Genomic DNA, 576,716 nt, shown 5'->3' with positions numbered 1-576,716 from the left:
TCGGAATTACATAGATGCCGAAGTGAAGACAGTAGCCAAGTCTTACGTTCTGCAGCCAAGTCTTACGTTCTGCAGCCAAGTCTTACTTTCTGCAGCCAAGTCTTACTTTCTGCAGCCAAGTCTTACTTTCTGCAGCCAAGTCTTACTTTCTGCAGCCAAGTCTTACTTTCTGCAGCCAAGTCTTACTTTCTGCAGCCAAGTCTTACTTTCTGCAGCCAAGTCTTACTTTCTGCAGCCAAGTCTTACTTTCTGCTGCCAAGTCTTACTTTCTGCTGCCAAGTCTTACTTTCTGCTGCCAAGTCTTACTTTCTGCAGCCAGGTCTTACTTTCTGCAGCCAGGTCTTACTTTCTGCAGCCAGGTCTTACTTTCTGCAGCCAGGGCTTACTTTCTGCAGCCAGGTCTTACTTTCGGTAGCCAAGTTTTACTTTCGGTAGCCAAGTTTTACTTTCGGTAGCCAAGTTTTACTTTCGGTAGCCAAGTTTTACTTTCGGTAGCCAAGTTTTACTTTCGGTAGCCAAGTTTTACTTTCGGTAGCCAAGTTTTACTTTCGGTAGCCAAGTTTTACTTTCGGTAGCCAAGTTTTACTTTCGGTAGCCAAGTTTTACTTTCGGTAGCCAAGTTTTACTTTCGGTAGCCAAGTTTTACTTTCGGTAGCCAAGTTTTACTTTCGGTAGCCAAGTTTTACTTTCGGTAGCCAAGTTTTACTTTCGGTAGCCAAGTTTTACTTTCGATAGCCAAGTTTTACTTTCGGTAGCCAAGTTTTACTTTCGGTAGCCAAGTTTTACTTTCAATAGCCAAGTTTTACTTTCGGTAGCCAATTTTTACTTTCGGTAGCCAATTTTTACTTTCGAAAGCCAAGTTTTACTTTCGAAAGCCAAGTTTTACTTTCGATAGGAGTACTTTCATCTCGTTGCTCGTTGAGAGATCTCCCTGCAAGGATTTAAGTGAGATTCCTTTTCAAGTCAGAGTAATAGCATTCACAGCTTCACGAGAAGCTATTTACAAGCTATTTTCCTTTCTACAAGCCAGTCTGTTGACGGTTTTTCTTTCAAAAATGTCTCTAAAGTAAAACGTGGAAAAACAGTACAACTGAAAACGATAATAATTTATAAATTAAATAATGTTCTTTTGTTTCGTCTTGGTTTTAAAGTAGATAAGATTGCAGTTTAGATCACAGACCAATGGCATTGGATTAAAATTTTGTAGAGTTCATACTGACCACATTTTGTAAAACCATTTTGTAAGACAGCGAAAGGATATCGCTCATCAGTAGTGTAGGTACAATTTGATTATTACAGATGCTTTTGCAAAATTTGTTATTAGCCGAAAACGATCAGTTTCGTAGAATATTATACATAATTTGCCTTATTTGGACATCCTAGTAAACTTATAAAGTGAGCATAAGAATGCTTTTACTAGTAGACATTTTAGAGTTTCCGAGTGTCGACTGATTAATAGTTAGGTATGTTTTGACCTCCATGATACTACCACGAGTCAAGTGCCTAGTCAAGCCAATCCAAGCACTAACCAGACCATGTTAAACGCGTTGTGCCACAGGTCCTAGCGAAACTGCGAATAAAATGATTGGACAAACTGTTAACTGATATTATTTGGACTACTGACAATACTCTCAATGAATGTGATATCCATAATTTGGTATTTACCTAGGTCACGATGCCATGTTACTATTAATGTAAAATTAGCGAACTCGGGATGGTTATGCGTAACAAGGCAAATGCTCGGTAAAGGATAGCAAGCGATAGGATAAAGCTAACTAGATAATGTAACTGACAAAATTAATATTTCATTTAATTATAACAAAGGAATTTAGTTATTTAGTGGCAAGTTCCCACAAGCATTGCGATAGAAGTAAACACTGATAGCATTTACTCAGGTTCATTTTCGTAACCAAGCTGGTAGGCATTAAGAGAACTCGAAGTGTTAAGGGGTTTCGAGGCTACGAAGCTTGTACATGCCTGAGCAGACTCTTTAAAGCCATATCACAGCGCCTACGGCTCTTATATCCAACAGTGCTAACTGGTTCCGATAAATAACTTGAAACCGAAGACCTTGTTGAGCTATTGTCTACCAGAAAGCTAACCAAGCATTTTCCCATTGCGGGAGCAATTCATTGTTTCAGGACGGCCGAATGTAACGCCACGCCGCCTCAGCCAATCGCAACGCGCCAACGCCAACCAGACTATCCGAGTCAAGCCGAGCTGGCCAATCACCGCCTGTTACAGCCGATAACCGCCAAGACGGCCAATCATAGCCTACTGCCGCCATGACAGCCAATCAACGCCAGCGCCATTGACAGCCGAACGCAACTCCGCCACCACTGCCGAATCCCTTCGGTGGGGATAACGCCATATAAAGCTATGCGAGCTCATTTTTGTGATTATTGTTCTATCGTACGCATTGTAAGCTGAAACTATGTCCATTTGTGTAAACAAGTGTAAATTATATAAATAGTAACAAAGTAACAATAGTAATAAAGCAATGAGTGATTTGTATTAGTGTGTTTAGTGAAGTGATATAATAAATTTGGGCGATTATACTGATTTGCTCTTTTTATTTAAACCCACTGTTTCAAGTGTGAAGTATGATTCAGTTTTATTCTTGTGCTTTAGTCTACAAAGTTTGGTTCACTTTTCATTAAGTCTGTACCTAAATAAATAAAAATCTGACTAACGCTAGAGGTAAACTAACGTTGCGTAGTAAGGTGCCGCGGGGTTAATGTCACGTCATAAGCGGGACATTGACCCCGAGTTTCGCAGGCTATGCAATACAAAATTCTAAATCTCTAAAACTACAACTTATATAATATAAGGCAAATGGTTATTGGTGTTGGACTGTGTTTAGGTAGTATAATAAGCGCTATAATAGGTATAGCCAGGTGAGGGTTTTAAACAATAAAAGGCTTTACTGAAGTGTAAAAAAATATACTTATCATTATTTAGAGATTACCTACATAATATTTGGTACAATATACATAAAACCATTTTTGGTCAGTTAAATACAGAACAATGGAAATAAGTAACGTAATTTATATCTACTTATCGGCGGCGATTTCTCCGTCACTCGCTCCATACAAACGTAGTTTTATTTTCAATGAAATTTTGCAGACACGTTATACTAATATCGGATCTATGATTTACCAGATTTCCGTAAAAATCTCTGGTTTTAAAAGTGACATGGTTTAAAAATTTGTATGTAAACCCTTGAGCAAAAAAACAGACACAGATATTAGCTGCCAGATCGTACACTTATACTAATAATAATAATAGCATAATTATAACTATACTTACTCCAAATGTAATTTTAACGTTTAACTATCGCGAGAGATTTCTCTTATAAATATAGATTATACGGCTATACGGTTGAGATCTCAACCACGACACGCAGCGAGCTGAGTCTCTTTGAAAAAAAATCGGCCAAGTGCGAGTCAGACTCGCTCACTGAGAGTTCCGTACTCGGGTATTTTTCCAACATTTTGCACGATAAATCAAAAACTATTATACATAAAAATAAGTAAAAATCTGTTTTAGAATGCTCACGTAAATCCCTTTCATATTATGATACGCCACTTGGTATAGTTATCTTACTTTGAAAATTGAATGACATTTTAATTTTTTTTTAATAATGTAACACCAAATTCTCGGTTTTCAGATTTATTCCTGTACTTGTGCTATAACTATACCTACCCGCCAAATTTCATGATTCTAGGTCAACGGGAAGTACCCTATAGGTTTCTTGACAGAAACGACGGACAGAAAGACAGATAGACAGACAACAAAGTGATGTACCTACTCACTGAAAGAGTGCTGCGTGACTTATGTACCATACCTACTTTTTAACCCCCGACCCAAAAAGAGGGGTGTTATAAGTTTGACGTGTGTATCTGTGTGTCTGTGTATCTGTGTATCTGTCTGTGGCATCGTAGCGCCTAAACGAATGAACCGATTTTAATTTAGTTTTTTTTGTTTGAAAGGTGGCTTGATCGAGAGTGTTCTTAGCTATAATCTAAAAAAATTGGTTCAGCCGTTTAAGAGTTATCAGCTCTTTTCTAGTTTTCTTGTAGAAAAGAAGGTTAGATAACCGTTAGGTTTATAATATTATGTCAATAGAAAAATGTCAAGCTGTCAAGATGGACGTTGCCTAAATACATAATTATTTATTTGAAAATGATGTTTTGGAAAACTCAAATACTTTGGATCGTCGGGGGTGTTATAAATTTTTAATTTACACTTGTTACTTGTATCTATTGTTATCAAAATTAAATTATAAGTTCTTGACTTGACCACGACTATGTGACCCCCTCCTGGCGCCAAAGCTGGATCCGCCCTTGGTCGAGATGGCTATCAGGGTATGAGGCGGGGAGACGCCCCACACACCCGCACGTCACCCGCGCTATCCCGCATTGGGTTCGCGGGGGCTTTGCGGTTGTGCGGGGTGTCCCCACCCCGGTTGCCATCTCGACCTGTCGCGTACTATACATTTGTTTGGAGCGCACTATAAATAAACCCCTTTTAAGTCACAATCATTTGACGTATCGTCTGAAGGTTTCTCATTTTGCACAAGGACAGTGTTGTTGGTACTGCTGTGTCTGGCTATAGCTTTGTATATTATAACCTGCGGGAGAGACGGCACGAGACTCGGCCTGGAACTCTCGATCGGGATAAATGTTGGCATATTTTGTTGTTCTCCATCCGTTATTGATCCCTAAAAATAATTCCAAAAATATTTCAGTGACTTCACTGATTCATGTGAACAAATGTGACACCCTATTTTCGCTTATGGTCGCCTCAGTTTTGAATAAAGCTATTAATATACTGTGCTTAACAAAGCTTCGAAAGGCAACATTCAATTTGATTGATTGATGAATATCAACGATGACACCTATATACAGGGTGTTTGGTAATAAGTATATAATGACGACACGTACCCATGCTACTTTGATCTGATAAATACAATGCTGAAGTATGATGACGAAATAAAATTATGAAAATTTCCATATTTTTTTTATGTCAAAGTTTTTATGACCCTAACGTGCCCTAACTCACTGAGATCGTTGGCCATCTTTAAATAGGTGGAGCCAATGATCTCAGTGAGTTAGGGCACGTTAGGGTCATGAAAACTTTGACATACTTAATAAAAATTTAAATTTTGTATGGAAATTTTTATAATTTTATTTCGTCATCATACTTCAGCATTGTATTTATCAGATCAAAGTAGCATGGGTATGTGTCGTCATTATATACTAATTACCAAACACCTTGTATAGTACGCGGCAGGTCGTGATGGTAAGCCCCCGACGCTAACCCGGTTCGGGATAGCGCGTCCCGCGGGTGACGTGCGGGTGTGCAGGGCGTCCCCCCTCTTCATGCACCGATTGCCATCTCGACCTGTCCCGTACAGGTACAAGACACTTCCGCCTTCTATTTGGGAGTTCGATCCCGTTCGATCGATTCGAGTTATGAGAGTTTTAAGAAATTAAATATCATTTGATAAGAAAACATCATGAGGAAAGCTGCATACCTGAAAATTCTCCATAATGTTCTCAAAGGTTTGTGAAGTCTACCAAGCCGCACTTGGCCAGCGTAGCGGCCTGTGGCCTAAACCCTTCTCATTCTGAGAGGAGATTCGTTCCCAGTAGAGGGCCAGTGACGGATTTATCATGACGAGGATGATAAACTTGGGAAACAAAAGATTGTCAAAACTACCATATCCAAATCGTTATATATAGAGCCATTCAATTGCGCTTAGGTACCTCATTACCTAATTATCTACCTAGATAAATAAAATTAGATGATGCTTCGTCCACCTGGATTTAGGTTTTTAAAAATCCCGTGGAAACTCTTCTATTTTCCCGCATTAAAAGTAGTCTATATCCTTGCCCGGGATGCAAGCTGTTTTTGTACCAAAATGTCAAAATCAGTGAAAAGCAGACAAACAGAACGACACACTTTCGCATTTATAGATAAATAATATTATATAAGTAATATTATATGGAAATAGATAAAGATATTATGGATCTGTGCAAAAATTGCTCGATTAAAGTAGGTATAGGATTATGGTTTATTAGTTACCTTTTCTTGCCAGCAGAGAGTAAATAGAATCGAAAGAGACATAAATATTATATTTAGACCAAATAACGAAAAGACTAACACAAAAAATATGTTTTGCAAATTTTGTAATATTATATCCAGCATTTCTAATGTTATAACTTATAACGTTTGATCATAGATATGTCGTTTGATATAATTGGCACGACAATGACGTTATTACAAATTGGCGTGATATCTGCAGATAATTTTAACAAAAGATATAAACAATCAGTGAAGTGCGAGTCGGACTCGCGCACGAAGGGTGCCGTACCCTGCCTAAATTCTATTCAGACTAGTTAAGATTTACCCCTTGCCAGATTTAAAAAATCATATCTCCCTAAACAGTGCGCCGATTTCGATGAAACAAAAACTAAATATAGCTCCAAAGAACGTGAAATACATTTTTTAAACATACGTACCATATTACATTATTAGAATCTGTTAAATATTATTTGTGTGATGTAGGAACAGACAATTTTTTACATATCTTTGAATTGGTCTGTGTACCTATGCAACTTTTCGACATTATTCGAATTTTTCCTTTGTTTACACACTAAGACTCATCATCATACCAAAATTTCAACTTTCCACGTACACAGGAAGTGCGTCATAATTTTGCTGAGTCAGTGAGTACAAGTCTTGCTTTATGCAATTTTGAGACCTCTGTTTCTAAGAAATGGTTTAACGTAATTTTGAAAATTAAAATTTATCATCACATCTAAGCTTAGCGTATATTTCAAATTTCGTAAGATTATCATCACGCGAACCAGAGTTATGAGGGGGGTAACAACAGCGCGAAATATTTCTCGTACACACTGCATGCTTAGGCCGGAACTGCCCTGACGCACTCCGTGCGTCTTTGTCTGGAGTGTCTGTCTGTAATTTCTAAATAACTACCTCATATTAAGCTCATGTGGTTACTGTCTGTCTGTCTCCTTGAACGGACTAATCTTCGGAACGGCTGGACCTATTTTGACGGGACTTTCACTGACAAGTAGAGAATTAGCCAAGGAGTAATAGGGTACTTTTATAACCGACTTTCAAAAATGGAGGAGTTGTGTTTTTCTACCTATGTACACCGATATCTCCGAGATTTCTGAACCGATTTACGTAATTTTTTTTAATCGGTAAAGGAACTTTGCGACATTGATTCATAAAAAATTTGGATTCCAACTCCTCAATCCTGATGCTACAGGGGACCTGACCACCAAAGCTGGTGGAATTTAGAAGCTGTCAGTTATAAATTGATATTGAAGGTTATACCAAGTAAACATTTCGTCGTTGACCTCGAAGAGCCAACTCCTCAACCCTGATCCTGTAAGGAATTGCATTCCTAAATCCTGGCGATCCCTCGGGATTTTTAAAGGATCATCCGTTTAAATGTTTTTACGTAGTACAGATACAGAAACAAGATGCATCCCGGGGGCGGGCTATTACGGATAGACTACTTTTGACCCGGGAAATCAACCTTTCCACGGGATTTTTAAAAACCTAAATCCACGCGGGCGAAGCTGCGGGCATCAGCTAGTGACATAATATTTTTAATGTTATTACAGTGTAGCGATGGTGTATCATATGAAATAAATAAATCAATCAATCACGTGGTTATCTTTTGGCAAAATCTATTAAGTATAATTATAATATGTATTATAATATATTGTAAATGTAATACTAAAACAACGTAACGAATGAAATATTTTTTAAATATTCGACTGTACGGTAAATCTTGATCAAATCAATTTATAACCTATCCTAGTTCAGAAACGACATAATATTTCTCGGGAATTCCTGATTCCCGGGTCTCGGGAATGAAACCCTACTTTACTTTGTATGCCTCGGAAAATTTGTTGCTCGTAGAAATAGGAAGTTTGTTGATTCTCAGGACGCAGAAATTAATTAAATTTACCCAATAGCCTCGCAATCCCAAGCAACTTTTTGCCTAATGAGAATTAATTTGCGAAATTTTTACTTTTTATGCTTTACACAATATTTTATTTGGAACTTTTGATTTTCCAGTACAAATGTATATCCATAATAGCTCGTCCCCGCGATCCAAGGTATTCCTGTACCTAATTTCGTAAAAGCATTTAAACTGATGATCCTTTAAAAATTACCAGGATTTAGGAATGCGATTTCTTACAGGATCAAAGTTGAGGAGTTGGGTCCTCGAAGTCAACGACAAAGTCTTTACTTGGTATAGGTAGATACCTTCAATATCAATAATTTATAACCGACATTTTCTATATCCCATCTGCTTTGGTGGTCAGGTCCCCTTTTTTTTTTTTTTGTTGACGCTGGGGAATGCATTTACGCATCCCCCCCGGAGGGAGGGTATGTGGGACTCGCCGGCCGAGAGGCGACCGGAATACCCACTAAACCCCAGCGGCGCTACTGCGCGTCGCCTGGCGACTGGGTCACGGGAACGGCCGAAGCAAACAACCGCGACCCAGCCAGCGACGTCTGCCAAGGCAGACCCTCCACCGGGGACCTGCTCGGTCCCCATCGACGCACCTCCGGGACGCACCAACGAAGTGCATCCCCCGACCTTGGGACGCGCACGTCGCCCGCGTCCCATCCTCCGCTTCATCCACTGTGCCCTCTGCTAGTCAGAGGGACACGCGGAGAAACCTCCCCCCCTGCCAGGTCATTAGCCATAGCCAACAATATCTCCGAAGAGAAATTATTATTAGCCATGTTACCGGGGCGCACCGGCCCGAACACTGCTCTTCCCCTCGGACGCATCCAAAAGGGACCAGCAGCATCCAGGCACACTGGGAGGTTACCTGGCTGGCGCCCCGTGGTCAGGTCCCCTGCAGCATCAGGATTGAGGCGTTGGAATCCAAATTTTTCATGGAACATTATAACGCAAAGATCCTTTATCGATTAAAATAAATACGTAAACCGGTTCAGAAATCTTGGAGATATCGGGGTACATAGGTAGAAAAACACAACTCCTCCATTTTTGAAAGTCGGAAAGTAGTCTATGTTACTTCTTGGCTAATCCTCTACTAAACTTGTCAGTGAAAGTCCCGTCAAAATAGGTCCTGCCGTTCCGAAGATTAGCACGTTCAAACAAACAGACAGACAGACAAAAATTTTAACTCGACTCGCACACTGAGGGTTCCCTACTCGGGTATTTTTTTAATTAAAAAAAATTACTTACTAGATCTCGTTCAAACCAATTTTCGGTGGAAGTTTGCATACGTCATATATTTTTTTAGTTTTATCATTCTCTTATTTTAGAAGTTACAGGGGGCCGGGCACACATTTTACCTCTTTGGAAGTGTCTCTCGCGCAAACTATTCAGTTTAGAAAAAAAAATGATACTGGATACCTCAATATCATTTTTGAAGACCTATCCATAGATACCCTACACGTATGGGTTTGATGAAAAAAAAAAATTTGAAAAGTATGGGGAACCCCCAAAATTTATTGTTTTTTTTTCTTCTATTTTTGTGTGAAAATCTTAATGCGGTTCACTTAATACATCTACTTACCAAGTTTCAACAGTATAGTTCTTATAGTTTCGGAAAAAGTGGCTGTGACATACGGACGGACAGACATACAGACAGACAGACATGACGAATCCATAAGGGTTCCGTTTTTTGCTATTTGGCTACGGAACCCTAAAAAAAAACGTGTGATTGCGATCTAGTTATGGTATCGTTCAAATAACCATATATGACCTTAACATGAGGTAGTTATTTCGAAATTACAGACAGACATTCCAAGTTTATTTATTAGTATAAATACATAATATAGATAGAAGATGATAAGGTAGCCATTCGCTGTGATCTCGCATGGTGTTCGATGGTTGAATGATGCAGTCTAAGATGGAAGCAAGCTACCTTGGTAGGTCTTCTAAACTGAATTTATGCATCAGAGGCGTAAGCTATTATTTTATTCTGATGTAAAGTATAATGCTGCATAGTGCATATATATACCTTTGGTGCGCCGTGCAGGAGCAAAGCCTTCTGCGGGGTGTTTCACTAACTCAGTGTTCAAAACTGAGTGATTGTCGCCGAGCTCATTTGACATTGGTTGGTTCTATATTGCTGCTTCACTGAGTAATATTAAAATATTTTTTCGTAGAAAACCCTCAATGGATTAAAAATGTCAAGTGCTGTAGTAAGGCTGTAATATATCTCAGAATAAGCAAAGGCTCTTTTCTAAAATCAATGTAGTATATAACGAATCTGGCTTCCTTTGAAACGCATGTACTTAAATTTGATAAATAAATCATTTCATTTTTTTCATTTGTTTGAACGTAGAGTATCTATTACTTTGTTTTGTAAAACAAAAAACGAGTCGAACGCTCGAGGCGTTCTAGGCATGCTCGCGCATGCTTAAAATGCAGCGTAGCTTAGCGGCTCGTAGTCAGTGACTACGCCGAAGACGGGGTTGGGAACCTGAACGCCGTGTTATGTTCGTACATTCTCGTCCGCGGACGTCGACCATTTCACTCTCAGACGACTGTGCACACCTATCAGTCGCGGCTTACGGGCGCGTCCTATAGTTTGTTTCGCGCTTTGTAATTGACCGTATTTCAAAATGACCGTAATTTTGTTAGGAATAGAAAATGGGATGAGGACGATTTTTAAAAATTCCATAGCAAAATAAGGAACTCTTATAGTTTCGTCTAGCCTCTTTGTCCATCTGTTTGTCTGTCAGTCATCATTCTATACCTATATCTCTGACTGACTGACTGATCTATCAACGCACGGCTCAAACTGAGGAACGATTCGGGCTGAAATTTGGCCTGCAAAGAGCTATAATAGTGATATTGTAGACGTCCGCGAAGACAGAATTTTTGAAAACTCAACCCCTTAATGGGTAAAATAGGGGTTTGAAATTTGTGTCGTCCAAGTGGACGAAGTCGGTTCTTAAGCTACTGTAAAAAAGTATAGAGAAGTAAAGATGAGCTCAGTTAAAGAAAGCTGTTACCGATATACAAAAGCATAATATGAAAGTTTTGATAAATAATAAGACTTTTCAGGGTAGGAGGCACCCTGAATATGAAAAGTGATAGTAGACATTTTTTTTTTTACTTTACTCTCGAGTTACGCCTCGTTACATAAATATTTTAAAATAATTTTCAGATAAGTATAATAGATAGTTAAAAAAATATTAGTACCTATATACAACCTATTTGAAAAAAAATGCTCACATCAGACAAGAGATTTAGAAATGTCCAAATTGTTTCAACTACAATTAAAAAAATTGTATTGTCGGCGCATCTTCGCTAATAGGATGTTAACTAGTTACGACTGAAGCCTTCCACCAGACGAGACCAGAGACAATAATAGAAATTATAAATGCCCAAATTGCAACTTATAAATTATAATAAAATTGTTCAAATGCGGCATTTCCTTCAAACCTTCCATTTATAAGGCTATAGTGCTTACTTCTGTGCCAGGAAGGTTGAACATTGTTCAAAAACTGAGCAAGTTACCAAAATCTAGGCATTTTAACCTTCAGAACATCAGTGGCAACCTTATTACATCAATCTATCATCCGTTATCTGTTACCATTGAAAGCTGAGTAGAAAAATATAGATAATAATTGAACATTCTTTGCTACGACAGATAGGATAACACCGCAAATTCAAAATTCTTGATTAGATAGGTAACTGATATCCTACTAATAATAAACCTAAATAAGAAAGTGTGTTTGTTTGTGGTTTATATGGGTGAAGATTTGGAAAATGACTTAAGTAGGTACTTTTAGCCAGGAAAGTTAGCCCTAATTCGCACGAGCGTTAAAAAAACCCGGCGTTGCGCTGACAATACAACAGTGCGCAATAAAAAATCGTTAACGTGTGAACAGATACTTGGGAATACATTTGTTCTATTTGAACACTTTTTTAACGGACTTTAAAAAAGTTCTCGTGCGAATTAGCCCTTAAAGAACTCCCACTTTCCAGCGGATTATTAAAAAACCTTACTACATTTTTGGTACATGAAAAATAAAAATAAATGAATAAATAGACCTAAAACCACGCGCGCACAGCAAATGAGTTGATAATTAAAAATAAATTAAAGATAATTACCCTTTAGTAGGTTCATCCAATTAATTCGACGACCTTTTGGCGCAATGTACCTACGTATTTATGTTCGCAGGTATGGTCAGATACAGTCGATATTAGATATAATTACCTACCTAGTTGATTTTCGGCAGAGCAGAGTCTTGAGAATATTTTAATTTCTATTTTGGTACTTCAGCCGTCTGTTCTGGTCTTAGCGTGATATTTGCGTGACTAGTTACCTTATAGTATCTACTACCTTTACCTATTCGAGTGTTCTTGGTATAACAATACACGGTTTACTAAAAACTGTCAGGGTATAAGGGAAGAGATTGCAGTCAAGAGCTAACCATGAGAAAACTTGATTTCGAATGATTAAAAAAAAAAAACAAAATGATGCCTTCTGTCCACGCCTTTCGGGATAAAAATCGTAGGGGACTTGAAATTATGAAATGCAGGAAAACATTTATTTTTTATTTAATTAAAAAAATAGACCTTCCTATCGTTAAGCGGTTGCGGTTGTCGGATGAATGACCCCCTGTACTCCCCTTCTCCAATCAAGTTAAACACAATATCCACCATTTCCTGAAAAAGAAAAAGTTCTTACTTATTTAAAACCAACTTATATGCCCGCGACTTCGTCCGCGTGGACGAAGTCGCGGGTTAAATAGTATTTCAAACCACTATTTAATCCTTTAGGACTTGAATTTTCAAAAATACTTTGTTAGCGTCTTAGAAACTTTTATAAGCGGGGTAAGTAAATGTATTATGTTATATAGAGAAATCTCAAGTTTTAGCCCCAACTATATTTAAACCGTACCTACGTTGTAAGTCGGTGTTTATGTTATTTTTGACTTTTTACACTACACTCATTTGTTAGCACATACCTAATATTGTGATCTGGGTATCTAAGTATAATAAGTAACGAATAGTTATACAAGATGAAGTCAAACAACACTAAAACCCAACTTCTACCCGCGAACTTCCGATAGATAGCGAAAGATATTATTTGTTCGTAGTTAAATAAGAATGCACCATCTCGAAAATAAAATAAAATATCGTTAAATTATCTTCACTTACTTCTTTGAAATACAATATAGATTAAATAAAGGTATTGAAAATTTGAAGAAGCTAGCTTTCTCCTTGTAGAAGTTATGAAACTTTTACTCTTGAACGCTCTCCTGGAAACTATTGATTTTGTAGATAATCGGTTATTCTTTGCTGCCGTCGATATATACGCACATAGACTGCTAAAATTATAACCCTTCCTTTTTCCAAAAAAAAAAATGAGAGAAAACTCGCCTGCAAGGTCCCCTGCTGACCGGGGACTTTTTCAGAATGCGTGAAAACCTCTGATCTAGGTCCACGGTTGAGGGTTGCGGTCATTCCCATGGATCACCTCTTCGCGATATTCCTCATTTAGATCTATCCTTCCTCCTTTTAGATCTGTCCTCATGGAGAACATTGAGTCAACGGCGACAAAAACGAAGAGGGATAAAATCTTACCCTAGTAACGGGCAACGCTCTAGCCCTGATTAGCCACAAGACATTTTCAGAGCACGGTGGCATTGTCAGAGAACCCTGGTAGGCAACGTATTCCTTCAGTGGTGGGCTGAAACACATCAATGGTATGGGTGGCAGACCAGCATCTATATTGCGTGAATGTCTTGCCACACGAATAAGCGCGTCCAGCCCCTGTTGCGTTTCGTTACTGTACTGTGGAAACAAATAAAGTTCAAAACTAAACCCCGTTTACTACTTACTTAAATACTCAAAATTTCACTACAGACGAACGGGTCACATTTTTCTGAATTTATTAAATTAACTACTTACATACATATAGCGATGTGACTGATTGACAGAAAATATATACCTACAGCCTAAACCCGTGGATCTAGTATTTTTTATTTTTTTACTTTGCAACTATAAATATTATCTCCTCTCTATAACGTAGAACGGCACAAAGCATATCTTGATAAATTCTAATGAAAAACTCTAAATCCATGCCCACGAAATTGCTGGAACCAGCTATTTATTAAATTATAAAGACCTTTGCATATGGGAGCTATTTCACGCGCGAAGTCAAAGCGCGTTTTACGAACGCACATATCGAAAGCGCTTCAAATTGCATTGCGAGTGTATGTAAAGTTTATGAGTTATGACAAAATACATTACCAAGATTTTATTGTTTAAGTGTTGTGTAAGCATGATATGAATTTAGATAAAGTAGTGTATGAAATTCTACATAATTGGATACTTAGGTATTGGCGTCGATTCAGATTTTTTTTGTATAGTATGCGAATACGCTAAAATTTAGTTGTAGTCAGAATCACCACCATTATGTACTTAACCGTTTCATAAACTACTATTATTATACACTACAAAAACACAAAACTGACAATATAATATACTTACTTAGATAATACAATATTAATGTACAGATACAGTAGAAAATCTGTATTACTCATAGACGTACAATTTTCGCTTCGCTATAAAATAGAAATCAAATATAGGTACTAATTTTCGGCTCGGCGATGTTTTTGTCATTGTGGCAGGTTATATTTTCAGTACGTCTGAAAATACCCTTAGACGGGATAATTAAATGAATTTTTCCAGTATAAAAGGACAAAAATAAGTCCGTATTCTAATGAATTTAATCTCAAAGTTTTATCTAAGTATTTAATTCTGATAGACACTTGTCAAAAGTTAGTTTGCGGAAAGGGATTTACATTATACCTGACCTTGCCAAAAAATTTCATATTCTGCGACAAGATTTTTATTTACTTATCTAAAACGAATTAAGTAGCTCTACTTACTTATCTTTCCGGGTGAAAAATTTTTCGTGGCTTAGAGTTAGGCTTCTACCTATAACTTCGTATAAGTAAAAAGTGTTTTGAAAAACAATTTTGAATTTGGACCCTTCTTACCAGAAGGACTTATAATAATTCCCAAGCAAAAACATTTCATGTGAATAATAAGGGCAATTTTCTATCAAAAAGTTTCGGCAAGTAAGAGTTAATTTATCAAAAAGTACCAGTTCACTTCATTTGCAAACTATAAATTGCATGTTTTACAGTGACGTTTGTAGCGCTACCAACGCCAACGTACTGTACGTGGTAAAACCATCGATGTATGTGGATTAGCCTTTCCCATACAATTCCGTCCGCAAAAATACGCTTGAATCTCACGTCATCGTCATTGACTAAATCAATAGACTTTTGCAAATTCTATTGACTTTTTGAGCGCGTTTTTTATCTTCGAAGGGCCTATCCATATACATCGATGGGTAAAACGCGCCTAGATTGCGCATGCAAAATAATCTTATATTGTGTAATACCTGAATGTTTGGATAGAATCAGGCGTTACTTTGCGGAAGTTCATGTTTAGCAAGAAACAGTTAAAAATTATTTTGCTACTTTACAACTTTACATTGTAAAGTCGAAATCTCCTGAGGATGCTCCGGTGTCGGGGCGAAACGTGCGTCGAGAGTAGTGGAAAAGTCTTGTGTGGTGGTGCATGTGAGTGGTGGTGGCAGTGCTTGCTTGGGAACTTGGCTTTATTGCTTGGTTGGGGAGGTAAGCGGTGCTTAGCTTGTGACTGCATGTTTGACTATACAGATTTTTTCTGTTGGCGGATTATAGCAAAATAATTTTTAACTGTTTCTTGCTAAACCTGAATGTTTGTTTTGGCTAATAAGAATACCTTATTATCATTATGAACCAAGGATATTTTCTAAGGGGCAATGTGACTCGATACTTAGAGCCCAGAGGGTCAACAGAGAGTTACCGAATCATTTTGTAGTTTAAGCAGGTGACAATTCGGTCAGGTTCAGTATGAGATTTAACCGTCTAATTATATTATTCACTTATTTATTGTAACTGAAACAATACCTATTTTACCTTGTAGAGATTTACGATGCCAAGTATCGCCTGAGCGTCCCGCAGCGTCGCATTGATTGCGTTGTCAAACGTTTTGTACTCTGCCGATATGTGGATAACTTGACTCTCCAGGGGGTATTGCAGACCCCCTATTCGATGCTCGGAGGGCCAACGGAGGGTTATCGAGTGGAACAAATAGCGGCGACTGTGTGAAGCGCCGCCGTATACGACCGGTTGAAGCTCGTATTCCCATTCGCCATAGAGGACAACTAAAATTAGACACCGCATTCTAACAGAACGCAATACCTATACGGAATATACAGAATATCCTCGTATTGCTGACTGGGATTGGGATGAATTGAATTCGTGAAGATCTGTGAAGATGTGGTGGGCGGTTGCAGTTAAACTGTTATAAATAGAATGTGTAACGCTCTTTAGAGTTAGACAAGACTGGTTTCATAGAATATGAATTAAGCGGAACTTACTGCGGAAAAGCCAAAAGGAAGGTTTATGATTTTAGAAATCTATGTATTATGTATGTTTGTATCCAGTTTCTGTGTGTTCTACCGTAGTGCATAAACTACTGGACCGATTTTGATGAATTAGGTATCAATTTTTTCGTTGTAAAGGTCCGGGTGACATAGGCTATAATATTTTATACGAAAAAAATTGACCTAATAACGGATGTTACATCAAAAATCCAAAAATTTTTTTGCTATTGAGTGGGGTGTTAAATGAAAGAGGAGAAAATTTTGAATTCATGAATGTAAAAGTACAGTAACATTAATATAAACAAAGCGATAGCAAAAAAAAATTACTTTAATATTTCAGCGTTAATAAAACGATCGCAGTCGGGTTTTAGTTTTCAACTTTATCTATCTGTTGTATTTGTCTTTTTCATTTGTATGGGATTACGTAATAGAGCCCTATATATATTATTTCTCCGTACATAGAGTAAAGTGAAAAAAGCATTGATTTTGAAAGTGCTACTGAAAAGGTAATTTCGAGTGTCGAAATTAGAATAGGAGTTAGAGTGAATAAAAGGTAAATGCATTTCAGGTCTTTACAGGCTTTATTCACAACGGAGCTGTGAATGAAATGTATTCTGCAACATAGTATTTAGTTTCGGTTTGCTCATAAACGGGGTTTTCTCAGAAGTCATAATAACTTTTCAAAGCTGTGTATGAAGCTATACACGATTCAAAAAGGAGCATAGATTTGTATAGCTCGTGCCCATAAGCTTCAACTGGAGTAGAAGATAGTCCCTGTGTGTGCATTCTAATATTTCTATTTGCAAGCCATTTACCTACCAATGGCGCAAGTACCTACCTACGTTGTTTATCCTGAGTCCGTATAGCCCTGAATCGACCGAAAGCGATCGGAGTTAAGCATACATTAAATCATGCATGCATCCGCACAGAACACTGAATACTTCTCACTATAAATAAGCTGAGCCGATGCATAATTCCATGACTACATTTATAGAGAGGTCTAGATTTAGGCTGAGATCTATAGAGGGTACTTTGACTTTGACTTAAGCTTCAGTTAAAGCGAGACGGTTTTATGTCAGCAGCATAGCGCTGTCTCGGTCTAATAAGCAAAGTCGAAGTGCGCTTTATAGATCTCAACCTTAGACCTATCAATTTCGATAAAAGAGTGTTTGTTGCTAATTCTATTGTACACAATCTCTAAATTAGGCTAAAATGGTCTAATATCATCATCGTTGACCGATAGACGCCCATCGTCCACTGATGTACATAGGTCTCTTGTAGGGACTTCTATTCCACACGCCACAGTCTTGCGCCGCCTGAATCCAGCGGCTCCCTGCGACTCGCCTAGTGGGGGGGGGGGGGTCTTCCAACGCTGCGCTTTCCGGTGAGAGGTTGCCATTCCAGCACCCTGACAACTATCGGTTTTTCGAACTATGTGCCCTGTCCATAGCCAAGTGGCTATGGACAGGGCACATAGCTGCACAAGCTGAAGTCAGCTTTGCCACTTGCTGAGCTTTGTCACTCTGGTTCTCCTACGGATCTCCTCGTTTCTATTGTCTATTTCTATTTGGTGTAATGCGTTTCTTTCAAATGCTCTTCTTTTAAAATAATAGTAATAGATTTAGACCTATCAATTTAGTTTGAATTTTTTTTTACATTCTATAGTTAGTCAGTACCTTACTATAGAAAATCTTACGTCTTTTCGCATTAGTTTTCAACGTGAGGCGTTTCGGTACAACGTCGTAGTTGAGGAATGTGAGTTGTCGACCTCCCTTGGTATGTATTAATCCCACAGCTGGGAGGTCCACTGGCGACTGGGAATGACCTCCGCACTCTGGATACTGTTTATGCCAGTTGGATTGGTCTGTAAATGTAAAATTATTTTTAGATAAAGCTCGTAAATTTATGAATTTATCAATTCCGTGGAAACTCTTTGGTTTCCTGAGATAAAAGGACTAAGTGCCACCCTCGAGGTCTTTGACTTCCTATATTTATACAAAACATCACGTCGCGTCGATCCGTTGTTCCGTCGCAGCGTGATTGAAGGACAAACCAATATTTAACTGCATTCGCGAAAAGATTCAGTTTATTTAGTCCATAAAAAAGACAGCCCGGGTACGAAAGCCCCATTCAAGAGTTTTATTGTTACGCGCAGTCTTTTCGCGAAAAATATTTTGAAAGCAATATTTTTCTGTCTCTCGTGAACCTCGTGTGAGTTTCAGATGTAAGTAATAAGTCGAGGGCACGTTTTTTGAGCCATAATATAATATGTTATGGGAATACGTTGATTTAGGTGGAATCTACTTTGTTAACAGTTCACATATACGAGCTGTAGCACACGCCGAATGAATTCGCAGATCAAAGAATGTGTCAAAGACTTTATTATTATAAAAGGTTGATATTATTCACCAACCTTTGTAGCTCCAATGTTTAACTTGTTTTAATAACTCATATTTATTAATAATACCTGAAAATTAACAGTTCAGTATCAAATAAAATATATTTACTAAAAATTGCGCTAGGTATGTACTTATTTAAAAAAGACGCATGCAAAAAACTAGTTAGGTACTTACCCAGCTTTTTCGGCGTCGTTGTCTGGATTTGCTGAAAAAAGTTGTGGAATGTTGGAAATTACTGAAATTGTCAAAGTTCTACTCATGTGGCTAAAACTGCCTAGAGTCTAGACTCAAGCCCCTTAGTGGCGCATAAACGCAAAAAACAGGTCTCTAAGTCTCTAACTATGTATAACCATGGAATAAATCACAATCCCTTGCTCCGTTGCGATGCGATCGAAGGACAAAACAACAAACAAACACACTTTCACACTACCTATATACTATATTAATAATGTATAGGTAGTGTGAAATATCATAATATTATTTGATTTTCCGGGATAAAAATTGCCTATGTCAATTGCAGGGACGCAAGCTACCTCGGTACTAAATTTCATACAAATCGCTTAAGCGGATGGGTTTTTGGGAATCCCGTGGGAACTCTTTAATTATCCGGGAAAAGGTAGCGTGTGTCCGTCCCCGGGATATAAGCTAACCGTGTACCCGTCAGAATCGGTTAAACTGTTGTGCCGTGAAAAGGTAGCAGACGGACAGACAGACACACTTTCGTATTTATAATATTAGTATGGATATGGCTAGTGGCCTTGATACTTGAGGCCTTAGAATAAAAACCCAGCTTGAGGCCGATTCTTTTGGCGTTTTTACGGTCAGCCTATAATGAAAAAAGAAATTAAAAACTAACGAAATTTCGTGTATGTCTTGACCACGGTTTTGAATTGCTATGGGGAAATTCCGTTGGGAAGTGCATTACCCAAACTGCCTTCGGCTGAAATAAAAAAAGAAATAAAACTATAGGCATAATTTTTACATAGCAAACATTTTCTATAGAGTCCTTAGACATCAGTAGGTGGTTATCTGGTGGTGGTGGTGGTTTTTAACCCCCGACCCAAAAAGAGGGGTGTTATTAGTTGTGACGTGTGTATCTGTGTATTTGTCTGTGGCATCGTAGCTCCTAAACTAATGAACCGATTTTAATTTAGTTTTTTTGTTTGAAAGGTGGCTTGATCGAGAGTGTTTTTAGCTATAATCCAAGAAAATCGGTTCAGCCGTTCGAAAGTTATCAGCTCTTTTCTAGTTACTGTAACCTTCACTTGTCGGGGGTGTTATAAATTTTTAATTTACACTTGTAAAAACCTGTCAAATAGGTACTCTATTGTTTCGAGTCTGTACGCAACACTTTGAATTGGCAATCGTGGAGGAAACACCCCGCACACCCCCCGCGCTAAACCGATGCGGGGGAGCACGGGTGACCCCGATTGCCATCTCAACCTGTCGCGGACTACTCGTACTTATCTAATTATAAGTGACTCGGCTCTGGAATAATCCAACTAACATTTATGGCTCTATGACTACAAATGTTACGTTTATTTGACTTAAGTTTATACAAAGCAAATGAAAACACAGGAGTAGGTACCTACCTAGTTACTACTAAGTTGATGAATTACTAGGGCTGATGTATTTATTCTATTGAATAATTGAATTGGAATTTCCATTCAGAAAGGGGGTTCTACATTCTAATTCGATAATTTATCTTTGTGGGTAGGCTTTATAAACAACTAGATTATGCCCGTGACTTTGCGTGATCATAGGTTTTTTAAAATTTTCTAAAACTTATTTATATTTTTGTAAGTAGGTATATTAATCAATTGGTTTTTTTCCACTATCTATAACTGGTTAATCCAACAGTAAAAGTTGTTTATAATATGACGATCTTATACTTGGGTTAGAACCCCATGGGTGTATGACATATTCCTCTTCCGAGCTAGAACATTGCAATAAACCATGAAAGAACAAGTGTAAATTAAAAATTTATAGCACCCCCGACAAGTGAAGGTTACAGTAACTAGAAAAGAGCTTATAACTTTCAACGGCTGAACCGATTTTCTTGGATTATAGCTAAGATCACTCTCGATCAAGCCACCTTTCAAACAAAAAATAAATAAATAAAATCGGTTCATTAGTTTAGGAGCTACGATGCCACAGACAGATACACAGGTCCACAGATACACACGTCAAACTTATAACACCTCTCTTTTTGGATCGGAGGTTAAAAACCCAAAAAAATGTTCGTTTGTTTTAGTCACAACTTACTATTTTATAAATCGTTGTTTTCAGTATTTGTTGTTTAAATACAGTATATGTTACATAATATAGGTACCTAAATTTCATACCTGACTAGTTTAGTTTTTAACCCCCGACCCAAAAAGAGGGGTGTTATAAGTTTGACGTGTGTATCTGTGTATCTGTGTAGGCGGCCTTATTGCTCAAAGCTATCTCCACCAGGCAAAGGTAACCGCAAGGTAAATCCATAACCTAGCAGATTCTTGGTAGGTATTCACATCTACTGTATTGTAATATTATTGCTTTTACGCGCGGTTGTATACTGAATATCTACTGAATAATAATTTTGTTTGTTTAGGACTGACGGTTGAACGATAGTCCTCTTTAGCTTCACTCGACCATGTTATTACCGATTATATCAAAAATAAACTAAAATACCACAGATATTCATATATATACTAATATTATAAATGCGAAAGTGTGTCTGTCTGTCTGTCTGTCTGTCTGCTACCTTTTCACGGCCCAACAGTGTAACCGATTCTGACGAAATTTGGTACAGGGTTAGCTTATATCCCGGGGACGGACATAGGCTACTTTTTATCCCGGAAAATCAAAGAGTGGGAACTCTTCCTAACGAACGACGGACGAGTGGGAACGGAATTCCTAAAAATCCATACCTACGCTTAACCGATTTGTATGAAAGGTATCGAGGTAGCTTGTGTCCCTGTAATTGACATAGGCATTTTATCCCGGAAAATCAAACAGTTCCCACGGGATGTTTAAAAACCTAAATTCATGCGGACAAAGTCACGGGCATCCTTTAGTTTTTAATAAATAATATCTTCTGTTAGCCTATAGAAGCGGTGATAGCCTAGTTGTTATTGTTAAGATGTCAGCCTCATATTCAGGTGGTCGGGGGCTCGATTCCGGGCATCTCTAACTTTTCGCGGTTATGTGTATTTTCAGTGAAGAAAAACATCGTCAGGAAACCTGCATTCCTAAGAGTTCTTCATAATATTCTCAAAGTTTGTGTGAAGTCTGTCAGCGTAGTGGACTATGGCATAAACCCTTCTCATTCTGGGAGGATACCCGTGACCTGTAGTGGGCCGGCGCGGCGGCGATGGGTTGTGTTGATGGTGGCAATGATGACCTTCTAATAATTTAGATACCTACTGCCTCATTAGGCTCTTGGCTAGCATATTCCGCTGCGGACAACTCGCAGGATTCATCAACATAAGCGGATTGGCAGATTTCACACACCTTTTATCTAACATTATGGACCACTCTGTGGCATGCAGGATTCATGGGGTACCTACTTACCGAGTTAGAAAATTAAAGTTTAGTTAAGTCCGATTAAAAGTTATAAAAATTTACAGTCAAGAAAGGCGGTGTAACACCCTTGGGGTCTCGTAAAGCCGTTGTTTCTCTCCCATTGCCTCTGGGCCAAAATGTTTTGTTCTCGGGCGGCGTATATTCGCTTAGCTTCGCTCTAAATTCAAAATGACGCCCCCGAAGAACAAAATATTACTTTGGCCCCATGTGACACAAATAGTTATTGTGCACTTTCTATGTTATTATCTTCTTGCTGTATAAAATCTCCTGTGCTTCTATAGTAATGAGATTGGCTGCTGTGGCCAAAATTTGGTTAGGAGAACATTATTATTATAGGTAGGTAAGTAGGTAGGTATATCAGCTTTTACTAAAATCGTACCTTTCCATTTCCAAACATCATATTTTTGTCATGAGCTTCATTGTCGAGCTGGCGCTGAATATCGTCTGCATCGTCGAAAAGCGTATTAGCTCGAGTGGAGGTTTGGTCTTTTGTATTTTCTGTTGAGAAAGTAAAATTGTATTATGATGTTAGTCTAATCTAGAAGCTGAAGTAGCAAGGGCAGGGCACATAGTTCGAATATCCGATTGGGGTCCCATTCCATCGTGCTGGAATGGCGACCTCACACCGGAAGGCGCTGTGTTGGCACGGGGCATCCAGCTGAAAAGCACTGTATATTCTTATGTGTAATGCGAGGTATATCTACAGCATTATGGTGAGCTGAAACCTTGTATTCAGGTTGTGAGATACAATGACAAACTTAATCCGGACGCTACTTTTATTTGAGAATAAATTTAAATGTTCAGGTAATGGTAGCGCAGGGGTAATTCATACTCGTGTACCATAAGGCATTAATGTAAGGCATATAATAATTATGAGAATAACTGTTTTTCTTGACAAGTGGCACAAGACCGTGGTTTGTGTCCATTGGTAGAGTCCAAGTTTTATTTTCCCGCAGAGAACATAGTGAAAGGTATAGCACAGACAGCTAAGAACTCAGATCCGTTAATCCAACCCAGAAACCAAAATATAAACACAAACGAAGCACGGACAAAAACTAAATTATAGACTATATAGGACCAGTACAATCCTGGCTCAGAGGTGAGCGTTGTGCCTTATAACCCGGGACGGGTTCAATTCCCGACAGGCACAGTTTGAGAAATTAATGAATACCTCTCTCTGGTCTGGAGTACAAACCGATTAGGATAAGGTGATCTCATTTTGGACAACCACTTAGCACCTTGATTCTTAGACAAGGGCTAACTTGTAATAGTAAAGAAAGCACGCAATTGTTACGAAACCGTAATAAACTGATAATAATTAATATAGTAAGCATTGACTTAGGTATACTATAGGTACCTATTAATCAATGATAATAAGTCTTTGATAATAGCGAAGAACTTTGGTCCATACATTGGCTTACTATATATTGCTAAATGGGTCCAGTATGGACCCATTTACTTAGTTATAATTATTAAAACTAATTTAACAAACTGACCCTTATAACCATGAATTATTATTATGAGTAGCAAAGCATAAAAAACGATTTCTTTGTGAAATACCATACGCTTAACACAAACACATTTAGGTTAAAATTTGGTAAACATTAAAAAACATTTTACAAAATTCCTTTAACGAATTTTGTAGCTATTGCGCCTCGCAGAACTGGGTAGGGCGGGCAGAATTCAAAAAGAATATAATATATCGACAACGGCAGAACCATAGAATTCCAAGAGAATACACTGTTACGTTTATTTATTTTACGCTACCCTTCGCTACCAGCGTCAGTGGTGTCAGATGAGTGTCAGCGAGGGTGTCAGTCAATCAAAGTGTATGACAGATTCAATCAACCCAACAATGATCCAAACCTATCTCTATTATCCAAACTTTTGAAGACCAAATTTTAAAATAGGTTTAAGTTTGCAGTTATTTGTAACAAGTTAGTTAAACTATACAAGTATGGACCCCGTCTGTGCCGGCGCTCGCCGACATACGCACGGCACCCCCTTAGAGCGCTTTCCAGTCAGTTTTAACAAAAAAAAAAAAACACTCCCAAAAAGGCAGAGCACGCCCACCAACACAGACGAAAGTGCCTGAAACTTGAAATGTCATTTCATGAAACTTCATGGTCGCTGATCCTTCCACCCTGTGCTGGGGACAATACGCAGAGAAACTTTCAGCTTTTATATAATAACGAAGGTCGGGCACGCGCCTCTCTCTCTCAAAATTAAAAACCAAACACAGAAAACATCAAAAGAAAGAACATAACTATTTCTATGTACCGAAATTGTGAAATATTATATAAACAAATAGCGTATCGTTAACATCATAAGAGTCGTAATGAGAATAATTTCGTAATTCTGAAGTCTGTAATTGAAAAACTTTTTAACAAAAGTTTTCTGTATGTGCCAAAATAATATAATGTTTGAAATAATATAAAGTTGTATATGAATTTTTAATGGCATAGGGCATAGGTAAAAACAAAACAATAAATAATGATAATTAAGTATATTATATTATATTTTAAAAATAACTAAGTTCTGCAAAAATCAAACTGGATCCATCGATTTAAATCCAAGCTGCTAAGAACTCCAGAGCATAATTCTATGGCAATGCCAAGATGCTCATACATGCGTAAGTAAAATATGTGACGAACAATAGAAGAATTAGAATAAAGCATTTTCTCTCGCTGAGAAATAGTGCTCTCTCTTGATTCTTGACTTGTGTCATAAAACATTTGTGGTATATGAGTATATTCTTTGTCAAATTTATCAGCTAATTGTCCAAGAATTTGGCGTACTGCTTCAAGCTTTTGCGCATAAAGATCGTTCTCTTCATACCACGGCTTTAAGAATTCTCTATATGAACTTCTCAAGAATTTGTAATATTTCATTCTCTCTTCGAATCCTTGATTGATCATCGCTGCTCGCCAACTGTCAATTGATAGATCCCAAAGTTGTCCCGGAACCATTTCTGTGTACGCATCTTTCATTTTCATAACTTCAGTCTGATGGTAGAAACAAACAGGATTTTTCATAACAAAGAAATCAGCTTCCAGAAACATTTTCTCGTAAGGATAAATTTGAGGCTGATCACTAGTAGCCTTTAGTATCATTTCTCCAATCAAATCTCTTGCAATATTTATAAGCCCATTAGCATAGATAAGGTTTTCCAATTTATGACTTTTCTTTTTGATTTTTGCTAGGTTCTCTACGGAATCAGCATACAAATTTACAATAATTTGATTTTTAAGCGAATCAAAAAAGCAGATATTCAAAAATATCAACTCCCAACTCTCTTCGTAAGTTCCAGGCTCATTAGACATAAATGTAAAAGAGACTTCCTGTGATTGTCCGGGACAAATAACGTTTTCATTTTTATTGAAAAAGAACACTTGATATTGTGAATCATCTGCGTTCACTCGTTTAACCTTTTTCCAGCAATATCTAAGTGAAACAGTACCAAGATTTTGTAAATAAAGTTTACTTCTCCCAACTCTTCTGACGGGACAGTTAAAATAGTAAGACCAAGACTCGCAATAATCGTGCCCATAATCACTTTGCATTTTTGTCAAATGACTTAGAGTCTGGTGAGGTATTTCTTTTAAAAATATCTTATCATTTATTCTGACCGCATATACTGAACTTAGCACTTCCTCAGGGGTTTTATCATCGGATGAGAATCTTATAATTGGCAGTGGTGGAAGTTTTATTGTAGGTGGTTTCGTTTTAGTACCTATGACAATCAATTCCTGTAATTCAGACCTGTAAGAAAAAGATGAAATTCGTGACCTGTGACTAGTACAAATACTTAATAAAACCCATTACAAAATGAACAAAAAGTTGCTGAAATCCGTTCTAAAAATTTGGTACGCCAAAATATCGCTAGATTAGCCTTAATTTGACTAAAATACCTATAAGGATCGATTATTTTTATAGTCTCTGCCAGGACTTTTTCTCTTTTTTTCTTGTAGCCTTCATATTCCGAATCTAATTTAGTAAATGGTCTTCTTTGTAAACCTGATATGCCTTTTTCCGTTTCCTGTATGTGTCTCGGGACACCAATATGCCGAATGATAGCTGGTCGACCCATTTCAACTCGTGTTCTTTGTACTTCATACACAGGGTCGTAATAACATTTTTGCTTTAGCCTATCAGGCTGGTCCCATAATGTTCCTCTTACTCCAACCCTTTTCTGAATTTGTGCATGTTCTAATACTGTTTTTTCTTCCTTCTTTTCACGGGTCTTTTCACATAAATTCATTACCAGTTCCCCTGTAGTTCTTGCTGTTTTAAGAGCTAGATGCTCTGTTTCTTCTTTTCTAATTTTTATCCATTTCTCCCAAACAAGAAGTTCAGGGTCTGGATCGACTGAATCTTGGCACAGAACAAACTTATATTCCTTTTTACTCATTTTGTATTTTTATTAATATATGATTTCTAAAATAAGGAAATCAATGATTTTTTATTAAAATCTTTCAGAAGTTGTTGAAATATATTTAAATTACAATATAAATAAATAATTGCAATTATTATGTAATATGACACCCGTATTTAAAATATTTATCACTAGCTGATACCCGCGACTTCATTCTCGTGGATGTAGATTTTTAAATATCCCATGTGAACTCGTTGATTTTCCGGGATAAAAAGTAGCCAAGTAGCCTATGTGTTAATCCAGGGTATAATCTATCTCTTTTTCAAATTTCAGCCAAATCCATTCACTAGCTTTTGCGTGAAAGAGTAACAAACATCCATACATACATACAAACTTTCACGTTTATAATTTTAGAGATAAGATCACCAATGACTGTCATTTTTGTCATCTTTGTCATGTTTTGTCACAGAGTACATTGGTATTATGATATCAGTGTAACATAAATTTTAAGTGAACACCACACAGCTTTTAAATTTCTGTGCAATTTTAGATCAAATTTGAATAAATATGTTAAAAGTAGCAGTATCTCAAACTGGTAAGTTAATGTACTATCACTTAAATCGGTACCTACCATTTGGGTACCCGAAAATTCAATTCGGTCCAATCGAATTGCCCATTAATTAATCTCAATTAAAATAGTACTTGCGTACATCTCAGTAAAGTACCTTCTCGTGGTCACTGCTGCGGGGCATAGGTCTCTTGTAGGAACTTCTACACATTACAGTCTCGCGCCGCCTGAATCCAACTCTTTGCACGTCTTGTTTGTTTCCGGTACGATATCGTCATCCTAGCACCTTGGGACCCCAAAACGACTATAGGTTCTTCGAAATAAGTGCCTCGGCATTGCCACGTCTCCTGCTTTGCTTTGTACCTACGAGTACTCGTCGCATGAATACCTTTAAGTATTCGTATCATAGTAAGAAGAATCAGAATAGTTATAACATTAAACTCTTTGCTTTCTTAGCGGATGAAGATTTTGTAGCACCTGTTGAAGAAAAGAAAGAAGTGCCATCTTTTGGAACCCTAGAATACATTTATTATTGGAGTGAATTAGAAGGAAATCTCCCATCTCCGATTGATGTGTCTATAACTGGTGCTGTAAAATATACCTGCCCTGATTTGGTTTGGTACAATTTCGACATCTACCCTCACAAAATTAAGTTAACGAACACTGGATATACAGGTTAGAAAATTATAGGTTCCTTAGGAATATAATTCTCCACAATAGGTACCTGGCGGATATAATCATTTATATATCGCCATAATTATCGCGATAATAATCAACGCGTTAAACTGAATGGCCGCACTTGAATAGTTAACGTCTAATATGCCAATTGAATTGGCGTTAAAATCATCTAACGCCAAACGGTATTGTGAATGCCGCTGTACGTTGATCGCGGCTACATCTACGTTTAACGGGAAACACCGTTGAAAATAGCGTTGTCCGTTAACATTAACGACCAACATCGCCGAAAAATATTTATTTAGAGTTATAGAGTAAAAGTTAGAGGTGCATGCCAAACTGCCAAATCGTTCTCTTAGAAGGCGGATGTATTAATTTCTTGGACTTGGAATATCTATCACCGCACTACACGCCGGTTATACCTATTACCTATCCAGTGCCTAATCTGCCTATTTATTAGTGGTTATCAATATTACCACTATTTTAAGTTACACCGATGTACTTGCGCAGAAATCTTATTTTTGAATGGCGGGAAAAATATATCTCAGCCAATCATAGTGCGCGTCCATCCGCTATTGGTTGTTGCTAACGCGCCATGTTTTGTATGCGAAAATTATGACGTGTCCGTTGTTATTGTGTTTAAAATCTTAACGTCAAGCAATAAGGTCTGCATTTCATTGGTGTACATTCTGTTTTAGTCGGCGTAAAGCCGAATTTACATTGCGACGTTAGTGGCACGAAATTAGTGTAACGACACTCTGTGGTCACGACACTAACTTCGTGCCACTAACGTCGTCATGTAAATTCCGCTTTACGTTGCGTTATTCTGCGCAAATAGCCGATTTGCACATTTGAAACATTGCATGCAAAATACTCTTTATAGTATTGTTTGGAGCAAAATGGAGAACCGAAAGACCCTATTTGGAAGGTGGGCCGTTTTTAGACAAGCACGTTTTCTCACAGGCTCACTTCCACTGGGGAGCTAACATGATGGAAGGAAGCGAACATACTGTAGATCAACGCCGGTATCCCGGTGAAATGCAAGTAAGACACGTGTTTGATATACTTTCTTACCTAGATTTATGATTTCCAAATTGGCTCAAGCTAGGTTTTAGACCGAAATACACCCTAGGCAGCATTCATTTCTCAGACCAGGGTACGTTTGGAATCCTTGTAGCTTTAGTTTTAAGTTTACTTAATTATTATCTTCACTCATAATAGCCAAATCCCTAAAAACTAGAACTTTCAACTAGAACTGCAAAACCGATTCTGGTCCAATGCCTAGCAGATTGCGATTTCGCGAATGATCTAGCAACATCAGGTTAGTGGAAACTATCCTGGACGGTTGGGTCCAAGTTTTTAAATCCAAATAGAACCAAAAAGTTCTCTGACCATACTCTCAAAGAAATAAGATTGCAGTTTTTGGCTGACGCGTCTGCCAACATGCAAATTAATAGGATTAATAAACACGCCACTTGTGAAATTTGATACCGAGCGTATTAAAGATACCATCGAGCGCAACAGGGGCTTAAAAGTATTCACGAGAGATCTGTCTATTGCACAGAGCCAGCTGACGCGACTGAAAGCTGGTGACGGTAGTCTCGTTTCATCTAAACCTGAGATCCTGAGTAAGGTGCAGCTGTTGTATGGACAGTTAGTTAAGTACTAGGTACTAGTAGTAACAGCTAGTTACCTACGAGTATACACCGTGTCGAAATCAATAGTCATTGGCCGCGCTTACACAAAAATCAAAAAAATTAAGATTTCAAGTGCTAAATTTACCACAATAGGAAAATCGTTCACATAATTGAATACATGTTTAAAATAAACCAATTTTTCGTAATGATATTTAATGTATCATATTTAAAAAGACTATTTTGTTTATTGCGTGGCTGCTTATGGCAATTTGGAGTGATGTTTATTATTATTTTTATGTTAGATCAAATAAATGGATTGTTACCAAAACTACATAAGTAGATTTGTTAAAGAATATAGTTTATTTTCACATAAATTTTTGAATGAAGTTATGCTTTATTCAATACAAAAAATCATGTTAAACTAGCCATATAATTTGCAAAAATTGGCAACAGTTCTTTTTTTTTACTCATTAATGTGATTAAAAATCCATATTTTATTTCATTGTGTCAATAGACTATATTTCTAATATTTAAATATTTTTTCCAGTAAATTAGATGATTTCTAAAGACAGATTTAGGGCTTCAAACTTGAGTCTGTTACTGTTTTCATTAAAACTAGGCGCGGGAGATTGATCGCTATAAAATAAATGAAATAGTTTTCGCAAAAATGTTACATTAACTGTCAATACGAAAGATTGATTTATTTTAAACATGTATTCAATTATGTAGAAGTCGTTTCTATGATGGTTAATTTTTAGCTCGAAAACTCGCATTTTTGGTTTAAATGTAAGCGCGCCCTTAGTACAGAAAAATAATGTTAAATCATCTGTTACCAATGACTTCTGTTGTCTGTTACAGGCAATTTTCTTCAGATCTGAATACTTGACACAAGAAGAGGCGCTGCATCACCCTGACGGTGTGGTGGTGATCTGTTATATTATCAGAGTAAGTAGGCATTACCAATAAGGAGTAAGTACATGCGCACGAGGCGGCCAGGTTGCGGCAACTAGTGAGATCTAGTTATGGTTCATAAATTTTAAAAACCGCACGTGTATAACGACAAGCGGCCCAGCGGCCAGGACTGAACTGAATTGAGAATTCTCCTCGGCCACTCCGAGAACCGCCTGGACGTTACGGCCTGCCCGCCTAGTGCGCATGTAGTCTTAGGCGCATGAGGTCCTAGCTTTAGTCTTTCAATCATCTTTAATCAAATCCCAATTCCCAAACCAGGCTGAAATAATACCTAATTGTAATGTTTGTGTAAGTAAGAGCCAAGATTAGATTTTTTTTCTAAAAAATATTAGCCATGTTAAATGACTAATATTCCACTTTCCTCTCCAACTAAGCGTCAGGCTTGTGCTAGGAGACTAGGAGTAGGTACGACAATAGTGCAACGGGCGGGGTTTGAACCGTCGACCTTCGGTTTTCTGTTCACTCCTTTACCGGTTGAGCTATTGAGGCTCTACAAAAATTTTGAACTCTTGCATTGCTTGGAATAGACGGTAGAATAGTTGCTTAAATCTGTGCTAGGTACGAGTACCTACCTACTAATAATATTATAGCACGATAAGCCGTCATCGTCGTTTGCTCATCGAAACACAGAGGAAACGAAAATGTAAATTCGGAATTCCAAAGTCGGTCATCCATTCAGATACCAGACTGGAAGCATTGTTTTTAAGCGTGCTTGAATTGTAATCATGCGTAGTCACAATAAGTCTGCAAGTCTTTCACTTCCTCTTTCAGTATGGTGCAAGCCCAGACACGCGTCTACAATGGGTGATAGAAGGCTTCCCTCGTATACGTGAAGCCCAAACTCACACACGCATCGGACCGTATCCTATGTCACGACTATTCCCCATGTTCTACGAAGACTATTTCTTGTATTGGGGAAGTTTAACTACCGTGAAAGGAGAGAGTTTCACAGTTCGATGGCTTGTTCCACGGACAACTTTGTATGCTTCCTTTGAACAGGTACCTAATAAACGCCTTGTATTGAAATATAGATCTCTTCAATGTTCCTTGAATAGATGTATACAGTATTACATCTATTCAAGGAACTGACTACTATAACTTTAAGAGCTGTGTTGGAACATTACGTTACGTGAAGGGTTTTATATCCACGACTTATGCAAAAACGTTATGTAAGCCTGACCAGAAAAAGTATAGAGTGTAGAGGTAAGGACCACGATCTCTATGTATGAAAAAACGGCCAAGTGCGAGTCGGACTCGCGCATCGAGGGTTCCTAAGTATGGAACCCTTGCGCGAGTCTGACAAGTGCACTTGGTCGGATTCTATTTAAAGGGTTCCAATATATTAGTATGGAGCCTGTAGCGAGCCTGGCTTACCTACTGCTGGCCAATTTAAATTTTTACCAAAATAGCAGCTCATATAAATAAAACCTGTATATTAATCAAAATCACAAAATAACAATAATTGAAAAACCAGCCTAGTGCGATTAGGCATTGGAAGGTCTACTCGTATATCTCCTGAGGACGCTTCGGTGTCGGGGCGGAACGTGCGTCGAGTGGTTTTGGGATTTGTGTGGTGCTGCGTGGTGGTGGTGCGCATGGCTTGCTTGGTGGCTGGCTTTTCCTGCATGTGTATCAGTGGGCGGGCGGGCGGTGCATGTCGCATGCTGCATGTTGCACTATACAGATTTGTTTGATTTGGCGGATTATAGCGAATTAAGCTTTTGGTTCCTTGTATATCATGGGTCTTGCGCAAAATAACGCCTACTTCTTTACTACGGCAAAATGCGAATTCGCCTTCCACCCCTTGGTGAGAGAAGGCGGTGGATGCTCGGGTAACTTCGCACTTTTTAGGGTTCCGTACCTCAAAAGGAAAAACGGGTTATAGAATCACTTTGTTGTCTTTTTGTGTCTGTCTGTCCGTCCGTCCGTCCATCGTGTCTGTTAAAAAAACCTATAGGGTACTTCCCGTTGACCTAGAATCATGAAATTTGGTAGCTAGGTAAGTCTAATAGCACAAGTACTTACAGGAATAAATCCGAAAACCGTGAATTTGTGGTTACATCATTAAAAAAAATAATTAAAAATGTGTTTAAATTTTCAAAGCAAGATAACTATACCAAGTGGGGTATCTATCATATTATGAATATGATAGGGCTTTACCTGTACATTCTTAAACAGATTTTTATTTATTTTTATGCATAATAGTTTTTGATTTATTATACCTACTCTACCTATACCTATCATGCTATTGGCATGGCATATTTTTTTTACCTAGGTATTTGTTGTTTTAGATGAAAGAATTCCGAAAACTCTGGGATCCCTGGGACGAACCGAACTTGCGTAATTTCAGACCACTGCAAGAGAAAGAAGACCGTCACGTATTTTTCATACGTCCTCATTGGAACCAATATAACTCCTTGTTGCCAATACCTTGGGAGCCGGAACCGTCAATTGCAATAATTTCTCCAGAATATCAAGCCAAACCTTGGATGTTGCCGCCTCAAAATGCCTATACACAATCGCAACCGGAATAAGTAACAAAATAATGTAAAACGATTTTGATGAATAAAATCTACGCTTCCCTACTTTGTACCAAGACACAAGATTTCTATTTTATTAAACGTGAGCACAGAATAATAATATAATAGACTGAATAGGTAGGTAGGTGGCTACAAGATATAGTTAAAAACTAAAATTCGACTGTGATCGTCTTAATAAACGCTGAAATATTAGAGTAAGTTAAATTGTTTTTCTTTCGCTTGGTAGGTATATTTTAATGTTGTTGTACATTTATATTCATGAGCTCATTTCCCTTGTTTCATTTGCCATCCCACTCGATGCAATAGCGAAAAGACCTTCACTTTTTTGATGTAACATCCGTTAGGTCGTTTTTTTGTATAAAATAATATAGCATAATATGTCTCCCGCACCTTTACAACGAATCAATTGACACCTCATTCATCAAAATCGGCCCAGTAGTTTAGGCACGAATGGTGGAACACACAAGAATCTGGATACAAACATACATACATAGACTGCTAAAATCATAACCCTTCCTTTTGGCTTTGCCGCTGTCGGGTAAAAATAAAATTTATAGCGAAATCGCGAAGTTAGGACTAGGTATTCTAAGTAGGTAAACTAAAATGGAGATTGGTGGAAGTTCTTTGCTTCTTTGAAACCGGAGCGGCCGTGCCCGTGCCGGAAGGTGTACAGGTACCGGTGTCGAGCCGGACAGAAGGCATGCCGGTACCGATGTTAACCCGTACAGTGTATTTCGATTATTTCTAGATTATGCGTCTGTGATGTCATTATCAATGTCAATGTCAGTTATATTGACTTTGACAACTTTGCATGAAAAAAGGCAAAAACAAAATTGCAAAAACGGACTAAACCAGCGAAAATTTTATGTTTTATCAATATGCTAAGAAATTTCTTACGTACCAGCCGTTGGCTGGCACGAAGGCAAATAATTATTGCGCCAACAATATGCAGATATTGGGACAGAAACCTAAAGTTTAGTAAAATAGAAAGCTTAACAAAACGCATGTATAGTTCCCAAAACATACAACTTTCCGACGTAGACCCTGTGATATTTGATAAAGTGTGCAACGAAACATTGGAATCTCTGTATGAATACTTTGAGGAACTAATAGACCAGTCGCCTAACTTGAAAGGAGCTGATGTTACATTCAGTGTAAGTAATCATACTTTTCCCATTTTATTGGTTGTATTCTTCATAGCTGAAGGTTGTGTGGGCAAGTTAAGAGTCCAACTAAAACCAACTTCCAGCTAAAGCCTTCCACTTTGCTCCTATTCTATAAGTACAGTAAGCAGTTATTCTTTCTATCTCTGTATTAATCCATTGGTGTCTCATTAGTCATTAAGACCTTAATCTAACTGCTAGCGATGCCCGCGACTTCGTTCGCGTGGATAGAGGTTTTTTTTTAAATCCCGTGGGAACTCATTGATTTTCAAAGATAAAAAGTAGCATACATGTTAATCCAGGGTATAATCTATCTCTATTCCAAATTTTAGCCAGAATCCGTCCAGTAGTTTTTACATGGAAGAGTAACAAACATACATAGAAACTTTCGCCTTTATAATATTAGTGTGATTAATTATATTTACCAAACTACTTACTAGTTTTTTTCAGGCAATCACTTTCTAGCTTTAAGCATTTAAGTTACAAAACTGAAATATTATAGCTTGCATCCTAGAAATATTATTTTTATCCTGGAAAAATAAAGTTCCCACTGGATTAAATAATATAATCCATGTAGATAGATTCAATAGCATTTGCTAATGCATAATATAAAGTTGAATCTTTCCTAGTGAAAATTCAGTAAAAATTCCTTAGAATCTCATCTTCTAAAATGAATAAACTATTATCTTAAAGATTCTTTTGAGCTTTAAGTAGCAAGCTGTATCTTCTTAATTCTTACATTTACTTACCTTATTGTTATAAAGTACATTTAGTACCACTGCAACTGGGGACAATGTTCTAAGCTTATTAGTCTCCATATTATACTTAGTTGTGCAATTAATTTCTCTTGAAATTTTTGCTCATAACTTATAAGAGCCATCTGGCCTAGTTGTGATAGTACATATCAGTTGACTATGATTGTTAAGCAATGTCAACCCAAGCCCCTAACTAGATGGGTGATTGAATTTATAGGTTTGAATTTGGCCTGTTTGTAGCCTATGTGGCTCATAGAGCATACTAGATATCACCACTAATTTCTGATAAGAATTATTCAAACTAAGAATGGAAATAAATTCTTAGTTGAGTCATAGGACCTGGCAACCCACCACATTATTATCACAAGAAAACCCTTACTATTATGTGATTGTTGGAAAGGAATCATGACCTTCAGTAATGAGGAATAAAATGCAAGAGACAGAGGGAGCAATGTACACAATATTATATTACTACCCTACTGCATCGAAGCCCTAGAGGGTTATGGTTAAGGGTGGGCTGACAAACTGTAGAAGAGTTTTTTTAAAAACAAATTGTTTTGTTTCATTACAGGATGGAGTTCTAACAATAGCCTTAGGACCTAACTATGGCACTTATGTAATTAATAGACAAACACCTAACAAGCAAATCTGGTTAAGTTCACCAACAACAGGTCCTAAACGCTACGACCTTGTACTAAAAGATGGTGGATATTGGATTTACAAACATGACGGAGTGACATTACATCAACTTTTGCAACAAGAAATTTCACAAATTGCTAAGAACATCGATTTTAAAACTTGTGCACATGCTTTAGTCTAATTTTTGGTTCTGTATGTTATATAATAATTTACTGTAATATAAGTAGGCATTCAATTTATTTTGTTGTTTTATTTATTTTTTTAAAATAAAATACAAAATGGAGGTTATAGAAGATGGGAATATTATGGACAGGATCCCTATTCTATTGCAGAGGGATTTGGAATATTATCAGGTCAGTATTCTTGCCACCATTCCACGCGGGCATGATTTGTACAGTAATTAGATAAAGCTAGCTTCAATTTTTATTATAATAATTTCAATTAAAAAAAATATAGGTACCTACTTAAGAATTAAATTAAAATATACCTACTGATTTAAATAAAAATATATTTGACAAATCATAAGAGTATGGAAAATAATTTCAGACAAACCAAACAGTACTATCAGAAAATATTTGCTGTGGAGTTGTCGGCGGCAGGTTGGATTTTCCGAGGAGTGCATCATTTGCAGCTGTCAAAATAGTGCTGTGGCTGGAAGAGGAATTCTCAATTGCTTTTCAGTAAGATCAAGTACTCCAACATTAATATCAATTCTGAAGTTCAGGGGGCTAGGACCTATGCATATGATGTGATAAGTGATTATCGCAATAATTCTTGCTTAGGTACCTACTTCTTTTTTTTCAACTGGCTTTACAGCTCTGGTTTCTAGCCCTTTTGAGACTTTGCTTACTCGCTTGGTAGGCAATGGTGGTTTGTAGCATCCACATATTCAGGTGCTTCGCTGACTGACTTCAGTAAATTGTAAATATTTAATAGTTAACATTTATTTAACATTAGAGGCACGGCTTATGATATTATTGAGCGCTAACTCGCCAACAAACTTGGATGAATAAATACTAACAAACTGCGGCGCAGTTTGGCGAGATCTAGTCTATAAGGATTTTGTTTTTGTGTCTTAGATAGATTTAAAAAAAAGTCTCAGTTTATTAAGCACATTTTATTCAATTTCCAGACAAGGTTCTGGAATGTTCGTGAACATTGGGGAAGACAAAGTAGACGGTGTAGCAAAAACCTCCGATCCTGATAAATTTGCACAGTTGGCAACGAAATCCAGTGACTCTTTGCTAGGTAAGTTTTTAGTTTTCTTATTAGTGATAGTAAATCACTAATAATAAAATCTTTCATTTCTACCATGGTGTGGCTCCCTCTTCAGTCTTCGACAAAATAGTTATCCCCAGCAACTGTCAAATGAAAAAAAAAACTAGATTAAAAACATTCACCCTTCACCCCATCTGGGAGATAAGACGCCATCAACGTCAATGCAATACATACTCAGTGCCACCTGTTATGTCAGCTTCCAATCGTTTAATTGGCCAAATCATGAAATTCCTATAGGCATATCATAAAACACCGCCATTTCATGATTTAGCCAGGTATTGTAAAACCTGCTACATTGTTCAGCACTCATCGTTTGAGATTTGATTAACGATGTTTGGGTATATCGATTATACCATAGGTTGTCCTGAGTTTTAGCAAATAAAAAATTGAGATAAGAATTCAAAATGGACTTCGTCTTTGTAGGCGTTTGCTGGCGGTCGTGCTCTGCCTTTTTGGAGTGTTTTTGTTTGTTGAAACTGATTGGAAAGTGCTCTGAGGGGGTGCCGTGCGTGTGTCAGCGAGCGTCGGCACAGACGGGGTCCATAAATACTTGTATAGTTTAACTAACTTGTTGCAAATAACTACAAACTTGACATTGGCTGATCTTTGTAAAGCCAGACGAGAGAGAAAAAAAAAAGAATTCAAAATTTTACTTGCCTAGCCTAGTCATAAACCAGAACGAAATCTGAGCACCCCACACCGGTGTCCATGTCCTTAGTCTTGTCTGTGCTACTCCCCAAATGTTTTTGTAAAGCATGAAGCAATACAGTACAGCCTCCCAATATTTTACCCACAGTATAATAATGTTATTGCTCTGTAATCAATTCTTTTCAACCCCCGACCCAAAAAGAGGGGTGTTATAAGTTTGACGTGTGTATCTGTGTATCTGTGTGTCTGTGTATCTGTGTATCTGTGTATCTGTCTGTGGCATCGTAGCGCCTAAACGAATGAACCGATTTTAATTTAGTTTTTTTTGTTTGAAAGGTGTCTTGATCGAGAGTGTTCTTAGCTATAATCTAAAAAAATTGGTTCAGCCGTTTAAGAGTTATCAGCTCTTTTCTAGTTTTCTTGTAGAAAAGAAGGTTAGATAACCGTTAGGTTCATAATATTATGTCAATAGACAAATGTCAAGCTGTCAAGATGGACGTTGCCTAAATACATAATTATTTATTTGAAAATGATGTTTTGGAAAACTCAGATACTTTGGATCGTCGGGGGTGTTATAAATTTTTAATTTACATTTTTAATTTACATTTGAAGATGTTCTGGAAATAAATTTTTATTTCCAGAACATCTTCACGTATTAGCGCAAGAGGCGCTCGACCACGCGGATTTGCCCGTGCTGACAGCAACTTTGGGGGCCGCTGCGTTATTGAAGAATAGCTTGTATTGCTATGTACAACACGTAGAGGATGCTGGCAATGCTGAACGACATGCTATAATACAGGTAGGTACCTACATCTTCTACTTCTTGTTCTTCTCTCTGGGCTGGTTTCCGCACTTAAACGTTTCCGTCTGTTGTGCGTGCGTTGCCCCTCCCCGCCGAAGTCTTCACTCCAGCCATCCAAGCTCGCTCCAGAAGCCAAGTAGACCGCCCAGGTTGCCGAGGGCTTCATGAAGTGAGGTTGGGGATCCCAGATGGCGTTCTCGATGTTCTGCCACGCTTGCACACTCCAGGAGCACGTGCGTCGGTGTTTCATCGACCTCCATGCAGGCCCTGCACAGAGGACTGTCGGTAACACCTATAACGAAAAGGTGTTTGTTTAGTGGGCTATGCCCTGTTATGAGTCCCACCACCTTCCTAAGTTTACCTTTGTCCAGGCGGAGTAGTTTGTTAGTTTGTCGTATATCTATGTTAGGGAAAGCCTCTTTGGCTTGCCTGCAGTCAGTTGCGTTTGCCCATAGTTGAGAATGCTCTTTAAGTGTTAATTCATGTCACCAAGTTTTATACTCACTGAAGGGTATGGGTACCAGTGGCGAAATGTCCATGTAACCCGATTCCAATCGGCTTCCCTTTAAGAATTCGCATAATATAACGTAAGCACTCACTACGTACTTAGTGACAAATGTAGGGCAAAAGTTCGATTATTATCATGCAGGCTACCAGAGTGAATGATGCTACCGTACCAAATTTGACGCCTAAAAATTTACAAGTGTCAGGGAAAATCTATCATCAATAGAAAATAGCTTCGATAACCCGTAACCATCCTGGCTTACTACTTAGCATTCCATCTCTTTCATTTCCCTATGAAGCGAACTAAGTCTGTCTCACTCTACGGGTCGCCAATATGGAATCACCAATTAAAGTGGCCCCGGAACGAATACGAATTCGTCTCTCTGACAGGTCAGATAAATATGGTTCATAAGCCGATGCTCACCGGCTTATCGTACCTCCAAATTAAAATTTTTATTTATACTACTATTTTAATATTTTGTTTTTAAGGGTGATTTAATACATTCGTTTACCTACGTGAAACATACATGCGTGCTTGAATTTAAAGTTTAGTGATTCTTTTATTTTGATATTATTATAATAAATTGGGGTTAGTGATTTTTAATAACTACTTAATAAGTGTAAGTTAACGGTGATTTAGTTTCAGTTTGTTTAGTGTAGGTATGTGTTAAACTAAAAACTAAAATGATTATAGTTTTCAATTCTGTGTGGGTTATGGGTCGTATTTAATAAAGCAAGCAAGCATGGATGTATCTCACAGCTACATTAAAAGATTTTTTTCAAAGCCACAGAGGTTTTCAAAATGTCAGTGCTTTTTATATTATTAATGGTAAAATTGGGTCTTTAAGCACCATAGAAACATCAGTGACGACGGTGCTGATATTCTGTTAGGTCAGAACTTTTTTTGCTCCGGCTTCCCTTTTTCAGATCTGCACCCTTCGCCACTGATGGGTACCATAGGCTCTGGCCCTGTCACCTTCAGCGTCCCTACATATTAAAATAAAAAAGTAATTTTTCTAACTACGGGAACGTCAGCCTTTTTTATTCGCGGTTCGATCCTAGACAGGCACAACGGCAACGTTTACTTAAAGTTGTTTGTTGGTTCAACGCTAGATGGCGCTGTCAAAAAATGTTAGATATCATCATATCACGTTCAATTCTTAGTTTTGTTTTTTAAACTCAGTATTGCACTAAATAAGACTTGTAAAGAAAATGGTGGACACTAAGCAAGCTAGGCTCCATACTTAAATATTCATACACCTTTACTTTAAAAATAGGTAATGATAGTTGAAACTTATTCCTTCTAAGGGATGCTATAAGCGCTACGCAACGATGTCCGAAGCAGTAGGAGAGAGAGTGCTAGATCTTCACAATCGAGTACTATCTCTATACATCCTGCAAGACTCCGGTGGGCGGCCCATTGACGACCAGTCCAACACTGCTCACGAGGCTGGCACGCCATCTGTGCAGGGATGGTGGCTTTACATGAACGGTAAGATATTTACATAGTCATTTTTAGCCAGAGAAAAAAATAAATCCTTATGTATACACTTCGTTGCCAATCTGTCGGTTGTGTCTGTCAAGACCCGTTAAGGGAATCAAAACAAATAGGGCGCCTTCTGTTGGCCTAGAATCATGAAAGGTCGGTAGCAATGTCTTAAAGCACAATTAAAGAGGATAATCTGGCTTTTCTACATGAAATAAATAATTTCATTTTTTTTTTATATAGACTAGCGCTTGGCTGCAATCAGACCTGCTAGCAAGTGATGATGCAGCCTAAGATGGAGCGTGTTTGCCTAGAAGGTGCCTATTCGCTCTTGATTTGAAGGTACCCATATTATAGGTGGAAGGAAAAACTGATGCCGGAAGGGATGTGCCATTTCATATTATTTCATCCATATTTCATTAATTTCCATCTGTTTGTTATGTTTTTCCGTGTTATGGCCCTTCCGTGTTTTTTATATGGCATATTACATAGCTTAAATCCTGGAGATGGACAGAGACTACTTTTTCTACCGGAAAATCAAAGAGTTCCCATTGAATTATTAAAAACATAAAATTCAGACTGATGAAGTCAATTTATGATCGATAATAATTAATCACCCTCAGAACAGGATCACAGTTCTTTTAACTTGAACCCACCTGCTCGTTTGCTCGCTATTTTTATTGAAAAAAAGCTTGACGCCAACATAAAAGTGTATTTAGGTTTCTATACTATTTTCAGGTAGCAAGAAAGATTTATGGGACACAGTGCCGCCACGAATGGCACAAAGAATCTTTGCTGGAATGTTGAATGAAACACTAACTATTCTGACCGTTAGATATTGCCAAGTAAGAAATTATTCCCATATATAGTTAAGTATAGGAAGTCAAATTTCTTTAAAAGTGTAATTTTTATATTGGCGCCTACGAAACTTTTCTAGGCAAAAAAAATGTTGACCACCAAAACCAAAGGAAGTACCTATTTAATAATAATTGCGATAATTACTACTATTTTTACTCTAAAGTATGATATTCTTTTCTTTTGCACCGGGCCTGGGTTTTTTGTTTGATATTATTGGTCCTTCTCCTTTTTTTGTACCTAATTATAATAATCATGCATTGCCTTTGGCTCTGTGGGAATTTTTGTTATTTGACCACCATTTTTATGTCTAAATTGATTACTAGTTTTATAATACTTACAGCCTGTAAGTTCCATTTAAGTGGAAATTACTTTATGGAACAATAAATGTCTTAAACCAGATGCATTCAATCAGATAATATGGTTATATAAGGGATAGGTTCTGAAAGGCAAAGGACGGACGGACGAAAGTTCACTCAAGTAGACTCGGAGACCTATGGTCAATAATAATAATCGATTTATTTTAGACAAACACTTCAGACTCAACAACACCTCTTCTCATAAACGATGTCCTCAACATCCTGCTATGCGTGGGCCAGCTCTTGCCGGCTATATGTAGCAGCGGCTCGGATCTAGCCGGGCTAGAGGAGGCCCAGCAATGCAGGGACGTGAGAGACGTACATGCCAAGTGCAACGAACTGTTCAAGTGTATGGTCTATAGAGGGGCGGCTTTACACTTCTTACATCAGGTATGTAGCTTAATTGATCCCTTGAAAGCACTCTAATTTTTTTACATATTACTATTCCGATCAATCAGCCTGCATGCGTCAACTGCTGGACATAGACCTTTTTGCGAACGCCCACCAACTAACACCGGTCTTCAACAGGTCTTCCCATACTGCGCTTTATACCGGCGGTGACCTCTCCAGAACACGTCTGTCCCTACAGCTTTCGATTCTGCGACAGACATGACCTATGCACATTCCACTGCTATTTCAGCTTTCTTGTACTTTGAGCTATCTTGGTCATTTTGTTCGTCTACTAATTTCATCGTTCAGGATTTTATCCTTGAGAGAGATACCCAATATACATTGATACTTTTACCTCAGTGCTTACTAAGTTTTCGTTTTTCTCCTTTTTGAAGGAAATTGCCCTATTATGAATCATAATATCGTATATTATTTTTGCAGGCTTTTACAGAGCAAGAAGAAACAAAATTCTTAAAGGATACACCATACCCGTGGTTCACGTTTATTAATCCGAACCTCTTCGATGGTTCTGGAGATAAAACTGCGAAGACAACTCAAGAGCTGTCAACGAAGACCGCTTTAGGTTTGGAATTGATGGTTTTGCTTGCTCAACCGCAGCCATCTTGGTCTTTGGTTGTCAAGGTAGGTTTTATCACATTTCTATCTGACCTGCCCCTGGTTCGCTAGTGTGGAATTTCTAAAAATATTTTCTTAGTTCGTTAGTTTTATTAAAATGTATTCATGAACAAATAAAATTAGTATTTTCAATTTTCAAAGTAAGATAACTATACCAAATGTGGTATCATATGAAAAGGCTTTACATGCACATTCTAAAACAGATTTTTATTTATTTTTATCGTCCAAAACGTCAGAAAAAATACCCGACTACGGAACCCTCGGTGAGCGAGTCTGACTCGCACTTGGTCGGTTTTATAAAGTAGAGTTTTTCAATTGTAGGTTCTAATGATGCGCAACTGCCACTTGTCGCGAATGCTTCTGATGAATGCCATTCGCAATATGTCTGCGGATAACTCGCGCTGGCCGGCCGACGGGCTGTGGTACAACGTGGAGGGGTTCCAGCAGAAATGCGATGGGTTTCTGTGCACGGCTGATGGGTTCTGCAGGTTCAAGGGGGATTCCAATGGTAAGTTAGGATAAAAAAAAGTAAACGTTGAACTTAATTAGCACATATAAAAGGGCTATTACAAACAAAAATCGTATTTTATGAAGCTGACAACAAGTTGTACGCAAAAACGAGTTGCAGCCCGAAAAAATTTTGTTCAGAATGTCCCGTCTTGTACTACATAGCTACTTGATGCAGATAATATAGTTTGCATTCTGGAGACGGATAATAGACTATTTTAAATCCGACTGCTGCAAGGCCAAAAGGAAGGGTTTTATGAAAGGGAAGGAATTTTAGCAGTCTATGTATGTATGTATGTTTGTATCCAGATTCTGTGTGTTCCACCGTAGCGCCTAAACTACTGGGCCGATTTTGATGAATGAGGTGTAAATTGATTCGTTGTTCGGGTGACATAGGTTATATTTTATACGAAAAAATTGAACTAACGGATGTTAGGTTAAAATATACCAAGCAACAGAAAAACAATTTTACTTTAATATTTCAGCGTTTATCAAGACGATCGCAGTCGTGTTTTAGTTTTGAACTTTTTTATTATCAACAGATTACTTTAATATATCGGAAAATCAAAGAGTTTCCACGGGATTTTAAATACCTTATTTCACGCGGATGATTCTTAAGAATCATTTGGTTTATAATAGGGTTGATTCAGAATTAATTTTCAGCGGGTGAAGAATACGCCCGCGCGGTTGGAGCCTTGACGTACATACTGGCGACAATAGGCAGCAAGGCGGACTTGAAGTCCACACTGTGTTACGCCCTAGAAGTATCGGGGAGAGACTGGGCCGCTTGCTTGGATAAACGACAGGTGTGTTTTGTAGGTAAAAATCAGATTATCAAGGGCAGCGGTGCCGCCATGGTGGCCATGAGTGAAAACTGGAACAGCGAGTTAAATACTACACGAATAATGGTTATTTGAACTTCAGCATAACTTAATCACGCGTTTTTAAAATTTTTGTCTGTCGTGTCTGTTTTAACGGGCTAATTCTTGGAATGGCTGAACTTATTTTGACGGGACTTTCACAGACAATTAGTAGAGGATTAACCAAGGAATAACATAGGCTACTTTTTAACCGACTTAAAAAATTGAGGAGTTGTGTTTTTCTACACTACACTACACTGATATCTCCGAGATTTCTCAACCGATTTGCGTAATTTTTTTTAATCGCTAGAGGACTTTTGCGACAATGTTCCATAAAAATTTGGATTCGAACTCCTCAATCCTGATGCTGCAGGGGATCTGAATAATCCACGCAGGCGAAGCTGCGGGCATCATGTTGTAATTTTTTTTCTAGATGTGTTTTGTGCAGTGTAAAGAACACAAGAAAGAACAAAGTGAAAATTTAGTGCTAGTGCAATATAATGAACACAAGAACAAAGTGTCATAAAATAATAACTAACGATAAACTAAGAAATATGTCAATGGACGGACTCTTAGATATAAGTACTTTTATAAGTTTAAGTTAACATAATATTACTTATTAGCTTTACTCGTAGGCTAGATTGTAATCCTAATAAAGTACTGCTGTCAGTACTTTATGGTTATATAAAAAAAAAAGTGTTTTAGTAGTAGGTATCTATGGTTGCAGGTATGGTGTGACCGCCGTCCGCCGTGGCTTGCCGGCCTGCTGGCAGTAGCGGGAACGTTCCTACAGTTTATACCGTCTGTCCTTGTTAACGCTGTACAGACTGGAGCTTCTATGTATCAGGTGAGATCAAATTATTTAACTAGAGTGGTGGAATTCGCGTATCTAATCAATCGATTCGATTGATTACAGACGCACACCGACAGAGTTGAGGTGCGGTATGTTCTTGATGACAACTGAAACTAGGCTTCATTTACTTTAGCTTAGAGGTGGCTGCGCGCGGAACGCCCAGGCGTGGTTTGCGGTCTCCAGATTTTGTTTTTAGCACGTCAATATTTTAGTAGGTATATTTATATAATATAATATTATTTATAATAGTTTTAAATTTACTCTAGCTCTTTATTTTCTCTAGACTATGTCCCTGTGCCTCACCTGCATATCCCGCACGCTGGACTGCATCCCCCGATGTTTCGTTAACGCGACGTCCACACTGGAGAGCGCTCTGCCGTCCAACGTCGCTCCGGTCGGCGGCTCTCTCCTGCTGCAGATGCTGATTACCATCGCGTACGAGCAGCTGCAAATATGGGCACAGAGGGAAGCGGCTAAGGAAAAAGCGGGTATTTTTTATTGTTAATGGCTTCAACAGACTAAAAATCACCTGTATATCCCGCGATGTTTCGTCAACGCGATGCCCACTTGGAGAGCGCTCTACCATCCAACGCCGCTCCGATCGGCGGCTTCCTCCTGCTGCAGATGTTGATTACCACGCGTACGAGCTGGCACAGAGGCAGGCGGCTAAGGAAAAAGCGGATATTCTTATCGTTAACCGTCACTATTTTACCCCCTTAGGGATTGAATTTTCAAAAATCCTATCTTACCGGATGTCTACGTTATAATAGCTATCTGCATGCCAAACCGCCCGATGTGTCCAGTAGTTATTAGAGCTCGTTCACACAGTCTGCGTAAACGTTGCTGTAGACGTAGCGCGTACCATTGCGTTGTAATGTATGGAACTGTATGAAACATGGCATACCGCTTGCGTGGCCTGAACGTTCACGTAGACGTAATGCGTGCAGTTACGTTTATGGGTTTACGCGCGTCACTACGCACGTGTGACGTGTACGTGCTGCATACGCAGTTGGTGTGAATCGGCCATTAGCTGTGCGTTAATAGATTAGTTATCACTCATCAGTCAGCCAGTCAATCAGCTTTTCCTTTTACATATTTAAATGACTAACGGACTAGGTATATTCCGCATCTCGCAAAATTTCATCAACCCGGCGTCCATATTGGAAAACATTCAGTCACAGAGACTAACACAGAGAGAACAAGACTGGTATGTTTAGGTAATCCTATTGACCTAGTTTCGACCATAGCAGCTAAGTGTGCGCGTAAATACTCTCTACTTGTATTCACTAATCACTCTCGTAGTCGGATACCCTCCGCTTGTCGGATCCTGCAATCGTATGTGCTTGTGTGAACGCGTGCACTGGAATACTGTTGCTAAGAATCGGATGTGCCAGTGTGAATGAGGCGAGTACGATCTCAATCCAACACAACCGAAGAGAGATCATGCGAAGAACCTATATATCTTATTGCTGATCTAGTCAGACTTAAAGAATAACAAGAATGTAATAATGGTTGTTTGTAATAAATCATTATTTTGCATTTGTTGATGTTGTTCATTTGTAACTAATGTATATATTTTTCCTAGTGGCAAATGGTGAAGCCCATGATATGAACGTCAAACACAAGCCAAGACCAAAGCACGTCAGGATTTCATCGCAAAATCGCACTAGTAAGTAAAACTGGATAGCAAATGAGTCAATAACTAAGTGTAAAAACCGGTCAAGTACGAGTCAAGCCTCGCTCTTTTAAGGTTCCGTACATAAATTATGAACATCATATTTGGGTGTATGAGAAAGTTTAGAAATCATTATATTCCAATTTTCCCCTGCCGGGTATCGAATCTGGGACTAATAAGACTACAACGCTCACCACTGCGACAGGATGGTCGTCAAATGTCAACGACAGCTTTTTGTCTGCTTCCACCCACTAATGTATCGCAGATCAAGCGAAAATTGTCAAAAAGGGAAATTGTCTTTCCTAATCTTAGTTCGGACACATTAGGGTGGCCTGTTGCAGCGCGAGTAAAGAGCGGGCAAGTAGGGAAGTAGTAATTAGAATTATAATAATAACAATATTTATTAAACCAAGAAAAATTTGCACAGTAAAAATATAGAGCAATTACGCACGGTCGATTATTGCCCGGCAACTCAGTCGACGGGCAACTGAAGAATCTGTAATTTTATATGGATGTCGCCGTGTCTATGCGCACGGAGTCGCCGCAACTCCGTGTGTATAGACTCTGCAATTTCCATACAAACCACAGATACTAACGGTCGCCGTCGGCCGATTTGCCCGGCAACTAGTCGACCGTGCGTACTGGGTCTAGATTTTCACTGAAAAGGTAAACACAATAAATGTTGAAACACGATGGAGCTTCTGTTACGGGCACCGTATTTAGCGGGTGTTTCCACTAGAAATGGCCAGAAAAATACAGCACATCCATGTTTGATTTTAATAATTTTATTGTCTTTTCTTGATGTGTTTAATCTTTTATTTCTACTTTTGGATCACAGTAACATCGTCATCGACTTCGTTCGACGGCAGCCTCAGTTCCCCATCCTCCATAGCTCTGGCGATAGCCGAAGCGTTATGTTCTATAGACGAAGACCACAAACACACGTCAGAAATAGAGGCGCTAGTCGCTCAGACAAAGAAGACTTATACAGTCTCTGATAACTTCGGCTTGGAGGACTTCCCAGAATTTGCCGAGTTTTTTGAGGAGGTTTGTACCTTCATCTACAAATACAATAGTAAATTTGTTACAGGAAGATTTCTGAGCTATGAGCGATTTAACAAGCAATTAAAAATAGCACTTGCTTTAACGGTGAAGGGAAACATCGTGAGGAAACCGGCATGCCTAAGATTCGTTATGATTTTGATGGTAATGACAATTAACCTGAAAATTTAGGGGTGTTTTGAATCTCAAGAAATTTCAATTCCAACGGTTTTCATTCTTTTGAACGCTGGGGAATGCATTTACGCATCCACCCTGGAAGCCAGCCAGCTGAGGGAGCGTATGTGAGACTCGCCGGCCAAGAGGCGACCGGTACACTGCTCTTAACCCTCGGACGCATCCAAAAGGGCCCGGCAGCATCCAGGCACACTGGGAGGTTACCTGGCTGGTGCCCTAGGCTTTAACTACTGGTGCAACCATAATATGTTCCACGTCGGATAAGAGGATTCAATCATCGTCATGTTATTTGAGAAATAAGGCTCTGAAACTTTCCAAAAATTTTTTTTAATTTATAGGGAAAAGTCCCAGCATCAGATGCGGAGCGGGCTAGTGATGCCGCGGCCTTAACCAGTCAGATCCTCATGACATCTGCGGGCAGAGACAGTCTGAGAGTAAGTAGCCATAATTTCCAAATAATTTTCAAATACATATCAAAAATTGCGAAACTGGCAGGAGTCGAATTCATTGAAATGTAGGTAAAAAATACTATCATAAAAATTATAAAAATACGAAACAGCAATATGTCATTTCTCGTTCAAAAAGCTGCATTGTAATATGAGCCTTTGGAAGTAGTTTCTATAGCAGCTAAGTGTCGCTACTAGATGGCATTAACAGTCGATTTAGTACTGAGTGAACTTACAAATCACTCGTGACTGGCAGTTATAAGCGTTGCCGTAGCTTAGTGGTTAAAGCGTCGGGCGCGAATTCAGAAGACGCAGGTTCGATTCCTGCCGGTTTCGCAATTTTGACAATATGTATTTGAAAATTATTTAGAAATTTCCTTGAAGTATAGGTAAAAACACTTTCATAAAAATTATAAAAATATCCATGACTTCCTTTTCAGATTTAACTACTACAAAGTTTTCTGAATCGACCATAAGTTGCCATCTCGTCTTATGGCGACAGTTCATTCCGTTGTTTATTTAAAATCTCGTTTAAATATACAGCGATTCTTGTTACGACGCAATAAAGTACAATTCAGCTCGCACAGCGCTACAGTCTAATATTTAACAAAGATCTCGTTTTTTATCGCCTAAACTCTTTATCTCTTATAAGATGAGACCTATACGCGAGAGTTGAAGGGTTGCGCCTCCTTAGATAATATATATTTATCTGGTCATATGACCGATAAATATATCTAAGTTGCCTTTTTATGGTATATGATTGCAGTCTAAGATGGAAGCACACCTGAAAACCCCACTACACAATTGCAGTATTTTAAGCCGACCACATATAATTGTCAGAAAATGTCTGTAAGAAAAAATCTCAGTGCGCCGAAAAGCACTCTTCTCATACATTTTATACTGGACCTCGCGAACTCAGAATTTGCTGAATCGGACGTAGTTATGGTTCTGATATTCGCTGCATGTAAGCCATACGGACATCAGAAATTTTCTGGATCGGAATGTCAGAAGGCGCGCTGTCTAGACCTGCAAAATTTGTCTCAGAGTCAGAAAGTTGAGGCTCAATCACGAATTCAGTTGCAAATATTAACTGTTGCAAATATTACAGTGCTAACCTAAATATACAAAAGGGAAAGGCTGACTAACTGACTGACTGGTCTATCAACGTACAGCTCAAACTACTGGATGGATCGGGCTGGGCATGCAGATAGTTATTATGACGTAGACATCCGCTAGGAAAGATTTTTGAAAATTCAACCCCTACAGGGGTAAAATAGTGGTTGAAATATGTGTTGTGTAGTCCACGCGGACAAAGTCGTGGGCAGCTAGTAATATTATACGAATCATATGGCCAGTGAAACAATTCCAATAGTCACAATATTGCATCAAAGAGTAGTGCCAATTAGCATGGTCATATGTTTACAGGTAATCTACGACCACATGCAGTTACACTGTGAAATAATCTATAAGGAACTGGGCATACAAGACCAACAGGACGCGGAGATCACGTTGAACAAAGCCCCCCTGCTATACCTCATGTTCCATATCGGGAAGCGGCCTTTTGACCAGGTAAAAAAGACCCATACACTGATGATGATGATTAATGTATATTTTCGGCCACAGTGGCCAATCGCAGTGGAGAATAGATAGACAGATAGGTGTTGGCAAACCTTTTACATTTCTAGCTTGCAAAAAGTAAGTAAAAACTATTTTCTAAATAAATTAATCGTCAAACTAATAAGATTCCCCAGTCAGCATGAAGCCGCAGCAAGCTGCAGCGTTGTTTTCAGGAGGACAGGAGGAGCCTTAAGGTAACCTTAACTTTCTCCATACAAACGTACTACACCTATTCTTCTATTAGTTGTTGTAAAATTAAGCCAGATTTCGATTTATCTCTCCATTATCTTTTTTTTTCATAATCATAATCATTTATTTGCTCAAATGTAGGTTAGCATAGATTTTACAATTTATTAACGCCTATTATTTTATTGTAATAGATGCCTTTCTAGATTCTAGATGATTTTCTATGCTACAAAATAGTAAATTTAGTCAAATTATATTTAATTTGAAAGTTATGACCCTTGAAAAACCTCTATTATAGGGCAAATTTTGAGGCAACTTCGTGCGTAAATACCTTAACTATATGAGAAGCTAGAAAATTTAAAAATTTATAACGGTCACACTTTATAATAATTTCAAATGTAATAAAATTATTTTTTAGGGAAAAATAGGCGTTATTCCAAACATCGATTTGAATTTTTCATTTGCGATTTTTGACAAAAAAATCTTGTATCTCAAACAAAATTCATTCACCTGCCTCTTTCGGTGAGGTGCGGTCAAAGGTAAAGGGTGCCACGCACAGATGACGTTATTTCCTTCATGAAAACAGCACTATTTTAAGTTGTACCCACCAACGAGTTATCGCTTCCATGAACGGGGCTCTTAAACGACGTGTCTTCGATAATATTATTAATCTGTATGTACTCAAAAGGAAAACGGTACCCTTATAGGATCACTTTGTTGTCTGTCTGTCTGTCTGTCTGTCCGTCCGTCCGTCCATTGTGTCTGTCAAAAAAACCTATAGGGTACTTCCCGTTGACCTAGAATGGTGTTTGGCAGGAAGGTAGGACCTATAGCACAAGTAACGGAAAAATCTGAAAACCGTGAATTTGTGGTTAATTCATTAAAAAAACACACACACATACAAACTTTCGCCTTTATAATATTAGTGTGATGTGATATGAATTTTTATTTTATCTACTAGATTATTATCATCATACTGCTTCTTAATATCCCTTTTTTTTCCCCGACACTATTTTTCGGAATACCCTGGATACCCCACGGAAATTTCAAATTGCTTTGTTTGATAAACATTAAGATTTGTGTGAGTTTTTGTCACTCAAAAGTGCAAAAAGGTCAAGTATGATAACATTAATTATTCCTGGGTTCCTCCAATATCAATAATAAGGTATTCCCTAAAAAGATAAAAATAGATATCAGCTATAATGTTATGAATACTTACATAATACATACTTATCTACTGTGTAATTTAAGTTTTTGTTTTGAACTACTAGTTACCTATACTTAATGCCTGGCATGCGTACAGGTTTTCTGGTTTTTTCTTTACTTGTGCTATAGGACATTGCTACCCAACTGTCAAATTCCATGATTCTAGGTCAACGGGAAGTACCCTATGGGTTTTAATTCCCTTGCCGGGTCTTGACCGACACGACAGTCTGACAACAAGTGATCCTAAGGGTCACTTTATCCCTTTTGAGGTATGGAAGCCTAAAAACACGATTGCATCGCCTCCTTGTGGTCTATAGCTGTAAAATATATCAGCTAAGAACCTACCCAAAAGTGATTCTCTTTATCTGTCTATCTTTGCTGTACCTATTCTACTTACTCCCTTTACAACCTCTTGCACTGCTAAGGGTCACTGGTAGAGATCTCTTATAGAGATAAGTGCTTCCCTGTCCATTTTTTCTTTATTTTTAACCCCCGACCCAAAAAGAGGGGTCTTATAAGTTTGACGTGTGTATCTGTGTATCTGTCTGTGGCATCGTAGCTCCTAAACTAATGAACCGGTTTTAATTTAGTCTTTTTTGTTTGAAAGGTGGCTTGATCGATAGTGTTTGTTTATAATCCAAGAAAATCGGTTCAGCCGTATGAAAGTTATCAGCTCTTTTCTAGTTACTGTAACCTTCACTTGTCGACACTTGTTATTTTTACTGTTACAACTTTCTGGTACAAATAAAAAATAAACTAATAAAATTCTCCCAGTCCAGATCGGGTCTACAGTTGAGCCGTAAAGCAGTAACTAAAAGAGAGATAAACAGAGTTGCTTTCGCATCCTCCTCCTCGACTTCATCCGTGTGAATTTAGTTTTAATTTTTTAATCCCGTGAATACTTTGATTTTCCGGCATAAAAAGTAGCTGTTGTCCGTTTCTGGGACGCAAGCTATCTCGGTATGCGTCAAAATCACGGCCAAAATGATGGGCTATAAAGAGATAATGGATAGCTGACAGGCAAAACACTGTAATAAGTATATTTTTATTTAAGTTTTTATTTTATTCCATTACAAGTTAGCCCCTGACTGCAATCTCACCTGATGTTAAGTGATGATGCAGTCTAAGATGGAAGCGAACTAACTTGGAAGGGGTATGGTAGTTTTATTAAACCCATATCCCTTATCGGTTTCTACACAACATCGTACCGAAACGCTAAATCGCTTGGCAAGACGGCTTTGCCGGTGAGACGGTGAATAGCAACGGCCGTAGCCTCCCACCAGACCAGACCCAATTTAGAAATTATAAATTCCCAAATTGTCGGGAATCGAACCAAGAACCTCCCACTTTTAAGACCACAGTAATCTCGAGATCGTCAAAACAATTGTATGATTCGTACCTACTGATTATCGTTATCATTTTAACAAAACGAACTAGGTAAGTACGGGTAAAAACCAAAACTTATTACCAAATTATCCCCTCCCTTATAGTCAATCTCACAATCCATATAAAATGACTTTGTGTTAAAGACTTGTACAGTATTGTCAATCGCATCCGTTGATACACATTTGCTTCCAAAATATCAAATAATAACAAAAAAATTAAAATGCAGAAATCCCTGTTGGTTATTCTTTGCATCGTCGTTATTTCAGCGTTAGTTGAAGCGAAACCATCACCAGCTGATTCGTAAGTACCACCATATTATCAGTTCGATAACCCTAACTGCCAACTCGCTGAGTTACAACTCGCTGCAAATAGCTATGAAAATACTTGTAAGATTTACCGGAAAACGTGGAGTGCACGTTTTTAGTAATATTCTTCTCATATTGCCTATCACGAGTAGCTACATACGCGGACAGTAGGTAATTAGGACAGGCTAGCCGTAAGTTTAACTTGAACATTTAATATAAATATTAATTTATATTAATTCTCTTAATTTTTAACTCTTAATTTTTTAACAGCCCGTGCGGAACCAGAACTGATGTTGGAAGAGGGGACTACAACACCAACGACGTACGCAACGCAGAGAAATTAATAAAATCTTCCTGCGGAGGCAACGCCGACTTTACCGTTGGCCATGGTAGCCATGGTAACAACACCGTACAATTTTAACCTACATATAAGTAATATATAAATTAATTTTATACACTTCACACAGGAAAAATATTTTTGTGTACCTAAATTATTAGATTTTCTTTAGTAATTATTTATTAATTTATTATTATTTGCAATGGGTGTATTTCAAGTATCAGAGGGTCATAATACTTTAAACTTAACCTACCTGTTACCTAGTAAAGTATACATACTAGAACCTACTAAAGTTTATTAGATATACAATAAGATTCAACAAATACATGTAAATATCACGAGAGTAATATTAGTTTTTTTATGTACAATGTTTTAATCGACCTATTATAATTTGTAAAATATGTAATTAATAAAGTATATTTATTATAGTAATTTTTTGTTTATTATTCAAGCCAAAATAACCCACTAACGCTAAAGAAAATAACGTAATCTGTGCGTGTCATCCTTTCCGTCTTTCGCATCTCACCCCTAGAGAGGCCGGGTGAATGAATTTTGCTTGAAATACAATTTTTTTAGTCAAAAACGGCAAAATAAAAATTACGCTTATTTTTCCTAAAAAAAAACATTTTTTTTTTACATAAACTAAAGACATTTGAAATTATTATAAAATAAAGTGTGACATGACGTTGTTAATTTTTCAACTTTCTAGTTTCTTATATTTTTAAGAGATTTGATTTTTAAAGGGTCATAACTTTCAAAATAAGTACAATTTTACAAATTTATTATTTTAGGGCATAGAAAATGGAGAGATTAATCGATATCTCGCTTAGTTTTAGATCTATTACTACGAACAATAGAATAATGGACGTAATGCGTTTGTATCGAGAAGTGCGTAAGAAGGCCACCTTCAGCGGTCCCACCGACGACGCGACAAGCGCTTGAATATAAATTTTAGTATTTATATTAAACTTAAAGGGCCAATACATATTATTTTTTATTTACTTTTTAGAGGTTTTTGTGTCCGGGATTTTTTAAATTAGTTACTACATCTGTAACTTTCCAATGTAACTTAATTTATTATAACTGTAACTACAATAAAATTTTGTTACATGAAAAATAAAAATAAATACATTTTAAAGGTGCCGTACCCGAGAGGTGCCAACGAGACCCTATTAATAAGCCTCCTGTTCGTCTGTCTGTCTTACTGTCTGTCTGTCAGCGGGCTATATCTCATAAACATAAATTTTCAGTGTGTTCTTCTATTGCCATAATACAATAAATAGTAACAACATTAGAAAAATTTCAAAATGGCCACCATGTAAATAAAAAAAAATAAAAGTTACTTAATAATCTTGTACCGACTTTGGTATACGGTAGGTACCCTTCGTGCGAAAGTCCGACTCGCACTTGACATTTTAATTTTTTATGACGTATTAAAAAAAACTACTTACTAGATCTCGTTCAAAGCAATTTTCGGTGGAAGTTTTCATGGTAATGTACATCATATATTTTTTTTTTAGTTTTATCATTCTCTTATTTTAGAAGTTACAGGACACACACACACACACACACACACACACACACACACACACACACACACACACACACAGACACACACACAGACACACACATACACACACACACACACACACAAAGACACACACACACACACACACACACACACACACACACACACACACACACACACACACACACATTTTACCACTTTGGAAGCGTCTCTCGCGCAAACTATTCAGTTTAAAAAAATGATATTAGAAACCTCAATATCATTTTTGAAGATCTATCCATAGATACTGCACACGTATGGGTTTGTTAAAAAAAAAAAATATTTTGAGTTTCAGTTCTAAGTATGGGGACTCCCAAAATTTATTGTTTTTTTTTCTATGTTAGTGTTAAAATCTTAATGCGGTTCACATAATATATCTACTTACCAAGTTTTAACAGTATAGTTCTTATAGTTTCGGAAAAAGTGGTTGTGACATACGGACGGACAGACAGACATGACGAATCTATAAGGGTTCCGTTTTTTGCCATTTGGCTACGGAACCCTAAAAAGGGAATCTCTGTACAAAATTTCAACTTTCTAGATCCAAGGGTGTTGATGAGTCAGTCAACGAGTATTTTTGTATACCTACTTAGATTTCTAGCTCTTCATCATCATCAGCCTGTGTCCGTCAACATAGGCTCTCCTTAAAGAGCGCCACCACACCCGGTCCTCAGCCTTCCTCATCCAGCCACTTCCCACCAGCCGCTTTATACCGTCGGTCGGTCCATCGTGCTGGAGGGCGTCTCACACTACACTTGCTTATAAATAAATAAATAAGATTTTATTTCAGATCATTCATATGTATGTTATACAGATAAGTCCATATAGAAAGTAACTGTGTTAGTAGCAATAGTTCCTTATATTTATGTCAGTAATGATAGAGCCGATAGCTGAACGGTTGAGGAGCGGACTGAATTCCTAAAGGTCGGCGGCGGTTCAAACCCCACCCGTTGCATTATTGTCGTACCCACTCCTGGCACAAGCTTTACGCTTAATTGGAGGGGAAAGGGGAGTATTAATCATGGTTAGCATGGCTAATATTCTTAAAAAAATGATAGTGCAAAGTAAATAAAGTAGCCTACCGTGGCTTATACGCGGTCTCCACTCAAGGACTTTCCGGCTCCAACGGCCATCGCCTCTATGGCATGCCCACTGCTAATTCAGCTTGATGATAGTTTGGGCTATGTCAGTGACCTTGGTTCGCCTGCGGATCTCCTCATTTTGGATACTATCCCTCAGGAAAATTCCTAACATGGGCTGTGTTAGGAGTTTTCCTGTGGGAACTCGTAACGTAGCCCTCTCCATAGCTCTCTGAGCGACTTTGAATTTGTGGACAAGGCCGTTTGTCAGTGTTTCAGCACCATAGGTGAGGACGGCTTCTAGCTATTGTTAGGTACCAATTTACTGTAGGTAGCGACTTATGATGTATTATTTTCTTCCTAGTATCTGCGAGGAGAGTGGACAATGCCGTGGAGCAGACTAGTATCGCTGGCCAAGGCGTGGTCGGGTCCCGAAGGTGCCAAGCTGCACGTGAACAGACGCACAGACATACGCGGCGCGAAGACGCATGGCAAGACCAACAGACAGCTGCAGGACTTGTATAATATATTCAAGTCGCCCACTGAAGGACTTTAGGAACAACTCGGAAGGCTCCTGTACACGGGTAGAGTTAACTAGATCTAACTACACTACACAAGGAACCAAAAGCTTAATTTGCTATAATCCGCCAAACCAAACAAATCTGTGTGGTGCAACATGCAGCATGCGACATGAGGCCGACCGTGCCTACATTCTAAAGCATATTTTTATTTATTTTTGTGCAAAATAGTTTTTGATTTATCGTGCAAAATGTCGGAAAAAATACCCGAGTACGGAACCCTCGGTGCGCAAATCTAACTCGCACTTGGCCGGTTTTTAGGGTTCCGTACATCAAAAGGAAAAACGGAATTATAGGATCACTTTGTTGTCTGTCATGTCTGTCTTCCGTCCGTCAGGTCTGTCAAGAAAACCTATCGAGTACTTACCGTTGACCTAGAATCATGAAATTTGGCTGGTAGGTAGCTCTTAAAGCACAAGTAAAGGAATAAATCCGAAAACCGTGTATTTTTGGTTACATAATTTTTTTTTTAAATGTGTTTAAATTTTCAAAGTACGATAACTATAGCAAGTGGGGTATCATATAAAAGGGCAGACTTTACCTGTACATTAAATCGCTTGGCGGCACTGCTTTGCCAGCAGGGTGGTGAACATCTGCGGCCGTAGCCTCCTACCAGATCACAGCAGAGACACTTTAGAAATCTATATTTCCAAATTGTCTCTGAACTAATTGAACCCGGGACTTTCCACTTATAAGATAACAGCGCTCTCCAGTGCTTCAGGGAGGTCGTCAAAAAATTTGTATGATTAATACCTACCTTTTGATTACTATCCATACTAATATTCATACAAATATTATAAATGCGAAAGTGTGTCTGTCTGTCTGTCTGTCTGTCTGTCTGCTACCTTTTCACGGCCCAACAGTTTAACTGATTCTGACGAAATTTTGTACAGGGTTAGCTTATATCCCTGGGACGGACATAGGCTACATTTTATCCCGGAAAATCAAAGAGTTCCCACGGAATTTCCAAAAACCCATCCGCTTAATCGATTTGTATGAAAGGTACCGAGGTAGCTTGCGTCCCTGTAATTGACATATAGGCAACTTTTTATCCCAGAAAATCAAACAGTTCCCACGGGATCTCAAAAAAACCTAAATCCACGCGGACGAAGTCGCGGGCATCCTCTAGTTATACCTAAAGTTATCATTTGTGCAAAACGAGCTACGTTAAGTATGGGTAAAAACCAAAACTTCTTATCAAATTGACGCCTCTCGGTTTCATTGCCTATAGTCATTCTCACAATTCATATAAAAAGACTTTTTGTAAAAGACTAGTACATTATTATCAGTCACATCCATCGATACACATTTGCTTCCAAAACATCTTTAAATAATAACAAAAAAATTAAAATGCAGAAGTCTCTGATGTTTGTTCTTTGCATCGTCGTTATTTCAGCGTTAGTTGAAGCGAAACCATCACCAGCTTTTGATCCGTAAGTACCTACCATAATTGTATAAACCCTTGACTGGCATCTCACTTGTTGCGATGCTACAGTAAAGGTTGCTGCATACGTAACGTACTTTTTTCCGTCCCGTCCGGGACGGGAGGATTTCTCGAACTACTACTGGACAACTGGAACGCCCCGCCCCGTCCGTTTTCTAGTTGTCCAATAGTACTTCGAGAAATCGTCCCGAGAAAAAACACGTTACGTATGCAGCGACCTTAAGATGGAAACTGTTTTTGCACATTCAATGAAGTTGTAGGGTGCACGTTTTTAGTATTTTTCACATATTACCTGCCTACAACGCAGTAATATAGGATAGCTGTAACTTTAACTAGGACATTTTGTATAATTTTAATAACAACCCTTAATTTTTGAACAGCGCGTGCAAGACTATGGGGGATTTCGGAAGAGGAGACTACAATAACAACCACTGGACCAACGTAGATAAACTACTGAAAGCCTGCGGAGGTAACATGAACGTTACCCTTTTGGCTGGTAGCCATAATAATAACACTGTAGTTTTTTAAGTTATGACTTTACATATAATAATAATATATACTTCACCGAGAGGATTTTTTTTTTTGACATAAAACTTTTTAGTCATTCGTTATTATTATTTGCAATGGGTGTATTTCAGTATCAAATGATCATATTTTAAACTTTATATACTGTTATTTAAGAACTAAAACCTACTTAACCTTTGTTATACAGTACGATCCAACAAATGCATGTAAATATTATGAGAGTAATATCAGTTTTGTAATCTATTATATGTTAATCTATTGTAATTTGTGAAAGATTAAGTATATTTATTAGGACAAACGTGTGTTTACATTCAATCATAATTATTGTTCGTAATTTACATTTAAGTCACTGGCTACCGGCTACAGCAGGTAGGTACGTCCCGGTCTAGTAACGGCGTATAAATTTTTGGAAAACATAACAACTTACATACTGTTTAAGCAAACTTAACATTTTAGCCCGGAATAGCTTGTGCGATAATCACGAACACAATACAATTTAGTGATTATTACATAAACTATTGCTTTATGGACTTACAAGTGTAAATTAAAAATTTTCAACACCCCCGACCAGTGAAGGTTACAGTAACTAGAAAAGAGCTGATAACTTTCAAACGGCTGAACTGATTTTCTTGGACTAACTAACTTGGACTAATTAACTTGAACTTGGATCCAAAGTATCTGAGTTTTTCAAAACATCATTTTCAAATAAATAATAATCATTTTCAAATAAATGACTGTATGTATGTCACGCTATGTCTGTAAATTAGGTTTATAATGATAACGTACAATTTGATGACAATTTTATTGTTTTTACTTTAGATCTCTCAGACCGACGCGATAATTAGGTTTAAGCTGAGATGCTAGGTATATGAAGTTATTTTCGCGCACAATTTTTACAGTAGCATAAATTCGTTAACAAACAAGCTATTCCTTAGGTATTGATAGAAGAAATGAAATGGTCTAAAAATGAGTCAAAGTTATAACTAGCAGAAGTAAACCTGTAAAAATTACAAGTGTAAATTAAAAATTTATAACACCCCCGACAAAGTATTTGAGTTTTCCAAAACATCATTTTCAAATAAATAATAATGTATATCTAGGCAACGTCCATCTTGACAGCTTGACATTTGTGAATTGACATAATATTAAGAACCTAACGGTTATCTAACCTTCTTTTCTACAAGAAAACTAGAAAAGAGCTGATAACTCTTAAACGGCTGAACCATTTTTTTTGGATTATAGCTAATAACACTCTCGATCAAGCCACCTTTCAAACAAAAAAACTAAATTAAAATCGGTTCATTCGTTTAGGCGCTACGATGCCACAGACAGATACACAGATACACAGACACACAGATACACACGTCAAACTTATAACACCCCTCTTTTTGGGTCGGGGGTTAAAAATAGGTATGTTAGGTAACAGTTTCACGAACATTTCGCTAACGCCAGTGAAAAGGCGTATGGTTGTGTGATTTATACGCATGTGACTAAAGGAAATGAAGACCCCGTTGTTTCCTTGGTTTGTTCAAAATCTCGAGTATCCTCGCCCTCTAAGTTAGTCACGTTGGCTAGATTAGAATTAAACGCTCTTGTTAACCCCCGACCCAAAAAGAGGGGTGTTATAAGTTTGACGTGTGTATCTGTGTATCTGTGTGTCTGTGTATCTGTGTGTCTGTGTATCTGTGTGTCTGTGTATCTGTGTATCTGTGTATCTGTCTGTGGCATCGTAGCGCCTAAACGAATGAACCGATTTAAATTTAGTTTTTTTTGTTTGAAAGGTGGCTTGATCGAGAGTGTTCTTAGCTATAATCTAAAAAAATTGGTTCAGCCGTTTAAGAGTCATCAGCTCTTTTCTAGTTTTCTTGTAGAAAAGAAGGTTAGATAACCGTTAGGTTCATAATATTATGTCAATAGACAAATGTCAAGCTGTCAAGATGGACGTTGCCTAAATACATAATTATTTATTTGAATATGATGTTTTGGAAAACTCAAATACTTTGGATCGTCGGGGGTGTTATAAATTTTTAATTTACACTTGTTTTACTTGCTAAATTGGTTCGTAATGTTTATGATACTTTGATATAACGCCATCCGATTGATAAAACATTCGTATTTTCGGATTCTACCGTCGCCTGGTGTTGGTTGAAATCGTCACCACACAGATTCCAAACTTACGTTGCGAATCGTATATCGCAATTTCAAACGCTTTTGTCAGCTGATTGTCTCTATCACATCCCAGGTGTTGAAAATCCTGCGGATTGTATCTCTCGCGGTCTTTTGCCTTCGCAATTATTAAATCATGATCTTTGGTTTCACGGACCTTCTTGGGTGTCTATGCCTATAAATCAGTGGCCCATCCAAGAATTGAATTGAAGAAAACAGTGATTCTGGTTACTCAAGCTGTGGAAGAGAACTCTCTTTTAACTTTGAGCACTAAGTTTTCTTCTTCGACTAAATATCTCAGAGCCGTCGTTTATGTTTTGAGATTTATTAAAAAATTACCAAAACGCGATATCATAATCGCGGAGAATTTGAACGTTGCGGAGACAAGAGTCATTGAAGTTGTACGAAACGCATATTTTTGTATATTTATACGCGCAGTATCTAGGGCAGTTCACTTAGAACCGGCACCTGATTTAAGTTCAATTTACTTTTTAACTTTATTTAAAAGAGTTAGCTCCGCTTTACAATTAGGCATTATAACGCGCTTTTCTCTCCTTTTAATTCCTGGTAGAGATGGTACTACCAGAGTTACTGAAATAGAAACGAAAAATGGCTCTCTTATTAGACCAATGGTAAAGCTTTGTCCTTTACCTATCGAATAGAACAACTTAAATATAGTTGATTAGCTTTTAAGTATATTTTTACGCTCTTAAATATAATTAACCGCTTAATTTTAATTAATATATAAGTAAACTATATTTTTAAGTACTCTACTTTTATAAATTATATCTCCTTACTCTATCATTGTAAAATTGCGAGCTTGATAGCTCACAGGCGGGGGAATGGTTAGAATTGAAGATCGCGAAGGCATTTTGTCTCTTTTACGCACTCTAATCCTCAAATCCTTTCATCTCTTTTCTCCCTAACCTGTTAACACCAAACTCCATAATAAATCAAAGGTTTACATATTATTTCACATAGTAATTTGGCAACTGTTTATTACATCCGGCAGTCTCATGTCAATCTTAGTATATTGACAGTATCAGGGGGCACGGCAGTGCCCCCGCCAAGACGAGCCAAACGCGGCGGCCGGGGCGCTACGTACCTTTTCTCGAAGTGTTTCGCCGTATTTTCGACCCGTCATAACTTCGGTCTGGATGACGCTAGAAAGCTGAACGCTATAAGGTGTCCTCAGCAAATTTACCAAATATACCAAGTATCAAATATCTAGCTTTTATGGTTACAGATTTATGATACCTAAAATACGCCGATTTTGTTCCTCACTGATGATCATCATAATTCCTAGCCTGTAATTCTAGGGTACTTCCCGAAGTCCTAAAAGACTGAAATTTGGTATGTAGACTAGAAATTGCATACAAACTACACGAAAATTAAGAAATTGGAATTTCCCCCCCTCTACGCCTCTTATGGGTGAAGCAAATCTGTAAATTCTGTCGCTAGAATGCTGATATTCTCAGGATAAGATGTCCTTGGCAGATTTATTAAACGCATTGAGTATCGATTGTCTAGCTTTTATAGTTTCAGATTTATTGACAGTCAAGACTTCTAGTCTGTAATTCTAGGGTACTTCCCGAAGTTCTAGAAGACTGAAATTTGGTATGTAGACTAGAAATTGTATACAAACTACAGGAAAATTAAGAAATTGGAAAATTCTCCCCTCTACGCCTCTTATGGGAAAAGCAAATCTGTAAATTCTGTCACTAAGATGCTGATATTTTCAGGATAAGATGTCCTTGGCAGATTTATTAAACGCACTGAGTATCGATTGTCTAGCTTTTATAGTTTCAGATTTATTGACAGTCAAAACTTCTTGTCTGTAATTCTAGAGTACTTCCCGAAGTTCTAGAAGACTGAAATTTGATATGTAGACTAGAAATTGTATACAAACTACAGGAAAATTAAGAAATAAGAAAATTCTCCCCTCTACGCCTCTTATGGGAAAAGCAAATCTGTAAATTCTGTCACTAAGATGCTGATATTTTCAGGATAAGATGTCCTTGGCAGATTTATTAAACGCACTGAGTATCAATTGTCTAGCTTTTATAGTTTCAGATTTATTGACAGTCAAAACTTCTTGTCTGTAATTCTAGAGTACTTCCCGAAGTCCTAGAAGACTGAAATTTGATATGTAGACTAGAGATTGCATACAAACTACAGAAAAATTAAGAAATTGGAAATTTCCCCCCTCTACGCCTCTGTATGGGGGAAGCAAATCTGTAAATTCTGTCGCTAGAATGCTGATATTTTCAGGATAAGATGTCCTTGGCAGATTCATTAAACGCTCGGAGTATCAATTGTCTAGCTTTTATAGTTTCAGATTTATCGACATTCAAAACCTCAAGTCAAAAATTCTAGGGTACTTTCTGAAGTCCTAGAAGACTGAAAGGCATTAAGTAGGAATTTCAAGAATAATAATCAACAGATAAATTAAGAAATCGGGTCCCCCTTCATCCCCTCGTATATGAGATGCATATCTGTAAAATCTGTTGCTCGAATACTAAAGTTTTCAGGATAAGATGTCCGTGGCAGATTTATCAAACGTACCAAGTATCTGTGTTTCTTGAAGTCCTAAAAGACTGAAATTTGGTATACCTGCTTCAAAATTGAGTTGCAAGATTCCACCCGAACAAACATATTTACATACGAATACATTGCAAGTTGAATAAAAGCTTTTAAAAAAAGAGGTAACGATAGAGATGGGCCATGAAAATGATGTACCTACAAGAAATAGACCCAAAAAAAAATCTAGGGCACCTGCCAAAAAGAAATGAAATCCCACCAAAAACATTTCATGTAAAAAAGTTGCCAAGACTCACAAGTTCATAATGTTTTCACTGTTAAAAAGTTATGAGATTTCTAGTAGAGCCAAGCCCCTAGCTGAGCTTAGATTTGCGCTGCCCATGGGACCTATCCCAAGTCCAAAGTAATATAGCTCTTAAATGCTCTTGACTATATCACATATTTTATAACAATAAATAACAAATCACTCTACTTACAATCTCTGATTCTATAAACCATCATACATCTTGGTAAAAAAAGTATCTCGTATCAACTATCTCGCTTCGACGTATGATGGCGTCCCTCTCACACGCGCGATTTAAATTTTCTATCTCGCTTTGATGAGTGAGCGTCTCTCTCTTTCACAAACCATAGATTAAAAAATATTGAAAATTTCCTTCAAAACTTATCTGCGAAACTTTGTGCGAAACGTTATATTATGGTGTTATTGAAATAAATTATTTATATAACTTGAAATTAAAATGTCGAGTGATGACGATGATGGCAGCAATAATCTAACTCCGGAAACTATTAAAAGTGTTCAAAAGTGCTCAAAGTGTAATAAACGATTTGCTCCCAGATATTTCTAAAGACAGATAGGTAGGTACCTATATAAGCATACGAAGATTTTGGTTTTATTGCGAGGTGTGAAAAGCAGAGTATGCAACTTGGGGATAATGCTGTCTTAGTCTCGGGCACCCCTAAACCCCGCTCGCTCGGGAGTTACTCTAAAATCCCTCGTTCGCTTGGAATTTATCCAGGTGCCCGTGACGTAAGACATTACATTATCCCCACGTTGCATAATCTACTGTTAAGTCCATAAATTCAAATTCAAATTCAAATGATTTTTATTCAAGTAAACTTTTACAAGTGCTTTCGAATCGTCAAAATAATCTACCACTGGTTCGGAATGCTGTTCCTACCGAGAAGAACCTAAAGGAATAATATAGTTTGTGTGACAATCACTAAATTGTATTTTGGGGCCATTTTGTTATTATCGCCTTGCTTATACAGTATGTAAGTTGTTATCGTTGTTATCTTTTTCCCAAAATTTATACGCCGTTGCTAGACAGGGATGTACACCTGTAGCCCTAGAAATTACGAACAATATTTTTTTTTGATTGAATGCAAACACAAGTTTGTCCTAAGAAATATACTTTATTAATTTAATCTTTTACAAATTACAATAGATTAAAATATAATAGATTACAAAACTAATATTACTCTCATAATCAATGACTTCTGTAGTGGATATATATACATAGATAGAAGTCATTGCTCATAATATTTACATGTATTTGTTGAATCGTACTGTATAACAAAGGTTAAGTAGGTTTTAGTTCTTAAATAACAGTATAAGTTTAAAATATGATTATTTGATACTGAAAATACACCTATTGCAAATAATACCTAATAATCAATGACTAAAAAAATCCTCTGTGAAGTATTTATTATTATTATAAGTAAAGTCATAAATTAAAACTCTATAGTGTTATTATTATTGCTACCAGCCAAAAGGGTAACGTTCATGTTACCTCCGCAGGCTTTCATAAGTTTATCTACGTTGGTCCAGTGGTTGTTATTGTTGTCTCCTCTTCCAAAATCCCCCACGGTCTTGCACGCACTGTTCAAAAATTAAGGGTTGTTAATAAAATTATATAAAATGTCCTAGTAAAAATCCTCATTACTGTGTTGTAGGCAGATAATATTATGTCAAAAATACCAAAAACGTGCACCCTACGACTTCATTAAATGCGCAAAAACAGTTTCCATCTTACTGTAGCATCGCAACAAGTAGACCAGTGCCGAAACCTTCAAAAATAGTAAAAAGTGGAAAAAAATAGTAGGATGAAATCCATTAAAAAAGGACCCCTCCTTTTCTAATGGGTTTCATCCTACTATTATCTATACTATACTAATATTATAAAGAGGAAAAACTACTGGACCGATTTCACCATTACTTAGAGGGATTCTTCCGAATCCGTATAGGCTATATTTTTATCCCGGAACACCGGTGCGAAGCCGGGGCGGGTCGCTAGTTTTTAATGTAATCAAACTTAAATTTTAATTTAATTGATTAATTACCTAACAAATACAGTTTTTACTGAAAAAAAAACTGTAGCAATCACATTTTTTGATGAAATTGTATATAGTGATTAAAAAAAATAAAAACTTTGATAATTAAATTCAATTATAATTTAAAAAAATATATATATTAAATAAAATCGAATTCGAGTTTTCAATTTTTTGCATTTTCTGAGAACATAAAATTACTATGGTAATGTCCATTACCATAGTAAATGTAATTTTTACACCATCAGAAAGTAGAGACTTCAACGAACAAAAAGCCACCCGACCAAGCCGACTTTTTGAAAAAGCTGATATTTTGACACGAAAATTTTCGATTTAAAATTAGGGTGCTTTTTTGATATTAAGTTAAAATAAGGCGAAAAAATAAATATTTTAAATCAAATAAATTACAGTGTATTCGGGACATAATAAGGTAAGTTTTCACCAAATTTCGTAGTTTTTTTTTTTTTTTTTGAAAGAGATATATATATATATATAGAGAAAAAACCAAATCCTTTTCTAATGGGTTTCATCCTACTATTATTTTTTTTGGTTTCAAAAATTATCGGCACTGGTCTAAAGTGAGATGCCAGTCAAGGGTAATACAATTATGGTAGGTACTTACGGATCAAAAGCTGGTGATGGTTTCGCTTCAACTAACGCTGAAATAACGACGATGCAAAGAACAAACATCAGAGACTTCTGCATTTTAATTTTTTTGTTATTATTTAAAGATGTTTTGGAAGCAAATGTGTATCGATGGATGTGACTGATAATAATGTACTAGTATTTTACATAAAGTCTTTTTATATGAATTGTGAGAATGACTATAGGTACTTAAGTGAAAACGGGAGGCGTCAATTTGATAAGAAGTTTTGGGTTTTACTCGACGTAATTCGATTTGCTGAAAAGTTAGGTATAATCAATAGGTAGGTATTAATCATACAAATTTTTTGTCGACCTCCCTGGCGCAGTGGAGAGCGCTGTGGTGTAATAAGTGGGAGGTCCCGGGTTCGATTCGTTTAGGGCAATTTGGAAATTTATGATGTCTAAAGTGTGTCTGGTCTAATCTGCTAGGAGGCTACGGCCGTACCTATTTACTACCCTACCGCTAAAGCCGTGCTGCCAAGTGATTTAGCATTCCGGTACGATGCCGCATAGAAACCGATAAGGGGTGTGAGGTGGGGTTAATAAAACTGCAATACCCCTTCCAAGTTTGCCCACTTCCATCTTAGTCATCATCATTTACCATCAGATGAGATTGCAGTGAAGGGTTATGGAATTAAATTAAAAATAAATATGTGAGTGTTTCTGTTTGTCTGACTGTTTATCTACGCAAAGGTTAAACCTTTAATTTATTTAAGCAGTTTTTAAATTGTAATTATAATACTTAAAAAATTCCGTACAGCAAAACAAAAATATATTTGAATGTTATTTACGAAGTGAAATGTCATTTTGAATTCCACTTTCCCCGACCGTTATCATTGTAGCAAAATGAACTACTATAGATAATAAGTACGGGTAAAAACCAAAACTTCTTATCAAATTGACCCCTCCCGTTTCCATGTATAGTCAATCTCACAATGCATATAAAAAGACTTTATATAAAATACTAGTACAGTTTTGTCAATCGCACCCGTTGGTATACATTTGCCTCTAAAATTACTTTAAATAATAACAAAAAAAAATGCAGAAGTCTCTATTGCTTAGTCTTTGCATCGTCGTTATTTCAGCGTTAGTTGAAGCGAAACCATCACCAGCTAATAATCCGTAAGCATTCTAATTTTATTTACCCTTGACTGGCATCTCACTTGTTAGAACTGCGTGCTACAGTATGGTGGAGACGGTCTTTGCACATTGTTTGATCATAACAATATAAAAAGCACTTACTTAATCTATTTTTTGTTCCCTCTGCAGATTTTTTAGTTTTGATTAATTATTATTGACCTGGAACATGCTTTTTAATAAAACACGCAATCCTAAATCTTTATCTTGTTAACAGCTTGTGCAGAACCATAACAAATGTTGGAATAGGGGACCACAATAACAATGAGTTATACAACTTAGAGACTTTATTAACAAGAACAAGAACTGCCTGCGGAGAAGCTGCCGAATTGAATATTTTACACGGTAACAATAGTAATAACACTATACACTTTTAACCTATGACTTTTCTTATATTATGCACTTCACAGAGGAATAAATAGTATTTTGATGTGCACATTAGAAAATACTATATGTTTGTATATTTAATTATTATTATTTACAATGGATGTATTTCAATCATCAGAGGATCACATATTTTTAATCTTAACATATACTTAGCTGTTATTTAAGTAGGTACTAAAATATAACCTTTGTTATACCTACAGTAGATAGGTAGGTACGTTTCGACAAATGCATGTATTCAACATTTTGGACCTGAAGGGTAAATATTAAGATAGAAATATTAGTTTCTAATGTATTATGTTTAAATCTATTGTAATTTGTAAACGATTTCATTAATAAAGTATATTTATAATAGTGATAAAGTTTTTTATTAAATGCAAAAAAGCCCAGTATATATTATGTACCTATACGTGCCGCAGAAACCTCTAAAAAGTAAAAAAATAATAAGTATTATGGCCCTTTAAGTTTAATATAAATAGTAAAGTTTTTAACATTTTACCCAAACAAAAACTTTTCATGTAAAAAATAAGGATCAGTTCCTATCAAAAAGTTTCGGCCATTAAAAGTACTGATATCAAAAATTATGGCTAGTTCACAGTATGTCATCATTATACCAAATTTTAATTTTCCACGTACACGGGAAGTGCGTTATAATTTTGGTCAGTCAGTGAGTAGGTCTTGTTTTATGCAATTTTCAGACCTCTGTATTTAAGAAATGGTTAAACGTAAAAATTTGAAACTTACAATTTATCATCAAATCCACGAGCTTAGCATATATTTCCGTTAGATTATCATCGCGCGAACCAGTGGTATGAGGAGGGTAAAAACAGCGCGAAATGTTTCGTGATATACGTACTGCATGCTTAGGCCGGAACTGCACTGACGCATTCCGTGCGTCTCGATCCAAGCACTCTTCGCGTCAGAGGACCCCTAAAGGTAAAACAGGAAGAGGACCTCTAAAGTTAAAACAGAAACTATGAAAGTCATCTGTTGTAGAAAGTATCAATTTAGTTTAATTAATATCCCAATTAACTTGAATTGTTTTGGTGGGATAACAAATTTTTCCGTTCAATGTCACAATATTGTAATAATATTTCAGGCTAGCTCACGCGTTTTAGAATGGATTATTAACGACAGGCAACTGAAGTCATATTTTCCAACTAGCTGATGCCCGCAGCTTCGCCCGCGTGGATTGGTCAGATCCCCTGCAGCATCAGGATTGAGGAGTTGGACTCCAAATTTTTTATGAAACAATGTCGCAAAGTTCCTCTATCGATTAAAAAAGAAATGACGCAAATCGGTTCCGAAATCTCGGAGATTTCGGTGTACATAGGTTGAAAAACACAACTCCCTTTTTGAAAGTCGGTTAAAAAAGTAGCCTATGTTACTCCCTGGTCAATTTTCTACTTGTCTGTGAAAATCCCGTCAAAATCCGTTCAGCCGTTCCAAAGATTAGCCTTTTCAAACAGACAGACAGACAGACAAAAATTATAAAAACGTGTGATTCAGTTATAGTATCGTTCAATAATAACCATATGACCTTAATATGCGGTAGTTATTTCGAAATTACAGACAGACACTCCAATTTTATTTATTAGTAGTATAGCTACAAAACTACAAGCAACGACAAAATCGATAAACGCGGGCGACACGGACTTTTTCAACACTACAACTATGATCTAAGAGCGAGTATGCGGGGTGTCCACCCGTGCATGACTCACTTCATACCCCGATCACCATCTCAACTTATTACGAACAATAATTATAGATAGTCTACCTTAGGACTTACCTAAGTGAAAAGTCATCAACTCCAATGCTGCACCCCTAATTCTGTAATAATGAAATTTCCTAACCAATGTTTCACGATCAACGCCAGGTCTTCAACTAAGTACCTATATCTATGTAAAAAACCGACCAAGTGCAAGTCAGACTCGCGCATTGAGGGTTCCGTACTCGGGTAATTTTCCGACATTTTGCACGATAAATCAAAAACTATCATGCATAAAAATAAATAAAAATCTGTTGTAGAAAATACAGGTACATCCCTTTCATATGATATGGTATAATAGTACCTTGGTTACTTAAAAAATTTAAACACATTTTTTTTAAATAATGTAACCACAAATTCACGGTTTTCGGATTTATTCCTTTACTTGTGCTATAAGCAGTGACGGATTAACCCTTAATCAAATTAAGCAATTGCCTAGGGCATCACGTCCCGACAATTCGAATGTCCCCGAAAGCCGCAAGGCGCATTTCAATAAATAAATAAATAATTATGCTTTGGTTTTTATTGTTGTCGCACCTACTCCACTTCTAAAGTACGTTACATCTCATCATCTTATTTTACAAAAAACTAATGTTTTTAGGCGGTAAAGGTTTAATTAAAGACCGATTCTAGTTGACATACGGATAGGGGGGCCCACAGGCATGGATTGCTTAGGGCATCAAGTAGTCTTAATCCGTCACTGGCTATAAGACCTACTAACCTGCTAAATTTCATGATTCTAGGTCAACGGGAAATACCCTATAGGTTTTCTTGACACACGACGGACGGACGGACGGATGGACGGACAGACAACAAAGTGATCCTATAAGGGTTCCGTTTTTTCTTTTGAGGTACGGTCCGTTGCCCCATTGAGGCGTTATTGAAGGACAAACCAACAAACAAACACACTTTCCAGTTTATTATGTGGATAGTGATTATCGTTATCATTCAACATGTTTATTCGAATAAAGTGGTAAGGTGTCTTCAAGCAGGTTTTATTTAAGTAGATTACTTATTCTAAGTATTGTTATCGCGAAGTTAAGTAACATTATTTGGTCGTATATTGTTAGATACCGTTGTTAATTAAGTAATTTTCCTAACAAATATTATGGACTTTTCAAAAGAAGGAGAGGATGAAAAGAAAAAACCCGTTCTTTGTATTTACTTCTTCAGACAGGTAAACTATTTTCAGTCAACTTCTCTAGTACGATTAAGTGAGTAAGTTTATTTATTACTAGCTGATGGCCACTACTTCGTCCGCGTAGATTTAGGTTTTTTAAAATTCCATGGGAACTTTTTAATTTTCTGGGATAAATAGAAGACTATGTCACCCTCCAGGTCTTTAACTATAACCATTACCCATGCAAAAAAATCACGCCGATCCGACGCTCCATTGCGACCTGGTTGAAAGACAAACCAACAAACTCACTTGCGCGCAGGAGGAAAGACAAGCTTAAAGACCTCTTTAATACCGTCATCAAAACTGACGCAACACCTGAAAAATGGAGAAGAAATTTTTCAAAAAAGCAGATAAGAGTCTGCTTAAGAACTACAGACCAATCTCACTTCTAAGTCATATGCATAAGCTGTGCTCGAGGGTTATTATGAATCGTCTCGCCCGATGACTTGACGAATTTCAGCCTCCGGAGCAGGCTGGGTTTCAGAAAGGCTACAGCAACGTAGACCACATCCACACGCTACGGCAAATTATGCAGAAGACTCATGAGTATAATCTGCCCCTCTGTCTAGCGTTTGTGGACTACGCGAAAGCCTTCGATTCCATCGAGACTTTTGCTGTTCTGGATTCATTGCAGCGATGCCAAGTCCAAAATCCAAACTTCATAAGTAGTCGCCGATCGTTCAACCTGTGTTGGGTACAATACGCAGAGAAGCTGTCAGCTTTTATTAAATTAATTAAAAAAGTTCTGGCCCTCGCGGGCTCTCCCTCTACATTAAGTAGGTACAATTAAAGGGTAAGTACAATAAATTAACAATGCTTTTTTACAGCTTTTTTCATGCAGTGCAGTTGTATTAAACTTTTTTATGTTTGGCGTATACACGGGCGCGCCGACAGTAATCATACCTCAAATGAATAAAAATTAAATTAAAAATTTAAAAAACCCCCGACACATAAACCTCTAAAAAGTAAAAAAATAATAGGTAAGTATGTATGGGCCCTTTAAGAATAGTATAAATAGTAAAGTTTTTATCCAAGCGCTCGCTGCGCCAGGGGACCGCTACCTATCATAAACTATGAAAGTCATCTGTTGTAGGAAGATTAGTTTTTGTTAACTTTAGCGGTCCCCCGACGCAACGAACGCTTGGATAAAAACTTTACTATTTATACTATTCTTAAAGGGCCCATACATACTTACCTATTATTTTTTTACTTTTTAGAGGTTTATGTGTCGGGGGTTTTTTAAATTTTTAATTTAATTTTTATTTCACGCTTTTTAAAGTTTTATTCATAAATTACCGTTTATTTGTGCCATTCTAAAACCCAATTTCTATAATAATATAAATCCAATAAGGCAGCTGATATCTCTTCAAAAGTAACATCAATGTTATGTTAATTATACGTTCCATGAAATATTTTTGACCGAACATCACTAAATCAAGAATTATCTGAATGACTCACATAGTTTAACACGACCAAAACGAAATATCTGTTTCTAACTTGTCGTTGCTTTAAAAATGTACCCATTTTACGTAGTCGTATAATAGTTCGCTTTTCAAGATATACCTACGATTAAATTGAAATCGACTTTCACCCGATGAAATAAGGAATAAAGTGGCTTGTATTTCATTTTGTTTGTTATTGCATGTCAAATTTTTATTTGACATAACTTTCAAAAACCGGTCAAGTGCGAGTCTGCCTCACACATGAAGAGTTCCGTACAAGTTTTTTTTTTATGTAATGACAATTCAGTTGTCGGATTTTTCTGTTTACTTGGGCCACAGGAGTAGAGTGCTTGGCCTATAAGATATTGCTACCTGCCTTTCATGATTCTACGTAAACGGGAAGTACCCAATTTATAAGTTTTGATTCTCTTGAAAGATGACACACAGACAGACAACGAAGTGGTGAAGGAAAACACCGTCAGGAAACCTGCATGCTTAAGAGTTGGCCATAATGCTCCCTCAAAGGTGCGTGAGGTGTGCCAATACGTGCTTGGCCAGTGTGGTAGCTTCTCATTCTGAGAGGAGATTTGTGCTCAGTAGTAAGCCGGCGATGGGTTGATCCTGATGATGATGAATTTTTAACGTATTTTGTCAAAATAAATAGAGTTCAAGCAGATAAAATATAAAGAAGGTGCGCCTAATGCATCATCCAAACCTGCGCGACAAAGCGACTACGATGCGGGAACCTCAGCCGCGCGGAGGGTCATCGCCTCCTACGATATTTAATGGTGCCATGCACACCTACGCGACTAAAACAGTCGAGGCTACATCTTTTTTTTTCTACAGATACCTACTGAACCCTAAAAATAGTTTGACTATGGTTTGGGTTTGGGTTGATTGTTCGTGGCCTTTGGTTGACTGTTGGATATTATAATTGAATTGATGTTTTCTCATTTAACTGTGATTATAATATTTTATAAATTAGAAACTCCGCGCCTACGATCCAAAATATCGGAGTTTTCCAAAACATTATTTTCAAATAAATAATTATGTATCTAAGCAACGTCCATCTTGACATCTTGACATTTGCCAATTGACATAATATTATGAACCTCTGTTACAATAGTGAAAGATCCCAGGGCCACCAGCCGTCACGTATTTTCTGACGAACGAAATGTGGACGATTGAGTAGTGTTAGTATGTACTAAGAACGCATGCCTACAGACCTGCTAGCTTGCTTAGACGGCCAATTTTCAGGTATCAGGTAATCAAGGTACATAAAAACATTACTTACCTCACGTGAATTCTCCAATTTTTTTAATTTTTAGCTGTTTTTTTTAAATATTAATAATTAATTGACATAAGTAAACTATAAGAGAATGAGAGAGAAGTCAATATATCCTAATACATGTCTTACTCAGTCTCATGCGCGTAGATAATGATGTCCTCGCGCTCAAACCCACAGAGGCATTAAAATTGAATTTAGGGGATGATTGGCCCTCTGGATCGGTCTGTCTTCTTGTAAAAGGTTTTAAAATAGTTGTCTGGTGGACATATATAAAAATGGAGCATCAGAATTTACGTGCAGTTAAGTAATTACTTATTTTGGGAGCTTTAAAGCGTCTGCAAAGCAATACGGCCGACGCGGGAAGTGTCTGGGAGTATTGGCGACATATTTTTAAGGATATTGCCTAAAATATACGTAAAAATCAGTTTGGAGAATTTACGTGAGGTAAGTAATGGTTTTATGTACCTTGATTATCAGATACCTGAAAATTGGCCGTCTAAGCAAGCTAGCACGTAGGCTAGGCATGCTTTCTTAGTACTTACTAACACTACTCAATCGTACATATTTCCTGTGTCAGAAAATACGTAACCTCTGGTGGTCCTGGGATAAAAGTAATAAGAAAACCAGAAAAGAGCTGATAACTTCCAAACGGCTGAACCAATTTTATTGGATTATAGCTAAGAACACTCTCGATCAAGCCACCTTTCAAACAAAAAAAACTAAATTAAAATCGGTCCATTCGTTTAGGCGCTACGAGGCCACAGACAGATACACAGATACACAGATACACAGATACACAGATACACAGATACACAGATACACAGATACACACGTCAAACTTATAACACCCCTCTTTTTGGGTCGGGGGTTAAAAAAGAGGCTAACTCAAGTGATATAGCCACACCGGAAATGGTATCTTGGTTGTGTTAGTTGAAATTATTATCAGGGACGGAGTCCATACTTGTATAAATTCAATAACTTGAAAATATCACAAACTTGACATTGGCTAACCAGAGTAAAGCCAGATTTAAAAAAAAAAAAAATATTATCAGTTATTATACCTACCCAAATTATGTTCTATAATATCCTGTTTATATTTATAAACACTTCCTGTTTGTTTAATAAACTTTTTAGGGTTTCGCACCTCAAAAGGAAAAACGGAACCCTTACAGGATCACCTTGTTGTCTGTCTGTCTGTCTGCTGGCTGTCCGTCCGTCCATCCGTCCGTCCGTCCGTCGTGTCTATCAAGAAAACCTATAGGGTCATGGATATGTATAGGGTACTTCCCGTTAACCTAGAATCATGAAATTTGGCAGGTAGAATAAATCTGAAAACCGCGAATTTGTGGTTACATCATTCAAAAAAAAAAAATTAAAACGTGTTTCAATTTTCAAAGTAAGATAATTATACCAAGTGGGGTATCATATGAAAGGGCTTTACCTGTACATTCTATAACAGATTTTTATTTACTTTTCTTTATAATAGTTTTTGATTTATCGTGAAAAATGTTGGAAAAATACCCGAGTACGGAATCCTCAGTGCACGAGTCTGACTCGCACTTGGCCGGTTTTTACTATTGGTTGTGGCAATAGAAATACACATTCTGTGAGAATTTCAACTATAAGTATACCTATTTCACGAGTTATAGCCCGCTCACAGACAGTCGGACGGACGAACGGACATCGGAGTCTTAGTAATAGGGTCCCGTTGGCACCCTTCAGGCACAGAACCCAAATAAAATGAATACTTAATAGTGAATTTCGACAAAATTGTGCTTACTTGACCGTAAGCATTGTACTCACGTCACTGCATCAGGGCCGATTTAGGAGACAACTAGAAGCTGATCTAGGATCCGACCTAGAATGACCCTGACACACGACATGTTAGGAGGCAATGTAGGATCATCCCCACTTTTTCACCATAAAATGGCCCTGCCAATGTCGTGGATAGAATCAGTAGAATGTTAGTTGTTTGTGACCGTCGATTTCCTTGTTAGAATTGCCCACATAAATTAATAAAATGCATTTTTATTTTCAGCCTCTGCTTCTGCCTACAGTGCAATTCCTTGGGCAGTTATTTGGCCTATGGTAGCATATCGTTATGGACGAAAAATTCCTTTGATTTTAGTAAGTGTTAATGTATTAATCGGGAATATAATATTTTACTGTAGTACAAGTATTACAGAACTTATTTTCAGTCAAGCTACGCTCGGAATGTTAGTAGGATCAACACTCCCAATCACCGTTATGGTTATGTCCGAGTACACATCGCCGCAATACAGAGGTATTTTCTTGACATTCAAAGGAGCTACATTTTATTGGGGCATATGGGTCTCTAATGTTATGGGAACATTCTTCCATTGGAGAAACATTAGTTTTCTTGTTTTTATTTGTGGTATTTATAATTTAATATCGTGTATATTCTACTACGAATCACCTTATTGGTTGGCAACAAATGGACATTTTGACGAAAGTGCAAAAGTTCACCGATGGCTGAAGGGTACAGATGAAAATTCAGAGGAAGAACTTAGAAAGCTTATTTTATCACAAAAGGAGCATTTAAATACTAAAACACGATTCAATGAGCAGGTAAAATATAGCAGAAGTATTAAGATCTTAAACATAATAAGATATGAGGGTTTTTATAAGCCTCTTGCATATGCATGCTTGCCAATGTTTCTGTCGAATTTGTCAGGCAAAGTAGCTTGCGCAGTGTACGCTATAGATATACTTAAAAAAATCACATCGAGTGAACGAATGGCGTACCAAGGAATGCTTATATTGGATGCAGTGACTGTGGCAGGCATGTACTTGGGATGTGCATTATCTAAAACCGTAACACGTCGGAAACAATTAGTGAGTTTTTCCTTAACAGGAGTAGTTTTCCTTTATATCTTGTCAGTTTATTTATACATGATTAAATATAATGTAATATGTGAGAATAACATTATTACTTTATTCCTTTTAATGGGGTATACAATTAGTATTAGCTGTGGACCGATGATACTTGCAACCTCTTGTTCTGCAGAGTTGTCACCTTTACGATACAGGAGTTATTTTGTTTGTTGTTTCGGAATTTTATGTACTATAGTATTTGCAACTACTCTTAAAATTTCACCGCTTGTATTTCGACTTTGTGGCACGCACGGAGCGTTTTTATTCTACGCTGTATCAACGAGCGTTTTCATTTGCCTCATATACAAATATTTGCCCGAAACAAAGGATAGAACTATTCAAGAAATACAAGAACTTATAACAGGTGTTCCACAATACACTTCAGTTAAAATAGAACTCGTTTCACTGAAGAAACATGAAAATCTATAAGAGTACACCAGATTAATTTATAATGTATGTTTACACTATACGTTATAATTTATACTTTGAATAATTAAAACGTTCATTAAAATTATAAATTGTTTAACTATGCTGTCTTGTTATTTATAATTAAATTGTAAATGTACCTATTATTATCTAATGACTAAGTAGTTCATCTGCCCCGCCTTCGGATGGTGAGCTTACCTATTTCTCAGACGAATAAGAATACTTTACAAACCTTCCTCTTTTAATTATTATTAATCTTCTTCTGATACTAATGAAACCCTATGAATGAAAATGATTTTTTTTCCTCGTCTTAGGGGATGTCGTTGTATAGGTAGGTCTTTCAAATATATGGTGGTAATACCACTTTCAGTTCAGGAATCTATTTGCGAAGCTTTAAGTGCAAATTTTTATTAGAGTCAAGTGTCCGATGAAAAAAGTAAAAGTAAAAAAGTTAAGAATTGACGGCGTTTTGAAGTAACATCTAGTGCTTTAATTTCACAAAGCACAACATAGCACCTAAAATGTAAGTATTTTTGTTCGTTGAAAATATTTATTTTCTACTTATATATAACTAGAAAAGTAAAACCGACTTCAAATACCACAAACACTAAAAAGTAAAAAATACTTATTACTTAATTTTTTTTTATTTTACAGTTTTTAGTGGCCCCACTGTACTATAATATGCTATGCCCAGTTAAAACCCTACTGTTTACTAAGCTATTACACTGATCGCGAGCGATTTGCTCTTATCCATTGAGGAGTTCTGTTCTCCATCTCCGGAGATAATTCATCACATCTTCACCAAATTTATATGGGACCACCTGCACAGTATACCCTTTCAAACAAAAAAAAAATTCAAATTGGTCCAGGGGTCTTTGAGTAATCGGGGAACATGACTCCGACGATTTGAGAACCTCCTCCTTTGTTGAAGTCGGTTAAAAATATTTATATGCAGACATTTTACTAGTGTGTAAATTGTGACTGTTTTTGACAATTTGATAAATTTTCACTTCATTTCATTTCATTATTTTTTTGTTGTAACTATTACTTTTCTTGAACGTGCTAGTTTAGAAAATTTCAGTTTATCGAAATGGATGGCTAACTGAATTTGGATGTTCCAATTTGGTGTTTCATTGGTGACTTGTGAGTATGTTATTCGGTCGGTCTTGGTTATCATCACTAATATTATAATCATTAAATAGAGTCAAAATCGTACTTTCGATCTATCCGGGAACCCATCGCATTACTTATTATCTATTTTTCTCTAGAAAAAAAACACAACATATCTCCACTATGTTATTATTAGAAGGGCTCATGAACCACAGAATTGAGGATAGAATAAAATATGATGTAAAGAGAGATCCTATCTAACGGTACATCCAATTACGAGATATATACCACTTGATGTTTTCTAATGACAATGAACTACTCGGTCGGTGACAATTTTGCACATTCTGTGGACTTCACCTAAAAACATTATAAGAGAGCAGTTGAAGTTTTATATTTTATGTGGCCTTAATTGAAAGAATTTCTTTTTCTCTGTTTTCGCATTTTCCGGTTGATTAGTCCAATGCGGGTAGCGCAGCAGAATTCCCCCGAGGTTTGAAAATTCGCAACGAAATGAATATTCTTAGAAAGCAAGTTTATAGTTTATTTACTAAATTACATCAAGTATTCTTTGTTTTGAGATAATATTTATGATCACCTATTTTCTTACTACGACACAAAGTACAGTCCGTACACAATGAGGACTCGCTCGCCATTTGAACTCTAGGTGTCAACTATCATATCAAAAGCACGGTTCACCTTAAAAATAAGGACTAAAATAGTTCTTTTGACATGAAATTTGGTACATAAAGTTAAAATAGCAAGTAAGTTCTCATTTTTAACCCCCGACCCAAAAAGAGGGGTGTTAATAAGTTTTAAGTTTGACGTGTGTATCTGCGTATTTGTGTATCTGTCTGTGACATCGTAGCCCGAAAGGTGGCTTGATCGAGAGTGTTCTTAGCTATAATTGTTGAAGAAAATCGGTTCAGCCGTTTGAAAGTTATCAGCTCTTTTCTAGTTTTCTTATAGAGGTTCTTGTGTCGAGGGTTTTGAGTGATGTAGACATTATTTATATCTAGTAAAAAAATAATAATTCAAAAGAAAAATAAAACCGACTTCAAAAACCACAAACACTAAAAAGTAAAAAATAATATTTTATGTTTAGCTACACGTCTAATGTCTAGGTATGAAGTCGAGCGAGCATATTAAAACAAAATTAGAAATCCAAGACATTTCCAACTCGGTCCAGGGGTCTTTGAGTAATCGGGGAACATACATAAAGAAAAAAAGATTCCGACGAATTGAGAACCTCCTCCTTTTTTGGAAGTCGGTTAAAAAATCATCAGCATAATTTAGTGTAGTAGATAGTACTTAAATGTTATTACAGTATCCATTCCGTAGGTATTGCTGAAATGAATCAAACATCTTTTATCATTTAACTATGTAATTTTCAATTTAGTATTTTACATATAGCATGCGAAGGCGAAACCCAAATGAAGGGCTATGTCTTTGGCTTGTATGTATGTCCGTTCCTATATCTGCTCGTAACTACTCAACGGCTTAATCGATTTTGATAAATGATACGTCATTAGATTCGTCTTGATGACGTGAGTAGCACTGGGTAGGTAAGTACATAAATTTATTAAAAAATAAAAATGGCGGCTTTTATGCACATTAAGTGTGGGCTGAAAGGCAGTCGGGGGTTTTCGAAAACTTTTTAAATTATGGTTGGTTTAACTTAACTTTAACGATAAACTTAGTTTAACCGCCTGCTATGCAACTGGCCATGAGTTGGATAAAACAGTTTATTTCAGCGTTTACTAAACTATCATGAGTGAATACCAGTTTAACATATTCAGTTTAACTGAACTGCACCTACCTACTGAACCCAAGAGTAGTATCGAACACCCTCGAACGTCACCTGTAATCAAAAGTCGGGAACAATGGCTGTCGCGTTTCAATGGGTAGATTGTACGAGATAAATGCGGTAACCACTCGCCACTCATTGTGTGAGTTAGCCAAGATAAGTGGCCATTTTGAAAGCGTTCCTACCAATAGCCTAGTATACTAGTATAAGATTTCACATCTCGTCAACGTTGGTAGAATTCGTGCATCTTTTGCGTCAAAATAAAAAATACAAGCTCCAAGCAAGCTAGCGCTCCAAGAGAAACATTGTGAAATTAACATCGGTGGAACCGAATTTAAATTATAACCGGCCAAGTGCGAGTTAGACTCGCGCACCGAGGGTTCCGCACTCGGGTATTTTTCCGACATTTTGCACGATAAATCAAAAACAACAATTATGCTTAAAAATAAGTAAAAATCTGTTTTAGAATGTACAAGTAAAGCCCTTTCATATGATACTTTACTTGGTATAGTTGTTATCTTAGTTTGAAAATTAATTTTTTTAATTTACACATTTTATTTTATTTTTCTGTGATGTAACTACAAACTCACGGTTTTCAGATTTATTCCTTTACTTGTCTATAAGATACGATGGACGGACGGACGGACAGACAGACAGGCAACAAAGTGATCCTATAAGGGTTCCGTTTTTCCTTTTGAGGTACGTAAGCCTAAAAATCAAAAATCTTCAGCGGGGTGATACGCTAACTCAGTGTTCATCGCCGAATGATAGCCACCGACCTCATTTGACATGCATAAAAAATTAATATCACTCGGTGAAGCTGCAATGTAGAATGTCAAAAGAGCTCCGTAGTTGGAAACACAATTATTGTAACAAACGTTATTGTATTTCGATGTTCGAATTCTATCACCGTAAGTGAAATGTAAAATCTCATACTAACCACACAGAGCACCGTCATCGCTGGTATTGGAAATTCAGACGCTGTCTAGGTGAGATTGTCAATAACGGATTTTTAGAATAATCCATTTTTCCTTAACTGACTTAAAAGGTAAACCAGCAGGTTCTCGCTGAAATGCATAAGAGGCGCACTATAATATACAGGCTCATAACAAAATGACCTTATTACTGCTTCAATATACCTACTTATTATTAAATATATTGAATATTACTCACGATAGTCTAAAAACGCTAAAATATTATGAAGTACTAGCTTTGTATGTATTTAGCTAAATGATGCCCGCGACTTCGTCCGCGTGGATTTAGGTATTTATACTTAGTTGCCTATGTCAATTTCCGGGGCGTAAGCTAAGTACCTCTTTATCAAGTGTCATATAAATTGATTAAACGGATGTGCCTTTATGAATCCCGTGGGAACTCTTTAATTTTCCAGGTTAAAAAGACAGACAGACACACATTCGCATTTATAATATTATTATGGAAGTATGGATTATTAAGAATACTAATACTGTGTGTTAATAAAATGAATGAATGATGATCTACCATAGACATAACAATAAAAAAGTGCCTTCAAAGTCATTAGCAGCGAGTGCCAAATTAACCTTTTACTTGTGCAACCTAATTACCCAAAGTAATGGCCCGTTGCAACTTGCAATGCGGAAAAATGCCTGTAGGCGACAGATTTTCTATTAGACATAAATCGTCCGTTGACCAAGCAGCTTAGCTCTCTAGAAAACTTAAATGGTGATCGCATATTATACTGATGCAAGAGGCGCTGGAACTGCCAATTCACTACTATTTTTAGAGTGTGGTATCATCATCATCATCGTCAACTGACAGACGTCCACTGCTGGACATAGGTTTCTTGTAAGGAACAGGAAAGAATCGAATAAAGACGGGATCATTGTGAAATAATAATTCTAAGCGAAAACTATGCTCATAAATACAGTGAAGTGAAATTGGAAAGTGTCAATTATTCAAGTCTATCCCTAAACGTCTGAGAGGCGTGCGGCTTTAAGAGGGCTCTCTTCGTCACTCGTTTCATACAATCGTAGTTCCGATTTCATTTGAATATTAAGCAACCAAAGTCCATGAAATTTTGCAGACATATTCTAGAAACTAATATCTATGTCTGTGGTTTTCCAGATTTCTGTTAAAATATTCGGTTTCAAAGTTACGCGGTCTTAAAAATTCACATACAAATCCTTGAGCCCCTGTAATTTTAAAACTACATATTTTTAGAAAAATCTAAAACACCACAGACACAGATATTAGTTTCTAGAATATGTCTGCAAAATTTCATGGACTTTGGTTGCTTAATATTCAAATGAAATTGGAACTACGATTGTATGAAACGAGTGACGGAGAGAGCCCTGTTAAAGTCTAACGCCTCTTTCGGATCGTCTCGTAATATGCGATCATTTTTAAGACACGCTTTTGTTTTTTTGGAATTCTTCCAAGTCGGCCATTGACGCGGTCCGCGAAGAATCTTTAATTCAACTCTGTCTCCAAATTGTAAAAGTTTCAGTGTTACTACTCTTTCAGGAGCAAAAAATGCCACGCGCGACGAAACTGCACGGTAAACACTGGCAAAGAATGCGCTCGTGTACAAATTATTGTTGATATGAGAGTAACTAAGCTGATCTTTTTTCGGACGGAAGCAACGCGAACGTTCCACGTATCCAAACCATCCACGTATTCAAACGACTTGCTGTTTTTAGGCCACCATCCTTTATTGACGGGTTTGAAGTATCAGTTATTGGGTTCCATAGATTAAAAGCTCTTTCTCATTTTCAATTACTAATAAAAACTACTAAATTCTATAGGTATCTATTAGTTCCACAACGTCAAAGAAGCTTTACTCCAACCGCGCATAAAGGTACTGACACTAATGTTTTTATATTACAATTTTTTTAGGGTTCCGTACCTCGAAAGCAGATTTTTCGATTTATTTGGTAGTAGGATGAATGGTAGGTAGGTAATTTGTCGTTCATAGAGTTACATTACATTGAAATGAGGGCCTTTAAAAGTAGTTTCGATAACTGCAACGTGTCGATACTAGACATCGATACTTATCTGACTCAAAATACCTAAGTACATAAATCTCAAATTAACGGTAATTAACGGTAACTATATAATAATTGATACTTAGCAGGTAAGTGGACCATAGCCTAGCGCTCATAGGCGCTCCTGGCGCGATACCCAGGGGAGACGATGGGGCAGACGTGTTCTGGAGTGAACACCGCATATCGGTAAGCAAAGTGTAAGATGACTCCAGCCTGCTGGACCGATCATGAAAAGAAGGTGGCCGGAAGCGGGTGGATCAGGAACGCGGAGGACCGCGTTTGGTGGCGCGATCATGTAAAGGCATATATTCTGCAGTGGATGGAAGGATAATGGATTGGATTCGACACCAACTTGACGGCAACTAAAGCATTATTTAAAAACATACGTTTTTAAATAATGCTTTAGTTGATAAGCTAAGCTGATTCCTAGTTCCATGGTTTACGCTAGGCTAGTCGGGCATTTTTGTGATAGCCTAGTGGTTAGGAATCCGCCTCCTAATCGGAGGTCGGGAGTTCGATCCCGGGCACGCATCTCTAACTATTAGGAGTTATAAATGCATTTTGAGTAAATAAATATCACTTGCTTTAACGGTGAAGGAATACATCGTAAGAAAAACTGCATGTCTGAGAGTTCTCCATAAGTAATGTTCTCAAAGGTGTGTGAAGTCTGCCAATCCGCACTGGGCCAGCGTGGTAGACTATGGCCAAAACCCTTCTCACTCTAAGGGGACCCGTACTATGTTGTGAGCCGGCGATGGGTTAATCACGATGATGATGATGGTGAGTCAGGCCTTGGCGGACAATGAGCTATGAAGCAGCTTAGCTTATTCTGTGCTAACGGAGATGATCTGTTCGATTTTTGTGTTGCAACGTTATGCGAACCAGCTCACCTGGTGGAGGCTATCCATAACACTTCTTTTTCGCGGGGGTCAATAAAAAACCCGGTTAAGTGCGAGTTAGACTCGCGCACCGAGGGTTCCATACTCAGGTATTTTGTCCGATATTTTGATCAATAACTATTATTCATAAAAATAATTAAAAATCTGTTTTAGAATGTACTGGTAAAGAAAGCCCTTTCATATGATTAGTATAGCCCTTTCACTTGGTATAGTTATCTTACGTTGAAAACTGAAACATATTTTTTTTTGTGATGTAACCACAAATTCACGGTTTCCGGATTTTAAGTACTTTAAGTACTTTTCCTGCCATATTTCATGATTCTAGGTCAACAGGAAGTACCCTATGGGTGTTCTTGACAGAAACGACGGACGGACACACAGACAGACAACAAAGTGATCCTATGACGGTTCCGTTATTCCTTTTGAGGTACCGAACCCTAAAAAATGTTGAACATTGTAATTTGGGTAAAACAGCTCTATAAATTCGCCATGTTTCAGGAAAGAACAAAAGACTGAATAAAAGTCCACAATCAATACGTATTTCAATTATATGGCTTATATGTATGGCTCAGGGAATGGATACTTAGTTAATTATTATGTCGACCGCGGCCCATGAATATTTGGGTATTCTCCGCAAATGAACGGTCCAATGCCTAGGAATGAATCTGATCATGCGCATATTTTGATCAAACTAATAGAACTCGGTGAATAATGAAAATTGAAACAATAGTTCACAGAACAAAATAATGATTCCCGATCCCGTGGTTTTTCGAAACACGTGTTTATTTAAAACTAGCTGATACCCGCAGCTTCGCCTGCGTGGATTTAAGTTTCTAAAAATCCCGTGGGAACTTTTGATTTCCCAGCACAAAAGTAGCTATTCGTAATAGCCCGTCTCCGGAATGCAACGTAGTTCTGTACCATGTAAAAACATTTAAACGGATGATCCTTTAAAAATTCCCGAGGGATCACCAGGATTTAGGAATGCAATTCCTTACAGCATCAGGGTTGAGGAGTTGGGTCTTCGAGGTCAACAGCAACTTACTTGACTCGGTATAGATACCTTCAAAATCAATCAATTTATAATCGACAGTTTCTAAATCCCATCAGTTTTGGTGGTCAGATCCCCTGCAGCATCAGGATTGAGGGGTCTGAATCCAAATTTTTTATGAAACAATGTCGCAAAGTTCCTTTATCGATTAAAAAAATTATGAAAAATTATAAAAGATTAGCCCGTTCAAACGGACAGACAGACAGACAAAAATTTCAAAAACGTAAAAACGTGTGATTCAGTTATGGTACCGTTCAAATAACCATATGAGCTTAATATGAGGTAGTTTTTTCGAAATTACAGACAGACACTTCAATTTTATTTATTAGTATAGATATAGATTTATTATTTGCGAAAAGTGGCGTTCTGTTACCTTTCACTGCTGTATCTTCTTGTCAAAGTACCTAATATCTTTTTATTGCCGTCACATTTTCTAATTGGGGAAAATTCGTTTTTCCTCCTCCAACATTGTCTCTGATTAAATTGAACGCGATGCCCGACTCAACGCGCTCTCTAGGGGCCGAAATAACCAGATTGTCTGTAAAATTGTAGCAAAACAAGCTTTTGGATTTTGTTGCGACTTTATGTTACTTTTTAGGGTTCTGTACCCAAAGTGTGCTAACGGAACCGTATCACTAAGACTCCGCTGTCCGTCCGTCCACCCATCTTTCCGCCTGTCTGTCAACAGGCTGCATCTCGTAAACCATAAATTGTAGAGAGCTGAACTTTTTACAGAATATGTCACTATTGCCGCTATAGCAAAAAATAATAAAAATTTCTAAATAGACACTATGAAAATTAAAAAAAGTGTTAAGTCTTGTGCGATGGTACAGAACCCTTCGAGTGCAAGCCCGACTCGAGCTTGACCAATATTTTATTTGGCGCAGTCTATTCCACATAGATTCCTCGTACACCAATGGTCTATCAGATGGATCACACTACAGCTATTAGTTTCTAGAATAGCATCTAGCAGACACAGATATTAGTTTCTAGAATATGTCTGCAAAATTTCATGGACTTTGGTTGCTGAATATCCAAATGAAATTGGAACTACGATTGTATGAAACGAGTGACGGAGAGAGCCCTGTTAACAAACAACAAGCACCAGTTATCAAACAGTTAGCCGCTCACTGTTCGCCTGTTCGGGGATACTGCCTAAGTTTAAAAATTCATTCTGTATAAATAGGTAGGTACAAGTCGAAGTAAAAGTCCACTTTTCCATTGTAAGAAGTTTTCTCTGTATTCCATTGTAAGAAGTTTCCTCTGTATATGACTAGTCGCCTGTAGGTAGGTACAGTCATTGCAGACATTGCTATATAGCACTTAAAATCTGTAACGGCTTGCAACGCCCAACTTCGCCGGTTGTGGTGAACTCGCAAACTACCGGGTTAAAACTTCTATAGAGTTGTATTGCTTCTTCTTAGTTCTTAGTGTTAGGACATTAAGCCGCATTATGGTGTTTACTTAGTTGATCCACCCGGCTTCGCAGCGGAGGTTTGTCCATTCCATAGATAATACGACAGCCTCCCTGGCGCTGTGGTCTTATTAGTGGGAAGTCCTGGATTTTCAGGTTTGCTCGCTTCCATCTTAGACTGCATCATCACTTATCACCAGGTGAGATTGCAGTCAAGGGCTAATTAATTATTGTACTTGATTAAAAAAATAAAAATGACAACTATGTTTCTGCCGCTCTGTGTAAGCTCTCAAAAAACGACTCGACATATTATTATAGTTCAGTCATTTCGTAGTTTTAGATGGAAAGTTTTCCGGGAGTTTTGCAAATTGGTGGTTTTATAGATTTCAACGTGCTCTTTCCGAATTTTGTCTGTCTGTCTATCTGTCCATCTGTTGTGTCTGTCAAAATCCCTATAAGGTACCTACTTCCCATGACCTAGAATTATGAAATTTGGCAAGTAGATAGGTCTTATAGTACAAGTAAAGGTGAAAATCTGGAAATCGTTAATTTGTAGTTATGTCACAAAAAAATTAAAATGTGTTCATGAACAAATAATTAGTATTTTCAATTTTAAAAGTTAGTAACTACACTAAGTGGGGTAGGTATATGAAAGGGCTTTACCTATACATTCTAAAACAGATTTTTATTTATTTTCACGCATAACACATTTTGATTTATCGTGCAAAGTGTAGGAAAAAATACCCAAGTACGGGACCCTCTGTGCGCGAGTCTGACTCGCACTTGGCAGGGTTTTTTCGGGTTCATTTTTCTTTAACAAACTTACGATCTATAAGGCCAAACAAAAATTTCAGGCCTAAAATATATAGTTTTTTCTTAAAACTATCCAAAGGCGCTTGCTCAACTATTTATGACACTCTTGGGTACAAAAAGCGAACAAATGCCGCGTGGCTTTGAAATTCTGGGGCAAGTATTCAGTAGTGAATTTGAAACCCTGGTGAATGTGCCATCCTATAAATGTTCAATTAATGGCACTGAGTACGAGTTAGACACTCTTGACAATAATATAGGTCAAAGTCAAAGTCAATTTGTAATATAAACATTGTAGACTTTTTGATTACTTATCAATATATTGTTGGATTTGTAAGATAATGATGTAATTAATTACGTAAAATTTAACTAAAGCTACGATGATTCCAAACGCACTCAGGTCTTTTTTTTTAAATAAAAATAAAATAGTAGTAGTCTTAGTAAAATAACTGGTAAAGACGTGTTACTTTATTTTTATTTTTAAAAATATTCGGAGAACCCTCCATCACTTTTTACGTTGAATAATAATAGTTCTTCCTCCAGTCCATTTTTTATGAAACACATTCAAACTTTCAGTTTTTCAAGTTGATAAAAACTCAAAACCATTGACCACGTAAAAATTGCTTAAATAGATTAATAGTAGGTATACTAAATGATCACTTATAACTTTTTGCTTTTATTGTCAGGGCGCTACGACAGGCTACGATATACGACGATACTACGACGATGCTACGAAATGTACTACTACCGGAGAGCTCGTAATTTAATATCAACGAACGTGGCAAAATAATCTTACTTTTAACTAATTTTAACACTGGATACGAGTTAGACTGTACGAGCTATTTCCATTATTTATTTTGTTTACTAAAGTTCCACGGTTACTCATGAGTTCTGTTTAGGTACTCGGGTGACAAAAGAGTAAAAGTTGAGGCAGTAAAGCAAATTTCAAAACTAGAATATCCGGTAAAACTTATAATCCGGTCTGCTACATCGTAATAGAATAATAAACTTTCCCGTTAAGGCTGCTTTATAAACTTTTCATTCGACCCCAGACTGAGGAGCTTTGGAATTTTGCTTGATTTTTATTTTTATTTATTATTTCGCATGTCACGAATGGGACTGATGGAAACAACAGATTCTGAAACATTATACATTAATGAGTTAATTAAAATCTATCCTGTCATTAACTCTGCCCAGTTAAACAACTGTGATTTGTGTGGCACTGAATGTAACAATACTCAGTCTCATGCGCGTAGATAATGCCCTCGCGCTCCTACCCACAAAGGCATTAAAATTGAATTTAGGCGATGATTGGCCCCTTGGATCGGTCTGTCTTCTTGTAAAAGGTTTTAAAATAGTTGTCTGGTGGACATATATAAAAATGGAGTATCAGAATTTACGTGAAGTTAAGTAATTATTATTTTGGGAGCTTTAAAGCGTCTGCAAAGCAATACGGCCGACGGAAAGTGTCTGGGAGTAAATTGGCGACTTATTTTTAAGGATATTGCCTATAATATACGTAAAAATCAGCTTGGGGAATTTACGTGAGTTAAGTAGGTAATGTTTTATGTACCTTGATTACCTGATACCTGAAAATTGGCCATCTTAGCAAGCTAGCAGGTAGGCATGCGTTCTTATTACATACTAACACTACTCAATCGTCCACATTTCCTTCGTCAGAAAATACGTGACGTTTGATGGCCCTGGGATCTTGGACTATAGGTAGTATTTGAATTTGGAATATTCGCCGATAGAATACAAAGCTAAGACAGAGCTTGTGAAAGTAGTTGCAATCTGCAAGTCATTTAGCACCCGACACAACAATAGCACGGAGTTCCGCCATTTGTGGTAGAAATGTAAGGGAATCGATGAGCGCAAACTTTCTCAACTGTCGGCCAGGGAGCGGATTTATTGCAGACGAAGTTTGGAGGAAGTAGATATTTGTGTTGATCTTGATAGGACGACCAGCTGTGCGATCGTAGAGATGTCCTACATATCCGCTCATTTGTTTCTTCTGTGTACGTGTGTTTATGTGCCCCACAGAATTCGCAATAGAGAGAATCCAAAAATTAAATGAAATTCATTTCATTTCATTTGCTTTACTAGACAGCCGAATACTTAGAAGTATTGGAATGTTCACCGATACAATACAAAGCTTATGAAAGTTGGTGCAATTTGCAAGTCATTTAGCACCCAGCACAACAATAGCACGGAGTTCCGCCATTTGTATTAGAAACGTAAGGGAATCGATGAGCGCAAACTTTCTCAACTGTCGGCCAGGGAGCGGATTTATTGCAGACGAAGTTTGGAGCAAGTAGATATTTGTGTTGATCTTGATAGGATGACCAGCTGTGCGATCGTAGAGATGTTCTACACATCCGCTCATTTGTTTCTTCTGTGTACGTGTGTTTATGTGCCCCACAGAATTCGCAATAGAGAGAATTCAAAAATTAAATTAAGTAGATTCATTTCATTTCATTTGCTTTACTAGACAGCCGAATACTTAGAAGTATTGGAATGTTCACCGATACAATACAAAGCTTATGAAAGTTGGTTCAATTTGCAAGTCATTTAGCACCCAGCACAACAATAGCACGGAGTTCCGCCATTTGTGATAGAGACGCAAGGGAGTCGATGAGCGCAAACTTTCCCAACTGTCGGCCGGGGAGTGGATTTATTGCTGGCAAAGTTTGGAGGAAATATTAATTTGTGTTGATCTTGATAGGATGACCAGCTGCGCGATAGTTGAGACGTCCAACAAATTCGCCCATTTGTTTCTTGTCAATTTATACCTAACTAAATTTGTTTGTGTGACCCACACAACTCGTAATAGGAATCGTCCAACTTCAAAATCCGTGGTGTAGAAACGTACGATGATTATGTAAGTTGTTAAGGTAGGTATGTATGCAATATGGAAACTTACAGCTTACAGGAAAAAGCAAATAGATATGAACAGAAGAAAATTAAAGCTGATAACAAGTTTACAGCTACATATTTATAGGAAAAACTGAAAAAACTCGACTGGGCGAAGAGAGATTAGAGGGAATAAGACTTATCTATACTAATAAATAAAATTGGAGTGTCTGTCTGTAATTTCGAAATAACTACCGCATATTAAGGTCATATGGTTATTTGAACGATACTATAACTGAATCACACGTTTTTAAAATTTTTGTCTGTCTGTCTGTCTGTCTGTCTGTCTGTCTGTTTGAAAAGGCTAATCTTGGGAACGGCTGAACCGATTTTGACGGGATTTTCACAGACAAGTAGAGAATTGACCAGGGAGTAACATAGGCTACTTTTTTAACCGACTTTCAAAAAGGGAGTTTTGTTTTTCTACCTATGTACACCGATATCTCCGAGATTTCTGAACCGATTTGCGTCATTTCTTTTTTAATCGATAGAGGAACTTTGCAACAGTGTTTCATAAAAAATTTGGAGTCCAACTCTTCAATCCTGATGCTGCAGGGGATTTGACCAATCCACGCGGGCGAAGCTGCGGGCATCAGCTAGTTAAATATAAATTTGTTTTTATCTCACTACTCAAACAGTTTTTATCTTATTATTGTTTTTATCTCACTACTTAGTAGTAAGATAAAAGATATTTGATAAGATTTGATAATAATTATTTTATTTCCTTCCTTTTCTTCCATGACGGAAGAAAAGGAAGAACATATGTTCGATTATACCTCCTCCAATACCGTAATAAATCAAAGCAGTATCTATATCTGAATTGTGGCAGAATGCATAACAATCCTATCAGTTCAAGCTCCACTGTGAATTTACAACCCCGACCGCGTTAGCTTATACCTACTTGTATCATTGCTAATGCTACTAACTATTGTTGGCACCATCTCAGATTGCGCCAAAAAATACCTACATTTTGTGATCTCAGGATTAAATTTTATTATTATTATTATGAATAGTAGTGAACTAAACATAACTTACTCTTAATTAATATTATATTCCTTATACTTTACCACTTTACAATTTGCCTCTTTGACGCTTGACATAATTCTACTTCACATCTTCTCGATTGGAGTCCAACAATTAACTGCCTGAGCGAGCCGGCTACAGTAGGTATACCTACTGTAGCCGGCCACTACACTACATACACACTACGTACACTACATGCTGAATCCAGCATTTGCAGGTGAAAATATCGGCTGCCAATCATAAGCCCCAGCAGCCCTTAATGAGTCTATTCGCATATAATTGTTCATTAATCGTTCCTCCCTGTGTCTGGCATGTGCAGGCTCTTAGTGCAAAAGCAAAACACTATCTACCATAGCCGCTGCGGAAGGATGTTTGTGTACGCAAAGATTGAGTAACTTGGTCTTTGCGTACACAGCTTAACTTTCCAAGTAGGTATTGAACACACATTTATGCCCGCTATAACTTTGATATCGCTTTCCTCTAAGATTGCTTGTTTGGAGCTATTGATGCGAGAAAAATAGCACATTTTGTCACTATCGCAAACTATAGTATGCGACAGGGCGAGGTGGCGATCGGGGTAGGCGGGGAGACGCCCCGCACACCGGCAAGTCACCCGCGCCAACACGTACCGGGGGAAGCGCGGGGCTGTGTGAATGTGCGGGGCGTCCTCACCCCGATAGCCATCTCGACCTGTCGCGCACTATAGCTGATCTATTAAGCTAGAATCCTAGTCCTAATAGCTGAAACAAGATAATCCATACTAATATTATAAATGCAAAAGTGTGTCTGTCTGTCTGTCTGTCTGTCTGCTACCTTTTCACGGCCCTACAGTTTAACCGATTCTGACGAAAGGTACAGAGTTAGCTTATATCCCGGGAATGGACATAGGCCTCTTTTTATCCTGTAAAATCAAAGAGTTCCCACGAGATCCCTAAATATCCATCCGCTTATTTCAATATAAATAAATAAATTAAATAAAAAAAATATATATTATTACATCTAACAGTGTGAACAGTGACATTTAAAAGTAGGGTGAGCGATATTTATATATTACGTATATTATATTCCGTAGTTTGAAATCAACTTTACAGTATGATTTATGATTTCATTTTCTTTCCAAAGCTACTCGTAATACTAGTTGAACCACAAGTGAAGCTAATATCGCTTGACATACATTCGCAATATTTGAATCAATACATGCAATCAGGGGAGCTTTGGCTCGATGCCAAGGCTTTAGGGAAATCATTGGCACGGGCGCAATTCTTAGGCACTCAGATGAAGTTTTTAAGGTAAAAGTACAATTTTCTCCGTGCTACCTATACGACAATTCTATGATAATATGTGAAAAACCCATAAAATAAAATATTTTGGCCAACCCACAATAAATAAACATTATAAAGGTTACATCCGGCCCGAAAGATCGTGAATTTTCGTAAAACAGACAAGTGCTTAAGTAATTTGGAACCTCTTGGAAATAAAATAATTTAAGCTGTCAGATTTTTGGTTTATATAACCATAATTTGGGGTACTTTTCTGTACTTATACATTATACTTATAACATTACAAAATATCGTAAATCATGATGAATGCCATTCCCGTATGCCATATTTATATTTTTTGGTGATGTTTGCTTTGTCTAAGCCACTGTACCAACGAACGGCTAGTTTTTAATACCTATTATAATAATAGACAAAATATGTAGATTATGTATTTTTTATTTTAATTTAGTTGAAAGTGTTACAATATAACTTAAAGCTTATAGCCTTATAATATAATTACTGTACAAATTTTCTGTCTTTCTTTCTTCTCTCTGGGCTGGTTTCCGTCTGTTGTGCGTGCGTTTGCCGTTCCCCGCCGAAGTCTTCACTCCAGCCATCCAAGCTCGCTCCAGAAGCCGAGTAGACCGCTCAGGTTTACTGTTACTGCTACAAATTATGCCCACGTGGAATGGTGCCAAGAATACTGGCTTCATTTTCACGCTCGACAGCTAGGCTGATCCTTTGCGCAAAAAATTAGCCAGACCTTCTGTCATCAGATGAGGCTATTAACCGCTGTATAATGTTGTGTAAAAAAAAAATTTACCACTAAGACTCTACGGCCCTAGTCTTTGAAATGTTTGACAAAACATTTCGACTCGTTAACTTCAATCTGAAGCCATAGATTCGTTACCAACCAAATAGTTAAGTAATAGCTAACCAGCCATTGGATCGTTAAGTAAGCCAATTTGCGGAGAGCGCCCAAACTCTCGTGTGTGTCAGGGCGGTGTGGTTGCAGCGCTAATTAATTATCCCCAATCTCCACTCATCCTGTTAACAGGGCTCCTCCGTCACTCGTTTCATACAATCGTAGTTCCAATTTCATTTGAATACTAAGAAACCAAAGTCCATGAAATTTTGCAGACATATTCTAGAAACTAATATCTGTGTCTGTGGTGTTTTAGATTTTTCTAAAAATATTTAGTTTTAAAATTACAGGGGCTCAAAGATTTGTATGAAATTTTTTAAGACCGCGTAACTTTGAAACCGAATATTTTAACAGAAATCTGAAAAACCACAGACATAGATATTAGTTTCTAGAATATGTCTGCAAAATGTCATGGACTTTGGTTGCTTAATATTCAAATGAAATTGGAACTACGATTGTATGAAACGGTGACGGAAAAAGCCCTCTTAATCAAGCATCAACATGACATTTCTACTTTCTACGTATTGATTGTGGACAAATTAACCACAATTTTGCTTTCTAAACATCTTACTACTATATACTATAAAACTAGATGATGCCCGTTGATGCAAATCATTTTTAGTGTGGGCTTTCGCTATAAAGATAACTTACAAGACTGAAATCTCAAGTTTCTAGACCGCGTGGTTTGATTGGTACTTTCTTACGTAGATATTGCTGTTAAAAAATATATATTCTATTAAACTTTTTCAAGTGCTTTTGAATATTATCTAATCTTTTAAAATTTTCAAAAAAAAAATAAAACCGACTTCAAAAACCACAAACACTAAAGTTGATTTCAAACTACGGAATATAAAATATTATATAAATATCGCTCATCCTACTTTTTATCCAAGTTTTTTTTGTATGTTCCCCGATTACTCAAAGACCCATCTCCGAAGATATTCATCAGATCTTCACCAAATTTGTATGGGACCACCTGTAAAGTTTCACCACCCTTTCAAACAAAAAAAAAATCCAAATCGGTCCAGGCATCTTTGAGTAATCGTAGAACATACATAAAAATAAAATAAAAAAAGGTTCCGACGAGTTGAGAACCTCCTCTTTTTTTGAAGTCGGTTAAAAATTTAACGGATGACTAGGTACGTCATAATAGCTACTCGTATCTGCATGCCCAATTTCCGTCCAGTAGTTTGAGCTGTGATAGATCAGAAATTCGCCTTTCTTTTTATATAGGTATATTTTAGATTGATTGATACCAGTTCTAAAAAGAAAATAAATTATGTTAAATGATACTCGACAGCCCTGCCTTTTCATGAAAGCCATTACGTCAAGTCTTTATGTTAATGATTGCTTCTGTCAATTACAGGGAACATTTTATTACACGCCTTGCCTTAATACACTTCATTGTTCTGCTCGAGTAATTTTGATTAAGAGGGCTCTCTCCGTCACTCGTTTCATAGAGTCGTAGTTCCAATTTCATTTGAATATAAAGCAACCAAAGTCCATGAAATTTTGCAGACATGCCGCACCACAGACAAACATCAGGAAACCACATCTGGAAAACCACAGACAAACTATGTCTGTGGTTTTCCAGATTTCTATTAAAATATTCAGTTTCAAAGTTACGCGGTCTTAAAAATTTTCATACAAATCTTTGAGCCCCTGTAATTTTAAAACTACATATTTTTACAAAAATCTAAAACACTACAGACACAGATATTAGTTTCTAGAATATGTCTGCAAAATTTCATGGACTTTGGTCGCTTAATATTCAAATGAAATTGGAACTACGATTGTATGAAACGAGTGACGGAGAGAGCCCTGTTAATGACTCTTTTCTCATGTGTTGGGGGTTTAACTTATAACCGACTAGACAATTCGCCCGAACTTCCCACGGATACCCTTATCAAAAAGATAGAAAGATACACCCGTATTTTCAAACGTTGCTTCCTTGAGTATAGCAGCAAAGCTATGCTCAATATCTTATGGCAAAACAGAAAATGTACACGGACAAAGTCACGGGCACCCGCAATATCTAGATCAATGTTTGTATTTTACTTACTCGAGAAACGGTTGTACCTACCTACGCGACAATTTTCTTATTTATCGGCGCCAATCCACTCCTTTATTTTATTTTATTAGATTGAAATGTTTTGCAGTTATACTTTATACGCTTAAATGGAGGAAAATATTTTTTTTTATAAGTATGCTGCAGTTTCTTGTGCCACGTTTACACCAGAGCTTAAGCATATTCTACGTCATGACTCATGAATTATGCATAATTATTGCTAGTTTTTGTTTTCATCAAAAAAAATTGTGACAATAGTTACCTACAAAACTTTAAAACTTCGACCACCATTTTAGCCTCTATTGCAATTGCAATAATACTTTAATTGTATACTGTAATTTGTGTGTGTATGTAAATTGTATGAATATGAGACCTGCGATTGACGGGCGTAAAGGGCGTTCGTCAACCGATACATAACCAGGTCAGGAGGGCGCGCTTCTGAGACGGAGCTAATAGCAGCCAGCCTAGCGGTGGGACCCGTCCGCTTGGCGGCGGGTCAAGACCTGGCGGGAGTGCGGTGAATACTACTCGCAGACGCCGTCCGTTGAGGAACAAACACAGGTTTTAGTGGGTGCAAACTCCACAAAACCTCTCCGTTTCCCCTGACGGAAGGGTATGCTTTAGGCATTTCCTGTGTATGAAAAAAAACCTATTGAGCTAAATAGACCAAGAAAGGGTTATGGGCATGCCCATCGTGCCCACAACGGTTGATCCGCGCTTGATAGAGCGGTATACATTACGGTGCTGCACAGAATATGATAACAAGACCTAGGTAATTACACCATACCTAATCTAATTAGTTTAGATCTGGATGCAGAGAGATAGCACTGAGTAAATACAACCCGTTAAACCAGCCTCATTGTTTTAACAGTGGTCTTAGTAACAATGGCAAGCCAACACACACTTGTAAAAACAAACATGATAAACTTATGACATCCATAATTATAGGTACAAACCACCTAAATCGGGGAAAGCCTAGAAAAGTTTAATAAATTAAGGGCGTCTACCAGGGGGTTGCCAGTTGCCACGATACTAAGTGTTTGGCAATGCATGACGTGATTTCTTATTCTATTCCGAAGATAATAAAAAAAAATTAACTTAAGAGGGCTCTCTCCGTCACTCGTTACATATAATCGTAGTTCCAATTTCATTTGAATACTAAGCACTCTCTTATTTCTCTCTCTCTGTGGTTGAATCTGAATTAAATGGACGTGTTGAAGGAGCTCTTCGTTTTATTGAAATATAATAAAATGCCTGCTGTCTTCTCCCGAGTGGATTTGGCAGCATAGGATACCTAATCAAATATGGAAATGGCCGGAGTAGTCCAGGCAGATCCCCAACACTTACCAACCTTTATTGAACAACAATTTTTCATTTTTTGTACCGAAAACAATGTAATAAACAAAACAACTCATCTCGCCAAGAAATGCTAATTAAATGCATAATTTTAGTAAAACAATGCACAGCGGGCGCAGTTCAAAGCTTCATTTACTACAGCTGAATAAGTTTTTGTCTCGCTGTTTGTTTTCAGGGAATAATGCCGGCACCTGACGCAGGATAATGCCGCATTCCTGGGACGTGTAAATGACAACTGTGGTAATTTCACTATTTAGTATTTACAGTAAACAGTAAAGTAAGGACGACCTTCTATGGCTCACTACAGTGGTAATTTTTGTTTTACTGCCTCCTTAGTCTGATTGGTAGTAGCTTATTCGTCTTTTTATTACATTACAAGTTAGACCTTGACCGCTATCTCACCAGCGGCGGCCGGCGGCGGTAAGAGTGCAGTCTAAGATAAAAGCGGGCTAACAGAAAAGCAGGTCAACGGTGAAACCAGAGATATGATATTTATAAACATGACTGTGAACTTCAGATTTAATTCCCTCCAAAATTAAGTTCTGTTGCACACAATCATGAACACGCATATATACAAACATATATACATACATACATAAGTATATACATAGACTGCTGAAATCCTAACCTTTCCTGTTGGCTTTACCTTAGTCGGGTAAAAACCCATTATCTATTCCTTATCGGGTAGAGGATTCGAACCGGAACACTAAATCGCTTTGCGGCAAAGCTTTGCCACTAAGGTGGTAACTAGTCATGACCATATCCCTCCCCAGACCTGCGCGCTGCGGGTGATTCACTCAGTGTTCAACATTGAATGATAGCCACCGAACTCATAACTCCGAAAGCCGCGAATAAATTCTAGAACACGCTGTATATATCACTAGTTAACAGCTAAACGTAATGTTGAATTTCCTTCAACACGATATGTTTGAGGAAAACTTCACTATAATTAAACTCAAGCTATTGCGCTTAATTGGAGCCTTGTTAAGTGTTAATCAAAGTACACACTACACAACATAGCTTTAAACTGAGTTTTGAACTTAGTGACTTCATTCCTCTCGCTTCATTTAATCGCTCCTTCCGTTTCGACTTTAGTGGGAACTTTACTGTATATTAGGTTTGAACGTCCGTGGCCTATTTTAAACTATTTTATATCGAAGGGTGGCAATGAAGCCCTATTACTAAGCCTCAGCTATCCGCCCGTCCATCAGTCTGTCTGACCTGGTATATGTATAGGTGGTATAGTGTATAGTTAACCGTAATAGTTAGAGAGTTAAAATTTTCACGGAATGTTTGTTTTTATTGCCTCTATAACAAAAAATAATAAAAATTTATAAATGACTGCCATGAAAGTTAAAAAGTGTTATTTCTTGTATGATGGTACGAAACACTTCGTATGCGAGTTCAACTCGCACTTGACAGCTTTTTAACAATATTCACAGTGACTTAAGACTTTATTCTCCGTCACTCGCTCCATACAAACGTAGTTCCAATTTCATTTGAATATTAAGCAACCAAAGTCCATGAAATTTTGCAGACATATTCTAAAAACTAATATCTATGCCTGTGGTTTTCCAGCTTTCTGTTAAAATATTCGGTTGATTGTGAGAAAAAAAGGGCGGGAAACTGCTTTCCCTAACTTGTAATTATAACTACAAACCTGACATTGGCTAATCTATGTATAGCCAGACGAGAAGAAAAAAAAAAAATTCGGTTTCAAAGTTACGCGCTCTTAAAAATTCACATGCAAATCTTAGCGAGCAAACTGTACCAAAGAAAAGATATATTCTATAAAAAAAATTATTGAAGAAATAGAGATTTAAACAGGTACAGTAAGTATGCTGGGTGCAGTGAACATTGAAATTATAATGAGTTTTCGATACATTCTGTAGATAACTAGAAGTTCGGTCCATTTTATTTTGTTCAATGTTTTATTGTCGAAATAAATAACCCACCAAACAGAGATGTTGGATTGGAGTCTATCTGTCACAGATATTTTATTTGATAGCTATTGGTTGTAAATCGCGATAATATATCCAGCATGGCCCGTGCTGGTTGAAGTGTGTCAAATGCTACAATCCGAAAAAGAACGGAACTACTTAACTCATATTGTTTGGAAAGTGTAGGTATAGGTCGAATGGAGATGGGCAGGGCATGTTGTAGGACCACGGATAACCGATGGACCCGTTTGCCACTAGAATGGAGATTATGTACCAAAAGGAGAAACGTTGGAAGATAACCATCCCTTTGGTCCAACGACATCGCCAATTATTGAAATTATTTAATGTATGTCTCAGCCACCTATCCGAGCGAAGGGTGCGAGTAGGTAATCGCCCAATGCACTCAAACACTCAGTCTTACTCCACAAGCCCAGCGACAAAACAATCTCGACTATACACGTGCTTCTTGATGCTCGGCAACTGTCGACAACTTAGGTCTTAGACTGTCAGTTTCACGTGTCGTCCCCCGCACCTCGCCACCCCGCTTGCACAAATCGAGACAGCACGAAATTTTCAAGATTTCTGGGTGTAATTTCTGGTTTTCGTAGTTCTAACATAATTATAACAAAATAAAATATATAACGATAATTTTTTTTACTATATAATATTCATTAAATTTTCTAGGTCTGTGGTTTTTTCAAATTGTATTAAATTGCTTCGTTGTCTAGAAAAACGAGCACAAAGTTGGGCCTTTTTTTAAAGAAAAATACAAATCTTTGAGCCCCTGTAATTTAAAAACAACATATTTATAGAAAAATCTAAAAAACCACCGACACGATATTAGTTTTTAGACTATGTCTGCAACATGGACTTTGGTTGCTTAAATGAAATTGGAACTACGATTGTATGGAGTAAATGACGGAGAGAGCCCTGTTAAATTACCAATTTACCAAAAAAATACGTCTTATGTCAAATATTATGACGTCACATCTTTGAATTCCGTACAAGCTCCCTTAATAAGCGGACGTTTTGGCGTCTGATAAAAAGTCGCTGATTTGACTAGTTGTCATCACCATCCCATATCATCCCTATTCCCATCTGTTGATCTCCCCTTTCTACCTTATGAGCTATAGGTACATAATTTTTTTATTTTTTTATTTTTTTTATTCAGTCCACAAAACCGACTACAATTGGTAAGAAAAAATACAAGAAGATAAATGGACAAAGAAACATGCGCGCAATTGCGTCTTCTCGATGTGGACTCGGCATGCACTATTAAAGTATGTAGGTACAAAACTACAGCGCAACACAAAATAAACTTAACAAACAAGGAACAAAAACTTAAACCAGAACAGCTACTAACAAAATAGGAAAAACCTTATACAAACTACTTTCTAACAATTACTTATCTGTGTACTTAACTTACTTTTTATTCTTGGTATATTGTCACAGAAGATATCTATAACATCTCTGTAATTATTTGCAAGAGACTGCATTCTATATAGCGGACTATGATGCCCAAGCTTGGTTTTGGTTTGAGGCAAACAGAACGTCTTGCGATTGTGTAAGCGGCTACAGTCACGGGGCACAACGAACTTCAAGCGTTCAAGTAACTCAGGCGCATCAATGAGACCCTTTATTAATTTTGCCAGAAAAATGACATCCGTAATCTTTCTACGGTCTCTAAGGGATTTCATTTTATAGTAAGAGAGACGAGATTCGTATGAAAACAATTTGTCACATTTGAAGTCATTGTAAGTTAGATGGTATAGAAACCTTTTTTGAATTCGTTCTATTCTATCAGAATGAACTTGATACCCTGGACTCCATACAGTGCTACAATATTCAAGGATGCTACGGACAACACTGTTGAAGACCAGTATAGATAAACTGGGGTCCTTGAATATTTTCATTTGTCTGAATACTAGTCCGGATATTTTTGAAGCTTTAGATGTTATTTGCTCGATATGTGGACGAAAACTTAAAGCCGAGTCTACAATAACACCAAGGTCTCTCATACTATAAACTTCCTTAAGACTAACCTTGTTTATTTTATAGACACAGTCTACCGGATTTTTTTTTCTGGTAAATTTAATGTGGAAACACTTTTCAATATTTAAGGACATACCATTTGTAGTGCACCAAGAGTGAACAGCATCAATATCGTTTTGTAGGGTTGTCACATCAGCTTGGCTGTTAATGGTTTTGTAAATTTTTATATCGTCTGCAAACATTTTAAATTTAGACTTTAACTTGAGTGCCAAATCATTTATAAAAATTAAAAAGAACGTGGGACCTAGATGAGATCCTTGAGGGACTCCCGATGATATTTTTATCTCATAAGACTTAAAACCATTAACAGCAACAAGTTGTGACCGATTTCTTAAGTAAGATTCACACCAACGTAACAATGAGCCATGAATTCCCAAAGACTCAATTTTCAATAACAAAATGTTATGATTCACCATATCAAATGCTTTTCGAAAATCGGTGTAAATTGCATGTACCTCACCAGTAGCATCTACAGTCTCAGCGATGTCTGATATATAACTAACTAAGTTAGAAGTGGTTGATTTGCGAGGACGAAACCCATGTTGGTTAGGATCAAGATATGGGGCTATGTGATAATAAATTATTTTCTGAACTAAGCTTTCTAGGACTTTTCCACAGATTGATAAAATAGATATAGGTCGGTAGTTTTTTATATCTTTTGAGTTGCCAGACTTATGCACTGGTGTGATATATGCAATTTTCCATTTGGTAGGAAATGTACCCGTTTGCAAAGAATAGTTATATATGAGGGTAAGTGGCTTAGCTAGTTTGTGAGCGCATTTTTTAAGAAATATTGGGGCAAGAAGATCTGGACCGGGACCTTTAAGTGAATCCAAGTTTAAAAGATGTTTTAAAACTTCTTCTTCAGTTAGTATACAAGAACCCAATGGAACATTGGGAATGATATTGCTTGGGAGTGACGAATTTCCTACTCGACAGTTACTGGTCTCTATGTAGACCGATGAAAAATGTTTAGCAAAGGCGTCACATATATTCTTTCCACCTTTACCTACAAAATTATCCAGAATCATTTCATTCGGAATACAATTGGTACCATTTTTACGCTGTTGTTTAAAATATTTCCAAAAGTAGGTAGGATCATCACGAATACATTCAACAACTCGTTTTTTAAAATTGTCATAACAACCTTTTATCAAGATGGCACAACGTTCGCGCAATAATTCGTATGCAAATTTGTCCATTGGGTTATTGTACTTTTTGCTTTTATGGTGGATTTTTGCCTTTTCCTTAAGTGCTCGTAATAATGGACCTGAGAACCATATAGGATAGTGACTATCTCGCGGTTTCCGCATGGGTGTATATCTATAAATAATGGGCATTAGTGTCTGGTAAAATATATCTAATTTTGCATCGACCGAATAAGAATTTTGAAATAGAGACAACCAATCTATTTGATCCAGTTCATTACAGACATTATCATAGTCACATAGGAAGAAATTGAGAAATGGTGTACGAGAAGGTTTCATGTAGCGGTTACAATTTAATGTTAAAATAATTTGTAGTGGTGGATGATGGTTGTCTATTGTGACCAAAGCATTATCTTCTTTTTTTACTTGTATCCAATCAGTATTATTTGTAAGAACTAAGTCTAAAATACGGGCGTTTATGTTTTCAATAAGATTGCATTGTTTCAAGTTATTGAAAGCAATGTGCTCCAAAAAGAGACTATCTATATTACTACCTATTTGACCAGACATTAAGCCGTTACTATTCGAATCGGTTGCCCAAGAAATGTTAGGTAAATTGAAGTCACCAATGATAAGAGTTGGTGAATCTTGACCTATTTTGTTGTTACAAATATCAGTCACACTTTTAAAAAAGCATTCCAAGTAATCTTCCTTGACAGGCGGAGGAACATAGACACCACAAACATATATAAAAATATTATGACTGACTTTAATCGCTATCCATAAATCTTCACATACAGATTCCCATTCGTACTTCCTGACGGACTCAAATTTTTTACTAACGGCAATTGCTACCCCACCACCTTCTTTTTTATGGCAAGATAGTGGACACGAAGAGCGATCTCGCCTGTGTAAGATATAACGACTATCTAGGATTTCATTATCAAAAATCGTGTTGTTCAACCAAGTCTCGGTCAAAATTATTAAATCGTAGTCCTGATATAGAGCCGCTGTATAGATATCTTCTGTTTTGGTCCTTAGACCTCGTACATTTTGGTAAAAAATATTTAGCGTGAATTTTATACAATAAAAATGTTAATGCATGCATACAGAATTGATTTACTAATGTAAGCCGTTTAGAGTTTCAGTATTTTTTATCCACAGTGCTGCAGCTCCATTGTTTTTACGAACAAATATACGACCATTTCTTATCCATACAAATTCGTATTTCTTCTCTCTCGCAGCTAGTCTAGTGGCAGCATGTAATTTTTTATTCTTCGGGGATAAATGTTCCATGATGTATATAGGTGTGGTCTGACCAGCGAAACCTAAATGAGACGTATTCAGCTTGTTCTGTGGATTTTTCTTATTAAAACGTTTAACGGCCGCAAGTAAATCGTCTCGTACTCTTGGGCTGGACAATTTCACTACAATGCTTCGCGGTCGTTGTGATTGTGTGTCCATCTTAGCAACTCTGTGAAAGTTCAGTATGCTGCCATCTGTTAGGTCGCAAGAGACAACTGATGCCATCTGCTGGACAATGGTGAGGATATTCTCATTTTTGGTTTCCGGGATGCACTGAAGCTCAACGTTACAATCTCTAGCTTGCTGCTCAAGGTGATCAATTTTGCTATTCAAGTCAATCATTTGCGATCGCAAATTTCGGTTTTCCGTATTTAAATTCGACAGGGACTTTTTGGATTCTTCATTTAACCCAATCTGGTCATCATAAGCATTAGACAAGAATTGCACAGACTTTGTGAGCTCATCCACTTCCTCCTTTAGTGTACAAAATTTGCCTCCAAGGTCCCTTACTTCTTTTTGGACTTCGGTAAGCTTGGCATCGAACTTATTAAGGCTTACTTGTTGGTTTTCGAAGTGTTCCTTCATTTCTCGACGCAAATTTCTTATCTCGTTTATAATAACATCTTGATTTGGACTACTTGTCGTGCCCAATAGTGGCGGCAAGACGGTTGCATTATCGGGCGATTGCTGCTTGCGATTTTTGCCTTGAATTGGTGTATTGCTGTTATCCTGTTTAGGCTTGCTAACGGTGCATAGTTTACGCATTCACTGTGGTACAGCAGAGCGCAACTCCCGACAGAGCACTTCAATCTTTTTGCGTAACTAGGACATTGTTATTACAAGCTGCACATAAGCCGGGCATTTTCGGTTAAAATAACAAAACTATAAAAGCCAAAAGTTCAAAATATTTTTCTTATTTAAAATATATCAGATAAATCATAAAAAGTGATTAAAAAAAGAAAAAAAAAATTTTTAGATGAGTGAAGTTTGAACCAGGAATGTACGGGCTTTATAGATATTCAGTCTGCTACATTGTACACTGCGCCATTGTAGTTACAATAGTCACTGGTAAAAATATGTTTCGAAATCGTGAACTTTGTTTACGTTAGAGAATATGTATATCTAAGAAGGTAGTTTGAGTGTTGACACTTCACTTAGATTATACACTGTGCACTGGTTAAGAATTGATTCACTGTTTATAGCACTTTACTGCATTCCACATTGCTAATATAATGATTGTCCAGTTTGCTTTCGTGTCCAATAACGTAATAAACACTAACTGGTAGCTGAATTGTGCTTAATTTATTTTAAAAACTTAAATTTGCAACGGAGATGTTACACTGAAGTTATGTACCCGCGGCGCGCGGCGGGGGAATGGAATAATAATGTTAAAGTAGAAATACGTTCTTATTGCAGAAGGTACGTACCTATATGTACTATTATAATATTTTGTAGTGCTGACCAAGTCATAAACTGACTAGAGTACTTAATACTTGCAACTCATAAGTTTCTTGCCAAGTTTCTATTTCTTGCTTAGGAAAGCATATCAGAATAGCGAGTGGTGAAAATTTTGGAGTGCAGCCAAATAAGCTAAGGTTAATTTGGCTTTGTTGGTTGCACCGGCAGAGAGATTCGAAAATAATATTTTAATATTTTCTGGCAGTTAATGTAGAGAAAAAAACCGGCCAAGTGCGAGTCAGACTCGCGCACTGAGGGTTCCGTACTCGGGTAATTTTTCCGACATTTTGCACGATAAGTCAAAAACTATTATGCGTAAAAATAAATGAAAATCTGTTTTAGAATATACAGGTAAAGCCCTTTCATATGATACCCCACTTGGTATAGTTATCTTACTGTGAAAATTGAAACATATTTTAATTTTTTTTTAAATGATGTAACCACAAATTCGCGGTGCTCAGATTTATTCCCGTATTTGTGCTATAAGACCTACCTACCTGCCAAATTTCATGGTTCTAGGACAAAGGGAAGTAGGTACTCTATAGGTTTCTTGACAGACAGACAAACAGACAACAAAGTGATCCTATAAGGGTTCCTTTTTTCCTTTTGAGGTACGGAACCCTAAAAACTGAGTTTTTAAAACTGATTTAATAAAATTTTAGCACGTCGCGTCGCACAATAGTGGGAGGGTTCAATTCGCAGCAAGGGTAATTTGGAGTTTTATAATATATTTAAAATGGGTCTGGTCTGGCCCAGTGGGAAGCTTCAGACATAGTTTTGTGCCAAGAGTGGCACAAAACTATGTCTGTATGTATCAAGCTGTCAAGATGGACGTTGCCTAGATACATAATTATTTATATTTTGAAACTTTTTTGAAAGTGATGTTTTGGAAAACTCCGATACTTTGGATCGTAGGCGCGGAATTTCTAATTTATAAAATATTATAATCGTAGTTAAACGAGAAAACATCAATTCTATTATAATATTAACAGTCAACCAGAGGCCACGAACAATCAACCCAAAACCCCAAACCATAGTCAAATATTTTTAGGGTTTAGTAGGTATCTTTAGAGGAAAAAAAGATGTTGTAGCCTCGATTGTTATAGTCGCGTAGGTGTGCATGGCACCATTATAATATATCGTGGGAGGCGACGATTCCCGGCGCGGCTGAGGTTCCCGCTTTGTAGTCGCTTTGTCGCGCAGGTTTGGATGATGCATGAGGCGCACCTTCTTTTATTTTTATCTGCTTGAACTCAGCTTATTTACTTTGACAAACTACGGTTGAAATTTATCATCATCAGGATCAACCCATCGCCGGCTCACTACTGAGCACAGTTCTCCTCTCAGAATGAGAAGCTACCACACTGGCCAAGCGCGTATTGGTAGACCTCACGCACCTTTGAGGGAGCATTATGGTCAACTCTCAAACATGCAGGTTTCTTAACGATGTTTAGTCTGTTTGTCCGTCTGCCGCGTCTTTCAAAAAATTAAAACCTATAAAGTAGGTACTTCCCGTTTACGTAGAATCATGAAATTTGGCAGGTAGCAATATCTTATAGCCCAAGCACTTTACTCCTGTGGCCCAAGTAGGTAGAGAAAAATCCGACAATTGTGAATTGTCGTTACATAAAAAAACTTGTACGGAACCCTTCATTTGCGAGTCAGACTCGCACTTGACCAGTTTTTTGAAAGTTATGTCAAATAAAAATTTGACATGCAATAACAAATAAAATGAAAAACAAGCCACTTTATTCCTTATTTCATCGGGTGAAAGCCGATTTCAATTTAATCGTATATTTTAAAAAGCGAAATATTGTACGGGTATGTAAAATGGGTACATTGATAGAAACAGATATTTCGTTTTGGTCGTGTTAAACTATGAGTAAATGCTTTGTGAGTCATTCAGATAATTCTTGATTTATTGATGTTTGGTCAAAAATATTTCATGGAACGTATATTAACATAACATTGGTGTTATTTTTGAAGAGACATTAGTAAATGCCTTGTTTAGAATTGTTTGAAGAAATTAGCCCTTAGGCACATAGGTTAAAAAAAAACTGTCATACTTTTCTTAGGTTTTGGACTTACTTTAAGGGGCGTTCGTCAGCCGATACATAACCAGGTCAGGAGGTAGCGCGCCGTGTTCCGGGTGCGCTTCTGAGACGGAGCTGGTAGCAGCCAGCCTAGCGATGGGACCCGTCCGCTTGGCGGCGGGTCAAGTCCTGGCGGGAGTGCGGTGAATACTACCTTAGTGATACCCGCGCAACCGCCAGTCCGTTGAGGAACAAACACAGGTTTTAGTGGGTGCAAGCCCCACATAACCCCTCCGTTTCCCCTGACGGAAGGGTATGCGTTAGGCATTTCCTGTGTATAAAAAAAAAAAAAAAAAGGTTTTGGACTTACTTATGCATTAATTCGTTAACCAAAACCATAACAAATACCATTAGGTATTTTTTAGTTTAGTTATGTTTAACACCAATCCGCCGTTGTTCTGAAAACAACATAATATTCAGTTCTATTGTTTTGATTTCAAGTACGGATATCCTCATCAACATAGCAACTCATTATTCAATTTTACCAGCTTTGTACTGAGCTGTAAAATAACTCTGTACGGACTGCAGTAATCACACATGCGAAAAATTACGTCTCCATTAGTTAAAAGCTAGGTTTTATCGTAATTAAATCATTCGTATTCGGCTTCTATTCCACTGCCACCAAACATTATTCTCACCAATGGATTTTATATGCATTTTGCATCGGGGCGAGTGTTTTTTATACAATTATGTCTCTGAACGCTGACATATGCGCAAACCATTGGTTTGAACGCCGACTATTAGCCAAAAACGAGCTGAGCTAAAAGCTAGAAATTTGTTGGCGAGCAACGAGAAGCGAGTGTGCAGTTAAGATAGTTTTGTTGCTGGGCTATGAGCGAGTCTGCGAGTGCGACAGGCGAATACTCGCGCTGGTCGCTCGATTGAAACTTATAATAAGTACCAATCGAGCGACCAGCGCGTATTATAAGCAACTTATTTAATCTATGTACAAACTGCGCGAGTGTTTTGACCCCCAAGAGAGCATCACTAACACATGAGTAGATGTCCCTAGCACTAAGCGAGTTTTTTCTTCGGTAGCTCTTGTCGCTACGACAAACTAGTAGAAGGAGATAGAGTTCTCTCAGTATGCACAGTCAGCGATCAATTATAAATTTATTGAGGTATCTCTTTTATTGACATGGAATCATACAGGTCCTTTTCTTGAGCAAGAAAATAATCGATAGCTATTCGATTTCTCGTCGGCGGTGGGACAGGTGCCTAAAAACCGTTAATCATCCTTCAACTTAAAAAAAAAAAATCTATACCGACTTTGTATGTGGTACAGGCACGAAATGTAGCGATTTTGGGTGTTTGAGTATTCCATGTTACTTATTTTCCTCGGTTTTCTAAACTTCATGCTGTCAAAGGAGTTGCGCAAATGATTTCTTTCGTAGTCATTCTCGTCTTAAACTGGAGAGTTCTGTCTTCACAATAATTGTCAATTCAAAGTTATTTAAGTATATTCAAAATTGGGTAATACTATACACATTATGAATGTCAATTGTTAAATTTAACAACTTAATAGTATCTACCCCGAGTTTCACCGGTTATTTAACAATTAAATCTGTTTTAAAAGTCGTATAACATTGGTATAACCGTAGTCAAATAAAATCGGTGATAAGTGATTCAAGTCTTTAGTCACAAAAATTTGTTGCGTATCAGAGTCCACTTTTTCACGTGTTTTAAGAGTTATTGTTGTTTGAATATAGCAATAAATGAATAAAATGCCATAAATGTTAACAAAGGCCTTTTTTGTTCAAACAACAATAACTCTTAAAGTATTAGACATACAGCTGTAAATTAAATGTTGTATTGTAGCTTAGCTCAAAATCTCTCGATATAGTAAAAAAATTAAAAGAGTTGTCGGGAGTGTTTTTGCAGTAATTTAAGTACAATAATTTGTGACTTTGGATAATTTTACGATATTTTTTTTGAGTTTTTTTTTTTATAGTTATGGAAATGTGAACACTTTGTTTTGTAATGTAGACGATAGGATAGTATTGTTGCCCTTCGAATAAGCCCATTTTTATCTCAGTAAGACCAAAACTTTGAGAGATATGATTTTTTCCGTATACGTTTCAACAAAAATACCAAAATGGCTGCCACACAGGTAGGAAGTGGATTGGGCCCAAGTTTAGAGTGTATTTGTACTTAAAAAAAATTCAAAAGAAAAATAAAACCGACTTCAAAAACCACAAACACTAAAAAGTACAAAATAATTTTTGTTTAGCTACACGTGTAATGTACCTAGGTATGAAGTCGAGCGAGCATATTAAAACAAAAGTCGGTTTTATTTTTCTTTTGTTTCATGGCCTATCCATATTTAACTGATTTTAATGAAATTTGTGGAGATAGCTTACATCCCGGAGATACATATATGGCGTCTTTTTATCCCGGAAAATTAAACAGTTCTCATGGCATTTTCAAAAAAAACCTAAATGCACAACGAAGTCGCGGGCACCATCTGGTTTTAAATTGACGTCTGAAAATTATTGATTGTTATTATCATATGAACCACCATATCTTATGAATTGTGGCAAAGGCTTAAATGATTTTATCCGTATCAATTATTGAATTGATATAAAAGGCGTTGACGGAGCTTTTTAGGCTTATGCCACCAAGGGAGTACGTAAGTACGTAATAGGGATTGCATGAAAGTTCCATTAAAACGTTCACTGCGTTACGCGGTGGATTAGATCTGATACGATACTGCCATTCAGTGCGGGAGCTAAAAACTCGTGTCGTCTCGTTTTTGCGAAGCAATTTTTTCGTACATTTTTACATTTTAGAATGAAACGACTAATTTAGGCCTATATAATGGCTTCTAACCTACTCAGATTTATAATAAAACCGTAAGAGATTTTTTCCACCTCAGACTGACAGAACAGCAAAATTTTACTTTTGGTGCGGTACGAGATGCATTAAATCTCTAAGCATCTCGAATGCGTTGAGTCGATGAATTATGACTCGTGTTGGGTTTGTTTTAACAAGTAACGAACGTAATTATTACCCTTGAATATGAATTTTAACTTGACCGTGCACAGGAAAAGATCAAGAAAAGAAGTTTCACCGCAAGAAAGACCAGGAAAGTCACCAAAATCACAGAATCTTTACAGAAAGGTATTTAAACGTATTTCTACTTCTGATAATAATATCTACACAAGTCCTCGTTCCGGTCACACATTTCAAGAACTTAATACTGTTCCTTCACCGTCATGCAAAAATAATTCGCAAGAAAGTCTTGAAGGAGAATATCGTAATCGCATTCTTGATTTGTCAAACAATTGTAATCAAAATGACTTGCCATGCAACATTACTTCATCGTGTTCTACAGATAATATTATTAGTGCTAGTTATCACTGTTGTAATGAAACAATAAAAGACTTGAAAGACGATTCTAATCGAAAGATAAAAATTTTAGAACAAATCATATTTGTTGCACCAATTCCTGATCCATCCACTTCAAAAAATATCGAAGAAGACGATTTTACTGTAAAACCATTTAATGAAATTAGTTGTGATTATGGATCTCTCAGTAATATCTCAACATCTAATATGATTCAACTTGATTCGTCACTTGATGAGCAAAAAATTTCTGAACTATTATCTACACCTCCAGCTAAAAAGAAACGCAACAGTTCTAAATTGATCAATATTAAGAAAACTTCTAGTGAGACTATAATTCCTATTGATAAACCTGATAAAAATAATATTATTGTTGCAAACACAAATGACCAAGGAACTGAACAACGTAACTCTGATTTTAATGATGAATATGACAGTAATGATGATGATGGTGAATACGTACCAAGCACTTCATCGAATAGTGATTTATCATCTATAAGTGACTCATATAAGGAGGAATCAGACGATGAGATATCAGACCAAAATAGTTTACCCGAAACTGATTTAATAAATTTAACACAGAGAGGATTACGTGACAAATGTGCAATAAAGCTTTGTGTCTAAATTGTTTCAATGAAAAACATTAAATTTTTTTTTTTTTTTTTATTAAAACATTTCTCGATACTTTTTATTATTTCATTTCACAGCCCTATTTTTTTATCGATATTTAAGAATTAAGTGCGATACGTGATCAAGATCGCCTCGTATTTTTTGTCATTATGTGCGGTACGAGATGAGAAACAACTCGTAAAAGTTTTTTACTTATTTTCTAGGTAAAATTTTAAAATATCTTTAGGCGGGGCGGATTACATACTAAGGAAACATTAATTTATCGATTGAATTGATTAAATTTTATTTGTCACTAAAATTCATAAAAATCTAGATGTTCAAAATAATCCTAGCATACGAGGTGCCTTACATCGCTTTCCGATCTAACGCAAAAACCAATACGCAGTGATTTCTGCCTCGTAACGCACCTGCTTATAGATAGCCAAAATTTAATTGTACCCGCAGTAAAAGTGTTAACAGGGCTCTCTCCGTCACTCGCTTCATATAATCGTAGTTCCAATTTCATTTGAATATTAAGCAACCAAAGTCCATGAAATTTTGCAGACATATTCTAGAAACTCTGTGTGGTGTGTGGTGTTTTAGATTTTTCTAAAAATATGTAAGTAGTTTTAAAATTACAGGGGCTCAAAGATTTGTATGTAAATTTTTAAGACCGCGTAACTTTGAAACCGAATATTTTAACAGAAATCTGGAAAACCAAAGGCACAGATATTAGTTTCTAGAATAAGTCTGCAAAATTTCATGGACCTTGGTTGCTGTTCTAATGTTCATTGATATTCTAATGAAATTGGAACTACGTTTGTATGAAGCGAGTGACGGAGAGCCCCTCTTAATCATTTATCAATGCATTTATCTGTTCATCATCATCAGTGTCCATACCATTGTAATCATTCAAATTAAAGTTTGTAATTGAAAAAAAGCTCAGTCTCCCCGCCTTCACTTACCTGGGTATAGGTACCATGTACAATGTACATGTTAAAAGTATTTAAGTATATGTAGTACTTATTGGATAAAGAAGGTAGGTAATGTAAGTAGTTTATTGATTAGTAAAGTACCATAATATAATTAGAGTAAGTATTGCCTTAAGATAAAGGTACAGTGTAATCTTTTATATGAGCGCTAACTCGCCACAAAAGTGTCTGTGTATATGTGTATGTTTGTTACTCTTTCACGCAAAAACTACTGGACGGATTTGGCTATTTAGAGTGGAGCGGACGAAGTCGCAGGTAAAAAAAAAAAAAGAAATCCTTTCTGCACAATTCACAATAAGAATAAAAATTTTATTTGAATTCCAATTAGTAGAAGACCCGTATCTTGGGAGTCAGTGTGTTCTCTATTGGCACACAAGAAATGGAAAAAAAAACGGACAAGAGCGAGTCGGACTAGCACACAAAAAATTGCATTTTTTTTTATTTTTTTTTGTGCATTTGACATTGCTACCTGCCTTTCATTATTTTTGGGCAACGGGAAGTACGCAGACAGACAACGAAGTGATTCATAAAGGTTCCATTTTTCCTTTTGAGCTACGGGACCCTAAAAATAAAACTGCTATGACGAATTCAGTATCTAGTTCTGAATCGGCAGCTTACGTATTTTGTCTCTTTTGTGTTTGTTTATCAATTGATAATAATTTATCATTAATCATCTAAGAGGTAATAGAAGATTTTTCATTTCACCGCTGCGTCATCATTGAAGTCAATACTCTGCCTTTAGTACAAAGCATCCCTAAACTTAATCCAAGAATCTACTGGGATGATACTTTCTTACGGTGCACTAAACCAGGTCCGAATACAAAAATCCTTCATATCGATATGTTAAGGATGACCGGAGGGGTTATTTGCGAAGCTACTTTGGACACAAGTACCTATATTTTATTGCCATTTTATTACAACTTTGCTATAAAGCTGGGCTTAGGATTTGAGAGTTATAAGCTTCGTTTTATATGCTACATAAACTGTACTTAGGTAACTTTATCCTTAAATTAAAAAGCGGTTGATAGTCTAGTCCTTCCGACGTCTGCCCGGCCGCGGAGTTCTCCATAATGTTCTCAAAGGTGTGTCAATCTGCACTTGGCCCGCGTGGTGGACCTAAGCCTTCTCATAGTCAGTCAGATGAAACCCGAAACCCGTGCTCTATTATAGTGAGCCGGTGATAGGTATAATAGCATAGCTACCCCTCTCTTTCTTACGTACGAGCGCGTGTAGCACAATCGTCTCTTTCGCAATACACAAACATACAGAATAGTGTTTTGTGTGGGTGAATCATGTCAGTAGAGAGAATCTCTGATTGGCGAAGAGAAATCGTCAGCCATTATAGATCGTATTGCCATCGTCATAATGTACCTACCATGAAGCGTTGAAATAGAAGCCGAAGCTTCCCACCAGAACAAACCTGATCATTTGACTGAACCAGTTCATTCATATCGGTATTCCCAACATTCGTACCAATTTTTAGCTCAATGCGAATTATTGTATCCTTGAATGTCTATTTTGACCGGACTGTAATATATATTATATTCCATAGTCTGAAATGAGCTTTAGGATTTAAAAAAAACCTGAGCTAATGATGTCAAAATAGAAACTTAAGCCAAAAATAGGTTTCTATCCGAAAGAGATTTAAATCTGATGTTTTCAAAACCAGTCTCAGAAGTGGAAACTTTGAACAGTAAGCTGGGATTTCGTATTCATGTCGACGCTTTATTAAAGCCTGTTCGAGTAGTTTTGAATTCCGTCTACCTCTCGTTGTTCTTACTACTATTTCATATACATTGACTTTGTATCGGAGAAAAATAAGCTTTATAAAGCCCGACCAGCGTGAACTACTAGAGTGAATGAGCTTTCGATAACAGTTTACGACAGTGAGAGAGCTTAAAAGGTCGAGGCTTCGACGTCACTGGTAGCCTATGAATAGCCTATTTTTCTTTGATTTCACGTCACCCATAGCCTAAAAGTCCACGGCCGTAGACTCCCACCAGACCAGACCAGAAACATTTTTACTAGTTTATTTTTTATTCAGATACAAGTTAGCCCTTGACTGCAATCTCACCTGGTGGTAAGTGATGATGCAGTCTAAGATGGAAGTGGGTTAACTTGGAAGGGGTAAGGCAGTTTTCATTCAACCCATACTCCTTTGATTTCTACACGGCATCGTACCGGAACGCTAAACACCTTGCGGCACAGCTTTGCCGGTGTGGTAACTAGCAACGGCCGAAGCCTCCCACCAGACCAGTTCATAAATTTAGAAATTATAAAAATCCAAACACTGCCGGGTATCGAACCCGGAGCCTCCCACTAATAAGACCACAGCGCTTACCAATGTGTGGGGCGCCAGCCAGATAACCTCCCAGTGTGCCTCGATGCTGCTGGTCCGTTTTGGATGCGTCCGAGGGAAAGAGCAGTGTTCGGGCCGGTGCGCCCCGGTAACATGGCTAATTATTTCTCTTCGGAGATACTGTTGGCTATGGCTAATGACCTGGCAGGGGAGGAGGTTTCTCCGCGTGTCCCTCTGACTAGCAGAGGGCACAGTGGTCGAAGCGTAGCATGGGACGCGGGTGACGTGCGAGCCCGTTGGGTCCCAGGGTCGGGGGACGCACTTCGGTGCGGTGGGGGGACCTCGTGAGTAGGTCCCCGGTGGAGGGTCTGCCTCGGCAGACGTCGCTGGCTGGGTCGCGATTGTTTACTTCGGCGTTCCCGTGACCCAGTCGCCAGGCGACGTGCAGTAGCGCCGCTGGGGTTTAGTGGGTATTTCGGTAGCCTCTCGACCGGCGAGTCACACATACCCTCCCTCAGCTAGCTGGCTGCCTTACGGCTGGCTGGCTAGCGTCTGGGGGGGGGGGGGAATGCGTACATGCATTCTCCAGCGTCAACAAAAAATAAGGGAGGCCATCTTGTTTTTATTTAGAAATTATAAATTCACAAATTGACCCTGCAGGGAATAGAACCCAGGACCTCCCATTTATATAGGCCACAACGGTCACCACTACGCCAGGGTGGTCCTTAGGGGAACTTGAGACTTCCAAGATATAGAAAAAAATCCGCCAGTACGCACCAACTTCCAAAAGATAGGCATTCATGATTTATACCTACTTAGCACTACTTTCACAGGACATGAAAAATCGGTCTCTCACACAAAGAGTTCCGTACGAGAAATAACATTTTTTAGGGTTTCTTACCCGAAGAGTGCCAACGGTCCGTCCGACCGACCATCTGCCCACCCGGTCCGTCCGTCAATCCGTTTGTCTGTCAGCGGGATGTATCTTATGTAGGTATCAGAGAGCTGTAATTTTCACAGAATGTGTACTTATTTCTATTGCCGCTACAAAACGGCCGTCATGTAAATTCAAAAATAAAACCCTTGTGTGCGAGTCTGGCTCGCACTTGACTGGTTTTTATGTTTTTTTATCATGTTTGAATTTTTTATTCTTTGTTGATAAAGAGTGGCATTAGAAAATACTCTCCACCTGCAATTGCGATTCACGAAATACAGCCCGCTGACTGACGAACAAACGGACCGATAGAAGGACGGATAGGCTTAGTAATAGGGTCCCGTTGGCATCCTTCGGGTGCGCAACCCTAAAAATGTCGCAGCGCTATGATCATTTCTCTTAGTCAGATGTGAGGGAACCCCGCAGTGGGATGGTTATTAATGTTGACAGTTCGCCCGGTTATTTTCGGAGTCAAGTGGGGCGGGGTTACGGATGAGCATGTCAACTTGCATAAGTTCTAGATGGTGCTGAAGAAATGTTGACACTTCGCTGAGTGGACGCGCGTGCTGTCACTTAGTTACGTTTTATGCTACACACAGATGTACGGAATGGTAATTAGAATTAGGTGTACTCTATCGGCGGAAAGAAGTTAGTATGTAGCAGCCATCTCCTCTTCGTACCGGCTTTTTCTTTAAAAAACTTCCGACGTTAAGTTTGGAGTCAATACCTTAGTTCAAACTAAGGTCTTCAATAATGAGTGTGTCCTACCTGTGATGGCGTATGGAGAGGAACCGTGGACAGTGGACACAAACTAAAAGTCGCTCAGCGCTCTATGGAGCGAGCTATGTTGGGTATTACTCTCAGGGATAAAATCCGGGATGAGGAAATTTGCAGCAGGACAAAAGCAACCGACATCTCAAAGGATTAGCAAGCTGTAGTGGCAATCAATGGCCAGGCCATGTCATTCGCAGAACCGACAGCCGTTGGGGCAGACGTGTTCTGGAGTGGAGACCGCGTACCGGTAAGCGCAGTGTGGGACGACCTTCAACCCGCTGAACCGATGACCTGAAGATCGGGAAACGGGTGGATTAGTAAGCCGGAAGACCGTCTTTGGTGGCGAGCTCTTGGAAAGGCCTATGCCCAGCAGTGGACGCATACAGGTGGATGGAATGGAATGGAACTTCAGTTTACTTTATTTTACTGGTCCGGCGCAAGCTAGACGTAAGAATGTATTGTAGAGTTTAGGTGTTACTAGGCATTTTATGTGCTTTGATGTGTGGACTGAAAATATTTTTTTGAAAACTTTTGAATTAAACTCATAATTTGGACCAGCGCAGCAGTGTGTCACAATAACTTACTCTCGTGACTAATGACTCAGAAAACTACATTCTGAGTTACGGCCCTCTCCTCTTTGTACCGGCTTTTTCTTTAAAAACTTCCGACGTGACGCGATGGTAAGTTTGGGGTCATCTTATTGTTCCGAGGCAAGCGAGGCGTGCGAATTTAGGTTGTTCTTTTTACTTCTATTCTCATAATTATATTCCGTTTTAAGTTTAAGTCATAACTTATAACATGTTACACAAATTATGATACATTATACACAATATTTACATAATAAGTATCTTTGTTTTATGTCTGCGACATCGTCCGCTTTTTAATTTAAAAGCTCTATTTAAAGCTCTATTATTTGAATAAATCCTTTCATAGCGTATCATAATAGCTATTTTACATGCCAAATTTCAGCCCAATCCATCTAGAGTTTGAGTTGTGCGTTGATACATTGATTTTCCTTTTATATATTTAGACTGGCTTATGCTCGCGACTTCGTCCGCGTGTCTACAACTACTATACTCACCATAAAGGTTGAAATTTCAAAAATATTTACAATTAAGATTTTATGTTCATGTATCTGTATTTGAATAATAACAGGTAGTAAAGAAAATGTGGCTATATATATTGTTTTGCTTCCTGTTATTTTAGATTTAAGTAGATAATTAATAAAACAATAATATTATTATGTAGTTCGTGATTTTGAAATACCGGATATTGGTCAAAAGGAGTCTATTTAATTTACCAGATAGTTACTACGATACCAAGTGTAAAGTTCTAAAGGCCCGTAATTGGTCAAATCCTCGTAAGCATTTTCTGACCTTATAACCTCCCTTAAACTTCTTATTACGCACGTTGAGTAAGTCACAATAGTTAATAATAGAATAAGGGGACTGCAAAATTATGAACTATGGTTCGTCTTTCAATTTATCAGTTTGCTCAATGTTTTATTAACAGGGCTCTCTCCGTCACTTACTCCATACAATCGTAGTTCCAACTTCATTTGAATATTAAGCAACCAAAGTCCATGAAATTTTGCAGACATATTCTAGAAACTAATATCTATGTCTGTGGTGTTTTAGATTTTTCTAAAAATATGTAGTTTTAAAATTACAGGGGCTCAAAGATTTGTATGTAAATTTTTAAGACCGCGTAACTTTGAAACCGAATATTTTAACAGAAATCTGGAAAACCACAGACATAGATAGTATAGATAGAGATAGATATGAAGCAAGTGACGGAGAGACCCCTCTTAAGAAAATTTTAGCGCGAATAGAGAAACTAAATAAATCACAAAATCCTTCTAACTTGTTGACAATCCATCCGAACTTATCCCCAACGCTTCTTATGTTATGTAACAATAGGTTTATAAGTAGTATGTAACCATGGATTTATTTTCAAAGGTAGATAATTGCCAAAGCATAAACTGTGTTCAACGCGCAAAATTAACAGTATATTTTAGCGTTGAAACGAGTATCTACGAGTAGTAGATACTCGTGTTTAAGACCTTTGTAGACTATCCGATACGATAATGGTCTCGATATCAATGAATTTCACACAAATTTCCTTTTTTTAGCGACCAGTGGGATGATTTCTAATGAAATCCACGGAGCTCATTTGACATTGGTTGGTTGTACATTGCTGAATCACTGACAGATATTAAAATAAATCATTTTTCGTGGAAAACCTTCATTGGATTAAAATTAATTAAATCTTAAACTGATTTCATCAAACTGATTAAATGCAAAAAATATTTTTGAGTTACTACCAAAACTTGTGGGAATAACGACATCGTATCGGATAACTAAATCAGCTATACTATATCATATACTATTGTATAGGAATCGATATCCAATAACAACATCGTATCGGATAACGTTAAATAATTTTTGAGACAAAACGATAAATATTAAAGCTTACCGTGGGCGCTTTATCTTCGGGGCGGGGAGCGTGAAAAACGGATAAATGTGGGATCTTTGTAAATCCCGCTCCTAGAAACTTTCGCTCGCGATACAGGGCGTATACTTATCGCGAGATCTCACTTGTAGTGTGTCACTCTAAATATAAGCTTAAAATCATAAGGCAGTGCTTATTTTGGAATAAAAACGAAAATCGATATGCTACAAGTGTAATTTAAAAATTTATAACACCCCCGACAAGTGAAGGTTACAGTAACTAGAAAAGAGCTGATAACTTTCAAACGCCTGAACCGATTTTCTTGGATTATAGCTAAGAACACTCTCGATCAAGCCACCTTTCAAACAAAAAAAAAACTAAATTAAAATCGGTTCATTAGTTTAGGAGCTACAATGCCACAGACAGATATACAGATACATACGTCAAACTTATAACACCCATCTTTTTGGGTCGGAGGTTAACAGGGCTCTCTCCGTCACTCACTTCATACAATCGTAGTTCCAATTTCTTTTGAATATTAAGCAACCAAAGTCCATGAAATTTTGCAGACATATTCTGGAAACTAATATCTGTGTCTGTGGGGTTTTAGATTTTTCTAAAAATATGTAGTTTTAAAATTACAGGGGCTCAAAGATTTGTATGTAAATTTTTAAGACCGCGATTAAGTAATCGATTTTAAAGTAACTTCCCGATAAGCAAGCGACTTGAAATTTTAAACGTTTAAGGTAGGAACTGGATCATATTTTTGGCTGTCTGCTTTTTAGTTTTTTTTATCGGTCTATTCGTCGAAAAAAGATTGTAATTGATTCTAAACTAACTTTCGGATGAGCTAGGATTCAAATTTTAAACATAAGATTGGAATTGAATGACGAGGTTCAACTTGCTTTTTGTCTCTTTGTATGTTTGTTCGGTAATAATTTTGCAATCGACCTTAAAATAACTTCAAGAGCAGTTACAGACTTCAATTGACTGTTTCACTGTTTATTATATAGGTTATAGCCTATGTGCTAATGCAGGATATTATCTATCTCCATTCCAAATTTCAGCCAAATCCGTCAGGTAGTTTTTGCGTGAAGGAGTAACAAACATACACACACACACACACACACACACATACACACAAACTTTCGCCTTTATAATATTAAGAGGAAAGATAATGCGAATGACATAGACGATTTCACCTTCAAACTAGCAATTTTGAGATGTCATGACCCTCTATTGACAATTAATCAAGCAGACATTTCAATCTGCGAAATTTACGCGGACTTTTAGTATTTTGACGTAGGAGGGTAAAAGATCCAGTAAATGAACGAATAAGGACTACCCTGACATTGACCTAAAATTAAGGTATATGAGAATCGTTCTATATATAATTTTTATATTTTGTGTGTCTGTACACAGTAGGTATACACTCTTAAATTATTTAAATATCAAAAAATCAAATAAAATGCGTGGTATTAATTATTATAACTTATTTTATTTAACAAAAGGATAAATTGCCAGTAAATGAACTGGGAATTTCAGTGAATGAACGAACTCTATCTAGTGCATAAACTCTCGATTCCTATTAATAAATAAATTCTTAAATATATTTTCGGCTTGGAATTCAAAAAAAATTGTCAGATTTTCACAGTTTTTGACTTATTGTATATTTTTTTCTACATTTTGCGCGATAAATCAAAAACTATTTTACATAATAATAATAAATAAAACCTGTTTTAGAATGTATAATAGAGCCCTTTCTGTATAATAGAGAAAAACTTAATGCCCATGTTGCACCCAAGTCGCTGGAAGTGCAACATCAGCTGCTGAATGTTTTGAGAGTAGTGAGAACAATATACCGTAACACATGTTATCAGATTTGTTCCTTTGAGCCGAGAAGCCACATGTTCTGATGCTTTTTAGACAATCTAAGATCTCTCATTAAGTGGTCCAAATCATTTTGATTGAATAGTCTAAGTTGAGATGTAAAAGTCACTACATCGTCACTACCTTCTGAAAGTTCTTGAAGTAGATTGGAGGTACTGGGTTGGGGCTGAGGTACAGATTTATCACCAGAAGTCAGAATCGTTCTAATTGTAGACTGCAAGTTACAATAGAGTCGCTTGGAACAATTTTTTTGCTGTTTCTTCTGGTTATATTCACAATGCAGAAATAATAATCATCATGGTGTTTAGATGGTTCGCGCCAAATTATAATACTTTTTTTAGTAAAAGTAGGGTCTATTCTTATTTGCTCATAAACGCAATGAGGAAATACAGCTTCCACATATAAAAATTTGGAGTCCAGGCCTTGCTGTTAGCTGCTAATGGGTTCTCAAAGTAGCCCGAGTATGCTTGTTTTACAAAGTTAGACACACTTGCATGACATTCTTTAATACGTACTCGCCACCAAATGGTACAAAAATGATTGGAATAACTTGCAGATGTTCTTCTTGATGTTAATACCTCGATAAATTTTGGAAATTACTTGTGTGATCTTAATAAAGTGTGAACATACAAAGTGTGAGTATAGTGCAAAATATGGGGGTACCTGTATCTCAAAAACTAGAGCTGCTGTGTAAAAAATTAAAGTAGATCTGAAATCAGCGACGTCAAATTAGTAAGAAACAGTTTCAAAACCTAATAAAACAAAAAAGTTGAATTTTGTATGCCAGTGAAATGATTCGGAATCGGAAGCCACTTTATATATCGCGAAATTTGGAAATGTGGTCAAATTTTCGAAATCCATATTTATCAATGAAAAGCGACATAATTTTGTAAGTAGTACTTACTTACTTCAGTTTACTATTTTTGAACAGTTTCGCAGAGGTACCTACAACAATCGGCCTCATTCAATCAGCCGCCATATTTATAGTAACAGGCAAATAAATACAATTAAGTATTGGAACTACAATACCTATGCTCCTAAATGTATCTTAAAAAACAAGTCTCATTCAGCGTTACAAGTGCAGAAGAGGAAGTAGACAGACGGATTAACATCAGTTCGAACAAGTACTGGGCACAAAAGGAAAGAATGAAAGGAGCTTACCCAGTACATCTTAAAAGATCCGTTACAGATACATGCATCCTGCCATGCCTCACCTATGCCAGCCAAACATGGGTCCAGACAAAGAATATAAAAAGAATAATAGTGACTTGCTAAAGGGCGATGGCAAGGAGCATAACTTAAGGAAAAAATATTCAAAGTGAGAATTGAAGACATAAGAAAAAAGACAAAGCCTACAGACACCTTGAGACATGCCCTAAAACTGAAATGCAAATGGTCATATTGTATCGATTTTTACAGATGAAAGAAGGACAGGAAAAATCTCCCCTTGGCCAGGTCCAGCAGGCAAAAGAAAAATAGGTAGACCGAAGACGCGTTGGTCTAATGCTATTGTGCAAATCGCGAGAGAAAATTAGCTTGATAGTACCAAAGACAGAGAGAAATGGGGATACCCAAGAGGGATCCTTATCCAAGAAAGAAGAATACCAGAATAAATATTTAAAAAAAAATTTAAAGAAAAATTAAACCGACTTCAAAAACCACAAACACTAAAAAGTAAAAATAATTTTAGTGATTGTGGTTTTTGAAGTCGGTTTTATTTTTCTTTTGAAATTTTTTTATTTCACAATTTTTAGTGGCCCCACTGTACTATAATATGCCATACCCAGTTAAAACCCTACTGTTTACTAAGATATTACACTGATCGCGAGCAATTTGCTCTTATCCATTGAGGAGTTCCGTTCTCCATCTCGGAAGATATTCATCAGATCTTCATCAAATTTATATGAGACCACCTGCGAAGTATACCCTATCAAACAAAAAAAAATCCAAATCGGTCCAGGCGTCTTTGAGTAATCGGGGAACATACGTTAAAAAAAAAAGATACCGAGGAATTCAGAACCTCTTCCTTTTTTTGAAGTCGGTTAAAAATATTTTTTAAATTTTGGTAACAGTTTCCTTTTTGTGATCCCAGGGAGCTTTAAATATCGATTTTGAACCAAATCGGTCAATCAACAAAGAATTTCAAAATGGCGTTGACTTTTTTAAATTTTGGTAACAGTTTCTTATTTTATGATGCCAGGGAGCTCTAAATATCGATTTTGAACGAAATCGGTCAATTAACAAAGAATTTCAAAATGGCGTCGACTTTTTTAAATTTTGGTAACAGTTTCCTTTTTGTGATGCCAGGGAGCTCTAAATATCGATTTTGAACGAAATCGGTCAATTAACAAAGAATTTCAAAATGGCGTCGACTTTTTTAAATTTTGGTAACAGTTTCTTATTTTGTGATCCCAGGGAGCTCTAAATATCGATTTTGAACGAAATCGGTCAATTAACAAAGAATTTCAAAATGGCGTCGACTTTTTTAAATTTTGGTAACAGTTTCTTATTTTGTGATCCCAGGGAGCTCTAAATATCGATTTTGAACGAAATCGGTCAATTAACAAAGAATTTCAAAATGGCGTCGACTTTTTTAAATTTTGGTAACAGTTTCTTATTTTGTGATCCCAGGGAGCTCTAAATATCGATTTTCAACGAAATCGGTCAATTAACAAAGAATTACAAAATGGCGTCGACTTTTTAAATTTTGGTAACAGTTTCTTATTTTGTGATCCCAGGGAGCTCTAAATATCAATTTTGAACGAAATCGGTCAATTAACAAAGAATTACAAAATGGTGCCAACTGTTTTAAGTTTTGGTAACAATTTCCTGTTTTGTGATCCTAGGGATCCTCAGATATTGATTTTGAACAAAATCTATGACAGTTCAAGAAAATAGATTGTAAACACTATTTAAATTATTATCATTAACAATAAATGAAAACACGACGCGCCACGTATACTGCAGCCCCTGAGCTTGAGCACAGGCCGAACCGGTATAAACCGATTTCTCTCCGTACGCGACGTAGCGCCTGTGCTCACGCACACACGCGCCTCAAGCTTGTAGTAGTGTACCTATCGTAGCGCGCTTGTATGAAGCTTTGACTCTGTTCGCTACTCATGTGGTTATACAACGCAATACCAAACTCACAAACACTCGTACAAACATACAGACAAGTATATACTCACACACACTCACACACACACACACACACATGGACGCACGCACACGCACTTTTGAACGGTTTGAACGGAACACGGTTTTGAAATTGAAATTGAAAAAAGTGTAAGAATTTGTAAGAAAATATTTAAAAAAGGTATATCAGCCGGTTTTTTATTCCAGCTCTTAATACATGTAAAAACGTCCAATCTGTTCATTTACTTGAGCCTTTACCCTAGTACCTAATTATATCGACCGCCCCATATCAAAACAAAGTAAATGTCATTTTTCCGAAAATCGTTTTATGTCATAAGCCTAACTTTCATAGTATGTCCCGTTGTATTGTAAGGACACCCACATTAAAGTAAAATTAAAAGCTAGTAAGTCGCTTTGACCATTTTAAAACATAGTAAGTCTATGAACTCGCTAGGTTTTTTATAGATTAATGCGCCTTACTAAGTTTTTCAAAGGAATTAGATTAAATAAAATAAATATCACCCATTATCTAAATACCATGTCAAAACAGTAAATACTTAATAATGCATTAAAACTTAAAAGTAAGATAGGAAAAGTCAAAAGGAGTTCTGACCTCTACATGTCAACTGTTAAATATGGTTTGCAAGGGAAATACTTTGCATACTTACATAATGTTTTTAGGGTTCCATATCTCAAAAGGAAACACGGGACCCTTATAGGATCACTTTGTTGTCTGTCTTTCTGTCCGTCTGTCCGTCTGTCGTGTCTGTCAAGGAAACCGATAGGGTATTTCCCGTTAACCTAGAATTATGGGCAGGTAGAGAGGTCTCAACTCTCATAGCCCAAGTAAAGGAATAAATCCGAGAACAAATTTCGTGATTCTAGATCAACGGGAAGTACTGTATAGGTTTTCTTGACGGACGGACGGACAAATGGACAGACAACAAAGTGATCCTTTAAGAGCTCCGTTTTTCATTTTGAGGTACGGAACCCTAAAAAAGAAAATGATGCACATGTAATGAATAAATGTGTAGGCCAGTCTTCACACTAAAATATTTAAACCCCTTTAATTTAAAAACTGTCATAGCCTAGTGGTTAGAACGTCCGCCTCCTAATCGAAGGTCGGGGGTTCGATCCTGGAATCACGTTCTACTAACTTTTCAGTTATGTGCGTTTTAAGCAATTTAATATCACTTGCTTTAACGGCGAAGGAAAACATCGTGAGGAAACCTGCATACCTGCAAGTTTTCCGTGTTCTCAAAGGTGTGTTCCTAAACTTCTCTTGAATTTAAACCACTTACTAGGTTTTGATCTGAGAAAGAAATTTGACATTAATTGACAAAATTGAGAGACCTAAGCTTGTATAAGAACACAGAAGTGTCATAATTCGTGTTCACTTTGCCTAACGTCTCTCGGAGAGCAGAGAGAGATTTAAACTGTTTCTTATAATCATTGGCCATATTTCAAATGCGAAAGTGTGTTTGTTGGTTTAATATTCAATCACGCTACAACGGAGCAACCAGTCGACGTGGTTTTTTGCATGGATACATTTAAAGACCTTGAGAGTGACATCTCTCTCCGCATCGTATTCTTTATTGCTGAGGGTTGTGACCTCTTTCCATTATTCCTACATCTAATGGTAGGTTTTCTTGGGATGCGGTGAGTTCAAAGAGCCTACGGAACTCGACTAGAAAAACGAGATTTTGACTTTTAGGTTTAACGGTTATGAATTAGTTATTATTATCAGTGATAAAATTGATTAGGGCTGCCAGGTAAAATGACATTTATCTCGGAAAATCAAAGAGTTTCCACGAGATTTTTTCCAAGTTTGCGCTACTAAGTACATATATTATGAAGAGGAAAGGTTTGTTTGTTTGTTATCGATAAACTCTAAAACTACTGAACTACTTGCACTAAAGACATAATCATCAACATCAACCGACAGACGTCCACAGTGAACATAGGTCTTTAATAGGGTCTTCCACATGCTACGGGTTTGCGCCGCCTGAATCTTTGCGCTTGCGCTTGACGACAATCATGCTTTAAAGAAAGCAATGATGAGGTCCAAGTTGGAGCACGCTTACCTAGAAGATGCCTATTCACTCTTGGCTTGCAGGTATCTAAGGTATATATGGCAGGAAACACGGCCGCCGAAATGGCGTTCCAACCTTTAGGCTCTCCCCATTGCCCGCAGCATGAATCTGAGCTTTCTTATGATGGTTATATTATTATGTACATATAATATCTCATAAGAAATCTCTAACACACAATCCAGCTAAGTAGGTCCAATTTCAAAAAAAGCTAGCTAGCCGACAAATCTAACTCAGTTAGGCAGCCTTCGGGAACCTTCGAGATGTCTCTCGTCCAAAATTCCTCAATGCTTGAAGACCAGTCTTTGAATAGTGCATGATGTCAGTGATGAAAAATGGATCCGAAATATAGGTCTTTTTTTTACACAGGAAATGCCTGACGCATACCCCTCCGTCATGTGGGGCTTTCACCAAACTTGCACTACTACGAAATCCATTTCGGAACACGGCACCCGGAACGAGGCGCGCTATCTCCTAAAAAACATAGGTATAATACCTATTTAGAACACTTACTATCTGTCATCATAATCTATGACAACCTCCGAGTATTTACCTGGTAAAACCGTGACTTTAGAATAAATTTTAGTATATAAGCAGGCTTCATTTAGAAATGAAAAAATCCCTATTTTATTTTTCAACGATTATAAACACAACTTTCATTCAAAAATAATAAGCTTAAATTCATTTTAAATAATATTTTGCGACGAAATGACGCGCACAGTCCTTCCACCATGACAGTCCAGTGGACACTGAATTCCATAGAGCGCCTGCAAGAAAATAAATAGCACAGGAAGTTTTTTGGTTAGTTTTAGATTATTTAAGAAATGAAAAACATTTAGTATAAAACTAACAGTTCGAATTGATTGTTAAACCTAAACATATCATTTTCTGGAGGTTGGCTTCAAAGTATCAAGATGTTAAAGAAAATTTTTACAGAACAAGTTGCGAACAGCAATGTTTTCAACTTGTTTTTTTTATTTATTGGGATAATGTATACTAAATTAAAAGAGGCCCTTATAATCTTCACAAACTGAAGTTTTTAATTGCATGTATTTAATAGCTGTTAATGCTTTAGAAAAATAAACAATTTACTTCAAAGTACAGCATTTTTGCGATTTGTCAAATAGCAATTACCTTAAGTGTGATTACGCCTTTCAAACTAATGTCCCAAATCAGAAGAGGGATTGGTCCACACCATTAATTATAACTTTGTCTATGCTGTTAGTCAGTTTGAAGAGCACTCGTATGACCCTCTGTTATGAGGATTAATGAGGGTCGTATTAGTTTGGCTTGACCCGCGCCGTGTGTATCATGCAACCTCAATCTAAAACAACATTAGATTTACTACCATGGGATTGCTTCAGCTTGATATTGGATATCAACGTTCAGTAGAGTGCGTGGACTGGACCTTTAAGCTTAGAAATCTAGTTTTCGACTGACTAAGTACGTCTAGTAGAGGAAGTTCTATGTATTTTACGTTAGGAACTCAATAGCTGCGTAAAATATGGACCATTTAACACTATCACAACTAGTTTGGTTTTATCACACTAACGTGCGTGCTTGCGTGCTTATAGTGGTTGGTCCTGCACCTGGTCTCTCTCCGGTCGTGTTGGATTGCCGAGCCGAGAGTACTACATCTGAATACTCCAGACTCGTGTGGCTATTATACGAATAGATTATACCTTGGATTTACCTATAATATTTTTTTTATTATTATTACTACAGAAAGATACTCCAATTAGATTTTCTATTATTAATATTTTTTTATTTTTTTAATAAATAAAATTGGAGTGTCTGTCTGTAATTTCGAAATAACTACCTCATATTAAGCTCATATGGTTATTTGAATAATACCATAACTGAATCACGTTTTTAAAATTTTTGTCAGTATGTCTTTCTGTTCGTCTGTCTGTTTGAACGGGCTAATCTTCGGAGCGGCTCAACCAATTTTGACGGGATTTTCACAGACAAGTAAAAGATTGACCAGGGAGGCTACTTTTTTAACCAACTTTAAAAAAGAAGTTGTGTTTTTCTACCTACGTACACCGAAATCTCCGAGATTTCTGAACCGATTTGCGTCATTTTATTTAATCGATAGGTAGCGAAACTTTGCTACAATATCCCATAAAAAATTTAGATTCCAATTCCTTAATCCTGATGCTGCAGGGGATCTGATCACCAAAGCTGATGGGATTTAGAAACTGTCGGTTATAAATAGATATTAAAAGTATCTTTTCCAAGTAAAGACTTTGTTGTTGACCTCGAGGACCCAACTCCTCAATCCTGATACTGTAAGGAATGGCATTCCTAAATCCTGGTAATCCCACGTAATTTTTAAAAGATCATCCGTTTAAATGTTTTTACGTGGTACAGAAACAAGCTGCATCCCGGGGACGGGCTATTACGGAGAGGCTACAGCTTTTGTCCTGGAAAATCAAAAGTTCCCACCAGTCTAGGCATCATCTAGTTCCATTCCACAATAAGACTAGATTAAAATTTAATTAAGGTTTATTTTAATAATATAGATTTTAGATTTTCACTCTTGTATATATTATGTTTGGTATATTATGTTTATATTATGGTTGTATATTATGTTTGGTAGTAAATTAAATTATTCTTTATACTGTGTTAAATAAATATATTTGGGATTAAGGTTTACATTTTAACATGTATAATACTAACCCTCTTTCCCACAGGACTTGTTTCTGGAGCTATTTGAATCGCGAATGATTCTAGTATCCACTACAGTTCCCATCTATAGCAGTTTTGAAAGCGGCTGCTGGGCTTGGATTATTCAAGTTTTGAATTGCGATGTCTTGTTCTCTCCCGAGAGCCGGATTAGGGGTTGACTTCAGTAGCGCTGTCGCTTGTTTAAGAATAATTTGATTTAAAGTTGATTGAAGTTTGAAGAACGGAATGGGAAATATTGGGATGAGTACCTACTTGATGCCAATAAGACTGAATTTCAGTCACAGCGGCCAAGCTCAATAGAAATTTGGCAACTGTGGAAATAACATAGTGCACAAAGTGTGTACGCAAAAACAGATGCTCTACTCCCTCAATCTCTTAGCCCGATGGGACGGAAATTTGACACGGCCGGAGCTATAAAAGCGCGGTGGTGGCGATCACAATGGACCGGAGACAGCCGAAGTGATACAGGGTATCCAAGAACCTGCATGACCCCAAAGAATAAGAAGGAGAAGAAGAAATTTTTATTTTTCGTTGTTATAACGGCAATAGAAATACACACTGTGTGAAAATTTCACCTCTCTACCTATTACGGTTCATGAGATACAGCCTGCTGACAGACAGACGGACGGACGGACGGACAAATGACAGCGAAGGCTTGGTAACAAGGTCCCGTTGGCATCTTTTGGGTTCGAAATTCAAAAAAAAGGCTCATAATATGCACATGAGATTAAGACTGCGATGCAGTAGTATTTACTCTTATCTCGAGCAGAATTCTGAAGAGAGTTAGTTCTCACTGGACGAAGTGATGGCTAAAATTGAAGGTGACTACCGTCTCCTGGAGATACCATAAATAAAAACGCCACTCACTCTACCTTATAGGTGGTGTGGAAATGAGTTATTTGGCCAAAACGAGTGTTGGAGTGTGCTTTGTGGCGTTCTTACGCTAAAACTATTGAGTCTACAAAAAAATGTGACTACCTACATAAATTGTAGGAAATTGTTTCTAGTTTAATAATCATTTTCATCGTAAAATAAGTCGGAAAAAAGATATCGTCAAATAACTGTTTTTAGAAGCCATTTTTCCAAGATGGCGGCGCAAGCGGCAAAGATACAAGGTGGCAAAATCAAAATTCGGAAAGAGTACGACAAAATCTATAAAACACCAATTCGCACAGCTCCCGGAAAACTATCCAGATAAGCCTCTTTTCGAGCACCAAATGACTAGACTACTACAAAAAGTACAAAACATAGTCTAGCTACCTACATAAATCCTCTTACATAGAAAACGTGACGTGACGGTCACGATACTGTAACGACCAAAGACGTACACCAAAGTGTTATAAAATTATATAAAAATGGTAATAAAAATGTCAGTGAATACTTGTAGAGATGTAGTTACACATACGATACACGTGCCACTTTAAAGGAATTGTTTAAAACGTAATCTTTAGAAAGATCCGCAGGAAAAATAGGGTAGGTTTCTTAGGACCCCGTTAGTTCAGTTACAATAAGACCTTGTGACACTGGAACGTCCACGTGTTTACGAACCACTGTAAAACGAGCTTTGTGTTTATTCTATTGCCATAGAGATGCGAAGGACACTGTTTAATAGAAGTAGCAATATGTTGGTGCGGCGCAAACATCCTGACTCCTGAGTTCCTGACCAAGTATGGCTGTAGTAATATTTTTATATTTTTATTCATTATAGGCAAGCGCTTGACCACAGTCACAGCAGATGGAAAGTGATGATTTGGTCTAAAATGGGACGTGTTTACCTAGAAGGTGCCTATTCAATCTTGTTTTAAAGATACCCGGATTGTAATTGGTAGGAAACACAGATCGCGGAAGAGTATTCCAAACCTTAACCATGCATATGAGGAATGATGACGCAAAACGCAAAATCTCCGATCATGTCGGATTGGTGTCTAATCGGACTATTAGAGTTAGAGACGTAATACTGTATGCTTAAGTGTACTGTGATTTAGTGTCGTTTCATTTTTGCATTTGTATTAAGAGAAGGGATATTCGGAGATCCCGGGTACAATTTCCGGCAGGGGCAGTTGGGAATTTATAATTTGTAAATGGTCTCTGGTCTGGTCTGGTGGTACTTAGGCTCTGGCCGTGTCTAGTAGATTTAGCGTTCCGGGGCGACGATGTCGTGTAGAAACCGACCAAGGGCGTGGACTTCGCCCAGGTTAGCCCGCTACCATCTTAGACTGCATCATCACTTACCACCAGGTGATACGCAGTCAAGGGCTAACATGTAAAATAAAGTAGATATTATATTTTTTGCCACGACTGATATCTGTCCGCTGTAGGCCCGAGCCTATTATAGTTGGCCCTATGGGATCCATCTCTGCTTTACATAGATGCCACCTCTGTTCAGTGACGATGTTTGGATGCTTTCCTTTCACGCTGTTTCGATTCCTATGCATTGAATATATGTTTATGTGTTTGTTTACGACCCTGAAGATATTGCCTGATCACTGAAACATAAAACTGTTTAGATAGACACACCTTTATGGTCAGAATCCATACTAATCCATACTTAATGTTATAAATGCGAAAGTGTGTCTGTCTGTCTGTCTGCTACCTTTTCAGGGCTCAACAGTTTAACTGATTCTGACGAAATTTGGTACAGGGTTTGTAACTGAACTAACGGGGTCCTAAGAAACTCTACCCTATTTTTCCTTCGGATCTTTCTAAAGATTATATTTTAAAACAATTTCTTTAAAGTGGCACGTGTATCGTATAGCGGTAGGACCCCTTGTAATGTTGTGTCCATAATAAACCAAGATCTTTTAGAGCGTCGGAAATAATGAGTTCATCAGACTTAAACGACTTTACGGAGTTCAAATATTGAAAATGTGTGTTTGCGTTGAACGTCTCCCAAGCGTTCGATCCGGTAAGACTATTGCCAGTGCTAACTGAGTTCGAGTATTGAAAATGTGTGTTTGCGTATGACGTCTTCCATGCGTTCGGTTGGGCAAGACTATTGCCAGTGCGATTTTAGTTCGAGTATTGAAAGTGTGTTGTTTGTGTTTGAATACTTATTTAGCATTTGGTCTGATAATATAAATGCTAGTTCGAAATTCAAAAGGTGTGTTCCCGCTTAGGACGGTATTAAAGTATGATAGGATCATGATACATTCTTACAAGACAACACATTATAAAGAGCCCTACTTATTAGACGTGTGTGTGTGTATGTGTGCTCCTTCCTTCGTAAAGGAAGAAGTTGTGTAGCGGCACCATTCACCCCAATTGGCGTAAAAAAGGTTTAGAGTGAATGATGGTACGTAGCTCCACCACGCCACGTACGGTGAGCTTCTGCCTTCCCTTGGTATCCCATCGTCATACTGGGACCCTCGATAAATCAAGAGATCAATATGGCACATAAAATACCAATGAACAGTAGCTCCCCCCCCACACACGTCATCATCCAAATAAACAGCGCAGCGTAGCAAGCATACTTTAGGAAGTGGTGCGTGCCACTTATGATCCCACGTTGCAGCCGAAGCTGAAATAGCATTTTTATAGTGGTGCTCTCCCACTACAGACCTGTAATAGGTTTCAAGGACGGGTCAGACTCACTGCGGGAATATCCACAGGCCTTAACCCAACCTTCAGTATATATGCATTTGCGTAATTTTGTATGGGTATGTTATTAATATTGGGTAACCACCACAAGGCGGTTAAGTATTCCAACAAATGTCAGAATACAAACAGAACAGCAGCATTACCTGCCCTCTGTGGTCAGTCTGTTATTAAAGCACATTAGAATCATCTCAGCAAAGGATTCACAAAGCGCCTAAGACACTAGGGCTCTCCTTAGTTAGGATTGACAAAGCATCAAAGGCACCAGGGTACTTCCTCGCATAAGTTTCTTCCAACGTGCTCTGTCATATGTCAGATAGTTAGTTAATATCACCGAAAGCCATCTCAAGCAAAGATCACCGAACATCCGGAGGACACGCGGTTCTCCCCGCCTGAGCAGCCACGTCGTCAACAGTTCAAACATAAAACGCTTTTAGATCTTACGAGGTATCGCCCCTATATAACAAATATATTTGTGTAATTAAAGTAGTCCCTTCTATTTGAGTGTTTGCTTAGAATGTTTCTCTCCAAACACCAACTTGGTCCGAGTCTCAACTCAGTATTCTTTAATATAAACTTTATGTATCGCCCCAGTACAGAATTTAAACAAATTAATTATCTCCGCGCATTACGACGTCCGCGCAGGCACCGCCCGCCGACGCAAATGCACGCGGTCCCGCTGTGCGAGTTACTTCGTTCACGTTCTGATTTGGACTCTGCTCCGAGCGTTACGACGCCCGCGCACACATCGCTCGCTAACGCAATTCGGCCGCGGTCGATCGCGTCTCTGCATCACCGACATGCGAAACGGTGTTTGCCTCTTTTCGAAAATTCAAAAATTAATTTTATGTTCGTATGTGTAAGTACATCTCTACAAGTATTCACTAACCTGATTTTGATAAAATTGAAGTAAAAATTTTAATACGTTTTTTTTTTTTTTTTTTTAATATTATTTTGTAACACTTTGGTGTAAAATGTAGGGTCGTTACAGGTTATCTTATATCCCGGTGACGGACATAGGCTACTTTTTATCCCGGATAATCAAAGAGTTCTCACGGGATTCCCAAAACCTGTCTGTGGCATCGTAGCTCCTTAAAGAATGAATCGATTTTAATTTAGTTTTTTTGTTTGAAAGGTGGCTTGATCGAGAGTGTGCTTAGCTATAATCAAAGAAAATCGGTTCAACCGTTTGAAAGTTATTTACTTTTCAGAGAGTTTTGTGTCGCGGGTTTTTAAATTGTGAATTTATACTTGTTAAGTAATTGACGTTATTAACCCCCGACCCAAAAAGAGGGGTGTTATTAACTATACCACTACGTATCATGGTATTGCAAATTCAGCAATTATCACAATCAGAAAGTGTAGACAACTATACCCGATTCGAATAAATGATTTAAAGACTTTTGACTTGTGCCTTTTGTTGTGTATAAGTGTTATTTTTTATCGTGTATATTATGAACCTATGAACTGTAGAAGATGTATAGTTTTCTTGAGGCCGTAATTTAAGTGCGAAAAAACCCAGAAAAGAAAGAAAAAGAAGTTAGCCACTAGATCAACGAGGTTGTTCTAGCATTAGTATAGGTATAGACATAAGTATAGGCAAATATTTTCCCGTAGATGTAGTCTGATAAAATTAGAGAAATGTAGGAAGTAAAACTCCTCAAAGGGATGACATTGCCGCCTCCTCGTAAACGTTTTACGAGGCCAACCCGCTATAACCTCTGGTTAAACTACGGGTAACCTAAACTACTGACGGTTAACTAGTGCCGTCGATGACTGCTGTTCAAGTTTATGTTGTTTGTTTTTGTTAACGGAACTTTTTACTTGTTGGCTACTAGGTTTAATATTGTGTGAATTCGGCGCACGACGTACCTATAAGTTAGAAAAAGGCCCGTGTTTCGCTGTTTGCTTACAAAAAGTTTCAAGAACAGTTTAAATTATTGACTCCTCGTGACGCCTACCTGCTTGACTAAAGGTATTATTGTGTTACTCGTAGAATAATATTATGGATTTCAAGTAGTGTAGTGTTACTTAAAACGCTCTTATGTTTTAGATTTATTAGTTTTCAGACCGGGGCGCACAGGACGGGACGTCAACCAGCGTACGAGTCAACGAGTCAGTGGGCCAAAGAGCCTAACGAAAAGGGTACAAATGCGTGTTCGGTCACTCACTGTAACATGGACGAGCCAACGAGCCAACAGGGATAGGGTGCAAAGCAGTTACCTGTCCACTCACTCGCGCCCCGTCAACTATAGTGGGACAAGTTCCCAGGCGTTGTTACGCACTATAATACAAGTGATGCGCCGCAACACTACCTAAAGAGTCCATGGACATTATTACTTGCACTTTATTACTTGACGTGGAATGACGTGGACTAAGAAAGAAAGAAAACTTTTTTTATTTGATCACTACATCACATTACAATACAATATATCTGAAAACTAATTGAATGAACCTCTACATAATAATATTATACTTATAAGTTAATATATACTAAAATTAAAATGTCACACGTGACCAAATATAGGTCTCCCACTCAGCATAATGCTGCAGCAAGCTGCAGCGCTGGTTTTCAGTGGGAGCCTTAAAGAGTGAGGTCACGGACTACGAGTTACCTAATTTAACCTAATTTAAATATAAAATAATTATAATATAATAAAAAACAAAACAAAAAAACTAACGATGTAAAAATTAAGGTACATTAAGACAAGCAAGAAAAATAATGAATACAATCTAAGATTATATTCTAATAAATTATAAAGTGTGGCTTAAGTGCTGTAACGATACTGTGCTGATTGATCCAAATAGTAAATAAGAAGTCCATGAGGTGTAATTTTGTAAAAGCTGAAAGTTTCTATGCGCATTGTCCCCAACACAAGGAAGCGTAAATTCTTGATGTTTTTCTTTCGCCACGATTTGTCACGATGTTTTTCTTCCGCCAGGTGGTCTGCTGGCTCTTGTCCTCTGAACTGTTATGAGGAGGTTGTATTTGCAGTTTCTCATAATACGACCAAAGTACTCCAATTTCTGCACTTTTACGGTTTTTCAGGATTTCAAGATATTTGTGGTGCAGTTGAGTTGAGTTATAAGAGATTGCTTTATTTTGTAAACTTACTTAACAGAGCATTTATTGCAGAGTGTATAATAATATACATTACCTACTAGTCTGTAGGTTTCGTGATTAAAAAATACTTACGGAACAATCATGTGGACCTATCGTTAAATTTAATTAAATTCTAATTTCAGGCTAAGTTAACAACTTACAGCGGGCAAAATTAAAAAGAGCGATATGTGCCGTGGAACACCTGACATAAATGAAGCTTCTCACGCCTTGTCAATACAATATTATAAAGACGTAAAGTAGCAAGGTTTTTTTTTGGAAATAATCCCTGGAACTACTGAACCAATATTGTTATTGTTCCCGAGTGACATAGGCTACATTTTATTTTCAAAAGAGATCCCTGCAAAAACTGTAATGAGCTACCCGTGCGAAGTTGGGGCGGGTTGCTAGAAAATTTTTAAACTTGTCTCGCTCACTCCTGTTTTATTCTTTCGTCACATATTTGTGTTATAACGGTCAAAATTAAAATCAACCTATCTGTAATCTGTCGATAAGTTACTTAGTAATGTTGTTATCCGTCAAAAGTCTTTTGACAAATAATAGCGTTGCTAAGTAACTTATCGACAAGTTAAAGATAGATTGAGCACTAATTTGGGCCGTAATTTTATCACGATATTAAATCAAAAACCCAATTTGGAATGTGCTGTCAAATATAGATCAAAATCTAATAATTTATCTACTAAGAGGTGGCAAATGGATGTGAATGCTAACAAACTCAGAAACACTCTCGCACTCATAGACTGCTGCGCTATACGCTAAGCTCTTAATACTTGCGGCATAGCATCAAAGCTTCATCAAAGGCTGTGTTGCTCACTTACTCGCGTGCCCTACAAACATCAATTGAACCGCGTTAAATCACACCCTCCGGTCCCACGGGGATTTAGTCCCTATAAAATTTATTTAATAAAATTAAATGAAAAGCAAACTCTTCGGCGGAAAACCTTATTTTGATAAGATTCTTACGATTCACCAACGCTATGCAGAAATACGAGTACTTAAATATGAATACGTCTATCTGAGAACCTCAATATTATTAGATAGGGTGAAATACCCAGCTCAGTCTAATTAGTTTACGATAGCTGGAGACATGTCTTTATATTTTCTATTGAGCGAGCTCTTAATATGATAGACTGCATGTTGCCCGCACGAAATATGATTCAATATTAATGATTACTAATCTCATTGACGTTCCCTTTAGAGTTGATATGTGTGCAGTCACCTTTAATCTGACTGACGTTAGGTCTAATTAGGAAGTGTGCAGTATTCATTCCACGTATAACTGTTATTAATCTTCGAAACTAAGTATATTACTAAAACCCCTACTAACAACATAGCTTTTGAGGAACGCTTTGATAAATAAGATGATATTTCTCAGTGTGGTGCATGCATGAGTGATGCAGTCCACAAACAATGAGCAAACCACATATTTTCATAAAAAATTCTCACAGGACTTTTTATTATGAATACCTACGCACAGCATAAAAATAGGGTAACCCACCCGCTAGATTAAGTATTAGGTACGTACCTACCTTACCAGTTCCAACTTACTAACTAACTACCAATCAAAACTTAAAAAACTTGGATATAAACGTACGTCTTAAAAGATGTCCCTACTAGAGGAAATTCCCTGCAACCGTACATTCGTTGTAGTGAATCCTACTTGTAATACGGCAAGCCTTGTTTAGCGTGGGACAAGTAAATACCTCTGTATAAGGCTTTTATTTGCTATGAATATAAATTATATTGTTAGATCGTTTTTAACACAATTAAATTTTTTACCCGACTAAAGGAAGGTATTTCAGTTGTGTGTGCTTGCGAGTGTATGTGCGAATCTTGTGATGTACTTATAGTCCATTTAAAAAACGTTCAGTCAATCGTAATTTTCTTGATAAATTAATAATTTTATTTGATAAAAAGCAGCCACTACCTTAGCTGTTTAATTTATTAGAATTAGTATTTATATTTCATCTCTATCCATCTTATGTACCTACTGTGTCTGCGCCTAGCTTATAGTCCCAAATAAAAGTATATTTATATATTTATTTATACTTATAAAGTAAGTAAACCATGGTATTGCCAAGCAAAGTTCATGGCCCTAAACTAGGATTCCCTGTGCTATCGCACAGTCTTTTGCCCGAATATACCTTACCATGGGTGTTCAAATCAATCAATCAACCAGCCTGTTTGCGTCCACTGCTGGACATGGGCCTTCCCGAGAGCGCGCCACCACACACGATGCTCCGCCTTCCGCATCCACCCACTTCCCGCTATCCTCCAACGGGTCAGAGGTCGTCCCACACTGCGCTTGCTGATACGCGGTCTCCACTTCAGAAAACGTCTGCCCCAGCGGTCATCAATTCTGCGGCAGACGTGGCCAGTTGAAGCGGCAGTGGGCAGGCCACACTGCCACTTTAACTGGCTAATACCACGGTTACCAATGGGTGTTACGGGTATACAAATAATATAATTCAATAATATTATTGAAGCCCCCAAACTGGAAATAGTTGCTTTCTAGCTTATGCTCGCGTCTTCGTCCGCGTGGACTACACAATTTTCGAGCCCCTATTGTACGCCCTTTAGCGGTTGAATTTTCAGAAATTCTTTCATAGCAGATGTCTACGTCATTTTTCGGCCCGATTCGTCCAGTAGTTTGAGCTGTGCGTTGATAGATCAGTTAGTCAGCTTTACCTTTTATATATTTAAGAAATACTTCTGACTAAAATGTTACTTAAAACTAGTTGAGTATGACAAATTTTTAACCGACTTCGAAAAAGGGAGGAGGTTCTCAATTCGTCCGAATCTTTTTTTTTACGTATGCTACCTGATTACTCTAAGACGCCTGGACCGATTTGGAATTTTTTTTTTGTTTCAAAAGGTATACTATGCAGGTGGTTCCATTAAAGGTGAAGATCTGATGAATATCTTCGGAGATGGAGAGCAGAACTCCTCAATGGATAACAGTAAATTGCTCGCGATCAGTGTAATAGCTTAGTAAACAGTAGGGTTTTAACTGGGCATAGCATATTATAGTACAGTGGGGCCACTAAAAATTGTGCGGCTAAGGCCGTATCCAAATTAAGCAAACAGGCAGCGGATGATTGTCTGCTTGCTGGCTCTGAGCGGCGCGGGCGTCTCGGTCGCTAAGTCGAATTAGCGGCGTGGCGCGGGTCAAAATGCGTACATTACGCGTTGTATGGACACTCCATTTACAAATTGTAGGGACGCAAACTGGAAGCAAACCTAATGGGGACACAGCCTTAGCGGTAGGTGTCTAAAGTCTACACGTCTCGGCCACCGGTTCAATATCCGGTCTTCGAGAGGCTCCGAGACATAGACATAATGTATGCTTGCATTGGACTTTCATTTGAAATGTAGCACTGTAAATGTCAGTTGTTCCTAGATTAATGTTCAGCAGCTAAGCAGTAGTCTCCACCGACGATTAGTGAGAAACGAATTGAACTATTTTTTTTTTAATTTATGCAATCAGACCTGCAATATTAGCGATGATGCAGCCTTAAAACTAAATACGAGAAGAGTGTAGTGTGCAGTTAGAATAGTATTGTCGCTGGGCTATGAGCGAGTGAGCGAGTAAAACTGTCAAGCCCCGTCGCTAGTCGCTTCCTCGTCGGTGACAAGACAAGTGCCTAGGAAAAACTTTTAATATGATATAATAGGTAATGCCCGCGACTTCATCCGCGTGGATACAGGTTTTAAAAATCCCGTGGAAGCCCTGTAATTTTCCGGGATAAAAAGTAGCCTATGTTACTTACTTCTCCGTCCTTTCAACTAACCCTATGCTAAATATCAAGTTAATTGGTTGCTAAAGGAACGACAAACCAACACACTTTCGCATTTATAATATCAATATGATAGTATGGTTATTGTTACTAAGATACTATACTGATCGCGATCGATTTGCTGTTACCAAATTGAGATTTAGTCTTTCTTGAGATTCAAGCAAATTATAGTAATTATTATTTTACTTTTGGCAAAAAAGCGGCGCGCGCCAATCGTTTTTTAGTCTCCTACGTGTTTTGTCGTAATTCAGTAAACCAATTTCAAATGTATACCAACGTACGTAAAGCTGAGTTTAAGTTGCTATCAAAAGATAGCTCAATGCTACCGGCGCGACGGCGCAGCGTGCGTTGCGCTTTATAGAACAAAACATTGTTTAAATGGAATTTCCTAGGGCTCAACGGACGGTAACCTGTTTTTAAACGGCTTACATTGGAGGTGTTTATTCAATTTTCCCGTCAGCGCAAACTAGACTGTACAAACTCTGCTATCTTGATGTGATGCAAACGAAAACTTATTATTACACCAATAAGCTATGTAACTTTTACATAGCACAGGATTATTTTTAGGGTTCCGTACACAAAGGGTAAAAACGGACCGCTCTTAATGTCACTCGGCTGTCGTCTGTCTGTCTGTCCGCGTGTCACAGGTCTCTAGCTCGTAGACTAAATGAGTTATAAACCTGAAATTTTAGTACCTATATTTTGGTGTAGAAAGTTTACCCGAATTACCCATTGAATTAGAAATTCAATTAGGTAAATAATTTTTCATGGAGCTCTCATACAAAAACGAGCCGGAAAAAAATATTTAGTTAGTTATACTTATTTATAATCCATTTAACTCACGAAAGTTTAAACGCTAAAGTTTCCACGGGATTTTTAATAACCTAAATCCAAGCGGATGAAGTCGCGGGCATCAGCTAATAGCCCATAAAGCGTTGTGGGCTGCTAAGAGCGGTTACGCACTCATCCGATCCAAGCCCGTGAAAATACGGATATAAAAAACTTGGACCGAACTCGGATATTGCTTACGCACTAATCTGATCTCTGATCCAAATCCAAGCCATTCGGTGGACATCATTGACATTGTGTACGTCATATTACGTCCAATTTGAATCCAAGGCACATCTGAGGTATTGTCAAAGAAGACGAAGAAATATTATTTTCACGGACTTTGATCGGATGAGTGCGTAATCGCTCTTAATAATAATCCTCTGAAATTCTGAAAAAAACAGAGCTCTACAATATTACCTACTCTTACATTTTCACTTCCCCTAAACCATTCAATGGAATGAGGCTTACATTTTGGTGTCTGTAGATTGTTCAGGCAAAGCGACTCCTTTGTCTTTCTTCAATGTATTGTAATTGAGTTGAATTGGATTTGCTCAATTAGTTCTTGTAGTGCTTCTGGTAATCACGACGTTTTCAGATTAATTTAATTTGAGAGCTTTCTTGACCAAACAAAGGTAGATGGTAAGTACTTCTTGCTAATAAGGACTTTGTTAAATAGGTATATACTTTCTAAAATTACAGAATTAAATTGAAAAAATAACCGGCCAAGTGCGAGTCAGACTCGCGCACTTAGGGTTCTCCGTACTCGGCTATTTTTCCCGAAATTTTGCACGATAAATCAAATACTATTATGCATAAAAATAAATAAAAATCTGTTTTAGAATGTACAGGTAAAACCCTTTCATAATATGATACCCAACTTGGTATCGTTATCATATTTACTTTGAAAATTCAAACACATTTTAATTTTTTTTTGTGATGTAACCACAAATTCACGGTTTTCGGATTTTTTCCTTTACTTGTGCTATAAGGCCTATCTGCCTGCCAAACATGATTCTAGATCAACGGAAAGTACCCTATAGGTTTTCTTGACAGACACGGCAGACGGACAGACGGACAGACGGACAGACGGACAGACAGACAGACAGGCATACGAGTACAACAAAGTTATCCTTTAAGGGTTCCGTTTTTCCTTTTGAGGAACTATTACAAGACATTTAACATATTTTAAGGCCATAAAGAATAGTTTGTGTGACAATTACTCATTTGTATTGTATTTCGGGATTATATCGAATCGCTTGCTATTCCAGAATTAAATGTTATATCAGATAAAAATTCCACGAATATTAAACGGCCAAGCCATACTTTTTTAACCAAGATGTAGGGTTTGTAGAGAGTAAGTTGTAAGTAGAGTTCAAAGGAACGAAAAAAACGGAACCCTTATATGATGACTTTGTTGTCTGTCTGTCCGTCGAAAAAAAATGCAATAAAGCAACTATACTTACTTGGTTTTTTTTACTGCATAGATGCAGTACGGAAGCCTTAGGCTTTGTTCAGATCGACGGGATAGCCGGATATTACAAGTGTGGTTGGTCGCGCCTGCATTTGTTTTTAACCCCCGACCCAAAAAGAGGGGTGTTATAAGTTTGACGTGACGGCATCGTATCGTATTTAGTTTTTTTTTGTTTGAAAGGTGGCTTGATCGAAAGAGTTCTTAGCTATAATCCAAGAAAATCGGTTCAGCCGCTTGAAATGTATCAGCTCTTTTCTAGTTACTGTAACCTTCACTTGTCGGGGGTGTTATTAATTAATTAACACATGACGTATCGAGATTGGCTGCGAGACAATTTAAAGTGCCCCTGTAGAATACTTAGAACAAAACTTGTTGGCGTTGAAAAGGTTAATTAATGTCAAAACCAGTTAACAGATTTCTAATCATTACAAAATGTTTCATTTCATAATTGGCACGGTACAAATTAAATTATTGAATGAACTATTCATCATTTTCTATTGATCATGCGGCCACAATAAACATGAATTGTGCGAGGGTGACGTGGTATTCTCATTAATTATAAACGCTAAAACATAAATGTTCTTAATACATATTTACTAATACTAACGAGTAAAGACAAATATTTAAATACTTAGGTACGGGTGGCCTCAGAATTCGAGTATCGTTTCCGCAAAAGTATTGCATCAAAAACCTGTCGTACTTGTGACCTTTTTCTATGAACACGCCACATACACCTAACCCCCCCGTCCACTCACTCCCCGTGTGGCATGGGAAGAAGCGAGGAACGGAGGCAAGCGACCTATTGCGCGAGTAGAGCAGTGTGTGGACGGGGGGAATCGCGTGTGCATAACCGTGCCACGCGATTAATATGATCATTAAGGGCCTAAACGACTTACGGCCTTTGACTGTACATGATAACGCCTGGAACTTCATGCCGCGTGGATGTGCGTTCTTTAAAACCTGCTCATTGATTTTCCGGGACGAAAATATTGTATGTAGGTACATCTCCAGATTGCAAGTGCAATCTCTGTGCCAAACTTCGTCATGATCCGTTCAATTTATTGAGCGTAAAAAGATAGCGGACAGATAGACAAATGTACATTTCGGATATATTATAATATTAGTATGGATATCATGTATCTACACAAAATATCAAATTTTACTATTGCCTATTGTTCTACCAGCTGGGCATTTGCATGCTAATTAAAGTTATCTAAAATTATAATCAACTACAAATTTAGACAATATTATTGCATAGCGACAATTTTATGGTGCACTAGCGACCCGCCCCGGCTTCGCACGGGTGGACATTTATTTTTTCTATTTTCCGGGATAAAATATAGCCTATACGGAAATTTTGAAATCGGTCCAGTAGTTTTTGAGCCTATTCAATACAAACATACAAAAATACAAAGGTTTCCTCTTTATAATATTAGTATAGATTGAATTTTACAATAATAGTGTTATAGTTAGTTCAAAATAGCTATCGTATTTGTGATTATATGGCAATTTCAATTATGCACTTGATTTAAACTATATAAATATGTAAGTAAGTTTTTTGCTTTATCATTCAATAACGCCGTATGTATGATAAATTTAAGTAACAAATAAGCCTGTTCAAGAAGCACTAATTGGTCAAATAATATATTGGCTTGGGCTGGCAGGGATTTCTGAAAAATTTACTTAGTAAGGGACTTAAAAATTATAGAGAAACTTGCAAAATCTCAAGTAGGTATCTAGACCCAGCCATTTGAGTTGTGCAGGTGCTATGTAGCGCTGATTTTATTATTATCTACATAGAGAGCTTGTAAAAAATAACGAAAACTGCCTTATTATTTTGGAGAACAACGCACTGGATGCTTGAGCAATGATATAAAATGTTATCATTTGATTTTCATAGCGTGTTTAGCCTAGCACAAGCTACCATATTCAATTTATGGTAGCTATTAAAGACATTGCTCGAGCATTGGCGCATTTGTATTGTGATCACGTACGATAGGAAACGTGGAATATTCACAAACCGTCACTAGTTTACTTGAAAAGCCGACTTTTAACAGACGCATAAAAATAAGATCAACTCGGTTTGTGTTTGAATATTTTGAATAATTATTCTTCTCTATCTATATCTATACTAATAAAAAATAAAAATTGAAGTGTCTGTCCGTAATTTCGAAACAACTACTTACCTCATATGGTTATTTGAACGGTACCATAACAGAATCACACGTTTTTAAAATTTTTGTCTGTATGTCTGTCTGTCTGTTTGAATGGGCTAATCTTAGGAACGGCCAAACCGATTTTGACGGGATTGACCACAGACAAGTGGAGGATTGCAACACTTGCTGGTAAACACTTGCTGGTAAACTCAGCTCTGCTGCTTACGCTGTTAGAAAGATTCGACAGATAACTGACGTGGAAACTGCAAAAATTGTATATTTTGCCTATTTTCACAGTGTTATGTCTTACGGAATCTTGCTATAGGGTAAAGCGGCAGATATTGGAAAAAATTTCGTTTTACAAAAAAGGGCAATACGCGCAATTTATAATTTAAAACCGCGCGATTCCCTACGAGAGAAATTTAAGGAAATAGGTGTTCTTACAGTAGCTTCTCAATACATTTACAATAATATAATTTTTGTACGACAAAACATCCTCAGCTACAAAAAAATCGGTGATTTCCATGACAGGCCAACTAGAAACCGTAATAAGCTCGCAACTCCTACGCTCCGCCTCAGAAAAGTGGGAAAGTCATTTGTGGGAATGAGTGTAATATTTTATAATAAAATTCCACAGTCAATATTAGACTTGCCTTTACAAAAGTTTAAAAAATCCATTAAAAGTATGCTCCTGGCAAAAGCATATTACACAATCGAAGATTATGTAAATGATAAAAAAGCATGGATTTGACTCGCTCCAGCAATGCGCGGGTCTGCAATTGCTTGTATAGTATAGAATATTATTGTAAATTGAACAAATGAAAAGAGCAACCGCCGAGTTTCTTGCTGGTTCTTCTCGGTAGGAACAGCATTCCGAACCAGTGGTAAATTATTTGACGATTCAAAAGCACTTGTAAAAGTATATTTGAATAAAAATCTATTCTATTCTATTCTATTCTATTCTATTCTATTCTATTCTATTCTATTCTATTCTATTCTATTGACCAGGGAGCAACGTAGGCTACTTTTTCAACCGACTTTCAAAAAGGGAGTTGTGTTTTTCTACCTATGTATACCGAAATCTCCGAGATTTCTGAACCGATTTGCGTTTTTTTTAATCGATAGACGAACTTTGCGACATTGTTTCGTGAAAAAATTGAATTCCAACTCCTCAATGTTGATGCTGCAGGAGACCTGACCACCAAAACTGATGGGATTTAGAAACTGTCGGTTATAAATTGATTGATATTGAAGGTATCTATACCATGTAAAGATTTTGTCGTTGACATCGAGGACCCAACTCCTCAACCCTGATGCTGTAAGGAATTGCATTCCTAAATCCTAGTGACCTTGCGGGATTTTTAAAGTATCATCCGTTTAAATGATTTTACGTGGTACAGAAACACGTTGCATCCCGGGGACGGGCTATTACGAATAGGCTACTTTTGTCCTGGGAAATCAAAAGTTCCCACGGGATTTCAGACCCTAAATCCACGCGGGCGAAGCTGCGGGCATCAGCTAGTTTTGAATAATTCTTCTCTATCTATATCTATACCTACTAATAAATAAAATTGAAGTCTGTCCGTAATTTCGAAACAACTACTCACCTCATATTAAGCTCATATGGTTATGAACAGTACCAAAACAGAATCACACGTTTTGAAAACTTTTGTCGGTCTGTCTGTTTGAATGGGCTAATCTTCGGAACGGCTGAACCGATTTTGACGGGATTTTCACAGACAAGTGGAAGTTTGACCAGGGAGTAACATAGGCTACTTTTTATCCAACTTTCTAAAAGGGAGTTGTGTTTTTCACACCGAAATCTCCGAGATTTCTGATCCGATTTGCGTTTTTTTTTTAATCGATAGAGGAACTTTGTGACATTGTTTCATATAATACAATTAGGGTTAAAAAATTAAGTAATGCTTGTATTTTGCTACCACTGCAATCGATTTATCGTCCCTGGAAATGTAATGGCGTGGGTGGTGGATTTTGCAATAGTAAAATTTACACGGCATGAATGAAATCGGTAGTGTCGAACGTTCTATAATACAGTTTGAATACTTTGAAAACTTTGATTGGTGACTCAAAAGTTGCAATTAGCGCCTACTGAGATTTTTGCCTCTGTCATATTTTGTTTGGGATTACATTACAGAGAGCACTATATTACTAATTCTTTTTGCGGATAGGGACATTACAACTGAAAGCTCTTTAAAAAAGCTATACGAAAGTAAACCCTCTAAATGGGACTTATTGGGCTCTAAAGTTGACCACTATAGAGCATTTTAATAAAAATCCAAGCTAGATAAAAGCTACTAAAGTGGCGTAATTAAAATAACCTCCCCGGAGAAATCGACGGCAACCAATCGAGACAAGGAGCCAGAAGTTACTTTTTCATTTTCAGTTGCGGTCTATACAGAATTGATTTCGCGGCGAAATGAAATAAAATAATTCAACTAGTATTTATTTTAAATTTGTTTTTAGGGTTCCGTATTCTTTGATTTTACGGGTAGGTACCTTTTTTTTAACAGTGGGAAATGTGTTTACGCATGCCTCGCGGAAACGGACTCGCCGGCCGAGAGGCGGCCGGAATATCCACTAAGATCCAGCGGCGCTACTAATACTGCTTTTTAGGGTCATCCAGACAAAAACTATGACTAGCAACCCCTGATAATATGAGGAGTAAATTCACAGTCACCTCCGTCGACGTGGACCAATGCGAGTTGTCCGAGACATTAAGCCCTCGTAGCGTGCGGACGCTAATGTTCACGACACTCCAGATTGCCGCAGTTAATAGCCCCTTAAGAGTTACACCGAGAATGTGCCACTGTTGTGCTTGTGGATGCGAAGGGCCCTTCACACTAGAATCGTTTTTTTGGATTTCGTACCTCAAAACGAAAAACGGAACTCTTATAGGATCACTTCGTTGTCCATGTGTCGTGTCTGTCAAGAAACCTATAGGATACTTCCCGTTGACCTGGAATCATGAAATTTGGCAGGTACGTAGGTAGGTCTTATAACACAAGTAAATTGAAGAAAAACACAAAAATTATTTTTACGAAAAAAATTATTTACTAAATCACATACATAATGGCGCAGACCGTTATGAACTTGTAGAACTAACTCTACATAAAGGTGTTAAGTATATCTTGTAGCGATGGTACGGAAGCCTTCGTGTGCTACTCCGACTGGTTTTTATTTAAGTTGTCTCTTAACTGTAATCGCACCTGGTGGTATATAAGTGATGATGCAGTCTAAGGTGGAAGCGGGCTAACCTGGGAGGAGTATGGAAGTCTCATTAAACCCCTATACCCCTTAGGTTTCTTCTACACGGCGTCGTACCGAAACGCTAAATCGCTTGGCGGCACTGCTTTACCGGTAGGGTAGTAACTAGCCGCGGCTGAAGCCTCCCACCAGACCAGACCAGAGAAAATCTAGAAATCATAAATTTTCCAAATTTTTCCTGCCGGGAATCAAACCCGGGACCTCCGTCTAAACCCGTGACACTCGGTCGGTAGACATAGTTTTTTTCATAACTGACCGCGATGATAAGACGGTGGACGGGCGAGAGGCGGACGCACATTCAATCCACACCAAATCCACACAGACCTAAACTCAAAATCTCCATGTAACGCGATTATAATTTGTGACATAGGTAGAGGTACGTCTCTCAGCATAATACAATTCGCACTGCAATGCGAAAAAACGTCTTACGTGTTTGAGAAGCAAGCAATAATAATAATAATAAAGTTTTTTTATTAAAGGCAAAAGAACCCAGTATACATACATTAAAAAATATACAGTTGTAAAAAATATAAGCAATGTCCAACATTACTGATGCGATGGCGACTGAACTGGTATCTTTGTGAAGATTCCTTTATGAGTCATTAGTTTCAGAGATGACCTGACCACTACGCTGCTTACACACTTGCTTACTGTCCTACAGTTGTACGACATTGAAGTGATATAGCTCTCAATCTGACATCAACGCAAACAAATTCTTACGAGATAAAGCTGAATTAAATCTTTGTTTATGTACGCCTCCAGCAAATTGCAGACGGAAATACTTATAATAAAATTAAACTGGAAAATTTCAGGTATACATATTCAGAAATTTTTTATGATCGATATGATGACCAAAAAATTTTATGTCTCTGCACGCTTCAAGTTATGAACGGATTTAAACTTGTCATACTGACCCTCGGAAAAAAGCATCTCTTGCATTAGCTTTCTATTTATATTTATAAAATAAAAATATACACACTCCGTATACCTACATGACTTAACTATAATTATGGTAACGTCTAAATATGTGTGAAAAAGAATATAATGTTTATTATTTATTTAATTCATTAGGTCAGTGATTGACTGATCACTTATAAAATGAATCCAACTTTTTTTAACATATATAATGATTCAGCATTTAACAGAGAAATTTCAAATCGCAAAGATTTCAACTTTCCGAAGCACCTAACATGTTTGTAGTGTTTCACAAAAGTACACAGTATTATAAACAATAAAACCTGTAAATAAAGACTAAATTCGCCTGCAAAGCTTCGATAGCCTGTAGTGACCCAGCATGAATATGCAATATGTTTAATATGCTAAGATCTTGTGCCACGATACATCGAGACGGTTGACTTCACAAGGATATTATACCTTAATCTCTACAATATCTATACAGTATCTATGGGAAAATCACGTAATGTTGTCGCTGTCACTATATATGTATAGATAAATAAATTAAGTCTACAATTTCTGCTTCTTACTTATCAGTTAAAGTAATAGGTCTAAATCTTGACAAGAGTATACAAACCACGTACAATCTTACGGCCAAAATCAATAAATAATAATAATAATCAATTTGTAGGTACCTAATTCCGTTAAATAATTTTAATTAATAATATTGAACAAAGTAATAATAATACATTAGATTAAGTACTTAATTTTTATGATTATGATTGCGATTTCTAGTGCGATGTGCAATAAACCTCGTATGTAAAACTAACGATCTTTTTTGTGACAAGGGCGTGGTAGGTAAGTATGCATTAAAAATTGCTGTTGATTCTATTTCACAGTACCTAAGCATCAATGGTTTTTGATCATCGATAGTTAACAGAGCTCTCTCCGTCACTTACTCCATACAATCGTAGTTCCCATTTCATTTGAATATTAAGCAACCAAAGTCCGTGAAATTTTGCAGACATAGTCTAGAAACTAATATCTGTGTCTGTGGTGTTTTAGATTTTTCTAAAAATATATAGTTTTAAAATTACAGGGGCTCAAAGATTTGTATTTTTCTTTAAAAAAAGGCCCAACTTTGTGCTCGTTTTTCTAGACAACGAAGCAATTTAATGAAATTTGGAAAAACCACAGACCTAGAAAATTTAATGAATATTATGTAGTAAAAAAATTATCGTTATATATTTTATATTGTTATAATTATGTGGGAACTACGAAAACCAGAAATTACACCCAGAAATCTTGAAAATTTCGTGCTGTCTCGATTTGTGCAAGCGGGGTGGTGAGGTGCGGGGGACGACCAACCCCCGACGGTGACGGGGGGCGGAAACTGACAATCTAAACTGGTCTAAACACACGGGCCACATTGAAACTGCACCAGACTCTAAACTTGTGGATAGGTCTACTATCTAGACCTAAATACACTGGTACATTTCAACTTGCGTTAGACGTATACGTTACCTACTCAGACGTATGCCTGTAGGTAATAATATGTCTCATGTTCACTGGCAATAGCGCATGCATCAAACCCTGCAACTCTCTTGCAACCTCTTCCTCACGCAACACGCACAGCTTAAATATTATAATTTTTGACAATGTATAGTATAATGCCATATCACAGGTCACTCTCTGATTTATTGCTAACAATTTACTTCCAAATGCAAAGAAATCTAAGTGTGTTGAATTCACACTGCCCAATACCAGGACCTTAAATGACATAAATTCATTGATAAATAATCATATGTTGAAAATAAAGGAGAACCCCGTGTTTCTCGGTATAACGTTAGATGCAAAGCTTCTATGGAACACCCATATATCAACACTGGATGGTAAACTCAGCTCTGCTGCTTACGCTGTTATTCGACGGATACTGACGTGGAAACTGCAAAAATTGTATATATTGCCTATTTTCACTGTACTATGTCTTACGGAATCTTGCTATGAGATAAAGCGGTAGATATTGAGAAAAAATTGTATTGCAAAAAAGGACAGGACGTGCAATTTATAATTTAAAACCGCGCGCTGCCATACAAGAAAACATAAGGAAATAGGTACCTATTCTTATAGTAGCTTCTAAATATATTTACAACTGGCTGATGCCCGCGGCTTCGCCCGCGTGGACTTAGGTTTTTAAAAATCCTGTGGGGTCCTTTCATTTCCCAGAACAAAAGTTGCCTCTCCATAATAACCCGTCCCCGGAACGCAACTTGTTTCTGTACCACGTAAAAACATTTAATCGAATGATCCTTTTCAAATCCCGAGGGATCACCAGGATTTAGGAATACAATTTCTTACAGCATCAGGGTTGAGGTCAACGACAAAGTATTTACTTGGTATAGATACCTTCAATATCAATTAATAATCGACATTAGCTTTAGTAGTCAGGTCTCCTGCAACATCAGGATTGAGGAGTTGGAACCAAAATTTTTTATTGAACAATGTCGCAAAAAACTACCCAAAATTACGCAGTTAGGTTACCTGCCAAATTTCATGGTTTTGAGTCAACGGGAAGTACCCTAGAGGTTTTCTTGACACACACGACAGACAGACAGATAGACAACAAAGTGATCCTATAAGAGTTTAGTTTTTCGTTTTAAGGTACGAAATCCTAGAAAACGTAGGAACGGCATTCCGAACCAGTGGTAAATTTTTCTGACCATTCAAAAACACTTTGAAGTTTACCTAAAAGTTTACAGGAATAAAAATTAATCATTGTATTCCATTCCATTTCATTCTATTCCATTCTGTTCAAAGATAAATAGAAAATAAAAATATTTGTCACCGAAACAATAATTTACGATACATCAACCAATATCAATTTTACTGATGACAATCTGACTATTACCAAAGTGAATGACTACTATAATATCTATTATATACGACTAATATAATATGTATTATAAATTGTGTGCCGTTTGCATTCTCACTAGGTTCTCATTAAGTTTGTTTTATTTGGTTAAACTTTCTGGCATTTATATTGTTATGACGTTTAATTGGCAAACAGTCTGTTTATTGGCTGAAACTCAAAAAATCAGCCAATCACAACAAAGAAAATATTGTAATAATGATTGATGCAGCTTTCTGTAATTGAAAACAAAATATTTGACATTAACTTGAATGTGACAGTGTTTTCCGAATAGGGTTGCCAGAGGCCCCGTATTTTACTGGTTACCCCGAATGTCAGGATAGAGAAACCGGTAATTATGAAAATAAAATACGGGGCAAATAAAACTAAATATTTTTAGGGTTCCGTAACTCAAAAGCAAAAAGAACTCTTATAGGATCACTTCGTTGTCTATCAGTCTGTCTGTCTTTCCGTCTGTCCGTCTGTCCATCTGTCCTTCTATCCGTCTGTCATGTGTTCATGAACAAATATTAGTATTTTCAATTTTCAAAGTAAGATAACATATATCAAGTGGGTTATCATATGAAAGGGCTTTACCTGTTCATTCTAAAACAGATTTTTATTTATTTTTATGCATAATTTTTTTAATGCATAACAGTTTTTGATTTCTCGTGTAAAATGTCGAAAAAATACCCGAATCGGAACCCTCGGTGCGTGAGTCTGACTCGCACTTGGCTGGCGAAACCGAACACTGACGTTATGTCCAGTAGAAAGAATATTTTCCTTTTGCGGCAATGCGTAGCCGAAACCCACTCGATATTGATCATGGTCGTAGCCAAGGCGGCGGGACTTGGTTTGAGGATGTTAGCCTTTTTTTATACAAGTTAGCCCGTGACTTTAATCTTTTCTAGTGGTAAGTGATGATGCAGTCTAATTTCTTGGCCGTTAGGGCCATACTAACCATATAACTAGCCATGACCGAAGCCTCCCACCAGACCAGAAATTTAGAAATGGCGACTGCGCCTGGGAAGCCGTCAAAAACCTAAGCCTAAAATAATACTTACACTATTTCTTGCATTTGCTTACCAATTTTTTTTTGGAAATATATCAAACATTTCGCGCTCACTTCACTCGCGCTTTGAATTTGTATTACTTGGTGTAAGCCCCGCAATTTCGTTTGCATGAATTTAGAGTTTTAAAAATTCCGTGGGGGATTTTCCGGGCTAAAAAGTTTATGTCTGGGATGCAAGTTACCTCTGAATAGTAAGTACCAAAATTTTGGTAAAGAAGATGGGCCGTGAAAGGGTAACAAATAGATAGGCAAATAGATATACTGTCGTATTTGTAATATTAGTATGGATAGGGAGCTTTAAAAATAAAATCTTGCTATGGCTAAACTCGTTTCCCTTTCACTTTAATTCTTTCTGTATTGAACCAAAAACACTTACGCTCACTGCGCTCGCGCTTTTTTATTGTTGTATTTTATCTCACTGTCAAATTGAAAGGCGAAATTCCACTAACCAGGTAATTAGCCCATAAAGTTGAGCGAATGTTTTTTTCCTCATGACAGGATTCAGTTCCGGCCCTGATAAAACCTCTCCCGAAATCGATTCCTGGCTACGGCCATAGTATTGATACTGTGAAGGTGGAATTACAAGTTAAATGTAAATTTAAGTTAAAATGCAAAGGTTGTATGCATGAAATGTATAACATTTTGCTTTACAAAACTAGAGTTTTTAAAAGCTATTTAAATAAATAAATCTTTTATTTAAAATCACATTGCAAACACAGTTCACCAATCAAGACACGGCAACATACAGAGAAAAAATACAAAACTTACAAATAAACTGAAATATCTAAATAGGCTTTCCATGCATTTCAGAGAGAACCACCGTCTATTTCTTCAAATACTTCAAATTTTTAAATTTCTTCAAATCTAAACCCCGTATTTTTGATGGTGGTAGCCTGTAAATCAAAAAGAGGCAGGTGGCAACCCTACTTGCCACATGACATTACAGAATGAAAAATTGTTTTCATTACTCGGTAAGCCTACTGCCATAGTTTGACAGAAAGTGTGACGGTAGTTGTGACCTCTGATTGGCCGACTCTCTTTCACTATTTGCTAAAATTGATGATTGCAACAACAATTTTTTCTTTTTTGTAATCAAAAACAGAACACGGACGTCATACAGGTTGACTAATTGCAATCATTTCTGACCGGCTAACATTGTTCCGCTAGTGGCTCAAACTCACTGTCGCAGCAAGAACATGGTAAATTCAGCCAATCACAGCAATTAGAATTGGTTATCACAAATGCACCGATCTAGGAACCGAGAATGCACGAACCAGGGCAGATAGAGATGAGAACAATAATATCATACGTAGGAAATCGACGGGGGATCGTTGACAATGATCCTCTTAAAGATTCCAGCTAAGCATAATATTAGTGAATGACATGTCAGTCAGTCACGTTTCCCTTTTATACTTATATTTAGACTAACTGATAGATGGTTTTTCGAAATCCCGCGGGAAGTTTTTGGTTTTCTGGGATTAAAATTAGCATGTATCACTTCCCAGGTTTTTAACAGGGCTCTCTCCGTCACTCGTTTCAAACAATCGTAGTTCCAATATCATTTGAATATTAAGCAAACAAAGTCCATGAAATTTTGCAGACATATTCTAGAAACTAATATCTATGTCTGTGGTTTTCCAGATTTCTGTTAAAATATTCGGTTTCAAAGTAACGTGGTCTTAAAAATTTACATACAAATCTTTGAACCCCTGTAATTTTAAAACTACATATTTTTAGAAAAATCTAAAACATCACAGACACAGATATTAGTTTCTAGAATATGTCTGCAAAATTTCATGGACTTTGGTTGCTTAATATACAAAAGAAATTGGAACTACGATTGTATGAAACGAGTGACGGAGAGAGCCCTCTTAACTAAGTACGTGTACTCATCCATGCGAAAAATCATATCGATCCGATGCTCTATTCACTCTTGTTTTACAAATACCCGGATTGTAATTAGTAGCTCTTAGTTGAGCTCTTTAGTTACTTATTATGAAACATCTTTTATGCTTACTATCATGCAATAACAATGAATAAATCAAATCAATAAAAGCACGTGTCACACAAATTAGAATTTGTTAACTTTGGATCAAAATTTTACTTTAGGTTGTAACTTTATTTACTTATAGAGTCATGCATAATAACATATGCAACCCATTTTACTTTTTGGGGTTCCGTACCCAAAGGGTGGCAAGTGCCAACGAGATCCTATTACTAAGCCATGCCCGTCCGTCCGTCCGTAGACTCCGGACGTGTGTCTGACCGTCTGTCTGTTTCTCTGTTGGCGGATTGTATTTTATGAACCTTTATAGGTAAAGAGTTGAAATATTCACAGAATGTGCAAGTATTTCTATTGCCGCTTTAACAATGAATACTTATACTAAATAAATTTTTAAAAAGGGACGCAAAGAAAATTTTAAAAAGTAAATAAATAGTGTTATAATGTTATCTCGTATGATGGTACGGAGTACGGAACCTTTCGTGTGCGAGTCCGACTCGCACTTGACCAGGTTTTATGTAAATACTGCCAGTTTGGCTTTTTTTGATTTAGCCTGTACATTGTACCTCTCTACTAATAAACAAATTCATTATGAAAGCAGTACTAAGATGGGATAAATTAAAAACGCCAATGCTGGAAATTGCGATGTCAATCAGCCGGTAGCTGAGTCACTGAGAGCATGTAATCAATCTTCATAAGGCAGCTTAGCCTTTAAGAAAAATAAATTGCCCCGCGCACGTAAAATAGATGATTGTTCAATATTTTCAGGGTTCCGTATCTTTAGAGATAAAAAGGAACCCTTGTATCATCGGATCACTTCGTTGTCTGTCTGTCTGTATGTCTGTGTGGGTATCATATGAAAGGGCTTTACTCGTACGTTCCAAAACAGATTTTTATCAAGGGGTGATCAAAAAGTAATGATAATGAAAATAAAACACGCTGATTACTGTTAAAAAAAATAAAAAAAAATCTATGAAGTCTCTAACAGGTCAATACATAATGGCCCATCTTTTTTCAACAAAGAATTCTCTTAGAAAAATTTTTTTTTCTTGACTCTTGCAAAACAACGGCCATCACTTCGCTATCGTCTTCTCTTGGTCTATCGTTCTTGCCTCGGTAGTGTTTCTTGAGACGAGGAAACAGGCAGAATAGTAGCGGTGATTGAGAGTTCGAGGCTCGATCGGAACTGCGGCTTTGTGAGCCGGAGCGTTATCTGTCGGTTAATATTCTCAGTAGGTACCTAGCGTGCAGAGACTTTTTTAACCGACTTCCAAAAAAGGAGGAGGTTCTCAATTCGTCGGGATCTTTTTTTTTTATGTATGTTCCCCGATTACTCAAAGACCACTGGACCGATTTGAAAATTTTTTTTGCTTGAAAGGGTATACTATACAGGTGGTCCCATATAAATTTGGTGAAGATCTGAATATCTTCGGAGATGGAGAACAGAACTCCTCAATGGATAAGAGCAAATTGCCCGCGATCAGTGTAATAGCTTAGTAAACAGTAGGGTTTTAACTGGGCATAGCATATTATAGTACAGTGGGGCCACTAAAAATTGTGAAATAAAAAAATTTCAAAGAAAAATAAAACTGACTTCAAAAACCAAAAACACTAAAAAGTAGAAAATAATTTTTGTTTAGCTACACGTGTAATGTACCTAGGTATGAAGTCGGACGAGCTTCACTCTTGGATTTCTAATTTTGTTTTAATAATGCTCGCTCGACTTCATACCTAGGTACATTACACGTGTAGCTAAATAAAAATTATTTTCTACTTTTTAGTGTTTTTGGTTTTTGAAGTCCGTTTTATTTTTCTTTTGAAAATTTTTAATGTGCAATTATTCATTCACAAGGATTTTTCAAACGGTGTCATATGAGATCCGTGTGACCTCAGCTACATGCCTGATAGTTACTCTTCGATCTGTCAAAACAACATCTTTGACATTTTTCCCGTTATCTGCAGTGAGGGACGTGGATGGGTGTCCTTCGCGATGTCCATCTTCAGTGGATGTTCTACCCAGCTTGAACTCCTTGGCCCACCCTGCAAATGTAGAATATGGAGGATCAGAGTCCCCCAATGTTTTCTCTAATTCTCTGTCTTTGGTGGAATTTCTTTTCAAACAGAGGTGTCTTGATGACTGCAGTCTAATTTGGTTTTTGATATTTTTATGTTATCTCTTCGACGGTTCGTACTCAAATGACTGTACCTCACGAGGATCATGGTATATTTTTATCTATTTTTTATGCTGACCTAGTGGGTATGTAAGCATACAAAAAAATTTTTTTTTTGAATTTTAACCAACCAAATTAACCAATTATTATTACTTTTTGATCAAACTTAGTATTTTTATGCATAATTTGTACACAAAATTTCGGAAAAAATACCCGAGTACGGAACCCTAGGTGCTGGTTTCACCTTTTCATTTTCATCTTTTCATTGAGTACAACCTTTACTCAGTTTTAAAGTAGCAGTGAGCCTTTTCAAGTATCTTTATAAACGTACAAGAGTATTCCAAGTACTGGCCATAAAAGATTTCATCATTAGGTAATCTCGATCGATTTCATCTTCAACCGAAAACAGTTTGGTGTTTGTGAATAAGTGCACCAAACATTTTTGCACTTACGCAAAATTTTGTGTCTGTGTCGCAGACATATCGTCACTAATGATATTATAATAATTAAACGGTAGATTGTCAATTGACTTCATTTCTTACAATTTATCGGTCTGGTTTTATTGACATTGTAATGTCATGGGATCAATAGAGTGACATTAAAAACAATAATATATTTATGAGTGAAGTTTTTTTTTCTCTCTCGTCTGGCTTTACAAAGATTAGCCAAATGTCAAGTTTGTAGTTATTTGTAACAAGTTAGGGAAACTATACAAGTATGGACCCCGTCTCTACCGGCGCTCGCTGACACACGCACGGCACCCCCTTAGAGCGCTTTCCAGTCAGTTTTAACAAAAAAAAAAAAACACTCCAAAAAGGCTGAACACCAACACAGACGAAGTCCGTGAGTGAAGTTGGCAGTGGGAGACGTCAAGCATTCTGATTGGTCAATTCTTTTCAAACCGCCTTTTGCAAAACAATACTACTTAGTAAACATTGGAGAGAGTTACGTATTCCACCAGTACTCCAAGGAAGGCCGTGTAGAAATTTGCTGAGATAGCACGGCCTAGCGCCCGGCATCATCAAGGTCTGTACGTGATCTCTGTTACCAACGGCTAACGTGGTGAAGAGGGACGCGGATATAAAAACTCAAGATTTAGTTAATAAGATCATCAATTAATCTTAGTCTACGATATTGTAACTTAGATAAGATAGTTAAGAATAAAGTAATATTTAAGTCAAAAGTCGCCGTTTCCTTCAGTCCACCCTGGACGCTGCCGTAATACGTAACTAGCGTGAGCGAAGTTTTCCGCCTAAAATTATTGTTTAATTGGTGTTTTGTTAATTTTTTTCATTAAATTTCTGTAAAATGTGTAACAGTGAACATCTGGAAGTGATTGAAACTTTACATTCATTAATATACCAAGTGAAAACCAGCGTGAGAATTTGGCACGAGACGATTTTTACATAGAACTATGAAAATATTACAGTGGGCAATCGGATAAAGACCTGGAGAGTGACACAGGCTACTTCTAAGGGTTCCGTACCTCAAAAGGAAAAACGGAACTCTTATAGGATCACTTTGTTGTCTGTCTGTCTGTCTGTCCGTCCATCCGTCGTGTCTTTCAAGAAAACCTATAGGGTACTTTCCGTTGACCTAGAATCATGAAATTTGGCAGATAGATAGGTCTTATAGCACAAGTAAAGAAATAAATCTGAAAACCGTGAATTTGTGGTTACATCACAGAAAAAAAAATTAAAATGTGTTTTAATTTTCAAAGTAAGATAACTATACTAAGTGGTGTATCATATGAAAGCTCTTTACTTGTACATTCTAAAACAGATTTTTATTTATTTTCAAGCATAATAGGTTTAGATTTATCGTGCAAAATGTCGGAAAAATACCCCAGTACGGAACCCTTGGTACGCGAGTCTAACTCGCACGTGGCCGGTTTTTATCCAGGAAAATCAAGGAGTTCCTACAGGATTTTTAAAAATCTAAATCCACGCGGACTCGGGCATCAGCTAGTTACATTCTATAATAGTATTCAATTCAATAAAGTTTGGGATTTTTGAAACGTGTCTATTTAGTTATAACTCTATGATTACAAAATTGACATCGGAAACCGACCAATCGGAGGCGGTATCATAATCTAACGATCAGTGAAATGAAAATACTCGTATCAGTGCCTTACAATATCGCTACAGTGTTCTCGTGACATTATAATGACACTAAAACCAGGCCGTTAAATTGTAAGAAATGAAGTCGATTGACAATCTACCGTTTAATTATAATTAAACGGTATACAATATCACTAGTGAGATTGTAATAACACGGCTTTGGCAATATACCTGCGACATATACACTCTCAGCGCAAAACTGACTATTTGAGCACTTAATCCATTTATCTATTTTATTGTAATATTTTATAGTTGTTACACACACCGATTTGAGCTCAATTTCATATTGTTTTACGGCCTAAATTACTAATTAATTATTTGTTTAGCAACGTTGTTATGTTTATCAAAATTTGTTTAGTCCGTCGCTATTGACGGATTACGGATAGATTGCTTATGAATATCGGCCGTTCGATACTAATACACTCGTAGTATATGACTAAAGAAAAATGTTTGAAACCCCTCGCATTTATTTATTCGCGTCCAAAGAATTTGGTCAAAGCTAATCTCAATCGATTAGCTGTTCAACAAAAGGCAGTTGTCGTCGCCAGTTGGCACGGGATTTGCTCGGTTCGCATTTTACATCGCATATTTTAAGCCGCACTTTGTGACAGATGGCACGGACATTATTCCCGGGGCCGTTGCTCGATATCGACGATGATTACGGTTTATTAGAATTGAATTTATCGCTATATTAGAGTGAACTAGAGTGAGTGAACTTTCGGTTTGATCCTGAATCGAAATCTATCAAATATTAAATACTAGATGATGCCCGCGACTTCGTCTAAAGACAAACTAACAAACCAACGAACAAAACACACTTTCACATTTTTACCAGATAAAGCATTGTTGTGATTTTTATTATAAAGTATTTAAATAAAAAATGGATGGTTTAGTTTATGATTTCCGTAAAAACTATCCCGAATAAAGATGACAAAAACAAAAAAAAATACCTATTTGAATCTATACTAATAAATAAAATTGAAGTGTCGTGTCTGTTTGGACCGGCTAATCTTCGGAATGGCTAAACCTATTTTGACGGGACTTTCACAGACAAGTAGAGGATTTACCAAGGAGTAACATAGGCTACTTTTTTAACCGACTTTGAAAAATGGAGTTGCGTAATTTTTAAGGTTCCGTACCTCAAAAGGAAAAACGGAACCTTCATAGAATCACTTTGTTGTATGTCTAACTGTCAAGAAACCTATAGGGTACTTCCCGTTGACCTAAAATCATGAAATTTGGCAGGTAGGTAGGTCTTATAGCACAAGTACAGGAATAAATCTGAAAACCCCGAATTTGTGGTAACATCATTTAATAAAAATAAAAAAAATGTGTTTTAATTTTCAAAGTAAGATAACTATACCAAATGGAGTATCATATGAAAGGGCTTTACCTGTACATTCTAAAACAGATTTTTATTTATTTTTATGTACAATAGTTTTTGATTTATCATACAAAATGTTGGAAAGAATACCCGAGTACGGAACCCTCAGTGCGCGAGTCTGACTCGCACTTGACCGGTTTTTTTAATCGTTAAGGGAACTTTACGACACTATCCCAAAAAAAAATTGGATTCCAACTCCTCAATCCTGATGCTGCAGGGGATCTGACTAATCCACTAGGGTGAAGCTGCTGGCATCATCTAGTCTAAAATAAAGGCATATTTCCAGTATTACAGGAAATAAAAGAACCCACCAACTAACCCTCACTTATTGGAGCTGCTACAATCTTAACGGCTGTAATTGCCACCATTATACAGAGGCGATGGGTGAGGCATACCAACTTTAATTATGCTTATTCGCAAATGATTTACAGGTGTGGATAACTCTAAGGTGAACTCTCGCACGCGTTTAATAACTGTACCTACCTACTGTATAACTGTTACTTGACACGCGATTTTCTCAAACAATTTGTTTTGCTCTTAACAGGACTCTCTCCGTCACTTACTCCATACAATTGTTGTTCCAATTTTATTTGAATATTAAGCAACCAAAGTCCATGAAATTTTGCAGACATATTCTAGAAACTAATATCTGTGTCTGTGGTGTTTTAGATTTTTCTAAAAATATGTAGCTTCAAAATTACAGGAGCTCTAAGATTTGTATGTGAATTTTTAAGACCGCGTGACTTTGAAACCGAATATTTTAACAGAAATCTGGAAAACCACAGGCATAGATATTATTAGTTTCTAGAATATGTCTGCAAAATTTCATGGACTTTGGTTGCTTAATATTGAAATGAAATTGGAACTACGTTTGTATGGAGCGAGTGACGGAGAGACCCCTCTTAAATCAAATTTTGCACAGTACCTTCTTTACAGATTCATACTTAGAGCCCGTTAACGTGTCACACTGTGTGAAGATAAAGAACAAGAAGGCAAACCTTGGAATTTGTGGTGTTTTGGAATAATTTTGATATGAAAAGTTCCTTGATATCGTTGTGGTTTAAAAATCTGTGAAACAAAAATCGACACTAAAAAGAGACAAACTCATGTCATAGGATTAAGCTTGCGAAAGAATTTTTTAAAAATTCAGTTACAAGTTAGCCCTTGACTGCAATCTCACCTGGCGATAAGGGATGATGTAGTCTGAGATGGAAGTGGGCTAACCAGGAAGGCGAATGGCAGTTTTCATTAAACCCATACTCCTGTGGTTTCTGCACGGCACTTAGCGGAACGCTTCATCGCTTGGCGGCACGGCTTTGCCAAGTAGGGTATTAACTAGCCACGGCCGAAGCCACCTACCAGAAAAATATTATAACAGGATAAACTGAACCCATTGCTGGAGGAGGAATCGTGACTGAGCCCACAGTATTTTATTACGCCGAGAAAATCCATTACTTTGGGCCAATCTTTATTTCGAGTGAAGTTTAAAGTCCATGCGTATTTGCACTGCGCAGCGTGACGTGCAGCACCTTGCTCCATATAAACTCATAAACTTTATTTGCCACGCCGCGCCGCGTCGCTCAAGTGCTCTTTGTTGCATAGAAAGTATCATATATAAACTACATATATTTGCTGCGTGGCTTAAATTTTTACACCAAAATAAAGGTTTTTGGAAAGTAATCTCAAAATACAGCCCGAATTTCACGCGGATGCCACGAAATATTTTTAAGCGAAAAATCGCCAGGTGAACATCGTGTGTTAAAGTTCAATTTGGAGCATCGTAAATAAATTTCAAAGTGCATAAACCATTAATTACAAACTAACCAAGCGAAGATGCAGTAAACATGTTTACGAGAGATTTCCCCTATAATAAAATGTGGATCTGTTAAAAATATTTTTACAAAAATATTTTATTTTTACACATTTTATACATTAAAAAAAAATTAAAGTGTAATTTTTTCAACGTAAGATAACTATACCAAGTTTGAAATCATAATATGAAAGGGCTTTATGTGTACATCCTAGAACATTTTTTTTTTGCATAATAGAATTTGATTTATCGTGCAAAATATTGAAAAAATATAAATAGTACGGAACCCTCCAACACGCACTTGGCCAGTTTTTTAATGTTATAAATCTATATATATTATTATAATACTATAATAATATATATAGATTATTAGAAGCATAGAATATAGATACCTATATTCTATGCTTCTATAGTAATAAATAAAATTGGAGTGTCTGTCTGTAATTTCGACATAACTACCTCATATATGGTTATTTGAACGATACCATAACTAAATCACACGTTTTTAAAATTTTTGTCTGTCTGTCTGTTTGAACGGGCTAATCTTCGAAACAGCTGAACTGATTTTGACGGAATTTTCACAGACATGTAGAAGATCGACCAGGGTGTAACATAGGCTACTTTTTAACCGACTTTCAACAAGGAAGTTGTATTTTTCTACCTATATACACCGAAATCTCCGAGATTTCTGAACCGATTTGCGTAAATTTTTTTTAATCGATAAAGGAACTTTGCAATATTGTTTCATAAAAAATTTGAATTCCAACTCCTCAATCCTGATGTTGCAGGGGACCTTACCACCAAAACTGATGAGATTTAGAAACTGTCGGTTGTAAATTGATTGATATTGAAGGTATCTATACCAAGTAAAGACTTTGTCGTTGACCTCGAGGAACCAACTCCTCAACCCTGATGCTGTAAGGAATTGCATTCCTAAATCCTGGTGATCCCTCGGGATTTTTAAAGGATCATTCGTTTAAATGTTTTTACGTGGTACAGAAACACGTTGCATCCCAGGGATAGGCTATCCCGGATACGCTAATTTTGTCCTGGGAAATCAAAAGTTCCCACGGGATTTTTAGAAACCTAAATCCACGCGGGCGAAGCTGCGGGCGTCAGCTAGTAATAAATAAAATTGAAATGTTCGTCTGTTTGAACGGGCTAATCTTCTGAATGGCTGTACCTATTTTGACGGTACTTTTACAGACAAGTAGAAGATTAACCAAGGAATAACATAGGCTACTTTTTTAACCGATTTAAAAAAATAGAGGAGTTGTGTTTTTCTACCTATGTATACACTATACATATATTATCAAAATCGGCCCAGTAGTTTAGGCTCTACTGTGGAAGTTGGAACACAGAGAATCTGGATACAAACATACATAGGTACATACACACATACATACATACATAAATACATACATAGAATGTTAAAATCATTACCCATCCTCTTGGCTTTGCCGCAGTCGGGTAAAAATGTAAGATAAACGCGCTTAAGCGCTCTGCAAATTTTAGTGAGGACGAAAAAATTAATTTTTAATCAATTCAAAATTCTAATTAATGTACTACTCATGATATTAAACGGTAATTAAAATTTATGATGTTTAAAAAACTGCTTTGCAGAAATGCAGTTGGTTTAGACGGTTGATGTAATAAAACAAAGAGAGACGGGTAAAACCGTCAGTTAGGAGTTGCCTAGAGAACTGCCGAATCCGTGTCGTAACTTATTTAGGTGGCACCTAACGTCGTTAGTCATCGCCCGGGTTGGTGAAACGTTTTTTTCTTTAGGCATCCGATTTTGGCGACTCCTAGGTTTAGTGAAAAAGGGCACTGAAGTCAAAACTCTATCTGACAATAAACTCTACTCATCCTTTCTAAAATAATAATAAAATTTTCAAATTGTTGTTTATCTGTTTTATTTTATATTTAAATATACATAAAGCCTGAGGCTATCGTGCCAAGGAAACATCTTCTGTCCGCTGCATGGGAGCGTCTTAGCGACCTCTCAGCCCATGTTGCCTTGGTCCTCCTGCAGACCTGCTTTGCTGTCCCCAAAATTACGTACTTACTGAGAACTTGCCCAACTTGACTGCATCCGGGTAGTGTCTCGTCCTTCGACGGTGTATTAAAGGCCACTTTGGAGTCGGTCCTGAATGTTTCCCTTAACGAGGACCAGTGGAGTTAGGCTTCCCTTTCAATCCGCCTGGGGGGTCTGAGAGTGAGACGCGCGCGGGATGTGGACCTGCCGGCCTTCCTTGCGTCGGCGCATGGGGCTGCGGGCCTGGTCGCTAGCATACTTCGAGCTTATGGTGACCCTGCCCGCATCTCCTTTGCGGCCGAGGCGGCGGAGGCCTGATCGGCCGTAAACCCGGGCGTGTCTATTCCACTGGCTCCACACTTTCAGCGCCATTGGGACAGCGTTTGGAACGTCTGGTAGGGTTAGAGCGGGTGCGGGGTACTCAGCCTCGCCAGATCGCGAGGCTAAGAGCAGTATCGAAGCCGGAGCCTGGGGCGTGTTTACAAGCTTTGCCAATTTTAATGAATGAGGTGTCAATCAATTCGTTATAATGTTTCGGGCGACATAGGATTCATTTTATACGAGAAAAATTAATTTTATCTTGTAGATATACTGTATGAAAACAGTTCTAGAATAGGAGCATTAAATTAATGTGTTTTGTTTCCAAATAAAAAGTTTATTTCTTTATTTACTAGCTGATGCCCGCAATTCGTCCGCGGAATAGATGCATGAACATGGAAAGTGACATAATATGCTACTTTTTATCCCGGAAAATTAAAAAGTTCCTACGGGATTTCCAAAAAACCTAATTCCAAGCGGTCGAAGTTGCGGGCATCAGCTAATGTTCGATACGTGTCATACGTTCAGGTAAGACAACATCCCGCTGTCACGGGGTATGGAAATGGGAGCAACACTTCGGCGTATCCCCAAACAGTTACATACGCAGTGGTTCTCAAAGTATGATAAAGCCAATCTTCATAAAAAAACGGCCAAGTCCGAGTCAGAATCGCGCACCGAAGGTTGCGTACTCGGGTATTTTTTTCTAGATACACGATATATCAAAATCTATTAGGATGCATGAACATACCTAAATAAAAATTTGTTTTAGAATAAAATAAAAATAAGAATATGCAGCCCTCTCATAAGAATGAACGTACAGGTCCTTTCATATGATACTCCACTTAGTATAGTTATCTTACTTTGAAAATTGAAAAAACTAATTATTTGTTAATATTTTTTTTTGTTTCACGGTTTTCGGATTTTTCCCTTTACTACCTACCTGCCAAATTTTAAGATTCTAGGTCAACGAAAAGTACGCTACAGGTTTTCTTATGTTCTTAAGTGTTTCAAAATTTATTTTATGTAACCATAAAACAGTTTTTGGTTTTTTCCCTTTAAACTTTGTAAACTATTGCTACCAGTCAAACATCCTGATTCTAGGTCAACCGGAAGTATTCTAAAGGTTTTTATTCCCTTGGCGGGCCTTGACATACAATCAGACAGACAGACAGACAACCAAGTGACGCTATACAGGCTCCTTTTTTCTGGAGATACAAAGCCGTAAAAAAGATATTCGCGCCGCTAGGATGTGTGTATGTAAGTAGGTGTCGATATGATGTGCCGCGTAAACAATGCAAAGTGTGAACCCTGACAATAAGAAATGTGGTCGCGCAGTCGCCTAGTTTAACCAGCCATTGTTATTTTACAATAAATATGTGTACCGAAAACTAGTGTTATAGTTATTGATGATCAGCCATCAAAGTCCCCAACAGATAGATAACCTAACGTTTTCTTGTTTTTTATGTTAATCGGTATCTTTACTCGAAGAATTTATTTCCGTAACTTTGGGAAGCGCTGTGTTTCGTGAATAGACAGTGAGCTGGCGACACGAGTACAGGACTCATGTGACACTAGCGTCTGCGACGTAAATTCAAGTTAGCTGTTAGCTGTTACGACTTACGAGCCATGCCTTCTATTTTATTTTAAGAACCCACCGGGACGAGGGCCAGCGTCATAAATATGGCGATATTGGAACCGACTGCAGTTTGCGCACAAATACATTAAAAATGTCTTTTAAACCAACTTATTATTGTGTTTCTGTATAACCTAATGTGATGTAACCATAAATTCACGGTTTTTGTATATTTGCCTTTATTTGTGCTATCAGACCTGCCTGCCTGCCAAATTTCATGATTGTAGGTTTACGGGAAGTACCCTATAGGTTTTCTTGACAGACACGACAGACTGACAACGGACAGACAGACAACAAAGTGATCTTACAAGGGTTCCTTTTTTCTTTTGAGGTGCGGAACGGCAAAGACGGCCAATGTGTAGGTATTTTAAATGAGAAATTGAGCCAATGCGTTCAGTCGATCTAAAAGGTTCTAAGAAAAGGAATAAAAGAAGCCGATTTTAAATAAAATGCGAGTGTTTGTTGTGCAACTATACGTTGTACAATATAATATGAACCTTTGATATAAATATTGTCTCCATAATATTTCATAATAGAAGGAGCACTTCTGTGTATTCCCAGAAGATGTTTTACTTGGACATAGGTTTTCAAAGTTTAATGTTAAGTTAAATTTTGTTGATAATACGAACTTTTCCTTCTTATTTTAAATTTTACTCACTTTTTAAAATTAAAGGATTTTACTATTCCCATATTCATATGGCATATTATAATTGTTCATTTTGAAGTTTTTTTTAATTTTTTGTTATATAGATTACTTACTTTGCGAATAAGCGTTTCATTTTTTCACACTAATATTATAAAGGCGAAAGTTTGTATGTGTGTGTGTGTGTGTGTATGTTTGTTACTCCTTCACGCAAAAACTACTCGACGGATTGGGCTGAAATTTAGAATGGAGATAGATTATACTCTGGATTAGCACATAAGCTACTTTTTATCCCGGAAAATCAAAGAGTTCCCACGAGATTTTTTAAAAACTACATCCACGCGAACGAAGTTGCGGGCATCAGCTAGTAGTTCTATATACTTGAGTGTTGTTGTTGTGTTTTGTCCGTTTGAATGTAATTGAAAAGTAAGTTGAAAGGAATGTCTTCTAAAGAGCGCTCAACCACAGATACAGATATTAATTTGGAAAATGTGTTTACATGGAGAACCCTTTGATGTTGTACGATATTATGGTATCATCAAGGAGTTCCAGAGCCCAACCCCAATGTCCGTCATCAAACAGGCTAAAATATGTCAGGTACCATAATCATCAATTGACACAGGTATCCGCAAAATTTTCAGGTCGATCGAAAGCTTGGAAGTGTTAAAAAATCAATCACTAATTACAACGGAAACACAACATATGAACAGAGGAAGTTTTAAATATTTAGTACGACTCGGAACCGACCGACCGTCGGACCGACGGATGCGACCGTGGCGACCGTCACAATCTTAACCACCCGTTTACACACTGCCCGTGTGGCATGGGAAGGAGCTAGGAACGGAGGCAGAGACGTAGTAACGCAGCCAGCGTTACTCGCATGGTCTTCGTTCATTCCCATCGCTCCCTATTTTGTCGGTAAGTATGCAAAAGCGCGCACCGCTTCCGCAGTTTCGACGTCCATCGCGTTGCAAAGGCAAGCGAGCTAGTGCGGCGGCGCGGCGTCGCGATTAATTGCGCGAGTAGAGCAGTGTGTGGACGCACAGTAAGAGCATGAGAAAAATGTTTTTTCACGCGGTTTAGAGTTTGAGAAGCACTGAATTTCAAGATCACATAGTTGTCAATAGCATAAATTCAACTTAGCAGGTGCGTCGTAATTATATGTCTTCATATACATTACCGTGGAGACTCCAGCACTGCATCACAATACTAGAAAAACCAGGCAAGTGCGAGTCGGACTCGCGCACCGAGGGTTCCGTACTCGGGTATTTTTTTCGACATTTTGCACGATAAATCAAAAACTATTGTGCATAAAAATAAATAAAAATCTGTTTTAGAATGTGCAGGTAAATCCCTTTCATATTCCCCACTTGGCGTAGTTATCTTACTTTGAAAATTGAAACACATTTTTTTTTTTTATTTTTTTTAAATAATGTAACTACAAATTCACGGTTTTCGGATTTATTCCTTTACTTGTGCTATGAGACCTACCTACCTGCCAAACATGATTCTAGGTCAACGGGAAGTACCCTATAGGTTTTACCCAGTATCAATTATCTAGCTTTTAGGGTTACAAATTTATTGATATCAAAATTACTTCGATTTCGTCCCTCACGATGATCATCAAAACCTCTAAGGTACTTCCCGAAGTTATAAAAGAAATTTGGTAATGGAATTTGAAATTTGGTATGTAGGCTATGAATTGCATACAAACAACACGAAAATTAAGAAATTGGAAAGTTAAAATGAAAATTGTCCTCTAATAGTTTCACGAATATTAAATGGCCAAGGCGTCCTTTTTTAACCAAGATGTAGTTTGTAGAATTAGAGGTTGTAAGTAGAGTTATTTGTTATTTATTGTTATAAATGTGATACAGTCAAGAGCACACTTTGGACTTGGGATAGGTCCCATGGGTAGAACAAATCTAAGCTCAGCTAGGGGCTTGGCTCTACTAGAGATCTCATAACTTTTTAACAGTGAAAGAAAGCATTATGAACTTGCGAGTCTTGGCAACCTTTACATGAAATGTTTTTGGTGGGATGTATTGTTTTCTGTAACATGTGTATGTGTGTGTGTGTGTGTATGTGTGCAATAAAATAATATTGAATGAAAATAGTTAATTGACCGACACAAATTGTAACATGATATATTATGTACCTACACGTACGGTACTGAGTACGCGTGGATGTGAATAAAGGATACCTGTTCGTGCTGATGGATGAGGAATCGGGTTTGTGCATTAGGATGGCGGCTGCCACAAATGGAGACGAATGGCCAATTAAATACGAGTACAAGTACAATAACATGGCTGCCAGTGGCAGTTATCATGCCACAGGTTTTTTACCCGACTACGGCAAAACTAAAAGGAAGGGTTATGATTTTAGCAGTCTATGTATGTTTCTATCCAGATTCTGTGTGTTCCATGGTTCCACCGTAGCACCTAAACTACTGGGCCGATTTTGATGAATGATGTATCAATTGGTTCGTTGTAAATTTCCGGGTGACATAGGCTTATATTTTATACGAAAAGATTGAACTAACGGAGGTTACATCAAAAAATTGGGGAGTCTCCAATTTTTTTTTGTAATCTGTTATCTGAGAGTAATATAAATGTACTACAACATTAAAATATAGGTACCAAGCGACAGAAAAACAATTCTTGTATAATATTTCAGCGTTTATTAAGACGATCGTAGTCGGGTTTTAGTTTTCAACTTTATCTTGTTCATGATATTTTTTGTAGCGTGCCTACCTACCCGCTTAGTACGAAAGTTGTGATAGTTAGGTATATATAAACATATACCCACTAATAAATAAAATTGAAGTGTCTGTCTATAATTTCGAAATAACTACCAGGATATTAAGCTCATAAATGGTTATTTGAACGATACCATCACTGAATCACACGTTTATAAATTTTTGTCTATCTGTCTGTCTGTTTGAACAGGCTAATCTTCGGAACGGCTTAACCAATTTTTATGGGACTTTCACAGACAAGTAGAGGATTTCAATCAGGGATTAACATAGGCTACTTTTTTAACCGACTTTCAAAAGAGGAGTTGTGGTTTCTACATATGTATACCGAAATCTCCGAGATTTCTGAACCGATTTGCGTAATTTTTTTTAATCAATAGAGGAACTTTGCGACCTTGTCCTATAAAAAATTTGGACTCCAACTCCTCAATCCTGATGCTGCAGGGGACCTGACCACCAAAGCGGATCGGATGTAGAAACTGTCGACGGTTATAAATTGATATATCTTTACCAAGTAAAGACTTTGTCGTTGACCTCGAGGACCCAACTCCTCAATCCTGATGCTGTAAGGAATTGCATTCCTAAATCCTGGTGATCCCAAGGGACTTTTAAAGGATCGTCCATTTAAATGTTTTACGACAGAAATATCTTGCACCCCGGGGAAGGGCTATTTATGGATAGGCTACTTTTGTCTTGAAAAATCAAAAGTTCCCACGGGATTTTTAAAAACTAATCTATACTTCTAGACTACTTTTAACCGACTCAAAAAAAGGAGGAGGTTCTCAATTCGTCGCAATCTTTTTTTTTATGTATCAATTACTCAAAGATCCCTGGACCGATTTGGAATTTACTGTGCAGGTGGTCCCATATAAATTTGGTTAAGATCTGATGAATATCTTCGGAGATGGAGAACAGAACTCCTCAATGGATAAGAGCAAATTAATCCCAATCAGTGTAATAGTAGGGTTTTAACTGGGCATAGCATATTATAGTACCTACAGTGGGGCCACTAAAAATTGTGAAATAAAAAAATTTCAAATGAACAATAAAACCGACTTCAAAAGCCACAAATACTAAAAAGTTAAAATAATTTTTGTTTAGCTACACGTGTAAGCACCTCGGGCGAGCTTCACACTTGGATTTGTAAGTTTGTTTTATTATGCTCGCTCGATTTCATACCTAGGTACATTACACGTGTAGCTAAACAAAAATTATTTTTTACTTTTTAGTGTTTGTGGTTTTTGAAGTCGGTTTTATTTTTCTTTTGAAATATTTTTAATGTTTATTTTAAGGAGTTTTTCCTTTCGGAGCATCCCTCCGTAAGGCATGTATACTCTAACTTTTATTACTATTACTATTTAAACTTACTAAATTACCTTCTTTCTTAAGGCTTTTTGTACAGCTGTAACAGAGCCCTAGCCTCATCCGAGAGAGCTTGGGATAGGGCGCTTGATGGTTTTATCACCCATCCAATCACATGGCTGCCCCGCTGGTTTCTCGCCTGTCCAGTTTGGTGACGGGTAAGAGAGATGTTGAGATTACACCACTCAATTCTCCTTAGGTCCTAATTGTCCTTAGATCTTCCACAATCGGGGCAATCAGGAGATAATTAGATTTTTTTTCACTAAGAAAGCAAATTATATTATTGGTCCTTCAAGTTTTAAAGTAAAATCCGTTCTTTTAATTGATTGCTGCCAAAAAAGAGTGTAATAAGAGTGCATAAAAGACTTCGTTATCTTAGGTCACGTGATTTGAGGTCACTTAGTTCTCGGCCCAAAATTCTTGGCTCCAAGCCAAAGACTCGTGATTAAGCGCCTTTGTTCTAGATAAAAGACGGCATGAATAATTTTCATTAAAACACTTTTCAACCATTTTAAAATAACTGTGGATTTCTGAATATCGTTGTAAAGTTTGTCTTCAATCTAATCAGATTATTTATATGAGTTTTTGCCATTGAAAGCGATTAGGCCCGGTATCCACCAAAATGGAGATGGAGGAAGTGTTGAGCTAACAGCTTACCGATCAACTTATTTAAAGATGACGTGATAATCATTGCAATGTTTAAAATTATCGTCTAGTGGCAAAACGCGAAGCGAGTAAGTAGATATTTTCAAAGTAATTATCTGTTTCACGCCTTTCGCTGCCTTCACCGTATCGTACGAGAGTTGCAAGTTCGGTAGGCATTTCCTGCATTTTATTCTTGAAATATTGTTTCGGGTGATAACGCTTTTACCACCTCAAACGATTACAAAATTAGACAGTTTTGATCTCATTAAGATTCTGTACACCTTAATACAGGCTTGTACGTTTCATTTTTTAATATTTTAGTTTAAAAACATAATATATTTAGGTATGAAGTCCAGCGAGCATATTAAAACAAAATTAGAAATCCAAGAGTGAAGCTCGCCCGACTTCATACCTAGGTACCTACATTACACGTGTAGCTAAACAAAAATTAATTTTTACTCTTTAGTGTTTGTGGTTTTTGAAGTCGGTTTTATTTTTCTTTTGAAAATTTTATTTTTTCACAATTTTAGTGGCCTCACTGTACTATAATATGCTATACCCAGTTAAACCCCTACTGTTTACTTAGCTATTACACTGATCGCGAGCAATTTGCTCTTATCCATTGAGGATTTCTGTTCTCCATCTCCGAAGACATTCATCAGATCTTCACCAAATTTATATGGGACCACCTGCACAGTATACCCTTTCAAACAAAAAAAATCCAAATTGGTCCAGGGGCCTTTGAGTAATCGGGGAACATACATAAAAAATAAAAAAGATTCCGACGAATTGAGTACCTCCTCCTTTTTTGGAACTCGGTTAAAAAAGAACGGTTTTGAAATTGGTTGAAAGTGCCCAAAACAGTTTTCATTCATAATCTCTACCACTCCAAGTATTCAAAATTTTACCGCGACTTGGAAGTCTTATCTGCTTTGTACTGGACTTACATCCGTGAAAATTAAATTTTTAGACTTTTAATCCCCCCGTATAATGGGGAGCGGTGTGAAATATTAAAATGTAATTTGTATGCCGCAGTGTACCTCTGTAGATGTTTTGGCGAATCTTTGTTAAATTAGACACAGCCCGTGTGTAAATTAATTCTTCTTGGTCCGCCGCAGTAGCTATGCGAATATATTGTACTTACTGTGTAATGTTTTATTTTTAATGTTTCTTTTTATGATGGTGTCAAATAAAGCATATTAAGGTTGTTATCAAGGGGCTTATATTTGGGCTTGTGAATGAATGAAGAAGCTGAGTTACTATAATTGTGGTGCGTTGGAAATGCGACTAACGGTCGAAAGTAGCGAGGCAGACGCGCGTTAACGAAACGCGTTACTTAATCGCTGCAAAGGTCGCTACCTTCCTCAAGCCAATCGTAGTTCTTCGAACTTTTGGCGCCACAAGCCCTAACAAGCACAGTGCCGCAGGTCAATATCGATATCAAGTTGTTTTCGCATCGACATTTCCACAAATATCAATTCATGAAATATTTCTGGAATTATTTCTCCCTCCCGCGAAACGTTACCTCTTTTCCTTTTCCGAGATTTAAAATGAAAATGCATTTCGGAAATAATACCTTCATTGTGATAGAATCCTTTAATAGACATACCCGTTTTTAGGGTTTCGTACCTTCAAAGGAAAAACGGAACTTTTATAGGATCACTTTGTTGTCTGTCTGTCTATCTGTCCGTCTATAGTGTCTGTCAAGGAAATATATAGGGTTCTTTTCTTAGAATCATGAAATACAGATACGTAGGTCTTATAGTACAAGTAGAAAAAAAATCAGAAAACCAGAAACCGATAATGTGGTTACACCACAAAAAATAATTAAAATTAGTTCTTCAATAAATAATAAATAGTATTTCAATTCTCAAAGCAAGACAACTATATCAAGTGGGATACCATATGAAAGGGCAAATAGGGAAATTATTCTTTATTTTTATCGTGCAAAATGTCGAAAAATTACCGAGTACGGAACCCTCAGTACGCAAATGTGACTCACACTTGGCTGGTTTTTTATCACTTCCTTTACCCATTTAGTGTCGGCTTATAAGCAAAGAATAAGTATTTGTTTTCCTAGTAATTTTTTAGGGTTCCGTATCTCAAAAGGAAAAACGGAACCCTTATAGGATCACTTTGTTATCTGTCTGTCTGTCCGTCTGTGCGTCTATCCTGTCTGTCGAGAAAACCTATAGGGTACATTCCGTTGACCTAGAATCATGAAAGGCACGTAAGTAGGGTCTTTAGCACAAGTAAAGGAATAAATCCGAAAACCGTAAATTTGTGGTTACATCATTAAAAAAAATTAAAATGCGTTTCAATTTTCAAAGTAAGATAACTATACCAAATGGAGTATCATATGAAAGGGCTTGGGGTACGTGTATATTCTAAAACAGATTTTAATTTATTTTTATGCATAATAGTTTTTGATTTATCGCGCAAAATGTCGAAAAATTACCCGAGTACGGAACCCTTGGTGCGCGAGTCTGACTAGCACTTAGCCGGGTTTTTTTATTATTTAAATGTCTTTTAGTCCTAGTTGACTAGGATTTCAACATTTATAAGTGAATGTAGTCTAGAGATAAAATGGGCTGACTTGGAAGATTTATACCATTTTCATTAAACTCATATTTGCTCGAAAGTTGATATTTATTTTATTTTATTTAGCAAGACTTAAAATATACATATTCTACATAATCACTACATACCTTTTTTTTTTTTTTTTTTTTTTCTTATACAGCAGGGGAAATCCTCATGGACACCCACTGGGTAGTGCCGGACTCTTACCGGCTAAAACCCCTGCTGTCTCCTTGTTGGCTGTGTGCCCGCCTCGCAGCCTAAAACACAGCACAACACTTTTGTCCCTTCATCTACTTCTTTCCCTCCTTTTCTCTTCTTCCTCCTTTTCCTTCATGATTACTTCGGCGTACTTTGCAACAGCAACCCAATTCTCTTCTTTTGCTAGCATCTTTTTAACTACATTTTCTGCTGTAATGTCTCCTATTTTATTCACCAGTTTTTCTCTTTCCGTCTTCCACTTCGCACAGACAAATATGGTGTGCATGGCGTTATCTACTTCGCTGCAGTAAAAACATGTACCGTGTTGACTCTTTCCGATACGTACGAGGAAGTCCATAAAAACCCCGTCCCCTGTTAAAAATTGCGTCAATCGGTAAGATAGTCGGCCATGTTGTCTGTTAGTCCATTCTTCCAGACTCGGAATGAGGCAATGTGTCCATCTCCCTTTAATCGAGTTATCCCATTCATTTTGCCATCTTGCGAGGGTTTCCTTTTTCGCGGCTCTAATTTGTTCGGGGTTTTTGGTGTTTCTTGTCTCTGTTCTCTCCAGAGCCAGTAGGTGGATGGGTGTTAAGTTCGCCAGTACCAGCGCTGCATCCGTGGATACCGTTTTATAGGCAGAGCACACTCGGAGCGCCAGCACACGTTGTGCTTTTAGTATTTGCCTTTTGTGCACTGCGAACTTCATTGCTGGTTCCCACACAGGCGCAGCATATAGTATTATCGACTGGGTAGCCATTGCCAGTGTTCTTCTTTTGTTGTCACTTGGGCCCTTCGTGTTAAGGAGTAACTTGCATAGGGCCCCTGCGGTCCTAGAAGCCTTCGCACAGACAGATTTTATGTGCGGGCCGAAGTTTAACCCCCAGTCCAGCTTGACTCCTAAATACGTAACACTGGATGATGGGACTACCACTGTTCCTCCACAGTCAAAATGTATGCTATGAGCATTTTTCCTCCTATTGAAGATGATGGCTTCTGTTTTTTCTGGTGCGATCTCCAGTTTATTCTGTCGCATCCACAGGTCGACAGCATGTAGTGTCTCATTTGCTTTTACCACCATCTCAAATGCATCATTCGCGGTCACCGAGATCGCCAGATCATCCGCGTAGCACACCAGCTTAACTCCTTCCGGGACATCTATATTCATTACGTCATCGTAAAGGATATTCCACAAGGTGGGGCCTAACACTGATCCTTGTGGCACTCCACCAGTGACCTCTACCCTGACTTTGCTGTCCAGTTGGATGTGGCGGTTTATAAAATAGTCCACAATTACATTGGTTATGTATTTATTTATTTTCCGAGCCCTTAGATTCTGAATTATAATCGACCATGTCGCCGTATTAAAAGCATTTCGAACGTCGATCAGAATTAGGGAATTCCATAAATTTTTATGCTTAGCTTCTTTTGCTGCATGGATTACCTCTTCAACAGCGTCAACAGTTGTTCTGCCGGGTCTGAAGCCGTACTGATTCTTGTGCAGTCCACCGCTTTTTTCTATCTCCTGAGTTAGCCGGATATTCACTAGTCTCTCATATGTCTTTGCAATTACATTTATTAAGCAGATGGGTCTATACTTCGTATGTTCGTTCTGAGATTTTTTAGGTTTATCAATCAGTACGAGCTTTGCAATTTTATAGCTGTCAGGAAAGCTTCCTTGTTCTAATAGTTTGTTAAAAAGGCAGGTGAAGTATTCTAAGTTATTACAGATAGCCGACTTCACTACTTCTGCAGGTATAGCATCTAGTCCTGGGGCCTTATTTATTTTAATTTTTTTGGCGCTATCACTTGTTTCATCCTGGGTAAAAGCAACGCTTTGAAAGTCTACATTTTGGATCACTTCTTTTGTCGGGCTAGTCGCATATACAGAGGTTATGAATAGGCTCTTGAAGATGTCCTTTTTTTGTTCTATAGATAGACAAACTTTTGGATTTGGGATCTGCATTTGGGTTTTCACAATTTTGTATGCGTCGCCATATATGTCAGATTCAAGCCCTCTGCACATATTGTCCCAAGCTGTCGCTTTTGCTACCGCTATGAACTTTTTTAACTCTTTTTTAGAGATTCTATATTCTTCTTTCAGTACTACCCTTTCATTTGGAATTCTACATTTTTGAAATTGCCTTCTTTTCTGCCTTGTCTCTTTAATTTTTTTCTGTGCACTCTCATTCCACCAGTATGGGAGCATGTAGTCATCGTCACATTTTATGCGAGGTGTACTAATTTTGTATGCATTGCTTAAAGCTTTTTCACATTGTACATAGTTCATTTCTCCCTTTTCTATCTCACTCCTGAAGTTGTTATTGAATTTTTCTAGATTTGTCTTTCCATATTTAAACTTAGGTTTGTTCCCTCTTCTTGTCCTGTGTATGTCAATTAAGATAAATTTGTGATCGCTCATAGATTCTTCCTCTAGAACAGACCACAGTATTTTTTCTTTTGTAGGCATTCCACTAGTAATTGTGACATCTATGAAAGAGTTTCCATTCTGTCTAACACAGGTGGGCTGCTTGCCATCATTTAGGACAACTAGGTCCAGTCTATATATCCATTCGAGCAGTTCCTCTCCTTTTTTATTTGTGTGCGTTCCGCCCCAGCAGGGATGCTTTGCATTAAGATCTCCTGTTATAATAATTCTCTTACTTTTCCCGTGTACTTCTAGTATGTCCTGTTAAATTTTGCCAAGGTGGTTTTTAAAATCCTCTAGTGAACATTTGTTCGGGCTCATATATACGCTGTATAGTGCGATGTCCGCAGTCTCTATACACACAAAGCAATCTGCAGAGCGGAAAGATCTGACCTGGTATGTCTTGCTAAAATTTAGAATCATTGTATCACCGTTGGTATCACTATAACTATGTTTTCCTTTAAGCTTGCACTTATTTACATTTGGTTCACTGATAGCGATGAAGTCGCATTTCCTCTCAGCTGCAACTACATTAGCCATATCGTGTGCGCTTATACTCCTGTTTGCATTTATCTGGAGGACTGTGAACGTGGAATATTTTTGTTTCTCCGGCCTATGTAGCTCTTTGCCAGTCTTAGGGCTTTTTGGAAAGCTCTACACGTACCACTTCCGGCTCTGTGACCTCGTTCCTCACAATTTGGACAAAATGATTCCTCGTTGCAGTCTTTTGCTTTGTGGCCATCTTTGGTGCATTTCAGGCATTTCTCACTCCTATCTTCTCCTCTGCATTGGGCTGCCTTGTGATCATACGCCCAGCAGCGGTAGCATCTTAGTACTTCGATTCTCTCTTGTAATTGGCATATATTTAATCCTACTCTTAGTTTCTCTAACTGTAAGAACCTTTTGCAATCTGCCTCTTCCATCCAAATTGTGGCTATTTGGTTTCCATTTTTCATTGGGCGTAGTGCTTTGACTTCTAATTGATCCTGATTGTTAATTAAGCTTGTATTCAGTATTGCTATCTTTATGTCTTCTTCTTCTGTGGTTGCATCAACCTCTTTTATATGTAGGAACTTTCGTTTCATCCTTTTATGCACCGTTACCTTGCAGTTCTCCGTTAGCTTATTAATAACGTCGTCCTTATCCGCAGATTCAGAGATCTTAACTAGAACCTTTCCCGAATTTGTCTTTTTAACTCCTTTTATATGTTCTAGAGTATCACTGTCCTTTAGGCCATCTTTGAGTTTTCTGACTGTGTCAGCGTAGGTGGTTTCTTCGTTTTCTATTACTATAATGTTATTGTCCTCTGCATTTCTCTTCCTCGCTTTGTGCTCATTCTTTTCCTTTCTTATTCTCAGCATTAGTCTAGACTCTGATCCTTGAAATGCGGCCTCCAGTATTTTTTTCATATTTCCTGCTTTTATTTTTTGGGGAGCCACAACTGTTATTCTCCGAGTCTCGTATTCTTCGCTCAGTTTTCTTAACTCCTGGCACAGTTGAAAAACATCGCGTTGGGTTTGGTCGTCTTGTTTTGATGGGTCGTAGAAGAAAGCAATAATATTCTTTTCTTTTGCGAAATTGCTTTCTTTAGTTTTATATATAGTGTGTTGCTTAATACTAGTATAGCTTCCACCATTGCATACTATCTTTTCTACCTCCATCAGTTCCGGATGTCTATTTAGAATTCTTTTCCCTGTTCTAGTCTGTCTTTCTTTATTTTCATCGCAGAAATATACAACGTTTTCAAATGTGTTATTAAACAAGTCCCCGTGATCGGTCTGAACAGTTTTAAAGCTATCCTCACTCCAGTCTTGTTCAATAACCTCGGCAAGTTCTTCATAGTTGTTTATTTTTGACTTGTTTAAATTAAATTTATCCTCCTGTAGAGAGCATTTATAGCAGTTATATTCTTTATCCCCTCTGTTATTTTCTATACCTTGGAATCTCATTTCATATGCTGTCCAGAGTTCTTGCAGTTCGTTTTCTAGTTTAACGTATCTGGACTCTTGTGTCTCTCTATACTCCTGTAGTTCTTTCTGTAATTCTTGGATTCTATACGTGTCATGTTTATGTCTTGTGATCGCCTGGTTAACCAGGCTCCCAATCTCCATAGCGAACTTCTTGATTTCTTTATGAACATTTTTGTTGTCTTTTGTAAAATGATTAAGTGCGTCGCTTCTTGCCTTCAGTTTAGTTAGTTCTATCGAAGGTTGAATTTCTCTCAGTTGTAGTGTGATGGGGCTTGACAATTTCTTCCTTTTCTTTGGTCGGTCTTCTGTCGTTGGGGTTTCTTTTCTTGAATCTATATCCTTTTGTTCTTCCGTGTCTTCGATTTGATCTTCCTCTGATGGCTGACTCATTAGTTTTTCGCTTCCTGGTGGCGTTCTCCTGATAGAGTCTCTTCTTGCGAACGGGTTTATGAGCTCTTCTAGTTTTTTCTGCTTTTCTTCCCACGTGTCTGTATTATTACCTCCTTGTGTAAAGCGATAGTTGCCCTCCCCAGAAACGGCAGGGCTGACTGAACTAGGTTCAGTGTGGGATTCTCCGCAGGGTGAACCAGCTGCGGTACCCACCTGGGGTATATTAACTTTACTATTCGCTTTCATCTTTTGCTGGACCACAGCTTGCTTTTTCTGTCGGGGTGAAGTCCCCTAGGCCGCGTCTTGCAAGACTAAAGGCACGCCCATGCCTTCTGGTTTTGGTTCGCGCCGGGTATTTGATTTCCCCGGTACCACCCATATCTGGGAAGCATTCCCCTATCCACCACCCAGGGGACGCGCCCGATGGAAGATCCAGCAACTCCGCACGGGAATCACTACATACCTACTTATGCACTATAACACACTACTGATATGTATGTCAATAATAAGTAAACCACAAATATAAAATATCCGGTCGATAAGTAACACACAACCCCACAATAAGCTAAGCTGATTCCATGCATGACCAGTGGCGTGCAGCTCACAGAGGTACAAAAGTACTGCCTACCCTAGTTGTACTAAATCAAAACTTATTTTCCATTGTGGCTTGCCAGAAAATAAGTTCATGCCTAAATGCTTACCCTGGCTTTAAGCTCTGTGCACGCCACTATGCTTGCCCCATATAAGGCGGTCCAATTAAGGTCAGGGAAGAACCTCGAGGAAGCAAGGGGTGCGAAATTACAGGATTCCGGATGTCTGCACGTTTTCCCGGGCGTTTTGACGTGGAATTCGGAAAGTTTAGATAATGCAACTTTTGCTCTCTAAACCTTTTTTTTTTTTTTTTAAATTATATAGACTAGCGCTTGGCTGCAATCAGACCTGCTAGCAAGTGATGATGCAGCCTAAGATGGAGCGCGCTTGCCTAGAAGTTGCCTATTCACTCTTGACTTGAAAGTACCCATATTATAGGTGGAAGGGAAAACTGACGCCGGAAGGGCGTTCCATATCCTAGCGGTTCGAATTAGGAAAGAGGAAGCAAATCGTTTCGTACGTACCTGGACTTATTTATACTGGAACTTTTAGTCAAGATCGAGGCTTCTTTACGGGACTATTCAAACGACATGCGTCATAATTCAACCTTTATGCTGCAATGCATTAAGGTTAGGTATATATAACACTGTCGTCTGAATGGTCTTGTAAAGAAGTCCCTATCTTGCCATTATACTATTATTTATCATTTAACTATGCCATGCATTCCAATCCGATAAATACCAGGAATCAGTAGGGAGGTGGCGCTACACCAATTTTATTTTATTTTTATTTATTTATTTGCTCAAATGTATGTTAGCACAGATTTTACAATTAATTGTAGTATCACTACACTTGCCATATTGTAATGCATTGGCATGCAAATATTTAAAATGTACAAAATTTACTAAATTGTTTACTTAATGTACCTACATTGAATATGCTCAAAATACCTACACATTACAGTCATACCTTTCCTCAAACTGTACTCCATTTGTAGTGATCCTTGCTGTGTATTTCCTCTATAATATAAAACGTAGAATCCATTATCCTTTTATATTCCTCCCAGTGTTCTTGATGACTCGTAAAAGAGCATTAATAATTCAGTCATAAAAAAGTAAGCGCGCATTCCGGCAAATAAAAACATACGTGATTAACTGTCCTTCTCGTGAAAACGGTGCTGAAATCTGATAACCCACTGTTATAAAAGAAGAGCGTAAAAATGATGAGCCTATAAAGGGGTGAATTATTTATGTAATAATTACTTACAAATTTTTATGCATATGCGGGCAACATAGATGTATTTCAGGAATAGTCTAAACTTTGGACTCTAGAGACATGGATCAAAGGCTCCCCTCCCACACATGAAAAAGGTGCCGAAAAAAAGATTTGTTTCTTACCCTAGCAATGGGATATTATTGTTTAGAACTCATTGAGTAGAGTACGAATATATTTTAATAAAAAAAAAATATCTTAAAAAATAAGGAAATAGGGGGTCGTCAAAGTTGTCAGTTTTGGACCATTTTTGTGACGGGAGCTATCTCAAAAACTAAACCAATTAGGAATATGAAATTATGATATATTATGTACCATATACTGTATTTAAACAACAAATACTGAAAACAAAGATTTATTAAATCGTTTGTAAGCTGTGAGTTGTAACCAAAACAAACGAACAATTTTTGGGTTTTTCTTTCACGGTTTACTGCGATGTTCTCATCGATGGATGTTCTAGCTCGGAAAACAAATATTTCATACATCTAAAAATATGTACGGAATCCTAAAAGAGCGAGGCCCGACTCAATTAATAATTACGTATAAATGTGGTCAGAAATTGAAGCTGATATTCGCCGTTGATACAAATAACGCCATTCTTACAATAGACCTACTTTTCAGGGGGAATATTTCTGTGTTTTATTTTAATAATAAGTACCTACTAATGAACAATCAATATGCAATCTTATAGATTATATAATAATCTTGGTAAAGGGTTGTTCTTCAATTGCAAGCATTAAAATTAGTAATTACGTAATTAATAGTAAATTATAGTAAATCCCTTAGGACTTTATTCCACGGAACCAAATCGTTTCTATCGGATCATAAGTGCGGTTGTGTCCTTTTTTGGAATAATAATAATAATGGTCTGCGCCATCTATATGTGATTTAGTGAATTAAATTTTTCGTGAACACGTTTTAATTTTTTTTTATGTGCTATAAGACTTACCTACCTGCCAAATTTCATGATTCTAGGTCAACGGGACCATATTGGTTTTCTTAACAGACACGACAGACGGACAGACAGACAGACAGACAAAGAGACAGACGATAACAAAGTGATCCTATAAGGGTTCCGTTTTTCCTTTTGAGGTACGGAACCCTAAAAACCGGTCAAGTGCGAGTCGAATTCAATATGATTCTAAGTCCACCTAGAAACCAAATTATACACGGGCAGAGATCCGCCCAAACCTTTACAAAGGTACACTGCGGCATACAAATTACATTTTAATACTCGTATTTCACTCCGCTACCAAACACAATACGGGAGGATTATACATACTCGTATAATTTAACAGTTTAATTTTTACGCGGGGCGTTTTAATTGAGTAGGTATGGAACTTTGACGGTTGTGTAATATCGATGATTGTGTAACTTTCTATCACTAAAAATTAGATTGACGGGGACAGGAATTTAAAGAAGCGATTTTATTTTTTACTAGCTGACCCGACAGGGTTGTCCTGTCTGAACTATGAATATTGAATGCGAATTGGTACTTATAAGAATTAATAAACAAGAAATGTCAAAAAAAGTGTTTATAATTCTAATAATTTATCATAATACAACATTGACATTTAAATTTTGGGCCACGAACATTGACTAACGCAAATAAAAATACTCGTCTTGGCTGGGATGGACTTTGTAAAGACGCCCTAGTGCATCGGTGGAAAATACTTGAGGGTAACTTGGAACTGGCTGTCCTTATTTCCGTCGTTGAAATTTCTTTGACGATTGATTCCAGGTATAATATCGTGGCATTACGGAATAAAGCAGTGTTCTATATGTAGCAAAGTTATCGTTCTGGCACATTTGAGGCTGGTCAATGCCGTGGATGGCGGCTTCTCAACTCAATATTAGGGATTACAATTAGGGATCTTGTTGAGTATTGAAATATTCAACAAGATCCCTAATAGCATCAAATTGTTGCCTTTGAATAGATTTAGGACTGAGCTATTTAAATGGCTTAACAGGGCTCTCTCCGTCACTCGTTTCATACCATTTCATACAATCGTAGTTCCAATTTCATTTGAATATTAAGCAACCAAAGTCCATGAAATTTTGCAGACATATTCTAGAAACTAATATCTGTGTCTGTGGTGTTTTAGATTTTTCTAAAAATATGTAGTTTTAAAATTACAGGGGCTCAAAGATTTGTATGAAAATTTTAAGACCGCGTAACTTTGAAACCGAATATTTTAACAGAAATCTGGAAAACCACAGACATAGATATTAGTTTCTAGAATATGTCTGCAAAATTTCATGGACTTTGGTTGCTTAATATTCAAATGAAATTGGAACTACGATTGTATGAAATGGTATGAAACGAGTGACGGAGAGAGCCCTCTTAACATGCACAATTTTTATGAACTTAAAGACACATTTTTTGACATAAAATAGATAGATATGGACTTGAGTAATTTTAACCATTAATGTTTCATGCACGAAATTTACACGCCATTCCATGGCAAATGTGGTGATACCAATATGAATTTGTAAAACCTATTTAACCCGCATTTAAGCAAATAAAATAATTTGATTTGATTTGATTTGAAAAAATGACGTAACGGAAAAAAATGCAGCCCTCCAAAAATATTTTTTGCTATTGTATCGAGTAGTGTCAAATGAAAGAGGACAAAATTCTGAATTCATGGGTATGTACAACAACATTAAAATACACCAAACGACCGAGAAACAATTTTACTGTCAAAGTATTAATACTAATAATAATAATAGGATTTTTTTGGCACGATAACCCAATAGAAATTATGAAACTGGTACAGTCTTGGATCTCTAACCGGGGAATCTAAAAAGATTATTTTTATTTTAGTATTCACAATTATTAATTGAGATATCTAGTACTTAGAAATTAAATAAAAAGTCGGCAATATGCCTTACTTTTTTTTTAAATTAATTTTAAAAGAAACAAATACGTATTTTTCTGAAAACGATCAATAACTCAAAAACGGGCGGTTTTTGCCCATAAGTGTTTAGAGGTCATTTGTAGCATTTAACCTCTTCTACAACTTCTCAAAGAGAAGGTAGCGTTTTTCTGGACTTCGTGTATAAAAATCGCACATATGGATAAAAAAATACTAAAAATTATTTCCCCGCTTCAAAACGTTTCTGATTTTAAATAATGTATAAAAAACAAGAATTCAAAAAAAAATTATCAAAATCGGAGCTGTTTCTGAGGACTTCCGACGAAAATGCTTCGTTTACTCCACTAAAACCATAATTATTGATGACTAGCTGATGCCCGCAGCTTCGCCCGCGTGGATTGGTCAGATCCCCTGCAGCATCAGGATTGAGGAGTTGGACTCCAAATTTTTTATGAAACAATGTCGCAAAGTTCCTCTATCGATTAAAAAAGAAATGACGCAAATCGGTTCAGAAATCTCGGAGATTTCGGTGTACATAGGTAGAAAAACACAACTCCCTTTTTAAAAGTCGGTTAAAAAAGTAGCCTATTTTACGCCCTGGTCAATCCTCTACTTGCCTGTGAAAGTCCCGTCAAAATCGGTTCAGCCGTTCCACTAATCTTTGGAACGGCTGAACCGATTTTGAACCTTTTCAAACAGACAGACAGACAGACAGACAGACAGACAGACAGACAGACAGACAGACAGACAAAAATTTTAAAAACGTGTGATTCAGTTATGGTATCGTTCAAATAACCATATGAGCTTAATATGAGGTAGTTATTTCGAAATTACAGACAGACACTCCAATTTTATTTATTAGTATAGATAGTTGAATATTGATAGCTTTCTGCCTGAGGGCTGAAATTCGTAGTAATATGGAAATCCGTGGGAAACAAGTACTTATTTACTACTTTAGTCATAGATTGACAAGCTAAAATCGCATGTCAGTCAGTGTATCAATTTTATATATGTCAATAGTGAATCTGAACATCGCGTAGCGCGGCATTGAGTTCGACAAACAAACAGCCAACGCAACATGAAAATTAGTATGTAATATTCTGGAAAAGTACCTTTTACTATTATTATTTTTTAGACTTGCGCTTGTGCTAGCAAGTGATGATGCAGCCTAAGATGGCGCGCGCTGGCCTAGAAGATGCCTATTCACTCTTGACTTGAAGGTACACATATCAAAAGATATCAAAAGTGGAGGAAAAGAGGAGGAGAAGTGGAGGTGTTCCATATCCTAGCGGTTTGGATTAGAAACGAGAAAGTAAATCGCTTCGTACGAGTCCGAGAAATTTTAACTAAGTACGCACGGATGCAGACCTTGACGATGCCTTGCGGTACGATGGTAGAAAGGTGAAGGAGGAACCAGGTCGAAAAAACTATCTTTGAATAAATCAGTTTCTTAACTATTGTCGGCAGAGAACCCTCCAACCACCCATGACCCCACCAACCTCTCGGTTATATGGGCCGAATCGCGGGAGAGCCCCCCGGTACTTGCTCTGGGCGTATTTCCCAGGGGCGGATTCTTGACTCCCTACAAGTTATTGTTTTCTTAACTCCCTACAAGTGTCGGCAGAGAAGTCAAAATACTTCAATAATAGTAGGTAATCAAAGGTAGGTAATTATACTCCCACGGGAAATAATACGGTAACTAATTTACTTTCAATCGCCGCAAATGCCGAGGGAAGCGAGTCTGAATTAATCTTAGAGCATTGAATGTTTTTTTACATTAGGTAGATACTAGGTAGGTACGTCTAGTATATTTAGCTAATTTAATAAAATAATTTGCTATAGAGAAAATGTATACTGCAGAATTATCACTTTTCCCTCAGCGAGTGGGGGCGACCTTATCTCGCGGCTCCGTTTGACGTCAAATGGAATAATAATGGTGATCTTCTCGAGTCACTCTAAATAGTTATTAGAAAGATAAATCTAATGCTACTGCTATTATTAGAACTTCGTTGCTCTAGTGGCTGACTTATTTGGCTACGTATCACGACGACGACGTCACAAGTTTGAGTCCCAGGCAGTTAAAAAATCCAGTCAAGTGCGAGTCAGACTCACGCACCGATGGTTCCGTACCACATTCGTATTTTTTCGACTTTGCACGATAACTCAAAAAATAATAAAATAAAGATGCATAAAAATAAATAAAAATCTGTTTTAGAATGTAAAAGTAAAGTACTTTCATATGATACCACACTTAGTATATTAATCTTACTCTGAAAGTTGAAAATACTAATTAGGTATGAATGAATGAATATACTTTTATTGTACACAACAAAATTATTACACATTTTAATTTTTTTTGTGATGGTAACACACGGTTTTCGGATTTTCCCCTTACGTGGGCTATAAAACCTACCTACCTGCCAAATTTCATGATTCTAGGTCAACGGCAAGTACCTATAGGTTTCTCGACAGATACGTCAGACAGACAGACAGACAGCGAAGCGATCCTATAGGTTTCTTTTTAACCCCCGACCCAAAAAGAGGGGTGTTATAAGTTTGGCGTGTGTATCTGTGTGTCTGTGTATCTGTGTATCTGTCTGTGGCATCGTAGCGCCTAAACGAATGAACCGATTTTAATTTAGTTTTTTTTGTTTGAAAGGTGGCTTGTTCGAGAGTGTTCTTAGCTATAATCTAAAAAAATTGGTTCAGCCGTTTAAGAGTTATCAGCTCTTTTCTAGTTTTCTTGTAGAAAAGAAGGTTAGATAACCGTTAGGTTCATAATATTATGTCAATAGACAAATGTCAAGCTGTCAAGATGGACGTTGCCTAAATACATAATTATTTATTTGAAAATGATGTTTTGGAAAACTCAAATACTTTGGATCGTCGGGGGTGTTATAAATTTTTAATTTACACTTGTTTCCTTTTGAGTTTCGGAACCCAAAAAAGTTTTTACCCTGTCTTTATTAAATAGCAGCTACATTATTCAAATGTTATCACATAATAGCTAAACACTACTCTATCTACTTCTAGTTGATACTTACTAGTACATTACTATTTATTAATTTATTGTCCAGGCTGGAAATAAAGTAGTTGACGACCGAGTAATTTTGGAAAGACTAGGCGAAGAGGAGTACTTACTTCTGACACACAGAAATCTATGTCTGTGGTTTTCCAGATTTCAGTTAAAATATTCGGTTTCAAAGTTACGCGGTCTTAAAAATTTACATACAAATGTTTGAGCCCCTGTAATTTTTAAACTACATATTTTTAGAAAAATCTAAAACACCACAGACACAGAATTAGTTTCTAGAATGTCTGCAAAATTTCATGGACTTTGGTTGCTTAATATTCAAATGAAATTGGAACTACGATTGTATGAAGCGAGTGACGGAGAGAGCCCTGTTAATTCTACCTTCAAGATATTATCTCGATTCCACCTTCAAGAAAGTAAAAGTGTATATTGGCCCCCACGCTTTGTTTACAAGGGCCGGTCTTTAGAAGCAACGGGACTGGGCCAAAGAGCTCATTACAACTCTTGTACAACTTCAACTGTGCGGCCCTAAGTAAAGGGTGGCGGGCCATACTAAAGTTAAGTATTCTCATATTGCTATATTAGTTTTAATCAATTAGTTATTGCTTGTACTTAACCATGTTACAATTAATTTCTAAAATAATTTCTAAAAAGATGTGTGCCGTGGAGTTTCTTGCCCTTTTTTCTACACGGCTATAACACCTTGTGAAACGGGCGGAAGAGTCATTTTAATAATATAGATCTATGCTGAACAATACAGCAAAACACAGGTAGGTCTATTATAAAGATAACAAATATACATAAATAATAATAGATGTTCGTTTTATTTACTCAAAGCAGTTGTGTAGTTCAATAATACTTTCCAAAGACAAACCCATACCTACAAATGAAATTTGTTTGAAACACAAGGGCAAACTTTGCAAATTGCATCCGACTGAAATTCAGAGTAAATATATTCAGGTATACACAAAACACGGATCGGCATTAACACTGTACGTTCGAGTACGCGTATGAGATCAATTATTGTAATACATGGAATTTTGTGACGCACGACCGCAGTAGCACGGCCTCCACCCAAGCTTCACATTGAACGCCATTATACAGTTGCTCGATTGTGGTGCAATGTCAGTGATCACAATCGCCTCTGATTGGTTACCGCTCTCTCACTATTGGCTACAAAGAATTGCTACAACAAGAACTTTCCGCTATAATGTGGTTTTTCCCAATAAGGCTATTTTAATTCAATAAGTATAATATCATTTTAATGCTATCTCTGTTAATATCTGTAGCCTGTCAAAATTGGTTAAACATATTATGGGCCGTGAAAAGATACCAGACAAACAGACAGATAGACAGATATTCACATAGACAGACGCATTTTCGCATTTATAATATTACTGTGGATGAATAAAGAATTTACTTACTTACTTGTATAACAAGTCTAAGAATCGCGTTAAAACTTTGCACTGCGCTGCAGTCGTGGAATTTGTTTGACTCAGGCTTTAAATTATGGGCCGTGAAAAGATAGCAAACAAACAGACAGGTAGACAGATATTCACACAGACAGAATTTCGAATTTATAAAATTATTGTGGATGGATAAAAAATTTACTTACTTTTTTTTTTTTTTTTTTAATGAAAATATTACAACAAAACTTAAAGCTAGCCTTATCTAATTACTATACAAATCATGCCCGCGTGGAATGGTGCCAAGAATACTGGCTGCATTTCCGCGTTGGACAGCCAGGCTGATCCGTTGCGCGAAAAATGAGCCAGCCCTTCTGTCATTTTTGATGTTATACTTACTTGTATAACATCAAAAAATCGCGTTAAAACGTTGCATTGCGTTGCCGTCGCGGAATTTGTTTGACTCAAGCTTTGAATCTAAGACCGAAAATTGCGGGAGCAGGTGCAAATTTGTTCAGACGTAGGCATTAAAACTCGACAACTTTATAGCGCATTGTTTATATTTAGCACTCTTCGAAAAGCTTTCCAAAGTTATATGCCTCGAATGTTTTTTCTGCACCTATTGAATTCATCACGATCATCCCATCGCCCGCGCCGGTCCACTACTGAGCACTAGTCTCCTCTCGGTATGAGAAAGGTTACGGCCATAGTCTGCCACACTAGCAGTGCGGTTTGGCCACATACCTTTGAGAACATTATGGTGATTCTCGAGCATGCGGTTTCTTCACGGTGTTTACCTACACTTTTAAAGCAAGTGATATTCTAATTGCTTGAAAACACACATAACTTCGAAAAGTTAGAGGTGCGTGCCCGGGTGCAGCTCTGACCTTCCAAAAAAATGGCGCACGTCTTATGAACTAGGCTATCATAGAAATAAGAAATATCGAGGTTTATTTTTATTATTAGTAAAGGATTGCTGTTGTTGGAAGGTGTGATAGCCTAGTGGTTAGAACGTCCGGCTCCTAATCGGAAGTCGGGGTTCGATCCCGGGCAACTTTTCAGTTAGGTAAGTGCGTTTTATTCAATTAAATATCACTTGCTTTAACGGTGAAGGAAAACATCGTGAGGAAACCTGCATGCCTGAGAGTTCTCCATGTTCTCAAAGGTGTGTGAAGTCTGCCGATCCGCATTGGGCCAGCGTGGCAGACTATGGCCTAAACCCTTCTCACTCTGTGAAGAGACCCATTCTCAATAGTGGGCTGGCAACGGGTTGTTCATGATGATGCTGATGAAAGGATTGCACTTAGCGCCTTTATTACTCAATAGAAAGTAATGATGAGGTCTAAGTAGGTTGTTGCAGCTTTTCCTGGAAAATACCTATTCAATTTTACTTTGAATGTGTATTGTGTATATTACACAACACTACACAATGTGTGCTTTCCGAGAGGAATCGGAGCCCGTAGAAGCTTCAAAAGGAAACAATTTCTTAACAAGGTTTATTTATCATCGTCATACAAAAATAATCCATGGTTACAGATCTTCATTATTCTTATAGTCTATGACATTCCTTATTTCTATTCTTATAAACTTCTATGCACTTTCCAAATTGCTTAAAGTGCCTACCAAAATGCCATGAAAGCTATCGCGCGTTCGACATAATTATTATACTACTTACTTATAATTATTGTATCACATTAAATAAATACAACCTGCCCTAGCATCGATGCTATGCCGTTAAAGTTATGGTTGCGGTTAATCACTGATTGTCAGTAAAAATGAAGTGAATATTTTGTATAGTTAGGAACTAGGGTTTGTTAACATTAGTCCAAAATATTGTACATAATATTATTAACCTTAATCATGGAGGTGTGAACTCTGATTTGTGCAACCGAATTTTGCTTCTTGTGACGAACCAAGTTTAACCGTAACCTTAACATAACTTAAACCCCTTATAAGTAAGTAAAATAATTGGAATTTAGTGTGTGTTAACATTATAAAGAAAACCTACATCCATAATTAACAATATAGTGGTTTGTTGTAATAAAAAAATTAAGTGCGAATCGGACTCGCACAACACCGATTTTTAAGATATGTACGCAATATTATCATATTCAGCGCGATCTAAGTTGCCGTTAGGTATACAATCTGGAGTTGGTTGTGTAGTCTTGACGGCTGGCTTCCAGAGCGTCGTTGGCGTAAACAGTTCTTTGCCTCTCTGAGAAAATAATAAAAAATTAAAGATGGAAGAGGAGGAGAGAATTAAAGAGGGTTGAAGCTGACAAATTAAATCTTGACTCATCTGGTTATGATGCAGTCTAAGATAAAACCTAACCTAGATAACCTGGTCAGGGACTAAATGTGGGACTGTTTTGTTAACCCCATACACTAATTGGTTTCTCGGTATCGTACCCAAATTCCAACGCTGCGCTTTCACTTCCAGAAAACGAAGCGATGGAAGACTCCCCACTAGGTTGACAGATAGCATCAAACAAGTCAAAGTGAGCCGCTGAATTATGGCGCAAGATCGTGGCATGCGGAAGTCCCTACAAGAAACCTGTGTCCAGTTGTGACGATGATGATGATGATCATAGCTTTGTCAATAGGGTGGTAATTAGCCATGGCTGAAGCCTGCCACTGGATCAGGCCAGAGCCAAGGTCACTCCTGCCAAGAATCGAACCAAGACTTCCCCCTTACGAGACCACAGCGCTCACTACTGCGCCAGTGAGATTCCCAAATAACGTAATGAAATTTCGTGAAGTCATGAGGGTTTGACTGGTGTAGACACAGTAATTAATAGACTAAGTTACATAATCATCATTAACATACCAACCAAGTGCGGATTGGCAGACTTCACACACAATGAAAACATTATGGAGAACCCTCAGGTATGTAGTTTCCTCGCGATGTTTTGTTAATTGTTAAAGATACAGGTACAGGTGCGTGCCCTGGATTGAACCCCCGATCTCCCGAATAAAAGGCGGACACTCCACTAGGTTATCAACTCCCATCGGCGGTGTTCCCACTAGATTACAACATGGAGTTATTCAATGGAGGAACTAACAAATTCCTGAAAGGTCTCCTCCGGTGCTGAAAATGTTCATGGGCGGCGGTAATCCCTTAACACCAGGTGACCCGCCTGCTCGTTTGCTCGCTATTTTTTATTTAAAAAAAATTCACAGCTTTTTATCGCCTGGAGAATAACTTACGTATCCACAGTATAGAGCCCAGCAAATACCAAGAGGGAAGAATACCAGCGTAGACAGTCCGATAGCCCATCCTAGCAGGTCCGCAAATAAGGGGAACATATAATCCTCGTAGGCCGGTGGCATCCAATTTGCAAAGACAAATACTAAAACACTCTGTGAATGAAAAGACCAAATTGTATTTATAAAAATCCGACCAAGTGCGAGCCAGACTCACGCACCGAGGGTTCCGTACTCGGGTATTTTTTCCGACATTTTGCACGATAAATCAAAAAATGTTACGCATCAAAATAAATAAAAATCTGTTTTAGAATGTAAAGGTCCCTTTCATTTGATATCCCACTTGGTATAGTCATCTTACTTTAAAAATTGAAAATTCTAATTTTTCAAGAACACATTTTTTTTTTGTGACGTAACCACAAATTCACGGTTTTCGGATTTTTTCCTTTAATTGTGCTATAAGATCTACCTACCTGCAAAATTTCATGATTCTAGGTCAACGGGAAGTACCCTATAGACCTTTTTGATAGACACGTCAGACGGACAGACAAACAGACAGAAAGACAGACACCAAAGTGATTCTATATTATGGGTTCCGTTTTTCCTTTCGATGTACGGAACCCTAAAAACAGATAGAGCATCATAGTTCCCGGGGGACCAAGGGGCTGACGAAAGTTGGTTGGTTTGGTTGGTTGGTTCTCCTTGGTTCCCCGAGACCCAGGTAACCACTTATTTTTAGCTGAAAGGGGTGCTGCCTCAGCTTGATCCGGCAGTCAGCAGCTGACTGCAGTGATTTCACGGGTAGATCGACCCGTAAAAGAATTATAATGAAACCCACAATCTATAGTCTATATACTGATAAATAAAATTGAAGTGTCTGTCTGTTTGAACGCGCTAATCTTCGGAATGGCTGAACCTATTTTGACGGAACATTCACACACAAGTAGATTAACCAAGGAGTCCCATAGGCTACTTTTTTAACCGACTTTAAAAGATGGAGGAGTTGTTTTTCTACCTATGTCCACTGATATCTCCGAGATTTCTGAACCGATTTGCGTATTTTTTGTTATTGATACAGGAACTTTGCGACATTTGATTGCAATCCATAATAAATTTGGATTCCAACTCCTCAATTCTGATGCTGCAGGGGATCTGATCAATCCACGCGGGCGAAGCTGCGGGCATCATCTAGTGATGTTGTGTTTGTCTGCTGGCATTTCATGGTCCATCCGCTTAACCAATTTTGTCAAAATTTTAATTTCTGTTAAACGACAAAAAAAAAATTACTTTAGAATTTGGCATTCATATTAGGTACGTTATAATAATACTCACAATACTAGCAACAGGCACTGTGAGCGTCCACGTAGCTTTCCAATAAGTTCGCATGACGATACCCAACTTCATATTCATGGAAGCCAAGTCTCGCATGGCACGATTAATGCCATAGCTCCAGGACACTGCGGTACACTAAAACAATAAACTTAATACCTTACATCTTTATTAACCTCCGACCCAAAATATACCCTAGCTTGTGAACCGGGTGTCAAATTTTTATTGTAAACGCTACCTAAACAAAAACATTTCATGTGAAAAATAAGGGTCAGTTCCTATCAAAAAGTTTTGGCTATTAAAAGTTCCACTACATTAAATTACATCGCAAACTTTAGATATTTTGTCGACCGATCGTCAAGGCTATAAAATTATATATACAATATTACATGTTACTCTGAACAGTTCCATTTAAAAGTAGGGTGAGCGATATTAATTTATATCTCATGATATAATATATATTATAATATACTCCGTAGTTTGAAATGAGTTTAATCCTTGTACAATAATTTAATTCTCCTTTAATTTTATTTTATAAGGTCTGCATATTTTTACTACCATTTAAATATGTTTATTAAAGTTATTTTTACCATTATCATAGTCTTTATTTAATTCAGTGTTGTCCATACTATCCATACTTATCAAAATATATCAAAAATACATGCTGATAAAGTCGCATGTATCATCTAGTAAGTATATTCCCATGATAACATGGTTATATTTTTAACCCCCGACCCAAAAAGAGGGGTGTTATAAGTTTGACGTGTGTATCTGTGTATCTGTGTTTCTGTGTATCTGTGTATCTGTGTATCTGTGTATCTGTGTTTCTGTGTATCTGTGTATCTGTGTATCTGTCTGTGGCATCGTAGCGCTTAAACGAATGAACCGATTTTAATTTAGTTTTTTTTGTTTGAAAGGTGGCTTGATCGAGAGTGTTTTTAGCTATAATCTAAAAAAATTGGTTCTGCCGTTTAAGAGTTATCAGCTCTTTTCTAGTTTTCTTGTAGAAAAGAAGGTTAGATAACCGTTAGGTTCATAATATTATGTCAATAGACAAATGTCAAGCTGTCAAGATGGACGTTGCCTAAATACATAATTATTTATTTGAAAATGATGTTTTGAAAACTCAGATACTTTGGATCGTCGGGGGTGTTATAATTTTTTAATTTACACTTGTGCATTATGATATTTGATCGAATAACAAAGCAGTGCGCTTTCCCGTAATTGTGGGTGAACGCTAGGTAATATAGTATCACTAACAAGTGTAAATTAAAAATTTATAACACCCCCGACAAGTGAAGGTTACAGTAACTAGAAAAAAGCTGATAACTTTCAAATGGCTGAACCGATTTTCTTGGATGATAGCTAAGAACACTCTCGATCAAGCCACCTTACAAACAAAAAAACTAAATTAAAATCGGTTCATTCGTTTAGGCGCTACGATGCCACAGACATACACAGATACACACGTCAAACTTATAACACCCCTCTTTTTGGGTCGGGGGTTAAAAATATCAATGTCTATGATCGTGTGGCAAGCGTAGATACATGCAGCTTACACACACTAAGAAAATAAAGTGGTTATACTTATTTTACGCTCGCGTTTTGTACTAGAGTTTACCCGGCTGATTACCTACTTTAAAATAAGGGTTAGTCTTATTTTTCAATCGTATTTTAACTGAAAAAAAAACCGATCAAGTGCGAGTCGGATTCGCACCGAAGGGTTCCTTAACATCGTACAAGATAATATAGGTACCTAGCACTTTTATGTTGGACACACTTTCTATATTATGTATGTTCAATCACAATATATATACAATATACATACATACCTATAGTATATAAATATGTACTTTATACTATACATAGTATACATTTAATATTAAGATATATAAAAGATATATACAGAGGTTAATGTGTCACACATTCCCTTCCTAAAAAAATCGGGTACAACGAACTTAGTCCTTTAGAGCAAGTTCAGCTTGGAAAGATTGACTTGGAATTACTTAAACGAGTCCATGTTATAATTTAATTTGCAAGCTCTCAGACTCGGGCGGGCGAAAGGCGATTTGTTTTTTAAGAAATAAGGAAGTATTTCTTGGAAAAAGTAAACGTCTTCAAAGTGTGTGTAAACATTCAATTTGTGTATGAAATGCGTAATTTTTAAGAATGGACTCGTGTTTATACGATACCTTGAATAAATATTTTTCTATTTCTGTTTCTGTTTCTATTTATATTCCTATTCCTACTCCTATTCCTATTCCTATTCCAGTATTCTGTAAAACATGCATAAAAATCAGCTCTTAGACTTAAGAAAAGTCAGTAAACTTTTTCGTAGGTACCTTCAGCAGCCGTCAGCACAAGTTAGCAGATATGCGTAGTTAAAGGTACACAATCACTACTTAATCCCATACATTTTGTTTCTCAGAAAATAACTAACTGTGGCCTCATTAATGCCTCGTGTTTCAAAGATAAAAAGACGAGGGAGAAACGAAGTTCAATAGTTCCTTAGCTTAGCATATTATCCGAAATGAATATATTCTAGTACAGGTACCTATATACCGATAGTGTACGGGTAACCTAGCGGCGATGTTCCAAACTTACCTCAGCCATACCGATCAACAATATAGCCCAGGAGGCGGTGTTCATATCGAGCAGAGTGAACAGGTACACGCCGCCGCTGAAGCACATCGGTAGTCCAAGGAGAAAACACGTGAAACATGTACTGGCCGTCACCTGCCAGAATTAAGGGGACTTCTGGTTAATTTTATTGGTAACTCTTCCTGTAAATCGGGTCAGCAATTATAGCAAAATGATCCATCCAAGGATAAGGATTCATGGATAAGAATCCATGATTTGGGTAGGACTTACACGATTCGACAAGCTTTCAATAATGACTCAGGCAAAAATTTCTAGTAGGTCCCACGGAAGATAATTATTGAGAAGATGGAAAATAATAAATTGGAACTTAAAAGTAACAACCACATCACTAACTCTGACTTAGAAATTGCAAACACATTTGAGGACTTTTTCCGAAACATCCCAGTCACCACTACTAGCTCCCTTGACTCGTCGCAATAGAAGCCTATATATTATATACTCTTCTTAGGAGCAATGTTTCTGAGTGCAGCGTACTAGTTCTATTATCGACTTGTTTGTAAGTTATAGTTGATACTAGAGCTAATTTCTTAAACTGGGACCCTTTCAAGTAAAGATTTTTATATAAACCTGTGAGGATGATACTGCCATTGCCGCAATTAAAGTGCCATAAGCCTACTTTGTCGTATTAGTTTAGAAATTGCGAAAAACCAAGTAAAATTTGAATTTCGCGGGCAGACCCGTCGCTTCCACCTTAACGAAATTTTTTAATACAGAGCTTGGCATCCCGTGAACGAATGCTACTTTTTGTTCCGCAAAATCGAAGAGTTCTCACTGAATTTTCATCTGTACCACGCCGCCGCGGACATCATCTAGTCTTGAATGACCCACAACCCATGTTCAACTCACCATCCAGTATCTCTTTCTCAACTGAGGCCACTGGTCCACAATAGCAGTGTTGATGGCCTCAATCCCAGCGAACTGGCAGCCAAGGCCTAGGATGAAAAGCATGAAGAAGAACATGATAGACCAGAACTGTGGGATGGGCATCTGCAGCAACGCTTCTGGGTATGCCACGAACGCCAACCCTGGACCTTGCTCAGCCACATCTGGTAAAAAGAAAGGATACTAAGATGATTACTATACATACATACATAAATTATATAGCTCTCTACCACGGCTTCGTCCGCGAATAATATTAATTTATATTTTGGTCCGCGTGGGTTTTTAGGGTTCCGTATCCAAAGGGCGCCTACGGACCCTATTAAGTACTAAGATTCCGCTGTCCGTCCGTCCATCCATCCGTCAGTGGGACAAACTGGTGGTTGTCATAAATTTAAAAATGGTCACCATGAAAATTAAAAAAAAATAGTGTTATGGTACAGAACCCTTCGCGTGCGAGTCCGACTCGCATTTGACCGATTTTTTTTTATGATCACGTTGGCATTTTTCAAAATTACTCCATTAGGAATAATCTAACAGATATACAGACTGATACACTTTTGCATTTTTATTATTAATTTGTATAGAAGATTTCCTGTACGATTGAAAGCTAATAAATAAACAGCTCTGTCTCAAATACAGTTGGTATGCATAAAACAATAAGTATTATATTGAAGTTAGATTATGTCAGTAAGTACATAAACTACTTAGTAATATTAACAGCTAATATTGGGTTTTATCTATGAACTACTAGTTTAGTGTTATCTACATACCGTCTAATCAACAAGATAAAGTTAAAACTAAAACCCTACTGCGATCGTCTTAATAAACGCTGAAATACTATAGTAAAATTGTTTTTCTGTCGCTTGGTAAATTAATGTTATAGTACATTATACATGACCTCAGAATTTTCTTCTCTTTCATTTGACATCCCACTCGATACAATAGCAAACAATTTTTTTTGGAGATTTCTACTTTTTTTGATGTAACATCCGTTAGGTCAATTAGGCCAGACATTTACAAGGAATTAATTTACACCTCATTCATCAAAATCGGCCTAGTAGTTTAGGCACTACTGTGGAACACACAGAATCTGAGGAAAAACATACATTCATACATACATACTTGCATACATACATACATAGACTGCTAAAATCATAACCCTTTCCTGGCTTTGCCGCAGTCGGGTAGGTAATAAAGTAAGCTGAACAAAGCAATTAATAGGTAAATGATAAGACGGAAGTATTGTTCTTTTTTAGGGTTCCGTACCTCAAAAGGAAAAACGCAACTCTTATAAGGCTCACTTTGTTGTCTGTCTGTCTGTCTGTATGTCTGTCCGTCTGTCCATCTGTCGTGTCTGTCACGAAAACCTAGGGTACTTCCCGTAGACCTAGACTCACGCAATTTGGCAGTTACGTAGATCTTATAGAACAAGTAATTTGTTTGGTAAATTTCACAAAAAAAAAAATGTGTTTCAATTCTCAAAATAAGATAACTTTACCAAGTTTACGTTACAGATTTTTAATTATTTTTATGCACAATTTGGCTGATTTTTATCTATCATATACCAAGCGTACTCACCATCTACGCTGACCCCCATCATTTGAGCTTGGAAGCCAAGCACGGAGAATATCGCGAACCCAGCGTAGATGGACGTCCCGAAATTCGTGAGACAGACAAAAATGGCGTCGAACTGGCAGTTGTTGTAAAAGTTGTTGTATGATGCCAGCGTTATCAATGACCCGCATGCGACGCCGAAGGAGTAGAAAATCTGTTGAAAATAAATTGTACGATATATCTTGCTTGTATAGTGGTATGGAATTCTTCGTATGTGAGTCCGGCTCGCATTTGACTGTTTTTTTAATTAGGGACCAATATTGAAGGATAGTCTTGGTCGTCATTTACATATCAATGGTATCGGACTACTGTGTCTTTCCTTGTACTGTGGTTTTACTCTATATAGACTGTGTTTACTGTAAATACAGTAAACATATGTTTTGCTACAAAATATCGTCGTAAAATATAACTGTTATATATATTAATACTGTAAGGTTATTTTTAAAAAGTTGATTTGAGTTGTCAAAAATAATATAAAATTATTAATTTAGCTGATGAAGGTAGTTTGGTAAAATCGATATTTTGCTCATTCGATGTCATACAATCTGTTGCTAGGAGGCCAACAAGATTGAACTTGCATAAATACGGGTGTTTCGAAGGTTGTAGTTCAGTCTCCTTCCGAGATTCGGAGCGATATCGCATATTTTCGGTATTTGGGTTGTGAACTGGATAATTAGATGTTGTGATAGCAATCACGCTCTAATTAATTTATTTATTTTGGCATTAGTTTGTTTAGATTAAAACTCTCGGATAACCTTGCACATTAAACTTGTGTTTATTTTGTGTTGGTTTCGGAGAGGACATTCCAATAATTCGATAAAAATATTTAAATAATACCTGCTTTTCTGAGTGACGCCAATAATTCAGAAGCGGGACGTGTCTCACGTTGTCTTAATTTCGCTTTGGTATCTTTTTGTAAACAACCCACATTTGATTAAAATTTTTATTGAGTTTGATTTGGTGATTAAAATTTTTAGTTTTTTTTTTAATAATTTAGTCTTTTGTGAATTGGAAAGTAATTTGCAATGAGTGGTTCAGATTTTGTATACATCGAATGAGAAGTTAGTCGTTTGGATTTATTGTTGACTTGATATTAAAACTGAGAGTTCGGCAGTTCAGGGGTAGGTTTTAATGATTTGACGGAGGGCAGGATAGCCCATGATTTGGATTTGACTTAGGGCAAGGAAGCCCGCGACTGACATGACAAGATTATTTATAAACACGAGGGCGTGTTAAATTCAGGACGGCCGAACTGTAAGGTTATTTTTAAAAAGTTGATTTGAGTTGTCAAAAATAATATAAAATTATTAATTTAGCTGATGAAGGTAGTTTGGTAAAATCGATATTTTGCTCATTCGATGTCATACAATCTGTTGCTAGGAGGCCAACAAGATTGAACTTGCATAAATACGGGTGTTTCGAAGGTTGTAGTTCAGTCTCCTTCCGAGATTCGGAGCGATATCGCATATTTTCGGTATTTGGGTTGTGAACTGGATAATTAGATGTTGTGATAGCAATCACGCTCTAATTAATTTATTTATTTTGGCATTAGTTTGTTTAGATTAAAACTCTCGGATAACCTTGCACATTAAACTTGTGTTTATTTTGTGTTGGTTTCGGAGAGGACATTCCAATAATTCGATAAAAATATTTAAATAATACCTGCTTTTCTGAGTGACGCCAATAATACAATATTGAAACTTGTATTTTGAACTTATGTAAGCAAAATTTTTAAGTAAAACAATAAGCAAAATATTGTTTCGAACAAATAACGAGTACAGAGAAGCTGAAATCGCTGCGAAAATTTTCTTTTTGCAAAAAAGTGTAAATTTGAAACTTTTATCTAGTTAGTCAGTTAGCCACACGATTTGTTCAAATTTTCAACTTAATTAAGGTTAACGGTGTTTATTTATTCATTACAATTTACAAGTGCGCAAAGATAATCGCACATTTTAACAACCGCACTAAACGCAACGTATAAAACAATTGTTTGATTTTTCTGTACCTGTGAAACAATGATTAGATACCCTCAAAAATCGTACAGTCAATCTGTTTGCAAGGAATGTGTTTGTACAACGTATCTGACATGAACCACAAAGGTGATGAATGCTTTTGCAGCGTCCGTTTTTCTTTCTACGTATAACTTGAGTACCCTGCCTTCACCAAGACAAGCGCTTTTTCAAGACAAGCGCTGCACCAAAATATAGAGATCACCATTATTTTCCAATAAGCATAATTGTCGTCAAGCACAAACCTATTTTATTTATAAATATTTATTTCACACATAAATGCAGAAAAATATGATACAAAAGAACGGCTGAGTTTGTTTGTGAGAACGGCTGTCTGAGAAGAGCCCACAGATCTTCTCAGACATGAGCACGTTTGGAACCCTCGTAGCTTTAGTTTTAAATTTACGTAATTAATTATTTATCACCACTATCATCTTACAAATCTAGCAATTCTGACTATCAAAAGATTTACAATAGTACTTACTTTGAATAAATGATTTTAAGTTCGAGAAACTATACAAAAAAGGTGCAAAGGTGAATAATAGTAATGTTTGATCTCCATTTTCGTGAACGTGCGTCCACTCTACACGAAAATACGTGATCAAAATATGTACAGTCAAAGGCCTGTAAGTCGTTTAGCACGATTATGTACATACGTTAGATGTGTGTGGTGTGTTTATAGAAAAAGGTTATAAGTAGAACAGGTTTTTTATACAATAGTTTCGAATTCTGAGGCCAACCGTACAAGAAATTGGAGGCCCATTTATCTAGAAGCACGCGGCTGACGACCTCGGGCGTGCATTGCATACATTGGTTTTAGCTCGGCTAGTATGCGATCTGCTTTAGAGAAAATTGTTATCAATAAATCCTTTAGAAGGTTTAATGTTTGTCAAAGCTTTCAAAGTTTAATGGACGAACGAATAGCTTTTCGGAGGAGCAGATTTAAACTGCACTTTATTTAATTAATGCGCAATTGTTTTACTTGGAGGATTACTTGACGTAAATTGTTTTTCATCAAGTTAGGTTGATTTTTGTGGAATCAAAGTGAAAATTTCAAGCAAATTAATTATATTTTTTTGAGTTTGAGTAAGGCTAAGTTAGGGGTTTATTCATGGGGCACCAGCCACTTGGCCGGTTTTTTATATGGAGTCGTGTTTTGTTAAAGTCGTGTCGTATACTAAACACTTGATTTGGGGGACGAAATTTTTAGCGAAATAAAAAACTACTGGTGTGAAAGTACTTGTACCTAATATAAGAAAATAATCACTTACTAACATTTATCGTTTCCTGTATACTTCACACGTCATTGAAGATAAATATCATAGATAGGAACGCGTTAATTAACGCGCGAATTATTAACATAATGTGTCCCAAATTCCGAGCATTAGGTATCAAAAGATAATACATAATATATACCTATTCACCCCAAACTCTTGCTGTCAGCAGTGTCTTTCAGTCAGGTAACAGGTAAAATGAAAACTAATGTACTGACACACTTAGTGATGAACAGAATGTTTACCTGTGAGGCTGCGTCACCACAAACTTTTGCTGTCAGTAGGGTCTTTAGTCAGGTAGCAGGTAAAAGATAGACAAATGGGACTTCCTTAGAGAAGAACAGAAAGCTAGCCCGTGAAGCTGAGCTGTCAGTCGGTCTTTCAGTTTGGTAACAGGTAAAATAAGACACACTAATGTGACTCCATTAGTGGTGAACATAATGCTTACCTGTGAGGCTGCGTCACCCCAAACTCTTGCTGTCAGCAGTGTTCCCCAGTCAGGTAACAGGTAAAATAAGATACCGTCGCTCGCACCGTCCAAAGTTACTCCTCTAATGAGTAACGCGGTCAACATGACGTATGGAAACAGGGCTGTGAAGTACACCACCTTCCCTGCTGATTGTACGCCCTAAAACAATAAAGATAGGTATCATCCCTAAGAACCAAAAAAAAAACCGGCTAATTGCAAGTCAGATTCGCACACTGAGAGTCCCGTACTCGGGTATTTTTTTCGACATTTTACACGTTAAATCAAAAACTATTATGCATAAAATAAATAAATATCTGATTTAGAATGTACACGTAAAGCCCTTTCATATGATACCCCACACTTGGTATAGTTTTCTTACTTTGAAAATTGAAACAATTTTTTTTTTTGTAATGTAACCACTAATTCACGGTTTTTGGATTTTTCCACTTCCGTGTTGCTATAAGACCCACCTACCTGCCTTTAATTATTCTAGGTCAACGGAAAGTACCTACCCTATACAGACAGACAACGAACGTATCCTATATGGGTATTTCTCCTTTTGAAATACGGAACGGAAGTACTATAGTCACCTTGATGACACATAAAAAAGCAACCACCCAGCAGAAAAACAGGCAGCCGACGAGATGCCATTGTATAGATCCCCAATTCTCCCACGTCGCGTTACCTCTTCCCAGAACACGTTCGCTGCAAAACATAAGTACTCTTAAGTTTTTCCATTGAGTTATACAAGGAAAACTAGGTACCAATTAGTAAGAAAAGTTCATCAAAAACGTTTGAACGCGGCCGTTGTGACTTACGAGACATACCTACTTACTCGTACAAATAATTTCACTATCTAGACGTTATTTTATTAAAGTAAGATGCAATTTCAATTCTAGACAAATACTATTAAATTGATGTTATGTTCGAGATAATTCCAATTCTTAGGCCGCGCTCACTTTGGATGCGAATTATATCGTACGTAAACGTATGAACACTGTTCGTACGAATTGAGTGCGCACACTGAATACGTTTTTCTCCGTCAAATACACAGAGTACCGGTGTGAACATTATGAACGCACGAACGCGTAAGGCCGAGCTCACTTTGGATACGTTTTCGTACGAATTCCATTCGTGCAGAAACGTACGAACACGCACGAACATTCCCGACCTTCTGAGTACTATGAAAGCGCTCACACTGCGCGCAAGTTAGTCGTACGTATACGTACGTGCAAGTCCGACGTCCGAAACCAATCCGAACTTGTTGGGATTTTATTACGTGTTCGTGCGTTCATAATGTTTACACCGGTACTCTGTGTATTTGACGGAGAAAAACGTATTCAGTGTGCGCACTCAATTCGTACGAACAGTGTTCATACGTTTACGTACGATATAATTCGCATCCAAAGTGAGCGCGGCCTAATAAAATCCCAACAAGTTCGGATTGGTTTCGGACGTCGGACTTGCACGTACGTATACGTACGACTAACTCGCGCGCAGTGTGAGCGCTTTCATAGTACTCAGAAGGTTGGGAATGTTCGTGCGTGTTCGTACGTTTCTGCACGAATGGAATTCGTACGAAAACGTATCCAAAGTGAGCTCGGCCTTACACTGTTATATTAACAGATCAATGACATCTATATACTGTACTAGAACTCGTTGATCTGTATTACCACAGCACAGGTCATTCCGAAAAACAAGTTTTGGGACCTGCCACTCGTTTCTGCATACACGTTGATGCCCAGTGTCATACTAATTGTGATAGTTTCATAGAACACGACTTTTGTTTGAAATATAAGCTAAACTTTGTGGAATTTAGCGGAAATTTTGTGGAACCCATAGCACGTAAAAAACTTTTTGCTACAATGCATTGGTATGTCAACCTACGAACGACCAATCGAAAGATCATGACTTCAGTCTGATGGGTGGGCATTTACCTTCCTATTCATAGGCCAAATATAGTTGTATGAATTTGGCTGAGTATAAATATTATCGGACAGAAATAGATAGAGAAATCTACTGGAGTAGCCCTTGATTGCCTAACTTCACACAACTCTCAGGCATGCAGGATGAAGCAGTGATATTAATTAATTGCTTGAAACGCGTACTCCAAAAAGTCAAAGTTCTCTCGGATTGAATCCGAGATGTTTCAGCTGGGAGGCCAACGTTCAACCACTAGGCAATCACCGCTTGATTTAAAAATGACTTTATTGCTGTTAATAATCCCTTTTTCCTTATCATTAAGGAAAAAGCGGTAAGTAATTTGTGATCTTTACGATAAAGTTCATTTATATTTTATCAAATAATTTCGTTGAATTACATGACTATACGATAAAATCTGGTTTGTCCCATAACATTGTCTATCTTGTCACATAATTTGAATGTCGTAATCGATCGTATGATTAAACGATACTAATTGATTTTGAAGGAGTAAGTATGTCTAGTTGATTGGAGTTATGTGCGAAGCAATTAAATATGACTTGCTTTATCGGTGAAGGAAATTATCGCGAAATAATGTGCATATTTAGTACTACTTATTTACTTACTTAGTACTAAGTACATTGTATTTCAATAAAAAATGCAAAGTGGCCGCTTCACTTTGGCTTCATTCAACTTTATAGGTATGCGTCATATTATAATTGAAAAAAAAAACCAGCCAAGAGCGAGTCAGACTCGCGCACTGAGGGTTCCGAACTTGGGTATTTTTTCCAACATTTTGCACGATAAATCATAAACTATTATGCATAAAAATTAATAAAAATCCGTTTTAGAATGTACAGGTTTCCTATGATATGATTCTCCTTTCATGTGATACCCCACTTGGTATAGTTATCTTACTTTGAAAATTGAAACATACTTTAATTTTTTTTTAACTATGTAACCACAAATTTGCGGTTTTCAGATTTATTCCTGTATTTGTACTATAAGCCCTACCTACCTACCAAATTTCATGATTCTAGGTCAACGGGAAATACCCTATAGGTTTCTTGACAGACACGACAGACGGACAGACAGACAGACAACAAGGCGATCCTATAAGAGTTCTGTTTTTCCTTTTGAGGTACGGAACCCTAAAAAGCAAATGCTTACTTATAATATTCTTCTGACGCTAGTACCCTGTTGACATTATTGAACCACGGGATGGTTTCCGTTCCGTTTCGACAGTTTTTCCCATCGTAAGGTTCCAGTTCCGTCATTTGGCATATCTCGCCGATACTCATACATCGGCGCATGTAATATGTGAGGTCGGCAGCTTCACCTGTGTTGTTGACCCGGCAAGCTTTGTCGTAAGCACCACTGTAACAATCTAATTACATTTTCTATTACTAAAGGTTACACGCATGTCAATCAGGCGTCAACCTCCTTGGTGCAGTGGTAAGCGCTGTGGTCTTATTAGTGGGAGGACCCGGGTTCGATTTTCGGCAGGGATTTGAAACATAGTAAATAAATTTCTAATAGTAATAATAAATTTCTGGTCTGTTCTGGTGGAATAATTCGGCCGCTTCCATCTTAGGCTGCATCATCACTTAACACCAGTGAGCTTGCAGTCAGGGGTTAGCTTTATTTGAATAAAAAGGTCTTCGGGTAATGGAACGCTGAAAGTGTGTCGTTTATCCGATCAATTTGAAACTTTGCACAGTTGGTGTTGTCTCTAATCTAATGTGACATAGTACCATCAACGTTGCTCTAGTAAAATATTATAGCATCAAGATACAATAGCTGGCTCGCGAAAGACAATCCATCGTATGCCGGGTAGCTGCTAGTAAGTAGATAAATAAATAATAGAAGGAATCAGAAAGGATACTTACAGTCTGTATTGAATTCATTCTCACAAGACCCCCACGCCATATCACCACCGATGGATATAAATGTATAGAACGCTGTCCAAGCCACGATGATCATGTAGTATATTGAGATTAGGCTAATTACTACCAAGGTGCAGTATCCCAAACCACTGAAGAACGGAGCAATTGAACTGAACGCTTTGATTGGACCAAGCGCTGTGAACTGTCCAAGGTACAGTTCCAAGTAGAAGATTGGTAGGCCGATTAAAACCAGCATTATGAAGAAGGGGATTAAAAATGCACCTGAAACAAGTAGGTATGCTCACACTTTATAAAAACTGGCTAAGTGCGGGTTAGACTCGCGCATCGGGGTTCCGTCCTCGTCTCGTCGTCGTCCTCGTCCAGAAATCATTTTCATCATCATGATCCACCCATCGCCAGCTCAGTACAGAGCATGGGTCTCCTTTCAGAGTGAGAAGGGTTTTGGCCATAGTCTACCACGCTGGCCCAGTGCGGATTGCAAGACTTCATACACATTTGAGAACATCATGGACTGGGAGCATCTCAGTCCATGATGCATTATGTTTTTCTTCTCCGTTAAAGTAAGTAAGTATTTAAACGCACGTTAAAGTTAAAGATGTGTGCCCATCGAACCCCCAACCTCCGAATACGAGGCGGACGTCCTAACCACTATCGCAGCTTCTATTGTCTAGTCACAAGTCTAGTGTTTACCTTTCAAATCATTTATTCAAAATTGGTAATATTTACACTTTTTGATATTCAGTTGTTGGATTTGTGTGATTATATAGTGGTGATAATTAGTTATATGAACTTAAAACTAAAGCTACGAGGGCCCCAAATGGGCCCAGATCTAAGAAGAGAGCCCACGACAAACTCATGAGATTCAGGAAAAAACGCGTATTAAGAATTTTTTATATTTATTGTCGGCTCAAGTTCCATGCTCAACGTGGAAAGTAAAGGATGTATAATAATTAATAAAAACATTCCCACAACCAAACATCATCCAAGCATTTATTTTGCAAAATGCTTCCGTATGGGTGCAAAACACGAGCATAACAAACTTTGTTTTCATTCGATGGAGATAAGCTTTATTTTTTTACTTTCTTTTGATAAAATCCGCAATTTCCGCAATGGCCTGAGAGCTTGAGGAAAATATTGAGGAGTTGTTTCGTAAAAGAATAAAATAATTTTTTTTTGCACTTAGAGTGAACCACAAATAACAGGTAGGTAATCAAACCATATTACAAAATGTGTGAAATTGTGTATGTTTGTTGGTTTGTCCTTCAATCACATCGTAACGTAGCATTTTATAATCCCAATTTAGGATGGTGTGAACTAATTAATAATAATTCGTCGTATTCTACAAATAAGGACACTGTTACAAAAAGCGTACTTTTCAGGAGGAGCATTTTGTGTTTGATTTTAATTCTAATGAACATGTATGCAATATTAAAGTGTACAATGCTGACAAAGAGTTTCACAGATAATATTATAAGAGACGTCGCGCCGCGCATTAACTATGCCTGATTGGCGGGTAAAAATCGTACACTGCGGCCATCGTGGCTATTTTCGTCGGAGCTTTTCTGCAGTTAAAATTTGACTTATTTTAAAACGTTAATTTCTAGGTAATGAAATAATTTTTCAAAACTTTTATGAGTTTTCGAACGATAAAAAAACTGACTCAAAATTTCTAGATTTTTCCATACAGGCGGTATGGAAACATCAATGAACAATTAAATAAAACTTTGTATAGAACTAAACACTTACCTCCACCATTTCTGTAGCACAAATAAGGGAATCGCCACACGTTTCCCAATCCCACGGCGTATCCAAGGCACGCTAATATGAATTCCAGTGGACGTCCCCATCCTGCTCTCTCAGGAGTCTGAGAAGGATTGTCGTTGGGAGGTGGACTGTCATTTACTTTTTCCTAAAACAAAGTAAGTCATGATAAACTTATTTCGTATTTGAACGACATATTATTGTATTTTGTATTTAGTATGTTGAAGATTGTTGATGGTATTTGCATGCCAGCTTGGCGTTTTAACTGGATCAATGCGCCTACTATTATGCTCACACACTTGTATATGAACCTGTATCAGCAAATAAATAAAATTGAATTACAAATAAGGTCAGATTAGGTACCTACTTGAAGCCCATTACAAAATTACTTTTACAATAAATGAATACTTATATACCTATACAATTACATGCAAGCTACGTGCTGCATTATTTTCCACTAGATTTTAATTAGGTGATTGTATAGGTAGGTAATTCTTTTAGATCAAAATTATTTTTATTTTATCTTTTACTAATATGATCGCTTATACATCGTAATTACACTCTTAAAATATAAATACAATAAACATCATAAATGATAATAATACTTGTATATCGCATCTCAACACTAAATTGGCGATTTCAATTCTCGATGCGCAAACAATATTATGCACAATTCACAAAGACAAGAAGAAGTAATGGTTACCCCAGGTACCAGCCAGGTAAACTCCTCGTGTGCCTGAGTGTTTCGAATCACTTTCGGGAAGAGCAGGGGTATGGATCCCTTAGGGGTATGGTTAACTCTCGGTACATTAATTTTACGTATTTCTTTTCAAAAGTTTAAAATTAAAATAAAACCATGCGTGGTCAAAGCATGGAAGTTTTTATAAATGTAATACAATTTTTAAGCTCTTTAATAAAAATGAGTACCTGCACTCAGTTCATCAAAAGAGGAATCACCACATTGTATTTAATTTATTTTAAGGTAATATTCAAACCAGCTACAATGGTAAAATGTATAAGGCTTAACAGACATTGTTTCAACATATTGTACCTACATTTTATTGAATAAATTATTAATTCATTCCTCCATTCATTTTACCTGGCAAGAGTTCCATTTTATTTATTAAATATCGTTTATAACTGTATCACCTGTAATGTAATTTTTTTCTTGAATTCATTTGTTTATTATTTCCTTGCAAATGAGAGAAAAGTAGTATACAAAATATCTCGGGCGAAATGGCATAACGGCCCTGTGTAGTTTAAAAGTATAGGTAAAAACAGACAAAAATGTACAGTGAAGTACCTTCATAGTGTGATTTCCACCAGCCATTGTAAGAAGCAAACCACAGAAGCGTTGTATGCTAGATCGCAGGTCTTACTGGGATACATAAATACGAACATATACTAACAATGGTTCTTTTTATCTAAAAGACTACCAGCTATTACATCGAAGCACGGCACTTGATGGCTAAATGAGGCGCCAAAATCGACGGTTATCTTCGAGTACGATTAGAAATGATACAGTATGAAGAAATCAATACGAGATTATATTTAGCGTCAAGTGTTATTGGACATTGCTGTTTAAAGGCTTGGGCATACAGCGCGCGTCATCACGTACGTAGAAATGTGTCCAACAACGCGACGGCACGGGCGCTACGAGTTGGTACTACAAAGATCTGGGACTCTAGTACCACCGCTTAGAGTAAAAATGTTTCAATATTGAAACATTACGCGATGGTAGTAAGGCCCCTGTAGAGACGTTCACAAATCATACTGCAAAGCGCACTGAAGCTGAACTTCTGAAGTGGTCGTCGCTTGCTGCAGCTTATGTGCTTCGGGTAGTTTCTGATATTATTATTCCAAAAGTATAGGTATATTTGTTTCAGGCTTAAGAGTTTTAACTACGAATATTTTTATTATAAGAGTGTAAAAAGCCTTTTATTTCAGTCACGTTACATTAAATTAATGATTACACTAGCGACCCGCCCCAGTTCCGCACGGGTGCAATTTTATTTTAATTTTAAAGTTAACTGATAATAACTTTTGACCGGGGTTTTTATTAGTATACAACAAATCGAGGAAGTTACTCACCACATTGCCACTTTGCAAGTATTAATACTATAAATATTATCATTAATTTATTTACAATAATAATTTATTTTGACAAGCTTTAAGAACTGCTATCTTATCGTTAAATACCAAGTTATAATCTAAATATATAAAAAGGAAAAATTAAATCTATATAATATAATATATATAAAGCGCCCTTCCTTGTTTCCCGTCGCTTGTATGGTATGCCACGTGTGTTGATACATTGGCGCTGTCTCACATACAGGTGACCTTCGTGGCGGCCGGAGCGCCAGACACTAAAATGGAAAGGGCTAAGAGGCGTAAATATGAAGAAAATAATTTCATATTAATTGTGTCTTTTGGAGTGGAAACCACGGGTTAGTGGGGCGCGAATGCCAGATCCTTTTTTAAGGACCTGTGATCCCGTCTTGTGGAGTCTACGGGTGACCGGAGGTCTGGCAGTTACCTTGGTCAGCATATTATTAGTAGAGATTGCAATCCGGAAAAACGGATCTTTAGGAGTCCCGCGGGAACTCTTTGATTTTCCGGGATAAAAAGTAGCCTATGTCCATCCCCGGGATATAATCTAACCCTGTACCAAATTTCGTCAGATTCGGTTACACTGTTGGGCCGTGAAAAGGTAGCAAACAGACAGACAGACATAAAGACCGACCGACAGACAGACAAACAGACAGACAGACACACTTTCGCATTTATAATATTAAGTATGGACTAGAGGATGCCCGCAACTTCGTCCGCGTGGATTTAGGTTCTTGAAGATCCCGTGGGAACTGTTTGGTTTTCCGGGTTAAAATAAATTTATCTATATCAATAACATGGACGCAAGGTACCTCGGTACCAAATTTCATACAAATCGGTTGAGCGGACGGGTCTTTAGGAATCCCGTGGGAACTCTTTAATTATCCGGGATAAAAAGTAGCCTTTGTCCGTCCCCGGGATAACTCTGTACCAAATTTTGTCAGAATCGGTTAAACTGTTGGGTCATGAAAAGGTAGAAGACAAACAGACAGACAGACAGATAGACAGACATGCTTTCGCATTTATAATATTAGTAAGTATGGAGTATGGATTTAAATGACATAATTTATTCCGGCGGCGCTTCTTCTGCTTGAGACATGTTGGCTTTAATGCTTAAGTGGAGGAGACGCCGCGATAACCAAGTCTTAGTTATAAAATCAGATCCTTATTGTTCGCCAGATTATAGAGAAGGCACGAGAGTTCAACAAGCCGACATAGGTACATCTGCTTTGTTGACTTCTTGAAGGCGTTTGACTCTGTGAGATGGCCTAAACTGTAGAATGATTTGCTAGACATGGGTACACCGTAGCACTTAGTTCATCTTCTCAGACGCATTTATGAAGATGGAACTGCATCTATGCGGACGGAGGACGTTTTGTCAAAAGACTTCCTTCCATCCCAGCGTAGGCGTTTGCCAAGGGTGCGTAATACCACCGCTCTTGTTTAATGCTTACACCGAACTCATAATACGTATACCTAACTCTTGAAGACTGGACGGACGGTGTTGCTATTGGAGGCTACAAGGTGTTAAATTTGCGACCTTATTTGTGACCAGTGCTCGTTATATGTAAGAACTACTTCTTAAAATGGAGCGCGTGAGAGTACATAGAGTTCGGATTAAAGATTAACCGCAGTAAAACAAAGAAAATGATTTTAGATCGAGCCAACAATAATTCGCCCGAAGTTACTCAGATCGTGAACTGCGAGGTCGTCCTATCCTATATCTTGGAGCTTTGATTTCGAACAAGGAGGTTGCGGCGAAGAAGTAAAGCGACATATGCTGATAGTGAGAACTTCTATGGATAAGCTGAAGAAAATATGGCTTGTTCAAACATTTATTTTTCCCATATTTTTATACGCTGCAGAGACGTGGACTTTGCGACTGTTCGAGAAGAAGAAGATTGATGCTCTGGAGATGTGGTGCTGAAGGCGGATGCTAGTAGTCTCACGGACCGAATTTAAGAAATAAATGTTTTTCTTTCTTATTTCTTTGTTATCACCAATACTCACCTCCACTCCGCTGTGTCTGTTTGCGCTGACCACAACCAAATGCTAACAAGTTTTTTTGTAAAAATATTAATTTTTAACTAGATCACGTCTATCTCATAACAAGTTAAGCTACTTTTCATTTATTTCACCAATGGCACTCCGGGTTAGCGCCCGAGGGGTTGTAAATTGATCAGTGCCAGTTTCATTCGTCCGGTGTCTTGCCACACGTTAGGTACTCTAAAAATATGATTAAAATGAAGGTAAGTATGATAAAACTAAGTAGTGTTAACGTAGAAACGAATAAGAAGTGTGGGTTAAGTAAAAATCCCCCTTGCAAGTTAGCCCATTTCCATCTTATAATGCATCATTACTCACCACCAGGTGAGATCGCAGTCAAGAGCTAACTTTTATAATATGAAAAAAAAAAATTATCGCCTAATGTCCGCAACTTCATCCGCGTGCGACTTCAAAAAGCTTGAAGGCTTTTGAAATGTCCTATAGGAATTCTTTAATTATCCAAGATAGAAAGTAAATAATAATATACTGGATCTGTCTCCAAGATGCAAGCTATATCTTTGCCAAAGATTAAAATATCTTGTGTAGCTTAGCTGTAAAAAGATAATTAACAAACAAAAACCTTTCGCAATTATAATAATAGTATGAAAATGCAGGATTATACACAGTCTACTTATATTACAATGAAATATGATCACTTTAAAGTGTCATAATATAGTGGAATCAATAATTGGATTGGAAAACAAAAAAATAGGTAAGAAAGAACTATAAGTTAAATGTCAGAGCTGAAGCAAGTTAAATTAGTTCAGAAGCCAGGTTTTATCTCAGGAACTCGTGCACTGTACTGAGATTCAAGAAAAACATTGAGAAACTTCTTTTTTTTATAATTAGATTTTTAATTGAAAACATTACAATGAAATCTAATAATATAGGGTTGCACCCTTTGAGAAATTATTACATACGTAATAATTCATTGGTTGCACCTCTTACATGAGCTATGTTGCATCTGGTTGCACGTAAACTTGAAATCAAAAGGTATTGTTACTATATTATTATTGACTATTAAAAAATCGGTTAAGTGCAAGTCACACATGAAAGGTGATTAAACCATCGATGGATTAAACACTTTTTTGTGATGTACCAAAAATTCACGATTTTCGGATTTTTCCCTTTACTTGTGCTATGTATTGCTACATTATATGGTACCTGCCAAATTTCATGATTCTAGGGCTACGGGAAGTATCCTATATAGATTTTGGTTTTCTTGATGGGTCTTGACAGACACGACAGGCACATAAAAAACGAAGTGATCCTAATAATGGTTCTTTTTTTCTTTTTCAGGTACGGATCAGTAAAAATTATGCTTATGTTATATATTTTGTTACCTATATAGTTGTATTCCTGAACAACTTCAATGCTGACATTTTCGATGGAGACGGATCTTGATATCGTGACCCATTAAACTTGTCTTTCGTTTAGAATAGTAGCAAAAGGTCAGAATTTTAATAAATGCCATCGTATTTTTTTAAATACCTTAGTTCACGTGGGCAAGGCAAATGGTTGAAAAAAATATAATCTTTAAGTTGAGTTTAAATGTAAGTTGAGGAGTTTTTATATCCTTTAAAAAATACCACATTTAATTTATTATCATTCCACGTTCTTCAACGATAGATTCCAGAGGGATTTGCTAGTAGTTACGTCACTAACTTTAATTAATGATGCAACCAGACAAAACGATTGCTGGTTTCAATTCTTTTACGGGTTCTTTGCAATCACTGATACGACATTTAAAACTAGACTAAACTTAATAATTTATAGCAGTTCCCAATACTCTGGAACAGATTTAAGCTGATAACTTTGTTTAAACTTCCCTAGCGCAATGGTGACCGCTATTATCTTACGAGTGGGAGACACAGAGTTTCAATCCTGGCATGGATAATTTGGATAATTTCTAAATTGTCTCTGGTCCGGTCTTGTGGGAAGTTTTGGTGGAAACTAGTTACCACCCTATCCATAAAGACTTGTGGCCAAGTGATACAGTTGAATAAAAATCTACCATAGATAAATACCTACTACTTCCATAATATGCCATCATAGAGTTCTACTGTCCACATCACACTGCATTATCAGAGACGCTTAGTTGTATTATTTATTATCAGATATCGTCATTCAAACCACACGACGTGCTTGTCAAATTTCAACTCGACTTTTCGATTTATTTTTAAAGAATTTGTTTGAATTGAAAGTATTGATCAAGATAATAAATTTATTTATTGAATGTAGTTTATTTATAAGCCATTATGATTGAGTGGTTGCAATAGCAATTGCACCTTTATCAAATTAATATTGCAGTTCGGTTATTTAAAAGATTAAAACTCTTGATAAGCAAGCCTCTACGTTTGTGACTTATGTCCTCACGCAAGCACAATATGAGAGAACATTCATTTAATAACTTGTAAAATTAGTTAAATTATACCTGCCCTTGTGGCTTACGCTTTTACGATGAACACGCAGAAGCTCTCCAGCATGAAGTTCGCTATCGGTAAGTAAGTTTCTCGCTATCATGTTCACAGTTCGCGACATACAATATTTGTCAGATATCGATTCAGGTTCAAAACTGAGGGTCTCCTCACTCTAGTTCACTCTGGCAGGGGTGAGTCAGTTAATTTATATTAGGTATTATGCTCAAATCCTTCAGCTACCTATAGATCTCCACAACAAACCCAACATAATTTATGTAGAACAGAACAAAGAAACTTATCTCATAAAGATCCAGCTCTATAATATCTTGCACCAATTACAGATTATAAAGCTTCCAGGAATATGAAGCGGTAGTAAAGGTCAGTTTACCAAAGCTAAATTATGTAGCATTAGTTATTTAAGTATGCTACATAATTTAGCACATTATAATATAAGTGCATATGCTGCTATATTATCTAATACATACCTATATAAATACATATACATAAATACATATAATCATACACCCATGTTGGTAAGTACGTGTGTGTATGTTGATTGATACGTGAGAAAACCCGCATGCCTGAAAGCTCCATAATGTTCTCAAGGGTGTGTGAAGGCTGCCAATCTGCACTTGGCCAGCATGGTGCACTATGGCCAAACCTTTCTCTTACTTAGAGGAGACCCGTCCTCAGTAGTGAGCCGGCGATGAGTTGATCATGATGATGATTATGATGATATTGGTTTGCTGCCACTCATAATGTAAATCTATCCTAACATGGCAATACTTGTTAATTAAAGAACAATTTTGATCACAAGAAAATACGAACTACAGGAAAACATAAAAGCAGCCCAGAGCCTTTAATCAATTTCTAAAAATATCTAAAAGCTTTTATAAGTTATAACTTGATAAGATAGCATCTTTGAAATTGTCATAACCAAACGTCTAACTCGAAATCCTTGGAGATATTAAGCATCAAAGTTTCCCCAAGATAGCTAATCCCTTTCAAATTGAACTAAATTTATGTTGGTTTTATCGTAAAATTCTTATGATAGCTTTTTTGCTGTGGTTTTTATGCAAATTTTATTATTCATCATGTTCTTTGATGTAGAGACACACTAAGCTGCTAACTGTCATAGTCACTACAATCTATAGACCCTGCATGCTGGACATAAGTATCTTGAAGTCCTTACTTTTCTCTTCACTTCTGTGCTATAAATTGATGTCCAGCGGTTCTTAGGGAATGTAGTTTGATTTCATCTGAAAACATAGAGGGTATTCCAACGCTGCGTTTTCTGGTGTGCGACTGCCATTCTGAATACGGTTAAAACCGAGTACGGAACCCTCAGTGCGCGAGTCTGACTCGCACTTGGCCGGTTTTATTACATTTTTAGAACATAAAATCTGTAAATGGCTCTATACTCAATCTAAACGCCACTGCCAATGACACTGTATAGACATGCTATGTTTACTATTATATTATACTAGTGTTTCGCTCGGTGCGCGAGCTGCTAAAGCAGCTCGCGTGACGTGGTTCGGTTGAATTTATTTATTAAGATGCACAATTCACCCCGAAAAACCCGTAAAACGACACCCATATCGATTTTTTCTTAAAAAATGCATGTCTGCCATCTTGGATTTCAAAATAAATGTCGTTATCAAAATCAGCACCCTGGAAAACTCTGAAAACGACATGTCGCGGAAACCGCGAATGTAAATATTGTATATAGCAACACCGATACTCTATGGTGAGTATGTCTTTGGTTTCCTTTAGTATAACAAAGAATGCAAGTTTCGACATGTCTGAGTTTGATGGCCGCCGAACGCGCCAAAATATCTTAACTTCATATATTAGTTAATTGTTAGTGTGAATGATACGTGTTGGACTGTGTCACCGTGCTGCAACGCTAGTAACATTCGTTGGTGTGAATATATGTGAATGATGTGTGCTGGGCTGTGTCACCGGGCGGCAGCGCCAGGTCATCCATGCAGATGCATATCAGCTAAGTGCCTCAAGTTTACCTATTAATGCCGCGAGCTTCTCTTAGTTGTAATAAGGAGACAGATGAACAGCACGGCTCTGTTGCAGTGCCATACGAGCTTGATCATGAATTTCCCGGCCGCACAGGCGCAGGGCTTGAGTTTCCCGGTCGTAAAGACGCAGGGCTTGTCCAATTCCCAGGCCGCACAGGCGCAGGGGTGGTCGAAAAGACGTTGGACACATTACCGGTAATGTAGGACTTTCTCAGGCTGTGAAGGTTGCCCCCCTGAACGGCGAGAGCGGCATGATCCCGTTGGGTAGATTGCCGTAGCTATTGACACACGCTAAGTCCTTAAATTCGTGATGGTGGTCGAACGTCCTGTCGTGCGTTCGAACACCAGGCATGGAAACAATGTAAACGATCGCTCCCCTGTTCTCATGGTGATTAACTTATATCTATGACAATAAAGTAGACAGTACAAACATTGGTGTTTTCTACTTGTACAAGCTTAAGGCATTTAGTGGATTCAGTGTGAATCATAGCTGAAATTAAATATTACAGATGGTGACACGGTTGCACACTAGCCTGTCAAGGACAGTGGTTTCCAGTGGCTGGTACATCGGTCACTTACAAGTGGCAGGATTGAAGGTGAGAGTAACAGATTGCAATAACAGATTGCAATAACAGATTGCAATAACAGATTGCAATAATAGATTCATAATAAATAACTAGAATCTGGGCGATTTGCTTCGCTATCTGAAGACGCAGTAGTTAGTCTTCCCCCCTACAGAGATATGCGACATGGTGGAGGTGCTGGGATTTGTTGCAAATCAAATATTTGCCAATTTTAAGAATTCAAAATATTCTTAATTCGTGTTTATTGAGAAATTGCAATTTGTTACTCTCAACGCCACGTATCATTCGCTAACGAAACTAAGATCGTCGAGTCTGTCTCATAGTAAAATGAGCTATTTGCTTATAAAATTGAGATTGGTTACGTAATAATATTATGATGGGAATATTTTACGCAGATAGTATGAATGCAGAATCATTTTAGTGTGATTTTTTAGATAAATGAAAGTTGATTGATTGAACGATTGATTGGTTGAACCGGACGTGGTAATTAGAAAATGGCGTCTAGGGTTAAAAGTTAAAACATAGGTGATGGGTATATTATACTCTTTGTCTATGATATTATGGTTATGAATGCGTGATGTACGCTAAGCTTTATTCATGAAACATAGACTACTAGTTAATCTATGGTCATAGAGTATATCAATATATAGTGAGCTGTGGAGTCTGTGGACGATAGACTTTTTAGTCATTACATTTATTAAATGTGGTAAAACGTATAAATAGACAAGTAATTTAGTTTAATAAAGAGGATTAATTATAAGATTAATTTTGAGATAAATTTCGGAATCCGTACGTAAAGATAAAAGAGTTGAGTATCATATTTCAAATTTGCCGCGTAAATACACAAGTTCAAGTTCGATCCTGTATCAGACATCGGCCATTTTTATTTTTCTTAGTTCTTACAAAGAGATGCGAGTTTGGAAAACCATAAAAAACGCTGAATCAGTATAAAGTTAATATGATTAAACGGGTAAGCACATTCGTTTTGTACATTATAAGACGACCATTATATTTCTATCGTTTGATAATTTGAGCACGCTATTCATGTCGAGTTTTGTGATGAAAAGTTTATTTGCACGGTCAAATCGAAGATCAAATTACTTATGAAAATTTTCATATAGGAACATTATTATATGAGTTGTGTTTATATTTAGTAAAGATTTTAATTACTTAATGAAGGAACATGCTGTTGAGTGTTAATAGATCTTAACTCACTTCAATAATGTGACTAGATTCGAACAAGTTAGCGAGATGGTCGGTTAGATATTTGAATTCAGACATATCGGAAGTTCGTTGTAAGACTCGCCACAAATTTTCAAGTCACAGTATTAGTGTAATTAAACGTGAATATGTACTTGTTTTAGGCAACTACACGAGGTCACGATCAGTATTTTACTTCTAAGTGCTTACAGAAATTAGTAAAAGGTAAGTTTTGGATATATTATAGTTATAGGAACAGTAGTACTTTCAAACGAAAGTTACAATTAATTACCCTTATGCTAGCTAACTAAACTGAAATTAAACCTAATTATCCATGTGTAAGACAATATCCAGAAGTACAACTTGACTCACAGTACTGGATGAATAATTGTTTGTATGTATGCATATACATACTTTATTTATCAAAGTTAGATAATTACAAAATTTTATTATCTTTATATGGTTGCAAGAACAATTTACCTGAGTTGAAAAAATAGTTTCAAGTTGACTTGTAGAATTTAGTGGAAGTTTTATGTTTAGAGATACAGTGTCCATGAATGATTTTAAATATTAAATAATGGCAGATATTGCTTATTATTATTGCTCTCAGATTCCATGCAATAAGTAAATCAATATTTCAAAAGTAATTTTTCTAAAAAGGAATTAAAATTAAAGTTAATGCTATAGGGTGTACAGTTAGCATGAACTATAACAACAAATTCTCAAAATATTTTTATATTTGTTTTTCATTGTCTTGATTATGAGTTTATGGTGATACATACCTACATGGACGGTACCTGTATATCTTAAGTGTTATAACTAAAATAATGTACTTGGTGTTTCAATTTTCAATAATATGGAAATAACTTAATTCTATATTAATAAATTAAGTTAATAGTAACAACTACTATAGTTAAAGGCTTAAACATTCTTATCTGACTAAGTACCTGTGCTAGTGACATAGAGTAGAATTTTGGGTAACTCATGTATGAGAAATATTTTTACTTTTCAAAGTACTTGTGCCGTTGGCCTAAAGATGAATGTCTTGTGTGTGTGTGACTTATTTAAAATGTGAGTAAGTGTGTATACCTGATGATAGGTTATTATATACTTACCTATGTTTATTGTAGGTTATTATACCTAGCCTAAATCATACTTCCAGAATAATTGACTGCAAAATGGAAGAAATACTCTTAAATCGTTTGTCCACTTTTGTCAAAGAAGTGAAATCTCTCTCGGATCAAGCTCTCAATTTATGTCAAACTCTTCATGAAAATGATGAAAACTTAGAATCAGCAAGGATTGTTAGGTCTAAATTGAAAGCAATTTTATCTCGGTTTACCACGGAATTATATAATTATTTCAAAATTTGTAACGACCCTAATCCAGACGAGATATCAGATTTGACTAATGATCAACTTCGAGGTGAAGAAAATTTAGCAGAGCTAGAGGCAAGATTAGCCATGAAGAGTGAGAAGTCAGTGATGTTACCTCAGCCAAGTGATTATTCATCATACAGCAAACTACCAGATTTGCATTTACCAGAGTTTAGTGGTAATTTGCTTGAATGGCACCAATTTTGGGATCAGTTCACATCAAACATGAACCGAAGAAAATTGAATGATGTCGACAAGTTGCTGTATCTCAAAAGTTCTCTCAAAGGAGATGCTGCTAGACTTATAGATGGACTTGAAACAACAAATCGAAATTATCAGATTGCTGTCAATACTTTAAAGGCTCGATATGGGAAAGAAAATGAAATTGTATATGCGCATCATAACGCTCTAAAGAAAATCAAGCGAGCGGAAAAGATGGAGGATTGTAAAGGAACGTTGGATGAGATAGAACGACATCTCCGAGTACTTCAATCTATGGGAGAAAATACCAATTCCAATCAAATGCGATTTCTTATTATGGAAAAGTTTCCAACTGAGATTATCTATGAAATGAAAATAAGATTGGACTCTGACCGGACAGAGTCAGTCGAAGACATATTGACACAACTTTCAAGAGTGATCTCAGTTAAAGAGGAAGCACGAATGATAACTCAGGAAAGTACCATGGAAGGAGCGCCACAATACACTGTGGAAACTTTACATGTAAAGGAAACTGTTCTTCAAAACAAAGGACATTCTTCTAAGATGAATAATACTAATGAATTCAAACATAATAAAGGCCGTTGGAACAATTTTAAACCTAAAGTGAACAATAGGTATCAGAGAGAGAAAACCTTCTCAACTAAAAGAAAATTTGAAACAGAAAGAAGTGGTTATAGCAAATTTACTAAAGAAAAGAAAAGAAGATGGTCATGTATTTTCTGTGGGGAACACCATAACAATAAAGATTGTACCAAAGCAAGAACCATTGAAGAAAGGAAAGCTAGATTGAGAGGTAGATGTTTTATTTGTTTTAAACCAGGACACATAATGCGTAAATGCACAGTAAAAAGGAAATGTGAATTTTGTGAGAAACAAGGGTCTCATCATCAATCGTTATGTCCTAGTAAATTTCAAGAAAAACCGGAACAGAAAGGATCAACCAGCACTAGTGTAATGCACACCAGTAGAAAGGGAACTACTTTATTGCAGACTGCGGTGGTTGAAGTTCGAGGATATGGTAATAATACAAAACTATGTCGAATTCTAATGGATTGTGGTAGTCAAAGGAGCTATATCACTGAAAGGATTGCCAAGGATTTGAATCTTCCAGTTGAAGAGCAAAATAATCTTTCAATATTTACGTTTGGAGCACAGAAGCCCAAGGAAATAGAAAGTCCATTAGTTAAAGTAAGGTTAGTTACACAGAGTAAAGCGATTAGGACTGTATGTGCCAACGTAGTACCTTCAATATCTCAGGGAGTTCCACATCCAGAAGAGGACTTACTTGACTGCAAGATCAAGGAAAATTACATCTTAGCAGATAATGGTACATTGTCAGACAGAGTAGACATTTTACTAGGAAATGATTATTATTACACGATTATGTCAACGAAGAAGGTTCGTATTGCAGAAGACTTATACCTCATTGAATCGGAATTCGGATGGATGCTTTCGGGCAAAATTTCAGAGAATAACAACACAGTTGAACAACTGTCAGTATTGACATATTGTCAATCTTCATGTGAAGTCAGACTGAATCAACCAGATCCACCATTAGACAATGGAGACTTAAAACGTTTGTGGGATTTGGAGTCGATTGGAATCACCGATTCACCAAAATTAAGTCGCGATGAAGAAGCTATCAAACACTTCAATGAAACAACTGAGTACAGAGATAACAGATATTATATTAGTTGGCCATGGAACGACTATCCAACAGACTTACCATCTAATTTTGGATTAGCGTTCGGACGTCTAGTAAGTTTAGTTAAAAGATCAGACTCTAAAACTCTAACAATATATGATCAAACATTAAGAGAACAACTGGAAAATGAAATCATTGAAGAAGTCCCAAACACAGAGGAAAAGGATCATCCAATACATTACATACCATTTCATGGAGTGTTGACACCGGGAAAACCTTTGAGAATCGTATACGACGCTTCAGCAAAGACCAAAGATAACAAGAGTTTAAATCAATATCTTTATTGTGGACCACTATTATTAGAAGATTTAACAGGATTACTAATTAAATTTAGATGTTATAAGGTTGGAATAACAGCTGATGTTGAAAAGGCATTTCTACAAATTGGACTTAAAGAACAGGACAGAGATGTCACAAGATTTCTATGGTTAAAAGATACCAAAAAACCAGTAACAAAAGATAATCTTCTTTACCTTAGATTCACTCGCGTTCCATTTGGAATAATATCCAGCCCATTTATTTTAAATGCTACAATCAAACATCATCTGATGAACGCCAAAAATAAAAGTGTTAGAAAATTAGCAAATGACATTTATGTAGACAACGTTGTGACTGGAGCCAACACTGCAAAGGAAGTCGAAGAGTTATATAGAAACTCAAAGGAGGCATTCCAAGAAATCTCAATGAACTTGAGACAATGGAGTTCTAATTCAACGGATTTCATACAACAAATACCTGATTGTTGTCCAGAAGAGATAGTAAAAGTATTGGGTCTAGACTGGCATATAAAGGATGATACATTACACTTGAGGACCAACAAAATTATAAACAATGCTAATACCAAAAGAGGTATTCTGAAAAGCGTTGCATCTTATTTCGATCCATGTGGATTTATAGTTCCCACTCTGTTAGCTGCTAAAATCTTACTGCAGGACCTGTGGAAGATGAAAATAAAATGGGACTCACCATTACCCAAGGATATCGTTGAAAAATGGAAGGATATTCAAGAAGACTTGGAAGGAGTCAAGGAAATAAGTTTAGCTAGATGCTATATGAAGAATCCTCAATGTAACGACTTTGAAATTCATTGTTTCACGGACTCTTCAACAAGAGCCTATGCAGCTGTAGTTTATATCGTTGGAAATGATCAGAAAAGTTTTGTTATTGGAAAATCGAGATTAGTACCGATAAAAGACCAAGAAAATCTAAAAATCCCTCGTTTAGAGCTGTTGGGCGTATTGATTGGAAGCCGATTAATACAATATGTTCTTAAATTCATTGATTTTAATATAACTAAACAAGTATTATGGACAGACAGTTAAATTGTTATTGATTGGATTAACTCAACTAAATTACTAACACCATTTGTTGCCAGAAGGATCAATGAGATCAAACAAAATAAAAATTTAATCGTCAAATACGTACCGTCAGAACTGAATCCTGCTGATGTTGCTACCAGATCAACAAGCGCAAAGGAGGATCAAGAGAAATGGTTAAATGGACCAAATTTTTTGCTTAAGAGACCTGACAGTTGGTCAGGGAAATTCAATATCGATACTTTTTTAGTTGGGGAGGGTCTGACGAAGACTAGTGACACGCAAAGTTGTTCACAAACGGAAGTAGAAGGTCAGATGAACACCAATGAGGTTCAAGAACAGGTTCCAGAGGTAATAGAATTGGAAGATTCTATAGATGACAACAGACAAGACAACGCATCTAAAGAACAAGAAGTAGAGACTGAATGTCTGGATAACAGCATAAATGAAATTAAGAAAATACAAGCTGAATACTTCAAAGAAGAAGTAAATGGTAAAGAAACAAGTCTCAGTCGTAATTTGGGAGTGTTCAAGGACGTTGACGGAATTTTACGATGTAAGGGTAGGCTTCAATATGCTGAATGGTCTTTCGACAAACGGTACCCCATACTTATACCTAAAGGTTGTGATTTCACTGATAAAATTATAAGAAAAACACATGAAAAGAACTATCATGTGGGTGTCAATCATACTCTGAGCCTGATTCGTCAGAAGTACTGGATACCACAAGGCAAACGTGAAGTTCGAAAGAAGTTGGAAAAATGTCCACGTTGCGTGAAACATGGAGGTGGACCATTCAAAGCACCACACATACCTGCATTACCACATGAAAGGGTAAATTATAGCAAACCATTTACATTTACTGGTATTGACTATCTGGGACCAGTGTTAGTTAAAACAGAAGGAGGAACGAGCAAAAGATGGATATGCTTATTAACATGTTTGGCAGTTAGAGCAGTACACTTAGAAGTGGTAGACGATTTGTCAGCTGAAGAAGGTTTACTCGCTCTGAGGCGAATGATTGCGACCAGAGGAGTACCAACTCTAATTACATCAGATAACGCATTACATTTCAAATTAATAGCTGATATAGTTTCCAATGCATACTGTGTTAAAAATAAAATAAAATGGCGATTCATACCTGAACTCGCACCTTGGTATGGAGGATTTTACGAACGGCTCGTAGGACTCGTAAAACATTGTATGCGAAGAACACTTCAAAAGCATCTTTTAAAGGATAATCAACTTGCAACAATAGTTAAGGAAATAGAAGCAATAATAAACACCAGACCATTGACAGCCGTAGATTCAGAGCTAGAACATGTCCTGACACCTGCGGATTTTCTACAAATGGATAGATGTATCAGTGTAGAAACAGCATCAGATAACATTCCATTGCAAGGGACATCGACAAAGACCAACTTAGTCCAGGGCTGGAGAAGAGCTCGTATACTGTTAGAAGAATTTAAAGAAATGTTTAGTAATCGCTACTTACCGAGCTTACGTGAGAGATACAGTCACTCGCTCAAACAACCACGTGTGACTTCAAAACTTATCCCAAAAGAAGGCCAGTTGGTTCAGTTGAAAGGAGATAAAAATCGTGAAGGCTGGAAAGTAGGTAAAATAGTTTCTTTAATTAAGAGTTCTGATGGTTTAACGAGAGTGGCTCAAGTGAAAGTAGGAGACACTATATTTACTCGTTCTATTGCTCACTTATATCCGCTTGAAGTAGAAGACGGTGTCCAATGGGAACCAATACTTCAAGATGCAAAACAATATTCTGAAGTCCAAAAATTATCTAATGAAGTTTCCAAAGAGTTGGTAACTGCACCAGATACTGTTATAATAGAATCGGTGAACGCACAAAAGGAAACGTTAAATGATAATGACATTGAAATGAGACAAATTGAAAACATAGATGAGACGGAAAATACAGCAGATGTTGCAAATAATGAAGTAGACATAGAGACTGAGAGCATGGAAAAGGATAGAGTTGTAAATGATCTGAGAGATGATTCTGATGTGAGGGACAAATATTTGATGACAACGAATGAGGATACGGAAGAACGATCCGAAGACATTGGTCACAAGCGAGTTGCAGCGGTCCGAGCCCTTGAAAAGATAAGGGAATGGACGCGCAATTTGCTTACCTTGTTGTAATCAACCGTTCTCGGCGGGAGTGTCGCGGAAACCGCGAATGTAAATATTGTATATAGCAACACCGATACTCTATGGTGAGTATGTCTTTGGTTTCCTTTAGTATAACAAAGAATGCAAGTTTCGACATGTCTGAGTTTGATGGCCGCCGAACGCGCCAAAATATCTTAACTTCATATATTAGTTAATTGTTAGTGTGAATGATACGTGTTGGACTGTGTCACCGTGCTGCAACGCTAGTAACATTCGTTGGTGTGAATATATGTGAATGATGTGTGCTGGGCTGTGTCACCGGGCGGCAGCGCCAGGTCATCCATGCAGATGCATATCAGCTAAGTGCCTCAAGTTTACCTATTAATGCCGCGAGCTTCTCTTAGTTGTAATAAGGAGACAGATGAACAGCACGGCTCTGTTGCAGTGCCATACGAGCTTGATCATGAATTTCCCGGCCGCACAGGCGCAGGGCTTGAGTTTCCCGGTCGTAAAGACGCAGGGCTTGTCCAATTCCCAGGCCGCACAGGCGCAGGGGTGGTCGAAAAGACGTTGGACACATTACCGGTAATGTAGGACTTTCTCAGGCTGTGAAGGTTGCCCCCCTGAACGGCGAGAGCGGCATGATCCCGTTGGGTAGATTGCCGTAGCTATTGACACACGCTAAGTCCTTAAATTCGTGATGGTGGTCGAACGTCCTGTCGTGCGTTCGAACACCAGGCATGGAAACAATGTAAACGATCGCTCCCCTGTTCTCATGGTGATTAACTTATATCTATGACAATAAAGTAGACAGTACAAACATTGGTGTTTTCTACTTGTACAAGCTTAAGGCATTTAGTGGATTCAGTGTGAATCATAGCTGAAATTAAATATTACAGATGGTGACACGGTTGCACACTAGCCTGTCAAGGACAGTGGTTTCCAGTGGCTGGTACATCGGTCACTTACAAGTGGCAGGATTGAAGGTGAGAGTAACAGATTGCAATAACAGATTGCAATAACAGATTGCAATAACAGATTGCAATAATAGATTCATAATAAATAACTAGAATCTGGGCGATTTGCTTCGCTATCTGAAGACGCAGTAGTTAGTCTTCCCCCCTACAGAGATATGCGACACGACATCCATATCATTTTTTGTAAAAACGGGGTAGTTGAGGTTAATAAAGTAGGGTGCGTGGGTGCGCGGACCACTAAAGTGGTCCGTGAGCATGCAGAGTTTGTTCCACCGAGTAGACCTTCGGACCCTGATCATCTTTTGCCAAGAAACCACTCTTCCATCTTTTATAGCCTCCGAGATAGACACCGACAAAATTTGTACGGCGGCCATCTTGTTTTTCCAAAATTTTCCACTTTTTCTATTAATCGTTTCCTACATTCTTTAAAGATTGCGAGTTTCAACGAAATCGGTTGGAAAACAAAAGAGTTGCAAAAATCATATAGGCCGCCATCTTGTTTTTCTGAAATGTCATAATTTTTCCCTACTTGCCTCCCCCACCCGAACACATCTCCCCTACATTATTGTATCGTTTTCTGTCTCTTTCTAGGAGAATGAGACATTCGATATTCGCCATACAAAATGTATGGGAAAAGAAATTCCGCCATTTTGAATTTTTTTTCTATTCATCGAGTAGACCTTTGGATCCTGATCCTCTTTTGCCAATAAACCGCACCTCCATCTTTTATACCCTCCGAGCTGGACGCCGGCGAAATTTGTATGGCGGCCATCTTTTCTTCGCCATTTTGAATTTTTTTTCAGCTTTTTGGCAATTGGATGATGTCATGAATGACATTTGGTCGAGCACCCCCCACCTATCTTCAATACCTTGAGCGGACCCTTCACCCGTCTCCGACATCCTCGATCATCAGCTATTTCCAAATTTTTCCTCGATTTTTTTTTTGTTTTCTATACGAAACCATCAGTGAAAAAAAAAAAATTCATACAAAATTTTACAGGAGGAGTTTTTGGGGAAAATCTCGAAAATCTCCCCAAATGTGGCAACACTGTTTACATATTTCGATACTGCTGGTTGAGTCACACAATCGATTGATACATGTCGACTTTCCAAAATGTTGCCAACTGCATCAAAAACGTGATCAAAATTTCGGAAAATTTGAAGAAAATACATAATGGCCGCCAACTCGTTTCACAGAAAGATTTTACACGGTTTCATAATTTTCCTATTAACTACAGGATATACCGCTCCCGATGACGTTTCAATCTTTCCTCTCGCTCGCACCCACGCGAAAGGGGATACCGTGAAAAAGACCATGCCAAAAATCACTTTTTCTTTGATAAATTCCAGTGTTGCCAGTCTTCGGTGATAAAAATACCCAAATATCATTTGTACGAGCAAAACACGTAATCGCTCATACTCGGATTTTGCTAAAAGTGCGTATTTCGATTTTTTACAATTTCCCGAAAATCTTGAAATTTCTCCAAAAAATGGGGTAATTTTTTCCCACCGATCTATACCTCGAGTCTATACGTACAACCGCATCATAGAAGCCGAATCGCTCCGATGTTGCCAACTTTGAGATATTTAACTTTTAAAATTGCGTTTTTTCGTACCTCGAACAAAACAGCCGCCATGACAGCCGCCATTTTGAATTTTTTAAAACCACTCCCATTCTGTCAAAATACAGGATAATCGTGGGCGAAACACGAAAAAATAGTTATCCTCGACTACCCCGTCTCGGATCTGTGGCGCCGCGGTTCGGGGTCGAAAAATCAAAAATTTTGAAACGCTACGACTCGGCCGCCATCTTGTTTTTCCAATTTTTTCGACATTTCCCATTAATCGTTTACTACATTCTTTAATAGTTGCGAATTTGAACGGAGTCCCTAAAAAAACAAAGGAGCTGCAAAAATCACGTCGGCCGCCATCTTGTTTTTCCGAAATGTCATAATTTTTCCCCAGAAGGTTCCCGAAACCGAACAGAACTCCCCTACATCATTATATCATTTTCCGTCTCTTTCTAGGAGAACAATTATGTCAATGAGTGAGTCAGTGGTAATTAATAGTTATATAGTATAGACTAGTGTTTTGCTCGGTGCGCGAGCTGCTAAAGCAGCTCGCGTGACGTGGTAAGGTTAATATTATTATATAAAACCAAATTGATTTATTAAGATACAAAATTCACCCCGAAAACACCATAAAACGACACCCACATCGATTAGTTTCTTAAAAAATGCATGTCCGCCATCTTGAATTTTAAAATTAATGTCGTTATCAAAATCAGCACCGTGGAAAACTCTGAAAACGACATCCATATCATTTTTTGTAAAAAACGGGGTAGTTGAGGTTATTAAAGTAGGGTGCGTGGGTGCGCGGACCACTAAAGTGGTCCGCGAGCATGCAGAGTTTGTTCCACCGAGTAGACCTTCGGACCCTGATCATCTTTTGCCAAGAAACCACTCTTCCATCGTTTATAGCCTCCGAGATAGACACCGACGAAATTTGTACGGCGGCCATCTTGTTTTTCCAAAATTTTCCACTTTTTCTATTAATCGTTTACTACATTCTTCAAAGATTGCGAGTTTCAACGAAATCGGTTGGAAAACAAAAGAGTTGCAAAAATCACGTCGGTCGCCATCTTGTTTTTCTGAAATGTCATAATTTTTCCCTACTCATATCGCGCACCAAAACATATCTCCCCTACATTATCGCATCGTTATCCGTCTCTTTCTAGGAGACTGAGACATTCAATATTCGCCATACAAAATGTATGTAAAAATAAAATCCGCCATTTTGAATTTTTTTTCTATTCATCGAGTAGACCTTTGGATTCTGATCCTCTTTTGCCAAGAAACGACACTTCCATCTTTTATACCCTCCGAGCTGGACGCCGGCAAAATTTGTATGGCGGCCATCTTTTTTTCGCCATTTTGAATTTTTTTTCAGCTTTTTGGCAATTGGATGACGTCATGAATAACATTTGGTCGAGCACCCCCCACCTATCTTCAATACCTTGAGCGGACCCTTCACCCGTCTCCGACATCCTCGATCATCAGCTATTTCCAAATTTTTCCTCGATTTTTTTTTTGTTTTCTATACGAAACCATTAGTGGAAAAAAAAAATTTCATACTAAATTTTACAGGAGGAGTTTTTGGGGAGAATCTCGAAAATCTCCCCAAATGTGGCAACACTGTTTACATATTTTGATACTGCTGGTTGAGTCACACAATCGATTGATACATGTCGACTTTCCAAAATGTTGCCAACTGCCTCAAAAACGTGGTCAAAATTTCGAAAAATAAAAAAAAATACAAAATGGCCGCCAACTCGTTTCACAGAAAGATTTTACACGGTTTCATAATTTTCCTATTAACTACAGGATATACCGCGCCCGATGACGTTTCAATCTTTCCTCTCGCTCGCACCCACGCGAAAGGGGATACCGTGAAAAAGACCGTGTCAAAAATCACTTTTACTTTGATAAATTCCAGTGTTGCCAGTCGCCGGTGACAAAAATACCCAAATGTCATTTGTACGAGCAAAACACGTAATCGCTCATACTCGGATTTTGCTAAAAGTGCGTATTTCAATTTTTTACAATTTCCCGAAAATCTTGAAATTTCCCTAAAAATGGGGTAATTTTTTTCCTCCAATCTATACCTCGAGCCTATACGTACAATCGCTTCATAAAAACCGAATCGCTCCGATGTTGCCAACTTTGAGATATTTAACTTTTAAAATTGCGTTTTTTCGTACCTCGAACAAAACGGCCACCACGACAGCCGCCATCTTGAATTTTTAAAAACCACTCCCGTTTTGTCAAAATACAGGATAATCGTGGGCGAAACCAAAAAAAATAATTATCCTCGATTACCCCGTCTCGGATCTGTGGCGCCGCGGTTCGGGGTCGAAAAATCAAAAATTTTAAAACGCTACGGCTCAGCCGCCATTTTGTTTTTCCAATTTTTTCCACATTTTCTGTTAACCGTTTACTACTTTCTTTAAAGATTGCAAAATTAAACAAAATCGGTTGGAAAACAACGGAGCTGCAAAAATCACCTCGGCCGCCATCTTGTTTTTCCGAAATGTCATAATTTTTCCCCAGTCGACTCCCCCACCCGAACACAACTCCCCTACATCACTATATCATTTTCCTTCTCTTTCTAGGAGAACAATTATGTCAATGAGTCAGTCAGTCAGTGGTAATCGAGCTATATATAGTATAATAATAACTAGTGTTTTGCTCGGTGACGTGGTAAGGTTAACTTTATTATATAAAACCAAATTGATTTATTAAGATACATAATTCACCCCGAAAAAACCCATAAAATGACAGGCATTTCTATTTTTTGTAGAAAATGTAAGTCCGCCATCTTGGATTTGAAAATTAATGTCATTATCAAAATCAGCACCCTGGAAAACCCTGAAAACGACATCCATATTATTTTTTGTAGATTAGGATAATAATTTAGTAGGGTGCGTGGGTGCGCGGACCACTAAAGTGGTCCGCGAGCATGCAGAGTTTGTTCCACTGAGTAGACCTTCGGACCCTACTCATCTTTTGCCAAGAAACCACTCTTCCATCTTTTATATTCTCCGAGATAGACACCGACGAAATTTGTACGGCGGCCATCTTGTTTTTCCAAAATTTTCCACTTTTACTATTAATCGTTTACTACATTCTTCAAAGATTGCGAGTTTGAACGAAATCGGTTGGAAAACAAAAGAGTTGCAAAAATCATATAGGCCGCCATCTTGTTTTTCTGAAATGTCATAATTTTTCCCTACTCGTCTCCCCCACCCGAACACATCTCGCCTACATTATCGTATCGTTTTTTGTCTCTTTCCAGGAGAATGAGACATTCAATATTCGCCATACAAAATGTATGGGAAAATAAATTCCGCCATTTTGAATTTTTTTTCTATTCATCGAGTAGACCTTTGGATCCTGATCCTCTTTTGCCAATAAACCGCACCTCCATCTTTTATACCCTCCGAGCTGGACGCCGGCGAAATTTGTATGGCGGCCATCTTTTCTTCGTCATTTTGAATTTTTTTTCAGCTTTTTGGCAATTGGATGATGTCATGAATGACATTTGGTCGAGCACCCCCCACCTATCTTCAATACCTTGAGCGGACCCTTCACCCGTCTCCGACATCCTCGATCATCAGCTATTTCCAAATTTTTCCTCGATTTTTTTTTTATTTTCTATACGAAACCATCAATGGAAAAAAAAATTTCATACAAAATTTTACAGGAGGAGTTTTTGGGGAAAATTTCGAAAAACTCCCCAAATGTGGCAACACCGTTTACATATTTCGATACTGCTGGTTGAGTCACACAATCGATTCATACATGTCGACTTTCCAAAATGTTGCCAACTGCTTCAAAAACGTGGTCAAAATTTCGAAAAATTAAAAAAAATACAAAATGGCCGCCAACTCGTTTCACAGAAAGATTTTACACTGTTTCATAATTTTCCTATTAACTACAGGATATACCGCTCCCGATGACGTTTCAATCTCTCATCTCGCTCGCACCCACGCGAAAGGGGATACCGTGAAAAAGACCGTGTCGAAAATCACTTTTTCTTTGATAAATTCCAGTGTTGCCAGTCTCCGGCAACAAAAATACCGAAATGTCATTTGTATGATCAAAACACATAATCGCTCATACTCGGATTTTGCGAAAAGTCCGTATTTCGATTTTTTTCTATTTCCCGAAAATCTTGAAATTTCCCCAAAAAATGGGGTAATTTTTTTCCTCCAATCTATACCTCGAGCCTATACGTACAATCGCTTCATAGAAGCCGAATCGCTCCGATGTTGTCAACCTTGGGATATTTAACTTTTAAAATTGCGTTTTTTCGTACCTCTAACATAATGGCCGCCACGACAGCCGCCATCTTGAATTTTTAAAAACTACTCCCATTCCGTCAAAATTAAGGATAATCGTGGGCAAAACCAGAAAAAAATTATAAGTTTCAATTTCCCGTTTCGGATCTGTGGCGCCGCGGTTAGGGATCGAAAAATCAAAAATTTTAAAACGCTACGGCTCGGCCGCCATCTTGTTTTTCCAATTTTTTCCACATTTTTTGTTAACCGTTTACTACATTCTTTAATAGTTGCGAGTTTGAACGGAATCCCTTAAAAAATAAAGGAGCTGCAAAAATAACGTCGGCCGCCATCTTGTTTTTCTGAAATGTCATAATTTTTCCCCAGAGGGTTCCCGAATCCGAAAACAACTCCCCCACATCATTATATCATTTTCCGTCTCTTTCTAGGAGAACAATTATGTCAATGAGTCAGTCAGTGAGTGGTAATCGAGCTATATATAGTATAACTAGTGTTTTGCTCGGTGCGCGAGCTGCTAAAGCAGCTCACGTGACGTGGTAAGGTTAACTTTATTATATGAAACCAAATTGATCTATTAAGATACATAATTCACCCCGAAAACCCCCATAAAATGACAGGCATTTCTATTTTTTGTAGAAAATGTAAGTCCGCCATCTTGGATTTCAAAATAAATGTCATTATCAAAATCAGCACCCTGAAAAACCCTGAAAACGATATCCATATCATTTTTTGTAAAAACGGGGTAGTTGAGGGTAATAAAGTAGGGTGCGTGGGTGCGCGGACCACTAAAGTGGTCCGCGAGCATGCAGAGTTTGTTCCACCGAGTAGACCTTCGGACCCTGATCATCTTTTGCCAAGAAACCACTCTTCCATCTTTTATAGCCTCCGAGATAGACACCGACGAAATTTGTACGGCGGCCATCTTGTTTTTCCAAAATTTTCCACTTTTTCTATTAATCGTTTACTACATTCTTCAAAGATTGCGAGTTTCAGCGAAATCGGTTGGAAAACAAAAGAGTTGCAAAAATCACGTCGGCCGCCATCTTGTTTTTCTGAAATATCATAATTTTTCCCTACTCATATCGTGCACCCGAACATATCTCCCGAACATCATCGTATCGTTTATTGTTTCTTTCTAGGAGAATAAAACATAAAATATTCGCCATACAAAATGTATGGAAAAATAAATTCCGCCATTTTGAATTTTTTTTCTATTCATCGAGTAGACCTTTGGATTCTGATCCTCTTTTGTCAAGAAACCACACTTCCATCTTTTATACCCTCCGAGCTGGACGCCGGCAAAATTTGTATGGCGGCCATCTTTTTTTCGCCATTTTGAATTTTTTTTCAGCTTTTTGGCAATTGGATGACGTCATGAATGACATTTGGTCGAGCACCCCCCACCTATCTTCAATACCTTGAGCGGACCCTTCACCCGTCTCCGACATCCTCGATCATCAGCTATTTCCAAATTTTTCCTCGATTTTTTTTTTGTTTTCTATACGAAACCATCAGTGGAAAAAAAAAATTTCATACAAAATTTTACAGGAGGAGTTTTTGGGGAGAATCTCGAAAATCTCCCCAAATGTGGAAACACTGTTTACATATTTTGATACTGCTGGTTGAGTCACACAGTCGATTGATATATGTCGACTTTCCAAAATGTTGCCAACTGCCTCAAAAACGTGGTCAAAATTTCGAAAAATAAAAAAAAATACAAAATGGCCGCCAACTCGTTTCACAGAAAGATTTTACAAGGTTTCATAATTTTCCTATTAACTACAGGATATACCGCTCCCGATGACGTTTCAATCTTTCCTCTCGCTCGCACCCACGCGAAAGGGGATACCGTGAAAAAGACCATGCCAAAAATCACTTTTTCTTTGATAAATTCCAGTGTTGCCAGTCTTCGGTGACAAAAATACCCAAATGTCATTTGTACGAGCAAAACACATAATCGCTCATACTCGGATTTTGCTAAAAGTGCGTATTTCGATTTTTTACAATTTCCCGAAAATCTTGAAATTTCCCCAAAAAATGGGGTAATTTTTTCCCACCGATCTATACCTCGAGTCTATACGTACAACCGCTTCATAGAAGCCGAATCGCTCCGATGCTGCCAACTTTGAGATATTTAACTTTTAAAATTGCGTTTTTTCGTACCTCGAACAAAACAGCCGCCATGACAGCCGCCATTTTGAATTTTTTAAAACCACTCCCGTTCTGTCAAAATACAGGATAATCGTGGGCGAAACACGAAAAAATAGTTATCCTCGACTACCCCGTCTCGGATCTGTGGCGCCGCGGTTCGGGGTCGAAAAATCAAAAATTTTGAAACGCTACGACTCGGCCGCCATCTTGTTTTTCCAATTTTTTCGACATTTCCCATTAATCGTTTACTACATTCTTTAATAGTTGCGAATTTGAACGGAGTCCCTTAAAAAACAAAGGAGCTGCAAAAATCACGTCGGCCGCCATCTTGTTTTTCCGAAATGTCATAATTTTTCCCCAGAGGGTTCCCGAAACCGAACACAACTCCCCTACATCATTATATCATTTTCCGTCTCTTTCTAGGAGAACAATTATGTCAATGAGTCAGTGAGTCAGTGAGTGGTAATTGAGCTATATATAGTATAACTAGTTTTTGCTCGGTGCGCGAGCTGCTAAAGCAGCTCACGTGACGTGGTAAGGTTAACTTTATTATATAAAACCAAATTGATTTATTAAGATAATTCACCCCGAAAAACCCCATAAAATGACAGGCATTTCTATTTTTTGTAGAAAATGTAAGTCCGCCATCTTGGATTTGAAAATAAATGTCATTATCAAAATCAGCACCCTGGAAACCCTGAAAACGATATCCATATTATTTTTTGTATATTAGGATAATAATTTAGTAGGGTGCGTGGGTGCGCGGACCACTAAAGTGGTCCGCGAGCATGCAGTGTTTGATTCACCGAGTAGACCTTCGGACCCTGATCATCTTTTGCCAAGAAACCACTCTTCCATCTTTTATATCCTCCGAGATATACACCGACGAAATTTGTACGGCGGCCATCTTGTTTTTCCAAAATTTTCCACTTTTTCTATTAATCGTTTACTACATTCTTCAAAGATTGCGAGTTTCAACGAAATCGGTTGGAAAACAAAAGAGTTGCAAAAATCATATAGGCCGCCATCTTGTTTTTCTGAAATGTCATAATTTTCCCCTACTCATATCACGCATTTAAACATATCTCCCATACATCAATGTATCGTTTTCTGTCTCTTTCTAGGAGAATGTGACATTCAATATTCGCCATACATTTTCTATGGGGAAAAAAAATCCGCCATTTTGAATTTTTTTTCTATTCATCGAGTAGACCTTCGGACCCTGATCATCTCTTGCCAAGAAACCACACTTCCATCTTTTATACCCTCCGAGCTGGACACCGGCGAAATTTGTATGGCGGCCATCTTTTCTTCGCCATTTTGAATTTTTTTTCAGCTTTTTGGCAATTGGATGACGTCATGAATGACATTTGGTCGAGCACCCCCCACCTATCTTCAATACCTTGAGCGGACCCTTCACCCGTCTCCGAAACCCTCAATCATCAGCTCTCTCCATAATTTTGGCTTACTAACTTTTTGTTCTCTATACGACACCATCAGTGAAAAAAAAAATTTTCATACAAAATTTTACAGGAGTTTCTTAGTTGAAAATCTCGAAAACCTCCCCAAAAGTGGCAACACCGGTTGCATATCTCCATACTGCCCGCCGAGATACACAATCGATTCATACATACTGACTTTCCAAAATGTTGCCAACTGCCTCAAAAACGTGGTCAAAATTTCGAAAAATAAAAAAAAATACAAAATGGCCGTCAACTCGTTTCACAGAAAGATTTTACACGGTTTCATAATTTTCCTATTAACTACAGGATGTACCGCTCCCGATGACGTTTCAATCTTTCCTCTCGCTTGCACCCACGCGAAAGGGGATACCGTGAAAAAGACCGGGTCGAAAATCACTTTTTCTTTGATAAATTCCAGTGTTGCCAGTCTCCGGCAACAAAAATACCCAAATGTCGTTTGTATGATCAAAACACGTAATCGCTCATACTCGAATTTTGCGAAAAGTCCGTATTTCGATTTTTTTCAATTTCCCGAAAATCTTGAAATTTCCCCAAAAAATGGGGTAATTTTTTTCCTCCAATCTATACCTCGTGCCTATACGTACAATCGCTTCATAGAAGCCGAATCGCTCCGATATTGCCAACTTTGAGATATTTAACTTTTAAAATTGCGTTTTTTCGTACCTCTAACTTAACGGCCGCCATGACAGCCGCCATCTTGAATTTTTAAAAATCACTCCCGTTTTGTCAAAATTCAGGATCATTGCAAGCAAAACAAGAAAAAATTTATTACTATCGACATCCCGTTTCGGATCTGTGGCGCCGCGGTTCGGGGTCGAAAAATCAAAATTTTGAAAACGCTACGGTTCGGCTGCCATTTTGTTTTTTCAATTTTTTTGACATTTCCCATTAATCGTTTAATATTTTCTTCAAAGATTGCAAAATTCAACGAAATCGGTTGTAAAACAACGGAGCTGCAAAAATCACGTCGGCCGCCATCTTGTTTTTCTCAAATGTCATAATTTTTCCCCAGAGGGTTCCCGAATCCAATCACAACTCCCCCACATCATTATATCATTTTCCGTCTCCTTCTAGGAGAACAATTATGTCAATGAGTGAGTGAGTCAGTGAGTGGTAATTGAGCTATATATAGTATAATAATAATACTAGCTGTGCCCGCGACTTCGTTCGCGTGGAATAGTGACTTTTCGGGAGGCATATCAGGCGCGAGGCGTGTAGTACGTAATCTGTACGTTAAAAATGTTCGCCGTGATTCTTTAAATTGACATAACTTTTTTATTTATGAACCGATTGACATGAAATAAACACGTAATAAAATGTTAAGTGAAGCTTACTATAATATATTAGTGAAAACCGTATCTAAATCGAATAAGCCGTTTCTGATATTAGCGTGCACAAACACACAGACAAACAGACAAACAGACAAACATACAAACAGACAAAAAAAAAATTAATTACAATTTCGGGTTCGGCATCGATATAATAACAACCCCTGCTACTTTTTTTTTATATATTTCCATTGTACAGACACCACTTTTCTACAATTTTATTATATGTATAGATCACATAACGCATACAATTCGAGCTCGCTGATGAATAAGGCATAATGCACGAGCGAAGGAAGAGATCTCTGAGAGAAAGAGAGAGTGCTCTAGTGTCGTTGTTTTAACTAGATACATAATTATTTATGTGTTTGCTCTATTTTAACCCCCGATCCAGGAAGAGGGGTGTTATAAGTTTAACGTGTGTACCTGTGCATCTGGGTATCTGTCTATGTGTGCGTGTATCTGTCTGCGGCATCGTAGCTCCTAAACTAATGAACCGATTATAATTAAGTTTTCTTATAGTTAATTAATTAAGTTAACGTTTATAGTTAATTAATTAAGTTTTGTTTGAAAGGTGACTTGATCGAGAGTGTTCTTAGCTATAATCCACGAAAATCGGTTCAGCCGTTTGAAAGTTATCAGCTCTTTTCTAGTTACTGTAACCTTCACTTGTGGGGGGTGTTATAAATTTTTAATTTACACTTGTTACTGAACAACATCATTGGCCAATACTTTATTAGGTAAAATTTATCCGGCAAAAAAACGTGCAGTGCAAATACCGTATGAATAGCGTCAGGTTTCCATGCTTCAACCAATACTTATGTTCTAGATTCTATAAACGGAGATATATTATTGCTTTCTTAAACATTTTTTACTAAGCCCCGAGCCACAGTGAATACAAGGTATAAATCTTGGTTGCTTCTACCTTCCGTTAACTTAAAGCTCTTCCTTCACGTTGAATAATTAATTATTTTCTGAATAATATTAAGATACAACAACGCAGCTGTTTTATGAAATATTAGCTGATGCCCGCAACTTCGCCCGCGTGGAATTAGGTTTTTAGAAATCTCGTGGGAACTTTTGATTTCCTAGGGCAAAAGCAGTCTATCCGTAATAGCCCGTCCGGTCCCCGGGATGCAACTTGCTTCTGTACTGCGTTAAAACATTTAAACGGACGATCCTTTAAAAATCCCGAGGGATCACCAGGATTTAGAGATGCGTAATTCCTAACAGCATTAGGGTTGAGGAGTTGGGTCCTCGAGATCAACGACAAAGTCTTTACTTGGTATAGATACCTTCAATATCAATTATTTATAAGCGACAGTTTCGAAATCCCAGGAGCTTTGGTGGTCAGGTCCCCTGCAGCATCAGGATTGAGGAGTTAGAATCCAAATTTTTTATGGAACAATGTCGGCGATTTTCTGCGATTTCATTTTCATTTAAATAATCTTACAGAGTTCTGCGGAAAAATCGAGAGGTGATATTTTACAGACGTTCCCCAAGATTTAACTTAAAAAAAAAGTACTTCAGAGTGAGGACATATCTTCAAACTTATCTCACGCTCTGACGCGCAATGAAGAGGTTGGTTGCTATTTGTGATCTTAAAAGAGACCCTTACCTTCTTCACAACAAAGACACTCATAATTTCTTTTGCAGAAGTACCTTGGTATGATATTATACTAGACTAGTTTATGCCCGCAACTTCTTCCGCGTGGACTATATCAAACCCCGATTTTAAAATAGGGGTTTGTAATTTGTATTTGCACTTTAAAATTTAAGCCTGTAGGGTTTTTAGACAATAATAAATGCATCTAGCTGTGTGTTCAACAAACTCTATTTCACTCGACATCCGGATAATACCTACCTTGTTCTGATTCCGATTCGCGTATTTCAGCTTGGCGGGATGTCACGGACATTATAATATTTAATTTACCTTGTATAATTCATAAACGTATTTTTAGGGTTCCGTCACTCAAAAGGAAAAACGGAACTCTTATAGGATCACTTTGTTATCTGTCTGTCTGTCCGTCCGTCATCCGTCGCGTCCGTCCGTCGTGTCTCTCAAGAAAACCTATAGGGCACTTCCCGTTGACCAAGAATCATCAAATTTGGCAGGTAGGTAGGTGTTATAGCACAAGTAACGGAATTAATCCGTAAACCGTGAATTTGTGGTCGTTAAAAAATAAATAAAAAGTGTTTCAATTTTCAAAGTAAGATAACTACCTATACAAAGTGGGATATGATACTATGAAAGGCCTTTACCTGTACATTCTAAAATAGATTTTTATTTATTTTTATTCATAATAGTTTTCGATTTATCGTGCAAAATGTCGAAAAAAATGGCCGAGTACGGAACTCTCGGTGCGCGAGTCTGACTCGCACTTGGCAGGTTTTTTTCAGGATAAACCCGTTAAAAACAAAAAGGTGGCGAGTTAAAGTAAACAAGATAGATACTGCAATATTAAATCCAAAATGTGTTTAAATAAGTTGTATCCATTTAAGTAAAGAATAAATGTCGGCCGCCGAGGTCGACGTGTGTCCCGCAGTTGGGGGTTAATGGCCATTTCGGGACCAACGAGCTCACTTTATTGAACCAACTCCATACCATTTGTTATCATTTCGCGTGACGTGGTATCCTAACTCTTGCACGTACAAAATAACGTATAGCAATGGATAAAAATATATTTGACAAGCGAAGAAATAAGTTTTTGAAGAGAACTTAACGAATGTTTGAGATGAAGACCTAAGAAGCAAAAAATAAACCAATCAACAAAAGAACGAGGCTAGAAAATATGAGTGAGACAAAGTACACTTTCACTTCTATTTAATGTCCCGTGGGTCACTAAATAGTGTCGCGTGCATCGTGTCGTGCGCATCACGATGCGCACGACACGATGCACACGACATGTCTTTTATTCGATGACAATGTCGTTATTTGACTCCTATTAATATAAGACCGAAGCAGTGCAAATAAAACCCAGTGTCGGATTAAAACACCTGGGAATTTGGCTAGACCGCAGCCTGAACTTCGACAAGCTCACAGTGAGAACAGGTCAAAAGTACATTTAGTCAGTTATAATGCCCAAAAAACCGGCCAAGTGCGAGTCAGACTTTCGCACTGAGGGTTCCGTACTCGGGTATTTTTTCCGACATTTTGCACGATAAATCAAAAACTGTTATGCATAAAAGTAAATAAAAATCTGTTTTAGAATGTACGGGTAAAGCCCTTTATTATGATACCCCACTTGGTATAGTTTTTTTTACTTTGAAAATTTAAACACTTTTAAGTTTCTAGAATATGTCTGCAAAATTTCATGGACTTTGGTTGCTTAATATTCAAATGAAATTGGAACTACGATTGTATGAAACGAGTGACGGAGAGAGCCCTGTTAAGGCCAGGAATATGATTAGCCATGAAATAGTGGAATGAGTTGGTAGGTAGGTACACTGAGTATATTGATTGAAAAAAGTCTTTCAAACTAACTTTCAACGCATTGTCATCCAGTAATTGTGTCGTGACATTTATAAACGAACGCCAATCCACCGAGATACTTATCTACTAATGAATCCCCGTGGCCGATCGGTCGCTCTACTATCTTTTATTGTGCCCATGAATTACATTTCGCGTTCTGAAAATGTTAGTGACGCAAATGAGACTGTCAATATTAACAAATATCGATAGAAAATGTAATAGAAAGGCTTTTCATTCAAATAGACAAAGTGCTTTTTAATCATCAATGTAATCTATTGAAAAGAGCAACCGCCGAGTTTCTCGCTGGTTCTTCTCGGCATGAACGGCAAACAAACTGCGGCGGAATTTGGCGAGAGATAGTTTATAATGTATTTTTTTTTGTCTTTAAATAAATAAATTAAAAGAAAAACCTACTAAATGATGCCCGCGACTTCATCCGCGTAGATTTAGGTTTTTTTTGAATCCTGTGAGAACTCTTATTTTTTGGAATGAAAAGTAGCCTATATCCGTATTCAGGATACAAGCTATCTCTGAATCAAATAGACGTTGCCCGCGTCGTTGTTCAGGTGAATTTAGATTTTTTATAAATCCTGCAGGAACTCTTTTATATTCCGGGACAAAAGTAGATGTCTTAAAAAGCTCTAAACAGCCATGAACGAAGTTTTTAGAATAAGAATGACTTATCGTGGGTACTCACTAATGGGAATATTTAAAGAAAGAAGTCCTCTATTACAGAATGTAATTAAAATTGTTATTAGATTCTTTAGAGCAATATTATCTTTAATAATAATAAGAAGAGGTTTGCTCTCCCACGATAAATCATTTTTATTCTAAAAACTTCGTTCATAGCAGTTTACAGTTTTGTTTGTCAATATCATATCTGTTTTACACTGTCAGGTTGGAAAGCGAAAACAGGAAAGAAGCCGAATGTAAACTTTATTTTCGTGTATATATCGATAGTAATAAATAAATACAGGGACATCACTAGTTACGGATTGAAGCTTGTCGAGAGGTTGTCTTTTCAGACAATGATAAAAGATATAAATGATATTTTACAATAATGAAACTCCGCTTTAGAGAGCTGCCTCCTATCCAATTTAATACTGACTTGAAGAATTCAATATATAAATAGAACGCTTCAGTTTAGTGAGTGCTTTATAATATTATTACCGAAATAAAAAATATAAAGTAAGTAGACCACTCTTTATCGTCACAAGTAGGTTTGGCTCAGAGATGTTTTCTTGGCGTGGTTGTTATTATAAAACTCCAAACTTTATTTTTAAAAAGTTTCGGTTTCTCAGTCTGTCTGTCAGTCCGTCTGTCGTGTCTGTCAAGGGTACTTCCCGTTGACCTAGAATCATGAATTTTGGCAGTTAAATGGCACATTTAGTAATAGTAACCTACTGTTGGCATCGGCCAAAAGCTCAAACAACTCCATCAATATTTACAACTCATTTATTACTTTATCATTCTATCTTACAATCTTACTTCTCTTATCATTTATTAATATTAAAATAAATTAACATTCCGTCAAACGTCTGCACTATAAAAAACATATTCTGTTCCATCTTGTCTTCTTACTCGAATACTATCTCTATGAATAGTAACCTTGAATTTATGGTAACATCACAAAAAAATATTAAAATGTGTTAATGAACACATAATTAATATTTTCAATTTTCAAAGTAAGATAACTATACCAAGTGGGGTATAAATATAAAACGGCTTTAGTTGTACATTCCAAAAACGATTTTTATTTATTTTTATGCATAATAGTTTTTGATTTATCGTGAAAAATGTCGAAAAAATACCCGAGTACGGAACCCTCGGTGCGTGAGTCTGACTCGCACTTGGCCGGTTTTTTTAAAAGTTAATAAAACTAACTAAGTTAATAAAACCGTTGCAAAATTGCCGAATTATAGAATGTACCTAATATTTGAATTTTCAATATTTTCTGATCGGAATGGAAGACTGCAGATTCCTGCCAATATTGAGTGACAAATCGTAAACGAAGTTGTAAGCGCGGCAACTGAGCTATCAAGTTACTATAAATCTCAATTCCACACAAAGACTGGCCCGGGAACAGTTATCAGGAATTCATTTTTAACTAGAGGATGCCCGCGATTTCGTCCGCGTGGATGTAGGTTTTTGAAGATCTCGTGGGAACTGTTTGGTTTTCCGGGATAAAAAATTGTCAATGTCAATAACATAAACGCAAGCTACCACGGCACCAAACATTCAAATCGGTTGAGCGGATGGGCCTTCAGGAATCCCGAGGGAACTCTTTGATTTTCCTTGATAATAAGTATCCTATGTCCGTCCCCGGGATATAAGCTAACTCTGTACCAAATTCGTCAGAATTGGTTAAACTGTTGGGCCGTGAAAAGGTAGCAGACAGACAAACAGACAGACGGACAGACAGACAGACTTTCGCATTTATAATATTAGTATGTACTAGCCGTCCCCTGCAACTATGTGACAGAGGGGAAGAGATAAGAGAATTTGTGTTTAACTGTGGGAGAAGCATATTATTTTTCCAGCATTTTTTGATGTTGGAAAACAAAAAAATACATGGGGTCAAATTTGGGCACAATATGAATGGGAAACTGACTGGGCACGTCAGTTTGGATACCTATTGTCCAATTTCTACACCATTACAGTAAAAGTACATTGTTTTATCGGTCATGTTACGAAATGCGGGAAGCATCCAATATTGAGGATACCTATACCTGCTATAAATTTAGTGACGAAAATCTTGAACGAAGTTGTAAGCGCGGCATTTCTCACAAATTTCTAGTCTCAGAAATTAGTCGATACTCTAGAGCTAATTTATTAAACTGGACCCTTTCAACTAAAGATTTTTATTTGATACCTGTGAGGATGATACTGCCATTGGCGCAATTAAAATGCCATAGGCCTACGTTGTCGTATTAGTTTACAAATTGCGAAAAACCAAATTAAACTTGAATTTCATGGGCAGACCCGTCGCATCCACCTTAATAAAAATGATGTCTCATCATTGATTTTGAAAGAGCCACCCCTTTCATAGACATACAATGGCAAGATGAGATGTCAATCTTTACATGAAACTGAGTCGATCGGCACTAAAACTTTTTTTAGTTAATTTCATTGATTTTTATGGACAACACACGCTTGACCAAAAAATGGACTCCACCAAAATTGTTTTGATAAAAAAAGAGCAATGGTTCCTAAGACGCTTTCCCTTTCTCTTCTATGGTTTCAGATTTCCCCATACTGCCCAAGTTAAAAAAACACTCTGTATATGTAGATATAGATATTGCCCTTAAACATTTCTTTTGCGCTTTGAATGCAGCCTATTTTTCTGTAGAATTACCCTAGAATATAAAGCAATATCTCAACAGTGAGGCACCATATCCATGATAAACCGTCAATAGTGCTTGCACATTAACTGTTTTACCCAGCATATTAAGTGCAAAGGAGAATTAGCTCAGCTTAGTGCAAATATGAGTTAGGTATATATGCTCTTTCCAATTTAGGTTACAAATAATATTCAGTCCTAAAAATTTACAATTACTTCATTGATAGGATTGCAATCATGTATCTAAAGCACACAACCTTTTCTCTCTAAGTGTTAAATTCATGAGGTTGGTTTTATCTAAGTTAATTTTAAGTTCGTTAAAATTCAGTCCATTTATAACTATATATATCTAAGGTATGGTTAACATTACTTTCCTTACCGGTCAAGTGTGAGTCGGACTCGCATACGAAAGATTCCGTACCATCGTACAAGAAGTGGTCAATTATTATCTGAGAAGGATGGATGGGTTAGGTACTATTGGACACCTGTATTGTCCAATTACTAGCCCATCACAGTAGATATCAGTTTTATGACCGTGTAACGAATAATAAAATAAATAAAAATCTGTTTTAGAATGTACAAGTAAAGCCCTTTCATTATGATACCTCACTTGGTATCTTACTTTGAAAATTGAAACAATTTTTTTTAATGATTTTACCACAAATTTGCGGTTTTCGGATTTATTCCTGTACTTGTACTATAACACCTAGAATCATGAAATTTTGCAAGTAGGTAGGTACTTGCCAAATTTCATGATTCTAGGTCAACGGGAAGTACACAGTTGACAGACACGACGGACGGACAGACGGACGGACAGACGGATGGACGGACGGACGGACAGACAGACAGACAACAAAGTGATCCTATAAGGGTTCCGTTTTTTCTTTTGAGATACGGAACCCTAAAAAGTAATTATTTTTTCTAAATAGTTATAAACAAAATGTCATTCAAAGACGTTTTTGTTACTTTTTAATCATTATTTAAATTATTACCTTTCGTTCTTCGTATCTCTTAAAGTTATAAATATGGATCATTCTCTCATTCATGAAATACGAGTACATCAATCCTCTGGCAGAACGACGACGGGTAGGTATTTTTAACCCCAGACCCAAAAAGAGGGGTGTTATAAGTTTGACGTGTGTATCTGTGTATCTATGAATCTGTCTGTGGCATCGTAGCTCCTAAACTAATGAACCGATTTCAATTTAGTTTTTTTTTTTGAAAGGTGGCTTGATCGAGAGTGTTCTTAGCTATAACCCAAGAAAATCGGTTCAACCGTTTGAAAGTTATCAGCTCTTTTCTAGTTACTGTAACCTTCACTTGTCGGGGGTGTTATAAATTTTTAATTTACACTTGTACAAGATTTTCTTGGATGATAGCTAAGAACACTCTCGATCAAGCCACCTTTCAAACAAAAAAACTAAATTAAAATCGATTCATTCGTTTAGGCGCTACGATGCCACAGACAGATACACTGATATACACGTCAAACTTATAACACCCCTGTTTTTGGGTCGGGGGTTAAAAATAGCACGTGGGAAATATCCGTCTACCTATGGTCTACCTTGTCGTTGACTGATTTGGTGAGGCCGTACGTGTCGAAATTCCCGATATTGTACGATAATATTAAAAATAAAAAAACTTGCCAATAATATAAGTCCGTCGACCCTGAAGATAAAATTATGGTATTTTCGCGTAGTATAGTGGAATCACAATACTACATGCTACACCCTATGAAAAAATGGTAACTATAATTAATAGTATAATAAATAATTATGCTATGAAATCCAACCCTGGCTGGAGTTCGCATCCTAAATCACCCATTGACGTATTTGCAAACCTCTGAGTGGGGAATTATTACACCGTTCACATGCCGTTCACATAAAACCAATTTTCCTCAGAATAACAACCCGGTGAGTTTCAAAAAAGCTAGTGCCTCTTGAAAGTCCATGAAGCCGTAAAACAGCCAATCTTAGGAAGTCCTCAGAAACAGCTCCGATTTTGATGATTTTATTTAAAAATTTTGTTTTTAGGTTTGTACAAAATTAAATTTTGTTTTTTGTACCTCAAAAAAAAAAACGGAACCCTTATAGGATCACTTTGCTGTCTGTCTGTCAGTCAGTCAGTCAGTCAGTCCGTCCGTCCGTCCGTCCGTCCGTCGTGTCTGTCAAGAAAACTTATAGGGTATTTCCCGCTGACCTAGAATCATGAAATTTGGCAGGTTGGTAGGTCTTGTAGCATAGGTAAAGGAATAAATCCGAAAACTGTGAATTTGTGGTTAACATCATTAAAAAAAAATTTGTTTCAATTTTCAAAGTAAGATGACTATACCAAGTGGGGTGTCATATGAAAGGGCTTTACCTGTAAATTCTAAAACAGATTTTCATTTATTTTTATGCATAATAATTTTTATCGTGCAAAATGTTGGAAAAAATACCCGAGTACGGAACCTTCAGTGCGCGAGTCTGACTCGCACTTGGCCGGTTTTTTTTTAAATTTACAGATATTTTTGGCCTGCAGATTATCTCTGAAGCTTCTAGATATTCTCAGCTATCTAATAACGTACAAAGCTTTATAATAAGTTGAAAATTAGCTAAAGAAAGGATAAAATAATAGCACAAGGGAGAATTTTCTTAACGCCTAAATTTAAAAAAAAAAATGTTTTTTCTTTGTTTTGAGGTAGTCTAAACTTAGAGGGACGTAACAGTTTACTATTAAAATGTAGTCTGGTAAGGTTTGATCATGAAGATGGCTACGGGATAGGTCGTTCGATCGATGGGAACAATTTTTTGAAAATTTCAAAAGTGTATGTTAGCTTTAAAATTCTAAATTTCTAATTATTTTTGTAAGAATGTTTGTTATATCGGTGTCAGTGTCGGCCATTATTCAGAAAGCAGACTATAAATTCCATCTCCTTACAATAGTTACATAGATTGCACCTGGGAACTGTCTCAGTACTGTCTTAGTCTAAACTTGGACAAGATAAATCCCGGAAGTTCACCGTCATGGGCTAGAAACGGGAAATTGAGTTATAGAGCTCCGTTGCGGACGCCCGGCATGGAAGCGTCATTTTTCTTGGAACTTCAGATAAACAACTATTCTTGAAATAAACATACATCAGGAATATATAAATTATATCTACCCGACTATGGAATTGTTTATAAAGGTTTTAGTGAGCATCAAAATACTCTTAAACTAATTGGCCACGGAAGCCAATTTTAAATTGGAATCTACATCACACTTCACACTATCACACTAATATTATAAAGGCGAAAGTTTGTGTATATGTGTGTGTGTGTATGTTTGTTACTCCGTCACGCAAAAACTACTAGACGGATTTAGTTGTTTGGAATGAAGATAGATAATATCCTGGATTAGCACATAGGCTACTTTTTATCTCGGAAAATCAAAGAGTTCCCACGGGATATCAAAAAACCTAAAACCACGCGGGCGAAGTCGCGGGCATCGGCTAGTTACGAAATAAGTGGCACGAAATTAGTCACTAATTTATTAATGTGAATTCCACTTAATAGTATAGGAGATAACTGCACAATTGTGTGCACTTATCTCTATATCGTGTTAGTTGCGGTCATAATATAGCTGATGTGGTGCTGATATAAATTCGAAAATGTGTCAATCTGTCTGTTACTTCTTTACGGCGTTTACGGGCCCATCCATTTATTTTGACGGGTGCAGAACAAAACTTGCTTTTCGAAGATTGACATAGGTTACTTTTATTCCGGAAAATCAAGGTATTCCCACGGGATTTTTAGAAACTTTAATCTACGCAGACAAAATCGCTAAAAATTTGACTTGAAAGACTTTGGGTAAATGCTATTTAATTAGGGTCGATTCTGATGTTTTTCTCTAAGCTATTTTTTACCCGACTACGGCAAAGTCAAAAGTAAGGGTTATAATTTTAGTAGTCTATGTTTGTATGTCCATATGTAGGTTTACGTTGTGTTCCACCGTAGCGCCTAAACTACCCGAGCCGATTTTGATGAATAAAATGTTTATCGATTCGTTATTATGGTCCAGGTGACATAGACTACAATTTATACGAACACCGAACGTCAGAAAAACAATTTTAGTATATTTATCGCTACCTAACCTATCCTCAGTTCGCGGGTAGTAGTCGGGTTAAGGTGCTATTTAACTTTTAGAGTAGGTAGGTATCTGCATCCCTTTTTTTAAGTATTGCTAAAAAAGGACGAAAAATGAATTTTAAACTTAAGACTAAATGCTAACTCGTGCTTTTCTACTTTAAACATTACGCTTGAGACTGAAAACGAAGTTTGAAAGTTTTAATTTTAAAAAAACTTTCAAACTGTGTCTGACCTCTTCATATTATTACATTAGTAAGAAAAAGATAGCATTATTCTAAAGTGGTGATCAGAATCAAACATCTGATTTTCTAAAATGACAATTGATTCGTACACCAAATAATAATTTATTTATCAGTCAAAAAGAATCGCTTTTTTCGATAAGGATCAAGTAAAAGTTTTGGGGAACCTAATTTCCCTTTGGGTAACTTCTGTGAAATCAGTGGCGTAAATCTCGTCAAGTGTTGTAGGAAAGTCGGAGCGTTCGGGTCCGGCGTGAACCTTTCTTATTAAATTATGGATACTAGGGCTATATAAGGGATAATACGCTTTTATGGCCACGTTTTATTCTTGAATAATTTACCTTAATATTGTAGTTTTTGAGCAAATAAAATACAATATTGTTTTAGGGTCCTGTGCCTCTAAAGGAAAAAGGAATCCTTATAGGATCACTACATTGTCTGTCAAGAAAAACCTATAGGGTTCTTCCCATTACGAGTCATGAAATTTGGCAGACCGTAGCCATTTCTTATAGCACAAGTAAAGGGAAAATGCGAAGACCGTTTTGTGGGTCTGAAAATTAATAAATCGTTAAAGTTTAAAGGTGTCTGATAAGTGGTTGCCAGTGGTGTCTGGTAATACATGGCTTGATTCCTAATCACACTAATATTATAAAGGCGAAAGTTTGTGTGTATATTATGTGTGTTTGTTACTCTTTCACGCAAAAACTACTAAACGGATTTGGCTAAAATTCGGAATAGAGATAGATTATACCCTGGATTAACACATAAGCTACTTTTAATCCTGGAAAATCAAAGAGTTCCCACGGGATTTTGAAAACACCTAGTTCCACGTGGACGAAGTCGCGGGCGTCAGCTAGTATGTACTATTATGAAGAAAATATAAAAAATAGACTTTATATTTTGATGAAAAATTTAATTAGTCTTTGTTACCTGTTACCATGATTCAAACTTCATAGTCGCTGATCGTTCTTCACTGTGTTGGGGATAATGCGCAGAGAAACTTTCAGCTTTTTTATAAGAACGAAGGAAGGACTGGCCTTCCCAGGCTATTTCTCTATTTGAAATGAATTTGTTTGAAGCTTCTGTCACCCAGGATATTACGTCAAGACTCTACCATCGCCTCGGAAAGCCGATTCTACTGATAAGAGCCGGCAACAAACTCAACAGTTGCTCTTCTTAAAAACAGAGCTATATCTATACTTGACATGACAATGTTAAACTTGCTAAATTATTGCTGCAAAATGTTGTGCTAAATCGGGCTATAATCGTAAGTTAAGATGCAACAGACTCCATTTTGGCAGCGGGCGCTAATCGCAACACTTGCAGCTCATTGCCAAATGTTTATTTAGCCTTATTAGCTCCGAAAACGCTCTTTACTGCACTTGTGGTCTAATTTTGTTTCGTTTATTCTATTTTATCTGAAAATAACTATAAGTTGTAGCTCAGACGGAATGTTAGCTGTTCTATCTACTAATCCTATCCTATCCTATTATAAAAAGGATAAAATTGTGATTTCATAAGTACATAGTGAGTAATCCCGGAACTAATGCTTCGATTCTGAAAATTCTTTCACTCCTAGATAACATTATCCCCGATTGCTATCCACACAGCTCACTCACTTTCTTACCACCTGGGTGTTCGGTGCTCTTCGACCGCTCTTTTTTAGGCACATGCAAACTGCAGAATAGATTACAACTTGGGGTTATTCAAGGGGTGGATCAACAAATTCCTGAAAAGCCGGCAATGCATCGGCGGTTCCTCTGTTGCTGCAAATGTTCATGGGCGGCGGTAATCACTTAACATCAGGTGACCCGCCTGATCGTTTGCTCGCTATTTTTATTAAAAAAAAAAACCTTTAGTTATCCATACGCTTTCTTTCACTGTTGATAAAATCGGAAACCAGAATCCACTATTGATAGAATTGGAATCAGAATTCGTCGGAGAACCAATGTCACCGACTTAAACTCAAGAAATTCAAGGTCTAAGCTAAAGTGGCAGTTGGCGAATCATCCTTTGACACAGAACCGACGACGCGACGGTCGCTGGGGCAGACGTGTTCTAAAAATGAAACCATAATATTATATCGGAAAGCTCAAAGACGACTTTTATCTTGTTTCTTCTTAATGTTAATTTATAAATCAAGATAATGTATTTAGATATTTTACTAATCAACTAATTATATTTTGTATGAGCATATTTTTTTTCCTTTTTGTTAAAATAAATAAAACATTAGAACATTTCAATGAAATGCAAAGGGATAGAAAAAATTGCTTCTCAAACTTGAATGAATTATGCATTGGAATGAAATTTGAAATTCATAAGGTGTCGCATATTCCAAGATATTATGGAGAGCTGTTATTTACTGAAATACCTATTTTGCTATATGTACAAGTCTTTTAGTGTTATAAAGAACAAAAATAAGTACCTCCAGAATACGGTGCCTGACAAAATACCTATTTGCTAAAAAGTCGTCTTTTCAATCAATATGAAATACAGGTAGACCGTATCGTTCAGATAATTTAAATCCTTATTTTTATTAGCCTTCAAGTAAGTAACACTAATATTTTCTGAAAATGTTTTATAATTATTTTTATTTTGAATAGTAGTTGAATTTTTAATTATATTTTCATAAAATACGTGAGGGCGCGTGGATGCGCGGACCACTGAAGTGGAGTAAAAATTTCTCCCGCGGTTCAGTACAGAAAGATGAATATCTAAATATTGTAAATTTTACATTTTAAGTATTATTTATTTTTTATTTGAAGTTTCATATTTTAAGCGTAAGTGTTTATATTACCTGTGTGTTTGTTCAACGAATAAATTTATTTATACTCTATTCTATTCTAAATATTCCCTCCTCTAATAATGGGTGCCTAAAACGCAGTGATAATCGTCTCAATTTTCTAAAACTTTCTATTATTCCTATCCTAATTATAACGTTCGCAGCTTAAACAAGCAACGCTGAGGAAATTCTGTCGGCAGTAATCACGTCTGGTGTAATATGCTGCAATTAAGGTAAAACGCGAGCGCTCTTAGCACGTGCTTTCTCTGCAAACTGTGCAGTGCAGTCTTGATCTTATTATTTACTATAATAATATTTTATGAACGAATAATGTTAACAGGGCTCTCTCCGTCACTTACTCCATACAATCGTAGTTCCAATTTCATTTGAATTTTGCAGACATATTTTAGAAACTAATATCTGTGCCTGTGGTGTTTTAGATTTTTCTAAAAACATGGAGTTTTAAAATTACAGGGACTTAAAGATTTGTATGTGAATTTTTAAGACCGCGTAACTTTGAAACCGAATATTTTAACAGAAATTTGGAAAACCACAGGCATAGATATTAGTTTCTAGAATACGTCTGCAAAATTTCATGGACTTTGGTTGCTTAATATTCAAATGAAATTGGAACTACGATTTTATGAAACGAGTGACGGAGAGAGCCCTGTTAAAAGAACAGTAGAGGACTTCAATTGGCTGAGAATAGTTAGTTTTGTAGTCATCCTTTAGGTAATTTAAATTATTTATAAGATGCGTAAAATATAAATGGGTTGCACAAGTCAGGGATCTTCTTCTCATTTGCATTAGCCCAAATAAAGAAAGGAAACCGTTACGTAACTTTAACCGCATGGTATGCGATTGGCCCTTAGAGACTAGCCTACAAACTAGGAGAAAACTGAAATAGACATTATCAATATTATGATTGAATTAAGATACTAAATGCTAAGCAAGGGTTATTATGTAAACTATATCCATGTTCTTATGTTAAATCTATGAATGATAAAGTTTAAACAAGCATACCAAAACTGTTTACTATACAAATTACTCAAGCAAACAAGAGAGGTTAATCTCATGAAAACTTAACCTTAAACAATTAGCATACTATTGCCACGGAGTAGTGTTGGTCCAATAAAGTGTTTTTCTAACAATTACAAAGTGCTAGCACAACCTATAAAGATACTTCATACACTAGACGGAGAAATCCTGCGGAGTCACAGGGTTGAGATGGGGACGGGTCTTCTTTCTTCTCTCTGGGCTGGTTTCTGCACTTAAACGTTTCCGTCTGTTGTGCGTGCGTTGCCCCTTCCCGCCGAAGTCAGCCATCCAAGCTCGCTTCAGAAACCTAGTAGACCGCCTAGGTTACCGAGGGCTTCATGAAGTGAGGTTGGGGATCCCAAATGGCGCTCTCGTTGTTTTGCCACACCCGTGCATTCTAGGAGCACGTACACACACATATACACGGTATTTCATCGATCTCTATGCAGACCCTACACAAAGGACTGTCGGTAACACCTATAACGGAAAGGTTTTTGTTTAGTGGGCTATGCCCTGTTTTGAGTCCCACCACCTTCCTAAGTTAACTCTGTCCAGGCGGAGTAAATTGGTAGTATTTTCATTTAATTATCGTTGGGATATGTTAGGAAAAGCCTCTTTGGCTTGCCTACAGTCAGTTGTGTTTGCCCATAAAATTGGGATGGGGGCGGGTTATACCTACTTAGCGGCAGAAGTCGCAAAACAAAATTTATTTCGTGGTAGTGGATCAGTCAGCCCGTAAAGCCGGTTCTTCTCTAATAATTAATATCAAGGATTTCATCTCACTATATGTATTTCCAGTGCTATTAGTAATGTAGTAAGGCACGTATCAGCGAGAGAAGGAAATGAGCAATGGTGCCAGACCACCACGATTTGACTATCAATGTACCAGGCCGTTTAATACGAATAAGGCCAGCAGTGGAATACTTAATGTAAATAATTTAATAGAGCTTGCGAGTTCTCCATAATGTTCTTAAAGATGTGTGGAGTCGGTCAAGCCGCACAAAAATTTGCATTTTTTTAAAGTTTCCATTTATAATATTACGGCATGCCGCTTGCCCGTAGTAGTAGAATAAAAAGCAAACCCGAGACCCTAATTCCAGAGAATTCAGACTTCGGGTGTTTATTGAGTTCATTTTTAGTGCTCCGTCTTTCTGACGGGCGTAATGGCTGCACGGTAGTTCAACCGCTCACGCGATGCTCGCCACGTCTCCATTTTGATAGCGATGCGAGTTAGACGGTTTTAAATGATTAACTGGGAATGGTTGCTCATTTTAGAGGTAACTTTTGAGCGATTATATGCTGATGGGTTTAATTTTTAACAACTGTATTGTTATACTGTATTCTTATAATAATGCAACTCACGTAATCTGTTACATACAGATATCGGTATATAATAGGTCTAGGTACTTATGACACTTCGGTAGGTAGCGCATTGTGTTAACTCTGCCATCCTATAGCTAGTGTAAACTAAGTTTCGAGATATGATGAAAAGCGGGAATTCATAAAGAAATTGTGCCATTTGGGATGCAACCTGTGCAGATACTTTAGCTGCATCCCACATTCAGGCGGCCTCCTCTGTGGCGGGTTCAGCGGTCACCCGTGCTGGACGGGTTAAGAGGCGCAAAATGAAAACCTGGATGGGAGCTTCATATTTGTGTCTTTTGGTGTGGAGACCCTTTTTGAGGAAATTTCGAAAAGAGTTAGTTAAGAGGGGACCCGAGAGCTGGCAGTTACCTAGGTAACTGCCAGCTCTCTCTCAAGCTTGAGCAAAGAATTAGTTTCACCATCCAAAGGGATAATGCTGCCGGTATCTTGGGTACAATGCCTCGCTGCGTCTCTATGAGGTTTTAGATTTATTTTTTCATTCAATTGAACATGATATTCTCATGCATATTAGCAATAATAACTCAATGTCTTCCAATTTCTAAGTAAGTTCGTTACAATAGTTAAATTATTCAGTTTATTAAAGTACCGTAGAGGCTTAGGGGTGATTGATATAGGTCTGAACTGTAAAGGTGACATATTATGGAGATGGAGACACATAAAATCCCATGTGACGGAATATTTAATTAGTTTTGGAGAGAATATATTAACTAAGAAGGTACATGTAATATACTGTACCTACGTATGTTCCTGGCTTTACGAAAGATCAGCGATGTGTCCTAATTGTGAAGACCATTTTGGGAATCAAATGTCAAGCAGGTACCTAATTTACAAATTATTCAGTATTTGTACCTTTTTAGGGTTCCATACCCGATAGAAGTACCCTATTAGGTACTAATGAAAATGAAAAATTTTTATTTATAACTCTTTACAATGGTAACAACTGTTACGGTTATAAAACTGTGTTGCAGTTGTTAACGTCCACCTCCAGATTTACAAAATTAGGAACTTAAGAAAGGAAAAAGTACAATATATAACAATGTTAAAAATCAGTGCATGCTATGTTAAATTAATATGTGTGTTTGTGTGTGTGTGTGTGTGTGTGTGTGTGTGTGTGCGTGTGTGTGTGTGATGTCCTGGTAGTGACTACAATGCGCCTGTATATCTGTTTAGATAAGTACATAATTTCAAAGTCACAATATTTTCTGTGTCACTATACGAAAGTGTTTTGTAAGACAAAAAGAGTAAGTCGTGGTACGAAAAGGCAGAAGCTTCGCACTGGCCATGTTTTTCAACATGACCAATGGATGATACTAGAATTAGATCGAGGAGTGAAGGAAAATAATTCGGAAAAACGTGAGTCGCCGAAAGAGGAAGTATATGTAAGTTGGAGCCACTTACGAGAGATTTCAGACGCGATGTTCTGGTATCATTTTTCAGCAGGCAGGTATTGAAATCTTCCATGATAATAGTGTGATTACACTATTATCATGGCTACACTTGGCCAGCGTGGTAGACCATGGCCAAAACCCTTCTCGTTCAGAGAGGAGACCCGTAGGGCGATGGGTTGATCATGGTGAAGCTTGTTTTCCTCGTGTCTCAATAAAGTTTTTAAAACTTGATTCTACATGCTTCATCAATTCAATGTAATCGCTACATAAAGCAGAGTGTAAATTAAATTGTACTGCGCGTCCCAAGCGTAGGCGGTAAATTGGTGCAATAAAGGAGACAAAGTTAGGTCATTTAGCAGCCAACCTCTGTGTCTGTAGAGTCGTTAGATGCCGTCCCTGCACATAGTTCCCACGAGTCCAGTCAGTAAGTTATAGCTTCCATGCCCAAACGAGAGATGGCTGCGCAATAGAAGAAGCCCAAAAATACAGTTTGGCACATATTATAAAAAAAAGTTCTCCTGACCAAATTCTGGCCATGGCTACTAATCTATGTTCAAAATTTAAAATGGCCGCTATGAAAATAAAAATAAAAAAAGTTTTATTTCGTGTACGATGATATGGAACCCTTCGTGTGTGAATCTGACTCGAATTTGATCGATTTTTTTGCTAGGCCTATCTGTTACATAGTTGTATGCAGAATGTGATAAGCCAGCAACGCCTCGTTTTGTGAGGGATGCCGTGAAACATTTATTTCATAAGCACTAGAGATAATTACGCATTCTACATGACGCGAAAAAATCTTTTCACTTCCATGTTCACTGTCTGCTCTTTTGTGCTAATTATTTATTCTAGTGTGTCGTTTTTGTACTAGATTGCACGTTTCTCTTCATTGTGACACATTAATTCGTATGCTACATTTTTAAGTTAGCTTTGTTGTAAAATTGCTCTAATTTTTACATACTTAGTACCTTATCATATTAGAATAATCTCTGCATAGTATAAAATAAAGTAGCTTCCCGTTGTCTGTACTTCCTGTACTGAACGCGTAGATCTTCTACGCAACGGATTTATCAATAGATAGAGTGGTTCAAGAGGAAGGTTTATATGTAGGTATAGTTTAATATGGTTTTGTGTTAATTTGTTGAAATATGAAGATAACTAATTGTTTAAGGTGTTAGGATAAATCAAGCCGACTGAGAGCTTTCATCGAAAATTTACTAATATTGTAAGAGAAAAAAAAATATCAAAATCGGTTCATATTTGGCGGAGTAATCGCGTAACAAACATACAAAAAAACCATACCGTCGAATTGAGAACCTCCTCCATTTTTGAAGTCGGTTAAAAAGTAGGACACACTCAATAAAAACCGGCCAAGTGCGAGTCAGACTCGCGTACTGAGGGTTCCGTACTCGGGTATTTTTTCCAACATTTTGCATGATAACTCAAAAACTATTTATTATACATAAAAATAAATGAAAATCTGTTTTAGAATGTACAGGTAAAGAAAGCCCTTTCATATGATACCCCACTTAGTATAGTTATCTTACTCTGAAAATTGAAACACATTTTAATTTTTTTTTAATGATGTAACCACAATGTCGCGGTTTTCATATTTATTCCCGTACATGTGTTATAAGACCTACCTACCTACCTGCCAAATTTCATGATTCTAGGTCAACGGGAAGTACCCTATAGGTTTCTTGACAGACACGAGGGACGGACGGACGGAAGGACGGACGGACAGACGGACGGGCGGACAGACGGACAACAAAGTGATCCTATAAGGGTTCCGTTTTTCCTTTTGAGGTACGGAACTGAGACGGCAGTCTGTGGATTTTTCGACTTAATTCCCAATTATTAACATAACAGTAGGTAACTAATTTTCGCAAAACGTTCATAAATTAGAGCTTGTAACCTTATCAGATAATTCCTCTTACTTTTAGTAGAATTCACATGAAAATCCGTACAGTGTAGTTTTGGAGATCAACCTGAAACAACATGAACTTTGCGCGAACGGTGGACTTAATATGTAGTGAATTTTGATACCTTGGCTAACATTATTGCAATTTTTATTAGGGATGATTAACTTTTAAGGTTCCGTGCCTCAAAAGGAAAAACCCCTAGGTTAGGATCAATTCGTTGCCTGTCTGTCTGTAGTGTCCTAGAACCATGAAATTTGGCAGGTGGCAAAGGGGAAAATCCAAAATCCGTGAATTTATGATAACATTACAAAAAAATTAAGTAAATGAACAAATATTATATTATGATTTAAAGAGAGTCAACTAGTTTAGCAACATAAGGACATAAAATAAACTGAACTATATTTTGCCATTTTAAACAGCGTCGCGCTCGCGTCGTCAGCATCGGGCCATCGTGGCAAGGTAATTAGAATTAAGAACGAGTTAATTAAGACATTAAGAAGCAATTAGATACACCATTTAGAGATGGCAATGAGTTTCGAGCGAACTGTCAAAATGTGTAGGTGTACCTATTTGCATCTAAGCAATTAAAGCCTTGTACACACTGGCCTGTAAGCTGCCACCAGATTGTAAACTATGATAGCCCTTAGTGGATAAGACATCCGCCTCCTTCCTAATCGGAGGTCGGGGTGTGCTGTGTTGGCCAGCGTGGTAGACTATGGCCTAACCACTTCTCATTCTGAGAGGAGACTCGTTCCTCGGAGTGAGCCGGCGCGGGCGCGGTGGGTTGGTCTCCGCACCGTGTGCAGCATATTGTGTTGGCCAGCATGACGAATTTTGTGACTGTTCCAAACCTAGTGACCACGACACAATGGAAACTCGCGGCCCAGTGTCTTGCAGTACGGTGGAAAAAGGTGAACGGCACTCAGACGAGTGTTTAGATTCTACTCGGTATGAAACAATAGACTAAGAGAAAATTTTGTCAGCGTTTTATTTAAGTAATTGCATTTTTATATCCGTCCACCATAAGTGTTTAAATATTCTTTTTAGTCATCTTTTTAGTAAAAATTAGGATATTTTGGTAGAGTTTTATTTAAGTAATTAATACGTCCACTGTATTATGCTGTGGAGCGGAAAAGAGCTGCAATGAAAAGTGACAAGTGTTTCCATTGAAGCGGAGCGGGGTGGAGTGGAGCTAAGCTGATTTGAACAGACTAGAGCCGCATTGAGTCGTGTTCTGATCAGTCAAATTTTAATGACAAGTCTACCCTACCCGTCGCGTCCCGCTACCCTCCGCTTCGTGCCTTCCGTTCGGCACCACAGCCTGCTCAATTCCGTTCTATCCGGCTCGGTGCCACGTGTTCATATAATATTTTAATTGAAAGTCCGCTCCTATCCACTCCGATCAGCTCCGCGTCAGTGGAAACGCACTGTTAGTCGGCAGCTTGACACTCGCGAATCTCGCCACACTGTGAGTGCGAGACGAAAAATGTGAGACACATATTTGTGAGAACAGATTTTTCCCAATTTTCGCACGTTCGCGTCTTGTCCTTGTATTATGTCTGGAAGATAAAATCAAACAACCGAAAAAAATTATTGCTTTGAACATTCAATTTGTTTGGAAATTAGGACAGTGAGTATAATGGCATGATTTAAATTCTAAATCACAATCTGTAATCGGTGAATCCCACCAGTGACAACAGTTTTATCAAACCAAACTAATAATAGCTCCTTCTAATAACCGCAAACATAGATTAATACTTTATCTTTTTATTATACTTTAATTGCTTTTCGAGCGCTTTTCTCATTACTGTAATTCCTAACTAGTAGATTGCGTAACTGCTTCGTAAATTAACTGGTTTGAATTGATTCTAAAATTAAATTACAAGGATGATGTTATTACTTATTATTTATTTATTGACACTCCGTGTGAAAGCTGTTATCTGCTCATACAAATACCCATAGAGATAGTATATACCAGATGATGCCCGCAATTTAATCCACGTAGGTTTAAGTCTTTTTAAATCATGAGATGGAACTCTTTGATTTTCTGGCATACGAGTGCACCATTTCTGGCATACAAGCTAACTCCGTACCAAACAGATGATTTCACTCACGTGTTCTTTAAATACCTATTATGTAAATAGTTGGTTGAGGGATCCATCCTATGCCCAAATGTGAGTGGCCAACACATTTTGACTGTAAACTGTTACGGGTTACCTCCCTCTAAGTTTTGACTACCTCTAAAAAATAAGAAAGGATTTTTTTAAATAACTTTTTATCGGGCATTTAGGATAGATATCAAACATATTGTTTTAACAATATTATTAATAACTAGCTGATGCCCGCAGCTTCGCCCGCGTGGATTTAGGTTTTTAGAAATCTCGTGGGAACTTTTGATTTTCTAGGACCGTAGTTAGTATAGATTAGTATAGTATAGATAGTATAGATTAGGTTTTCAAAAATCCCGTGACAAAAGGGAAAACAGGGCAAAAGTAGCCTATCCGTAATAGTCCGTCCCTGGGATGCAAGAAATGTATTTCCGTCGTTAAACATAAAAACGGATGATCCTTTGAAAATCCCGAAGGAGCACCAGTATTTAGGGATGCAATTCCTTACAGCATCAGGGTTGAGGAGTTGGGTCCTCAAGGTCAACGACAAAGTCTTTACCAATATAGATACCTTCAATATCAATTTATATATCATTAATGAAAGTTTGGGTGTTAAGATATTACTAAAATTTACTATTTAGCAGCAAAGAGACTTATGTATTGTGTACTCATCTCAGTTCCTAGGATCCTTTATGAGACAGGTCACCTATAAAATATTTATTTGAAGTGTCCACCGTACTTATAGGAGTTTACGATGCCATAAATTTCAGGGTATCGACGAGATGAGAGGCCCTTTAGCACCCCATTTGTCACCGTCTATTACATAAAATATAGTAAGGATGAAAATGCAGTGGCCGTAACCCGTAACCCGCCCATCCTATTACGATGGTGGTTATGACCTTAGTTATCTGTATATAATATGTCGCAGCGAAATGTTATATGCCGGGAGTTGGCCATATCTCTTAGGGACAACGACAACTATATCACTAGTTTTATTTAGTGAAATGGTCTAATTGAGTTTTCGTTTAAACATCTTTCTCCCTCGTCGTTTTAACATATCCCTAAGGGATATAGCCAACTCCCGGTTTATGCCATTTCGCTGCGAGATATTATATAAAATCCAAAGTCCTGACTGATTGACTGACTGACTTATATATCAACACTCAGCCTAAACCGTTGATCCTAGAAACTTGAAAGGAAGATGTGATTTTTTGTAACGAGTAGGTATCTACTAAAAAAGGATTATTATCATAAAGGCAACGCATTGGCGGTTCCTCAGATACTGTAAATATGGGCGGCAAATCACTTAACATCAGGTGGCCCGCCTGTTTGTTTGCTCGCTATTTTTATTTAAAAAAATGTTATTCCCACAGTGTCAATTTGTCACGAAGCCACATACAATAACTCACGGACAGCGGAGAGCAAATTCATCATAGAGAAGACATTCTGTAATGGAAGCTGTGCACTCTTTGGAACACCGCGCAGCTCTAGTCGATTATATTGTGTGCATTAGGTATATTAAAAAGAACACACTCCTTATAAAGTGTGACTTAATTGTAACAGCGTGCAGCGTCCCTATAGGTTAAGTAACATTAACCTACGTAGGTTACTAGATGGAGTGCCAGCCAGGTAACCTAACAGTGTACCTGGGTGCTGCTGCCCTTTTGGACTCATCCGAGGGCCAGGGGAAAAGCAGTATTCGGACCGTTGCGCTTGGCTAATACAATAATTTCTCTTCGGGGATATTGTTGGCTATGACTAATGACCTGGCAGAGGGAGAGATTTCTTCGCGTGTCCCTCTGACTAGCAGAGGGCACAGTGGACACGGTGGAAGATCCGCCTCGGTGGATGTCGCTGGCTGGATGACGAGCAGGAGCGCCGCTGAGGTTTAGTGGGTATTCTGATCGCCTTTCGGTTGCCGACTCCCACATACCCTCCCTCTACGGCTGGCTGCCTAACTTCCGGTAGGGATGCGTAAACACATTCCCGAACGATAAAAAAAAGTGGGTTAGTTACCTATTCTTTTTACGATTAGGCGACCGACTTTGAACAAATCATCAGTAGGTAGGTATCTGCAAAAGTGATATTCAGTTTCCAATAAATAATAACTTTGAAGTTTCCGATAAATAATTATTTATTATTTAATATTATCCAACGTCCGAGTGTATTGAAAAATGAAATGTAAGATTATGATGGTTTAAAATGTAAGCATAACAGGTAATTAAATCCTTAAATAATTATGTATTCATATCAACAGTATTAAAACAGAATGCGAATTAATTCATAGTAATTTCGACATCAATGTGGGATTATGGGGATTATATATTAATACCATTCATATGTTTGCAACGCCGTATTCTTCGTAATATTTTTATTTCTACAATATGAAATTAGTACAGGTAAAGGCGTTTATACTCACTAGAGACACGGTAATGGTAATAGATAATATTACCGTGCTAGAGAGCTGTAACCGTAATAAAAAGTCTTGAAAAAGAAAATCGGCCAAGTGCGAGTCGGACACACAAAGGGTTCCATACCATCATTAAGCACAAGACATACTTACTTAAAACTTTGTATTTTTTTTAAAATTTTCAAGGAGGCCATTTTGAAATCTTTATTATTTGTTGTTATAGCGGCAATAGAAATGCCTATTTCGTACAAAATTCAACTCTATACTTATCACGGTTCACGAGACGCTGACAGACGGACGGATGGATGGGGGGACGGTCGCACGGAAGGACAGCGGAGGCTTACCTAGTAGTAGCACAGTTTGACGATGTCGTAAAACTGTGGTAATAGGGTCCCGTTGGCACTCTTTGGGTACGGAGCCCTCAAAAAGGATCTAATGTTGAACCTGCACAGCGGATGATTTTACCAATTTGGTGGAACGAACTGAGAGCCCGGAAACGGTGGGCTTGTCTATGCTGACATTGATTTTGGAAACGCCACTAGATATTATTAATTATTCTGAGTATGTTGCCATGTGGTTGGTTGGTCAGTCATCCTTTTATTTCGCACGCCACGTGCCGTATAGGAAAGAACAGTAGGTCACATACATATCCACTCCACTGTAATTCTAAATGCAAGGTAGATACAGACTTAGTCATATTTTTACAAAAAATAAAATAAAAATATTGTATATGTATTACTTTACCATTATCAATAACCGGTTCTCATGGTCTATTTTTAAAACGAGTCTTTAATCTATATCTTCTTTTTAAAGAATTAATTAAGAAGTCAATTTTTATGTGTTGTTATCAAGTAACTAAATTAACAATATTAATGAAAAGTCATTCTTACCAGGAATATGAGTACCATCAACAACAAAAATAAAATTACATTTTTTATCGTTAGACTGCTAAGTCTTGACTGTGAGCTCCTCGCCTCTGATTGTAAGTGACGTTGAATTTTTACTGCGAAAGGATTATTTTTTAAGCAGTTTATGTTGTATACAAACTTATCGATGTAAGAGGAATCTGTGATGTATGTGATGTATGTATGATTAACTGTTCTATCGTATCTCCTAAAGTAGACCATACTGAAATTACATAGCTCGCTTCATCACATAAGGTCTAAGCTAAGTGTCCTCTAGCAATAGCAGTAGACGCTAGCTCTGACAAGTCAATTTATGCAATTTAGGTAGGAATGAAGCTTGCAGAAATTGACATTGAAAATTGTCAATGCCATTTAATTTCAGCAAGTTTTATTAATAGTGAGCACTTAGCATTTTAATTCTGTAATTTCTACACGCAAAGAAAGGATTTTTGTAAATTGAAGTGATTTTTTGCATCTAGGCGTAGTTGAAGACCTGGAGTGACACAGGCTAGTTTTTATCCCGGAAAATCAAAGGGTTCTCGCAGGATTCCTATAAAATATAATTCCACGAATGTTAGTATAGATTTATTCTACACTTTATTGATATTTCAATAACTTGACAACTCATTTTTATGGGACTTACAAGGCGGTAAATGATCGCGGTGCGCGAGACTGACTCGCGCACCGAGGGTTTCGTACTCGGGTATTATTTTCGAAATTTTGCACGATAAATCAAAACCTATTATGCATTAAAAAAAAAACAAAAATCTCTTTTAGAATAAACAAGCAAAGGCCTTTCATATGGTACCCCATTTGGTATAGTTATCTTACTTTGAAAATTGAAACACATTTTAATTTTTTTTAATGATTTAACCCCAATTTCACGGTTTTTAGATTTATTCCTTTACTTGTGCTATAAGACCTACCTACCTGCCAAATTTCATAATTCTAGGTCAACGGGAAGTACCCTATAGGTTTTCTTGACAGACACGACGGATGGACAGACAAACGGACGGACGGACGGACGGACGGACGGACGGACGGATGCACTGACGGACGGACGGACGTAGCGACAGACAGACAGACAACAAAGTAATCCTGTAAGGGTTCCGTTATTCCTTTTGAGGTACGGAACCCGAAAAATGCTCGCTATTAATATAGATGCTCTTATATATAAAAATAGATGCTCTTGACGATTCAAAAGTACTTTTAAAAGTCTAATTGAATAAAAATATTTTGAATTTGAATTTGAAAATAAATAAATATAGGTAGGTAGGTTATATAGGCACTCAATGTCTTTGTTATTTTCTTTCGCTTAGTTTCGAACTGATAAGCCTTTTTAAACTATTTCACTCAGCGTATGAAGGCGAACGATACAAAAAGCCTATTTTTCAAATCTCCAGAGAAAAACAGGAACCCTCATAGGATCGTTTTGATTTCTGTCTGTCTGTCGTGTCTGTCAAGACTCGTCAAGGGGATCAAAACCTATAGGCTCGTTAGCATTGTCTAATAGCTGTGATAGCCTAGTGGTTAGGACGTCTGCCTCCTAATCGGAGGTCAGAGGTTCGATTCCGGGCAGCAGATCTAAGGAAGGAAGGAAAACATCGTTAGGAAACCTGCATGCCTGAGAGTTCTCCATAATGTTCTCAAAGGTGTGTGAAATCTGCCAATCCGCACTTGGCTAGCGCAGGCTAGTGATCATGATGAATGTCTTATAGCACAAGTAAAGGGGAAAAATTCGGAAACCGTGAATTTGTGGTTACATCACAAAAAAGTGTTAATTCTTGTACAATAAATAGTACGGAAAGCTTCGTGTATGAGTCCAATGTGCACTTGATCGGTTTTTTTTTACATTTATTTCAAGAAAGTTCCGATTTCTTTGCAGACGCTTTCTCGAGCCCTCAGCCAAAATAATGTACCGCCTGGTTGCGACAATCCTTGTCCAAACCGGATTTGTTTATAAACTTCATTAAACCGCTTTATTAAGTGGATATTACTGGTTCACTGTGTTCTCACCTCTCACCCCCTTATCAGTCAGTCAGTCGGTAAACGAATGATTTGGAATACAGACATCTACTTACCGAAGTCAATGTGCTGTGGCTCGTTGCGTAAGTAGGTGACAGTTCTTTGTTCAAGGCTACATCGGATAAAAAATTGGTTCTTTTTGTAGGTAATCTTCCAGGTCAGGGAGATTTTTGTTGTTTATAATTTTTAGAAGTAGGTTTATTTATACAAACTTTGTTTTTATTTTTTACCGGCCTTGCGTCGTATTCACTTATTAAAATTAACACAAATAAGATACAAATATTCCACAAAATTGAGCACACAGTTCGTAAATATTCCATTAAAACCCATTAAAATTACGATTAGAAATTAGCTGAAAAAATATTTTTCAAGATTTCGTACTAAAATGGTAGAAAAGAGCCATTATGTGTTATAGTGCAACTATGTAGTATGTGACTCTTGCTTATTTCAGTAATAACTTGTAATACTATCAACTTGGAAATAGTCTTAAATTGGGAATAGTTGGTCCAAACAATAATTATTGTTTAGACCAACTGAAAACCATAATTTTTCATTTAGTTTTCCAATGCAATAAGTTTTGGCATTCATTCTTCTTTAATGCCTATGTAAGGCACTTGTACCACCGCCGACGAGGAAGCGACTAACTACCGAGATCTTTCTCGGTTAAGAAACGTACGATTGGCGTATAATGCCGTGTCAATGAAAGAGATAAATATAATATCAATAGTTGACCGCTGACTGTGCACACTGCTGGCAAGAACTCTCTCTCCACTAGTTTCGTCGCAGCGACAAGAGCTTTAAAAAAGAAAAATAAAACCGACTTCAAAAACCACAAGCACTAAAAAGTAAAAAATAACTTTTGTTTCTAATGTATGTATGAAGTCGAGCGAGCATAATAAAAGAAACTCGAAATCCAAGTGTGAAGCTCGCCCGACTTCATACATACATTACACGTGTAGAAACAAAAGTTATTTTTTACTTTTTAGTGCTTGTGGTTTTTGAAGTCGGTTTTATTTTTCTTTTGAATTTTTTTTATTTCACAATTTTTAGTGGCCCTACGCCCTACTGTACTATAATATGCAATGCCCAATCAAAACCCTACTGTTTACTAAGCTATTACACTGATCGCGAGCAATTTGCTCTTATCCATTGAGGAGTTCTGTTCTCCATCTCCGAAGATATTCATCAGATCTTCATAAAATTTATATGGGACCAACTACAAAGTATATACCCTTTCAAACAAAAAAAAAATCGAAATCGGTCCAGGCGTCTTTGAGTAATCGTGGAACATACAAAAAAAAACCGACGAATTGAGGACCTCCTCCTTTTTTGGAAGTCGGTTAAAAAGTACTCTCTCGGCGACGATGTTTTTCTTGCGGTCAAAACATTCGCGCAATTTGCGAAGGGATTAATTTATTGTATGTCGCGGGCACCTATTCGGGCAACCTGCGCGAGTAATCGCTCATCGCACTCACACACTCGCTCATAGTCCAGTGACAAAATTATCCCAACTACACAGTCGGTTCTCGTCGTCTCACAAACTCAATTCTAGATTAGTTTCTCAGTAATTGTCGGTACTCGGCTCGGACAATTGCCTAAAGTACAATTAGTTCTATAAATAGTCGGAAATGCATAATCGTTATCTTTCATTTACGTTTTTCTATTTATCGCCACGTTTTCACGAACACTGCAAGGTTTCATTTTATTTATATCTACACAAACTAAATACATCCAATTATTTTTTTTAGTTAGGTACCTTTTTTAGTTTGCCGACATTTTTTTTTTGTTTTTTTTTTTTTTTATAAAAAAGAATATTAGCCATGTTAAATGACTAATATTCCCCTTTCCTCTCCAACTAAGCGTCAGGCTTGTGCTAGGAGTAGGTACGACAATAGTGCAACGGGCGGGGTTTGAACCGTCGACCTTTCGGTTTTCAGTCCACTCCTTTACCGGTTGAGCTATTGAGGCTCTAATTATATTAAAATATTTAGAATAATTAAGTTCTAGAATTTCAGTATCATGATATAATGGTTATGGCCAAGGATTTGTTTCATTTGTTTTGTACTTTATAAAAAAACCGGGCTAATATTGAACGAGGTCAAGAGTTTTTTTGAGAAAAAGTGCGAATTTTGGATCTGCGTATGACATTTTTTAAAATATTTGAATGTAGTTTGTATTTTCTTCAACGACATCGTTCCTTAAGCCTTTCCGTACCTACAATGTAGTTCGTCTCCTTAACCACTTCTAAAATACTCTCTCATCATACCTAATTAAAACAAAACAGTTTTTTATTAAAGGTAATATTTACAAATAAAATTTAAACAAGAAATATACATATTTTTTTGCCAACCACACGACACCATATTATTAAAATTGGTGGATGGGTACCTATTTTGAAATAAAAATTTAATTGTATTTTAATAGCTTTTGGCCTTAGAGTGGCTAATGTCATTTTATAGAGCTTTGAAATTCTTTCAATTGGGTTAGTTTGGAATTATAACTAGATGGCATCAGTTTCAGCTTAGGTATGTATGAATTTAACTTTTCCAATATGGCCTGAAATCCAAGAGATTGCCCCAAAATTCTTTATAAGTTACTCCTTTTTCAGTGCATTGCTGTTATTTTCGCTTACTTTAAAATCCTTTTTTAAACTATCTAGAATCGTGCTTATGACCGAATACGTGCTTACCTACAAGGTTTTTACATATTCGTACGTAAGAAAAGTAAAAAATGAGGTTTTTATTATAACACTGTTTTACCTATTTTATTTATCATATTATTGATACAATTTACGCAGTTTTAAAATAGGTACTCACACGCATTAACACTTAACTAAAAAAAACCGGCCAAGTGCGAGTCAGACTCGCGCACCGAGGGTTCCGTACTTGGGTATTTTTCCGACATTTTGCATGATAAATCAAAAACTATATAAAAATAAACGAAAATCTGTTTTAGAATGTACATAAGAGTTTCATAAGATACCCCACTTGCTATAGTTATCTTACTTTGAAAATTGAAACACATTTTTTTTAATGATGTACAATGACTTTCTAAGCAAGGACATCGCACTGGCGCGCATAACAAGGGACCAAGTAAGTGTGCTTATACTCGGTGTAAGCACACTTTCTTCATTAGTCGCATGTTGACTGCTAAGCTGTCAAGACGCCTAAATGCGCGATCAAAAAGTGCCAAAATAATACGTTAACGACGCAGAAAAGAGATGGTGTGACTTACCACCGGTAAGTTAATTTTATTTACGTAAGATAACATGCGAAAAAGTGTAAAATATTTAGTAAAACCATTGAAAACACTAGAAATATCTAAAATTATTTACCATTTATTTACAATGTTCCCATTCCTTTCTCTCACGCACATCGGAAAGAGACAGATGGAAGGGCGCGTCACGAATGTCGGAAAAACAAAACTGTGGAGTAGCTTTTTTTTGTTCAATGTAAAATCTATTGGCCATTATTGTATCACATTTATTTTATTACTAGCTGTGCCCGCGACTTCGTTCGCGTGGAATAGCTCTCAGCGCGCTTTATATAGCCACGGACGCTCAGGCGCGAGGCGTGTATCTGTACGTTAAAAATGTTCGCCGTAATTCTTTAAATTGATATAACATTTTTATTTATGAACCGATTGACATGAAATAAACACTAAATGTTAAGTGAAGCTTACTACAATATATTAGTGACAACCGTATCTAAATCGAATAAGCCGTTTCTGATATTAGCGTGCACAAACACACAGACAAACAGACAAAAAAAAAATTAATTACAATTTCGGGTTCGGCATCGATAAAAAAAAAGTAGCAGGGGTTGTTATTATTAACAACCCCTGCTACTTTTTTATATATATTTCCATTGTACAGACACCACTATGCTCGCTCGACTTCATACATACATTAGAAACAAAAGTTATTTTTTACTTTTTAGTGCTTGTGGTTTTTGAAGTCGGTTTTATTTTTCTTTTGAATTTTTTTTATTTCACAATTTTTAGTGGCCCTACGCCCTACTGTACTATAATATGCAATGCCCAATCAAAACCCTACTGTTTACTAAGCTATTACACTGATCGCGAGCAATTTGCTCTTATCCATTGAGGAGTTCTGTTCTCCATCTCCGAAGATATTCATCAGATCTTCATAAAATTTATATGGGACCAACTACAAAGTATATACCCTTTCAAACAAAAAAAAAATCGAAATCGGTCCAGGCGTCTTTGAGTAATCGTGGAACATACAAAAAAAAAACCGACGAATTGAGGACCTCCTCCTTTTTTGGAAGTCGGTTAAAAAGTACTCTCTCGGCGACGATGTTTTTCTTGCGGTCAAAACATTCGCGCAATTTGCGAAGGGATTAATTTATTGTATGTCGCGGGCACCTATTCGGGCAACCTGCGCGAGTAATCGCTCATCGCACTCACACACTCGCTCATAGTCCAGTGACAAAATTATCCCAACTACACAGTCGGTTCTCGTCGTCTCACAAACTCAATTCTAGATTAGTTTCTCAGTAATTGTCGGTACTCGGCTCGGACAATTGCCTAAAGTACAATTAGTTCTATAAATAGTCGGAAATGCATAATCGTTATCTTTCATTTACGTTTTTCTATTTATCGCCACGTTTTCACGAACACTGCAAGGTTTCATTTTATTTATATCTACACAAACTAAATACATCCAATTATTTTTTTTAGTTAGGTACCTTTTTTAGTTTGCCGACATTTAGAATAATTAAGTTCTAGAATTTCAGTATCATGATATAATGGTTATGGCCAAGGATTTGTTTCATTTGTTTTGTACTTTATAAAAAAACCGGGCTAATATTGAACGAGGTCAAGAGTTTTTTTGAGAAAAAGTGCGAATTTTGGATCTGCGTATGACATTTTTTAAAATATTTGAATGTAGTTTGTATTTTCTTCAACGACATCGTTCCTTAAGCCTTTCCGTACCTACAATGTAGTTCGTCTCCTTAACCACTTCTAAAATACTCTCTCATCATACCTAATTAAAACAAAACAGTTTTTTATTAAAGGTAATATTTACAAATAAAATTTAAACAAGAAATATACATATTTTTTTGCCAACCACACGACACCATATTATTAAAATTGGTGGATGGGTACCTATTTTGAAATAAAAATTTAATTGTATTTTAATAGCTTTTGGCCTTAGAGTGGCTAATGTCATTTTATAGAGCTTTGAAATTCTTTCAATTGGGTTAGTTTGGAATTATAACTAGATGGCATCAGTTTCAGCTTAGGTATGTATGAATTTAACTTTTCCAATATGGCCTGAAATCCAAGAGATTGCCCCAAAATTCTTTATAAGTTACTCCTTTTTCAGTGCATTGCTGTTATTTTCGCTTACTTTAAAATCCTTTTTTAAACTATCTAGAATCGTGCTTATGACCGAATACGTGCTTACCTACAAGGTTTTTACATATTCGTACGTAAGAAAAGTAAAAAATGAGGTTTTTATTATAACACTGTTTTACCTATTTTATTTATCATATTATTGATACAATTTACGCAGTTTTAAAATAGGTACTCACACGCATTAACACTTAACTAAAAAAAACCGGCCAAGTGCGAGTCAGACTCGCGCACCGAGGGTTCCGTACTTGGGTATTTTTCCGACATTTTGCATGATAAATCAAAAACTATATAAAAATAAACGAAAATCTGTTTTAGAATGTACATAAGAGTTTCATAAGATACCCCACTTGCTATAGTTATCTTACTTTGAAAATTGAAACACATTTTTTTTAATGATGTACAATGACTTTCTAAGCAAGGACATCGCACTGGCGCGCATAACAAGGGACCAAGTAAGTGTGCTTATACTCGGTGTAAGCACACTTTCTTCATTAGTCGCATGTTGACTGCTAAGCTGTCAAGACGCCTAAATGCGCGATCAAAAAGTGCCAAAATAATACGTTAACGACGCAGAAAAGAGATGGTGTGACTTACCACCGGTAAGTTAATTTTATTTACGTAAGATAACATGCGAAAAAGTGTAAAATATTTAGTAAAACCATTGAAAACACTAGAAATATCTAAAATTATTTACCATTTATTTACAATGTTCCCATTCCTTTCTCTCACGCACATCGGAAAGAGACAGATGGAAGGGCGCGTCACGAATGTCGGAAAAACAAAACTGTGGAGTAGCTTTTTTTTGTTCAATGTAAAATCTATTGGCCATTATTGTATCACATTTATTTTATTACTAGCTGTGCCCGCGACTTCGTTCGCGTGGAATAGCTCTCAGCGCGCTTTATATAGCCACGGACGCTCAGGCGCGAGGCGTGTATCTGTACGTTAAAAATGTTCGCCGTAATTCTTTAAATTGATATAACATTTTTATTTATGAACCGATTGACATGAAATAAACACTAAATGTTAAGTGAAGCTTACTACAATATATTAGTGACAACCGTATCTAAATCGAATAAGCCGTTTCTGATATTAGCGTGCACAAACACACAGACAAACAGACAAAAAAAAAATTAATTACAATTTCGGGTTCGGCATCGATAAAAAAAAAGTAGCAGGGGTTGTTATTATTAACAACCCCTGCTACTTTTTTATATATATTTCCATTGTACAGACACCACTTTTCTACAATTTTATTATATGTGTAGATAGATCTTTTGACGACCTCCAGTGCGCAGTGGTAACGCGGTGGATTTGTATGACGAGGGTCCCGGGTTCGATTCCCGGCTGGGCCGATTGAGATTTTCTTAATTGGTTTAGGTCGGCTGGTGGGAGGCATTTGGCCATCTTGATTCAAGGCCCATCTTGAATCCGCCATTTTGGTTTTATTTTTCAGCTCCCTGTCAATTGGATGAAGTTCTGAGTGACATTTGTTCGAGCACCCCCCACCTATCTTCAATACCCTGGCCGTGCTCCTCACCGAAATCCTCAATCATCAGCTCTATCCATATTTTTCCTCCGAATCATTTTTTGTCCTCTATACGAAACCATCGGTAAAAAAAAAACATACAAAATTTTACAGAAGAGGTGATCAAATGAGTCAGTCAGTCAGTCAGTGAATCAGCACGAGCAGAATAGTATATAGTATAGATATAGTATAATAGTTTCATATTTACAAAATCGAAAAATCTCTCAAAGAAATAACAAAAACTAATAGTGCTATACTACTCCATTCCATTTTTTGTTCAAGTTTGCTTCTAAAATCACCTTATTCAGCTTCGAGTGCAATAATCGATTTACATTGCGGCTTAATCACTGAGGTTAGTTTACAGGACTTGAATGTTAGCGGGAATGTATAAATGGAGCAGTTGAAGCTACATAGGGTGAATTTAGAAACGTGTGCCATGTTTGGGCTCTTGTGTTGTATGCCACGATGTGTCCATGCTTAGAAAGTCATTGATGATGTATCTACAAATTCACGGTGTTTGCATTTATTCCTTTACTTGTGCTATAAGACAGGTAGGTCTTACCTGCCAAATTTCATGATTCTAGGTCAACGGGAAGTAGGTACCCTATAGGTTTCTTGACAGACACGACGGACAGACGGACAGACAGACAGATAGACAACAAAGTGATTCTATAAGGGTTCTGTTTTTCCTTTTGAGGTTCAGAACCCGAAAAATGAGGGCAAAATATAACTTCGTTAAATTGTCTTTTGAAGTTTAAGTTGGTACAAGTGAACATCTGACTCTAAAATAATAATAAAATTCTGACTTAGGTACTCCGACTCATCAACGCCCAGCCCAAATTGGACATTGAAAGCTGTTTGTTGAAGTTGCTGAGTATCCTTCATACTGCAGACATAACTTCAAGAGCGTCGCTGCAGGCTGCTGCTAGTATATCACAAACATAGACTGCTTTAAAAAACACAGTCGAAGTAATTACAAAAAAAAAAACTTACTTCACTGACTGTACTTTCCGAACTAATTTGATGTCAAAATTAGCACCGATAAATTACTAATGCACTTACCTACTAAGTATCATTAAATAGTACCTATAAATAAACGATGTCGTGCGATCAAGCGAGTAGTTGTTGTATACCACCGTAGCGTGGTTGAGTTTAATTGTTAAATATTACCTTTATTTCTTAAAAATGTTAGACAAAAGTGACGTACCAGGTTTCACGGAGCTTAGTGAATTTGCGAGTACAAGTGTTAGTATTAATTAATTAATTTTTGAGTATCTTTTTGAACAGCAATATATTAATGGTATCTTGGTAACCAGTGGACATTAATTTTTATAAAAATCGACGATCGATAGCATGAATCAGACGGTGATATGCTACAAAAATGAAAACCAAAGTCTGAATAGAAGAGACTTAAAGAATTCGTTTGGAATTGGAAAGTATTTTAGGATCGTTTAAACCTGAAACCTTTGTGGTTTCAAGTTTAAACGATCCTTTATCCGCAGAGTTAGATTGTTTGGGTCGTCGAAATATGTTGTTACCCAAAGCCGTTCCTTCTTCTATTTCCCTTCACTTATTGGAGCCGGCAAAGCACCAATTTCAACTGAAAAATAAAATTCGAAATTCGTGCGAATTTTTCATCTGGGCGAGAAGTTTGTGTTTTACATACTGGAGATAAAAGTCAATATATGCTCTGTTAAATTTTAGAAATTCGCTTTGATTCGCTGTTAGTATAAATAGACCCTACTACCTATAATTGCACACGGTCGACTAGTCGCCCGGCAACTCAGTGGACGGCGACCGTTACGATCTATAATTTATATTATGGAAGTCGCCGTGTCAATGCGCACGGAGTCGCCGCAACTCTGTGCGTATAGACTTGGCAACTTCCATACAAATCACAGATTCTAACGGTCGCTGTCGACCGAGTTGCCAGAACACTAAACGACTGTGCATAATGGGTCTGACGGCAGGACAGGTGCTCGGAAAGGCAGGAAACACGATATTAGTTTGTAAATAAAATGCACTGAAAATAGAATTCATCGAAAACTAATCGAACGAATGATCATATTACCTACAGATACTTTTGTTCTGTTAATAAATACAATATGATAAAAACTTCCAACGCAGTGACTACGCACCTATGGGGTTTCTCAGAAAAACCCACTCAACTCTAGATAGAGTGGTATTTCCAAGAATCCTGTAAAATGTTCATCTTCATAAAATCTTCATTTTTAATCGAAAGCCCAAACAACATTTTTTATCGATTTAACTTGATAAATGATAGACTGTCATAAAAACTTTCAACCCCTATATTTTAATCCCATTGGGGTTAGAATAACCAAGAATCGCGAAACACGTATTTATTTATTTTTAATCGATAGAACAAATAAGGGATTTCCATGGATATAATTTGAAACGAACGAAATTTGAACAAACCTTCACCCTCTATTTTACCCACTTGGGAGTGAAAATTTTCCAAAAATCCTTTCTTGGTGAGTGCCTACGTCATAATAGTTGTCTACTGCCAAATTTCATGTTTCTTAGCCCAATACTGTCTCTTAAAAGTCTGGGCGTCTTTTTCACAAATAATAAGTACTTCCTACTTCCATTGTCTTTTTAGTAGGTCACCTATTCAATGCAAATTTTTCACAAAGTATAATTTTATGGTTTATAAGGGTTTATATTACAAAATCTTGGCGTTAACCACTTTTTATGCAACTTACCTCCTACCATACCTAGGGCTACCATACTTTTTTAGGGTTCCGTACCTCAAAAGAAAAAACGGAACCCTTATAGGATCATTTTGTTGTTCAGTCTGTCTGTCTGTCGATCTGTCGTGTCTGTCAAGAAAACCTATATGGTGGTTCCCGTTGACCTAGAATCATGAAATTTGGCAGGTAGGTAGGTCTTTTAGCACAAGTAAAGAAAAAATCCGAAAATTGTGAATTTGTGATCGCATCACAAACAAAAGTTAAAATGTGTTCATGAACAAATATATAGTATTTTCAATTTTCAAATTAAGATGACTATACCAAGTGGGGTATCATAATATCAAAGTGTTTACCTGTATATTCTAAAACAGTAATATTTTTATTTTTATGACTAATAGTTTTTGATTTATCGTGCAAAATGTTGGAAAAAATACCCGAGTACGGAACCCTGGACGCGTTTTTTTTAACACTGGGAAATGCGTTTACGTATCCCTCCCGGACACAGGGAGGGTATATTGTGGAACTAGCCCGGAGTTCTAGCCTCCGCTCGCCCGCTCCGTCCTAGCCCGGAGACTAGCCAGGGCGGCCGATCCGCTATAACAGCCACAATATATAAGGCTGCTTTTACACCCTAACTTAATGTAAATATTGTGTCACGTTTTTGTATGAAGGTACTTACTTAATATCATTTTTCATTCCGGTAGATCTATTTGTGCGTAGTTAAGAATTTTACTTACTTCTCTAGCAGGATGTTCCACATATTATATGTACCTACTACATAGTAATATGACCCCAACTTGTTAAAGATTAAAGAAATGTTAAAGATTTAAGGTGTAATTTAATCATTGTCAAAGAAAAACCACTCTTTTCCTGGTTATAAAATGGGGCATTATCATCTGAAATTTATTAAGAGGGCTCTCTCCGTCGCTCGTTTCCACTCGTTTCATACAATCGTAGTTCCAGTTTCATTTGAATATTAAGCAACCAAAGTCCATGAAATTTTGCAGACATATTCTACAAACTAATATCTATGTCTGTGGTTTTCCAGATTTCTTTTAAAATATTCGGTTTCATAGTTACGCGGTCTTAAAAATTTTCATACAAATCTTTGAGCCCCTGTAATTTTAAAACTACATATTTTTAGAAAAATCTAAAACACCACAGACACAGATATTAGTTTCTAGAATATGTCTGCAAAATTTCATGAACTTTGGTTGCTTAATATTCAAATGAAATTGGAACTACGATTGTATGAAACGAGTGGAAACGAGTGACGGATAGAGCCCTGCTAAGATCCGACCCGATGTTACATTTTGTTTTGATAACAACCATAGAGTTCACTTGATATCAGTATATTGGCTATAAAAGCGGCATCCTAAACATCGGTGATCAGTTATTAATATTTATAAACACCGTGCGGTTGAGTTTGATAGGTTTAGTTGATTGTTACGGATTCGCTTCCGTTTGGAAACATGATTGAGAAAACTATCGTACCATCGTTTGCAGAGCTTAGCGAGTTTGCTAGTACAAGTGTTAGTATTTTGTGTTTTTTTTTTAAGATTACACCGTAATAGTTAGGTGTTCCTAGTAGTTAGGTGAGGCTATACAATTTTAAATAATAAAATCAAAGCGGTAATATCTTACACATTTAGGTATTATGATTGTAGTCTTTCTTACACTTGAAAGAAAAACCCGCCAAATGCGAGTCAGACTCGAGCACTGAGGGTTCTGTACTCGGATATTGTTCCGACATTTTGCACAATAAATCAAAAACGATTATGCATACAAATACATAAAAATCTGTTTTAAAATGTATAGGTAAAGCCCTTTTAAAGGATATCACACTTGACATAGTTATATTTTACTTTGAAAATTGAAACACATTTTAATATTTTTTTGTGATGTACCTACCTAACCACAAATTCACGGTTTTAGGATTTTTCCCTTTACTTTTGCTATAAAAGACTTACCTATCTGCCAAATTTGATGATTCTAGGTCAACGGGAAGTACCCTAAAGGTTTTCTTAACAGATACGACAGACGGACAGACAGACGGACAGACAGGCAACAAAATGATCCTGTAAGGGTTCCATTTATTCTTTTGAGGTACGGAACTCTTAAAATAAACGAATAAAAAAATTATATTAAAGCTTTCACGAACTCGTAAAATTCGATATTTCGTACAGATTTCCCTCACATTCAGTGCAAATTAAAATGTTTTGGATTTATGAAAATATTTCAACTATTTTTAATTTATGAGCGATAGAACACATAAATATATCGTTGAAAAAAGATCCCAACCATTTTTTATTTTATGCGTGAATCCATAGAACGTTGAATTTTGTTAGCTACTCGTAAGAAATATTAAAGAAAGTAAATCTTGGAACAGAACACATAAATATTAGATAACTTTTGATAGAACTAATTGCATGGTAAATATGTTACAAAACCCGACCAAGTGCGAGTCAGACTCGCTCACCGACGGTTCCGTACCTACTCAGGTATTTTTTCCGACATTTTGCACGATACATAAAAAACTAATAAGCATAAATATAAATTAAAATCCCTTTTAAAATGTACGGATAAAGCCCTTTCATATAATACCACAATTGATATAGTTATCTTACTTTGAAAATTGAAACACATTTTTTTAAAATGATATAATCACAAATTCACGGTTTCCGGATTTTGTCCTTTACTTGTGCTACCTACCTGCCAAATTTCTTGATTCTAGGTCAACGAGAAGTACTCTATAGGTTTTCTTGACAGACACGACAGATGGACAGACGGATAGACGGACAGACAGACAACAAAGTGATACTATAAGGGTTCCGTTTTTCATTTTGAAGTACGGAACCCTAAAAATCTGTGCGGAAAAGTGACTGAATTAAAATAAACTAGACTCGCCTCGGCTTCACTTGGGTTAAATTTTTGAATATTCTTTCCTTTGATTATTTTGAGACTAAATAATCAAAGATCGGATTTTTTTATTCAGATAGGTACAAGTTTTAATCTCAGCTGGCAATTGAATCAAAATTAAAATCTATTATATATTTTATCTTTTCTTTAAACAGGCTGGTGGCAAGGTGGTATTCGCTAGCGATGATTTTTTTGCTACGTGCGAGAACATGATAGCCGATTCAGAACCAGTCTACATTGCGGATAAGTACACGGAGTTCGGGAAGTGGATGGATGGGTGGGAAACGCGCCGGAAGAGGATACCGGGACATGATTGGTGTATACTGAAGTTAGCTACGAAATGCGTTGTCAGAGGTAAGTTAATCATCTAAATATATAAAAAGAAACTGACTGACTGATCTATCAACGCACAGCTCAAACTACAGAACGGATCGGGCTGTTTGGCATGTAGTAGCTATTATGACGTAGACGCCGCACGTCACCCGCGCTATCCCGGACCGGAGTAGCGCGGGGGGTGTGCGGGTGTGCGGGGCGGCCCCAACCCGATTGCCATGTTGACCTGTCGCGAACTATACATCATCATCATTATCAACTGATTTATCTCAATATGCATCTTGCTGCATTTTTAATATTAAGAACCAGGCAAGTGCGACTCGGAGTCTCACACGCAGGGTTCCTTACAAGAACTCAACAACATCGTAGAAGAAATAACACTTTTTATAATTTAACCACATTTCACGATTTTCGGATTTTCTCCTTTACTTGCTTTAGGACATTTTTACCTGTCTTTCATGATTCAAGGTCAACGGGAAGTACCCTGTAGGTTTTGATTTCCTTGTTGAGTTTTGACAGACAGACAATGAAGTGATCCTATAGGGGTTCTTTTTTTCTCAGACGATCATAACTAATAAAAAAAAGTCTTATATTCTCACATTCCTTAATTTAGTAACATAGTAGATTAGTTTTGTTATTATTACATTTCGCTGATTTTCATGTTTATGTAAGTGCCCACTTGTATGGGAAGTACCCTACTGCCCGGCTAGCATGGGCAGTAGATAAAAATTATATCCCCGATTATATCCACTGATTTCTATGACATCAGTGGATATAATCGGGGCATATAATTTTTATCTACTGCCCTTGCTAGCCGGGCAGGTTTTGATTCCCCTGTAGGAGTTTAACAGACACACAATGCAGTGATCCTATAGGGTGCCTTTTTTTCCCAGAAGATACGGAATCCTAAAAATGAATTACATAGCTTTGCTTGCTCTTTCAGTTTTACTTTATTTTTATTTTATTTATTATTTCAAGGTTCTCAGCATGCTACTACAGCATGTTCAAATGTTTTTTGAGTCTTTTGCGAATGGAGTCGTATATTTTGATCAATAGATCACCTTAAACAAAGGTTTTCTTGTTTCAGGTTTACTTGTAGATACTGCTTTCTTCACTGGAAACTATGCGCCTAAATACTCAATACAAGCTGCCTGTTTGACTTCTGAAGGTACGTAGTCAAAAATTTGAAGGTCTGTTTCGTAATAAGCACCTACTACTTTTGTCAATCGAATTATCGGTCTTTAGCGATCATATCGATGCATAGTCCGTACGAAATGACTTCACTATTTAACCAATTATAGCCTGGATAGCTCAACGGTTGAAGAGCGGACTGAATTCCGAAAGGTCGGCGGTTCAAACCCCACCCGTTGCACTATTGTCGCGTACCCACTCCTGGCACAAGCTTATGCTTATTGTAGGGGAAAGGGGAATATTAGTCATGATTACCATGGCTAATAGTCTTTCTTAAAAAAATCAAACTCAATGACATTTTGTATATGCGTTCTAGAAACTTATACTTATCTATGTCTAAGGTTTGTCTGATTTCTTTTAAAATATTTATTTTTAAAGTTACACGGGCATACAAATACTCTTCAAGCCTGCGTTATTTTAAACTAGACCTAGAATGTGGGTACAAGACCTACTTGTACCCACATTCCAGCGAATAAACCATTATTTATTATTTATTTTATTTATAGATACTTTTAAGGAAATCTGGCAAACCATAGACATACACATCGGTTTTTAGAACGTGTTTAAATCTTCCCTTCTCAGTGCGATTCAATACGGATTCGGATATCATTATATTATTCAGATCACTAGGAAGGTTGTAGGTATTGTAAACCCACCCGTGCGAAACCGTGGCCGGTCCACTAGTTGTATAACAATATAGATTTAAATATCAATATAATGAAAGCCCTTATTATTTACAGAGGAGGCGTTATTACCAGAAAGGGATTCAGTAATGGGCTCAGCGTGCAGTGAATGTGATTTGGAGCGGGTGAAATGTCTCGGCTCTGACAAATGGGAGGAAATTGTCCCCATAACGGCGCTCCGGTCCGGCTATGAGGAAACCAGGATGAACTACCAGAAGGTATGTTTGTGCAAGCCTCTTATTAATTCATTACTTTTTTTCGAGCAAGTAGGAACTTTTCTTACCATCCGTGTAATCTGATTGTACCTAAAACAGCTCAGTTTCGAGCGTAATTTAATAAGACGCAACTGACAGCCGCAACTGGTAGGTGTGCACAGTCGTCTTGTGAGATGTCTTTCGGACGTCCGCGGGCATCTATTACGTCCGATAGTCTGCACAGTCAGTCAAGCGAGTATTAAATTGCACCCTTGATATGAATAATGAACTTCGGAATTAGCTATTGTGAGTGTGATACGAATGTGAATGGTCCCCGGTCAGTAATTTACTATTTTAAATTGTTGTACAGTGCTCAAAATCGAATTCAAAATTTTTATATTATGTGCTTCTAATCAGTATGCAATTCAAATCATAATTAAGTTTATAAAACCGATTTAACCACTGGACTTTAGTCTAAATTGATTCCCTGAGTTATTTTTTGCACATTACAAAAAACCAGAGTGACACTCTTCTAAATAGATTGTCAAAAGTCTGTGCTAAATTATTATTACAGTATCAAGTATCATAACACTGAATTAAATGTGATATAACAGCAGTTAAATAGAGCGTTTAGAACAAAAAAAGCTGGCAGTATCGATTCAAATTAAAATGGGCATTGAACTTTCTAACCTTGACAAAAGCCTTTATTGCATCTCCCTTTCAGAAAAATCTATCCAGCAAAAAATTGTATGAACTGTTATACAATTCTTGCAATGTTAAATCATTGACCTTAAAAATGAACTAATAAACAGAGCTCCAATTCAATTATTATTAACTAAAACAGCATAGTCGTTCGTATATGTACCTATTCGGTAATTTGTTGAAGAAAAAAATTTTCACGGGTAAGTGTTTAGTTAAAAAAACTGATTAAGAAGAACAAAAGTCAAAAGGCCCATAAGCTAGGGATTGTTCTAAGGATAGATATTCCACCTAACCATGTTAGTTGCTAAAAACTTTGGCGGCCATTTTTTTAAAAGATTTTAGAAAACAATTGTCTCAGGAACTTTATAATGATTTAAAAATACCTATTCAACAGGCTATACCAAACTATATTATATAATTTGGCAGGTTAACCAAAATATATTTTCAGGAGATACCTACGCAAAATTTACAATCGCATCATCACTTACCACCAGGTGAGATGCAGTCAAGTACTAGCTTGTAATAGAATAGAAAAAATAAAAATAAAAAACAATTATTTACAGTTACTATTAATTTTCCAGTACAACATATAGCCATTACAATCCGGATATCTTTAAAACCAATCCGGATAGCCAATGTCACTGTTCAGGTATTTAATAATAATATGACCCATGAGAAAAATCAAGTTGGTCCATTGCTCGATTGCGACGTGATCGGAGGACAAACCAACAAGCCAATAAAGCAACAAACAATCACACTTTCGCATTAATAATATGTGCTAATCATGGGATCATGATAATTTAGGAACTATTAGATTGCTAAATCAAACTCAGATCCTCTGACACATTATAATAGCACAGCGCTCACAATTTCTCCAGGAAGGTCCAAGTCGTTAACTGAATTTAAAAGGAAGCTACTCGAATTAATTGAAATGTTTTATCAATCAGGTTGTATCTGATGAAGCCTATACACACATTAGGGTGAACATATACCCGGATGGAGGTATTGCCAGGCTACGAGTGTTCGGTGAGGCGAAACCAGAGGCACCCCCCAGTGATCAATTAGTGGATCTGGCGTCTTTACTAACTGGAGCTACTTGCTTAGGTAAGTCATCATTATTATCTCAACCAATCGCCGGCCCGACCAATACATACCTACTTAACAATATTTATAACACAAGTTTAAATTTTGTACATCGAAAATCAACATAAAGTGTTTTTTTTTATTAATAGGTACTCTTATCTTTTCACGAAAGACATGTTCACGAATGTTATCTAAAAACACGTTTGTAAAAATTCTACGTAACCACATTAAAATATTTTGATGATAAAATACCTACCTACCTACTTACCTTATTTCTCATATTATAAATTCAAACTTTGTAGCAAACAATAAAGATAAAATATGCCAAAACGCTACCAAAACCCTCTGCTTTGTAACAACGTTAAATCATTATCAAGTTTCACATATTATCAACAACAGAATTTACGTCCAGATTCTGAATCCCCCGGTCCCTGTGATACGCGAGGACTAATAGTGGCACATCCACAAATTCTATCTCAAGACGATCCAAACGAATTGCTGCAATTTCACAAACTGCAGCACGTTAAGACTGCTCTTTGTCACGATAGCATTTATGCATTTAAATTGTGAATTCGTCGCCCGCTCGAGCTTCGACTATACTTAACAAGATTCTACAGAAACAAGTCTTATAAAGATAACGATGTAATTTAATTTATAAGATAATAATGGTAGAGATTCCAGCATTTGAAGTTAAGTTATAATAATTCAAAATTTAAAACACCTCCGACACAAAAACCTCTATCAGAAAACTAGAAAAGAGCTGATAACTTTCAAACGGCAGAACCGATTTTCTTCGATTATAGCCAAGAACACTTTCGATCAAGCCACCTTTCAAACAAAAACTAAATTAAAATCGGTTTATTCGTTTAGGAGCTACGATGCCACAGACAGATACACACGTCAAACTTATAACACCCCTCTTTTTGGGTCGGGGGTTAAAAATGTAATTTAGTACACCTACTATTTGGTCGGGAACACAGATCCTTTTTTTTTTTTTTTTTGGGGATGTACAAATTCACGGTTTTTCCCTGCCAAATCATAATTCTAGGTCCAAAGGAAGTAGTTACCTACCCTATTGATTTGATTCCCCCGAATTGACAGACACAACTGACAGTCAGACAACGAAGTGATCCTATAAAGTTTCCTTTTTATCTTAACCCTAACTAGAATTAAAACTTTTTCATTCAGATACAAGTTAGCCCGCGACAGCAATCTCATCTGGTGGTAAGTGATGATGCAGTCTAAAATTGAAGCGGGCTAACCTGGAAGGGATAGGGCAGTTTTCGTTAAACCCGGTATGGGTTTAATAGAAACTGCCATTGGTTTCTAGACGGCATGATACCGGAACACTAAATCGCTTTGTGGCGGCGGTGGTAGGGCGGTAGTCGCTGGTGGGCCGAAGCCTCCCACCAGATCAGGCCAGAAATTTAGGAATTATAAAATTCCAAACCCCTGCCGGGAATCAAACCTCCCACTAATAAGACCACAGCTATTACCACTGCACCAGGGAAGCCCGTCGAGACAATAAAAATTTAACAATTATTATTTTAATTAACACTTTGTTTTTATTAGGTTATTCCAACGCACACTACGGACATCCGAAGAACGTGATCAAGCCAAAAAAAGGAGAGTCAATGGCGGATGGATGGGAGACAGCAAGACAACTGAACAGACCAGAAGTACTCGAGACCAGTGATGACGGTACTTTAAAAACAACAGGTACATTTAAAATTATTATTAAACTGTAAGGTTATTTTCAAAATTGATTTGATCTGTCAAACATAATATAAAATTATTAATTCAGCTGATGAAGGTCGTTTAGTAAAATCGATATTAATTAGCTCATTCGATGTCATACGATCTGTAGCTAGGAGGCCAACAAGAGTGAACTTGCTTACGGGTTGCTTGGATACGGGTGTTTGAAGGTTTAGCTTAGTCTCCCTCTAAGATTCGTAAAGATTATTGCATATTTTTAGTGTTTAGATCCGGAACTGGATAATTAGATGTGCATTTACAACCTTTACTAGGTTTACCATTACTAGGTTGAAATTGACACGGCATGTCTTCCAAATGGCCCCCTAAGGGCTAATTCGCACGAGAGCTTTTTTAACGTCCGTTAAAAAAGCGTACAAATTGCATTCCCAAGTATCTGTTCACACGTCAACGCTTTTATAACACGCACTTTGTATTGTCAGCGCAACGCCGGGTTTTAACGCAACGCTTTTTAAACGCTCGTGCGAATTAGGGCTAAGGAAGTCCCTTTCTTGACTATGAATTTCAGTGTTAGAAAAGTTCTAGCACGCTCTTCGTACTTTTATTCTGAATATTTCTAGAAACTGATATCTGTGTCTGTGGTTTGCCAGATTTTCATACAAATATCTAGAAAACACGGGTAAAAATGTTTATATATAAATCGTTGTGTCAAACTATAGACAAATAATATTAGTTTATAGAACGTATATCTACAAAATTTGATTGAGTTTGATTGGTATTCAAATGAGAGTCAAACTACGTTGGTTTGAAGCACGCTACGTTCCAATTAGATGTAAAATAAATAAAAATACACTACGCATAAACCACCTTCTGAATGTTCAACTATTTATTGTATTTTTTTGCAGGAGAGGAATGGGCAGTATTCAAATTGGGTTTCACTGGAAGAATCCAGAAGATCTGCGTCGATACAGAGCATTTTAAAGGCAACTATCCGGATTCTATAAAAGTTGAGGGAGCCTTTTTAGATAACGATGAATGGACGTATTCAAAACCTGTCGTCTGGTACAATATATTAAAACCAAGCAAGGTAATTTTTTGACGTTTGTTTTAGAAGACAAAAAAGTACGCTTTTAAAGTTGATTTGCTGTATTCATGAGATTTTGCCTTCTTATTATCTAAATTTTTAGTCGAAAGTTTTTGTAACTATTTTTAATTTTCTTACCGTTTCCTAACGGACCAGCTTTAGTAACGTTTTTAAAAATTAATATAAACTTCCATTATACTTCTATTGTACTTCTACTTCTTCTATTATTACGAAGTTTATCAGATTACCGGAAAAATTCTAGGCTAGCCACTCTTGAACAAATATTTTCAACTGCGAATTTTCTTCCACAGCTCTCTGCCCACAATGAACATTGGTTCAGCTGCAACTCTGACGTCATCTCTCACATCAAAGTCACCATAGCTCCTGATGGTGGTTTTAGCAGGATTCGGGCATACGGTTATGTTGAAAATACTAGCAGTTCAAAAAAATTACACGTAAAATGAAAATCAATTTTCTGTTTTGCTTATTGCAATTTGGTTTTGGATTATGTGCTTTTCAAAATCGGTTATGGCATCAGCAGTTTTGATTTTTATAACTATACGCATGGCATCTTTCTTTTTCCTATTTACAAAATAAATTCGGTTAATATTCAAGTGCTTTTTGGAAGTGGGTATTCAATTTCATTTACTAGGTTTAATATTGTACAATTCTATAGATAAAGTAAGTGAATATTTTAAAAGCTGCTTTAGATACTGTCTTTTGAGTAGGTATTCCTATTTAGATTTTATAAATTTTTCATCATACTAAAAAGACTATTGCCTTTGTTGTAATTTTTTATACAACTCCGTAATACAAGATGTACCTATATACAGGCTCGACGTTACGAATATAATATACTCGAAATTGATAATGGATATTATGTACCTACATGCGTAAAGTAAGTACATCATACATAGTGTAATTTAATATTCGAATGCCAATTTTAACTTTTTATTAGGATTGCGTAGAGTAGAACAACGAATGTCAAAATTGCATGTTTAACATTACCTAATTGGCTCAAAATTCTTATAATTTACCGTAAATACAAAAAGTTGTTAAATTAAGTGATAGAATTAATAAAATATTTTTGTAATTAATATTACAATATTAAGATTGTTGAAAGTATTACTTATTTTGATTATTATTATTATTTAAAGTCTCTTAAAAATTTATTGTGATGTTGTTTATGTTTTTTACACATTAAAACAAAGTATAATATACTTATTATGTAAAATTAGTTTAATAAAATAAATAAAATTATTGGACTCTTTTTTTACTTTATTCATCCTACTTTAAATAATTTCCTAAAATTCTTAACTACTAAAATGCAGTTTATACACATTGTTTAAGTAATTACCAAAAATAAATACTTAGAAACAAATGTCTGTTTGTTTGCCATTTTACACACATTAGTTAATTAACTGATTTTAACAGGATTTGACGCAACACGTAAGCACTATCTGGAAGACTTACCAAATAATTATTTAATTTATATCCCAAGAAAATAAACTTCAAAATCAAAGTTTTTGCCACAACCCGTCTTACACTTTCTTATGGTGTTCTTAAGACTGGAAGAAAACTCGCGCACTGAGGGTTCCGTACTCGGGTAGTTTTTACATTCTGCACGATAAATCAAAAATACATATAAATAAAAATCTGTTTTAGGATGTACAAGTATAGCCCTTACATACTATGATACCCCACTTGCTATAGTTATCTTACTTTGAAAATTGAAACACATTTTTTTTAAATGATGTAACCATAAATTCGCGGTTTTCAGATATTCCTGTACTTGTGCTATAAGACCTACCTACCAACCAAATTTCATGATTATAGGTCAACGGGAAGTACCCTGTAGGTTTCTTGACAGACACGACGGATAGACAGACAGACAGACAGACAACAAAGTGATCCTATAAGGGTTCCGTTTTTCCTTTTGAGGTACGGAACCCTAATAAGGTTCTCATGGCTTAAATTGTATGAATCCCCTTAAATTGTATGACGTATTGGTTGTGCAATAAAAAGAAAAACCGGTTTTAGTGGGATAAACATAACATTATTTAAGAGACTAAATTCACTGGCACAAAGCCGTGGGAATTGCTAGTGATAGTACACTATCAGTGACAAAACGGAGTAGATTAAATAATAAGAACTTACTTTTTACTAATTTTTACTAATTCAATAAAAATATAACTATAAGAAAAAATATAAATTCAATATAACTATATTTTTTAATTTTTTAACCTATTTTGAACTCTATAACAAAATTATCTTAATGCAAATGCGTGCCTATGCTCGATCATCATAAACTAATCATGCATAGTGCATAGTGCATCTACTAGCTGCATCATTTAGAATACACGTTTCAACGATACCTACATATTATACCATGTAATACCCAAACTTGGCCTAGTAGGTAGCTCAATTGATGTAGGTATCAAGATCACACTGGAGGGACCTTCCCCCGAAAATTAGCATCAAAAATCTGGATGGCTCCACTTCTTAAATCCTTCCTGAGTCTTAAGGATCCATCGTTTATACAGCCCTTCTATGCCTTTATTTGGATTTCTGTGGATCCATCCTACCAAACGAAATATCTTGTTCACGAAACGCCGTATAAAGTGTCTCACAGATGGGACAATCCCAGAGTCTCGACATAATATTTTCCTACCTACTTACATTGAGTGAATACCTATGTTTAAAATTTTAATTTTGATATCATAAACAATCATCAACTAAAATTGTCGACCGTGGATTATACGTATGTTCTTAGAACACTCCTTGATAAAATGCCCAGAGTTCATACTTCTTTAGATCACTTATGAAACAACACAGAGGCTGACCTAGATCCCGCAAACCAATATCGAATATATTGAACGATGATTTCACAACGAACTCTCCAGTATCTACATGAAACAAACCCATAGGTCACGGCCTTTGATTAATTTGTATCTCCACGAGCAGTGCGATCTCGGGAGACAAGTCTGTCTAGTCACAACTGACAGCGAGCCGGTGAAAATCGGTATAAGTTCACAAAGGTTATCCGCAGACCGCATCTGTGGCGACACGCGTCTGTCTGCAAGTCGGCTAAGCGTAAGCTGAGACGCAGGCGACGTAATTCAGAGCAGTGCAGGGCAGAGAAGGGCTAATTCATCAAAAAACTTTAACGGAATAATAATTTAGATACGGGTAAGAATTGCCAAAGAATTAAGTGTTACAAACTGTAAAGGAGCAAGAACTTCTTTCTAAACTTTAACAATTTATCAAACTTTAAGGGTGTCTGGCAGGGGATTGCCACGACTCCAGGTATCTGGCAATACATACAGTGATTTCTAATACTATTCCGAAGAAAATAATAAAAATTACACTTTATCCTTTGACGTAAGATTTTTTTTACACCTTTGTTACTTGCCCACCAACGCCACCTTTAAACTTTCAGCTTTGATAAAATAACGAAGATTTGGCCCTCGCGGGCTCTCTATATACATAGTTAATCTGTTCAGAACTATCTGAAATTAGTTTTCTTGATGCATCTTATTGTTACCTAGTACCTCATAAAATAATTTTTGAAAACTTCAACAAACTGAAAAAACATTTTTATAAATTATTCCATGAACTTTTTCTTTATAGGTCTTTATTCTAAAAGAAATGTATGCGAGTATTGAAACGGAATAGCAGCCCAATTACCGATACACAACAAAGGGAAAGGATTTCATTCATGCTGCCACTTCGGGCACACACAAATATCGTGAACCTCGTTAGATATACAATTTCAGATGGGTTCAGTAATAGCATTTGGTAACATAATATTAGCATCCGTGAAATCATTATTTATCTATATTTATTTATATTTATGCATACATTTAAAAAATCTATGCGTTACCTATGCGGCAGAGAGAGAGATTCATTTATTTATTATAATATTAAAAAAAATATTTATCTACCTTTTAGAGATCTATTATATGAAATTTCATTGATATCGATATCAAAAAGCGAACGAATCAGCGTGAAATATTTCATTGCGAGCACCGTCAACTTGACAAGGGTCTTTTGACGCGGGTTGCAATTATTATACAACTGGAAACGCCGCCTGGAAGTTAACAGGGCTCTTTCCGTCACTTGCCTCCATACAATCGTAGTTCCAATTTCATTTGAATGCTAAGCAACCAAAGTCCATGAAAATCTTGCCGAAATATTCTAGAAACTAATATCTGTGCCTGTGGTGTTTTAGATTTTTCCAAAAATATGTAGTTTTAAAATTACAGGGGCTCAAAGATTTGTATGTGAATTTTTAAGACCACGTAACTTTGAAATCGAATATTTTAACAGAATCTGGAAAACCACAGGCATAGATATTAGTTTCTAGAATATGTCTGCAAAATTTCATGGACTTTGGTTGCTTAATGTTCAAATGAAATTGGAACTACGTTTGTATGGAGCGAGTGACGGAGAGACCCCTCTTAAGGAAATTGGAAATTCAAATATCTTTGGGTGTTTGATCATTAAAAATAAAATGGCAAATAGTTTTAAAAGATCCTTTCAAAGAACAGCATAACCAATGAGTTCTGCTAGCCAGAGATTGAAAGGAGCGTTTTCTCTAAAGTTCGAAAGTGTAGTCGGAAAATACGATAGACGTTGAGGGTAAAAGATGCTAGAATGGCGATTTCACACCCGTTGGAAGACCCCTCACTAGGTGGGCAAGACATTGTGGAGACGACGTAGACAAAATCGGTGGAGTCGCAGGGAGCCGCTAGATTCAGGTAGCACAAGACTATGGCGTGATGAAGTCCCTATAAAAGACCAATATCCAGCAGTGTAGGTCTTGTAATATGAAGGTTGTTACGCATAGAATTAGAAAAAGGTGATGCAAAATTACGTAGATAAGATTAAGAAATAAGTATTATTAAGCCAATTATAGCTTGTAAGTTTACATTATAATTATAATTAGTGTTAATTAACATTATATGACATTAGTGTTAGTTACATTATAGTTATAATTAGTGTTATAAGGAGTCGATCATAAGACCTCATACAACAAACACGTCTACTGCAACGCCGATGTCCATCAATTTAATCCACCAAAAGAGAAATATATACTCGTATTTCTCAGTCTATCGATTGATAATTTTATTGATGACGAGAGTTTTCTCGCATATAAAACGAAACAAAAATTGACCATTGAAATGAACAAAAATCACTCGAGATGCTTGATATTTTGCGTATTTATTTATAACTAGTTACTATACTAAAAGTCTAATTGAATAAAAATATTTTGAATTTTAACATAGATATTATTTCATTCATGTATTATAGACAACAAAGAAAAATTTTCAAAGTAATATTCCACCCGAGTGAGCCCAGAGTGGGTCACTTAGTCTATGTTAAGCCATTTAACTACGAAATTCAGTATCATGTGCAGATACGACATTACGTGATAAGCGAACGAGAATATCAAGAAAACTTCCAGTCAAATTCCAGCCCCAGTTTACCTCTTGATGGTTACCTACGGAGGCAAGGCATGACCAGCCTAAAAGCCTTTTAACGACTAAGAGCATCGGAACCTAGACAGCATCGTAAAGGATTTTTTACAGGATTAAAAGTTACCCCTTGACTGTGTTTTTACCTTTCATTAATAACTAGCTGTCGCCAACGACTTTGACTCTGGGTACCAAATTACAAGAGCAATTAATTTTATTCCAAAACTTTTAAAGCGTTACCAAAAATTAAATGTCACTTTAAGAGAGCACTGTGAAAAAAAATGTACTACAGAAAAGTGACCCTGTATCAGAAAAACTTGTTGATTTAATGCCAATTCAAACGACGTATAATTCATTACTCTTTGTTTCGTAATTCTGGTATTATAATCGTTTTTTCATATCAAGGTGCAAATTTCAGTGGATTAGTTTAATTCAAAATAATTTTGAAGATTATCAGGCTACTAGCTAAACTGCTAGTTTTTTGTACGTTGGAATGCTAGAAACAGTGCTTGTCACACTTAAAATTTGTGAAAAGGACAGAAACTCTCCACTACCACCACGTGCCAGAACTACCCAGAACGCCCGTCTTGCGAGTAGTTCATCAAGTTCATCTTTTCTAGGAAACAAAAGGATACAGAAACCATGCCTCTCTTTCACACTATCATCCTTCCTTATTTCAACAATGCAAATAGGTAAAAACTATCATGCCTAATCTTAGATCATCATGATTATGATTAACCTATCACCTGTCTACTACTGAACACGGATCTGAGGGGTTGATCATGATGATGATTACACATGGTAGGTACATCCCAAACTTGCAATGTTGTTGTAACTTTATATTAGACGAGAAGACGGCTTGCTCCTTCGAGAGATCAAATACAAATTTTGCGTTTTGCATAAATTTGCATCACTTGCATGCTTTGTGCTTGCTATGCTCAACACGATATCACCCTGAAGATATTATGTACTCGTGTCACCTGATATCATACTTACCAACCTACCTGTTCTCCCTGAGGCTTCAAGCAGGGAATGCAGTCTCTCGAGGTTCCAGCCAAGGCGAGATCTCGCGAAATCGGAAACTTTGATCTCGCGAGATCTTGCCATTTAGGTACATAATAATCTTGCATTAATATGATGGTTGAAAATGGTATTTATTAAAAAAATCAGTTCAGTGGAGGTACTTCGTGTATATTATTATTGGTCTCGTGAATAAGAATAAGAAGTGTTTATTTGCTAGAATATGGTTTAATATACGAGTACATTGGTCTTAAATATTATGTGGAATCGCATATTCTGCCAAGCATGGCGTGCAAAATTTATTGAATTTATTTAATGTAACAAACATGTCAAATTATTATATAATATTGCATTCACTATTTAAAATTTGTCATTTGTCGTGAGTAGCTTATTTATCATGAGGTCTCGGGTTCGAGTCCCGGTCGGGCCTAAAATGTCACTATAGGGTTTTCCGTCAAGAATTATTGACATCTGCAATACATCGATTTAACTTTTAGAATCGTGATATATCAGGACTCTTAGAAAAAAGGTGTGAAAAATTTTTTGTAGATAATTTTATGATCTACAATAATTTTTGTCTAACCTTTTTATGATAAAAATTACCGTTTAGCTGGAAAATGCGAAAGACTAATTTTTGTGAATTTTGACTTTGAATAACTTACGACACATGAGCGAGGTTTTATGTGACTTTTGAGATTTTTAGAACGCCAAAATGGAGGTACGAGTATGTACTAAAATGCACATCATTCCCTCTCATTCCGAGGTTAATCGCTAATTTGACTGGACTAATAGTGTATTAGCATACTCATAAAATAAAAACAATCAATTTCACATTTATTTATTCAGTTAAAACATCCACTTATCATTTACCAACACTTAACATCAATTTTTTTTTATACTTAGCCTAACAGCAATACACTATTTAAATAGATGAATGCATGGACAGATATACTTAAAATATTTAGAATATAAATAATAATTTACAAACTAGATAACTTAAAAAACAATGTTTTTGTTATAGAAATTATACATTTAAAAAATCTACATTACAAAATTTGATTCAAATTCGACCAAAACAACCTAATTAGAACTAAACTGCTGCATATAAAGAAGTGTCTAATTATAAAAATAAACAATTAATTACACATCTATGTTATGGTTACACGTCAATAGAAATTCACTTATTTAACATTCATCACATACACATGCAACATCAATAAATAAAAGCACGGCAGAGAATATAATTGAAACATTTAAAATACCTATAAATAATAATAATTTGTAAACTAGATAACTTAAAGCTACCTAGACATTAAAAAACAATGTTTTGTAATGGAAATTATACGTGATAAACGTAATTTTATACGAAATTAAACGTAACGTGATGTCATAAATTCATCATGATTTAAAGAGAAAGGGGCTTTGTATATTTTGGCCTACCTATAGTAGTCCACCGCTTTTCTTAGTTTCCAAAGTAGCGCCACCCATAATAGTGAAGTAAACGAGGCTTTTCGTCGGAAGACCTTAGAAACAGCTCCGATTTTGGTGTTTTCTTTTTTTATAATTTTTGTTTTTTATATATTATTTAAAATCAGAAACGTTTTGAAGCGGGGAAATAATTTTAATTTTTTTTTAATCCATATGTATGACATCTATACATGAAGCCCAGTAAAACGTTACCTTCTGTTTGAGAGGTTGTAGAGGAGGTCAAATGCTATCAAATGACAAATAAATGACTTATTTGTTCACTATTCAAATGTAGATTTAATTTCTGATTTTAAATAATATATAAAAAACAAAAATAAAAAAAAAACATCAAAATCGGAGCTGTTTCTGAGGACTTCCTAAGATTGGTTATTTTACTGCTTTATTGACTCCACTATAAGACTAGCATTAATCAATAGCTGCCATTAATACAAGCAAGTATTGTATCAGACAAAATCTTCCATAAGCTAACAAAGTTGTACTGGCAGCTAGACTGTTGTACTGATGACGCCACCAGTAGGTACAGCCAGGATATATAGGCAGGCTAGGCTCCATACAAAAATATTTCAAACCCCTTTGAGATCTACGAGAAAACAAAAGAACCCTCATTTAAATTAAAACTAAACTGCTGCATATAACCCCACCTTAGTTAGAAAGATGATATCATTAATTTTAGTCTTTATTTATGAATTTATCTCTTTAACAGAACTATAATAATAATAATCTTGAATCACGATATATCTAATACTTTGTATTCCGCCCTAGGGTATACTTAGTTTGCAATAAATTAAAGTGAATTATTGTATCCTCAGCTATCCCAATGCCTACAAATTTAGGCAATTTCTCCCAAATTTATGTTAAAAATTGACATTTTTAGTCCTATCTTCATCTTCAACAGAATAGTGCTATAATCTTTGAAGACTATAAACATGATTCTTTTGTATTCCACAGCAGGTGTAATTATTAACAGGTGAGTGAATAAGTACTGTAAGGTTATTTTTAAAAATTGATTTGAGTTGTCAAAAATAATATAAAATTATTAATTTATCTAATGTAGGTAGTTTGATAAAGTCGATATTTGGCTCATTCGATGTCATACAATCTGTTGCTAGGAGGCCAACAAGATTGAACTTGCATAAATACGGGTGTTTCGAAGGTTTTAGTTCAGTCTCCTTCTGAGATTCGGAGCGATATCGCATATTTTCGGTATTTGGATTGTGAACTGAATAATTAGACGTTGTGATAGCAATCACGCTCTAATTAAATTATTTATTTTGGCATTAGTTTGTTTAGATTAAAACTCTCGGATAACCTTACACATTAAACTTGTGTTTTTTTGTGTTGGTTTTGGAGAGGACATTCCAATAATTCGATAAAAATATTTAAATAATACCTGCTTTTCTGAGTGACGCCAATAATTCAGAAGTGGGACGTGTCTCACGTTGTCTTAAATTCGCTTTGGTATCTTTTTGTAAACAACCCACATTTGATTAAAATTTTTATTGAGTTTGATTTGGTGATTAAAATTTTTAGTTTTTTTTTTAAGAATTTAGTCTTTTGTGAAGTGGAAAGTAATTTGCAATAAGTGGTTCAGATTTTGTATACATCGAATGAGAAGTTAGTCGTTTGGATTTATTGTTGACTTGATATTAAAACTGAGAGTTCGGCAGTTCAAGGGTAGGTTTTAATGATTTGACGGAGGGCAGGATAGCCCATGATTTGGATTTGACTTAGGGCAAGGAAGCCCGCGACTGACATGACAAGATTGATTAGAAACACGAGGACGTGTTAAATTCAGGACGGCCGAACTGTAAGGTTATTTTTAAAAATTGATTTGAGTTGTCAAAAATAATATAAAATTATTAATTTATCTAATGTAGGTAGTTTGATAAAGTCGATATTTGGCTCATTCGATGTCATACAATCTGTTGCTAGGAGGCCAACAAGATTGAACTTGCATAAATACGGGTGTTTCGAAGGTTTTAGTTCAGTCTCCTTCTGAGATTCGGAGCGATATCGCATATTTTCGGTATTTGGATTGTGAACTGAATAATTAGACGTTGTGATAGCAATCACGCTCTAATTAAATTATTTATTTTGGCATTAGTTTGTTTAGATTAAAACTCTCGGATAACCTTACACATTAAACTTGTGTTTTTTTGTGTTGGTTTTGGAGAGGACATTCCAATAATTCGATAAAAATATTTAAATAATACCTGCTTTTCTGAGTGACGCCAATAGTACCTAATATGTAAACACAGTTATCCCGTCCTTGCGAATTTAGGCCACCTTATCACGTCTCTGCGGATTTAGGCCATCCGCTGTAACTAAGGAAAGTTTTTTGATATTATCTTTCTAATCTGCCGCAGTTGAGTTTAAATAAATTGTAACATTTTTATTTGTGTCTCAATTAACATAGTGATTTAATATATAATATCTAAAGAAAATACTCCTGATATGTATTATGCAGTATAATTCACAGGAAAATTGAGCAAATATGTAAACACAGTCATTTCGGTCCCACGCTATACCTACCTAAGACCTACGTGGCTAGTAATAGACCGGTTAAGTGCGAGTCGGATTTGCCCACGAAGCGTTCCGTACCATTACAAGAAATAACACTTTTAAATAAATTAAAGTAGTAAATTCTTTTTGTCGTACTGCTACAAAACGATTTTCGGATATTTCCCTTTATTTGTGCCATAAGACATTGCTACCTGCTTTTCATTCAATTTAATTTAATTTTAAAATTATTTTGATAATATCATTCTAACTAGGTAGGTCACATGGCACAATTCTTATTCAGCTAAGTTCAGTATTCTAAAAAGCCAATACAAAAGATATTTTAATAAACTCGTGTACCTAAAGGTATAATAAAAGTATAGGAAACGGCGCGAATATAAATATTATAGCCATACCAGTCACTACGAGTAATTCACCACTACCCGTACCGGGTTACTCTAAGGGAATTATTTTGATACTATCGCTTGAACTAGGGCAGACCTCAGAAAACTTAGATAATATTAGAGCTGATACCGTTTAAATTACGTTAAACTAGTATCTTAGTAGATAACTAAAGTTCATAATTATATCGATTTAAAATCGAATAACTGACTGCGATGTTTCAGTGCAAATTTTGATGTACCTACCAACTACATAATTGACTCAGTTCGAGTTAGAAATAGGATGTCATAAAATTATTTTAACACCCATAGCAACTTGATGAGTGCCGTATTTTGTAATTTGTATGATTCTCTCAGAATCTCATTTTAAGTAATTCAATTCAACAGACGTTTTACTTCACCAATTTGCGTTACATTTTAAAGTTTCTGCCATAACATCATTTTAAATTATGTTTTAATTACACATAATTGTATTATGTTCTTCCCTACTTAAAATATTGGTCACTGATAAAATAATTTTTTAGAGATACCTAGATTCTTATAATGAAATAGTCTTATTTAGAGCCTAATTGTTCCTCGTTTTCAAAGTTTACGATTACGATTAAGTTTAAGATTACAATTACAGATATATTTTTTTATAAATCCAAATAATTGTTAAATTGAATTGCAATCACATTACGCCTAGAGCATTTGTAATACGTGCGTAATAAAGGCATTTATGAACTTTTAGCTCATAATATTGTCTTAAAACTTTAATTAGTACGTAGTGTTAAAAACTAACCGTACTTATATATCAAGACCGAAACCCTCGTGTAGGTTTTCAAATCGTGATAATTGTGATATTGAAGTTCAGATATTAGTGCTGATATTTACCCGCCGTTTAATTTAGGTACTTTAAACTTTTCTTCTTCCAAACTATACGCTATCCGCGGAAAGAAGTTAGTATTAATCCCATACATCATGGTCGAGACAAAAATCTCAGTGAGCGCTAACCATTTTGAGTCACCAACAAACGAAACTATGTTTTCTAATTGAATGTCGAATTTTAATGAAAACATTCTCGAATTATAAATTCGAATGTTTTTGAAAACATGTCTGCGATTGGTTGGTGTCTCATAATGGTTAACGCTCACTGACATTTTGCCTCTATCATTTATATGGGACTACCTGATGCCCGCAGCTTCGCCCGCGTGGATTTAGGTTTTTAAAAATCCCGTGAAAACTTTTGATTTTCCAGGACAAAAGTAGTCTCTCCGTAATAGCCCGTCCCCGGGATGCAACTTGTTTCTGTACCACGTATAAAAACATTTAAGCGGATGATCCTTTAAAAATCCCGAGGGATCGCCAGGATTTAGGAATACAATTCCTTACAGCATCAGGTTTGAGGAGTTGGGTCCTCGAGTTTAACGATTCAAAATTTCAAAATTCAAAATATTGTTATTCAATTAGACTTTTACAAGTTCTTTTGAATCGTCAAAAGCATCTACCACTGGTTCGGAATGGCTTTCCTACCGAGAAGAATCAGCAAGAAACTCGGCAGTTGCTCTTTTCAAAGATTTGACATACAATATTATGTCATGTATAAAAGCAATTGAAGTCCCGCGCATTGCTGGAGCGAATTGCAGGTCAAATCCACATGATAAAGTATTTACTTGATATAGATACCTTCAATATCAATTTATAACCGACAATTTCTAAGTCCCATCAGCTTTAGTGGTCAGGTCTCCTGCAGCATCAGGAATAAAGAGTTGGAATCCAAAATTTTTTATGGAATAATATTCAAGTTCCTTTATCGATTAAAAAATTTACGCAAATCGGTTGAGAAATCTCGGAGATATCAGTGTACAGAGATATAAAAAACAAAACTCCTCCATTTTTTAAAGTCGGTTAAAAAAGTAGCCTATGTTACTCCCTGGCCAATCCTTTACTTGTCTGTGAAAATCCCGTCAAAATCGGTTCCGAAGATTAGCCCGTTCAAACAGACAGACGGACAGACAGACAGACAAAAATTTTAAAAACGTGTTATTCAGTTATGATATCGTTCAAATAACCATATGAGCTTAATATGAGGTAGTTATTTCGAAATTACAGACAGACCCTCCAATTTTATTTATTAAATAAATATTAAATAATAAAGTATAGATTACGTAACAGAGCACTCTTTCTTCAGATAGAGTATAGTAATGGAGATGTCAATTATAAGCCGGCCTTGTAGATCGACAGATTTATCTCAACACCAATGTCACGTTTAAAACAATAACACTCAGGGCTTTAAGACCTGGTACAAGCACTATTTTTGCTGAGGGTCACATAGTAAATAATTAGTGTTAGGTACTTGTAGGACACCGCCGACGAGAAAGCGACTAGCTATCAAATATTTCTCGGTCAATAAACGTACAAACAGATAAATATATTAATAGTTAACCGCTGACTGTGCACATTCACACTGTATGTCGTCGGCACGAACTCTGTCGCCTGTCGCCGCCAAGGAATCATCAAAAATTCAAAATCTCTGATTTATTTATTAAAAAAAAAACTCGCTCAGCGAGCTCTCGAAGTGGTACGGCCAGGCAAATGTCGTAACAACTCCAAACAAAGACGGGGCCGAATAATCTAACTCGTGGCTCTCGTTATTGAAAACTTACACTCAGGGTTCTCTGGCCCGATGATACCTGACGCATGTTGTTTTTTAATAAAAATAGATGTAATAGGTATTATCGTGCGGTATATTTAATAAGTGCTTATTAAATATTAAATTTAAACTTAAATAGTTTCGTAAATATACTTAAATTTATTTGATTTCCAAGAATAATTTACTACATAAATTACTTGATGGTCTATAATACTAAACTAAAATAATCCTAAGAACGGTACAAATCATTATTTTTTTTAGTTTAAATGACTCGATTGATAAAAAAAAAGATATAAAAAATAAAAATAAAAGAAGAAAAAATCTCGCAATTTAATTTTGAATATATAATATTATAGGTTATAGGTTAGATTAGGAATTAGAAGGTTTTTTTTGCTTATTCCAAATGTATAAAATCTTTTGTATAAAAATTTATTGTTAAAATTCTAGGTCTTATTAAGTAACTATGCATAAAAACAATAGTAAATTAAAAATACAACTTGTTTACATCATAAATCATTAAAATATTAATTTCCAAATGAACTATAATAGAATCATTGTACTTACGCAAAAATAACAATTAAAAATAGAAACCTAACTACTAAATCATAAAAAGAAAACAACTAAAAATAAACCAACTTAAGTACGCTGAGCATAAAAGCTAATAATTTAGTCTTATCACAAACATTTACCCTGAGGTTCTATTTTGATAGTAATAATAATTACTACCTACTATCCTTAATTTATATTTGTAGCGTTCGTAACTCGATATCATCAAGTTCGCTAATTAATGTTTAAATTCACAGTTCCTCTAGGACAAAATATTTAAATCACAACAATACATACGATAAAGATGAGTATTATGTTCACAAGCGGAGCGGCAAGCACAATGGCCCGACCGGCTGCGGCGAGGGCGCTCCTGGCCGCCTCTACGCATTCCTCGTGTATGAGCTGCTCTAGACATGTGATGGCGCAGAAATGTTGATAAGCGCACGCACCGTCGCAGTTGCTTCCGTCGTTGTATTTTACGTTGTAGGCTCGTAAATACCTGGATAAGTAAAAGAACCTATTCAAATACCAATCAGGTCCATTATTTGCTAAAACATTCATATTAAGCTAATGTGTATTTATTTAGTTCGTAGCTTTTGCCCATGACTGCATTCGTATGGATTGTAATTTTTTAATCCATAGGATGCAGGAGATAGAATGAGCCCGTCTTAGCTAATTCTTGACATGTCAAACTGTAGCAGGTAGGTAGAGACTTGCTTCAAAATTCTTATTAATTGATTAATTATTGTTCGGTCAGTACTCAATTGATTGACACGTTAGTGTCCTGGCTACGGCCTTGGACGTAAAGCTAACATTTTGCTTGTTAAAACTTACTTTTTAAACGTAGTCTTCTCATGAGTAGTGCCGATTTTCAATTTCTCCGCGAGAAGGTGCAGCGATTCCGCCGAAATGTCTCGAAGTCCATAATACTGTGTAAAGTTGTATTCTGCCACCCACTCCGCTTTCGCTTTGTTAGCAAGCGCTAGGTCCAAATAGTACTGTGTATAGCCCAGCACCTGTCAATTAAAGTTGCTAGGTTTACTGTTACTAGTAGAAATTTCTTGAAGATTACCTAATAACTATGTCTTATATAGTTTTGGGATTAATTTATTTTATAGTGAGTTCAATGTCGGGACACATTACATGATCAGTGCTACCCGTGCGAAACCAGGGGAAACCAGGGCGGGTCGCTAATCCATATCTGTACTAATATTATAAATGCGAAAGTGTGTCTGTCTGTCTGTCTGTCTGTCTGTCTGCTACCTTTTCACGGCCCAACAGTTTAACCGATTCTGACGAAATTTGGTACAGGGTTAGCTTATATCCCGGGGACGGGCATAGGCAACTTTTTATCCCGGAAAATCAAATAGTTCCCACGGGATCTTTAAAGACCTAAATCCACGCGGACGAAGTCGCGGGCATCCTCTAGTTCTTTATATTTAAAAACATCTATAGATACCTTCCCAGTAACCGAATCAAATTTGTAAAGTCTGAGGCCTGGGTTGGAAGCACCTTTTGGATTGCGTGGACTCACTGACGGAGCCAGGAACGCCCAAGACACCGGTTGATCTAGGAAAAAGGAAACAATGTCGTTGCTGGTTGAATTCCGTCCAGTCCGAGCATAGTCAGTATGAAACACTTTTGCGGCTTTTGTGTTATCACACTGATTTTATTAACCCCCGACCCAAAAAGAGGGGTGTTATAAGTTTGACGTGTGTATCTGTGTATCTGTGTATCTGTGTATCTGTGTGTCTGTGTATCTGTGTATCTGTGTATCTGTGTATCTGTGTATCTGTGTATCTGTGTATCTGTGTATCTGTCTGTGGCATCGTAGCGCCTAAACGAATGAACCGATTTTAATTTACTTTTTTTTGTTTGAAAAGTGGCTTGATCGAGAGTGTTCTTAGCTATAATCCAAAAAAATTGGTGCAGCCGTTTAAGAGTTATCAGCTCTTTTCTAGTTTTCTTGTAGAAAAGAAGGTTACATAATCGTTAGGTTCATAATATTATGTCAATTGACAAAATATGTCAAGCTGTCAAGATGGACGTTGCCTTGATACATAATTATTTATTTGAAAATGATGTTTTGGAAAACTCAGATACTTTGTCGGGGGTGTTATAAATTTTTAATTTACACTTGTTTGGATACAGATCAATTAATAATGAAAAGAAAACTTTGTTACTGTTACGGGATTTCTGATAGTCTACGCACGTCCTTACGCTCTCTGACAGCTGTTGTCTAGGAGGCTATGATTGGGGCGGCTCTGAGTTTTCTTTTAATCATTCATCCAAGGATGACGCTTAAAAGGGGTCTCTCTGTAACTCGCTTCATACAAACGTAGTTCCAATTTCATTTGAATACTATTCAACCAATGTCCATGAAATTTTGCAGACTAGAAACTAATATCTATGCCTGTGGTTTTCCAGATTCGGTTTCAAAGTTACGCGGTCTTAAAAATTCACATACAAATCTTTGAGCCCCTGTAATTTTAAAACTACATATTTTTAGAAAAATCTAAAACACCACAGGCACAGATATTAGTTTCTAGAATATGTCCGCAAAATTTCATGGACTTTGGTTGCTTAATATTCAAATGAAATTGGAACTACGATTGTATGGAGTAAGTGACGGAGAGAGCCCGTTAATGATGTCGATATAATTGTAAAATATGTGAAAATTAAAAAACAGAATATATGTAGGTATATGTTAGGGGCAATTTGATAAGTCCGGGCACTATTAATAATGGCCGGTCTGTATTCATAATGCCCGACTCAATTGGACAATGTGATTAAAACAGCATGATTTACCAACCATACCAACCTAACGTAAGTCCAATTTATCACATTACCTGGCTACAAGTAGGGAATTATTCATACTGCCCGGTCATACATATAAACATACATTAAAAAAAAGATTCCGACGAATTGAGAACCTCCTCCTTTTTTTGAAGTCGGTTAACAATGAGCCGGCCTTTCTGTCACTCAATCACAAGATGAGAAATGACTCGTAAGAATTATTACCATATAAATATATATGTATGTATTTATAAACTCAAACGAATCAATTTTGCCTCTACCGCAGCCGGTACAACAAATATTTTAACTCTGCCACTTAACATCAAACCGTATCGATTAAAATGTTCCTGTGAAATTGTAGGCTGTGTAAACATGCAAGGCTTCGCTCCACGGCATCATTAAAGTGGTTTTCGAAAAAAAAAGAGTTCATTCGTGTTTAAATATACACGCAATTATTAACTTCGTTTATACATTTCACCCTCGCAAAGTATTGTGAGAAAAATGGTAAAATGGAAAAGCGATCTGTTATTTCTGTCACCGTAAAATTGTAAATACCGTTAGATTATAATCTAATGGAATCAATCTCGTGAAATTGTAACCTATCGAAAGATTGTGAGATCTATGTCGCAGCAAAATGATATAAGCCGGAAAATGTTAAACGACAACTCAATTAAACAATTTCACTAAATAAATCTAGTGATATCAAAGAATACTGAGCATAGTTAGTAGAGACTAGTGGAACACCTGATAATGTTATGATAATATTACCCAATACTCAGAGTCTTAGAACCTAAGGCACATGGATATTTATGTTCTAATCTGACCTAACCAAACTTCAGATTTTGTTGCCCTTCTTCTTTCGCGAAGAAGAAAGTCGGTCAGTTCAGTCTTTCGTTACATTTCATAAACTATGCAATATGCCCAGTTTATGCCATTTCGCTGCGACATTTAGATCTCACAATAGAGAGGTTCACAATCTTTCGACAGTTTACAATCTCACAAGATTGATTCTGTCAGATTACAATCTAACGGTATTTACAATTTGACATTTATTTACTGGGTTTCATAATATTAGGCACTGTGGTGAGCTAAGTTTTCTTCTCTCTCTATTTTCGATGATCGTGAAAGAATCGGTAGGTACTATTTTAACTAATGTGGTTTGGCAAAGTCCTATTTTCAAACTCATGCTATCCGAGTAACAGACAATATGTCATATTATACAGTGTGTTTAAGGGTTCCGTACCTCAAAAGGAAAAACGGAACCCTTATAGGATCACTTTGTTGTCTGTCTGTCTGCCTATCTGTCTGTCCGTCTGTCGTGTCTATCAAGAAAACCTATAGGGTACTTCTCGTTGACCTAGAATCATAAAAATTGGCAGGTAGGTAGGTCTTATAGTACAAATACAGGAATAAATCTGAAAAGCGCGAATTTATGGTTATATCATGTAAAAAAAAAATGTGTTTCGATTTTCAAAGTAAGATAACTATACCAAGTGGAGTATCTTTCATATGAAAGATGAAAGATTTTTATGCATAATACTTTTTGATTTATCGTGCAAAATGTTTGAAAAAAAAACCCGAGTGCGGAACCCTCAGTGCACGAATCTGACTCGCACTTGGCCGGTTTTTTTTTTAATTTAAGAATGTAATAACTATAAGGGTGTTTACATTCATAAATTTGCCGTAAGTTTATCATGTGAAACTACAGGTGTATCCGCGGCCTAGGGCCGCGATTAGGTACACCTGTACGTTTTACTCAAGTAAGTAGCATACGTAAACTAATGATCAAAACTGAAACTGTACTTTTATGAGTTTTTACATTAGTAAAGTCGTAAGTTAAACACGTAAGCTACTTACGAGTACGTGCGTACAACTTGCAGGTGTGATTGCGGTCTTACGATAGTCACTTTGGCAACAAGTGTAAATTAAAAATATGTAACACCCCCGACAAGTGAAGGTTACAGTAACTAGAAAAGAGCTGATAACTTTCAAACGGCTAAACCGATTTTCTTGGATTATAGCTAAGAACACCCTCGATCAAGGCACCTTTGAAAGAAAAAAACTAAATTAAAATCGGTTCATTAGTTTAGGAGCTACGATGCCACAGACAGATACACAGATACACAGATTCACACGTCAAACTTATAACACCCCTCTTATTGGGTCGGGGGTTAATAAATAAGTTGCTAAGACCTATTTATTACCTTTGTCGTAAATAACTCTGAAAGTATCGACGTGCAGATGTCCGAAGAACTGCCCCGCTATAATTGCTGCATGTTGGCGCACAATCCGAAGATACTTGCTAACAGTGTCTGATGAGCACGAATTGTCGGACCCCGGCATCGCGTGGCCGACTATGAACACCTGTTAGAACAAAAATTAAATTAGTTACATACTTCCAAAGCTTTAAAAAACCCGTCAAGTGCGAGTCGGAGTCGCACAGAAAGGATTCCGTACCATCGTACAAGGTATACTTAAGACTTTTAAAATATAGAACGATGTATAATAGTGACGCACTGCGCGGTGCGCCATCTAATGTGATTTAGTTAATTAATTTTTTCGTGAAAACAAGGTGAAAACATTATAATTTTTTTTCTCATGGAACCACAAATTCACGGCTCTCGGATTTTTTGCTTTACTTGAGCTACAAGACCTGCCTACCTGCCCATAGATTTTCTTGATAGGCACGACAGACAGATGGACAGACGGGCAGACAGCAGATGATGCAGATACTCTAAATTTAGTTTTAGACAACAGAAGCGGCGCCAATGTCACTTTTATTATTATGAGTAACGATAATCAATTAAATGGGATGCAAACTGAAACGTAATTCAGGTAAATGCAATAAGTATGCTGAACCATGGCTGAACGCAAGGGGTGGCTCTTCCAACATCAATGTGAACTGAGTTGTTGTTGTCGTTTAAGGGCGTCCGGCAGGGGTTGCCACGACACAACTGTCTGGCAATGCATCACGTGATTTGTAATACTATTCCCAAGAAACTATAAAAAATTAGACTTTATAATTTGACGTAAGCTGCGTTCTTCTCTCAACGAGGCCTGTATCCGTTAGTGAACACGTCGTACGGGCTGATGGATGCATGTCATTCATGGCTGGTATACCAATAAAAACATCAATTGTCCAATCCGAAAGGTTCATGGTTCAATCCCCACGCGTTGCACTATAAATAATGGTCGTACCTTTAACACTTTTGGGGAAAAAGGGAATATTAGTCCTGATTACGATAATCATGACTGATATTCCCGTTTCTCTTGAATTATATTCAAAAAAAAATCCGTCAGACTTTAATTCCACCCTTATAGTTAAGTAACTACACCTTCTCGTATATATGTATATAGGAACGAACACTAATCTTCTAATTTATTAGCGCCCGGCCGTCGGACTTCCCCGTCTAGTTCCGGCACACTGTAGTTATGATACGGTCACTGAATGTAGGACTATGTACTACGAAATTATTTGATTGTATTACTACGGAATTCGCTTTACATTTTTTATAGTAATTTATGAACAAAAACACGCAACAAGTAATTAAAACAGTTTAAAAAAACCTCGAATCCGAAAAAACGTCCACAGATTGGCATAGTTCATCTTGTAAAACTTCCACACGCCACCATCTGCCGCCCGCCTGAGTCTAGAGGCTCTTTGCGACTCGTTTTGTGCCATCTGCCCACTAAGGGAGGATGTGTTCCAGCGCCGCGGTTTCCATTGTAGAACCTGGGGACCCCATCGTCTATCGGTTTCTATTATTACTGTGCTCAAATTTCAACTTTACGGCTTTCTCAGTTTTTTATATGACTGTGGTACATACAGACGGACAATCAAACTGGACGAAAAACACACACACACGAACGCACGCACGCACGCACCCTCAAATACGGGCACACGCGCGCACACACACACACGACACACACATATACACACACACACACACGTTGTTGTAATCTTTTATTTGTTAGATATTCTAAGACTACTCTGTAGATGTGTAAGTAATATTTTTTTATAATTTTATTTTAAGTAATCTTTTGTAGCTTTATGTTCAACATAGATTAAGATTGTAAAGATAATTTTGTACGCTGTTGATTACGAACTAATAAATAAAATATGGGTTCCTTATTTTTCTTGAGAACCCTAAAGAGGTAGCAGCTAATAAAATACGGGTATTATCATTTCCACCTAGAAAAGCCTGTTTTAATTTCCACTCGCCCTGTAAGCTTACATAAGCCACGTTTGGGCTTGTTCCCGCATTACAATTATGTAGCATTAAAACAACAAATTCCGCAGTCTAAAAATACTTAAAAATTCGTTTTATTCTTAATAACGTTAACCTACGTAATGCTGTAGGGATTTCAAGAGATATAAATTTTGTTTACTTAGTGAACACTAAAACCCGACTACTACCCGAGAATTTCCGATAGATAGAGATAGATATAGTAAAATTGTTTTTCTGTCGCTCGATGTATTTTAAGATTGTATTAAATTTATATTTATGAACTCAGATTTTTTCCTCTTTCATTTCTTTTTCATTTGATTTCTTTTTGTCCTTCCATCCCGTCACGTCGCAGCGGAGCAATGAATCAATGTGATTTTCTACACGGATATAGATAAAGATTTAGAGAATGACAAGGGCTTTTCTTTTAATAAAAATAACGGCCACATATTATGGTACTTTTTGTACTTTTATGGTATAAAGTCACAAACTCTTACGGAAGTGCCAACGACAACTATACAAAGTTTCAATTCTATCTGATGAACGATACCCGAACGCATAGGTATCGAACAGACAGACAGAAAATCATACAGAGAGACAAGAATGATATTGTTGAGTTCCTTCCCGGCTCTTAGCAGATCTGCTTTTCGAACCAGTCGTAGAGCCACAGATGCAGCATAAATTGACGCTCACTTTGTATGAGCTTTTTCCCCTTTCCGTACGTGAGTACTTACGTACGAACACGTACGAAAAGATCCCGATCCTTGATTAGTACCTATTATAGAAGTGCTCACAATAGATGCAAGTAGTCGTTCGACAAAAACGGATTGCAAACTGAGCACGGTCGAAGAGACACTAGTTTTCCCGTATACTTACTTAAGGGAGCGCTGTACGCTGACTGAAATTGCCGGCGCATGTAGATACCTAGAATCTGTTTGCTATTTCACCTAACATTGTGTGAGAAAGAGATCACCGGTATAAAGATGCGCCAGCTGACCCTTCTCTCCACCACCCGCGCGAAGTCGAATGATTTGGGTGAGAAGCACGATGTTTTTCACCGAAATAGAATAATAAACATAAACTATGTCTAAAGTTTTACATTGATTTAGAATTTTTATATTTTTAATCTTATTTATTTACGCACAAAGTTGTAATTTTAGTGTTAAAATAGGAATCTTTCGAGGCTCATAACAAAATCAATATTTTTGTCAATGTTTTACATATCAATAAACCTAGATAATGACAAGACAAACCAATACAGTACTTAGTTTTGAGTGTACAATATCAAGTAATGTAGTAATCACCCTCCTACGTTTGTATAAAAAGAGCGCCGACTTGTGTTACCTTAAGTTAGGGTGGTTGCATAGTCACGCTTACCGCCAGCGCCAGCGCCAGCGGTAAGCATGCGGAACACGAGCCTTATAGTTTTTATATCGTTTCATAGCAAAATTGACCCACGCTGACGGCCCGCGCTGATAGAAACCCGTGCGCGATTCGTCCATCACGAACACAGAACACCTTGTTCTATGATCGCGAATGTCCAAGCCGGCAAACCGCGCGATACTAAATACGTTTCATAGTTTTGTGCGGGTCATCAGCGCGATTACGAGCTGGCGGTAAGCGTGACTACGCCACCCCAAATCTTGATTCTGGTTTTAGGGTTCCGTACCTCAAAAGGAAAAACTGAACCCTTATAGGATCACTTTATTGTCTGTCTGTCCGTCTGTCGTGTCTGTCAAGAAAACCTATAGGGTACTTTCCGTTGATCCCGAGAATCATGAATTTTGGCAGGTAGGTAGATCTTATAGCACAAGTAAAGAAATAAATCCGAAAACTGTGAATTTGTGATTACATCATTAAAAAAAAATATTAAAATATGTTTCAATGTTCAAAGTAAGAAAACTATACCAAGTGGGGTATCACATGAAAGGGCTTTACCTAAAAACAGATTTTATTTATTTTCATACATAATAGTTTTTGATTTATCGAGCAAAATTTCGAAAAAAATATGAACCCTGGCTGACTCCCTACTTGGCTAGTTTTTGATTTTAACTTTATGAAAAGCTTAAACGAAATCCCTCCCGCGGCCCATTAAACACGTAAAGCCACAATACAGCTATCACTTAATCCCGCAAACACGTTCTAGTGCTGAAAGATAGGAAACGTTTTATTTCATTTCGTTTTCATGGTGTATTATTTAGGTTGTAAAATTATTTAGGTTAGATTAAGAAATATCTGTAAGACAATAGCTTATAAGATTTTATTATAATTACTGTTAGTTGTCATAAAGGGTCGATCTTAAGCCTCCAACGAATAAAGACGTCTACCACAACGCCGTCTCCATCATTTAACACAACCAAAAGTTTAATATTTCATGGCGACCCTGCCAGTCGGTGCGCACCTGCACCGGCCGTACCTACCGTACCTTCCGTACCTCAAAAAGAAAAACGGAATCCTTATAGGATCACTTTGTTGTCTGTCTGTCTTGTCTATCAAGAAAACCTATATAGTGTACTTCTCGTTGTCCTAGAATCATGAAAGGCAGGTAGGTAGGTCTTATAGCACAAGTAAAGGAAAAAATCCGAAAACCGTGAATTTTTGATAACATCACAAAAAATAAAATAAAATGTGTTTATGAATAAATATAATTAATTAATTAGTATTTTCAATGTAAGATAACTATACCTAGTGGAGTATCATATGAAAGGGTTTTGCCTGTACATTCTAAAACAGTTTTTAAACATAACTAATAGTTTTTGATTTACCTTTCGTGCAAAATGTCAGAATAAATAACCGAGTTCTCAATCCTCGGTTCTGACGCGAATCTGACTCGTACTTGGCTGGTTTATATATTCAAAATTTAATTTTATAGTGAACTAGCCGATGCCCGCGACTTCGCCCGCGTGGATTTAAGTTTTTTGAAATTCCGTGGGAACTCTTTGGTTTTCCGGGATAAAAAGTAGCCTATGTGCTAATCCAGGATATTTTCTATCTCCATTCCAAATTTCAACCAAATCCGTCTAGTAGTTTTTGCGTGAAGGAGTAACAAACATACACACACACACACACACACACATACACACTTTCGCCTTTATAATATTAGTGTGATAGCAACGGTTTCATTGATAGACTCTATGTGCAATGTGCTTCTCGTGTGACCCAAATTTCTTCCAGAATAGCTTCATTAAAAGCAAAAAGTAATTGCCGTACGTAGGTCCCTACCTTCCTACTCGTCATTGCATTGAAATCAAACAATACACTCATAATAAGAGACCATGCGTCATAGAATCGTCACTATTGAGGTCAGTGCAAAAACCAAGCCTCTATTCTCCTGAAATCATCATCATCATGATCAACCCATCTCCGGCCAACTACTGAGTACGGGTCTCCTTTCAGAATGACAAGGGCTTAGGTGTAGTCACGTAGACTTCACACACCTTATTTTATAGAGAACTCCCAGGCATGCAGCTTTCTTCACGATATTTTCCTTCACCGTTCAAGCAAGTGATATTTAATATACATACATATTACATACATTTTTTTATATATGTGTATTTAATTTATTTATTAGTACACCCCTTCCACTTTCTTTAATTTTTATTATATCCTCACCCTAAGGTTGCCTGGAAGAGATCGCTGTTTTAGCGAAAAGGCCGCCTATTGTACAAACATCTATTTTATTTATACGTTTCTGTCTTGGTGTACAATAAAGAATATTTTACTTACTTACTTACTTATTTAAGTATTATTGTACGGGTATTGGCACGGGCTAGTCTATTACATTGACAGCTGTGGGTCAGACGAGCCTGAGCACCGCCTTTTCTTTTAGGAATATTACAAACCTATAATTCACTGGCTACCGGCCACGCAATGTCATTCCGCCCTGGAAACTAAATGTCCTCAGTCCTCGCGTACTTCGCTATTGCGGAAAAACATGGATAACGGAATGTAGCATTTTACTACAACAAATACCTATCTCGAAATTGGTTAGAAGGTTAAAAAATTACACACTTAGATTACATCCCCGAAACGAATATCAGCTACTTTCTGTTTCGGAAAATCAAAGAATGGGATTTTTTAAAAAACCTAAATCAACGTGGACAAAGTCGTGGGCATTTGGTATTTTTTATCCCGAAAAATGGATACGGAATTTTTAAAAACCTAAATCCACGTGGACCGTCGTCCAGCACGTGAATAAACGCGAGCAATAACACTGACTAGATTGAGAGTGGTGAGAATAGTTTGATTCACTTACCATCTCATTTTTATCAGTGGCCTTCTTAAGCACAGCATCCAGCCACTCCCACTGCTCCCTTGCGGCGTCGCCGTATTCTTTATCGACTTTGAACAAGTTAGTGTTCAGTGCAATAATCCGGAGCCTGCTTTTCGTCTGCTCTATTGTGTAGTAACCCCCTGGGACAGAAATAAGAAATAATATATTGGCATTAAAAGGGTTACACGTCTTGTCATATGCTTTTTCATATAAACGTATTACGCCTATTATTCTATTATTTGTTGTTATAGATCTGTAACTAAGCCACAAATCAATTAATCTCTCCATTATCTATACTCTCACAGAATAAACATAGTCGAATGATATTTAATTTGATATTTAACCTCCCCGTGGCCCCCGTATTGCGGGTAACAGCAGCGCTTGGGCCGGTGTACCCTGGTAATCAACAAACTCTGCATGGGGTATTATTGGCCACGGATAATTGACCTGGCAACGATGGGGTGTTGCCCGCGCGTCTCTCTAAGTGTCCCGAGCAGAGGGCGCAGTAGACGCACCCATGGGCCATAGCCCCAGGGACGGAAGGTGTGGCTCTGTTGGGTGGTTGGTGATGAGTGTTTCATCACCCATCCAATCACTGGCTGCCCCACCGGTTTCTCGCCTGTCCAGTTTGATATCTCTTTATTCTATTTTATCTATCTCTTTATTTTAACCTAAAGCCAAAATACCAATTTTTCATGGATGAAAATGAAGGACCTTCATACGCATCCCCTATTAAATTGTTTTAGTTTTAGCGGAATTTCCAAAAATAGTTTCTTAGTGAGTCAAAAAAGGAACATACTGTCAAAATTTTAAGTTTCTAACCCAAGCACTAATAGGCTCTACATCGATGGATATCTCAGTCAGTCAGTCAGGGCCAGTCTTTTAAAAATATGTAAAGATTATTATAAAATATTTTATTTAAAAGATGTTCTTACCACTGTTAAAAGTTTCGAAAACTTCCAAGGGAAGCCAGTGATTCCATACAATCCTTAAGGATTCGGAAGGTTCCGGGTCTGTATCACCAAGCACAGGGAAAACGAAGTCAGAGCTGAAGGTCATTCGCAGGAGCTCCGTCATACTTCTAATTGCCTGGTACTTATCCTCCTCTTTATTCGAGTATAGAGAAGAAGTAACGTCTCTAAAAAGAAATAAAACACATCAAACTAATTCTTGGAACTCGTACAACGAATCTATAGAACTCAATAATATTTAAATAGTTAAATTTTAGAAGCTCGCAAAGGTGGTCCTGAATTGCCTACGAAGCCGAATGGAGCAAAGAGGAGAGGTGGCGAGTGAAGCAAGCTGACCACCTCTTTAGCGACACAAAGCTCATAATATAAGTAAGTGAAGCTAAACGGGCGACGTAGCATTCAAAAACACTAGGGGTAGGACAGTTAAGACTGCATGGATTCAAGAAGCCCAAATTGAAAAAAAAAAATTTAACCAATATTTTTTATTCAAAAGCACTATTAAACCTTTTAACTACAACTACTTTTGAATCAAATGTAATATGACTGTATTATGGAGTTAAAAATAGATTTGTCAGGCAGAGTTTTAAATGTTGCATAGAAATTGCAACAATTGAGACTGTAACGTCTTTTGTGCTAAGGGTAGGTAGCAAGCTAAGCTGATCGCACTTCAACTGCGTGAAAATATCGTTATGTGCAAAGGCTCTTGGCTCTTAAAAAGTTGAATGTAAATAAACTCACCCAGTCCAAAGAACAAATTCTAAATTTTCCGTACGCTGGTTCCTCATAAACTTCAGCGCCGACTTGATCAGCTCCACCGGACTATCGCAGGAGTAATCGCCGAGGTGACCAAAAGCTCGGTGATGGCCTAAACCTCCACGCTCTTCAATCGTTATGCGACACTCTGTAGACAATCTACTAATTAATTCACTAGATGATGCCCGCGACTTCGTCCGCGTGGATTAAGATTTTCAAAAATCTCGTGGGAACTCTTTGATTTTCCGTGATAAAAAGTTACCTATGTCAATTACTGTGACGAGAGCTACCTCTGTATGTAGATGTAGTATGTACCCATATAAATTGATTAAACAGATGGTTCTTTAAGAATCCCGTAGGAACTCTTTGATTTTCCGGGATAAAAAGTAGCTTACGTCCTTCCCCGGGATGTAAACTAACTCTGTACCTTTCATCAAAGTCGGTTAAGCTGTTTGGCCGTGAAAAACTAGCAGACAGACAGACAGACAGACACACTAACGCATTTATAATATTAGTATGGAATTATGGATTAGTATAGATTGTCTCAATAGCTCAACGGTTTTCTCGTATACAAGAGAGAACATTGTGGAGACCTCTCAGGCTTGCTGGCTTCGTCCACGTAGTAAAAATCGTGAGCAATTTTCTACTTACGCCTTCTATTGAAGTCCAGCGTTGCATAGTGGGGGTCGTAGTGGAAATCCGTGATGTGCCAGAAGTGCGCTGCAACAAGAGAAAGAAGTCTTAAAAACTTTAGACAGAATGAGGTTGAATCGGCCTCACTCTGCGATGATAACCCGACAACTTAGCAGTACAAGCGCTCGACTGGAAACACCAAGGAAGGAACTTAGTGTTTTTTTGGGTTCCGTACCTCAAACAGTAAAAAGCAACCCTTATAGTATCTGGGTCTGTCTGTCCGTCTGTCTGCTTGTTCGTCTGTTTGTCTGTCCGTCTGTCGTGCCTATCAAGACAACCTGTAGGGTACTTTCCGTTGATCTAGAATCATGAAATTTGGTCCTATACCAGGATAGGAAAAAAACCAGCCAGATACATAAAAATAAATAAAAATCTGTTTTAGGATGTACAGGTAAAGCCCTGCCATAATATGATACCCCACTTGGTATACTTATCTTATTTTGAAAATTGAAACACTTTTTTTTAGATGATGTAACCACAAATTCGCAGTTTTTAGATTTATTCTTGTACTTGTGCTATAAGACCTACCTACCTACCAAATTTCATGATTCTAGGTCAACGGGAAATACCCTATAGGTTTCTTGACAGACACGACGGACAGACAGACAGACAGACAGACAACAAAGTGATCCTATATCGTAACAAATTTATTTTTAATGTGTAATTTAATTAGTGTAATTGGACTGAAATGTCCGTTCTAATTAAATGATTAAATAAATAAATAAAATAATAAATAAATAAGGGTTCCGTTTTTGCTTTTTAGGTACGGAATCCTAAAAAATCTGAAAACCGTGAATTCGTGGTTACATCAAAAACAGACAATATTATTTTCAATATTCAAAGTAAGATAACTATACCAAGTGAGGTATCATATTATGAAAGGGCTTTACCTGTACATTCTAAAACAGATTATATTTGTTTTTATGCATTACAGATTTTGATTTATCGTGCAAAATGTCTGAAAAAATGCCCGAGTACGGTACCCTTGGTGCACGAGTCTGACTCGCACTTGGCCCGTTATATTTGTGGTACAAAACCCTCGGTGCATGAGTCTGGCTCGCGCTTGGCCGGTTTTTTTATTGTTTCATAGGCTTGCGCTTGAAACAATCAAAATAAAAAGCAAAGATGAGGTCTAAGTCGGAGTGCACTCGCCAAAATGATGAATGACTAATTAAATCTCTTGCTTTGAAGGTAGGTATTTATTACTATTTAGGTTATAGGCAGGAAACACGGACGCCGGGCATTCCAAGCCTTAGTGGTTTGTATCAAAACTGTTTATATAGTGAAATAGTAGGTAATGTAGGCGCTAATTCTATGTCAAGATGTGAACGAGTGTGCCTGAACGCGGCCTACTGTTCTAAGTGGTTTACAAGCCCCATTTTTCCAACTGTATATCCCATTCGCATTGGGGTCGTGCGCTATTTTTATTTCGCCATTTAGAAATACTCTTAACCGCCAATGTTTTTACTTGGCAATGCGGATTTTAGACGAGAGTTTAAACCATCTCGACCTGTTTGTTTTATCGTTGCGGATTTCATCGACATTTTTTTGTTGAAATACTAGTTGGTGTTAATAATTTTAGGGTTCCGTGCGCGAAGGGTGCGCGTGGGTTTAGGTTTTTAAGTTCACGCGGGAATTGTTTTCCGGTATTTTGCGGGCCTATGTTGCTCTCCAGGTCCTTATCTATACCCATGCAAAAAATCACGTCGATCCGTTCCTCCGTTGCAACGTGATTGAAGGTCAAACCAACAAACGAATAAACCAACAAACAAACATATTTTCGCATTTATAATATGTATAATATCAAAGACGTTGCGCAACTGTTACCTTGTAAAACTGTGTTAGAACCACACGCCGGAAATCTGCTGGTACATAATATTATTATAATAAGGGGTTACGACTCGGAAAGAGAGTAAATTTTTCCCGTGTTTAATTGATCTGTCCTCTCCGACACTCATTAATCAGTGTGTTTTTGCACCCCGAGGGAGCAGATAAGCCAACGACATAGCTTTCTTATGGGAACGATGAATGAGACGCAATTCGTTTTTGTATTTCCCGTATTTTATTTGGCTTTATTTATTGCTAATGTTTTTGGTCTGTATGAATAATAGCGTGGATTTAGTGATGTAAATATAATGTTTCGTTTCGCCATAGGGATGGTGCCTACTAGTCAAATCAGTAGCTTTTAATCAAACGTCACAAGTGTAAATTAAAAATTTATAACACCCCCGACAAGTGAAGGTTACAGTAACTAGAAAAGAACTTTCAGACGGCTGAACCAATTTTCTTGGAGTATAGCTAAGAATACTCTCGATCAAGCCACGTTTCAAAGAAAAAGAACTAAATTAAAATCGGTTTATTAGTTTAGGAGCTACAATGCCACAGATTTTAACAGAAATCTGGAAAACCACAGACATAGATATTAGTTTCTAGAATATGTCTGCAAAATTTCATGGACTAAGGTTGCTTAATATTCAAATGAAATTGTAACTACGATTGTATGAAACGAGTGGAAACGAGTGACGGAGAGAGCCCTCTTAACTGTCAATACGAAAGATTCATTTATTTTAAACATGTATTCAATTATGGGGAAGTCTTTCCTATGATGGTTAATTTGGAGCTCGAAAACTCGCATTTTTTGGTTTAAATGTAGAGAAACTTCAAGGATAGCTCTCTCCATTACTCGCTGGGTGACTCTGAGCTTTCTTACGAGGCCTATTTAGTTAGCGACCATGTTCTGGATTCATCAGTCATTACACAAGCACTGTGGCTTATGGCTAAGTTTCCACAAGAGAGAAACTCAAAGCATTGCAGGTTTGCAAACATAGTACACATATCTATAGCTTCTTACAATAATGTGCTAGTTTCCTAGAATAGCGGTGCCTGAGGCACTTCGTGAGACAGCTATTTTATACACGGACCTTCCGGTATCAAATTAAATTCATGTCAAAGGGATTTGGATATTTTAGTAAGGCACTTGGCCTACCTATACTGTCCGCCATTATCTTTTGAGGGTTCCGTACCTCAAAAAGAAAAACGGAACCCTTATAGGATCACTTTGTTTTATGTCTGTCTATCTGTCTGTCCGTCGTGTCTGTCAAGAAACCTATAGGCTACTTTCCGTTGACCTAGAATTATGAAAATTGGCAGTTAGGTAGGTCTTATAGCACAAGTACAGGAATAAATCTGAAAACCGCGAATTTATGGTTACATCATTTAGGAAAAAACAAAAATAGAGGACTACTAGGTAGGTCAAAATCTTCAAAGATTTTTTTGCCAATTTCATAAGAAGCTTTACTGAAAAAACAATAAGAAACTCTAATGTACATAAGCACAATGTACAAATATTTAAAAAAGAAATTCCACAATCAAATCCGACTTGCTTCAGCTACTAGTCTTGAACTAATTAAGACTGCAGCGGTAATGATGTTTCGGGGCGCGCTGGTGTGGGAACGCGCGGCCGGAGACATGGCAATCTCTATCAACTTGACTGATAGCTTCATTAAGTGCTTATTTCCCCGAAGACTTCTCAGTTTTACAAAATGCTGAAGGCAACTCTTTATTTTTATTCTCTTGTTTTCATCCATCTAAACATTCTAAACGGATGGATTCTGATTTTAGCAGCTTATTTTTGTTTGTTTGTCATGTTCTTTTGTTACTTGAAAGCAAACTTTAAGCTGAGAATTTATAGACTGAAAACTCCAATAATTTATTTACTCGACCGGAACTTGAGCCCGGGACTTCACGATCTGCAGCTAGACCAACGGATCAGAGGCGAAGATATAAAAACTAGGAAACAAACGATAAATAAAAAGGTCTACTCACCTACTCCTTTGACAAGAAAATCTGCAATCACCTTGAAGGTTTGACCTCGACACGATTAACTGTGTTGGTAAAATTTAAAAACTTTCACCTTGCCAAGTATTCCCACACCAATTCCCGAATCGTCATTCTGCAGAGTTAATTATAAGAAGCTCGCTGCAAAGCCAACCTAATGAATACTGTCCAATTATAAAGCTAACCTCTACGCTCGATATCTTAGTTTGTACCTACTAAGCACATTAGCTAAGTTATACCTGGAAGGTACCATCAGGTATTTTAAGTTAAAATATCATGTATTCTTGGTTAAAAATTATCGAATTAACTCCAAACCATGGTCGCTAGACCTGAAGCGATATTGAGTTCGAAAAACCGATTAGTGATGGGGTCCCAAGGTATTGCTAACCCGCTCCGAGAAATACAGCGTTGGAAAACCCCCCACTAAGTATGTGGGCATACGATCTCAAACGAGTTGGTGGGAGCCACTGAATGCAAGCGACACAATTACTATGGCAGACTGGGTAGGTACAGTCTATAGAGTGCTACATTTTGTCGCTATATATCTAAAGTAAAGTCAACTTCTGACCCTGCAAAAACTCGAAGTTTTGGCTTACTAGAAATTGTATAATATATTACGATAATTGGTGAGATCCTAGTTAAATGAAAACTGCAAGATATGAAAACTACCTACCTATACCTTTTATTATAGCAAAAGGGAAATAACATAACATTTATCAGTATTTTACGGAAAAGAGGGATAGAATGCTCTTGGAAACCTTTTAGTCCATAAAACTTGAAGCTTTGCAGTGGGTATGGAGATACGGATTATATAGGTAACGGTACGCTTATATTTTCTCTTTTTCAAATATTGGAATTATTGCTTGACAAAGAAACGGATTATTATTATAAGGTTTATACAATTTCGGGTTATCTTTATTTAAAAACATTATTTATTTATGAACATCTAAATAAATATGTAAAATCTGATATTATGAGCTATTGTTATCTTTTATTTGTAAGATATTAGATAAGATATATGTAATATTCTATTTAAGTCTATTCTCTTGATATATAATTTTTTTTTTAATAATTTAATATTTAAGTAATCTTTTGTGACTAGTTAAACCTAGTTTAAGATTGTAAAAATAATTTGTACGCTGTTGATTCTTTCTTCTTTGTAGTTGTATTCCTTCATTACTGAGGGTCGTGAGTCCTTTCCAACAATCACATAATGGCAGGAGTTCTCTTGGGTTAATAATGCGGTGGTATCCCAGATCCCTCCGGATACATAACTCACTAAGAGAACGAAATTTCGATTCTTAGGTTTTTGCAGTTATTATCAGATTAATATTAAGATATTAACGTGATCTCCAAGCATCGAGGAAACGAAAAGGCCAAATACGGACCTCCAAAGACGGTCACCGTGAATTTTTACAAAATATTATGTACTTCGTCTAAAACTGTTTACGATTGACAGGAGTGCGGACACTGATGTTCGTTGGAACATGTTGTTACTATGAAGCGCCCCAGTGGAACATTTGTATCGCTGCTTACAGATTTATAACAAGCTTGTTCTGTTCCTTGTGTATAAAAAGATTGCACCAATAAGTCCGTGTAATAAACTAGGTAGGTAACAAAAATTTCAAACCCCTATTTTACCCCCTTTCGGGCTTGAATTTTTAAAATTCCTTTTTAGCGGATGTCTACGTTATAATAACTATCTGCATGCCATTTAGCCCGATCCGTCCAGTACTTCTTTTCCAGTCAACTGTTTCTTTTATAATATTTATTTAGACTAATGACGTAATAAAATCTACACATAAAATCTGTAGAAAGTTAGAGATGCTGGGGCATTTCACTCGATTAGTCCTTCTTTCAAAGTCCATGAATAATTCAAGCGTTCTGCATCGAGTTGCATTCAGAACTGTTCAGAGTCCCTTTGCATTTCTCAGTTGGCAACTAATATATTATGCACCAAGTACCCACCTTCTACTATTTATATAATATCTTAGTTACAACAGTCTGTATCAGTCAGTATGTCAGTATCTTAGTCGAACATGGATACGGAGTCATACAATATTAATGTTAGTTAATAATTCCAGTAAAACATTTGCTGGTTTTTTAGTAGGTATTATTTTTTCTAAATAGTTGTACTTATATGTGTTTTCTAATTCTTGAACATAATACCTTTAAATTATAATATTTGCGTGACCTTTGCTACATTATCAATTTACGCAAATTAGTCTAAGACCCATCACCTACAAGGTCTATTATACTACGTTCTTATTTTTATGCGACTACTTTTAAAATACAATGTTTGTGTTACCTTTGATAAATGACGTTCCACGTACAGGACCTACTTATCCTCATATGCGATTAATTTATACACAATATTTGCGTAACCTTTGCTACGTTACCTATTAACGAGAATTATAAAGGCTCTACACTACGTAATTATCCTCTGTGAAATCACGTTTAGTGAACGTTATTGTCATATTGTTGATTGCACAATGTTGTGTTTCACCCGCGCGCTAATTGTTTTGCTATCGAAATATATCTTCTAGCTCGTGATTAATTTTCGAAGTCAAAGGTTAACATTGCTTTATTTCAATAGTAGGTAGAATTCGAAACAAAGTATTATATCTGAATTGCCTATTCATTAAAGGCTCCATTAGATGGAATGCGTGCTTGCAGAAAATAGGTATTAGCAGACGAACTGCACGTATGAAGCTGATAAGTTCAACTGCACGGTGTAGTTGGGGTTGTAACTGACTGCTATCGAGCATGCAGTCCGTCAGTTGGAGCCATAATTAGTGTTCACAAAACATATAATTTAATCACAACTTTTGTGTATTAACATATAGTAAAGTTACAACTGTGCATAGGTAAGGCAAAAAGACGGAAAAACATCGTAATTTGACATTCAACTGAATGAGAGATGAACGCGCAGTTAACTTACCTAGAAAAGTCACCCATAGTCGGATAGTGTAACGATTAAGTCTCGGACCGAGAAAATCGTTGTTCTGATGATTAGGTATATTGTTTGCAAATGTCTGTCATTGTACATCCAGCAAAATCATTCAAATCCTGATTTTCGATAAAATATCTATATTAGGCATCTTAAATAATAAGATATGCCCAAAAGGACATAAATGAAGGCGAATATTAATGTGAAGAGCCCAGAGTGTTCCGTTACAAAGGTAAAAATAATTGAATTTAATGTCAATCGTGAAAAACAGGCTGAATTGGGTAGTACCTACTTGTGTTTTGAAGATGCCGTTTTGCTTTTTGCTAATAAAAAATTCCGCAATAATATTAGTATTTAAGTAAAACATGGCGTTACAGTGTAATAACTGTAATTTAAAGGAAAATAGCGAAATACTTGACAAAAAGTACCCCAAGAACGAAATTCCTAGCGGTTTTTTATTGAAATCAAGGCAAAATTGAAAATATTACATCAAATCAAATCACAAAATACTTTCATTTCAAAATATTAAATCAAAACAATTCTAATCAAATTATTATTTACTAGCGGTCTTGATGCTGTCTCCCTGATGACCAATGTGTCAACGCACGTTGCGTCCCACATTAGCGCCCGTCCCCTTTCCCACGGAACCAGCGTTAATCTATCAGGTCTCTTGCCATCACCTCGACTAATCCCTGCCGGCTCAATGAGCGGAGAAATGCCTATGGTGGCAAGAGCCCTTTTGATCGAATCGTTAAGAGAGCTATGCCTAAATAGACTACCAGCGCAGCTCCTTTGGCAAGAGAGCCGCGCTGCCTCTGCACGGCACTTTGCGGTAAATTCGAACGCACCCTAAACTATACTATTGGCAACGCTTATAGTTAGAAATGGAAAAAGAATTTTTATTATGTAATACACATTTTAACAAGTATAATAACGTTAATAGACAAGTCATTAAAAAATAACGTTGAACTTATCTTTTTAGAAGATAAGATTTTAATCACGGAACACATGGTTTCAACTAGAACAAAAGGTCTCAAGGAAAATCACTACAACCTATTGTTACAGAGAGAGAGGTATTGGTATAAAAAAGTAAAAGAATTAATCGTTTTACGTCTCTTGGTCAAATAATGGTATACGGCGGGATTCAATTTGAATGTGCAAAGGAAAATGAAAAGTTCGATTCTATGTTCTTCTTTTTTTTTGATCGAGTTTTTAAATCGAGGAAAAGCTGTTTCCACTCTAAAAGATTAATATTATTTTTATCGGTTCACACTGTGCTTGACGACAACAGAAGTGGTTATCATTCGGAACTTAGATTTTACCAAGATTTAGAAGAAATTAGAGCAAAATTATTAAAATATTTTTTGTGTTCGGTTTTACTATTAAATGCATTATTACTGAGAAATACTAAAATCTCAAATACATACAGTAGACAAACTTGGACAAATTTATTTCGTCCAAGCGAGCATACAACTCATTGACAGAGCCTATGTTACTTTGAAACCATACATTTTACGAAAATCTGACAAACTTTGTTTCCTAGTGTTTCCAGAACTTTTCTGAATTCAAATTTTTATTGAATTTCATTGGTTAATATTCTACTAAAAATCAAACTATGTTCATATGAAAGCGCTCCGAAGCGACTTAACTCCATCTGATTTCGCTAACTCAGTTAATTCCTGTAGACGTAACTCTATATCGCAAGACCCAGTTTAAAGATTAACCCCAAATAGAGGGGTATCATTAATCACGCCCACCCTTCAACAAAGAGACCGGCAGCCTGTGATTAGCGCCTAAATTATCATCCGACAAATAGGGTTACTAACTCTTAACCACATACTCTTATTACATTTTCGAATAAAACAAATTGAGCTCTAGGTTAATAGAACTTTGAAAATAATAATTCATGATTGTCGACAGGCTGATCGATCCCGGCTTCGATTGGGTGGATTTTTTTTAATTGCGTTTTAGAGCGTGGTAAGTAGTGGGTTTCAGCCAAAAAACACCTTAAGCCAAACTTTCAGTTTTGACCAAAATGGACCAAAGAATTGGCCGAAGCCAATTCAGTTTCTAGCAAGCGCCGACTCTGTTACGAATGCACGAGAGTGCAATGAAAGAGACGTCGCGTGGAGGGTGAAAGTCACAGTGTCATATTTTATGACAGGTTCAACAAGACAACAGTCAACATTTAAAACGTTGAAAACACTATTTTAATGACTTTTAGCCACTCTTGAACAGAATTTCTTAGGGTTATTAAACCTATCAGCTTCTGCCGAAGGTTATGGACGTCGAGTTTCAGTCTGACACTACGGCCTAAATTGCATGTGTAGATCGATCGGTTGACCAGCTGATTTCTCTACAGGTATAACGCATAACTGAGTAGGTTACTACGGTAGTGGAGCGGTGCGGTAGGGTGTGATGACGTGACATGAGAACTCAGTGATTCGTCAAATTATAACAACTGTCACCCCTCCCGCATCGTTCCACAACCGCAACGAACGTTACGAACGAGTATTAAACTTATTTCAATTAAGGCTTAAGCGGTTGCTAATAAAAAGGTGCTTCTACACAAGAGATGATTTAAAATTCAATAATAGTTTAAATGTGAATTATACTTTGTAAAATTTTGCATGTCTGATTATATAGGGTGAAATATTTCTGCTGGACAATATGTACTAATAACATCTCATTGTCAAAAATGTTTCAGCAAATAAAAAATCTTGAATCTTGAGCTATCGACCAATGAAAATGACTACTGGCTGATTGGGTATCACACCAAACTACCTAGGTTACAAAGCATTAATATTACTGAAAATAGTTCCGCCATTTTTTAATACCACCAGCAGAAATTACGCAAATACCTTTCATTTACAATTCCAATCCAGGCATATTTTAATATAATGGTGTCTAGCTACTTTTACACTTTTCCTCATCAAGTTAAGCGAGTTGACCTAACTTTCATGTAAAGAAAATAGAAGTTACGCAAGTGCTACGCCAAATCTACGCCCATGCTACGCCCATGCTACAACCAAAGAAATAAATTATTATTATTCACGTTAGTCCTACGCAGGTGCTACGCCTTGGTGCTACGGTATAAAATTCTAGTTATTTCTATAATTTATAATATGACAAAAATAGAATAAAAATCGTGCCTCATCCTTGTTCATTCCGAACCAGTGTTAGATGCTTTGACGATTCAAAAGAACTTTTAAAAGTCTAATTGAATAAAAATATTTTTAATTTGAATTTGAATTTGTGCCATGCAATGCAGTAAGAAATAGACGCTAAACGAGAAAATGGGGTTTCAAAGAATTTTTACCAACATTGCCTCCCTTGCACAGTGTAAGTGCTGTGGTTTTATTAGTGGGAGATCCCGGGTTCGATTCCCAGCAAGGGTAGGAATTTTACAATTTCTAAATTTCTGCTCTAGTCTGGTGGAAGGCTTTGGCCGTGGCTAGTTACCACCCTACCAGCAAAGCCGTACCGCCAAGCGATTTAGCGTTCCGGTACAATGCCGTACTATAGAAACCAAAGGAGTATGGGTTTAATGAAAAACTGGCATACCCCTTCCAGGTTAGCCCGCTGCCACCTTAGACTGCATCATCACTTACCACCAGGTGAGATTGCAATCAAGGGCTAACTTGTATCTGAATAAAAAATTATAGTTACTTCTCATTTTTAACTAAGTGTTAGGTTTGTATTTAAAAAATAAAATAACTTTATTAATTAATAATATCAATGAGACTTTCTATAATATTGACTTCAATTTAAAGATACGAACATGAACACAAAATGTATTAACTTTGGAGTCCGTTTTAAGGGATTATTAGAAAAAGCAGTTCAGGGTCAGTTGTAAGATGTCCACATTTATAGAACAAGAATAATAATAATGAATTAATTCAACCCTACAAGATACAACATACATAATGTATATTATTATACATATGCTGTTGTTGTGATCAAATATGTACATGGCAGCTTTCCAGCGTTGTAACTGATGACTGATATTCTATCAAGTACCATAGACACTACCGTTATACCAGAAGGGTTTAAAGAGAATGGGAAATCCTATTATCTTCCCTACATAATCCTATAATCATACTATTTTATCCTGTAATCGTAAATTATACTATTCGATCTAAACTAGATGTTGCTCATATCTTTGTCCACGTTTAAACGTATAGCAGTTTAGAAATTGGACAAATTATTTTTATTTATTATTCAAAATTACAAAAAACTACACATAACTGGTGACTCCAGCTGAAACCACGTAGGTGCATTTGCTGGAGTCCTATCCTAAACCATACATAATTCTAAATTTTAATCTTAATGACTTACTATTTTTCCATATATTATATGCGATTTTTTGTACAATTAAAATACGTATAGAGAAAATGTCCCATACGTGAGTAGGTATAGCCGGAATAATCTACATATGTTTTATAATCTTTGTTTAATTTCTATCCCTAAGCCCCAAGTCTTTCTTCGTAGAACAGCATCTTTAATTAATGAGATCATGCTAGCTTACAGCCGCAAAAATTTCCGCCAACCACCCACAACCCACCTTTATCTTTAAATCCCTTATGCATATTTGATAATACTATAATTAAGCAGTATGCATGCAGTGGAAAGCGTTTAGTAGGTACTTGTAAAGGATTATCACCCAGTATCCGGTTAGTTTTCAGAGTTCAGACTACATTCAAAACTTCGGTGCAAAAAGGATTTTAGGAGCACTATTATTATTGTGAAAGTTATTATTACTATTACAACAACAATATATTCCATAATAATACATAGTACATATTATACATAACAATATATTACATATTAATATATAGTATATAGTTTTTTTTTTTTGATAAAAATATAATATGATTTTATTAACTGCGCTAAATGTAAACGTTTATTACATTTGCATTTTCATATCGGAATTATCACACTAATATTATAAAGACGAAAGTTTGTATGTGTGTGTGTGTGTGTGTGTGTGTGTATGTGTGTATGTTTGTTACTCCTTCACGCAAAAACTACTGGACGGATTTGGCTGAAATTTGGAATGGAGATAGATAATATCCTGGATTAGAACATAGGCTAATTTTTATCCCGGAAGATCAAAGAGTTCCCACGGGATTTCAAAAAACCTAAATCCAAGCGGGCGAAGTCGCGGGCATCGGCTAGTTTCAAAGAAGTGCCAAATGTAGATTAGTTCTGGATCAGACCGCTACTCCTGGGCGAAATGAATCACACTAACTGCAATGCTAACCTAGTGTGGTTTGGCCATTATATCAATAATTGTCTATACTAATATTATAAAGAGGAAACCTTTGTATTTTTGTATGTTTGTATTGAATAGGCTCAAAAACTACTGGACCGATTTCAAAATTTCTTTTACCATTACTTAGAGGGATTCTTCCGAATCCGTATAGGCTATATTTTATCCCGGAACACCCGGGAACACGTAGCTAATAAAGGCATGCACCGCACATCTGTGACATCGATGCCATACATTGGGCATGACAGAGTCATGTCACAGAGGTGGGTGATGAATGAAACCCTCGAACGGGTTTGGGGGTTCAAATCCGTGGTTCTATTGACTTATTGATCAGTACCCTCAGTACAAGATTGTACTTCTCACCTACGTTGATAGTATATTTTGAGAGTCGAAACACTTTAGCGTTGAAGAAAAATGGCCCTTGACTGCCTTATTTTAATGTTCAAGTTTGTACATATATTTACAGCCAGCGCTCCAGGCGGAAACGTAGCAAAATTACAATCAATGGTACTGAATTTTTGACTTTAAACCAAGTTTTTAGGTCCATTTTACTTTGACGTTATTTTGCTTCGACACTCAAATTCTAGCAAAATTGGTGGGAAGTAAAATCTCGTACTGAGGATGAGGATACAGTACCGTAAGAGTCAAAAGCTAGATACATGCAGGTACATCCTAGACCTTAGCGCTGGTGATAGACCCTTATTTATTTAGCCAATGCTCCTCGGTACGGTATTGGTAAGAGCCCGTAAATACTGCCAATTGTTTTGACTAACTCAAGTTTAAATTCTACTAGAAATCCTTAAGTACAACTTTTCACTATATTCTTTCTTAGCTCGTTTATATTATATTTTAAAAGCGATCTGTCTGTCTGTAACCTCTTCAAACTCCATCCGTTAAATCGAATTTGATATTTGATACAGGCAGCATGCATCCCGGAAACGGACAATTGATAGGTACTTTTGTCCCGGAAAATCAAGGAGTTTTAATGGTATTTTTAAACAACCTAAATCGTAAGGACAACGTCCCGAGCATGATCTAGTCTAAATTATATTTCTTTATAACAATCCAATTTTTCTTACCAAACTTCGTCAATCAATAGGCATTAATTACCCTTGCATAAACTAAAAACATTACCCCATAGGCATAGGAAGGAACCCATCGCCGACTCACTACTGAGCCCGGGTCTCAAAATGAGAAGGGTTTGGCCATAATTCTACCATGCTGGCCAAGTGCGAATTGGCAGACTTCTCACACCTTTGAGAACATTATGGAGAAATCTTAGTCATGTATTAGGTTTCCCCACGATGTTTTCCTTCACCGTTAATGCAAGTGATACTTATAATACACATAACTCCAAAAAGTTTTTTTTTTTCAAATAAACTTTTACAAGTAGGTACTAGAGGTGTCAAATATGGTTAGATTCCTATATCATAATATTAATGTTTGTTACAGAAAAATATTGAATATTTTTTACGTTAAAATATATTAACTATCAAAAAAAAAAGCCGCAAGCAGAAACTTGCATGCAAACGATTTTCAACCTTATTGACATATTTCAGAAAACCACATATTAGCAATCTATGAATGATACTGAGCAAGAATATGACAAAATAACAACTTTCTCGTTACCGTCAATAAGGTCGAGAATCGCTTGCACCTGTTTTTCTGTTGCTTTCACCCCTAGCGAACCATTATACAGATTACCACCTTAAAAGCGACGTCTGGGAGGTGTCGGAGGAGGTTCTGTAGAAATATATTATATCACTTTAAAAAAACAAATAATTTTTATTTTGTATTTTTATACTTAAATTATTTCTTTTCATTATTTTTTTTTATAAGAATCATCAAAAAGAAGTGAGAACTTATCGCCGGCGCACTACTGAGCACGGGTCTCCATTTCAATAACACTCAAGTAATAAAAATAGTACCTAACACGATATACTAGTACCAACAAATTTCAAAGGCACTTGTAAACCTTTACTTCAATAAGTACCTACAAGCTTCACAAAAATAAATAATAGATTCTGTATTCCTTGTTAGCCCCCTTCAGGTTCAGATACGGAACCCTAAAAAGCATGACAATAAAGAAATCCCGAAAGACGTATAGTATATGGTAATAATTTTACTCTAAATACCTAGGCACCTATACCTACCTACGTATTTATGCAAAATTAAAAACAATTGGAATGATAAAGAAATGTCAAGAAGGTACAAAAAGTAGATAAGTTTACCCAGTTACCTATTTAAAAATCGTTTTAATAACGAGTTTTTATTTTAGCCTTCATCACGGCTAAAACTAATACAAAAATCGAACAACCCAAGCTCCAAGCACGCCGGAGCTATAACAGACACTCGGTTCCTATGGCTACCTCCCAGTTCCATCATGAGACCCTGGATATAATCCACTATGCCCACCCGGTTCCATCATGAGACCACACAAACACACACATTTCCAAAAAGACCAATACAATTTACGTACCTAAACTATAATAACAAATATGCGCGTCACAAATCTACAAAATCAAGTAACTAACCTAATCTGTGATAATATCAACTCCGAATATCGAAATATGATATTATTTACATTCAGTATTCACCCACAGCCAAGTTCACAAATAAATAAAACTACTGTCCTGATTGAATAGCAAAATCGAAAGAATCTATTTGATAAATGAAACTACCGAGGGGCGATATTCCAAACGAATTAAAAACCAACGCGTAGCGATAGAATATAATATTTTATCGCGTATGATATTCGCTACTGATATCGTGTGACGTAGATCGTAGGTCTATCTTTGGCAAACGCCTCGTCAAATTTAAAAGCAATTACTAATAGAAAATGTATTGCTTTAAAAATTTTATATTAAATATGGGGTTTAAGGAATATCTAATATCCTGAATATTTTTTTATATTGAATATGTATTATAGATAAATTATTTTTTGACACCACTAGTAGGTACCATTGAATCATCAAATCATCTACTACTGCTGGTTCATGCAATATAACAGCCAGTAGTTACTTCATGAAATAATAATAAACTTGTGAGGCCAGAACTAGGTTTTGATTTATTGCGGATTTCCACGAGGAATTCCGTGCAAACGAGCTCTCTCACCGTGTTTGCTCTGTATAGCCTGTGGCGTCTGTTTGGTGTACACTAAAGTATATTTATTTATTTATTTGCTATAGTACCGCCCACAGATATACACACTTAAATTATACATGTTCCTTATATTCTATGGCTTTTATGCAACTCCACTTACGGGCAGTCACAGCGTGCATTAACATAAACATAAGTCGTAAAGTAAAATATAAAATATAATATAATAGCTAACCTAGCTAAAGGTAAAGAAATGTATACAGATATAGAGCATGCTCGTTTTAAGCATGCTGATAAGCATGCTATTTTAATAGCATGCCTATCTGTACCTCCCCAACCTCCCGAATAGGACGCCGACGTCGGAGTAACTTTTCCGAGTTATGAGTACTTGCTTTAACACCTGCCCGCCTTATAGTTTTCCATGATGTCCTCAAAGATGTGTGAAGTCTGCCGACCCGCACATCCAAAAAGCAAAAATACCTCCCAAGGTCGCTGGTAATTTAACAGTAATCTATAGGTATAAATGGCCGTAAATTACGCGTATTTAACGGGCTTTTTCGGTAAAATTACGTAATTATGCATCGCTAGTCTGGACTGGTCTTGAAGTCTCAAAACTGTCTTCTGATCTGTTAAAAAGTAGTTGAATGCTTATCTTATTTCTTTTATATTTTAAAGCTTGTGAAAAGCTGTTGGCTGTAGGATCGACGCCTATATTAATTACACATACATAGCACGTAGTTCGCAATAATTCCGTTTTTACGGACAAAATTCTCGCAAGAAAAACGGTGTGTTACCCCGCAGCAGCGTGTAATCTGGTTTCGCAGGTCTCCAGGGAAATCTATACTGTACAGCAGTGTATGTGGCCACAAGTGAAAAAATAATAACGTACGTGCAAACGATTTTATTACCATTTACTAGCCCAAGATTTCAAACGCGTTGTTAAGAATATAAGCTAATGAAGGACGCATGACGGTGTGTTTTAATGTAGTCACTTACCAGAATCCAGGACTGCCACAAATGCAAATTTTCTTTCTATACCAATTTATTTTGTATCGCGGAGTCGTTATGTGTGTGAGGCTAGTTTTGCGTGCGTACCTCTCAAAGCGCCAAGTTCACTTGAGGTTTTGTTGGCGTTCCATTTTCGAAAGTGTAAAATATTTTGGCACATTGTAAAATCAGAGTGAACTAGAATGAGTGAGCTCTGGATTTGATCCTGATTCAACATCTGTCTAATATTAGTTGTTTGAGTATGAAAACACGCGGCGGGCACCGCGGCGGAACACGTGACATTATTCGCAAACGAGACTATATGTATATCGCCGTATGATTGTATAATATTTGCGCGTGTGACACCGCGGCCCCCAACGCGGTCCCCGTCGCTGGTGTCCCTACGTTTCTCGCAACGCCTCTCCATTTAATGGAGATCGCGTGACGCAACGCGCGCCGTGTCCAGAAATGTAGTGTCGTGAACTGTGGTCAAACTCTGATCTTTCTTCTGATAAGTAAGAAACTTGGTATTTTTATTTACAATCTTTATACATTACTAGAGGATGCCCGCGGCTTCGCCCGCGTGGAGTTCGGTTTTTTTTATATCCCATAGGAACTCTTCAATTTTCCGGGATAAAAAGTAGCCTATGTCCTTCCCCAGGATGTATCCCAAGTCTGTACCCAATTTCATTAAAATTGGTTCAGTCGTTGGGCCGTGAAAGCGTAGCAGACAGACACACAGACAGAAAGTCAGACAGACAGACACACTTTCGCATTTATAATATTAATAGTATGGATTTTTAACACATTTTATTTTTACTTTAATGATTTTTGGTTTACGGTGAGACGGTTTTCCGTATTTCGACTTTTATACGTGTTCTGAAACGCACTTTTCTGAAATGTGGGTGAATTTAGATATCGTCGAAAATAGATGGCTAGTGTTGCGCTGGTAAAAGCACAGGGTAAAAGCTAAAACTCACCAATTTTGGAGTGCACGAGATTCAGCAACATAAAGCTGCCGATCGTCGCAGTTAGCACTGCGATCTTCATTGTGGTATCGGCTTATATCACTGTCAGACAATATCTGCAACAAGGGATAGAAATTCTACTAAATCAAACTCGCACACGTCGGGGCCCAATCAATTCAATTCAATTATCTTTATTGCAAAGGGTTAGTTCACAGATCTTGATACTATTTTTAGGTTCTGCCAAATTCCACCTTACGAGTTACGGCATGCAATAATATAATAACACAGTCATGAATACAATCTTGTCATTAAAATAATACTACTATAATATTTTTACACACATTTGGGAAGTAATAATTCTAGTCTACGTAATCATTTGTTACATCAGTTGTACTGGGATTATGTTGTTTTTTGTAAGATGTACGATTTGCGTATTACAATGCATCCATACAAATGTTGGCATAGTGTGGATTAGGCTTTACACCTCCATTCCGAAGCGCTTCTGAGCTGGATTATCCCGACTACAGCCACATTCCAGAACAAGTACAACCTTCGAGCTAGTTTAAGCATACAGTACATAAATATGGTTTATTTGTGCGTTAGCCAGACTTTTAAATTTGATGGTGGTAAATTTGTCTTTAGTAATTGTTGCTTTTTTGAATTCCGTGCCCGAAGGGTGCCGACAGGACCATATCATTATTAAGCCTCTGCTGTCCGTCCGTCTGACTATCTGTTGGCTATATAGATAGAGAGTTGACCGATTTTTAAGGTTCCGTACCTCAAAAGGAAAAATGAAATCCATATAGGATCACTTAGTTGTCTGTCTGACTGTCTGTCCGTCCGTCCGTCCATCCGTCCGTCGTGTCTGTCAAGAAAATCTATAGGGTACTTGACCTAGAATCATGTTTGGCAGGTAAATAGGTCTTATAGCACAAGTATAGGAATAAATCTGAAAACCGTGAATTTGTGGTTACATCATTAAAAAAAAATTAAAATGTGTTTTAATTTTCAAAGTAAGATAACTATACCAAGTGGGGTATCATATGAAAGGGCTTTACTTGTACATTCTCAAACAGATTTTTATTTATTTTTAAGTATAATAGTATTTGATTTATCGTGCAAAACGTTGGAAAAATACCTGAGTACGGAACCCTCGATGCGCGAATCTGACTTGGCCGTTTATTTTTACGTATTTTTCCACTATCACCACCACCACCAGCCCACTACTAAGAACGGGTCTCCTCTCAGAATGAGAAGGGCTTAGGGTATAGTCTGCAACGCAGGTTTCCTCACGATATTTTCCTTCACCGTTAAAGAAAGTGATATTAAGTTGCTTAAAATGCACATTGCTCCGAAAAGTTAGAGATGCTTGCCCAAATTGAACTCCCTACTTCCTGAAAAGATGGCCAACTCGACGTCTCAACATCTAGACTATCACTGTTTGCATAGTACTATAATATAACATAATCATGTTTATAGAGAGAGCAATTGCAGGTAATATCTATCAAAATGATGCAATAAATTGGATACCCACCTGCGCTGTATATTCTACTCAGTTTTTCATTGGATTTTTTAATTCAGATTCTTTACTCTTTACCTTTCATAAAATAGTACTTAGTTAGTTGCTAAAATCTAATTCGAAACATTGTAACTTTCAAAGGAAACTCCAAAGTTTAATACAATGCCAAGAAAACAGGTAACAGAGCAAACTGTTGTTAAACAACATAGGGGGAACACGTACCTACTAGAAATCAAGTCAAGGTATTGTTCGGAGAAGCTAGGAACAAAGTAAAAGTTTACAAGTGCTTATTTTTTTTTCTTTATTTATTTAATGGCTTTTATACATTTTATATGTACATGTCAGCCCTATTATAATCTAATTGAATAAATAAAAAAACACAAAATTCTTAACCTAACAAAATAAACAAGAACTATTTACATTTTTAATTAATGTATCAATTTTTTTTTAATGTATGTTCCCCGATTACTCAAAGACGCCTCGACCGATTTGGATTTTTTTTTTGTTTGAAAGGGTATACTTCGCAGGTGGTCCCATATGGTGAAGATCTGATGAATATCTTCCGAGATGGAGAACATAACTCCTCAATGGATAAGAGCAAATTGCTCGCGATCAATGTAATAGCTTAGTAAACAGTAGGGTTTTAACTGGCATTGCATATTATAGTACAGTGGGCCACTAAAAATTGTGAAATAAAAAATTTTCAAAAGAAAAATAAAACCGACTTCAAAAACCACAAACACTACAAAGTTAAAAATAATTGTTTTTTCTACACGTGTAATGTATGTATGAAGACGGGCGAGCTTCACATTTGGATTTCTAGTTTCTTTTATTATGCTTTCTTTTAAGTTTGACATTTCTAGTTGTCATTTCGGTCTCTGGGATAAAAAAATCGACATAGTTATGTTTGAACCAATTCTCACCCATAACTAAACAAAACTCTCCCTACGTGGATTACTTAATTGAACTTTAAATAATGAAACCAACACAAATTGCACAGATCATTAGTTTCATTTCTGCTAGGAACGCTGCAGCCGTATTCATTTGCACAAAAGCTATAAAAGACGAGTACTAATGAAAAGATTGCGTGAGAATTATTTCCTCGTTTGCGAGTTAAACGTGCAAGGTTTTAGAAAATTTTCCCCGTTCATTCGAAGAATTAACACTAGCATTTCCATTCAGTGAAAATAATTAAGGAAACATCCATGGAAACAGAGCTTACGCCTCTTGCTTGGTGATAGAATAAAAAACCAGCCAAGTGCGAGTCAGAGTCGCGCACTGAGGGTTCCATACTCGGGTATTTTCCATATTATGCACGATAAATCAAAAACTATTATTACCCCACTTGGTATAGTTATTTTACTTTGATTTAAACACATTTTAATTTTTTTAAATGTGTTTATATAAATAGTAAAAGTCAAAAGTCGGCGCATGGTGACCCCTGGAAAAGCCATGATTCTGGACTGTTAATTTTATTATTCCAGTAACGATGTGTACACTCATATTAATTACTAGCTGATGCCCGCGACTTCGTTCGCGTGGATGTAGTTTTTGAAAAATCCCGTGGGAACTCTTTGATTTTCCGGGATAAAAAGTAGCCTATGCGCTAATCCAGGGTATAATCTATCTCCATTCTAAATTTCAGCCCAATCCGTCCAGTAGTTTTTGCGTGAAGGAGTAACAAACATACACACACACACACACACACACACACATACAAACTTTCGCCTTTATAATATTAGTGTGATAATTATGTTTTAGAATGTGCTGATAAAGCCCTTTCATAATATTATGATACCCCGTTTTGTATAGTTATCCTACTTTTTGAAAATTGAAACACTTTTTTTTTTGATGTATCACAAAAAAAAACCCAAATTCACGGTTTACGGTTTTTTTAGTTTAATTGACCTACCTGCCTAACCATGATTCTAGGTCAACGGGAAGTAGGTATCCTATAGGTTTTTTGACAGACACAACAGACGGACATAGACAGACAGACAAACAACAAAGTGATCCTGTAAGGGTTCCGTTTTTCCTTTTGAGGTACGGAATCCTAAAAACTGCTCAAGTGAAAGTCGGACTCGCGCACGAAGGATTCCGCATCGTCGTACAAGATCACTTTTTACTTTTATTATTTTTATATTTGCGGCCATTTCGGAATTTGCTACGAGTATCTTGATATTTTTATTTTGTTAACCAGCGTCAATCAATTAGAGGTGATTGCGATCGCTGTCATTTTACCGTAATCGAGCCCCAGTCATAGCTAATTTGCAAAACAAATTTTACTTGAATGAGCATTGAGTATTACATAATAATTATAGAGGCCTCATTAGCTCAACTGCTAGAGGAGCGGACTGAAATCCGAGTACAAGTACTCCTAGTACTATACACTTAGTTGGAGGGAAAAGGGGAATGTCAGTCATCATTGACATGACTAATATTCTTTTAAAAAAAATGGTTTGTTCGCATAATTATTCCTCTTTTGGTGTTAGGTACAAGGAAGCATATTATTATTATTATTTTTCTTTAAATCTGGCTTTACTCTGATTAGCCAATGTCAAGTGTGTAGATATTTTCAAGTTATTGAATTTATACAAGTATGGACTCCGTCTGCGCCAGCGCCCGCCGACACACGCGCGGCTCCTCCCTAGAGCGCTTCCCAGTCAGTTCCACCACCAAAAAACACCAACTACCACAAAAACCAGCCACTCTTAACAAAAAAAACACTCCAAACAAGCACAGCACGCGCGCCAGCAAACGCCATCACAGACGAAGTCCAGCATATTATTTCATTTCAGTGCTTTCATTCATTTATTGTGGTATGATATTGATGATAGAGACGAGACAGCTTTACTGAAAATTTTCAAAAGTTGTCTTCCGCTGGATTTGAATTTGATTGTGAAAATTCAACGATCTCCATGGCGCAGTGGTGAGGTCCCGGGTTTGGTTCACAGCAGAGGGGAATTTATAATTTCTAAATTTCTTCTGATCTGGACTGGTGGGAGGCTTTGGCCGTGGCTAGATACCACCACCCTACCGGCAAACCCGTGCCGCCAAGCGGATTAGCGTTCCGGTGCCGTGTAGAAACGAAAAGGGGAAACCCATACAAACCCAATGTATGCGTTTAATAAAAACTGCCATAACCCTTCCAGATTAACCCGCTTTCATCTAGACTGCATCACTTACCACCACGTAGAATGGCAGTTAAAAGCTAACTTGTATCTGCTTTAAAAACAAAGGGTTACAAAATGTAATATTTGTAAAAGTTTGAAAAACGAAACATCACGTCAAGTTCGTGCAATGAAAAAGGGGGAGTATTAAAAGTTTAAACGGCGAGTCGCTCAGCTGATCGCTTTATCGAATGACTGTCATTAGCTTGCCTTATTGCAGTCATAATGCCTTTAAAGATCGCTCGTGTTTTACTTTTGCCTTCATAAACCTCCCTCTTCCGTCACCTGAATACAAAACGGCACGCCATCAAACCTTTAATCACTGTATTTATGAACTTTCTCACTTTTTAGGAGCATTGAGGTGTTTTTCGCCCACCGTATGATGGTCCGGACTGTTGTGGTAAAAAATGTTGTCGTTGGACTTATAGTACCCGACAGGTCGAGATAGTAATCGGGGTATGAGGCGGAGGACGCCCCGCACACCCGCACGTCATCACTAACCCGCACCGGCTTACCCCGATCTTATCTTGACCTGTCGCGTACTATACTCACCATTTCGATACATGACATTTTGGCATATGAGGTGCATTTACACATGGAATGGAACGGAATAAAATGGAACGAAATGGAGTAGAATGGAATGGAAAAGAATAGAGCAAAGCAGAACAGAACCAGTCCACGGACTTCAGGCGAGTTCTTTGCCAGAAATCTATACCTACTTGCAATCGTATAAGGAATATGATTGGAATGATCGGTGCATAGATGGAACGATGGAAAATTACTATTTTTTGCGCAAGTTACATTTTTGAAGAACCCTTGAATATAATTACTTTTAATTTATTTAAAAAGAAGCAAAGATAGACACTGATAGCCATAGCAGTAAAGGAAGAAAGAGGAAGTTAAAGTAACTGAAGTGCTTCATTAATCTATGTCGAAGTTTTATGGGTATGTCCTTGGCTGCCACCTTTTAGTACCATTATCGACTCAACTCGTCTGGAGAATTCATCACGGGTTTTATTTTAGTAAAAATCTATACTAATATTATAAAGAGGAAACCTTTGTATTTTTGTATGTTTGTATTGAATAGGCTCAAAAACTACTGGACCGATTTCAAAATTTCTTTTACCATTACTTAGAGGGATTCTTCCGGCTATATTTTATCCCGGAAAATAGAAAAAATAAATGTCCACCCGTGCGAAGCCGGGGCGGGTCGCTAGTATAAGATAAAGGTTTACTGTAATCTTCCTGGTGGCATGAATGGCCTGTCTTGACCTGGTGGAAATGCGAAGTCACACAATATTATTTACAACTAGCTGATGCCAGCGAATTCGTTTGCGTGGATGTAGGTTTTTAAAAAACTCGGAGGAATTTATTGATTTTCCGGGTTAAAAAGTAGTCTAAGTGTTAATCCAAGGTATAATCTATATCCATTTCAAACAGCCAAATCCGTCCAGTAGTTTTTGTTTGAAAGAGTAACAAACATAATACACATACACAGGTACACACAAAGTTTAGCATTAATATAATATGAATGATATGTAAGATGTCAAATGTGATCAATTAAATTGGCCGTACTTTAAGTATCGTGGCTGAATCTATGGACGATCCGGTTACTTCGGCGACCTATGGCTATCACGTATAGATGATGACAATCACTATTATATTTACATATTTTGTAGGCTCGCCAAGTTCGCCTATTATAATATTAAAGCACAACAAAACTCCTAAGGTAAATATTCGGCGCATTTAGTAATTTTGAAATAGTTGAACAGTTGAAATGTGAAATATATGTCAATTTATTCACAAGGCTGAGCCCACTTGAATTCTAATATGTATAAGGTATTTAATCTGAATTCTGTAGCTCTCTTAATAAAACGTAAGGTTTATGTTTGAACTCCTACTCAAAAATACCTATCAGTGGCTCAGAGAATACATTGTATTAAAAAACCGCCCAAGTGTGAGTCAGACTCGCGTGAAATAGTTTTGATTTATGGCACATGTGTTCCCTTAGGATTTTAGAAATACCTCCTCAAAAGTTCTCACCTCTAAAATGTCGGCTTCCCCGCTTCCCTCTCGAATGTCTTCTCGGCCACGGTTTTGCGTAATTTCCGCAAAATCTATTAGAGCTATGAAAACACCGTCAACGACTTAAATTAATCTAATCAAATTATCTACAAAATCATGTTTAGTTAATTTTGATAGAAATAGTTTAGAAAATATACCTACCTATTTTGAATTTAAAAAATATTTGGCAAAAACGCTCTTTTTAATGTATTTAAATCAATTAAAACTATAAGAGATAGGAAAAAATTGTTACTCAAATAATTAAATTACGTACAAAGTTAATTTAATTTAAAAAAATGCCTATAAGTAAATAATAATCTTAACTCGATTTGCTAAAGCATTAACAAGGCTCTCTCCGTCACTTACTCCATACAATCGTAGTTCCAATTTCATTTGAATATTAAGCAACCAAAGTCCGTGAAATTTTGCAGCCATATTTTAGAAACTAATATCTGTGCCTGTGGTGTTTTAGATTTTTCTATAAATATGTAATAAATAATGTAGTTTCAAAATTACAGGAGCTCAAAGATTTGTATGTGAATTTTTAAGACCGCGTAACTTTGAAACCGAATATTTTAACAGAAATCTGGAAAACCACAGGCATAGATATTTGTTTCTAGAATATGTCTGCAAAATTTCATGGACATAGGTTGCTTAATATTCAAATGAAATTGGAACTACGTTTGTATGGAGCAAGTGACGGGGAGACCCCTCTTAAAAATAGAATTGGCATTTCAAATGAAATGAATTGCTTTGGACGCTAACTGCTTTGTACAATTCACTTGCGGCAGAAATTCCTTATTATCTTTTAATGCAGATTAATTATTGTAATCGCAAAAAAATATTGGTAATATAATCAGAAATCAAATAGGTATGTTCTGATTTTTTCTTTCCTTGAGCTTATATCTTAAAGTTTAGCAAAGGTTACGCGAATATACTAAAATATCCAAGTAAGTATTGAAAACCAATTCCAAGCCATAACGTTTCTATGACGACTTATCGCCCGCCGTCGAAGGAAAATCTTAAATTCGTTTCGGGAAAGTTAGACGACCACTTCAAAAAAGTAACTATCCATCGGCATATTATTTCCCATGCACGTAGGTAGATACTCCTACGTTACTTTTCTGAAACCAAATCCAAATCGTTGTGTTTCTCTGACGTATCGCCGCCGAGATTCCTAAAAAAGTTTTCCAAAATCAGATCACGAGGACGGACCACACAAACTAGTAATTGGTTAACTACCCTAACTTATCAAGTTTGATACAATGCGTGGGCAATATTTTCGGGTTCCGAGCAGTTGTTTATACTTTCAAACATTATTCGCTCTGAGGAAAACAAACTTTAGAGTTCTACAGTTTAGACCTATCAATTTAATTTAATTTAATATAATTTTATTTAGAGATTCACATAGGCCATATACCAGCCTGTGTGATCGTTTTATGTAACTTTCTAAAAGTTTTAAAATTATTATTTATGTTAAGTCAGAAAAATAACAAAGTAAAAAAAACTCTAAAAAGAACTGTTTACTTGAAATTTAATTGAAGTACACAAAGTTTTTGAACTTAACCAAGCAACGGACAATAATAACGTAACTTGAGAAAGTTTAAATTAAAAGAAATAAGATAAAAAACCATCTTCACAGGATAAAGTACCTGCTTTGTGACGAATTCAAACATCATAATAATCTTGATTCTTTTATCTCTGTATTCATTATTCATTGGGAATTTTTGCTGACTCCATACAGAATTTATTGCGACAGCATTTAGTGTGTTTTTGTACAACTTTTGTTTTATTTCGACGTACATTAATGTTCAGTTGGAGTCAATTTATAAGTACGACGTAATTTACAGACTCCAATTTGAATTTAACCCTTTTAACAAACCCCTTTTTTCGGAATGTTGATACGAATGCCCGAGGGTGGCATAGTTTTCAGAGGAGAAAATGAAAATCTACGTAGGTACATAAAAATGGCAATGTCTTCATTTTTTGCTATTGTAGGTTATTGCAATTAAAAATAAACTAAAAGTAAGTATAAAAGACAATGGGCAAAATGGTTGTCATTGCGGCGACTTCCGAAACAATTATTTATATTCTATACATCGGTAGAGCGGCAGGGACGCGACGAGGCCTCTTGTCGCCGCGGGCAGCAGCGAGCGACCACGCAACCTTTGCGAGCTTTTCAAGCAATACTGGTCTTTTACTTACGTATACTTATAAAGTTTAAAATTCTTTCACACTGAAAGGGCTCGCCGCGCCGCTGCCGGCCGCTATCATTCCGGTGTGAATCGGCCCGTAGGAGTTGAATGTTATAATTGTACGTTGTAATAGCTATCTAAATGCTAAATCCGATCCGTCCAGTAGTTTGAACTGTGCGTTAATAGATCACTAAATCAGTCAGTCACCTTTTTCTTTTATATACGATTAGCTTAAACTCGCGACTTTGGACTACACAAATTTCGAACCCCTGTTTTACCCCTTTAGGGATTGAATTTTAAAAAATAATTTCTAAACGGATGTCTACATGATAGCTATTTAATGAACAATAAAAGTACTGTACTGCTCGACCGAGGCGTCGAGCATCAAGGTTGCAATGTTTTCTTCGCAGCTGCCTGCACTAGAAGAGGCTGCACGCCTCTACATTAGGTACTTACTGTGGCTACGGACATGATCTCTAAACTAAACTAAAATGACAGATCAATGCCGATTCACACAATTGCGTATGCAGCCCGTACACGTGACACGTGCATAGTGACGTGCGTGAACCCATAAACGTAACTGCACGCATTACGTCTACGCAACGTTCACGCCACGCAAGCTATGCCACGTCTCATACAGTTCCGTACATTACAGCGCAATAGTACGCGCTACGTTTACGCTTACGCAGCCTATGTGAACGAGCTGCATAATGCTCTCTGCGGAAAAGGATAGAACAGATCTGCCAATTGAGATTTAGATCGTATTGAAAAGAATTAGCCAAAATCTGACTTTATGTAAATTTCCGAGTACCTTAACCTTTGCTATGAAAACGGCTATTAGAGAATTTCTAGCAACTTTCTTAAATCTAAAAGGGACGTTGTACTAAGCAGTTTTTCCATCGTTACATAGAAGTGGCCGTGACGCGACAAAAAATAAATTTGATAAAGGTCGAGTGCGAAATTGAATGAAACTGTTATAATATCATTTTTTAAATCCGTTCCCCAGACCCTGGTGCTGGAATAACGGAGAAAAATGGCGAAAAAAGGCTATTTTCCCTTTATTTTTTTAAGTACCGAACCCTGCCGTGGACTAATGTTATTTATGGCTAAGCTATTTGTATAAAAAAGTGGTGCCGTGTTTTAAGGTAAGTAGGGTTAAGAGGTTAGAGTTGCTCAAAATGGCACATCCATAAGTCACCCATAATGATATTTTGCCACCTGATATTAAATAATGATGATGAAATAACGAGCTACGTGTATATAGCAATTAATATGAAAAATCAAAGTTAGCCCAATGTTTTCATCTAAATATTATTTACGTTTTAATAGCTTGATCTAATTGCCCACTGACACAGATACAGTACATGAGCACACTGCACGTGGGAAGGTTATATTTCTCATCAGCCAAAACATTCTCAAATTGTTTTCGTGTTGACATTTTGTTTTTTAGGGTTCCGTATCTCCATGACCCCTTAAGGTGCCCCCACGCACTTTAACTGAACTGCAGCTGAACTGCGCGTCGCGGCAGCGCGCTGCACGATATTCTCTCCAGCCGCGACGTGCATACCGCGTAGCGCGGCACTGCCGCGCGTCGCGGCTGAAGAGAATATCGTGCAGCGCGCTGCCGTGACGCGCAGTTCAGCTGCAGTTCAGTTGCAATTCAGTTCGAGTGCGTGGGCACCTTTATAGGATCACTTCGTTGACTGTATGTCTATCAAGATCCGTTAAGGGGATCAAAACCCGGGGGTACCTACTTCCCGTAGACTTAAAATATCATCAAAAAAAAAAAGTGTGTAATTTCTTTAAAAAAATTTTTTTTTTTATTCTACAATTTTCAGTGGCCCCACTGTACTAAAATATGCTATTCCTGTTTAAAAACTTACTGTTTACTAAGCTATTACACTGAAGAGAAGATCAGGCGCAGGACCGACGCGATAACTTGTCAAAGAACCAGTTGACTGCGGTCTGCGAGCAATTTCATAACATACTCGTAACCCAAAATTCAAAACTGCGATGCGACGCATCGTCAAACTCTGCGAGCGTGCAGGACGTTTCGCATTAGCTTACGAATTCATTCGCATCGTGCATACTTAACCCCGAGTTATTTCCGCTTTTTGCAATCCATGATACTGAACAAATCTTCAATGACAAAAAATACGCCTTAGTACCAACTGATCACGATCCCTAAATTAATAGTTGGTTGAACCCTCGGTGCGCGAGTCTGACTTGCACTTGTCCGATTTATATTTAGATACTAATTGTTAAAACTACACAAACTACCGCGTGTCCCATTTATTACTTGGTCGGATAACAGAGATTAATGTTTATTGAACTGAAACAAAAGGTTGACCGAAAAATCCAAATATAAATTGTTGCAATAAATTTTGTCGTGAACCGTTCAGAGGGAAAATTCACCGGCGAAGCTTTGCCTGTTTCACGTGCGAGCAAGATAGACAGGTGGAAATAGTACCTACTAAGGTTATTGCATAACCAATAGTAGAATAATAATTATTCTTATTTAGCAGTTGCCTGCAATTTCGTCCCGGAACGATTACTATTTTTAATGAAATTAAGAAAAAGGCTAACTGCTAATAAAAACCACAACTTTGTACCTGCACGTGGATATCACAATTTACAATTATTAGGAGAGGAATTTGCCTTCTTTGCTATATTTACAAAAACTACTTACTGTGATGTTAAACACAATCTTTGTCTATTTCTAGCGTGTTTATTAGGCTCCCAAAGTATAAAGTGTTGGTATATCACATCATTTATCATATCCCACGTCACCCCGTAAATAATCGTTGAGAACTTTGCACTTAAAATAATTATTGTAGGCGATATATTAATACCTGGAACTTACAATTCAGCTAAGTAGTTCCAATTATTACAGATAGAGGTTAGCCGCCGAATCCTACTCTTTACTATCTACTCCTACACTATCTTCAAGGCACGTCATTTGTCAGCAATTTGATTGTTCTTGAAATTGCGAGGGCTCTCTCCGTCACTCGTTTCATACAATCGTAGTTCCAATTTCATTTGAATATTAAGCAACCAAAGTCCATGAAATTTTGCAGACATATTCTAGAAACTAATATCTATGTCTGTGGTTTTCCAGATTTCTGTTAAAATATTCGGTTTCAAAGTTACGCGGTCTTAAAAATTTTCATACAAATCTTTGAGCCCCTGTAATTTTAAAACTACATATTTTTAGAAAAATCTAAAACACCACAGACACAGATATTAGTTTCTAGAATATGCCTGCAAAATTTCATGGACTTTGGTTGCTTAATATTCAAATGAAATTGGAACTACGATTGTATGAAACGAGTGACGGAGAGAGCCCTGTTAAACTGCGAATTGTTCGCAATTACGAAAAACTCTTTCAACATTCGCCATATAAAAACTAAAGTGCCGTGTCAGTGTTTTTCGAGAGGGGTTAAATAATTTTATAATGTAATAAACGTTGCATTTCGTGCTTTCTAAAAAGCAAAGATGTTTCTGAGATTTTTTTCAATATAGATAGGTATAATTATAGGGGTTTAAGTTTTCGTACGGAACATAATATTTTCTCTTAATTGATGGTTTCACCTTTTTTTTATATTATTACACTAGATGATGCCCGCAATTTCTTCCATGTATAATGTTTATATGTTTGTCTAATAATTGAGCTAATAATACATAATAGAAGTGTCTGTCTATTATTTTCGAAATAACTACCTCATACTATGGTTATTTAAACGGTACCTAACTACGATAACTGGATCACACGTTTTTTAAATTTTTAGCATCCGTCTGTCTATCTGTTTGAACGGGCGGAACGGGCTAATCTTCAGAACGGCTGAAGCTATTTTGATGGGACTTTAACAGACAAGTATAGGATTAACCAAGCAGTAACATACGCTACTTTTTAACCTACTTTTAAAAAAAGAGGAGTTGTATTGTTCTATAGGTATATACACCAAAATCTCCGAGATTTCTGAACCGATTTGCGTATTCTTTTAACCGATAGAAAAATTTTACAAAATTGTCCCATAAAAATTTTTGATTCCAACTCCTCAATTCTGATGCTGTAGCGGACCTGATCACCAAAACTGATGGAATTTAGAAGCTGTCGGTTGTATAGATAATGGAGGTAGGTACCTACCAACTAAAGACTTTATCGTTGAAAACTCGAAGACCAATTCCTCAACCCTGAAGCTGTAAGGAACTACATTCCTAAATCGTGGTGATCCCACCACGATTTAGGAATGTAATTCCTAATTAAATTTTTTAAAGAATGATCCGTTCAAGTAAATGTTTTTGCGTGTCCTTTGTACCTCTGCACCCTCAAGGTACAGAAATACTTTCCTATGAGCGTACAGTAGGTAGTAGCGTAAAGTTGACACAATTTAGAAAAAGAAAATATAATTACCTAAATCGCAGAATATGTTATAACAGTACTCCCTAATTGATCCAAGCAAGAATAAAATCCAAAACATCTTGTTTGCGAGCAACAATGATCCAGAGAAGCCGCTGTTCCATTTTATACAGCACTATACCTCAAAGATTATATAACAGTTTTGAAAGCAATCCTTGGCACGGATGCCTCGCGTGTAGACTAGGATTAAACGATAAGCAACAGTAAATATTTCTGCTATTTTAGGCATAACAAACACAAATGTATTTATTTCAAAAGGGCATACTTTCATGACAAAGTTGCATGTAAGCAATCTGCTGTGCATTCAGCTGCCCACAAGATAGATTTGTTACATTGATATACAGTTCCTTTCCGTGTTAAGGTACCATAATAAAGGCACCTATTAAGGCAAAATCTCAGGGAAACGGCCTGAGAGTAGCTCCGAAATGCCGAAACCCAGTACCAGTGGCGGTCTAGATCTTAAAATTGTTCTATTTAACCAACTTCTTTTTGTTCCTAATACGAGTAATTTAGTAAATAATAGTTAATTGGAGGTCCATATAAAAATTTAAATAGTTAACAAGTGTAAATTAAAAATTTATAACACCCCCGACAAGTGTAGGTTTACAGTAACTAGAAAAGAGCTGATAACTTTCAAACGGCTGAACCGATCTCCTTAGATTATAGCTAAGAACACTCTCGATCAAGCCACCTTTCAAGCAAAAAAAAACGAAATTAAAATCGGTTAATTAGTTTAGAAAGCTACGATGCCACAGACACATACACAGATAGGTACACATTAAACTTATAACACCCCTCTTTTTGGATCGGGGGTTAAAAAATATGCATACCATTTATTATACATATTTTTTAACCCCCGACCCAAAAAGAGGGGTGTTATAAGTTTGACGTGTATCTGTGTATCTGTCTGTGGCATCGTAGCTCCTAAACTACTGAACCGATTTTAATTTAGTTTTTTTTTTGTTTGAAAGGTGGCTTGATCGAGAGTGTTCTTAGCTATAATTCAAGAAAATCGGTTCAGCCGTTTGAAAGTTATCAGCTCTTTTCTAGTCACTGTAAACATCACTTGTCGGGGTTGTTATAAATATTTAATTTACACTTGTGCTAATTGAAATCCATGTAGCGTCAGCCCGTCACGTCCTTTGTTAATAAATTTATTTAATAAGCGCCTCGATGTCTCTCCACATCGTCGCTGTACTTTGCCTATGCTACATAAGGATGCTTCTAAACCCACTCGTTTGGGTTGTGCATTGTTTATTTATTTATTTCATTTATTGCATGTTACCTGGCAATCAGTCAACCAGGCGTTTTCTTTGCTACATAGAGAAAAGTAGAGATGGGCAGAGCAAGTTAACGAAAAACTCTAATGCCTGATTCTTACAGTGCATGATTGTACGGATTATCAACCACGGCCGACGACTATAATGGGCAGCTGCGCAAAAGGCTTGCAAGAGGGTACGAAGGCGACGATGTATACGATACTCTTCCCACGGTGCGTCGCGTCGGTGCGGGATGGTTCGCGTCCGTCTGCAATATCACGCACCGTGGGAAGTCGGTATAGCATTTGAGAAAAATTTGGATAGTTCCTGAAATATCGCCGAAGGAAAATCTTATCGGGTACCACAGCTTATAGTCTTCTTCCGGCCCTTATCCCATGTTACGTGGGGTAAACATAATAAACAAAAAGCTTTTCCTGATAGACGCGACCATGTGTTTCCTGTATAAAGGAAACTTAATAACTAATATAATACTTATATACTCGTAGGTACCAAGAAAATAAATTGAAGCAACAATCATATTGTTGGATAAAATTAAATTGTGTTTATTTAGGTACTTTTGTGTTCTATGTCAAAGAAAAGCGATATATAAAACAAAACAAGATCTTTGTCTTGTTTTTGCACCGTTTTTTTTAATAAACAACGCAGAAAATTTAAATTCACCGCATCGCATTGTGTTTCTGAAAAGCTGTACCATTATGAGACTTATCGAAACAGATCACAACACTCAGCAATGGTAAAAAAACAATGCAGACAAAAAAAGAGTCTTGGAGACGTGGCGCGGACATAATTGCCGTAAAGTTTTGACAAGTGTACTTATGTGTATTTCCATATTTAATACTTTTAAAGAGCAAAAATAGGTATTGTGTCGGCCCCACTTCTCCGCATAGTTCGAATAACTAGGTATTAACCGTGATTATAGTCATATTCGTGCTATGGAGAAGACATGTGCCAACGCCACGTCTCCATGACTACCCACTTCGAGCTTCAGCATAAACCGTATTAGTGAGCCTTGAATCTTGAACCGTAATATTATTACATATCCTCGAGGTGACTGTAATAAGTAGATGTGAATAGATGCCATACATCTTATAGCGCGCAATAACGCCAAGGACATGGAACCTATTTGGAGACACTATACGCTTGCCACCTACAAATACGCAATTTCCGAGATTTACTACTTCAATATCCGGGACTTATGTGAATTTTGGGCAAACCAAAGTGACTATTATTTTAGTAGTAAGATGATACGTTTGGATTATCTTAATTTTGGTTGGGTGATGCTTGTAAGAAGATCCCTTTATCCTGTCGCGTTCATAACGATGTCAAAACAGACGTAAAGTAAGGGACAACATTGCACACTGTCTTATGAACTTTGTGAAAATTCAAAATATCACCAGAGTGATAAAGCATAGAAAACATACAAAGAGTTTTAAGGACAAAGAAATGCTTTAATTATCTAAGTAAAAATAGAACATAGTACTATAATTTTCCAGGATATTTGACGTCTAAAATTGATAAAAAATATAATAAAAATTAATAAAAATTAATAAAAATTTCTAATAATAAAAATTAAACAAGTGTAAATTAAAAATTTATAACACCCCCGACGATCCAAAGTATCTGAGTTTTCCAAAACATCATTTTCAAATAAATAATTATGATAATTATGTATTTAGGCAACGTCCATCTTGACAGCTTGACATTTGTCTATTGACATAATATTATGAACCTAACGGTTATCTAACCTTCTTTTCTACAAGAAAACTAGAAAAGAGCTGATAACTCTTAAACGGCTGAACCAATTTTTTTAGATTATAGCTAAGAACACTCTCGATCAAGCCACCTTTCAAACAAAAAAAACTAAATTAAAATCGGTTCATTCGTTTAGGCGCTACGATGCCACAGACAGATACACAGATACACAGATACACAGACACATCGATACACAGATACACACGTCAAACTTATAACACCCCTCTTTTTGGGTCGGGGGTTAATAAATAATAAAAATTAATAATTAATTAATAAAAATTTCTAAGTTTGTATGCCGGGAGAATAATAATAACAATGAAGACCTGTAATAATTTCATTGATCACACTAATATTATAAAGGCGAAAGTTTGTATGTGTGTGTGTGTGTATGTTTGTTACTCCTTCACGCAAAAACTACTGAACGGATTTGGCTGAAATTTAGAATGGAGATAGATAATATCCTGGATTAGCACATAGGCTACTTTTTATCCCGGAAAACCAAAGAGTTCCCACGGGATTTCGAAAAACCTAAATCCACGCGGACGAAGTCGCGGGCGTCAGCTAGTATGCTATAAACAGAATATCATAAAACCTTTTACGATATACCTTCCCACCTTTAGGTACAGATTTCAAAAGCTTCAGTAAAAATATTAAATTGTGAAAGCTGCCGTAATTTTTTCTAAAACCAAAATATTCTTTGTGTTGTATCTTAATCTTTATTTTTTAGAGAATAACCCACATAGAGGTGAAAACCAGGTTTTGACTCCCAGGTACGTTGGATTATAATTACCCATTTATTTAAGTTACGAAGTTACAAAGAGTAAAAAAATACAGGAGACACCCGTAATGTTATGGATCTAATAACATGTAGGAAACTAAAAAATACCTAAATATATCCACAAATTCAGTCGAAAAACAAATCACACAATTAAGTTTTCACCGCGAGTTTAAACACGATAAACCAAACGCTCATTTCACTAACACTGCCACGCGAAAAGTGGAAAATCAATCACCACTTTCTACCTCGACAGTCGGAACGTAACTGAGCTTTCGAGCGAGCATTCCCCGAGCTTGGGTTTGGTTCTCCCAGATCTTTCCTCTTTCCATTTGCCATTTTCCAAGCTTGTACGCCGGTTGCAGTCGGGAAAACTTGGGGGGGAGGGGGGTTTGTAAGGCAAGGCAGTATTGTTCTATTCGCCTATTGGAGATCATCGCAAACGTAGAAAATTCTTAGTAAAGTGCCAAGATATCAGACTATTAAATTCTTGATACCAGTTTTGCAAATATGCATCTTTTGCAAATAATATAGGTTTTCTTTATTATTATTATAATGGTAGGTATTTAACTAAAGTTCGACTTATTGATATTTTGCAAAAATGTATGCATTAATGTGTGCATCTGTCTGCTTTATCACTTTCAAAAAGTTTTTTTCCTATCTAACTCTCCGAATGGCTGTCACTTTAAATATTATTTAAAAGTAACGACCGCCCGCGGCTTCACCTAGCAAAAGTCTGAAGAGAAATAAAAACCGGCCAAGTGCGAGTCAGACTCACGCACTGAGGGTTCCGTACTCGGGTATTTTTTCAACATTTTGCACGATAAATTAAAAACTATTATGCACAAAAATAAATAAAAATCTGTTTTAGAATGTACAGGTAAAGCCCTTTCATATGATACCCCACTTGGTATGTTATATTACTTTGAAAATTGAAACATATTTTAATTTTTTTTTAATGGTGTAATCACAAATTCGCGGTTTTCAGATTTATTCCTGTACTTATACTATAAGACCTACCTACTTGCCAAATTTCATGATTCTAGGTCAACGGGAAGTACCCTATAGGTTTCTTTCCACAACATTGTTTGAAAGTAGGTTAAAAAGTAGCTTTTATTAATCCTTGGTTAATCTTCTACTTGTCAATAAATAAATAAATAGGTTCAACTGTTTCGAAGCCCATTCAAACAGACAGACAGACAAAAATTTTAAAAACGTGCGATTCAGTTATGGTATAGTCAAATAACCATATGAGCTTAATATGAGGTAGTTATATCGAAATTACAGACAGACACTTCAATTTTATTAATTAATTAATAAGTAAGTATAGATATAAGAAAATAAAAACACTTACCTGAATATATCCAAAAACACTCGGTTACAACTGCAGCTCACATATACTAAGTGTTCCCCACGAGTTTGAGCACGATTTTCCACACGTTTCACAAACACCGTGAAAGTGGAAAACCCGACACAACTTTCCGCCTAGCCGGTCGGGACGTTACTGAAGCGGGCAACTTGTTGTCCCAGGCATTCCATTTTCCAAGTATGAATATCGGATGCACCCGGGAAAACTCGGGATGTTGTGAGACTGCATTATTGCTCTATTCTCCTATTATAATGGAGGTAGAAAACTCTTAGTAAACTTCCAAGATGTGACGTACACGAGCACTTAAAATGCTTCACTATTGTATTCTTGGCTTTTTTTACATTGCAAATAAATGAATCTTTTTTTTACAATGCAAAGGATGCAAGCTATGTATTTATTATGTAAACATTAAGTTATTTCTAAACACACAATAAGAATAATTAGATTAAATTAAAAACTAAAATCTAAATTACTAAAACAAAGAACCTAAAACTAATAACCTTAAAAAATATAATATAATAACTAAAATAAATTATTAAAAGAAGTCCCTTTAGGCAAGGTTCCGAAGATACTGGTAGCGTAATACAGCGTAAACTGGTAATTAACGTTGAACTTTTTGATAATTTTGTAAGAAAATCTTTCGGTGACTTTATCGCTTACGATAAGATATTTACCAAATATCTACCCTTCTCAGTGGCTTGTACTGTTTATCTATTACTAGGATGCCCGCGACTTCGTCCGCGTGAATATAGGATTTTGAAATCCCGTGGGAACTCTTTGTTTTTCTAGGATAAAATGTAGCCTATGTGTTAATAATCTATTCTGCACTGCTTCCGGGAGGGATGCGTAAAAGCATTGCCCAGCGTTAAAAAAAGGGTATAATCTATCTCCATCCCAAATTTCAGTCAAATCCGTCCAAGTTTTTGCGTGAAAGAGTAACAAACATCCATACATCCATACATACATATACAAACTTTCACGTTAATAATATTAGTAGGATTGGAAGATTATAAACTCGCAACACAACCACTACTTTCGGACATTAATCACAAATACAAGTTTTTTAGCTGCTTGCTCTTCGAGCTGTTTTACTTTATATTTTATAAAAATATTTGACGACAAAAGTTACTTATAGTTACTGCTATTTTACAAAATACCTAACTATGTACATAGAATCAAGTCCTTGGACACATAAAAAATGCGACTACTTATAAGTTAACAGAAGAAGTTGCTGAGATATTAAGAAATATTTTTACTTTCAACATACTTTTTCTGTGCAAATGTTGCATTTTCCTTGTTACTTCTGCGCTACAGCTATATCTTGACAAGTGAATTATCTTCGAATCTTTTAAGTGAAACACCAACAGAAACTTTGAAAATAAAAGTTATGAACTGCGATGGAACTGCCACCACTTGGCAACATCTTTGCAAAATTCCAACAATAAGTTTTTCGTTGCTTTAATCTTTAAGACGATACTAAAATGATGCTCTCAATTTTATAAATGCTTCAAGAATATCACAGTTGGAGGTGTTTTCTTTTTCTACAAAGATGTCTTCATTCCAATGTCACAAATTATAAATGCAGTGAAACCATCTGTCTAACCATAGTACGCGACAGATCGAGATGGCACACAGCACCCGCACTATCCCGAACTGGGTTAGCGCGGGGGCTGTGTGGATGTGCACTACACTACAGATAACTTTTTAAACGACTTCAAATCTTTCCTCCGATTAGGTACTCAAAGACGCCTGGACCGATTTGAATTTTTTTTTTGTTTAAAACGTATACTTTGCAACTGGTCCATGTAAATTTGATGAAGATCTAATGAATATCTACGGAGATGGAGAACATAACTCCTCAATGGATAGGAGCAAATTGCTCGCGATCAGTGTAATAGCTTAGTAAACAGTAGGGTTTTAACTGGGAATAGCATATTTAGTACAGTGGACCACTAAAAATTGTGAAGTAAAAAATTTTCAAAAGAAAAATAAAACCGACCTAATAAAACACAGAAGGTTTACCTACTTAAAAATGAAAACTGAAAATGAAATCTTAATTAATAATTAAATAATATAGGTACAATTTAGGTAGAATCCATAATCGACTTCATTAAAATTTAAAAAAAAAGATAATTTGGAGATTGACCAAGGTATTTTCTGGGTAACAAAATTGAAAAAAAATCTGGGTAACGTCCTATGAACAGTAAAATTACACTTAAAACTTAAAGCCGTTGGTCCTGCGCTTGATCTCTCTCCGATCATGTCAGACCGCCATCCCATCAGGCTATGTGCGCCTATTGAGAGTTGCGGACACACTTTTCCTGCGTTCTGTGTAGTTGGCTAGGTTCAGTTAAGTGCTAGTCGGACTCGCACACGAAGGTTCCGTACCACCGTACAAGATATAAAACTACGTACTTTTATATTGTTTTAATTTGCATGGCAGCCATTTTAAAATTAGCCATATTGAGTTTTATTATTTGTTTTTATAATAACACATACAAATACCAAAAATAAAATTAAACTTTCTTCCTACTAAGGTTCATGAGATATAGCCCGCTGACAGAGAGATGGGCGAACTGACGGACGGACAGCGGAGGCTTAATAATAGGGTGCTGTTGGTACCCACCTAGTACGGAACTCTGAAAATGAAGAAAACGCATTAGTTAACTCAGCAAGTCTTGCCAAGTGAACTTTCTTTGATAACTCTTTTCAGTGCATTCAATGAATCATTCGAAGCAAATAACTTGGCGACCACTTTGCCAAGTTGCAACTCGCAACAATGAGATTAGTGTCCACTGATTAAGTACAACGATCCCAGGACGTAGCTGAGTATGTTTTACGTGAGCTGAATTTTGCAGTAGGTAGTTACACTTATTTTGATAGTAAATCTTTTTATTTTTAACATTTTTTAGTAAGTCTGACAATAGTCCATCTCACTGGCTAAGTGCGGGTTGGCAAACTAAGTACATACACCTTTGAAGGCATTATGGAGAACAGTGAGTCACGCGCCGCAAGTTTCCTCACGATGTTTTCAATTTTATTTATTTGTGTAGACTCTACACAAATAAACAAAATTGAGGTATTTGACTGTGATTTCCAATTAACTAGGAGACTCACCTGCTTACAGTATTTTTTATCTTTGGGGCAACGTAATTTCAGGCGTCCGTTATCTCACCCCATAGCTCAATAATCCGTTTTACAGCATCCCATACAATAGCCCAATTATGTATGGTCCAAGCCTTGAAATTGGCTTGACTAGAGATCATGGCTAAGGTATCAATACAACAGACGGATAATAATCCGTCTGTTGTATCTATAGTACGGGACAGGTCAAGATGATAATCGGGGTATGAACGCCCGGCCCTCGTCTCATACCGCGATTGTATGTATGAAGTCGGGCGAGCTTCATTATTTGGTTTCTAATTTCTTTAATTATACTCGCCCGACTTCATACATACATACACGTGTAGAAACAAAAATTATTTTTTACTTTTTTTAATCTTTTATACCATTTGTTATAAAACCCTAAACTATACGTGATTATACTTATTAATAGATTACAGATAGATTAATTTATTAATTTCGATTCTCGCATGAAGCTCTCTACGTGTTGCGTTTATATTATTTTATTTTACTAGATGATGCCCGCAGCTTCGGCCGCGAGGATTGGTCAGATCCCCTGCAGCATCAGGATTGAGGAGTTGGAATCCAAATTTTTTATGGAACAATGTTGCAAAGTTCCTCTATCGATTAAAAAAAATTAGGTCCGCTAATCGGTTCAGAAATTTCGGAGATATCAGAGCATAGGTAGAAAAACACAACTCCTCCATTTTTAAAGTCGGTTAAAAAAGTTGCCTATGTTATTCCTCGGTTAATCCTCTACTTATTTGTGAAAGTCCCGTCAAAATAGGTTCAGCCATTCCGAAGATTAGACCGTTCAAACAGACAGTCACTTCAATTTTATTTATTAGTAAGTAAGTATAGATGTTCTCAAGCAAGTTTTTTTGTTTCTTCCTTTTGTGTTGATTATTTCATGTTTTGTGTGTAATAAAGTTTTTATACATCTATCTATCTATCTATCTATCTATCTATCTATCTATCTATCAAGTGTATGGCCGGTGCTCTATGGTTAACACTCTTTTGAAATTAAATATATCTATTTCTATTGAACACAATTTAATATATCTAACTTAGAGTTTGTTAGTGTGATTAAGACGCCCGCCTTAGGATCAATGGAACAACTGCGGGAAACCTCGGAGCTATCTTTGAGATCACTTGGATTCGATCTGACTCATTTGTCCAGCTTTGCTAACACACTTTATACGGTCAGACACGATAAGCAATAGAAAACCTAGTGGTTAGGACGTCCGCCATCTATTAAGGAGGTTGGGGCTCGATTTTTCGTAGTTACGCGCATTTTGAACGATTAAATATATCATTTACTTTAACGGCGAAGGAAGACAACCTGAGGAGACCTAAACGCCTGAGAATTCTCCATAAGTAATGTTTTCAAAGGTGTGTGAAGTCTTGATAGACTTCACACACCTTTGAAAACATTGATTGATATCTACACTGGGTCAGCGTGGCAGACTATAGACTTATCCTTTTCATTCTGAGAGGAGACCTATGCTCAGTAGTGGGCCAGCGATTGATTGATTTTGATGAACGTTAACTTATGACGAAAGTCGTCAATGATTTTTTCCTACCCTGTACGTATGGTGCGGAAATGTGAACACTGACAGTTGGCCTCGTCCACAAATTAAAAGTTGGACTTCGTCTGTGGTGGCCTTTGCTGGCGCGCATGTTGTGACTTTTTGGAGTGTTTTTTTTTTGTTAAAACTAACTGGAAAGCGCTCTAAGGGGGTGCCGTGCGTATGTAGGCGAGCGCCGGTACAGACGGGGTCCATACTTGTATAGTTTAGCTAACTTGTTACAAATAACTACAAACTTTGACATTGGCTTATCATTTTAAAAGCCAGACGAGAGAGAAAAAAAAAAATTAAAAGTTGCTATATTAAACGCTCAGGGATAAAATTCGGAACGAGGCAATTCACAGAAAAACAAAAGCAAGAAAAGACCTAATGTTTCAAGTAATGGACGCATACAAGCTGATGGATTGGCTTGAACGTTAACTTAACGAGTTATCCGTGAGTCACAGATCTCTAGATCGTGGACGGAATGAGACAGAAACCTGAGGTGTTTGGTGTAGAACCAAAACCAAATATTGAATCAGCAATTCAACTAAATTATTTTTCAGGGGGGCTTCCATACATGAAAAAGAGGCGATGAAATGGCGATGGGTTGAGATGATGATTGTTGGTAAGTTTGATTTGAAAAACTCGTGTCGTTGTCGTAAACTGTAAAAGCCTTTCTACCAGAATGGATTGCACGTTAATACCGCAACATTTGTTACGAAGTGCAGCACTAGTGACTAGTGTCCTCTGGAAAAGGATAATATTTATTACCTAGTCTGATATTAGTGTTTTATATTATTGTTCTCAGGTTTTTGCTTTACTACAATTTTTCCGGATGACTAACTGACCTAGCTGACTTCACTTGACTGGTATTTAAACAGTGCATTATTGCAAAGACCATAACCCTTGCTTTTGGCTTTGCCGCAGTCGGGTAATAAGTAAACCTAAGCATTACACCGCTAGTTTCACTGTGATTGTGAAATACCGCCTCGTGAGCAATTTCACTGAATAGTTCAGGTGGAGCACGCGAATAATTTCCTTTGCTGCTTTCAATACAAAATTGTCTCTCAATTTTACAGCGCTTGTTTCCCTGTATCTTTAAATGATTGGCCACTTTACTTGAACACGTGGTCGATAAAAAGATTTCGCTGCAGGCTACAGATAGGTAGGTACGATCTACTACACGACCACTTCCAGAATGCGTTATACGACTAGGTATTACGAAATGACGTCACAGACCTTGAAAATCTATTCACGGAGAGAAGTTAATATACTTAGGTAGGTCTCTCTCTGTTACGTTACATTACAAATGTTAAAGATAAAAAGATATAGGTGAGTACTATCTAAGTAATGTTCCCTATGGCCGCGATTACATCTGTAAGTTTTACACACGTTATTTGCTAATGTAAACGTATTAATAAGAGTGCTTACATTAGACCGCAATTACACACGTAAGTTGTAAGTGAACACTCTTAAAAGTGTCATTTAGCTTGGTAAAATTGCTCTTAATGAATTACGTAAGTTTTTACATAAATTAAACTTACAGTTGCAATCGCGGCCTTAGTAAATTTGTCGTAAGTTAATCATGTAAGCTACTTACGTAAGTAAATTACATATCTATGGTAAATTCTTGTGTGAGTTTTACTGAGTACAAGTACATTTACTTTAGTTTTGTTGTCAATAAATTACGTAAGCTACTTACGTGAGTAAAACTTATAGGCGTAGCCGCGGCCTTAGACTAGGAAAAGTAATTAATAAAATTATTGTCCTTAATTTTTTTTGTAAATGAAACTATGGATGAAAGATTAATGAAATATTAATGAAATGTTAGAAAAAACTACTTAGAAGGACTATGGCAAAAATGTCAAAATTCAACCACTATGAACGACAATTAATTAACTGTAGATATTTTTGACTTTGATCATAGACTTTGATAAACTGAAAAAAGTCAATCTTAAGTCCGAGGCAATTTAAAAAATAACACAAGCAAGAGTTTATTTCTGAACAAGATTAAGAGCTTTGTAAAAGCAAGCGCCCCAAATTAGAACATCGTAGAAATAGATCGAATAACACTTTTTATTTGATACTTCATTAAAAAGACCTCTTCGCTTGGAAATAATCGAATTTGAATCCAAGAAAATGAACGAAAACCAAACGATTTCGGAGAAGGAACTATTGGACGCCCTAAAAAACCTTTTGAAAAAAACCGGTCATCTGAATAAATTTCAGGCAGAGGTACTTATACTTAACCTTTAATTGTGGGTGTGGGGTTTCAAAGACCCCTATTACCGAACTAGCTTATGCGCGCGACTTAGTCGTCCGCGTGAGCTACACAAATTTCAAACCCCTATTTTACCCCCTGAAGCGTTGAATTTACAAAAATTCTTTCTTAGCGAATGTCTACGTCGCAATGAGGAAAATCTGGAAGCCGTCCCTCATGCGATGAGAGACGACCTGCGGCCTACTGCCTACTGGGCCCACAACCCACAACCTTGAAAAGGTGGCGGGAAGTGGGTGGATTAGTAAGGCAGAGGACCGTTTGGCACGATATCCAAAAGACTCTGACTATGTGCAACAGTGGATGCATGCAGACTGACGTATGAGTAAATGGAGTGCGTATTTAATTTCATTCCAATCAGACTGTATACGTCAACTGTTGGACGTAGGTCTTTCCAAGAGTGCGCCACCAAATAACGGCTTTCCTCGTCCATCTGCTCCCCGCCACCTTCTTCAAGCCATCAGTCCAGCGGGCAGGAGTTCATCCTACACCGCGTTTGATGGTACGCGGTCTCCACTCCAGAACTCGTCTGTCCCATCGGCCGTCGGTTCTACGACAGAAATAACCTGCTTTTGAGTACCTTTAAAAACTAACCGAAAATAAATTGTTGCGATCACCAATAAAGATCCTAGTACACTTTGGCAAAAAACTGCACTGGGCAAATGTTCAGGGCCACTTAATGGTATAAATATTAGATACATTTACCGTTTGTGGCCAGGGTATTACCTATTTTGGTTTTCAAGGAAGAATCTAATGTATGGAACATTAGATTGCTAATAATTATTAAAGACCTAGTTCATTCCCGCGTAATGTAATTGTGTGCCGCGTGGACTACACAATTTTCATTTACCCCTATTTTACCCCTCAGGGGTTGAATTTTCAAAAATCCTTTCCTAGCGGATGTCTAGGTAATATATTAATCGCTATCTGTATGCCAAATTTCAGTCCGTCTAGTAGTTTAAGCTGTGCGTTGATAGATCAGTTAGTCAGTCAGTCAGTCAGTCAGCTTTTTCTTTAATATATTTAGATTATTCTCCCTGATTTAGAAGTGAGAGAGAGTGGGGTTCTCTCAAAGTCCAGTCAAGTTATTTGAATTTGAATGAACCTGTTTTTAGCAAAAATGACAAAATTTATTCACGACTGTAGTACTTAAACAAAGAAATAGAGGGCAGTAAAAAATCAAGTGGGCTGCAACGGGAGCAAAATAATAAAACGATGTCGTTTTAAAAATAAACTTGTAAACAAAAACCCATGAAATTGGTTTCATGGTTCCATGAAATTCCTACATCTTCGAAAAACCTAATTAGGTATATTATATTTAATAAATCGAAACCTACCTGATTATCATGGCCTGATTATATGGCCTCGGCCTATCTAAAGATGGCCAACGATCTCAGTGAGTTAGGACACGTTAGGGTCATGAAAACTTTGACATATTTTTTTTTTAATTTTGTATGGAAATTTTTGTAATTTTATTTCGTCATTAAACTTAAGCATTGTGTTTATCAGATCAAAGTAGCATGGGTACGTGTCGTCTTTATATACTAATTACCAAACACCCTGTATACTCGTAGGTACCAAGAAAATAAATTAAAGCAACAATCATACTGTTGGATAAAATTAAATTGTGTTTATTTAGGTACTAGGGACCCTAAAAATGACTTGCAAAAACAAAGCAGTAACTCTTCTCAATGAGTAATATTTTAAGGTGATAAGAACAAACTTGTGAGACGTTGCATTCCAAAATTGAGACAAAATACACGCTTAAAGATATATTTTGGCGCCACAGCAATGTATCTCAGAAAATCTTTGCAATAGTGTTAGAGATTTTCAAGAGTTGAGGGAAATTTTAAATTCGAATACCTTCTAAGCCGCCTAATTGAATTAAAAGTTTAATTTTTTAATCCTCATTTAGGATAGATGAAAGTGTAAAGCGCACCTTTGTATTTTTTACTCTGCAAGCTTAAATTAGAAAGCATGATTAAATTACAGGATTATTTTGTTGTGTTGAATAACTTTCCTTTTTTTCTTCATGAGTATCTTAGACGATGTTTTCATTTTCTTCATCTTTTCATACTTTTATGCAGGGTAGGTATATTCATAGAAAACAAAATCGATAAGTACAACTACTCTGTCTTGGTTTGTTCCGAATCCTTTAGCATTAGGCTACCTTTTGTCACGTTTATCGTAAACTAGCTGATGCCCAAGACATTTTAGGAAGGATTTGGTTGTGTTGTTTACAAACCCGTGAGGAATTTTTCATTTTCCAGGATAAAAAGTAGTCTATGTTTCTCTTCTGGTCTTAAACTATAATAAATTATAATCATGCAAAAAATCGCGTCAATCCATTCGCACGTTGCGAAGTGCAAACCAACAAACCAATAAAAAAGCAAAATTTAAAGATTCTCCCAATGCGTTCATTGGTAAATATAAGTAGGTATACTTATGAAGATAATACATATTTATTATACATTTAGTGTATCATAATAATTGTCCTAAAGTTTATGAGTATAATCTCTTGCCCCTCACCTACCGATCCTTTGAATTGAAGTCTGTTAATATGCGACAAGATAAAAATGTATTATTCTTTTCAGATACGTGCAAAGGTGACGGAAATTCTACAAGAAAGACAGGTAAGTATTTACCTTTAATTTAAGTTCAATGAGAGATAGTTTCTATGAGAATTGAATTCTATTCACTTAGGTACTCTAAAATTTACAGTACAAATTACTATTCAAATTCAAAATATTTTTATTCAATTAGACATTTACAAGTTTACAGCAAAAAATTACTCCTCACTAAAAATGGCCTAACTGTTGTGCTCTTTTAAACTGTATAATTTTCTGGTCTTGGGTAATTGTGTAGATTTGGTTTGTAAGAAATTTGTGTCGGCATGGTTTATTTACGCTCGTATTACAAACCTGTGATGCATTTATTCGCCCATTTTTTTATACAAATATCGAGCAAACAAGCCCATGTTAAAAATCAAATCAAAATCAAAATTTAGTTATTTCAAGTAGGACAACTAGTGTCTCGACCTCTGCTACGTCTGTGACTCTACGGGGTAGGAATAAACGTCTTCTACTGAGAAGAGCTAGCAAAAAACTCAGCAGTTACTCTTTTAAATCATAAAGTTACAATATGTGATAATACATCTAGGTACACCATGTTGTGGCAACTGAAAGCTCAGCTGGTTGCTTTCGCATCCTTGTCACTAAGGAAATCGTCAATTGTATACAGTAATAGCCTCGAATATTAAATAGTATATTAATTATAATATATTTCAAACATTCAATTCAATATTTGAATTTGTGTAATGACAAATATAAGAATTCTATTTTATAAAAGCAAAACCTCAGCTTTACAAACGATTTCTGTACTTTACGCAGTACCTAAGTACTGCTCAGTGTAATGTCCTGCCGTTGCTGAGGTCAAAAAATGACTTTTTCCAGGTATCTCAAAACCCCGACTTCCAAAGTCCTGGCGCACCAAAACCGACCAACGAAGTGCTACTGATCAACGAACTGATCAAGGAATATTTAGAATGGAACGGCTACCTGTACACCGCGACGGTGCTGACGTCAGAGGCCGCCATGCCCGCCGCGCAAAAGCCGCGCGCGGAGCTGTGCGCGGAGGTGGGCGTGAAGGACGACGACAAGTCTTCGGCACTGCCGCTGCTGGCCAACATCGTCGCCGCCTACACGGAGCGCATCAAACGCAAGATCAGCAAGAGCAAGAAGGACAGCGTCTAACTGATGTCCGCACCGAGTGCCTCCCGCACGTCCGCATCACATCCGTTTCACGTTGGTGCCTCCGCTTTATGACATTTTGGCCACATTCCTCGTGTCTAATTCGAACTAGGATCATCAATAAAATTGTACCTATCCTGTCGGCATCAGTTTCAAGTAAAGATTGAATAGGCATCTTCTAGGCAAGTGCGCTTTATCTCGGGCTGCATCATCACTAGCCAGCAGGTCGTCTATCTCTGTCTGTCAAGACCCGTCAAGGGAATCAAATCTTATAGAGTACTTCCCGTTGATCTAGATTCTAGAATCATGGCAGGTAGCAATGTCTTACCCATAGCACAAAAGAAAATCCAAAAATCGGGAATTTGTGGTAACATCACAAGAAAAATTTTTGTACAATGGTATGGTACGGAACCCTTTTTGTACGAGTCCGTTAAATTTTCCAATAAAACCCTTACCTTATTAATGATCCTTCTTTATTATCTGGGGGTTTTCCACGCATGAGATAATACCCAGTATTTAGTATGGCGTATTTTGTAAGTAGTAATCTAACAGTATAGAAATAATTAAAACTTAGGTATAATAAAACTGTAAGGCCTCATTTACACGAGAGCTTTTTTAACGTTCGTTAAAGAAGCGTCTAAATAGAACAAAATAATATATATTCTCAAGTATCTGTTTACAAGTGAAAAAACGTTGACGTGTGAACATTACTTGAGAATACGTATTTTGTTCTATATTAACTGGACGATATTTCTGTACATTAATACTTTGAAAACAATATTTTAAAAATTTTAATCGGAGGAAACATTATCGATGTAGACACAAAAACATTTTTTTTAGGGTTCCCTACCTCAAAAGGAAAAACGGAACCCTTATAGGATCACTTTGTTGTCCGTCTGTCTCTATGTCTGTCTGTCTGTCTGTCTGTTTGTCTGTCTATTCGTCCGTCAGACCGTCCGTCCGCCCGTCGTGTCCGTCAAGAAACCTATGTAGGGTACTTCCCGTTGATCTAGAATCATGAAACCCTATTGATACGGTCGAGCACACAGAAACAGCTCCCGTACAAACGAAAACACGAATAATAATGTCCAATAATAAACTCTTGAAAGTAAATCTTCCCAAATTAGAACTTTCGAGTTCACAGCACAAATAAGATATTTTTCTTGTCAAAAATCATCAAAAAGGTCCTCAACGTAAGAAAACACGTATGTCGTATACGGAATAAAATCTTCGCTGACTTTCACAAAAATACGGAATCATAACAATATGTCAGATTACGTAAAATTATATTAAATATAATTATATTATAATACGTTTACTATAGATTAATCTATAGGTGCAAAGATAAACCTACTTACTTATGGCCCACGGATGCAAAGCTGGGCAAATCAGATAGTATGGAACACTGCTTTAATGAAAAAGCAGCGGCGTCGCGTCGTTATGAAATATTCCTGTAGATTTATGTAGCTACTACCCGAGATCATTATACTATCTAGATTCTAGATCATAATATGAACCAGCCCGCGCTGAACAGCCTCTGTAACCCTTTTGATAAATTATTAATTTCATGTATTATGTGCATTATTCTGTTGTAATTATTATTATTGACTAGCCGATGCCCGCGACTTCGTTCACGTGGATGTAGTTTTTTAAAAATCCCGTGGGAACTCTTTGATTTTCCGGGATAAAAAGTAGCCTATGTGCTAATCCAGAGTATAATCTATCTACATTCTAAATTTCAGCCCAATCCGTCTAGTAGTTTTAGCGTGAAGGAGTAACAAACATACACACACACACACACACACACACACACACACACACATACAGTGTGATATTTTACCTTGATAAAATATCAAAAATACTAACCAGGTTTTAACACTAACCCTGAGTTTTGATAAATCGCAGCAGCACCTACATATCTTACTTTTATTTTATCGGTATTTTATTTTATTTTTACCGCATTTCATTCCCTGCATTCATTGGTTACACGTTTATGTATTACTTAATATGTACCTACTTTGTATTTGTATGTATTTATAGTGACTATTATGGCCAGCGGACCTCTCTCTCCTGTTGACCCCATAAGTAGGTACCTAAAGCGGTAAAGCTTCTAGGTTAAGCAAAACGCTGTCCGTAGATTCGAAACAGAAAAGTAGAAATTCCTCACTCAACGAAACACCTCGTTTGTGAAACAGATCTTAACCCGGAATCTATGAATGGCGTTCTCTGCCGCTTTCTATGCATATTTTATACACGAGTCTTTTGTTTGATTGAATACCTACCCTACCACAAAGTTCGGCTGAAAATATTCACTTTCGTTCGTCAGACATACTCGTACCTACTGTGAGCTATATAAAGTTAAGACATTTTTTACCATACACTAGGTGTTATATAGCTAGGAGGTTTAAATAGATACGTAGAGATCGTTGCCCCAAAATCAATGTTATTTTTTGCAATAAATCGCGTAGCAAAACGGAAGTACGGATAGAGCAGCGATACAGGTGTTGTCGAAATTCGTTTTTGTGATTGCGTTTGAAATAAATCCTTTTGTAGCTTTGTTTGTTTACCGGCGATAGTGCTGGTATTTGGCTGGTGTGGATATTATGCATTCTATGACATATTCTATATTCGCCTAACTAGCAGATGCTCGCGAATTGATCTGGAAATTAGTTTTCAGGGTTTCGTCTTCCAAAGAAAAAGAACCTTTTTTCTGCCTGTCAAGACCGGTCAAGGAAATTAAATATGGCACTTCTGACCTAGAATCATGAAAATTGGTAGGTGGTTGGTAGACCATTTTTGTGACGGGGGCTATCTCAAAAACTAAACTAGTTAGGAATATAGTGGAGTCAATAAAGCAATAAAATAACCATTCTTAGGAAGTCCTCGGAATCAGCTCCGATTTTGATGATTATTTTTTTTACTTTAGTTTTACTTTAGATTAAGTATTTAAAATCAGAAACGTTTTGAAGCGGGGATTTTTTTTTTATATTTTTTAATCCTTTATATGTATGACATTTATAATATATGAACTCCAGTAAAATGTTACCTTTTCTTTGAGAGGTTGCAGAGGAGGTCAAATGCTATCAAATGACCTCTAAGCACCTATGGGCAAAAAGGGCCCGTTTTTGATTTATTGATCTTTGAAGAAATTGTTTCTTTAAAAATTTATTTAACAAAAGTAACATATAGTGCCAACTTTTTATTAAGTTTCTAAGTGGCAGACATCTTAATTAATAATTGTGAGTACTAAAATAAGAATAATCCACTTCTCCACTTAGGGCTCTGAAACTGGACCAGGGTCATAATTTCTATTAGGTTCATCATCATCATCATCATCATCGTCAGCCTGTGGACGTCCACTGTTGGACATGGGCCTTCCCTAAAGAGCGCCACCACACTTTTACTATTCTAATTTATAATTTATATATATAGTCTAAATACTTTTTCTATTAGGTTACTTTGAAAAAATTCTGTGTTCCAAAAAATCACTGAAATTAATTTTGGCCTGCAGATTATCTCTTATTCTACATATTCTCAGCTATCTAATAACATACGAAACTCTATAATAAATTGTACAACGGTTTTTTTTTAAATTCTTATTTTCAAAGCTGGTCTCATAGGATCCGCAATACCTACCTATTATACTACTTGATCCAATTTTCACGTAGGCGACGCCAACAAAAGCTATTAATTTCTAGAAAATATAAAAACAATGTTATCAGTATGAAATCGTCTTTAAAACAGCACCGTTGTTCATAACAAAGGATTGTTTTTCCTATTCCCGTCGGCGGGCCCGCGCGGCTGGTTACGGTTATTGCGCTGCAATGAACATCATTCCGCCTGCATTACACCGCCGCGCCGATAGCTGCTAAAAGCGTGCCGTCACGGAAGCTCTGCTGAAATGCATTGCAGATATATGACAACAGACAACAATACGGAGTTATTCGCATTAGAATAGAATTAGAAACTTCTGCCTCCGACAGCCTCTCTGATGCAGTGGTGAGCGCTGTTGTCTTACAAGAAATTCGGAATTCGATGCCCGGCAGGGGCAATTTGCGAATTTACTTATAATCTCTAAATCGCTCTGGTGGAGAACCAGAGTGATTTAGATGGATGTAAAACTAAACGAATAATACCTAACAGTTTTAATTTACAAATTATGAAAATTTAATTTTGATACTAAGTACAAAAAAAAATTAATATAATAATATTATGTAAAGCGAATCGGAACGTCCACCGCTTTTTGACATGTTGTCTGTCTACTATGGTCTGCGGAACGTTTTTTTTGTGAGTGTTATTGTTACAATTATTTTCCTCGTTTTAATGATAGTAAACCATTCTATAGATAATCATTTGTGTATAAGTTACCAATCAACTTACATAACATATAAAATAAACCACTTTTGATTTAGTTTAGTTTTAAGTTTTCTTTTCTCTTCTGTCCGTCCGTCCGTCCATCGTGTCTGTCAAGAAAACCGATAGGGTAGGTACTTACAGTTGACCTAGAAACATGAAATTTGGCAGGTAGGTAGTTTTTATAGCACAAGTAAAGGAATAAATGCGAAAACCGCGAATTTGTGGTTACATCACAGAAAATTTAAAATGTGTTTTAATTTTCAAATTAAGATAACGATACCAAGTGGGGTATCGTATGAAAGAGCTTTACCTGTATATTCTAAAACGGATTTTTATTTATTTTTATGCATGCCTAATAGTTTTTGATTTATCGTGCAAAATGTAGGAAAAAAATACACGATTACGGAACCCTCATTGCGTGAGTCTGACTCCCATTTGGGCGGGTTTTTTTACTAGACTACCTACCACTTATCGCCGTTTAGAGGTCTAGATACTTCCAAAATCTTAAGCAACTTACCAGACGATCCAACTTAGTCCCGCTGCTGGTCTAAATTCGCCGGACCATAATATTCGATCGTCTTTTAGGTGCCTACTGCCTACGCGACGGTTAATTATATTAGAGGGCAAAGAAGATTAACTACCTACTGTAAGTTATTACCTCAAAACAATCGCGTATAAAAGACGTCCCGTCCCGAATTCGCGTTAGTATAAGTAGGTAAGTACATTTAATTAACATCCACTAAGAGTTGCCATTAAATTAATTCCCTTCCAAACGTGTTAACAATTTGCAAATTTATTCAAACTGAGTGCTTCCCTGTGTTCAAAATTGTACCTACTTAATTCGTATAACCTATTTTCGTTGGCGAGATGCTCTAAAAATTTACATTGCACGTTATTATAATGTTCTTTATAGGTACTCTTTCAATTTCTTATGGCTTGAATAAAATTGTCATAATTTTATCATCATTAACATTAGAGGACTAGTTTGCGTACCAGTCCGTTTCTATTGTCTTTCCTTTCTCCATGGGTTGCCGGGTAGAAATCGCTATAAACGATAAGACCGCCTTTGTGCGCTGTGAAATTCAGTTTTTAGTTAGGGTTCCGTACCCAAAGGGTAAAAACGGACCCTTATTTATATCACTCTTCTGTCTGTCCGTCTGTCCGTCCGCGTGTCACAGGTCTCTAGCTCGTAAGCAAAACTAGTTACAAACCTGAAATTTTGGTATTTGGTATAGAACGTTGACCCAAAACCAAATATTGATTTAGAGATTCAATTCTTTTTCAGGGGTCCTCCCATATATGAAAAAGGAGGTGGAAAATGGTAGAGTGTATCTTAAGCAAAATAATATTTTTACGGCGAGGGCGCTTTTTTGAATCCAGAGCGAAGTGAGGGATGGCAGAGTAGAATCCCGAGCGTAGCGAGGGATTCAGACTCAGAGGCATCCTTAATCAAAATGGTATGACTGGGTATGACCAACTGAAGCACTCCAATTTGTGCCAGTTCTAAGATACTACACTATTGGCTAAAATGGCCGCCGATAAGAAAATGGAAACAGCTAATTCATTCGAGACTGGGATCTTGCCAGGATGACGATCTTCAGTGATCAAAGAACGAGCAGAGAGAGAGATATCAATCAGCATAATCTATTAAATTAAAGTTATTTAACCATAATATTTTGCGTAAGTATCTACCTCTTACTTACCTATTAGTTCGCGACCATCGATGTACGCGACAGGTTGATATGGTAATCGGCCAACGGGGTGGGGATGCCTCCGCCCAACGGTGGCGTAGACCTGCCGCGATCTATTACTAATACACATTAATTAATTAAAGTTGTATAAGGACCATCTTTCATCATAATAATAGGTAAGTAGGTACCTACATACATATAAAAGTAAAGTCGATTAAACTTTTGGAATGGAGTGTAAACGAAATCGCTCCAGCTGAAATGAATGAATCTTTTCTTGCTTTGAGTCTGTGCTTTGAGTATTCGCGGTGTCTGTGACAACTGACAACCATTGATGTCGAAACCACCCAACTCAATCCATTCGTCGGGGATATCACCTATCTTTGAATTTCCACCGTTTAATATCCTAGATGCATTTGCAGATTACATAGGTGTAGGTACTTATACGTATTATAGGCACTACCTTACTTACTTACTATTCAGGGTTGCGTATCTACAGAGAAAAAAACGAACCCTTATGGGATTACTTTTTGTCTTCTTGTCTGCCTGTACGTATGACCCGTCAAAAACCTTTAGGGTAAGCAGTGCATTTATGCCTCTATGACCAGTACTCCACTAGCTGGAAATAGCCACACGCCACACATCTTGCGCCGCCGCGCGCCGGACTGTGTAAGAATCGTGTCGAAAAGTGGGTCTTCCAACGCTGTGCTTTATGGTTCGAGGTTGCAATTCTAGCACAGAATAGGTAGGCACGCTACTAATTAATATTATGCTACTCCTCTCTCTAGTATTACTTATTACTAAATCGGGCAGCAAAAATATTGGAAACTATAAATATAAAGAATATTATTTGGTCGGGCAATAAATCAAAGGAATGGGATAAATCCAAGATAAATCGCAAAGTCTGATCCAATGGAAAATCAATCCATCAAACACGATAAAAAATGTCGGGGAAACTTAATATTGGTTTATGGCTCGGAAGGATTTGTCATAATAATATTTTGTCGTATAGAATTTTATCTGAGTATGGTTGAATACAATCGTTTTTAGGGACCGTAGTTAAAGAAAGAACCCTTAGAGCCTGTTCACACGATGCGTTGCGGGTCGCACCGCAATCATTTCGCCGCATCGGCAATCACTCGACGCGTTGCGGTGCCTTAAGGTGGAAGCGACGGGCCTTGACGGGGAAAGGTCCAGTTTAAGAAATAAATTAAAGTATCGACTATTCTCACAAATTAGTCGATACTTTAATTTATTTCTTAAACTAGACCTTTTCAAGTAAAGATTTTTATATAAACCTGAGAGGATGATATTGCCACTGTCGCAAATAAAATAACAATAAGCCTACGTTGTCGTATTAGTTTACAAATTGCGAAAAACCAAATTAAATTTGAATTTCGCGGGCAGGCCGGTCTCATGACCCCTAATCAAATAGCTGGCTTCAATACAAACGAGTACTGTCTGAGATAAAATATTTCTAAAGTTTCCGAGATATGTAGATAGTTTTAAGCTATCAAAGTTGTACTGGTGGCTAGACTGCCGTATTGATGACACTACCAGTGGAACTTTGTAAGCTTAAAACCCCTTATAGCTATCAGCAACACCTAATTACACAAAATATACCGAATTTACTCAATAATTGAGTAAATTCGGCTTAATTTTTGTAATCGCATCCGGGGTACTTAGGATGCATCCTAAAAACCCCCGCCATTATTCAATGTTACCCGTTCGTACAGTACATACCTACATGTGCGCTACATTTTATTTTTCAAAAAACTATATTTTGTTGTTGTTATTTTCGCTAGTGCCACCATAGTGCCACCACCACCACGGCACAATTGCCTTCACCAAGATGTCGCGTAGCTTGAAAAAAAACACGAAGAAGGTGGCCCAGTTTTCCCATTTTAGAACGATTGTTTTGGTTGTCAACGTCACTGTCGAAAACCAACTGTTGACATTGACAGTGTCAATGTCAAGAGCTGTCAACTGTCTTCCTTGGTTTTCATAATTTGTCAGTGTCAATCTGACACTGTCGGTGTCAAGTCATAATTTGTCAGTGTCAATTTGACACTAATTGACACTGACAAATTATGAACAAAATTAAAAAAACTTGTAGAATAAAAATTATTGTATCTAATAAGTAATAATATTTACTACGTCTTTTACAAACGTAATTTGTTTATTTAATAATAATTTATGCAGCTTTTAATCCACTTAGGTGATTAATTTGCATTGGTTTAAGGTTATTTTTAATTATTTTACCGCTCTTCACCGCTCTTATAATTTGTTGATTTGTATTGTTTAGGTAGCGTTTCAAGACAAATGAGTGCCGCAACGGGAATAATAGCATGTTCTATTCGTAATAAACTACAGAATGCGTTACAAGCGAAGCATATGGAAGTGATAAACGAGTCTTACATGCACAATGTACCGAAAGGCGCCGAAACACATTTCAAAGTAGTTGTGGTGTCCGATCAGTTCGATGGATTACCCCTAATTAAGGTAGGTACTATTCGTATTATTATTTCTATTCCACTATGATCACTATGAGCTTGTGTCACCTCAGAATGAAAAGGTCTTTGACGTAGTCTACCATGCTGGGCAAGTGCAGATTGGTAGACTTCACATTTTTGAACATTTTCACACAAGCTGACTTGCAGACTAGGGCACATTTGGGACCCTCATAGTTTTAAGTTTACATAATGATGTGAACTGAGGTGATAATAATAAGTTATCATGATTTACCTTACAAATTCATGATGTTTTCCTTCACTTTTAAAGCAAGTGATGTTTAATTGCTTACAATGAACATAAATCTGAAAAGCTACAGGTGCATGTCCATTGTCCGTGATCATACCTCGGACCACATCAATAGGCGGCTGACTTGTTTACTAGGCTGTCACCACCCTTTTTGTCCATTATAATATCCTGCTCAGACCCCTATCTCCTCTTACCTTCCTTGGATCCTCATCCAGCTGATTGAGGAATGATGCCACTTTCAATTCAAATTCCAGAGACATCGGATGGTGAATGACATCTTAAAGGACGAATTACAAAATGGAGTCCATGCTTTATCCATAGTGGCAAAGACTCCGCAACAGTGGGAGACTAGTGATAAAATTGTGGAGAGCAGTCCCAACTGTAGAGGAGGCTTTGGGAAATAAAGTTTAGTTTTAAAGATGTCAGTGCCTTTGCATGTGGCGACACTTTTACGCACGTTCGGCAAACTGCGTTGTAAGTGTCATCATCATCAACCCATCACCAGCCCATAGCTGAGCATTACTGAGCACAGTTCTCCTCTCAGAAAGAAAACAGTGAGAAAACCTACATGCTTGAAAGTACTCTGTAATATTCTCAAAAGTGTGTAAAGCACTTTTGAGAATACTGCTACTGAGAATACTTTCGCACTGCCAAGGGTCACTGGTAGATATCTCTTATAGAGTTAAGTGCTTCCCTGTCCACTTTTTCTTTCCTTTTATTTATATTGTTACAACTTTCTGGTACAAATAAAAATAAAATAAAAATAAAAATAAAGTCTGCCAATAAGGCAGAATATGGCCAAAACCTTTCTCACTCTGAAAAGAGATCCGTGTTCAGTAGTGAGCTGGCGATGGGTTGATTATGATCATGATAAAATATATAATATGGCGAGTTCTATTTCGTTTTTGTAGAAAGCTTGATAGCCTATCAACAATCTTGTTAAAAATAAAACCTTTGTTCTGTTCTCATGTGTTTTATTGTACTTATATAAACACCAATTTTATCACCTAAGTTCAATCAATAAATTACATTGACATTGAAGAAATACATTTGATTCTTAGATTTTGTTATACCCACATAATACATGCAGAATGCCTAAAACATGTGCTTTGTTCTTATGATGCCGTAAAGCTCTCCAAACAGGGAGACCTAGAGATTTTCCAGTTTCCAAATCTCTTCGATTTTGTTCTTGTTTAGTAAATTTTTTGAACTTTTGCATGTCTCTCAGGTAAAATCTACCTTTCAGGTCCAAAATGTTGAATTTTGAATATGCAAAATGATGAATTTCAATTTCCAAAATGTTGAATTCCAAAATAAAACAGAATCCTCGCTATGCTCAGGATTGAACATCTTTTTAACCTTAGCATCCTTTGCTGGCTTGGAATTCAATACAAACTCTTGGGACAAAATAACAACTTTGCAGCCTTGCATAACAAATATCTAGGTATTTTTTGTTACACCCCCTTTTAGATATTAGTTTAGTCGCCTCAAACCGATTCTTGTATTTTTAGGATTCAACATTTTTCAAATTGAACATTATAAGAATTCAACATTTTGGGCTTGAAGGAAACCTTCAAAGGGAATGCTGGTAGAAGTCCGAAATTAACGGTAATATTATTACAGAACAGTTACGAATTTTAATCACTAAGGGCGAGGCCACAACACTGCGGTGCGACATCGCATCGCAAAAACGATACCGCAGCGCAATGCGATGTGTTGACGCAACGCAAAAATTTCATCGCTTACGGCATCGTACGACAAAACTTTGACCATCAATTTCTAGTGAGCCATGGACCGCACTACACGTATCCTAGTTCTACTGGCGTTAAGACGCATCAAGAACAGAAAAGAAAGTACTTGGAGCAAAATCTGAAAAGACAGTGACTGAACGGGAATAAGTCGTCGCATCGCAAGTTTGTACGGTGTACCACCGCAACGGAAAGCACAGTGCATTGCGTCGTAGATTTTAGGACCCGACGTCGCATTGCAGTATTGTGGGCTCAGCCGAAGGCCTGCACAGACGAGGAACTATTGTCCACTGAGGACAGAGTCCCTCATCTTTCGCTGTTGCTGTCGTACCGTGTTTAGCCGTATTATTGTCATTTTGTCCTCTGCGGACTAAATTCCCTCGTCTGCGCAGGCAGTAAGACTCGCTTAAACTTAGGATCTTAGATAGTACTGGAAAATCCTAGGATTCACGTAGTTCGGACTTTTACAGTAGCACTTATATTTAAAATATAATGGGTAAAATTCATAGATGCCAAATCTTTATGTAGGTAACAATATGTCGTTTGTACATCATGAAACTACAAGGACTATTTTCGCTTACAAGACCTACATACATTATAATATTGTAAAATTCTTATATTATCCCAAATCTTTTTAATATAACACCTATCATAAAATTGCTATACCACATTTAAGTTAAATATCGTTTGCACATCATGAAACTACAAAGTATATTTCCGTTTAAAATACCTACATACATATTTATAACTTAGTCTTAGTAAAAATTTGATTTACTTCTGAATTTTGATTTTGAATCTACTTAGATTCAAAAATGGTAAAGCAACTTTATACATAACATGTTTTTTATAATATAATGAGACTAGATACAAAGTATCTAATTAATTACAATACTAACAATATATATTATACTGATTGGTTTATTAAAAACTAGCTTATGCCCACGACTTCGTCCGCGTGGACTACACAAATTTCAAACCCCTATTTTACCCCATTAGAGCAGCACCAACGATACTACACACTAGACTTGTCACTCCAATAAAAAACAGGTTTGAATATTTTTGTACAGAGCCGGCCCGGCTCTGTACAAAAATATGCCTACATAGTTACAAGTTGCGCCATTTTCTTTTCTTTTTGTTCAGAACAACCATTCCATATGTTCCATAATCGAATGCACAGCACAAATCACTGTCCACTCCAGTCCACAGTTCAAGTGTTTAGACACCGCCGGCCGGTGTTAGTTGTATCAGAGGTTGAACGTGTCCAGCCGCAGCTTGCCCTCGTTCTCGGTGAGGCACAGAGTTCCATATATCTAATCGAATGCACAGCACGAATCACTGTCCACTCCAGTCCGCCCATGTTTAGACACCGCCGGCCGGTGTTAGTTGTATCAGAGGTTGAACGTGTCCAGCCGCAGCTTGCCCTCGTTCTCGGTGAGGCACAGAGTTCCATATATCTAATCGAATGCACAGCACGAATCACTGTCCACTCCAGTCCGCCCATGTTTAGACACCGCCGGCCGGTGTTAGTTGTATCAGAGGTTGAACGTGTCCAGCCGCAGCTTGCCCTCGTTTTCGGTGAGGCACAGAGTTCCATATATCTAATCGAATGCACAGCACGAATCACTGTCCACTCCAGTCCGCCCATGTTTAGACACCGCCGGCCGGTGTTAGTTGTATCAGAGGTTGAACGTGTCCAGCCGCAGCTTGCCCTCGTTCTCGGTGAGGCACAGAGTTCCATATATCTAATCGAATGCACAGCACGAATCACTGTCCACTCCAGTCCGCCCATGTTTAGACACCGCCGGCCGGTGTTAGTTGTATCAGAGGTTGAACGTGTCCAGCCGCAGCTTGCCCTCGTTCTCGGTGAGGCACAGAGTTCCATATATCTAATCGAATGCACAGCACGAATCACTGTCCACTCCAGTCCGCCCATGTTTAGACACCGCCGGCCGGTGTTAGTTGTATCAGAGGTTGAACGTGTCCAGCCGCAGCTTGCCCTCGTTCTCGGTGAGGCACAGAGTTCCATATATCTAATCGAATGCACAGCACGAATCACTGTCCACTCCAGTCCGCCCATGTTTAGACACCGCCGGCCGGTGTTAGTTGTATCAGAGGTTGAACGTGTCCAGCCGCAGCTTGCCCTCGTTCTCGGTGAGGCACAGAGTTCCATATATCTAATCGAATGCACAGCACGAATCACTGTCCACTCCAGTCCGCCCATGTTTAGACACCGCCGGCCGGTGTTAGTTGTATCAGAGGTTGAACGTGTCCAGCCGCAGCTTGCCCTCGTTTTCGGTGAGGCACAGAGTTCCATATATCTAATCGATTGCACAGCACGAATCACTGTCCACTCCAGTCCGCCCATGTTTAGACACCGCCGGCCGGTGTTAGTTGTATCAGAGGTTGAACGTGTCCAGCCGCAGCTTGCCCTCGTTCTCGGTGAGGTACAGGAGATCCGCCATGGTCTGCTCGCAGATTGCTTCCTCAGCCTTTTCTGACATCTGGAAGACAAAAAGCTTAATTCAAAACCAGCGCTTTAGCCTCGATAGGTTAAGCCATTTAGCCGTAAATAAACACACAGTTATACTTATATTCCTTTTAATAATGGTAACAAGCGTAAGAATATTTTGTCCCACTTGCTCGGAAATGGATTCATAGTTAGAATTAGCTATCTTTAATGTGACGCGAAATCAATTTTCACATTTTCTCAATTCAGGTACTTCAAATGTCTAAAAATGAGTTTATGAGGGTAGATTTGGTGAGAAAGGAGGTTAAATCAAAGGATAGGATGAGATATCGCTACATGCTTTGCTAAGAGTGCGTTGCCGAGGAGACATGAAAGAGGAATTTTAAAGGCAAGGTGGGAGAATTATACCGCGATATCCTCTCATTAGTAGATACCGGGAGTTTAGAAGGTGACAGGCGGTGTGGTGGCGTTTCAAGGCTCTTCACAGGTGTGGGAATAGGTAAGTACCAGGAGTCCAAAAGGTAGCGGGTGGTGCGGTGGAGTTTAAGGGATTTTACCGGGCGGTAGTTGTAGTCCGTGTTGGGCGGCAACTTGAAGTTGGGTCCGAAGTTGACGCTGACCGTACTGTTGCGGTGCAGCGACACGGCGGGGAAGTAGCAGCCCTGGAACACTTCCGTGAACGCTTCGCCCTGGCAAATGCCGTTCTTGAAGTAAAGGATCTTGCTGCCCGGTAGAGGTTTGAGGTTGTTGAGCGACTCCTGTATGTTGTCCTTGTCTTCGTAGTAGAGGTGGCTCTTGAACTTGACTAGAGGCTGGACAAGACGAATTTCAATTTCATAAGCAGAGTGTGAAATGCAGTGAAACATTCATCTTTGCAGACGAGCTGGTTTACCGTCGTAGCACCTACATAACCAAACAACTGATCCTCTACTAAGGAAAACTCCACTCAATGAACCACTAACAAGAATCATTGGTAGAGATCTCATATAATGTAAGTAAGTGCTTCCTACCCCCATTCTATCTTTTCCTTTTTACGTTTACAAATTTTTGGTACGAATAAAAAATTATTACTGAAGTTTGTTCTACCAACTACTGCCTCTCGGTATAATCACTCTCGTCTCGCCCCTGACCCCGCAAGAAGATTAAAGTTCACGTCTTGCTAAGTCGCTGATTTAAAAATCTATACGATATGAGTTCGAGGTACTTTCTAGGGGCAGGTACTGATAACGATATTTATGTGGATGTTATTTTCGAGGTTGAAGACATCCATTTCTAATTCCAATTTTTTTAAAAGTTAAAGAGGTTTCGCTTCAACCGGGTTTGTGCATACACCAGAACCCAACAATTTTAACTTTATAATGATTAACGAACTTAACGATACTGTGATAGAACGGTGAACTATGAAGTATGGTGAGACATGTGAAGTCTGAAGTATCCCAGGAGAAATGGTGAACTGTGTAAACTTACTCGATCCTTGTAAGTGCTGGGTGTATATTTGGTGTGGACACTGTCCGGCAGCACGATCAGGAAGCCGAGAGTGTCGCCCTCGCCGTAGCCTGCGCTGTAGTGCTTGCCGCGAGACTCGTGGAACCTGCTCCAAACAACCAAACTATAAGCACTTAATTAATCTATCAGGCCTCGTTCAGGGAAACGCGCGGCGTTGTACGGCCAAATGAAACTTATGCTGAAATATGAGAGCCCTCGGGCATCTCCACAGTCGCCTCCCAGTGGACAGGACATGCTCACCGAGTGCCTTTCCGACTGCGCCAGGAGTAACCGAACTTGTCGTAGCCCAGCGGCGCCTGCAGGTTGGCGTAGCGGCGGCCCCAGCCCAGCCGCGTGGCCGCGCCCTCGGGCATCTCCTCCACCGTGGCCTCCCAGTACCACGTACCGCGGGACACACCTGCCAACAGGGTAGAGTGCTTTAAAATGACCCACCCCTGCTTCACACGGGCATACGATACAAAGCATCATAGATTTTATTTTTGACTAGCTAACGCCCGCGACTTCGTCCGCGTGGATTTAAGTTTTTCGAAATCCCGTGGGAACTCTTTGGTTTTCCGGGATAAAAAGTAGCCTATGTGCTAATCCAGGATATTATCTATCTCCATTCCGAATTTCAGCCAAAACACACACACACACACACACACACACACACATACAAACTTTCGCCTTTATAATATTAGTGTGATGTGATACCGCGAGCCTGTCTTCTGAGATCTTCAACTGAGGCGCGCAGTCGTGCAACGCGAGCAGCATTATACCGGGGCAAAGCGACCAGTATAGCCATCTCTTTCACACCTTATCCAAAACTTACCATGTGTAGCGCGCACCATGCAATACCCCTTGTCTCCGGTGACCGCGAGCCTATCTTCAGAGATCTTCAACTGAGGCGCGCGGTCGTGCAACGCGAGCAACACTATCCCGGGGCAAAGCGAACGGTACAACCAGCCCGGGATCGGCTTGCCGCTCCATTCATTGCTTTCGTCAAACTCCTGGGGACAAATTGAAACGCGCAATTGTAGAACGCACTTGGAACCAGGAGCGGCTTTTTCTATTGACGATGTTTTTATAAAAAAAATCTTATTTGGGTAAGTATGTAGACTGTACAGTTGGTCAATACAATACAATTTTGTTTGTGGATCTGACATTCAGGTTTACAGTTGTTACGACCGTAATGCCGGCTCGTCTGCAATCATCAAGGGTGCTGTCTTACTGTATGTATCTACGCTGTGCCCCTACTTATAAAGGATTGTCCGGAAAGCACCCGAGCGAGGTCAAATCGGATCAGCTTGTTATTTTTTATTCAGATACAAATTAACCCTTGACTGCAATCTCACCTGGTGGTAAGTAATGATGTAGTCTAGGATGGAAGCGGGCTAACCTGGAAGGGGATAAATCAAAAACTATTATGCATAAAAAATAAAAATCTGTTTTAGAATGTACAGGTAAAGCCCTTTGTGTGATTCTATAGGGTCTCTTTTTGAGGTACGGAACCCTAAAAACGTACAATAAAAGCAAAATTACCTGTCTAAACGGTGCATGGGGGTCGGGCTCAGCCAGTATGTACCGATAACCGTCCTTATTGAACGGGTGTTCGGTAGGATAGCCGTGAGAAGGTAGTTTCAACGCGCCCAAATCTGCCGAGCGGCCCTTCTTGCCTACGGGCGCGCTAGTTTCCACGCCCACCGCTGGGCGCCGTTTGCCTTGACGTCCTTTTACGTTGCCTCCTAGTTGGACTGCAACAAAGTAGTATCACGTACAATGCACCTCACGAAAGTTGACAAGCCGAACCCTGCTTACTTTCTCTAGAGGCCGAGAGCTCCGGAGAATGTAGGGGGATATTTCTATCGCGCTTTTTCCCGTATAGTAACTCTATGCGCTTCTTTTATTTTGTATTTCATTACAAACTAGTCCTTGACTCCAATCTCACCTACTCGTAGTAATAAGTGATGATGCAGTCTAAGTTGGAAGTCGAAGATGGAAGCCAACTTGGCAGGGGTAAGTCAATTTCATTAAACCCCTACTCCTGATCGGTTTCTACACGGCATCGTACCGGAACGCTAAATCGCTTGGCACGGCTTTACCGGTAGGATGGTGACTATAGCCACGGCCGAAGCGACTCAACAGATACCATTACTACGACGTAATCGAACAATGCGACATCGGTAGAGCGGGTAGAGCGTAGAGGCCTCCAAGAGAAGTGGTCGATGGCGGTACAGGTTGATGTCAGTAAAAAAATAACTCTAATCTTGAACCTGTGCAGTGGGTGATTTATCGATCTATTTGGTGTGCCAAGTTATGCGCGACGGCGGAGGTGGCTGTACAGTCGCGTTATTGGTTCGTTGGTTAAACTTTCGCTTAACATGTTGCAGGATGGAACAATATGTGTCTGTCGTGCTTTTTAGGGTCCTGTACCTCAAAAGGCAAAACGGAACCCAGAAGGAATGGAAGTCAGACTCGCGCACCGAAGGTTCCGTACTACTCCGGTATTTTTTCCAACATTTTGCACCATAACTCAAAAACTATGTAAAATGCATAAAAATAAATGAAAATTTGTTTTAGAATGTACCTACATGTAAAGCCCTTTCATAATATTATGATAAAATGATGATGATTTCATAAGATGACCACTTGGTGTATTTACTAGTTATCTTACTTTGAATATTGAAAATACTAATTATTTATTTGTTCATTAGCACACATAATTTGTTACCACAAATTCACGGTTTTCGAATTTTTTGCTTTACTTGTACCTTTGGTTCTAGGTCAACAGGAAGTACCCTATCGGTTTCTTGATAGACACGACAGACGGACAACAAAGTAATCCTATAAGGGTCCGTTTTTCCTTTTGAGGTACGGAACCCAAAAAATGTTAATGGAACAAGTTAGACAGGACTGCAGGAGGTTTAGTATGGATACAAAAAAAAATCTCAACGCAGTATCTTCCAGCCTCCAGGCAATGGCCTTTCTCTGGGAAGGGTTTAATTTAAATGCATGATAAGTACATATAGGTACCTAAGCTGATTATACAACTGCTTTTGTCGCCACGAATCCTAGATTTGCGCCTAAAGTGTAGATTTCACACGTAGATCATGGTAAGCACCATAACAATGACTAGAGATAAAATGGACTTTACATACCGTTGGGGCATTTGAGCCTCGATGAATGGAAAGGGTTGATCATGATAAGAGATTACGTAGGTACCTACTACAAGGGTATTAAAACGTAGCGATTATAAGATCTTTGCTATTATTGTAGGAGGTACTCGCGGTACTTTTCTGTAAGCAAAGACGTGAAGAAAGATTTATCGCTGTCTGTAAACCACTATGAAGCCATCGATGTATAAGGATATGCCATTCCCATATAAATCCGTTTACAAAAATGAGCCTATAAAAAAATAAATATTACGTCATTGAACTCGTCAGTGAATTTGACGCGAGCGTCAACTCTCTATTATTGAAAAGATCAAGGATGGAATGGAGCTGTTTTGTGCAATATTTCGTCAATTTTTTTTTTGCGTTAAAAATATTATTAGTGCAGATATGAGCATGTAATGAATGTAACAAAGAATTTTCACAAATAATATGTTATAATATAAACCATAACCAAAAAAACTTCTGTAGTACGGAACCCTCTATCAATGCGGCAGCTTCGCCGTTGCGGATGCGGAAGCCCGCAAAATCGCTAAAATATAACTACGTCATACGTACGACGTATACATACAAAATACACACATCGTTAAATAGTTAAACACATACATAAACATACATAGTTAAATACATAAAAAATACATATAAGCATGTATACACTCAAACATACATGTATAGTTTTCGCGACTTGCAACATCCGCATCCGCGTGACTATCCGCATTGATTATTATTATTGTAGATGCAGATGTGGATGCCCAAATCAATGCGTAACCTTCACAATTGCGGGTGAGGATGCGAATATCGGAAACATCGCTAGTCTACTAGTACAGATATACATACATAGTAAAACAGTTAATTATATACAAACATACATAGTTAAATACTTACAAACATACAATCATAGTTAAATATATTCATGATCATAAGTAGTCTGTCATACGCGAATAAAAAGTTTTACTTCAAAAAAAATAACACGACTCCATTCTTTCTGTATTCCAATTGTACGATATTTTTGCGGCAAATATTTAATCATAGCAAAATTAAAAATATACCCAGCTTATACGTTAAATTAAATGAGAAAACGATATACTTACGAGTGAAATGTTATTCCATCTTTTTTTTGATGGATTTCCGTACGGTTTTTGCAAGATTTGACCGCACATGACGGCATTTTCGACAGTCAAAAACACGTGCGATACGATAAAGCGTGTGCGGCCGACTGATGCGTGATAAAGAGACTTTTGCCAATTCTCTTTAACTTGTGAGCGCATTTTTCTTCTAAGGGCCTATCCATATACATCGATGTATGAAGCAAAGACATTGAAGCTTTGAAGCATAAAAAAGTGAATGTTGAATTGAAAAATTTTTAAAATAACATTTTGACAATTCGAAAAAAAAACCTATTATTTTTTAAATTAAAAGTTTAAGCATGAAAAGGTCACGTATTTGCGTAAAATAGTTTTTTCATCAAAATAAATAGATCTCTTGTGTCCATTCGTATTCGTTATCGTATAAATACGATTCAAAGTGGCCGCCATACAAAATGTACTAGGTAACTACGCTTGTGCACTCATTCGCATTTTTACCATTAGTACCTATTTGACGGATTTTTCAGATTTGACGGAAAACGAATACGAATTGAATACGAACGAGTGCACATTATCGTCATAGTTAACTATAGTTACGTAATAAAAATTACAGTCTACTCCATGGCTCTATACTAGTCTATACGCTTCAAAATTCAATCCTATATGTACTTATTAAGTAGGTAGATACCAGCTTACTTTGATATTGAAAGCACTGTTTCTTCAATAGATATACGTAGGTACAGTACTAGTGCAAAGTACACACTTTAGTAAGAAAATCCCAGGCCACCACGTCACTATTTCAAAGGTGTTGGAATTTAATTAAAGCTAACGAAAAAACTGTCCTATTTTGCTTTAGACGAAACATGACTATTGGTATATATTGCACAGGCTACCTACTTAGGCATATCTATAGGTCTGAATTCTATAGATTCTAGAATATGAAGTAAATAGGTTGGTTAATGTATTTGCATTATTTCGATTCATTGTGCTAGATTTTTCGCCATCGCGCAGTTTACATAAGCATTAATTTGTGAGCCAATCTCAATGCAAAATAAAAGCGCTCAATCATAAAACGTGCTAAAGTTATTAATCCATCAGTGAATTCCACTTAACTATAGCTTCCATTGATAATTAACTCCTGTTAAACATAAAACCGTAACTCTGTTCGCTACGCTGCTGTTTGCAATTTGCATACATTATAAATTCATAGGACAATAAAATTGTAAATAGCTCACGCGATCCATACAAAAAACTTCATAAGTATATTAAATGATAATAAAAATAAAACTTACAATCCATGTTGGCTACTTAAACACAGCGCCAAACGTAAATTCTTAGTGTAGGTAATGATAAGATAACGTATTGGTCCGCGTCCCAAATACAATATAATGCGCTGGGAACTAATCTATCGGAAGCGTTTACCCATAGTTTTCCTGTGCGGCCGTGATAAAGAACATAGGTAATATATCGAGTACACATATAACGGCACACGTGGATGGTGTATATGAATGTGTAAGTGGGTTTGTAGCGGGTAACGAAAATAAAGTTTTCCAAAACTCACCAGCCATGAAGTTCAAGGTTGTAAATAATATGGAATCGATAGAGAAATCGCGGAGCAACGCGACGCTGCCCATGTGAGAGTTAAAGTCAGAATAGAGAATAACTTACACACAGACGCCCCGCCGTCGAGACGTGTGTGTACGTGTTTACAAACACCACCGCGTACAGAACAATGTCATTATTGAATACGATCTAGAATTTGTGTCGCAGTAACTGCGGAGCGTTACGACTTACGCCGTTTTTAACAAAACGAGATGTTATCAACTAACTAGTTGGACTTCTTCCCGTCCGGCGGAGTGTATGTGACGAGCTAGGTACCTACGTCGTTCGATTCATGCGCATTATGACGTTACAATAAGTGAATATAATTAAACGTGCCTGACTATAAATAAATATTATAAGTATAGCACGTATCTTGATTCTTTAGTATATTATCTTCTTTTAATTGAAGTGATTTCAGTATTTGCCAACATTATGTTCTAACTTTTACTAGTAGGTACTAGACGGGGTTCAAATAGGTACCTTTTGACCTAAATCTTCCAAATCGTATTTTGTTCACTTTACATGGGTAATATAAATCGCCGATTCTGAACTGGCTATGATCTGTTTCCCATTGTATGTAAGTAAACTATAAGCACAATCTATACATATAAGACTGCTATAAGTTTCGATCGCCTTACATTGTTGGCAACCTCATTATAATCCGACTAGTAACGCCCAAGTCATGGGCGGAGAGCGTTTTTCGGGTTCCGTACCTCAGAATTAAATTATAAGATTCCTTTGTGGTCTGGCTGTGTGTGTGTCTGTGTGTGTGTGTGTGTGTGGCTGTTTATTGATTTATTGATCTGTTGATTTTAATTTATTTTTATGTAGGTAGTTTTTTATTTATCGGGTAAAATGTCGGAAAAAATACCTGTGTACGGAACACTCAACACTCGGCGCGCGAGGCTGACTCGCATTTGGCCGTTTTTCTCTATTAAATGCTACTGATAGGTATTACAATCAGATTTGATATCACAGAAAGGTGAAATTTTGACGGTGGAAGTGCAAGGTTTTACCTGACACGGTACTATTACCAGAGTACCGAGTCTACAAAAATACGCTACGTATAAACGAATCACTTCTTCAAGCATTGTCTAATTTGAAACCAATGACCGGCTCGGTATATCAATGCAATACTAGTTAACTCTAAACCGCAATTTAAAATCAAATAGTGCCATCTATCGAGACCTTACGAAACCTGTACTATAAATGCATATTAGGATGTTTCCGAACAGCAAAACATCAACGAAATCGACTATTTTACGTGATAGTATTATTTGATCATCCAAACTACTAATTAGTCTATTATAAAAGAGCACTTTTTAAAAATAAATGACTTTTTTTATGACGTGACCGGCCATTAATCCGGCCGAAATCTTATGTTAGGTTAGAACAAAATATGCATGTGCCTAAATATAGAAAAAATGATAGTTGTACATATTAGAAGAACTTTTCCTGGCTTACTAGTTAATTAATTATATTAACGCACAACCAAAACAGCTTCAGTTAGCAACCTAATAAGCAGGGGTGATAAATTTGTAATTTTGACAGTACGTTCCTTTTATACCCTAGGCAGGCGCTCACTAAAAAAAGGATTTTTGGGATTTCCACCCATACCCTAAGGAGCTTAAACATTGGACTAAAGTTCAATTTTCATATAATAATATATGAAAGTTTATGTAAACTAGATGATGCCCGCGACTTCGTTCGCGTTGATTTAGGTTTTTGTAAAATCCTGTGGGAACTGGGATAAAAGTTGCCTATGTCAATTTCCGGGACGCAAGCCACCTCTGTACCAATATTTCATATAAGTCGGTTTAACGGATGGGCTTTTAAAAATCCTGTGGGAATTCTAAAAGGAACTCTTATAGGATCACTCATGATCCGTCGTAATTGTTTTCAAATGACGTCAGGACAGCTCATTAACCTAAATAAAATGGCGGCTAGCGATTTTGCAGAGGAAATAAAAAAAATGAATTTTTATTGCACTCGTCGATCGTTTTTTTTTTCTGGTAGTTCCGCCTTAGGATCAAATTAAGACATTTCAAAAAAGTATGAAATACTCTATTTCATACTTTTTTGAAATGTCTTATTTATAAACCACTAGCTGACGCCCGCGACTTCGTCCGCGTGTATATAGGTTTTTCGAAATCCCGTGGGAACTCTGATTTTCCGGGATAAAAAGTAGCCTATGTGCTAATCCAGGATACTATCTATCTCCATTCCGAATTTCAGCCAAATCCGTCCAGTGGTTTTTGCGTGAAGGAGTAACAAACATACACACACACACACATACAAACTTTCGCTTTTATAATATTAGTGTGAAGTGTGATAATATAATAATTTGATAACCTAGGTAGCATTACACTTACCAGTGGCAATTCCCATGTCGGTGACCTTCAGTTGTCCCTGCTTGATCATGGCTTCATAGTTAGGCTTGATGCATGTCAACTCAGTGTTGAATAGTCCAAACATCGGCCCCTGACTCGTGTCCTCTTCATAAGTGAAGAGTATCTGGATGTCTTTAATGAGGGCTCGCTGGACTGTCGCGTACCAGGATTGGGTGACCCTGCAATATTCCTTAGCTGAGTAATCGCCTGTTTGCCACTACAATATTGTGTTATTTCGGAAAATTGACATTTCTAACTAACAATGTTCAAACCTATTTATCCTATATTAAATGATAAAAATTTGTATTATTTCTTAAGGTGAACTCACACTTATCCGAGCTAAACGCGTCGAAGAAGTCGAACGAAACGAATATTAGAATTCTGTATATGAATCGAATCGATGTCGAATCGTTCTAATCGAAAGTGTGCGAGATTTCATGAGATTTCATATACAGAATTCTAAAATGTGTTTCGTACGACACGGATAAGTGTGCGTTCACCTTTAATACTAATATATGGACGGTTCATTCCACAGAACACACCATCCTTATAAACTCGATAGAAACTAAATTACAGCCATTGCAAATGTTTTTTTTTCGCAAAAATCAAGTTTTCGAAATAACACTGTAGTTGCAATCTATCCATACTAGTATCATGTGATATGTAAAGCTGTGTCCACTATTACTGGATAATGCCCAAAACTACGCTCCTGCAGATTCCGGTTCTCTCCAGTTCTTTCAGAACTCTCACAGAAACACTTCAATTTTCTGGGATAAAAAGTAGCCTATTTTCGTCTCCAGGATGCAAGCTAACTTTGCATCCGAAGCCGACAGACAGATAGACACACTTTTCCACTTATACTATATTAGTATTGATATGTAGTATTATCTAGTACTTATTGTATATTGTGGTATTGATTAGTATGGACGTAGAATGTCGATCCTCACAAACTCTCATCAATGAATAGGTACAATGCAGAGAGTGGAAGGGAGAAAATTGGCATGAGATCTTTTGGTAGAAAAACCAAAACGTAGTAGATGTACCAAGACATACTTACCTTCTAGGCATAGTAGTCATAGCCTCCCAGTACTGGTCAATATATGGAATAATGTCCCTATCCTTGCTGAACATGTTCCTGTTGCTGCCCTCCTTAGAGCTCTCCTGTTTCAAGTTTGCTATCGCTGTTAGACACATTTGCGGAAACGCTACAACAAGATGAAGTTAAATAGCACTAAAACCCAAATACTAACCCCAAACTTCCAATAGATAGAGATAATAGTTTTTCTGTTGCTCAGTGTATTTTAATATTGTACTATGTTATAATAACAAATAATTGACAGCTCATTCATCAAAATTAGCTCAGTAGTTTAGGTGCTTTGATGGTACACACATAAATACAAACATACATACATATATAGACTGCTAAAATCATGGCCCTTCCTTTTAGCTTTGCTGTAGTCAGTTAAAAATAATTTAAATAAAATAAAACTCAGCCAAGTGCAAGTCAGACTAGAGCATCCAAGGTTCAGTACTCAGGTATTTTTTTGTCATAAATCAAAAATAAATAATAATGCATAAAAATAAATATAACTCTATTTTAGAATGTACAGTTAAAGCTCTTTCATATGATACCAACTTGATACAGTTATCTTACAGTTACTTGTGCTAAAAGACCCACCTGCCTACCAAATTTCGTGATTCTAGATCGCCTGGATAGACGGAAAAATAGGGGGGGGGGGGGGGGCAGACATCCAACAAAGTGATCCTATGAGAGTTCCGTTTTTCTTTTTGAGTTATGGAATCCTAAAAAGAATACTTAAGCCAAGTAAGTCTATCTTTTTTTCCTTTCTGCTATCTTTTCACAGCTCATTTGTTTGACCATTCTTGTTGGCAACTGTTGCAGATAAGCTGGGTTTATGGTCAAAGAGCCAACATACATGAACAACTGATCTTTTACTAGACAAAATAAATAAAGTTAAAGTTCTGCTAACTTCTGCTGGCGGATTTAATGAATCATCCCTTTCCCAACTTGCCTCTGTGACCCTGCAAGGATGGTCTACTAGAACATAGACCAACTGTATGAAGCAGAAAGTCTACTCCGAAAGACCTGCATCAATCATTATTACAATTCTTGTTACAACAATGCATAATAGCCAATAGTGAGCGACCCTCAACCAATCAGAGATGATTGCGATCTTGACATTGTAGCTATCATTCTACCACAATCGAGCAGCAGGTATCTCAAGGCTATGATATTAATTACTATACAGCTAAACTTACGAGCTTGATTCTTCTTAAATGTTTCCAAACCAGTTGGTGAACAGTTCTTGCATATGAAGAGATAGTTGGTCATAAAAGGAACCAGTTTGCCCAATTGGTATCCTATACACGACTCATGGTACCATCTATTACACGAAGCGCATAACAACTCCACTATGTTGAGATTACGATCTTTGCCACTGATGAACAAAAACATTTTTTTTAATTTTATAATAATTCTATAAAATGTTGAAAACATTGCTTTATAATTATAGATTAAAATACATACCAGTAGCAATGGCCCTGTGACTCCCCAGGCTGTTTGTTTTTATTTTTATCCGCATTTTCCCCCGCTTTTTGGGATTCTTGACTATTGGAGGCAATATCCATATCGACACTTCTCTTTGCCGACTCCATATGCGTAGACGACATTTAGGGTTATTCAGCTAAGTTGTAACAAATAAACATTATGTTCACTTATTGTTTAGCACATCGTCACGCTAATTTAAAACAATTCACGAAAATATTTACGATTTACGATCGACAATGCAATTTGGCAATTTATTTGTATCATAGAGTAAGAAACACAGACCAATAACATATAAATCACCACAGATAACTATTATACTCACAGCTAATTACTAATGACCACAAACACAAACGTACAGAGTTAGTATATACTCTTTGACAATCTAAAAAAAACCTAGAACCCAGAGCTGTAATACCAGTTTAAAAAACACTCTTTGACAACCACATGCTACATATCCTCTATAGTCTATGATCTATGTCCTATTTCATGGTCTGTGATCGTAATCTATCTATAATCTGTATTCTGTGTGACTTCAACCGCTTTTTTTTAAACATTCTTAAATTAAATAATCTGCGAATGCGAATACTAGGCGAAAACAATTTTATTTTACTTTGTTGCTTTGCTACTCTGTTTTGAATTTTAGTTTGCTTTATTTATATTCCAAGTAACGATTTCTAGATTAAGTTTTGCTAGAAAACTTGTTTAAGTACAAAATTGCAAAATGGATGTGAAAAAGAGTACAAAATGTGTATATCCAGAAAACAAGACAGTTCAAGAAAATAATATCCTCCTTAATATTATAAAGGAGGTTTGTAATGAACCAAACACCAAGCTGTCCCAGAAGTTGGTAGGCAAAGTTAACAGGATAATCGCTGATTGCGACCTAACTCATCATGCAAGTTTTCATAAAGTGTTCACTTCTGATGAGAGCACTGCCACTGTTCTAGGTAAGTGTATTTTACGTTTTTAAGTCATAAACCTATTCGAACTATTACTACCCCTTGAGCTTGGGTCGAGTGGAAGTTCACGCCAATACAGTAGAGTCGCACAAGCAATAAAATCAACGCTTGGTTAAATTTTTGTGCTGAAAGTTACATTAATTAGTAAATTATATTATGTTCCTTGGTAGAGCGGTTTACAGAGTTCCGAGGTCGTAAATGTATATGCCGTGGGTGGCATTTGTCATCCCTCTGTCTTGAACAAGCATTTTGGTTCAGCTTTAGTAATTCGCCCGCGGGAAAGAGGGTTTGGAAGGAGTGGCTGGTTTTGCACATTGTACCATACAAATTTGTCGGTTTTGGTGGATTAAAGCAAATTATGCTTGGCGTTATGGTTATATTATATACAACAAACTGAATTTTTCAGGGGTTATGCACCAAACAACCACAGAATTGACCTTTGATGAACAAGCAGAACTCAATCAGGCAGTAGTCAACAAAATCAATGAAAAAATACCCATATTCACTGCTGAACTAGAGCATTTGAAACAAAACACAGGTAAAAAGTTTTTACTTTGACAGAAATAGCTACATTTTTTACCCCACTGCAGCAAAGCCAAAAGAAAGGTTATGATTTTAGCAGTCTATGTATTACGTTTGTTGTAAAGGTCCGGGTAGTATAGTAGGCTATATATTATAGGAAAAAAATTACCTGACCAGATTACATCAAAAAAAGTGGGGGTCTCCAAAAATTTTTATTGCTATTGTATCGAATGGCATGTCCAATGAAAGAGAAACAAAATACTGAGTTCATGAAAACAAATGTACTATAACATTTAAATATACCAAGCTACAGAAAAGCAATTTAACTATAATATTTCAGCATTTATTAGGACAATCACAGTTGGGTTTTAGTTTTCAACTTTATCTTGTTACTTCATAACTCTCAGATTTGGTTCAGGTGGACAGAAAGAAACTATAGTTGCCAATCTACCATCAATAATCATATTATTATACTACAGGAAACTAATGATATCATACCATAGACATAGAATACTAACTTGATAGACATGTTATATGCATTTTATATGGCTTATTATGTAGGGTTCATTCATGCTTGGTGACGACATAAGATACGAAAGCACCAGAGTAGAAGAAATAACTCTACAAATTTTACCCAACTGTTGTAGTTTTAAGTCTTTACTTAAGATTTTTTATTCCATTACAAGTTAGCCCTTGACTGTAATCTCACTGGTGGTAAGAGATGATGCAGTCTAAGATGGAGGCGGGCTAACTTAGAAGGGGCATGGTAGTGTTTATTAAACCTTCAGACTTCACCACACAGTATTCCTTATTTGCATTATTGTGACATGTGTTTGATTGGCCTTATTATTAGCAACAGCTCGTATATAAAAAAATACCTGTAACCGACAAGTTCGCTTGAGTTTATTCCAAAATCCAGTACATTCACCACTAATTTTTAACTACCATAAAAATTTTAACAGTAAACACAGGATTGTTTTAAATGTCATCCTATAACAGTCCACTACTGGACTAAAAGCTCTTCTAATGGGAGGGTATAAATAGGGTAGTAGTAGCACGGACGACACTGCTGCCCATCTAATGTTATATTCCCTTAGTCGTCTCATACAACACCCACGGGAAGAGGAGAGGTGGTGACAACTGTTTCATGATCTGACGTTATCACCACATAGGACATTTTAAATGTGTGTACTTGCTGCAACAAACAACAAAACATCATGTCAACGCCGCAAGAAGAATGTGCAGCGCCCAGACAAGTCGACAAGACTTAAGGGCGCCAAGAATATAAAATTTAAATAGTTATAATATTAAATAGATAAAATAAAATAAACAAGTGTAAATTAAAAATTTATAACACCCCCGACGATCCAAAGTATTTGAGTTTTCCAAAACATAATTTTCAAATAAATAATTATGTATTTAGGCAACGTCCATCTTGACAGCTTGACATTTGTCTATTGACATAATATTATGAACCTAACGGTTATCTAACCTTCTTTTCTACAAGAAAACTAGAAAAGAGCTGATAACTCTTAAATGGCTGAACCAATTTTTTTAGATTATAGCTAAGAACACTCTCGATCAAGCCACCTTTCAAACAAAAAAAACTAAATTAAAATCGGTTCATTTGTTTAGGCGCTACGATGCCACAGACAGATTCACAGATACACAGATACACAGATACACACGTCAAACTTATAACACCCCTCTTTTTGGGTCGGGGGGTAAAAAAGGAGATTAGCACTTAAATTATATTTATCTATTCAGGCAATGGAACGATATCTCATACTGAACAAGTGAGAGAACTTCAGGAAAGTATAGATGAGAAGCTGAACAGCCTTCAAGAAAAGGAGAAGGAGAAGGTGGGGCTGATGATGGAGTGGCTCAACCACCAGCTGCAGCATGTCTCCACATTTAATTGCCAGGCCAATGAGCTGCTCACTTACAAGACAAAGATTTTGGAGCTGAAGTCCAAGTGAGACCTTTGTGCCCTGCTCATTGCCACTTTAGCTTCGCAACCTGTTGAGTGCCGGCTGTCGGAATGTCGGTTACTCTGTTACAAATATCCTCATTTCTGATCACGTAGATAAACTCCAAGCTTCCAGCTCTCTCCATCGCCCACTGAGTAACTCTGAGCGTTCTTATGAGGTCTTATTATCTTCACTACGATACAAGGCGAAAAGAATGCTAGCAAAATCTTAGCGCGATGATTATACTAAGTTACGAAACCGGCCGCTTCCAGAGTGGACTAAAAAAAACGGAGGCTTTTTACTAAGACTATACGTAAGACGCTTGACGCTAACTGCCACCCCCACCTACGCGCGACTTCTCACGGAACCCACAGACGACGCCGCTCGAAAACCCTTTTGTTCCGTACCTCAAAAGGAAAAACAGAACCCTTATAGGATCACTTTGTTGTCTGTCTGTCCGTCTGTCGTGTTTGTCAAGAAAACCTATAGGGTAGTTCCTGTTGCCTTGAATCATGAAATTTGGCAGGTAGTTAGGTCTTATAGAACAAGTAAAGGAAGAAATCCGAAAACCGTGAATTTTGTGGTTACAAAAAAATTAAAACGTGAACAAATAATAATAATTATTATTATTTTCAATTTTCAAAGTAAGATAACTATGCCAAGTGGGGTATTGTATGAAAGGGATTTACCCATACATTCTAAAACAGATTTTTATATATTTTTATGCGTAATAGTTTTTGATTTATCGTGCAAACTGTCGGAAAAAATACCCGAGTACGGAACCTTCGGGATATAGTTTGTACGCTGACACAGTTAACATACAATTCATTATACTATCATGTACAATTTTTCTTCAAAAATTCGCTTCCATTGCATTCCCTTTCAATGTAAATTGAGCCTTAATTTTTGCTAGCGTTCTAACGTTCTAATTACACCCTGTATGAACATGTAATTGTTCCAGGATCCTGTACTTGCGCATCGTGTGCGGCATATTCACGGAGACCAACCAATCGATCAAGGCCTACAGCGAGATACACAAGGACATCAAGGACCACCTGCGTGAAACTGAGCATCAGATCGAAAGCTATAAACGTATCATTGCTAGCGATTGTAATATTAACAACTAGATGTTGCCAGCGAATGAAGTCACAGGATTTAGGTTTTATAAGAGGCCCGTGAGAACTCTTTGATTTTCCGCAAGATAAACAAGTAGTTTTAAAGTTTTCAATAAAACTGTGACTGTGGTTTGTAATGCATCTTTTTCTGGTCGCACATTAAGGTGCATGAGACGGGTCTGCCCGCGAAATTCAAATTTAATTTGGTTTTTCGCAATTTGTAAATTAATACGACAAAGTAGGCTTATGGCATTCTAATTCCGACAATGGCAGTATCATCTTCACAGGATTACATAGTCTTTATTTGAAAGTGTTCAGTTTAAGAAATATTCAATTCGTGTTCAATTTATATTTTTTCCTGTGCCCCTATGTGTATCTAAAAAATATAGGTATGGAGAAAATGTTTGTTTTTCTTACTACATATTTAATAAAAATCCAGTCTGTTAACTAAAAAACATAGGAATGTTCAAAAACTAATTAATATTCCGAAAAAGTAATGCTACCTACGTCTCACCAAGGTTTTTAATTAGTTTGGGCATACAGCCCAGTCATTTCGTGCTCAAAGAGGGGCTTATCAGGAAAGTTTTCCGGGAGTTTTGCCAATTGGTGGTTTTATAGATTTCGATGTGCTCTTTCCGAATTTTCATTTTGCCACCTCGTATCTTTGCCGCTCGCGCCGCCATCTGCGAAAAATGGCGTCCAAAAACAGTTTTTGACGATAACTTTTTTCCGACTCATTTTACGATGAAAATGGCTATGTAACAATTAAACTAGAGACAATTTCCTACATTATGTAGTCACCTTTTTTGTAGACTCAATAGTTTTAGCGTACGAACGCCACAAAGCCCACTCCAACACTTGTTTTGGTCAAATAACTCATTTCCACACCACGATGTGATAGAGTGAGTGGTGCGGTTTTTTTAATGGTATCACCAGGAGACGGTAATCACCTTCAATTTTAGCCCTCACTTCGTCCAGAGAAAACTAACTCACGTCAGAATTCTGCTCGAGATGAAAGTAAATATACTGCATCGCAGTTTCGATGTCATGCGCATATGAGCCTTTTTTTTTTGGGTTTCGAACCCAAAGGATGCCAATGGGACCTTATTACTAAGCCTCCGCTGACATCTGATCAACATCGAATTCTGACGTGTGTTAGTTTTCTCTGGACGAAGTGAGGGCTAAAATTGAAGGTGACTACAGTCTCCTGGAGATACCATGAAAAAAAAACGCGCCACTCACTGTACTACATGGTGGTGTGGAAATAAGTTATTTAGCCCAAATTAGTGTTGAAGTGGGCTTTGTGGCGCTCGTACGCTAAAACTATTGTGTCTACAAAAAAATGTGACTACATAAATTGTAGGAAATTGTCTCTAGTTTAATTGTTACATAGCAATTTTTATCGTAAAATGAGTGGGGAAGAAGTTCTAGTCAAAAAACTGTTTTTGGACGCCATTTTTCCAAGATGGCAGCGCGAGCGGCAAAGATACGAGGTGGCAAAATAAAAATTCGGAATGAGCACATCGAAATCTATAAAACCACCAATGTGCAAAACTCCCGGAAGACTTTCCATCTCTAATTACCAAATGACTGAGCTAATATTATGTAGCAAACTTTTTTAAAACATCATTTATTTCACAAATCCCATATTTTAGGGTTCCGTACTTAAAAAGGAAAAACGAAACCCTTATAGGAGCACTTTGTTGTCTGTCTGTCTGTTCGTCCGTCCTGTCTGTCAAGAAAACCTATAGGGTAGGTACTTCCCGTTGACCTAGAATCATGAAATTTGGCAGGTAGGTTGGTCATTATAGCACAAGTAAAGGAATAAATCCGAAAACTGTGAATTTGTGGTTACATCATTTAAAAAAAAAATTAAAATGTGTTTCAATTTCCAAAGTAACATAACTTTACCAAGTGGGGTATCATATGAAAGGGCTGTACCTGTATATTCTAAAGCAGATTTTTATTTATTTTTATGCATACTTAATAGTTTTTGATTTATCTTGCAAAACGTCGGAAAAATTACCCGAGTACGGAACCTTCGGTGCGCGAGTCTGACTCGCACTTGGCTGGGTTTTTTGTCTTTTAGTCCATCCATCCGTCTTTAAATCTGTCCGAGTCGATAAATTATATTATTGACATCTTGTAAACAACTAAGTATCTTGAGACTTGATCTAAGTAAGTGCAAAATATAATACTATACTTCTAAGTCTGTCAATCTAGGATTTCTAGGTCATGGCATTTATTCCTAATCGCCTTAAGAAAAGATAATTGACTGAGAACATAGTACCTACGTTAGATGTAGTAAATACCCACGTTTTATAAACAGCTGCAAGAAATAGTGACAGTGACAAATCAATTAAACTGACTACACATTATGAATGAGCCGCACACTCAGGCGCTGTGCCAGAGTCGCATTGCTCATACTGCAAATATCTCGAGAGTCCTGACAAGTGTACAGTACACTTTTGTTAGTTACGCCGATGTACCTGCACAGAATTTTTTTATTTTTAAAAATTAAATTGATGAATGGTAGAAATAGTGTAGAGCTTTGAATAGTGCGAAAATGTCTCAGCCAATTATAGCGCGCGCGTCTGCCCGCTATTTGTTGTTGCCTAAGCGCGAATTATGAGCGAGATAGCTTAGCTAGCTGTTGTACTTGTGATTAAAATCGTAACGTCAAGCAATAAGGTCTGTATTTAATTAGTGTACATTCGGGTTTTATTCGACGTTAAGTTGTGCTTGACTCATGGTTTTCAAAGAAGCGTAAGTGTTGCCGCTTCGAGGAAAAATATGATAAAAGCCGAAGTTAGTGCCTAATTAAATAAAACTGAGATTTGTTCATCAATTGGGTGCCGGTCATCTTTTAGTCCGGTCATCCTAGATTGCGTACGACGCGTGCAGTGCATCCACAATGTGCGAACAGCATAAGACAATGCGTTAATTCTAAACTTTGTAGTGAAACAGTGGGTTTAAATAAAAAGAGCAAATCAGTATAATCGCACTAATTTATTTTATCACTTCACTCAACACACTAATAATTACTCTCATATATTTGTTACTACTACACTTATTTACTTATTACACATTTATTACACACTTATTACACTTATTTACAGAGACCGGCAGTATTTCAGCTTATAATGCGTACGATACAATAATAATCCTAAAAATGAGCTCGCATGGCTTTATATGGCGTTATCCCCACCGAAGGCAGTTCGGCAGTTGTTGCTGAGTGGCGTTCGGCTGTCAATGGCGCTGGCGTTGGCGTTCAATGGCCGCTAGGCTATGATTGGCCGGCGTTTGGCTCGGCTTGACTCGGATAGTCTGGTTGGCGTTGGCGCGTTGCGATTGGCTGAGGCGGTGTGGCGTTACATTCGGCCGTCCTGAAACAATGAATTGCTCCCGCAATGGGAAAATGCTTGGTTAGCTTTCTGGTAGGCAATAGCTCAATAAGGTCTTCGGTTTCAAGTTATTTATCGGAACAGTTAGCACTGTTGGATATAAGAACCGTAGGCGCTGTGATATGGCTTTAAAGAGTCTGCTCAGGCATGTACAAGCTTTGTAGCCTCGAAATCCCTTAACACTGCGGGTTCTCTTAATGCCTACCAGCTTGGTTACGAAAATGAACCTGAGTAAATGCTATCAGTGTTTACTTTTGTCGCAATGCTTGTGGGAAATTGCCACTAAATAACTAAATTCCTTTGTTATAATTAAATGAAATATTAATTTTGTCAGTTACATTATCTAGTTAGCTTTATCCTATCGCTTGTTACGCATAACCTCCCTGAGTTTACTAATTTAAATTAATAGCAACATGGCATCGTGACCTAGGTAAATACCAAATTATGGATAGCACATTCTTTGAGAGTATTGTCAGTAGTCCAAATAATATCAAGTAAGCAGTTTGTCCAATCATTTTATTCGCAGTCTCGCTAGGGCCTGTGGCACAACGCGTTTAACAGGGTCTGGTTAGTGCTTGGCTTGGCTTGACTAGGCACTTGGCTCGTGGTAGTATCATGGAGGTCAAAACATACCTAACTATTAATCAGTCGACACTCGAAAACTCTAAAATGTCTACTAGTAAAAGCATTCTTATAGTCACTTTATAAGTTTGCTAGGATGTTCAAATAAGCCAAATTATGTATAATATTCTACGAAACTGATCGTTTTCGGCTAGTAACAAATTTTGCAAAAGCATCTGTAATAATCAAATTGTACCTATACTACTGATGAGCGATATCCTTTCGCTGTCTTACAAAATGGTTTTACAAAATGTGGTCAGTATGAATTCTACAAAATTCTAATCCAATGCTATTGGTCTGTGATCTAAACTGCAATCTTATCTACTTTAAAACCAAGACGAAACAAAAGAACATTATTTAATTTATAAATTATTATCGTTTTTCAGTTGTACTATTTTTCCACGTTTTACTTTAGAGACATTTTTGAAAGAAAAACCGTCAACAGACTGGCTTGTAGAAAGGAAGTAGCTTCTCGTGAAGCTGTGAATGCTATTACTCTGACTTGAAAAGGAATCTCACTTAAATCCTTGCAGGGAGATCTCTCAACGAGCAACGAGATGAAAGTACTCCTATCGAAAGTAAAACTTGGCTTTCGAAAGTAAAAATTGGCTACCGAAAGTAAAACTTGGCTATCGAAAGTAAAACTTGGCTACCGAAAGTAAAACTTGGCTACCGAAAGTAAAACTTGGCTACCGAAAGTAAAACTTGGCTACCGAAAGTAAAACTTGGCTACCGAAAGTAAAACTTGGCTACCGAAAGTAAAACTTGGCTACCGAAAGTAAAACTTGGCTACCGAAAGTAAAACTTGGCTACCGAAAGTAAAACTTGGCTACCGAAAGTAAAACTTGGCTACCGAAAGTAAAACTTGGCTACCGAAAGTAAAACTTGGCTACCGAAAGTAAAACTTGGCTACCGAAAGTAAGACCTGGCTGTAGAAAATAAGACCTCGCTGCATGAAGTAAGACTTGGCTGCAGAAAGTAAGACTTGGCGGCAGAAAGTAAGACTTGGCGGCAGAAAGTAAGACTTGGCGGCAGAAAGTAAGACTTGGCGGCAGAAAGTAAGACTTGGCGGCAGAAAGTAAGACTTGGCTACTTACTGTCTTCACTTCGGCATCTATGTAATTCCGAAAACAGTTCACGATTGAATTTAGGTAATACAGGATCATCAGTCAAATAACAGTTTTCTATTCCATTCCTATTCCCTACTATGTAAGCTACATGACCAGGCAGGCATACTAACACCAACTGAACTCATGATATTATGTAAAACGTCAGTCTATCGGCTTAGTGCAAATTCTTACGGTACGTCCGGTCCACCTGACTAACAATGAACGGCACAAAGCTAAATCATGGTTATAGTTAAAAGTGCCACTTGAACTTTCTACTTACATTATGATTGGACCGACAATCTTAAGGTAGAATGATGAAATTGACTCGATTGAAAGCTTGTTGGTAAAAGTACGTAACATACCTACATGCTGCCTACAAGCATTACTTTTTTACTAAAATAACAAAAGCATTATCAAAATCATAAGGATATCTAACTGGTAATAGTTATTATTACGTTTCCTCCAAGTGCCCGATTCTGCCTACATTACACTACCTATTTGTATTTACTCTTTTATACGCTGTGCCACTGGCTTGTATATTATACGAGACAGTTCCAAAGCCGTGAGTAAGATCTACTTACTATGCTCTCAATCATTCAAAGAATGTGATTTAAACTACAAGTTACAACACGTACAGACTTCATAAACACTAACTTTTAGTAAAAATAAAAGAACAGTCATACCATACAGCATAAACGCTTAACAGCGCTTATATCACCCCAAATAGGCAACAATGCGGCGGCTTATAGATACCCATTGGCTGCAACCCTGCATCGTTAGCGCGCCACGATGTGGTGCCTCGCAGTGACGCGCTCGGCATCAGGCACACAGCACACAGCAAAGCATCAGTGGTGACCATCGTAGGCGATGACGTTTGCACTTCACGAACTCACCAAAAATTCCGAGAAAAGAAAGATAAGCACAATATTATTGTTTGACTACAAGTAGCTCCCAGTCGATTCATAAAGTACGTCTGCCCCTATTATGAAGATCTATATTCATATTATATAAAAATCATATAACCACATGAAAATCAATTTCACAAGAAACTCAAAAGTCAACGTCATAAAATAATTCAATTTTATATTCGAATTGCGATCGCCATGCTATATGCAAAACAGCGTTTGAGCACACTGAAACTGTTCAGCAACCGATTCTGACGTAAATGATATTATTGTACCATTAAAAATAATTCATAGGTACCCCATGTTGTCTGTATGACTGCAGCGGGAATATCACCGACGACGCGATAAAAATAACCTACATAGAACCTTACACTCTACTTAGACTGACTCTTGTACAAATAAAACACTAATAGCGTCAAAGCTTGTTTTCTTAAAAAAAACTACTGGCTGAGATTTGCGGGTAGTCTGAGAACTATTCTTACCATCCGATATACTAGATTTTTTTTTTTTAAATTAATTGCTGCAAAAGTAGGGATTAGGCGTTTAATCAGTATGTATTTGTGTCAGTTCATAACCTCTCAACAACTTTAACCGATTTTGATAAATGATACGTCATTCGTCTTGATGGCGTGTGTGTCAATGGATACGTAAAATTCTTTAAACAATCAATGTGGTGGATTTCATAAAATTTAATGTAAGAGCCGAAAAAATATGCAGCGCAAACAGCAGTCGGGAGTTTTTATTTTTTACTATTTAACTTATTGAATTACTTGTTAACTTTTTCGTACCGGTAGCACTCTAGAATTAAACTGCGAATTCAAATTGCGGGTATCTCGGCGAGATGCAACGTGAAAAGTGGATGGTTGAGCGGGTTTTTACCTAATTCGATAAAAAGTTGACTAAATAAATTGGTTGAAATTTTAGCATTAGTATTTACCGCCTTTATTTCATCAGTTATATATATACAGCACGTGTATTTTTGTTAGGAAAACTGTAAATAAAAGAATACACACGAATATTACATTCACAAAAATTAAAACTAAAACTCGTCGAGCTAGCTACCTTGCCTTACCCAAAACTAGAACAATTTATGGCAGAAAAACCCTTACCTATGAAGGAGCTAAACTGTACAACAAAATACCTGCACACATAAAAAAATGTACACTCATTCAATCCATTTAAAACTGAATAATTAGCTGCTCACATTATGAGTAATGCGAATCACTTCAGCAAATGCGCTGAATGAGTACTTCATTAAATGGCGAATATTGTAAACTTTATTTTCTCATGTAAATGACCTTTTTTTATGAGAATACGTCTTTAAACCTAAACCTTTATTTGACGGTCAGATATGCCACAAATTATAGTTATATTTTTAGCTTCAGCTATCACTCAAACCATTCACTCTATCCGCGAGCGTATAATGACCACCTATCATAACCCGCGTGCCCTAATACTAATTTCATAACCTCAAACAGGGTGTTAGCAATATTAACCTTTCACGGTCATCTCATCAGTAGAGGTTACAAACACGATCAACCTCATTACACTATGCATCAATATCATTAAAAACGGGATTAAAATTTGAAATGGAATAATGGATGGATCATACCTTAGTTATTACGCGTAGAAGTTGAGGGTAGGTTGCCATCGGGCGTAGAAACCATGCACGCTGCAGATGAATGTACCTCCGGTTCAAAACTCTTCTAAGGACCTTCCGGGCCCCAGAAGTGGACGATCTCCATTGTCGCTTGTTTTTTACACGGTGATTCGTTTCCCTCTTGCGGAGGAACAAAGTAGCCGACATGTATTTGCCGAATCGTTAATTGGCGCGATTATGCATCATAACTTTCTTTATTAATCCCACTTCTGAGATGAAACAGTGGGTTTAAATAAAAAGAGCAAATCAGTATAATCGCACTAATTTATTTTATCACTTCACTCAACACACTAATAATTACTCTCATATATTTGTTACTACTACACTTATTTACTTATTACACATTTATTACACACTTATTACACTTATTTACAGAGACCGGCAGTATTTCAGCTTATAATGCGTACGATACAATAATAATCCTAAAAATGAGCTCGCATGGCTTTATATGGCGTTATCCCCACCGAAGGCAGTTCGGCAGTTGTTGCTGAGTGGCGTTCGGCTGTCAATGGCGCTGGCGTTGGCGTTCAATGGCCGCTAGGCTATGATTGGCCGGCGTTTGGCTCGGCTTGACTCGGATAGTCTGGTTGGCGTTGGCGCGTTGCGATTGGCTGAGGCGGTGTGGCGTTACAGTAGTTTGTACGACAGATAAGGATACTTCATACATACCTACTACTACAGAAATCATCATAAGATTATATTTAGTTCAATTTAGTTGCTTTTAACCCTCTGTGTTGTGTGGTTGTGCGTGTGATTCACTTTTATCGGCGTCCCACGCTTGTGGCACAATGGATACGATTTTAGGAACATTTCAGTAAGTTAATTACATTAAAACTTAAGTAGATAAGTGTAGGTACCTGCCTAATTGTTTATGTACCTACAAAAGAGATGACGCCCGTGACTTCGTCCGCGTGGAATTTAAGTTTTTAAAAGCCCCATGGGAACTCTTTGATTTACCATTATATCTTTTTTCATTTTTATCTATAGTCGGTAGGTGCCAATGCAAAATCACGTCGCTCGATCCGTTGTGTCGTGACTGTAGGACAAACCAATATAAAAACACTGTCGCATTTATAACATGGGTAGTGATGGGGAGGTAGCTATCTACCTAGAGTATTACTTATTATTTATTTCATAATAGGTATCGGTGGGCCATGTGTATCTATAGGTAAGCCAGCAGATCGAATTGAATACCCATAAGTAGAAAATAAGTTGATTTTTATCTAAGTAGGTATAGGTTTCGGTTTTCATTAGGACAGGAATATTCATTCGTAACTTAGTTTGTGGTAAGTAGCTGTGATTTCGGTAATATTCGTACCTACGCGTAAGGAGGTAGGTACGGGTCTACCTACTACGTAAAAACTATCTGGAAAATTTAAATACGACAGTTATTATCTACTTATATGCTACCTACTTGGGAATTTACGATTCGTTATTGACTACACGAAACCCCTATATATTTTATCCCCTTAGGGGTTGAATTTTCAAAAGTCTGCATCATAGCTATCTGCATGCCAAACAGCCCGATCCGTCCAGTAGCCAGTAGTTTACTGTGTGTTTAGGTATAAATCAGTCAATCAGACCCTTTTTCTTTTTGCTTATACATATACCTACCTATTTAGATAATAAGTAGGTAAGTACCTACCTAATTACCTAGTAACTTTATTATGACTAGGTCTTGTACCTAAGAGTGATGGTAAGTGATGGTGTAAAGATCAAATGACGATTGTCTAACCATCCTAATGAAGGCCCATCAGAATGCTTAGTCCAAAGTCAAAACTTCGTCTTCGCCTAAAGTTTTCAGGCCAAACTAGATATGCCTAAATTCCTAATAAAAGTCCTACTCTCTCTTACTAGGCAATCCTGAATTATGTAGGTAGGTAGGTATTTGAGGTGATCAGATTTCGAAATAAATTCGTCTTGATTGAGGTCCTAAACTTACCCACCTATACACGTTATTAAAACCCATGTTTTAGGGTTTCGCACCCGAAGGGTGCAAACGGGACCCTATCTATTACTTACCACATCTATTTCTAATCCTCCGCTGTCAGCCCGTCTGTCGGTCAACGGGCTGTATCTCCTGAATCGTAATAGAGTTGAAATTTTCACAGAATGTGTACAGACCTACCTATTTCTGTTGCCGTCATAACAACAATATTAAATATTTCAAAATGGCCGCCATGAAAATTAAAAACTGGTATTTCTTGTTTAATGGTACCTACCTACGGAATTCGGAACCAATGGATGCGAATCCGACTCGCACTTAACCGATTTTTCCCATTTTTTTCGTCTCACGCTTACCATGTTCAGAAGTTCCTTGTTTTTATACGGAACCGTAAAGGTAGCCTAGATCTTTTTGATTGGTTTCTTATCTGACAAAAACATTTTATCAGATTTATTTATACGACAAAGTAGTAAAACGAAACACGAATAAGAAATTGTAATATTGATAAATCGCTGGTGAAAATACTCTTGATAAGGTTATCAGAGGAAACTGGGAACACCTTAAACTTACTTATTTATGTTACTGACTGATAAGGCAACGGATATAAATAGACATATCTAAGGACATAGCCATAGGGTAAGCAATAAGCAACGCTATCATCACCATCATTTCAACTCATCGCCAGCGTACCATTGAGCAGGAGTCTCCTCTCAGAATAAGAAGGGCTTAGGCCATAGTCCACTACGTTATCCTCGAATGGTATGGAATTTCGGTACGTGAGTCTGACTCACTAGCCCGGTTTTTTAGGGTTCCGTTCCGTACCTCAAAAGGGAAAAAGGAACCCTTATTCACTTCATTGTCTGTCTGTCAAGACTAGGGGAATCAAAACGTATAGCGTTCTTCCCATTGGCCTGGAAATAGGCAGGTAGCAATGTCTTATTGCACAAGTAAAGGAAAAAATCCGAAAACCGTAAATTTGTGGTTACATCACAAAAAAATTAAAACGTGTTCATGAACAAATAATAATAATAATTAGTATTAGTATTAGTACAATTTTCAAAGTAAGATAACTAGTGTTAGGTGCTAGTGATAAATAGTGTTACAACAAAATACTATGTTTACTAAATCACATTATTATAGATGACGCTGTCCGTCATTAACAGCTATTTTATGACCCGCTGTCCCTGAGGTCACGAGAACACGGTGGGCTAGGTCTGGGAACAAAAAGTGTTAATTCTTGCATGATGGGACTTACTGAATCCTTGGTGTGCGAATCCAACTTGCACCTGACCGTTTTGTAGGGTTCCGTACCTCAAAAAGAATAACGGAATCCTTATAGGATCACTTTGTTGTCTGTCTGTTTGTCCGTCGTCCGTCCGTCCGTCGTGTCTGTCAAGAAAACCTATAGGGTAGGTACTTCCCGTTGACCTAGAATCATGAAATTTGGTAGGTAGGTAAGTTTTATAGCACAAGTAAAGGAATAAATCCGAAAACCGATCACCGAAAAAAAAATGTGTTTCAATTTTCAAAGTAAGGTAACTATGCCAAGTGGGGTATCATATAAAAGAGCTTTACCTGTATATTATAAAACAGATTTTTATTTATGTTTATGCATAATAGTTTTTGATTTATCGTGCAAAATGTCGAAAAAAATACCCGAGTACGGAATCCTCAGTAGGTACACGAGTCTTACTCGCACTTGGCCGGTATTTTTTATTTTCAGTTACATCTCAGAAGCATTAGGAATAGAATGGGCGCCCCTCCACCTGCCCATGTCTCGTCGTCTCCAGACCCTGGCTGCGACGGCCTGGATTATTCTAGTGCTGTTCGGGGAAGCGGCAGCCATTTTGATTTTCATACAACTCATATACTCCGGGTTCTGGTGGCTAACGCTTTTGTATGGCATTTGGATGCTAAACGATCTCGATGTTTGCCATAGAGGTGGTCGAAAGTAAGTTGGATTCAAGAAAACTACCTATTCTGTATACATACCTAATTCCTCATTATAAATATTAAGAAGTTTCTCTTAAACCTACTTAGCAGTTTTAAACTTTCATCAATGTTGGTCGTCAAAAATTTACCATGATGAAGAGGCTTGATTTTGCATTAATTTAATAACAACTTAACATTCTGCTAGAGCGAGGGCTTTTGCGGGAACACATTAGTTATATTATGTAGGTAGGTACCTCCCTCCTTATACTGTCTTCTGTTGGTTCTAAAACACATACATTACAGGTTAAACACCTATTTCTTGTTACAGAATAGAATGGGTTCGAAACTGGTCTTGGTGGAACTACTACCGCGACTATTTCCCAATCAAACTCGTCAAAAAGCAAGATTTGGATCCTTCTAGAAACTACCTCTTCGCCTGCTTCCCTCACGGCGTGGTATGCTCTGGAGCTTTCGGGGCCTTTGCCACAAATGCTTTGGGCTTCTACAAAGTATTCCCAGGAATGACTTGCCATATGATTACGTTGGCTGGACATTTTAGAGTGCCTTTTTTCCGAGATTTGGTTCTTGCTCTGGGAAGCTGTGCGTCTTCTCAAGAGAGTTTGCTTTATCTGTTGGATAAGAAGAAGCATCAAGGGAAATGTGTAGCCTTGATCGTTGGCGGTGCTGCAGAGGCGTTGGACTCGCATCCTGGAGAGTATAAAGTCATATTGAGCAGGAGGAAAGGATTTGTTCGAGTTGCTATGAAATCTGGGTAAGTTTTAAGTCAATATTTCCCTATTCAAAGGCTAATTAGCTCTGTTTGACACAGGCTAATTTCATGCACAACTATACAATGTAGTTAAGTTAACCTCATTATCAGTGATTGACGTTAACAGAAACAGGTTTAGTACCTAAGTACATATTTTGTGCCTGCTTCATATTTATTTCCTAATTAACTGACTGAGATTTAAGAATAGGTAGGACCAGAAATAGCAGTTACTCAGAAATAGCCGTCATCATTTGGATATGCCGATCTACGTACTATTATCACTCCATCATTATTCATACCTTCATATCCGTTATTTCATAAGCTAACGGATATGAAGGCTCTAGACAATCACGGCTCATGAGCCGTGATAGCCTAGTGGTTAAGACGTTCGCCTCCTATTCGGGAGGTCGAGGGTTCGATACCAGGTGGGCACCTCTAACTAACTTTTCGGAGTTATGTGCGTTTGAAGCATTAAATTATCACTTTTTAAATATCGTGAGGAAACCTGCATGCCTGAGAATTCTCCATTTCTCAAAGGTGTGTGAAGTCTGCCAATCCACACTTGGCCAGCGGCGTGGTGGACTATGGCCTAAACACTTGTGCTTAGTAGTGGGCCGGCGATTGGTTGATCATGATGACGACCTTCTTATCAGTGTTCATGCGGTCACTCAGATTCAGCAACGAAACGTACATTAACCAGACAACATCTGTATCCACAAAACTTCTTTAACATTGTTTTAAACGACTTCAAAAAGGAGGAGGTTCTCAATTCGTCGGAATCTTTCTTAAATATTTTTATGTATGTTCCCGAATACTCGAAGACGCCTGGACCGATTTGGAAATTCCATTCCATTCCATCAGCCTGTATGCGTCCACTGCTGGACATAGGCCTTTCCAAGAGCGCGCCACCAAACACGGTCCTCCGCCTTCCTCATCCACCCGCTCCCCGCCACCTTCTTCAGGTCATCGGTCCAGCGGGCAGGAGGTCGTCCCACACTGCGCTTACCGGTACGCGGTCTCCACTCCAGAACACGTCTGCCCCAACGGCCGTCGGTTCTGCGACAGACATGACCTGCCCATTGCCACTTCAGCTTGCTAATCCTTTGAGCTATGTCGGTCGCTTTTGTTCTTCTGCGAATTTCCTCGTTCCGGATTTTATCCCTGAGAGTGATACCCAACATAGCTCGCTCCATAGCGCGCTGAGCGACCTTTAGTTTGTGGATGAGGCCAACTGTCAGTGTCCACGTTTCTGCTCCATACGTCATCACAGGTAGGACGCACTGATTGAAGACCTTAGTCTTAAGGCTTTGCGGTATCGACGATTCGAAGACCTGACGTAGCTTTGAAAATGCTGCCCAGCCCAGCTGAATTCTTCTGTCAGCCTCCTTGTCGAAGTTGTTCCTGCCGAGTTGTATAATCTGGCCGAGGTAGTTATATTCTTGAACAACTTCGATGCTAACATTCCCGACGGTGACGGGTCTTGAGATAGCGTGCTCGTTAAACATTACTTTCGTTTTGTCTATGTTCATCTCAAGACCTACTCGTCTGGAAGAACAGCTAAGCTCGATCAGCATTTCCTCAAGGTCCTGCAGCGATTCAGCCAATAGAACTATGTCGTCCGCAAATCGCAAGTGTGAGATATTTTCGCCATTCACGTTTATGCCTCGACCTTTCCAGTCCAATTCCTTAAATACGTCTTCTAAGGCACTGGTGAAAAGTTTTGGGGATATTACATCTCCCTGCCTCACACCTCTTCGTATAGGGATTGGATTGGTTTGTTGGTCTTGGACTTGGACGGACATGGTGGCGGAGTCATACAAACATCTCAACACTTGGATATAATGCCAGTCGACTTGGCATCGCTGCAATGAATCCAGAACAGCCCAAGTCTCGATGGAATCGAAGGCTTTCTCGTAGTCCACAAACGCTAGACAGAGGGGTAGATTATACTCTTGAGTCTTCTGTATAATCTGCCGTAGCGTGTGGATGTGGTCTACGGTACTGTAGCCTTGTCGAAACCCCGCCTGCTCCGGAGGCTGAAATTCGTCATGTCTTCGGGCGAGACGATTCGTAATCACCCTCGAGAACAGCTTATAAATATGGCTTAGAAGTGAGATTGGTCTGTAGTTCTTGAGCAGACTTTTATCTCCTTTTTTGAAAAAGAGCACAGTAACACTTCTACTCCATTTTTCAGGTGTTATGCCAGTTTTGATGACGGTATTAAAGAGGTCTTTAAGCTTGTTGCGAATTGGCTTTCCTCCTGCGCGCAGGAGCTCCGCTGTAATACCGTCATCACCTGGGGCTTTGTTATTCTTCAGCTGCCCGAGAGCTATACTAATCTCGCCTACGTCGATATCCGGGAGGTCATCGGTATAGTGGCGCACAAGTCTCGCACGTTTGTCGTTCGCGGTTTGGGTGGGTGCAGGTTTTGGAGCATGGGCAGAGTAGAGCTGCCCGTAGAACTGCTCGATCTCAGCTAGCACCTCTGGTTTTGAAGCAACAGTTCGGCCATCCGATGCTCTCAACTTCGTCAGATGGCTCCTCCCAAGACTCTTAGCGAATACTTTAGCCCCCTTATTGCGTTCGATTTGGAATTTTTTTTTTTTTTTGTTTGAAAGTGTATACTTCGCAGGTGGTCCCATAATAATTTGGTGAAGATCTGATGAATATCTTTTAGAAACAAAAATTATTTTTTACTTTTTAGTGTTTGTGGTTATTGATTGAAGTCTGTTTTATTTATTTTTAGAATTTTTTTTCTACGTACACTTTCAGAGCTCCCCTGGTCCCAGTATTCTCATTCGGTGAACCGGACGTGTTCCGACCGCCGAACAACCCTCAAGACAGTCTACTCCGCAAGTTCCAGGAGAAAGTGCGCCAGCTCACCGGCATTTCACCCATGTTCCCCATCGGTCGAGGCGTCTTCCAGTACTCTTTTGGGGTGGTGCCTCTGAGATCGCCGATCACGACTGTCGGTGAGTGAAGTCAAACATGTTCGTTTACTGTTGCTTTACGATTAAATTATATACCTACTTCGTGAGGTCGTGTTAACACGAGGGGTAAGTTTACCAGCTCTCCGACTATTTCGACAAAAATCCCCGTTACAACAGCACGGAGCATATTCCATCTGGAGTGTCGCTCGAAAATGCTCAGAGCGGCTAAATCAGTTAGGATATTTTGTAATTAGCTTAGTCCTGGTCTGATGGGAGACTACGATCGTGGTCTCCTCTCAGGATGACAAATGTGTACCTACTAAGTCATTTTATAGTCCATTACACTAGCCAACTGCAAATTGGCAGACTCCACACGCCTTTGATGTTTTCCTTCACCGTTAAGTGGGCTCTACACTCGCGGCGCGAACGGCCGCGAAAGCCTGCGACAACTGCGAATCACGAGTGTAGATGTTGTTCACGCCTTCGCGTTCGCGCTTCGCGCTTTTCCCCGATCAGACAAAGGGTTTGCGGCGCGAACGTGAACGCATCGTCAACGTCACGAACAAGACTTGCAAGTGTGGAGGGACACAGTTCACGCGTGGACCGTGGCATACATTCACGGCGTGAAATAACGGTGCAACTTCACGTGCGAGTGTAGAGCCGGCTTTAAAGAAAATGACAATTGTTTGAAGCGACATAACAGTAATAGGTATGTTGCTATAAAAAACATGTTATTTCAGTTGGTGAGCCAATGGAGATAGAAAGGAATTTGGAGCCAACTGACGCCGAGGTGGACGCAGTACACGCGCAATTCACTCAGAGACTCATCTCGCTGTTCGAGGCCGAGAAGAGTAAATATCTGAAGGACCACGAAAAAGTAAAACTTGTCATTACATAAGTCACATAGGTTATATCTGTAGTAGCACCAAAGTTTGTAGTAGAACAAGGTCATTCAGTAAGGGAGTCCTACACCTTGTTCAGGGAGTCAAGCTAACAGTAGTAATAACGGACGTAAGGCACGTTTACTTTGCGACCAAAATATCAGTCTCCTCCACAAAACATTACCCTAAAGGTCTCATCTTTCACTCGTGCGGTACAGACGTCGCGGTCTGTTTTTGATTTTACGTTCAATTATAATATAATTAAAATATTATTAATTTTATCTTGATGTCGCACGGGTGGAAGGCATGGACATAAGCTACCATAAACGCATTCAATTTTCGGGTTCCGTACCTCGAAAGGAAAAGAAGAACCCTTATAGGATTACTTTAATTGTCTGTCTGTCCATCTGTCCGTCTGTCAAGAAAACCTGTAGGGTACTTCTCGTAAACCTGGTATCATGTGGCAGGTAGGTCTTATAGCACAAGTAAAGGAAAAAATCCGAAACCCGTAGATTTGTAGGTAGGTAAAACATTACAAAAATTAAAATGTGTTCACGAAAAAATTAATTTACTAAATCACATATAAATGGCGCAGTCCCTTATCAACTTGTAGTGTCCTAGATGAAAGCCTTAGGTATATCTTGTACAATGGTATGGAACCCTTCGTATGCGAGTCCGACTCGCACTTGACCGGTTTTTTAAGGAATCGTCACTCCTAACCAGTGACAATCATGGTGCATCCTTTTCATTACTATACAATGTGCAAGAGAGAGCGCCCTAAATTAACTCGAATCCCTGAATAAGGTACCTATACTATGGGACTTTTCCACACAATAAAATCAATATAACAACACAACATCTTAGACTGTTCCGACTAAAAGATTTTTTCACAATTTAGTTAGTCCTTGGTCCCATAAAAGTTGTTTTAACGATGAGTGGGTAGTTTCCGATTGACCTTGTATACCTACTATGTTAATGCATCACGTAGAATTGAATGGTAATACAAAGATTGTTATCCTTTCCGTATATAAGAATAAGAAAAGGGCTATTTTATATAATAGGTGTGTATTTGAATCGTCTAATATTTTTGCAATACCCACAGTAGGCGACAAGGCCCAAAAGTTAAAAAAGTAGATGTAAAGCGCAGACGACGCAACAACTATGCCTAGATGCTTTGCGTTTTCTTATATTATATTAACTATTTCATGAATCAAATCTCAGATGGTGGGGACCATAGATATAGCTATACGGGCGCCCCATTGAATGACGTTAGAGGTTAACGAACGTTGCGTAGATAGATGCCCCGAGTCTTACAGGCTATACATTGCAGGTATGAAAAATATTAAATCATTAAAACAAGTATAAAGCAAATAGTTATTGGTATCGGATTGTGTTTAAGTAATATAACAATACCGCTAAGTTTTCGTTAGCATTCTAATCACACCCTATATACTTAAAAATAATAAATTACTAGTAAAATTTTCATTGGGACGGGAACGGTAAGTACTTGATTTACAAAGACTGCATGTTTTACTTAGGCTTAATAATATTTTTTTATATATTAAAATAGGTAGGTATATACCTATTATTGGCGTCACTCAGAAAAGCAGGTATTATTTAAATATTTTTATCGAATTATTGGAATGTTCTCTCAAAACCAACACAAAAACACCAGGTTCAATGTGTAGAGGTAAAAATAACCTTACAGTTCGGCCGTCCTGAATTTAACACGTCCTCGTGTTTCTAATCAATCTTGTCATGTCAGTCGCGGGCTTCCTTGCCCTAAGTCAAATCCAAATCATGGGCTATCCTGCCCTCCGTTAAATCATTAAAACCTACCCTTGAACTGCCGAACTCTCAGTTTTAATATCAAATCAACAATAAATCTAAACGACTAACTTCTCATTCGATGTATACAAAATCTGAACCATTTATTGCAAATTACTTTCCACTTCACAAAAGACTAAATTATTAAAAAAAAAACTAATAATTTTAATCACCAAATCAAACTCAATAAAAATTTTAATCAAATGTGGGTTGTTTACAAAAAGATACCAAAGCGAAATTAAGACAACGTGAGACACGTCCCGCTTCTGAATTATTGGCGTCACTCAGAAAAGCAGGTATTATTTAAATATTTTTATCGAATTATTGGAATGTTCTCTCAAAACCAACACAAAAACACCAGGTTCAATGTGTAGAGGTTATCCGAGAGTTTTAATCTAAAAAAACTAGTGCCAAAATAAATTATTTAATTAGAGCGTGATTGCTATCACAACATCTAATTATTCAGTTCACAATCCAAATACCGAAAATATGCGATATCGCTCCGAATCTCAGAAGGAGACTAAACTAAAACCTTCGAAACACCCGTATTTATGCAAGTTCAATCTTGTTGGCCTCCTAGCAACAGATTGTATGACATCGAATGAGCCAAATATCGATTTTATCAAACTACCTGCATTAGATACATTAATAATTTTATATTATTATTGACAACTCAAATCAATTTTTAAAAATAACCTTACACTACACAATTATAGTTTAGAATTATTATTTCCTAAAATGCGGTACAAAGCTTGAATCTTGCGTTTAAAATTTTAATTTTTAATTAATACTTGGGTATGTTTTTTAACTAATAAAAGAACGCTGTTTTAAGCGAGAACTATATTTACTTAATTTTACCATATTAAATACAATTAAGTTAATTATCTTCCTGTGTTTTATACATAGTTACCGCTTCAAGATTACGTTGTTGTAATGAAAGAGGATTCCTATTTGCGGATACTATGTTTACCATAACTTACCTATAAGGTATAAGATAATAGGCATTATAATTTAATAACGGGTATGTACATACCACGATTAATATGATGATTTTGAATTATCTGTAGTTACGACAGGACGCACTGCTACGAGAGATGAAGTTCGAGCAAGATCGAATTTTGAATTGTCAATAGTTGAAAATTAATCATATTAATTCATTATTTACTTAACGTATAATATGAATATTATGACAGTTTACTTTATTCTAAAAAGGATAAATTATAAGAACGCAAATTTAAAAAAAAAACTGAAAACAATTTCATCCTCACTACCTGGGTGTACTGCGACCACTCGTTGTGCCAGATCTTTTTTCCACGCATGACGCACATGCTAATTATGAAACCAACTCGCTGTGGTAACCACTTAACATCAGGTGACCCGCCTGCTCGTTAATTGCTATTTTTATAAAATAAAAATTAATAAAATAAAAAAAGGAAAATATTCAAAGAAAACTAAACAAAATATGATATTTTTACTATTTTTATTTATTTTAAATATTTACAATTTATGTACAATTTTAACAACTTAACGTACGCAAGCTCAAACGCGCGCTTTACTCTTTGAGCACAACAGAATAATATTATTATTTACTTATATATTTTGTTACAATCGGAAATAGCAGCATGGTGCTGCTTTTATTACAAGAAGGTAGTACTTATATACTTACTTATAATAATATTATACGAAATATAAAATAAGGTCATTGATTATTATTATTATTTATCATAAGAACATTGTATGTATTATATTTTATTTATAAGTTTTCTTGCCTTGTTATAATATTTACAAAACCTGTCATTAATATTTCATTTAAGCTGATCAAAATATATATTACACATAAGTACAGTGCCCGGCAGGAAATATTGAAGGTACATCAAACTTGAGAAATATATAACGGTTTAGTAGAGCGTTGTCTCTGTCGTTGATACCGACGAAACGTCAGATAAGTAGGTATGAGTGACAGAGACAACGCATTACAAAGCCGAAATCTCTTCCTAAAGTTTAACGTACAATATAAAACGTGAGTATTAATGGGTAGGTATATAATACAAATAGTAAGTTTGAGCGGGAATGACAAAAAGTAATTGGCGATTAATATAATTAATGAATTAAAAGTTATTATTTAAATTATCAAGGTAAAAATAAAACTACTGTTTCGAAAACATTAAATTTTAAAAATAAACAGGAGGTACCTACCTGACAAAAATTAAGAAAATAAAGTCATTAGACGGGAATCATAAGCCTAATCTAAGGCTCCGAGTCAAACTTACATGAGAAATTAAAAGGCAGATCTAAATTTAAAACTTCAAAAATTACAAAGTTAACATACCTACTAGGGCAACATAAAATATTTTAATAATGTCTTTCAAAGTTTAAAAAAGTAATTAAAGATCATTAAATTGCAAAACCACATGCATTGAATGAATAATAATGATTAAATAAGAATAGCATCGCACACGAATAAAAACATTGGCGAGTAGATAATTGATTTATAAAAAGTAGGTACACAGTCTTGAGACGCCTCAAAATGCGTTAACTTCCAGCAATTATCAGAGGATAAAAAAATTAATATTTGAAAGAAAATTAATAAACAACAATTTAAACAGAGATTTATATCCATATTCATAATCGGTAGACGTACCCTAAATAAAGAACTGTCTTCTGTTCTAAAACCTAATAAAATATATTAGGTTAAGTTTGATCCCATTTATTTGTAAATTAACTACTTTTTGGCAATAATCGAAACCTTGTGTCATCATCGATATTAATAAACTTTAAAAATGAGTAGGCAAGCTTATTGAACAGCTGATGTACTAACGGTGTCACTCATTGTTCTTAAAGCTGATATTTCCTCCTCAGCTTCCCTGTATAGTACACTATTGGGTACATACATCTTAAGTTGGAACGTTTAAAAAAACCTTTGAACACTGAAAGGTAATAAATTCGTGTAAATATAGCCAAATGCTATCGTCGCAATTGACCATCGAAGGTATTATAACCCGACAAAATATTTTTCACGCCTGCTTCGGATGCTGTGGTGGCGCAGTGTTCGTTGGTTTAAAGCACTGTAGTAAAAAGGCAGTGTACATAACGAAAGCTATCGACAGGGCTATCAATCCGTACATGAATATATTTAATTCTGGCTGCCTAAATCTGTTCTTCCGTAGCCATTCCAGCACTTCACCCTCTTCCATAACATCACCTAAAATACAATGGATCCTTATAAAGTAAATACCTCATTTATTATCCAGCTCAAGTATTTTACGTGCATTTCTTCCTTTTACTTACCCCTATAAATACTTGGAAACCGTTTCCTAAAATAGACTATAGCCGGTAGTTTAGTGACACCCCACTTGCGAGCGTAACGAGTATCATGCATTTTAACAAATGTTATGTCCAAATTGTCTGTTTCGCTGTCTATGTTCTCTAATTTATCCATCACAATACGACTCTCAGCTGAATTTTCGTCTACAAAAATAGGTAGTAAAATTTAGTGTCTCTTCTTATTATTTTCAACTTATCAAGCTATTCAACAATCAACTTACAGAAATAAACAGCAAGAAATTCATTCTCGTCCAATAATTTGTCCAACATTTTTCTATTCACTTCCTCAATCTCATTTTTTATTTCAAAAACTTCTTGAGAAGTTAACCATTGCAGGACTCTATCCACTTGATGTAAGTCACCGTCATATAACATCGCGTTTCTTTTCCTGAAGTAAACTAAAGAAGGTATGTTTACAATATTGTGCGCTGCCGCAGCTTCTGGACTTGATATTTTGACAAAATCAATTCCGAATTGATCGACTTCTCCATCTATTTGTTCTAAGGACTCGAGGATATCTTGGCATTCAGGACAGTCTTCTTCATCATCTATTAAATTAAATTACTAGTTACTTAATAAGGCAACTGCCAAATTTTTAGTTATATTAATAATTTCAACAAAAATCTTACAGAAAAATACTGCCAGTAAATGTGACTCGTATAATAGTCGCTCAAGCATCCGTTCATTTACTGACTCAATCTCGTCTGCTAATTCACGATTATCATCGTCAATAAGCCATTCAAGAATCGATTCTTCGTTCTGCAAATCTCCTTCAAATAAAAGTGGATTTCCATTCCTAGAATATTTAAAATTTATTAACATAGGTAATTATTTAATAAAGTATTTTTTTATTTTTAATAACTATTAGAAACTAATACCGAATACGGGTGATTTACTTACCTAAAGTATACCATAGCTGGAAAAGTTTTAATTGAATATCTTTTTGCGAGTTGAGGATCTTGGATTTTAACCATATGAATACCATAGACGTCACATTCATCGTCAATCTTTTCTAACTCTTCCAGTATATGATCGCAAATATGACAATTTAACTTATCTGAAACATAAGAATAAATTAATAAAAAAAATTAATTAAAAATCGTAAAATTACTAACACGACTTACAAAAGTATACTGCCAGATATTGAGTTTCTTCAACCATTTTCTCAAGCATAACTCTCGTGATCAGTTCAATACGATCTTCGGTTTTCTGAGTAATTAACCATTGAAGTACTTCTTCTTCTTCGGCTAAGGACCCTTCATAAACATTAGGTATATTGTTTTCGAAATACACTAGAACTGGAAAATCCGTGACACCATACGACTCTGATATCGAATAGTCTAGAGTTTTAACGAATTTTATGCCATGTCTATCACAATCATCGTCAATATTTTCCAATTCTTCTAAAATTCCTGCACATTGTTCACAATCGAGTGAGTCTGAAAAATAATAATTTTATTAAAAATAACTTTTATTTGTTTGCAAAAGGAGACGTGGGAGCATTGCATTCACAGTTCACGCAAAATCATCAATATTTCTTTATCAATAGTGATACTGAGGATTTTATAAATCAACGTCTATGTTCTACATGAAATAAGGAGATTTTCGATAAATCAGGGATACTGCAACAAATGTTCTCATATCAATAGTGAACTACAAGTCTAATGTACAAGTCAGAGTGAACGCGTGCTGTAAAATCTACTAAAATCAAATAGTAATAATGATCAGACATGCTACATGCGACAAAGGGACACGATATCAAGTCGGATCGCATCATTCAGACAAAAGCAATATGGTGCTGTCTAAGGGATAGGACTACCATCTATCTCTTGCCCTTCTTCTTCTTCGTGCTCTTTTAAGCTCTTTTTCGTCTTTTTTTGCATTGTTTTTGCATTGCACAGTTCGCATAGTGTTTTATTCCCTAATAAAAGTAAGAGTTATTATATTATTTTGTTATTTCTTATGATTTAGAACACATCATATTTTATTCACTCTTTTGCCTTTCTTGTATTATCTGCTATTTAAGTATAAAGTTAATATGTTTAATCTATTATATATATATATATATATATATATATATATATATATATATATTTAAACTTAGATATTAGTTTCAAGATCCTATTTAGGTATATAATATTTAGTACATCATAATTGTACAAAAAATCTTCAGACTTACAGAAATATACCGCTAGAGACGTAGACTCTTCAATTAAATCTAATAATTCTTGACCTTCAAGTGCTTCTATGACATCTCCTGCTGGGTTCTTTTGAGTGAGCAGCCAACTGAGCAACTGTTGACCATCGTAAAGGTCACCTGTTAATAACAATTCAAGATATTATTATGGTTAACTACAATCATATTATAAAAAGGTCAAGTTTGTGAGTTTGGATTTAGAAGGTAAAAATTAGCCCGTGAGAAATCAGGTGCAGGACGGACACCACCAAACCACCACCAACTTCCTGACTCGAGGCTCTATATTTTTTACGGAAAAATCCAACATCTAACAATTTTTTACTCGGGAACTAGACCTCATTTTTTACGGTCTAACATGCTACCCATTAGAATTTAGACCAACAAGGCAGTCGTACGAATTTTTAACGCATACTATTAGGTTATTTTTAAAAATTGATTTGAATTGTCAGAAATGATATGGTTATTGCGAAATACAGGCACCAAAGAACACAATTAAGTACCTACAGATTTATATTAAACTAGCGATCCGCCCCGGTTTCGCACGTGTGCTTGATAAAATATAGCCTATGTCACTCAGGAAAAATGTAGCTTTCTATTGATGAAAGTATTTCCGAAATCGGTTCAGATTTTTCAGAGATTACATCCTAAAAATTTTACCTCTTTATCATATTCTATAGTGCAATAGTAAACAAGAGGAGAGATAGAGATCATAACCTGCATATATGACAGGATCTTTGGAGCCTAGTTTGAAGAACAGCACTGCTGGTAACGCAAATACTCCGAAATCCTTAGCCATCTGTCGATCGTCAATCTTCACGAAGTTTATACCAGCTGCATCCGCATCATCGTCTATGTGTTCAATTTCGAGCAGTACTTTTGGGCACTGTTTGCAGTCATTACTGTCTAAAACAGGGGACATATGAAATACAGATGGAAATTTGCGACAATAATATCGATCAAGGCAAACACAACTAACAAAGCAACGTCATCTTAATTTTAATGACTACGAGTAATATTGACTTATTGTGCAAATAATGCAACTGAAAACTTACAAAAGAATACAGCTACATAATCCGATGTCTGTCTTATCTTTTGAAACATTTTTCTGTTGACCTTTTCAATGTGATCAGTAAGTTCCATGTTTTCTGGATTTGTAAGCCAATCTAATATTTCCTCTTCATCATCGATATCGCCATCGTAATTAATATATTTTGTTTTCCTGAAGTATGTTATACCAGGTGGATTACGAAACCCATATTTTTTCGCCATTAAACGATCGCTACATTTTACTATTTTGATTCCATATTCTGCAGCTTCATCGTCAATTAATTCCACGTGTCTGAGAATTCTCGGACTTAAAGGATCCTCTTCTTTATCTGTAATGAAATAAAACAATATTAATGATACGATACGAGGTATTTACGTGATCTCCGAATTCAACAGTTATAAAATTATAGTACTTACAAAATACAACAGCTAAGAATTCCTTTGTCTCAATATATTTGAATAATTCATCTCTATCTATTTCCTCTATACTTTCGTCTTCTTTCTGTCTTACCATCCAATCCAAGACTTCTGTTTCATCCAACAAGTTTCCTAAAATATTTTAATTGAAGTGTTTATTTATATACTGAAATGCCCTATAAATAATATCATTAAAGAAACCACATCCATTTTTGTGTATTTCAATAACTCACCAGTTGACATCCAATTTCTGGCATGCGTGGACTACTACTGCATAACCATGCTGACATCATTCAAGTGACAATTCAATAATGATACATATATTATGATAAAAAATGTTTTATTAACAAAAATTATATTATTAAGTTCGACTCGACAAATTCAACATTAACAAATAATAAAACATTCATGCGAATTTTCGGCCAAACAATTACAACCTATCAACATAGATTTGCAACGCCAGAAATCAGACTGATTGCGGACATAAATTATTATCTTTATTACTTCAACTAAAAATATTAAACTAAAGCGTCCTTTGGATCCATGTTAAATCCGGCATTGCGTTTGCATTATTTTTTAGTCCAGTAACAGCAAAATATATTCCTCAAATAAACTCGTACAAAATAATGAGATTCCATGAAGACTAGAAAACTACATGAACATGAAATCCTTACAACGATAAGTCTTTCAGATGACGTGACAAAATAGGTAGTATGTAAAATGCCCCGTGTTGTTGTTTTAATTTTCGTTAATTCTAAATATTGGAATTAGGTTACAATCAATATAACGATTTATACATCTGCTTACAACATCACTGACATCCCAATAAATAGTCTCCACAAGTTCTCACGATATCTAAAGCGTAACTGCTCGATATACATATAAATAATTATGATAAAATAGTGGTGCGGACTGCATTCGCATTCCTGAAGTATTTTAAAGATTTTTTTATTATAAAGCTACCAATGATTTAATATTAATACAGTCCATTTGCATATATAAATACAACCCTGGTAAGTGCTGGCATGGATCAAGGGACACGAGATTACTGAAAGCTAGCGATGTTAATGAAACTACAGATCGATGCAGCGTTAACCAGAGTACAATTGAGTTGGAGGAGAAACCGCTTGATGAGATTCCGATACAATATTCATGTCCACTTGATGCCACGCGCGCACGCGCCTTTAACAACCAAATTGTATGACATTGTTGTCACTAATCTAACATTTATTCTTTACCACCACCAAATATTTTCAGAGCCGAATAAACCTTTTTTCCCTTTGCCTGGTTTGTCTGGTTTGGCGAGTGCCTTGTTTTTGCCCTTAGTTGGTTTTTCGGGGGCGACTGGTTTCTCCCTGTCGAGTTTCTTGGCCGGTACCTTGGTGGGCGTCGCCTTTGCTACTTTTGTCGGACTTTGAACTTTAGTGGGACAGCACTGGTATGGTTCGTATGTCATTTTTGGGACGGCCGGTTTCGCCCCCAATCCAATGTAGAAACAGCGATCGCCTGCAGTCAGTAAAAATTTGTTGTTTAAACCCGTAAAATCATTGTACAAATAAAGTTAACTTCGTTAATATTGTGCATGTTTATAATTTTGTTTATCACGTTTTGTAACGCGCTATTAATTAATTCTAAATGTTATGTTAGTATTAAAAAGAACGTTTAAAATTGGTAAGCGCTCGCGAATGACTGCAGGCAATAGCTGGTGTGGACCCATGCGGGCGTTCATTTGACCATGCAGATGTGTGGTTGGGGTACATCCGTGCCTCCGTGCAGTGTCACACTTCGGGGTTCAACGTTACTAATTTACCTGTAAACATGTCTTTTATTCTACTAAATATACTATCTTCATCATCATCATCGTCGTCGTCATCATCGTTGTCAGCATCATGACGGCCTTTGCTTACTTTATAGTTAAGTATTTTATGGTACGCCTTCACATGTTTTTTGTCATCAGCTTCATCGTCATTGTCATCATCTTCATCATCGTCATCATCTTCATCATCATCTTCGTCATCATCGTCATCATCATCTTCGTCATCGTCGTCATCGTCGTCATCGTCGTCATCGTCGTCATCATCGTCATCGTCGTCATCATCGTCATCGTCGTCATCTTCATCATCACGGTCGTCGTTATCCTCATCACGCTTTACAGTTCTAGGAAAACTTATTTTAAGCTTACTGCCCCTACTTTCTTTTTCTGTAGGATTTCTAAAGAGCGATAACTTTTTTTTGATAAAACTTGTGACTATGTCATCATCATCGTCATCAATGTCGTCATCATCGTCGTCATCAATGTCTTCATCGTCATCGTCTTCATCATTGTCATCGTCGTCATCATCAATATCACTATCGTCATCATCGTCGTCATCGTCGTCTTCATCGTCGTCTTGCACACCACTTCGTTTAGTTTTGCCTTCTTGGCGTTTTTTATCTACTAACAATCCTGGAAACTTCAAATTTCCGACTCTCTTCTTTTCAGCAGTTTGCAAATTTTTCTTTACCAGTTCTATATTAAGATTACGTCGCAGGAACCCCGATTTTTTATCAACATCTGCATTGGCCTTTGATTTAGTATTAGCTTTATTTTTATGTCGGTGGCTATCTTCACCTGCAGGCATTAGTAACTGTCATGCAAAATGACATAGCTCAAACATCCAGCGTTTAAGGCGTAGGTACATTAAAACATTTTTATTGAAAAAGATGTCAAGAATGATGTCATGCACGAAATATTTTGTAATTCATTATTCTTATGTCAACAAATCCTTAGACCTTAAACAGATATTACATAACAAATTTAGAAATGGATGTGGATTCTTACTTTTTTGGTCTACAAGCCACTGCAGAACCTTTTTTTCATTCTTTAAGTCACCTATAAATAGGACAAATGCTTTAACACTATTTTGAAAATAAATTGTTTTCGATGCTTGATGTTTAACAAAACTATTTTTAAAGTAATGCACATACACAAGATGATGTGTGTAGTCTTTCTTATATAATAATAATTATATGTATAGATAACTTAGGTTTTAAATGTCAATCAGGAGTGACTCACCATCATACATTATTGGAACGCCAGTTTCATAATACACTAGGGCTGGGAAACTAAAAATGCCAATATCCGATGCAAGTTTAGCGTCCTTAGATTTGACAAATTGAATACCGTGTTTATCTGTATCATCGTCAATTGTCTCTAATTCCTCTAGAATTTCTTCACAGGTATCACAGTTTTCACTATCTGCAATGAATTTTAGTCTGTTGTTAAGATTATTTTCAAATTTACTTAATTTATGTGTTAGGGCTGGCGCACATATGGCGGAGCGCAGCGCAGAGCATTTTTACAGTCAAAATATTATCGACATTGTCTTCGTTGAAATAATATCTAAAATCCATCCATGCTCGCACATTCTCTGGTAGAAATTCGTGTAATGTGTTACGCGATTAGAAAACTTCGCTGGCATGCTCTGCGCTACGCTCTGCCATATGTGCGCCGGCCCTTAGTTGTTTTTCTACATTTAATTAGTAAACTTACAGAAAAATACAGCCAAATGCTCGACATCATCAATAAGGTCTTTCAACGTTTTTCTATCAACGTTTTCAATTACATCAGGTTGAGAATCGTGTAGATCTAAAACCCATTTGAGGATAGCCTCTTCATGCATCAAATCACCATCGTAGATCGTCCTAAATTTGTGTCGATAGAACGCTAAAGCAGGCAGATCGGGAAGGTCATACTCTTTATCGACTCCTTCGTCAGATGTTTTTACAAAGTCGATGTCTTTTTCTTCACATTCATCGTCGATATTTTCCAGCTCACTTAATATTTTTTGTGATTTTTTATCATTTTCTTTATCTATAATAAAAGATTAAATGAGAAATTGGTATAATATTATAGTACGTACTATAGTAATACAAGAGTGTTACTTACAGAAGAATACCACAACATGATCATTTTCCTCCAAGATTTTTTCTAGCATTTTGGAATTTACTTCTTCAATTTTACCAGGAATTTCGAGAGTATCTTCATCTGTTAGCCATGCTAAAACCTCATCTTCATCTTCGATGTCACCTACAATTATAATTCTTATTTAATTTCACATTCTTAGCTAATTAATCTAAATATATAGTATGACTATATGAATCAAGTAATGATGGTTCACCTTTATAAATTAGAGGTTCCTTATTCCTAAAGAATACTAGAGTCGGGAAAGTTTTTATTCCATATTTCTTGGCTACTGTTAGGTCTTCAGTTGTTACAAAGATAATTCCCGTCTCATCTAGCTCATCATCAATATTTTCTAATTCCTCTAAGATGTTGTCACATTCTTCGCCCTCTTCACATTTGCCACCTGTATCATTTAAGACAGTTAATAATAAAACTTCGTAATTTCCCTCTTAAGCAGATTGAACCAAAATTGAAGAGACTTGACTTGGTTGATTATGCTCATGAAACAACCACTGTTTACGTCATGTTTATATGAACATTGAAAAATATTTTTACAACTTTATTTTTTATTAAAAAGGAAGAATCTCGAATAATAAAAATGATTTTTTTATGTAAGCGCTTAATATTTTCATTGCATTCTACGCACTGTTTTATATCAAGAATATTTAACAGGTTAACAGCTCACTCCAGTAGACCATGTAAAATATTAATAAAAATACAGTTTATACATACTGAAATATACTACTACATATTCATGCTCTTCGATGAGATCAACCAAAATTTCATCAGTAACTTCTTCAATGGTTGCGCTGTTTTTTTGTTCGATGAGCCACTCCAGGACTTCGTCTTCATTCATCAGATCACCTTCGTAGATGGCTGGTATATTTTCTTCGAAATAAATCAATGTGGGTAGGTGGTCAATACCATATTCTTTAGCTTCGGCTTCATTATCTATTCTTACAATTACAATGCCCTCCTTTTCCAGTTCATCGTCGATATTTTCTAGCTCATTCAAAATTCTTATATCCTGTTTATCTTCCTTATCATCTGTAAAACATTCAGCAATTTAAAGGATTAGACATGAACGCAATATAATAATTTGAAAAATATCCTCATCATCATCATCGTCACTGATAGACGTCACCAGCTGCACATAGGTCTCTTGTAGGGACTTTAACGTCACGGCCTGAATCCAGCGGCTCCCTGCTTGTTGAAGTCCAACTGCTTCCAACGCAGTGCTTTTCAGTGCGGGTCGCCATTCCAGCACCTTGGGACCCCAACCGTATGCCCTGCCCACTACCACCCTATTGCAATGATCAATGACTTTAGCAGAGTCATTCTAAAAATGAACATGAGTAAGATGAAAATCATATCTAATGCTCATGTTCTGCCCCACCCAGTGATCGTTGAGAGCTCAACACTCGAATTTGTAAACGAGTATCTATACCTGGGACACGCAATCCAACTAGGTAAGTCCAATTTCGAAGAAGAGGTTAGCCGTTGAATCCAACTCAGCTGGAGAGCGTTGAGGAGAACCGTAGCAGAACCAGAGTTGAAAAATATATTCAGTAACAAAAACGTAAACTTACAAAATATTACAGCTAAATATTGAGCAGTGTCGATCAGTTTGTCCATCATCTCATCCGTCACTTCGGGTATTTCACTGTGTCGTTTCTGGTGAATTAACCAGCCCAGGAGTTCATCTTCTTTCATCAGATCACCTTCATAAATATGAGGAATTCCTTTCTCAAAGAACACCATCGTTGGAATCGTGTCAATGCCATATTCTTTAGCTTCTTTATCGTCATCGATCTTAACAAAAGCAATATCATTTTGATCACATTCGTCATCGATATTTTCTAACTCAGCTAAAATCTTTTGGCTTTTCTTGTGATCCTTATCATCTGGAATTAATGCAAAGAACTATATTTCACTTTTGTGTCAGTTCTTTAAATAACAAAGTAAGCTAAATATATAAGTGGGAATTATGTCTGTAAACGATATGTAAAATATAAAAAGCTGGCATCGTGTCAAATAGTTTGTCTAATGTTAACATAATGTTAAGGCTACACGTTATAAATGCGGAAAAACACTTACAGAACAGGACGGCGACGTACGGCATTTTCTCAATGATCAAGTCCAGCATTTCGTCCGTAATGTCTTCAATTTCATCACTCTCGGTCTGATGCTTAAGCCAACTCAGAACTTTTTCCTCTTCTTCTAAGTTGCCTTCATAATATGTTGGTATACCCTTTTCAAAGTATAATAAAGTTGGGATTTTTTCAATACCGTACTCTTTGGCTTCTTCTTCATTGTCAATTTTAACAAACGCTATACCAAGCTGGTCACACTCATCGTCAATATTTTCAAGCTCATTTAACACTTTTTGAGATTTGCGATCGTTATTATCATCTGAAAGTGTAATTTACAAGAGGCTTAGCAAAAATTCAAGTCCTATTACAAATTGAACTGCTAGGTATTTACAAAAAAATAATATTACTTACAAAACAATACCGCTACAGTCTTCCCGTCCTTGATAAGACGGTCGAGCATCTCATCGGTGACATCTTCGATTTCATCCTTCTCCAGTTGACCAACAAGCCATTCTAAAATCTCATCTTCGTTCTCGAGGTCACCTTTTAATAGAAAAAACTTTTGAATATAATAATAATATAATAGTTTTTAGTTAAATTATATGTAAAAGGAGAAAGTGACTAACCGACATTAATATTATTGGCATATAGTTTAAACGGTTGAGTCTAGAAATTTAAGATTTATATGAAAGTTTTCGTGAGATTTTCTCAATGGCGTAGGCCCGTAGGCCCTCACTAAGAGAATTTAAGAAAATTCAACGGAATTTTAAAAATAACCTTTAATCTATGCAGAAAAATGCTATAAAAAAAGCATACCGTCGTAAACATTGGGGATTTGCTTCTCGAAGTAAACTATTGAAGGAACATCATCAATACCAAATTCTTTAGCAGCTTTCTTATCGTCAATTTTGACAAACTGTATTCCGTGTCGGTCACAGTCATCATCTATTTTCTCTAGCTCTCCGAGAACTGTCATCGATTCTTCATCGCCATGATCATCTGTAAAAATTGACAAAAATCAAGCAACGTTTTGAGTTTTTTAAGTTTATTTCCCTAAATCCGTCAAATTTTTTGGTGTACATCAATCAATTAGACTGTTTGCGTTCACTACTGGATATAGGCCTTCTTGAGAGCGCGCCACATACACGGTCTTCCACCTGTAGCTCCACCACCTTCCTCGTCCACTCAATTCCTGCCACCTTCTTAAGGTGATCACTTCAGCGGACTGCAGGTTATCGCACACTGCGCTTTCCGGTACGCAGTCTTCACTTCAGAACACGTATGCTCCAGCAGCCATCAGTTCTGCAACAAATATGGCCTGCCCATTGCCACTTCAGCGTGCTACCAAATGATCTGTCTTGCTATATTGGTCAGATATCCAACATAGTCTTTTCTATAAAACGCTGAATTTTGAACTTGAGACGAGGTCAACTGCCTTAAGTCTGTTTTGAACTATCTGAGTTTCAAGTGAAACTGTCCACGTTTTGGCTCCATCACAGGTAAGTCACATTCATTAAACTTCGATGCTGACGTTTCCGATGGAGACAAATCTTGGGATAAGGTATTCATTAAACACGTTACGCTTTCGTTTTGTCCATGTTTATCCTCCGGCCTATTCTTACGAAAGAACAGCTAATATTTCTTCGAGGTCCTCCAAAAATTTTAATACAACTATGTCGTCTGCAAATCGTAAATGTGAGATAGGTTTACTGTTGATATTTATTACCCCCACCTTTCCAGTCTTATAACATAAACACGTCGTCAAGGGTGATCTCTCTGTCTTACTCTACGAATTATAGGAATCGGATATTTTTGGTCTTGGACTTGAACGGTCGTCGTGGTGGCATCTGACATAGAGCTCAACTTTAATACTTTGGATATTGTGCCAATCTATTTTTGTGAAGAGTTCCGATTTCCAAGATCCCGATGGAGTCGAAGGCTTTCTCATAGTCAACACACGCTACACGCAGAGAAAAATTATTATACTTCTGAGTCTTCTGCATAATCTGCCGTAACGTGTCTATTGATCTTCCAGTGCTGTAACTTTTACGAAACCCAGCTGGTTTTGAAGAATTTGGAATTTGTCAAGCCTTTGAGAGAGATGATTCGTAATAATAAAATTGACACAATGTGCGTACACATTGGTGATAGAATTCTCTTAGATTTATCGGCATCGGTAGTTATAGTTAACTATGAAAAACGAACCCGAACAGATTTTGAAGAAATATTATATTAACGTGAGTTAATAAAAAAGTATGTTTTTCGTATATTATGGCAATAAATAGTTTATTTACCTAATTACATAGAGACTTTTAAGATACTCGTATATCCAGTCTTTTATTTAAGTTTATGTGTTTATTATATATGTATATCTACAATTACTTAAAAATTAAAACTCTCTAGAATTCTTTCTCCTTTCATTTTCTTTTTGCCCACGCAACCTTTATTTGTCGTGTAATATTTATTAACTCACGTTATAATATATCTGCCACTATGCAGAAACGATGTCTAATTTGTTTAAAATTGTATTTTATTTATAAATATATAATGCTTGAGTAATCTGCTAATGCCATTCGTCATTCAAAATTATTGAACGTGTTGTGCAAAAATAATAATCTGTGAAATAACATAAATAAAAACCATGTGGGCTTCTTCATTTTTACTCAACAAAGACAAAGCCAAAAGGAAGGGTTATGACTTTAGCTAGCAGTCTATATGTATGTATGTTTGTATTAGATTCTGTGTGTTTCATCGTAGTGCCTAAATTACTGGGCCGATTTTGATGAATGAGGTGTCAATCAATTCGTTATTATGGTCCAAGTGGCTCATGGCTGCTACATTTTATACGAAAAAAAATTGACCTGACGGAGGTTGCATTCAAAAAATTTGAAGTCTCTGAAAGTTTTTTGTTGCTATTGCATCTAGTGGGATATCAAATGAAAGAGAAAAAAATTTGAATTCATAAATATAAATATAGTACAATATTAAAGTACACCGAGCGACAGAAAAACAATTTTACTATATCTTTTAACAATTCGCGGGTAATGTTCGGGGTTTAGTGCTATTTAACTTTTTCCTTGTTACTAATACATTAAATTCGTTTGGTGCCACCAAATCTTGTGATGAAAATTGAAACTGAAGGATACTTACAAAATAACACAACAAGGTTGTCGACATTGCCTATGAGAGTGTTGAGAGTTTTGGCAGTTACGTCCTCGATCACGTCTTCTTCATCCCCAGTCGACTTGTTCGCAATGAGCCATTCCAGAACGTCTTCCTCCCTACTAAGTTCACCTAAAATTTATATTTTATTACGTTGTTACTAACTACCATCTACAAAAAAATAATCAAGCCTTGTCTTGAAGAAGTATGATTTCTCTCAACCCTAATATTATCTTTAAAACAATATTAATAATATTTAATTTAATGCTAATCCCTTTTGCAAGTAGAATAAATATTCAAAATTTTAGAAGAGTTTCGCGTAATAGCTCCCATAAAGCAAGGTTGAATTTCGTAATATAAACGTCAGCAAAAATGACTCACCTTCATAGATAATAGGTATTTGATGCCTGTAGTACACCAATCTTGGCAGATCTCCAAGACTGTACTCTTCGGCTAATTCCTCATCATGGATCTTGACAAAACCTATCCCGAGTTGGTCTGCTTCGTCGTCGATGTTTTCCAGCTCTTGTAAAGCTTTCGCGCATTTCTTGCACTCGGGTTTGTCTGAAACATTTCAGTCCCTAATTTCAAACGGATGTCTCGTGAAAATTTGTTCCTAATGAAGTTCATGCCTCGTACAGGATTCGAAGCAGTGCAGTTAAGCGCTTGCTCGGGTAGTTGTGTGTTAAAAGAAATTAATTGTAGTAAGTAGTATGTATTATTAAGTGTGCAAGTTTCGCAAGCGTTTTGTGTCGTGCATTGGTGATGCCGGACCCTGGTGGTGCTGGTGTAGGACTATCGCAGTTCGTCACAATATACCCTTTATATTGTGTAGATCTCTAAGGGGAACTCGGTGTACCTTGGTGTACTATAATTAATGCAATTCTAAGTATTTCTAATCAGGGACATCCCTAAAAAACAATAAAACTTAGTTCATCTAGGGTTCACTAAAATCAGACGTCACTATAAGTCCTATTCAGTGAGATTTCTAGGTTAGTTCAAGCTTCGTGTTGGTTGTTTTGAGACAGTCACTGTGTATTTTTAATCTCATACTTTTCAGTATGACCATTATTTAGGTCAAGGTCATTGTACTGAACTTTAAATATTTTAGGTACTTAGCCAAATCTTACTAAGGTCGATTTTTAATAGTTTGTGGACGTTAGGCAGTAGAATAATATAACCGATGTCTTGTTCGTGACACGTCGGTCCGTCAATCCGAGCTTGCTGGCAAGACTAAAATAGTATTGCCAAAATAGCTCGACGCACGATCCGATAATGCAAACGTAATTTTGATTCTAGCCTTCCGTCACACTAGATTGATCTGTTTTATTATATTCTACTGTAGGTACAACTCCACTGAATACCTACCGACTAAGTAGATGTAAGGTGAAATAATCATACAGAATTTTAAACAAAATATTAACTAGGTTAGAATTTATATCGTTGCATGATACGTTCGTTTGATACGAATATACTTAGTCGTAGGACTGAATTGATGTGATCAAATTGTAACAATTATAATAGTATTGTTTATCGAGTGATTCATGGTATTGTGATATGTTGTATCCGAGCCAAATATCTAATTGGCCGAAACATGAACGAATGCCCATTTAAACCAGACGAGACGCCAATTCTTAATCTAATTTCCAATAACTCTCCGAAATCGCCCACCGCAGCCGCATCGAAAGCGGAAAGCACGTCGGAATTTGATATTACGCTATTCTAAGAAGCTAGAAATAACAGCCACAACGACATAAACATAAAACATACCACCTGCTGAAAATCTTACTTACTGTTCATCGGGCCGCAATTTTTGTGATCGGGACCTACGTGAAAAACACTGTCAAACACACATCACAATGTACTCCTTTACAAACAGTTCATTACTAATAGTCAGAGTAAGCGACAGAGAAATACATATAATGTCTACTCGATAGATCTACTACGTTGGTAGAATTTAATACTTTTGTTAGTCAAGAGAAATGGCTCAAGTTTTACCACGTTAGCTTATTAAGTCTTTTAACAAACCACGATGGAAAAAGGCTCGGATACGTACAGAAGAGAACGGCCACATATTCCGTATCCTCTATGATCTTGCCGAGGATTTTCTGGTTTACTTCTTCTATCCGGTCAGGAAGGTCCATTGCTTCTAAGCTCGTCAGGAAATCCAGTACGCTCTCCTCGTCCATGAGATCTCCTATAACAATCAAGTAAACTATTTTTGAATAGTGCTTTTTCTGTGACATTTTAATGATATCATCACCCTTTTTTATTATCTGATAAATTCAATTCAACTTACGCAACAACCTGGCCTTTCAAGCACTACAACCACAAATGAAATTATCTAATAGTTCTGTTGTTTATCTGTGATGCTGGCCAAATGTTCTACTTAATCAAACTATCTATATACCTAATACTAATATTACAATGCGAAAGTATATCTATATCTATCTGTCTGTTAACTTTTGACGATATTTGGTACAGAAACAGCTTGCATCTGGAGACGGATAAAGGGCTACCTACCTACATTACTTTTTATCCCGCAAAATCGCGGGTAACTTTAACAACTTATTAAACTTTAAGAGTGGCTGCTAGGGAGTTGCCACGATACTAAGTGTCTGGCAATGCACGACGTGATTTCTATTGCTATTCCAAAGAAAATATTTAAAAAAACTAGACTATACTTTGACGAAAGGTTTTATACGTCTATCTATTACATGTCTGCTAAAGCCACCAGACCCAAACTTCAGTGTCGCTGATCGTTCCTTCCTGTGTTAGGTCCAATGCGCAAAGAAACGTTCGGCTTTTATAAGTTCATCCCGGCCGCTTAGTCCAATATTAAGTGATTACCGCCGCCCATAAACATTTGCACTACCTGAGGAACGACCAATGCTTTGCCGGCCTTTCAGAAATTTGTTGATTCGCCGCGGTTGAAATGTAGTGCGAACACCGCCGCCAAAGGGAGTTGGTTCCACAGTTTGCATGTGCGTGGAAAAAAGATCTGGCACAATGGGACGGTTGTAGAAAAAAATGGGTGCAGTGAGGTCAAACAACTCCTCAGAACACTCCCCATTAAAAAGGCGGCAGAGCACGCGAAGGGACCTTACGTCTCTGCGGTGTTCCAGACTTTTCAACGAGCTGGTTAGTTTTGGATAAGTACTTAATACTTTTAGGCTCTCTAAGAAGTAAATTAAATTAACATGTGATATTTAACAATACGCATTAGATTGAACATCTCATCAGCTTCTGGTATTTAAAATGTAAGTTAGTTAATTAATTCTGATCAGCTGCCAAAAAGATCAACCTCGCAGACATTTCTATTTGTTTCTCAGCTGCATCGTCAATGTCAGTCGTTATGGTTTGTTTACATATATATTTATGTTCGCGTTACCTAGCTAACCGCACTTTATTTATAATGCACAATGTAGATGAAGACAATCTATCTTTTGTCAATTTATTTTCAATCGCTAGGCTAATGCCTCTTTTATTTATTGTAGAGAAAAGGGCAGAAAAGGCTAACCTTATTATTTCCAGAAATTTTCCACATTTTTTACTGCTTTCTGTGATCTGACATGACCGAAAAGAGATAAGGAGCAGAGTGAACTTCTTTACGTTTCCTCAAGGCTTGGGGGTGTAAGACTGAGGGCACACGATGCATTTCCGGTGCGTCGCAGCGCCCGCAACGCTGTGATTTTTAAGTATTGGGTGCCACACGGGCACTGAGTTGCCGCTCCGTCAAAAAGTACGTATACTACATATGGCGTTGCAATGCAACGCACCACTCTTCCCGCCTCGTCTCTCTGGTCCCAAGTCCGTTGTGCGCGCGTTGCGGCGCCGCACAATGTCGTAACACATCGTATGGCATGCTACAGCGATTTCTACGTAGGATGACGCAGTGGCACCGCTCAGGCGCCGCACCGCAACGCATCGTGTGGCTTCACACTCAGGAACTGCCATTGAGAATTTCTTGACTTGAAAACTCTATTACCTACTCTTTTGTGGCCCAATCCTGAACTTGAGATGTACCGCCGCGCAGCCCCCATAAAATAGACACTACATCAACAAAACCGTAATATTATAAAATAACTATAAATACCTTCGTAAATGATCGGTTCGTTCTCACGGAAATACGTGAGTGCAGGGAACTTCGTGATGCCATACTGCTTGGCGAGCCTTTTGTCGTTGATCTTCACGAAGTCGACACCAAACGTGTCCGTGTCGTCATCTATCTTCTCTAGCTCTTCTAGTACTCTGTCACACGTCACACAACTCCTTGCATCTGAGAACGACAACAGACACCATATTATGGTAACTAAATGCTAACAGGTACGGCTGACACCAACTCCCGCTAGTTTACACAAATTGTAATTATAATGTTGGTAACATAACAAAGTCGTGCGTGAGTGTAAAGCAGGACGCGCAAAAGCGCGTTTACAGAAGATTGCTAATAATAATTAATATTCAACGCTTGAGATCTACCTAGAATCAACTATTTCTACGTTAATAATGCGTAGAATTGGTTTTATAAAATTTCTATAAAAATCCCGTAAACATCCATTAAAAGATTAAGCACTTGGGTATTTATAATATTAATAATAAATTGCTGATGTATCTACTAGATATTAAGTACTTAAGTATTTAAAGAATGATGGATATCCATCGCTCGTAGGTTTACCAACATCCAATATTTCTGGAATAGCAATGACCTTTCAAGTCTGTGATGGTATTTTTAACTTTGAATTGCGTAATAAACTAAAACAAACTCAGTGAAAAATAATATGAAAATGAAAAAAATTATGACACCACAACTATTAAAATAGGTAGGTAAGTAGGCACTTGCTTAAGTAAAAATGAAACTCAAGTTTGAGGATGGAGTGGTTTAGATGTGATTAATAGTTAATGACTCTTTCATAGCGCCACAACTCTTAGAAAATATAAAGTAATCTCAAGCGCATAGCGTAAGATGGAAGACCGTGGGGAGTGGAAACCAATGCAAAGAGACCTCGCAAGTCGCAGTCCTAGCTAACAGATTCCAGCAGTTGACATAATATGGTTAATGGTTGCTAGTTTGTTGCGAGCTCTTAAACCTGGGCGCGTTTGGAACCCTCGTAGCTTGAGTCTGTGCTCTAGTTTTAAGTTCGCGCACTTAATTAATTTATTATTTATCACCTCATTATTATATTACAAATTCCACAATTGACAATCAAAAAGTGTACAATGGTACTCAATTTGCACAAACGTATCCTGTATAATTCTCTTCTACATTTATGATTCTACTAAAAGTACGATGTCATAGCGGCCGGAAACAACGGACCCCAAATTCTCATCCAAACTTCCAAAATACCGACTTAGATCAGTGTTACTATAACAATCCTCATTAAGGAGGAATTTTCAAAAATTCTACTCTGGCACAGCCGTGGCAGGCCAGCTAGTATTAAAAATATTGGTAAGTAGGTGTTATCAACTGTATGTTAACACCAAATTAATCGTGGTAAGTACCTTTGTACTCGTTATCTACGATATGAAATATCGTTAAACCACGCAATAAGCATTAGAAATCAAAATAGTTTAAAACTAACAATACGGTGTTCTGTATTGGTATTACAGCAATAGCAATAACCGAAAATTATTAAAGGATTGTGTAAAGATTGGCCCAGTTAACTCCGATTCAAATATTTTCAGACAGATTCGTAACAGAGAAGTTGAAACTACGTCACAAGTCTCACAACACGTAGGAACGTGAACAATATTATTAAATTAAAATAGCTAGCATGTAATATATTTTCACTGTGCTTGTGTGTCCAGCCATCTTAATATCGTCAGTGAAGTTCTAACAGTGCGTAAGTCGTTTTGGCGAGTTTTAACTTTTGCCACTCGATGAAGATATTCATTTCATATGCTTTCATTCGACCAATCATCATTATCCTATTAACGTCTTTTATTTCGTCAATAACTTCATTTTAAATCCCTTTTTTTTCAAAGTATTATACATCAATTTTGTATAAGTACAGTATTATACAAAATTGAATCACACTTCACACTAATCACACTAATATTATAAAGGCGAAAGTTTGTATGTGTGTGTGTGTGTGTGTGTGTGTGTGTGTGTGTGTGTGTGTGTGTGTATGTTTGTTACTCCTTCACGCAAAAACTACTGGACGGATTTGGCTGAAATTCGGAATGGAGATAGATAATATCCTGGATTAGCACATAGGCACTTTTTATCCCGGAAAACCAAAGAGTTCCCACGGGATTTCAAAAAACCTAAATCCACGCGGACGAAGTCGCGGGCGTCAGCTAGTATTTTTAACCCCCGACCCAAAAAGAGGGGTGTTATAAGTTTGACGTGTGTATCTGTGTATCTGTGTATCTGTGTGTCTGTGTATCTGTGTATCTGTGTATCTGTCTGTGGCATCGTAGCGCCTAAACGAATGAACCGATTTTAATTTAGTTTTTTTTGTTTGAAAGGTGGCTTGATCGGGAGTGTTCTTAGCTATAATCTAAAAAAATTGGTTCAGCCGTTTAAGAGTTATCAGCTCTTTTCTAGTTTTCTTGTAGAAAAGGAGGTTGGATAACCGTTAGGTTCATAATATTATGTCAATAGACAAATGTCAAGCTGTCAAGATGGACGTTGCCTAAATACATAATTATTTATTTCAAAATGATGTTTTGGAAAACTCAAATACTTTGGATCGTTGGGGGTGTTATAAATTTTTAATTTACACTTGTATACAATTTTATTACGCTTCTGAGTAAGTCAAAAAAGTAGACTTTGACTTACGCACTGTTAGAACTTCACTGACGATAATGTCAAATGTCAAACGTGGAATACATGATTCATTTTCAATGATTTAAAAAACCATTCTTTTCTCAACTCTTTAGAGTCAACCAAGAAATTGAGTTGGGCACCACGAACATGGCACGAACATAGACATTTTATGGCACGAAGCATGAATAAGAATTACTTACGGCATAAGAATTAGGAAATTGTTATTTTTTCACAATTTCTGATACAGATTTTGTTAAAAAGTTATGGTTTGTAAATAAATGAATGATTCGCAAACGTCGAACGTCGTGCTATTTTGGCTATTAGACACTTAGGGAACTTGTAACAAAACGTCGAGGCTTCGACGTCACTGGTAGGCGTCAAATGTTGGTACAAAGCCCTAAAGTAGTACTAATTTTCTTTGATTTTGCGTCACCATAGGTCAATATTTGACAAATTATATCGTCGATCCAAGATCAAACCGAGAGTTCCCTCATTCTAGTTCACTGCGATATTAGTGAAAGAAACCACTGGGTAGGTACTTACTCTTTATCGTCGCCGTTCTCATCTTTGTCAACCGAGACGTCCACTCCTGGGATTATTTCACTAATCTCCACTGACTATCACGGCTCTTAATATGAATGTAATGAATATGAATGAAATCCGATCATTCATCAAAGTGTAATATTTAAAGATTGCTTAATCAATCAATCATTTCTTTACATAATAATAATATATGTGTGTGCACTATGACGTTGATTGATAGAGAAATTAATTCGAGTCTAGAATACCCATTGTTATATTATGTAGGTACAAGTGTTAGGTTTCTACCCTAAGTACAAAGGGTAGGATGAAGACATAAGTTAATGGGCATGAAGACAAATATTTGTAAGCCCTCCAAATGGAGATGTGACGTCCAAAAGAAAAATTAAATATCTTATATCAAGGGGTATCCATTATTCCGTACCTCAAAAGGAAAACGGAACCTTTTGGCTGATTTTAGTCTCACGCTCACCTTCAGCGCTCATAGGTCAGCGCGTAGTTCGTCAGCGCTGAGGCTCAGCGTGGCTTGTTTCAGTATCGTACTGAACACCGTACTGTACAGACGACGACAAAAATGCAGAGTGTATTAATTATTGCTGCTTTGTACTACCTATCCCAAAGGAATAGAAACCGGCGATTCGCCATGACTGTACACGCTGACTACATCCGCTCCGCTCGACACTAGAACGCTCATAGAAGGCAGAGGCGCTCGTGCAATGGTCAGCGCCGACAGCTACGCGGCGCAGACGCGCGACGCGTGCGGCCGCGTAGCTATCAGCGCTGACCACCGTGCGCGCTGATAGCTACGCGCCGGGACGGGGTCCATACTTGTATGGTTTAACTAACTTGTTGCAAATAGCTACAAACTTGACATTGGCTAGTCTTTGTAAAGCCAGACGAGAGAGAAAAAAAAAAGACAATTTAATTTTAATACTTGGTTTAAATTCGTAAAAGATATTAATATTACTTAATTATGTTTTCTAAAACCATGTCTCTTATTAGCACATAGCTTTTATTATATTACGATTGTAAGCGATACGATATTATATCATTGTTTATGATTTGTGATTTTAACATAAAAAATTATTTCTTTGACAATAAAACTGGAAGATGTATCAGGGACGTCAAAGTGTCTGGGAATCGAACCTCCAACCCCTTGATGAGTTTTTAAAAACGGAGAGGTTTGTAAAACCGGATATGTGTGAAAACATTTCTACGCTGTAAATTAACTTTAAAAAAATTAAATAATTGCAAGTATCAAATTAAGTTATTCAAATTTTTTCACTATAAATTTGGGGATGCCCTCCGATTTTTTTTTGAATTTGCCGGGCGATTTCAGTCTCATCTTTCATTAGCCAGACTCTAACAAATTATACTTATTTATCGCCGAGTTCATTAAAAAATTAATCAGTCTGTTCACTGTTGGTAAAATTGAAATCAGTAAATCTTTTGAAATTACAAAATCACTCATTTAAGTAAATAAAATAGGACCGTCTAGGTCATATTCTTTTATATTGAAAAGATCCAGTCGATCAATGGTAAGAAATAAAGAATATACCCAGTTAGGTGTAGAAGCAAAGAAAGAATGGAATTACAATATTGTAATCCCACCACCACCAAAGCGAAGTAACTTCGACACTAAAAGACAAAATGAAGCACAAGTGTTGACCGAAAGTATATTTTGATTCATTACAGCTGAAGCCAATTGAAGACTTGTTTTATAATTCATAAAATAGAAATAAAAGAAATGAGTCTAGATCGTAACTATTAACTTTGGTTGTAAGCCGTAAAATATTGACTCAAGGTCTAACAACATGCCATGCGGAAGTAAACTAATCCAATGTTTTTTTTAATTATTCAAGTACTAGGGGATGCGCGCGACTTCGTCCGCGTGGATTTAGGTTTTTAAAAATCCCGTGGGAACTGTTTGATTTTCCTGGGATAAAAAGTTGCCCATGTCAATTACAAGAACGCAAGCTACCTCGGTAGGTACTGAATTTCATACAAATCGGTGAAGCGGATGGGTCTTTAGGAATCCCGTGGGAACTCTTTGATTTTACCGGATAAAAAGTAGCCCACGTCCGTCCCCGGGACATAAGCTAACTCTGTACCAAATTTCGTCAGAAAATGTTGGGCCCTGAAAAGGTAGCAGACAGACAGACTTGACACACTTTCGAATTTAGTATGATATGGATCGGGTATAATATTATTATCTTCCACTTAAATCTCTTGGAACAATTTTTACTAGAAAATAGATATGTCCAAGATTATGGAAAGCACCCATTTAGGTTAAGTTTTCACTTCTTTTGGCGGAACCTACTGTTTGTATTGTTAGATTTTTAAGTTAGTAGGTAAAAATGGAAAATTTTGTAATGTGTTAGTATTTCCAGTCAAAGATAAGCGGACCTTGTTCTTTTTATTCATCGTTGAAACTTCTGTTAATCCGGGAAATAGATTGATAACGTGCGATGATTTTGGAAGAACTCCAACCGAAACGTTTGAACGAACATTTCTGTACCTAATTATGTATTTTCTCAATATTCTCAAGCACATTATCTTCTAGGCAACAGACACTATTTTTGAAGACAAAACGTTGAGGGAAGCAATTTATTATCTTGATGATTGTCGATAAATTCTAATCCCTTAAATAATAATAACTAGATGATGCCCGCGACTCCGTCCGCGTGGATTTAGATTTTTTTAATCCCGTGGGAACTCCTTGCTTTTCCGGGATAAAAAGTGTCGAAGATACTTCCGGGACGTAAGCTTCCTCTGTACCTTTCATATAAATCGGTTCAATGGATATATTCTTAAGAGTCCCGTAGGAACTCTGTGATTTTTCGGGATAAAAAGTAGCCTATGTCCATTCCTGGGATGTAAGCTAACTCTGTACCAAATTTCATCAAAATCGGTTCAGCGGTTGAGCCGTGAAAACGTAGCAGACAGACAGACAGACAGACACACTTTTGCATTTATAATATTAGTAAGGATTGTCATTGTTAACTTACAGGCAGCCTAAGTAAGTATTACATAGGAACCTAGCTACTTACTTTACGTTATTATACGTAGTTAGCGCGTTTAGATTGGAATGATTTAAAAAATATCGATTTCAGCTAAACAATTAATTTATTATCAGCATGATAATTAGCCAAATCAAAAACACCTATTACAATTTTAAGAGATAGTAAGTAGGTATTGAAAAGTCGTTTTGTGACTCATAAAATAAATCTCTAGTGAGTGCCATTAAAACATCAAATGCTTTATCTCACAAAACGATCGTTAAATTGAACAAGAGAAGCTTTAAAATGTTAACAGCAATAATAATTATAGTTGGAGTAAAATAATTAGATAGGTAGGTACTATCGTCTCCAACCAAAAAATATATTCTTTAATCAAAATAAGCTTTAACAAAATCTCGTGCGTTGCGTCATTGGGATCTATTTTAAAAATATTTAATAATATAATATTTTATAGATATTTGTTTATAAGTTTATAATTTTGAATAGGAAGCTATTTGAATTAGCAGCTCTATGAAACGATAAAGGCAGTTATGATGGATGTTTGTTTATGTTTGTGTTGATGTCGGTAACCTCGACGGTCGACCATTATGCTCAAGTGCAACACAGAATGTGTCTTCTAACGTAGACTTTATTAGTAGACTGACCGTTTGCCTCCCTCGCCGAAACCTCGGCCAAGTGACAACCTAGCGTTCCGGCCGAGTTTCGACATTGATGTATAGCACATTTGGCGTCTAGACCGATCGCAACATCCTTAGAATGATCGAATGATGCATAATGATTCAACTACTTTCGAAACATTTAAATAATAATATAATTAGATAGGCATGTATAGCCGATATCGCGAGCTGACATTCGTCGCCTGCCAACACTCACCGACCGCAATCTTATGGTGTTCTAGAAATCAAGAGTGCAGGGGTCACAGATACCACCGAATCGGTGAACGAAAATAATCGGGAATGCCAATATCACGCAACGGGGTTCTATTTCAGCTAAACGTGCGCCACACACTGGTATGGTTTTAGACTTCAGCCGAGCGGGAGCGTAGGCGCCCGGCGACCTTGGGGAGACGGGACCGCGAGGAGCGAGTGTCGGCGCCATTTTAGGCGGCGCTACGGCCACCGCGGTCGGCTCGGGTTTTATTGTCTCCGCGGTTGCATAACCTGGGGCGAGCCGCTAAAATATCGCAAGTGTGTCCACCCCGGCGGGTCCGCGGCGCTGGCGCTGGCGCGCGGCCAGGCGCGCACGCGCACTTACACCAGAACACGGCCACGTAGTCCTTCTCGTCCAGCACCCGCTCCAGCTGCTTGGCGGTGACCTCCTCGATCTGCGGCTCGGCGCGCGGGGGCGGCGCCTTGCGCGCGGCGGCGACGACGACGAGCAGGGCCGCGAGGGCCGGCACCCAGCGAGCCATGGCGAGGGCGCGCGCGAACTGACGCCGGCCGCCGCTCCCGCCGCCCGCCGCCGCCCGCCGCCGCCCGCCCTGCGCACGCGCATGCGCGCCGACGCCGCCCGGACCCAAGCGAGCTTTTGTTTACAACCACATGAGCTATCATATCAGCATTTTATCGACTTTGGGGTAGGTTAGGAGTTAGGGTTTCCATTCACCTACGAAGTTTTCGCTTTTCGGCCTGTCAAAAACAAAAAGAAACTTAGTAGGTAGAGGTACCTACTTATGTATTATTCTTATTCTTAGGGGGGATAAATAAGGGTAAAGTAGATAAATAGGGGCAAAGTAGGATAAGTAGATAAATAGGGGTAAATAGGGGCAAATTGCTCACGATCAGTGTAATACGAGTAGCTTGGTAAACAGTAGGTTTTTAACTAGGCATAACATATTATTACAGTGGAGTCACAAAAAATTGTGGAAAAAAAAACTAAGTGTGAATGAGGTTCGCCCGACTTCTTCATGTGTAGAAACAAAAATTATTTTTTACATTTTAGTGTTGGTGGTTTTTGAAGTCGGTTTTATTTTTTTGAACTGTACCATTACTGAATCACACGTTTTTAAAATTTTTGTGTCCGTCTGTTTGAGCGGGCTAATTTTCGGAACGGCTGAACTTATTTTGACGGGATTTTCACGGACAAGTAGAGGAACATAGGCTACTTTTTAACCGACTTTCAAAAATGGGGGTTGTGTTTTTCTACCTATATAGGCTCTACGAAATTTCCGAGATTTCTGAACCGATTTGCGTATTTTTTATGATCAACCCATTGCTGGCCCACTTCTGAGCACGGATTTCTTCTCAGAGTGAGAAGGGTTTAGGCCATAGTCTGCCACGCTGGCCCAATGCGGATTGGCAGACTTCACACACCTGAGTACATGTAAAACTCTCAGGCATGCAGGTTTCTTCACGATGTTTTCCTTCACCGTTAAAGCGAGCTTAAAACGCATATAAGTGAGGTGCGTGCGCGGGATCGAACCTCCGACTTCCTGTAAGGAACCGGATATTCTAACAACTAGGCTACCACAGCTTTTTAATCGATTGAAAACCTTTGTGACATTGTTCCATAAAAAATTTGGATTCCAACTCGTTAATCCTGATGCTGCAGGGGACCTGACCACTAAAGCTGATGGGACTTAGAAACTGCGTCGATTTTATTAATTGATATTGGAGGTAGGTACCTATACCAAATAAAATGTGGTTGACCTCGAGGACCCAACTCCTCAACCCCTGATGCTGTAAGGAATTGCATTCCTAAATCCTGGTGACCCCACGGGATTTTTAAAGGATCATTTTTACGAAATTCGGTAAAGAGAAGAGTCGTTGCATCCCAAGGTCGGGTTGTTATGAATATGCTAAGTACTTCTGTCCTGGAAAATCTAAAGTTCCCACGGTGATTTTTAAAAACCTAAATACACGCGGGCGAAGCCGCGAACATCATCCTGCAAGCGGCTGTATACCTAGTTAATCTTTGAAGTTTAATCTCGAGACATGCTTTTGCTTCAATTCAAAGTACGACAATACCAAATGAGTAGGTATTTATTGCACATTAGATAATATGTTTGTAATTTTTAGGTTCCGTACCCAAAGGGTAAAAACGGAGCCCTATTAATGTCTAGATCTGTCTGTCCGCCGGTCACAGGTGTCTTGATCGCAGACGAATAGTGTTACAGACCTGAAATTTAATAGGTATTTGGTGTAGAACGTTGACTCAAAACCAAATATTGAATTAGAAATTCAATTAAACTATTTTTCAGGGCGGCTCCCTCACACGAAAAAAGAGATTGAAATTTTTTTTTACGGTTCCGTACCAAATTGGTAAAAACTGAGACTCTTATGGTGCTACTTTCTCCGTCCGTTTGTCCGTCTGTTTCTGAGAATGCTTTTATTTATATGTTTTAAAGTTTATTTTTCCAGGTGATTGATTTTATACAACTTTTATCCATTTTCAATGTTACCCGTTACGACTGTAATGTTGTCTATAGATTTTGTGAAAATTCATTTTAGAACGAAACCCAAAAAAAGGTGAGATGTCACGTGTCAAGGATATGTCAGTGTCAACGTCAAACAACTTTAATTGCTAGTGCTGCCCCATATACACTTGTAAAATGAATCGATGAATAAATAAATAACATATTTTTAAATGTTATTAAATTATAAAAATATGTTATTTATTTATTCATGAATTTCATTTTATAATTTCATGTTAGTGTTTTACCTACACTTTAAGGAAATTTCTAAATAAATTTTGATATTGTATTAATAAATAACTATGGCGTTGGGCGTCAAATTTCAGCAGTCTAACATGCATGTGCGCGCCGTGCTTGACGATGTTATATTAGTGTTTTATCATAGACTGTTCAACGCCTTTGAAAAGTCGCCAGACGTCGCCAAGCGTAGAAAAAGTTAAAAGTCGCTAGAAGTCGCTGAGATAAGAATAGAAAACAAATAAGTTCAAAATAAATGAAGATTTTTTTTAATTGATAAAATTATTTTTTTTTAATAAAATGAAACTTTATTTTCTTTTTTATTGTCAAATATAATATAAATAATATAAGAAAAGGAACTGACTTGTACGTTCTCGAAGGTAACTAACTACAAGTTACCCGTAATTCCGTGATCTAAATTTCATGGGTGAAATATTTTTCAACAAAGACACTTTGCAAAAGTCACTAAATGTTTTTGTCGTTAAAAGGTAATAAAAGTCACTCGCGTCTTTGAAATTTCGTCAAATCTAGTGACGAAGTCTCTAAATTGGCAACACTGATCATAGACAAAATAGCCGATGGCCGCAGACAGTAGGTAGCATTTGCGTCTATAGCGTTTACGTCTCGTAAACGGCCAAGGGTGACGCGTGGATTTCCTGACATGGCTCGGAAGTCCAGAATCCAGAGCCGTGACCCAAGGTCAATAATACTTTAGAAAGTGAGAAAATTATACGTATTTTCCCATAAAAGTGCTTTAGTGTTTTTTTTTTATCGACATTTTAACAGCACATCACTAAAAGTAGTAAGAAATGAAATGTCACAATCTGTGGTATTATGTAAAGCCAGACGAGAAAAAAAAACTGTGGTAGGTAATGTGGTAAGTGGCAGCCCGGAGGGGCAGAGGAATTGGTATTATTGTGAATCTTGTGATGCATTGTGTAGACCGTAGATTGTAGAGGCTTGCGGAATTCGGAAGATTTCTGAACGTTTGTTTGAGAGTGTTTCGAGCTTGTTTCGAATTTTGATTTTTGATTGTCTGTCAATAAATATTTCGCCGCGGCGGTCTACGTTGGCAAGTACAAAACTGAAAACTTTTAGCTCGTGAAAGTGAGGTGTTGTGAATCAGTAAAATGGATATTTTTAATTAGTTGCACCTTTAATTGTGTATAGTGATTATATCGCGTTGAAGAAATACATAGTAAAAGAGGTGAGTTTATGAGTTATTAGAATACTTTAGTTTTTAGGTACCTACACAGCTTTATTCTTACAAACAAAATCATTTCTTATCATTTTATCTATTACATATCTGCTAATGTCTAATTAGACGTTAAAAGAGAATGTAAAAGAGATTTATATTTTTAACATAGGTTTCGTGAAATATGCGAACTATCGTGTTTTAAATTAAGTACTTAAATGCAATAGTTTTGAGCTAATCTAATAAAAGTTAAAGCGAAAAAAAAATTGTAATTTAAGATTTTGTAACTTCGTTTTGGTCATGAACGGATGTTGGCATTGAAGAAAAAAAGAAAGAAGGTTATTTGCATAAGTTTTAAGAACTTATTGCTGTTTAAGTGAATATGTACGTTCATAAAAAATAGAATAGGCAGCTCATTCCATATAAAAATTTCTGATTAGATTTTACTTTAAAGTCCCTTGTGTGTACTAATACATGGCACAGTTCATAATGAAAGCTGTTATAGCCTATTGCCTAGAGTTTTGCCTGCTATTTAGAGGGTCCAGGGTTGATATGGGACACAACTCTTAACTTTTTGGACCTACATACATTGTAAGCAATTAAATAGCATTTGTTTTAAAAAATATTGTTAGGAAACCTGCATGCCTAAGAGTTCTCCATAATATTCTCAAAGGTGTCTAAAGTCTGCCAGTCTGCGCTTGACCAGTGTGGTGGATTGTGCCCTAAAACCCTTTCTGAAAGGCAGCTTGTGCTCCGTAAGGTTAAGAAGATAAGGATGATTTATAAGTCCTGTCACTTAAGGCTTCTGAAATTTTCTTAATGTCATTATTTTCTTATGATTATGATTTGATTTGTTGATCACAATTCTTTTATCATAATATCAGAAAATATATTTCAATTAAGTATTACAATAAAGACACACTACAATTACTTTTCAGTATCTAAAATAAATAGTTTTCTTACTTCATTTCACTACATATATTAAGTATAAATGCGAAAGTGTTTGTTTGTTGGTTTGTCCTTCAATCACGGGCGTGATTTTTGCATGGTTACAGTTGAAAACCTGGAAAGTGACATAGGCTATTTTTTAAAATTACACACACAGAAAATCAAAGAATTTCTACAGATAGGATATTTAAAAAACGAAACCCACACGAACAAAGTTGCTGGCAACATCAAGTTAAATATAATTGTAAGTAAAAGGCAGTTATCACAATTGCCGATTGTTTAGACTAAGTGATTCCATCTGTACTAATTTTATCAGTTCAGGTTAATAGCAATGCAAATGCTTTGTTTTAAACAATCCTCCACTCCGCCATTGTTTCATTTTGTGATAAAACACAATATAATATCGCAACAGTGCCTCTTGGCAAGGTTAAATTGGGCAAACTCAATTGTTTTAAAGTGTTAACCTATTTTTTTATAATACTAAGTAATAGATGTGATGAACAGAAGTATGATATTTATGTCAGACAAAATAACAACAACAAAATATTGGTCAAGTGCGAGTCAGACGGGTTCAGTGCCATCATATGAGAAATACCACTTTTTTTTTGTCATGGCAGCCATGTTAAAATGTTTATTATTTGTTATTGTAGTGGCAACAACAATTAATAAACTTTTGTACTACTTAGTTGTCAGCCACAAAGTTCTATAAAAAGTTCAAGGAATTATTTCCCTTTCTGATTAATTTACAGAATCAATATCAAACTCAATGATTAGTTATTAATTGTTATTATAATTAATATGATTAAATCGAGACTTATAATGCAGATAAGATTGTCCAGCTTTAAGTGTTCTAGAACCTTCTATTATATTGTTACTATAACATGAGCACTAGGTATAATCTCCATAAGCAGTAAATTGTAATTGTTCTTTGTTTATTGCAATTAGATTGCAATCGATTGCAAGATTTGATTATTATCCATTTGAAGATAATTTTATAGTATATTAGTAATAAATATTCTTAAACCCTGGTGACAAATTATAGCTGATAACTTTGCCTAAGCTCCAATTTGAAAAGATTAGAAACTTAGGTACAATATAGTTACTCACCTTTAAGGGTTAAAATAGGGGAATCTTACGTCATCTCTAAAAAGAAGTACGGACGTTAACTTAAATATTACTAGAAAAATTTCGTTACTCATCACATTCTTTGTAACCGCCGCATAGCAATCAATAGTATATAAAAATATAATCAATTTTTCGATAATAATGAACGCGATAAACATGTAAGCGTTCACATTTATGTTGATAATCGCTATCAATCGCATCATATGTGTCATGTTGCTGATATTGAGAGTCTCCTTATCAGGAGCTCAGTGGCTACGTGTCCGCAACGCTGTTAACACAAAGTGACAAACATGGCCGACTATAGAGCTGGAAAAGCCGGCATTAACGCCGAAGCACAGGCAAGGATCAACAGCAAATACAACAATGAAATCGCCCAAGAAACTCTCGAATGGATCCAAAAGATCACCGGATCACCAGCAAATACGTCCGGTGACGCTGAAAATCTCTATGAAGTCCTCAAGGATGGCACTCTCCTCTGCAACTTAGTCAACAAGTTCCAAGAGGGTTCCGTAAAGAAGATCAACCAATCGACGATGGCTTTCAAATGCATGGAGAATATAAACGCGTTCCTAGAAGCAGTCAAGAAACTAGGTGTGCCACCGCAAGAGACCTTCCAAACTATAGACTTGTGGGAGAAACAAAATCTTTACTCTGTGGTTGTATGCTTGCAATCCTTGGGCAGAAAAGCGGGAAACTTTGGCCTACCATCTATAGGTCCCAAAGAATCTGACAGAAATGTTAGAGAATTCAGCGAGGAACAGATGAAAGCCGGCCAGAACGTCATATCGTTGCAGTACGGTACGAACAAGGGACAACAGAGCGGCATCTCCTTCGGTAACAGACGCCAAATGTGAATACCTGTATAGTATTATGTAATGTTTTTTTACTGAAAAATAAATGTTTTTGTAATTTATTAGATAATTGTATTTTATTTGTTCAAGGTGTGGTGAATTGTTTCCTGCAGTACCTATCTGCAATTCTGAATAAGAAATGCGTAGCTGCATCCGATTAGATAACGCTTAGGGCCAAAATAATAAAATAAAGCTAAAGTAGATATCTGTAATCTGTCGATAATTTACAGCAGCATTGTTAATTGTCATAATAGATCGTGTAATTTTTACCGGACTACGGCAAAGCCAAAAGGAAGAGTTATGATTTTAGCAGTCTATATATGTACGTATGTATGTATGTTTGTATCCAGATTCTGTGTGTTCCACCATAGTGCCTAAACTACTGGACCGATTTTGATGAATGAGGTGTAAATTGATTCTTTGTAAAGTTCCGGGTGACATGGCTGTATTTTATGCGAATAAAACCGGCCAAATGCGGGTCAGACTCGCGGACTGAGGGTTCCGTGCTCAGATATTTTTTCCAACACTCACACTCATCACTCATCATTTGTTACTCACATTTCGCAAAATAAAGAATCAAAAAAAAAAAAAACATTTTGCACGATAAATCAAAACCTATTACATATAAAAATAAATAAAAAATCTGTTTTAGAATGTACAGGTAAAGCCCTTTCATATGATACCCACTTGGTATAGTTATCTTTGAAAATTGAAACACAGTTTAATTTTTTTTTAATGATGTAACCACAAATTCGCGGTTTTCTTATTCCTCTACTTGTGCTATAAGACCTACCTACCTGCCAAATTTGGTGATTCTAGGTCAACGGGAAGTACTCTATAGGTTTTCTTGACAGACGGAGAGACAGACAGACACGATGGACGGACGGACGGACCGACAGACAAACAGACAGACACACAACAAAGTAATCCTATAAGGGTTCCGTTTTTCCTTTTGTGGTATGGAACCCTAAAAATTGACTTATTGAAATTTTTTTTTCTATTTTATTATTTTACTACAGTAGAGCCTCGATAATCCGAACTACCAAAAAATAACCCCTGTTCGGACTCACGGAGCGTTCGGATTACAGTATGTTAAAAAAAATGCAAATATATTTTGACAAAAAATATTTATTCAGGTACTATAAAACACATATTTAAATCACAAAATACGTTACTTATTCATAAAGTCATCAATTTTAGTTTGGCGGGTTCTATTTATTGACTAAAAAAAGGCTTTGTCCCTCAAATTACGCAGCATCATCTTTTCGGATAAAGACAAGTCATTTTCATCAGCCCAATCTAAACAAGTATTCAGTGCTGATATAGCTTGTGAATGAGGAATTTTCTTGACGTTTAAAGCTGAAACACGGTAATGGTATAATATTACCGTGGCTGAAGTATTGTCAACAATTTACTCGTCATTCCCAGACTCGTCAGTCTCTTGCGTAACAAAATATAAGATCAGCGGTCACGGTAAGGGAGAGAGAGGGGCAGTCGGCAGTTCGGATTACAGCGGCGTTCGGATTATTCAGAGTACGGATTATCGAGGCTCTACTGTACTTTGGACTGTAAATGTATTTGTACTGCAACTGAATTAAATGACTGATTTATCATTCTGGCTGCAGATTATCCTATAGTGCGCGACACGCACCTGTGAGTTTCTGAGTTAAGTAGGTATGTGCGTTGTAAGCAATTAAAATATCACTTGCGTTTAGCGAAGAGGAAAACCTGCATGACTGAGAGCTCTCCGTAATGTTCTCAAAGGTGTGTGAAGTCTGCCAGTACGGACTTGGCCAGCTTGGTAGACTACCAAACCTCTCATTCAGAAAGTAGACCGTGGACCCGTTCTCAGCAGTGAGATGAGTGTGATGGGATGATGATGGAGATTATACCTGGTAACTTCTGAGTAGTTAACAACCTACAATCATTTCATTTGTAACCACACCATAATATAGGGTATAGATAGCTAGCTCTTCATTACATTTGGAAAGAATAGCGTGATAAAATATCTTTCGTAATGGCAGCATTGCGTCATCACGCGCATATTGATCTAACCTCGCCGCGAATCCGTTACCTGGTGACTAAATGTTGGCTAAGGTATATATTCGTTTTTGCATAGTCGAATGAAACTTCGCAAAAGGACTATGAACTAGGTACTTAGTAATTGCAATCGTAATCAACGATTGTATTAACTAAGTAGGTACCTACTAGCTGATGCACGCGACTTCGTCCGCGTAGATTTAGGTTTTGAACTAATAATAATTAGTAATATAAATAATAATTTAAGATAACTATACCAAGTTGGGTATGAAAGGGCTTTACCTGCACATTCTAAAACAGGTGTTTATTTATTTTTAATGTATTAATAGTTTTTAATTTATCGTGCATAATTTACGAAACCCCTGGGTGCGCGAGTCTTACTCGCACTTGGCCGGTTTTTTAAGATTCGGATTGAGTATGCTCCGTAAGCCATACTGTGTTACCGGATAGGGTGGCGAGCGCGAAGCTTCGCCTGGGGTTAGTCCTAGGGCTTGAAAAAATAATAATTGCAGAGGTAAGGGAGCAACGCCCTCCAAAGGGCGCCTCTTGTGAGACTCAGACGACGGCTTTGGGATGACGTCGGAATGGATGGGTTGATTGGTACGTCCATACATACGATACGTACGGTCCCCGAGGCCGTGGCTTGAGTCCACGTCCCGCTGACGTTGGAAATTGGGGACCTCTTCTTCACCGGCGAAGACGCTGTAAGAGGTTGAATTTGTTGTTGCACTACGAAATAGGGTGCATTGTCGGTCACAATTTGATTATCGGGGTCGTTATGAACGAGCTTAGGGACTAGGGCGTCTTTACCGGGAAGGAATTCTAGCTGCAACAATGCATTTTATAGCGATTAGTGAAGTGTCAGCTAATCACAAGTGATTGCGATCGCCACACAATAGCTTTCAAACTACGACGGTAGGTTGCGGATCTGAACTAGTCTTTACTTCTTTGCCCACTTGACACAATATAATATACAATGTGTCCACTTGGTGTACTTATAATCCGTGACATAATTTAAATGATATCATCGATGGATAAAGCTATAATAAGTTTTGCTTGTTGCTAAAGGATAAACACAGTTACATGGCTTCTTTTGCTATTTTCATGGTTAGAGATGCATATAAAATTGTAGGTAGATAGTAATGGAGGCACTTGAAACTAGGTTATTTTAACGTGTAATATGAAGTCAGCCTGAGCAAACAAGATAACTTAAGTTCAAAAACTAAAACCCGTCTAGACTAGATAAGTAACTATGCGTAAAACTAGGTAGGTACCTACTGATGTTTTTTTTTATAAATTATACTTAATTAGTTTGTTACTTACCTACCTACCAAAAAATTCTGAAGGGGCCAAGTGCGATTCAGACTCGCGCACCGAGGATTCCATACTCAGGTATTTTTCCCGACATTTTGCATAAAAATAAATAAAAATCTGTTTTAGAATGTACAAGTATAGCCTTTTTTATATGATACCCCACTTGGTATAGTTATCTTACTTTGAAAGTTGAAACACATTTTAATTTTAGTAGTTTTTTTCACTGTGAATCCACAGTTTGGGAAATTTAAACGAACCGTTTAGAAAAAAACAAATTTCCTGCTAGGCACATATTTAGAGCCAATACAGACACCCTAAAGCCGGAAGGAGTGGTCACGCGCCGCCAAACAGCGGAAGCACGGATGTCCGACCCCTAGCTATGAGTAAGCACATTTTGAATTAGGAACTTTTATAGAAATTACACCTCTCTTTCTAACACATTTGTTTAGGGGTTTGGGAGGGGCCAGAACCTGTGCCAGAACCATTGATTTTAGAAGCGCCCCCTACAGAACCAAGCCAAAATGTATATAGAGCTTTATATCTTTATTTACCAAAAAAGCGTTTTAAATAAATAAATAAAATCATTTTTTGGCAATAGTAATCATCCACATACTTGATTTCAAAAAACCTCAGAAAAATTAACTATCGTTTTCGATTAAAATGCAAGAATCAAGGTATTCTACACCAGTGTGGACGAAAACACCAACATTGAGCTCCACAAGCGTCCCAACAAGGTGACCCCTGTGGAAAGCTTGTTTACAACAGTCTGGCACAGGCTTTAACATCCCCGACAAGTGAAGGTTACAGTAACTAGAAAAGAGTTGATAACTTTCAAATGGCTGAACCGCTTTTCTTGGACTATAGCTAAAACACTCCCGATCAAGCCACTTTTCAAACAAAAAAAAAACTAAATTAAAATAGCTTCATTAGTTTAGGAGCTACGACGCCACAGACAGATACACAGATATACAGATACACACGCCAAACTTATAACACCGACACCGGGATATATTGTCCTTGTAACTCCAACTCGCACTTGACCGTTTTTATCTAATTGCATGCGTAAGTAGTTATTACTGACCTTCATATTTTATTCGTCCAAGCCTTTGTACAATGAGGTGAAAAGATAGTCAAGGCATCGTTTATCCATATACCCTACCCTTAGATTAAGGATTGGACCAATTCTTAATCTAAGCATATGCCCCTAATCCACATTCTTGAGTGCATTTTAACCCCCGACCCAAAAAGAGGGGTGTTATAAGTTTGACGTGTGTATCTGTGTATCTGTCTGTGGCATCGTAGCTCCTAAACTAATGAACCGATTTTAATAGTTTTTTTGTTTGAAAGGTGGCTTGATCGAGAGTGTTATTAGCTATAATCCAAGAAAATCGGTTCAGCCGTTTGAAAGTTATCAGCTCTTTTCTAGTTCTTACTGTAACCTTCACTGGTCGGGGGTGTTATAAATTTTTAATTTACACTTGTTAGTTATAGAAGTGTGAAAGTTAAATCCACTGCAGTGCAAGTCAAGCATGAGTTGAGAAAAATGATTCGTCACCTTTGCTCTTAAAATATAGTAAATGCAAAATGAAAGTTTATACTTACTAACTACTGATTTCCGCCTATCATGCTGGTAAAGTTTCACATCTACTACTTAATAATTCCACCCACTATTTATATTCAACTAGAGGAAGCCCGCGACTTCGTCCGCGTGGAGTTAGGTTCTTAAAGATCCCGTGGGAACTGTTTGATTTTTCGCGATAAAAAGTTGCCTATGTCAATTACAGAGACATAAGTTACCTTGATACCTTTCATACAAATCGGTTAAGCGGATGGGTTTTTGGGAATCCCGTGAGAACTCTTTGATTTCCGGGTTGAAAAGTAGCCTATGTCCGTCCCCGGGATATAAGCTAACCCTGTGCCAAATTTCGTCAGAACCGGTTAAACTGTTGAGCCGTGAAATGGTAGCAGACAGACAGACAGACATACTTTCGCATTTATAATATTAGTATGGGTTATTAAGCTTACGCCTGCTTTCCTTTTGAAGGACCCATTAAAAATCTACTATTTTTTAGTGCCTTCTTCTTACAAACATTTATTAAACTCCTCTTTTACAATTTTTTGTTGAATATCTTAGCGAATTGTAAATAATGTTACTTTAATTAAGCCACAAATAACTTCGTCTCATCGCTAAATATGGTAAAAAACCGACCAAGTGCGAGTCGGGTCTTGCTCTTTCAGGGTTCCGTATATAATGATGAAAATCATATTTTGGATGTATGAAATATTTCTTTTCCGAGCTAGAATATCGAAATAAGCCGTGAAATAAAAAGCCAAAAAATGTTTGTTTGTTTTGGTCACAGCTCAGAAACTATTTGAAAAAATCGTCGTTCTCAGTATCTGTTGTTGAAATACAGCATATGGTACATAATATTACACCGAAATTTTATATTCCTGACTAGTTACGTTTTGAGCAATCCCCTGTCACAAAAATGGTCTAAAACTGATAATTTTAAGATAATAATAAATAAATAATATATTCCTACTCTATTCAATGAAGTCTAAATACAATGACACCTCACATGCTAGGGTAAGAAAAAAAAATTTTTTTGGCTCCTTTTTCATGTATGGGAGCTCCGCTGGAAAATAATTTAATTAAATTTCTAATTTAATATTTGGTTTTGGGTCAACGTTCTACACCGAACACCAAAATTTCAGGTTTGTAACTCAATTAGGCTAGAGCTAGAGACCTATGGCACGCGGACAGACAGATAGATATTAATAGGGCTCCGTTTTTATCCTTTGAGTACGGAACCCTAAAAAGATACTTCTGTGTAAACTGTCAAGGTATGAAGGTACATTAACAATTAATTAACTTATATATAGAATATTGATTAACTTATATATTATATAAAATATATTAATGAGATCGTATCACATCCCAGCAGGTTTTGAAACTGGATACGAGATGTTACAGGCATAATTTACTATCATATAAACCTATTTATTTGTATTGTATCCAACTAAGCTAGGATTTAATTATTATACTTACGGTATAAGTAAGAATCTATTATAAAGGGAAGGTAATTATACAACCCATACATTCCATTGTCCTAGATATATTATATGAAAACGTAGGTAAACTCTATTTATTATAGTTTTTCTGTTGTACCAAGTTCAAATGATTTTATTAACTCGCTGGTATTTATATATTTAGAGAATGAGAGGCATGCCTTTAACTGAAACGCTGTATATTTTTAGATAAGTCAAGACTTTTACTTATCTGTAAAAGTAAAAGTAGGTAATAATAGCGATCCCTTCCAGGCAACCTTAGGGTGAGGAGTAAAAATTAAAGAAAGTGGAAGGGCTGTACTAATAAAATAAAGTAAATACACATAATAAATAATAATACTAAAGTAAATAATGGTACTTCTTTTTCTTCTTCTGTCCTGGGTTTCTTTCCCGCGCTTGCCGAAAACATTGCCTTTCCCTTGTAGGAGTATGTGAATCCGTTGGTACAACTCACCGTCGAACCACTCCGTAGCTGTTATAGAATAAATAAATATAAATAATAAAAAAATATTCTCCACAATAAATAAACTTATTCTATCATTAGTTTATTAGTTTTTTTTTGTGAACGCAAATCTAAAGATATAGTCAGATTTTACATTGTATAACATTTTAAATTAAAATAAAGATTTATATCTTTTTTCTAAATCAGACTTGTACCTATATAATAGAAATAGCTTCGGTCGAATCGATTCGACATCGGAAAGTCTATGTTCAATAATGGATTAACAACAAGCAAGGAAGCCTTTAGAAAAAATAACACAAATTAATAACATCACACATAAATATTGATATCAAAACGATTACGCAGCTAGTATCAAAGTGTAAAGTACGTGTAAAGGATAAAAGAAATACGTCTACCGAATTAAAAATAATTGTAGGCGTTATCGACCGCACTTGTCAGGCTTCTCTTGCTGTTACGCGGTCTAACCACTTCTTCGTCACCTTATCTTTTCAACGCCAACCATTAAACTGCAGTTGCTATTACTTCAAATGAAATCAAAACAATTTGAGGCTGATAATGGCCGAAATGGACTAAAAATATAAAAAATTACTAATTGGTAACTAAGAAAAGCAGGAGCCTTTGTATCTGGGAAAGCAATAAGTATGACATTCTAAATTCAGTAAACAATGTTCCTTAAAAAGTGTGACCCTCCAATACGAGAATGAAATTATGTTCTATACTTGGGGGACAAGTTCAACAATCGATAAAGAATGGATTAAAGTTAAATCTTCAATATTGGTCTCAAGGATAATGTACCTACTTTGCTTAAATTGGGTTCTTCAATAATATAACAAATTACAAATGATGACACAAGACCAAACAAGACAAACATATTCAGCCATTATTACATTATAAAATCATATAGGTACATAACTATGTCCTTCAATCACGTCGCAATGGAGCAACAGATCGACGTGATTTTTTGCATGCTTATACTCAAAGGCCTGGAGAGTCACATAGGCTACTTTTTATCCCGGAAAATCAAAGAGTCCCCACGGAATTTTAAAAAACCTAAATCCACGCGAACGAAGTCGCGTGCATGAGCTAGTATGCTATGCATGAGCTAGTATGCTATGCCTGGTTTAAAATTGATATTGGAGGTACCTATACCAAGTAGAGACTTTGTCGTTGACCTCGAGGACCCAATTCTTCAAATCTGATGCTGTAAAAAATTGCATTCCTAAATCCTGGTGATCCCTTTACGAAAGGTACAGATATACCTTGCATTCCGGGGACGTGCTACTACGGAAAGGCTACTTTTGTCCCGGAAAATCATAAGTTCCCACGGAATTTTTAAAAACCTAAATCCACGCGGGCGAAGCTGCGGACACCATCTAGTAACTAATATATTGTATTGTTATCAAAGAGAAACTAGGTACATACATTGTACACTGAAGGCATTACAGCTATAATGAGGACAAGTGGTCTCGGATCTTTATTACATAGAGAATGTCACTGTGTCTGATGAAGTGATGACTGACGAAACGGTCTAGCCGAGAAGTAAGTTAATACCATGTTATTACTTACTGTCGTATATATAAGTACTAACTGGCATCAAGTTAGGCTTTGCACTGTGTTTATTCATTCTCAGAAAGCACTTCTGTTGCGTAGACTCTCACGTCTTCTAAATAAAACGTTTTGCCTTTGAATTAAAGCCTGCTCTTACATTGCTTGTTTTTTATTTTTACTTCTATATGACGTGTTTTTTTCATTGGACGCTTTAATCATAGAATTAACTATGTAGTTATAGAACTAGGTATATTATTATTCTTCTTATCGAACTAAGCACCCGTACACTTGTCGGTGAGACTTTATGACCCTCTCCTTCACCTTGAAGTTCTTGCACCTTCTTTCTCACCACTCTCATGAGTTTCCTGTAAGTCTATTTAACCCCAATACGGCTTTTTACCCGACGGCGAAGCCCAAAGGAGGGTTATGTTTTATATATTCGTGAGTCATGGTTATTGTAGCGTTCCGCACCCGAAGGGTGACCACGGCGCCCTATTACTAAGCCTCCGATGTCCGTCCGTCCGTCTGTCTGTCAGTGAGATGTATCTCGTGACGAAATACCTAAACATTATTATATTACAACTCTCTACCTATTACGGTAGCTAGGAAGAGAGTTGTAATTTTCTCGTAATGTGTATTTTTGTTTTTTGTTGCCGCTATGAGCAGGCTGCTATGAAAATATAAACCAATTAAAGAGTGTTTTCTCTTGTAGAATGGTTAGGAACCCTTCGTATTTAAATCCCAAACCCAAGATTAGTTATTTCATACTAGACAGTAAATTAATTGAAGCCTCTTCTGGACCTGTATTGCGTCAAGTATGCAAGCCTCGCGTGCACCGTTAGCCAATCGTCCGGAGATTATCTCTCGGTAACGGAATGACATCCGCTCGCTGCGAAACACGCCGGACCGTGGACACCGGAGCGCCATTCCCATAATCATATTGCAAAACCAACGTCGCTTTGCAAATTGATAATGAAATTAATGTCGTGAAACTAATTTCGTGTCACTTACTTCGTAATGTAAATTGCGCCTAGCAAAACAATGTAACCTAGGATTGCGCTTTTTTGTCTAAACGTTTTATAGGATTTTAAGGTTACACTTTTTTGCATTTTCCTATTATAAATAGGGTAAACTATTTTTCGACCAAACCACCATCCCGTCTCACCTTTTTTTTATATTAGGATAATACTTAATCTTTAACGATATGTCAAGTGAAGGTGCTCAAGCGAAGGTAGGTATAAATAGACACATAGTTACCTATATCTAGATATGAGCAATATTATGTCTGCAGAAAGCAAGTGATATGATTGCCCAAGCGTGACTTTCGCCACGTTTTACGTAAAATCGTATACGTAATAACGCGTATTCCAAAACATTTTGACGTATCTCCGTATATAGAACACTTTTCTCGTGATCTTTTTGTCCAAGAAATTACTTTTGAAAAATTTGATGCGGGAAATAGTCGGCAGTATTTTATTGTCTCTCCCGCAGAACCAGAAAGTAAAAAGTACTTTTGGACGTAGGATAATCCGTCCATAATAAGGTGATGCGATTGTAATTTCAAAGCTCATCTATGTTTTGTTGACCTTCACAAGCAATAATTAACCAACTGGAACACACTTTTGTACCTACTTAAATTAACCTTTATGCTGCCGGGGCAGACGTGTTCTGGAGTGGAGACCGCGTATAAGCAAGCGCAGTGTGGGACGACCTCCGACTCGCTGCACTGACGACCTCAAGAGGATAGCGAGAATGGGTGGATGAGGAAGGCGGAGGATCGTGTGTGGTGGCGCGCTCTCGGGAAGGCCTATGTCCAGCAGTGAACGCGAACAGGCTGATTTATTGAGGCTCATTAATTTACTACTGAAGATTTGACTTGCCATAACTAATTTAAGTTAATTCAAGTCTTATCGCAGTTCGACTTTAAACTGTAGGTACATATAAATCAAATATGAACTGCCATATAAATCGTATTTTGGGTGTTTCAATATTTCGTGTATGAATGTTTTCGATAAAACATTTGCGCTTTCATCCCAGACTTCATTGATCATAATATGCGAACAATTTAATTCGACATTCACAAGATACCCTTAGATCTTGATGCCTAGTTTACAAACAGCATGAACGGATCTGTTCCTGCGTCTAAATGCATTGGTGACATTGATACCTGCAACTGCGTAATTCCTATAGCTCATCACGTCACATATCCGTGTATATAGGGGACTGAATCCAATTGATATGGCCCTGTGCGCCCCTGTGATGATTTATTCGTTAACCTGCAATACACCGATATAGATTGGACTAATTGATAGCTTCAAGTGGACATGATCGTCAATTGCAGTCATATCATAAGTCAAGTTTAATATTTTATTGATACAGTATCGAAAAAAAAATATTCATCTCTTCTGTGGAATCACAAATTTTCAAATTATCTGTCCCATTTGTAATTTTTCGGACACATGAGGTATCGATATCCTTTTTAAACTTCTTCATCCTACTTAAGTCCACTTTTCTAAAATGTCAGATTCATATCGATCTGCTTATTCAATCAAATCTAAATTAGCCTCTACTGTCCCACGTCTGGGCAAAGGCCTCCCTCCGATTTTACCACCATTCTCTATTCTGCCCAGCTAGCATGGGCAGTAGATAAAAATTATATCCCCGATTATATCCACTGATTTCTATGACATCAGTGGATATAATCGGTATAATATGTGAGAGTCGGTAAAGTGCACAATGTCCATGTTAATGAAATGTTACCCTTCAAAATAAATAGTTCAATTATATTGACCCAGAATTCCAAGATTGTTTGAAGTTCTTTGTTTAAGATTTAATTGGGCATGTATTGTATAATAATTGCATAATAATTATTTAATTTTATATTTGCATGTTTGGCACGTAGGAACATACTAAACTTAATTTTCATTGCATAAACAATAAACATCGATGTTAAATGTGTATTTAATATTTATGTATATTGGAAATGTTACCATAAACAAGTCTCTTTAATGATATTTGTTTTCATCTGTAAAAGCATGTTATTCTGTTTCTTCTTCATTTTCATTTCAATATTTAAGTATTAAAAAATCTTCGGGTCGTTTTAGAAGTTTTTCAAAATACTTACAATTACGTATTATCTGTATTCTGTAATCATTATATCGAGTGTCGTTATTTGCCAAAAAAGATTAAATCTTTTTTGAAAAATAAAGTTACTAATGCAAACTTATCCATATATTACAGATAGATTAATTTAGGCCATAAGTAAACAGTATATAAGTATAGAAATATTAATCTTCATTTGTCAGTTGATAGCGTTTTATCCGATTCACTATTTACCACGAAAATCTAATTAGTTTCACGATTTTACATCGAACAGCAAAAAATCTCTTTATCACGTTTGACAATTAGAATTGTACCGGAGATTTCCACGGTTCACTAACAGTCTTATTTTGATGCTTATCTATGGCCGGTTTTTTTGAAAAAGATGACTTTATGTTTATCACAGTAAAAGAAAAAAGATTTCGTTTTCTAAGTTCTAACAGTAAATCTACGGAGCATGTACACCATAAAATGAATATATTACCTAATGCTAAAATTAAAAAAAAATCTATTTGAAGGGAAAGCGAGTGAAGAAAATTCCCATCCATTTTGTCTACAAAATACTTTTGAGTTGTCACGTGAATCTACCACTGTTCATCGATCATTAGCACGGAATGGCTTGTCAAGAGAAGCTTATGCGATACTTCATTCAATAGCTTGTCAGTAGGTAATAGATACTTAGGTATACAAGTGTAAATTAAAAATTTTCAACACCCCCGACAAATCATTTTCAAATAAATAATTATGTATATCTAGGCAACGTCCATATAGACAGCTTGACATTTGTCAATTGACACTTGAATATTAAGAACCTAAGGGTTATCTAACCTTCTTTTCTACATGAAAACTAGAAAATAGCTGATAACTTTTAAACGGCTGAACCAATTTTTTTGGATTATAGCTAAGAACACTCTCGATCAAGCCACCTTTCAAACAAAAAAAAGTAAATTAAAATCGGTTCATTCGTTTAGGCGCTACGATGCCACAGACAGATACACAGATACACAGATACACAGATACACAGATACACAGACACACAGATACACACGTCAAACTTATAACACCCCTCTTTTTGGGTCGGGGGTTAATAAACAAGCGTAAACACAGTTTCATACGATAGGTGTAAATTGATTGAAAATCCTTTATGCGCATCAAATCGCGAAAGGCCCGATTTCTCTTTTATCTAGTGCAACGGAGTCCAAATAAAACCTACCCCAGTTTACGGTTGTTACATTAAACTGAACTAATTTAACGGAGGCCTGAATACCTACTGTTCCAAAGCCCTCCACGATTTTGAAAGTTATGAAGATAACGGTGAGCTCTATTAATTAGTAGATTTACAGAGTTTTCGTAACATAATCTTTTCTTTGATTGTTTCATAAACTAAGGCTGAGTTCAGAGATGGAAAGCCCTGCTATATAAAAATAATTTACTTACATAAAAGCTTCCTACCACACCAATATCTGGAAAAACTGTATCCAGACAATCCCATAATATTAATAAATACATAATTAATAAATAATTGTAGAGTAACAATTCTCAATTATTAACACTTGTCTTCCCATATTTGTTTCATGAAATTCATGTTCTTCCATCATCCATATATAAACATTAAAGCGACTGACGAAGCGAGTAATTAATTGACACACATTAACGATCATTCAATAACACCGTTTTTTTGAGTGTAAATTGTAATTAAAACTCGATAAGGCAAACTGTAATGCATTGATCACGGATGAGTGCATTTGAACATTATGAGACGTTAAATCATTATTCACTTTAATATTATTTGGTGACAGTACTATTGCAACATTGGTAGGAAGATTGGTGACAGCTGATATAATCTTACAGTCTTATTCATAAAAATTTGTAGAAGCTTTATTAGCTTGTTATAAGCAAAGTTCTCAAAAACATGATTCATAAACGTTCAATAGTGCTAAAAGTGTTCAATAACGGCTCCATAACTTATAACAGGCTGAACCCTACTATAAACCTTTATTAAAGAACAAGATGGCCGCCGTCTTGTCTTAACAGCTGATAATTTGTTTGATATGCAAGATTGAAGTGAGGTTATTTTGTTTTGGTTGATTCTAGTGTCATTGCATTGTAATTATTATTTGTACGTTATTTATTCTGGATTCGAGAGGCTGTGGTAATTAACCAGAGTTGCAAGTTTTAACTGTCATAAAATGTTAGGGACGTCGTGTAGTAGGTACCTAAAAGTTTCTACCTAATTTCGAAGTTTCTTTTCATGTAATCATTCTTTTACATAGGTATGTGATTTCTTCTAACGTAAGAAATATGGCGGTGATGCAGCTCAGTACCTAACTACATAAACCGAGAAGGATTTGGGTAAAAAAAAAGGGCTGGCTCATTTTTTGGGCAACGGATCAGCCTGGCTGTCAAGCGTGGAAATGCAGCCAGTATTCTTGGCACCATTCCACACGGGCATGATTTGTATAGTAATTAGATAAGGCTAGCTTTAAGTTTTATTGTAATATTTTCAATTTAAAAAAAAAAGGATTTTATTCCATGAATGTCCAGGTACTGTATCTAAATTCTAATACATACACTTTTACCTAATACATCTTTTTTTTTTAAATAGTATAATAAAATCTAACGCTAATTTCTAAATTCCTTCCTGTTTCCATTTTTATAATTAAATAAATCGGAACAAAACTCCGAACGATAATACCTAACTATCCTCCAGAACTCAGACAATCGACCGAAATTCGAAAACAAATGTCACACCTGCGTCACTTTTCTGTGTAGAGCCCAGTTTTTTTGCAATTTTGTCTATGAATTCATCAGAACGACAACATAACAAAGCGAAACTAGCCTATAGCGAGAATTTAGTTGTGAGAGGTTTATTGAACCTTTATGAATAAAGAAAGTTATGAAACGTTTAATAGGCCTAATGAGCATTTTAGTTAATGAACGTTTTAAACCTATATTAAGGGATTTTTATGAATAAGACTGTTAGTCTAAATATATAAAAGGAAAAGGTGTCTGACTGACTGACTGATCTATCAATACACAGCTCAAACTTCTGGACAAATCGGGGTGAAAAGCATGCTGATATCTATTATGAAGTAGACATCCGCTAAGAAAGGGTTTTTGAAAATTCAACCCCTAAGGGGTAAAATAGGGGTTTGAAAGTATAGTCCACGCGGACGAAGGCGCAGACATAAGCTAGTTTCATAATTATCTAAAAATGCAAAGATTAGAGCTAAAGTATTTGCTAAGCACTGCAACCTATTCTTGTATTGAACTGATTTTTTTTGAGAAAAAATCCTGCTTTTTATTCTGCATATCTCCGGTTTGGATAAGGGTTTTCAAATGAGTGATGACGTGACTTTCTGAAATAATTGGTAGGAGTATAATGATGTCATTAGACTAGCATTGAAAGCAATTGATTTTGGTGAGGTAGATAGTAGATACTTAAATACGAGTAAAAAAGACTAGACAGCCTTTAAAACCTAGGTCAAGTTTGCTAAGTTATTCAAATCAATTTTGTATTTACTTAACAATTGCCTGCTAGGATTTTTATATTTTTTAACCCTCGACTCAAAAAGAGGGGTGTTATAAGTTTGACGTGTGTATATATGTATCTGTGTATCTGTCTGTGGCATCGTAGCTCCTAAACGAAAGAACCGATTTCAATTTAGTTTTTTTGTTTGAAAAGTGGCTTAATCGAGAGTATTCTTAGCTATAATCGAAGAAAATCGGTTCAGCCGTTTGAAAGTTATCAGCACTTTTCTAGTTTTCTTATAGAGGTATTTGTGTCGGGGGTTTTTTAAATTTTGAGTTATTAAAATTGTCAAGAAAGCATCCCACTGCATCCTTGTCAAGGGTTTTATAATAGGATTTTTTTTAAAGTACGTCTTGATTTACGTACGTTTCAAATTTGAGCTTGATATTTGATATACTTACGAGTACGTGTGATAATGCTTAGTTCTCTAACTTGATACATCAGTTGTTTTGAGTCCAGTAATATCATCATATGTCTTGCTCTTGATCTTATTAACATCTACTGTACAAAATAAACGTGTTTGTAAAACCTGACCCTGAGAACCGTAAGACTTACTCATCATCAATGCCAAGGCTGGTCCACATTCGGTTCATTTCAAGTAAACCGGTTTCTGAATTAAGTCGGTCACCAATCGGTTTGGCGACGCGGCGAGTGGAATTGCTAATGGAGTGGTACCTATAAGGTGTTATTCTCTTATACGCGATTTTATACATTACCAATAGGCTTAGCACGATGTTTACATTGCTATTATCGTAATTGTTGTTCTTCTTCTTCCTGACATTATCCCACGTTACGTGGGGTCGTCACAACATGTCTTCTTCCATTAATTCACATTATTTAATACTAAGGTGCTAAGGCTCTAGTACCGATACTGATCCTAATGATTACCGATGATTACCGATGGAAACAAAATATTGAATGCAAGTCTTTACTAGCATTGTTTTGTGTATCATGTTAATACCTTTCGAAAATGGTTTTTCTTACACTGCACAAGGCTATGTACCGCCTGTGAACCTTTATATAATATAATATTTTTATGATATAACTTTATCAAGAGCATGTGTCACAACTTCCAGATCGTACAACAGCAACTTTATCTAACGAATTTTGACTTTATGACAGATTTTGTATTGAGAATTACTTTATTCTTTAGATAAGGTTTGTCTGGCGGTTTTATTTGGGTGTGTATTTGCCGAGGTTTTAAGTGGTTGTTTGAGTTTCCAACTTTCCATTGTTTTACCAACTCCCTTACCCGCACGTTTTTCTATGCAAGAAATAATTTTATCTCTAATGAGAGACGCAACTTCTTCGCTGATTTATTTTTGAAAATAAAACAAATCAACGAAGGTTTTAACCGCATTGGATGAATGCCTAGGTTCATTTAACTGAGTCCAAGGTAGCAGGTGTTCTCTCTACGCCTACATTTATGCCTTTAACTAGTTGTGCGTAATTGTTGCGTTCATCGACACGGCCGCTGGCTTTATCTTAATCAGTATAAACATGATTTTGCCGTTTCGTTTTTCTGCCGCATTCTCGTTGTGTTTCACTGCGATATTATTATGATTACTACTCTTGATTTCGTTTTTGTTATCTTCTTCCAAGTAATCATACAGGTACGTTGTAAATTCAAACTAGACATGTTCTTCTTCCTACATGTTCATACATTGTTTGGACTTTGACTATGATTTGTGTCTAGAAGATGCTATTATGGACGATCAGTTTGTCATTAATGTAAATTCAGTTAAGATTGTGGGTAAAGATCTCTACTCAGTCCTACTATTAGTGTAATACTACAAATGTAAGTTATAGATTTTTGCATTATAAGTACCTACTACTATAGGTATTAAATTCAAGTCTGTGATCCCAAATCAATAGTTTTCTGTTTGTCCATGATTTAGGCTTCAATATTCATTCACAATATCTAAACTGTTCTTTGATATTTACCTGCTCTTTGGTTAGAAATGATTCAGAAACAAAAACTCAGTTTTCCTGACCTTGAACATTTTGTTCAAGGTCACCGCAATTAAGTTAACCTCAACGTTACATACCGCGTCACTGCAATCTATTTTTCCTGCACGATGAAACAAAAAGTGAGCAGTACATGGAAATTCTCCTCTAAGAATTTTCATTGTGTGAGCTAGCGATAAGATAGGTATGAATAGACGTCATTTGTTTTATGTTACAAATGTTGGATATTTATAACTTTTCGACATAATACGTACTAAGTATTAACAGGTATCAGCTAATAGTACATATTATATACTAATGGCTCTTTACAATTTCGTTACGGTTATTTGGAGGCGGTTTGTATAATTTAACATGAATCATCTTCTCGTATGTTTATTAATTGCACTATTCATTCTACTGGTGTAAGGTTAACTCGAGGTCTACCAGACTTCTTAAAGTATCTCTGTGCCCAACATTCTACTGCAAAAATTACCATTTACTCCGTTTAAGCTTTCAATCATATTATTGAGTTACGATTATTAAGTACTAGCTGATGCCCGCAGCTTCGCCCGCGTGGATTGGTCAGATCCCCTGCAGCATCAGGATTGAGGAGTTGGACTCCAAATTTTTTATGAAACAATGTCGCAAAGTTCCTCTATCGATTAAAAAAGAAATGACGCAAATCGGTTCAGAAATCTCGGAGATTTCGGTGTACATAGGTAGAAAAACACAACTCCCTTTTTGAAAGTCGGTTAAAAAAGTAGCCTATTTTACGCCCTGGTCAATCCTCTACTTGCCTGTGAAAGTCCCGTCAAAATCGGTTCAGCCGTTCCAAAGATTAGCCTTTTCAAACAGACAGACAGACAGACAGACAGACAGACAAAAATTTTAAAAACGTGTGATTCAGTTATAGTATCGTTCAAATAACCATATGAGCTTAATATGAGGTAGTTATTTCGAAATTACAGACAGACACTCCAATTTTATTTATTAGTATAGATTGTGTTACTAAAAACATGTTCTTAATATTATGTTCTTAAAAATTTTATTTGTAAGAAAGTGTACTTAATATTGAACAGTTGCATTAGATTTCATATCATAATTTCTTTTGAGAATCCTTATTCATTTAAAGGAAGTAGTGCTGCAATGGCGCGGGCGTTAGTATATTTTTATGTTCTATACCGAATAATTATTATTTCAGAGAAATAAACCGGATTCTCGTTTAATTAGCTGAAAACTGAAATAGTACTTTATAAATAGGTAACTAGTGACTATAGCACTGGCTTCGCACGGGTGCAATGTGTACCAATGTGGTGTCAGTGGTTATTTCGTTATATTTCAAAAGAAGACAGCATTTTCGATGAAAGCTCTCAGTAGTCGGCATGATTTCTTCCGACATCTTGAACAATTATCGTCATATTTTAATAAATTAACACAAAATAATACTAAACTATACGGTAAATAAACCTTCCTCATAGAATACTCTAACATCGATAAATGCTGCATTATACATTATAACATACAACATTACTAGAGGATGCCCGCGGCTTTGCCCGCGTGGATTTCGGTTTTTTTTTAATCCCGTAGGAACTCTTTGATTTTCCGGGATAAAAAGTAGCCTATGTCCTTCCCCGGGATGTATTCCAAGTCTGTACCAAATTTCATTAAAATCGGTTCAGCGGTTGGGCCGTGAAAACGTAGCAGACAGACAGACAGACTGACAGACAGACAGACAGACAGACAGACAGACACACTTTCGCATTTATAATATTAGTATGGATAATATCCTTTGCGTAAGATCTAAGCGTACAGAGGGACAGACGGCGGGAAGCGACTTTGTTTTATACTACACTAGATTATGCCCGCGTCTTCGTCCGCGGAACTCTTTGATTTTCCGGGATAAAAAGTAGCCCAGGTACAAATCCAGTATATTATATCTATGCCCATTTGAAATCTCAGCCAAATCCGTCTAGTATCTAGTTTTTGCTTGAAGGAGTACCTACCTAACAAACAAAAACACATACACACAAACTTTTGTCTTTATAATATTAGTGTGGTAATTATGTAAAGATACTTCGATGTCGTTTAAACTCAATTAGCGCTGCGCAAATCTCGTGCCGACCCCGGGGCCGGCTAGTGAGAATAATCCTGAATCTCTCGTGAGTCACGAAAAGCGCCGTCCACATCTATATATTAGTTTTTCTAACTCGCCTCAAAAGACAAATAATTAAGGCTGAGAATGAGATTATATAATATAATCTCCATATATTCTCTTATGTATAAGAGAATAGAGCTGTAATACAATTAATCAATCAACCTAATAAATAATACAATAAATTATTTAGCAACTTATAAAACAAAAAAACTGAAAACGTCTACAAACCGCAAGTGTTTCCCTATTAAGTAACATGAACTATAGGGAGGGATTTTCAAACACCAAAAAGACCCATGGCGTTTAGGTTCACAAAATATTGAATGAGCCGAATTAATCTTTTATATTTGAATAAACGTTTGAATATGTGGTATTTATTATATCTCTCGATACCATAATATTTGTGATTACCCACTCGTTGTTTGCTCTTGAACATCTGTCTCTACGTTATAAATGGTGTCACACAGTTCAAGTTCTTAACATGATTCATACACCACTTACGTTCTTAGGCTGGGCCTGTTATAATTTTATGTACTCAGTTATTGTAATAAACTTCGAAGATTTTTTAAATTTGAATTATTTAATTATGGATCTCAAAGATGTGGCTTAACTTTCCAAACAATTAAAGATGTAGGTGAATTAAGGTTCTAGAGAAATTCAATACATTTCTCAAATGACTTCAACTTTTTATTAGAAGACATTCAATGTATACTTAATAAAAATAAATTGCGGGCGCGGTCATTTGATGAAAAGGGCATAGTTTGAGGTCATCAGGTCAGGTCTACTGGTACACCGTGACCGATATTTTTAGCGCTATCATAAAATGAACTTTCCCGGCTTCCCCCAAAGTTTATAATTCCTTGTCGGAGGTTTAAAATTATGTCTTATAAGACTGCTACGAAAATCCATTGTTGTCTAACACGCTCTAGAAATATCAGAGGTCACAACATGATTGATGCCAGTGTTAGTTTGCTTAAAAGACAATGCTAAACTAGGTTCTTTGACCTTAAGTTCGTAGACTTCTGTAATCTATAGGATTATCTTTATAATATTTTATCAAATATTGATTATCAACGTTTTTAGCTAATTTGTAACAGTGAAATAACCAAAACAATAATATTAAAGATTAACATCATCAAAGATTTTTTTGATGATGTTAATCTGCACAGTCTGCACAAGTTCGATAAATGTTTCTTCAGAAACATCTTCTTCATAATATCCTTTATATGAGGAAGGTAGCATCGTATGAGTAGATATGATATAAAGTGTTTATTGGTCGTTCATTATAATCCTTTGACATAAGTAGGATTTTCCATCTCAGCATATTGCCGGTATTGAATTAGGTATACTTACAATAAATAGTAAGCAACAGTATTCTAATTTCTAAATTTATCCAACAGTCTACAAGTTTTCAAGAGAAGACACAGCCATTACTTTGCTCTGCTCTAGTATTTATAAACTTAAACTGTATTTCAACACAAAAAATCATTCGTTTAGTTTTTCACAGAAAACTATTTAATTTGATTTAATATTTGCTTATTGATGCATTATGATTCTAAATATAACTAGATGATAGATTAATAATGGAAGTTGAAAGTCTTCCCAATCAATATGCAATCATATTATATGCATTTCTCATGAGGCTGGCACAAATGAAAGTTATTCCACAGTGGCCTGTTATGACTTTCTTCAATGGGATATTACCCAATGTTACTTTGTAGATCACCATTGGTGTTTAGGCTCTGTGCGCTTTCGCAACTGCTTGCTGTTTTCCATCTGTTGCATGCAATTCGTGTCCATTTATTTCCGCTAGTGCCACTTTGTTTATTCATACGTTTTTCTTTTCTTTTCTCATAATGATAATCTTGACAACCTTTGTTTTTGTGCTTTTTGTTCTGTGACTCACAGTAGAGTAATCAATAGCAGGGTAAGTAGACATTGTGTTTCGTTTTTATATTTTAATCTAATAAATATTAATTAAATAATGAAACTAATCTTTGGTGAAGTAAAACAAATATCGTTGATCCTACCAGTTTCTGGTTTCTGTATGATTTACTTAATTTTCTCTTAGACCTACGTTCATATTATTTCTATTTATATTATTTGTATTATGATACACTACTTTATTTCGCAAACATTATTTTGTAATTATTACTTGTTTCGGGTTGAATTTTCAAAAATCTATTCTTAGCGGATGTCTATTGTCTACGTCATAATAGCATGTCTTCAGCCCTATCGGTAAGGGTCCAGTAGTTTGAGCTGTGCGTTGATATGTGCGCGATGAGTCAGTCAATCAGTCAGCTTTTCCTTTTATATATTTAGAAGACGATTTCCCATAAATATAATATAAGCTTCATCGGTCCAGCGGGCACCGGGTCCGCTGGACCGATGACCTGAAGAAGGTGGCGGAGAGCGGGTAGATAAGGGAGGTAAGGACCGTGATTGGTGGTGCGCTCTTGGAAAGACCAGCAGTGGACGTGTACAGGCTGATGGATTGGGTTGGATTGGATATAAGCTTGCAATATATGTTTCTTTACGTTTTTTTTTCTACTAATTAATCATCATCATAAAGAAATATCTTCGCAATTTTTCATAGCATGTCCGTCAGCAATTTGTTTGTATATATTGACCTGAATCTCCGCCATTCCACATCAAATATCACGTGTTAGATTATACCCTATTATGTAACGGTGTTGTAAGATTTCATTTTCATTTGATCCGCACAATTAAGAACAAGCTTGTTTTGAACTGTTATTACCTTAGTTATTACAATGTTGTTCCATAAAAGCGTTACGCTTGCGGTAGACGATAATAATTTAGCGCGCAATTTGTCTCTTTCCGCTTTTTGATAGTGGTTTATTCACTTTCACTTTTGAAAAGTAAGCTTCTTGGCAAATGGAAATATTCAGATATTATTTTTAAAAGTATCTCCGTAAGTTATTCCCGATGAATCTCATCATCAACAGCTGGTTCATCTTGAGCTAGTACCATCTTCTATCGGAGATTGGCATCCATAAAGACTATCTGGACTTCTTTGTTGAATTTAATTAGTTCATTGTAGAACGTTAGTAGAGGGCAGTATGCCTCTCGGCAAAGGCCTTCTAATGTCTTCTGCTAACTTCTGACCCTAGCCTACACTCAGCATTTGAAAAAATCCGAAAACCGTTAAGTGACATCATAAAAAAAATATGAAAAGTTATTTGTTCATGAGAACAAATAATTAGTATTTTCAATTTTCAAAGTAAGATAACTATACCAAGTGAGGTAAAGTAAAATATTCTTTATTGTACACCAAGCCATAGAAATGTAAGTATAAATAACAAGATAGATTTTTGTACTATAGGCGGCCTTAAAATAGCGATCTCTTCCAGGTAATCTTAGGGTGAGGAGGTAATAAAAATTAAAGAAAGAGGTATCATATGAAAAGGCTTTCTTTTCTTGTACATTCTAAAACAGATTTATATTTATTTGTATGCATAATAGGTTTTGATTTATCGTGCAAAATGTCGGAAAATCTGACTCGCACTTGGCCGATTTTTTTATCTGTCAAGTCAGCTAAAATTTTGCTTTATGAATCTCAATCCATATCGGCATTTGCTGGTCTATTTTGAAAAGCACGTCAGAGACTTGCTACTGATAATGCGTTCGACGTCCTCTATCTTGTTTCTTTAATTAGCGTGTACTTAAATACATTAATAATATAATTAGAGCAGGGACCACGTAAAAAAATATAGCAAAAGGAACAAATTTTAGTTAAATCTGCACCAATTGTGAAATGAATATTTCGGCTTTATCAATTTTTTGTGTACCTTCTCTACTAACATTTCCCTTTATTACATTTTTTTTCTTTTCTTGTTTTTATGGTTGTTCATAAGAAGCTCAGTATGTATGAAAGCTTCTCCAGTCAAGCAATCTTTCGGAGAAAGATTGATTGATCCATGTGTTCAAAAAGCAATCAATATCTGTTTTATGTTAGTTTACCTATAGGTAGAACATGCAAACTGGTAAATGAAAGTGTACAGTACTTACCTATAATAAAATATCGGAGGGACCATAACATTCAACACAGCTGCCGTTCCGGTGGGTGCATCCGGAAACAAAAATGCTAAATAAGCCCACAGCCGGTATACATCCAAACACTCATTTGTTGATATACATATAAACAGATAAAATGCTGCGTTCTGTTTAGTTTCCAAAGTATAGGTATATTTACACATTATCACCTGCACTGTTTTATAAATAAACTAAATATGTTACAATCTGACTCCATTCTTACTGTGATTTTTCAAAGTAAGATGCCTACAATAGCCTCAAAACAAAGTAACAAAAACCGCCCAAGGGCGAGTCAGGCTCGCGCATCGAGGGTTCTTACTCATATTTTTTTCCGACATTTTGCACGATAAATCAAAAACGGTTATGCATAAAAATATAAATGAAACCGCTGGTAGAAGCGTTGGTTTGAAACTTGTTTGAAACCGTCTAGCCGCTTGTTTAATTAAAACCTCGTGTACGACAGTCACGTTGCAGCGGCGAGCGCAGCCAGACGTACGCGACGACGACGTTCTCAAAATGAAATGAGAAGAAGAAGAACGAGAAGTAGTTACAGAACTTCTTGAGCTATATAGAGACTTGCGCTGCCTTTGGGACTTAACATGCGAGTAGTACAAAGACTCGACACAGAAAACTTCTAAGAAGACTTATTTTTCTTTTTTTTTTTTCTTCAATTGCATACAAAAGAGCAAGATACACCCCAACTCTTTGTTCTTTAGATAGGTAAGGCGCCATGACGTCGTTGTAGTGAATATACGGTGCGAGCGTAGAGACGTCCTATTCACGCAACGTTCTATAAAAACTGATGGTTTCAAACATGTTTTAAACCGTGTAGCCGGTAAAGCGCAAATCTGTTTTTTCTGTTTCAAACCGCCGTTTGAAACCGTGTAGCACATGCTTTAATAAACTGTTTTTGAATGTACAGGTACCCTTTCATATGATAACCCACTTGGTATAGTTATCTTACTTTGAAAATACTAGTTATTATTTATTTGTTCATGAATACATTTGAATTTTTTTTTTGTGATGTAACGACAAATTCACGGTTTTCGGATTTTTTCCTGTACTTGTACTGTAAGAATTAAGACCTACCTACCTACCATATTTCATGATTCTAGGTCAACGGGATGTACGATTTTCTTGACAGAGACGATAGACAGACGGACGAAGTAATCCTATAAGGGTTCCTTTTGAGGTACGGAACCCTAAAAAATGAATTAGTTTTTTGTTTCACACTTACAAAGTATATCTATATTATCTATAGTAGTATAAAATAAAAATAAAAAAGGAATATTTAATTTGAATATTAAAAAAAAAAAACAGTAGACCGTATTAGATAAATAAATAAATAAAATTTAGTAACACGTACATTTTCGTCAATTCTCAAACTTGGATATTATGTGCTAAGATAAAAAGTAAACCTGAGTGTGTAACGTACATCGATGTATATGGATTAGCCTTTCCCATACAATTCCGTCCGCAAAAATACGCTAGAACTTACGTCATCGTCATTGACAAAGTCAAGAGACTTTTGCAAATTCTCTTGACTTTTTGAGCGCGTTTTTTATCTTCGAAGGGCCCATCCATATACATCGATGGTAACGTGATGATAAATTACATAAAGCCTTTTGAATTGAATAAGAAGGAATTAACTGTAATACTTTTTCACTAAAATAGCCCATTATAACTTAAAACAAACAAAACACAGTTTAATTACGCAATACGGACGAGACGTATACCTGCCTAATACTTGTTCATAACGAAAGTGAACATTATGACTCTCTCGTGAATATTACGGGGTCTGGACAGTTTGTTCTCTGACAGATCTCATAAGTGTTATTTTTATTAGATATTTACTCATATAATATCTACACAATATGGTCAGAGAAAATATAAATTCAAAATTTAATAGCTAAGAACACTCTCGATCAAGCCACCTTTGAAACAAAAAAATTTAATTAAAATCGGTTCTTTCGCTTAGGAGCTACGATGCCACAGACAGATACACAGATTGCTCTCTTTATCATTTTCAAAAATTATTGCTGCATCATCTGCATCTGCATGCCTTTCAGCCCGATCCGTCCAGTAGTTTGAGCTGTGCGTCGATATTAGTCAGTCAGATACCTTTTCATTTGAAATATTCGGATATGTGTCAACTAAAACTCTAACTACAAGGGTTGTCGAAACCCAGCCGTGTCCGACCCAAAAAGAGGGGTGTTATAAGTTTGACGTGTGTATCTTTGTATCTGTCTGTGGCATCGTAGCTCCTAAGCTAGTGAACCGATTTTAATTTAGTTTTTTTTGTTTGAAAGGTGGCTTGATCGAGAGTGTTCTTAGCTATAATCCAAGAAAATCGGTTCAGCCGTTTGAATGTTATCAGCTCTTTTCTAGTTCTTACTGTAACCTTCACTTGTCGTGGGTGTTATAAATTTTTAATTTACACTTGTTTGATACTTGTTGTATCATATCTAAAAACATGGACACATAATATATTCTGCCAGTTGCCATTCTTTATGCAGGTCTGCACTTCATGCCTATTTAGTTTGTACTTTTAACTTTTTATATGGTTGTGTATCAGCGTGCGTCTGTGTATCGATTCTTGATGAGGTTATTCCTTACCACGTGTTTTGTCTTGTTTGATTAGTATTCAGGAGATATGTTTCATAGTGATTCAGATGTTACATACTTTGTTTCAAGAATTGTTTGTAAAGTATCGTTAAACATCTATTTTACGGTTTACTATTTCTGAGGATGCCATTAAAACAAAGTAAAGCAGATCGATCGTAACAGCACGGGTCAAACGCAGTACCTATAGTAGGTAACTATTACTTACTGAAAACTTGAATGTAATACTTACTGTATGCGGCGTCGACAGTTTGTGTGTGAAGTTTAGCAATACCTTTTTAGATTGGCAAGTAACTTTTTTATGAGGTTGATGGTAGTTGCAACAAAATCCTAAAAGCCGGATACGTGTTGGCGGTTCCTCAGATGCTGCAGATGTTCATGGGCAGCATTAATCACTTCACATCAGGTGACCCGCCCATTTTTTTGATCGCTAGTTAGTCATTATATTAGAAATACATGCGTATGGCATCAACCATTAGATACATCAATCATTCGATTTCTGAAGGCAAAAGGGCATCAGGTCGCCAATGATGCAAATGGTTGGATGATATAAGGGGATAAACAGAGCTTATTACCCAAAGTTAAAAAGAGACGACTGTAGATAAAAAAGCTTTTCGGATTTTGATCGCAAAACTTCGTTTCGAAGAAGGCACGCGATAATGATGATAATCTCTCATCCATGGTGGGTCTCATCCACCCATTTCCTGCATACTTCCAGGTAAATGTAAGTCCAGCAGAAACAATCTCCAAGAGGTTCTTTCACGCTACGCGGTATTTACTCCAGGACACGCCTATATTACAACCCAAAGCATATTAAATTCTTTTTCCATTGTTCCAGTGAAAAATGACGATGGACAAACAGCTGGTGTGGGTGCGCGACCCCAACGAGGGGTTCGTGCTCGCCCGCCTCCAGGAGCTGATGGGTGAGGAAGCAGACGTGTTCCCGGTGGACAATAGGCATCCACGGCGCGTCTGCAACTTCGACGATATCTTCCCAGCTGGGGACCCTGCTAAAGATGTTGATGATAACTGTAAGTCATAGATTTAATTTGTGGAGCTTGAAAGTACCTTTGATAGATGCTTTACCTAGATCGTATGAGTTTCATCCGGACAACAAGTATCTACAGACTACATCGCGTGAACAACTTCGATGATATCTTTCCAGCGGGGAGCCCTGCCAAAAATGATGATAAATTATTGTAAGTCATAGATTGTCTCTTAAATAGTTAACTGTTATAGTTTGCATCTCGCTGTGTTAACTGGTCGTCTAGGTACATATTAATTTATGTTATTAGCTTTTAGTGAATTTTAGGACTGTTTAATTTAATTAAGCTGTTGGTTTTCGAAATAAGATATTGTGGAGTCTTAAAATTGATGATAACTTCCCAGCCGGGGGCCCTGCGAATAATAAGTCATAGAATTTTATCTTGCGGAGGTTGTAAGTCCCCCTAGTGATAGTAATAATAATAATAATAATTGGCTGACGCTCCTGTCATATTTTCTAAAATTATCAATATTAGCGAGAGTACCAAAAATTCAGCTTATTCACTGGCAATGATTACAAAGATCACAAAAGCAGCATAATATTTAGCGTAAATAAAACTCTTCAAAAAGAGACAATAATAAAATTCTTTTGGATTGTAATAAAAATCTGCGTGTTTTATAGTTTTGCTTTTGGTTATTATAAGGAAATGTTGAATTCATACCTACAATTTGAAGATTTTCCGACATTTATACCTAAATCTAACCTAAATGCGTTGATCGTAGTTCCCAGCTTGATGGTCGTGGTTTGTCCACTTAGTGAACAAACAAAGAAAACTAACCCGTTTTCCATGGGCATCTAGCGTCCATGACCAAAGCCTCATATTACAGTTACTCATTGCTTTAGATAATATCATACTGGAGGTAATAACAATTACGTAAATGCTAAAATAATTACATCAATGAACTTTCCTTTAAAGTTAAACTGTATTACGAAACAACTTAAATTATATGAGTAAATTATAAAATACTAGATGATGCCCGCGACTGCGTCCGCGTGGATTTAGGTTTTTCAAAATCCCGTGGGAACTCTTTGATTTTCCGGGATAAAAAGTAGCCTATGTGCTAATCTAGGGTATTATCTATCTCCATTCCAAATTTCAGCCAAATCCGTCAAGTAGTTTTTGCGTGAAGGAGTAACAAACATACATACACACACACACACACACACACACACACACACACACACACACACACACACACACACACACACACACACAAACTTTCGCCTTTATAATATTAGTTATAAAATACTATAAAGTTACTTCCTACAAAAATTATTGTAAGTATTTATAAACAGTGCATTAATTTATAACAAAAATATGAAACAAAGAAATCGTTAAAAATAATAATGTTTATTGTTTTGATGATGAAACAACATTACCCAATTCTTACTAGGTACCTATATTATTTATTTAATTCTATTTGTTATTATACTGTATGATATTGACGATGTTAATTTTTATGGTGAAATATTATAATATCCAAATAACTACTTTTTCTACAACCGCACCGCACGTCACAGCAAGCAATTTCACCCTCACTACCTGGGTTCCTGGTGCACTTCAACCCGCCCGTTGGTGGTTCCTCTGGTACCTACTGTAAATGTTCATGGGCGGCGGTAATCACTTAACATCAGGCGACCCGCCTGCTCGTTTGCTTGCCACTTTTATAACTAAACATAACTTTGTATTTTTGCAGGTGAACTAATGTTCCTCAACGAAGCGACACTTCTTAACAACATTCTAACACGATACAAGAAGAGCAAGATTTACGTAAGTATACCTACTATTTATTTAATACTTTGTTTAGTTACCTAGTACTGATATCGTGTGACTCATTACGTTGGCATCGCCTTTATCGTCAGAAATTACAAGTATGTGTTTCAGTGTAAGTAAGTACTTTTACACCCGTATTCACAAACGTTACTATGAGGTCTCATAGTATACACTATCCTATAAGGGTTCCGTTTTTCCTTTTGAGGTACGGAACCCTAAAAACAGCAAATATCTATGAAAACTTGGTCTTGTTACAAGCATTATAACTCACCTTGACCGAACCGCACGCAAACGATCGATTATGACGAACGTTATTACGGGCAAAGAAGGTAATAATATAAATAACATTGCGGGACTATTCGATGACTCGCTGTGCTATTTCTATGACTGGTCGAATGAATAATATGCTGAGAAATGTTTTTTAATTCCTTGATAGTATAAGATGGAAGTGGGCTAACTTGGAACGGATATGTGACATTTGTTTTGCATTAACTTCTTGAGTTGATGAGGTTACCGGATTCAGCGGTTTCTCCGTCACTCGCTCCATACAAACGTAGTTTGGTTCTCATCACACTTATTCACACTAATATTATACAGGCGAAAGTTTGTGTGTATGTATGTGTATGCCTGTATGTTTGTTACTCTTTCACGCAAAAATACTGGACATATTTGACTGAAATTCAGAATGGAGTTAGATTATACCCTGAATTAACACAAATGCTACTTTTTATCCCTGAAGTTCCCGCGGGATTTTTAAAAACCTACATAGGTATGTATATCCACACGAACGAAGTCGCGGGCTTCATCTAGTTTGAATATAGACTAATCAAACTCAATGAAATTTTATAGGCACGTTTCAGAAACTAATATCTATGTCTGTTGTTTGCTAGATTTCCGTAGAAATAACTAGTTCCAAAGTTACGCGGATTCAAAGATTTGTATGTAAATTCTTGATTAATGTGATTTTCCAAATTTCCGTTAAGGAAATTAATCACATTACCTACTACCTAGAATGTGTGTGTGCAGGTAAGCTGTTAAACCGATCTGACATATTATATTCTCATTACAGACATACGTCGCAAATATTTTGCTAGCGGTGAACCCGTATGAAGACATTCCAGACATGTACTCGTCGAACACAATCAAGAAATACCAAGGCAGGTCCTTGGGTGAACTGCCACCGCATGTGTTCGCTATTGGTATGTGTTTCAAATTTTTTAAAGCAGCAGGCGTTACTTTGCGGAAGTCCATGATATACAAGGAAACAAAAGCTTAATTTACTTTAATCTACTGAAACAGACAAATCTCTATGCAATATGCAGCATACGATATTCTTGCGTGGTGGCTGGCTTTTCGCGCATATTTAGCCGTGGGAGTGCGGGTGGTGCATATCGCATATGCTGCATGTTGCACCGTAGAGATTGGTCTGTTTGAGCGGATTATAGCAAATTAAGCTTTTGGTTCCTTGCTATGTTTTTCAATATTTATATCGTTTCTAGAGTAGTTAATTAAAGAAGTAGAAATAAAATTACTTATACACGCTGAAATTTTAATGGTGGTCTTCCCGCGACAGAATGATTTTCCCTCAGTAGTATCTACTTTCGAAACATAGAGTTAAACTTCAGAAATAGAAATGTTTTTCTATTTTTTTGTTTTATAAAATGATCATCAACTCGAACGCGTGAGAAACAATAATAATTCACTAGACAATGCCAGTTTTGTTTTTCTCAATTGTGAATTTGCAATTTTTATTCTTATAATAATTTTCATACTTAATAAATGGATTGTAATACCATGACAAAATCATTTCGCTTCTGGAAAACAACCATTAAAATTTCAGCGTTTATAGAATTAACGAACAGAAACAACCCCAACTCTGAGTATCCACAAGATTAAATATTTTAACAGCTGCAAAGTAAATATGGTTAAATATTTCAGCTGATAAATCATTTCGGGACATGAAAGCGTTAAAGCAATCACAATCTATCATCGTATCTGGTGAATCTGGAGCGGGCAAAACAGAGTCTACCAAGTACATCCTCAAATACCTCTGCGATCTGTGGGCGAAAGGAGCTGGACCCGTTGAGCAGAAGATTTTGGATGGTAAGTAATAAAAAATAACTGAAAGGCTCAGGCTGAATAAATCAAAAGACAACTCTATCGGAAATCGTCACGAAATAAGCCAAAATTATATAATAATTAGAGGATGCCCGCGACTTCGTCCGCGTGGATTTAGGTTTTTAAAGATCTCGTGGGAACTGTTTGATTTTCCGGAATAAAAAGTTGCCTATGTCAATTACAGGGACGCAAGCTACCTCGGTACCAAATTTCATACCAATCGGTTAAGCGGGTTTTTGAGAATGCCGTGGGAACTCTATGTCCGTCGTATTAAACTGTTGGACCGTGGAAGGGTAGCAGACAGACAGACATACCTACACACTTTCGCATTTATAATATTAGTATGGATGGATAGTATGGATTTTATTTTTGGTGTACGAGCTAAAGGGAAACTAATTTTCCAAAATGGTAACTAAAAAGTTGAGAGTCAAAATAAAGAGAATTAGAGGCCAAAATAATGTAAAATTGTATAATGAAATCATTGTATGATGCCATGGTAAACTAACATTGAAAATTAGGTACTAGAAGTAAGACCCTAAGATACTAAAAGCCACAGATAAAAATGTTAGAAAAGGCATGAGTTTAAATTTACTGGGAATACTCTTAAAAAATAAATATGATAAAATGTTATATAAATTGCTTAAAAAGTTCTAGCCGGAAATTTTTAATTTTAAAGAACTTGGTCCTCTCCTTTTCAGCGAATCCAATCCTCGAAGCTTTCGGAAATGCAAAGACAACTCGTAACAACAACAGTTCACGTTTCGGCAAATTTATGGAGGTTCACTTTTCCAATAAATATCAGGTCGTTGGAGGGCATATCTCCCACTACCTGTTGGAAAAGTCGAGAATATGCACGCAGAGTGCCGAAGAGAGGAACTATCATGTATTCTATCTGCTGTGCGCGGGGGCCCCACAAGAACTGCGATCAGCTTTGAAGATAACCAAGCCTGATGATTATTTGGTAAGCTATCAAATTTTTATTGTTTACATTACATTTTTTATTTGTATATATTTGGAACACTAAGGGTCTCATTATGCTCCCTTGTAGAAATAGTTAACATCACATAAAACTTTGTTACAGTATCTGAAAAACGGTTGCACACAATACTTCACATCAGCACAATCCGAGAAGAAAATTAATGCGAACCAGAAGAGTAAGCAACAACAAGCTAAAGGAGGTCTGAGAGATCCCATATTGGATGATGTGGAGGATTTCCAGAGATTGCATCAGGTAATCATGTTTATCTTTGACCTCTTCCTCATAGCAGTAATTTCAATTGTTCTTGCTACCCCAGGCAAACAATCTTATACTCTGAGCAAAGGCATGTGAAAACACGTTTGACTGTGGTAATAATTTTCTTCAATACAATTTCTAATATCTATGGTGGATACCTTCTTAATTATATTTTCAGTTTTTTTTTTACAATTAAGTACATGATACTGATACGTTTCTTCTGCCTCTTGGTTCTTCTCTCTGGTCACGTAGTCCTCATTGCTGAGGGTAGTGACCCCTTTCCGTTAATCAAATCATGGTAGGAGTTTCTTGAGATGATAATGGTTCCCAGAAATTTCAGCATACTCTTGACTCTTACTCTAGATTTAATCATGACATTGGCTTCTCTTCCAGGCCTTATCCCGAGTGGGTCTATCGGAAGCGGAGAAGAAGTCCGTCTACTCTGTGGTGGCGGCGGTCCTCCACCTGGGTAACGTGGAGTTTGAGGAGGAAGGCGGTGCGAGGGGAGGGTGCCGCGTGAGTCCAGACACTGAGGCCGCGCTCGCGACCGCGGCCTCCCTGCTGGGCGTGGACCCGGGCGAGCTACGGATGGCGTTAGTGTCGCGACTCATGCAGAGCTCTCGAGGAGGCATTAAGGGGACTGCTATTATGTGTGTTTGTTGGTTATTTTACTCCCTAAATTGTGTTAAAAAGTAGTCCGAATTAGGTGAACTGTCTTTTTGTAAAATGAGCGGTTGAGTGCTAACTGTATAATTCTATATAATTCTGAAATCAAACCAGTGATACTTTTCTAACCTACATCATGCATATAATATCTGCTGACGGGAGATATTTATTAGAATTATAAGAATAAAATCGGTACGTAAACAGACCCTAAATCGTTAATTTTCTATAAAGAAACAATGGAAAAAATAATGATTTTCATAAAAATGTTTACCTACCTTTGGAGGTAAAGGGGTCAATCAATCTATGTTTTGCAATCTGTAGTTCCATTTTATTTAGTAGGCATATTTTAGCCACAAAAGATACCGAATAACTCTCATATTTGCAACAATATGCAACATATTTGCAAAGCATTGCAAACTCGTCCTTAATTACGTGGAGATTCTTTCCAACTTGGCACAATTTACCATCCATCGGGAATTGTTTGATTCCAATAAGGTACATGCGTTAAAGCGTGTAAGCGTTGAGGCACATGCGCCCATGGCGTGACAGGATTGTGCGAGTAGTGTTCTCGGGTTCAGCAATGAACAGTGCGATGTGGCAGGGTGCCGCTGAAGACGTACGAGGCGGCGAGCGCGCGCGACGCGCTGGCCAAGGCGGTGTACAGCCGGCTGTTCGACTACATCGTGCGCCGCATCAACGACAGTATCCCCTCCAGCACCTCGGTCTACTACATCGGCGTGCTGGACATTGCCGGCTTCGGTGAGTTCATTCATCTACTATTGGCTGTGGGCCCTTAGGCTGAGATCTATCGCACTTTGACTTTACTCAGACTTAAGCCACTGTTAAAACGAGACAGCGCTATACCGCTGGCATAAATCTGTCTCGTTTTAACTGAAACTTAAGTCTAAGCGAAGTCAAAGTGTGCTCTATAGATTTCAGTACCTTAGTCTTGATACCTACTTCAGTTAAAATCAAATCAAAACCCGGCGTTGATAATTACAAAGTGCGCCTTAAAAAAGTGTTGACATGTGATACTTGGGAATGCATTTGCTCTATTTGAATGCTTTTTTAACGGACGTTAAAAAAGCTCTCGTGCGAATGAAGCCTTATAAATTCCGTGGGATGCCGTTGTTTTTTTTGCCAAAACCAAAATATAAAAACCAATGCGTCTTTTTCTGGCAACTGTTCCGATAGCAGTGGTTTGTAGGAATTCGTATTTCTCATGCCTGAGCATGTGCCAGATATTTTTTTAATTGCAGGATAGGCTTGCGCTTGATGACGATCATGGTGAGGTATAAGTTGGAGCGCGTTTGCCGTTGTAAGATTCACGTTTTTGGTTACTTCTTCATTTGTTTTTGTGAGTCCAATGCCTGTTTGCCCACATCTCCAACGCTTACATTTGTCTCCTATAAACGGAGAAAGGACGAGAATTGCAAGTGCCGTTTGTCTGTTTTGCCTTGCGAATAATAGGCAAGAGTATACGAAGCTGACTACCAATCTTCGCTGGTCAGAGAGGCACTCAGAGAAGAACTTACCAATTTTTTTTGGGTTCCGTATCTCCAGAGAAAAAAGGAACCCTTATAGGATTACTTTTGTTTTCTGTCTGCCTGTCAACACCCGTCAAAGTAATCAAAACTTAGACAGAACCTACTTCCGTTGACCTCGAATCATGAAATTTGTCTGTCTTTGCACAAGTAAAAGAAAAAATCCGAAAACAGTGAATTTGTGGTTACATCACAAAAAAGTTAGTGTCGCACGACCAAATAAAAGGTTTACTAAATCACATCGTAGATGGCGCTATGTGTCATTAACTTGCAGTGCTGCAGCGAAGATATATTGATTACAGCTTATGTTACTACACGATACGATACGTACAGAACCCTTCGTTTGCAAGTCCAACACCCACTTGACTAGTTTTTTACTTCACAGAATACTTCCAAATGAACAGCTTCGAGCAGTTCTGCATCAACTATTGCAACGAGAAGCTGCAGCAATTCTTCAACGAGCGCATCCTCAAGAACGAGCAGGAACTATACAGAAGAGAGGGGCTCAATGTGCCCGAGATCAGATTCGTGGACAACCAGGACTGCATTGGTAAGATCACAATGCTACTGATTCTGAGCGCAACTAAATTTTAGAGTATTCACATCTTTTTCTTACCAATTGTAATAAGAAAAGGACTGTCTGTCCTTTTCTTACTTAATCTAACTTAGTTTAATTTAGACATATCAAACCTCGTGCCAAACTTTAAGTGCCAGTTGTGAGTCTATTATTTGAGTGCACTAAAATTTAGATTCTTTATATTTAAAATTCATTTCCCGCCCCTTTTTAGCAATTTTAAAAAGAAAAAGATGCAGATACTCTAAATATAGTTTAGAAAAGACATCAGAATCGAGGCCAATATCTATTTGATATTCAACAAAAATACTAAATCATCTTCAACTCTGCATCGCCGACTTACTACTGAGCCCGGAGCTGAGCTCACTTATCCTCTCTGAATGAAAAAGGTTTAGGCCATAGTCTACCACATTGGCCAAGGGTGGATTGGCGGAAATACTAAATCTGTGTCACAAGCACGAGCAAATTTTTCGGGGACTAATAATAATTATGACAATGACGACCATTTTTAAATCCAAAATGGTGGATTTAAATTATTCAAAAAAAAATATAGTCGCTCCTTTCTCGCGTAGACCGTGTACACGCTTTTATAAATAACTAGCTGATGCCCGCGGCTTCCTCCGCGTGGATTTAGGTTTTGAAATTCCCACGGGATTTTTCGATTTTCGTTATATTTGATATTCCGGGATAAAAAAAGCCCGTGTCACTTTCCAGGTCCTTAACTATATCCATGCAAAGAATGGAAAAATCCGTTGCTCCGTTGCAGCGTGCTTGAATGATAAATCAACACTTTCGCATTTTTAATATTACTATGATTAACCTTCCACTATCCTAATGTATTTATGAAATAGATTTTTGTTTGATGTTACAGATTTAATCGAGAGCAAAAATCACGGTATATTCCACATCTTGGATGAGGAGTCCAAGTTGCCCAAACCGGACTATGGCCACTTCACTAACGCGGTACACAAGGGGCTCAGTGGAAATGTTGCAAGGTACGATATTATGTATTTTTGAAGACCTCCATGGCACAGTGGCACAGTCTTATAAGTGGAAGTCCTGGGTTCCATTCTGGGGGACAATTTGGAAATTGCGATTTAGCTTTTCGTTACGTACGCTTTTAGGTACGTTGCCGTGTAGAAACCAATAAGTATGGGATTAATAAAAACTTCCATAGCCCTTCCAAGTTAGCCTGCTTCCATCTTAGATCACTTTCCATCAGGTGAGATGGCAGTCAAGGGCTAACTTGTAAACGATAAAACAAAATAAAAAAAAAATACTGACTGTGGTGAACCGCTAGGATATGGAACGCCCTTCCGGCATCAGTTTTCCCCTCCACTTTTAGAATGAATAGGCATCTCCTAGGCAAGCGCGCTCCATCTTAGGCTACGTCATCACTTGAGAACACATCTGATTGCAGCCAGCCAGGTTGAAAAAGAAGAAGTGCAAACTTAACTGCAGTCCTGTTTTTTTTGAGACTTTTTTAAATTACTTGTTTATTATTGTATGTTTTCTTATTTTCAGTGCACGTCTCCAAGTGCCTCGTGCGTCCCGCCTTAAGGCGCACCGCACACTGCGCGACCACGAAGGATTCTTATTGCGACATTTTGCCGGCGCTGTGTGCTATAACACTGTAAGTATTTCACTATACCCAGTTCGAGATGTATATGTAGTTCGTGTTAAAGTCTTTTTAGCGATTTAGGCACAAGAAATGAGTCTGAAAGCAATCCTAATATTATATCCTACTAATATTATAAATGCGAAAGTGTGGACGTTTGGATGTTTGTTACTCAATCACGCAGAAACGGCTGGACGGATTTGGATGAAATTTGGAATGGAGATAGATTATACCCTGGATTAACACATAGGCTACTTTTTATCCCGGAAAACCTCGCGAGATTTATAAAAATGTAAATCCACGCGGACGAAGGCGCGAGTATCAGCTAGTGTGTGGAATAAATTTGATATATTGAGAAAACCTGCACGCCTGAGAGTTCTCGTAATGTTCTCAAAGGTGTGTGCCTTCCAATCTGCACTTGGCTAGCGTGGCTGACTATGGCCTAAACCCTTCTCATTCTGAGAGGAGACCAGTGCTCATTAGTGGTCCGGTCGTGGATTGATCAAATTCCTAAATCTTTTTCATTTTGTATGTTGTAATATTTTTTTTAAAGGTATAGTGGGTTGAACACTGATAAACTCGCTCACCGTCTTGTATTCATCATCATCATTATCAACCGAGAGACGCCCACTGCTGGACATAGGTCACTTGTAGAAGTGAGGCACAATTTAAGAAATAATTGTTTTTCTTCCTTTCTATATATTTGTCTGGTGGAAGGCTTCGGCCGTGGCTAGTTCCCACCCTACTGGCAAAGCAGTGCCGCCAAGCGATTTAGGGTTCCGGTACAATGCCGTGTAGAAACCGCAAAGGAGTATGGGTTTAATGAAAACTGCCATACCCCTTCCAGGTTAGCCAGCTCCCATCTTAGACTGCATCATCACTCACCACTAGGTGAGATAACAGCCAAGGGCTAACTTGTATCTGAATAAAAAAAAGTAACTATAATTTTATTTCAGAATCAATTCATAGAAAAGAACAACGATGCACTTCATGCGTCGCTCGAGTTCCTGGTACAAGAGTCCAACAGCGGCTTAGTGCAACAGCTTTTCGAGACGATGGACAACAACAACGCGAAGGGGAAACTCAACTTCATCTCCGTGGGCGCCAAGTTCCAGACCCAGCTGTCCCAGCTCATGGACAAGTTGAAGGAGAATGTGAGTAACTCTTACACTATTGGTCATAAAATAACCCAAGGAACCAACAGCTTAAATCACCCCCTATACAACATAATATAATATATACTATAGCCTGCTTCTATATAACACAAAATATTCTTTAATCTGAAAGCATGTTGCAGGTTTTGGACTAATACTAAACGGTAAACGTTGGATCGATTACCTGGACCTTCTTTAAGTAATGAGTTTCACAACTCAGTCTTCAGCCTTACTTATCCATTTTCTCACAATACCACGACGTAACTATCTACAGCGACATCTATGATTCGGGTGGTACAACTTTGTTTGTAGGGCACAAACTTCGTGCGTTGCATCAAGCCCAACTCGCGCATGGTGGGTCGCGAGATCGAAGGCTCCTTGGTGCTGACGCAGCTGCAGTGCAGCGGCACTATTGCTGTACTGGCGCTTATGGAGCACGGCTTCCCGTCGCGCGCGCCCTTTGCGGAGCTGCACAACATGTATAAGGCCTACTTGCCTGCCAAGCTGCAGACTCTTTCGCCTAAGGTGTTTTGTCAGGTGAGCTGCTAATATTTAATCTAAATCTTTTAAAAGTCATCAAGAGCTTCGATAGCTCAACGGTTGAGGAGCGGACTGAATTCCGAAAGGTCAGCGGTTCAAACCCTACTCCTGGCACAGGCTTCACGCTTAATTTGAGAGGAAAGGGGAGTACTAGTCATGATTAGCATGGCTAATATATATTTTTTTCAATTGGTTTTTAGCAGCGATATAAATGTTCCACTAGATGGAGCGCTCACAACGTGTTCCAACAACAACATGTATAGTGCGTTTCATTTTGAACATTATAATATGCAGATATTACTTATTAGTATATATTTGATTTGCCTTTACACAAGTTCAAGAAATCTATTAAAAGTATGTCGCACAATCGAAGATTATGTATTATAGCCTAAATCCTTCTCTTTCTGAGAAGAGACCCGTGCTCAGTAGTGAGCTGGCAATGAGTTGATGATGCCGATGTTTCAGGCAATCGTCCACAGCTTCGGCTTATCGGACAAGGACTACAAGTTCGGCGTTACTCGCGTTTTCTTCCGGCCGGGCAAGTACTCGGAATTCGACACCATCATGCGCTCCGACCCGGAGAACCTGAAGGCCATAGTGGACTCCGTGCTGGCCTGGCTCGTCAAGTCGCGCTGGAGGCGGGCAATCTTCTCTGCGCTGTCTATTATTAAGCGTCAGTATTGTATTAAATCCTCCTTCAAAAATAAAATAACTGTAACATAGAAATGGGCTGAACGAAAATAATAACGGTTCCTTATTTTACTATGGAATCCTGAATAGCCGTGAGGTGTAGTGGAAATGCCGATAGAATCAAAACTTACATGTTAAATATAAAACCTTGTACAGTTGTTCTATTCCATGAAGACCGCTCGCTCAGCTTTGGTTGTAGGAGTGAGTGTACCGATAAGCGTTAAAGCATTTGTGTTCGTATCGTAAACCGCATCGCAATCGAAACTGAGTGCCACGCACACTTAACACACCGTTTGGATGTTTGTGTGCACTCACACAGACATCCAAACGGTCTTCGTATAATAGAACATCATTCTATGACTCCTATGTGCAACAACACGCGCTGCCCAGCCAATAAAGTGTGTTTAATCGAGTCCTGTTTGGTAATTAGAGGTCGTAGCTCATATAGACTATACCGTTCCCACACAACGCACGAACGGCACCGCCTCAAATCGAAGTGGCCGCTAGTTGTCCACGCGCCGACAGCTAGCTGAAACCTCGGTGTCCACGCGATGACAGCTAGCATTACGGCGTCTCCCTACTGCGCGCGTTACGTTGCTTGAGTGGCCCGCATGCTGTGGACGCGTGGGCCGCTCGCTTGAAGGGCGTAGTTAGCGAGACGTCAACCATCGAGTGGCTAGACTGCGACAAGCTCGCTGCACGTTGTTTGCAATTGTATGTTGTTAGTAAATAATAATAAATAAGTATAATAAATAAATCTTTATTGACAAGAAGTTTAAGACGGCGCGTTTGGAAGTTGGAACCCTCGTAGTTTTAATTTATATAAATTATTATTACCATCATTCTATTACTAAGAACACCATCAAATTAAGATAAATCATCTTGATTTATGTTACTAAGATGAATCATCATTATCTTAGTAAGATAATGATGTGCTTTGAATAAATATTTTGATATTGACTTTACAGTAAAGAACAAAATCCTCTACCGGCGGGAGTGCCTAGTAACAGTACAAAAGGCAATACGAGGCTACCTCGTGAGGCGCCAACACCAGCCTAGATACCGCGGCATAGCCAAGATCAAATCGCTGGAGAACAATCTGAAAGAGATGGAAGCTGTCACTCCGCAGCTCAAGAAAGAGAGAGACAATGCCCAGAAAAACATCGACAACTTGAGGAACTCTATTCGAAGTGCTTGCACTGCGATCAAGGTAACCGCTTCTGATCAATATTTTCAAATTGTGAAGTGCCAACGTCCATACCATGTTGAATACACCGGTTCTCGTCCGATCACCGAAGTTAAGCAACATCGGGCGCGGTCAGTACTTGGATGGGTGACCGCCTGGGAACACCGCGTGATGTTGTTGGCTTTTTGCACTTTTTAACTATTTTTGCAATACCTATATTTTTTGTTGTAATGTATTTCTTTTTTTGTTAGGTGATGCCAGCCCCACTAACTAAATTTAAATCAAACTATAAAAATATTGAGAAAACTAACACTTTCATTGCCGAAATATTGCTAAAAATACAGATGAATGTTCAGAGGCTGTCCTTAAAATTCACATAGTTAATACATAGTTGTTAGTTCTAGATGGCGCTCTCACTATGTACTTACATAGCTTCTGTACACACCAGTAGGTGTCGCTGTTGATTTCCTAGAAAAATGTATATCGCGCTGCGGAGACTCTTTTCCGTGGCATCACTACCTGTGCTTCGTTTTTTTAATTATCGCTTCTCGGCCTTTTGGCTAAGATCAAAGTGTAGTATCTGTTCTTTTCAGCTTAATATCTGAAAGTTCCCACACTGTGGGACCAGTATATTAAACTGATTTTTGTAAATCGACGGGATGTTCGGGGCTCGCTCCACTCCCGTCACGGGTCGGCCCGGCATTGCAGTCCCGCTGGGATCGGCCCACATAATACCCTTATAAGGAAACTTTCATGAAAGTATTTTAGTTACTTGATTTGTTCTTCAATAACAGCGCAACGGGCTAACGTGATGCATGGACGTATAGGCGGAGAACGACATAGGCTACTGTTTATCCAGGAAATTCAAAGAGTTCTCATGGCATTTTTAAAAACTTGAATCCACGCGGACGAAGTCGCGGGCATCGGCTAGCAAACTTTTCACATTACTACATTTCACATTTATATGCACATTGTTTCAGACTAACCCGAAAATAAGCCGCACAGAGATAGACCAGTTTTACACTAAACTCACGAAAGAGGTAGAGATGCAGATGGCCGCTCTACAGAAAGCTATGATGGATCAAAAGAACAGGTTCCTCTTTCCTAATTCGAACCGCTAGGATATGGAACGCCCTTCCGGCGTCAGTTTTCCCTTCTACCTATAATATGGGTACCTTCAAGTCAAGAGTGAATAGGCAACTTCTAGGCAAGCGCGCTCCATCTTAGGCTGCATCATCACTTGCTAGCAGGTCTGATTGCAGCCAAGCGCTAGTCCATATAATTTAAAAAAAAACATTTTTTTAAATTCTGATACAAGTTAGTTGTCTCACCTAATGATAAGTGATGAACGATGATGCAGTCTAAGATGGGGTAAGTTATTAAACCTATACCCCTGACCGGTTTCTACAGGGCATCGTACCGGGACGCTAAATTGTTGGCGGCACGGCTTTGCCCGTAGGCTTGTAACAGCCACGGCCGAAGCGTCCCACCAGACCAGACCAGTGACAATTGAGATCATATAAATTCTTGAATGGCCTCTGCCAGGAATTGAACCCGGGACCTCCCACTTACAAGGCCACAGCTCCATAGAGGTCGACGTTATATTTTTTTACGCTACTATATTATATTCTGCTTCTCCCTACGAAGCTAAAACGGCAATGGAAAGGGCACATAGTTCGAAAAACCGACAGAAGTTGGGGTCTCAAGGTGCTGGAATGGCGACTGTAAAGAACAGCAAAAAGGGGTTTTCTTAAAAACGTGGAGAAATAATTAAATAATTATTTTTGCATATGAAAAAAAAACAAATTAAGACAATTTTATAAAAATTAGTATGGAATATGGATTAATTGTTGTTGTGGTTTCCAGGGAAGAGCAAGAGAGGCTGCGGCGGATGGAGGCGGAGCTGCGCGCTGCGGAGGAGGCCAAGCGGCGCGAGCAGGAGACCATAAGACAGGAGGAGGAGCATCGCAGACTGTAAGGACCACTTTCACACAGCTGCCCTGGAGCGGGCCGGGCTCACTTGGTCACCTAAGCTATATCGCTACAAGGCATTTTTGAACTCCGAAAGGAGACCCGTGCTATAGTGCAGTGTATCCATATCACCATTACATCATTATTCATTATATCACAAACCCAACATTTGACTATCAAAAAATACAAATGATTTTACTTTGTTCTCGCCGCCAGCAAAGCGGAAATGGAAGCGCGTCGCAAGGTGGAAGAAGCGGAAAGGTTGAAATTAGAGGAGCAAGACCGAATCGCTGCCATCAAGCTGCAGAAGCAAATGGAGGAGGCCGCCAGGGCCGACCTGGACAACAGGGAGAGGTACAACATCAACACTATACCCTATCCGCGGAATGAAGGTAGTATAGCGCTGTCTCTGTCACGTTATCCCATACGAATGATAAAGACAAAAATTAGTGGGCGCTATTTTGAGACACCAACTAATCACAAACAAAACTATGTTTTCTAATTGAATTTCAAATGTTTTTTTGAAAACATATTCGTTTGTCCAACAAACTTCCTTTAGTGGTGTTCCCAAATAAATATGCGAACTTTGCAATTCGGAACCCTTCCGAGGCCTCAAGATTCTGGCGGTCTGCGCGCAGCAGGAAAAGTCCATGTGAACAAAGCCCCTGATGGGTTCTTCGACAGCCACGTGAGTCTAGCTGACATTAGCTATATTTATAGTAAATACGTGTTTAATGTTGATTTTATCCTATTCTTACACTTAGGTTAGAACAAGAGAGGAGAGACCACGAGATGGCGGTGCGACTTGCCAAAGAAACCAACGGACACGTAGAAGGCTCGCCTCCGCAACTGAGGAGGTATGGATGAATGATAAAATACTATTAACTTTTGAATTCATATTACTAGAGTAATTTTACTATTTGTGCATATCATGTACGTTATAAGAACAGCATCAGTTTAAACTATCGTGAGTGATAATCGTTATAAATAATAGCTGATACCGGTTGTACTCGCGTGATTAGTCAGAGGAAGCCCGACTATTTTTGAACCCATCCAGGGTCCTTTTTCGTAGGAACTCAACTCGCGGCGCGACACGGTTAAGTCCTGTGAGGGCACCGGATGGCTTCGAAACAAGTCCGGCTTACTTAGACTGACCACGTGAGTACAGCCGGTATCAGCTATATTTATAAAAGCATCAGTCTTTGAAGGGTTTGTTGATATGTATCTCTCCCTTTAACCACGCAAAGAGCCTATTAAAGAAAAGCACAGTGTTGCCCAACTTCCTGTAAAAAGCTTTTATGAATTATTTGCAATGAAATTGCGTGTACACAAAAAATAAAAGTAATGATTTTTAATATAATTTTTAAAGACAGTCTTTTTAATTTTTTTTACTTATGCGTGTGTGCGTGACACGTACCTATTTGACTTTTTTTTTTTAATTGATGGAACTTACAATTAGAATAAGATAGTAGGGACCTACCAGAGCCACATGGTCACACTAGTGACCCAGCTCTTGAATGAGAAAACTTACAATGAAATAGATATTCAGTAATGTTGTGGTGTTTGCACAGTTTCCCCTCTATGGAGTCGATGAACGGAGAGAATAAGTTGAACAGGTACCCTGGAATCACAGAGTTTGTTGGACTCATTTATCTTTCTCTTTTACGTACACTGCATTATCTATGTCCTCTGCCAATTTTTTGTATACAAAACTAATTTGCTTATAGACTATGGAATAGAAGCGAAAAATAAAAATATTTGAAGAAACATTAATCATAATAAAATAAAATTGCGAAAATAAATTGGCACTAACATTGTGCTCGCAATTTAATTTTTAATGTTTTGAAGTCATTTTTCTAACTTACCTAAATAAATTATTGGTACTATTCTAGCGTACCATAATATATGTAACTATCTATCAGATTTAGGACTTGGACGATTGAAATAAACTAAAAATTATAAGGTATTTTATTGATTTATATTTAAGTAAAGTTTCTTTCAAGTTTACCAAATGTTGTAATGAAATGCAATTATTATGCTTTCAATGTTATATAAATTACCCGTTTTGTTTTTGAATTAATGTAAAACATAGAAATCTATGGATTCTGAATATTGACAGAGGACTCTAACAACACTAACTCCTAACACTTCGGCTAAAGCTTTCTTTTCTTTTTGCACGAGATAAATATTATATAAAGCAATTTCATGCTAATGTTTAACCCCTGTTTATTAAAAAATAAACTGCAAATTCAGTCATACAAAATCTCTAAACTTAAATTGACAGGTCAGAAGCACACTATGCGTGTGCGCATATAAAGCTTTTATGTATTACTAGAGGATGCCCGCGACTTCATCCGCGTGGATTTAGATCCCGTGGGAACTATTTGATTTTCCGGGATAAAAAGTTGCCTATATCCGTCCCCGGGATATAAGCTAACCGTAAAAATACGGAATGAAAGTGGAAGGGGTTGGCCCCTTTTACTCGGAATGTAGAACGCCTCTACATTCCGAGAGCTGTTAATTTAGTTAAGAGATTTTTACGATTGGATTAGCATTGAATACTGTATACAAGTAATGATGAAGTAGCTAAAATAAACACGTAATGCAGTTGCTTTGTATATCATATACTTAATAACTAATGTTGTAATTAATTTTAGCATGTTATGTAACTTTTGACTTTTAGCTGTAGATTATTTGTTCTTCTTCTTTTCTTGTTTGATGGCTTTTTGTAGTGCCAGACCATCAAGATTTTTTGTTGTCTTTGTCGATGTGGCGAAGAAAGGGGTTATTTTGAGAGAAAATTCACGTACCTATGCCGTAAGTAAAATCTAAGCGAAGTTGTAAGATCTAAGTTTTACGATCTAAGATCTTAACCATGCATTTGTATTGATCAAGACCAAGGCACTTAGTGCCTTGTTGACCCGACTACGGCAAAGCCAAAAAGGATTTTAGCAGTCTTATGTATTGACCTGACAGATGTTACATCCGAAAATGTGAGGGTCTCCAAAAATATTTTTTGCTATTGTATCGAGTGGGATATCAAATGAAAGAGGAAAACGTTCTGAGTTCATAAATATAAATATATTATATAGTACAATGTTAAAATACACAGAGAGACAGAAAAACAAGTTTTAGTGCTTTTTAACTTTATTACGATCATTTTCATGCGTTTGCCAACATTGCCCGACGTTTGCGCGGAGAGTGTAAACCTATCATAACAACATACTATCGATTACTACAGTAAAATCATTCACGAATTTTAAGAAAAACTTTGATCCCTACATATGAATTTTCTTAAAAATCGAAACTACATAAACTAAGGAGTGGATCATAGATAACAGTTTTAATTTTCGCCTTAGTGAACGCTCTCAGAATAACACCCTGTATAATTTTCATTGTCTACTAAAAATGTCAAGTATTTTTCTTAATTTTCTAAAATAAAAACTTTTTGTTCCTTTCTTCAAAACATCGGTAGTTTTGTCACATGAAGTGAAATCCTCCCTGTAGATTTTGTAATACTACATTTCACCAAAGGTTGCCTGCAAGAGATTGCTTTAGCAATAAGGCCGTCTTCGCACCTCTTTTGTATAGTTTCTTTTGTATTTTTTTCTGTACCTATGTTTGGGCAGTAAAGATTTCTATTATTTTTTTTAAATTCCCCAGGTCCGAGCGTGTGCGCATGCAGCAAGCGATGCAGGGCAAACAGAAATACGACCTCTCCAAGTGGAAGTATTCCGAACTTCGAGATACAATCAACACATCATGTGACATCGAACTCTTAGAGGTATGTATTTTATCGTATGGCAAAGTTGCATGGAAGAAATCGACTTTGCAGCAACCTGCATATTGTTACATTGTAAGATTTTGCGTTTGAAAAGCGTAATTTTTGACTTTTTAACGACTCTTCTCAGAAGAAAATGTAAAACAGAAGGGTATTTAATGTGAGTGTTATCATGGTAGATGACAGGTCACTAACAAAATGTTCTCAAGTGTCCAAGTCTGTCAAGAAAACCTATAGGGTACTAGGCCCGTTGACCTAGAATCATGAAATTTGGCAGGTAGGTAGGTCATATAGCACAAGTAAAGGAATAAATCTGAAAACCGTGAATTAGTGGTTACATCATTAAAAAAAATTAAAATGTTTTTCAATTTTCAAAGTAAGATAACTATACCAAGTGGGGTATCATATGAAAGGGCTTTACCTGTACATTCTAAAACCGATTTTTATTAATTTTCATGCATAATAGTTTTTGATTTATCGAGCAAAATGTCAGAAAAAGTACCCGAGTACGGAACCCTCGGTGCGCGAGCCTGACTCGCACTTCGCCGGTTTTTAATGTGAACAAAAAATATTTATTCTAAAATAAAACTTAACACCTAAGCAATAAGTCTATTTGAGTTATTTGAAATGAGGACCATTGGCTCCTTTTTTTTGGGCAGCATTTGAAGCATTTATTTCAATTCTTGAACATTGTATCTCTATGGTGTCCATTATCCAGGGCTAAAATGTCAAAGTGGAAGGGTGTATAACGTGTGTGCATGTACCTACTTTATAGCACCACAAAGTACAAATGACAGGTTTCAAAAAAGAATACTAAAAACTAAACGTGTGTCACTTGCGCAGGCGTGCCGGCACGAGTTCCACCGGCGGCTGAAGGTGTACCACGCGTGGAAGGCAAAGAACGCGCGCAAGTCCACCATGGCCGAGCAGGAGCGCGCGCCGCAGTCCATCATGGATGCCGGTGAGTTCATCTCTTCTTGGTCGTTAACTTTTGACAGAGCGGTCATGGTCGTCACTGGCGTACTGTGGCACGCTTAACAATGCGTCTCCATTCCTCTCTGATGGCTGCCTTCGTGCACTTATGTAAGGGGACATCTTCACTCTCACTTGGTCTGTCCATCATGGGCGATCTATGGAGACAGCGTCGCGTCTAGATACGTGACTGAAGGAAGTGAGAATGCGAGCCCGAACGGGACACGCTGGTTAATGCCGAGTTCCTGGAGAATGGACCTGTTGGTCCCAAATTCGGTCCGAGCTATTTTCAACATTCTTCTCCAGCACAGCATCTCGATAACGAAAATCTAGTGAGTTCGTATAAACACGATTTCACCAATGGGCAAAAAGGTCCTCCTTGCGGCCATTTTCTAAACTGGTTTACATCGATAGATAACAATAAGTATGAACAAAAAAAGCTGTAGAGTGTAGACGTCGAAAGACACTAGTTGAAGCGCATTGTTTTTCCAGTATTTTTTAAACCCTGCTCTTATTGTTTGCAAAGGTCAGTTTGAAGAAAGATGGAAAGATCATTTCATCTGTTTGACGTAATCAACATATATTGTATTCCAGCAAAAACACCCCGTCTCCCTCAAAAGAGCGATATCCTCGGCGCAAGGCACCGCTACTTCCGTATCCCCTTCGTACGACCGGGAGGCGGCGCGCCCGGCGAGAGCGAGCGGCGCGGCTGGTGGTACGCGCACTTCGACGGCCAGTACGTGGCCCGCCAGATGGAGCTACACCCGGACAAGACGCCCGTACTGCTGCAGGCTGGTACGTACTGCTCACTTCGTACGACCGGGAGGCGGCGCGCCCGGCGAGAGCGAGCGGCGCGGCTGGTGGTACGCGCACTTCGACGGCCAGTACGTGGGCCGCCAGATGGAGCTACACCCGGACAAGACGCCCGTACTGCTGCAGGCCGGTACGTACTGCTCACTTCGTACGAGCGGGAGGCGGCGGCGGTCTCTTTCTGCTCTCTCTGTCCTGAATCTATACTAAAAGGGTGTGTTTGAAAGTTCTCCGTGTTTAATTTATATAAGCTTGGGGAAAACCAGAATTAAGAAGAAGCTTGGTGCTAAACGGTCAGTGCCTCTAACACACAGACAAAAACGACATAAAATTCCCGCACACTGCACACTTGAACACGGCACACAGTGGAATAGCCTATCTGCACTTCTGATGAATGGTCCGTTCTGTCTGTGGACTGAGCCAGTCTCCATCGGAGGGTATAAAAAACGCACGAGGCGAAGTGGTGCCGCGCGGCTCTAATGAGCTATGAGCTCGAGAAGGACGTAACATTGGAGTGGTGGTTGCAGGCGTGGACGACATGCAGATGTGCGAGCTGAGCCTGGAGGAGACGGGGCTGACGCGCAAGCGCGGCGCGGAGATCCTGGAGCACGAGTTCGAGCGCGAGTGGACGCGCCACCACGGGCCCGGCTACACGCCGCCGCACGCACGCAAGCGCTAGCCAGGCGAGTTAATGTTTTTTTTTGTTTATTCCTTTACAAGATAGCCCTTGACTGCGTGATGCAGATGATGATGCAGATGGAAGCGAGCCAACTTGGAAGGTGTAGGCAGTTTCATCAAACTTATACCCTTGATCGGTTTCTACACGGCATCGTACCGGAGCGATAAATCGTTTATCGGCACGACTTTGCTGGTAGGGTGGTAACTAGCCAATTTTAAAATCGCATCGGCAAAATTCGACTGCGCATAAAACCGCAATCTAATGCTGACTAAACCCGAATGTACACAACAATACAGACCTTATTTGTGCGAAGATAATATTTTCACGCCTTTCAAAAAAAAGTTTTCTACGCAGGTATATCGGCGTAGTTTAAAAAGTGTTCGTACCGTAACTCGTGAATGCCCATAGCTTTTCAATAGCTTTGTGAGCGAAATAATTTATCGACGTACTGTTAAGAAAACTAAACTCGGTTTAGTCATTTTAATTATAAATTATTCATTTTATTTTCAGATAGCAAAACACCAGCGGGATACCAACAAAAAACAAACAGTAGAATTTGCGATTTATAAACCATATTAGTAATTTATAGTAAGATACAATTAGTGCTTTCCAATGTGCCTTCAAAGGTTATTTAGCCCTGTATGTATTCGTATGGTGCCTATCCTGTATCATAGTGGCTATGTAACTTAGTGAAAATATCTGACAAATAACAGACATACCTATCTAATTTCTTATTAACTTTCCTGTATACTCGACATCCCCATGGCCGTGTGCCCGGGGACAAGGGTAATTCAGAATTATTCAATTCTTTCCATGCACCTTGAACACTGTCCATTGACAGTATTATTACTTAGTCAAAATTATGCCCGTTGTTCCTATTGGAGAGGAGGTTGGGGGGCAAGAGGGTGTATTTTGAAATTTTTGTCCCTTCATTCTGCTTCACCAACGTGTTTGGTTACACGTTATAACACCTTAAAGATTTGCCCGTGCCTTCGCCCGATGGGTATCGAGATAAAATTAATAATGCGATATTTATTTGTATGATATTCTAAGTAAAAAAAAAATCAGAAGTTAAGAAACAATCCATTGAGTAAGCCAAGTTAAAAATATAACAAAAATCGAACTGAGAAACACGTCAAGTTACCAAATAAACAGAATACAGTCCAATGACTTAACCAGGTCAACGTAAAATCTATAACTGAGAACATAAGTAAGTAGCACCAAGAGACTCAAAGTCCGCACTACACGAGACAGTTAAGAGTAAGACTGATATTTTGGTCGCAACGTAAACGTGCGTGCACTATGTCCGTTATCTGCGGCCAGTGTCATGCAGTTTCTTATTCCCCTTTCTTTTATCCTGGGTTTTTTTTCGCACCTAGCACTCCGCTGTACGTGATTGTTACATTAGCTTGTCTCCATGAACAGAGTATCACATAACCACTGAGATACCGAATAGTGCAGGGTTTTTTTGTGTGTATTATAGTGCAATATATTGTATTCAGAGGGTGTTCCACCGTAGACTTGATATTTGTGATCGTTTTAAGAGTACACAATTTAGATTGTAATTAATAAGTAGCATAGATGAATGATATAAGTAGCTTCTGGTTAGGGAAGTGGTTAAAATATACATATAAAAGAGATCGCGCATTTGTCGACGTCATGTGTGCGTCGTAAGTCGAAAGCAATATAGTGGATGAAATTAAATTTTATCGCGAAAATATTATGTGTCATTTTACAGTCATCCAGTTGACTCTTTTTCTTTTTAACAAATCTTGCGGATAAAATTCGGCTGTACACGATCTTTATATTAAATTGAGAGATCCAAGAATAAATTGTGTCACCTTTTTTCACAATATTCTCTGTAGAGAATAATTCAATTTAGCTAAGAAGTTATGTACAATCGAATTAGCAGTAATAAGATGAAAACTTCGCTAAACGCTGACTAATGTGCGGTCACCTTAATGAATTATTTTTATTGTTAGGGTGAGTTCAGACTATGTAACAGATCATATGTATGTATTGTAATAAATAAAGCAAATAGGGCCAATTCGGAATAATATAATCGCAGCAAGATATCGAAATTGTAGAATATATACATACTTTTCCACATAATTACTTATATTAATTATTTAAACACCACAAAACACAAATGACAGGTTACAAAAGAATTTTGTGAGTATGTGGAGGGTAATAATCTCTGGAACCACTGCACCTACTTGAAAAATTCATTCTCCATTCGAAAGGTACATTATTCAAGATATAATAGATAATTAGTTATAGACTATTAGTAAAGGCGAAACACTAGTATGATGTAAATGTGATATTAAGTTACTAGCCGATCCTCCCGGCTCAGCTTGGGTGAAAAGTAGCTTTCTAATGGTGAAAGAATTATCAAAATCGGTTCAGTAGTTTCAGAGCTTACAAACAATCTTACAAATCTTTCCTCTTTGCAATATTAGTAGGTATAGATTAACATGAAATGTTACATAGTTTACACTCGCCTTCATATATTTTAAAAGTATTTTGTATTTATTAGAAAGAATTTATTTTCACAACAAAGTGTTCAAAAGACAAAAAGACAATCTTTTATAATTCTTATTGCGCACTATCCAGCTTTTAAATACCGAGTGCCGATTTAGGACATCTATGTTTTATTCATGCTTCTAATTGGCTGAACATAAAGGCTCATTTTCATGATCAAACAGACAACAAGTATCCCATAAGAACCAACCGTGATCGGCCAATTAAAATGCGATCGCTAAAGCATTCTTATTAGTTTTCCCATCAATGAAAATGTGCCTTCAATCTTTCGGATAAGCTTAAAAAAATATATTTGTGTATGTAGTGTGTAAATGTTGCCATATATGGCTACTTTCCACATAGACTTAATCTATATCTATGACTTTCCATTCCTAAACTCTTATGAAAAAAAGTTAGTTAAATCTTAAATTATTATTACTATGAAATTATCAGCCGCACCGAAAGAGTGCATGCTTAAATTAATATTTAAAAAAATATATAACAATAAGTTTAAAACAAGTCGAATAATATGCCGACCACATACTTATTATAATAATATTGTACAATGAATTAATCACTTACAAAAAGAAATTTTACTAACTGTGATTTCGAGGTCTTTAATGGTTTATATTAAAATGTATTTATTGAAGCATTCCTATTACTACTATGAAAGACTGGTTTGTAGCAGTTCTTGGTATTATTTGAAATTCAGTATTTTTTCATACCGCAAGTATAAATCCAACAGTATTTTAAAACATTCCTAGCTAAATATTATATGTGAAGGTTGTTTTACGCCGAAGCAACATCGTGCGACATTGCGGCATGCCACAGACCCGCATGTTATAATGATTTAAAAAGTAAAGAGTGAATTCGTAGGCATGTGGTGTAAAAATCGTCGGCAAACGGTCGCACCGTAGTCCGTAATACTTTTCCATTTGCGGCATTCCGCATTGTGTTGTTGCTCTGACGTAACACATTCTCTAACGATTGTTTTTATACAGAGTTATAAGGTTATGAATAGGAGTACATATTAGAGTACAATATATTAAGTACAGAGTTATCGTGAGTGCCTTTTTCATGCCGTAAGTACATGACTTTTTGTGTTATGCTTTACCAAATAAAACAAAAATTATTCAATGAAACCATTTGTTTTTTTTTTTAATGTCCTAAACAAAGAGAATATAATCACTACGTTTTTAGTCCTAAAAGTCTATCAATCCACACTGCCCAACATGGTAGACTATGGCTAAAACCATTCTGAGAGAAGATCCGTGCTCTGTAGTGAGCCGGCGATGGTTTGATCATGATGAAAGGAATCTATGTAATATTATTAAGTAATTGTTTTCTCCTTGTAGGGCCGTTTTCCGTTAGTGGTTTTCTACAAGTTTACTAGTGGTTTTGAATCATTTAGATGTTGAGAGTTCCAATGAGAGTTCATTTAAGGTGGATGCGACGGGTCTGCCCGCGAAATTCAAATTTAGTTTTTCGCAATTTGTAAACTAATACGACAAAGAAGGCTTATGGCACTTTAATTGTGCCAATGGCAGTATCATCCTCACTGGTTTATATAAAAATCTTTACGAAATTAGCTCTAGTATCGACTAATGTTTGAGTTAGAAAAACCAAATTAAATTTGAATTTCGCGTGCAGACCCCTCATGCCTGTTGGCAGCACTGATTTCCCCATTGATTTTGGAACAAAGGATAGTGCTCTGTGGGATAGTGCGACAAGGATCTTTTGACGTGTGGCCAAAATTGGAGCTAATGCCGCCATCTTGTGAAATGACACGCTGTTCTCTTGTCTATGGTGTTACTAAGTAAAAATCTGAATTTCACTATTTTTTTTTTTAAATATATTAGAGCCATTACATATACATAACTTCACGATATATCCTGATAATAAATACAGCATAAGTGTGTCTGCATCTTAATGCTAATTTTAGCACTAAGTAATTAGTGCTAAAATGATAGGTTGCAAGTCCATAGCCTATCAATGGTTTTTATTATTTTTCCCCTATACGGGAACAGGGACGGCTATCTCAATTTCTCATTTACCTAGATAAAATAAAATAAAACTTACGCTTTTTTCAACATTAACATTTTCAATATTTTTCTTAAAATTGAAGAAGTTCTACCTAATGGCTGGGAGCCTTTGTTTTTGTTTATTTGATTCATTCAAGTGCCAAAAGCATAGAGATAGGCCAAAAGAGCCTTGTCGTACTGTAGGTACCTATTCTGAGGCCTTCTCCAAATCGGGCTAGAACCCAGAGCCGTAAAACCAGGTAATTAAAAAAGTTAGCAAATTAAACGTCAATGTCAATTTGACAAATTGAAAAAATAATAAACAGTTTGCGCGAATGCTATTTTTATAATATTTAGCGTTCAGTTCCTGGTTACATTAAAGTGATTTAAAGAGATATTCTTATTTAGTAAATACAATTTCATACATGCGAAATATAACTGAACAATTTTGAGTCTACTTTAGTCAGGGTTCAAATCAATTTGTTGTTAGGGAAACATGAAAAAATGGAACCGAGAGTGTACTTAGTATTTTTGATATTATTTGTTATTGCTCACGTAAACTCGCTACCTTACGATGGTAAGTTTATCACAGAAATTAAGCTAATATTTCTAATAACAGCAAGATTAGTACAAAACCAATTGTTATAGCACAGCATCTTAATAAAACACGTTTTTTTCAGTACACTGGCTCAGCGGTGCCACCACAATAGAACGCGACATTCAACCTTCAAAACAAACTGTAGATATTTATTGTTATACCGGAACGCCGAAAAACTTATTCGCCTTGTGGCAAACAGTTAAAGTAAGTTATTTTGTATGCCATGGTTAAAAAGTCACAGCAAAGCTTTGTTAATGTGAAGTACAGGCATAGATCATAACTGAGTACGTTCCTGAAATAGAGCGGGAGGAATGTGATGACGTCACGTGAGAACTCACTAGCTCGATTCTGTAAAACCTGCATCAATCATTATTACAATCGCAATTGTTGTTATTGGCTAAATTAATGCTATTCTTATTGTAGCCAATAGTGAGCGAGCATCAACCAATCAGAGGTGATTGCAATCGTGACATTGTAGCTGTCATTCTATCGCCATCGAGCAGCATTTATTCATCAACTTTAGACAACTGTCATCCCTCCCACAACGCTCCACTAATGCAGGAACATGCTAAACATTTCAATTTCAGCTTGATTTGATGCACACCTAAAGCCTGGACTTGATGGACAGTGTAAGCTTTAGGGATAAGTATTGATGATAAAGTGGTTGTTTAAATCCTCTAAACTGAATTGACAGTTTTAAAAGTATTGCTATCATTTTCTTGGTAGCACTGGTTTTGGAATAAAATGGAAAATTTAATTTAGAGACTAAGTACAACTAAATTATAACAATTTTGATCATGTTTTTTTTCCTTGCCAGTTTAATATAAAGATAAAAAATGATGAATTCAGCCAGTACTTGGGTGATGACCCTGAACAAGTGTACAAAGACTACAAAGAAGACAGCTACGGCTGGGCAGTCATCAACCCCTTCCAGAAGAAGTCCTATAGGACTGTGTCACTTGATCTATTTACTGCCACATGTATGGCAGTTAACACAAGAGAGAAACATAAGATTGAGTTGAATGTACAAAGTAAGTTAAAACTTAAAATCTATATCTATACATATAATAAAATTGTAGAAAAGTGGTGTCTGTACAATGGAAATATATAAAAAAAAGTAGCAGGGGTTGTTATTATATCGATGTCGAACCCGAAATTGTAATTAATTTTTTTTTGTCTGTTTGTCTGTGTGTTTGTGCACGCTAATATCAGAAACGGCTTATTTGATTTAGATACGGTTTTCACTAATATATTGTAGTAAGCTTCACTTAACATTTAGTGTTTATTTCATGTCAACTGGTTCATAAATAAAAAAGTTATGTCAATTTAAACAATCACGGCGAATATTTTTAACGTACAGAGTACGTACTACACGCCTCGCACCTGAGCGTCCGTGGCTATATAAACCAAACGACGGTATATGTAATTCAAAATATGCTGCCCGCAAAGTCACTATTCCACGCGAACGAAGTCGCGGGCACAGATAGTGCATAATTTGGTGCTAATCTGGCTGTTTACAATCTCTACAGTAAACTAAATTGACAATCTCTTTCACAATGTTCCATATACCAAGTATATAGGTATCATATGAAATGGCTTTACCTGTACATTCTAAAGCAGATTTTTATTTATTTTTATGCATAATAGTATTTGATTTATCGAGCAGTGTTGGTTTTTTATTATTGTTACATACATTACATTTTATTTTGGATGAACATATTTCAATATTTATCATTTTTTCTTTTCTCCAAGGAAAAAGGGAAAAATATAAATGTTTTGCAATTGTAATAAAACTTTATGTTCCACTGTTAAGATTTATAATACACTAAAGTTGTTGATATTGTAAAATTTTTCCAACATTTCGTAGTAAGAAACTTAAAGGTTTATGTGTGCAAATGTGGGCACTTGACTTGACTCATATATTTTTGTTCCTGAACCTGCATACTAATAATATTACAAATGTGAAAGTGTATCTGTTTATCTGGTAGCTTTTCACAGTCTATCCGTCTAACCGATTTCGACGAAATATGGTACAGAGAGAGAGCTTGCATCCTAGGAAAGAACATATGCTACTTTTGATCAAGCACAATCAAAAAGTTTTCATGGAATAAAAAAAAATCTAAATCCTAGAATCCTAGAAGTCGCGGGCATCATCTAGTCTTGTAATAAACTATCGATAGTAACAGTCGTGGGAACTACAACTGCTTAAAGTATACTTTTGATATGAATATGCAATTTGCCTGTATTTTAGGGGTGGACTTATGGCGTGTTCTCACGATGGTGCTAGGGCTGTCCCTCATATTCTCGTCCCGCGCGCTGTGTGGCAACCCTGTGTTCTTCTATCTGTGCGGCATTGTCGTGGGGGTCTCTGCCTCGTTCATGGTTCTGGTGTATTATGTTAGCAAGTTATTGCCAAAGGTAAGGTATAAAAATGTATTACATAGGCACATATTGTAATTCTTAGGTTTCTGTACCACAAAAGAAAAACGGTACCCTTATAGGATCACTTCGTTGTCTGTCTCTCTATCCGTCTGTCGTGTCTCTCAATTCACAGGCCAACTTCCCGTTGACCTAGAAGAAATTTGGCAGGTAGCAGAAAAAACTCCGTTTGTGGTTACAAAAAATAGTGTACAACCAAATAATATGTTTACTAAATCACATAATAGATGGCTCTGTCCATCATTCAAAAATTTGGTTTTTTGCAATTTGTAAACTAATACGACACTATAGGCTTATGGTATTTTAATTGCGACAATTGCAATATCATCCTCACAGGTTTATATAAAAATCTTTACTTGAAAGGGTTCAGTTTAAGAAATTAATTCTAGTATCGACTAATTTGTGAGAATAGTCTACTATTCTAGATTCGATAGACAAATTGCGAAAAACCAAATTAAATTTGAATATCGCGGGCAGGCCCGTCTCATGCCCCTTAAGTACACAGATGTGGGAGTGATAAATTTTTATTATACTGGTTTGAGATTTCTTGTACAATGATACAGAACCATTTGTGTGCAAGACTTATATTTAACTTTCTTCTGTGTAACATTTTTTTCAAAAAAATATACGATAACAAGTTTTTTGAGAAAAATCCCTATTTTCTTAAGTTTTTTTTTTTTTTGCCAGCTGCACATATTATACTTAGTCATATTTTTTCCCAGAAAACATTAACCTACGGTATCCTCATAGGCGGTTGGACAGTGGGAGTGTACCTTTTCCAACAAGTGTGGGAGAATGTTAGCAGTATTGTATCCACATACCAGACGTACTTGGTATGGTATACCCTCCTCATGGGTTTCATCAGTTTTGTGGTGTGCTACCGGATTGGGCCTCCGCAGAACCAGAGAAGCAAGAACCTTGTTATGTGGACTTTGCAGGTTAGATTCTTGAAATATTTTGAGCCTTGTATCAGCATACCAACCTAATTATACCCTGTTCGATCGATCCAGTCTACTGATTCGCTAACTCAGTGACTAACACTGAATGATGCCACCAAGCTCATAAGATTTTTAATCCATTGAAGGTTTTCTGCTAATGTTTTTTTTTTTTAATTATCACTCAGTGAAGCAGTAATGTAAACCGATTGGTCTCAATTAAGTAATCATTCTGAAGAAAGAAAGAAAGAAGACTAATTTATTCATCTTGTTCATAAAGTATAAGTAAGTGTTTTTGCACCCACATGCCACAAGACGAAACGGCCCTAGCTCAGCATTAATGCTGCAGAATTTGAAAAATAAAACCTGAGAGCTATACAGTGTTAACACGGATTAGCGAATCATCCTGCTGGCACTCGTAGTCATAAAAATTGGGAACAGAGATAACATCAAATACCAAGTATATCAACTTACTTTCTTAGCATTATTTATTCCTTACTTAGCCCTGTTTTTGTTTCAGATAGTGGGAACGTTGGTGACTTTCTTCAGTAGTCAATACCAAGAAGCGTCAGCAGCGATCATCATCGCGGCTCTGACGGCCAAATACTTCCCGCAGTCGCTGCTGCTGGCCCTAAAGGGATACTGGTGAGACTGCTCAGTGCCAAAAAAGATGAATTTCAGAACTAAAACCTCACTACTACTCAACCAAACATCACCCTAACATCAACAACCTACCGTCATAGATTGACGGACGGTTCATATTTACTCGTATGTATGCACAAATTATGCATTTTCTTTTGAAATCTAATAATTATTCAAAAATTCTCTGTTTTCGTGCTCTGACTATATCATAATTGTAAGGCCGGACTGCATTTCATGTTCACTATAACTTTCGCCTTACCTTATGTTGGTGCCAAATTACAATAATAAACCCCAATTCCTAAGGAATATAGCAAAAGAGGTATGTTGTCATGACGGCAAGAGGCAAGTTATAGTAAACGGTTTTCACTTTTCACTATACGAAATGATTGGAATAATATCTGTGCTGTCTGCGCCGCTGTAATGCGGTCCGGCTTTTAAACTACAAAGCGAAACAGTCTCATAAACTTACGATTTGAAATAGGCATCGCAGATTCCCGCCCAAACCTCGGCTGCTCACCAGCGAAGAGTACTTCGAGCAAGGCGCGCGCGAAACCAAGCACGCGCTCGACAGCTTGCGCAAGTACTGCTCCAGCCCGGACTGCGCGCAGTGGAACATCATGCTCAAACTGAGCGACGCCAAGCGGTAAGCTCATCAGGACAGGTGCCAACGAGATCTATTATCAAGCCCTCGCTGTAAATCCATCCGTCTGTCTGTCAGCAGGTTGTATCTCATGAACCGTAATAGGTGGTCAGTTGAAATTTTGTATTGTGCCTTACTATTGCCACTATAACAACAAATGGAATATTTGAATTTGAATAAAAATATATTCTTTTCTATTCTATAATATATATTTTTCACACTAATATTATAAAGGAGAAAGTTTGTATGTGTGTGTGTGTGTATGTTACTCCTTCACGCAAAAACTACTGGACGGATTGGGCTGAAATTTAGAATGGCAATAGATTATACCCTGGAATTTTAATAAACATACATCCACGCGAACGAAGTCGCGGGTATCAGCTAGTATTAAAATAAACTTTTACAAGTATGTATAAAAAAATAAAAATTGTATCTTGTATGACGGTACAGAATGCTTCGTGTACGAGTCCGACTCACACTTGACCGTTTTTTTATAACTGTATACTATAATACAATCTGTAATCTATTGATAAATTGATTGGCAACGTCGTTATTTGTTAAAAATTGTAATGTCTTATTTGACAAATAACAAATTGCTAAGGTAACTTATCGACGGATTACAGATTATTATTATTTATTAATATCGGCCGTAAAAAGTTAAAGTCTACATTTGTTCCAGATTCGCAAGCTTTATAGAAGGCAACTCGCATCTAAGCGACGACGAAGTAATGGACTACGAGTCGTACGCCTTCTCCATGGAGCGCTCCAAGCCTATCGCCAACTCCACCAGGAACCACCTCGAGATCTCTGATGACGACTCCTCGGAATGCGATGATTGAGGATAGCATCGGTGATGATGATGAATGGACAGCTAATGATTTGATGAAACGTCATGGCGGAAACGAATTATTATCGAATGCGGCTGACAGCAGCGACTTATAGGTATCTGGATAATACACCGTATAGTAATTTAAAGTTACACATGTAATAAGAGTTGGTAATAATTTTAATGCCTATGTAGTTACGTGATATAACTATAAATAATAATAATTATTATTATTTGTTAGATATAATATGTATTGTCTACTTTAAGTTTTTTTGTGTATTGATCTCAGAATATGGTGTTCGATTCATTATAGTTGATTGCTAATTAGTAATTTTTTTAATGTTTTTGTTACAAAAGTTTCAACCATGGGGGAGTAATTTTCAGTAATTATTGGACACAGTAAGTTGGAAAAATCAGCTGCTAGTTTTATCGAAAGTAAAATATAAATATCCATTGCTCAAATATTTTAGTCTTCTACCATAAAAAATATAATTTATAAAATGTGGGATACGGTAAACTAAAAAATCGGTCAAGTGCCGCTGCGGACGCAAGCAGCCGCACGCGTCCGCGCGACCTTCTCGCGCTGCTTAAGCGATACTGTTCTTTTGGAATGGAATAGAAATTATTTATTAATTATTGTATAGATAAAGTATAAAATTATTTTACAGTGAAAATGCAATCCCGATGTTAATTGAGCCTAACAAATAGATGTAAAACAATCAATCTAGATCGTCTAATAGATATAGATGATCGTCTGGATAGAATCTGTCGCTAGCCAGCAAGATTATTTTCCAAAAATTTTGTGATCTTTTTAGGGGTCCTTAGTGAAACAAAGACAAGTTCATGTTCCATTGCCTGTTTTGAATTCTGTGAGTATTTACTGACAGCCAAAAATTAATAAATCAATCTTTAATTTCTTAGTAAGTAGCTTAGCAATATTGTCAAAAAACCTTATAATTTTTACAAATACTGTTGCTAAGTGACTTATCGACAGATTACACAAATATAGATTGATTATTAATTTCGAACTAAAATTAAAATAAAAAACAGGTTAAATAAAATAAGGTTTTAGTTAAGTTAAAAATAAAATACATTATTGTTAGTTATACTTATTTAATTATTATCCTTATTTAATTGTAATACATTAGTTAAAATATGGCAAACTTATGCGGAAATAGCACCATAGTTTTGTAAATTTCGTATTGTATTTTGTAACAGAAATATTGTTACATATAATTTTATGATGTTTGTGTTCACTTATTTTTTTAAGATACTACCTGCCTAGATAATTAAAGTTTTTTTTAAACATTTATATATAATTTTGTTTTATTTGTTTTTAGTATCACATCTTGCACACACGTTACAACATTTAAACACATATTTTCACAATTAATAAATTAAAATTGTCATTAATTATAGTAATAAAGAAAGAGCCCGCGAGGTCCAGACATTCGATATTTTATATCTGCTTATTGTTCCCAACACAGGGAAGAATGATCAGCGACTATGAAGTTTGGATCATGGTGGCTTTGGGAGATAACAGGCAGCAAAGATGTAAAAAATCTTACGTAAAAGTAAAATGATATGAAGACAATATCAATTATCATCGTCAAATCCATTGAAACACTTTCTGACCAACAGAGTTGTTCACAAATGGAATAAATTGCCCAAGGATGTGATTATGTTAAGCTCTGTTAACCAGTTCGAGAATAGATTAGACACATTTGGAAAACTCGAAGCATTTCTGATATAGACGCATCAGCGGAAGCTGCTTAGTCTATTATAAATAATAATATAAAGTGTATTTTTTTTTATATTTTAACAATTTAATTTTAACAACTAAGGTTGTCTGGCAGGGGGTTGCCACGATACTAAGTATCTGGCAATGCATAATGTGATTTCCAATACTTTCTGAAGAAAATAGAAAAAAATTACATATATATTTACATTATACATTATAATTTAGTCGCTGATCGTTCCTCCGTGTTGGGGACAACACGCAGAGAAACTTTCAGCTTTAGTAAAATAACGAAGGTCTGGCCCTCGCAGGCTCTTCGTCCATATTTTTGTTAACACGATTAAAAAATTCAATTGTTGTCCATATTGTTGTAAGCACGATTAAAAAATTCAATTGTTACATACAATCTATTGAGTAAAACATAAATAGACCCAGAAAGTAACATCCTAGTCGCACTTATTACGGCCGAAATTAACCAATACTGCTGCTATCTGTATCAATAATAATAATAAATACACTTTATTTGCACAACCACAAGAAGGATTACATTAAAGAATAAAAAACACAGACAGAGGGAAGATACAAAAGGCGGCCTTATTTCTACCAGGCAACCTTAAAGATTGGAAAGTATAAGGAAAATTATTAATTATCAATATGTTGCTAAGGAAGTTATCGACAGATTACAGATGGATTGATCATTAATTTCGGCCGTTAGTCCACTGTGCCTTGTAGTTGGTACTGTATGAGTCAGCTAGGATCGAGCGCGGCTGGCCTTTTTGCTCTTGTCGAGCGTCTGCGGCGGCGGCGGCGGCTTGGCCGACATGTGGCGGCTGTACAGCCTGCGGAACAAACCAAACAAATAGTACTTACGGCTACTACTGATCGAGAATTCTCGGATTCAGATCGGGTGCAGCGCGCAAAGAACCAAACGTTAGAATATTACTAACGCAGTGATCGAGCGGTAATTACGTAGTTTCACGGTAAAATTCAAATATTTTAAGTAATTTTCAGTAAAATATCTTTTAGGGTTCCGTACCTCAAAAAGGAAAAACGTAACCCTTAAAGGATCACTTTGTTGTGTCCGTCAAGAAAAGGTACTTCCCGTTGACCTAGAATCATGAAATTTGGCAGGTAAGTTATAGGTCTTATAGCACAAGTAAAGGAATAAATCCGAAAAGCGTGAATTTCTATTACTAAAGCGTCATCTATGATATTATTACTAAATCACATATGATGGTGCTGTTGTCATTATTTTGCAGTATTGCATATACATATAAAAATGTTAAAATAGTATATAAAATATTGTACGATGGTACGGAACCCTTTGTATGCGAGTTCGACTCCCACTTGACCGCAGTTATTTCATTTATAATTTTTTGTTTAAATTGACGTAATATTGCATCGCTACTCACACTCTGTAAGTCTCGGAGCGCAAGTAGTCCAGCACATGTGAAGGGCCCAGTTTGAGCTGGTCCTCGATGTGCGGAACCCAGAAGTTGCCCTCCAGCCGCAGGACTGACTTGTTGCTGGCCAGGTCCAGTGCACCTGTCAAGTTAAGGATGTATAAGTTAAATGTAAAAAAACCGGCCAAGTGCGAGTCAGACTGAAACAAAATAGACTGGAAAGTGCGGCCACTTCAAAAAATACCAGCATAGCAGCCACAAACTTAGTATAACAAACCTAAAATAACCTATTTGATAGAACAGATATAAAATTAAGAAATCCAAAAATATCAAATTGAAACAATAACGGAAGTCTCTACATACTTCTGATGGGCAGACTATAAATCTCATAAATCTACATCCTCAACCAAAAACCGGAAAGAAGGAAGACAGACAGACGGACGGACGGACGGACGGACGGACGGACAGACAGACAGACGGACAGACAGACAACAAAGTGATCCTATAAGGGTTCCGTTTTTCCTTTTGAGGTACGGAACCCTAAAAAATGGCAGATGACAGATCCTCACTATTTACATCAACTAAAATTAAAGCTATGAGTTTATTTCTAGGACATAGAGTAAGAAATGTTTACCAATCTCGGGCGGCAACACAACCAGCCTGTTGCCCTGCAGATGCAATTCTCTCAGTCGGAGCAGCTGCCCCAGCTCACGTGGCACTTCGATCAGATCGTTCTCTCGTAGAGATAACTGTAATATGTGCAATATAGTTAAAAAACATCTTACTATCGAAGATCTTGGCTTTGCTTAAGTGGAATTTCGAGAAAAACTTTCTCAGTGGGGTTACACATTGTGGAGCTAACATATTATATAATTTTTAGACCTCACTATTTGAACTGTAGGTAACCTACAAATTTGAACTATGGCTATGGCGTGACTTGGTCTGCATGCATGAATTTGGTTTTTAAAGATCCCATGGGAACTGTTTGATTTTGCAGGATAAAAAGTAGCTTTTGTCTAGGTCTTTCACTATACCCATGCAAAAAATCATGTAGATCTGTTGCTCCATTGTGGACAAACCAACAGACAAACAGACTGTCATATTTATATTATGTATGATAAGTAGTAGGTACTTACAATTTGTAAATTCTTCAGGTTGCCAATCTCTGGTGGTAGATATTCAAAGTCATTGTCTCCAAGATATAAGGCCCTGAGACTTTCTGAAAAATTAATGCATCTAAATTATTATTCTGAAACTGGTTTTGCAGAAAAGAATGGCACAATATTTAGTCCTATATCAATATCCTAATAAATAATTAATCTTAATTACTTAATTTAGAATTTTGAAGTTCCAACTTAAAATTAGTTAAAGAATACTTCAATGATAAGTTGATGACTAATTAAATTAGATTTAAACTATAAAAAAATATATAAACAAAGAATATACAATATCAAGAGTAAATTGCTAAAACCCATTTAGTCCCATCCAACTTAATAAAGAGTTGGGCTTTAGCAGTATATCCTCAATATGATATTGAAACTGTCCATTATTTTTATGAACAAAACTGTTACAGGTAACTCACCCATCATAAAGAAATTCCCAGGCAAGGTCTGTTCCTTCAAATTATTATATGTAAGGTCCAAAATTTCCAACACCGGAAATGCTCCAAAGCCCCTCGGCAGTGTGTACAGTCTATTGAGAGACACATTTAGGATACGAAGCTTCGGCAAAGAAGAAAGACTGACCGGGAGTTCTTCAATATGGTTGTTAGCAAGATTGAGAATTTCAAGATTTATGAGATTTGCAAGACCTGCGGGGGCTACTGACAACTTGTTGTGACTTAGCGTCAAACGGGTTATGTTTTCCAGACTAACTGAAATGCAAAAAGGTTTTAGTTTAGATTAGATGGGATTAGATTGCTAACCGTACACACAAAACCAATCTAGGCCCAGAAATCTGGGCAGAAAATTGTATATAAATATGCAGTTCTATTGCACAGTGCGGTTTTGCTAGCTTCACTACATCTTCATCAAAGTGAGTAGAAGGTGTCAAACTGTGCATGTTAGCACTTGAATAGAGCTAATTTATAAGTGGTTGCATGGGTGGTAGTTGTGCTTATTTGTTAAAACTCTAACATAATGAATCATCTTTTAACTAAATAATTTAAATATAAGTTAATTATGAGGAAATCATCGAATCTAACACAATGTATTAGGTCATTTCTAAATAGGGAAATGTATAAAAGTGTAAGAAAGTTTTGGTTATATTAATTCGGATTTGTATTTGAGTAAAATTTATAATATGTTTACTTATCACTTTATAACTAGTTTGACTAAAATAAAAATAAACAAATAATTCGCTATAGAACTTGTAAAACTTGTTCTTGGCTAAAAAAGGAATAACAAGGTTTTAGAAAGCCAACTCACACAGTCCTGGTATTTCATCGAGGCTGGAGATTCCTTTGTCGACCAAATCGATTTCAGGATTGTTTATTTCCTTCGCTTCTTCAATAACTTTTTTAGCTTTCGACATTTTAGCTGTGTTCGGAATACAGGAAACTGACGGAGGGTGACTCATATTGCGCGGGCGTGTTTACGAAACATAAAAATATGTCGGATATTTTAGCCAATCATGTGTGTTTTGTTAACTTTTTTGTTGAATTTTCATTGGACAAAATGAGCGCAAAAATGTCACAGATTAAAAATATTTTAGCTTTTTTTAAACGCGCAACAGCGCGCCGTTTTCGGATACCTACATTCCGACAAGGCTCTTTTGGCACTTGAGTGAGGGTGTAGTTGTCGCTTTATGCGGACAATGACACAGATCAACAAGTGCACTTCCCTAGATGGCGGCTTTAGTTTCGATTTTGGTCACGCGTTAAAAGAGATAAGGGCAGAGCCTTGTTGGATTATAAACATATGCTAAAGCCAGAAGAAAAACATAATAACTATAGTCTAACCAACTAACTAACAGTCACAGTCAGAAGAGTGATTATATTCTCTTTGGTCAGAAGAGTATTGTGAGCATAGACCTGAGGCATAGACTAAATTATTGTGAGTATTGTTCTTTATTCATAAATTTTATTCAGCTATGTACTGTGTCTATGTTATCAAGTTATAGTGATAACTGATTACAATTACATACTCTTTGTTATTATTCTTAATTTTAATATTTTTTGTCCACAGACCACTGCCACAGACCAGCTGTTGTTTTCGTCGATGATGTTTGGTTATCCTCCAAAATTAATCTTATTACGTTGAGAGTAATTAATGTTATCTTTTTGCAGTCTTTTAGTAAATTAACGTGATTACATTACTGATTAATGATAAAGTTTTACTGATCGGTTGGTGATCGGCACGGCATTTGATTGTTTTTTTAAATACTTAGCTAATTTGAATATTAACTTTGCAGACACAGGTTCACAGGTACTTACTTACATACACATATTTTTTTAATATGACTGATTTCCTTTTTTTTTATGTTTTCGTTGAATTAGATTTAATTTGCTGCACCTTCTTTAAGATATTTAAATGTCAAAACTCCTTTGTCTGTTAAAGCCAGTAAAACAAAGAATGTTAAATGTATAAAATAATCTTCTCTTCTTCCACTTGCTGCTATCAATACATTATCCATTCCTTTTACATGCATATCCTCTTTCACACAATCCATCCGCCTTTTCTTTGGTCTTCCTCTCCTCCTTTTTCCTTCCACATGCATATTTTTACTATCAACAGTTAGGTACATTTATAAATAACTGTAACATATGTTTTTAATTCTTTTTAAGCCATGAGTGAGCGGCCGCAGCCCCTGAAGGCTGTAAACAGGATTTTTGAAGGGAAAGAGCCATGGCAGATTGTGACAATGACTGCATCATCAGTGCTGGCTATAGTTTGGGCACACAGCTTGTATAATGGAAGAGAGAGTAAGTTATATTAAGTTTTCAAAGTTCCGTACCTGAAGGCAGGCTGTTTCTCGGAGCCTTAACAGTCAAAGAGTTGAAATTTTCACAGAACATTTATTTTTATTGGTGCTATAACAAAAAAAATATAAAAATTTCAAAATGGCCATCACAAAAATTAAAAAGTGTCATGTGAAGTCTTGTACAATGGTAATTGGTATGGAACCGTTTATGTGTGAGTCCAACTTGCATTTGATCCACTTTTATTAAATCATAACAGACCTTGAACCAATAGTATTTATCAACATAATCTGATATTTAGAAACTAGCAACTGCCTGCAGATTTGCTATGCAAAAATTTCAGCCTAGCAAAGTAAAGATCAGCTATTGTAAAAATGCTAAGTAACATTTTGTAAATATGTATCGTGTTTTGTATGATGAATCACAATTCAAATTTTCTATTTAATCATGAAAAAAGTACTCTTGATTTTTAAATGCAAAACAGTATTATTTTCAGATCATCATGAATTGCATATTCTATCCATACTAATATTATAATTTGAAAGGGTGTTTGTTACAATTCATGGCCGGTCCATTTACCAATTTTGGTGAGAGAGAAATAACTTGCATCCATGAGATGGACGTAGGCTACTTTTTATCCAAGAAAATCAAAGACTTGGACCCATGGAATTTTTAAAACCTAAATTCATGTGGATGAAGTTGTAAGCATCATCTAGTACTAAGATAAAATATCCATGCAAAGTTAGTTAATCCAAAATCCTAATAGGTAGTAATTTATTTTTCTGCAAATATTTACACATACTAACTTACTAAGCAATTACTTTATAAAATCTACATTACAAATAATTGGTTTTGACAGTAAAAAAGAAGAAAAACAGACAAATATACTTATACAATTTTGCTTAATAATTGCTCATAACTACCTAATATTAAAAATCATCTTAATAATATTATTTGCAAATTTTTCCTCATAAATTCGCACTGTATTCCGACAATGAATGTACCTACCTAACATCATCTGTTGAAACAGTTTAGTAGTATGATAATGAGCAATGACTTGCGTTTCAGCACCCATTAGTATTTGTTATACTTGTAATTTGATACTGCTTCCCTCCAGCCATGACTGGGCATTGTTGTACTCAAATAGAGATTGTATAGAGGTGTACGAGTATATATAGAGAGTATTATATGTTTGCTAGGATGTCATTGTTATTATATGTAAAGGAAAAGTCCTTTAGTGAAATTCTAGATATTTTCATTTAGAGCTAGATGGAAGTGGGCTTTTGAGACATCTGTAAAAAGTTAAATATCATAGGTACATTGAATTAAAGAAAATTTCGAGTTCGCTTCGCTCGCGCTTTTAATGTTGTAAAATTATGCCATAAAAGGCACAATTAAAACAAGGCTTTTTTTACCTATGCGAATTTGTCTCCCGAAAGTATTAAAATTCGGATAGGTAAAAAGCCAACAGAATTGAGAAAGGGGGGCCTCATATTGTGATGATTAAATTTAATCCATCATTAACTATCAGATAAGGTTTTAGCCAAACAATAATAATAATAGATAGCCCTTACAACACTTGCAAAATATTTATCTCAAGTTGTACCGTACCTACTAGGTAATTTTATCTTATGGTAGCAAAAATCTGCTAATGCACTATGGCTCTTATGACAGACAATAAACCTCTACCTCTAGAATTCTTCACACTAATATTATAAAGAAAAAAGTTTGTGTGTGTGTGTGTGTGTGTGTATGTTTGTTACTCCTTCACGCAAAAACTACTGGACGGATTGGGCTGAAATTTAGAATGGAGATTATACCCTGGATTAGCACATAGGCTACTTTTTATCCCGGAAAATCAAAGAGTTCCCACGGGAATTTTAAAAACCTACATCCACGCGAACGAAGTCGCGGGTATCAGCTAGTTATTAATAAAACAAGTTATAACATTATTGAGTTAAGTTACTCAAGAAAGTTTAAAATTTAAATATTTTGTTTTGATTTCCCTGTAAATAAAAATTCCATCATTCTTGGGAATAACAATGTCTTTTCATTTATAGATTGGGGTTTTACCAAAACAACAATTGACTTGTTATTTAAATGGGTATGAGTCAACGTTGTTTTTATAATTTTCACGAAGTAGCGCAGCCTAAAGATGCAAAAACCGGCCAAGTGCGAGTCGGACTCGCGCACCGAGGGTTCCGAACTTGGGTATTTTTTCGACATTTTGCACGATAAATCAAAAACTATTATGAATAATAAAAAAAAAATGAAAAAACTTTAACCCGACTACGGAAAAAATGAGACAACTTGAACCCGACTTGGTACAAGTAAAATAAACTAAAAAGAAAGAAACAAGATAGGTGCTTAGTGCTATCATCGTCTTCATCGTCTTGAGTAAGATTCAATATAAATGCCGTGGTCATGCGTTGTCGACAGCGTATTTCTTATCCTTGATTGACGGCATTCCCAATGATTTAATTTATCTACCAAATTAGAATATTTTCTTTTTGCTGTCGATAACGCACGACCACGGCATTTATATTGAATCTTACTCAAGAAGATGAAGACGATGATAGCACTAAGCACCTATCTTGTTTCTTTCTTTTTAGTTTATTTTACTTGTACCAAGTCGGGTTCAAGTTGTCTCATTTTTTCCGTAGTCGGGTTAAAGTTTTTTCAACTTTTTTTTATTTGAAACTTTTCCGTTTTAATAAGTCTATGATGCGACGACTAACCGAGGTCTCGTGAATGGCCAATAGGTGGCGCTGTATGAGAAATAATAATTCTAATAAAAAGTGGTTTCTGTCGCTTGGTATATTTTAATAATAACTATATTTATATTTATGAACTCAGAATTTTCTCCTCTTTCGTTGGACATCTCACTCGACACAAGAGCAATTAAAATTTTTTTAAGACCCTCACTTTTTTTGATGTAACATCCGTCTGGCCAATTTTTTTCGTATAAAATATAGCCTACGTCACCCGGGCCTTTACAACGAATCGATTAACACCTCATTTATCAAAATCGGCCCAGTAGTTTAGGCGCTACGGTGGAACACACAGAATCTGGATACAAACATACATACATATTACATACATACATACATAGACTGCTAAAATCATAACCCTTCCTTTCGGCTTTGCCGTAGTCGGGTAAAAATAAATAAAAATCTGTTTTAGAACGTACAAGTAAAGCCCTTTCATACGATACCCCGCTTGGTATGGTTATCATATTTTGAAAATTTAAACACATTTAAATTTTTTTTTAATGGTTTGACCACAAATTCACGGTTTTCGGATTTATTCCTTTACTTGTGCTATAAGACCTACCTGCCAGCCAAATTTCATGATTCTAGGTCAACGGGAAGTACCATATAGGTTTTCAGGTTTTCTTAAGACAGACAGACAACAAAGTGATCCTATAAGGGTTCCGTTTTTCCTTTTGAGGTACGGAACCCTAATATACAGTCAGCGGAGACGTCTAGACAGAGCTATCACAATCATGTTGGGTCACATCACAGGGGCGAGGGATATGAGATTTATTTTATACCGACGGGCAGTAGTCTTTAATTTATAGGGTTCCGTACCCGAAGGCTGCAATTGGGACTTTTACTAAGACTGCTGTCCGTACGTCCGTCCGCCTTTCCGATTGCTTGTCAGCAGACATGTATTTCGTGAACCGTAACAGGTAAAGAGTTGAAATTTTCATAGAATGTGTTTTTTTATTGCGGCTATCAACAAATTTAAAAAAAATTATTAATTGTTATTTCTTGTACGATGGTACGGAACCCTTCGTGTGCGACCCCAACGCGCACTTGACCAATTTTTGCTGCTCATATTGCATGCGGTTTCGTATGAAAAGGCACGAACGATCCCGATCCTTCAAGTATTATGGAGGCGCTCATCATTTTCATCAGCCCATTGCCGGCCCACTACTGAGCATGGGTTGTCTCGCAATTTTTTTTCAAAATTTTATTTTGCCACTTTGTCCTTTTGATTAATACCCATGCCAAATTATGGCTTTTAGTACTATTCGTCTCTAACTACTAAGTGACGGATGGACAGACAGATAGGCATATATGTACCTAATTATATTTGGTTCATATTGAGCCTAATACTACTTTGGAATGCTGAAACCAACTATTAATTTAATTCAAAAGTAATAATTTACGTTTTAGTAACGCTTTTTCTATTGTATATTCACAGGTGTCCCAGTGAGGTTACGGAAGGAATTCTTCAGATGGCTCCGACAAGTCCCCTTTGTGAGGAGGAAGATAGAAGACAAGATGTCAGAAATAAAGAAAGGCTTCAAGAAAGACGTCGCGAAGCGTCTAGCTGGCGTGACAGTCTACAGGCAACTGCCCGAAGATGGGTTCACAGCCGAGCAAGTGGCTGAGGAGATCAGGCAACACCTTGTTTTGGGTGAGAATAACATGCTTTACCTTTATTATTTCACGGTTCTTTTATCTATAGCTTTTGTCTGGTGGGAGGCTTCGGCCGCGGTTAGTTACACCCGTGCCGTAAAGCCGTGTCGCCAAGCGATTTAGCGTTCCGGTACGATGCAGTGTAGTTGTGTGTGACCATTTTGTCTTCAATGAAATTCAAGTAAAACCTTATACACTGTGCCCCGGAGCTCTAACTGGTGTCTAACTATATAGACAACGTCCCCGGCCACAACTTCGGCGGGCCCTTCATTAGAAAAAAACCTTAAGCTCCAGGGCACAGATATCTGCGGACTGTGCCAGGAGTCTATCGAGATTATCACCGATCATTATCTTATAAATTCAACAATTATTGACAGTCAAAAAGTGTATAATAGTATCTATTTTTAACTCCCGACCCAAAAAGGGGGGTGTTATAAGTTTGACGTGTGTATCTGTGTATCTGTCTGTGGCATCGTAGCTCCTAAACTAATGAACCGATTTTAATTTAGTTTTTTTTGTACGAAAGGTGGCTTGATGAAGAAAGAGTGTTCTTAGCTATAATCCAAGAAAATCGGTTCAGCCGTTTGAAAGATATCAGCTCTTTTGTTACTGTAACTTTCACTTGTTGGGGGTGTTATAAATTTTTAATTTACACTTGTGAATAAACTATTTGACTTTGACTTTGCTGTACTTGGCGGGCGCCAAAAGTATTAGCACGGAACTGTAACATTGGTGGCCATCACAATGGATCGGAGTCGGTCGAAGGGATACAGGGAATCCAAGGACCTATATAGCACCAAAGAAAAAGATGAACGTTGCCAACTGTTTTTGCCACAGGTGCTTACGACTGGAAAGGCGGCAACGTCTCCGGCGCAGTGTACCACGTCAACGAAGACATCAGCAACGTGGCGTGCCAGGCCTACGCTGTCACCGCCTACACGAACCCGCTCCACGCGGACGTCTTCCCCGGCATCAACAAGATGGAGGCCGAGATCGTCCGCATCACTGTTAATTTGTTCAACGGTGATGAAGAGTGCTGTGGCACAGTAAGAATCATTCAATCAATCATTCAATCAATTTATTGCAAATTTGGGTTATATACATTGATCTAAGCTTATAATAAGTACAACCAAATTCATTTTGATTGATATGCGCTTCTGGTACTCAAACTAGATTGTTATCTTCTTTAGTCGAGTGTCTTTCGTTGCAATAGCAGATTTCTTGACCTTAATTGGTAGGCTTTTAGATCTCTCTGAAAATTCGTTGGTCAAATCACGAATGGGTGTATCCAATAAATATTCGATTTTTAATTCCACAAACGTAACAAAAGTAAACTAAACAAATAGTTTAATATCGAAAGAGAACTAGTTGTCAATTTAAACGATGATCCTCTAACCTGCGTTTTCACAGACAAAGTTATGACAGTGCATCACTGTACACTTTGTTAATAATAACCGTTCTACTGTAAAATTTATGAAATTCATACACGCCTCCTTCGTGATTCGACCAACGAATTATGAATTCGTGGTGCCCGAAATAGAATGTAATTGCTTAAAGACGCCCTAGACCCTTGCCAACCCAAGATTTAATCTTTTGTACTTTAAGGGGTGCATCAATTTTATTTTACTTCATTCACATAATATTATAACTAAACATTATTTTTGTAGTTGTTTTGTAAAAAGACCTCAATAAAACTTTTTTATCCAGGTAACCACGGGAGGTACAGAGTCCATTATGATGGCATGCAAAGCATTCCGAGACCTGGCCTACAGTAAAGGCATAACCAATCCTCAGATGGTCTTGCCTTCGACCGCACATACGGCTTTCGACAAGGCAGCCCAGTATCTAGGCATTGGCATAGTAACTGTGCCTGTATCATCTGACACTTATACAGTTGACTTGGACGCTGTTCAGAGAGCTATTGGAAGAAGGACATGTATGGTGAGTGTTTCGTCTCTATCTCTCTCTTACAAATGTATTTTTTGTTTCTTCTTTTTAAATACAACTTTCGGCCGTTTAGAATGTAGGATGCCTGTATCATTGGAGATTTACATCAATGTTACGTGCAGAATTTTACATGGGGTTGTGGACAGATACCGTTTTGGTTATCCCCTTAAAAGCATTTCCCATAGGGCTTTTTCAGTTTTCCCAAGTTCAAGTTTATGTATTACTACCTTCTTATTACACAAATTGTTAGTTTGAAAGTGACATACCTTCAAACTAGCAATGACTCATTTGTCTATATTTTCTCCTTATATCCTTCTAGAGTGTAACTAATACAGCTCCTTCCAGATAGTAGGGTCGGCACCTAACTTTCCGTACGGCACGATGGACGACATAAAGGCGCTGTCAGACATCGCAGTGGAGTACGACGTGCCCTTGCACGTGGACGCGTGTCTGGGGGGCTTCATAGCCGCGTTCATGCCGCGCGCCGGACACGACGTGCCTCTGTTCGACTTCAGGCTGCCCGGCGTCGCGAGCATATCCGCCGATACACACAAGGTAACCAATTAAATATAACTTGCTTTAACGATGAAAGAAAACATCGTGAGAAAACCTCCATGCCTGAGAGTGTTCCATAATGCTCTCAAAGGTGTGTGAAGCCTGCAAATCTTGGCCAGAATGGTAGACTATGACCAAACCTTTCTCATTTTGGACACCCGGGCCCAGTAACGGGCCGGCGATGAGTTGATCATGATGGTTGATCGTTTGTCTCTTTCATTCCCATGTAGTAATCAAGGAAGAAAATTATTGTTTTAATTAAAATTATTCGATTACTGGATTCCTAATTTTTTTAACTACTTTGCTTAGTACTGTGTTCAGAGAAAACATTGCAAAACGTGCGCTTACAACTTAGCGAATTTTAGGCTATGTTTGTCATACGAAACCGCAGCTGGTGTTCACAATGCTAAGGCGCGTTTTCAGTAGCGCGTGTTCGACGCGGCTCCGACTTCAAACTTGACAATGCGCTTCAACACGCGCTGAGATCATAGTTGAGCGCGGGCTTTTGTTGTGTTGAGGCAATGTCGAGTTTTTGCAGTTATGGTCATTTTGAAAACAATTTTGGCCTATCGTCCGACGCGCCATGTGTATACTAAACAAAACCTTGCGTGCTGCGTCTGTCACCTGATCGTGTCCTAAAGCTAACATTGTATTGTATTAACTTTCAGTATGGTTACGCGCCGAAAGGCACCTCAGTCATAGTGTACCGCAAGCCGGAGTACCGCCACTGTCAGTACACTGTCAGCACCGAGTGGCCGGGCGGCGTGTACGGCTCGCCCACTGTCAACGGTATAGTATACCTGCATATTCGCAATATGATACGCGCCGAAAGCCATCTCAGCCATACTGCGGAATGCGTTAGCATTCCGCAGTAGCATGATTATGATGATCACGTTTTTTACTGTGAAGCAGATAAAATAAATAAAACTTGTAACATGCAGGCAGTCGCGCGGGCGGGCTGATCGCGGCGTGCTGGGCCACGCTGATGTTCGTGGGCCACTCACGCTACGTGGCGATGGCGGACGAGGTCATCAGCACCGCCAGATACATCGAAGCCGGGTGAGTCTCGGACACACGTGCTGTAACATGCAAGCAGCGATTGTTTATGTCACTTAATGAAGCAGCTATGTACAACCAGTTAATGAGCTAATGATTTTTAGCTTCTTTCGTAGTATAACGGCATATTATATTGCAGAAAACGGGTGCATAATACTATTAATTTGTTGACTTTATTTTTCGAAATTTCGACCCAGTTGCATGGCGAGAGATGAAGTTAAAGCTGTCATGGACAGTAGCGAACAAATGCGAGATGGGCAACCCTCCACCTCCCATGGCCCAACCAACCTCTTGGTTATGTGAGCCGAATCGCGGGAGAGTTCCCCCGTCAAATGAGCTAGGTGGCTATTACTCAGTGTTACCTATATACTGAGTTAGCGAATCACCTCGCTGGTCTGATCTGGTGAGAGGCTTAAGCCGTGCCGATAATTTCCTCCTTGCCCCTCTTAGACTGAGGCCACACGATGCGTTTCTGGTTTGTACGGCGCCGCACCGCTGTGGATTGGGTGCCACACGGACACTACGTTGCCGCTCCGCCAAAAAGTATGACGTTGCAACGCACCACCCCTCCCCGCTCCGTCTCTCCGGACACCGTTCCGCCAACGCAACGCATAGTGTGGCTTCACTCTTACCGAACGATTGTAAATTTCAACTTAATATTTTTTTATACCTGTGATATAATTTTGCATAGGCTCCGCAAGATCGAAGGCCTGTTCATCTTCGGCAAGCCCGCGACTACGGTGGTGGCGTTTGGCTCCAAGCGCTTCGACATCTTCAAGCTGGCGGACGAGCTGCACAAGAGGGGCTGGAGCCTCAACACGCTGCAGTTTCCATCGGGGTAAGCGAAACCCTCGTCTGCGTCTCGGCTCACTGAGATCTGTATTACACACTAGATAGGTTGCAAAACAAAGACTTTTTTGAGCTAGCAAAGGTATTTTTATTACAAAACATGAGGTTTCGCAATATCCCTGTCCCCATACAAGATACTTGTCAGTTGCTGTACGTCTATACGTTTTTAGGGTTTCGTATCCAAAGGTGCCAATGGGGCCTCCATTGTCCGCCTGTCTGTCAGCGGGCTGTATCTTGAAATTTAGTTAAATGTGTATTTCTGTTGCCACTATACCGACTAATAACAAAAATTTCAAAATGCCCTCCATCAATATTAAAAAAATGTGTTATATCTTGTACCTGGCACGGAACCTTTCATGTGCTAGTACGGCCCACAATAATTGACTGTTTTTCTTTAATTTGTACCAGAAAGTTGTAACAATAAAGAGAAAAAGTAGACAGGGAAGCACTTACCTCGTATCTCTGTAAAAGATCTCTACCAGTGACCATTGGCAGTGTGATAAATTGTAAGGGAAGTAGAATAGGTACAACAAAGATAGAAAGTATTCATAAAGAAAGCTTAATAGATGTTTTGTTTGTTTTTGTGAGATTTTTGACGTAGGAGTAACTGTCTCAGTTTAATGATCACTTATTGATATTATAAAGTATACTTTATTTTGTTCGTTATAGGATTCACATCGCAGTAACGCACGCACACACACAGTCCGGGGTCGCGGACCGCTTTCTCGCAGACGTGCAGACTGCGACGAAGATTTGTCTCAAGGAAGGCTCCGAGCCTGTACAGGGGAAGGTAAGCTTTTTTTAAATAAATTAGTTTTTCGGGTTCCGTACCCGAAGGGTACAAACGGGACCCTATTACTAAGCCTCCGCTGTCCGTCCGCCGGTCCGTCGGTCCGTCCGTCCATCCGTTTGTCTATCAGCGGGGAAAAAATCGAAATGGCCGCCATGAAATTTTAAAAAATCCTTTGGTATTCCGATGGTACGGAATCTTCGTGTGCGAATCACGCGTTTGGCCGATTTTTACAGTTTAAGAAAAACAATGGTTTTTTTTTTCATGTAGATGGCGATCTACGGCGTCGCACAGAGCATACCCGATCGGAGCCTGGTGTCCGACATCACGAAACACTTTATAGATTCCATGTATTATCTGCCCAAACCAGAAGACAACGAAGAGAAAAACTAGGTTTTAAAATATGATTATAGTCTGATTTCATTAATTCGGTGGAATTCTGACAGTTGTCATTTTATACCTACATCGAATGGGTTATTTGGTTGGATGAATGTTTTTATACTTTCTCTATGGTTATTTTGTGAAGAACCGGGCTACCAGCTGGAGTTAGATTTTAACCACAAATTACCCTAAATCCCTGCCAACGCAGAAAATACCTTAAGCTGTACCTAATTTAGTCGTTTCGCTGTAAAATAAAGCCAAACCCTAGTTATTAGTTTGCATCTAGTCTGTTGAGTTTTCATCCACATTAATTGAAATTAAAATAATTTTTAATTAATAATTTAAAATAAACGTCTTACGCTTTTATAAAAATCCTTAGAATCTTATAAGAGTTCCGCGGGATTCCCAAAGACCCATCCACTTAACCGATTTGTATGAAATTTGGTACCGAAGTAGCCTGCGTCCCTGTAATCAAAATAGGCAACTTTTTATCCCGGAAAATCAAACAGTTCCACAAGATCTATAAAAATCTAAGTCCACGCGGACGAAGTCGCGGGCATCCTCTAGTATTTTATAAGTACGAAACAAATTGACCTAACAGATTATGTTAACATCGAAATTCCACAGAATTAAAATCAGACTATAGTTTAGTAAATAATAGGTACGACGTATCATATGGGTTGTGTCGAAATAGTGATGAGTTTTCCGTAGGCGAAAAAAATATAGATCACCTAAGAATTGTTTGTCGTTTCCATATTATGCGGAAAAAATATATAACGAGCTGGTGCCCACGACTTCATTAGTCAAAAGTAGCCTATGTCGACATCTGGGGTGCAAGCTATTTAAAAAATAGCTCTTTTAAATATTTGGTTGCTTTATAAAGTAAATAGATTAAAAGTCTCGATATTTTAACATTATTTAGTAAGTAAACATAAGTTTATTTAAAGGAATGTATTCATCTATAAGACTTAATGCTGTTTTTATTAAGCTTTAATTTTTACAATATTTATTAAGTATTACATATTATTACGTATACTTTGACCAGTCTCGACGCGTTTGAACACATTTTTACAATTGCCTTTATTAACACTTCGTACGAACGTAACATGTAAACTGCATTCCAAAGTAAACCTCCAATTAAAGTCTTCCATGCAAGTTCACTCGATCCAGAAGACTTGAATCGTGTCAAACGGCCGGTAATTGTAGTGATTTTTATTTTTATTTTTTCCCTGCCAATTTTATTGTATTTACTACTACAGATAGATATATATCCTACCATTAACTATCAATTATTGGAAGAATAGATAATGCTCTCAAACTGTAATATTCTAACAAGCAAGCTAAAGTACCCTTCCAATTGCCTGTGTAAATCCACTCGTTCAAATTAACTCAAGTCGTGTCAACCGGCCTTGAATAAAATGATTTGTCATCATTTTTGCATATAAGTATAGTTCGCGACAAATCGACATGGCAATCGGCGTATGAGGCGAGGGGGACGCCCCGCACGCCCGCACGTCACCCGCGCTATCCCGCACCGGGTTAGCGCGGGGGCTGTGCGGGGCGTCCTCACTCCGATTGCCATGTCTGTCGCGAACTATATTATGTACTTATATTTTTTTTTATTTCATGCCAATAAAAAAATTCTTTTTTATTTGACGAACCTTAAAAATAGTTAACTTAAACCTCAAAAATTATTATTTCGTCAAAAAAAATTCAACCGTTTAACGGGTTTTTTCGTATTATGTTTTTATTTTTGTATCACAGATTAAATCACAATATTGTTACCTAGATAATATATTGTATGAATCGCCAAGCGTTTTTATATATAGGTTTGTAATTGTATTTAATAAATGTGTTTAAGTTTTACAGTTATTTTCTTTATTTATATGTGTAACTACCTATAATTCCTCCGCGTAGATTAAGGTTCTCAAAAATCACGTTAGAATTCTTATATAATAATTATATTATAATAAATAGTTGTAATTATTTACAATAGTTCACTAGCCTGGAAGGCGTTCTTAACAGGGCTCTCTCCGTCACTCGTTTCCACTCGTTTCATACAATCGTAGTTCCAATTTCATTTGAATATTAAGCAACCAAAGTCTGAAATTTTGCAGACATATTCTAGAAACTAACATCTGTGTCTGTGGTGTTTTAGATTTTTCTAAAAATATGTAGTTTTAAAATTACAGCGGCTCCAAGATTTGTATGAAAATTTTTAAGACCGCGTAACTTTGAAACCGAATATTTTAACAGAAATCTGGAAAACCACAGACATAGATATTAGTTTCTAGAATATGTCTGCAAAATTTCATGGACTGAGGTTGCTTGATATTCAAATGAAATTGGAACTACGATTGTATGAAACGAGTGGAAACGAGTGACGGAGAGAGCCCTCTTAAATCCGAAAGGTCGTGGGCCTTACGTAGCCTACCACCACGTGGATTGGAATTATCAAAATAAAACAAAATGTATTAAGGGCTTATAATATGTCCATCTCCAGGATGCAAGGTAACCTTTAATTAATCTTTTTATAGCCATATTCGTCGAGATCTATTTGAAGGGTTGAACCGAGAAAAAGTACTAACGAGGGATATACTACTCTCTAACGAGAGGTTACTAAGAAACAAACAGACCGACACATTTTCGCATTCAAAATTCAAATTCAAAATTGTTTATTTTAGGTAACTTTGTTAACAATCATCTGTAGGAGGTTTGGAGCCTTCTTTTAGAGGTAGGAGAACTACCTCTGTGTCAGAAGACACCGTTCTTCCATAGCAATACAGTATTATCTTATCTAGTGTGTGTGTGTGCATCCATTTTAATAGTGTGGTTGTATGGATATGGGTTATTTATAAAAATAAAACGACAAAAGAAACTGACTGACTGACATAATAATATTATGCAGCTCCAAGTTCCGCTATGTCTAAAAACTTTGATTTTTACCATTACATGTAGGTTTTGTTTGTAGTGTAGAACCCAATAAGAAAGGATTTTCAGAAATTATATCCGATCGAAGCCGGGTCGGGTCATCTGAGTATGTAGTTACGGGATAAATATGGCCTAGTTAATTTTTCTATACCGGAAGAGGTCAAAGACTTTCCACTTTTCGATTCACTTTCATTAGATCCGTATCATTTGCCATTGTCATTACTAATTCATTTTAAAGTCGCTTCAGTGTCTAGTTAGGGGCCTTGCAATCGGCCAGTGGAAGTGAGAACTTGTTCACGTTAGATCAGACCGATAGTTTTATCGTAGTCGTATTTTCATGTTTTCACATACAAATTGGTATGCTATATCCAGCCCACAGAAGAAAGTGTTTCATGATCCAACACACCAGGAATCGTGTCAGTGTTTTGTCGTGCGGCAAATAGGTATGTGAATATGTTAGAATAGATAAAAATAACCCAAATAAAAATCTTTAATTATTCTTTAAGTCAAAAAAGTTTGAATTGTTGTAGATATGGTAATAAAAAAAAAGAAAAAAAAGTTAAATAATAACGCTTATTAAATTCGAACCCGATATTATATAATACAAGAGATAAATTTTAAAAAAATATAAAGTAAATAATTGCATGGTTGTTAATTAAATAAGGACCCCTCGTCCAATTTGTCCCATTGATTCTTGTGTCTGCTGATCCAGCTTTTTAGGGTTCCATACCCGAAAGGATTTTTACTGCCGCTATACTATCGGATAATAAAAATAGCCGTCATGAAAACTAAAAATAATAATTAAAAAGTGTTATTTCTTGGATGATGGTACGGGACCCTTCGTGTGCGAGCCCGACACGCACTTGACTGATTTTTCTACAAATAGCAATGCCCACTACTTCATCTGGACATCGTTCCTGTAGACTGCCTTGCTTTGTTCACTCTTTTGATGCATCCGACACCTATCGATACGATAAAATAATGTCTGCCCGATCGAATGTGAACCAGTACCACTGGGTTGGAAGTTTGGAACGGCGCGGCGCGTCACCGGTCATCGTCCGGCCACTCCAGTCTGTCCGGTGGTCGCATTCCGCGTAGCCGCGCGGACGTCGCGTAGCTCCGTAGACCGCTACGATAAAATAGATCGTGTTTGGTTTAATATGTAATGATTTTGGAAAAACTGTGATACACGTGTTACACATTATCTCCAGTTAAAGATTAGACCTTAACTAAAGATAATGTGTAGCAATTTTCGAGTCGATTGACCCACAGAATAAAAAGTTTCACAGAAAATTCAACCCCCATTTCACTCTCCAGGGTGGAATTTCGAAAAAAGCCCTTTCCTAGTGGATCCCTACTCTTCAGAAAGAATCCACCCTCCACAAGTCTCTCAAGGCTTAGCCTGTGCCTTTATAGTTATAGTTATCAGTCAGTCAGTTAGTCAGGACTTCGAATTTTAGGTATACCTACCTACCTACAGATTGGTTATATTGAAAATGAAATGAAAATGAAAATTTAGTTTATATTGTTTTTTAGTTTCAATCGCTTCCTGTGGATTTTTTAAATAGGTATAAAGTATTATGTCAACTTTTCATATTAACTACGGAAGCTTCTGTGCACATTTTATGATTAACGAAATTATAAAATAAAATTTATTCTAATGTATTAAGTAAGGGGTGGTGTTTTTGAGGTAAAGTTACAGGAATCCGAAGTTTTATTCGTCAAAATAATTAACTTACCATTTTTATAGTAAGTATTAAAAAACCGGCCAAATGCGAGTCAGACTCGCGCACCGAGGCCTCCGTACTCGGGTATTTTTCCGACATTTTGCACGATAAATTAAAAACTATTAAGTATAAAAATAAATAAAAATCTGTTCTAGAAAAGTAAAAAAGTAAAGTCCTTTCATATGATACCCCACTTTATGTAGTTACTTTGAATACTATACTTTGAATTTTAAAATATTACTTATTGGATCAACATTAAGAATTTTCATATGTAAGTACATATTGTAGTACACAGTATTACGACAACATTCACTCGGTACCTAGCCTATAAAATACGCAAGTGCACTCGTGCGAAGCTAGAGCGATGCGAGTCCACTAGTTTTTAAATAACAAAGCTAGTATGGAGATTGGAGAGATTGTAAACAAATTGTAAAGAAAAAGAACTACATATAAGCCATATCTATGCAAGAATACTAACTTGTAGTCCCTTGTAGTCATGTCAAACGAAATGAAGTCTGCCTCGATGGAGCTGGGGGGCTCTCGCTCGTGGTGCAGAAGAGATAATGATGTGAAGATTGAGTTCGGTTTCGGAGTGCCTCTGGGAGCAATGTCGGCGCATCCTGTATTCCACTCTGCGTGGGACATTGGGTGGTAAGTTTTCAATCAATCAATCAATCAATCAATCAATCAATCAATCAATCAATTTATTGCAAATTTGGGTACCTATATACATTGCTCTTAATCTAAGCTTATAATAAGTACAGCCAAATTTAGCCTTACGGCATGCAATATTTTACACATTTAAAGTCAAATGGAATACAATTACAATCAAATATAATGAAAATAAAATAATATAATGTCTAATAAGAAAAATGAAGAGAATCGTAACAATTATTATGCTTTATACGAACCTATTGGCGTATTCTTGAATGGTGTAGTACGCCTTGTCCACTAAGTATTCTTGTAAGGTCCGTTTAAATTTCTGGTAATTATTAATATTTAAAATACACACAATACAATTTTAAGAGCGAAGCCAATTTTAAGAGCGAAGCCAATGTATATCATCTTTGACGACCTCCCTATCTTGTTTGGCGCACTTATTATTGGTCCTAGATATATACTTACTGTAAGGCATTAGAGGGTTGTGTCTTATCCATCTTAGACTATATCGCCACTAATAAATGTATACCATCAACTAAGATCATGTCAAAGGCAAGGGCTAACTTATCATCGAATATAGATAGTATCCTGTTAAAAGGGATAGCCCGGGCATTTGGGTTGAGGATCTAATAAGCAAATTTTTAAAATCAAATCGATTTTTTTATTTATTTAATCGTTATAAAATGTATAAATATTACTTACATTATTTGATACTAATGACGAGAGCAATAAGAGAACCTGGAAATAGTTAATACCATTCATTGGAAGGCTGACTTTACACGTGGCGTTACGGTTGACGATCTTAAAATGAAAGGCTGGACTAATAATAATAACTGCCTCAGATATTAAGTTACTCTCTACTATGTCGACCATTGAACTAAGCATTCAGCATATTGGACTGTTACAAATAGTTACTGTACTTAATAGTTCATTGGTCAGTTTTTCTTAATTCGGTCTAGAACTCCCAATAAGACTCACAGTTTTATCATAGACCGATTTTCGTCGTCGTAAAATATGTTAATTTCATTTTAATATTATAAATGCGAAAGTGTGTCTGTCTGTCTGTCTGCTACCTTTTCACAGCCCAACCGTTTAACCGATTCTGACGAAATTTGGTACAGAGTTAGCTTATATCCCGGGGACGGACATAGGCTACTTTTTATCCCGGAAAATCAAAATGTTCCCACGGGATTCCTAAAGACTCATCCGCTCAACCGATTTGTATGAAAGGTACCGAGGTAGCTTGCGTCCATGTTATTGACAAAGACAACTTTTTATCCCGGAAAACTAAACAGTTCCCACGGGATTTTCAAAAACCTACATCCACGCGGACGAAGTCGCGGGCATTCTCTAGTTAAGTAATATTAGGAGAGTAAGGACTATGTAGTCTAGTACAAAAAACTCTAGTAGGTATAACTTTGCTAACGTGATATTAGCATCGATGTATACCTATATGAGCTTTGAAGTATAAATACCTAAGTATATCATATTTTATGCCCAGTTGCATGACAGGAGTAAGGCGCCATCCCACGGGCGAGAGAATTGTCTTGCCGTACAATCCGTACATTGACGAAATTCGACACAAACTATTGCCGCGATAGTATCGCCTTGTGGAGATTGGCCCATAGAGTTTGCATCGAATTTTGTTGCACGGCGAGACTATACTTAAATATCGCCGCTATACTCTCGTCCGTGCAGATGGCGCCTTAGGAAAGTTATATGAAGGATTCCCGTGCAGCCAGTAGTAAGTATTTATTCTTATATCTATTGTAGTAAAGGAAGTTGATTTATGTCATAGGCAGTTAATTGGAGGGTAAATATATAATAGGTAACTATAAAATAATATGGTGTAAATAAAAAAAAACTTCTATTATGTTACTGTTTTCCTTATGGCTGTAATTATTTTACTTCGATCGCAATCTTTGTAGTAACACATAGGTACGCAGTGGCCCATTTTAGTCCTCACGCGACCAGTCTAATGCTATCGCTAATTACAGGTTTTTTAGTCTTTGAAAGGCTTAAAAAAAGTTAAAACTACATTTAAAGTTTTTCATTTCTTTTAGGAGAAGAATTTATTTTAGAAGAAGACTTAAAGATGTAAGTTTTGAAAAACTTTGGAGATAGACCTACAAATTTCATCATCACCTATTAGGTATTTCTTTGTTATCTCTCGACCTAAATGTCAAATTCAATTAACAGACAGATACCGGCCGTACAGACAGATAGAAACACTTTCGCATTTCTAATAACAAGTAGGTAGTAGGTATGGATTCCCTACCAAGAAAGCGCGTCCCTAGTCCCTACCGAGCGGCAAGAATTAGTGGAAACAAACTATACTTACCAGAATATTTACCTTTAATTTTATTTTCTATGACTGCTCTCATTGTATGCATTCATTTAGCAATACCTCGTCTAGACGGTCGCTGTCACAATTTCAATTAGTGCCACATGCTACTATCCAATGGTGCCCAGTGGTCATGACGAATAAATAATTATATTGTCAAGGACGGGATGTCTATGTTTATAACTTTATAACTTTGCCATAGAGTAGGGATGGCTGTCAGAGTTTCAACGAAAGCCGTCTAGCTAGACTGCCAGACCAATCGTGAGGTAACCGCTAACGAGCGACCCAGGATCTCCGCAGTTCAATAAATAATTAAATTTATAAATTTATAATTAAATTAATAAATTAATAAGGAACGAATAGTTCGTAAGGGCTCGTGCATACTTAAAAATAATTATAAAAATACCTAAAATACCTAAATAGTAATGACGGGGCATATAACTACGACGAGATCAAAGGCGTCGGACTACTGTGTCTCCTTATACCTACTAAGTATATGCCTTTGCACTTGTAATTGAACGTTACAATCAGGTGAGATGGTTTTAAACTATGAACCAGCTCTATTACAATGCAGCTGACGCCCACGACTTCATCCGCAACTATTTCGATTTTTTGAAAATCCCGGTGGAATTTCCAATACTAGTATTGCTACATTATTGTTTTTTACTTTTTAAAGGTCTTTTGTATCGGAGGGGTTCTAATTTTTAAATTTAAGTTTTATTTCACCAATAGAAGGATCATAATTTAAAAAATGGCTAAAAGAACACCTGTGTGAATCTAGGAGAGATATAAATGCGCTCCAACCTAGATCTCCTCATTGCTTTTATGAGCACGATTGTCGTCAAGCGCAAGCCTATCAAGTTATTAAAAAAATAAATACCTGTATATTGTAAATTGTAATGATACAATGGTGACCTTTCGATATTTTCTATTTATTACATTTCGGCGACCTTTTACAATGGGTTGTGGCGCTACGGAGGTACCTACCCACTAGACAAAAGAAAATCGTGTTATTTAGTTAATGGCAATGTTTAATGGTATCTATTTATATCCCTAACGCTACCTATGTATTACATACCTAGTACCTGCCAGAACAGAGCTAGTACCCAACATAAAAAATATAGAATATTTAATTAATAGATGATGCCCGCAACTTCATCCGCATAGATTTTGAGTTAAAAAATCCAGTGGGAACTTTTTCTGGAATAAAAAGTGACCATGCCAAAAAGTTCTCTATAACATCTTTAAATATGCACGTGCGAAAAGTCACGTGGATCCCTAGATTTAATCGTGATTAAAGGACAAACCAAATAACCAACAAACACACTTTCGCATTTTTAATAAGTATCAGTAGAGATAGAAAGATATTAAGATTGCAGCGGCTACTTTTTTTAGGGTTCCGTACCTCAAAAGGAAAAACGGAATCTTTATAGAATCACTTTGTTGTCTGTCTGTCTGTCTAATTGGACATACCTATGACATAAAATCAAAGATGTCGACTGCATAGCTTGGGATTTGCTCCACTGAATATTAGAGATCGGATTAGTGTGTAAGCATCAATATAGCACACACATATTATGACAAAATTACCTATACAGAGCTCTCAAGCATGCAGGTTGTTTTCCTTCGCTGTTAAGGCAAGTGAAATTTAATTGCTTAAAACGCACATAACTCCGAAAAATTAGAGGTGCGTCCCCGGGATTGAACTCCAAACCTTTCGCAAGAAGGCCGACGTGACGTCCTAACCACTAGGCTATCACCACTTCATAATAATAAAATTTGCGATAGCCATTATATTAATAGTCGCCAATCATCCCAGAATAACGTGCTAGAGCAAATTGAAACGGTCACTTTAATTTAACAAGTTTAAAACTGGCGACAAATTGAGTGTAATATACTCGTAGGTAGGTACCTCTCAACACTAAAAATAATTTCGTAAGGCCTTTATGATGGACACAATTTATGATTTCTATTCGGTACAAGGATCTCCTTACGTAGGATTGTCACAGGTAAACTTTCTAAAATAAAGACATGGTTAAACGACCTAGTATGTACTTACACTCTTAAGCCGTGGGGATTTAGGTACTATTGCTGGTTTTTTATTTTTAATTTAGTTTTATTCAGTTACAAGTTAGAGCATTGAGTTCTTCACTGAACTTCAGATCTTAACTCCCCAATCCAGATGCTGCATATTATTTAATTAGGTAAGCTATGGGGACAGAAAATGCTGATTGTGAATTTATTTATATACTTATTTTCAAATAAACCGATATTTGAGCAACTACAGAGTAAAAAAAATCCTGCTTCTACACCTAGTAGCTCGTGTGTCCGAGATCCAATTTTGACAAGTGTAAATTAAAAAATAACATTCCTGACAAGTGAAGGTTACAGTAACTAGAAAAGAGCTGATAACTTACCTACCTACTTGTTGTTAGGTTTCCGTAGCCGAAGGGTGCCATCGGGACCTTATTACTAAGACAAACAAACAAACACCACTGTCCGTCGGTCTGCGCGTCTGTCTGTCAGCAGGTCGTATCTCGAGAACCGAAAAAAATAGAGAGTTGAAATTTTCACAGAATGTATATCTCTATTGCCGCTATAACAACAAACAATAAGAATTTCATAATGACCGCCGTGAAAATTAAAAAGAATTGAAAAGTTTTATTTTTTGTACGATGGTACTGAATCCTTCGTGTGCGAGATCGACTCGCACTTGTTTTTATATTACTTGTTTCAATTACAAAGGCTGTCATAGAAAACAACGTACTTAACATTATTAGTATAACCACTTATGTCGGAAATCCTGTGTCATGTCAACCCTGGCTTGAAGTGATATGATTATTTCAATGAAAATTGCCGCGTGGGTTCGTTGGATGGAATGCCACTTGAGTCTGGACGTGCCTCGTTTAGTTCCAATAATTTTAGCACTTATTTGTCCTTAGCCTTTATCATTGGATTACCGTTGGTACATCCCTTGATTATTGCTTGAGTAAAAGATGAATGATAATGTATTTAATATTAATAGTTACTGTACCATAGGATTGTACTTTATAATCCTACGTGATACATCACACTAGAATGCTACCAGAATAGTGTCTGAAGACCAGTCTTTGTACAGAAACTTTGCAGTATTGTTCCATAAAAAAATTGGATTCCAACTCCTCAATCCTGATGCTGCAGGGGACCTGACCACCAAAGCTGATGGGATTTAGAATAACTGTCGGCTATAAATAAAATTAATATTGAAGGCATCTATACCAAGTAAAGACTTTGTCGTTCACCTCGAGGACCCAACTCCTCAACCCTGATACTGTAAGGAATTGCATTCCTAAATCCTGGTGATCATCCGTTTAAATGTTTTTGAGTGGTACAGAAACACGTTGCATCCCGGGGACGGGCAATTACGGATCCTGGGAAATCAAAAGTTCCCACGGGATTTTTAAAACCTAAATCCACGCGGGCGAACCTGCGGGTATCAGCTAGTCTTGGAATAAAAAGGAACCTAGACTCAGGCGCGAGGCGGCGCAAGTCACTACAAGAGAACTACAGTGGTCATCTATCCGTTGATAACGACTACTAAAACTTTCGGTTTATCTACTTGCATTGAGTTGTGTGGCATACATACCTACCTACGCGGATAAATAAACTCACGATATAAATACTGCGAGCCTGTAACCCTGCGCTCCACTTGCAAGGCCCTGCATTCGATGCCCGGTTGGTCAATCTATGAATAAAAACATTTTTTAGATCTAATGATAATTATTATTATTCCGATAAAGCCTCATGGATTATGACGCAGGTAAAAAAAAATCGAACCAGGGAAAATTCGATTTCACGTTTTGCGATTTGAGAATTTCGCGCTTTTGTTTAGAAACAATATCTCAACTGGGAACCAAACTTAGTTCAAATTGTACCTCTTTGCTAGACATGTGATATTACTCATTAATGATACCCGATTACCGAAGTAGTGAAGATTAATCTTTATAAAGTAGTTAAGATTAACCTTTCTAAAGGTCTAATTACTTCAATAGATACACAAAAAATGCCATTGCCCCCATCGATTGCTGCAGTTCATTGACCCGCAGTCTACGGCCGTCGACACACATCCTGCAAGCCTGTAAACTTAGCCTACTTCCGTCAACGGACTGGCATTAGTTGAACAACCTCGTGGGTACTTTATAATTCCGTAGATACTCTTTAGCAGTTGTTGAAGGCTAAATTATAGCCACGTAAAAAGTGAGCATTTTTAAATTATTCTAAGTTATTTTTTTCTGTTATTCTAAGTTGCCATGCCGTGTAATCATGACTAATATTCCTCTTTCCCCTCTAACTAAGCGTCAAGCTTGGAGTAAGTAGGTAGGTACGGCAACGGGTGAAGTTTCAACCGTCGACTTTTCCGTTGAGCTTTGAAGCTATTTTGTAGTATCTAAATATTGTTATTATAAATGCTAATGTGTGTTTGTTTGTTGGCGTGTCCTTCAATCAATCACGCCTCAGCAAAACAACAGATCAACATAATTTTTTGCATTTTGATTATAAAGTTGAGGAAACATGTTGAACGCTATAAAGGTTAAATCTAATGTTTTGATCTGAGAATAATTTTTCATAATGATGCAAACGTTACAAAGATTAATTGAAACAAAAATCTGGGTCACTAAAGTAATGGAACAACAATACACATCCGTTTCACATAAAAAGGTCAACCATTATGACCTTCCACTTCAAAAATGCTTCACGAAATACCAGAATTTCACGTCATAAAGTATATTTTCCCTTGACACAAATTTAATAAGAGGAAAGCGTAGTGGATTGTACGCATAGGGTGCCAAAATGGTTTTACTATTCCAGGACAAAAATATCAGCTGAACTTCGTTTAAATACACATTTTAACGTATTATGCGTAGGTTATGGAGTAAGAAACACTTGAAGTCCGGCTGAGATCTCCCTTTGTACAATGAGCAGTCCGATACGCCTCGGCCCTCGTGTTCAGACTTCAGATTGGACTACTTGTTTTGCGCGCACTGCAATATTATGCCATATTCTCTTCGGCTATTCGACTGGGCTGGGTCAACTATAAATTAGGGATGTTTCCTATGTCAAAAATAAATTATTTCTCAGTGGTTCTTAAATAGAGGGTCTTCCAAAATACGTAAAATCCACGTCTTTTGTTAGTTTTACGTGTAATAATCGATTAAATTACCGATTAAACTAAAAAAACACGTCACGCATTTTTTAAATCTGATTTTTAAGGGACTTTTATAGGTGACTCGTCACGCATAGTTGATGTCACAATCGAGTATTTCATAGATCTTCGCATTACGCATACTAAGCGCGTGATTTGACGTTTGATAAAAAGTAACTGATTTGACTAGTTGGACACTACCATATTTATTTTATAAGTGTGTTACGTAACTGGGATGGCTCATGGAGTAGGGTGCGGATTGCGGGACATTGACTTAAATTCCTTGATATTTACGTCAACTGTCATTCTTTGGTAATCCTCACGAACAAGCCGTCTCTGTACAACAGACGGAAACGTTTAAGTGCGGAAACCAGCCCAGAGAGAAGAAGAAGAAGAAGCCGTCTCTGTGAAACGTTATAGGTTATCATATAGTCCGATTTTTCATCCTCTTTTAAATAACTTCTGACATGGAAACCCTCATAACGCACAGAGCCACAAACTGTAACGATGACCGCCTCTTGGTTTCCGCAAGTCAGTTACCACGGCAACGAAGTCATAACAGAAGTGTCAAAACACTTTTCCCTTCCTGATCGACAGATGACATACTTTCCATATATTTTATCCCAAAAATTATGATAATGTGTTTGTGACATTTTGTATTATTTACTTTATCCCTCATTTAAATGTACTTTTCTACTGCATTGAGACTGGTAAGACGAACCATGGATTTTGGTTTTGGTGATGCGTTGATCCCCAATGTTACCGGGTTGCGACAGTTTTTTGAACATGATCCTTTCTTTGGGTATGTACTCTGCATGACGTAGTTACTTACATTTCAACCAAATATTAGGTTCCTCGGGTGCCTCTTCATAAGAGTAATTCAATCGAGATTGCAATATGCCTACCTACCGAATTGAATTTTTGCATTTTTTTTGTGATGGTAACGATCAGTCAAAATCTACTTAGGTACCTTGTTTTATTTCGTCTATTGTAAATGATTTTTAACCGACTTCCAAAAAAGGAAGAGGTTCTCATATTGGTTCGTTTTGTCCTACGATATCAGAGAACGAGAGTTTGTGAAAATAATTTAGAACATTTTTTTTATAGCTCGACGATTAAATATTTGATTCTGCACTAAATATTCCATCAACCAAATCTGAAATTACAACAGAAGCATTTGATACAGTCACAGATATGCTCCGTGAAACTTTAAACTTCAGTTAATCTTATCAAATTAATCCATTCATTAAGCAATTGCCAAGTCACCCGAAACTTACAACACCGTTACAAGCAACAAGATTTCACCTTACTTAATATTCATTGACTTAATACAATTAGTGTACCTACCTACCTACCTACCTACTCTGCACTGGTCGTGATTTTGGTCCGCTCAGAAGTTTTGTCCTCCATTCCCGAAGAACTTTAAAAAAAATGGAACCAACGAGACCCATTCCCATCGTTGGTCCCATTTTTGTCTCAAATAAAAAATAATAATTGAAAACGGTTAATTTACGGAGATATCCTTATGAGATAACATCGCCAAAAAATAGAATAGCGAAAAATATTTACTCGTCAATATGTTAAAAAGCAAATTAATAAATAAATAGGTATCTACTATCTACCCGTCAAATTGAAAACCCATCTTTTTAGAAATCACTTAGGCTGGGTATTGCAAACTATGTACCTAGTGTCCATATGAATGACAGCGTACCTACATGAGATTTCTTCTTGCTACAATTTATTATTATAAATGGATACAATATAATATTATAATATGAATGTTTGTTTCCTTCACGCTACAATGACTGAACCGATTTAACTATTTGAAATAGAGATAGCTTGTAGACGTCCACTGAATAGCTTGTATAATTTGGATCGAGCTCGGATTAGTGCGTTGCGTAAGCAATAGGTAGGTATCCGAGTTCGGTTCGAATTTTTATACCTAAGTATCTGTATTTTCACGGACCGGATCGGATGAGTGAATATTTTTATAAACACGACTACGCGGAACCCCGTTATGATTTTTTGACACACATTACATCAGTTTTTTCAAAACTGCGGTTACAATTCAAGATTTTCTCGTTTTCAGCCCAAGTTCTGGCTTCCACCAAATGGCCAGAATGATGGATCGCATGATGTCGGAGAGCTTACAGCCATTCGGCTTTGCGCGGCTCTCCACGCGGCGGGGCAGTGACAAGGCCGACGACGGCCCGCCCAGGGACGGATTGAGGACTGAGAAAAGCGACAACAGAAGGGAAAGGGCCAGAAATCCCAATACACATGCCGGTAATGGCACGAATCATCCACCTACGCAAGGTGAGTTAGTACCATGGATTAGTACTTTTCTACTTTATTTAAAACTAGCTTATGCCCGCAACTTCATCCGCGTGGATTACACTTACCTCAGTAGGGATAGAATTACATTAAAACAAAGACTAATGTTGTGTTAGTAATTTTAAGTACATATAAATATAGTGTAAGGTATGTGAGTTGTCATGACTATTTTTTTGGACTTGGACCAACTTTTAATAGTTGGATGAAAGATATTAATCATTATAATAATGTCACAGACGAAATTGTACTTTTTCTATAATTTCAGTCGTTAAACCAACTCCGGTCAACACATTTCAAGAAACCCCGTCAGACCAGGCCAAACAGATCAATCCCACTACAGAAAAATGGGCAGGAACATTAAGAAAACGAGATCCCGACATCCAGCCAACCCTACCATCAATCGTTACCAGGAAAACGTCATCAACCTCTGTGAGCAGTGGAAGAAAAACACGATCGGTTGAAAGAATGCCTCGAAGCAGAAGACAGCTCGTACCAATTAAACCTATCGTGAGAAAGACAGATGTACATGCAGAAGGAGATGCCACTATGCTAGAAAGAGACGAAAAGATTTTTAACACGTCGGGTTATGAAATACATTTGGTGGAGACTTTGGAGAGAGATATTTTGCAGAAGAATCCGGATGTTCGCTGGAGAGATGTGATTGGATTGGACGACGCGAAATCCGTGTTGCAGGAAGCCATGGTACTGCCGCTCGTAATGCCTGATTATTTCAAGGTAATTTGATTATGTCACTTGGTTTTATAAATAGTGTTGTTACACAGTTACTATATCTCTACGTAGTATAAAACGAAGTCGCTTCCCGCTGTACGTTTAAATATTTAAACTAACGGATTTTGATGCAGTTTTCATCAATGTAATATAGAATATTAGTATGGATGATTCAAGAGAAAGGTTCATTACTACAGTTTAATATTATTTTGTGTTAATTTGTTGAAATATGACTAATTTTTCTAAGGAGTCGGAAGAAATCTAGCCGACTGGGAATTTCTGTGAAAATAATGACTTCTTCTTTGAAATAAGTAATTATTACGTAATAATGTATGACAAAATGTATGTAAAAAAGCTGTGATAGCCTAGTGGTTGGAACGTCCGCCTTCTAATCGGGTTCGATCCCGGGCACGCACCACTAACTTTTCAGTTATGTGCGTTTTAAGCAATTAAATATCACTTGCTTTAACGGTGAAGGAAAACATCGTGAGGAAACCTGTATGCCTGAGAGTTCTCCATGTTTTCAAAGGTGTGTGAAGTCTGCCAATCCGCACTGGGCCAGCGTGGCAGACTATGGCCTAAAGCCTTCTCATTCTGAGAGGAGACCCGTACTCAGTAGTGGGGCGGAAATGGGTTGATCATTCAATAATGTATGATGGAATTGTGACACCACATTAGTATCTACTTACGGCTGCGGCGGGTCGCTAATTAGACATAAATATAGAAATAGATACTAGTAGAGTTTAACGTTTGAATTGATCGTCCATCGAAAATAAAGATTATTTTGTGAGAACCGCAAAACTTCATAGACTCAAAGAAAATTCATTTTACTTTGCCTTTAGACGATTTGCTTTGACGTTTACCTTGTACAAATTATTATTAAGCGTGTTGTGGCGTGAACTCTCAGGCTGTGGTAATCGCTCACGCGAATCGCTGGACCAGGCTAGAGTAACGAATTCGGCCGAAAAATTATTGTTATTTTCACTTTCTCCCCGTCTTTTATCTGGCACTTCATGAATTTTAAGGTTAACTGTGGGTGTTTTTGACCTACTTAGTTACATAAAGAGTGGTCTTTGAAGTAAATAAAAGAGGTGTTTGGGAGATTTAATGAAATATTGTTAATTTATTATCATAAGCCAAATTCGAACCCCCAAATTCGGTCATCCATTCAGTTACCGACTTGGGGAAACTTTACTTAACTATCACTTATATGCGTAATGAAAACGTATACCTTATCAGAGATAGTCACCATTTCCTTGAGGTAGATAATCAAATAAATAATTTCAGGGCATCCGTCGTCCTTGGAAAGGCGTTCTGCTGACCGGCCCTCCGGGAACAGGGAAAACGCTACTCGCTAGGGCAGTGGCAACGGAATGTCGGACCACGTTTTTCAATGTGTCATCGGCAACACTCACGTCTAAATACCGCGGTGACTCTGAGAAGCTGGTCAGACTCCTGTTTGATATGGTATGAATGTTGATTTTATTTGTATTATATGTAGGCCTACTTTTTTATTTATATTTTACACAAAAATCGAAGAACAGACAAAACGCGGCTTCATTGGCTTAATATCGATCTATGTTAAGTAGTCAACTTTGAATTCTTTAAAAACCGAAACTCCGTCATCCTAGGTGTGGTTATATCTAAAGGCCAGTCCTTTTTTATAAGCCTGACCTTTGCCAAACGAATCTACGGTCAATAGAGTGCTTGTAAATGTGTGTACACTGTACGCTATACAAGTGGAAGTGGAAGTAGTCAAATCGGTATTTTTAAGTTTTAAGTAGTAGATAGTAATATACTATTTTCTTAGATAATGTTTAAAGAAGGTTATCCAAATTCTCATACAAGCAGAATTCTAATCTAGAACTATCCAGAAATAATATTTTTCTGCCTGGAAGGTCTCCTTTGGCAGAAATATTTTTCACTTTTTTCAGGCATCCTTCTACGCGCCCAGTACGATATTCTTGGACGAAGTGGACTCGCTGTGCGCAGTCAGAGGGGCAGACTCTGAACACGAAGCTTCTCGGAGATTCAAAGCTGAACTCCTTATACAAATGGACGGATTGGCGGCTGTATTGTAATTGACACTTTCACTTTAGAACCGACGCGCATTCATTCCGCAAACGCCTTAATGCTTGGTCACAGTGAATTTGACACTTCGGCTGCATGGCTTCAACTCAGAGTCAAAGGAAGTGGTTTAGTTAGAAACAGTTAGATTTTCGAAAGAGACGTATTTTCATTGTGGAGACAAGAGACTGTGTTTCTTGGTTTTGGTTTTGAACTTTAGTTGATGGTGGGCCATATTGTGTAATTCTGTAGTAGGTATACCTATACGTAATATATACGAGATAATCTATACATACTTATAATAATGCAGTCTATTTAGTGAAAGCTCACCTCCTAGAAAGCATCTCACAAAGCAATATTTTAATAAAGAGTTATTCTGATCAGTTTCTATGAGACTGCTTATCTAAATGTTTTACAAAAACTATGGTTACCCTACTAAGTACTTTTATAGTGTGTGTGGCATAGATATAAAGTGAGTTCTTTTTACAGAATATTCTATGTTTTCCAGTACAATTATGTTCTTTTATGTTTCAGCAACCAAGACAAGGTAATAATGGTGCTAGCGGCCACCAACCATCCGTGGGACATCGACGAGGCCTTCAGGCGGCGATTCGAAAAGAGGATTTACGTTGGCTTGCCTGATGGTTTGTCATTTTGCATTTTCCGTACCCTAAGGGCGCCAATGGGATCCTATTAACAGCTCAACAGCTGTCCGTTCGTCGCCTATCTTTCTGTGTATCTGTCATTGGGCTGTATCCCATGAACCATAATAGGTACAAAGGTTGAAAAAATAGAGTGTGCATTTCTATTGCCGCTATAACAACTAATACAAAAAATTTCAAAATGGCCGCTCTGTAAATAAAAAAAAAAACTAAAAATATAATCTTGTCTATGGTAGATACGCGTCTATTTTGCTTTGTGTCCTTTGCAGAGGTGACCAGAGTGAAACTGCTAAGGACTTGTCTTCGTGAAGTAGCACTGGCAGATGATGTGGACTTGTCAGAATTAGCGGCGAAGCTTGACGGGTACAGCGGCTCTGACATTAACAATCTTTGCAGGTGACAGATTTTAATAGTACAATTATTATTATTAAGGTGCTACCAGACTATACTAGAGTGAGGAAACTCTCGGGTTTGATCCTGAATCGAAACCGAAAACAGGGACCTTTGACTTGCAGGTGATAAAAATTCACTGCACCAGAAAGATCGTATAGCAATTACAAGGGGTACCTACTTAGTGGCACACGAGGTATTTATGCCGGAACTTTTCTCTACAGGCACAGTTCACGACAGTTATGAAACTTGTAACAAAAACATCGTCGAAGCTTCACCTCCTACACGTACACTGGCAGGCGTCAAAATATGTTGATAGGCTAGCAGATTTTGAAACGACTATTCTTTCATTTCACTTTTACGTCATCCCTAGCCTAATATTTGATACATATCGATTCAGGATCAAACCGAGAGTTTCCTTACCTACTCTAGTTCACTCTGCTACAGAGAAGAACCTAACTTTTACAGATAAGTTAATGCTTTATCGTTATTTTAATTAATAGAGACGCAGCTATGATGACAATGCGCCGCAAGATAGCCGGCAAAAGCCCCGACCAGATTCGTCGCCTTAAACGCTCCGAACTTGAAGCACCAGTATCAAAAGAAGACCTCAACGCGGCTATAGAGAAAACTCGACGCACCGTCACTCAAGCGGATGTAGCGCGTTACAATACTTGGATACAGAAGCATGGCTGCTCCTAGCATAGAGCCAAAGCGCTGAGAGCGCTCTTGAGGTGTATCCGCCACTCATAGAAGTATAGCTACTTGTGAGACTACCAATTGCGAAACAAAATGTGGGTGTGATAAGACTAAAATTTTATCGAAGTTATATTAAGAGGGTAACGTCATATCTATCTACGGATAACATACGGCTAATTTGTAGTGTTTTATATAAATTAATAATAAAGTCTTAGAAATATTTAATGAAACTTTTGCGTGCGGAATAGCTGAAAAAACCTCTAGAAGCAATCTAAGTACACCATAAAGAATATAGGAGCAAACATCATTTTACTATAACAATAAAATTCCGATATGGTTGGTTAGCAGACATGGTAGATTTTGATAGTAGGAAGGTATGTGATTTTTTTTTACAATTGAACTGAAAGGGTTTCTAGAAATAAAAGTAACTGTTTTGAATAAAATAGCTTTATTGAGGAATGGCATAAATGTGATTTTTTACTATGTTGCCTGTAGTTGTATGCGCTACGTTATATAGATAAATTGATACTACCTACTACGTGCTTTTGTACAAATGTGAAATTTAATAAAAACTATGTTTACAGATTTTTATTGTTTTACTAAAAGCAAGATACAGTGTACTTATACATTAATAATTCAATAATTTAAAGGCATACTTTTAAATAACCGGCCAAGTGCGAGTCAGACTCGCGCACCGAGGTTTCCGTACTCGTGTATTTTTTTATGATGTAACCAGTAAATTCACGGTTTTCGGATTTCTTCCTTTACGTGTGCTATAAGACGTACCTACCTGCCAAATTTCATGATTCTAGATCAACGGGAAGTACCGACAGATAGACAGACAACAAAGTAATCCTATAAGGGTTCCGTTTTTCCTTTTGAGGTACGGAACCCTAATAACGACATGGCTTAGAGAAACACGTTGCGTGACTAGTCTATAGTCTATATTGTCTATGAAAATATTGCATCATATTGAATTTGAAAGAATGTTTCCGCTTTGATCATCTTTTAGTCTGCATCCTGAGTGACGGCGCACCGCGCAGGTAGAACGAACGGCGCATTAAATAATTTTATTAATGTTCGACACGTTTGCTGTTGTCCGGAATGCGAGCGGGCGCGCACTGAAGGAAGACAAGTAGGTACGACGACGTGTGAATCCGCTCCGCAATCCAACCATACGCGGTGCGCCGTCACTCAGGACGCATAATAAAGGGTTTACAGAACAAAATAGGGGAATCGCCAGGAGCCATAATGCCGTGGGCCATCCAGCTCAGCTCTCAATTATTGATCACACCAAAATGAAAGACCGGTGGCTTTTTAGCGATGATTTTGCTATGTTGCGTATGTAATAAAAAACGAACCTACCTGTTGGACTGTTAGATTTTTGCAAAAGTTTTGCTTTAAAATGAAGTCGTGTAAAAAATATACATATATTCTTTTTTAAATATGTAGCTAATTTCACATTTTCAATTTGTACATCGATGATTTTAAGGCCATCACTATTTGGTCCATATTTCCATATTTCATCCATTACTTTTACTTAAAAGCTAAAGCTTACCACTAAATTATTTAGACACAGTAAAACGATATGAATAAGAATATTGGTGTATCTTTTGAAATAGATCAAAAGGGCCAAATTTAATAGAGTAGGTAAGTATAATAAATAATTATTATAATATGACAATCGTTACTTAGGTGTTTTAGTGAAAAAAAAAGGAACTGAGAAAAGCCCCCAATTTTATTGTTTTTTTTATTTAAAAGTTCTTTCAGTTTTTGAATAACTACTTTGCTTTTGCTTTTCTTCTTCCAATTTATCGATAAAAAATTCTAATAATTTATTCTCACTATGTGATTCTAATTATATTATTCATAAATAAATACTTCAAAAGTTTATAATCTACACTTCAAAGGCACATAATTATTAGTATGTAAAAAACATTCGTAAATAAAAAGTTAAGTAAATATAAAAAATCTTTGGCAATTAAACAATTTGTAGGTAAAAATAAATAATAGTATAACAATTTTATAAACTACAAAAACAACCTCCTTAACAAGAATAATATACAATTATAATTCATGAATACAAAATAATAGCATTTTCTCAGATATCAAGAATAGATTGCTGAGCTACAAATTAAATCAGGGTGCACGGTAGTGTAACAGCCAGCTGAGTATTTTTTATAACAACTTAAACTATTATATACTTTGAAAAACATGAGAAATTGGTACTATAATAATGACCGTACCTAAACCGTAACCGTAACCGTAGAGGACCTACTTACGAGCGCCCTGTTGAACATGCCTAGCGCGTCACCGCTAATAAGGCAAAGTAAATAAAATTTAGTTTGAGTCCTTATCAAGAAAGACGATTCGTCTTGGCCTAATAATTATGCTACATCATATTATTACAAAGATAGGACCAATTGATACGGTCTTCATAGAACGTAGTTTTGCTAAAAATGTATGTTGAATTTTATTATAAGGTTATTAAAATTTCAAGTCGTACCTAAGCAGATAAGTATGTATATAGAGTATGGGTTGAAAATTCTTCGTTTTATGAAGAGATAAAACACAAGTTTTTTAAAAATTATATGAGTAATGCTTAGTAAAATTCTAACCGTATTTGCCATGTATTTTTGCTTTATTAAATGGTACCTACATTTATTTAAAATTATCTTTAGTGTTGTAATGTCTGTATAAAAAATAATAACAAGCAATATTTGCATGCACGCTATTCATTATCAAATCCGAAAAAAAAAATATGGAGACCCTATCTCCATAATTTTTTTTACAACAATAGGTAAGTATTTATAATATTTATAGTTATAATTTTTAAGGCAGTATTTGTTACTTCTAAGACATATTATTACAATATAATATTATTTCTCATGATATGGGCCCCGCATGCCAAACTCTTCTCGTTTCCAAACCATTTTCGTAGTCATAGAGTTGAAATTTGCCTGTGAAATAACGTCACTCGGGTGGTCCACCGTTGGGGTTGGGCTTGTCCTTGACGTCCTCCTCGTCATTCTCGAGGATCGCTGAGAAGGAGAACGGGAAGAACGCGTAACCATGGCCTTCGTAGAATTTACTCATGAATTCCACCCTGAAAGTGTAGAAAATTGTTCATGATCATTGCAACTATATTTTTGATTCAGAAATAAAAATGTTATGTTAGTAAAAGTTTAACAATTAAGTATCAAGTAAGTGATCTACAGTTGGGACTTAGGAGCAATCTCCACGGGCGAGGGGATTGCAACGAGTTCGACATACTATCGTCAGCGACAGTATCGCCCTGTGGTGATCAGTCTACACTCTACAGTCTACACCTATAAGTACCAGAGTTGTATCAAAGGTGGTACGGCAAATAATCATCACCGCGATTCTCTCTTCCTTGGAGATGGCGCCTTAGACTGTACGACATTATACAGATGACTAACATCATCATCATCGTGATCAACGCATCACCAGCCCACTGCTGAGCGTGGGTTTCCTCTCAGAATGAAAAAGGTTTAGGCCATAGTCTGTCACCGTGTCACGCTGGCCCAATGCGGATTGGCAGACTCGACACACCTCTGAGAACATGCAAAAATCTCAGGCATGCATGCAGGTTTCCTTACGATGTTTTCCTTCACCGTTAAAGCAAGTGACATTTAATTGCTTAAAACGCAAATAACTTTGAAAAGTTAGAGGTGCCCGGGATCGAATCCCCGACCTCCCGAAAAAGGAACCGGACATCTTAACTACTAGGCTGTTTTACATAGTTTAATAGAACGTACCAATGCAGCCTTAAGGTGTGCAGGAAGGCCGACAGCCCCTCCATCAGTACGAGGATGGCGAGCGTGAAGAACGCCCACGCCGCGAATATGACGTACAGCACGATCGCGTTCACGGGGCTGCCGGCGCCGAGGCCCATCTTCAGCAGCCGCTGCCATAATACTGCTGACAGTTCTGTTGAGATATAACGGTATGGGTAGTATGAAATGTTGCATCTCCTAACGTTGATAGAATTCAAGCGGCGTGATGCCGGCTTCCCACGGTGAGTGATTCTGCGGATTATCACGCAAGGCCGGACGACCACGGATATCCACGCACAAGGCTCTTCCGACGGTGTGTGTCGGTCTGTGTGGGTCTTGAGATTCCAAGTCATTTTGAAGTTACCTAAGTACTCCTGCCTGGGACGCACCACGACGGACGTGTCTACGCTACCACGCGCGTGAGCGGTGAGTCGGTGCGTGCTGGCCCGCGTTCCACCGTATATATCACGCATCGTGGTAAGCAGTCACCTCTCTGAGGGTGGGTACTTACGAGCATGAGCCAGCGACAAGGCCCAGAGGCGCAGATACGAGGCGGTGTGCGAGACGCAGCCCAGCACGTACTCGATGGTGTGTATCCCCTGCACTATCATCAGCTCTCCGAACCCGTCGCCGTGCCCTTCCTCCACCACCTCACCGCTCTCCACACCTTGCTGGTATCGCTGGGAAGGAAAACAATAGCTTTACTTATATAGCTTGAAATTTTATAAAAAAAACGGCCAAATGCGAGTCAGACTCGCGCACCGAGGGTTCCGTACTCGGGTATTTTTACGGACATTTTGCACGAAAATCAAAAACTAATACCTATGCATAAAAATAAATAAAAATCTGTTTTAGCATGTACTGGTAAAGCCCTTTCATATGATACCCCACTAGATATAGTTATCTTACTTGGAAATTGAAGCACTTTTTTTTTCTGTGATGTAACCACAAATTCACGATTATCGGATTTATTCCTTTACTTTGCTATAAGACCTACCTACCTGCCAAATTTCATGTTTTTAGGTCAACGGGAAGTACCCTATAGGTTTTCTTGACAAACCCGACGGACGGACGGACGGACGGACAGACAGACAACAAAGTGATCCTATGAGGGTTCCGTCTTTCCTTTTGAGGTACGGAACCCTAAAAATCGTCTATTTCTTGTATATCCAGCAAAATCATTGTCTAAGCTGCTCATTGAATCAGCTTGTTCACCATTATAATTTTTGTCAGATGGAAAGAAATAAACTGAAACAAAGTATAAAAATAATCTAACCTTGTTTTTCCTTACAACCATAATTTCATAGACTGGTTTGCCAAACAGCATAACGGGTATGCACAGGAAAGCTACAGCCAGGAAGACCTTCTGTATGGTATCCTGCCCATCAAACATGAAGGGTTTGCAAGGCTCTTTGATGTTGGACTCCTTGAGCAGCATCATGTTGATGAAAATGATCAGCACTGAAGGAGCGCATGACGTTCCGAGCGCTGGATCTGGTGGTGATTAATTCAATATTAGCTACGAAATGTGTTAACTTGAAGACAATCTTCTAGGAAAATGTGATACACAAAATATTATGTGAAATTTATTATCAGAAGTATTTGACAAATTCCTTGAAATTGGCAACATTGGCAGAGTAAACGTAGAACCGTAGATCGTTGTCCAGAAACGTATTGGTAGTTTTCCTGTAGTATTGCTGGTTATATTAGGGAAGGAGCTAGCTTATTGGGCTGCGGATCATTAAGTCTCGAGTTTGAGTCTCGAGTAGGGTAAAAAAAAATAGGGGTTTGTTTTCTTTTTGGATTCTTAGTAGCATCCCAAAGTTGAGATGTTGCCTCGAACTAAAACTACAACTAAAACTGTTAGTCCTGCGACTGATCTCTCTTCAGTTGTGTGGGATTGATGCCCTATCGAACTATGAGAGTGAAGGAATAGGAAATGCATCTGTGTTTGCGAACACACTTGTGCTGCAATCCTCAGTAAAAGCCCAAGACGCCACGACACAAAATAATTTTACATTTTTGATCTACACAATAGTAAAGTTTTGGCAATGAATTATTTAAAAGCTTTGATAGGCAGACACATGAACAAACGCAAATTTACCCCACTTGACTCAGAGATGTCACTCTCTGTCTCTCTCTCTCCCACTCAAAGCCACCCTTTACGTTTAGGTACGCCAAATCATATCACCACAACACAGTGATTGTGTTGACGTCTTACCTATCGCATCAGCGGAGTATATAAACCACTTCATGAACATGAGTATGCACAGGTACCAGAACAGAAGAAGTAAGAACACGATTTGTGGGATGTACTGTAGCAGGATCATCTCCGGTTTCTTGAAGAAACTGAAAAATATATGACACTTAGTAAATTAGACAAGGTTATTAAAGTTCACTCCAAAACTACTGTATAACCCGCGTTAGTAGAGATAATTATCAAATATGATAGACGCCAAGTGAAGATTTGTGTAATAATAAAGTTCTTGTAATATAAGGATTATCTACCTACAGCTAATTTATTGGCAGTTCCGATGATTTTTCTTTTGATTGAAAGGATGTATCGACTCATTAGCTCTAGATACTCCAAATACTGGTGGTGTTAGTTAACTATATGGTCGAATTGCTCTTTCCTACAGCAAAAATAACGAAAAGTTGACTGACGAACAGCTCTCAGGGGAAAATACACCATAATAAATCACCCCTTGCGCAACTTCTAGGTTAGAGTTCTTTTTATTTAACGCCATAATAATAGGCTTACCGCGGTTTTATGGATGAAAATAAACATTATCACGTCCCACATTTGTAATAATTATCTCAACAAGCGCGGCTTATAACTGAACTTCTCAAACATAGCATTTACTTGAAGTTTACCACACTCATTGTTACCCCGAACGCCATGTGCAGCACGCCGAAGATGATGGACAGTTTCATCTTGAATGAGTTTAAGAATATTATGTTGTTGCCCGCGAACTAAAATAAAAAAATATTCATAATAATATACGTAGGTACAAAAAGTATAGGATAAGACCGATAAGATTTTTTCTGATTTCTAGGAATTTTATTAGTAACTGGCGGATCCGCCCCGTTATTATTGTTTATTATGAAAATTACAATTTTGTTTCACAATTTAATCATCGCAGTCGTGACGTGTTTATAAATGTCCACAATGCAATTTACCTGCCAGGCAGGATCCAGTCCTGCAGGATAAGGCGTACCAGTGTAAGCATCTTTCGGATCTAAGTCGAAACTGGATGAAGAATTCAGCGTATGCTCATCATATACGTTCTTCCAACTGCTCCCAAATATATTCAGAGACTTGGAAAACATATCGTTGTATATAAAACCGGTGTATATGGAGAAAATGCCCATTAGTAGTATGATGTAGCGTCCTCCGAAGAATATGTTCCATATTTCGTTGTCGGTTTTGTTCTTGGCGAACTTTTTCTCGAAGATGACCAGTATGGCCGCGAACGCCGTCATGATGATGCCGTGGCCCATGTCGCCAAACATCACCGCGAACAGGAATGGGAATGTTATTATTGTGTACAATGCTGAAACAATAAATAACAACTAATTAAAGATCAGTGTTGGTACAAGTAACATAATATTTAAACCTATTTGTTAGTAAGTCTGAACCTACTTAAACTAGCACGGTGATTCATGTAACTACTGGCAGTCGAACCTGTCAGCGAACGCCTTCAGGACGCTATTGAAGCTGGACCGTGAAAATAAATCTTCACAGGTATTTTACAACCTCGTTAAAGTTGATAGAATTGGAAACGGAGTAACGTCTAAGTAAATTGTGTCCCGACTTTTAGATCGCAAGGTTTCCGCTTGATGGCTAGAAATGTATAAATAAACTTGAGCTTTAAAATAAGACGATTAAGGTCCAGTTTACTTTGACGTAAAGTGTTTGGGCTCTTAAATTCTATCAATGCGCGAGTTGTAAATACTCATACTGTGTACTAAATCTAATGAAACGTTTTTCGCAATTGAAAGTAATCGTTATAAATTATAATGTACCCAAATAGAATATTGTCCACAAAAAGAGTCTATGAAATAATTCGGTAAGTAGGTAAGTACCTACTTTATGAAATCAAAATCTTTATGAAAATGCATAGTATACTATATATATATATAGTAGGTAATAATTACTGTTTACTCGTATGTTAATAAATTGTCGTAAAAGCATGTCATTGGTAGCCAGGAAAAGATAGCTGGATGCTAAATAGCAATAATGCTGTCACATTTTATACTTTTTGGGTTCTGTTCTCCTTCTCTGTAGTTATATACCTACTGTTGCAAAAATTTTGAGATCTCACTCAACATTTTAGCTTGTCAACTGTCTGTCAAAAGTACTTCTTATTTTGTTTAATAGCTTTAAGCCGTAATTCGCACGAGCGTTAAAAAAACGTTGCGTTAAAACCCGGCGTTGCGCTGAAAATACAAAGTGCGCGTTAAAAAAGCGTTGACGTGTGAACAGATGGGAATGCATTTTTTCTATTTGAATCTCTCGTATGAATGAGGCCTTTAAGGACTAAAATCGTACTTTTGATATGACAGTTGACACAGAGCTAAAATGGCGAGTGAGATCTCGAAATGTATATGCACCTTTGAACTATTACCATACTAATATTATAAAACCGAAAGTGAGTCTGTCTGTCTGCTACCTTTTGCACGGCCCAACAGTTTAACTGATTCTGACGAGACTTGGTACAGGGTTAGCTTATATCCCGGGGAAGGACATAGGCTACTTTTTATCCCGGAAAATCAAAGAGTTCCCACGGGATTCCTAAAAACCCATCCGCTTAACCAATTTGTATGAAATTTGGTACCGAGGCAGCTTGCGTCCCTGTAATTGACATAGGCGTTTTATCCCGGAAAATCAAACAGTTCCCACGGGATATTTAAACACTTAAATTCACGCGGACGAAGTCACCGGCATCCTCTAGTGTTAAATAATTTACTGATTGTCAGTTTGATTGGTCTGAAGTTGGTCTGGCACGGAGCAACCACAGCCAGTTCGCGAATATGTACCAACTGCAAAGAAGGACAGTAAAGAAGTATAAAAATACCTGGATTAACTTCTCTATAGCTAGCGATTCCATAGGAATCAATGAGGGTCTGGAAGCCGCGCGTAAACTTGTTGGTGCGGTTGAAGGTGGGCGGCGTCTCGCGCGTCGGCACGTGGTGCAGGAACGACGGGATGGGGCTGCCACTAGCCTTCTGCAACCAGAACATACGCAGCCGTGCCGTCAAACAAACCTGAACACACCTATAATACCTACAGTGAGAGATTCATTTATCAACTCAAATCAAAAGCAAAAAAAACCCCATATAGGATCATTTCGTTGTCTGTCTGTCGTATCTGTCAAGAAATCCTATAGGTTACTTTCCGTTACCCTGGAGTCCTAGAATTTGACAGGTAGGTAGGTCTTATAGCAGAAGTAAAGGAATACATCTGAAAACCGTATATTCGTGGTTACATCACAAAAAAAATTAAAATGTGTTCCTAAAAAATAATTTAGTAAATCATACATAGATGGCGTAGTCCGTTATTAAAATTAACTTGCAGTGTTATACATAAAAGTGTTAGGTATAATTATTATCTTGTAGATACGATGGTACGGAACCCTTCGTGAGCGAGTCTGACTCCGACCGGTTCTTTGTCTGCCAATTTGCACTTGGCCAGCAGCGCGTAAGTAGTGAACTATGGTCAAAGTCAAAATCATCTATTCAAAGTAGGTACTTACTGTTGTACACCTTTTCTTTGTCAGATTTGCTAGATTTGAAAGATTTATTTAGTGTTGATAATTAGTTACGTAAACTTAAAACTAAAGCTACGAGGGTTCCAAATGCGCCCAAGTCTGAGAAGAGCCCACAACAAACTCAGTCAGATATTCTGTTTTTTTACTAAACTTTTCTAAACCCTGGTTTAAACGCTTCTCATTCTGAGAGGATACGTTCTCAGTAGTGCTGGCGATGGGTTGAAATGATGAAACGTAGAAGACAAACAACTCACCACCCCGTTGTCCAGCGCGCGCTGCAGGATGTGCAGGTCCTGGCGCGGCACCCAGCACTCGGCGATGAGGCACTTCTTGACGATGTCCATGCTGAACATGTTGAGCGTGTGGTAGATCGCCTTCTCCTTGCGCACCGCCACCATCCACGTGCTGATGTCGCGCGCGATGTTCGTGAGCACCAGTCGCCGGTGGTTCTCTGTTTGCTCTAACACCTGGAACAGTGATATTGATCCTAAATTTCGTTACCGTCACCCGTAAATTCTAAAACAGATTTTATATATTTTTAGGCATTTTAGTTTTTGATTTATCGTGCAAAATGTCATAAAAATATTCGAGTACGGAACCCTCGGTGCGTGAGTCTGACTCACACTTGGCCGGTTTGTTTCCTTTCTTGCTTTCGGTTGTAAATAAAATCTTAACTAAATTAGCAAGCAAGTCTAACACCAAGCGCCAACACAACGCAGTGGAAACCGCGTACTCGTAAGTAAAATGAACTCTTTCTGGATCGATTACAATAAAGAGGTGGCGGAAAGTGGATGGATGAGGAAGGCCGAGGAGGGAGGACCGTGTAAGATAGCATGCTTTCCACAAGGTCTATGTATAACAGTAGTGAAAGACAAGTTGATGGAAGTAAGGCTGGAAAGCCTTCAAGACTTCTATGAAAATGTTAAAACAATTCAAAATATTACTGTTTTAAGGGTGGTAGTAGGGCCCCAGCACACCGAAGTTTTCTCATTGAAAGTTTGTATGAAAGTCTGTTATTTTTTAAGATTATGTCAATGAAATTTGGTATTTGGGCTTTCGGTTGAATATATTTCACGATTTTAGAAATTATACTCTCAAAGAGTCAAATAAGTAGCTAAGTTTGTTGAAATACCCTCATTTTTCAAGTTAAGTCGTGAAAATTGACAGGTTTTTTCACAACGTTCGATTTTCAAAAACACCACAGCAAAGTTGAGACCGTCAGCTAGATATCAATTAAAAAAAGAACCTCTTACCATCTCCAAATCCTTGATCCTGGTTTCTATCCCGGCCATCATTTCCTGCTGCTCCTTATAAGTAGCCGGGCAGGGGTAGGGGGTGGCCTGGAACCCGTGGCACACCTTCTTTACCCTCAGCTTGATTTGCTCTCCGTGGAAGAACACCACGAATACGGTCTTCTGTAGCTCGTGACCCTGAGAATATGTTATGTGATTGTACATGATGCCCAAGACTTCGTCCGAGTGGATTTAGGTTTAAAAACCGGTCGAGTGCAAGTTGGACTCGCACACGTGAACCATCGTACAAAAAATAACACTTCTTAATTTTTTTAATTTTCATGCCGGCCATTTTGAAATTTTTATTATTTTTACCCGACTGCGGCAAAGCCAAAAGGAAGGGTTATAATTTAAACAGTCTATGTATGTATGTAGGTATGTATGTATATATTATGTATGTATGTTTGTATCCAGATTCTGTGTGATCCACCGTAGTGCCTAAACTTCTGGGCCGATTTTGATAAATGGGGTGTCATTTGATTCGTTGTACAGGTCCGGGTGACATAGGCTATATTTCATACGAAAAAATTTGACGTAATCTCTATATTATATACCTACTCTAATATTTAAGCGTTTGTTAAGGCGTTCGCAGTCGGGTTTTAGTTTATTGTTGTTATAGAGGCAATGGAACGGACGGACGGATAGACGAACAGCGGAGGCTTAGTAGTTAGTACCTAATAGGGTCTCGTTGTCACCTCTCGGGCACGGAACCCTAGAAACAAAAAAACTTAAACAGTGTGCGAGCAACGCGCCGAGCCCCGCTGCCCTTTATGCCAAAACAACTCACTTTTTGATAACCTGTGATGTTATCAAAAAAGACGTTGCGGCTCCGTACCACTCCATACTGCAGGTGGGTGTTGCTCCTAACTTTCAAATAATCAATACATAGATACCTATAGAAATAGAAATGCCTACCGTAGATAATGACTTATCTACTTCCAATTATATTACAGTAACCCACTTCAAAATTAACTGAACATTGATGTAAGCAAAGTAATCAATGCAATGTTAGGTCCACTTAGTTAGGTTATAAAGTAGGTAAGTATACCTATTAACTGAAATGCCACAGGGCCGTTCACCCGGGTTTTATTGATCGAAGCCTACCGCAATGACCTATGACTGATTTTTATTTACTGACACGGGGATATAATACTTAATAATAATAATGTGTTGTGATAGTTAAATAATTAAAATATAAATTTAAGTGAGTAAGTGTCACAAACTCAACAAAAAGATTTACCGTTCTCAGAATAATCAAGCGGTGCGGTGATGACAAAGTTCGATCGCAACTGTAAACGGACTTGTTCAAAAGTGTATATAGAGATTCAATGATGTGAGGTCAATTTACACTTATAATAAAACTGTAACGAGACGACTAATATCATCTATCAATCTGTCGATAAGTAAGTAGGTAGCTACCTACCTGTGTAACTTAGCAGCGTTGTAAATTGTATTCTGGCCAAAATTGTATGGTCTTTTTACGGATCCGTACGACAAAAGCAAAAATAAGGTTTCCAGGATCACTTTGTTGTCTGTCTTTCTGTCTGTCTGTCTATCTGTCTGTCTGCGTGTCTGTCAAGAAAACGTTTTGTATGTTTTTTATTTATCGTGCAGAATGTCGGAAAAAATACCCGGAACCCTCGGTGCGCGATTCTGACTCGCATTTTTCCGGTTTTTTGACAATTATTACCATTGCTAAGTACCTACTTACTTGTCGACAGATTACGGATAGATTAATTTCACCCGTTAAAAAGGTAATCAAGTCCCTTCTTGCAAGAAAGCACAAGTGACGTGCTATGCATAGGATGTTTCCAGCGCGAACTAAAAATATAACCGCAATATAGTAAGCTTGTACAATGTACATCATACAAGACGTGAAACTTGAAACCACCGCGTCGCGCCACCCGCGCCGGTCAAAGCGCGTGACCAAGGTAGGCACTCATTTCTTTTGCGATTTCTTCACCTAAGTCCAATAGAAGTCATTGCCTTAGTCAGATAAAAAACATTTAGTCACTCGGCCATCCTGTTTTTTTATTTTATTCAGATATACAAGTTAGCCCTTGACTGCGATCGCATCTGGTGGTAAGTGATGCAGTCTTAAAGGTGTATGGTAGTTTCTATTAAACCGATACCCCTTTAGTTTTACAAGGCATCGTACCGGAACGCTAAATCGCTATGGCTTAGTCGGTAGGGTGGTAACTAGCCATGGCCGAAACCTCCCACCAGAGTAGATCAGAGGAAATTTAGAAATTATAAAATTCCTGATTTCCCCTGCCGAGAATGTGACCCGGGGCCTCTGACTGATGAGACCACTGCGCTTACCACTGCGCCAGCCCGGCTAGCACGGGCAGTATATAAAAATTATATCCCCCGATTATATCCACTGATGTCATAGAAATCAGTGGATATAATCGGGGATTTGTTTTACGATTTACCTAATAAATAAAAATGACTTACAGTAACAGGATCCTTTAACGGTTCATCAATCTGGGCTTGCTTGAAGAAGATGTTGCCATGCGATATCCTCCACAGCATCCTCTCGAACGACGGAACCCTCGGAGTCGCCACAACTCCAGCTATGAACCCAAGATGCCCTATCGCGCCCTCATTGTTATAGATCTGGACGGACGCGGAGATCTTTCTGTGCGCGCTGTGGTCTTGGAAGAAGGTCTGTGTCTTTTCTATGAGGATCTTCAGCTCAATCAGTGCAAGGTAATCGGTTTTGAGGTTCTGCGCGTTTTTGGTTATCTCTTGGATTTCCGATTCTATGTAGTCTATCCTTTCCTAGGAGTTAATATCAGATTTAGTCATTTGAATACTAGCTATATATTTTATAATTATTATTTTCTTTGTAATGTGAATATAGCGGATGGGTCCGTACCGAAACAAAGTTCTCTCAATTTTTGATAAAATTAAAGAGTTAAAATTTTATTTACAGTAACACATATATAACGAGAGAAGTTCTTCACATACGTACGAACTGACAGAACTCTTTCTGAAACAGCTCTACAGATTTTTATAAGAAATTCTGCTTAGCGTTATAGTAACGATTGTGAACGCTCGAAATTATTCATTAAAATTAGGCATATTTTTCTTTCAGGACCTATTTGTCCGGAGCAGACTAATTTTAAACAAGTCTAACATGTATTATTTCTGCTATTCAAATAACAAAAGGAGATTTGTGAATTCCATAGAGTTTCGGACCCAAACTAACAGAACCGTGAGCCTCAAGCCCACGTTCGCGAATCAAACTTCTCATGCTTGTTTTAGTAAACCAGTCTAACAAAAAACTTCATCAAAGTCTATCAAATAAAGTTGGGAGAAAAAAGATATTACTTAATTATTTATATTACTTATTAATACACTTGTATTGCCATGTAACGGTTATTTATAATGTGTGCTTGTAAATAGTTATATTTTTGATCCCCATCTTCTAAAAGTATCAGGCTTACACAGAAAAATACTCTGAAAAATATTATTAAAATTAAATGATTTCTGAATCTGAACGGTTTTTAAAAATGCTGGGTCAAAATTCGCCGACCTCCTTTATTTATTTCAGGATTTAACCATACTTCCATGTCACAAAAAAAAAAATACATATAAAATACTAATGCATAAAATAATAAAAAAGGAATTAAATGTACAGTTCCTTCTCTCCGGTATAGGTACTTACAGCAGCATGTCTGTCGCAGCAATGCCGAAGATAAGGACAGTCATGTCGGGCCGCAGTCATCAGAATGGCGTTGGAGCTCTCCCGCAATGTGCGCACCAAAGATGTGCACCGCTTGCGCATGGTAGTGTAGATGCAGTCGGTGCGCGCGTCCGCAAACATGCCTGAGGCATTGCAAATCGGGGCCACTCCAAAAACATCCTGAGTGCATTGATGTAAAGGACGCGGATGCGACGAAGGATGTTTAGAGGTTTTCCAAACTTACCCTGGCGACTTCCAAGTTTCAACAAGTTGATATAGGTACCTATCATTATGTAGTAGATGATGATGGTGAGTTTTTACCTCCAGTATGTTGATTTCTCTAGGAGTGAGCACTCTGGGCGAAAGCTTGGGCGGCGGAGGGGGTTCGGGCAGCTCTCCGCTGACCCAGCGCAGCTTGCGTTCCATTTCACTGCATCTCCTCACTTCTGTCACGTAGCGCCGTTGGAAATCGTTCACGTGGGGATTTAGCTGAGGATGAAACAAAAGTTTCGATCATCATCATTTCACGTCAATTATATGCTGGCATCACATTGGCACTGCAACGGGCAAATCTGACACCATAATGGAAGATAACTAAGTGCGAAATGGTATTATAAATAGTCACAAAGTTGGATTGATTTTGTATTCGATTTGGAGTAAACACTTAGTTCAAAAGTTAATAAGACTGAAAACTTCCACATTTGAGACCTGCCCATTTTGGACCAAATACTATATTTGACCAATTACTGTACCAACCTAACAAAATTATTTGATAATTTTTTTTTTAAGTTTGCTACCATAATTCATACCATCGTAATATTATGCTTTAATTGTACACTGACAGGCGTTTACAATATTTTTTCCTGATGAAGAAAATGAGAATATATTCCCATGATAAATAACAGACGCCGCTTTTCATATTTTCACCAGTTTTTCACACAATATTTATACGAATGTCAGTGAACGACGAGTGAAAAAACGTGGCCTTTAGTTATTCTATTGTTGTTTTGAATTTTTTATTACGTTTACACAATGTTTCAGACTAATGTTGTCTTATATCATAAGACATTTGTTTGCAAAAATTCAAAAATTTCTATCTCGATTAAAAAAAGTGAAGTCACCAGTCACCACGAACCAGCTGATGTGGGCAGATTTTAGTTTGCCATAATCAGGCAACGCAGCTGTGATATCCTAGTGGTTAGAACGTCCGCCTACTAATCGGAGGTCGGGGGTTCGATCCCGGGCACGCACCACTAACTTTTCAGTTATGTGCGTTTTAAGTAATTAAATATCACTTGCTTTAACGGTGAAGGAAAACATCGTGAGGAAACCTGCATGCCTGAGAGTTCTCCATGTTCTCAAAGGTGTGTGAAGTCTGCCAATCCGCATTGGGCCAGCGTGGCAGACTATGGCCTAAACCCTTCTCGTTCTGAGAGGAGACCCGTACTCAGTAGTGGGGCGGAAATGGGTTGACCATGATGATGATGATGAGGCAACGCAGAAGAACCACCACACTAAGTATCTATCTTTATTTGGTTTCCCTATTGGAGTCCCTGGACCCTATTTTAAACCTCCGCTGTCCGCCTGTCCGTCCCGTCTTTCCGTCCGTCCGTCTTTCCATCCATCAGTCTGCCGATCAGCGGACTGTATCTCGTGAACCGTGATCGGTAGGGAGTTGAAACTTTCACACAATATGTATTTTAACGCTCGCACTACAACGATTTTTTTATTTACTCACCTTTAAAATTATTTATTTACTTACCTTTACTTTTTTTATTTACTTACCTTTAAAAGTTCGTACGAACTTTCTGGCCAAAAACGTATTTATTGATTTAAAAAAGTGCAATGCAATGCAAATAGAGCATTGGTACTTAATACCGAAAGTGATCAGCTGAAGTGGTAGTGGGCAAGTCATATCTGTCGCAAAACTGTTGGCCACTGCAAGATTGTTCAGAGGTATGATTTGCTAATTCAGTGTTAAACTCTGAATGAAAGTCACCGAGCTCATTTGATAATTATTTTTAATCCAATTAAGGTTTTCTACGAAAAAATATTTTACTGTCACTCAGTGAAGCAGCAATATAGATCCATCCAATGTCAAAAATGAGCTCAGTGTGGATCACTGAGTTAGCCGTATGCCGCTGAAGTGGAGACCGCGCATCGGTCAGCTCAGTGTGGAATCGCCTTCAGCCCGATTGAGTTATTGTTGGTGTTTGATGGTCTGTCGCCCTTAAAGATAACGGAAAGTGGGTGGAGAAGGCAGGTGGAGGATTGTGTGTTGGCGGGCTCCCGTACCGGCCTTTGTCTAGAAGGGACCGCTAATTGATTGATCAGTACACAACGTTCCCTTTAACTATATCAACATAACCATTACCGGGTCACCTTTCCCAGCGCTATATTTATTAATATTTGTCACGTTATTTTCAACACACCAAATATACCACTGCCGTTTTATGAGGCCGCACCTTAACACCGAAAATAGTTCATCAATTGGTTCACAGCATTCGGGCTCTTATCGTTCTTTATTGCTTCCATTTATAACCATATCATTGAGCGTCACTCTCCCGTCACGAATTCTAATAAACGCGTGTAACCGTCAATTATTTAAATAATATTATAATTGAGTTGAGAAATTATTATCACATAGACTATAGAGTATTCTGTTTATCTATACCTAAGCAAATTAATTTAGGCTAGTTATATAGGAAGCGAAGATAGTGGTTGCGATGTTGGTCTCATATATACGGGGGTTCGGAGTTTGATCCCGCGCAAGCACCTTTTGCTTTTCGGAGTTACTTATGTGCGTTTTAAGCAATTAAATATCATCGGAAAAAATCGTGAGGAAACCTGCACGTCTGAGATTTATTAGAGAAAACGGAATGTATGAACGAACCTAAAATAGTAAATCTATTTCTCTAAAACTGTAGAATCGCACTAAAGGTTTGACTAATGACCTATCTTATCATATTATTTTGTGCCTATTCCTAAAAAGCAACAATTTTGTCGTTATCGACTCGAAGTTGTTTGTTTTGCCCACTTACCTACTGGAAAATCCGTCTGATACCAACTTGAAGTGTTGTTCTTAGTGGGATTATAGATATAGGTACCTACTTAGAAAACCATACTAATATTATAATTAATGCGAAAGTGTGTCTGTCTGTTTGTCTATCTATCTGTCTGTCCGTCTGCTACTTTTTCACGGCCCAATAGTTTAACCGATTCTGACGAAATTTGATACAGGGTTAGCTTATAACCCGGGGACGGTCATAGGCTACTTTTTATCCCGGAAAATCAAAGAGTTCCCAAGGGATTCCTAAAAACCCATCCGCTTAACCGATTTGTATGAAATTTGGTACCGAGGTAGGTAGCTTGCGTCCATGTAATTGACATAGGCATTTTATCCCGGAAAATCAAACAGTTCCCACGGGATCTTTAAAAACCTAAATCCACGCGGGCATGCTCTAATTAAGAATAAGTTCGTAAAGAAGAGATTCGCTGCGTAGTGAAAAATCAGTGCGCGTAAACAGCGCGTAAGTATTTGCATTCGATTCGATTCGAACAATTGAACAATTAACTGTCGATTTATTTTTAATCGAATAAAGATCCACAATTGATTGTACAATTGTTCTATTCGTTTGGTTGTTAAGTATGCAAATGAGCAGTGAACGGTCTCGAACGAACAAATCAAAAATCATTCCAATTTCGATTCACACGTCCCAGACCTTTGCGTTAAAGTAACAAATGAACAATCGATAAGAATCCAAATCAAACGATTGTTTTTCGTTTGTTCAATTGCTATCTAATAATAACAGCAATTGAATAATTCGATTGGTATTCGAATTAATCGCCCGACCATCGCTCAGGTTCTTGCATAGCATAGTGAGTAAAACCACTGGTACGTCAGATTAGAATAGAAAGTAGTTAAAAACTGGCGATACGTTGTCCGGTTGAATAAGACATCTAACACTCTTCTAATCTTATGCCATATTTAGATCTAACTATAGAATATGATGTCCGCGATTTAGAGAGGATTTAGGTTTTCAAAAAACCCGTGGAAACTCTTTGATTTTCCAGGATCTACTGGAAAATTATATACTTACCTAATAACATCTTATTACTTTTTGAATTTTGATAAAAGTAGGCTATTTTAGTACCTTTAGCTGTTCTTCTGCTAAGCTCTGTTATCTGTTATGCTGATGGGCCGTGAAAAGGTAAGTAATAGACATATTCACTTTCGCATTCATAATATTTTAGTATGGATTCCGTAGTAGGTAGGTACCTTGTTAGATATTATTACAGCGTAATAATGATCCCGTCGAGCAATAAGCGGCAATAAGACAATGCGAGCAAACACTTATTTTTATCACATTACGTAAGTGTGATACGACGGGTTAGTGCTACTACTGTTCATTGTCATTTCAATTAAAACAATTACTATTGCGAGGGCGGTGCGGTGAGGCCTTTGAATAAATTGCATTTAGTAGTTTGATTAATTTTTTTTTGAATTGTTGATTGATTTTTAGGGTTCTGTACTCGAAAGTTGCCAAGGTACCCTATAGTCTCCGCTGCCCCTCCATCCGTCTGTCAGCAAGTTGTATCTCATAAACCGTAATAGGTAGACAGATAAAATTTTCACAGACTGTGTATTTTTATTGCCTCTATAACAACAAATAATAAACAAGTGCGAGTCAGGCCTCGCTATTTGAGGGTTCCGTACATATTTTGACTTTATGATGAAATATTTCTTTCCCGAGCTAGAACATCGAAGTAAACCGAGAAAGAAAACGCCAAAAAATGTTCATTTGTTTTGGTCACAGCAGTTTACAAACTATTTTATAAATCGTTATTTCCAGTATTTGTTGTGTAAACGCAGTGTATGATACATAATACACCGAAATTTCATATTCCTAACTAGTTTAGTTTTTGAGATAGCCTCACAAAAATGGTTTAAAACTAACAACTTGACGACCATATTATAGGGGTTCCATTTTTCCTTTTGAGGTAGGTACGGAACCCTAAAAATTACAAAATGGCCTGCCCTCTACCACTTCAGCTTGCCGATGGTTTCCACTATGTCAGTGACTTTGTTTCTTCTGTGAATTCCTTCATTTCGAATCTTATCCTTCTTCTTCATCATTTTTTATTTTCTAGTTCCGTAAGACCTATTCTACGTAGGTATTAATGAGCCTTACTCACAACCTTGAACGGGAAGCTGGCAGAAATCTCTTTTTAGGTAAAAAACGTAGATAAAAAAATGACTTCTAGATACTTTGAAAAAGTAATATTGTGAGATATTTGCTGGCGTAATTTTTTTCTACGTGGTTCTATTTGTGTATTACAAGTTAGCTGGTTACAAGTGCCCTCAGAATTTGTTTCTGATTTCCTCACGGCGCACGTGCGTGCCCTTTGAATTTATGTCGAGCTACACGGTTTCCTCGCATTGCTTTTTTACTGAAAATTTCGTCATTTATTTACCTCCTTTATATAACTTTTCTTGAACTTTTTCGTTGAAAGAATTATATTAGTTCAGCACGTTTCTCATTTTTGGCATACACGTGAGACTTTTCATAATTTCTTTTTTGTAGATGCCTTTTTTGGTGAGGTACTTTTTATTAATCTGAGCTTAATTATCGATTAGCTTTCAGTTTAGTAATGGGACAAATGTTAAACCTTACGTCAATTATATCCTGGAAAATCTTATTACCCCTTTCTTAAACTAAACGTGGAGTTCCACTTATAAGAACAAAATTGCATGTTCTGGACATCCACCTGGCACCTACCTATACAAGTTCGAAATAGAGATTTGAACTTACGTCCCACTATGTTAGTGTATTTAGTTACACTATGTATATTTCATTTCATTTAATTTTTAAGTAATTACGTTGATAGTTCTGTGTGGTGAATTTGATCAATAGGAAGCCTATATTGAATTGGTTTTCCAGCAAAATTCCCTAAAGTTGACCCAGGTCAACTCAGCAAAATCTGAGATTTTGGAATGAGCTCGGATGGCTGAAGTGATTCGGCGGGGAGCCCCACCAGCCATCACCATGCAAAGCGGCAACAACGTCTATTGCGGAAACAAACCAAGAGAATAAAAAAAGAAAGTATTAAGTAGGTGTTTGTAAGTTACGCAGGTGGTTTCATGACTGTAGTAATATTTGTAAAGAACAGCCCGCGCCCTTGTTGCCCCTACAGGGTTTCGTAAAAGGTGAATCCCATGTGAATAATAGCAGCGTTTTTCTCTAAACAATGACATGAATGTTGTACCTACACACGGAACATCGTCGTAATAAAGTTACAAGGGTTTATATTTCTCTTTACAACAGTTTTTTTCTACCTATATTTGTTCTGTATCTGAAAAATGAAATAGGAGAGCCTAACATATTAGTACTACCTACTTCACAAAAAAGGAATCTTTTAATTTTTAATATTTTTATATTTTATTTTTAAAAAGGTGAAGTGCGAGCCGGACTCGCACATGAAGGGTTCCGTACCATCATAAAGATATACTTGTAGAACACTGTTAAAGACGGACTGCACCATCTAAATGTGATTTAGTAAATTAATTTTTTCGTGAACACATTTTAACTTTTTTTATGATGTGACCACAAATTCACGGTTTTCGGATTTTTTCTTTTACTTGTGCTATAAGACCTACCTATCTGCCAATTTTCACGATTCTAAGTCAACGGGATGTACCTACCCTACAGACCGACATACAGACAGTCGGACAGACAGACAGACAAAAAAAGTTATCCTAAGGGTTCCTTTTTCCTTTTGAGGTACGGAACCCTAAAAAGGAGGATCCATTCGTCTTGCATTCATGTGGTTTTACTTAAAGCAAAAGATCCACAGTGATTTAGATTTTAGTTTATCTTAAAGATAAATTTTAAGTTCTGTTTAGTTGTAGTTTTATTTACGAACTAAAATGCGCATGAATGAGGCGAATGAAAATGTGTCATTCTTCCGTGATGGTGTTCTGTAGAGTGGTATTATGGTTTTTGGACTTATTACTTATAACTGTGGAAAAGGTTAGGTATCCGAATTAAAATAATTCAAATTCGAATCTAGTGTCTCGTAGCCCAGGCAGGGACACACCCCTGCGTTATAAAGGCACGCGATTAGGGGAGGGCCGGGTAAATGATGGCCACGCACTTCTGCGCCATTTTGGGGAATTGGCCTCATTTGGGAAATATCGGGAAAATTATGGGAAATATTAGGAGGTAAATCATAAATAAAATTTATTTCCCAATTTGTGAGTTACAACTGTTGTACTTTTACGTGTATTACAATCTACTATCAGATACAATGTGCTAAGGAGCTTCAGAACTTTTACATCATCCATTCATATTCTGAAATATTATAAATGCGAAAGTCTCAAACTCAAACTCAAACTCAAATTATTTTTATTCAATTAAACTTTTACAAGAACTTTTGAATCGTCAAAATAATCTACCACTGGTTCGGAATGCTGTTCCTACCGAGAAGAACCAGCAAGAAACTCGGCGGTTGCTCTTTTCAAATGTACAATTTACAATAATATGCCATACTGTATACAAGCAATTGCAGCGCCGTGTATTGCTGGAGCGCATCAAATCCAAGCTTTTTTGTCATTTACATAATCTTCGATTGTATAATAAGCTTTTTTCAGGAGCATACTTTTAATAGATTTTTTAAACTTGTGTAAAGGCAAGTCTAAAATTGATTGTGGAATTTTATTATAAAATATTACAGTCATTCCCACAAACGATTTTCCAACTTTCCTGAGGCGGAGCGTAGGATATGCGAGCCTATCACGGTTTCTAGTTTGCCGGTCGTGGAAATCACCGATTTTTTTGTAACTATGAATGTTTTGTCGTACAAAAATTATATTAGCGTAAATATATTGAGAAGCTACTGTAAGAATACCTATTTCCTTAAATTTCTCTCGTAGGTAGTCTGTATGTCCGTTACCTTTTCAGAGCCTATCCGTTGAATCGATTTTGACGAAATTCGGTACAGAGATAGCGTTTACTTCAGGAGATGGTCATAAAGCTGCTTTTTATTCTGGAAAAACAGAGTTACCAATGGATTTCAAATACCTAAATCCACGCGGATTAAAACGTGGGCATCACGTGTTATTGGAATCTCCTCCCAAAACCTATGAAAAGGACACATATCCAACGCGTAGAGGTTATCCTAGTCTTAATCTAAAAAACTATGTACCTAATAATTATCCAGTTTCACGATCTAAACACCGAAAACATTCAATAATCGCTCCGAAGCTTGGAAGGAGACTCCAATAAAAACACCTTCTTCTCAATACCCATATTTATACAAATTCAATCGAGGTAGCCTCATAGCAACAGATCGTATGGTATCGAATGAGCCGAATATCGATTATATTAAGCTACCTTCATTAATTTTATATTATTTTTGACAATTCAAATCAATTTAATATCCATACTAATATTATAAAGTATGCGGCCCATCCATTTATTTGATCTTGACGTTTGGTACAGAGATAGCTTTTCTCCCAGAGACGTGCAAAAGCTACTATCCCGGAAAAAAAAATAACCTTACACTAAGTATATTGTTTTAAAATTGACGAAGTATTTTTGCATTTGACTTTCAGTGTCCAGTGACTAGGGACATTTTCTCTAACTTGCCGTGACAGAGATAAATTATTTTTAAACTGGATAAGTGGAAGGACGGATACAAATAGGACAAACTGTCTTATCGTCGTCGGTCGGCCAGTTACTCCACATTGAAATTCGGTTTTCCGGTGAGTCAAGGATATTTTATCGCAGTAAAAAGTAGCTTATATAAAGTCATTCGGAAACGGAGTTCTAATCCAAATGGACTCTGGCTTTAGGTGATATCGTTTACTATGGGAAAAACTCTTTAAATCGTGAAAAATCATCTATTTTGTTCCATTCCATAATAATCGTGAGTTTGGACAAACGAAACATTCATATAAGGACATGTTGAAAACTCTTATGAAAATGTTTTCAACTATTTTATTTTATTACTAGATGATGCCCGCGACTCCGTCCGCGTGGATTTGGGTTTTTAAAAACCTCTTTCATTTTCCGGGACAAAAAGTAGCCTATGTCCGTCCCCGGGATGTAAGCTAACTCTGTACCAAATTTCATCAAAATCGGTGCAGCGGTTGAGCCGTGAAAACGTAGCAGACAGACAGACAGATAGACACACTTTCGCATTTATAAAATTAGTATGGATTATCCTTAATGTGGCAAAGTGAAAAAATAATCAATATGATTTTTTTTTTCTGGACCTCGATAAAAAATTTCAAAAGTATTCGGACCCCACTTAAAATTACTTGCCGACTATTCACAGATTTAAGTCTAATGTTATGTTATTTTTAAGATAATTCCAGAACCCACACGAGTAGAATTGCGTTTGCATTGTCATAATTATAATTCGTTTGCATTTATTGAACATACAAATCTTGAAATCTGTCAAAGAATTTACACGATTATGTGCAGTGTGAATGGAAACTCAGCAAAACAAGTTATGAGATTCGTCACATAAGTATACGACGACCTGTCAAACCTTTGGTGCAGACTCACGATGTCAATATCACTCGATAAAGTCCATTTTTTTGGATATGGCTTCCTTTCCAAACAATCTTGTATACCTTGTATACAAGATGTGTGTCCAAAATATAAGCTATTTAGGTATTTCTACGCTAAATCGCTCACACCAGTTTACCGTCCGGTCTACTTTCTATTAAGTACTTTATCAATGTTTCTTACAGACAACTTTCCCATTTATAGATTCTCGGCTTCGTACTCGAAATTTGGGTTAAGCTGTATATGCAGCTGTAGTAATGCAGGTCTGATTGCAGCCTAGCGCTTGTCTATAAATTAAAACAAAGACTTGGGTACCATTGTACACTTTTGACTATAATCATTGTAGAATTTGTAAGATAATGATATAACGGTGATAAATAATTAATTACGTAAACTTAAAACTAAAACTAGGTTCGAGGGTTCCAAACGCTTCCCGAAAAAGTCCACACACAACAAACTCAGCCGGGCAAGATACTGTATCTGCCCAGCTTTCGTTGCCTAAACTATTAAAGCTTGCACAATCAAAGCCAGGTTAATCTGCTCTACGGTAAATTGATCCACAATATATACTTGGAGAGGATCCAAATTATAAGGAAACATCTTTCGGATATACGGAATAGGACGGGCTATTTTGAATATCAATAGAAGTTAAAATAGCTTATCATTATTACGATTTCTTAGTGAGTGAAGCATAATCTCTATTATTTCTGATCTTTGATAAGTTTATTCTTGACTAAAATATCACTTGAGGGTAATACAATAAAATTTACGATTCAGTCAGATAGTAACATTGGTCTAGTGGTCAGCATGTTCGAATGCGGAGGTCTTAGATTCGATTTCTGTCTGGGTCGGACCAACTATTTAGGTCGGCATCAAATTGTACTTACCTAGGTTAGATCTAAATAAAAATATGGTACCTAAACTTTTAAATTGACATCATGGTAAACGGAGATGAATGGTAAATGTAGAATTCCAATAATATAAATCTATTGTGGGTATTTAGATATAGCTACGTAACTAATTTGAAAAACACTAATGTTTCTCAATACCTACCTATTCGTAATTGGCATTCCAAACAAGAGTAGTCTATTTTCGTTGTCTGTCTGAATTCTGAACCAGTTTCTGTGTTTTAGATTATAAGAAGCTTTCAGTTACGCTTAGACTTAAAGTCTCATATTATAATGTTATACGATACTACACCAAAACCAGCATATTACATCCAATTGCCCAAGAAACATAATTCAAGAAGCAGGCATTATGGAGACGCAGCGCGTTGCGCATCGCGTGGTGCGTTGCGTCGCGTGGTGCGTTGCGTCGCGTGGTGCGTTGCGTCGCGTGGTGCGTTGCGTCGCGTGGTGCATTGCGTCGCGTGGTGCGTTGCGTCACGTGGTGCGTTGCGTCGCGTGGTGTGTCGCGTGGTGCGTTGCGTTGCGTGGTGCGTTGCGTCGCGTGGTGCGTTGCGTTGCGTGGTGCGTTACGTCGCGTGGTGCGTCACGCGATTTTCCGGTCATGAAGAGTTATTGCGAGAAACGTAGCGACACCGGTGGTAGCGGTGTCACACGCGAAAATACAATCATAATATGGCGATATGTGGTCTCGTTGGCGATTGCGCCGCGTGCTTTGTCACGGTGGCCGCCGCGTGTTTTCATGCGACTGCGCGTGTGCGACACCGCGTGCTTCGCCGCGTACCTACTACGTCAGTTAACAAGCAAACGCTTCTACAACAACGATCTCATACCTACTTGGTCGTATGAGTTAACACCGCAACGCAACATATCACGCGACGCGCAACGCGCTCGTTTCCACAAAATAACTCTAACCGCCTGTTATGTGACTAGTCCTAGGTACTTACCAATAGCTTAAGTTTTCGATTTACTGATCACTCACAAAATAACATCCTGAATAGATTTCTTCATTAAAATATGTTTCATCATCATCACCAACCCACCGCCAGCTCACCATTGAGCACGGGCACCTCTTATTAGAATATATATAACCACTAGTCCATCATCCACTAGGCATCACAATTCACAAAGTATGATTAGTCTACGTTTATTAATTGCATGCTGTGTAAACAAACTCACGTCTCTGAACTGCGCGATGCCAGCTTCGCCCAGCTCGTACATGGAGACGTAGGCGGCCTCGGGCTGCACGAACAGCTGACACAACACCATCTCCTCGCTGCGGAACATCGTGCCGACCGGCCCTGGATCTAAAACAAACACCTTAAAGATGGATTCAATTGAGCATGGGTAGTCGTGGGCCGTGGCAGCATTTGAAAAATTCGCAAAATATGGGCAACCTCAATGCCTGAGCCGAAATTCAGTTTTCAGTGTTTCCTTCACGTTCTCAATTATGGAGCTGACGCTGAAAAAGGCTCTATCCATAATGAGTCACTCAGCGAGCTGTGGAGAGCAAGTTCTCATGAAATAAAAACTACGGTGACTGACATAGCCGTGAAAAGAACTATGAAGTATGAACAGACTATGTCAATTAGCATTACTAGAATTATTTAAGGATTTGAAGTTGATTCTTATTATAAGGGGGAAAACCAGCAGCAAATTAAAGTAGCTAGGGGCTAGGCTATGATAATCACAGGAACGATGCGATGGCCTAAAGTTCAGAATGGAGACGGCGTACAAGTAAGTGTAATGTGGGGCACTCTTCAGCAAGATGGAATGACGATATAAACAGGGTGGTGGAAAATGAAGAAGGCTGAGGACCGGGTGTGGTTGCATTCTTTGAGGAAGACTTCAGCAGTGGACGTCCACAAACTGGAATGATGATAATGATGAATTTATAATATAGCATTATGAGCTTGAATTTTATACTTTATAACACAGCATTATGATATAAGAGCTTTAACAAAGATTCAAAAATAAATATAACAATTTAGCCCTAGATTTAGAAAATGTGTCTTGATGATGTCTTCAGTTTGGGGGGAAAGGTTCATCGGCAGAAAATGAATGTGTCAAACACATTGCGACTCGGATAAGCCGCATATGTTGCGGACAGCAATTTCAATATGCTTGATTTGGTCGATGTACACGCATAAACCTATGCACAAACTTCATAATCAAAATTTCTATATATATAATAAGTCTAAAAAAGTTCATTACACTGTTGTTACTGTTAATAGCAAGCTTGTAAAGAAGACCTAGAAAAGACCTGACAGTGACAGCAGTAAACCTGTCATTAATAAACGTGAAACCCAAATGCATCATTAATTGCGAAAGTTGGCAGTGGGTCAGCAACGACGCGACCACTTTTGACCGGCTCGAGACCTATAACTAATGCATCTTATCTCGTATGTGCAACTGCGTTTTAGCGATTCTATACATTTATAGTCTGCTAGATGATATCCGCGACTTTGTTCGCCTGGGTTAAGATTTTCAAAAATCCAAATTCAAAATGTGGGAACTCTTTGATTTTTTTGATTGGATAAAAAGTCGCCTATGTCACTTTCCACTATAAGGTCTTTAACTATAAGGGTCGATTTATAACTAGCAGAAAATTGAAGCCTAAAATTTAACACAGCATATTGATCTCTAGCTCCACATATATTCAACGCCAGTTTCAACTGAGAATTATAATCATGACTAACATTCCCTTTTTCCCTTCAACTGAGCGTTAAACTTGTCCTAGGAGTAGGTACGACAATAGTGCAACGGATGGGGTTTGAACCTCCAACCTTTCGGATTTCAGTCCGCTCCTATACGCGTTGAGCTATTGTGGCTTACTAATACTTAATATGTGGTGAAGAAGTCAATATGCCGTGTTAAATTTTAGAAATTCGCTTCGATTCGCTGCTAGTATAAATCGACCCTAACCGCATGCATCCTACACCTAAAGCATGATTGAAGGACAAACCTACAAACCAAGAAACACACACACTTTCGCATTTGTTATAATGGGTAGTGAGGTAGTGACTAGCTGATGTCCGCAACTTCGTACGCGTGGATTTAGTTTTTCAAAAATCCCATGAGAACTCTTTGACTTTCCGGGATAAAAAGTAGCCTATGTCACTCTGCACTCTCCAGGTCCTCAACTATACCCATACGAAAAATTACGTCAATCCGTAGCTTTGTTGCGACGTAATTTAAAATAACAAGTACCAAACACACTTTCGCTTTTATAATATGGATCGGGACTCGGGATTACTGTCCTACTGTTGGGAAAATCTATTATAGTCATCTTGTAGCTTATGAATCACACTAATATTATAAAGGAGAAAGTTTGTATGTGTGTGTGTGTGTGTGTGTGTGTGTGTATGTTTGTTACTCCTTCACGCAAAAACTACTGAACGGATTGGGCCGAAATTTAGAATGGAGATAGATTATACCCTGGATTAGCATATAGGCTACTTTTTATCCCGGAAAATCAAAGAGTTCTCACGGGAATTTTAAAAACCTACATCCACGCGAACGAAGTCGCGGGTATCAGCTAGTTCCATTATAAAATACTATGTACTTATGAGTTTGACGACCTGTCTGGCGATTACGCAGTGGTAAGCACCGTAAAGCATCTTAATATTGGAAGGTCCTTGGTTTAATTCTGGTCTGGTCTATAGAAGTCTATGGTCATGGCTAGTTACCGGCAAAGTTGTAGCACCAAGCGATTTAGCTTTCACTGTGTTCAGTAAGCCGATATCATATTTATTCTGTATTTTTAGGGTTCCGTACCTCAAAAGGAAAAACGGAACCCTTATAGGATCACTTTGCTGTCTGTCTGTCTGTCTGTCTAACTGTTTGTTCTTCCTCCGTTCGTCAGTCGTGACACGTGTCTGTTAAGAAAACCTATAGGGCAGGTACTTCCCGTTGACCTAGAATCATTAAATTTGGCAGGTAGGTAGGTCTTATAGCACAAGTACAGGAATAAATCTGAAACCCGCTAATTTGTGGTTACATCATTTAAAAAATATTAAAATGTGTTTCAATTTTCAAACTACGATAACTGTACCAAGTGGGGTATCATATGAAAGGGCTGTACATTCTAAAACAAATTTTTATTTATTTTTCACTTTGTAATTTCTAGCCTGAAGTTTTGATGAGAAAAAGTCCGAAGAATGTCGCCAGAATAAATTAAATATTCAAAGCACAGAGCTGTCAGGCCCTGCCTGGGTAGTTCAGCATAATAAAAAAATATTATTGCGTACATTTTACCCCGTTCGATCTCCTTGCTGAAACCCACTGGCCTACTTTTACCCCGCGTTGTTTGAAGGCATTATTTATTACTTGCTAAGAGTCACAAGCATGGAATAATATGTATATCGCTGCTAAGAAGATCTTAAACGCTTATTTTTTTACCGGTGGTAACCAGTATTTAGCTAAATATAATGTTTCGGTCGTGTAAAAATATACATAATATTCTATTATGTTTAGAGACGAATGTAGAATGTTTGTGAGTTTAGATATTTCCAAATTTAACTATTGTGGTTATTTAGCATGGTGCAGTACTTTTTGGGTTTCAATTTTTAAACTTTGCAAAACGATGCAAAGAATAAAAATTTGTAAAATATGTTCTTGCTGCATTGCAAAATAAATTTGGAAGTGCCGAATGGTAAAAGTGGTCTGCACTATATAGCTTTTAATTTAGTGTCATCCGAACAAAAACGGATGGTACCGGCAATCGGCACGCGAGATGCGGCGCGGAATGCCAGGCACGCAGACGCGACTTTGCGCCAAAACAACCTAGTTGTTGTTTAGGCTGAACGCCCAGTGGCTAGTCACTAAAGCGATCGTTTCTTTACAGCAGCTGAACATCTGATTAAAAGAAGTGATCTTTGAGCGCACCCCGTACAAACGAAGTTTGGTTTATACGAACTTTCATACCCTATTTAACCTCCTTGAAGATGGAATTTTTAAAAATCCTGAAATATGTATTTCTTCAGTTTTAATTAAAAACTCTAATACAAATTTTCATAGTTTTCATTATTTCACAGATTTAATAACTTGAATAATGGCGGACTTTCATCTCATATTTTAGCACACTTAGATGTGAAATTTCCAAAAAAAAATATTTATTAAGTTATAAAAGGAACCTACTGACAAAAGTTCAACATTCTTCCAGTGGTTATTAAGGTTGTGCGTTGTCAGGTCAGACAGTCAGTTGGTCAGAACAAGAATTTTCATAAGTTAGAAGATGACCTTATATTGCTTTGCAGTTTCATGCAAGTAGGCATTTCGGAAATAGCTTCCAACAGACGTTAATGGTATTTGCAGTGATTAACATTTCGTATAAATCGGCAGTTGACAGCTGGGGTCGCGGGTCAAGGTCGAAGCGATGGTGAACTTTAGGCAGCTGCTAAGTACATTTAGCGAATTGTACAATACTTAAACAAAATTATTGGCTCATATTTAAAAGAATCTCGTGTTGCCTATTAGCTAATGTACTCATTATACTTTTATCTGACTATTGGCTAATTAATCTCCTGCGGATCATGATTCAAGAGTTCTCACGAAACCCAAGACGGGCCAAAAATAATAATAAAAGTGAGGGAATAGAGAGTGAGTGAGTCGTCTTATAGGTACTTTTAAAAGGCGGTCAGCTGCAAAAAATATTTTAAGAGCTATCCCAAAAAAGAAACCGGCCAAGTGCTAGTCAGACTCGCGCACCGAAGGTTCCGTACTCGGGTATTTTTTCCGACATTTTGCACGATAAATCAAAACTATTATGCATAAAAATAAATGAAAATCTTTTTTAGAATGTACCTACAGGTAAAGTCATTACATATAATACCCCACTTGATATAGTAATCTTACTTTGAAAATTGAAAATACTAATTATTATTTGTTCATGAACACGTTTTAATTTTTTTTTTGTGATTCACAAATCACGGTTTTCGGATTTTTTTTTTACTTGTGCTATAAGACCTACCTAGCCTTCAAATTTCATAATTCTAGGTCAACGGGAAGTACTATATAGGTTTTCTTGACAGACAAACAGACAACAAAGTGATCCTATGAGGGTTCTGTTTTTCCTTTTGAAGTACGGAACCCTAAAAACATGAGAATTTAGAAAGACTGATGTTTAAAAAGCTTGCTACGTAGGACCAAACTAAAAACCTTGGTCCTACATAGCATTTTTTCTTAAAAATTAGATTAGTGTATTAATTAGGAAATTCCTACATTTTTGGCGGTAACTCAAAATTACTTTTACAATTAACCACTTTTTAGGTAAAGTATGAGAGATATTAATATCTCCTCCCTAGCTCCTGCCGCTTGCGTACTTAATTGGCCAGTTTCCGTTGATATTGGCTGCCATGCCATGGCCGAAATTTTGTCAAAAGAACGTTGTTTTAGCTAGAGCCAACGCAAACTTTGTATATGTACTCGTTAACCAAACAGTCCGGCGCGGCGCCTATGCCGTCATCGTGGACGTTTGTATTAAATTATTTCAAGTTTTTAATTGCTTATCTCCGGCTCCCAAGTGACATGACGGTATAGGTTAATGGGCGGTGACCTTTGAACTAATTGTTATCAATGGAACAACGCGTTTTTATTAATACTCGAGCACCTAGCCATCTAGTTATCATCATGTTAGAGCAAATAACATTTTAATTTTCTATACAATTGCTTGTATAAATTGGCTTTTTCGAGTATTTTTCGCCAGATATAAGTCTATGAGATCACTTTGTTTTATTTAAGTAATATTGGTCAAAATAAAATATAATAATTTAGGGATAAGTTCATATTACCAAAACTAGATAAACACCCCGATTTCACTTTTGTATTTTCCGGAATAAACAGAGGCCTAGATGACAGATGCCTATTTCCGGGATGAAGGCTATTTCTGTGTCAAATAGATGAGGCGCGCATTTCGTCCTTCATAGAGTTATAGGTTTTAAAAATCTCACGAGTTCTATGTATTTAAATTCCCGGAATAAAAAGCCTGTGTCCGTCTTCGGAATGCAAGCTATCTACCAAACATCAAAATCAGTTCAACAGATAGGCCGTAGTATGGATTTAGAAATCCCGTAGGCACTTTAGGGATTCCTTAAAATAGGATTGAGCTGCATATCAGAAAATAGATAGATTTTGAACCTAAAATGTGTTGTTTTATAAAATGAACGAATAAGATTGATTCATTGTTCACAAAATAGTTTGTAACGAAGTAGTTCACAAAAAGGAACTGTTATAGGATCACTTTGTATGTCTGTCTGTTTGTCGTGTCGGTCAAGACCCGTCAAGGGAATCAAAACGTACAGGGTATACATCCCGTTGACCTAGAATAATTACGAAATTTGGCAGGTAAGCATTGTCTTATTTACTAGTGCAAGTAAAGAGAACCATGAATTAGTCACAATCAAAATCACAAAATTACAAAGTATTATTTCTTGTACGGAACTCTTCGTGTGGGTGTCCCACTCGCACTTAACCGGTTTTCTTAAGTTTTCTAGTATAGCAGGTAATTTGATAACTAGGCAGCCTCGACCAGGAAACGAAGCCGAGACCTCTTGCTCGCAATCACTGAGCTCCGGGCGATGCGCGACGTGTGCTGGCAACCTTACGATTCCCAGGCAGACTTGCATTGAGACGACGCCATTTTTATACCTGGCCGCAGTCCAAATACTCGCCCGTTATCAGAGCGAATGTTATCGGGACTTTTGTCAATCTCATTCTTGTAGATTAGCAGTTAGCTGTGAAACCGGGTATTGTTTTCATTACATACCTATTTGGAAGATTAATTAGATAGGTAGGTACCTACTTAATTTTCTATTGTTTAACTTTTAAGCTCATAATAATTGGCTCTAAAGGTTGCCCAGCGTAAATGAGTTGAAGGTCGAGGTAGGTAACTACTAACTTGTCGATAGCCGACCTAGAAGAAGGGATGGCGAATCGAAAGCGAATTTTTTTTAATAAAAAAAGCAAAAAAAGTTTACTAGTTATAACTTACGAAGACTGTACTAACAAATAACAATCAAGCTTAGCTTACTGATTAGGGAATAAAGAGTTTCAACATCCCTACAAAAATGTTAACAAGCCAAACAATAGAACAACACCATAGAATACCTTGGCTCGAACAGAGAATATTATTATCTAGGTAGGTAGGTATACTTCGAAAAAATAATTTCCTGGCAAAAAATTACAGTTATACACACGCACACACGCCCGCACTCACGCACGCACGCACGCACGCACGCACATACACACACACACCCACACACAGACACACACACACACACACATCATACAAACACTCAAATTCATTTATTTATTTTTATTTCTCTGTTCCTGTAGAGTACAGGAACAGAGAGTATTGTTTAAGTTTATTAAATTATACAGACAGACACTTCAATTTTATTTATTAGTAAGATAAGTGATAAGTGATTGCAAATAACCAATGTACCAAGGAAGGCATTAACTCCATGACACAGTTTATATTATACATACTTTTTTGGGAGATAGTGGTTATGAATATTAGTTTTGCAAACAAAGATTATACTTATTTTTACTAATGGCAGATTTATTTGGTTATTTAAAAATGCTTTTAAATGCCACTTTCTCAATACTTGCCGTGCCCCAATTTTTTTTTCGCGAGCCCATAGTTTGCCATCCCTGACGTAATCTTTAATGAGTAATGACCCGGAAAACGACACTAATGTTCATCCATACCATTGTTTAGTGCACACTTAAAGCTAAAGGGGATAGTCTATCTGGCAGTATTTGCCGTACGCGTCCTATTTTTTTGGAGTAGGTAGTTAGCAGTCAATATTCTACCAAGTTAGGGTTGTCTATCATTGTATTTTTTATTTCATTTGGAAACCCACAGATTATTTAAACTAAATACCTAGTAAAAACCGGCCAAGTGCGAGTCAGACTCGTGCACCGAGGGTTCCGTACTCGGTTAATTTTTCCCGACATTTTGCACGATAAATCAAACACTATTATGCATAAAAAATAAACAAAAATCTGTTTGGAAAGTACCTACAGGTAAAGCCCTTTCATATGACACCCCACTTAGTACAGTAATTATCTTTGAAAATTAAAACACATTTTAATTTTTTTCAAATGATGTAACCACAAATTCACGATTTTCGGATGTATTCCTTTACTTGTGCCATAGGATTTACCTACCTGGCATTCTAGGTCAACGGGAAGTACCCTACAGGCTTTCTTGACAGACGGACGGACGGACGGACAGACGGACGGACGGACAGACAGAGAGACAGACAGACAGACCGACAGACAGACAGACAACAAAGTGATTCTATAAGGATTCCATTTTTCCTTTTGAGGTACGGAACCCTAATAAGTAACAAAGCCACTGTCAACTCCACAGTTAGATACATTAGTAAGAATATAATTTTACATTACGCTACCAAACAATTTAGTTAAACTTTGGCGTACATTATTCTCATTGCCATAAACTAAATCTTTATGATTATTTAATGAAAACCATGCAATAATTGCAAATTTATTTCTATTGACCGACACGCAATCATGAGTAAGTGTAGGTGTAGGCAATGCAGCTTTGCAACAAATGCAAGTATTAAAATATCCGGCATGCGTGTCAACTTACGATGTCAGAAACCTTCAAGCAAGCACCGAAAACAACTGTACAAAGTTTGCCCGATGATGGTTGGATTTGTTTTGATTGGTTGAACGATGCGCAAACGTGTAGGTGACGAACGGATAGACAGATAGACAGTAATTAGTATTTATAATATAAGAAGATAATATTGTATCAGCCTATTACTATTCGATTGTTGACCGCGTCCTAATTATTGTGAACTAATAATAATTATTATTCGAAATTAAAGTTAAGTAGGTATAATGTAATTTTAGGAATTCTATACTAAACTATACGAATTCTATACGAAACTGCAGTAATTATCTTAAGATAATTACTGCAGTTTAACGAATAAAAGACAGGATTGTTTTAACCTCTAATCAATCAATAAATCATCAATAATTATAATAATTATTCAGTCATCATCATCATTTCAGCCTGCGATCGTCACTACTGAACACTTTCCTAAAGAGTGCTACCATATTTTCATCAAATTCTCAGCGTTCTTGTCCAAAGCTCGCTGAGCGGATTAAATAAAGCCCTTTGCCGGTGTCCACGTTTCGCGTCATAATAATTGAAAATGGGAAGGATACACTGACTGAAGATTTTATTTTCAGGCCTTAAGGTATTGATGAAGACAAGACTTGAATTAATTTTCCAAACGCTTGCTTAGTGTTTGGAGAATTGAGTCAAACTTTGACCTCTTCATCGACATGGTTTCTACCCAGTTATATAATGATCGTAGTTGTAGGTACAGTGAAACAATTTCGACCTTAATATTTTCAACGGTCATGGGTATCGGGATGTGTTGAACATAATTTTGTTTTCTCATCTCATCTAGAAGAAACACTTAGGTTACTAAGCATCTGCTTGAGATCTTGCAGAAAAAATCAGCTAAGTGCGAGAACAGACTCGAGCGCCGAGGGTTCCGTGCGTACAGTCGTAGATATTTTTTCAGCATTTTGCACGATAATTCAAAAACTACTGTGCATAATGTAAGTACAGATAAAGCCCTTTCATATGAAAGTAAGAATGATTTATATATTAGGAAAAGCAACCAGGAAAGAATCCATATAGGTACAGCACGTTTTGACAGTTAATTTTTACGTGGTAGGTAGGTAGGTATCTACCCAAATCGATTGAGCCATTTTAAGCCGCTCATCCTTGATATTATACCTACCCCAAGATATGTAGTTTCATGTGAAAACTAATTGTAATATAGTAGATAGTTAAATACATACTTAATTAATGAATTCCAATTAATCTAAATAGTTCTTGTCATGCCGCATTTTAGGCCCTACATTACAGTAATCCATTAATTCAAATTTACATTATTATTTAATTCAAATGAGTTTAAATATTTTACTGGTAAACTTTGTTGACTAGATACTTTAAAAATCGGTAAATTCGTTTGGGAGCTATGATGCCGAAAACACAAAAAAAGGCAGTCTTAGCAATCAGTACACTACAGAGCCAAAATTAAAGAATCGTAAAATAATTTCACTTCAGTTGCAATGTAAAATTATCACATTTCTTATTTTATCTTTTTATGGTGTGGTTTATGACCTGGTTACTTAGTAGGTTAGTAGGTACCTAGTCTAGTATGCTTTTCATATTTTTAAAACTAAAAAGAGCATTGAATAAAATAAAATTAGTGCCAGATTCGTCCGATCATGATAGATATTAGATAGATACATAATATAATTTTATTTATTTATTAATTTTGCCCATTAGGACGTAGAAGAAAAGAAGGGCACTTAATAGACTTAAATTAATAATGAAGTGGTTGTCTTACTTTTTTGTATCAATGCATTTATTTCTTTAATTAAATAACTAGGAAATTACTTACGATTTTTTGTGTGAAAAACTGGGTTCTGAACAAAAACACTGTGTCCACGTAAATAAGAGAGTGGTTTGTTTTTATGTCACGGCACATAACTGGCACATTACGCGGGGTCCCGACGGGCGTCCTACGCGCTCATTCCTTCCTCGGCGACTAGTATTATTATACTCTTGGACGACTAGTAATAGTTCTAACTTCTAATGAATTGTGACTGTGTTGCCAGAACTTTGGAATCAATTTCCATTTTTAATATTTTTCTTTTCTTTCAATATTTTAAGGATTCCGTAGTAAAACAAGAAATCGCATGGTCTGAAGGAGTAGGTAATAAAGAACTATGACATGAAGGTACTCCTTCATGCCTTAGTTTCATAATACTCTAAACATCTGAAGTCCAAATATAGAAACTTTCTTGCTTGCTTTCCTCGAGTGGAAATTTGAAATCGTTGAGAGGGTGGAAGTGCAATAAATCCTGTGACACTTCATTTGTAATCGAAACCCAAATAACTACGAATTAAATGGATATTACAGAAGTAGATAGGTACTTACCCATCTAATTTGAAAAATGACGGACTTTCATACAAACTTTCAACCCCTATTTGGTCAATCAGTCAGTTAGCCAGGACACCTCTGTTTATATAAGTATAGATTGTAGTAATATTTAATGAGGGAATAATATATTATTAGAATAGATTATAATGTTGTTATGTATTTTAAGCTTTGTTTTAAATATTTGCATCTAGCTAATGGCCGTGAAATATGCGGTCATTAAATCTAATTGGTATTTACTCAGCAAATCTACATACAGTAGTGGTTAGAATTATCGTTGTACAATTATATACTTACATCAGTAAATGAAAACATCTGTTACATTTCAACACCTAGCAAGCACTAGGTACAAGTAATCCCAATCTAATTAATAAAGCATCTATCTACCAATTAGTTGGTAGGTAGTTACGTTACTCTATTGTCTATAGCTAGAATCATATTATAAAAGGAAAAGCTGACTGACTAACTCAACGGACCAAATCCGCCAGAGGCCTGATGAAGCAGCATCACTATGAGGTCACTTTTGTCTATTGTATTTTTTTGCAAAGATCCCAGAAGGATCCATGTAGTCCTTCCATGTAATAGTAGCCAGACATCCAAGAAAGGGTGTCTGGCAGGAGGTTACCACGATACTGAGTTTCTGGCAATGTATGATGTGATTTCTAATACTATTCCGAAGAAAATATTAAAAAAAAAACGGTCAAGTGCGAGTCAGACTCGCGCACCGAGGGTTCCGTACTCGGGTATTTTTCCGACATTTTGCACGAGAAATCAAAAACTATTGTGCATAAAAATAAATAAAAACCTGTTTTAGAATACACAGGTAAAGCCCTTTCATATGATACTCCACCTGGTATAGTTATCTTACTTTGAAAATTGAAACATTTAATTTTTATTTTATGTGACGTAACGTGACCACATAACGGTTTTCCGGTTTTTTTCTTACTTGTGCTATAAGAGTGCCTACCTGCCAAATTTCATGATTCTAGGTCAACGGGAAGTACCCTATAGGTTTTCTTGACAGACACGACAGACGGACAGACTGACAGACAGACAACAAAGCGATTCTATAAGGGTTCCATTTTTCCATTTGAACCCTAAAAAATCCTTAACCCTCCTTAAAACGCCATTACCATCGCCGCATCGTCTCATTACTAAGCACGAGTCTTTTGCTGCGAGCAGAATGAGAAGGGTTTGGTCGTAGTTTGCCACCACGCTGGCAGAGAATTTTATACATGAATAAAATAAATAAAAACCCTTTTTGGATTGGTATGCCACTCTGCTGTCTGTCCGTCCGTCCGTCTGTCTATCTGTCTTTTTCTTTTATTTATTAATGTATAACGGATCTTTTGATCCTATGGTAATTTACATAGCTTTATTGCCATCGCTTTTTCGGTACGCCGAGACAGCGATTTAATTCTTTCTTACATTTCTGGATTTTCTAGCTTTTGGCTTCATGTATTTTATTTAGATCCACCAGTTACGAAAGGTAGTAGTAGATACTGTAAGGAAGTTGGGGATAAAATTTTATCAAAATATATATATACTAAATATACTAAATACTTAGGTATGTATAATTTAGGCTGCTTTCGAACACACAGTTTTTCGCACTAACGAATAAACAGATTTAAAAATGAAAATGGTTACAAGTTAATCATACCTCTCACGTAAATTTTCGGTTTAACCACCATATTCTGATGATGATCACTTGGCGCTTTCATTATTCCAATAAAAGGACCCAAAAAGAACAATGAACAGCAAATAGGTACTTAACAATAATTTTCTTAACAAATTGATTATTGATCCATCGTTAAGATAAGTTGCAAGACTGATATTATTGTTATAATGCGCATAATATTATAATGCATCTTGAAATTAAGATAATCAGATAAGATTATTGAGTGGTGTGTTATTTGAAATATGGGTGTTAAGTGGGTGAGCTTGGAAATGGTGTTAATTGTTTTTAGAATTTAAGTATATTGACGTATTACGTATGAGCCATGAGGTACCTATGTACTCAAAGTTTTTAAGGTCATTTCGAACTATAGGCGCTGCGTACTCGTAGTAACTTTAAGCTACTATTGCGGGAACCGGCAACTCGCAAATACCTATTTTTACGATTTTCATATTATTTTGTGAAACCGCGCAGACGTAGCAACTTTAGAACTCGCGAGTTTTGGAGATCGCTACTGTTTTCGGTTATCGCGAAGTGATAACCGAAAACACCCCGGCTAAAAATAAAGATTTAAAAAAACTGCTTTCGCTTGCTGTAAATTTTCAATGGCAAAATTGAGTCCACATTTCTGCGATTAGCAACTGGCTAGCAGTTGTCACAAGCTGCTGGTTTCCATATCCATCAACCGCAACGCGTAGAGTTAGTCGCCAGGACAAAAGTTGCCCTCTCCGTGGAGACCGTTCAGGACGACTCTTGGGTTGACGCTTAAAACCCAAGCAATATTCTCAACCTTAAGGGCTTAACGCACGAGAGCTTTTTTAACGGACGTTCAAACAGAACAAATGCATTCCCAAGTATCTGTTCACACGTTAACGCTTTTTTATCGCGCACTTTGTATTATCAGCGCAACGCCGGGTTTTAACGCCGACGCTTTTTTAACGCTCATGCGAATTAAGGTTTAGGTTTTTTGATTTACATACTTCTTTTAGACATTTTCCCCATTTTTTTTATCATTTTGCGTAAAATAAAATGATTTGTAACCTGTAACTTCGATTACCTATACGGTAATCGAACCCCGAACCGTTATACCGGTTACAAATGCGATAGAAACATAGTTCAGCGATTTTCTGATAACAAATAAAGTATTTATATTTTGCTCTTCAAGTGCGTCACGTCCGTCTGTCAGCTACGACCACTCTGTCAAGCCCATTGTATGTAAAAGTGCGTTGCGGTCATTATGCACAATAAGAATCCACTCTCTTGTGAGAGAGGATTCTTATGAATGTAAGTATGTATATTATAAATAGGAGAATGCAGTATGCAAGTCATCGGTCAATGATCGCTGGTCGGCGAACACAAGCGGCGAGGAATAATGCCAGTTCCGCCGCACGCAATAGCAAATGAGGATGTATGTCTCTTGTGCCCCACTTTCATCCAGGGCTAGGTACATCTACAGAGTGGGAAACTTAAATCTGGCAGACGTCTTAGTCGTAGAACATACATATTATATCTTCTGCTTATTTGTAAACTGGCTTGTAGCTCCACGGCCCACTCTGGAGGACCTGGAATGCTGCACATGTCGGCACTAGGGTGCCTACAAAGTAAGTAGTTTTTAGCCCCTGACCCAAAAAGAGGGGTGTTATTGTTATAAGTTTGACTTTTGATGTCAAATTGTTAGGCAATGCATGGCCAAATACCAATTCATAAGGAGTATATTTATTTGTTTGTTTTATTTATTTATGTATCTGTATATCTGTGTATCTGTCTGTGGCATCGTAGCTCCCGTAATGAACCGATTTTAATTTAGTTTTTTTTTATTTGAAAGGTGGCTTGATCGAGAATGTTCTTAGCTATAATCCAAGAAAATCGGTTGAGCCGTTTGAAAGTTATATAAGTATATCAGCTCTTTTCTAGTTACTGTAACCTTCACATGTCGGGGGTGTTATAAATAATTTTTAATTTACACTTGTAAGTTAGAAGTAAGTACTAACATAGTTTTTAAGTTATGATAGTTACTATAACCTATAACACTTTGAGCTAGGTTTAGGTACTAATATAGGCTTAAGTAAAATAGTGTATTGTAATATGTCTGAAATAAAAAACTTATTATTATTATTTATAATTATGTCCGCGACTGCGTCCGCGTGGATTACTAAAAATTCAAACCCCTATTTTACCCCATTAGACGTTGAATTTTCAAAAAATCCTTCTTCAGCGGATGTTTAGATTAGGTACCTGGCTGTCAAATTTCAACCTAATTAGTCCAGTAGTTCAAGCTGCGCGTTGCGCGATCAGTCAGACAGTCACCTCTCTTATAATTAGTATCTAGGCGCAGTTTCCACTAGCAATGAAATTTGCAGAAGCTAGCTTTGACAAGTCAAGAAGCACTGATTTTTCCCTGCAAAAACTTTCCCACTATATTAAGATTAAGTTTACGCTTACCGACAATTTGCAATTAACTTGTGTAATATTATGGCGAACCCTTAACAATGTACAAAATAAGGTGGTCCGAATCTTTGAGGACTTATTATATTAGGTTACATAATAAATTCAATGAGCCCGAATTGAACACAAGGATGCGAGTTCTAAGTTCTGGGCGAAGCAGTAGTTATTATTTTATTTTGATAGCATTTTATTTTCACTTTCATGGCAACTGGCAGCCCTACGACTAACTGAGACCCAAATGCGAATACAAAGGCGCCTGCTCTGCTGATGTACAAACCTACCTACAGCGACTGTATATTTTGGAAGCGATAGTGGCGATAGACTGATCGATGGTAGGTACGAGTACTTACCAACCAATGTTTAATCTATACTAATAAATAAAATTGGAGTGTCTGTCTGTAATTTCGAAATAACTACCTCATATTAAGCTCATATGGTTATTTGAACGATACCATAACTGAATCACACGTTTTTAAAATTTTTGTCTGTCTGTCTGTCTGTCTGTCTGTCTGTCTGTCTGTCTGTCTGTCTGTCTGTCTGTCTGTCTGTTTGAAAAGGCTAATCTTTGGAACGGCTGAACCGATTTTGACGGGACTTTCACAGGCAAGTAGAGGATTGACCAGGGCGTAAAATAGGCTACTTTTTTAACCGACTTTTAAAAAGGGAGTTGTGTTTTTCTACCTAAATCCCGAAATCTCCGAGATTTCTGAACCGATTTGCGTCATTTCTTTTTTAATCGATAGAGGAACTTTGCGACATTGTTTCATAAAAAATTTGGAGTCCAACTCCTCAATCCTGATGCTGCAGGGGATCTGACCAATCCACGCGGGCGAAGCTGCGGGCATCAGCTAGTACTAAATAAATGTCGAGCGAGCATAATAAAAGAAACTAAAAATCCAAGTGTGAAGCTCGCCCGACTTCATACATCACACGTGTAGAAACAAAAAATATTTTTTACTTTTAAGTGGTTGTGGTTTTTGAAGTCGGTTTTATTTACTTAACTTTTGAATTTTTTTTATTTTATAATTTTTAGTGTCTCACTGTACCCATACTGTATACTGTGTGTAATAGCTATGCCCAGTTAAAACCCTACTGTTTACTAAGCTATTACACTGATCGCGAGCAATTTGCTCTTATCCATTGAGGAGTACTGTTCTCCATCTCCGAAGATATTCATCAGATCTTCAGCATACCATATATGGGACCATCTTTCAAACAAAAATAATAATTTTCAAATCGGTCCAGGCGTCTTTGACTAATCGGGGAACTAAAAAGAAATAAAAAAAGATTCCTATGGATTGAGAACCTCCACCTTTTTTTTTGAAGTCGGTTAAAAAATAAATTATCACTAGAGTTCCATACCCGAAGGGTAAGTACCTACCAACGCGACCCTATTACTAAGACTCCGCTGTCCGTCCATCTGTCTGTCAGCTAGCTGTATCTCGTGAACTGTAATACATAGAGGCCTGTCACAGAATTTTTCTACAACAAACACCAAAAATTTCAAAATTGCCGCCAAGAAAATTAAAAGAATCTCCTCACCTTTTCGCCCAAAATCGGCCCTGCCGCAGTGTCGTGAGTAGAGGGCTTGTAAATGCTATGGCGTGAGTCGTGAAAAAGCACATGACGATTTCCCAGTCTGATACATTTCTAGGACACAATAGTGTCCTAGAAAAATAGGATGTTCTGTTTTCAAATTAATTAGCAATGCCATCTTAGTTTATATCATTAAACTACGTAGGTGCCGTAGGTGTGCTATGTCGCTGTTTTGTTGTTTATACACTGCGACGCTAGATGGCAGCACACGAAAGATTTTCTAGGGATTTTCTTTGCCTTGTTTGTGGTTTCCTTAGGCAAAACGAGTTTTTAAAGTTATTTAATTTGCTGTTATCTATTATAGCGACCTGCATAAAAGTAAACTGGATGAGTGATTCATATTGATCTAGAAAACAGAAGTCTTTTAACAAACCTTGCACTTAATATCGGTTGCACATACTTACTATATGGGAGACATTGAGTTATGACAACAGAGCAGCAAAGCTCCATAGTATTAAGTACCTACTATTATGGCGTCAAAAAAGCACACTACATCTGTCTCTTTCTTATCCATACTCCATAGTAATATTATAAATGCGAAAGTGTGTCTGTCTGTCTGTCTGCTAGCTTTTCACGGCTCAACAGTTTAACCGATTTCGATGAAAGGTACAGAGTTAGCGTACATCCCGGGGAAGGACAAAGGTTACTTTTTATCCTGAAAAATCAAAGAGTTCCCACGGGGTTCTTGGGGACCCATTGGGCTAGCCCTTGACTGCAATCTCACCTGGTGGTAAGTGAAGATACAGTCTATGATGGAAGCGAGCTAACTTGGATTTTGGTAGGAGTATGGCAGTTTTGAATAAACCCATACCCATTCGGTTTACACACGGCACCGTACCGGAACGCTAAATCGCTTGGCGGCACGGTGATTTACCGCTAGGGTGATAAATAAATAAATAAAGCTTTATTATCTTAACAAAATAGTGTTTACTGTGAAAACTGTGTTTCAGGAGGTGTCTTCCCATAATAATAATGTATCAGCATAATGTTACCACTTATAATTTAATTAAAAAAAAATTACGTAAGTACTTAATATTTAAAGATATTAATTTATTGTTAGTATGCTAAGAGCTA

The 576,716-nt window shown here is 37.2% G+C and overlaps 25 protein-coding genes, 3 long non-coding RNA genes and 2 other non-coding genes across 58 annotated transcripts; 20 read left to right on the top strand and 10 right to left on the bottom strand.

Annotated features, from left to right (window-relative positions):
- Nucleotides 1–12,581: 12,581 nt before the first annotated feature.
- LOC123867809 (carbonic anhydrase 3-like) lies at nt 12,582–24,247 on the bottom strand. 2 transcript variants are annotated; one of them, XM_045910080.1, is made up of 9 exons: nt 23,962–24,247; nt 22,845–22,963; nt 19,755–19,838; nt 19,073–19,103; nt 18,913–18,966; nt 18,196–18,363; nt 16,030–16,277; nt 13,637–13,846; nt 12,582–12,715 (listed from the first exon to the last, which is right to left on the bottom strand). In XM_045910080.1, exons 1-9 carry the CDS (start codon nt 24,026–24,028, stop codon nt 12,608–12,610), a joined length of 1,089 nt encoding a protein of 362 aa, XP_045766036.1. In that variant the 5' UTR covers nt 24,029–24,247; the 3' UTR covers nt 12,582–12,607. The 2 variants fall into 2 exon arrangements, with proteins under 2 accessions (XP_045766036.1, XP_045766037.1); XM_045910081.1 differs by lacking the exon at nt 19,755–19,838.
- Nucleotides 24,248–24,956: 709 nt separating this feature from the next.
- LOC123867812 (MYCBP-associated protein-like) lies at nt 24,957–26,278 on the bottom strand. The gene has a single exon (XM_045910083.1). It carries the CDS (start codon nt 26,026–26,028, stop codon nt 24,997–24,999), a length of 1,032 nt encoding a protein of 343 aa, XP_045766039.1. The 5' UTR covers nt 26,029–26,278; the 3' UTR covers nt 24,957–24,996.
- LOC123867814 lies at nt 26,146–26,991 on the bottom strand. Its single transcript, XM_045910086.1, has 2 exons — nt 26,483–26,991; nt 26,146–26,227 (listed from the first exon to the last, which is right to left on the bottom strand). Exons 1-2 carry the CDS (start codon nt 26,874–26,876, stop codon nt 26,208–26,210), a joined length of 414 nt encoding a protein of 137 aa, XP_045766042.1. The 5' UTR covers nt 26,877–26,991; the 3' UTR covers nt 26,146–26,207.
- Nucleotides 26,992–27,312: 321 nt separating this feature from the next.
- LOC123867811 (carbonic anhydrase 2-like) lies at nt 27,313–33,235 on the top strand. Its single transcript, XM_045910082.1, has 6 exons — nt 27,313–27,435; nt 27,865–28,083; nt 28,967–29,127; nt 30,579–30,665; nt 31,464–31,691; nt 32,984–33,235. Exons 1-6 carry the CDS (start codon nt 27,408–27,410, stop codon nt 33,224–33,226), a joined length of 966 nt encoding a protein of 321 aa, XP_045766038.1. The 5' UTR covers nt 27,313–27,407; the 3' UTR covers nt 33,227–33,235.
- Nucleotides 33,236–33,247: 12 nt separating this feature from the next.
- Nucleotides 33,248–68,109, top strand: LOC123867806. Of its 5 annotated transcripts, none has more exons than XM_045910076.1 (18): nt 33,248–33,314; nt 36,336–36,469; nt 36,922–37,037; nt 38,357–38,514; nt 40,330–40,513; nt 41,246–41,352; nt 41,890–42,111; nt 42,553–42,753; nt 43,069–43,255; nt 43,918–44,060; nt 44,842–44,961; nt 45,251–45,455; nt 46,553–46,636; nt 47,481–47,689; nt 48,217–48,312; nt 49,750–49,893; nt 56,372–56,591; nt 67,592–68,109. In XM_045910076.1, exons 3-17 carry the CDS (start codon nt 36,935–36,937, stop codon nt 56,561–56,563), a joined length of 2,355 nt encoding a protein of 784 aa, XP_045766032.1. In that variant the 5' UTR covers nt 33,248–33,314; nt 36,336–36,469; nt 36,922–36,934; the 3' UTR covers nt 56,564–56,591; nt 67,592–68,109. The 5 variants fall into 5 exon arrangements, with proteins under 5 accessions (XP_045766032.1, XP_045766028.1, XP_045766030.1 ...); XM_045910072.1 differs by lacking the exon at nt 33,248–33,314 and adding an exon at nt 36,008–36,142; XM_045910074.1 differs by lacking the exons at nt 33,248–33,314; nt 67,592–68,109 and adding exons at nt 36,008–36,142; nt 58,410–58,790.
- Nucleotides 34,023–36,028, top strand: LOC123867813 (frataxin homolog, mitochondrial). Its single transcript, XM_045910084.1, has 2 exons — nt 34,023–34,386; nt 35,722–36,028. Exons 1-2 carry the CDS (start codon nt 34,111–34,113, stop codon nt 35,968–35,970), a joined length of 525 nt encoding a protein of 174 aa, XP_045766040.1. The 5' UTR covers nt 34,023–34,110; the 3' UTR covers nt 35,971–36,028.
- Nucleotides 68,110–74,314: 6,205 nt separating the features above from the next.
- Nucleotides 74,315–76,760, top strand: LOC123867698 (facilitated trehalose transporter Tret1-2 homolog). The gene is made up of 2 exons (XM_045909878.1): nt 74,315–74,361; nt 75,475–76,760. Exons 1-2 carry the CDS (start codon nt 74,346–74,348, stop codon nt 76,758–76,760), a joined length of 1,302 nt encoding a protein of 433 aa, XP_045765834.1. The 5' UTR covers nt 74,315–74,345.
- A 111,101-nt stretch (nt 76,761–187,861) lies between these two features.
- Nucleotides 187,862–206,891, bottom strand: LOC123867346 (sodium- and chloride-dependent glycine transporter 1-like). Its single transcript, XM_045909342.1, has 12 exons — nt 206,710–206,891; nt 205,392–205,554; nt 203,628–203,906; nt 202,909–203,125; nt 200,409–200,523; nt 199,798–199,977; nt 196,031–196,220; nt 194,417–194,616; nt 193,514–193,645; nt 190,913–191,047; nt 189,584–189,736; nt 187,862–188,591 (listed from the first exon to the last, which is right to left on the bottom strand). Exons 1-12 carry the CDS (start codon nt 206,734–206,736, stop codon nt 188,460–188,462), a joined length of 1,923 nt encoding a protein of 640 aa, XP_045765298.1. The 5' UTR covers nt 206,737–206,891; the 3' UTR covers nt 187,862–188,459.
- Nucleotides 206,892–215,969: 9,078 nt separating this feature from the next.
- LOC123867476 lies at nt 215,970–220,611 on the top strand. The gene is made up of 2 exons (XM_045909521.1): nt 215,970–216,023; nt 216,961–220,611. The coding sequence occupies exon 2, from the start codon at nt 216,977–216,979 to the stop codon at nt 220,421–220,423; it is 3,447 nt and encodes a 1,148-aa protein (XP_045765477.1). The 5' UTR covers nt 215,970–216,023; nt 216,961–216,976; the 3' UTR covers nt 220,424–220,611.
- A 35-nt stretch (nt 220,612–220,646) lies between these two features.
- On the top strand, nt 220,647–223,536 carry LOC123867480. The gene is made up of 2 exons (XM_045909525.1): nt 220,647–222,651; nt 223,447–223,536. The coding sequence occupies exon 1, from the start codon at nt 220,733–220,735 to the stop codon at nt 222,575–222,577; it is 1,845 nt and encodes a 614-aa protein (XP_045765481.1). The 5' UTR covers nt 220,647–220,732; the 3' UTR covers nt 222,578–222,651; nt 223,447–223,536.
- Nucleotides 223,537–259,309: 35,773 nt separating this feature from the next.
- Nucleotides 259,310–276,097, bottom strand: LOC123867421. Its single transcript, XR_006796418.1, has 3 exons — nt 276,040–276,097; nt 266,860–266,862; nt 259,310–259,322 (listed from the first exon to the last, which is right to left on the bottom strand). It is a non-coding gene; the product is annotated as an uncharacterized LOC123867421 (long non-coding RNA).
- On the top strand, nt 272,493–282,253 carry LOC123867420 (allantoicase-like). The gene is made up of 8 exons (XM_045909416.1): nt 272,493–272,618; nt 274,161–274,359; nt 275,426–275,506; nt 276,270–276,430; nt 278,056–278,212; nt 279,764–279,910; nt 280,810–280,991; nt 281,300–282,253. The coding sequence occupies exons 1-8, from the start codon at nt 272,559–272,561 to the stop codon at nt 281,450–281,452; spliced, it is 1,140 nt and encodes a 379-aa protein (XP_045765372.1). The 5' UTR covers nt 272,493–272,558; the 3' UTR covers nt 281,453–282,253.
- Nucleotides 282,254–295,143: 12,890 nt separating this feature from the next.
- LOC123867511 (acid sphingomyelinase-like phosphodiesterase 3a) lies at nt 295,144–343,285 on the bottom strand. The gene is made up of 10 exons (XM_045909577.1): nt 343,163–343,285; nt 325,889–325,992; nt 308,722–308,790; nt 308,056–308,218; nt 307,282–307,484; nt 306,329–306,486; nt 300,052–300,211; nt 296,511–296,620; nt 295,886–296,067; nt 295,144–295,550 (listed from the first exon to the last, which is right to left on the bottom strand). Exons 2-10 carry the CDS (start codon nt 325,956–325,958, stop codon nt 295,328–295,330), a joined length of 1,338 nt encoding a protein of 445 aa, XP_045765533.1. The 5' UTR covers nt 325,959–325,992; nt 343,163–343,285; the 3' UTR covers nt 295,144–295,327.
- Nucleotides 319,062–330,623, top strand: LOC123867516. Its single transcript, XR_006796433.1, has 2 exons — nt 319,062–319,123; nt 330,548–330,623. It is a non-coding gene; the product is annotated as an uncharacterized LOC123867516 (long non-coding RNA).
- Nucleotides 343,286–350,580: 7,295 nt separating the features above from the next.
- Nucleotides 350,581–350,849, top strand: LOC123867515. The gene is made up of 3 exons (XR_006796432.1): nt 350,581–350,592; nt 350,707–350,718; nt 350,770–350,849. It is a non-coding gene; the product is annotated as an uncharacterized LOC123867515 (long non-coding RNA).
- Nucleotides 350,850–351,011: 162 nt separating this feature from the next.
- LOC123867514 (centrosomal protein 20) lies at nt 351,012–355,351 on the top strand. Its single transcript, XM_045909582.1, has 3 exons — nt 351,012–351,349; nt 353,987–354,025; nt 354,845–355,351. Exons 1-3 carry the CDS (start codon nt 351,254–351,256, stop codon nt 355,142–355,144), a joined length of 435 nt encoding a protein of 144 aa, XP_045765538.1. The 5' UTR covers nt 351,012–351,253; the 3' UTR covers nt 355,145–355,351.
- Nucleotides 355,352–361,785: 6,434 nt separating this feature from the next.
- Nucleotides 361,786–364,349, top strand: LOC123867697 (DNA-binding transcriptional regulator BolA). Its single transcript, XM_045909877.1, has 3 exons — nt 361,786–361,854; nt 363,559–363,687; nt 364,200–364,349. Exons 1-3 carry the CDS (start codon nt 361,786–361,788, stop codon nt 364,347–364,349), a joined length of 348 nt encoding a protein of 115 aa, XP_045765833.1.
- Nucleotides 364,350–367,726: 3,377 nt separating this feature from the next.
- On the bottom strand, nt 367,727–380,747 carry LOC123867510 (set1/Ash2 histone methyltransferase complex subunit ASH2). 3 transcript variants are annotated; one of them, XM_045909574.1, is made up of 10 exons: nt 380,441–380,747; nt 380,173–380,351; nt 378,950–379,097; nt 377,875–378,071; nt 371,188–371,399; nt 370,478–370,655; nt 369,907–370,063; nt 369,628–369,751; nt 368,718–368,972; nt 367,727–368,194 (listed from the first exon to the last, which is right to left on the bottom strand). In XM_045909574.1, exons 1-10 carry the CDS (start codon nt 380,581–380,583, stop codon nt 368,090–368,092), a joined length of 1,698 nt encoding a protein of 565 aa, XP_045765530.1. In that variant the 5' UTR covers nt 380,584–380,747; the 3' UTR covers nt 367,727–368,089. The 3 variants fall into 3 exon arrangements, with proteins under 3 accessions (XP_045765530.1, XP_045765531.1, XP_045765532.1); XM_045909575.1 differs by lacking the exons at nt 377,875–378,071; nt 378,950–379,097; nt 380,173–380,351; nt 380,441–380,747 and adding an exon at nt 375,462–376,058; XM_045909576.1 differs by lacking the exons at nt 377,875–378,071; nt 378,950–379,097; nt 380,173–380,351; nt 380,441–380,747 and adding an exon at nt 375,193–375,378.
- A 243-nt stretch (nt 380,748–380,990) lies between these two features.
- On the top strand, nt 380,991–385,211 carry LOC123867513. Its single transcript, XM_045909581.1, has 4 exons — nt 380,991–381,408; nt 381,827–381,958; nt 383,710–383,917; nt 384,874–385,211. Exons 1-4 carry the CDS (start codon nt 381,183–381,185, stop codon nt 385,037–385,039), a joined length of 732 nt encoding a protein of 243 aa, XP_045765537.1. The 5' UTR covers nt 380,991–381,182; the 3' UTR covers nt 385,040–385,211.
- An 8,153-nt stretch (nt 385,212–393,364) lies between these two features.
- Nucleotides 393,365–401,627, top strand: LOC123867512 (2-acylglycerol O-acyltransferase 2-A-like). 2 transcript variants are annotated; one of them, XM_045909578.1, is made up of 5 exons: nt 393,365–393,540; nt 396,395–396,622; nt 396,932–397,375; nt 400,145–400,344; nt 401,043–401,626. In XM_045909578.1, the coding sequence occupies exons 1-5, from the start codon at nt 393,515–393,517 to the stop codon at nt 401,198–401,200; spliced, it is 1,056 nt and encodes a 351-aa protein (XP_045765534.1). In that variant the 5' UTR covers nt 393,365–393,514; the 3' UTR covers nt 401,201–401,626. The 2 variants fall into 2 exon arrangements, with proteins under 2 accessions (XP_045765534.1, XP_045765535.1); XM_045909579.1 differs by lacking the exon at nt 393,365–393,540 and adding an exon at nt 395,046–395,307 and having other exon boundaries at nt 401,043–401,627.
- A 2,848-nt stretch (nt 401,628–404,475) lies between these two features.
- LOC123867504 (FK506-binding protein 5) lies at nt 404,476–430,959 on the bottom strand. 11 transcript variants are annotated; one of them, XM_045909554.1, is made up of 28 exons: nt 430,780–430,959; nt 423,293–423,475; nt 421,253–421,393; nt 420,990–421,022; nt 419,578–419,760; nt 419,185–419,328; nt 416,851–417,033; nt 416,446–416,577; nt 416,039–416,353; nt 415,531–415,845; nt 414,674–414,988; nt 414,156–414,344; nt 413,924–414,064; nt 413,528–413,848; nt 413,051–413,233; nt 412,817–412,867; nt 411,806–412,606; nt 409,996–410,127; nt 409,584–409,907; nt 409,246–409,434; nt 408,514–408,651; nt 408,154–408,255; nt 407,459–407,773; nt 407,235–407,391; nt 406,964–407,130; nt 406,556–406,882; nt 406,299–406,478; nt 404,476–406,212 (listed from the first exon to the last, which is right to left on the bottom strand). In XM_045909554.1, exons 1-28 carry the CDS (start codon nt 430,934–430,936, stop codon nt 406,025–406,027), a joined length of 6,006 nt encoding a protein of 2,001 aa, XP_045765510.1. In that variant the 5' UTR covers nt 430,937–430,959; the 3' UTR covers nt 404,476–406,024. The 11 variants fall into 11 exon arrangements, with proteins under 11 accessions (XP_045765510.1, XP_045765514.1, XP_045765513.1 ...); XM_045909558.1 differs by lacking the exon at nt 430,780–430,959 and adding an exon at nt 430,399–430,540; XM_045909557.1 differs by lacking the exon at nt 430,780–430,959 and adding an exon at nt 426,978–427,005.
- A 3,077-nt stretch (nt 430,960–434,036) lies between these two features.
- On the top strand, nt 434,037–489,150 carry LOC123867506 (myosin heavy chain 95F). Of its 3 annotated transcripts, XM_045909567.1 has the most exons (27): nt 434,038–434,381; nt 463,971–464,163; nt 465,875–465,948; nt 467,021–467,150; nt 467,890–468,054; nt 468,768–469,030; nt 469,151–469,300; nt 469,697–469,953; nt 470,571–470,728; nt 471,899–472,063; nt 472,959–473,082; nt 473,612–473,720; nt 474,662–474,859; nt 475,172–475,396; nt 475,865–476,072; nt 477,058–477,299; nt 478,256–478,368; nt 479,142–479,249; nt 479,463–479,600; nt 480,011–480,103; nt 480,818–480,862; nt 482,910–483,030; nt 483,871–483,988; nt 484,594–484,677; nt 484,826–484,942; nt 485,337–485,492; nt 485,999–489,150. In XM_045909567.1, exons 2-26 carry the CDS (start codon nt 463,977–463,979, stop codon nt 485,486–485,488), a joined length of 3,744 nt encoding a protein of 1,247 aa, XP_045765523.1. In that variant the 5' UTR covers nt 434,038–434,381; nt 463,971–463,976; the 3' UTR covers nt 485,489–485,492; nt 485,999–489,150. The 3 variants fall into 3 exon arrangements, with proteins under 3 accessions (XP_045765524.1, XP_045765523.1, XP_045765522.1); XM_045909566.1 differs by lacking the exon at nt 484,826–484,942 and having other exon boundaries at nt 484,594–484,794; XM_045909568.1 differs by lacking the exons at nt 480,818–480,862; nt 484,826–484,942 and having other exon boundaries at nt 434,037–434,381; nt 484,594–484,794.
- On the top strand, nt 436,626–437,358 carry LOC123867509 (myophilin-like). The gene has a single exon (XM_045909573.1). It carries the CDS (start codon nt 436,733–436,735, stop codon nt 437,294–437,296), a length of 564 nt encoding a protein of 187 aa, XP_045765529.1. The 5' UTR covers nt 436,626–436,732; the 3' UTR covers nt 437,297–437,358.
- Nucleotides 477,337–477,455, top strand: LOC123867915. Its single transcript, XR_006796536.1, has one exon. It is a non-coding gene; the product is annotated as a 5S ribosomal RNA (ribosomal RNA).
- On the top strand, nt 477,816–478,008 carry LOC123867917. The gene has a single exon (XR_006796537.1). It is a non-coding gene; the product is annotated as a U2 spliceosomal RNA (small nuclear RNA).
- Nucleotides 489,151–490,332: 1,182 nt separating the features above from the next.
- LOC123867507 (nuclear envelope integral membrane protein 1) lies at nt 490,333–497,419 on the top strand. 2 transcript variants are annotated; one of them, XM_045909570.1, is made up of 8 exons: nt 490,333–490,606; nt 490,710–490,831; nt 491,445–491,658; nt 492,879–493,045; nt 493,789–494,004; nt 494,522–494,646; nt 495,125–495,286; nt 495,972–497,419. In XM_045909570.1, exons 1-8 carry the CDS (start codon nt 490,534–490,536, stop codon nt 496,120–496,122), a joined length of 1,230 nt encoding a protein of 409 aa, XP_045765526.1. In that variant the 5' UTR covers nt 490,333–490,533; the 3' UTR covers nt 496,123–497,419. The 2 variants fall into 2 exon arrangements, with proteins under 2 accessions (XP_045765526.1, XP_045765525.1); XM_045909569.1 differs by having other exon boundaries at nt 495,963–497,419.
- Nucleotides 496,916–501,857, bottom strand: LOC123867508 (ras suppressor protein 1). Its single transcript, XM_045909572.1, has 6 exons — nt 501,677–501,857; nt 500,833–501,123; nt 500,387–500,469; nt 499,885–499,999; nt 499,260–499,392; nt 496,916–498,686 (listed from the first exon to the last, which is right to left on the bottom strand). The coding sequence occupies exons 1-6, from the start codon at nt 501,825–501,827 to the stop codon at nt 498,599–498,601; spliced, it is 861 nt and encodes a 286-aa protein (XP_045765528.1). The 5' UTR covers nt 501,828–501,857; the 3' UTR covers nt 496,916–498,598.
- Nucleotides 501,858–502,360: 503 nt separating this feature from the next.
- LOC123867347 (sphingosine-1-phosphate lyase) lies at nt 502,361–514,664 on the top strand. 2 transcript variants are annotated; one of them, XM_045909345.1, is made up of 12 exons: nt 502,361–502,675; nt 503,035–503,172; nt 507,379–507,594; nt 508,434–508,642; nt 509,304–509,537; nt 509,889–510,098; nt 510,767–510,887; nt 511,040–511,157; nt 511,846–511,992; nt 512,673–512,793; nt 513,064–513,202; nt 513,819–514,664. In XM_045909345.1, the coding sequence occupies exons 2-11, from the start codon at nt 503,037–503,039 to the stop codon at nt 513,184–513,186; spliced, it is 1,635 nt and encodes a 544-aa protein (XP_045765301.1). In that variant the 5' UTR covers nt 502,361–502,675; nt 503,035–503,036; the 3' UTR covers nt 513,187–513,202; nt 513,819–514,664. The 2 variants fall into 2 exon arrangements, with proteins under 2 accessions (XP_045765301.1, XP_045765300.1); XM_045909344.1 differs by lacking the exon at nt 513,819–514,664 and having other exon boundaries at nt 513,064–513,377.
- Nucleotides 514,665–517,191: 2,527 nt separating this feature from the next.
- Nucleotides 517,192–533,485, top strand: LOC123867611 (katanin p60 ATPase-containing subunit A1-like). Of its 3 annotated transcripts, none has more exons than XM_045909717.1 (9): nt 517,192–517,267; nt 518,157–518,483; nt 528,108–528,334; nt 528,618–529,087; nt 530,369–530,548; nt 531,016–531,158; nt 531,683–531,792; nt 532,080–532,206; nt 532,704–533,485. In XM_045909717.1, exons 2-9 carry the CDS (start codon nt 518,329–518,331, stop codon nt 532,900–532,902), a joined length of 1,611 nt encoding a protein of 536 aa, XP_045765673.1. In that variant the 5' UTR covers nt 517,192–517,267; nt 518,157–518,328; the 3' UTR covers nt 532,903–533,485. The 3 variants fall into 3 exon arrangements, with proteins under 3 accessions (XP_045765673.1, XP_045765674.1, XP_045765675.1); XM_045909718.1 differs by lacking the exon at nt 517,192–517,267 and adding an exon at nt 517,363–517,565 and having other exon boundaries at nt 518,327–518,483; XM_045909719.1 differs by lacking the exons at nt 517,192–517,267; nt 518,157–518,483 and adding an exon at nt 526,575–526,820.
- A 2,215-nt stretch (nt 533,486–535,700) lies between these two features.
- Nucleotides 535,701–572,354, bottom strand: LOC123867607 (V-type proton ATPase 116 kDa subunit a1-like). 5 transcript variants are annotated; one of them, XM_045909711.1, is made up of 14 exons: nt 572,350–572,354; nt 559,110–559,237; nt 547,772–547,939; nt 546,217–546,543; nt 543,721–543,897; nt 542,722–542,934; nt 541,775–541,925; nt 539,877–540,250; nt 539,560–539,669; nt 538,918–539,045; nt 537,973–538,190; nt 537,208–537,376; nt 536,679–536,850; nt 535,701–536,005 (listed from the first exon to the last, which is right to left on the bottom strand). In XM_045909711.1, exons 2-14 carry the CDS (start codon nt 559,215–559,217, stop codon nt 535,873–535,875), a joined length of 2,448 nt encoding a protein of 815 aa, XP_045765667.1. In that variant the 5' UTR covers nt 559,218–559,237; nt 572,350–572,354; the 3' UTR covers nt 535,701–535,872. The 5 variants fall into 5 exon arrangements, with proteins under 5 accessions (XP_045765667.1, XP_045765666.1, XP_045765663.1 ...); XM_045909710.1 differs by lacking the exon at nt 572,350–572,354 and adding an exon at nt 571,579–571,748 and having other exon boundaries at nt 559,110–559,243; XM_045909707.1 differs by lacking the exon at nt 572,350–572,354 and adding an exon at nt 571,586–571,748 and having other exon boundaries at nt 559,110–559,269.
- Between the last annotated feature and the right edge of the window lie 4,362 nt (nt 572,355–576,716).

The sequence above is a fragment of the Maniola jurtina genome, chromosome 8, assembly GCF_905333055.1.
Source record: "Maniola jurtina chromosome 8, ilManJurt1.1, whole genome shotgun sequence".
In the NCBI taxonomy this organism is placed as follows: Eukaryota; Metazoa; Arthropoda; class Insecta; order Lepidoptera; family Nymphalidae; genus Maniola; species Maniola jurtina.
This window is presented reverse-complemented; position numbering and strand designations above follow the sequence as displayed.

Bases quoted from the DNA above. Each gene is read 5' to 3' on its own strand.
- LOC123867809 (XM_045910080.1), bottom strand. From the start codon at position 24,028: ATGGTATTTCACAAAGAAATCGTTTTTTATGCTTTGCTACTCATAATA. The intron at 19,839-22,844 runs GTACGATTTTAG...TTTTTATTTCAG, and splicing joins TGATGTTTGGAAATGGAAAG to CCGAAGGCAGTTTGGGTAAT. The intron at 18,967-19,072 runs GTAAGTACCTAA...GTTAATTTTCAG, and splicing joins AACGACGCCGAAAAAGCTGG to GTATTATTAATAAATATGAG.
- LOC123867812 (XM_045910083.1), bottom strand. From the start codon at position 26,028: ATGCAAAGTGATTATGGGCACGATTATTGCGAGTCTTGGTCTTACTAT.
- LOC123867814 (XM_045910086.1), bottom strand. From the start codon at position 26,876: ATGAGTAAAAAGGAATATAAGTTTGTTCTGTGCCAAGATTCAGTCGAT. The intron at 26,228-26,482 runs GTTTACAAAGAA...TTTTTCTTACAG, and splicing joins AACGGAAAAAGGCATATCAG to GTCTGAATTACAGGAATTGA.
- LOC123867811 (XM_045910082.1), top strand. From the start codon at position 27,408: ATGTTAAAAGTAGCAGTATCTCAAACTG. The intron at 27,436-27,864 runs GTAAGTTAATGT...TTGCTTTCTTAG, and splicing joins AGTAGCAGTATCTCAAACTG to CGGATGAAGATTTTGTAGCA. The intron at 28,084-28,966 runs GTTAGAAAATTA...TACTCTTTATAG, and splicing joins AACGAACACTGGATATACAG to TATTGTTTGGAGCAAAATGG.
- LOC123867813 (XM_045910084.1), top strand. From the start codon at position 34,111: ATGCTAAGAAATTTCTTACGTACCAGCCGTTGGCTGGCACGAAGGCAA. The intron at 34,387-35,721 runs GTAAGTAATCAT...GTTTCATTACAG, and splicing joins GAGCTGATGTTACATTCAGT to GATGGAGTTCTAACAATAGC.
- LOC123867806 (XM_045910072.1), top strand. From the start codon at position 36,068: ATGGAGGTTATAGAAGATGGGAATATTATGGACAGGATCCCTATTCTA. The intron at 37,038-38,356 runs GTAAGTTTTTAG...TTTTATTTCCAG, and splicing joins ATCCAGTGACTCTTTGCTAG to AACATCTTCACGTATTAGCG. The intron at 41,353-41,889 runs GTAAGAAATTAT...GATTTATTTTAG, and splicing joins TGACCGTTAGATATTGCCAA to ACAAACACTTCAGACTCAAC.
- LOC123867346 (XM_045909342.1), bottom strand. From the start codon at position 206,736: ATGGCTGGTGGAAATCACACTATGAAG. The intron at 205,555-206,709 runs GTACTTCACTGT...ACTTTGTTTTAG, and splicing joins GTGGAAATCACACTATGAAG to GAAAAAGTAAATGACAGTCC. The intron at 200,524-202,908 runs GTAAGCATTTGC...TATGTTTTGCAG, and splicing joins GCGTCAGAAGAATATTATAA to CGAACGTGTTCTGGGAAGAG.
- LOC123867476 (XM_045909521.1), top strand. From the start codon at position 216,977: ATGGAAGAAATACTCTTAAATCGTTTGTCCACTTTTGTCAAAGAAGTG.
- LOC123867480 (XM_045909525.1), top strand. From the start codon at position 220,733: ATGAACACCAATGAGGTTCAAGAACAGGTTCCAGAGGTAATAGAATTG.
- LOC123867420 (XM_045909416.1), top strand. From the start codon at position 272,559: ATGATTGAGAAAACTATCGTACCATCGTTTGCAGAGCTTAGCGAGTTT. The intron at 275,507-276,269 runs GTACGTAGTCAA...TATTATTTACAG, and splicing joins TGCCTGTTTGACTTCTGAAG to AGGAGGCGTTATTACCAGAA. The intron at 278,213-279,763 runs GTAAGTCATCAT...TGTTTTTATTAG, and splicing joins AACTGGAGCTACTTGCTTAG to GTTATTCCAACGCACACTAC.
- LOC123867511 (XM_045909577.1), bottom strand. From the start codon at position 325,958: ATGAAGATCGCAGTGCTAACTGCGACGATCGGCAGCTTTATGTTGCTG. The intron at 306,487-307,281 runs GTAAGAACATCT...TTTCTGTCCCAG, and splicing joins TTTCGAAACTTTTAACAGTG to GGGGTTACTACACAATAGAG. The intron at 300,212-306,328 runs GTAAGTGAATCA...TTGTTCTAACAG, and splicing joins CCACTGATAAAAATGAGATG to GTGTTCATAGTCGGCCACGC.
- LOC123867514 (XM_045909582.1), top strand. From the start codon at position 351,254: ATGAACGAAAACCAAACGATTTCGGAGAAGGAACTATTGGACGCCCTA. The intron at 351,350-353,986 runs GTACTTATACTT...TATTCTTTTCAG, and splicing joins TGAATAAATTTCAGGCAGAG to ATACGTGCAAAGGTGACGGA. The intron at 354,026-354,844 runs GTAAGTATTTAC...GACTTTTTCCAG, and splicing joins AAATTCTACAAGAAAGACAG to GTATCTCAAAACCCCGACTT.
- LOC123867697 (XM_045909877.1), top strand. From the start codon at position 361,786: ATGACCAGTACTCCACTAGCTGGAAATAGCCACACGCCACACATCTTG. The intron at 361,855-363,558 runs GTAAGAATCGTG...AATAAACTACAG, and splicing joins GCCGCCGCGCGCCGGACTGT to AATGCGTTACAAGCGAAGCA. The intron at 363,688-364,199 runs GTAGGTACTATT...TTCAAATTCCAG, and splicing joins ATGGATTACCCCTAATTAAG to AGACATCGGATGGTGAATGA.
- LOC123867510 (XM_045909574.1), bottom strand. From the start codon at position 380,583: ATGTCGTCTACGCATATGGAGTCGGCAAAGAGAAGTGTCGATATGGAT. The intron at 371,400-377,874 runs GTAAGTGTAATG...ACTTTGTTGCAG, and splicing joins CGACATGGGAATTGCCACTG to TCCAACTAGGAGGCAACGTA. The intron at 369,752-369,906 runs GTGAGCATGTCC...TGTTTGGAGCAG, and splicing joins CGCAGTCGGAAAGGCACTCG to GTTCCACGAGTCTCGCGGCA.
- LOC123867513 (XM_045909581.1), top strand. From the start codon at position 381,183: ATGGATGTGAAAAAGAGTACAAAATGTGTATATCCAGAAAACAAGACA. The intron at 381,409-381,826 runs GTAAGTGTATTT...TGAATTTTTCAG, and splicing joins GAGCACTGCCACTGTTCTAG to GGGTTATGCACCAAACAACC. The intron at 383,918-384,873 runs GTGAGACCTTTG...TAATTGTTCCAG, and splicing joins ATTTTGGAGCTGAAGTCCAA to GATCCTGTACTTGCGCATCG.
- LOC123867512 (XM_045909578.1), top strand. From the start codon at position 393,515: ATGGATACGATTTTAGGAACATTTCA. The intron at 393,541-396,394 runs GTAAGTTAATTA...TTTTATTTTCAG, and splicing joins ACGATTTTAGGAACATTTCA to TTACATCTCAGAAGCATTAG. The intron at 400,345-401,042 runs GTGAGTGAAGTC...ATGTTATTTCAG, and splicing joins ATCGCCGATCACGACTGTCG to TTGGTGAGCCAATGGAGATA.
- LOC123867504 (XM_045909554.1), bottom strand. From the start codon at position 430,936: ATGGCTCGCTGGGTGCCGGCCCTCGCGGCCCTGCTCGTCGTCGTCGCC. The intron at 423,476-430,779 runs GTAAGTGCGCGT...TGTCGTTCTCAG, and splicing joins CTACGTGGCCGTGTTCTGGT to ATGCAAGGAGTTGTGTGACG. The intron at 406,213-406,298 runs GTAAGTAAAAGG...ATTGTATTTTAG, and splicing joins GTTTCCAAGTATTTATAGGG to GTGATGTTATGGAAGAGGGT.
- LOC123867509 (XM_045909573.1), top strand. From the start codon at position 436,733: ATGGCCGACTATAGAGCTGGAAAAGCCGGCATTAACGCCGAAGCACAG.
- LOC123867506 (XM_045909567.1), top strand. From the start codon at position 463,977: ATGACGATGGACAAACAGCTGGTGTGGGTGCGCGACCCCAACGAGGGG. The intron at 465,949-467,020 runs GTAAGTATACCT...TTCTCATTACAG, and splicing joins ACAAGAAGAGCAAGATTTAC to ACATACGTCGCAAATATTTT. The intron at 476,073-477,057 runs GTCAGTATTGTA...TTGACTTTACAG, and splicing joins TGCGCTGTCTATTATTAAGC to TAAAGAACAAAATCCTCTAC.
- LOC123867507 (XM_045909569.1), top strand. From the start codon at position 490,534: ATGGAACCGAGAGTGTACTTAGTATTTTTGATATTATTTGTTATTGCT. The intron at 490,832-491,444 runs GTAAGTTATTTT...TTTCCTTGCCAG, and splicing joins CCTTGTGGCAAACAGTTAAA to TTTAATATAAAGATAAAAAA. The intron at 491,659-492,878 runs GTAAGTTAAAAC...CCTGTATTTTAG, and splicing joins GATTGAGTTGAATGTACAAA to GGGTGGACTTATGGCGTGTT.
- LOC123867508 (XM_045909572.1), bottom strand. From the start codon at position 501,827: ATGAGTCACCCTCCGTCAGTTTCCTGTATTCCGAACACAGCTAAAATG. The intron at 501,124-501,676 runs GTGAGTTGGCTT...TTTGCATTTCAG, and splicing joins CGATGAAATACCAGGACTGT to TTAGTCTGGAAAACATAACC. The intron at 499,393-499,884 runs GTAAACATTTCT...TTAACTTGACAG, and splicing joins TGTGTTGCCGCCCGAGATTG to GTGCACTGGACCTGGCCAGC.
- LOC123867347 (XM_045909345.1), top strand. From the start codon at position 503,037: ATGAGTGAGCGGCCGCAGCCCCTGAAGGCTGTAAACAGGATTTTTGAA. The intron at 503,173-507,378 runs GTAAGTTATATT...GTATATTCACAG, and splicing joins CTTGTATAATGGAAGAGAGA to GTGTCCCAGTGAGGTTACGG. The intron at 507,595-508,433 runs GTGAGAATAACA...TTTTTGCCACAG, and splicing joins CAGGCAACACCTTGTTTTGG to GTGCTTACGACTGGAAAGGC.
- LOC123867611 (XM_045909717.1), top strand. From the start codon at position 518,329: ATGTCAAACGAAATGAAGTCTGCCTCGATGGAGCTGGGGGGCTCTCGC. The intron at 518,484-528,107 runs GTAAGTTTTCAA...TCTCGTTTTCAG, and splicing joins TCTGCGTGGGACATTGGGTG to CCCAAGTTCTGGCTTCCACC. The intron at 528,335-528,617 runs GTGAGTTAGTAC...CTATAATTTCAG, and splicing joins GAATCATCCACCTACGCAAG to TCGTTAAACCAACTCCGGTC.
- LOC123867607 (XM_045909707.1), bottom strand. From the start codon at position 571,647: ATGAAAGCGCCAAGTGATCATCATCAGAATATGGTGGTTAAACCGAAA. The intron at 541,926-542,721 runs GTGAGTTGTTTG...TTCTGGTTGCAG, and splicing joins GCGCGCTGGACAACGGGGTG to AAGGCTAGTGGCAGCCCCAT. The intron at 536,006-536,678 runs GTACGTTCTATT...CTACACTTTCAG, and splicing joins CACACCTTAAGGCTGCATTG to GGTGGAATTCATGAGTAAAT.